Source organism: Pogona vitticeps, chromosome 5 (assembly GCF_051106095.1).
Source record: "Pogona vitticeps strain Pit_001003342236 chromosome 5, PviZW2.1, whole genome shotgun sequence".
In the NCBI taxonomy this organism is placed as follows: domain Eukaryota; kingdom Metazoa; phylum Chordata; class Lepidosauria; order Squamata; family Agamidae; genus Pogona; species Pogona vitticeps.
The window spans coordinates 61734375-62218662 of NC_135787.1; the positions used below are offsets into that span (position 1 = coordinate 61734375).

At 40.4% G+C, this 484288-nt stretch overlaps 7 protein-coding genes and 1 long non-coding RNA gene across 67 annotated transcripts; 4 read left to right on the plus strand and 4 right to left on the minus strand.

The window, feature by feature from the left end:
* Positions 1-3875: 3875 nt before the first annotated feature.
* Positions 3876-8745, plus strand: ANKRD37 (ankyrin repeat domain 37). Of its 2 annotated transcripts, XM_020802506.3 has the most exons (5): positions 3876-4055; positions 4328-4480; positions 5156-5247; positions 5940-6172; positions 8553-8745. In XM_020802506.3, the coding sequence occupies exons 1-5, from the start codon at positions 4029-4031 to the stop codon at positions 8555-8557; spliced, it is 510 nt and encodes a 169-aa protein (XP_020658165.2). In that variant the 5' UTR covers positions 3876-4028; the 3' UTR covers positions 8558-8745. The 2 variants fall into 2 exon arrangements, with proteins under 2 accessions (XP_020658165.2, XP_078250043.1); XM_078393917.1 differs by lacking the exon at positions 8553-8745 and having other exon boundaries at positions 3883-4055; positions 5940-6760.
* Positions 8681-29519, minus strand: UFSP2 (UFM1 specific peptidase 2). 3 transcript variants are annotated; one of them, XM_073001380.2, is made up of 12 exons: positions 29340-29519; positions 26661-26739; positions 21476-21659; positions 21317-21383; positions 19814-19971; positions 17543-17735; positions 15770-15916; positions 14857-15021; positions 14513-14637; positions 12712-12788; positions 9792-9916; positions 8681-9521 (listed from the first exon to the last, which is right to left on the minus strand). In XM_073001380.2, exons 1-12 carry the CDS (start codon positions 29388-29390, stop codon positions 9435-9437), a joined length of 1458 nt encoding a protein of 485 aa, XP_072857481.2. In that variant the 5' UTR covers positions 29391-29519; the 3' UTR covers positions 8681-9434. The 3 variants fall into 3 exon arrangements, with proteins under 3 accessions (XP_072857481.2, XP_072857482.2, XP_072857483.2); XM_073001381.2 differs by having other exon boundaries at positions 19814-19968; positions 29340-29501; XM_073001382.2 differs by having other exon boundaries at positions 19814-19987; positions 29340-29477.
* Positions 29520-29663: 144 nt separating this feature from the next.
* On the plus strand, positions 29664-47504 carry CFAP96 (cilia and flagella associated protein 96). Its single transcript, XM_073001383.2, has 8 exons — positions 29664-29824; positions 33603-33756; positions 35879-36101; positions 38728-38865; positions 38961-39036; positions 39680-39859; positions 40590-40762; positions 47105-47504. The coding sequence occupies exons 2-8, from the start codon at positions 33657-33659 to the stop codon at positions 47151-47153; spliced, it is 939 nt and encodes a 312-aa protein (XP_072857484.2). The 5' UTR covers positions 29664-29824; positions 33603-33656; the 3' UTR covers positions 47154-47504.
* Positions 47505-51637: 4133 nt separating this feature from the next.
* On the minus strand, positions 51638-63167 carry CCDC110 (coiled-coil domain containing 110). 5 transcript variants are annotated; one of them, XM_073001378.2, is made up of 7 exons: positions 63094-63167; positions 62778-62882; positions 60568-60620; positions 58213-58278; positions 57461-57571; positions 53213-55247; positions 51638-52365 (listed from the first exon to the last, which is right to left on the minus strand). In XM_073001378.2, the coding sequence occupies exons 1-7, from the start codon at positions 63140-63142 to the stop codon at positions 52319-52321; spliced, it is 2466 nt and encodes an 821-aa protein (XP_072857479.2). In that variant the 5' UTR covers positions 63143-63167; the 3' UTR covers positions 51638-52318. The 5 variants fall into 5 exon arrangements, with proteins under 5 accessions (XP_072857479.2, XP_020658052.3, XP_078250044.1 ...); XM_020802393.3 differs by having other exon boundaries at positions 62987-63098; XM_078393918.1 differs by lacking the exon at positions 63094-63167 and adding an exon at positions 62969-63079.
* A 4111-nt stretch (positions 63168-67278) lies between these two features.
* PDLIM3 (PDZ and LIM domain 3) lies at positions 67279-102137 on the minus strand. 4 transcript variants are annotated; one of them, XM_020802354.3, is made up of 8 exons: positions 101655-101925; positions 88932-89083; positions 86362-86446; positions 81323-81390; positions 76681-76944; positions 71802-71932; positions 69033-69141; positions 67279-68012 (listed from the first exon to the last, which is right to left on the minus strand). In XM_020802354.3, exons 1-8 carry the CDS (start codon positions 101745-101747, stop codon positions 67823-67825), a joined length of 1092 nt encoding a protein of 363 aa, XP_020658013.1. In that variant the 5' UTR covers positions 101748-101925; the 3' UTR covers positions 67279-67822. The 4 variants fall into 4 exon arrangements, with proteins under 4 accessions (XP_020658013.1, XP_078250047.1, XP_020658021.1 ...); XM_078393921.1 differs by lacking the exon at positions 101655-101925 and adding an exon at positions 96266-97526; XM_020802362.3 differs by lacking the exons at positions 76681-76944; positions 81323-81390 and adding an exon at positions 82034-82221 and having other exon boundaries at positions 101655-102137.
* Positions 91199-91431, plus strand: LOC144589404 (uncharacterized). Its single transcript, XR_013545489.1, has 2 exons — positions 91199-91309; positions 91347-91431. It is a non-coding gene; the product is annotated as an uncharacterized LOC144589404 (long non-coding RNA).
* An 18267-nt stretch (positions 102138-120404) lies between the features above and the next one.
* Positions 120405-358203, minus strand: SORBS2 (sorbin and SH3 domain containing 2). Of its 50 annotated transcripts, XM_073001357.2 has the most exons (27): positions 357972-358116; positions 319278-319414; positions 238817-238866; positions 234097-234189; positions 229194-229220; positions 226927-227051; positions 225124-225732; positions 210288-210776; positions 206886-207030; positions 200157-200332; positions 190937-191003; positions 187315-187359; positions 183772-183949; positions 183078-183192; positions 173718-173801; positions 170665-170721; positions 162901-162950; positions 161730-161917; positions 157530-159107; positions 152842-152930; positions 150108-150154; positions 148012-148126; positions 147776-147904; positions 145748-145951; positions 129602-129651; positions 124404-124510; positions 120405-122847 (listed from the first exon to the last, which is right to left on the minus strand). In XM_073001357.2, the coding sequence occupies exons 3-27, from the start codon at positions 238824-238826 to the stop codon at positions 122786-122788; spliced, it is 4839 nt and encodes a 1612-aa protein (XP_072857458.2). In that variant the 5' UTR covers positions 238827-238866; positions 319278-319414; positions 357972-358116; the 3' UTR covers positions 120405-122785. The 50 variants fall into 50 exon arrangements, with proteins under 50 accessions (XP_072857458.2, XP_078250082.1, XP_078250081.1 ...); XM_078393956.1 differs by lacking the exon at positions 157530-159107 and having other exon boundaries at positions 210741-210776; XM_078393955.1 differs by lacking the exon at positions 157530-159107 and having other exon boundaries at positions 152842-152933; positions 210741-210776.
* Positions 358204-470656: 112453 nt separating this feature from the next.
* On the plus strand, positions 470657-476244 carry LOC144589406 (uncharacterized). Its single transcript, XM_078393959.1, has 2 exons — positions 470657-475252; positions 475435-476244. The coding sequence occupies exons 1-2, from the start codon at positions 471640-471642 to the stop codon at positions 475440-475442; spliced, it is 3621 nt and encodes a 1206-aa protein (XP_078250085.1). The 5' UTR covers positions 470657-471639; the 3' UTR covers positions 475443-476244.
* The last annotated feature ends 8044 nt before the right edge of the window (positions 476245-484288 follow it).

A 484288-nucleotide genomic window follows, 5' to 3' on the forward strand; every position in this document is an offset into this window, starting at 1 on the left:
TGTCATCTTAAACCATTTAACAATAGGAAATTGAAAGCGGAAGGGAATTTTAACAGTAAGCTCCCCTTTGGCTTAATGCCAGCATGTGCTGGAAATGAACCAAAATAGTGTCCTTGCATGCACAAGAAAGAAGGAAATACAGCTAGATAGCATACTCTGAATCCGAAAACTTAAGAGCCTCATCAAGATGTGTGTACTGTAGCTTTATTCTTTGTCTCCACAGATTTAAATAATAGTACAAAAAGCTTAAATAAGTGGGGTCCAAATAGGATTGCCCAAGTATGTTTCTCTTGTGTGCTTTCCTCAAGTCTTCCATGGCATTCCATGGTGTTGGAATATGATGGCAGCCAGTCCCCTCATGTTATCTGCAGTGGCACCCACTCTTTTCAAGTACCCTGGCAAGGGGTGGCTTAGCTAGTTATTTCCTTTCCTGGATCTGGGACAAAGATTATGGTGTTTCATTCAAAGACTGCCTCTCTGTCTCTTTCAACTGTTTTCTGTTTTGCTACAATAAAGAAAATAGCTGTAGTATATTGATTTTATCATTTTGCTTTATTATCCTAAATGCCTTTTTGTTATCAGCCCCTTCGAGGCTGTCACCCCAAAATTAAAGTCCAGTTTTTTTTTCTGGCAGGAGACCAAGACATGTGAACACCAGCAAAGTTGCAACTCAGTTTTATTTGAAAAAGGCTGAAAAAGCTGGTGGGCTCTCTTTTCCACACCTTTATAGTTCTAAGACAAAGAACCATAAAATTTCTACAGTTTCTACATCCTTAGTCCCGTAATAAAAGAATCATGTCACTGTCCCCTTAATACAGTGGTTAAACCGCTGTACTGCAGCCAATACTGTGCTCACGACCTGGGGTTCAATCTCAGGTAGCGGCTCAAGGTTGACTCAGCCTTCTATCCTTCTGAGGTCAGTAAAATGTGTACCCATCTTGCTGGGGAAGCAATGTGTAGCCTGCATAATTAACTTGTAAACCGCCCCGAGAGTGCTTGAAGCACTATGAGGTGGTATATAAGCAGCACGCTTTGCTTTTGCTTTTTACTTCCTGAGTACATGATTGATTGATTATTAGTTTCATACCACATTGAGAAAGTTGTGGCAGTTTGCCCAGCTTCCTGTATCCATCTTGCCATTAGTGCTCTCAAAGCAGAAGGGTGACCAAGGCACTGGATGGCAAAGGTGAAAGGGATATACAGGTATTGCCTTCAGACCACTATTATAAATCTGTATAGAAATGTATCACATTCAGCTGGAGATATTGGTAGGATAGGCAGTCCTTTGCTGTGGGTTAGAACAAAGGAGCAAATCCAGCAGTCTTTTAACTTTATCTGGTTCGCTACTAGTTGGTGGACTGCCACAAATTAATTGGCCTCCCATCCACCAAGAATAGCTCTCCACATCATTGTCCAGATGAGACACAGTAGGTAATTTCCAACCCCCTTGGTGAGCTAGTCTTAAGATTTCTCTTCCCTTTTTGAAACTCAGGCCCTGTTGGGAGCACTTCCTGTTATTACTTTGCAATGCTACTCACCAAAGCTTTCTATACAGAAAAGTGCAGTGTGGGTATGCCTCGAAGTGCCAGTTTCAATTATTATTCTACACGGGATCTGGTAACAGCATAAATCAACCTCCACTCTGGTGTAATGCTGGGCTGGATGTATGAGGGGTTTAGGGCTTCCCTCCATCTACAGTTTCCACCTGGAGCCAAATAGCCTGCCCACTATCAGCGGGTGAGAAGTCAGCCAGCAACAGAATCTAATTGATAGCATTACTAGTCCACTAATTATCAGTGTCCACATGATGATGTCCATGAATCTTCTGTCCTGTGGCTTCACAAAAACCAATAGACCCAGCCTCTAGGATTCTAGCTGGGGCTGAAGTACTGAAAACAAGTTTTGGGTAATCCTCCCATTCAACCACCTGTTGTCTCTGTGTTCCAGAACACTAGCTTTAGTCTGTCAAGTCCTTGCACCACCCACTTCTTTTTACCCCAGGTGGGTTCTCAGAATACTGGGATGGTTCTCTGGGGTCCGCTGGAATGGATTCTTGTTTCATTCTATGTAACTACTTCCATCAACATGAAACTCACATTCTGTATGGGAGATGGAAATGTCCCTCAGATCTTTTCTGCTAGAGAATTCCTAGTCTTTTGCTTCGGAGAGCAGGATAGCAGGATTGAGGCAAATTTTGGTTACCAATCATAGCACTGGGCTGTCCAGCAAAGCCATGTGGTACTGACACAGCCAAGCATGTGACAGCCAGTACCCTGTTTTGTTCCAACATTGTAAGCATAAGGCACATGGATTGTAATAGGGGATCCAAGCATGAATTTCCCCACTTCTTTGCACAACAAGACTGTGACTGCCACTGCCCAGCCTTCTGCCACCTGGTCCAACTGTTTTGACAGATATGCCACCAGCCTTCACCAGCTGCTGATCCTAGTGAGGACTCCAAGGGTCAATCCATCTCTCTCATGCACAAATAACTAAAATGGCCTTCTGGGTTTGGTAAACCAAAGGCAGGGGCTGAAAGAAGCTTTTTCTTCAAAACCTGGAAGGCTTTTTTTAATTTCTCAGGTTGACTCAACCCTTTCTCCTGGTCTCTCTGATCCCTCATAATGAGTCTTTGCCAAAACAGAGTAATTTTGGACTCACAATATGCAGAAGCCCACCATATCCAGGAATGCTCTCTGCTCTCTCTTAGTGTTTGGCAAGCCTCTTTCCTTCCTCTACTCAGCTGCCTTTGTCCTCTCAATATGTTAAATCCCAGGTATGTCACTTTATTTTGAGAAGGCAGTATTTGTGCCTTCTCCCTAGATACTTTAAACCCCTCAAACCCTAAGGAATGCAGGAGGGACACTGTAGCCTGCTTGCAAGATTCCTGAGTGACCTCATTTACTGCCCTAAGGTCTTGTACTAATCAGTATTTCCCTTCCTTCTTGCGTACTCCCATGATGGGTGTATTGAATTCAGACTTGCAGGGGACTATGAGTCCCTACCCCAAGAGGGTTTTTGAAAGGACTTCCTGGAAGCCCTTTCTAGTTTCCAGTTTCAAAGAATAACTGATTTATCTGAACTGGCAATTTTCCTGGTTTCAAGTGGACCACCACTGATTCTGCCCTTTTAGCTCTACCTGAGCACCCAGTTGCCCAAATCCATGGCATAACTTGATTGTTTACATCATCTAGTTCAAGTGATATGATCTTTCCATAAGTCCTTCCTTCTGCTGGTGTCTGCCTAGCACTCCTTCCTCATTGCCAGCCCCTCCCACCTCTTCTGCATGTCTCATATTTTCCCCATCCAATATCTTCCCCTCTAAGTGCAGCTACTAGGACTCTCTTGTCTTTTGACTTTTTATTTTGCTCTTCTTGCTTTAGAGAGAGCCCACCAGCTTTTTCGGCCTTTTTCAAATAAAACTGTGTTGTACCTTCGCTGGTGTTGTCTTGGTCTCCCACCAGAGAAAAACCTGAACTTTAATTTTAGGGTGACATGGCCTTTTTTATTTAGGAAGCAATGTATGCCTCCTAATAATTAATTGCCTAAACATGCACCTGAAGGAATGTATCCCAACAATCCATTTTAAAAGGGAATGTCAGTAGACAAAGATTCAAGGAGGATTGCTTTGTTTTCTTTCGTGGCTGCTGCAAAGGGAGGAGCTGAAGGACAGAGTCTGTGTGTTACGTGTCTAGCTGCACTGTTCTCCATGGCTGCTGTATCGACCATAAGCCCTTCCTGCCCCCTCCCAACTCATAAGCATACCAAGCACAGGATGTTGGAAGGAAGCATCAGCAGGAACCAATCAGCACATCACAAAGTGGATTGAGCTGCATGTGCTCTTGTTTGTGTACGTGCAGCAGCCGGTTTCCAGCAGAGAAGGCGGGACTGCAGCCAGGGTACGGTTTCTTTAGCTGGCACTGCATTCAATGCACTGGCAGAAGGGAGTAAAGAGCTCTACTGAAAGTTAACTAATTCAACCACAGCTTTTGTCACAAGATTTTTGGGGGGGAAAAATAAGGAAGAGAATGTTACTGTTGGACTGCAATACAGAGGTAAGATTTGGGAAATCTGTACATTTAGTTTTGCCTTATAAAAAGATTTATAGTGAACTGATTATAACACTTTCTCACACTGCTGAGTAAACTTACAGCATCTTAAAATCAATGAGAAGGAACAAGAGAAGTAACACTCGTGTAAACTGCTTATTGTTCTGATGAAGTTATTTAATTATTTATTGGGAATAATTTCAGTTTTGTTAGTGAAAGACCTACCAATCCATCTTTAGTTACAGAAACTTTGTTTCAGACACTTCTCTGTCTTGCAGCCTGCTGGCCTGACCCACCTTCTAGAAGAAGGGACAGAAGTCAACATAGCTGCTGATGCTTTTGTCCAATCTCCAGCTCATCTGGCTGCTCATGGAGGAAATGCTTTCTTCCTACTTTGGCAACTGCAGACAGGAGCCAATGTGAACGAACAGGTATGTGTTTTATATTTCTTGGGCAGTCTAGTTCCAACACAGCCCATTTTCTCACGGTTATACTGGGCTGAACAGCTACTGTATGGGACTATGAACAGAGCATTTGGAAAGCAAGAAGCACCTGAGCAGCTTTAAAGCATTCTACTACTCTTGTGCTGTGGTGAATATTGAATATATAGAAAGCTAGCTCTAGTTTCTGATTTGCTGGGTGCTGTTGTATTAAGGGGACAGTGACATGATTCTTTTATTACAGGAGTATATATGTATGCTATAAAAGGTCTAAGAGCAACATGTTCACAACATCCGCAATCTTCTTTGCCTTATTAGCTGAGTGTTCAGAAGCCTTATTTTTAAAGGCTGCAAGTAAAAACTTACAGATTTTTATCGCCTGTATGAAGACTCTTATCCTGGGAGGTACAGTACAAAGAGTTGGTTAGGGTATAAATATTTTTAAATGGTCCTGATCCAAGGTACAGTTGGTTCTGAGGCAGAAATCGGTTATGCCTGCAAGTTGTTACAACCATAGTTGGACAATAGGGAGAAAGCTACTGCATTTCCTGTCTCTTTTATATTAACTGACCACAATCATTATGATAATAGTTCAGATATTTCGGACTAAGAAAATAAAACATCTCTCTCTCTCTCTCTCTCTCTCTCTCTCTCTTTTAAACATAGGATTGGCTTGGGGAAGCTCCAATTCACAAGGCAGCTAAGGTTGGGAGTTTGGAGTGTCTTGTTTTACTTGTCGCCAGTCATGCCAGCATTGAGTAAGTGCACTAGTTTTAATACCAATTACTTGTGCACAATTTATTTATATTAGTGCCCTAATACTATGCAATCCTAAATTATATTCTGCTGTTCATAATGGGTAAATGTGAGCAAATATTTCAGCATGGATCCTATATCTGACACTGAAAAAGCATTACTTGTGTCTTAGCAGAGCTTGGAAAAGTTATTTTTTTCCAATTTCTAATTTTTAAAAAATGAATCCAAGTTCTGCATATTACTACCTATATTGCACACCTTTGAATTGTACTTTAATTTGCAAAAAATACCACTCATACACAACTGGTACACGGGACTTCCAGACAAAGCTAACAGAGGATGGACACTTCCCATAGGTAGCTAATGACAGAAGCAATGGAACACCCCATTCGGAAATCTGAAATGAGATCCACTCACCTTCTTAGATGACAAGCTGCTTGGTTTTAGTCTAAATGAAATTTAGTTATGCTTAAGCCTCACTGAAATCAAAGGGTAGTAGGTATCAAATCTACTGATTTCAATAGATCTAAAGAACGACATGTGGTTGGATCAACACCATATAGTTCAATCTTACACCTGTTTAACAATAAGTAACATAAGTTAATGTAATTGATTTAAAAAGAAATTTTCTTTAGCTGAATGGAAAGTAAAATATCACCAGTCAAACTGATTGTGCTTTAATTTTATATCGTAGCTTGCGCAATAAGAATGGTCAAACAGCAGAAGACTTGGCACTGGCTTTGAGATTTCTGGATTGTGCCCACTTCCTCATGACAGTGAAGCAAATTAAGAACAGGAAAACAGTAGCACAACCTTGTTATTCTCTGAACAGCAATGAGGAGAACTTGTCCAGCAATGCTGCAACAAGACAGAAACGAGCATGGGCAATCAACAGATCCATAAGCAAGAAGAGAATGAGATCAAATGGTATATTTAATCTGCAGTAGTCAATATACTATATTAACATTACAGTGGCTTATTTTACGTACAATATGCAATCTGTCACTTCAGTCTGACAGAAATTCTTTCAAAACTAACAAATGGATTAAGTATAATAATTATTATGGATCGGGGGGTCATGCTTGTGAGCACGGGGGTGCTCCCGGCCCCCAACCGGTCCGTGGTTCCAAAAATGTAGGGGACTGCTGAGGTAGAGAATACTCAGAAGTGCTTTACCATTTTGGGACTGTGCAGCTTGCCCAAGGCCACAGAGGCTGGTTATATTCACAGGAGGCACAGTGGGAAATCAAAGTTCCAACCTATGGCTCCACAGCCTAAAACATTGAGCTATCCAGCCAGCTAGGGATCATGTCTAGAATCTAGCTAATGTAAATACAGTTCTACCCTGCAAGAGTTAGGAAATTATATTGGTTGCAAAGTATCAGGAAACAATAACAGCCAAGTTTTCCTTCTACTTTGCAACTCAGTGATATAGTAGAACTACTGTATACAGTAGTTTCATTTCATTGTTGTTGTTTAGTCGTTAAGTAGTGTCCGACTCTTCGTAACCCCATGGACCACAGCACGCTAGAGCATGCGATTTCATAGCTACTATTAAACTGGGTACTACAATCTTAAACAGGTTTGCTCAGCAATAAGCCCAATCCATTTCAATAGTATTTAATCCTGGTGACTTTAGTAGTCTAATTCATCTACCTTTAGTCACACTGACACATCATCAAGAAACAGCTAGTGGTAGACAGTATTGTAATGAACCAAATGCCTTTCACTCATCAAAGATAAATTTAAGCTTCTGCCTTAATTCACTTCAAATTAAGAGCAGGGCTATTTTCAGGACAGCTAACAAATCTTCCACATATCTGCCTGAGTTCTGATAGCTGTTTGACAAGATTAACTGCTATTGCCACCTTTCTTAAGAACTTTGCAAAAACGAAGCCCAAAGCATAAATTTAGAACTCAGTTATATGCTTGTATATACTGACACGTCATCCAATATCATAGGTGCTTATTTTCATTCACATAATTTTTTAATGTTTACTGTTGTGACATTTTAGTAGTTTCAGATCTACTTAGTACAGTGGTGCCTTGACTTACGAACACCCTGACCTACGAATGTTTTGAGTTTTGAACAGCTCCAGACGATAAATATTGCTTTGAGTTACGAATGGAGCTTTGACTTACGAACGGAAAAAAACTTTCCTGCCCTTTTTTTGACCTAAGTTCATCTTAGATCAAAAGAAGAAAAAAGAAAAAATATTTCTCCCCCTAGTGGTAGAGTACGGATTAACCGGCTTTGCATTAGTTCCTACGGTAACTAATACAGTGGTGCCCCACATAGCGAGGTTAATCCGTTCCGGATTAACCATCGCTATGGGGAAACATTGCTATATGGAACAGAAAAGCCCATCGCTATACGGAACAGAAAAACGAAGTTTAATGCGTTCCAAATGGGCCCAAAACTCACCGTTATGCAATGCCATAGCGCAGGCATTTTCGCGCCCTCGGTAAGCAAGGGCAGGGCGCAAAAACGCTGCGCGTGGCCATTTTGGGTGTTCCGGCGGCCATTTTGGAACCGCAGAACAGCTGATTTTTAAAAAACGCTATGCGAAGATCGGTAAGTGAAACGCTTACCGATTGTCACAAAGCGAGTTTTTGCCTATCTAGGCATCGGTATGCAATCGCATTAGCGATCCCAAAAAACGGATCGCTATGCGAATTCATTGTTAAACGGTGCACTCGTTATGCGAGGCACCACTGTACTTTTACTTATGAACCCTTGATATAAGGACAAAAAACAGCCGGAACAGATTAATTGGTTTTCAATGCATTCCTATGGGAAACTGTGCTTTGACTTACGAACATTTTGACTTATGGCTACCGTTCCAATATGGATTAAGTTCGTAAGTCAAGGCACCACTGTAGTTTCAAACATTTAACTGTTTTAAAATGCAATTTATAAACATCTACTCAGATGTAAGTCCTGTTGCGTTCAATGAGACTTAATGCCAGGTAAATTGGTACAGGATTCCAGCCTTTGGGGTGTTCTTGTTTAAAATTTCTTTTTGGACATTGGTTCAAATGTTTACTGAAACTGAAAAAGTGTCTTAAAAGTATTGTTAACAAATGAAGCAACCAACACCCTGATAACTCAGATAGAGTTCTTTTGTATGGGAGGAGAAAAGAACATCAGCATTGGCAAAGGCAGAAGGGGTGATCAACCACTTCCCAGGAATATATTTTCAAGTCTGAGATATGCTGTATAGAAACTGGATTCTTCTTATGGGCTATAAAACGTTTAATCCAAATGCAGATTATCTGAAAAATAATCTTCTCTGTGTTTAAACAGTATGAAATTCCTGATGTTATGCGAAAGCCTGTCACAACAAGAAGAAACATGAACAATCAAAACTCAAAGGGCCTGCAGCGCAAAACTACATATTTTGAACAATGCCTTCTGAGAAGGAGATCAGTTGCTTCTTGAAGAAGATACTTTTTTATTACAGCTATGTTTACAGAAAAATAAATATGCATAAACAGTACTGTTTTCTATCATCTCTTCTCCAAGTTGCTATGCAAAATTTAGAACTAATATAGTAACTGATATGCTGTTCCTTCCACAGTTGCACATATCATACATATTTACGAGGTGGGAGGACATAAACTTGCTACCAGTTTCTGAACATGTTACTTCATCAGCCACAGGCTATACAAATACCTTTAGATACACTTCAGAACATCATAATGTACAAGCTCTGTTCATCAACATACTGAACATATACATCTGCCTACAGGGATTATGAAACTGCAACTCTGAGGTGTGTGGTGGTGTCATATTGTGCCCTCAAGTAATGTTGTAGCACTAGAAATCCTAGGCTGCACATCTATATACACTTATCTGGGAGTAACTTTCTGGTTCTGAGCAAACATATAGCACTATATTGGTAGAATCAGATTATAAAAGCCTCAACCCCCAATTACAAAACACTTACTACTTGCATTTTTTTTTGAAAAATCACCATATATTTAATTTATGGTCTAAAATACTGGAAGAGTGTTACTACATAGGCTGGGGTGCAGAACAACATATTACTTTACATAAGATAATTCAACATTGCTTAAAAGCATAAATGTACATAAATATATAATACATACATATACACACATATTTTAGCAAGATGTGTGTGTTTCAGTGAGTATAGTAGTTTACCATAGTTGTCTAAACAGGCATTCAAATAGATTTAGGTCGCTGAGGCAGGCACAGATTATAATAAGCATCTTTCTTCCAGAAATCTGGACCTTTCCATCCACACCAACCCTGAAGATTAAAAGGAAAAAGCACCAACTGTAAGGCATGAGGCTGTAATGTAATAGCATTAGTTGGCATTTTTGTAAAACTGATATGAATCCCCAAATAATTCATTCTCTGTATTTATATATACTTACCTTCTAAACATTCAAAAGAATTTACACATATCAACAGGTACAAGAAATGTTGAAATGTATTTTTTTTTAATCCCATAAAATATTTCTCTTCAGGCACAACAATCTGCAAAAATGAAAATTGTGTACGAACATAGATCCTTGCCTTTTCTAGTATAGTATGCAGATCTTCTGCTCCAGTGTAATGTGGATCCAAGATCAGAAATTTTATATGCCCTGTGATTTCATTCCATGCCACTCCTAATATTGTATGAGCCAAGACACCACCACCTGAATTGGGAAAGTGAGAGAAAGAATATTCAAAATAAAATATAGATTTGCTCATTATACATTAAAACAGTTCTCTGACATTAAGGTAGACAATTTTCATTTCCCAACAAAATAAGTAAAGCTTTTCATGGAATACACAGCAGGGAAACCTGAAGAACCAAACTTGTACTATGAATAAAATAAACTATTATATATAAATAATTTCCAATCTTAAAGACTCCAACTACATGGGTTTTTATGCTTACACTCAGAAATAAGCTCAATAAAACTCATGGCTCAGCATGGCTGTTTGGAATTACAACTCATCTGTTTTTTAGCAATAGGATCACCATGCACAGCTGAACAGAAAGCTCAACAATACTATTTGCATAAGACATTTCTGGATGAGTTAATTAGATCAATTTAAAAGAAAATATAGACAGAGAGAGCTTTACCAGCCCCTATTAACTCCATGTCAACATCAGCCACTGAAGAGTTAGGTATGTGCTTAATACATGAGAAAAAGGATAAGTGGACACTTGTTTCCTGTCATTGGGGGATAGTCATTAAAGTACATCAAATGGGCATATATATGTCGAAATGTGAACAAACATAGGAAGTCTGCACTTTCAGGGTTCAATACCACATCAATGGCAGTGCATCACTGAACAGCACAGACTCCATAATGAGTTGCCTGTGTGGTCTTCCTCCCTCTCTCTGTGGAAAGAGACTGCATAAACAGGTCATCTGCATAATCAGATGTAGGCACAAAGCAGCCAACTCGTAAGTTACACCATCTCAATGATAGAAATGGGGAGCCTACTTCTACATGAAAAAGAGTGCTATCCTTGATAACAGATAATTGAGGCTGAAAGAACCTCATCTTATCTTGCTTGGGAATTCAGAAGAACTCCCCCCCCCGCCTCATTTTAGTGCCCTACAATGAGGTAGGTGGGTGGATCAGAGGCTAGAAGTGTCTCTAAGCTACCTGAAAATGGCCTAAACAAGAAGACAACAAACAAAAGGCACAAACAATCATGTGGTCAAATGATCAGTCTTTAACAAAACTTCTGATTTATGTGGCAATGTAAAAAATTTATTGAGAAGCAATTTCCACTATTTTCAGTGAATCTTAGTCCCAGGCAAGTGTGCCTAGGAGGACTATAGCAAAAAAGAAATAACGCAGGTTATAGCTTCTTTCAAAAATATAAATCTACAGGCCTACAGACTCTAATATCATTTGGTGAAAGAAGATCTGCTTCAATTATTCATTCACTCTTAATTTCCAAGCGAAGCCCATTATTTTGAAGAACAAACTAATCTTAGACATATGTTTTCATACTTTCTTGTTTAACCTTTTCCAGTAGTTCTTTCAAGCTGTTACTGCTTCCTTCCAGTAATATGGTGTCTATGTATCTTAGACTATTGATTTTTGTTCCATCAGTTTTCATTCCTCCTTCATCTGAACCTAATCCAGCTTTCCACATCATATGTTCTGCATACAGAATAGGCAAAAACTATACCCTCCCCCTGCACCTTTGCCTATAGGAAACCATTGTTTTACACATTTTGTCTTGACAATATTTGTCCAGAGTACAGATTACACACCAAGACAATCAAAAGTCGTGGTACGGCTATTTCTTTCAGAACTATCAATGGCTTTTCTACACTGAGGTTTGGCAGTGGGAGCACACAACTGTTCCTTTGCCTTGTAAATTTGTAAACCAAGAAACAAGATCTTAAACATGAAGATGAAATTATTTTCTCCAGAAAATCCATTAATTCCTCTGATCCTAGGTGAGGCCTCAGTTGTCAAGACCTTTATGTTTTACAATAGTTACTTGTTTTTGGGCTGCCATTTCAAAAACCTCATCTACAATAGCCACCTCCTTTATTTGGGTTGTAAATTCTACAACGGGGATTGTAGACAATGAAGTGATTTTTGTCAATCCTTTTTCAAATCCTGTTTGAGAGGATCTAACTGACCAATCACACTTTTTGTTTTGGGATCTACAGGCCATATCTGCTCAGAGTGTGGTGATATCAGCAGGCTGGATTTTGAGATAGAAGAGGTCTCTGTGTCTCTCTTTGCAGCTATATGTGCTCTGAGACATATCATGCCCTACTGTAGTATTCTTATTTAAATGTAGCAAAGTTGCATGCTGCTTTTATTCTTTAGCAATGCAGCGAAGGACAGAATTTGGGCTTAGTCAGCTATCGAGCAATGATGACATCATTATTACTACTGGTACTACTATCCTCATTATAGAAGCAAACACAACAGTCTTCTAGCAAATGTGATGATATATACTAAAACATATGTTGATAGTGAAGCACTGTCACTTACAACTGCTCCTCTGCAGACTCTGCCTTCTTAAAGTGGAAATAAAGGATCACATGACTGAAAATTTCCCACAGAAAATGTACATTATTTGTAGAAAATGAGTGGGTAAAGCATGGTGGCACTCCAGGTGTTACTTACTGAATTACAAATCTATCAATTCTAGCTAGCATAGCCAATGGACAGGAAGGAACGCTGGGGACTGTAGCAACATCTGGATGCCCTATTATGCCCTGCCCTGCTGTGGCAGGAAGAGAAAGTACATGGAAAGTATTCTAATTTGGCAAAATGTGGTGTTTCTGTTAAAGAACATTCAAACATATAATTCCTGAAAACCTTTGTGTTCTAAAAGAGCAGTCTCTAGGCAGTGAAGAAACAAACCACAATTGTCCAAGTGTTTTTTTTTTTTTTTTTGAAGTAGATAGAATATTTAGAAAATCTGAATGTATTAATTTCTGGGTATTAAAAAGCTCACCAATCATCACTGGGGTTCCCTCAGTTTTAAAATGATTAGCAAGTTCTCTTCCCTGTGAAGCCAGCTCAGACCCTTGGCTGAAAGCAAAAGTGATATTTTCAGTGAATTATGAAGGGAAATAACAGGAGTTAATGAAATACACAAAATTCAGTCCCTAACATCTCTAAATCATAACCTAAGGATTTTTCCCCATAGCCTTCCAAAAGGAGAAGCTGCCCCAATAAGCAGAAAGCCATTATTCCCCCGGACAAATATTTGACCACTGCTGTAAGCAATACCCAGTTAGACAGTGGATTCGCTTTCAACTCATGTAAACCTATGTATTGCCTGAACACAGAAATTATTAGTTTTGCTTCTAAAACAGAAGCCACAGCTTATATGCCTTACTAAACTTATTGTGCCTGCCATCTGATTAGAAGGCATGCTTCAAAGAACACATTCTGAATTGATACTACTTTGTATATGACTAATAACTTCAGCCAGACTTTGCTCACCTTAGAATGAACATCCCTGACCTGCTTCACATCTCTTGCTTATAGAGATGTCATTGCTGTTTTATATTTTATAGTCCTGATAATAAAACTCTAAAGCAAACTACATGTCACTCCAAACACTAATTAGAAACTAAAACTAAGAAATGAATTACTTATTATGTGAAAGCATTCTGACTACTATTGTTACTGTTGTACCAGTAGTAACATATTGGGTTTGATCTAAAACTACTGTTGAACAAAATGTTGTTCCTTAATGCCACTGCACAACTGGCATACAAAGAAACGTGGAGAATGAATATATTTTAAAAGGACTTTGTTAGTGAACAAAGAACACTATACCCACAAACCTGCAGGCTGCATATAAGTGTTTCTATGATGTGAACGCTGGCTGGATAGCTCAGTGAATTAGGCATCTGGCTGTGGAACCAGGGGTTGGGAGTTTGATTCTCCAGTGTATCTCCTGGGAGAACAGCCAGCCTCTTTGGCATTCCACAGGCTGTACAGTCCCAGGATGTCCCCAGAAGAAGGGAATGGTAAATCACTTCTGAGTACTCTTCATCTAGAATATCCTGGAAAGGATCACCATAGGTCAGAACTGACTTGAAGGTACATGATGATGTGAGAATTGGTCCTTTACGTAGCTTAAAAACATATGGAATCTACATGGGCCACACAAAGCCAAGATGTTTGCAAAGCTTCAATTATTAACCACTAAATGTTTTTACTGTCCTTCCTCAAAGAGACAAAGGAAGATTACATCAGTTAAAATCAACATAAAATCAATGGATTTTTGAGCAGTTGTGACTCCTTTCTGCATATGGCCTAAAAATGCAGATACAGTGGTGCCTCGCATAGCGAGGTTAATCCGTTCCAGATTAACCCTCGCTATGTGAAAACATCGCTGTATGGAACGGGGAAAGCCATTGGAACGCATTAAACTTAGTTTAATGCGTTCCAATAGGTGCCAAAACTCACCGTTCAGCGAAGTTTTCCTATAGCCGACAGCCATTTTCGCGCCCTCGGTAAGCAAGGGGAGGGCGCGAAAACGCTGCGGGCGGCCATTTCGGGGCTTCCGGTGGCCATTTTGGAGCCGCAGAACAGCTGATCGGTGGGCGTCGCAAAGCGAAGAACGGTAAGCGAAACGCTTACCGATCTTCGCTATGCGAGTTTCGCCCATAGGGGCCATCGGTATGCGATTGCATTTGCGATCGCAAAACCCTAATCGCTATGCGATTTCATCGTTATATGGTGCGCTCGTTAAGCGAGGCACCACTGTATTCATCTCCTATGTTACCACGTATTCTTACCTGACAAACAGTATTTTTGAAGTTATTCCTAATAGTTGGTTCAGTACAAGCTGTACTTCGATAGACCCAATCCACTGGCGTGATCCAATAAACTCTGGTGGCTTGTCTCCAACATCAACTAGAGCCTTTGGTGTTGTCGGTACCCCCACCACAAATGAAAAAGAGAAGTAACAGTCATTTGTACTGGCTGATATTTGTATAACAGAGTACACACATGCCCTGAGGCAACCTGTTTTCCTGTTAAAGCACTGTATTGTGTTAGGTGCATGTAAGCTCCTCTAATAATCTCACCCCATCAATAGCAGGGTTTCCCCAAGGAATCTGAACTTGGAAATTATGTGTACCTGTTGGATCTCCTTATGTGTAGGTATTGATCTGTCCGTATACCCCTGATGTTTGAACCATGAGCATATAGTCTGTAGAGATCTATAAGCACAGCCCCAGCCATTATCATCAATATGGTCTTGCATGTAATGATGGTAAGTATATGTGCCATATACCAGATATACCTGTGCCAAAAAGAGAGGCAAATAAAACACAAGGCTAGGTCCATAACGATTCTACAAGAATAGTCACAATCTTTGTAAGCTACATTATTGCTTCTATTACTACTACGTTTCTATTAATATTATAATTTACTATTATTACTATGACTTTTATTCATACTTTTCAATGTATTCTGAATATTGTGCAAAACCCAATAAATCCCTGCCTGCAGACTTACAACTGAAAAGACAAATTTTAAAAAGGAAAAGGGGAAGGGAAGAGAATGGGTAATCAAGAATGTTCAAGAAACAATTCTTCATACAGTGAATTAAATGTGTAACAATCAGGTGGTACAGCCATTGAGAGAGACATTCTGGGACAGGACAATAACTGCAACACCACAGGATGAGTCATACTACTGTATTTTACTTCTCCTTCTGATGCTAGCTAGTGTAAGGCATGCAGCATACTTGTACTAAAATCAGAGTTCTAGACCAGGAAACAAGTATGTGCTGCCATTTATCTCAAAGTGTTAAGTCAGATTCCTCAAGACAGCATCCCAACTCTTTCCTGTACTTGTTTGTACCTGTCTGTGTATTCAACCTATAGGTGGAGACTAAGGCCATGTGCTTCTCATTTGTGCTGGCATTGACTGATAGATGCTGGAAGCAACACAGATATATATGCTACTTTTATACAGGCCTCAAGTTTCCATGGAGTCTCCTCTTTAAATCTGAAATCAAAGCAAGAGCAAATACAAATGAAACTCACTATACCAGACTCTATGCCAGGTGGGTTGAGATGCACATGTGGGTTTCTGAGATATCCATCTCTGAATGATTCATCTGGAAAGTGATAGGCATTAGCTCTTCGAAAATAAGGCCTGTCAAATGGTAAGTTAAACCATCCATGTAATTCCTAAAAATAAGGCAAAAATGAGACAGGCAAAAATCAATAAGGAAACAAGATATCTTTGCTCTACTTTATAATACAAGGTAGTGTTAACATTTAGTCACTGCTAGCTGGCTATTAATGAAGCTCTACTGGGATTCTTGAGGGCATGCTCTCTCACTAGCTTGGCACATGGTCAAAATTCCCAGTGGAGACCCATTAATTGCACTGAAAAATATGCCATTTGTCTCATGCAACAGGATTTGAGCCATATATTTTTTAAAATCAAGTTTCTTTTTATCACAGCATATAATCGGCCCACCCCATGAGTCTAAAATGACAAATTACCGTATATGCCGCCGTATACGGCGACGGGGCTTATTAGACAACCCCCCCAAAATGCGGCGCCGGGAAGAGTCTTGGGGGGGCGGCGGCAGGAGGAGGAGGAGGAGGAGGAAGAGAGAAAGCGGGGCGTGGCGGGCGTGCGAGTGGCTTCCCTCCCTCCATCTGCCTGCCTGCCTGCGTTCCTCCCTGGCGGCAGCAGAAGGAGGAGGAGGAGGAGGAAGAGGGAAAGCGAGGGGGTGGAAGGCGCGCGAGCGCGCACCGCTTCCCTTCCTCCATCTCCCTGCGCGGCCCCACATCACTCTCTCGGCGGCGACGGCTCCCTCCCTCCTGGAGGCTGGAGGAAGAGGAGGAGGAAGAGGAAGAAGAAGAGGGGAAACGTGGTTGGCGGGCGGGCGAGCGAATGTGCGCTGCTTCCCTCCATCCATCCCTTCCTCCCCGGCCAGCGCGGCCCCGCATCACTCTCACGGCAGCGGCGGCTCCTTCCTGCCACCCGGCGTACAAGATGGGCCCCCCAATTGGAGGCATGTTTTGGGGGCCCCAAAACTCGTCTTGTACGCCGGCATATACGGTAAAGTACTCTTTTAGTACTAAGTTCTTTATACAAAGGCCTCTAATCGGCAATTATTTTCCCAAGGCCCTCCCAAAGGATTCTGCAGCTTGAAAAGGATCCCATGGAGCCTTGGGACCTGGAGGGGGTGGGGAGAGAAAACTTTTAATTGATAGTAAAAGGCCACGGCTGATGACACCATCAGCCTTATTCATGCAGAGCTGTGCCAACAGGATTCCGGCCCATAAATATTACACATGTTCTTTGTTTTCTTACATGTTAGTAGAGCATGAAAAAATGCCAAGTCACTGCTCCTGGAAACAGACACAGATCTATCCTACAGTCCTCTGAAGAGGACCTGAAAAACTAAGTGCTTCATACACGCAAAAATGAATCCTTACACAGTCAAAGGCAATTTGTATACTAGAAAAGAATGAGAAGAAACTACACTGCTGGGGTTTTCATTAACTACCCTCTCACTGAATGCTGCTGCCCTGCACACAGTAAAAACTCCTGTTACAGAGAAAAGTAATCATCTTTTAAAATACCATTTGGAACATTCTGTACAATTCAAGGCACTTCTGTATACTGTACAACCTACCTTGTAGGGTTGTAAACTGTAGTCTTACATTTAAAACATATGAATTATCAAATACTTTAAATCCTTATTTATTTTAATAAATAAAATTATTTGTATTAAATAACATTAATGTAAGTGACATTATAGACAACACCATATAGTCTTTCAGTGTAAGACCTACCTGTCTGTAACTCTCAAGCTGATCATCAGAAATGCCTGCAGGATATGAGATAGTTACAAGATGCTTTTTCCCTGGTAACATGAAATGAAATTGTTCAGGTGCAACAACAGAAGTTCCTTTCATGTATTTTAAAATGCACCTTTCCATATCAGTTAGCTGTGTGTGAATTGCATTCACAAGAAAGTTTCGTACACTGCAAGATATGAACAAAATATTAAAAACCGAAAGATTAATGGGAATACAAATTATACAAATACCCCCATCTCTAGTTGTGCCTATAAACACAAAGGCAAGGAGACCATGAAATCCCAAGAAACATTGTTACTTTATCCTCCTCTTCCACCAACAGGCAAGTAGTATGTACAATAAACTCAATGGTACAAAAATATTTGACCCAATCTTTGTTAACAATCTATTTCTTGCACTCCTAATTTTTCTGAGTAAAAGGATTACAACTCACCGAAAATTCAATTGACACATAAAAATACAGTGAAATCCAGCAGAGATATAACAATTTTTTAAACGGCCCTAATAATAAATGTTGTAAGCCGCCCAGACACCTGGGTAGTGTGGGCGGCATATAAGTTAAATAAATAAATAATAAATAAGTAAACTAAAAAATACACAGAGTGTGTTCTGCAGAGTATTATTATGAATAAGGACATGTTCTTCTTCCTAAATCTTTGGTTGGGAGAAGGTGAGTATATAGTCTTGTAAAAATCACAATCTCCATGTACTGGTTAGCTGTGCATGGGAATGAACAAACAGCTCATGTATTTCTGAAGCATCTTAGGATGCCAATATGGAAGAAGTAAACTTCAGGATATCTGTTGAAGTACTTATTATAACACTCCCACATTTGCTCAGCCTATATTTTTGTGTGTGTTTATGTGTTATGTGCAGTCAAGTGATTTGGATTTACAACAACCCTAGCATGGTTTCTAATGTATGTGAAATATACAAGGTGTTTTTGTCTGTGCTACCCTTCAATAATCTTTTATGGCCAAGTATGGATTTGAACTCATGTTTCCTACGTCCCAGCCTATCCACTTACATTACAGTGGGTCACTAGTATATCTGTAGGTAAATATCAACACTACAAAATACTCCACAAGTGCTCACTTAACTCTCGGAGCCTTGGATTCTAAGCTAGCCCACTGGATCGGTTCAAATCCTGAGGTACCCTCAAACAGAATTTTTCCCTCAGAGTTGTTCCCTATCTTTAGTCCCCCCATGATCTGCGTTCAGAAGCCCCGCCACTAAGCTTTTCCACAAAAGCTCTAGCGAGTCATCCACTTCTTCACTACAGACCTTTGACTAAAAGGCACTCTTGACTCAGAAAAAATCGCTTTAAACTTTGGCTTTACTGGAATCTTTTTGTATCCCACCGCTGCCACCACTTGTGATGTTTACCACATGGCCCCTGCTTGTTTCCCTAAACAAAGAGCTCACACTATGTCATCGCACCAGCAGATACCAATTGTGACGTTTTCTCTTTTCGTCACTGCCACCAGTGGATTTCCTTTATCCACAATATATAAAGAACTTTAGTCAGACACTGTCTGGTTACTGCCAATAGAACTTATTTACTGAAGTATATTAAATTTAATCAGAATCACAGATGTTCTTTATTCAATGCATACAATCAAATCATTAAAATGTCATATAGCTTGCCACATAACCAATCGCCACCTGCTCTATTTATCTTGACCAGCTTATCTCTATTAGTACCTGTTCTCACTATCTCCCTATCTCTCTTTCTCCCTGCAAATTCTGTATCTCCTCCCTCATCTCTTCTGCCAAACCTTCTTATATCCGCTGATTCTACCCCTCCACTCCTCTCATAGGCTCATGCAAATGAGATCCTGAATATGAGTGATGGGGTGACATGGGACAATTGTCACATATGTGTTATGTGCAGTCAAGTGATTTGGACTTGCAATAACCATAGTAGGGTTTCTGACGTATGTGAAATATACAAGGTGTTTTTGCCTGTGCTACCCTTCAATAATCTTTTATGGCCAAGTATGGATTTGAACTCATGTTTCCTATGTCCCAGTTTATCCACTTACATTACAGTGGGTCACTAGTATATTTGTAGGTAAATATCAACACTACAAAATACCATAAAACTCCTATGTCCACATTTCAAAGTAGATCAAGGCCAGGTAAATATTGCACCTTGAGATCTCTCACCAGAGAGAACTGTGATGCATGTCATAACAGAATAGAAGATGTAGAAAACAGATAAGTACATCCTATATGACTTACTTCCGCCACATTTCTTCTGGAGACACAGAGACAACAGCATCAACTGGCAAAGTCATGCTAATGTAGTGATGCTCCTTGGTCTCCTTTTCAATGACTGGTGCCCGGGCCTCCAATGCAGTTGTCATTTCCAGCATAAGATCTATGTTTACTATAGGCTGCTGCAAATAATAAAGGCTTAAAGGTACAAGTTGTACAATGTGAATCTTTTTATTTTTAATTACATACGAAACAAAACTAAAAAAAACATACATGCTGTACACTCAATGTGCTCTTCACAACCGGAACCAATAGAGATATTCTATTTTTTTTCTTTTATGGAGCCCCATTCCCCTTCCAAAAATACACTGACTCTTTAGAAGGTACCCAACCTTTCCCCCTTTACTAGTACAAAATCAATAAATTCTCCCAATATATTGTATCTCTAAATATATTCTTATTTAACAATCATTTTCTTACTTTGATAGTACATGTCAATTTATAATTGATAGCGATATTCCATACTTCGTTATACCAATCATTTAACTGAAGATTACACTTAACTTTCCAATTCTTTGCTATTATTAATTTAGCTGCTGTTACTAAATTTGTAATCAATTCTTTCTTCTCAGCTTTTAGGCAAAGATCAAGTCTACTACCATCTGAATCTGCTATGGTTTCCCTATGGAACAAGTAAAAATTGGTGTGAGAAATTTAGATCAGAAAAATAGCACACAGGGAAAGTGTTAACATCCTCCACACTGTAGCTTCAGCCCATGTTAGGTGGTCTTGATGCTGCTTGTTAAACAAAAATTATATCTAATATAACAGCTACTTTGGCTTAAAGACTAATCACAAATTAGGGGACTGACTGACTACTGCATCAGTGCATTAATGTATCTGGACTTCAGGGCATTACTCCAATCTTAGAGTCTAGGGGAAAATGTTAGGATTTAGATATGAACTGCACATTCAATTCTGAGAATTATTTCTTACATGTCAGCTTCTTCATTTGTGCCAAATGGATAAATGTATTATGAAGATGATACAGTGGTACCTCGACTTACAAACATCTCTACTTATGAACATTTCAAGTTACAAACGGCTCCGTTCACAAAATTTTGCTTCGACTTGCAAACAGAGCCTCGACTTACAAATGAAAAAAAAAACTTTCCTGCCCTTTTTTTGACCTAAGTTCATCTTAGGTCAAAAGAAGAAGAAAAAAATCTCCCCCTAGTGGTAGAGTACAGATTAACTAGCTTTGCATTAGTTCCTATGGGAACTAATGCCTCTACTTGTGAACAGCGCCTCAACATAAGAACAAAAAACAGCCGGAACAGATTAAATGGTTTTCAATGCATTCCTATGGGAAATTTTGCCTCAACTTACGATCTTTTCGACGTACGAACGCCGTTCCAATACGGGTTAAGTTCATAAGTCGAGGTACCAGTGTATCATGTATAATTTAAATAGCTCTCCTTTTCTTATCCAGGTCTACAAAACTATGGCAATAAAAGGCATACATACTTGTTCCTGAAACTTTTTATCTTTCTTTTTTGAAAACCTGCGTTTAGCCTCATCTTCCTGGTCAAATCTGGAAAACAGTAATAAATCCAGCTTTAAGAATGATTGTACTACCAAAGTCCTCAACAGCACTCGTTATTTTTTCCATCAAACTGTACTCACTGGATAAACCGTAATATCTCCTTACAAGGAGAGTCATCTGAAAGCTCAGTTGCAACTGAGTTTTTTCCACTATTTGGCCATAAGTACACTGGGCTATGGCAGATTCTAAAAACCAGTACATCTGAAGCCAGTTTGGTTGAAAGGTCACTGAAAACATATTTTAATGCTTCTTTTGTTGAGGAATCTAAAATATAAGGAGAAAAGAAGATTAAAAGGATGGGCAGAGCAAGGAAAAAGTTTAATTACTTTAATTACTCAGAAGGACCTTGGAAAAAAAGTGTACAATTGCTCGCTCCATCCACTGCTAAGAAGGCAGTGGCTTCATCTAAAGTGAAGAACATTTAAGCATTTTAAAACTTCCTAACTTACAGGGGCAGAAAAGCAATGGAGTGAATCTGCAAAGGTTTTAGCAGCAGTAATTAAAATAAGATTAAAGATGGCTTCAAAACTGTAATTCTTCGCATTTACTTGTTTAATTTTTCAGAGTATCAATGTAAATTTGATTATTATGCATTTATCTTCTTGATTTAAGTATGTTGGTTTTATATCACTGTGATGGACAGGTCAGTAACCACTCCTGTCCATCACAATGGAACCCTGATTTAGCAACCAATGGTTGAACAGAAGGGGGGACCAAGGAAATATAAGAGGAGAATGGAGATTAGTTAAAGATCAGAGTTAGGACTTCAGTTAGGGACTTCAGTTGGATAGAAGCAGTTTAGGTAGTTAAGACCAGAAATGTGTTAGAGAAGAGCAATAGAGATATAGAGAATAAGATAGGAAATGAATAAATACCTTGATTAAAATGATTCTTCATAAGCAAATATAAATATTGTCAAAGCACAGTTTATTGAATGTATAAAATAAGACCATCCATGATTCACTTTATACGATTTACTTATAACCACACAAATAAACATTGTTATATTGGATAACTGTGATTTAAGAGTCATATTTGATATAGTGAGGAATAAATCCTCTGGTGGCAGCAAAAAGAGTTGAAAAGTAAATGTCATACCCGAAAGTGAACCTGGGTTGTGTGGAAGAACAAACAGGGGAACTGGGTGCGTGCGACAATCACACTAACTTTTTATGTACTACCTGTAAAGGTATATGGCTAAAGCAAATAAAGAATACTTACATAATGGAATATGTCGCCTGGGAAAAGTGATAAGTTATCTAAACGTGATCTAATATTTTGAGTTGTAATTCTAGACATATTTCCAAAGGAATATGTTGCATTAAACAAAGTGGATCTTGATTTAGAGTAAAGCTTGGGAATATTGAACCACAAATCCCATAATCTCTTGGCCAGCTTGGCCAGTAACTGGGATTCTGGGCTAGTAGAGTGCAAAAAAAGTAGTTTCCAAGCTATACTTCAGACTAAACATGTAAAAGACCGTTCTAGTATATATACTTTTTATCAGCATGGCTAATGACAAACAAAAATATGTTGCACTTATTTGGAAATGTTCCTACTCTACAATAGTTACCTACAATTACAAAAACAGGACCTGATATTTGAATATATGACACAAAAGTAGAGTTTTGATTATTACAGAGTTATCCACTACTGTATATTCTTAAGCCTGCTTGCTTGGGATCTCCTCTGCTTTTGGTAATAATTTCAAGTCAAGTGGCCTTAATAGTTGCAATCTATACTTGTCATATTTTAATGCAACTTGTTTAGCAAAATAACATGTTAGAACATTTGTGCATCTACAGTTCTTTGCTCTTCATGATAAAAGCAAAAGTCATTTCCACCAACCTGCTTTCTAAAACTGGAAATGTCAGAAACTGATTCTGCGATTTTCTACACGCAAACTATATGCTCTGCTATCCACCCTGTGGCATTTTACATTTGGAAAGCAGGGCAAAGTTATCTAGCTCCATACAATTACTAGGTGAATCACCTGCTAAACATAGGCACAGGCTTGTACTATTTTTCTAGTTAATATATTATAGAAGTCCCGTATTTTTCGCTCCATAAGACGCACCTCTCCATAAGACGCACCAAATTTTTAGGAGAAGAAAACAGGAAAAAAAATATGTTTTCTTCTCCTAAAAATTGGTGAGCCTTATGGAGAGGTCTGTCTTATGGAACACAACCTAGGACCCTTTGGAGGCTCACCCAGACCCCCTGAAGGCCAGAGGGGGCAAAATCACCACCCTCTGGGGCTCTTTTGAGGTTTGGAAAGCTTCAGAAGAGCCCCAGAAGGTGGCAATTTCACCCCCTCTAGCCTGGTGGGAGGGCAGGGTGAGCCTCCAAAGGGTCCTAGAGTGTGTTCCAGGACCCTTTAGAGACTCACCCTGCCCCCCCGGGGGTCAGAGGGGGCAAAATCGCCACCTTCTGGGCTCTTTTAAGGCTTGGGAAGCTTCAAAAGAGCCCCAGAAGGTGGCGATTTTGCCCCCCCTGGACCCGTGGGGGGTGGGGGTAGTGTGGCAAGGGTCCGAGGGGGCCTTCCAGACCCTTGCCACGCTACCCCCCCCATGGGGCCAGCATGGGCGAAATAACGACCTTCCAGGACCTTTTGAGAAGCTTTCCAGCCTCTCAAAAGGTCCTGGGAGCTGGCGATTTCGCCAGGGCTGGCCCCGTGGGGGGGTGGGGGCAGCCTGGCAAGGGTCCTGGGAGGCTCCCTTGGACCCTTGCCACGCTACCCCCACCCCCCCACGGGGCCAGGGGGGGTAAAATCACCAGCTTCTGGGAGTGTTTGGAGGCTCCCCAAGCCTCCAAACACTCCCAGAACCTGGCGATTTCACCAGGGCTGGCCTCGTGGGGAGGTGGGGGCAGCCTGGCAAGGGTCCTGGGAGGCTCCCTTGGACCCTTGCCACGCTACTCCCACCCCCCCACGGGGCCAGGGGGGGTAAAATCGCCAGCTTCTGGGAGTGTTTTGAGGCTTGGGAAGCCTCAAAACACTCCCAGAAACTGGCGATTTTGCCGGTGGGAGGAGCGTCGCAAGGGTCTGAGTGAGCTTCCAGGACCCTTGCAACGTTCCCCCCACCTGGAAGCTGGCGATTTCGCCTGCGCTGGCCCTGTGGGGGGGGGAGCATCGCAAGGGTCCTGGAAGGCTCCCTCGGACCCTTGCGACGCTCCCCCCCACGGGGCCAGTGGGGGCGAAGTCACCGCACCATAAGACGCACAGACTTTCTACCCTCCTTTTGGAGGGGAAAAAAGTGCGTCTTATGGTGCAAAAAATATGGTAATTGTTAGGATGCTTCCTTTGGAGCCTTAAATGGCTTTCTCTTCCATGCTGCTATTCCACCTAGCAAGCAGCATTTTATAATCCCTAAATGATGCAACAAAAGCCAGTACAAATATTTACTTATTTTATTTATTTAACACATTTTTACCTCACCTTTCTCCTTGACAAAGACTCAAGGCAGCTTACAACATTGAAAGACAATATTTAAAGTTGAAAATAGTGAGTATACAACAGTGGTTAACATCATTAAAAGACAACATTTAAAGCTCAGAACAATGATTATAAAGAAGCATCTTACATAATTAAAAGGCAATATTAAAGCTAAGAACAATAGTTATACAAATATTAAAAAAACAAATGCCACTCTGAGAAATGCAAAAAAACAAAAATGGAAAACACAAAGTAGTACTAAAAATCCAGTCAAAGCAGTAATGCATAACAATTAGACATGGGGGTATTCATATATTAATACAAATATACTTGCACAGCTGGACTTAATGATGGGCCAGGCCCTGTGGCTGGCCCATCCACTTACGTGTCTGGCAGCAGTGGCAGCCTCACTCATCCTTCCAATCACTCCCAGAGCTCTGCTCTCTTTCTGCTCGCCTGGCCACTCCAAGCAGTGAGAGGGAGGACAAGTCTCCCTGCATGGCTGCTGAGTTACTAGCCAAGTAGGAAGAGAGTGGAGATGCAGGAGCAATTGGAAGGATGTGAGAGGCTGCTGCCGCCGCCACCAGACAAGTGAGTGGATGGGCCAGCTGCAGGGGCCAGCCCCTCATTAAGTCTAGCTGTGCGGGGATATTTGTATTTGTATACAAATACCCCCATCTCTACTAACAATCCATCCAAAAATCACACACAGGCAGCTAGTTATTGAGGGAAGGCTTGCCTGAAGAGAAAGGCCTTTGCAACAGACAGCAAAGATGGGGCCAGTCTGGCCTCCTATGGGAGGGAGTTCCAAAGTCTGGGAGCAGCAACACAGAAGGCTGTCCCCTTCTGTATGGCGGAATCCAGATGATCTTAACATCCCAGCCAACTCATAATGGGAGACACAGTCTTTGAGATAGCTTGGGCCCAGGCCATTTAGGAGTTTATAGGTTAAAACTAGCATTTTCTGTGCCCAGAAATGGATCGGCAGTCAGTGGAACTGCTGTAACAGGGGAGTTATGTGATCCCTGTAATCAGCCCCAGTCAGTAAGCTGGCTGCTGCATTTTAGACCAACTGGAATTTTCTGACACTTTCCATCAGTAAGCTCCACACAGAACACATTACAGTAATCCACCCAGGAAGTAACTAGAGGGTGTGTCACAATGGCCAGATCAGATCTCTCAAGAAATGAACGTAGCTGGCACAGTAGTTTTAACTGTTCAAATGCACTCCTGGCCACTGCCAAGACCTGGGCATCTAGGCTCAGGGATTAATCCAGCAGTACGCCCAAATTGTGAAACTATTTTTTCAATGGGAGTGTAATCCCATTCAGCACCCTATTCCTTGATCTGCCTTTTGACTAATCAGAACACCCTCTGTCTCGTCTGGATTAAGTTTCAGTTTATTCACTCTCATCTAGTCCACTACTGATACCAAACACTGATCTAGAGCTGAAGTAGCTCCCTTGGATTTAGGTGGCAAGGAGAAGTAGAGTTGGGTGTCTCTGCATACTAGTGACACTGAACCCCAGAACTCCGGATAATCTCTCTCAGTTGTTTCATGTACAGAAGAATTCACTGTTGCTCCTATCCAAGTACTGGGATCCAGTTTTAAACATTCCCTTGAATAACACATTTCCAGACTTGCTACAAATAATAATAATGATAATGATAGTCATCATCATCCTGCAAACACATTTTAAATATGATTATGCATATTGTAACCATATTTACTTTGGTTAATTTGAATAATTTTGTCAATTATGTCAGTTGATGTCTTCTATAAATATATCACTGATACTGTAATACAATGTGTAGTATTTAAGGAGACATACCATCAGTTGTAGCCAATTGGAATGCCAGATCCAGGCCTCCTCTTATTCTAAAAATAATGTCCATAGTCTCTACAATTACCTGTTTGAAGAAAAGACAATGCTGAATTACTCCTGCTTTGGTTAAGTCCTTGTTCACTTGTCACAGAAGTGTGGCTTATAGAACTTTCATCATGTACAAGGAACCGCCATTCTTTTTTATGCTCTGTGTATCAAAGTGTATATTGTTAATGCATCAAATGCCCTGTGTATAGAATGACAGCAACACACCCATATTTCCCCAAAGAAATGCAAATGCAAATATGATGTTGACTTCAGGAGGAGGAGATTGGCATTGATGAAAGACAAGTGAACTTCTAGTACTATCTAACCATGTAGATATGTACTTGGAAACAGTGCCATTATTTCAAATATTTCTAAGTAAATATATTATGGAAACCATTAAGTACAATCCTAAATCCATGCCCCTATATAAAAAGAAACAAGGAAGTTCAAATGAATTCAATGGGAATTCTCAGCAAGTATATATAAAATTATGCTGTTAGTTTTGCATTTTATGCTTAGTGGGCTTATTTCCCAAGTAGCTGCTTAGTTCTCAGCTTTTCAGTTTGATCCTACCTAGATTTCAAGACAACCAAGATCAATGATACATTGTGTATAAATGTGCATTGGATTTTATTTTGTTTCTATTAATTTCACAGGCTTACCAGCCTAATTGGCGAAGATATCATTAGCCTTGTTATTACATATCTGGGCACAGACTTGTAGATAAAATTCATTTGTATGATTACCATGAACATATACATGAACTGACTAGTTTGACAAAATAATTCTCTGATTCAGCCTTGCAATGGGGCAACTGAAAATAAAAGACATAACAGGAAGTCATTTGAGAATTTGAGCATCTTAAAGAAAACAAATCTGCCTTTGTATTCAAGTAAAAATATTTGTGCTTGGCAAGATGTTACACACATTCAAACTTTTGCTCCATAAATACAATCTTCCCCAAACTGATGCTCCTCAGCTATTGGGAATTCTGCATGGAAAGTGTAAGTCCAAGTTTTCCAGTCTCCTTATTCTGCAGAAAGTAATATTCTGTCTTTATTCTGTCTTCTAACTTAGGCCTCCTCCACAGAAAGCATTTATGCTATCCCCCCTCCCCACTTTCTGCTGCTTGCTGCCAAATAAGCGTGGCTTTTATGGGGTTAGTATTAAAAAGTTTTAAATCCCCTTTAAGAAATAAAGACCATTTAAAAATAAAATCTTTATAGAAAACTATTTCAGAAATGTTTATTAAATCAACCTCCCTGCTGGATTGTTTTGATTCTTTTTGAGTAGTAGTTTAGCTCTAGTTGAAACCTTCTAACTGGCAGCCTCACTTCAGTGAACCACTACCGCTTATGCTTTCTTGAGAAATCAGCATTTCTTTTTAAAAACTTTGGCAGAAATACTTAATAAATGAGCTTCTTTGTTTGGTTTTTGTTTGTTTGTTTGTTTTGAACTCTACCCTGGTACAAAGTATTCCTGGGGGGGGGGAACCCTTCTTGCAACACATAAATTGAGACAAACTTTGCATTGTGTAAGTGGCAAGAAAAATACCACTTAAATCAATATAGAACCCATTACTTCCACCAGAACAAATGCTTTGCCTAGACAAGCCCTTAGGCGTCACCGAAGCTACCAACATGAATTTGACCAAACTCGGGGAAGCAGTGGAAGACAGGAGGGCCTGGCGTGCTCTGGTCCTAGGGGGTCATGACTTAATGACTAAACAACAAGAAGACAAGTCCTTAGTTACTGTTTAAGTCTTTACAGAGAAGAGCTGCAGCATGAAATAAAGGCTGGCACTAACTCTGATGATCACTTGGCCTTGCCAGTTTCAAATAAGCTTTAATCCAGAACTGCACAATTTAATAACATAAGGGAATTTCTAATGTTTCACATCTTTTATTATTATTAGTTCATTTCCACCTCTGATAATTATAAATTATGCATATATGTCAAGGATATGCTATGTCCCTCATATAGTAGAATGAGGGTCAAGATCTCCAGAGCCAAATCTAGGGAGACAGAAAAAAAACCCTTTCTTTACAGATAACCAGTATTGATCTGAGGGGCACCTATCTGGACTGGGTTTCTGGGCCCATAAAGTAAAGGTAAAGGTTCCCCTTGACAATTTGTCCAGTCATGTTCAACTCTAGGGGGCGGTGCTCATCCCTGTTTCCAAGCCATAGAGCCAGCGTTTGTCCAAAGACAATCTTCTGTGGTCACATGGCCAGTGCGACTTAGACACGGAATGCTGTTACCTTCCCACCAAGGTGGTTCCTATGGATCTAATTGAATGTGCATGCTTTCGAACCGCTAGGTTGGCGGGAGCTGGGACAAGCGACGGGAGCTCCCTCCCTCCCGTGGATTTGATCTTAGGACTGCTGGTCTTCTGACCCTGCAGCACAGGCTTCTGCGGTTTAGCCCACAGCGCCACCACGTCCCTATTCTGGGCCCATATTCTTGTTCAACAAATGGGAAGGTGGTCCATCCCTGATGGGCGATGAGGCAGAGCATCCTTGCGGCGGCCTTCCAGGTGGCCCCCTATCCCTCCCTCTCTTGCTACGAAGAAGAGGCTCTCCAACCCCTTCCTCATTCCAAGGACAGCGGAGGAAAAAAGAGCCCCTCCTCACTTACCACATCCGTCAAAGGCACGCTCAGGGGAGGGGGCGCCCCCGGGAGCTGCATCCTCCTCCTCCTCCTCAACGGGAGCCGGGCCCTAAGAGAGCTCCCCTCACCAGCTGACACGTCCCGGCTTTCCCCAACGCGGGCGAAGAAAAGGGCGGGGAAACAGGCCGTCAGCGGCAAGACTTCAGCCTCACGTCGGCCTCTGATGACGTGGGCGACTGAACTACATTTCCCGTCACTCTCTTCTTTCGTGGCGCAACCGCGTTTCGAGGAGGGCGCGAAACCCTTCCTCTTGCTTGGCGATTGGGCGGAGGGAGGCGGCTGATTCGAAACCATGGCAACCGCGCGTCAACAAAGGGAGTTCGCCAGGCGGGAAGACCTCGGCGCCGATTGTGAACGGGAGGGAAGCGTGTGTGGAAGAGGCTTTGGTGATCTGGTTTAAACCCGAGTAGCACGCCTTGCTGGGGGGAAAAAGAGAAAGAAAAAAAAGGGGGGTGAGTTGTATTTCGGAGACTTCAGGAAAGCTGTAGAGCAGGGCTGGGGAATGTGTGTGGCCCCCACGTGTGCATGAACTACTGGTCCCATCATCTTTCCCATTAGGGCTAGCAAGGGTGATGGGAACTGAGATTCTTGCAGTTCTTGCGATAGTGGGATAGCCAGGCATTCTTAAACGTATCCGTTCCTGGTCAAACATGCATTTCAGGCAACAGGTTTGTTTTTTGCTACGTGCCCTCATATCACGTCTGAATTATGGCGATCCTCAGCAGCCCTACTCAGCTGTTGTAAACTCAAGGCCGTGGCTTCCATCATAGTCAATCCATCTCATATTTGGTCTTCCTCTTTTCCTGCTGCCTTCAACTTTTCCTAGCTTTATTGTGTTTTCTAGCGATTCCTATCTTCTCATGATGCACCCAAAGCATGAAAGCCACAGGTTTTGTCATTTTTGGTTCCAGAGAAAGTTCGGGATTGGACTTGATCTAGAACCGACTTGTCTTTCTAGTGGACCAAGGTATCCACAGAGCTCTTCTCCAGCATCATAGTTTGAAGTAATTTGCTAGTTTTAATACCATACATATCAAAAAGTGTAACAAGTTATGAAGTATAACTTGGGTCGTAATAATAAATGTTTGTGTGTAGCACTGCTTGTATATGGATCCACCCTGTACAAAGTGTGTGCTTGCAACCTACCTTTTGATGTTTGAGAATCAACAAGAACTACTATCCCCCTCCCATCAAAGTGCCTAGTTCTGAGGGATCCCAAGTTATTTTGGCACCTGAGGCAGAAAACCATGCAAGCATTTTTTAGAGTAAAAATGGAAGACAATGAATTAATAATTTAGCCCTCTTTCTTTGAGAATTGCTTTCATGACACCTGAAATCACCAGCTGCTTGAAGTGGCTACTTTGCTTTAACAAATGGCAAACCCTAACCCTGCCAAATCTGGCAATTTTTGTGGTACCCTTAGCCCTGTGGAATTGAGACAGAGTCAAAGAGTTCCAGTTTTCTATGGCCCTGTTGAGGTACACCACTTTTAACTCCAAGTGGACAGAACTGAGAACACAAATCCTTCACACTCTTTTGGTTCTTGAAATATTGAGGATGATGGTGATGATTATCAGATTATAACAATAAGAAGTGTTGTGAATGGCTTTACCTATAGAACAAAAACATCTCATTTATGATGTGCTAGACTTGTTGAAGATTGTTGCACGCACGCACAAACTCACCCACCGACCCCAGTCAAATGCTGGCTATTATTAAGTATTATTTATAGCTCAGATAACTTACTGTAGTAGTTTTTCTATAAAAACCAGGAGGTTTGGCCTGATCATATGTCTAGCTCCTCTCATATGATAACATTGATAGGCTTCATAATACATATGGAATAACAGAATAACCCAGCCCCCTTATTGATCAGATGGTAACAGAGTGATTTGGCTGGCCAAGGGTTTTCCCTATTAAAGATTATTTATTTATTTGATTGATTGATTGATTTCTATACTGCCTATCTGGCAGCCAAGGCACTCTGGGCGGTTTACAACAACTAAACAATAAGATAACATAATCACAAAGAACTCAACAACATCCATAAAATATAAAGGTGCAAAATAAAAATACCATAAAATACAATGAAAAACATACTATATTTTTCTGTGTATAAGACAATACTTTTTTCTAAAATAGTTACTGCAAAAATTGAGTGTCATGTTATACACAGTACACCGAAGTGGCCACTGGAGGTGAAGGTGAAGGAGCAGCCGTGCTCAGCCGCCCCTCGCAGCTGCCCATTGGCTGTGGCCACCCAATCACCTCCTCCAGAGCCACTCACGGGGCTCACCTCGAGCTCATGCCACCGCCTTGTCCCCTGCCTGAAGGGAGCCCACGAGTGGCCGTGGAGGAGGTGATTAGGTGGCCGCAGCTGCAGACAATGGGCAGCCTCGGGGGGCAGCCGAGTGTGGCTGCTCCTTCACTTCTGCCTCCTGCTGCTACCGCTGCCACCTTCCAGTGCCACTCACGGGCTCCCTTCGGGCAGGGGACAAGGCGCCGACATGAGCTTGAGGTGAGCCCCGCGAGTGGCGCTGGAGGAGGCAATCAGGCGACTGCAGCAACAATCAATGGGCAGCCGCTAGGGGCAGCCAAGTGTGGCTGCTCCTTCATCTCCGCCTCTGGCTGCTACAAGGGTCAAAACTGGGTGGCATCTTATACATTGGGGAGTCTTATACATGGGAAGATACAGTAATAAAATGACACGAAAAACATGATGGTAGGTTAGATGTTATTAGAAGCACTATTGCATCAGGATGTTTTTTAATCTGGAAAGGCCTGTCTAAATAAACAGGTTTTAGTGTTTTTTAGAGATGTCCAGTGAAGGGGCTAGGTGGATTTTGGGCGGGAGGTTGTTCCACAATTGCAGATCTACTGCCAAGAAGGCCCGATTTCTGGTGATTGTTCCAAGCCTTTCTCAGGATCAGAACCCTCAGCCGCCCTGCCTGAGATGATCTTGCTGGACGGACAGACATGACAGGAAGTAAGCGCTCAGCTAGATACTGAGGTCCTAAACTGTTTAGGGCCTTATAGGTTAATACCATCACCTTAAAACTGGTATGGAAGCAAACAGGTTACCAGATAAACATGTCTTAGCACATGCTGCCAGAATGATGCTAATCATTTATCATTGATATTGAGAACTAAAACTAAAATGATAACATTCCATCGACAGAGAGACCTTCTGTATCTTTAATAATAATACCACACTGGAACAGATCCAAGTCCGAGGGACCTGGGTTCCCCTAGGATGGCACTGAAAACCCTCTGTAGATGAGGTGCCAAGATTTCCCTGAAATATATATAGAAGGAAACAGTATATGCATCCAGCCTCACGGCCAAATTTGGTTTGTCAATCTAAATAGCTTCCATCACCTCTTTAGTTTTCTTCCTGCTTTCCTCATCTAGTGGTTTCACCTTGGTGGATGCCTGGTGGATCATCAGAATTGGAAGAGAAGAAAGAGTATAAACATTCATAAAAATCCGCAAAAGCTTCCAGAATCTTTTGTGGATCTCAACACCTTTCACCATTCTTATTTATTATAGCAGCAATTCAAGCTTTTCTCTTCCTTGTTTTTAACCTATTTGCCAAAAGCTTTGAGCTCTTCCCTTCAAATTCATAGTACTTTTGTTTATTTATTTTATTTAAAATATCTTTTACCCTACTCAAGGCAACTTAAATCATTAAAAGACAGAATGTATTTGAAAGCTACAACAATGAATATACAATTGCTAAAAAGGATCAAACAAATATATTAAAAAGCACAAGCACATTCAAAGTAGTAAGGTACAAATAAAATAAAAGTCCCCACTCAGACTAGAATAAACAGAGGTTCTAGAAGGTTGCCATTGTTTCCATGCAGATCTCTTTCCCATTATCCTGTGCCACTATCTGTTGCTTATGAATTGGAACTTTTTAATATAAGAGAGTAGGATGATGGATAAAAGGGATCCACATTCATATGTTCCGTCCAGGTTTTTTGGGCTGTTTGGCTGTGTTCTGACGAAACAGCCCGAAAAACCTAAAACATCCATCGGATCCCGTCTGTGAAAGCCTTTGAGAATACACTAAAAATGCTGTTGCAATGGTGATGTTTATTTATTTTAATTAGATTTTAGTTGCTGAATTTAGCTATCTTGCTTAAAACAGTTATGAAATGACAGTGAATGTTTTGGAGTAAACAACAGGAAAGCTGACATATCTGTTCCCTCCTATCTTTGTTCCAGGGATCTTAAGACATTTATACATCTAAAGCAGCAGGTTATTACACAGAAATAAACATGCCTTCAGAAACAGGAAAAACAGATATGGAGAGAATTGGTCTCTTTAGTGAAATGGAGTACATCAGCATTGGGGATAAATATGTCTCACAATTTAACCGTAAGTACATTTTCTTCATTGTCATCACTTAGCAATGCTATGATTGTTCTTTTTTTTCCTGGGGGTGGGGGTGTTTCCAAAAAATTAATTGCTTGTCTTGCACTTAACAAAAGTGGATATTTCAAATAAGGTTGTTTGTAGACTAATTTTTAAGATTGTTTGGCTTTTCCATCACACTAAGAAAGAAGTGGATGGTGTTAATGATCAGAATGACCCATGTGAAGTTGCCAGTTTTGCAAGGAAATGCACTTGCATAAAAGCGTATGTTAACTTAGACAAATGTTGCTTCTGGCATGTCAAACTGTAGAGAGTTAAAATAACGTGTATGTTAGTGGTGGGGATAAACAGTCCAAGCAAGCCAACTGCCTGGGAGCAACCTTTGTTCCTCATATACTGTAATTTAAAGTGTCTTGGCTGACATGCAATATGGACTTATCTGCTTCACAAATAATGCTACTCATGTGTTCATGCCATGATTTTCCTCCTCCCAAACCAGGCCCTTCCCCTTTATACAAAACAGCTAAAAGCCTTTCTTTCAAAAGTGCTTGGATTGGCTCAAAAACAATTTTAGAATTTTTATTTGCATGTAGAATGTTGACTAGAACAGGGCCTTATATTAATTTCTGCTCCAAAATGCATTAGGGCTTATTTTCAGATTTTTTTTCATGTACAACAATCTAGGTAAAGGCTCCCCTTGACATTTAGTCCAGTCGTATCCGACTCTAGGGCGTGTTGCTCATCCCCATCTCCAAGCCATAGAGCCAGCGTTTGTCCGTAGACAGTTTCTGTAGTCACGTGGCCAGTGTGACTAGACACAGAATGCGTTACTTTTCCACTGTGGTGGTACCTATTTATCTACCCGCATTTACATGCTTTCGAACTGCTAGGTTGGCAGGAGCTGGGACAAGCGATGGGAGCTCACTCCGTTGTGTGGATTCGATCTTATGACTGCTGGTCTTCTTACCTTGAAGCACAGAAGCTTCTGCGGTTTAGCCCGCAGCACCATCATGTCCCACAACAATCTATATTTATTCGAATATGGACATCCCATCTTCTGATTGATGCACACTAGTGGAGGGCAGGGTTTCACTTAACTGGGGCTTATTTTTGGGGTAGGGCTTATATTACGAGCATCCTGAAAAATCATACTAGGGCATATTTTCAAGTTAGGTCTTATTTTCGGGGAAACAGGGTATAGAAAGATCTTATACTTTGAAGAATATGTTTCAAAAACCTTTCTTCTGCTTTTGTTGTTTCTGGGTTATATTGTTGCTGAAGAGTGATTTGGGGCCATAGATGCTCAAACCATTGGTACGCTGCTCTCAAGTTGTCTTTCCCTCTTGTATTTCTGCCCCACCGTCTTCCAGGCAGTCTTTATAGAATGGCTGGTTATTTAGAATATAGGTCCAAAAATGCTGAAACTAATTAATGGGAGGGAAATATATTTGTGTACGTATTTCTCCTATCTAGGATAGTAGTAAAACTTCTGTTTCTGTTATATTCCAGTTTATTTCCTGGAAACAAATTCTAGAGGGAGAGTCTAAAGAGGAAAGGGACAAAGCTCACTAAGCTAGTGGTTCCCAACCTTCGGTTACCCTGGTGTTCTTGGACTGCAACTCCCAGAAACCCCAGCCAGCACAAATAGTTGTGAAGCCTTCTGGGAGTTGCAAGAACACCTGATAAAAACAAAATAGAAATAAAAAAATATTTCATCTGATGAAGTGGGCTTGTCCACAAAAGCTCACACTAAAAAATTATAAAAGTTAGTCTTTAAGATGCCACCACATTTTTGTGTTTTAATTTTTCCCCCTATTTTGCGTCTACCTATAATGTTTGCAAAGACTAACATGGCTACCCTTCTACAAGAACATCTGGGTTACCCAAGGTTGTGAACCACTGCTCTGAGACATCTTTTGCAGTTCCATTTAGTCATGTTACTCAACTCTATTGGGAATTGTACCATCTTAATTAAGGAAAAATTTATTAGCTTTGAAGGTCTCTGAACTTTTGTTCTTTTTCTTAAAGACATTTGGCCTGGTTCAAGTGTATGGTATGGAGGTTCATGTCTCAAAAGTTAAAACTAAGTGGTAGCAATATTGACAACAGTGAATTTATTTTGAAGGCCCTTTTAATGAAGCTGCAAGCAAGAACAAGCAGATGCTGCCAGGGGGTAACAAGGAGAAGGCAGCTACCCAGGCAGGTTATTTTGACCCTGCTTTTGGAAGAATTTTCGAAGGTGAAAGTTACTTAAATCCTGTTCAGCTACGGAGACGATATCGAATGGCAGAGGCAAAGAAAAACCTGGGAAGCAAAGCCTTCCTTCCCAGTAATGGAGATAAATTTCCGTAAGTGCTGAAAAAAGTGCATCAGTTTTGATATTTATTTATTTATTGAATTTGTACCCCCGCACCATCTGCCAAGCAGGCCACTTATTATGGATTTTTGTTACTTATGTTTATATTTACAATAAAAAATGAAGGAATAAATTCAGGTGATTTTGCTGTCTAAGCTGTTAAAGATTTGCCCCAACCCCAAATATTATATGATGTCTCTGCTCCCTGATTCCAGCTGTAGCAATAACTCCAGTTGTCCCAACTCACACTTACATACCATAAGTCTTCTCTTCTATGAGAATGAACAACTTTTGCAATGAAGGCTGACCATCATTGATATATAGAGTGGTCATAATTGACTAGATAGGCGGGATATAAATACAGTCAATCAATCAATCAATCAATCAATCAATCAATATTTTTGATCAAAGTATACATGAGAATATTTGGAGTAAGATGCTGGAGGTCCTCCAATCTCATATGTTAATCTTGTGACATATTTAATCTTAAAATGTATCCTTTTGTTGGTGTATATTTAAATGTTATTAAAGTTATTTTTAGTTGGCTGGATAGCTCAGTTGCTTGGGTATCTGGCTGCAGAACCAGAGGTTGGAAGTATGTGCCTCATGTGAGCAGAGCCAGCGTTGTGTCGCCTTGGGCAAACTGCACAGACCCAGGGCAACCCCAGAAGAAGGAAATGGTAAACCACTTCAGTGCATTCTCTGCCTAGAAAGGGTTGCCATAAGTTGGAATTGAGTTGACAGCACATAATAATTATTAAAGTTACTTTTTTTTTTTTTAAAAAAAGAGATTTTTCTCATAGAAAAACATGGGAAGTCTGCAAGTATTGGTTCTAGGTCATAGCTCTTTGAGGAGCTTGTTTTTCCATTTAATGTCCCTGACAGTGAAACAGTTATTTTAAAAGTATGAACCAGAGCACAGTCAGAGAAGTGCAACTTTCTTGCTTCTACATACTTTTCTCTCAACATCATGATCTGCTTTGTTATATGCAACTCCAGAATTAGACATGCAAAGCAAGTAAGTATTTACATTTCAGAAATAATTCAGATGATAGCATGCTTCTCCCTTTAGCATATTGTCACAGTTACGCCTTCTCCACCACTTGAGGGAGCACTCCTTATAGAATTTTTTTTCTTGGCCATGTGCTTTGATCTTTGATAGTCAAATATACCTCTTAAAGGTCTGCAAAACAGGACTTTCCTGAGGTGAGAAACAATGTCCATATTAGAAATGGTGGAATTGTTAAGGAAAAATCATTAAGGTGTCCTGTCATTTTTCTCTAGTTAAAACAAAACTCTACATGGTATATTAGGATACACTATTGGAAAATTGAATATTTATTTTGGTATTTCTCATGGCTGGGTCTTGATTTCATCATGTAACAAGACTTTTACAAGAGAAAACAACTATTAAAGTGTTGGGTGAAATGTATAAATTCACAGATACTGTGAGACACAGGCACAGCTATACTCCTTCTACCATCCCTACAAACACTGCTGAAAATCCCATTTCTAACCTCTCTCATTTTCTGTACTAGCCTGCTTCATTCATGGCTGCATGCTTCCTCTAGGCCAGTGGTTGCGAACCTTTCTGGGCTCGCGTGCCCAAACAAAAACAAAAACCCAGCAGGCGGTGTGCTGCGGTGGCGGTGGAACTGGAAGTGGCGGCGGAAAGGGGAATCCCGACACGGAGGTGCCTCGAGACCCCACTCTGGATCTGCCGCCAGCAGCAGCTGCTCCGGATCCTGACCCGCCACTTGTCCGGGAACCAGCACCATGGCTACAGCTGCCTTCTCAGGTTTGGCTGTGTGTGTGTGGAGAGTAGTGATCCGGCGACTTATGGCTTGTGTGCCGGCAGAAAGGGCTCCGTGTGCCAACTATGGCATGTGTGCCATAGGTTCACCATCGCTGCTAGGCTATGGACCATGGAAATCTCATCTACTGGAGTCCTTAAGGCAGACCTGGGCAAAGTGCGGCTCGAGGGCCACATAAGCCTATGAGCCGCTCCTGTCTGGCCCGCCGGTCATCACTCCAGTCAAGCACTTGTTCAAGCCCAAGACAGACTGGATTTCTCTCACTGAACAAGTTGAACATCAAAACCATTTACAGCTTTTTGTCTAAAGTTGATCGGTTGCTTATCTTTCCCAGGCATGTGTGCCTGGGAAAGCCTGGTAGACTGGGCCTACCAGGGGAGGGCTTCCCCCGGCAGGCCCGGTCTACTCCCCCATTTTTTTGTGGAGGGGGGCGGTTTCTTGGGCCGGTTACAGATTAAATGGTTTTCAGTGCATTCCTATGGGAAATGCATTTTCGACCTACGGACTTTTTGACCTACGGACACCGTTCCAATAAGGATTAATTCCGTAGGTCAAGGGTCCACTGTATAAGAGCAGAATACAGTATTGCTCTGTTTCAAGCAATGGGACTCTGGCTTGCACAGGAGGGCAGTGAATATGCAGTAAAAATAAACAGTATTTTGTCTGTCACATATATTTTTAACACATACAGTTCTGGACATAATTTGTATACTTTTATTCTTACCCATTAAGCAAACAAATAGTTTATGAGTTGCAGATTTAATAGACAAATGCTGACTTTTTTTTTACTTTTTTATCTTACAGTTGTGGTATAGGAACATATTATGGAACAATTGGAGGTCCATGTCCCTATTTTAGTGCACAAACCAAAGACAGGCCACCATATGTTCAGCCTGGGAAGAATCTTTATACCAATCCAGGAAAGAAAGGAACTGGCTATGGGTAAAGGATTTTAGAATTCTAGTCCATGATTCTTTTTTGAAAATTTTACAGACTTTTGAATGTTGGTGTCACCACTATCTTATTTCTCTATCGAGGTATCCAAATCTTACCATAGGTAAACCGTACCCCCATTCAGTTGAATTATATGACATCGGGAGGATAAACTTTAAGGTAATTTTTTTGCTGATTTGCCATTTAATTTCGGGTTCTTATGCCTATTCTGTTCCAGATTATCAGATCTTGTTTTATTATATGCTAACAAGAATGTACATTAATCACCTTTGCTCTTTAAATATACAAAGAGTATAATTCTTTAGTTTTGTACTTGTTGATTCAAAAACTGGACTTGCTTTTTCCATGTAGCATTCTTTCTGTCTTATGAATGTACTCATAATGGTTTTATTAGCCTAAATAGATATCTTACTTTTTAGTATAGTAGGTAACATGTAACAGCCCCCTGGCCTTGCTTTCTTAGAGTAAATGCCTAACAGATTTTAAAGAAAGCAAGCTGTAAAATGTCCTTTAGAACAGCAGCAGTGGGGGGAGGGTGGCTCTGCTAGAGTTCTGTATGAACCTAAATTTCTAATCACAGCATTATTGATATTAATATCAATAATGCTGAGCTTGTCCTCTATATTTATTACAGTGTCCACTATATTGTCCACTATATTTATTATATTTTATATTATCCATTATGTTTATACCTGCCTTTCTACTAATGCTGGTAAAATAGATTAAATTGTAGATCTTCAAGGTATTAAAAATAATATGAGTTAGAAGTACTCAATATATCTTCCATCTCTAATTTATGCAGAAAACATCTGAAGAACACCATCGCCTTATGAAAGGTGGGCCTTTCAAATTGAATCTTTATCCTCGAGAGTATTTTGATATAAATCCTTACCACGATGACAAACCATTGCCACCACCAAAGAAACAACCGGCAGTAAAACCAATTCAGCAACCATTTAAGCCAAGCTCTCCTGCCAAGAAGGTGGAATTATTATCTAAAATTTTGAAAAATGTGGATGTTATTATTTTAAATCACATGAATTTTAATTAATTACAAAAAATTTAATATGTACCGTCTTTGTTGCGGTTTAGAGATAAATTAAATTTTAAAAGTTTTGGGCTGGGAGGGGAAGCCTGACAAAGCAGCAGAAAATAAACCATGGGGTTTGGGAAGGACAAAAAAGAGTGGGAATTCAAAATTGTATATACCAAGGCAAGGGGAATGTCATCTGGATGGCAGAAGAAATCCTGCCAAGGTTTGTGCTTTACAGGATGTTTAAAGAGTACAAATGTTCCACTTGGAAGAACCCTTAGCCCAAATGTGAGGCAGTAACACCAAATCAAGTGATTGTGAAACTCAATCATGAAAAAGGAGCAGCTAGTCCTAGGTAATAGTCGGGGGGATCCACATAAAACCAAGAGGTTTTGGTTTAATTTGTTGTCTGAACATGGTCATCGTGTTGTGTAGTGGATATTGGTGAACTCTGACCAGGAGGATTTGAATCTAACTCACCCTTGGAAGAAGGGTAGGACAAAATGGTGATAAATAAAAGAAAATTTAAAAACTGGTAACTTGTTAAAAAATACTGATTTCAGACAAAATGCTTGGCTCAACTTAGCATGTTAAAGAAAACGGCGTCTTTTATTTATCACCAATATACTATATACATATATATACTGTACAGTATATTGCTTTGTTTTTGCTTTTCCAGCCAGGAGGCATGAAAGCAGGCACATTTGATCCTTATCCATCTCATTCCACGGATCCTTACATCATTAAGCTGCCCAGACCTATCACAACCAATAAACAAGGGCAGGTCTTTCATCCTAATCCTGGGACTAAGAGCAGACCAGTAAGAAGTATTATGACCTCAAACATTGAAAAGTAAGTTCTTGATATCTGCAGCAGTCAATTAGTAAGAAATGTTTTGCAGGGGCTTATATTTATCTGGCATTGTAGGTGTCTCAACCAGGGTACCGGCTGGAGAAGCATATCTCAGTTGGGACAGTTTTGATGTTATTAGTGAGGATGTGGGTGTGACAAACCCAGACCTACTGGGATCTGCCACACGTTAACTAAGCTGCCACCAACCATTCCCTATAAGAAGTCACACAGACCAGGGATGGATTTTCAACAAATAAAAGAATAAGGTTTATTTAAAACAACACACAAGGAAAATAAAATGATCAGGTGAATAGGATATAGTAACGTGGCTTAGTCTCATTCATACATGCACACAGTTTGGTTCACACAGAACACTTAACTTGAAGCACAGACCCTGAACCTATCAGTTCTGGCTAACCAACAGACACCTGAACCTATCAGGTTGGTACTGACTGACACACAGTAGTACCCTGTCTGACACACAGACTCCGAAACACCAGCTTCTTCTTCCCAGCTGCTGCTTCTCCTCCTAGCTCTCCACACACGCTCCACATATATATACAGTACAGCCCCTCCTCCTGATGTCCCGCCTTCCACTCCCCATAGGATGGAACTTTCCCTCCAAACCCATGACAGACAGGTAACATCAGTGCTGTATGTAACACCTCCCCTCTTTATAAGTTGTTTTGTAGGGGGAAAGCTAAGGTGCTTTTCACCAAAAAAACAACCTGGATAAAACACACAACAACAGTTATACATACAATATCATACTTACTTATACTTACACTCTAAGTTAACCATATCAATTAGGCATTTAAACATTTACCATATACATTACATCAAGTTACCTTTATTCATACAAACCAAGTTCAAAAAACAGGTACATTTAACCTTTGGTCACCAACATATATACATAGTCCATGTTTCTTTCGCCGTCTTCATTCTTCAGGTCTTCTTGACAAGGCGTCAGCAACACAGTTCACTGACCCTTTGACCACCTTCACTTCAAAGTCATAGTCTTGCAAGTTTAAAGCCCACCTCATAAGTTTGCTATTGTGGGTTTTCATTGTCTTTAACCATTGCAGTGGTGAATGGTCAGTGCACAGAGTAAAATGTCTTCCCCAGATGTAAGGCTTGGCCTTCTGGATCGCGTAGACTATGGCCAGACACTCCTTCTCCACGGTTGCCAAATGTCTCTCACCTTTCTGGAGTTTCCTACTCAGGTAGGACACTGGATGCTGGTCACCATTCTCATCCTCCTGGCAAAGAACCGCTCCTACCCCGCTGTTAGACGCATCGGTGTAGATGATGAACTCCCGGTCGAAGTCTGGAGCACGCAGCACTGGATAGTTGATTAGCGCCTGCTTCAACCTCTGGAACGCCTCCTCACAGTCGCTGGTCCACGGGATGCGGTCATCAGCCTTCTTCCTCGTCAGATCGGTCAGCGGAGCCGCAATCTCGCTAAACCTCGGGATGAACTTTCTGTAGTAGCCCACCAACCCAAGAAATGATTTGACTTTTTTCTTGGTGTTGGGTCTAGGCCAATCACGAACTGCTTCTATCTTGGCCTCCAGGGGTTTTATCACTCCTCCCCCTACCATGTGACCCAAGTCTTTTATTTCTGGGCTACCCAGCTGACACTTGCTCTCTTTGCAGAGCCTAGGCCAAAGCACTTCCTCCCCTGGGTTAAAGCGCCTCTCCCTGCCTTTCTGGTCATCCCAAGCTTTCTTTCTGACCTTTTGAGCTTGCAGGGTCTCTGCTGCTAGCTCTAGGTTTCTCTTTAGGTCATTCCTTAGAGTGTCTATGTATGTCACAACATCTTGTGGGTCATCCTGGGTGATCTGCTCCCAATTTTGTTTGATCAAATCAAGGGGCCCTTTCACCCTTCTCCCAAATAAAAGTTCAAACGGACTGAACCCGATACTGGCTTGTGGCACTGATCGATAAGCAAACAAAAGGGATTGCAGCTTCTGGTCCCAATTGTTTGGATTCTCTGCCAAGTAAGCCCTAATCATGCGCATTAGAGTTCCATTGAACTTCTCAGTTAACCCATTACTTTCAGGGTGATAGGCAGTGGTTTCCTTGTGCTTAATTTCACAGATTTGCCATAACCGTTTCATGAGCTTCGATGTGAACGATGCGCCCAAATCTGTGATTATTTCTGAGGCAAATCCCATCCTGGACATATACCCCACCAAGGCATCTGCCACTGTGTTAGTTTCAATGTTAGTCAAGGGTATGGCTTCAGGGTACCTCGTGGCATGGTCCACAATGGTGAGAATGAACCTGTTTCCCCTCTTTGTGGCCTTGGGCAAAGGTCCCACAATATCCACCCCTATGCATTTGAACGGAGTGTCAATCACAGGCAAAGGGCACAACTTTGCTTTGGTCCTGTCGCGGTTATTCCCCTGCCTTTGACACACATCACATTGTTTACAGAACTCCCTGATCTGCTTCCCTATGTCAGGCCAGTAAAAATTCTGTGTGATTCTCTGCTGTGTTTTGTTCACCCCTAAGTGCGCAGCAAACATGTCAGAGTGCCCCCTTTGTAAGATCATGGGGCGATACTTTTCAGGTACCACTAGCTGACTTCGGATCCCATCTCCCCCTTTTGAGATATTCCTCAGGGTCTCTCTATACAAAATCCCCTTTTTCTCTAGAAATCTCACTGGGGTTTCAGGTGTTAGCTGGGCGTCAGTCACCTGTTCAAAACACTTTTGGAGAGTGGCGTCTGCCTTTTGCTCTTGTCCAAATCTGCTGTCTGTGGTTAAGGTTTCCACCACAGCTTCTGAACTCCCCTCTGCTTCCGTCTCTGGCTCATCATTACCCCCCTGAACTGTCCCCGTGGTGGCTTGTGAACGTGTAATCACTAGCACCCGTTTCACATGTTCAGCCAGGTCATTTCCCACGAGCACGGCTGCTGGCAGAGTCGATGAAATTGCTAGCCGCCAAACTCCCCTCCAGCCTTGAAAGTTCACAGGTACCTCCGCTACTGGCAGTGAGATCACCTGCCCCTCAATCCCTGCCACCTTCATGCTCTCATTTGGGATTACATACTCCCTAGGAATAATATCTGGATGGCACAGGGTCACCTGAGAACAAGTGTCCCGCAGCCCCCGATACTGATGGCCAAGTATTCCTACGTCCACCCCTGCTGTTTCAAACAACTGAGAATCTGTTCTCACGAGCAAGCATCGCTTGACCTCCACAAGAGGACCATTTTCCTCAGCCTGATCAGCAGATGTACTTGTTCCAGATTGAGTAGCCATGGCAACAGGCTCCCTCAGTGACAATGAGCCTTGCTCTTTCTGGACACAGAACACAGCTTTTGGCTTGGTTCCACTTGAATCCTGAGGCACAATTCCTTTTAGCTGCTTTAATTTCTCACACTCTGAGATTAGATGGCCCTTTCCCTGACAGAAATAACATTTTCTGCTATATTTTGAGTCTTTCTCATCCTGTTTTGGTTTTCCCTCCAAAATCTGAGGTCTTGGTTTCATGTCTGAGGGCTTCCCTTCACCATGGGCCCCTCCCCCTTGCTGGCTTTTCCCTGGTCCCTGAGAGTACTTGCTGTAGGTTTCTTTAGGTTTCCCCATCGCTTTCCCCTCACCCAAGGGCTTTCTTATTTGGGAAATAAAATCTGCGATCTCGGCTGCTTCTGCCACAGATTTCGGTTTCCTTTCCCTCACCTGGAATTTCAGTTCCCCATGCAGGACTGAATAGAACTGTTCCAGAGCTATCAAGTCTTTGAGCTGCTGAAAGGTCTCTGTCCCCTCCTGAGATAGCCATTTCTCTAGCAGCCTCACCAATTGGGCCCCCACTTGGGTAAAAGTCTGCTCTGGTTTCTTGGTGATTGACCTGAATCTTTGCCTCAGCTGTTCCGCATTTATCCCATGTCTTGCAAACACCAGTTTTTTAAACTCTGCAAAATCTTTCATCAGTTCCTGTGGCATCTCTGAATAAACTTCAGCAAGGCTGCCACTGATTAAAGATCGCATGATGGTCATCTTCTCAGTTTCCCTCACTGAGAAGTCCACAAACGCTCTTTCCACTAGGGAAAAGAACACCTCAGGACAATCTCCCTTGTGGTACACAGGGAATTTCTTCAGGTCAGCTTTAGACAATTGGCCTCCCTCAGAATCCCTATTGTTATTATTGTTCTGATTCATCAGTTCCAGTTTTCTTAACTCAAACGCCATTCTTTCTTTTTCCAGAGCAATTTTCTCTCTCTCCCTCTCCATTTCCATTCTCTGTCTCTCTAATCTTTCTTCTTTTTCCATTCTCTCTCTCTCTCTCTCTAATTCAAATTGCCGTTGTTTCTCTCTTTCCCTTTCCTCCATTTCCCTCACCCTCAGTTCATGCTGTTGGGCTATGAGCAATTTTCTGAGTTCTGGTTCTGCTCTCCTGTGCTGTCACCCTGCACTGAGCCAAATTCATCCTCAGAACCTTGGTCAACCTGGGGGTCTTTCACTTCACCCATTTCTGCCATTTGGCTTCGAGTCAAGGGCATAATCCCCCCCCCCCAGAACAGGCTGCTTTCAAAAGTCAAGCCTCAAAATAAAGCGACCACTTTTTTTTTTCTTGCCTCAGAACCAGCTTTCTCTATAGATTGCTGCTGTCCTTCAGCACTAACTTGCAACAGTTGCGAGCTAGAGTCTACCCCCCTCTGCTAGGCCTCTCAGCAGGCAGGCTAAATCACTTCTACTACACAGTTTTGCCTCAGCTTTTTTCCCGCCAAAACCAGGTTGCCTCAGAGCTCCCTAATCTAGCCCCCAATCTGAGGTTACACGTTCTTCTACTAGCTTACCCCCCCGTGAGGTAAGCCTAGAAGATTACCTACGCGCTCTCAGATTGTCCCTGACTAGACCCCCCTTGCTCTGGGCACACTTGCCAAGGCTTTGCTGGACCGCTGGACAACTGGACCAGTCGTATCCCACACGCTGGACACCAATCAATGTGACAAACCCAGACCTACTGGGATCTGCCACACGTTAACTAAGCTGCCACCAACCATTCCCTATAAGAAGTCACACAGACCAGGGATGGATTTTCAACAAATAAAAGAATAAGGTTTATTTAAAACAACACACAGGGAAAATAAAATGATCAGGTGAATAGGATATAGTAACGTGGCTTAGTCTCATTCATACATGCACACAGTTTGGTTCACACAGAACACTTAACTTGAAGCACAGACCCTGAACCTATCAGTTCTGGCTAACCAACAGACACCTGAACCTATCAGGTTGGTACTGACTGACACACAGTAGTACCCTGTCTGACACACAGACTCCCACACCAGCTTCTTCTTCCCAGCTGCTGCTTCTCCTCCTAGCTCTCCACACACGCTCCACATATATATACAGTACAGCCCCTCCTCCTGATGTCCCGCCTTCCACTCCCCATAGGATGGAACTTTCCCTCCAAACCCATGACAGACAGGTAACATCAGTGCTGTATGTAACAGTGGGCAGGTAAAGGTGTGGTGGGGTTATGGCAGAAGAGACCACCTTTGAGAGATTGGGATATGTCTCTGTCCCCACGGGCTCTTTGGGGGAAACATTCCTTCTACAACCATTATTTTTACCCTGAGGCCCTATCAAATCTGGAAGATATTTTTTGGCTGAAAATGGCCAGATGTAGGGCAAATATCCAATTACATCTCCTGGAGGTTTATGTGGCCATTTAAAGATCAGTTTTTTAAATGGGCTATAAAAATGGCCTTGTGGGCCACACTTTGCCTACCTCTGGGGTATGGGGAAAGTACAGATTACCAGCTACCTTCTGGACAGATAAACCCAGGTTTTCCTACAGAACGAAGAAATTGCAGTGAATGGCTAGAAAATTTAAATTCATCAATTAAAAAATTTGTCCAGCCGTTTCACAGGACCTTGATTAATGGCTGAGGAAAAATATGTTCAGACAAGCTGGTAAACAAACTTGGCACTCACATGTAGAGAAAAAGTACCATATGTTGCATAATGCTATATGACAGGGCAGGCAATTTTAGCCTTTCAGAAGATGCTGAACTGCAATTCCTACCAGCCCTTATTGCTGGTTAGAATGAAAAGGGGTTATGGGAACTGTATTCCAACAATATCTGGAAGGTATAGTCAACAACTCATATAGTCAACAACTCAAGAAGGATAGTACATTTTGGACAGAAGAGCTTTTGGCTACTGGATAAGCTTTAGTATCGTGGGCTTAGACCATATTTAATTCAAAATATTTTTATGTAGGGAGAACCTTGACTGAATACAGAAATGCACCTGGACACTGCCAGGTACAACAGAAAACCATACTCATAAATCTTATGCCATTTTCTTTACATATACTTTTCAGATCATTAAACGTAACCAACTACACAAATCCACGTGTGATGTCGTATTAGCTGTACAAAAGAAAGATGAATGAACTCTGCAAACAGAATCAGCTCAAGTAAATAAAATTTTGTCGCTGTGGGAAATGTGTTAAATGGTCTCTGGTCTGCAACTCTTTATCCCCAAAACCTGCTTAGGAGAGTCTTCTAGTCCTCCAGAGAAGGTTTCGAGGGCACACAGAATGCTGTTGGGGAATCACAACCCTCCCAGTACTAATGATGGAAGCAGTAATGTTAGTAGAAACGTCCAGCGGGCCTTGGGCAATATCTAATAAAATTAGGAGTATATTTTGATACAATTTTCATTTACGTTGTATATATTAGTGTTTGTAAAAAATAAATATTTATATTTTGCGTGATTAACATCATTTTCCCTTCCTTTTCCCAGCTAACCCCCTCCCCCCACACACACGTCTTTTCTGAGTCTGATTAACAATTCTTCCAAGTTCAATAATAGAACAGCAACAAAATTGGCATCTAGGACACAGGCATGACAGCAAGGACTGGTGTACTTTTTTGAATTTTGTGGAAGGGGTTTTAAACATGTCAGAGGCAGGAGGCTCCTTTTGCCTCCTCTCCATGGGGTGACAAGTTCTAGGTCTGAAACCAGCTGAGAGCTCCATTTAGAATAGACCCATTGAATCAACAGGATTTATGTAAAAAGATATTATAAAATTACATTTTATTAGAAGTGACTTTGGGTGCAATCAGATGGGGATTTGACCTGCAGATTCTTCCAATTTGGGGATGGACTGGTTCACTTTCTCTAAGATCTAACAATCAATCAAATTTAAATGTTTGTGCTGGAATTTCCAAGCTGACACAGAACAAGTGCTTCTTGATGAAGCTGCATCTCTCTTCCTTAGATTACAGATGTTTACGAACAGATAATGCAACAGGCAATGAGCCTAACACAAAGGGATACATTCCTGAATGAAGTCATTGACTGATATTACAGTGGTACTACGCTATTCATCCCTGATGTCATGCATACACATGCCCTGTACTCTGGATTTCTATCCACTGGCATAAATATCTGCACTTGGAAAGTGTCCATGGAAGCAGCTACTGATGCATATTCTTCCAGGTCATCTAAACCTCCAGTTAGACAAATTACATGAACATCTGATGGATCAACAGTCTCAAGTGATGGAGCTGGCAGCACAATTCTACTGATCCCTTCTCCATATATAGTGGAGAATAACTGGATAGTGCTCCAAGTTAAATACGAAATATGTCTCCAAATTATGTTCTGTGCTGTCCTGATATTAAAAAGGAAATAAATTTCTATAGTTACAGTTTCATAGCAGGTTTATGTGAGACAAAGTGGCACTCTTTTTTTATTGTGACACTGAAAATCAGGAAGATAGTTTATTCCAAGTAGAAGAATTGTGATTTTGAAAAAGAAGCAAAATAGCTTATTTTGTATAAATATTCTTAATATAGTGGGCCTTGACTTACGACCATAATCCATTCCAGAAGATGGAACGTAAGTCAAAATGGTCATAAATGGAATGGGATTAAGTAATGGGAATGTGATTAATCTGTTCCAGCAAAAAAAAAAAATCCTCAAAAAAAATTGCAAGCCCCACACTGGGACTGAAAAAAAACCCAAAAAACAAACAACAAACCACAGAAACATACCCCCCCCCCAGCCCTGCAAAACCTACCCAGAAGTTTTTAAAAAACGAAAACCAGCACCTTACCTTTCCAGGCAGTACCAAGCCTCTTCCGATGGCCTCCATGGGCTGATGCTACCGCTGCTGCTCAATGCCGCCTCCAGCTCCGGAACTGGCACCAGCGGCTGTTCGCCGGGGCGGCCACATCGTTACTCGGGGCTCCTCGCAGCTCTCCGCAGGCTAATGGGAAAATCAAATGTACTGATGGTTCACGGAGTGCGGTGAGGATCACCGAGGACCGATGCAGCCACCCCGGTGAACAGCCGCTCGTGCCAGTTCTGGAGCTGGAGGCGGCATCGGGCACCAGCTGTGGCATCGGCCTGCAAAGGGCAGTGAGGAGCCCAGTGCCGGGAGGTGGAGCCTGGCCAGGATGCTCTGGCCGCTCGCCTCCCAATGGGCTCCAATGAGGCCGGGGGTGGCGGCAGCCCAAAGCCGGGAGGCTGAGCCTGGCCGGGATGCTCCATGAGGCCAGCAGTGACCCTGGCTTTGCTGGAGTCGGGAGGCGAGCAGCCGGAGCATCCCAGCCAGTCTCAGCCACCACCGCGTCCCTTTCCCTAACTGTTGGGGCAAGATTGCTACAAAGAAACATCCTCACCACCAATGATTTGAATTTCCTGTCTTCTCCCCCTGCCTTTTCCTGGTTGCAAGTCAAAGCTCCGGCCGCAAGTCGAAGCAAAATTGTGCAGCCGGAACTGGTCGTAACTCGAAATGGTCGCAAGGAGGAGCGTTTGTAAGTCGAGGCACTACTGTACATATTTTCATTTTACAATTACAGTGGTGCCTCGACTTACGAGCCTCCTTACTTACGACCAATTGGACTTACAAACAGCTCTGGTTGCAAAATTTTGCTTCTACTTGCTACCGGAGCTTCGACTTACAAACAGAAAAAGGCAGGAAATTCAAATTGCTAAGTGTAGGTGGCAAAAGAGGCTGCTTCTTTGTAGCTCTTTCGCCCCAGCAGTTAGTGTGTGTGCAATCCCAGAAGGCTGGCTGCTAAGGTCTGGTGCTTTTTAAAAATTGTTCTTGGTATTTTTGCAGCATGGTTTTCGGCTGGGGGGCCTATGTTTCTGTGCTGTGATGGGTCTTGGGGGGGTTGTTTGCTTTATTTCCCCCCATTTCCAATGGGGGGGTTGGTTGCTTTTTGGAGTGTTTTTCCCCATTTCTGATGGGTTTTGGTGGTTTGTTTGGTTTTTGGTTCCCCCCCATTTCCGATGGGTCTTGGGGGGTTTAGTTGCTTTTGGGTCCCCCCCATTTTTGATGTCTCTTACATGCTTCTGTTGCTTTTTGCTTTGTTCTCTTTGCATTTCTGATCTGCTCCCTTTGATTTCTGTGCATTTCCGACCTTGTCCCTTCGTTCTCTGTGCATGTCCAATCTGCTCCATTTGCTTTCTGTGCTTTTGCAATGGGCCCTGCATGCTTCCCTTGCTTTTTCCTTTGCTTTCTGTGCATTTCCAAACTTGTCCCTTCGTTCTCCGTGCATTTCCAATCAGCTCCATTTGTCTTCTGTGCTTCTGCAATGGGCCCTGCATGCTTCCCTTGCATTCCCCCCCCCACTTCATACACAAGGGATTAATTGTGTTTCCAATGAGTCTTGCAGTGATTTGTTTTGGTGATTTTTTTTTCCTTTGGCTGGAACAGATTAATCGCGTTCCAATACATTTCAATGGGAAATGGTGCTTTGACTTACGACCATTTCAAGTTACAACCATCATTCCAGAATGGATTATGGTCATAAGTCGAGGCACCACTGTAGTGTGACAACTAGACATCAAGCAGAAAAGGAATGATATTTAGAGACCGTGATAGATACCATGGCTGAAATCCTGTTCCTTAGCATAGTAAGTTGCAAGTATGCTCACTGAATTTGGTGAGTTTAGCTCTTCTGTAAGTTCCACTGATTCAATGAGCTCACTCTAGTTATGATTTACTACATTAAGCAAAAGGATTTCAGTCCACGAGTCTCAGAAAAATGTGTGGAAGAATTTTTGTTAAAATTATCTGTATGAACTTCATGTAGCACTAATTCTGCTGAAGGTTCCTGGGATATTAGCATTTGTTTGTATCATTCACTGAAAATAGTCCAGCATATCAAAATGTTCAATTTGTCATTTAGATGGAATATTGGTTGGGAAAGGACTGTAGAAACTATAGTCTACACCTGGTTAAGCTTAGGCGCCACTTAATGCACACACACACATAAGATTATTGGTCAGATTTGTAGCCATCACTAAGAAACTAAGGACAATAAACATGCCAAAGAGGAAAGAGCCCTCAAGCCAGAAGAACCTGACTACCGTATTTGCTAGCGTATAAGACTACTTTTTTGGCCCAAAAAACATTCCTCCAAGTGGGGGGGTCATCTTATACGCCGGGTGCACTTCAGTTGGGCCAGGAAGGAGCCGCCACCGCGTTGAGTGAGTGATGCGGAGCCACACTGGCCAGGGAGGAAGGCAGGTGGGCAGGCAGGCGGAGGGAGGGAAGCAGAGCCGGCCATGCCTGAGTGGTCAGAGCCCGCCGCCCCGCACCGCTGAGGCAGCTGCCCGCTCGCCTGCCCGCCGGCGGAGAGCTGCTTCCCCTCCTCCTCCGCTGCCGCCGCCAGCCCGGCCACTTCCCCTCCTCCTCGCCCTCCTCCCCGCCGGCCATCAACTTCCAGGGCGGGCCCAGGCAGAGCCCTGGGCAGCCGGCGCCGGAGCAGAGCCGTCCACTCTATATTTTGAGTGGAAATGTTGGGGGGGGTTGTCTTATATGCCCAGTCGTCTTGTACACCGGCAAATACGGTAGCTAAAAATAAGGAGCTTCATAGAGCACACATAAGATTGCCTTTAAGACTGTATTAGGTAAAATTTAGTGTGAAATATGCAGTAATAGTTTTATCTTAAGAGAGTAGAACTCTAATACCTCAGAAATATCTGGCAGTTGTGTTTTATCCACTATTTTAAAAAGACAAATATGTATATATACTGGTACAGAAGTAGATACATCCTACCATTAAAATAAAAAAACTGATGTGCTAATAAAGTAACAGTTAAGATCAAGTTACAAGGCTGCAAACCTAAGTGCACATGCAATCATGCACAAGCTTTTACTGTGAAATATATTTTAAAACAGTGAATAAAGTGTATTGTAGCTGTTACCAGAGTTTGTGGCAAAGAAGTGGCTGAGACTAATATGATTTCATGACAAATGGAAATCTCTTCCTCTTTTTGTATGACCAGTGTTCAGAAGTGATACAAACAAGGCATGATGTTAACAATACACAGGACAGGTGTTTCCAAGTATGTCAGTGAATCTGAATACTCAGGGTTTGATTTGTGCTGCTGTTAGGACAACTACAACTATACTACATTGCATCAAGCAAAACGTTATGTGGAAAAAGAATTTCATTATTGTTGCTTACCAATACAACAATATCTCGCATGTTTATTAAAAGGCTCATGGGAAAGTAGTGGTAATTGTATAAAAGATTTTTAAACTGGTTTCGATCAAGATTTTTTTTAATTACAGTTTCTTTGAAGGAATGATTGATGGAGTTTGCCAGGAATTGCCTAGAAAAAAACACAGTTTTCTTTAAAGACCCAAACCAAGGAAGGAATTCATTGAAGGAGGCAATTGTGGTACTTAGAAACCTATACAACTCTATAATTCAGGAACCAATATAATATGATACTGAAGCTAATTCTAGTATTTTGCTGAGGACAATTTAGGTTAAGCCAATTTTTGAAATAAGCAATCAAAGCTAAGAATTATTTTTAAATTTATTATCAAGGTTAGTAATGGTTCATACAATCATTTTCTCTAGTTGTCTTTTAATGAGTATAAACCTGTCAGTGATACATCCCACACATATCTCAGGGGAAAATGTCATTTAGATGTTATTACCAGATTTATTTCCAGTTCTCAATATCAGATATGCCTGGAAATACTTGAAGGCCACAAGCACAATTTATTCAAGCATAAATACAGCTCTACATGTACAATAGTCCTTCTGTCTCTTCTTCTTGCCTTCCTTTCTGATTGGAATGTGTGCTCTGGTCAAGCATATCTGTGAGTCAGGGCAATGCTGAGAAGCAAGACAGCTAAATAAGTATACTGAATATATGCCGGGGAATGCCTCCCATTGAAAATAATGGCTGGCCTGCTTTTGTCTACATGTGCGTGGCCAGGGGGTGGGGACTGGCTCCCTTGAACTACCTTTCAATTCCTTCCCTAAAACTGAGCACTAACATTTTAGGCACTACCACTGGCCTCTTACTGACTTAGATCTAAGCATCACTTTCTTTAATATGATTAGACCTAAACATTCTATCAGTTCAGTTCACTATCTCTCTCTCCCCCCCCCCAAAATATTGACTTAAAATCGTTTTTCTATATAGCAGAAAGCAAAACATTTACCTGATACCCTGTGTATGAAAGAAATGTGCTGGTAACGAGATATTTCTTCACAAATTCCAGTGGGATCTGCAAGCTGACCATTTCCATGCTGCCTTTCTGAATAGAACCTTTGTTTAGACTGTGCATTGATCAAAGCAGTGACTTGGTCTTTGAGGCTGACATTGTCCTTATGGAGCCGGTGTGCTTCAAATTTCAATACCTCTCTTTCATTTTCTGCATTACGCATTCTATTTTCCATCAATAAGAGCTCCTCCCTCAGTTGTCTTATTTTATTTTTGCATTCTAAAGCATCTTGTTTATATTCATGGGCCTGCTGTTTAAGAACCCAATTGTTCTCTGTGCCACCTGTTATAACTCCTGTCAGTCTCTCACACTCTCTTTCCATGTTGGACAGCTTAGTTTTCAAAACTCTGATTTCTACTTTTGCACTGTTACATTCAGTTAGAAGCTTTTCCCTGGAATGAGCTTTATCATGCTGGGCATCTCCGAGTTCCTTCTGCAAGACTTCTTTATCCTTGAGTGCTTCTTGCAATGTCTCACCAAGCTTCCTTTTTTCTTCATCTAACGATTGCATCCTCATAAGAAGAGCCTCCCGATCAGATACTGCTGTCTTCGCCTTTTCTTTCAGTCTTTGTATTTCCTTCTGTTTTTCTTCAAGCGCATTTTCCAAGAAACTGTTTTTGTCTGTAACCTGACATATTTTCTCTTCCAGTGCCTTATTTTCTTCATGAATAATTGACACTTGTTTTTCCATAGATGCTAAGGCCACAATAAGGTCATTTTTTTCTTTAGTGAAAAAAGCTAGATTTTCCTGGGCTTGTTGGTCTTTCTTCTGAAAATCACTTATTTCTTGCATCATGTGTTGATTCTGAGCAGAAAGATGGTCCTGTTTTTCTTCCAGACTTGCCTTTTGCTGTTGAAGTTCCTTGAATTTCTTCATTAATCTTTTGACTTCTTTAAGGCATTCTTTGCAGTCTCCCTCTGACTTAACAAGTCTTCCTTGAAAGTTATTCTTTTCATCTTGTAAATCCTTAATCTGCTTCTGATAGTTTGAGTTTTGCTCTGTCAAGGAATGTATAATGTCTGTTAGAGGTTTCAACTGGTTCTTGAGATCTGTGTTTTCACGTTCAAAGTTCACCACATTTTTCTGAATATGTTCAGACTCTCTCACTGACAATTGTAACAATCTCATTTTTTTAGCATAGTCACCAGATACAACATTTGCATCATAAAATTCCAGATCTTCACAGTTTTGAAATTCTTGGTTTAGGCTAAACACCTCCTTTTGTTTATCTGTTTGTCTGTCTTCTGTGTGTTTTTGAATCAGAAATTGATCTTTTGTCAATTTGGACAAGACCTTGAACTGCATCTTATCAACAAAACTGTCTTCCATGAGAAGTTCTGAATTACTGCATTTCCCAAATGACATTTGTGCTGCATTTTGGTTGTTTTCCAGTTCTGAAATGCTCTTGAATGTAAAATCCTCATTTGACACATCTATTGCTTTTTCTGTTAGATCCTGTTCTGACAGATAACCAGAATCATTGTCTTTGCCACACACAAAATTAGGAGAGCTTGGAAGTTCAGAAGTATATGACAGTTCATGCCTATCAGTTTTCTTCCTTTTGTCTCTCAGGTTTTTGGAAGAAAAGCTCATACTCTCTGTCAAGTGCTCGTCACCCTCATCCTCAGCCTTACTGAGTATTTTAGGTGATTCGTAACTTTGGATCTCCCTCAGGGAAGTCCTTTCTTGTGTTTCCATACCAACAAAAAATGGAGGAGAAAGGTTCTTGGCAGACTTCAATTCATGGTCATTATTTACAGCCAAAATAGTTTTATTTCTATATATTTGGGCATGTTTTTCCAACTTTCCAACTGTTTTATATTTTAGCAAATGCTCATGTGAAATATCTTCACCTGCAGTCATGTTTCTACATATAGCATTGAAATCGGTTTCTGGACAGTGACTGGTACCAGACCTGTTATGAATATGAACTTGCTTCTTAAAATTTGATGCTTCTAGATACTCTCCTGGCTGAAAAAAAAAAGAAAGAAGAGATAATAGTCATATTAAAGGCATTCACTATTTAACAAAAGAGATCAGCAGTACTTCAGCACCACTAATGAATTCCATAGGACACCAGTCTTTTCAAAGTTTATATAGATTTCGCTTCCAAGAAAAAAATATGCACGGGGTGGTGGTGGAATCACTGCCTCCAAATAGTTGTACTATCTCTCCTTGTAATTGTTTAAACATAATTTGAAGGTACATGTTTTTCAATGCCTTTTATCTCCTAATCTCTGCCTTGCACTAATGTTCCAGACAAGGTTTGTTTTAATAGGCTTAACTGCCTTTTCCTAGTAGAGATGGAAAGTAACTGAAATGATTGAGATACTATGTGTATTATTTTATTACCCATATTCAGGACCAAATTACCTAACATTTCTTCAGTCATATGTATTTTTATTGGTTTTCTCTTAAAACCAATGGTGGTTTTAAACATACCATTGTGGTATGTTTTTCTTCACTTTTTAAAAATCCAAAGTAATGTAAACTCTCCCCCCCCCATTTATGTATATTATGGAGCATATAGGAAAGGCAAACACATTAATGAAGTCCAGAACCATTCTTTTTGACACAAAGATGGCGACTGCAGTGGCTGAAACCAGGTTTCCAGTATGCACTCTAACTGGAACTACCTGTTGGATTCTGGTCTGCCTATTTCTGCCCTCTCATTACAGCTACTCTGATGTTCTAGATTTGTGTTTAATTTTTTTCTCTCAACTCTTCTTGGGAAAAATTGTCTTAATTCATTCTGATATATTCCTTTTACCATCTTTAATTAAAATTACACTATTCCTTTGAGAGAGCAGATTATATGGGCTTCTCATGCAGTACTCCATCCAAGTCCCCAGTGAGACTGCCACCTGCTTAGATCTGATAAGTAAACAGCAACACACACATTCACACCATCGTTAGCACCATAACTACTGTAAAATAGTTTTCTGCAACTGCATGTGAACTGATTTGAAAGACACAATAGGAAGCCACAACTGTGGACAAGAAATCAGATCCATTGCTATTTCTATGTTAATAATAATAATAATAATAATAATAATAATAATAATAATAATAATAATAATAATAATAATAATAATTTATTGTCATTGTAAGTATATACACATACAACGAAATTCACAGACACCCGGCACGGTATATCCTTTACTACTGACATGTTATGTGGTAGCTGAGAATCTGATGTCTAGGCATATGAAAAGGCTTCAGGCAGTTTGAGGGCTAAAGCTCATGTTCAGATACACATCTTTCTTTCTCTTACGTTTTATCCTTAACCTTGTGATCTGTTTTGCTATATATGACACCAGAATTAAACACATAAAGGAAGCTATTATTTATATTCTAGACAATACACATTCCTCTTCTTAATATATTACGGCTATTACACTTTTTGTTTTACTACTGTGAACCACATCTTCTAGAAACAGATTTCTCAGAACACAACTTTGGTCCTGAGATAATCCCCAGTACTGCTGTTTTAAAACACTACATTAAGGAATCAGCTGTATGGACAATTATATCTACATTCTCCTCAACTTTGTTGTTTGTAATCTATTATCATCCGAAAAGCCATGAAACAGTTCACTTCTTGGATGATTTGTTTTATAAACACGAAAGTACATTTGCTTATGAGCACTCTGCTTTCTACTTATGAACTTATCTCTGCATCAAAAGTGTGAGGTGAGTTATCCTGGAGTTTTGGAAATACAGTCTTTTGGTTACTTTCAGTTCTGGGATCACAGTATTTAGTCACTGTTTAAATAAGTATTTCAGGTTTCAGATACAGTATACAGTAGTACCTTGACTTACGAACTTAATCCGTATTGGAACAGTGGCCATATGTCAAAGCACCATTTCCCATAGGAATGCACTGAAAACCAATTAATCCGTTCCAGCTGTTTTTTGTCCTTATGTCAAGGCACGGCTCATAAGTAAAAGCATTAGTTTCCACAGGAACTAATGCAAAGCCGATTAATCTGTACTCTACCACTAGGTAGATGAACTTAGGTCAAAAAAAGGGCAAGAAAGGTTTTTTTGTTCATAAGTCAAAGCTCCGTTCGTAACTCAAAGCAATATTTAGTGTCCGGAGCTGTTCGTAACTCAAAACGTTCATAGATCATGGCGTTTGTAAGTCGAGGCACCACTGTACCTGGCTATAAGAAAAAACATACCATAGAAGTGTTGATAGGTGTGCTGCTCAAACATAAATTGTTTGAATTAAATTTTGAAATGTTTATATCACTTATCTTTTTATTAAGTATTCCACTGATTTCAGACTGAACCTAAAGAAACATGCAAGAAGATAGTTAGCATATTCCTTTCATTGTGCTTTTTAAAAATTACACTGGCTGAAATCTTGTCACTTAGTGTACTAAAAGTTGCAATTAGAATAGATCCAATGAATTTAATGAGTCAGTTCCTCAGTAAGTTCCACTGATGGGCCTACTCTAATTATGAATTACTACACTAAACAACAGGATTTCAGCCACTTATTGTAAGCCATTCTGTTTGGGATCTGCCTGTTCTTCAAAGCACAATATTAGACATGTCTATTCAGTAAATCCTAGTGATGTCAGTATTTAGAGAGGCAGCTCACCACAAAGTACTGTTTCATTATTATATGTTCCCATAATAAGCATACTGTGATAAAACAGAGAAATACAATTACAGAGAAAAACAATACATAATTTGCAATGAAAGAAATGAGTGGAGAAAAGCTCCACTGTAAGATCTGGCAAAAACAAAATTACTGAGTTACTCTCAGTTTCAGGACATACCAAATTACCGATGTTTGCGATTTCTCAAGTTGTGTTGATATTTATGAGAATTCTTTTCCAGTAAATGTCTTCTATATGTCTACTTTCAGTTATCTTCTTATTTTAAATGAAGTATAACTACCTGTTGCCTTGAAGATTGCCCTTACCATGATTACATTCTCCAAAGTTTTCTGCCGATGGGCTTGAAATGACTCCAGCTGCTGTTGTAAGATCTACCATTTAAAAAAGAAAAGTTAATACACAATTTAGACTTCTTCAGGATTGGCTGAGACAGTCTGTATTTTTTTCTGCACTGAAACTATGATCTCCAATTACTATTCTTTAGGCCATGAGACAAGGGAACTACAAACTGCTCCAGGAAGGGATTACCAAAGGGACATGTGGCATGTATGCTGTCAGTCTTAACTAGTCAGAATGCATGCTTTTCAAAAGCAAGCCCACTTAATCTAGTGGGATTTACTTTCAGGTAAGTGTGTATGTAGAATTGCAGGATAAAATATGGGGGCACACATCGAAAGGAATTTTCAGAGACTCTCTAACCACAAGGGGAATAAAAAAGTTAGAAGGCATCTTGACATCTACTGAGTTCTTCATTTTAAAAGCCACATCTCTTGAAACCACTTCTGTAATATCACAGAAATCCTATGGAATATTATAAATATTATGGGGAGAAATTTAAATGAAATAACTCTACTTTCCTGAAGGAGTTTTAGGGGGATTAATTAATTGAAAATTTCTAACCAAGAGGCTATGACCAGCAAATGAACCTCTACTGGAAAGCAGGGCAGCACTAAAATCTGTCCCCTCCCATGAGTGGAAATATAAAATAATACCTCAAGAGAGGATAAATAGGCCCATACAGTCAGCATTGTTTTCATTGAGACAAACTTTATGTCATGCAGATGGTTGAACTAATACTGATAAGATCAGCACAGAATTATTATTATGGAGAGCAAATGCTCTGTCTGGAAGAGTCCTAAGGAAATGTCCCCTTGAGTATTTGATTCTGAACTACTTGCACAATATTTTCTGCCTCCTCCCCCTACTCCACAAAAGACGCTCAGATTTTTCAGTCAGGTAGTCTAAATGCTCTGCCAAAACAAGGGTAAATGAAGTTGACCTGTGTTTCATTTTCATCCTGGAGAAGCATGTTGAATTTGGCACATATTAAACCTTGTCCTATACAGTATTTTTTCATTTAGCAGATATGGAATGTCAAGGAAATATGATGGTTCACTATGACTTTAAAGACACACAGATCATTGCCTCCAGCTAAGATTATGTTCTGCTAGTAGTCCCTATGTGCCTCTACCTACTAGTTATCCTCAAAAAGCATTCATGGCACACCATCATAAAAGACTACGGTAGTTAAAAGTACAGGTACATCAGTTCAGAATAATATCCAAAAAGACAAGTAGCACTTCAAGACAACACAATGTTGGTTCATCTCTAATTAACTGGAATTCATGTATTAGTTTAGGCATCCTTCAGTCTTTAGAAACTATGGTAACGTGCTCTGAATAGAGAACTTGGAACAGCGTCTAGTGTGGTCGAGAAGGCCAATTTAAGAGTGACAATACCTTCCACACTGAAGACAAATACAATCTGTCCTCTGTTTGAGCAGCACACCGATCAACTCACGTATAACCATCAAGTATTAACAATTCATTCATTCATCAATAACTGATTCAAACAAGCAAATAAAGTTATTCTTACACAGTTCCTTCTATGGGACACTTTTAACAAGATGTAGCCTCTTTTTACAAAGTTGTGTATCCTGAGTATTTTCTGATAGCCTGTATCACTGTTGTCCCCCGCCCATTGGAGCAAGAGTGGGTAAAATGCAGCCAGCCAAACATTCTGGGACAGTAACTCACAACAGTTGTAGCCAGCGTAGTCTATGGTGAGACATCTTGGGAATTCCGATGGAACAATATTTGGAAAGTGCACTTTGCCCACCCCTCCACCAGAGCAAGTTTAATTCCTTACAATGTGCCTGACTAAATACACAATATTATTTCACTTTATGTTCATGTGATCTAGGGATTACACCAAATCTGTTGTGCTGATTTATATTTTATTGGCTAGAATCCAACTGAAAAAATTATGCTGGCATATCTCCATCAGTTTAAATTTCAGCTGTGATATGCCACAAATTAAGAAGTTAGCATAGATGTTTGCTGTTGCATGCCAGGCCTTGGGACTGATGGGGCATGAGTAAATGCCTACATCAACTGCTTAGCTGGCGGCAATTCACAGTTGAGATTTATGTTGATGGAGGTAATAGGATTCTGATTGTCATAACTTGCCCATTAAAATTAAAGGGATATGATTAGGTTTAAAAATCAAAGCATGAACTAGATGGATAAGGCTATCAACTGACCAGATTAAGCTGCTCTCAATAACATAAGGATAAAATCCAGACTAAGCCTCCCACTCCTCTAACCATTCTAACCATTCTATAACTTTTTGCCCTCGTTGTCCCAAACAGGCAAGCTTACTTTCAGTGCTGATTGTGGCTGGACTTGGCCATCTCTTCCTGAAGCAGCTTTATCTGAAAAATAAATGCATCAGAACCTGCAGATATATTCTTTATGAGGTTTTAAATTGTAGTAACTGGAAAAATATTTTGGAGTTTGTTCCCTAAAGTAAAGAGCATGTTGGTGCAGATCAGGCTTTGTCCTTCCTCACATTATGTGCTAATCAGGTACATGTTTGTCACAGTACAGGCACACCAAATACACATTATTTTTCTGTCACCTGGGCAAAAACCACAGTTATTAGGATTTGTGATGCCAATTGTCTGGAACACTAATATCTGTCACTGCTGCCAGTGATCACTAGCTAAGGCTGGGATAAAAGTGCATCAGTCCCTTTCATTTATGGGAAATGGAGAAAGAAGCACAAGAGACAAATCTGCATCCTTTAAACTATTCATTTAAACACCTATTTTGTGAAGTGTTACAACGAACTATAAACCCTCCACCAGAAAGTACTACATGTTGCAACTGACAGTTGGTCTAAGTCTATACCACTGAAGCACATGCCAACTTCTAAAACGCTGTACTGCAGCTAAAACTGTGCTCACGACCTGGGGTTCAAATCCCAGGTAGCCGGCTCAAGGTTGACTCAGCCTTCCATCCTTCCGAGGTCGGTAAAATGAGTACCCAGCTTGCTGGGGGAGCAATGTGTAGCCTGTATAATTAAAAAATTGTAAACCGCCCGGAGAGTGCTTGTAGCGCTATGGGGCGGTATACAAGTCCAATAAATAAATAAATAAATAAATAAATAAATAAATAAATAAATAAATAAATAAATAAATAAATAAATAAATACTATTAACCATGAGACCAAGGTCCACTAGCAGACCAATCACCCAAGCCAACCAAGAAAGATGTTATAGGAAGGGAAACACCAACCTGGCCCCATCCTTTGGCCAGAGATGGAGTACCTCAGGGAGCTTGCTTTATTTCTCCCACCCATATAGATAGGGATCTGAAATGCACTTGTAAGAATTCTCTTTTTTTAAAAAAAGCAAATGGTAGAGTTTGCTTTTTCCTGTCTTCCCTTCTATTTTGTGTCTTTCAGACTGTAAGCCTGATGGCAGGGGTTGTCTTATGGCAGAACATTGTCAGGTGCTTTGAGAGCTTTTTGAAAGGCAGTAGTAGAAGAAAATGTAGCAAGAGTAGTAGTGTAGTAGCTAAGATTTCCAGCCATGGCTCATAGACTGCAGCTGAGAAAGTTGTAGTGATAATCACTTGGAAAAGGAATAGACAGTACACTTTGAGGTGCAGAAAGAAAATGGCGCCGGGAAGAGACAGAAAATGTCAAAGATCTCTGGGCATATTAAAGACTAGCAAGTTTTATTTGGTACTGATTTTTGTAGATCCACTTGCTATACAGAGTGCAGCAAATGCAGCCCACTTAAGTTGGGAGTGCAGACTCTGTAGACAGACAAACATACACCTAGAGGAGTAAGTTCATGAAAATGTGAAATATAATAGACATTTCATTTCACATCCTGCCTTGCATGTAGATAGACATCTGTCTACTGATGCTACAAGCCATACATTTGAAGAAGGTGCCACCGCCCCTGAAAACTGATGCCAAATAAAATCCCTCATGCTTAAAGAATTAAAACAAACAAACATGGCCACCCCTTTGAAAATTGTTTTAAAATTGTCACAAAAATGTTATTGGCTACTGATCAAAGAAAACTATTAATAAAAATGTCAAAGTACCCTCTCAGAAGTGGAAGAGTTCATCCCTAGGCTTTGTACAATGTGAATAGCACCGAAGTGAGCTAATTTAACAATGAGGTTAGTGTACCAGCCATCTGGTGGAAAATGTGAGTGAAAAGATACAACTAGTCACAGGTCCCAACTGCAGCTGGACTAACTGATTCAACTGGATTTACTTACGTTTTGATTTACTATTCATTAATTGATTCAATGAGCTGACTTTAATTGGGACTAACAGGTGGATTTAAGCCTACAGTCATCATACACTAATTTAAAAATTCACATTTACAAGGAAGAAAGCATGTGAGCATGTCTCATAGGGGAGTACAATGACATCACACAGTGTCTTATGTAGTGGAGGTGACATTGTCACTGCCAATCATAGCATCTCCTGTATTAATTGCCACAAACAATGCCATTTAAAATAAAAAAGCTTGTGGTATCTGTGTTTGGGTGGGACACCGGCCCACCTGCGGCTCTTGTATCCGGGCTTCCTGAGGCAGAGGGCAAGGCTTTATTTTCTTCTCCCAGGCTTTCAAACCCGGAGCTGTCTCTTCGGTTACTCTGTCTGCTTCCTGGAACACAGTTAGGATTAATTAAGCGACTTCTTTCGCTAGCTTTTTTTTTTACCTCCCGCCCAAACAGTATTTTTGAAGCGCACCATGGGCGTCAAACTCACTATAGCCAAAGCCTGCGCTCATTTTGTCCGGTGGCCGCCCGACCGCTCCTCGCCCCATTCAAACGGTGGCTCCCTCTGACACCAAATCGGCGCTCCGCCTCTCCTACCTTCCGTTGCCAGGTGACTAGTTGCCATCGCAACGAAACAGCGGGACATGATCGGAGAAGAAGCTAGGCTAGCGCAAGCGTCCCGATCATGCGCACTGCAGGCAGCACGAGCTGTCTTTCTGGCACGATGGGAGCGAGGAAAGCTGCTGTTGACTTAGAGCAACAGGCAGTCTGTGGCCCCTTAAAGAATAGCCAGTTTTATTTAGCATACGCTTTCGTGGACGGTGGTCCCCTTCGTCAAATGCTCGCATCTGTTTTTGAAGGCTTAGGAAAAACTATTAATTCCCGAGGGAATCCTGAATTTTCTGCCCGTGTTTATCCCATCCTTCCGGATACAGTTAGATTTTGTGAAATATTTTTCTTTCGCCTTTATACTTTTTTTTTTAATCTTTTGACTTCATTACCTCATGTGTTAGCAAAATAACTCAGGGTCCTAGGTGTTTAACTATTGATTAAATTTATTTTAATTGCGTTTCTACATCGTTTACAGTATTTATGTTATTTTTATCCCACTTTGTAGGCAGCGAACAGATTAAGAAACTAGTAGCAAATCATGAATAACTTTCAGGAGACTCTAAAATAGTGAAACAATAATAAAATTGGTGGAAAACTTGAAATTAAAACAAGCAAACAAACTTGGAAAGCTTGGGCTGAGATACAGACAAAACTGAATTTGATTCAAGGCACTGCCCTACAATCATTTTATTTAGTGTAGGACCTCCTTTGAACATGTGCAAAGTATCTTTCTTAATCTGTGTTTAATTTCAGTCAGCCAAATTTCTCTAATTTCTCTAATTTTAGTGAGATCAAAGGGATCTTTTTGGAGAAAAGATCCCTTTGAAGCATTTCTCTCTTTCTATATGAGTGTGTGTTTTAAGACTAACTGCTGGCTTTATTAATTACTAAAACACTTAAGCAAGTCTGAGGTTTTTTAGATTCCTTAGTTTTGTTGGGAAGATATACTGTATTCAGGTTGTTACAAAAAAGTGGAGAAGAGTACAGTAGTTTATTAAGAGGGTTTTAAAAGGTTAAAATAAAGAAATGTCTGAGGTTTTTTTTTGTTTGTTTTTATGGTGTGTGGTTGCTTTTAGTCAGTGCTTACAAAGTTGTTTATCTTATTCCTGAAATTCTGTCAGGTCTTCCAAAATAGTTGTAGTGTTTATTTGAAAGACCATGGTTAGCAAAGGCCTTTTACACCTGTTCAATAGCAGCTGAGAAGTCCAACTATTGGACCTGGTCCAACAATATTACACAACAACAAAGATCTGACTATATTTAGCTATTTACTCTGTACTGTTGGTACCTTGGTTGCCAATAGTGTGATTTGTGTTAACTGTGTCATCAACCTTCCGTCTATATATGGCAAATGACAAAGAGATATCAGTGCTTGAGGCAGAATATCTAAAGGTTCCTGTAGTAGTAAATTATACTCATTCAAATAATGGATCATTTCATGCCCTTATACAGTATCCTGAAAATTGATGGGAAATGGTAACACTAGTCCTGAGCAAGGAGTTAGCTGCTATGCCCCCCGCTCCTTCTTTTATTGCACATACAGCAAAAGAAAGATGACCACACCACTTGACTGTGGTCTGCATGTTAGCAGGTTTTATGATCATTAGGAAGCACAAGAGAACTGATTCAGGCAGGTGGTTTGGATGTTGTGAATAAGAGGCAAATGGTTAGTTATTTTCATTTATTATATTTACAGATGAGGACAAATGCTTGGATTTTCTGCCACAGGTGCTTAAATAACATGTGTGCCCTTTAGTAGTCTGGGAGAATGAGTGCCATTTACTGTAACAGATCAGACACTAAAATGTCTTGGCCTAGCCCTGACAGTTTTGATAATTTGCAGTCCTTCTGTCCCAGTCTTCATGGTTGGCAAATTGGTACAGGTAACCAAGACAACCTTAGACAGTTTAGTCATCTACTTTGCAGGAGACCTGGCAGGTTGACAGCACATAATTTTTATTCTCAGAAGAAACTGATTTCTATCCTCGAAAGGTAATTTATCAGAGTTGATCCATATTGATAGAGATGGCACTTGAAATTGTGCCATTCAGCAGGTTAAACAGATTGAGGCTAGTTGTGGATTCAACACCTCTGGCACACAACCAAATGGGGTTCACATAACTATTGCTATCCATGTCTCTTGTGGGAAAACTGCTACATTGGCTGATCTCCAGAAACATTTATTTTTATTTATTTAGTTATTTATTTGATTTGATTTATACCCCGCCCATCTGATCTAAAAGACCACTCTAGGCGGCTTTATTGTCCCAACTTTTTAAAAAATTTCTCTTGTGAACTGAATCTATGTTATAAGACTGCCATATAAGTATGCAGAGGGAATGAGTTTGAGGGTTCATAATTTTCCTTCAGGAGCAGATTACTGTATATCAAACACCTGAGGGAGAGGGTGCAATTTTAAGGCCAACAAGAAGATTTTTTGCACTAGCCATTGCCCGTCAGTCTTACTGCTGACCTTATCAGACACAGGATGAAATATATTGGGGCTCAGAGAACTTTCTTCTGAAGATGAATGATGTTCAGATAATTTTGCCCTGTGCAAAAGGAACTTGTGGGCTTCAGGTCCCCTCTACCTTTTAAAAAAACCATCACAAGTCATAGTTCATCAAACACCTTGTATCCAGTGGTGGGATTCAGCAGGTTCGCACCAGTTCTACAGAACCGGTAGCTAATGTATTATTGGTTCTGCAGAACTGTTTGTTGGCCTGCTGAATCCCACCACTGATCCTGGCCAGTGGTGGGATTCAGCAGGTTTGCACCAGTTCTACAGAACCGGTAGCTAATGTATTATTGGTTCTGCAGAACCGTTTGTTGGCCTGCTGAATCCCACCACTGCTTGTATCTCTTAATGCATTTTCATTGCATGTGAATTGGATAGCGAATACTCAAGTATTAAATGCTCCCAGAAATTGATTGATCGATGGGTGTCATTAGATGGGTGTCATTAGCTGGTCTTTTGTGTGTAGTGATCACCAGTCCTTGTGGCTGGGTAGAGTTCAGAAAGCTGCATCTCCACCAGAGGTGATGGGTCTTCCAGCAGGATAATGACCTGAAACACACTTCAAAAAACACTCAGAAATACAAACAAAACGCTGGGGAGTTCTGAAATGGCCAGCAATGAGGCCAGATCTGAATCCCATAGAACACCTGTGGAGAGATCTCAAAACAGCAGTTGGGAGAAGGCATCCTTCAAATCTGAAGGCCCTGGAGCAGTTCGCAAAAGAAGAGTGGTCCAAAATTCTAGTAGAGAGGTGTAAGAAACTCATTTATGGTTACAGGACGCGATTGATTTCAGTTATTTTTTCCAAAGGGGGTGCAAACAAATATTAAGGGTGCCAATAATTTTGGCCAGTGCATTTTTGGGTTTCTGTGTAGGATTGTATCAGATTTGACTTTTCTTCTGTTTTTTTTTTGTTTTTTTCCAACGCAGACCAAGGAAATGAACATGTGAGTACCAAAACATTTGCAATTGCAACAATTTTCTGAGAGAAGGGTTGCATTTTCTGACAGTGTGCCAATAGTTTTGGCCATGCCTGTACAGTATATCTTTCATATATCCAAGGCCCTCTGCTCATTCCCAGTATTTTTTAATCCCCATAAGGAAAGGCTTCAGTTCATCTTAGTTTGTATATTTTCATAAGAATTTGGATCCCCCAACCCCTTCCCACCCACAACCACTAGAAACATGGAAATAAATGCATGGTTCTTTGGATCCTGGTGTTTTCATACATGTATTTGTTTATTTTACACACTATTGAAGGTACAGGCAACACACCTACTGCAGTGAACTGGTATATTTCAATTTGCAGACAATTTGCCTACTTTATATATTTTCAGACATATAAAAGTAAAAACATGGAAAGCATGTTGTATGGCATGGAACAGTTTTCCCCAGTCTAGATGTGTTTGGCTAAACTCCCATCTTCCACAGCCAGCATGACTATGCTCACCATTCAGCCTGGATTGCTCCTTCAGCTTCATTCATTTCCTCTAGTTAAGGCTATCTGCTTCCAGGTCCATCTATGGTAGCAAGCAGCAGTGTGCTTTGCTTTGCAGTTGGGAAACAGACATGCAAGAGAGGAGGGGCAGACTGATGTGTCAGCATAGGACCTGGCCTTGTGTGCAGCAAAAATATTACCACAAAAACAGAACTCACACTTTTATTTATTTTATTTGTCTTATTTATAGGCTGCTTTTCTCCTGATAAGGAGACTCAAGGTGGCATTACACTGAATAATGAACACAGTCAGGTCTCTTCACATAATACATATGCTTTTATGCTAAAGCATATATTCTCCTGCACCGGCTGCTTACAGCAGCAGTGGATAGTGTCCATTTCATACAGTGTGTGCTAAATAAAAATTGGATGTGAAAGTCTACACAAAACTATCGTTCTCTTGCTGTAGGATGCTATAATGAAATATACAAGTACTCAGCTGTTGCTTAATATAGTACAGTGTATCATCTCAATTTTATCTATCTTCAGATTATATTGGCAGCCAAAGCAACAGTATATATGCACACGCACACACCCCAATATGGGCTACGAGAAATATAATCCTTCCCTAATTTCTCCATCCTTTCTGTCTCCCACCCTTTAAAAGACCAGTATGCTGGATTCAAGCAGTCAGTTGTATCATTGGTGTAAGCTGATAAGGCCTTATGTATGCATGCAGGTATTTGCATCTCCAAACAGTTAAGCCTTGGGATAAACAGTGACGGCTTCATATCCCTCCGGAGGCCTCATGCGAGCCCGTGCATGAGCTTCACAATATAGCTGCCCCTCCACAAAGAAGTAGCCCTTTTGCTTGAGGTTGATGTTGCAGTCAGAGCACACGAAACATTCCGGATGCCTGTGTTTGTCACGTGCCTTGACTACTGTGCCACTGCATATTAAAGATAATAATAATAAGTCAAAATGTTATAGTTAAAAAAGGATTTTATGAATACTGTATCATAAACTTAAGATTTGGGAGGAGAACCGAAAGTGGCATGTGACCTTGAACAAACCTTCCTTCCTCAGCAGAGTCTGGACTACAGCTCCAGAATCTCTTAAGAGTTCATTGCCATAGGGTAGCAGAGGATTTTAAAGCTGAAATCCTATTGCTTAGTGTAAGTCAAATCATAACTTTTGGCCTATTCCTCCCTGATAAAGTGTCCCTGCCATGATTCTTGGGGTATGCATGTGCAATAATCAAGGCAGTGCTCCTTGCCACCCAGATTGTAGAGGGGTGGTTTGTTTACCAGAGAGGAATGGACCAAAAGTTATTATTTAGCTTATGCTAAGCTACAGGATTTCAGCCTGCCAGTGAACCTGATTCTCTGCTCTGCTACAGCCATTCGGGATAGTGTAAGGTCAGTCAGGCATGCACCCTACTGAGCCTGAGCTTCAGTGGAAGCTAAGAGAGCATATAAAAATCAAGAAGCATTGCCAGCATTACTTTAGCAGCAAAGGCTACGCAGGCATTATTTATAGTGCTTCCCAAAACTATCAGCCTGTAACCTTTTATAGCTAATGAAACACATTTATTAATGAATGCAATCCAAAAAACTGATTTGGGATTCTGACAGTTTAATAAATAAACTTTATTTAAATATTAATACTTGACCTTTAAAAATACCTTCCTTCCCCATTTCCGTTTGTGTCTCACCTTTTAGACACTATATGCATGTAAACAGGTACTCTCCTGTTTTAATCTACCTTATATAAACTGCTTTCATAGCTTTTTTGGCTAAAAAGCAGGATAAAATTCTTTGCATAAGTAAATAAGTATATGCTGTTATTCCTGCATTTTTTTTCCACTGGCTTGATGTGCGCACTTTTAAATATTTATGCTATGAATATAAATGCATGATATCTATATTATAATTTATCCTATCTATATTAAATAAATAAAACAACTTACACAATCCCATTTCCACATTTGTCACACAAGGGCACTTTGGGCACACTTCCCCCGCCAGCTGGCACTTTTGTGACTGGTGCTCTCACACTCCTTGTAACAGGCCGTCCATCTGAAAAAAAGGGGAAAAAAAGATGCCACTTCTGCTTACAGAATAATGCAGAGCTTTGACCTACTAAATGTCTGAAAGTGTCAATATTCCATGTGCTTATTCAGGGCCAAAATACATGGGGGGCTTGTGATTAGGATCTGCCAAAGGTTTTGTTTGTTAGCTTTTAGTAGGCTCATGCAAACTTCTTTTTGGGGGGCTAAAATTTCTAGAATGCCCCAGAGAGCATGGCCAATGGCTGTGCTGATTGGTGGATTCTGGGAGTTATAGTCCTCAAAAGTAAATTCTCTGAACTCTGCTTTGAGTTGGGGAAATTTTGCTGGGGAGAAAATGTTTAAACTTCCCCCTCCCCATTTGCTGTTTCTTCCTCTTTTAACATTGTTAAAAATGAAATGAATTTTTTATTATACAGCCAAAGGCCTGATAAAATACAATCTAAATACAGTACACATTCACAGAATAAATTTAAAAAGTTAAAATGAAAGCTGTATCCCCCGCCTCTATCAATTAAGTTAATAGTTAAGTAACTGTATCTTTTGGATTATTCACCTTGTGACAAGTGCTTGCTGCTGGCATTGGTTAATGTCTTCCATCTGCCTTTATCCTCTCCTTAGATGTTAAAACTTTGTGCCATAATAGAAATCAACTTGATTTGGTTCTAAATGGCTTTTAATATTTTATTGTACTAATTGTAATGGACTATATTATATTGTTTATATTGTTTTATCTGATGTACTGTATGTTGCAATGGCATATGTGTCACGCAATAAACGTATTTTGCTTGCTTGAATAGGGAATAGGTTTCTTCCTCTACCTTCTACATTTGCCTGGGGGGTGGGTGGGTAAAATGATTGTATCATATTGATACCGGTATGCTTTCTCAAATGGAGTAAATAGCAGTTTTGGAAAAAGAAAATTTAGACTAAGATATGGTACTGAAGGAGAAAAGGATTTATAAACCTTCCTCATCTTGAAAGAAGCCAGATCTGGCTGCCAATGAGCAAGTAATGAACATGGTAATAGTTTTCAGAGTTATAGCTGTGTTAGTCTGTGCAAGCATTTCAATAAGCAACACAAAACAAAAGCAAAAAAAGATGTTGTGGCACCTTAAAGACTAACTGCTATATTTTAGTGTAAGCTTTTGTGGAACACTTCTTCAGATATGTGAGTTAGAATACAGAGACTGGATGGCAAACCAGAAACATGAGCAACCTACTCATATCTAGCTTGCTCCTGAATTTACATTTCCAAAGATACAGTGGTGCCCTGCATGATGACAATAATCCGTCCCATTGAAATCGCTGTTTAGAGAAATCGTTGTCATGTGAAAACCCTTTCCCCATTGGAATGCATTGAAACCCAGTTTAATGCGTTCCAATGGGGAAAATACCTCCTCGTCCAGTGAAGATCGTCCATAGGGCAGCCATTTTGCGAGCGACGATCAGCTTTAAAAATGGCTGCCCTGCGAAGCATGGGTCCGGAAAACACAGGGCAGCCATTTTGTGAATCCAAAAAAATGGTCATCTTGCCAACAAACGGTTTGCGAAGCACAGACCTAATTGACGTCCAGCAAAAATCCCCCATTGGAATGATTGTTTTGCAAATTGCTGTAGCAATCTCAAAAAGTCATCATTACGAGGATTCATCATTTAGCAGGGTCGTCGTCTTGTGAGATACCACTGTAATTACAACTATACACTAACAAAGTGTGAATGGTTTCCACACATCCCAAGGCTGTAGTTTTTCCTCTCCTAAAATTAGATTCAGAGATGGCTTTTTACTATGATATATAGGTTCCATGCCTATGCTCTCTTAGGCACTATCCTAAATGTACTTCTAATGAGATGAGCCTAATTAAAAACTATGGATTGTACTTCTGAGTAAACTGGCACATTAACTGCACTGCAAGTTAGGATATGCCATTTAATTAAATAATGGGCAAAATCCTGTTGTGTAAGTTACATCTATGGAAATGTGGTATCACCAGCAGGGAGGAAATTTCTGGTAAGTAAAGATTTCTTACTTCTGTCCAGTGTCTTGACCAATTCATGTGTAATCCACTTCATTGTTTGCAAGTTGTGGGATTCCCAGAATGGAAGAATGAAGTATTTAATTGCTGAAAATCTCCTCCACCAAATTATGTTACCAGCAGGGAGATTTTTGGTGATTAAAGGCTTCCTCCTTCCAACCTGGGATTCCCATTTGCACACAATGAAACTGGGTTCCTGAGAGCTGGACAATCTGTGGGACCAAAATCTTTAATAAATCTGTCAGTGGCTCCATTATTCTTCCACAGGCATAACTTAACAGGATTTTGGTCAATGTGTTATTTTATCATTTCCTCTCTATGACTTCTGTTCTTCTCTCCATAAAAATAACCTCTGTACATTTATTTTGTAATTGGTATTGCTGTGCGCCATCCGTTGGGCATTGCTCTACATAATTATTAGCATATTGTTTAGACTTTCCTCTATTTATAGAAGACATTCATATCTTACTTTTCTCCCTTTATAGAACTCAAGATGACTGAGATGTGATTCCCAGTTGGCTTCCCTTCTAGTTACTGGCCAAGCCAAAAACTTTGTCAATTCAGCAGGTTGTCTTCCCAGATGCATGTATGCACACAATTTACATAAAGGCAGACATAAAAAACTGCAACTAACCAGACTCTTCGGAGACCATGTCTTGAAGCACCTTAAAGGAACCAGACTGGCGTGGCTGGCTAGATCCTTGCTGATTATCATGCAGCATCCTGTAAACATCAGACTGGGGCACTGCAGCTGGTACTGGGTCACTGCAGAATCAACAAAATATATGAAAGATGATTAACCAATATGGAATGGAAGGTAGAAAAAGGAGGACATCAATTTATTAGATTTAGGTGATAACATTATTCTGTTGACCACTATACAGCACTGTTTTTCAACCTTCATAGGTAGGATCCAAAAACATACTTCTGGCTTTTTTGAAAGCTTTGGGCTTACACAGTTAATTTTTTTTTACTTTTCCTCTTTGACTGGCAGACTCTTCTCCCAAAACACCAAATTGATTTCAGGTAAAAAACTCTGTGCTTTTGAGAGAGGGGGCTGTTGTTAAGAAAAAAACAATAACAAAACAGAATTCAAAATCTCATTTGGGTAGGCAAAATTACTCCCTGCCTGAGTCTTTGTTTCCAGACCATATTTTGCATTGTACTAAATTAAAAAACAAGGTGTGTTGTAACAGTATATTCATTTTCATTTCATTATAAAAATGAAAATGCTATTAAACAAAATCATACTATATTGGCTGAAATCCAGTAGTTAAGTAACAACGTGAGTGCACCCATTGAAACTGTAGGGATTTGGTGAATCAAAATCTATGTAAGTTCCAATGATTCAATTGATTCCCTACTCTAGTTGCAGCTTACTACTGGATTTCAGCTAAGTGCATATCAAGGTCTGTGGAAAACTAATCTGGAGTTTAGATGGTGAAATACGGATGTGTGACTTCTGGGAGGAAGGGATAACATTTCCTCCAGGATATTTCCTGTGCTTAGAATGTACAATTGAGAATTGGAAAAGTGCCAGTGAGATAAACCCAAAGGTCATTTCCTTATGTAAAATATTTCTGCCCTGTATTCTCATAGTTTTTTGTTCAAACCATCTTATAAAACAAAACATAAAAGCAGACTGATAGATAAATAAAATTAGCAATCCAGCAGTCAAAAGCAATAGCAGCAGAAGATCATGGCATCATTGGACTAAAGGGAAAACGAAGTGATCTTCATCTGGAATCTAATGCATTTCTGCACATATGTATTTACAAGTAAATCACTGTAAGTTCAAAGATGCTTCTACCAAATAAGTGGCCATAGAATTATATGCACAGAGCTGGGAGTGGGGGAGAAGGACTATAGCACACAGAATCCCCCAGCCAGCAAGGCCACGGGCAATGCTGCTTGGGGATTTCAGAGTCTATAGTCCAGGAAAGTTACTCTTCTAAACTCTAGATAGAAATGTGGGTGTCAAATAGCTCTTTTGGAGTAAAGAGATTGGGCTCCATTTGCCCCAGTTCCATCCCTCCAAATGTCTGAAGAAAGCCAGATCTCTTACAACCTGTCTCCAAAGGTAAGATACGAATTAAGGAAAATCAGCTTTCAAGTATATGAGCAATCTGTCAATGCACATTTCACACCTTTCTAAGAGAAATTAGATCTAATCATTTTAGATTTAGGTTGTAATACTGAACAATCATCAAGAAGGCAGTGAGAGTATGTCACAAGAGGATCAGGGCTAGTATTAGTTACAAGACACAAAATACTCTTAGGCAGTACGATAGCATTCCCAAGTTCATGCCTTGTGAAAATGAGCTGTACCAAGAGACATCACTGTGCACTTTTTACTGGAATAGTTCCCAACAGTATGTATGCCTCTTCTTGTAATATGATAAATGGACATTTGGTTCAGATAGGTAAAATCAGTTCACTTACTCAGTAGTTCAGAGAATCACATCCTCGAGCAAACAACTTTGTCAATCCACAAAAACATCAGAGTTTAAAAATGTCAGTTTCCTAGCAGATTAGTGTGGGAACTCACAAACTGTATTGGTGTACATTTTTTGTCATTAGCATGGGAGGCTGTGAACAGCTTTATTTCCTACTGAAGTTAATGAAGATACCTTGTAATTTAAAGGTGATTGCATATAGGTTCAAATAACTTTAGCCCTAGTGGGAATTAATGAACTATCCCCATTGACTTTCTCTGGCACTAATGACAATTTTAAAATTTTAAATGAATCTGATAAAAATACTCAATAAAATCATTCCAATTTTAAATTATTTAGTGGATGGTAATATTGGACCAAGGATTATCCAGTGGCCCTTATCTTGAAGAATTATTTCCTGTTCTAGAATTTTTGACAACATAAACAGTATTCCTTGTTTTTGAAAACTATTCATTAACAGATCCCAAGTATTTCGTACCTCCTTTAATAATAATGTTAAAATTCTGGTATATGCTTTTATAAGCTTGAAAACCGTATAAAAAGACATCAACATTCAAAGGTGCTTGCCTAGCAGTGATAAATCGGGTCACCAACTTAGATGCACAATCCTAATGAGAAGTAAGTCCTTCTATTTCAGTAGGTCTTACCCTCAGGTTAAGTGTGCACAGGACTGCAGATGTAAATCATAACCATAAAACATGAACAGTTACTGGATAAACTGGGATTTGCTATTGAGTATGCAGAAGATTTTCCTGCATATCTCTTATATTAATTGGTGGCTCAGTTATAATGCTTAGCTCAACTGTAATAGGGTTATAGATTTTAATACCTCAACAGTATGCCTATGATTAGATTAATGCCCTGAAAAATGTCAAGTCTGTGCACCTGTCATCAGAACAAGCCCATCCAAATAAGGCATGTGGCTCAGATTGATGTGGGTTGGAACTGTGATCCCTTTTCCCTGTAGATCTAGAATGACTCACTCCGAGTTGCAGTCCCTGTTTTAATTTTTCCTTGAATGTAATCTGAGTTGAGTTTTCACAGTGACATGTCCCCTCCCTTCATCCTCCAACTCTCCACCAATTTTTGTCTTATCCCTTCCCATTTTCCACACTGTCTCCACCCCTTGGAGGGGATATGCACAAACTCTGCCCTTTTATGGATATCTATCAAATATATAAATATTTATTGATATATCAGGAAGAGGTTTTTGTTTGGGAATATGCCCTCTGCTGCACTGGCTGCTCCTGCAAAATCCCATTTGTCTGTCTACTTCCCTTACCATCTCCTCTGCCGTTCAGAATAATCTGCCATTTCCTTTCCCACCCTGCAACCCTCCCACGACTGTCTTGGCAAAAAGTGGCATGTTGAAATGCTGATAGTGCAGCAATGGCTCAATGTGTTCTGTGACACACTTTAACCAATGGATCAATGTACTGGCCCCAAGAAATAAAAGAGTATGTGTGCCACAATAACGGCAGCCACCTTCCTGGCTTCGATTCTGAAAAGAAACAGGGCAGGTTGGATAGATAAATAAAATTAGCAATCCAAATGGTTCCAGTAAGGAATGCACAGATACAACAGAGGTACAAAATAACTCAGCCATCCCAGGGAATCAAAAATAAACCACAGTTTACACCACTGGGTGGGAAAATGTTTTGATCTTGACTGCCTCGTGTGACCAGGGAAAAAAAAGCAACAATCTAACTGGGGGATAACTAGAGAACATTTCCCTTATGTGACCAGGGCCATAGTTGATGTCTGGTGAGTTGTAGTTGTACAGGCCACCATAGGAACCAGGGTTGTTGAAGACAAAGGAATAAATGGGGCTAATCTGGAAGGAAGCAGGTTGCAAAACAAACAAATCTCATTTCCAAGTGAAACAAAATAAACCTGAAGTGGAAGGCAAGGGGGAAGGATTGATTTGCATTTCTAGTAGTGTTATGTAGAAGATCCATTGAACGGATCTGAATAAATGAGTGAGGGAACCCCTCTTAAACAAGAGGAAGTAGAACTTGTGGATCAGCTCAAAGTCCTGTGGCACTTTTAAGACTAACATATTTACTTCAGTGTGAGCTTTCATGGATTACAAGTCACTTGCTTAGTCACAATAAAACATAACTCACTCACTTTGTCGTGATGAGATTTCTACCTTTTTGGTTTCACATTTCTTATTTGGAGGGAAGGAATGCTTCTCTTTTTGGATTTCAAAGCAAAAAGCAAAGCGTGCTGCTTATATACTGCCCCATAGCGCTTCAAGCACTCTCTGGGTGGTTTACAAGTTAATTATGCAGGCTACACATTGCCCCCCCAGCGAGCTGGGTACTCATTTTACCGACTTTGGAAGGATAGAAGGCTGAGTCAACCTTGAGCTGCTACCTGGGATTGAACCCCAGGTCTTGAGCACAGTTTTGGCTGCAGTACAGCCGTTTAACCACTGCGCTACCCCATGGGAAGGTCAGGAGAGTTTAGGAAAGAATCAACCACAAGATTTTGTTTTGTTTTCATTATGCAGGCTGAAATATACTAACTAAAGCCACCTGTCTGAAAAATGTCTGTGTGCATGGTTTTCAACAGACATTTCCAATGGGTCCTGCATGCTTCCCTTGGTTTTTCCTTTGTTTTCTTTGCATTTCTGACCTGCCCCTTTTGTTCTCTGTGCATTTCTGATCTGCTCCATTGGTTTTCTTTCCATTTCCAATGCGTCTTGCATGCTTGATTGCTTTTCTCCCTCCCTTCGTCCGGAAGGGATTAATCATGTTTCCAATGAGTCTTGCAGTGATTTTTTTTGGTGTGATTTTTTCCTTTGGCCGGAACGGATTAATTACATTTCAATGCATTCCTATGGGAAATCGTGCTTCAACTTACAACCATTTTGAGTTACATCCATCTTCTGGAACAGATTATGGTCGTAAATCGAGGCACCATTGTATTTAAAAATATGCATGGATTAACTATATTTAAAACCCTTAATGACTAATGAAGCAAAGAACCAATAACAGCAGCATCAGTCATGCATTAGGAAATATGCCAAACATACATGGTGGCACTAATTACCTTATCGGGGTTACTTCCCCCAGTGCTGTAGAAACCTGCCCCTGCAGAGTTTCCATAATATTGTCATCTGAGTACAACTGCATTGGTGTATTAAACTGAGCATGTACAATCTTGACACCAGGAAGTTCCATTTCTAAGGGAACGTTGGGGGCCATCTTAGTTGCAGCTTTCAGCTCAGTAGGACAGATAGTGCTAACAGTGCTAACTGAAGAGGGTGTGCTACGTCCACTGCCGCCGTCAAAACCAGAAGGAGTACTGCATACACTGTGCCAGAAACCGGTACACAAAAAATATGTGATGCAAACCAGAGAGAAAATTAAAAGATGACGAACACAAGTAGGAGCATGCTCAAGAGCAATGAAAGCGAATCAACCTAATAAATCAAATGCACAAAAAACAAAAACCCCGATTTTGTGAAATTCAGCTTTCCTGTTCATATTACTTTTTGCTGTGTATAATTTGCCAGCAGCTTAAAGAGTGAGCAATTGTAGTGCCAAGCGTCTAATGTTTTGCATTCCATCAATTCTGCATATTCCATCAAAGTCTTGCATTTTGTTTCCAAATGAAAAAGGAGGGATTCTTGTGCAATTTTGTATCACAGAATGTGCAATTTCAGTGGCCGAAAACAAAAACTATGTTAACCATGAATGTAATATTTACAGATGAACCCCCCCTTTTAAACTGAAAATATATCTGCCTGAATTTTTCACCTGCCCAGTATAAAACTCTGGTAGAGGATGATTTAAATCAGATAAAATGGCATAACTGGAGAATATTTAACACTCTCTCCACTCATTGTAATCTGCTCAAATCTAGAGCCATCAGGGATAGCATTAACAATTTAAAATGGCCGAGGACCCTATTGTAGGTCTCATGTGACACATTTAGCTTGGTCTTAATTTCCTAAAGATAGTTTCCAGGAGAGATTATGCAATTTGTAAATATTTAACATTAAGAGCTCCTCAGAATCCACAGGTTATACTCTAAGGCTCCATTATGTAAAAATTTAAATGAGAGAATGACAAGGATTTCTTTTGGCCTAGATTGTAGAAAGAAAATGTGCCCGTCCTGCAAAGAAACCTATGTGATAGTTATTTTTACCTACTTGCTTATTTCTTGCTTATAATGTGTGAAGCTGCTCTAATGATGTGACTTTATTTAGCAGAAAAATAAATACTATTAAAATAATGAGGTTTAATTCTGGGTAACATACTCTAGATTTGGAATGCAAGTACAGTGGGGTCTCTACTTAAGAACTTAATCCGTATTGGAAGGTGGTTCTCAAGTGGAAAAGTTCTTATGTAGAATCTGCATTTCCCATAGGAATGCATTGAAAACCATTTAATCCGTATCTGCTCTTTTCCGTCCATAGAAACTAATGGGAAGCTGCTATTCCACCTTCTACCATTAGAGGGGGATTTTTTTCCTTTTTTCCCCCTTAGGTCAGGGAACAGTGTTAAAAGCACTTCTGACTAAGCTAATTTTGAAGCAATGGACTGAAAACCAATTAATCCGTTCTGGCTGTTTTTTTATGTAGAGGTGCGTTCGTACACTGAAGCATTAGTTCCCATAGGAACTAATGCAAAGCTGGTTAATACGTACTCTACCACTAGGGGGAGAACTTTTTTTTAACCTAAGATGACCTAAGGTTAAAAAAAGAGCAGGAAAGTTTTTTTTCCTGTCCTTATCTGGATTTTTGTTCTCAAGTAGAAGCAAAATTTAGCAAATGGAGCTGTTCTTAAGTGGAATTGTTCTTAAGTAGGGGCGTTCTTAAGTAGAGACCCCACTGTAATATAATGATTGTGCACTCATCCTTTAATAATAATTACCTAACATCAAGTCAGTTTTGACTTATGGTGACACTTTTCTGAGTTTTCTCCTTAGAGAGTACTCAGAAGTGGTTTACCATTTCCTTTTTCTGGGGGCACCCTGGGACTGTGCAGCCTGCCCACGATTGCATAGTCTGCCCTTTCTGGGGGAATCCAACTCCCAACCTTTGCCTCTGCAGCTGGATCTCTAACTCACTGAACTAATTAGCCAGCTCAGTCTTACTATTTACTAACATGCAATAGGGTTCGCTTTTGTACTGAGAAGTGAGTCCCACTAAAGTTCTCTCTCTCTCTCTCTCTCTCTCTCTCTCTCTCTCTCTCTCTCTGTGTGTGTGTGTGTGTGTGTGTGTGTGTGTGTGTGTGTGTATGTGTGTGAACATGTCTTGAAAGACTGCACAGGGATAGGCTTACTCTATAGTAGTGGTCCCCAACCTTGGGCCTCCAGATGTTCTTGGACTACAACTCCCGGAAGCCTTCGCCAGCACCTCTGCTGGACAGGAGTTCTGGGAGTTGAAGTCCAAGAACATCTGGAGGCCCAAGGTTGGGGACCACTGCTCTATAGAACTGCACTTCCTGCTTTCAGTGGGGTTTATTCTCAGACTGAAATCCTGTTGCTTAGCATTAGGCATGGGCTATTCGTATCCCTAGGGATATAAATATGAATAGTGGCACCACAGGTGCCACAGAGGCCCATTCCCTCCCCCTAGAACTGGGCAGTCCACTCACCGGTCACCATACAGTGCTGGGGGCCTTCATCGCCATCATCACACCAATCCAGGAAGGAACCTGGCTAGTGCTTCCCTGCCTCCCTGAAAAGCAGATCACTCTGGTGAGGAGATGGGACGGGGAGTCTCCCCACTCAGGTGATTTGTTGTTGGCTACACAGGGACGCACCAGCTGGGCCGCTTCCCAGATTGGTGTGACAACGAAGGGCCCCAGATCTGTGCAGTGGCTGGTTCTGGGGGGAGAGGATGGGCCTCCATGGCACCTGTGGTGCCACTATTCGTATCTGTATCCCCAGAACATTAACAATACTAGGTACAGGGAATATGTGAATATTTGAATGTTGGCAGTCACATATAGGCACTGACTGGTACATCTGAATTTTTAGACATTCACAAAACACATTTTGTTTCATATGCAAATGTCAATATTCACTACATCTCTAGGACTTACTAATGACATATGTACTGTATATATAATACGCATACAAACACTGTCCACATCTCAGTGGCAGCTTTTTCTGCTTGACAAAACTTTTTTTCTAAATTTTGCCTTCCAAATGTATTATTTATTTCTTAAATTTCTTAAATGTATCCTTCTATTCCCTCACAGATGTCATGTGGAATGTATGTAGGACTACGGTGTCATAGAGTTTAAGAAAACATTCCTCACCATCAAAGGCAAGACAAAGAATGCCAGAAGAGCTTCACATGCTCCAGAACTAGTACAAAGCCAGCTTTATGGTGTCCAGATCGCCTCAGCCAAATACCCATACAAGGGGACAGCCATACAGCTACATATCAGTTACTCATTAAAAAATCAGGACCCAACTTGCAAAGCCAGATGCAAGATCAGTCAGGAATGATGGTATTAACTCTAAAAGCTGGAGCACTGTATTAAAAAGCCACACAGAGGTGTTGTTAGAAGGAACAGGTTGGGCCCTGCAATTGCCTAAGGACAGAAGTGTGGAGGGCATTCAGTTAGCAAAAATATTTCCATCCTCTTTGGTCGGCAGATTTGTATTTTTCAAGTAAATTCTAAAGCTCTGCTTCTTTGCAGCACTCAACATTTCTTCTTACAAAATTTTTCCAAAGAGAATGATCTAATTACATAGAAAAGAAATAAGATGAGTGCTCCTTTTTTTTCAATGCATACCATTACTGACCTGGCAGATGTATAGATTAGTAAGCTCTTCCCCAGTTTCCAGTTCTATAATATTTTCACTTATGTCTGCTGGTATAACTTCAACAGCTCAAATGTCAGTGGTCAACTGTCTCTATCTCAGAAGTCAGCAGCACTTGTTTTTCTTGTCATATACCAATTGTTTGACTTGGCACATGACAAGAAAAAAACAAGTGTCAACTTCTTAAGCAGTGGCAAACAGCCACTGAAATTGATGCCATTGGAATTACACCAGTGTAAGTATGTAACAGGATTTCCAGTCTTCAAGTCATGCTCTCCTTAAGTTCCTACTGGCTGTCAAGGAGCACATGGCAGAGATTTTAATCAGCACTCAGATCCTGCCTTTCCTGTTTTTTTCCATCAGAATGCCCATGCATCCTCCTTACTCATCATGGATAACACTGGGCTGATAACCAAGCAACATGGCTGGAAAGATGTTTTGCAGCCCAAGGAAGAGAAGATGCCTGAAAACTGAACCATGTGGTGCAGTCATGACATCCACTACACCTCTGGCAGCAGACTTGTTTAAGGAGTGCTGGATAGGCTGGGCAGCACAAACACTGTATCTAATGGTACAGCCAGCCTAGAAATGCTCCATGTGTGGTGATATATCTTTGAAATTAACTGCATTTGGGGAATGCTGCTACTGGGCAAATGGTTAGGACCTTGAACAATATTTGCACCGGATGTATTCTGTTTTTATGGATATTCTCCATGATGCAAAAGCCAGGTCTCTCTCTGTTTTGGGATTAGCATTTTCATTTCAGGTTTATATATGCTGTGAAACACGCACTGTTTTAATTAGAAGGCTTTACAACACATTTAAAACTTCCCTATTACTGTTTTCAGTTGAAGTATGAGTAATTGTTAAGAACACCATGCATCCAATTATAGACAGAATGTATAACCTGCTTGGGCCTGAGACTACGAAAGGTTTGGGCCGAATATTGTGCTTGTGTTCAAAGTAGCCCATATCCTGGAAAGGAAAGGAAAGGATTAAAAAAAAAAACTTTCAGTAAGTTACTGTATATTTGATTCCACAGACTATTAATTAACAAATGTTGCAGTTTATTGAGTTATAAGTTGTATAACAGTAATATATTAATACTTTTGCTGTTATTGTGGGGAAACAAACAATGGAGACAATCAAGCACTTTAAATGGCAAGTCTAATTCCACATACAAGGATTTCATCAGAGCTACTGAGCAGGGTGGAACTTGCTTTTGAGAAAACATGCTGGGACTCACTCAGGCTACACATCATATTCTGGAAAAGCTCTCAATAAGATTTGGAAAATAATCCTATCACTGCTAAACCAGGAGCAAGTCAAATTAATCCCAACACAACTCACTCTTCCGATGGTGCATAAACATAAAATTAGAGCCTTCAATGTGTAGCCTTGACTGGCTCAATGTTACAAACAAAAACACGTTTCAGTGTAGCCAACTTTGTAGAAGCGAAATGTCTTATAATCTTGGTTTTGTCTATCCGAGTATTAACTTAAATGTAAATATTTTGAAAAGGAGGGAACAGCAAGAGCTGGACTCAAAAGTGTGAAACAGTATACAGCTTCTGCTGCTGCAACAACAGTGACAACAATATTATCATATAATACTTACTTTTCAGAGGACTTAGGTACTAGGCCCCGCAGCTGTCCATGAAGAGCATCATGTATATTGCCAGATGAATATAGCCCAATGGGAGAGTTATAGGCAGAACTCACTACCTGCCTTTTGTCGTCCAGGTTTGCTGCTGCAACAAAAGGCTGGGCCCTTCTGTTGTGAGCTGTACCAATAGGCTTGAATTCCTGTGCATAATGGGCAGACAAAATACACAAAGCTGCAATGCACATTGAAGCCAGTAACAAGCAAAACTGTCAATGCTGCCAATTATTAATAAAATGCACCTGGTCAGCAAAATGACAAAGACTTTGATTTAGTAAACAATGAAGCAAGCACCCTATGATTTACCATACAAACATTTACCAGCCTGTGAGGCAGGGGGAAAAAGGCTTAAACTTCCAAACATGACCATCAGCTTTATTCCAGCAAGAGGCATAGAAGAGTGGGTGTAACTAGAAAGTAAAGAGGAGGCATGCCTGAAACTGGCAGCGATCATAACTGTCACTGCTTTGTATTCTCAGGAACACCTGGTAAGCAAGATGTAATAAGCAGCATTGCACTTCATGTTTCCTCATCTCTGCCTCCGCCGCTGCTGCACGGCCCTGGATCCACCGCCGCCGCAACTGCTGCCAGTGGGAGGCCTCCCAGGCTTTCACCGCTGCCGCCCGGCCCGGGCTCCACCGCTGGCGGGAGGCCCTAACCCTAACTCTTACTCTTCTGTAAGTTAAAAAAACCTTCATAAGCAATATCTCTCATACAGCAAGCTCAAAGGATAGCTATAAAATGCTGTATTTGAATCTCTCCGTATTTTACAACCAGGACACACTTATCTCTTGTACACTTTTTTACATTACATTTTGTATATTTTAACCATATAATGTGTTTTATGAACTGGCTGCACATTTTTAACCTGCATTTTGCATATTTTAACCACATAATGTGTTTTATGAATTGGTTGTATATTTTTAAACTGCATTTTGTATATTTTAGCCATAAATATGTTTTATGAGCTGGCCACCTGACTGTAATAAATAAAATTCAGTTCAATACACACCAAGTCACATGACTCAGCATGCAACATATACTGTCTTGCTTTGTGGCTGATTGTGTGCTTATGATCCTGGTAATTTTCCTGCTGCCAAGATGAAGGAAAACTTATACCAATAACAACCTTGACAAATGTAACAAAACCCCTGTTTCCCCCTGTTTTGTTAAATCATCTTCTGTAGATGTCTCTCTCCCCAACTCCCATTTGCTTGTTTGGTTTTGTAATGGGGCAGAATTTAGGAGGCAAGAGCTTCTCTAAATAAAAACTTTCGATTTCAATATAATCTATAAAACAAACAATTCCTGCCAAAAGAAGCCAGCACTTAGGTGCTGTAAATTTTCACAGGCAAATTCAGGTGGAGAGCAGGGAGTTAAGAATGACAACAGCATGGGCAATCATGTTAGTTGAAGTGAAGAAATCCCTGAGCACAGCAGGGTGGAGAAGTTAGAATTCACCTGCTTTCCAGTCTCCTGCAGTTATCAGATCTTCTCTTCCCTGACTCCTGACCTCTCCTACTCTCTCTCTCTGTCTCTCAGTGTGTGTGTGCGCGCGCGTGCATGCGTGTGCACACATCCCTCTTCCTCTGTGGGCAGAAAACCTGCTAAGATCCTGTAAGATCCATGCTCAAGTGGCATCAAGTGGCACCTAACTGGTACAAAGTGGGGAAGAAACAAATGCTTTGTCAGAAAGAGCCTTTTTTGGAAATCACCCAGTGTGCAAAATATAAGTGGCAAAGCAAGCAGCAGCAGCAACAACAATAAAATAAAATAATAAAATGTGCAGTCCAGCTCTTGTGTTTATTATATGCAATGAAATTCTGAAATTTGGCTGATTGCCTGATTGCCTACTTTACTGTACTTGGGATAAATGATTAAGCAACCAAAGTCCAGTTTTAAAGGTATCACAACATGTTATTTATGAAATTTGGATCATAAAAGTAATTATATTTCCCCAATGTTGTGAACAAAAGTTGCATTTTATGAACACGGGAAGAGTCTTTTGGAAGAATCTCCTCAGTAGGCCTTTTTACAGCTAATCAAGACAGTCTTTTCAGTGGTAAAATACATGTTTTGAAAATACCTTCTTTATCACTGTAAAATTTATTCAAAATTTTAAAAAGCAGCACAATCCATTAATCTTCCTATAATGTGAATGTTAGTTTTACAAATCTTAGAACATGCTACCAGTTATTCCAAATTAATTAATCTGGAATAATTTGTATACTCAGAGTATTGTGTAATTGACATGGAACAGTTTTCACACTCAAAATCATTAAGTCAATATGGACATAAATCATGGTTTTGAGTGAGGATGCAATTTATTTTCACACAGTGTTTCTCTGGATAGGATATGTAGCTCTGACCAGTTTAACATTACATTAACATGTTTTAGATGGATGGTTAGAGGTAGCTGGAAAAATAAGTATATTGAGTTCTGTTTAGAACTGTTGTTCTAGATTAGTGTCCAAGGGTCACTGTGTATGTACCCAAATGTCATAGTGTGTAGGAGTCTCAAGCTACCTTGGAGGCTGCTCCAGTATCTCCTTGATTTTCAGGAGCAGTTTTTCTGGGACAAAGGCAGCTACAAGGAGAAGAGTTAGGGCATGAACATTTCCAGTACATAAAGAGCGCATATATAGACTCTGAATTTCACTGACAGGGTTTTAATGTTTCAAATGACACCTAAAAAGGAAAAGCTTGGCTGCCCATATGAATGAAAACAGGAATGCCAAGAAAAATACGTTATTAATTTTGTAATTCAACCTTTATACCACATCTTTTATTAAAATTACAGATCAGGTTATTTTAAAAGTTAGAAACACGTGCACCTAATTTTGAAGAATATATAGCTAGTTTATAGATACGGTTAAAGAGGAATTTTTAGTTACATGCACATTAAAAGAGAGAAAATGAGACAGAGCAAGAAAACATAGGACATTTTGGCCTGCAAATGTAAGTGTGAGGTTGAAAATGAGCTAATTGTAACCAAAGCAAATTGCAATAACTGGGGCAGAAGAAATGTTTTATCAACAGCTACATTATATACAGATAATATTCAATATTATGCCTTCTTAATTCCTTAATGAAATGTACTTCACTTTTAAACTGCTGTAGTGATTTTTGTTTTTTTGTTGAAAGGTCTATGATGACAACAATACTATTTATGTATACTTTTTTAACACAGGAAATTGCACATGCTTGTTTATCCAGCATAACATGTAAGGATACGATATATCTGCTCCTTAAAAAATTTGGCAAGGCGTAAGGCAGAGTTCAATGAAGATACACACATGTACACATCTTGTATAGCACGATAGTCTGTGGCTTCCCAGTACAGTAGGACCCCTGTATCTGCAGGGATCAGTTCCAAAACCCCTCACATATGCTGAAAAATGTGGATTACAGCAAATACTTTTAACAGTGAATGCTACACAATATGGTCCCTGGCTCCCACTAGTGCTCAGTTCTGGTAACTTCATATATTAAAAATACATATTTATAGGATTTTTCTTTTAATATTTTCAGAACATGGATAAGTGACTCAGAGGATACTGATCCCGTGGATAAGGGGGTCCTACTGTATATGTGTAAAATGAATGACCCTTCTTTAGCCTAGTGTCTTAACTGTGTGAACTATTGTAAAATTAGAAATCTCTGGATCCAGTCTCACTTCACTCAAGTAAAAAATAATGAAGGGGTAGAATTCGACTTACTTGGGATAAATGAGAAGAGTTGGTAGAAACTGGGCAAGTCCAATTTTCAAACTCACTGATGATAGAAATTACTCAAAATGGTGCTATGGCAGGGTTAGTCCAAGACTATTTGCTACCTGAGTCAGAGCAGCAAATTACAACTCCCCCACAACTAAATCTCCAGATCAAGCTGAATATTGCTATAGGCAGGTCAGGTTATTTTGGCACCTGAGGCAGAAAATCTCACCATTGCCTCTTTTGACAGTTAAAATAAGAAAAGAATAATTTAAACAACAATTTCAGGTGCTTCTGACAGACAGAATCTGTTCCCTGAGGCAAATGCATGATTCTCCCTAATAATAGAGCCAGTCCTGCTACTGAAGGCTAATGCTATGTGAAAGAACATTTATGAAACTAGTGATTTTTTGCAAATACTGTCAATTTAGCAGGGCTTTTAAGCATCTTTTGATGTTCACTAGTAATTGTATGAACTACTTTTTAAAAGTAAACCACAGGGCGCAGGGTATGTGTATGATCTAGGTCAGGGCACTCATGTGGCTGGGTATGGTGTTGATTCAAAACTACCTGTGGTTCAGCTTCCAGATTTATTTTGAATGGATGTGGCTTGCCATCTTCAGATATTTGTGGAGACCACAGTTTTGTTTCTCCCCTGTAGGTGAAAAATGAAGAATGGATTCAATATTTTATGTTATCCTAAAATCCCAAAATATTTTCTTTCTCTTTTAACACATCTTGAAACAAATAACAAAGACCTTAGAGTTTTAGGCTACAGTCTTGTGCTCATTTACTTGAGAATAATTCCCACTGAACTGAATAGAACTTGCTTCTGAGTAGATATGTATAGGAGTGCACTATTAATTTTCATATTAAAGCTTACATTAAAAGTGGACAATATCAAATCAACAGATAAAATATTTCTGATGACATAATGCCAAAGAAACACATATAAATTGACTTGAAAGAAAATATATGTAGGAAGAATTCTGAAAGATTAGTATGCAAAGCAAAGTCTGTATACTGAACAGAAATTGGAAGGAAACTGTCTACATTGCTATGCTGGGTAAAAATAAAGAAAATTATATAACTTAAGGAAGTACTGTACAGGCACTGACCTTCATGGCGGCAAAGTAGGTGGATTATATTATAATTATGAAGATGACAAACTGGTGGTCAAAGCTTAATGGATGAGTAGAGGTATGAATTATTGCAAAATGAGCTTTTCAATGCTATTAAGAACAAAAATGCCTTGTGTAGCAGCCCTCCAGTTCCTCTGTTTGTTTTCCTTAACTCCCAGACTAGCCTTTCGGTGCTACTTATAATTTTCACCTTTTATAGGCAGCCACCAGAGGATTTTCCTCAATCTACCAAATTTTAATAATGAGTCACAGCTGTCAAGATTAACAAGGTTTATTTATAGGATAACCGTTCAATCATACATGGAAATACAAGCTGGTCTTATTTTATTCATTTAATATATGTTCTTTTGATTTGAGATATGCTTGTGTAGTTAGATTTTCTTTAATCACAATGTTGCTGTATTCAAACAGTTTCTTTTATTATTATCACTTTTCATTCAATTATTAACCACCCAAACTTTCCAAGACTTGTCCTATTCCTATCTCTTTCAATTTCTCTCTCTAGCTCTCTTTTTCTCTTCTCTCTAACACAACCACGGCCCTAACTGCCTTAAACTGTCATTAACTGTCTTTTTGTCTCCTTTTATTCTCTTGGTTCCCATCATGTCATAAGCTCCCACACCAGAGATCTGACTTAACTGACAGGAGTGATCTGAGAGCTGTCCATCATGCCTTGTTTTAACATTTTGCATTTCTCTCTTAGTTTTCATCGATAATAAATACAGTGGTGCCTCACATAGCGATGATAATCTGTGCAGCAAAAATCGCTGCAAAGCGATTTTGTCGCTATGCGATATTAAAAAGCCCATAGGAATGCACTGAAACCCCTTCAATGCGTTCCTATGGGCTTCAGACTCACCTTTAAGCGAAAATCCTCCATATGGCGGCCATTTTCGCTGCCTGGTAAGCGAGGAATCCGTCCCAGAAAACAGTGGGCGGCCATTTTGGAACCGCCGATCAGCTGTTACAAAATCATCGCTTTGCGATGATTGGTAAGCAAAACAGGGTACCGATCATCACAAAGTGATTTTTCCCCATAGGGAACATCGCAAAAAGTTAATCGCTATGCGATTTCATCGTTAAACGGGGCACCCGTTAAGCGAGGCACCACTGTAATGTGTCAAAATTTAAAGAAGCAACTGTTGTTTGTAATTACTTTCTTTGCACTGTGCTTCCTATTAAGCACACACATACACTCTTGATGAACTCCTACAGATGTGACCCAGCACTTAATCTCATCAATCAGATCAAAGGCCTATCCAAGTCCTGGATCTGGATCTCCCAGTGGCCAACCAAATGCCTAGAGAAAGACTGCCATCAGAACATAAGTGTAATAGAGCAACTGATCCATCCATTTTTGTTCCCCAGCAATGGATAAACAGAAGCCTACTGCCTCAGATACAGGAGACGATATGTAGCCATCCTGCGTAGTAGGCATTGATGGTTCTTGCATCCATGAATTTACTGAATCTCCCTTTAAAGATGTCTAACCTGGCAACCATTACAACATTCTCTGACAATTCTCTACAAACCATCAGAAAGATGGCTGCCCTGGGAAATAGTCATATAATTTCCTGTCCTCCCTTCGAGAAGAATTGAATAGTATTCTATTTGAACATGTAAAGAATTATGCTATTGTTCAATGACGCAATGCCAGTCATAAATACAAAGTTTGAGATCATGGCACTATATTAGATGTATTCTATAATGTGCATCTAGTGGTCAGAGGAAAGGCCAAGAGATTTATATTGCAAAGGTGGGGCAGATATGACCCTCCATATCTTGTTGGACTGCAAATGCCACAATCATTCACCAGTGGCTAAGCTGATCCAAGCAGATGGGACCTGCAGCGTAGCAACAGCTGAACAAGTCACAAATTCCCCACTCTCTGTTGTACTGCCATCATGACTAGTATGGAACCTTTGGAAAATAGGCTTTAATTTGATACATGAAACAGTGAATTCATGACTACACTTTAATGATATTGTGGAGTCATACCTTTCAATTTTCAGACACAGCTGGTGCATGGCTGCTTTAATTCTCTCCTGTGCATCATTATGAGTCATATTCTCTGTGCCATAGCCATCAATAGCTATAATGATGTCACCGGGACATAAATTCGCTTGAGAAGCTTTGCTTCCTGGGGTGATCTGGAAGAAATAAAGAATACTTCTTTTAACCCATTGGCAACTATGGCTGTGCTCTGTTAGCCAGTTTCTTTTACTACACTAATTTGATCTTTCAGTTCATCCTGGGAAAGTAAAGCCCACTGATGTCCCTTTAAGCATGTATTTATAACATTTCTGCCTGTCAGGGCTTACAGTGCAATGAATGGTAACACAGACAAAATATTATTTACAAAATGATTAACAGTTTTTGAAACCAATTATTAAAATATGCATCTTTTATTAACAGATTCTGTTTTATTCCTCAAGAACATATTCTAGATCACCTGCACAGACAGTTTAAATCTAAGAACTAGGAAGCAAGCTACTAATCTTTTAATGCTAACTCTGATCCTCATATCTGCCATAATCTTCTGCAATGTTGAAACATATTCACTTCCACTTACAATGGGATGTTTATCCAGGAATGCACAGCTCTGTTGTACAAAATGTTGCTTTCCCAATTCAGTGGCAACAGTCAGTTTGACTTCATAAAGCCATATCTATGTGGAGCAAATGCTTCCATTAAAGAGAAGTTTGTTCTTCCACCCAAACAATGGCATCATTGGTGGAACAGGAGTAGACTGATGTAGAAAAAGGGGAATCTGTTTTCTGTCCCCCCCCCCTTCTTCTTCTTCTTCTTCTTCTTCTTCTTCTTCTTCTTCTTCTTCTTCTTCTTCTTCTTCTTCTTCTTCTTCTTCTTCTTCTTCTTCTTCTTCTTCTTCTACTATCTATTAGCTACATCTGTAATCTCAGATTTCTTGTAATGAACTGAATTATGTATGGGCACAGGCCTGTTCCTTACCACTTTAGTCTCACCACAGTCTTGAGAGACTTGGAAGACTGAAAGAGAGTGACTGGCCTGGAGTCACCCAGTGAGTATTATGATTCAGGGGTACTAGAGTCTAGATCTCCTAAACCTCTATTAGAGCACAAAATGAGATTTGGGGTACTGCAGTTCAAAAAGTAACTTTTCCAACCTATATTTAGGCTTTTAACAAGAGCAAGGGAATATTTTTTCATGTATCAAAAAATAAGATCTCACAGAAAACCAATCATCCTTCTATTCACTACAATGACATACATTGTTAGACTTGGATTAGTTTCTTTCAGGAACTATTCCTGATGCATAGGGGAACACAGTATAAATGCATATTTGCTGGATAATTCCTTTCTGTATAGATAATCTTTAAAAATTTTTTTAGGAATCTTGATTTGGAGCCAGAGATGCATTGAATAATCTACAATACAGTCTAGCAGACAGTGATATTTGTTTCATGAATGATACCTTGATTGATGGTAAATGCAAAGTTTCTTGCATTTATGTACATAGTTTGCTCTAAAGTACTATCCACAGTTCAGATAGTTAGTTTCCCCAAAACTTGTGACATAATAACACCAAAACAGACAAAGATAGTCTCATTTTTAACATATCTTAAATTAATCGTTAAAATTTAACTTTTAACAGCTGTGGAGAATGTTTAGGGGGAATTCCCAGTATGGAATGGCACAATACACTGTACTGTATAGCAGGGGACAAATAATCATAAACATTTCATATGGAATAATCATTCCTGGAACATATCATTTCAGAGCTTGGAGTACAATAGGTGTCTGATGTGATGGGAAAATTCAAGCAAACAAAATGCATCCAGCATATAGAAAGCTAGTGTGTCTACAATAAATAAGCCTAGATTTCTTCATTCAGAGAGATTCACCCTGAGCATGACATGACCACACAGAAGTTTGTCCCAGGTTAATATGAACTTTTTGATACCATACCATATCCTGGCACTGTCCCCTTTCACACAGAAATGTTTAATTGTCCCAGGAAGATGTGTTTCAACTGTCCAAACAAAACCTGACTTCACTCTTACCCTTCTCTGTCACTATCATCATCCTCTTAGGTATCCATTTTGCCAACATTCAAGTCTCTTTTTCTTTATTTAATGTTGAGCTGATCATACTGCACTAACATGGTAAGCGTTTGAATTAGTGCTGTGTCAGTTTAGCACTGCAGGACTTTAGCTACAGTGCTAAACTCAGACATTTTAAATTTAAAAATACAACTTACTAATTGCATTGTAGTATTTCTTACCAGTGCAAGTAGAAATCAGGCAAAAGGAAGAGGATTCACTCTCACATCATACCCCACTCTGTGCATCATCAATATCATCTGGACATGACCAGCATCTACCCCAAAGGACTGGGGTGATCACACAAGCCAAAAGCAAAATAAGAGGAATAGGTGATCACACAAGCCAAAAGCAAAATAAAATGATAAAATAATGTGAAATGTGAAATATAAAATAAAATGTGAAAAATAAAAAAAGGTTACTAGAAAAGCTACACACATACTTCCTGCTGCTTAAACAATATATGTCACATACACAAGCCAAAAAGCTGATCTACTTGAGTTTACAGTGGACCCTCAAGTCACAAACTTATTTACAGAAATTTCGAGGTACGAAAAGATCCGGCTGCAAAATTTTAGTTCGACTTGTGGCCGGGGCTTCTACCTACGAAAGGCGGGGGTAAGGGCGGGAAATTCAAAGCAGTCTCTGCTGCCCTCTTGTCTCCTGTCCCCAGTGCCCTCTGCCTCCTGTGGACAGGAGGCAGAGGGCACCAGGGACAGGAGACAAGAGGGCAGTGGGTGCAGCTTTCTAAGCCCCGAAAGCCGAAAGCCGCTCCGCCCGAAAGCCACTCTGCGCCCGCTGTCAGCTTTCAAGGCTTAGAAAGCTGGACCCACTGGCCTCTTGTCTCCTGTCCCCGGTGCCCTCTGCCTCCCGTCCCCGCGGGGATGGGAAGCAGAGGATAGTGGGGACAGAGGGCAGCGGGTGCAGCTTTGGAAGCCCGGGAATTTTTTTCTTTGGCTGGAACGGATTAAATGGTTTTCAATGTATTCCTATGGGAAATGGACCCTCGACCTACGGAATTTCCGACCTGCGAGCACAGTTCCAATATGGATTAATTCCATAAGTTGAGGGTCCACTGTAGTGCTAATGTCATATAGTCAATGGAATAAATATTGAAAGTAGTGAGGAACATGGCACAAACAATGGGACAAATACCTGTCTAATCACTTCCTAGTCACTATCTGTTATTCGGTTACTAAAGGCATGCAGCCCTTCATTAAGAATAAAAGCTGCCTTATTGATTTATAGCTGTCACCCAGACATATGATCAAAAAGGAAGCTGTACATGTGTCTGTAGGTGAGAATTATGTATTAGCACACCAGACATTGTTACATCATTAATCAGAAAGCAAAAATGTGAGCGATTGTTTATACAAATGGCAGATGTAACAAAGTCTGAATGAGAATCTCCTGACAGCTCAGGGAAAATGCCAGGAGATTTGACCTGTCAGAAGCCTATGTAACAGCCCGTCATCCAAATGCAGACAGAAGTACAAAAGGTACATCTACTAGCAGAGTTTGGAAATAGTAATTTCATAGAAATAATTACTTACAATTAGCCAGTCATAGTTACTTTTTGAAACAAAGGAACTCTCAAGTCTTTCAGAAATTAAAATAAGTTGGATGACTAATATAAGCCGTATTAATTCCAGAGGGTCTGCTGTCAGTAAGACTAAATCATTATTGAAACCTTTTCTTTTCAACCTGCAGATCAGCTGTTTGCTTGTGAAATGTCAAAATATCTATGTGGCAATTATCCATTATCTACCTGACAATCCATCTTCCTACACTTATTGAAATAATTATTAATGGTACATGTTGCTTCTTGACTTGAAGACTGTATGAAGGTACTCTGAGTGATCCACAATTTGGTTTTGTTTTAACTCAATTTTCCCCCCAATGACTTTGAAAGCACTTCAACAGAGTCAAGAATACAGTTTAAATCAACTTCTATACTTAGTGTGTGGTTCAGTCAGCTTCTATACTTAGTGTGTCTGGATTATCAGCTCTAAGGTTTTACAGGCATTTAAAACCTTCCAGAGGATTGTCTTACTGAGCTTGGTTGGCTAGCCACAAACAGCGTTTCTGAATTACACTGGTTCTCTTGCTAAGCAGTGGGATACCCTTTCTGTCTCCACCCTTATAAAGGGCTGAACCTGCTTGAAAAATATGCTGCCTTATCAGCTGCAACACAGACAGAAAGTTCCCGTCATCAAGATGTTGTTAGACTTCAGCTCCCAGAAGTTCAACTCTCAGCATGACCAAGGGCTAAAGAATTTTAGGAATTGCAGTCCAAAACATCTCCAGAGCGAAAGCTTTCCCATCCTCAGTTTGTGTGTGTGGTACATGCTGCCAGGTTGGATCTGACTTAAAGTGATCCTAATCAAGTTTTTAAGGTAAGTGAGGTATTTAAGGAGTGATTTTACCAGGGCCACTTTCTCCCCAGTGAGTATATCAGGCAAAGTCCAAAGAAACAAAACAAAACTAAAACGACAAAAACATGTGGCACCTTAAAAACTAACCATTATATTTTAATGTAAGCTTTTGTGGACATATCTACTTCGTCAGACATTAAGAGCTAGAATTAAATGAAATAAAATGCATATGAAATATCTGTTTCACATTCTAAATGTTCATTGGTTACATGCAGTAATTGGGCTATGTTTGTTTTACATCCTGTTGTAAAACCACTTCGGGAAGACAGGGCCAAGCTGAGATGAGAGGTGGGTGGGAAAAAGAAAGAGAGAAAGCATGGGGGTAGCAAGGATTCAGGTCCAGGTCTCCTGGGGCCTAATCTATAATTCTGCCCACTACCCCATGCAGGATACAGAATTTATTTACAACTTTATCCTAATAGGAAGTTAATTATTTTCCCTACCCTCATTTCAGTATTAATTGTTCAGCTATCAGTCAGCATTGTGTTCAATACTTAGATGTGCAGAAGTCCAGCTGTGGAAACTGCCACAGCAATCTGGTTACGTGCCACTGACAACCAGCACTCTTGTGTGATTGCCGTGGTGCCTTCCTTTGCTGGATATCCTTCTCTAAATAGGAATAAATATTGAACAGTCATCATGCTCCAGGTTTGTGACCACAATACTCCTCCTGGGTGAATCCCTTCACCTGGCAAGGTTATCTGACAGTGTTGGTAGCACTCTTGGGTGTTTGGATGAGTCATATGACAATTCGCATCTTGCACAATGCTGTAGAGCAGTGGTTCTAAACCTTGGATCCCCAGATGTTCCCCAGGAATCCTGGTCAGCATAGCTAGTGGTGAGAACTTCTAAGAGTTCTAGTCCAAGAACATCTGGGGGGGCTCAAAGTTGAGACCCACAGTCAGAGAGTAATATGTGCTTGGGCACTGTGGGAAATTAAAATAGTGTCTCACTATGCTCAGTTACCTGGTGCTGTTTAAAGATCAAGATCTGACAAACAAGGTTAAAGGGCCTGTCCAGAGCAGAAGAGAGTTGTCCCTGCTCTGCAGTCCTGCAAGCAGTCCCAAAGGGGGCTCAGCAAACACGTTCACGGTCACTGGTCAAGGTAAGAATCATTAGGAAGTCCTGCCAGAACCATGAGACTTTGACAGCTGCCTCAAAGCATCAGGTGGCAATGTCAGCCTGTACACAATGAGGTAGTGTACATGGCTCACTTTCTCACTACTGTATCTTCAATTTAATCCTGAGACCTTGGTCAGGCTGAGCAAAGATGGCTGGGTCAAAATTACCCACTAATTCACATGCACATGGTTCATGGGGATTTAAACTTGGTGCTCTCAACTCATTAGCATTGTTTGCCCCATTGAACTAAATGGGGAGGCCTCCTGGGTCAATAGCCCTGTGGTAGACAGAGGTCAATACATGCTGTCTAGAGCAATGTTTTTCCTCATTGCAAGCCGCCTCGAGTCCTCTTCAAAGATAAAGGTGGGGTAAAATATTTTAAATAACTAAATAATAAAATGGTTCCCAAACTTGGGACACCAGATTTTCTGGGACTAAGAACCCAGAAACCTTCACCACTAGGCTGAGCTACTCAGGATTTCTGGGACTTGCAGTCCAAGAACATCTGGGGACCCAAGATTGGGAACCACTGCCTTAGAGGAAAAGTGGTATGATGACAACGACAACGACAACAACAAACTCAAATATGAATCTCCGTTGCTTTTGAACATCATAACTGTACTTAAAAGAAGTTCGCTTAACATCGATAAATCTATACCAGTTCAGGGCAATTGACTTCAATACAACTTGATCAAATAAAACCAGCTCTTCCTGATCAAGCTATAAAGATGTTATTGAGTTGGCATTCAGTCTAATAAATTATTGGGTCTACTTCCTGGAGAGATTTAAAAGTACATACTAAATTGTAATGAAACCCAAGAGAAAAAGAATAAAAGTGTTGTTACAGAGAACAGATGTTAATATCAAACAGATGTGCCTAGTAAGCCAAAAGATACCCATCTTCTCATCTCTGTTTTTATATAAACATGTCTCGCAATGTGGACCAATGTATGCCTTGGATGAGACATTTAATTTGTCTTGTTGCACAGTTATAAGTGCTGCCCTCTCAAACACCGACTCAAATAACCAGACCGTTTCCTTCACAGTAATTTGTTCTCTCTTGTTGATACAACTTTAAACTGTGCTGAGCATACTGTAAACAAATGCAGAGTAGATGGCAACCGTTGCTAAAATACTTTTCGTGAGAGATAATGGAAAGTCTTTCCTCACTTGTAATTCCATAAAAGGCAACAGCCGTTCAAAATCTCACTTATCTTCTATTGTGTTTAAATCCACTCATTATTTTCATTTTCTCCACTATTTCCATGTCAAACATATGCATCAAAACAGTTTAACTGTGCATCTATGATTGCACAAAAGTTAAATTCTTCAGACTGCATATATCTCTTGCAGAAGTAATGGATGTTTTGTATGTAAAAAAGAAACCTAACAGTATGATCCTATGCATGTTTCCTCAGAAAATAAGTATGACACCGGATTATTGTTATTAAAATAACTTTTATTAACATTAAAAAAAAAAGAAAATAAGTCTTATTAAATTCAATGGGATGCCCACTGTGATATAGTGGATAGAGTGATAGGTTAGGACTCATGAGACCTGGGTTTGAATCCCTGCTTGTCCATGGAAACTTACTGGGTTGGGGTAGAACTGGTAAATAATAGTAATACTGTAATTGCATGCTTGACAAATTAGGACAACCATTTGCATGGTTTTCTAGGTAGAGAGTACTCACAGGTAGTTCACCATTCTCTCCTCCTGTGGGCATTCTGGGATTTGAAGCTTGTCCCAAGGCTACGCAGGCTGGATGTTCTCCTGGGAGGCACTGGGTGGAACTGAACTCTCAACCTCTGGTTCTGCACCAGATACCTAACTCACCGAGCTATCCAGCCAGCTAAAATAGGCAAAACTATTCCTTAAATATCTCATTTACCTTGAAAGCCTTATTAGTGTCACAATAAGTTGGTTCCAACTTAATGACACATAACTAGAGATGGGCATGAACCTCAGTTCAGAGGTGTGTGCCAGTTCGTATGCACGGCACTACGTCCCCAGCCAATAACCCACTCATCAGATGGAGTGCGCTCCTCTCCTCTTCCTCCTCTTCAGCTGTTCTATCACTCTCTGGCAGGAGAACAGGCTTGCCTATCCTGCTTCCTTGTCTGAATGGGTGATCAGCCATGGAGGTGGTGAAAGGGAGGTCCATGCCCATCTCTAAACATAACACTTCAGTGGGCTTATGCCCAAGATCACAGCCTCAATTCAGTCCTTTGAGACAAACACAAATTCTAATCTTAATTTTAGAATTGCAGAGCTGGAGTTCTACGGATCATTGAGTCGAGCCCCTTTCAAGGAGACACAGTGGGGAATCAAACTCCCAATGTCTGTCTCTGCAGTCAGGCATCTAAACCACTGGGTTATCTAAGTTCTCCTTTGAAGTATTGCAAGTCTTCATAGATGACAATGTGCCTTAATTTCTTAATTTTCTTATGCTGAATCCATGTGTATAGCACTTTAAAAACAGTAGTAGAGTTAACAGGATCAATAAATTGTACTGTTACAAATTCCAGTTCTTTAAAAGATCAGTAGTACTTCTATAGTACCTAATGAAAGAGAAATTGTTTGTTAAAAAATGATTTTGAGAGTACACTTTATAGGAATGTTTGCCGTTATCTATGAAAGGGTAATCCAAGCACTTAATCCCTTTTTAAACAGTTACCTTTATTTCAGTCAGAGAGCAGTAATTTAGCAGGCACATAATATTTTCAATGGGATTTCAGTTTGGCAAGGATGTAAGTTATATATTTTTATACCCACAGAGGCCTGCCTTCAAGGTTGTGGCCAATTTAAAAGCAAAATTGTAATTAGTGGGGAACAGTAATAGAGAGGTTTCCCTTGCTAAGGCTGCAATCTTGTACTGGGAGGATGTGCCATTGAACTCAGTGCAACTAAATTCTAAGCAAGGATGTCATTTTTGAGTCGGGAATTATGGTGCAATGTTGTAGGTGCACATGGAACTTGTGGTCCTTGAGATGTTAACTACAGCTCCTACCATGCCTCACTGTTGGCCAGGTGCCTGGGATTGATGGTAACTGGAGGGCCAGAGATTCCCTACTTCTGCTGTATTCGGACTGCATTGTAAATGTCAACAGTACAAGATATCAACCCAAACATTTGAAAACAATCACACACACACAATGCAGGAGAAAGAGAAATGCTGCATATAAAATATAGGGTAAGTGTTATCCTTGGCAAACAATCCCATAATAACAAAAATGAAAGTATCAGAAGATGTTCATCACAGCTGTTCTTGTCTTGTCTTTCAATTGTTCAGTTATTATTAGGTAAAATGTATTGCCTGTTAGCATTCTCCTGGCCCACCGTTTGTGAGCTATCTCATTAGGCTAATTTTGAGATGTGCAAACATACTACTGTCAGCTAAAGGGACTACATGACCAAATACCAAATGCTGCTCTATAAAATCTACACTGGCTCCTGGCAAGCATAGCTTAGGCATTGGTAACCTTGAGGGATTCTAAAATACTTACACAATTCAGGAACACATTGCTTCAAATAGCATCTCTCCCATATCAACTTCTCAGGCTATTACAGTCTTCAAGGGAATTTCTTTTGTGACAACCCAGAAACAAGTCTTCTCTGTGGTGGCACCTATCCAGTGTAATAATCTCCAGTATGCAATACATACATCCTCAAATTTCACACGTTTTAAGTGCTTGTTGAAATAATTTTTTAAACTTTGTTTTCTGCCATAGCCATGAGCTGTTGGGTTTATTATGTGTTTTCCAAATGGTCTGATTGTCATGTGTGCTACTTGCAAACTACCTCTGGGATTTGCAAAAAGGAGAGAGAAAGGGATTGACTGTTATGTTTACTGCTTGTAAATTGCTCTGGGATTTTAAAAAACAAGACACCATATATAAATATTTCAAATATGAAAATTATCTGCATCATGCACAGGGGAGCTCTTAGGTAAGCATCCTCTGTATTTGTATCACGTTTGTGACCGAATAGGCAAAATGAATTTTGAATTTAAAAAACCCTGAAAACTCCCATCTTATCTTTAATATAGTAGTGGTTTGTGCCCGCTAATAGTGAACATAGGTAGTTGACTGCATAACAACTTGGACGCGAAAAAGGAAACCTCCATGGAGTGATATATTGGGAGTATCAGATATATGCTAAGTTTGTAAACAGAAACAAAAATATTTTTAAAAAAAATCTAATGATCCAGAAAGAACTTGTTAATTTCCAGTGTTTACAGAAAGTGAAAGCAGTTGAGCTGGGAGCCAGAACAGATACTGCTATAACTCACCCCATAATCCTGGGTGTTCAATGTGAAAATTCCAGGTTCATACTGAACGCTAAAGGAATTCTTGTTTGATGCTATTTTTAATTTTAATGAATGTGTGTATTTGTAACTGTGTGGCCCATATAATGTGCAGATCTAGATTTTTTTTTGTTTTCTATAGCTGTCAAAGAGAAAATGAGGCCTCCAAAGAAATTTCCAAGGGTCCAGGAGCCACACATGCTCACTGCTTGACCTTGGGAGTTGCAAAACTTCACATTCCTCAAAATAATGAAGAAAAAAAATTTTTTAGCTGAAAAAGCCTCTTTCTGTCCTGTGGTGGCATTAAAAAAATTAAAAGAGCAAAACTTTGAGAAGTGTGGGAGGAATGCAACCCTCTGGGGTGTCAAAACAAACATGGAAGTTTGCTTGTAAAGCGTGGAAGGGGTTTGTTTGTTTGTTGAGCACAGAATTAAAAAATTAATAAGGGTTGTTGGGAGGATCCAAAGGGTGCTAGGATTTGGGACTGGGGGGGATGCATCTCACAGGTTGTATGTGACCCACCTATGCTTTATAGGAAGCAGAAACTAAGTGCAATAGTGAATGTGATCATCATCATCATTATTATCCTAGAACTGCAGAGCTGGAAGGGACCCTATGGATCATTGAGTCCAGCCCCTGTCACATCCCAGATACAGAATGTGTCACCTGGGGGGACAGATACAAAAAAAAGAGGAGTACTCAGGATCCTCACACCATGTTGAACCATACAAGAAGAAGGAATCTGAGTCTGGTGGATGTGCCATAACTAGCAAATTTGTCTTCTAGGACAAGGAACACTTCCACTCTCTCTGCACTGAGATGGGGGCACCAGCCACCCTCTCATGAAAATGAGGAAGAGAATGTGGTATTCCTCATAAAAAAGGAAGTTTATGCCTTCAAAGGAAAAAAAAAGAGGGCGGGACACGTCCTTATTTATCTCCCGCTCATACTCACCATTAGATTGACCTCTAGTTTTGGTGCTTCTACCCTAGTTACTATTCTGTGGATGTGTATCCTGAAAGGTCACAGTTTCTTTCTACAGTACTATGCCGGGGGGGGGGAATTATAACATTCTCTAGAATTTAAATACTAAACTCAGATGTACATACTCCAAACAGCAATGAGATGCTTAAGCTTCAAAATTAGCCCTCTGGTGCATAATACAAGGAAAAACAGAAGAAGCAAGAGAAAGATATGGAAAAAGTGGTACGAAAACTCCCTTCCTCCTCAAGCCTGTACTACACTGTGAGTGTCATTTTGCAGGCTGGCTGGAACCCTGAACAGAAAGGAGTAGAGTTACACAGGACAACATGTTGTAAGTCCTGTTTGTCCTAATATAATTCTGATGCAATAAATTAGGGAATGTGTGGGCAAAGTGTGGTCCTGGGACCATATGTTCCCCCCCTCTCTCAGTTGGTTTTGCAACCTTTAGTCCCTTGTTTTTCCACCACCTACCAACTTCCCCCCTACAAACTGCAGTTTCTGGTAGCCTCCAGGACTGGCTACAGTATTTGCTTTTTAAATAGGTCAGGTCACAGTAACTCCCTCCACCCCACAAAACACCCAAATGCCAATTTTCCACTGTTTTGTGTTTTATGGCTTTGTGAGTGGTTTATGACCCTTAAGGCAGAAAATTGGCCACTGGACCTGCCAAAGTCACCCAACTCTTCATGAGGTAAATATAGGAAGGCACTGTGACGCTCTGACATCTTTTCAGTCTGATGGCATGAGCAGATGTCAAGCTAAGGCTGCAAACCTACACCAACTTACCTGGGGGTGAGCCTCGTTGAATTCATCAGGACATAACTTCTGAATCGACTTTCTTGGGGCTGTGCTGTACGATCCCCATGCTAGCTGACATCTTTAGAAGCCAGCTCAAGTAATGCCTCAACTTGTTTCCTGTACTTCTATCTAAAGATGGGGATAATTAGGTTGTTCGTAGTTTATTGTGTTCATCCTTTTCAAAAAGAAACCACTTTATGCTCCAGCTGCTTGAGGGGCCAGCTTTTCAACGGAAACCAAGGGTTCCCTTATGTCCCTTTTAAGGAAAGTAAAGCTACTTCAGAGGAGGTAGAATCCAAAGGAGAGAAGCAGTGGCAGAGGAGGGGAGCGACTTAGCTCTTCCTTGCCTTCTTCCCCCCAATCTCCATTCTAAACTGGTTTTTTGCCTCTGTAAGTCAGAAGTGTCTGTTTACGAGTTGTCATCTGTACATATCTCTGAATTCCTATGGGAGGAAAAGCCCCTGAGGTGGGATTTTCTGTTCCAAGAAAACAACTTTTCTGGGCTGGGATACTACAACTTCAAGAATAGGGGCAACTCTCGCTTTCCTGCCTCAGGCAGTTAAATATTTTGGGCCACTCTTGAGAGTGTACCCCTGCCAGCAGCAGCCATAAAACATCCAACAGTCCTGCACATCTCATCATATAAAGAGCACAAGCAACACAGCATAGACAACACAAATCACACAATACAACTCTATATGCAGCTACATGCAAAATTAAGCCTCCTGACGACTGGGGCTATAACCAAGACCCATGGGTTCTGTCATAGAGGTAGGCTTTCAAGATAACCCAAAATAATGGTGCCATGTCTGTCCACTAGGCTCCCCAAGTCATGTTTCCTTGAGCAAGTGTGGGTGCCCTTCTACAAGAAAGCAGCTTTTCCCCCTATTGGAGGAAGAAGAGGAGGAGGAGGAGGAGATGGCATCAAAACAGCCCTGGTGCTATTCTCGCTGACTTATATTTGTCCGACCAGAAGAGAAAGAAAAAGACATACCCTGGATATGATTAATGGCTGCTTAAAATCTATCCCTCCGGTCAGCCTGAAACCCCAAGGAGCCGGTCCTTGGAGAACCACGTTCTGAGGCATCTTCCCAGCCGGTTTCTGACAGGATGTATATAATCAGGGCCGTCTTGCCCCCTCAGTACCTCCGTCCAGGGGAGCTGAAACACAGCGGAGCGTTGGGGAGAAGAGGGTTTCTTCCGTGGCTCCGAGGGCGAGCAGGAGCAAAACTTCCCCCGCCCTGAAAAGTTCCCACTTTTCTCCCTTTGGCGGCGGGACCACCTTTTTATTTCCGCGCCCGAGTGACGTCACGAATCCCCTGGCTCTCTCTCTCTCTCTCCCCCGCCCCTCCTTTCCTCCTCCCAGAGGGGGGGGGGAGAACCAACTTTGGTAAAGGAAAACCTGGCCGCTGACAAGCTGCCCGGATCGCTCTGTTTCCTTAGGGTCTCCTCAGCAGGCGCTCAGGGAGGCCTCAGGTTACACTATCTCAAGCTGCTCTCTTAAATGGAGCGACGAGTGTGTGTGTGTGTGTGTGGGGGGGGGGGAACCTTCACGGTGTCCTCTCTTGACCATAAATCAATTTCTTAGTTTCTCCCTCTCTCTCATTCAGCCGGTTCTTCCTCCAGATTAATTAGACTACAACTCCCATCCACTCGCGAGCCAGATGAGGATGATGAGAGTTGTAGCTAAGCCCTTCTGTTAGCCACTGGCTTGGGCGAAGCTTCAACAGATCTCTGATTAGCCTCTTGGGTCAGTTCATAGTACCCTAATAAGTAAATAAATAAGTAAATAAATAAATAAGTAAATAAATGAACATTCTTCTTCGTGTTTGCCCTCGCTTTCTTTTTGTGGGCTCTGGATTTGAATTTTAGATGGTTTGTTGCTCAGCGGGTGAAGAGTGTTATTTCACACTGTACTTTGCAGATTTCCAGGCACTATGAATGCATGTAGTAAGATATTTAGTTGACATAAATAATGGCTTTGGAAATGAGGCAGTTAGCAGCATATTGTGTGTATTGTCTGCTATCAGGTCCAGTTCCACTCAAGGTGACCCTAATAGGACTTCATTATAACCCCCACCCCCCTGACCCTAGGTTTCTGTGGCAGAGCAAGGGATTCAAACCCAGATCTCCCGAGTCCTACTCTGCCACTACACTGACTACCTCCCGCTATTCCTGCCCACACCTTTTTAAATTTAGACCTTTAAAATGAAATTACTATCCAAATATTTGTTGGCAGACTTAAAGTGGGGGAGGAACGAGAGGGGGACAAAATGTTGTGGTATCTTAAAGACTAGGAGAATTTTTCAGTGTGAACCTTTGTGAATCAAAATCCACTTTCTCAAACATAGCTCTTCGGAAAATATTAATTTATTTCACATTTATCTAAACATGCCTAACCTGCCTTTTATTATTATTATTATTATTTTGGAGCAAAAGACCAAGTTTCATCTAAGTTACATCCCAATCTTTTTATTAAGAAACTCAGTCTGACACACCTGACCTGAGGGTAATCCTATTTTCATAAAGACTGCTAAATCAATCAAACTGGTAAGGAAGTAGAAGATCATGGTGACACCAATGATCTGTTCACTTACCTGGAAGAAAGTCACAGTGAACTCATTCAGTGGCATATAGTTCTGAGTACTGTATAAGGTTGTGCTGTAAGTGTGCTTCATAGCTGATTAGTGCCTTAAATCCAGACCATACATTCTATGGTTTAGTCACTGGAGGTCTTTTAAATGTTATTTGGTATCACACAGAAGTTCCTGGTTCTTTAATCAACTATGGAAGTTTTGGTACACTTTGTTACCGTAGCACAAATTAAAAAGTATGTGGGGTAATAGTTCACCCAAAGTCAGTCTAAGTACTGTATTGTGAGAAGATATTAATTAAGGAGGAATAATTTAATGCAGAATAGCTAACCCTCTGGGAGCTAACTAACTGTAATAGTAACTGTGATAGACTATAAATTAGTCATAAATTACATGCCTTGCTTGAAGAAGGTATCAAGTTCAGTCCCTGGACAGAGGCAAAAGCAAAATTAGACTTGGTAGCCAGAGAAAATAAAAGTTAGTTCAGCTTCTTCTAACTCAGTCCCTTGCAAATGATTTGTATGACAATTCCCAGAATCCTCAGGCAACAATCATGCTAGCTGGATGATGGGAGCTGTAGCCCAGACATTTTGGAGGGTGTTGGTTGGACCAAATGGTTTGGTCCATTGAAACTCCCTATTATACATAGTAGTCTATGTATATCACAACCTGTGCCCACCTTCCCAGGACAGTGCCCTCCAGATGGGTTGGACAAAATCTTACCATCCCAAGGCCACTAGCTGCAGGATTATAGGAAATGTAATTCAACACATTCTGAGGGTGTCTAGCTGAGGAAGTCTGTATTTTATGTAGACAGGCCAGATCTGAAGTTCTCAAAGGAGTATGGAAACCATTTTGTTATATCATCTGTATAGCTCATTATTGTATGATGGGAATCAGAAATAACAGAGCCATGTATGTCTGTATCGGATTTCTTCCTAACTGAAAATTTCTTAAATGTCACTGAGAGATTTAAGCTTGCATGGTACATAGTAAATCCAAATTTCCTTTGCAACAACTATCCAACAACTGTGTTTGGAAGCCTCTGATGACAGCCTATGTTAATCTGCTTAGAAAGGGTGCTGCTGCTTACAGGGCCTGCATAGCCTCTGGTAGAGGTAATGTAGGATCTCTTGCATTTCCACAGCTTTGGTAGTGCTTTTGTAGGTTTAAACTTAGTTATCAATGAGGCAATGTTCAAATCTTGATGAAGGGGTTCAATCTCTTTTGTTGGCATGATCTTGCAGTGTTTTAACCATTGTTGCTAGGGCATGATTGGCCAAGTTTATTGAGCTCTAACAAACAGCAGCAGCTGCAAGACAAATATGGTGGCATGTTTTCAATCTGCAGAAAGGAGGCAAGCCAGCAGTTTGGCAGCCAAAGTATCTAGTTAGTCATACACAGGCTTTTCAGTTAGTCAATAGATGGTCATTTAGGAGGCTGTAGATAAGGCCACCTGAGATCCTATAGCTTCTACTGATACTGACTGATCTCACAGCTCAGTGTTATTAGCATGGGGGAAGTGCTGACTTGACTTCCATTGCTCTTTGTTTGTCCCTCTCCTTCCTTCATATGATTTGCATGCACAGACCCACACTTGGAAAAGTTGCTTTTTTTGGACTACATGTCCCAGTATTTCCAACTAGCATGGCTACCTTGGCCTCTTATCTCTGGGTTGACAAGCCATATTAGTCTTACAGCTGCTACTGCTTGTCAGCAGCTAATATGTTTGAGCATTTTTTCACAGTAAATATGTTTAAAGAGTTATGTCACCTCTGTGAAATTTCACTGGCCATGCTGGCTGGAGGATTCTGGTACTCATAATTTTAAAAAGTAACTTCTCCAAATTCTGGCATGTGTGTGCATGCAAGAAACAGCTCCGAGGGCACTGACAAGGATGATGAACATGCCTTGAAAACACTATCTTATATTACAGTACTTATGAGTAGCTACTCCAGGTTCCGCTTACATATAAAGTTATTGTTTTGACTTATATACTGCCCCACAGTGCTAGAGCACTCTCTGGGCAGTTCACAATATAATTATTTAAACAACAACTTGCCCCTAGCAAGCTGGGTACTCATGATACCAACCTTGGAAGTCTGAGTCAACCTTGAGCTAGCTACCTGAACCTGATGACATCAAACTCAGGTTGTGAGAAGAGGCTTGACTGCAATACTGCCATTTATGGTAAGTTAGTATATCCCGTGGCAAAGAAATAAGGCAACTTGATTTTTCTTGTTTGTAAATATTCTGGTAAATGGCCTGGGTTCCATAAAATGAAACTGTGTTGTTGATTAGGATCACCAGATAACATTCTTTATTACTCTGTTATGAAAGATTAAGAGTAAATGAAGAGTTTAACTCTACATATAAAGCTCAACATACCTGAATAATCTGTTTCAGAAAACAACAAAACTGGGAAGTGTACATAAAGCTGATTCATAAAGTAGAAAACCATGATAAGGCAAAATTAAGTGTGCAAAGCTGATTAAGTTTTGCTTTTAAAACACAGTACATTCTTTAGCAGTTGAGAAAGATGTTGGTTGACAAATTTGTTGAGAAACATTAGAAAAAGGTTGTAAAATATGTAAAGGAATGCACACTGTGTTTGAACTTGTCTGTGCGATATTACATTTGTAAATATTTTGGCCAAAAGTGAAACACTTTCCAGCAGTTTAACCCTTTGACTGAAAGTAATGCCATATACAAATGCTTCATTTTGGGCTCTTTCAAATGAAATATTTCAGGAACACATTTCCAAGTTGGTTTTTGATCCTGTGTAGATTTTAAGGCATGACCTGCAGTGCTGTGCTAAAGATGGTCACAAGTATTTCCTCAACAGTAAACTAAAAGCACATACTGGACACTTGCCATTTTGGTTAAATGTGCAGTCACTGTTTCCATTGTGAGAATTTGTCATGGAACGTAAACACTCTCCTAGAACTATCTCTGCCAAAGTCAATTTCATGTACCACTGTCCATATGACACAGAACAGTGTCCTTCAAAATTCCAATGATCTTACTTATTTATTGTGAATAATTAGGCTATAAAATAATATGTACTATGTTTCAGCATTAGAATTCTGTTGTTATTGCATAAGCCTTAGATGCAGAGTCTGTCTGTCTGTCTGTCTGTCTGTCTGTCTGTCTGTCTGTCTGTCTGTCTGTTATTATTAATATATTGGTCACTTTTTCATTTTGTGATGGGGAAAGAATATATAAAAGAATATATTCACAAATATGAAAATTAAAATGTGCTAATTGTCCCTTCTGTTGCAATTACAAGACATTGTACTGCTATGCTGGTTTACTTGAGATAAGTCCTATTGTGTTTCGCCCAGATAAGTGTGCATTGGATTGCAGCCAGAAGCTCTTGGAGAGTTCTTTTCCGACTGCTGGTGCACATAAGATGCTGCTACAGCTTTAGTAAAATCCTTTGATTCAATGTAGAGCTATTAGGCTGAGCGAACCAGTTGAATCAGGAGGCAAGTGTTGAGTATTGTGAATGGACAGTGAATATTTAGTACATAGAATCATGTGTGTGTTGTGCGCCATCAAGTTTCATCAGACTAATGCCAACTGTAATATGGTTTTCAAGGTATGTGAGATAATTGAGTAGTTTTACCAGTGCCATCTCCCGCTCAGTGAGTTTCTATAGAAGTGCTGGGAAATAAAACCACAGCCACCTAAATCCCTGTCTGCCTCTCTCTCCATTATTCCACTCTTTTTGTCTTATAAAATCATAGAATTGTAGGACCTTAATGGTCACAGATTCCAACTCTCTGCTAAAGCGGAAGTTATTATTGTTGTATTTTTACTTCCAGTAAAAGGTGCTGGTGGGAGCCATCTTAATCTGCGGATTAAGGAAGGGCCAGTCAGTAGACTAACCTCTGTACCTCCCACAGCAGCCTGCCTAGGAGTAAACTCCCCAGGTCCACCTTACCCATGGTGCTTGGCCCAACGGCTGAAGAAATCAAGGGCAAGTTTGCCCCCAGTCCCTATGGAAACTGACAGCAGCCCCAACCCCAACAGGAGTGGAACAACAAGGACAAGGACAAAGATGGCTGGGAGGAAGCCTCAGAATGGCCCCAACATTGCCATCCACCCAGCATCCTGATATGCAAATGATGGCTGCTGCCATCTGCCTACCTGACCCCCACCCAGAGGCTACAGTGGCATCTAAAGAGGCAACTCCCACACTCTCAGTAGCTGGCTGCAGGGGGGGCAAGTTCCATCTATCCAGCACTAACCAACCATTCTTTCCAGCCTTTGAACTAAAAGTCAGCGCTGCCTGTCTGCTGAGCGCTCTTTTGCTCTTTTTCCTGTGTTAGTGACCGTTGTTTGTTTGCTGTTGATTTGTTCCATTTGTTACTATGTGTGCAGTAAAGAAAGCAGCACACACAGGTTTAAAATTTCAGGTAACTAGAAGTAAAGAAAAGTTTTCTATTCTTTCTCTTACAAATGTCTCAGAGTGAGTTATTGAGACTTTCATGTGACAGTTAATGAGAAAAGTGTGGACTCTGGAGAACTTCTATCTATTCTCCTCTATGGACCTTCTGCTGCACAACAAAAAAAATGGAATTTTACCAGAAATTCAAAACTCTGCAACACCAACTTGGTAGTTTTGAATATGAGGCACACAGATGTACGTAAATGAGTAGCCAGTCTTGGACCTTCTCTGCTAGGGTGTTTGAATACACTGACCTCATGGCAATTCAAAGATACAAGGCAGACAGTGTTATTATCTCTGTCTTGCAGGCAAGAGACGAAAGGTAAGAGAGAATAGATTGCCTAATTATATGAGGGCTAGAGGTAAGATAAAAATCAGGCATTCGTTCTCCAGGTCTCTCAGCAATATGATTTCAACAGCTCTCACATAGTTATTAATGTCAAAAAGAGAAGAGGTTGCTATTCTGACAGGTTCTTGTATCCAGGAGACAAAGTGGATGGTTAACATCTTGGTCACTGTTTAGTTATCCTGGGACGAAATGTACTGCTGACCCTTTCAGTGTACAGACCAAAAAGAAATGTAACACGTTCTGCGCTGCTAGTCAACAACTGTTCTGCAATGGGGTTCTGGCAAGCGAGAGGTATTTTGCTCAAGGGAAGCCTCTTTGTATCAGGACCTAGATTAGATATGACATCGCTCTCTTCAGAATGATCACAGATGACATTCTCAGCATTCCCCACTGTACACAAGATCCGGGAATCCAATCCCCATCCCCACCCCAGAGCTTGTGAGGAAGTATAAAGTATACATAGCACTTACCTTAGCTGTCTGTGTTTTGGCACTGAAAGTTCCATCTCTCTGACCTGAAGCGTCTCCTGGGATCCAACAATTTAACATGACAAACCATATAGACTGAGCAATGAGATTTAGAAATAAACAAATACATCTTTTATATATGAATATAGTCTTTTTGCCCTACTCTACTCTTGAGGGCTCAGAGTAAGAAACATAATGTTTATTAATGAATCACTAATACATCTTTATCTTATGTCTTATCTATTGGTGCAAAGGTGTGACTGCACTGGCAGGTTGAATTGGACTGATTCGTCTTTGCTGCTGTCTGAAAGATTTGGTTTCCCAAACGTTGTTGAAGGTCAGTTCCCATGACTCTGTGAATGGCTATCCTTAATAGGGATGATAGGATCTGTAGTCCAAGCCCATCTGAAGGATCAGACTTAAAGAGTCCTGTCCCTGACTTAAAGAGTTGTGTTGATCTTTACCTGAAGACAAAGATACACCTTTCGTATAACATACCCTTCCCCAACCTGGTGCCCTTTAGATGTTATTGTTACATACAGCACTGATGTTACCTGTCTGTCATGGGTTTGGAGGGAAAGTTCCATCCTATGGGGAGTGGAAGGCGGGACATCAGGAGGAGGGGCTGTACTGTATATATATATGTGAAGCCTGTGTGGTGAAGTTTAGACGCTGGGATGTGAAGAAGAAGCAGCTGGGAAGAAGAAGCTGGTGTGGGAGTCTGTGTGTCAGACAGGGTACTACTGTGTGTCAGAGTACCAACCTGATAGGTTCAGGTGTCTGTTGGTTAGCCAGAACTGATAGGTTCAGGGTCTGTGCTTCAAGTTAAGTGTTCTGTGTGAACCAAACTGTGTGTATGTATGAATGAGACCAAGCCACGTTACTATATCTTATTCACCTGATCATTTTATTTTCCCTGTGTGTTGTTTTAAATAAACCTTACTCTTTTATTTGTTGAAAATCCATCCCTGGTCTGTGTGACTTCTTATAGGGAATGGTTGGTGGCAGCTTAGTTAACGTGTGGCATATCTCAGTAGGTCTGGGTCTGTCACATTGATTGGTGTCCAGCGTGTGGGATACGACTGGTCCAGTTGTCCAGCGGTCCAGCAAAGCCTTGGCAAGTGTGCCCAGAGCAAGGGGGGTCTAGTCAGGGACAATCTGAGGCGCGTAGGTAATCTTCTAGGTGTACCTCACGGGGAGGTGCGCTAGTAGAAGAACGTGCCAACTGGGGAGACTAGATTAGGGTGCTCTGAGGCAGCCTGTTTTTGGCGGGAAAAAAAGCTGAGGCAAAACTGTATAGTAACAGTGATTTAGCCTGCCTGCTGAGAGGCCCAGCAGAGGGGGGTAGACTCTAGCTTGCAACTGTTGCAAGTTAGTGCTGAAAGGACAGCAGCAATCTATAGGGAAAGCTGGTTCTGAGGCAAAAGAAAAAAAAAAGTGGTCGTTTTATTTTGAGGCTTGACTTTTTAAAGCAGCCTGTTCTGAGGGGGGGGATTATGCCCTTGACTCGAAGCCAAATGGCAGAAATGGGTGAAGTGAAAGACCCCCAGGTTGACCAAGGTTCTGAGGATGAATTTGGCTCAGTGCAGGGTGACAGCACAGGAGAGCAGAACCCAGAACTCAGAAAAATACTCCTAGCCCAACAGCATGAACTGAGGGTGAGGGAAATGGAGGAAAGGTTAGAGAGAGAAAGAAGGGAGGAAAGGGAGAAACAGAGACAATTTGAATTGGCATTGGAGAGAGAGAAAATGGCGTTTGAGCTAAGAAAATTGGAACTGATGAATCAGAACAATAATAACAATAGGGATTCTGAGGGAGGCCAATTGTCTAAAGCTGACCTGAAGAAATTCCCTGTGTACCACAAGGGAGATTGTCCTGAGGTGTTCTTTTCCTTAGTGGAAAGGGCGTTTGTGGACTTCTCAGTGAGGGAAACTGAGAAGATGACCATCATGCGATCTTTAATCAGTGGTAGCCTGGCTGAGGTCTATGCCGAGATGCCTGAGGAACTGATGAAAGATTTTGCAGAGTTTAAAAAACTGGTGTTTGCAAGACATGGGATAAATGCGGAACAGCTGAGGCAAAGATTCAGGTCCCTCACAAAGAAACCAGAGCAGACTTTTACCCAAGTGGGGGCTCAATTGGTGAGGCTGCTTGAGAAATGGCTATCTCAGGAGGGGACAGAGACCTTTCAGCAACTTAAAGATTTGATAGCGCTGGAACAGTTCTATTCAGTCCTGCATGGGGAACTGAAATTCCAGGTGAGGGAAAGGAAACCAAAATCTGTGGCAGAAGCCGCCGAGATTGCAGATTTTATTTCCCAAATAAGAAAGCCCTTGGGTGAGGGGAAAGCGATGGGGAAACCTAAAGAAACCTACAGCAAGTACTCTCAGGGACCAGGGAAAAGCCAGCAAGGGGGAGGGGCCCATGGTGAAGGGAAGCCCTCAGACATGAAACCAAGACCTCAGATTTTGGAGGGAAAACCAAAACAAGATGAGAAAGACTCAAAATACACCAGAAAATGTTATTTCTGTCAGGGAAAGGGCCATCTAATCTCAGAGTGTGAGAAATTAAAGCAGCTAAAAGGAATTGTGCCTCAGGATTCGAGTGGGACCAAGCCAAAAGCTGTGTTCTGTGTCCAGAAAGAGCAAGGCTCATTGTCACTGAGGGAGCCTGTTGCCATGGCTACTCAATCTGAAACAGCTACATCTGCTGATCAGGCTGAGGAAAATGGTCCTCTTGTAGAGGTCAGGCGCTGCCTGTTGGTGAGAACAGATTCCCAGTTGTTTGAGACAGCAGGGGTGGACGTAGGAATACTTGGCCATCAGTATCGGGGGCTGCGGGACACTTGTTCCCAGGTGACCCTGTGCCATCCAGATATTATTCCTAGGGAGTATGTAATCCCAAATGAGAGCATGAAGGTGGCAGGGATTGAGGGGCAGGTGATCTCTCTGCCAGTAGCGGAAGTACCTATGAACTTTCAAGGCTGGAGGGGAGTTTGGCGGCTAGCAATTTCATCGACTCTGCCAGCAGCCGTGCTCATGGGAAATGACCTGGCTGAACATGTGAAAAGGGTGGTAGTGATTACACGTTCACAAGCCACCACGGGGACAGTTCAAGGGGGTAATGATGAGCCAGAGACGGAAGCAGAGGGGAGTTCAGAAGCTGTGGTGGAAACCTTAACCACAGACAGCAGATTTGGACAAGAGCAAAAGGCAGACGCCACTCTCCAAAAGTGTTTTGAACAGGTGACTGACGCCCAGCTAACACCTGAAACCCCAGTGAGATTTCTGGAGAAAAAGGGGATTTTATATAGAGAGACCCTGAGGAATATCTCAAAAGGGGGAGATGGGATCAGAAGTCAGCTGGTGGTACCTGAAAAGTATCGCCCCATGATCTTACAAAGGGGGCACTCTGACATGTTTGCTGCACACTTAGGGGTGAACAAAACACAGCAGAGAATCACACAGAATTTTTACTGGCCTGACATAGGGAAGCAGATCAGGGAGTTCTGTAAACAATGTGATGTGTGTCAAAGGCAGGGGAATAGCCGCGACAGGACCAAAGCAAAGTTATGCCCTTTGCCTGTGATTGACACTCCGTTCAAATGCATAGGGGTGGATATTGTGGGACCTTTGCCCAAGGCCACAAAGAGGGGGAACAGGTTCATTCTCACCATTGTGGACCATGCCACGAGGTACCCTGAAGCCATACCCTTGACTAACATTGAAACTAACACAGTGGCAGATGCCTTGGTGGGGTATATGTCCAGGATGGGATTTGCCTCAGAAATAATCACAGATTTGGGCGCATCGTTCACATCAAAGCTCATGAAACGCTTATGGCAAATCTGTGGAATTAAGCACAAGGAAACCACTGCCTATCATCCTGAAAGTAAGGGGTTAACTGAGAAGTTCAATGGGACTCTAATGCGCATGATTAGGGCTTACTTGGCAGAGAATCCAAACAATTGGGACCAGAAGCTGCAATCCCTTTTGTTTGCTTATCGATCAGTGCCACAAGCCAGTACCGGGTTCAGTCCATTTGAACTTTTATTTGGGAGAAGGGTGAAAGGGCCCCTTGATTTGATCAAACAAAATTGGGAGCAGATCACCCAGGATGACCCACAAGACGTTGTGACATACATAGACTCTTTAAGGATTGACCTAAAGAGAAACCTAGAGCTAGCAGCAGAGACCCTGCAAGCTCAAAAGGTCAGAAAGAAAGCCTGGTGTGTCCAGAGAGCCGGGGAGAGGCACTTTGACCCAGGGGAGGAAGTGCTGTGGCCTGGGCCCTGCAGAGAGAGCAAACTGCAGCTGGGTAGCCCAGAGATAAAATACTTGGGTCACATGGTAGGGGGAGGAGTGATAAAACCCCTAGAGGCCAAAATAGAAGCCGTTCGTGATTGGCCCAGACCCAACACCAAGAAAAAAGTCAAATCATTTCTTGGGTTGGTGGGCTACTACAGAAAGTTCATCCCGAGGTTTAGCGAGATTGCGGCTCCGCTGACCGATCTGACGAGGAAGAAGACTGATGACAGCATCCCGTGGACCAGCGACTGTGAGGCGGCGTTCCAGAGGTTGAAGGAGGCGCTCGTCCAGTATCCAGTGCTGCGTGCTCCAGACTTCGACCGGGAGTTCATCATCTACACCGATGCGTCTAACAGCGGGGTAGGAGCAGTTCTGTGCCAGGAGGATGAGAATGGTGACCAGCATCCAGTGTCCTACCTGAGTAGGAAACTTCAAAAAGGTGAGAGACATTTGGCAACCGTGGAGAAGGAGTGTTTGGCCATAGTCTACGCGATCCAGAAGGCCAAGCCTTACATCTGGGGAAGACATTTTATTCTGTGCACTGACCATTCACCACTGCAATGGTTAAAGACAATGAAAACCCACAATAGTAAACTTATGAGGTGGGCTTTAAATCTGCAAGACTATGACTTTGAAGTGAAGGTGGTCAGTGAACTGTGTTGCTGACGCCTTGTCAAGAAGACCTGAAGATTGAAGACGGCGAAAGAAACATGGACTATGTATATATATTGATGACAAAAAGTTAAATGTACCTGGTTTTTTGAATTTGGTTTGTATGAATAAAGGTAAATTGATGTAATGTATATGGTAAATGTTTAAATGCCTAATTGATATGGTTAACTTAGAATGTAAGTATAAGTAAGTATGATATGGTATGTATAACTGTTGTTGTGTGTTTTATCCAGGTTGTTTTTTTGGGAAAAAGCACCTTAGCTTTCCCCCTACAAAACAACTTATAAAGAGGGGAGGTGTTACATACAGCACTGATGTTACCTGTCTGTCATGGGTTTGGAGGGAAAGTTCCATCCTATGGGGAGTGGAAGGCGGGACATCAGGAGGAGGGGCTGTACTGTATATATATATGTGAAGCCTGTGTGGTGAAGTTTAGACGCTGGGATGTGAAGAAGCAGCAGCTGGGAAGAAGAAGCTGGTGTGGGAGTCTGTGTGTCAGACAGGGTACTACTGTGTGTCAGAGTACCAACCTGATAGGTTCAGGTGTCTGTTGGTTAGCCAGAACTGATAGGTTCAGGGTCTGTGCTTCAAGTTAAGTGTTCTGTGTGAACCAAACTGTGTGTATGTATGAATGAGACCAAGCCACGTTACTATATCTTATTCACCTGATCATTTTATTTTCCCTGTGTGTTGTTTTAAATAAACCTTACTCTTTTATTTGTTGAAAATCCATCCCTGGTCTGTGTGACTTCTTATAGGGAATGGTTGGTGGCAGCTTAGTTAACGTGTGGCATATCTCAGTAGGTCTGGGTCTGTCACAGTTATGAGCTGTCATTTCCATCAAGCTCCAGCCAACAATGGAATCACAGAAGTTGTAGTTCAAACTATATTTGGGGAAATACATTACATGTATTACATAATAGTTTATTTATTTATTTATTTATTTATTTATTTATTTATTTATTTATTTATTTGTTTGTTTGTTTGTTTGTTTGTTTGTTTGTTTGATTGATTGATTGATTGATTGATTGATTGATTGATTGATTGATTGATATGCTGCATTTCTCCCAATAAGGGACCCAAAGCGGCTCACAACATTAACATTCACACAATTTAAAAACACACTAAGTTAAATATTAAGAGATAAATTCAACAATTTATGATTTAAAATACTGTTTCATCAAGCAGCTTTTGTCTCCTGCATTCAATCATCTTGTCTTTGCAGCATATTATTGCAATTTAAAAAAAATTGAGATGGGTTTAGTGGTTTGTGCTGGTTTGTTGTTTTTTGGCTGAACAGGTGTTTGGCAGTTCCCAGCCCCACCTCCTCTGGCGGGTGTCAACTCAGAGGCAGTGCTTGGAGGAGGTGGAGCAGGGAAGCCAGGGCACTGTCTCTGAGTGGATGCCCACTGGAGGAGGCAGGGCTGGGAAGTGGCAAACACCAGGTGAAAAACAAACTGGCACAAACCACAGAACCAGCAGTTCATGCCCATCTCTATTTGAAGCTCTTTAATTATGTGAAGAATAACATGGAACTTGTATCTGTTCCCAACTGGACAGCATTTCTCAATTGGATTACTGCACATTTAAAACTGATATTCACAGCAGACTCCCAGATTTGTACATGTTTTGTACACATAAAAACATAAGACAGAACCAGAAGCATGGTCCTGTAGTTAGTTATAGCCTAGGTAACTATAGCTTGCCTGTTTCTTGTCTTCATATCTTGCCAGTTTCCACCCTGCCCAGTGACATAACCAGCAATTTCTTGGAGCCCATCAACACACTCTATTTGTTCCTGTTCAAGAGGAGATTCAGCGGCCCATTGATTTGGATTAGTTTAACATATCTATGTGACATCGCAGCAGATTCAAATCAAACCCTTAGAATCATAGAATCATGAAGTTGGAAGAAGCCTATAAGGCTATCGAGTCCAATCCCCTGCTCAATGCAGGTAATACAAATCAAAGGATCTCTGCCAGGTGGTTGTCTAAATTTCTCTTGAGTGGCTCCTGTGTTGAAGTACTCACCACTTCTCAAGGTAATTGGTTCCGTTGCTGTACTGCTCTAACAGTTAGGAAGTTTTTCCTCATATTCAACTAAAATCTGGCTTCCTGTAACTTGAGCCCATAATTGTGTGTTCTGCACTCTGGGTTGAACTTCCATTTATTTTCCTTCACTTGGGAATGGAGGTTTGCTTGTTTTTTGGCGGCCCAGGTGATTCCAGATTTTATCTCTGTCTGCCTGTTTCTCTTGGAACAGCCCAGTTCCTGTGTGGGTGTGTACAGTGAGAACTCATCTGACATCAGCTGTGGTGCCATAAGTAGGAGTTTTCTCAGCACAGAGCAGGGTTGCCTCTGGATTCCTTTCTAAACTGGGGGAAGGGGCATTCATCTCAGCATTGCAGCCCTCTGCTTCATGTCTGGCAGGATCAATATATACGTACATGATGCTGTTTTATTCTGGGGGGTGGGGAAAGAGAGAGTAAGCTCTTATTCAAACTCTGCTGATTCTTCTTCATGTTAGGAAGAAACCCAACCCCCTTCTTTACAAAATATTTAAACGTTTCCACTACCAGCTCAGGTGACGTCAAGTGACAAGAGAAGGAGACAGGGCAGTGAATGGGGTGGATTTGAGATTGGAGAGGGAAGAAGGGAATGTGTTGTATGGAGACCTAACTCTGAAGAAACTGGATTATACTCAGGGAAAAATAATAATAAGTACAGTATAGACGCCTGGAGTGAATGATTCTCGATGTATGGGGGAAAGAGACCAGAGTCCTGACTCATACCAATCTGCACTGCAAACCTCCCTGGAGAGGCTCTCAGATGAAGGAAGTGAAAATAGCAATGACCAAAAGCTGTATTAGAAACACGTTTACGTAATGGTATTTCAGAGAGTTTTCAACTATAGCTTGGAGCATATTCCTTTTTCTGAACTACAGCCCCCAGAATTCCCTAGCCTGCATGGTGGGGATGTTGTTTTGTATTATTGTGCTGTCATTATGTTTTTAAAGGGTTTTTTTTTTTTTTGGTGCTGTCACCTCTGACTTATGGTGACCCAATGAATGAGAGATTTCCAAGCTGTCCTGTCCTCAACTGCCCTGCTCAGCTCTTGTAAACTCAAGCCTGTAGTTCCTTTAGGGAGTTAATCCATCTTGCATTTGGTTTTCCTCTTTTCCTGCTGCCTTACACATTTCCCAGTATTATTCTCTTTTCCTAAGAATCCTGCCTTCTCATGATATGCCCACAGGACAACCTCAGTTTCAACCTTTCTGCCTCTAGAGATAGTTCAGGCCTGATTTGATCTAGGACCCACTTGTTGGTCTTTCTGATAGTCCAGGGTATCTGCAAAGGTCTCCCCCAGCACCATATTTCAAACAAATCAATTTTTTTTCCTGTCAGTCTTCTTAACTGTCCAACATTCATGCCCATACATGGTGACCAGAAATGCTTTCTCTTTTATGCTATACAAATAAAATAAAAACAAACATGGGCTTTGTTCACGAGTATGATTCCTCAGACAATGGAAGTTGCTGGAATGGCATATTTGGAACACTGATATGACCTCAGTGTCTAATGGGCATGCTATATGTCATGTAGAGCTTGGCATTTAGATAACGGGAACTGGAAGGTTGAATAATGGATAAAAATAGCAGCATGATGTCCAAGATGATATCTTCTGTGCCTCTTCTGAAATAGCTCATTACTCTTTTCTGTCACTTCTTAGAGGCATGCTTCTGTTGGCTTGAAACCCACCCGGTTAAGCTTAAGAATATTCTAACTAGAACAAAGACATCAAAACACCACCAGCCTGTTTATGTGCAGTGCTTTGGACTGTAACAAGACCTCAGTGAAAACAGACAATTCCATACATTGAAATAACCAGATCTAAATGTGGACCAAGTGGAATCTTTTTAAACATCAAATAAAATGTGGGTCATATTCCCAACCTCAGTGGACAATTGTCTGTGTGAGTATATGGGCAATAGAGGCATGGGGGTACACACTGCAGAAATTTTGTGCTGTCTGCCACTGGAATCTTTTGAGATGATGGAAGTTGATAGACTTCAGTTTTTCTTTTTGCTGTTTGTACCACCACACCTGAGCAAATTCAGCAGAGCACTAGCAGCGGCTAGCGGGAGAGTATGCTTACCCACAAATTGTCCACCCCTGACTTATAGGCTCCTGCGGTGAAATGCTGCTTTCCAAGTGCACATGGTTACAGTGGCAAATGTTGCCTTGTGTTTATGTGTGTGAGAGAAAATTCAGGGCACAATGCAAGGGTAAGCATTCTCAACCAAATAGTTTGCAGTGTAATCTTGTGCATGCCTACTCATGGGCAAGGAGCGCAACAGGAATTAGTCCAAGGTCAGTTTGTATAGGATTGTAGCCCCAAGGATATGATTAGCTCTCCTATTGCAATAAAGTTCATTCCAGATCTTAGGAACTTTAATCTTTGGACTACAGCATGGCTGGGTGGGGAAAGATGGAAAAAAAATAGTTCAAAATGCTCACTGCTCCAAGCTGGTTTTTCACATCTGGTTTATGGAGAAGATTGGAGCAAGTTCTTAGCAATCATGAAACAAATGAAATTCTCATTCACTTGGCCAGATTTGATAGGTACAGCTACAATAGGTACAGCATGGAGAGGTCCATGTTGCACATTCCTGCCACATTAAAAGAGAAGGAGCTTGTGAAAACAAAAGTTAGCACTCCTAATTCTGCTCCACAGACATGGCTGATTATGTACAAATGTAGATTTTAATAGCTAAAACAAGGAAAAAAAATCTAAGGCAAGACTAGCGGGTTTTAATTTGCATAAATGTGAGGGGGCCATTACATCAGATTAAAACAGCTGCAGTCCACAAAAGCTATTCCAAATATTTTCAAGGTGCTTCACAGCTGTTGGTTTTTTTCCTGAACAGTCTTAACACAGCTAACCCTTCCACTCCTGGAACGTTTAAGAGCAAAGCACTCACGGGCCTCTGTCTAAATTCTCTAATTATTTTCAATTAAGTCCTTTCCATCCTCTTTATAAGGAAATCAGTGAACTTCCAAGTATTTTTTATTGAAAAATGTAGAAACAAAGCAATTTTCATATGCTATTTGGATTTCTATTTTAAAAACTAATATGTCTATCATTAGCATTTGCTATAAGACAAATCTGAGGTGGCCAGTTTGTAGGGCATGATGGTATTACATGTGTGGAGAAACTGAGAATGTGGGGAAATATGAAATATGGATTTAATTGCTAGACACTAGTGCTTTTGTGAGTGCCTGGGAGCTAACAGGCAGAGATAAGCATGTAAAAGGACAATCCACACCTTCAACATATCTCCTGTTATTGAACACTTCAAAGAAAGGGTTTCCCTGATCACTTCAAAGAAAGGGCTAAGATAGGAACTGATGCTCCCATGTTTATCTTATCAAAGGACATATCAAAGCAAAACACCTTAACTGTAACTCATGACTTGGAAAAATCAGTTTGTTTAATTCCAAGAGAGTTATAGTAATAAACAGATAAATAAATAAATAAGTTATGCATATTTGGCAGTGGGAAAGGCAGCAAGTATTGAAGCTGGCTTTTGTCCTAACAAAACATGAAAGGGGATTTAAGATGTTGTTGGCAACAGGAGGGTAATGGTCCATTTATTTGTATAAAAGAGATTAATAAAAACTAATTAACCTAGCAGGTCTCTGAGAAGCAAAGTGTTTTGCTCCCCTGCTCGTCAGAGAGATGCTTCGGAAGGGCTTAATTATACTCTAAGGAAGAAACTGGGTCCATTTACCACCCCATGAAGCTCTGCTGGGAGGATGCATTTTGTGCACATTCCAGAAATACGCTACCCAAGGTGTGAGTGTTAGATAGGGCAGATCAGCTTTTATTTTCTGGTGAATTATTCTCTTGAATTGCTTTGCATTTGCCCCTGTATTTTGAAAAACCAAATCATGTAATTTTTACTCTCTTGACCTTTTTACCTGTTGTTCTTTCTTTGTTTCTTTTTAATAAACTACAAAAATCCTTTCAAGCAACTTTCCGGGTTTTTGGCTGATACAGTTGCGGTACTGAAACCAGTCCTTGCCTCAATCAGCTACTGGGATTTTTCTGTCATTGTGTGGAATCCTGGCAGTTACATCACAAGGTTGGTGCACTGATTCTTGGGAACTGTTTGTTTGGAACACCACCAAGTCTGGGAGACAGAGGTGGGGGGAGGGATATGGTCTTAGTCATCTTCCATAGCTTTCACCATATCTGACTCCTACCTAAGCTATTCCACCACTGAATGGGACAGAATAGTGTAGCTCAGTGGCTATAGCGACAGACGCTTGACTGGGTACCGTGACAATATGCTACGTAAATCTTCACTAAATTTTGTAGATCAGGCATAAAACTATTTTATTTCCCCAGTTATCTGTGTTTATCCACTATGCTCAGCTTTAGGATCATGTCATGGAATTTTAAGTGTGTATAAATCATAAGGAAATTACATCTGTAAATGAATAACAACAGATTTTTTTCCTCCTAGCTGCACTAGAATATTGCTACTGTCTTATCTCCGAGCATTACTAAATTTTCCTAATTTATTTCACTGCAAGGAAAAGCTATCTTTGAAATGGTAGCCTATTTATTGTAGGAAAAGAACAGGGGGCAGAGGGAATGGGCAAGCATGCTATAAATCTGCACCTTAATCATGTTTACAACTTCAGCTATGTTGAAAGATACTTACTTATTCTAGCTTCATAAGCTACTAGCTTCATAAAAGGAGTTGCGTCTTTGTTTTCTTCATGATGCCCATCTCCAGGATGATGCACCCAGCTACTCAGCATTTTAATTCCAATCTATTAAACTTAAGCTTTGGATGCTCTGCTATACAGTTTATAATTAACAAGACACAATCATATACTCCAAGCAAATTTTATTAGAAGTCTATTCAAGGAAAAAACACAGATACCTCTTGCATGTAAGAATTGAAAGTCAATTACCTGAAAGCCAGGTATGAAAAACTTGTTCTATTAAAATCAGATACAGAGTAGAAACAGTGCTTCTTTTTTAAATATCACAGGCAACAGACATTTAAGTCTCCCATCATAAATGGCATCAAAGTATTGATTTCACAGCAAAGCTGCATGCACATCTAAGTTTATAATGGAAAGCCTTTGAAAGATAAAGCTTTTGCCATGAAATTTGTAGTAATAAAGGTATGCTGGACAAAGGTGATTCTTTATCTGTCTTACTGACATTTCTCCATAATAAAGACGTATATACAAGTTTAAAGATTTGGCTGGTAAAACCATATTATAATTCATAAAACTTTGCATCGAATGCTATTTTACAGAATTGCACTATCCAAATGTGCTCATACAGAGGATGGGGCAAATAAAGAAGACAGGGATGATATTTTATTAGTGGAAAGGGAGTGGGCTGAAGATCAAATAAACAACTTGATTTTTTCCTCTCTCTCTCTCTCTCTGTTAAAACAATGAACAATAAAATCGCTCTGTACAAAAAAGCAAACATATGTACAAAATGCTACAAGATGACAAATTTGCAAGATCTGTCTTTTACCACAAAAGAAATGTAGTTAAAATTGTTATATCTCACTTTGTTTTTGCCTTCCTTAAGGTGCCAGCAAAACCAAATCTGGGCTGCTTTGCATAAAGCTATAGATATGGGAAGTCATGTATTTTCCACCCTATGCTATTTATGCTGTATACAGAAAACAAATACTGTATTCCAATACTTCTCATTAAACCAAGGGATGATAATTCGCTCGCATACAGTGACTTTCATGTTTGTGCCTTTTTGTTGTTGTTTCTTACTTTTAATGCTCCATTGCTAAAAAAACAAAATATATTTCTTAAAATTCACGTGCAAACTTATGTAGCAAAGTAATAACATTATGTGATATTTTCTGTGGATGCCCCTTCTCTCCCTCCTCTTCAGTGACTATGTTACAGTAAAAACATGTACTAGCATTGTTTTTATCTTGCCAAAGCTACATATGAGAAATGCATTTGAATACTGGACTTTCAGATACTTTGTTGTTATCACATTATTTTGTGACAGAGCGGAGGACTCCGTTGGCTTGCTTCATAATAGCCTGTGGTTAACTTACATTTTTCACATTCTGCATTTGTTCAATGCCAAGCTGCAAATATGGACAGGCTTCAGATGTTAAAAATATGCACAAATACGTGAGGACACATGACGTTTCCTGTATGTGCAGGAAATGGGAACTTGATCATGTGCCATAATTGCTCTGGGCGCACTCACCTTTCTGTGCAGTCCCTCTCTGCTTAGGACATTTCCTGCTCACACTTTCTTTATTTGTACATATCATTAATGCATGATTATGACTGCACATTTTCTCTGTGACACACTTTACTGCATTGGAAGCATAATTTATCTGCTTCAGATGTTAATAGGTGCAAATATGGGAAGTTTAAACTCCAATATCTACACCTACCTGTATTTGTAGGTATCATTCATACGTGAAACTGCTCTTATTTGGAAAAGAAAAGGGAGGATATAATGGACTCCTGATTCCCTCACCCCATGACTTACAAAGTCTTAAGAGCTCTAGCTGGGAACCATGCTTAGCACATATTCTAGTACCAATTCCTCTGTTTAATTCCTTCTGCCTGACATTTTACAACCACTCTGCATACATTGCAGGACAAAAGGGCAGGGAAACTATCTATTTTAGTAATTATCTTGTATTGCAATTGGGTGAAAACAGGCAAATGTGTGACACAGCAAAGTGAAAGCAACGTATGCTACTGAACTTAAAAAGAATGTGAAAACTTAAAAAAAGTTAAAAAGTAGTGAACCACAACCTGCTCTATATATGAAGTAACGGTAGATTTTTTTCCTTAAGAACAGTGCTGCAAATTACTTCAAATAACATTGGTAACTTAAAGTGTCACAATGCGCCTTGCACTAAGCTTTTTCCTTATATTCACATTTCAAATTCGTGGGGGAGCAGCCAAGGATTTGATGCACACACAAAAAAGGAGAGATATTCTAAATGTTGAACTAATTCCTCTTGTTTCATAAAAGCTCAGTTATTATCCCATCATAGCTGTTACGATAATACTGCTGGCTGGCAGATGAAGATGGGAATGGCGAAGATGAACTAGGTGATTTCTACCTGGAACTGCAAAGCAGGAAAACAGAAGGCTGGTGGAGCATGTTTTCTAGCAGCTTTATATGCAGATGTGTTGTAGAAATGCAGCATAAATAATTAAGAGGGGGGGAGGAGAGAGAAACAAACAACATTTCACAGCCTCTTGACATAGTTCCCAGGGAAAGTACCAAAGAATTTTGTTCTTCTGGACGTTCCTGAAAGTAGAAGTAATAAGTGAAACATAGCACTAGAGGTTAAAAAAAAAATATCTAAAGATAGACTTTACATTTCAAGATATTTCATTAACACAGCATATGCTATATCATTTGGACAATACAGAGTACATTACATTGCAAAGGGAATTCTGTGTGGAAATCATCCTAAAATAGTATGGATGTAAAATGGGGAGAACTGTGATTTAATCATGGATTGTGGACACTCTCACTAGACTAGCTCACTGTTGAAGAGACAAGGGCACTTTAAACGTTTAAAATCTAGTTTGCCTCTTCAGCAGTGAAATGCCAAAGCAACCTTTGAAGATTTCTCCATTGGTTTAACCTTCTAATGACCAATCATGAAACAAGACTTGTTAGAATACAAGATACAAGAGCAATGTCTTTTGCCACTGAAAGGAGCACAGCTTCTAAAAATGTGTTAAGAGTATCCCTTCGTTTGTTGGAATGGGATACCCATTTATTTAACTCTACGATCTCACTCTTTCTCTCTCAATATAGATGTGTGTGTGTGCGTGTGCATGTGTGTGTGTACACGCAGGCACACAGAGGCACCTCCAACACATCTCTACCAAAGTTTATGAGGATGGCTAGTATAACTAGCAGCACATAACACATCAAAGTACAGAGAACACTTTTCTGAGAATACTGCCTCCTTTTCAAAATAAAAGGGGTTATGGAGATATGGGACATGGTGGCGCTGTGGGCTAAACCGCAGAAGCCTGTGCTGCAGGGTCAGAAGACCAGCAGTCATAAGATTGAATCCACACGACGGAGTGAGCTTCCGTCGCTTGTCCCAGCTCCCACCAACCTAGCGGTTCGAAAGCATGCAAATGCAAGTAGATCAATAGGGACCACCTCAGTGGGAAGGTAACAGCATTCTGTGTCTAAGTTGCACTGGCCATGTGACCATGGAAGATTGTCTTCGGACAAAAATGCTGGCTCTATGGCTTGGAAACGGGGATGAGCACCACCCCCTAGAGTCGAACACGACTGGACAAAAATTGTCAAGGGGAACCTTTACCTTTTTATGGAGATATGTCCTCGTTGTTAAACAAGGCACCCAACAATCAGAAGTAGACAGGGGAATACAAACTGCCTCTGATCATAATACGTCTCTGCCAGACCTCATGTAGCATGTGCACTGCACGTATCAATGCCTTGTGCTTTGGTTGCAGGGCTCCAAGCCATCTTATACTGCTAGATTTGTACCCAGATACAAATGATTAGGGGAGGCTGAACAGGTGAGCTCATAAAAAAACCCCAAGAGGTAGTCCTGTGTGTGAGTTCCACGGGTGTATCAAAACATCACCAGAAATCTTAATGAGAGAGTGATATGTATTGTGTATGATGACAAGATTCTGTCTACAAGGCATAACAAAAAACCTAATTTTTGAGAAGATTAATCAAAGTTAGCATTACTATAGTGATCACACTAAGTCTGGTTTGTTAGCCATAGCACATCAGACCCTTCAGCTACATGATCTCTGAGGTATTAATTTTTGCCTAAGGCACAACTGAATTTAAAATAAACATACCCACAAACCATCCATCATCACACTTTTCCATCACATCAATGACATCTCCCTCTCTCAGCTCCAATTCATCTTCATTCCTAGGAGTATAGTTATACAGAACCTGAAACCTTAAACAGGACAAATGGATGCATTTTAAAAAAGTGAACGCTTTGCATTAAGCTAGAACAAACAGCTTGTTCATTAGTCCCTTGAAGATAAAAATAAACTACTAATAAAAGTTTATGTAAAGACAATGTTAAACATAATTTGAGCCACAATCTTGAGAGCAACTCACAAGCTAGCTAAGCAGAGTACGGCATATGGGTTCACTCAAAACTAAATGGACTAGAATATCTTTACTCCAAAGAATCTGGTTTCTAAATCAGTTGTGGTTACTTAACTAATTCACTAGAATCAGTTAAGAAATGCAAAACTAATTCTTCAATACGTGATAATTTAAAGAGTCTTCCACTTTTAAATGTGCATGGTATGCAGAAGAATGAGAAGGAAAGAATTCACCTCTAAAATAACAGAGAAAATACATCTAAGGACTAGATTCAGTTTTATTTCCAGTTAGAACAGACACATTTAAAATGAAATCTGCCTGTTAGCCAGCATTAAGATAAGTCCCATTGTTTTCAATGGCCCCTACTTCAGTTAGAATTAAAACTGGATTTAGGTCTCAATATTTAACAAACTTCACTCAGAAAGATATGCCACATATAACCAATGTGGTCTATTGGTGAGAGGGTTAGACTAGGAGATGTGAGTTTGAATCCGGGCTCAGCACTGGGTGACCTCTCTCAGCCCGACCTACCTCACAGGGTAGCTGTGGGGATAATGCGGGGAGAAGAGAGCATTGTCTGCTCTCCTGAGCTCACTGGAGGAAAGGAGAGATACAAATGCAACTAGGACAGGCTCACCTCAGCTGCGTACACATTCTCCAGCTGGTTCAGCAGCAACTGGTATGCTGCACTATGAGAAATACTAACACAATGTCCACATATACGTGATAATGCAAATTCATTTGCAAAGATGCCCAAGGAACCACAAGGTAATTAGCTACGTCACCTCACTAGGCATACATTTGGTAACAAAGATAGTTTAGAACTAAATGAGATGAAAAATTGTCCACTTCATAATCATAAAAGGCCTCCAAAATCAAATATGAACTCACAGACCCCAACACATTTAAATATGCTTTGCTATTGCAAACATTATGCATAGGCCGTTTATTGAGGACAAGACAAACCTTCCACATTCAGTGCAGTATAAATTAATTATGTTCTTCAAATTAATTTCGCATCTTGTTAATATTTTGAGAATGCTTATGTTATTATTCTATTACTATTATTGTATTATTTTATGCTTGTTTATATGCACTTATGTTAGATTTCAAATACTATTTTGAAGACTGGTTTAATCAATGTTCTTGTGTACAGCCTGATTGGCTACAAAGTGATTATGTATGTATGTATGTATGTATGTATGTATGTATGTATGTATGTATGTATGTATGTATGTATGTATGTATGTATGTATGTATGTATGTATGTATGTATGTATGTATGTATGTATGTATGTAATTTTGTTTAGCAGTATAAAGTGTTTGATGTTGCCCATTGCTCAAAGGCAGCCCTTTCCACAAAGAAGATGAACTGTGCTCTTCAGTTACAGGCTACACGTCCCATTGTAGTTCAGGTGGAATACAAGAAGGTTTTTAGAGCAATTTTATTTCCTATAAAACTGGTCTAAATGGAGGTAGAAACCTTCAGTTTTAGAATTTAGCTTAAGTGCAATGCTGGCAAGGTTGCCATGGAGGGCACGATGTTTGCTTTCTAGGTAGAAGAATTATACAGTATTTGACATTATAGTGGATGGATAGATAGGATCAAAAATGAAATAATTTTAATCCTTTCCCCTTCAAGAAAGCAGAGTCCAAAGGCAAGAGTGGGTGATGTCTTTATTAAACTTATGAAATCTCAGAAGTCTAGATTTTGAGCCCTGCAGGATTTTTCATTTGACAAAGCACTGCACAGCCATGGTGAGGGGAACTGGAAATCCCTAAAATAACCTTAGCCAAGTGTTGAGGCCAGGCTCTCACTGTTCAAACTGGAGTTCCAAAATGAGTGCATAGGTTGGGATTGCAACCTATGCACTCTACGTGGGGCTGCCTTTGAGGTTGATGCGGAAACTTCAGGTGGTCCAGAATGCGGCAGCCAGGCTTCTCAGTGGGGTGAGGAAATATCAGCATATGTCCCCCACTCTGGCTGCCTTGCACTGGTTGCCCATCCGTTTCCACATTGACTTCAAAGTGTTAATGATTACATATAAAGCCCTAAACGGCTTGGGACCTCAATATTTGGCAGATCGTCTTCTCCCACCTAGATTTACCCAAATCACCTGATATAGCCAGCAGGGCCGGCTGAGGGGCCTGACGCCGAGGGAGGCCCGGAACGAAAAAACAAGAAACTGGGCCTTCTCGGCGGTGGCCCCTCGGCTGTGGTACACTCTCCCGACTGAAATTTGGCTGGCACCCTCACTGGGTGTCTTCAAAAGCCAGTTAAAAACTTGGCTATTCAAGCAGCCTTTCCCTCCAGTCAATTAAGGTTTTTTTTTGCCATCTTGATAATGTATTGTTTTGGAATTAATCGTTATAATTGTAATTGTATTTTTTTATGATTTTATACATGTTTATATTGATGTGTTTTTATCTATGTAAGCCATCCCAAGTGACATTGTCTAGAGGAGCGGGGAAGAAATCTAATAAATAAATAAATAAACAAACAAACCTAGAAACCAGCCTAAAGATCAAAAAGTTTGCTATTAAGTTGCGATGCAACTCTGTATTCAATGTGCCTACTCAGATGTGAGTCATGTTTTGTTCAACAGGACTGACCAGTGAGCTTAGATATGCTCAGTGCTCAGACAGTAGGCTTCCTAGAAATGGCACTGATGCTGTCTTGTGTTCCATCATGGGAGAAATGTGGAATATAACACACAGATCAAAATATTAACTTTAACAGAGAGTTGATGCATTGTGATGGTTAACAGATTTAAACATGGATCAGGAAGTTCCAGTTCACATTGTGGCAGTACCATGAATTTACGAGATGGCTTCAAGCAAGACGTTATTTTCAGCTTTTTTCCCCTTATATGCATTATTAAGGGAATAATAATACTAAATTACCTTAGAGTGGATCATATAATATCAGTCAAATTATGAACATTCAGACATTTATTTCCCATGTTATAGGGAAATGATGTTTTGCTCATTAACTACCTGCCCTTGCTTCTATAAAATTCTAGGCAGTTAGACTACAATCTAAGATTGTATGTATGGGAGTACGCTGGACTAAGTTCAGTGTGATCTATTCCTGAGTAGACATGTTTACTGGTAGTATACAAGAATCTTGCCTAATGCCTCTACATCTTATACAGAGAGCCAAACATAAATTCTTTGCTTTCGGATTTTTAGCATTTATATATTTTGTTGCTCCTAAGGCATCTGGGGGGTGTAGTCTTTGATTCTGAATTATAATCATGATAGTAGCTTTATTCAATTTCACACTGTTATGCTCTTTTTATGTTATGTTTGGTCAGGAAAAGTATTAATTAGGTCATCTGAAAATCGATTTAAATTGTTTCTTGGGGTTTTGAAATCATTCCACACTGCTCAACCCCAGCTTGCATTGTGATCTATGAAACAGCACACTTGTTCGTTAAAGAAAAGTTTCCTCCAGGTCTGCCATCTGCAGAATGAAATCTTTTCTTTCCTCTATGTCTAGCACATCAACCTAGATTACTCGTGCTGGGTATGTATCTATAAATCTAAAAAATTCTTACTGACAACTCATAATAATGACAACCTAAATAATCCTTTCTGAGAAATTTTGAAGTAGACATTCAACAAAAAGGTAGCCCAGAATATTCAGTGTAACAGTTTAATTAGCTTGGCATTTCTTTGTGTGAGCCTGAACTTCAGCTATAACTGTGACTTTTCTTTTTCAGTAGTGGCAAAATATTTGAAATGAGCCACAGAATGTGGATTTCACTTCTCCAAAGAAGTCTTACAACAAGATGTTCTGCTACTGAATAAAACAGCTGATAAATTTGGTGCACTAAATGTCAGCAGAATGGGGTCCTTTCTTCCCCTCCACCTCCCAGTGTAGCATGGTACCAAAAACCTATTCCAGAGGATTTCCCAGCCTCAGAACCCATTTTGAAAGTGGGGTGGAGGGCCGTAGGAGAAATTAAAGCAATGAGATCCAGTGGAAGTACATAATTAGTTCCTGGCCATTGGTACTGAGGAGGCTTGAACAATTGTACAGACTCACAAATGTTAAGATCTAGCATTGCACAACATACTAATCCCTGATTTTGTAAAAATTATTAGCTTCACAAAGATTTCCTCCACAAGCTTCTGGCTAGCAGACCCAGTACAATTTCTGAAGATTGACAGAGGATCACCAAAGTCTCGGGCAGAAATCCTTCTCAGACTTAAAACTCAAGTTCCTTTTATTCAAAGATAAAATTCAGACACCTAATGAATGTGAAACAAGTGTCTCACCATGGAGTTTTGAAGATGTCTTGCTCCCATTTGTTCACAGCCATGTATGCAACCCATGGTTGACTTGTTCCCTCTGGCCAGGATCCAATAAGCTCCTTCCACTGAGAGAACTACATCAGTCACTGTAACCAGGTGGGAGCAATGTCCCTTTCCCTGCAGTCCACTGTGCATCCCTCCCAAAAAATGTTCTGAAGGGCCGAGACACCTTTCAAAGACAATTTTGGGGAAGCATGGAAGGTTCCGGGGAGAATGGAGGAAAAGGAAGTCCTGTTACATTAGCAGTTGGGTGCTAGCTAGCATGATGTTGGCCTTCGCCTCCATTGGGATTACACCTTCTTACCATACATGAGTCCTGGGTGTCGAGAGCTTTTTAAGGGATGGTGATATGGATCATGGCCCATGTATGAATCAATGGTAAGCAAGTCGGGGACAGATAGTAGCCAATCCAGAAGGGACAACCCATCTCCAACCTCTTTTATTACATATTTATCTTTCATACATATTTGTCTATCTTGCACTCCAATGGGCTCTGGAGTGCAAGCATCTTTAGTAGATGGCTTCCAGAATGGCTACTGCTTCCCCTTCTTTACTCCATCATAATTTTAATACTGTTATATAGAGAAGAACATGAGTAGGTTAAAATACTTACGGTTCCCCCCCACTGTGTATATTTTCATGAGTAAACACAGGACGCTGGGGCTGAAATGAAATGAGTTGAAATGAAGTAAGATTCACAAACTGAAGACTTAAGCTTAGCAGCACTAGGATCATACACAGCTTGCTATGTAAAAATCCACTTGTACGCCCAGTCTTGGGGCTGCATAAAAAAAATCCCCAAAAATAAAAATTGAATAGCCAATAGGCTACAATAGGGAATCACTTGTATCTCAGAGGGCTGTGTGTGATGTAGGCCCAGTTGAGCAGCTGGCCACCTTAGATGGTTAAGTTAGCAAAGAGCAAACTATGGCCCTCCAGTTACAGTTATATTAACCCAGCATCCTTCATCGGTTATGGTAGCTAAAGTAGGTAAGATCTACAATCTGACAGCATCTGGAGGACTGTACTTTGCCAAGCTATCGGTTAAAGCATAAAAGAGAAGCGCGGACACTAGAAGTTCATAAAACCCCTTTTGCAGCTTGGAAGACTGTCAATTCTCTTTAATCTAAATCTCACTACAAAAGAGAAAGCAGAAACATTGTAGCTTTTTAGTATCTTATTACATTAAATGAGCAAATCGGTGAGTGTGCAGTTTTAACATGGAAAAGCCATCTCAAATAAGCATAATTTAAATCAGTTGGGACAACATGGACAGAACACATAGCCATTCCTTATGATGGCTCAAGGCAACATTCCCGCAAAAGGACTCTCTGCACAGGTATCTAGGTGGCAATATGCTGGCCTGCTTTTGATATTACCCAGTCTTGAGAGTGGAAGCAGACTGTAGAAGTTTATGTTGTTTTAAGAAGTAATAAGAAAACAAATTCTAGAAGGAATGCAATTCACCCTAATGTACCGTTATAAGTTGGTGGAAGGGACTGTTAACTGGTGTCAATAGCCTGAGAAGCTGAAAATAAATTTTCGTCCTGATGTCCAAGATCAGGATTAATCTAAGTTTTGAAAAAGAGGGTTAGCATTTCTAATAAACTTGTGAAAGCAACTGTCTGGTGAATGAAAGGTAAGTAAAGAAAACCCTGAAAAAAGTTTGGCAACACATAGACGAGAAGCTGATTCCTTGCTTTTCCTTATCTGCAAAGGTTGCAGTTCAACAAAAATGTCCTTGAGGGTGCATTTACACAACTGTTTTGAACTTTCTTTGTGGATAACATTTGCGTGGATCTTAATTTTATGAATGATTCACAACCGATGAGCAGGATTTCAGGTAACAGGAAGTGAACCATATAACATCTGTGGGATGCATCGATCCCTGAGAAAAGATTATTGTTTGAGAAGTCCAGGCACATGAAAAATACAGAATGTACAATTTCTGTGCAACTTATTGGTCATGTGGCCCAGCAGAGGCAAGAGTAGCTCCGTGTATCTCTAGTTATACAAAATGGCTGGATTCTATAGCAGTCTGATGGACCACCTGGTTGCATTCAATCAACAGTAAATGTAGGGACATTCATGATACCATAATATTCTTGTTTATCCAAAGCTATAACAGAGTGGGAAGAGAAAAGGTTGCATGAATGCATCTCTAGCTGTGAATGCTTAGTTGTAGTCCATCTTTCACATCTCTTCGGTCAAGATCATATGGTTTTTGTATGACCTAGACTAGGTCACTTTTTCATTTTTTTGAATGTTTTCATTTTTTTTAGCTGAATAACTGAATAAGATCATCATTATAATCTCAGAACTGCAGAGCTCAAACATTATTGCTTCATTTTGTCTAAATTGAGCCCACATTTACTAATCACCCAAGATTTACCAGGATGCATTCAATGTCTTAAATCTCCCCAAGTAATTCCAATATTTTAGTACATTACATAAATCCAAAGATGTAGTACAAGGAAGATGTTATAAGACTCAGAAATAGCTCTGTATACGATCATCACACAAACCATGAAAGCTGGATATTATAATACATTGGTGGGCAGGAAAATGATGTAGCAGAGTTATTCTCAATCAGCAGCTTTCCCAGAAAATTAAAAAAACTGTTTACATTTCTTCTGCAGGAGCAGCTGAATAGGAAATGCTTCTGAGCATAGTGTAATGTGTGCATCAGGTATTGGATTACATCCCTACTGAGTTATATTTGGAGCAGAACACATTATATCCATGGGAATTACATTTAAATCCATAGCTTTTGGCATGTTACATCATTGTGACTTAATTGTGACTTAAATTCGTTTAATATTACCTGTGCACTTTGGCCAGCATGTATGCATATATGCTGAGTATGTGCATACAAGATGTATGTTTTCAAAGATGTATTTGACATGTTCCTGCACCAGAATTTTAACATACATTTAAAACACATTTCCATATACACATAGCAATGCTAATGAGTGAAACAGACATTAAATTCAAGGGAGTTGGGTAGTGTTTTTTAAATTAGGATTTGTGGCAGCTAATAAGAACATTCTGAAACTACCAGTATGTTGCATGTATGCCACTAGACTGTGTCTAAGCTCCTAAATTAAATTTGTATTTGATGAATAAAATGAATATAGCTCATATAAATAGGCAAAAGACTACTGAAAATTTTAATGTGATAGATAGATGTCAGGAAACTTCAGTGGGTCCAAGGCACAGCAGCCAGATTCCTAACTGGGACTGGACACAAAGATCACACAATCCCCCTGTTACTGCAGCTACACTGGCTCCTGATCCATTCCCAGGCAGAATTCAAAGTGATGGTTCTAACCTACAATGCCCTAAATGGTTTGGGCCCAAACTATCTCATGGACTGCATCTCCCTATATGAACCTGCTGAAGATAGGGTAGAGTGGGTGGCATATAAATTCAATAAATAAATAAATAAGATCATCAGGAGAGGCCTTCCTCTCCATCCCATCACATTCACAGGTGCGTTTATTACAGACACGGGAGAGAGCTTTCTCTGTTGCTGCTCCCAGACTCTAGAACTCTCTGCCACAGGAGGCTAGACTGGCCCCATCTTTACTTTCCTTCCATAAGGAGAAGGAGATCTTTCTCTTCAGGCCAGCTTTCCCTGAGTAAATGGCTGCCTAGTGGAGTTTTTAAAATGGACTGTTGTACCTTACAGCATTGAATGTATTTTGGTGTTGTTTATGATTTCTGGTATTGTATTCATCGATTCTTTTAGTATTGTATACTCATTTTTACTAACATAAATAATGTCTTTTAATTGTAAGCTGACCTGGGTCATTTTAAAGGAGAAAATGGGTTAAAAATAATTTTAATTAATTAATTAAATTATCTGGTAATTATTCCAAACATTTTCCCCAGAAGATATTCAGGCAAACCTTGAACAGAATGATGGTCCTATATTATGTGTCAAAGTTTGGAAAGGTACTTTTAAAAAGCCACAAGTTACAGTTTGAAGGCCACAATATTTCATTAGCTACTGTTACAGTTTTTGAAAGTACCTTCTTACTTTTCTCTGTGTCTCAAAAGTAATTAAAATACTGAAAAACAGTTTGAATGAGGTGCAGTGCAAGGCACAGCAGAAGCTAACAGCTGAAGCATGTTATATTCTTCTTCTATTATTTAGTGAGATATGATAACACAGTAACTAAAAGTAGTTAGAGTTACATTGTAAATGACCTCCTATGAAGTAACAAGCATAATGTAACCTAGTTACAAATTCATGATTGAAAAAGCAATTCATTTCAAGTAATCTGTTATTTGTAACTAGTCATTTCCCATTGCTGTTTATTATTTAAAGCACTGGTCCCCAACCTTTTTACCTCCACGGACCTATTTAGCGTGTGTGCGGGGGGGCATCTGTGTGTGGGGGGGAAGGCCCGTGCGTGCATCCTTGTGTTGGTGGGAGGGACTGTGCACACATGGGAGAGGCCATGTGTGTCCATGCATGGGAGGGGCTGTGTGTATCTGTGTATGGGAAGGAAGGGTCATGCGTGCGTCCGTGTGTTAGTGGGAGGGGCTGTGTGGGAGGGAAGGGCCATGTGTGTATGGGAGGGGCCATGTGTGCATCTGTGGGAGGAGGTGTGGGGGGAGGGGTGTGCATATGTTTGAGTGTGGGGGCAGGAGATTTGTCTCCGCAGCCCGGTCCTGGCAAGGACAACAGGCTGGGACTGGTCCGTGGATGAGGGTTTGGGGACCCCTGATTTAAAGTACTTTTTATTGCCAGGCACCATATAACAATAAACATTCCTTTTAAGTTTTCATCATTCACTGCCATCAGGCAAATGAAAGTTGTGATTACATGCTGCTCAGAATGTGATTTACATATGTGCAAGTTACACTGCATAAATCACCATGGGGAGCTGCTGCAAAATAACAAGGCACTGGTTGCTTTAAGAGGCACACATTTGATGCGCAAAAGAGGTGTCCCCAATAATATGAGCAGATCTCATTAGTTTGTGAGAATTCAACCCGGTGACATATGCCATTTAACTTAACACACACATAAATCACCAACAGGATTCTAGATGTTAGAAAATATATAGAACCCACATTATGCATGGGCTGAGCAGTTGTAACTTTTTTAAAATCAGTACCTACGGTTTAATTTTTTCACTGAAAACTCCTAAAAACTGTGCTACCGCCAGAAAACAGGTACATGGCTGATTTCCCATATTTTGCAATAGAGGCAGACTTCAACAAGTCGTCAAGGACAGTCCTCTCTGGAGAACATTGCAGTATGAGATGACATAGGCATCAACGAAGGTGCCTAACTATAAATCTAAGAGGAAAGGCAGAAGCTTGTTTGCTAGATCGAGAGACCCTAGCTATGAATCTCTTCAGTTTCATCACTGAGTGTACAATTGTTCACTCCTGTCACTGCAATTGCTCCACAAATACTATTTCCCCTGAACATGATTAGCTGAATGCCCTCCACCCCCTCTACTCCTTCTCTTTGTAGCTTAGATTAATGGCTCTTGTAAGTTATACAGAGACATAGAGGAGCAAATATGTATAACATTTGGTTTTTACATAATTTGCACAAAATCACACTTTTCCATGTACAACAAACACAGCACGTAGACAAGTATTTCAATCAGAAGAGATTACTCCTTAAATAAGAGTACAGTTCTACGCAGATAGAGAAGGGAAAAAGTTGATGCAAATGACAGCTCTGAAAGAAGCAGCATAATGAGGAAGCATGGAGTCAAATGTATGCAGCATATGTTGCCATATGTATCCTGTTTCCCCAAAAATAAGACAGGGTCTTATATTAATTTTTGCTCCAAAAATGCATTAGGACTTAATTTCAGGGGATGCTTTATTTTTTTTTTCATGTACAATCTATGTTTATTCAAATACAGTCATGTCATCTTCTTCTGGTTGCTGCACAATGGTGGAGGGAGGGCTTTCACTTAACTAGGGCTTATTTTTGGGGTAGGGCTTATATTATAGGCATCCTGAAAAATCATATTAAGGCTTATTTTCAGGTTAGATCTTATTTTCAGGGGAACAGGGTATATATATTGCAGGCAAGAAATTATCATGCACTTGAAAATAAGAAAGACCAGCATGGACATTATGAAACCCACAGAACGTTGCAATGATTTTTTTTCTTATTTAGCCATCACAAATGGCTGCATAAATAAGATACTTTGAAACAAGAGGAGTCACTGGGGGCGGAATTACACACAGACTCAGGTGACTGGAGAATTTGCTTCTTTTGAAGCCTGTTTCATAGACACTTGTTTTGGGGTTTCAAATCCTCCAACAGAGCTGTGCACGTCAAAACAAGTGACTGCAGCTTGCACATTGTTAATACTAAAAAACCCGTTCCATTTCAAACAGCAACACAACAGGAAGTAACATCTTCTCAAATGTGAGAATTCAAGATCTAGCAAGTAGTCATAAAATTCCTTATGCTAGGGAAACCTGGCAATGCACACAGGGCCATACAGTACCATACCCTATGTGAACAGCTGTGCCCTCTGACAGGTGAGCCACAAGATCTCCTTGTCATAACAGGGCTACGAGGAGGTTTGCCGAAGACAAATATTTCTCTTTTTAAATCAGCCTAGAAAAACCATAACAATGGGTCAATGTATCAAAAAGCCCAGACAAACACTATTTTGTTGTTGTTTCATTCTCACTTGCAAGCAGCACAAAACAGTCCTTCATCTCCAAAAAGCCCACGGGCAAAGACATGCAGGTCTGTTAATCCACTGTGTGCCTGGAAAGCTCTTGTTATCAGCTACATGTTTTGGCCGATCCTAAATAATTAATCTTACATTTCTGACATGAATGAATAATTTTCGAATCATTTAGACACAAAATTACGATAATTATAAATGTTCAAAATGCAGCTATACAATTTATAACAGAGGAACATCAAAAGCTAAACACACAGCGAAAACTTCACCAATGGGGGGGAAAGAGATTAGTATCTGACTTTATAATATGTAAGAAATGAAAAGGAAACTATGCCTAGTATCTGATCTGTTCTCCTAAAAGTCTAAATATACGAAAACATAGGAAGGTGATGCCACCTTAAATTAGATTCCAAAACTTGATTGAGAAGATGTGTGTAAAACAAAACAAAACAAAACAAAACACAATACAATAGAGACTGTAAGACTGCTTTCATATAACGTAATAAAAATGCTGAAAAGATAGCATAGATGGCAGTGAAAGCACTTTCAGTAAGTTACTTGATTCAAATAACAAATTAATGGGTTTTTTTAACATCACTGTCTCACTACATGGATACTGCATGTGGTAATGACAGGGAAGGTAACATACTGGTGGGATTCCCAGCAGTGTAAATTAATTTTTATTTTTTTCTGACAGTAAGGGAAAAAAAGGAACTATCTAATTCCGGCATAGACACAAAGTTCCAGATTGGTAATATTTGGATTATTAAAAAATTAGAAACAAGATGAAGTTTCAAATTCTACCCAAATTGTTTTCAGGCAAACATTGGTGGGAGGGGGAAGCCAATAGTAAATAAATAAGTAAATAATGTAAAATGTGCAAGATGTGATGCTCTGCTGTAAAAAACAAAACAAAAACAAAACAGGAAATAAATAAAACTACAAAAGTCATCACATGTTGCACAACAGTTCTGGATTATTTACATCATCTCCTTCCCCCAAGGTTTATATCATCTTTGCTCGATAAAGAGTTTTGGTAGAATTCAAAATATCATGTTGCTTGTAACTTTTCAGTGATTCAATAAAGGTATTAACCAATCTAGACTTCTGTTTCTGTGCCAGACATTTGGGTGCTTATGTAATGGTGTTCTGGCAATTTTTGAAGGGCATACAACTGAGGTTTGACTAAGAAAACTAATACTAGGGCAATGTAATAAAACAGAAAGGAGTAATAGAATGTCAGTTCTTCATTAGACAGATAGGATGCCCTGTCTGCAAACAATAGTACAATACTGGCTTGCGTCTGTGTTAGTTCAGTAGGGTTCTTATGCATACCTTAGATTTGAGAAATATAGGACTGACATCTATTATATATTTTGTCTATTAGAACTTTTTAGAGTTGTTCTTCTTTAATGATGCCAGGATGACATACAAATGTACTAAAATAATAAAATGCGATCAAAATGGTAAAACTCCAAAACACACTATCAAAATAAAAACAGCACATCCTACTCAATGAATCAGCTCAAATTAGCCAATTTAAAATCCTGAGCAAGCAAAAGTGTTTTGAGTTGGCACCAGGACAGTTGCACTGTAGGTGCCACTCAAGGCTCCATAAAAATGAAAAATAGGTCACAACTGGAGCATTTCAACTGAGAAAACTCTATCCTTTTAAAAATAATGGTTCTGAAGTTCTTGGAGAATAACCTTGGCTGTTGATTTTAAGTCGCAGGCAGGTCAACAAATGGAGAGATGGCCCTGAAGACATTTCTTCAAAAGCCTATGCCATGAATATCAACTGCAATTTAACAGGCTTGGGATGAGGGCTTTGCTGATAACATTTATGGGGAGACTCACTAATATTAAAGAGTAATAAAAATTTAGATAAGGAAAAGGATAAGGACTATAATATATACTGAGATGATACTGTGTGCCAAAATTGCTCTCTGAAATATTGTTTAGAAAGGTTGTGATATTTTAATTCGGACCACTGATTTCAAGGAGTCTTAGTTCCGACTAACTTTTGCTCCACTGAAGTAAGACTGGGGCATTAAGTAATCAAAGCACATTCAAAATACCGTGTCTTAAAATATGTGGATCTGATTGCATGCTTAAATTAATACATTAGTCACTAGCTAATCTGCTTTTTAATCAGGTCAAGATGCAGGCTTCCCATTTCTCAAACATCTGAAAAGGCATGCATGACTCCGCAACTCAGTAGATGCCATTACCTTTAACTTGGGTGAGTTTTTCTCCTGTCTGTATGACAGTTTGGAAAGGAGAGGGGGTGAGTGGGTAACAGCCAGCTTGGAAGTTGTAGAAAGACATTCAGAGAAAGCTGTTTTGCCTGAATGAAATGACGGACTAGAACCAAGATGGGAAGGAGAAGTGGAAGGCGCTTGTGTCCCATAGGGAAGTGAAGCTGCCTTGAACATTGAAAGAGAGACAACAATAATTGCGTGGGGAAACAATTCCAAAGGGAGAGACAAAGCACCGAGAGGAACACTGCACCACCATCAGTGAAAGGAAAAGAAACCTCCCCAACCCGACCCACCAACCGGTGTGGTTAGTAGGCTTAGTACATTTAGGACAAAGCCACAAATTAATAAGAGCAGAGGACCTGTTCTTTGTGAGCTGGGCAGGGATGTAGAAAAAGTCTTCTGTCCTTGTCTGAGCATACGCATGTCTGCAAAGAGCTTTCTGTCACTGGCTCGCAGCCCTTATCTACAAGATCAATGACTTACCGGAAAGGTGGCTAATGCCTGCTACTTTTGGCAGCAAGGCACATTTGCTAGCTAAGGAGTGAAGACATGTTTTGTCATATACATTGATCACTTTCAAATTGAATACAAGCCAGTGGGCCATTGCACTGTTTTTTTTTCCTGCTAGCTGACGTCTTCAATGATACGTATGTTTGTGTGCAAGAACACCTGGGAAGGTATAACCTCAAGATATGGCTGGCTATAATATATGCCCAGTAGAGTATTGTTTAGCTTGGTGGGTCAGACATTGTGTAGGCCTAAAGAAAGGATTCTTGTCTCCCAAGAATCCTATATTGATTGATCAGAATCCTATTGTTTACATACACTGACAAGTAAAATGACATAAATCACACAGGTTAATTACTGCTAGTTAAGGAGCCACCACATGTGTTTCTTGTTGTACACCAGTTGTGCGGCTTGGCACATAATAAGGAACACAAGCAACAACTACTTAACTAGTAGCCATTTGTTGCTATTATTTATGCTGCTGCACATATGCCAGGATGTATAAGCAACAGGATTCTGGCCTCTATTTTAAAATAAAATTTATTTATTAATTTAATGTACACAGACAAGCACACTGTGGCATAGTGGGACACATAATGTGTACAAAACATGATAACATACCACTATGCAGCATTGCCCCCTGCTCCAAAACATTCCTGAGAACACACTTAGAATGTAGTGTCACATTTTCGTGAAAATAACATGATTTGGACTTCACTGTTATGGAACATGTGTGCTCCCTAGTGGGGATCTTACACATAAACTTAGAAAAAAAAGACAAAGCAAAAGACTGTGGATGAATTATGTTTCTTGCACCTTGGAAACTTCTTCCCATCATTTTCTTCCAAATGAAATTATGGGAAAAAGTATGAGTACACCTTAACTGACGTTTGGTAGGCCACCAGGGACTAGATAAAATGGCTGCAGAACAAGACAAAACCTCTTTCTGCCAGCTGACCACTGCAGCTTTTTCACTAAAAAGGGGGGGGGACTCTGCATTCTGTGTTAATCATACAGCTTTCCAGGCTTGTTTTTATTTACTCTAAACTAGGTGTGTGGGTCCTCAGCCTTCAGTACCACTATGTACAGTCAGGGTGTGTTTAGTTCTCCCATCCTCAGTCACTTTCTGCTTGAAATTCATTTTCTGCCTCCCCTGGCAGTCAAAAAGCAGCAGGGTGTGTTGCTCTACCCGCACCCTGGTTTGCATTGCCAGAGTGATCAGAGTAGGGGAGGGAAAGGATGAAGTGGCAGTTTAAACTCATGACAGGCATGGCAATATTTGTAATTATTTAGTTATTTCTTTAAAATAGCACTTCAGTTCTACATCATTACCATGTGAAGGGAGAGGGATAGTGGTCAAATTCCTCCTCCTACCCCATGAAATGTCAGAAAATACCACCTACCCCAGAAGAAAACTATTGAGCCCAAATCATAGCTTCCTCCCAGGCCAAATAACAACTTCTGGGGTGAGGTGGGGTAGGAGGACTTTTATTAGGAAGACTGTACATGTGGGTGAAAGGAAGGGTTTAAACCACCTTCCGCTGGGTTTCGCTCTCAGTCCAGAATTGTGATAGGCTGCTTTATCAACCTATTGTGTATAAGTGTGTGTTTGTGAGGGTGGGTGGGCACCCCTTCCACACCCCTATTTGTTTGAACAACAACTCTCAACAGTTCCCAGCCAGCATGGCCAGTGGTTCTGGGAGCTGTATTCCAAATGAAATGAAATGAAATAAAAATAACATCTCCAAACCTTGGAAGAAAACTAAGAGTTTGCCATTCCTGGCGAAAGAATGGGAACTAGCTGTAGGAGGAAGAAAGGAAATCCAGTCGGGGTAATAATACAGCACATTTCTTCCGATCTTCAGAAGAAAGTTATGAGAATAACAGAGGCTTTGTATGTTAGTGGGCTTATAGAATTCTTGAAATCTATAGTAGAAAGGCACATGCAGAAACACACAAAATAGAAAGGTTAGACTTGAATTAATGAGTAAATGCAGGAATTCCATCAAAGGAAGTTTAAATACCTCTTTTTTAGTATCTGGTGAACTGTCCCCTTCCAAATATACCATAGGCTCTTTCTGAATTGTGAACAAAGACTCTGAAGAGTCATGGCCTGTCTCTTCCTCTATATGAAGCCTTGCTAGTTGTTCTGTTACATCAGGGGCACGTCTGTAGAAACCTGAATCTTTACACTTTGACTGGCCCCCTTGGATTATCGACAGCAGCTCTTCACAGATTTCTTCTTCCTGTTCATCAATCTCTGTCAGTATTTTGGGTACTGGGCCTTTTGGAGCACCTGCTCTTCCTTGTGCTTCTGGAGTCATGTCTGAGATGTTTTTCCTTTCGTTGATAGTGGAGGTTCCTCTCATATCTTTGAAATTGTTACATTCAGGCTTACACGCTCTGCTATGAAACCGAGTTGCTGGAGGAGGTGATTTACAGGTAGATGAAGGAAATGACTGAGGTGAAGATGGAGGTTCAGGGAACGAGTGGGGAGCCTTTGGTGAGGTAATTGGAACGAAATGGCCATGCTTTACTGGTGGAGCAAGATTATCTGAGAGACCTGGTACACTTTGTGAATCTGTTAGAGCTACAGAACTGAGTTCCTCTAAATCAGAAAGAAAGCTTTTAGGAAAAGGTGGAGGAGAAGGGGAAGGTGTGCTTGGAGATGAAAAGCCAAGAGTCAGTGACAACCATTCATCGGTGACAGCCTGAAGATGCTCTTTATTAGATTCTGGACAAGAAGAGGATTGGTACCTGAGAGGAATGGATGTTGTTTTGGGATCCAACTTGAGAAATAAGGGAAAGCATAGGAATTAAAACATGATGAAGAAAAAGCATCGGGGTCATATTATGAGTGCTACCAATAATTTTTTTTAAATATCCTGTGTCATCTCCTGGCAATAGGATATTATTTCATTGAGCATAAATGTCTGAAATCATTAGCACATGAAATCAGAAGAGCAGAAAGCATATCTGAAAAGTGAAACTGTATCAGGTTCTTGCCCAGGGCTTAAATGTCAAACATCAAGACAGATCTGAATCACCAAGTTCATGAAATGAATTTGATCCATGAGTGTCATGTGCTTTGCTGTCCTTTAGTACAGCTTTCTATGACTAACAGCCCAGATGTGATTACCTTAACCTCCCAAGCCATAGCTGTTATTATATTGAGATCATAGTAGTATTGTCTAAAAAAAAGAAAATACTACTTGGATTGGGATACTGTTAAATACAAAATAAAGTTAATCTGGGCAATCTCTAGCTATACACAAGTATTCGAGCTTTTTAACACCTGACCTAGAAACCATGCAACATCCTAAATGTAATCTTAAACTACATGTATGTCCCCTGCAATGACTCAGCACATCTTTTAATTTAAGAATAAATAGGAGTTGACATATAATTACATTTCCTTTAAAACTACACAGCATTCATATGCAATTTAGTGCACATTGTAGACAAGAATTGTAAACATATAACTTTATATTTGTAATATCATAGCTAGATGAACCACATTGTAAAATGAATTATTGATTGCAGGTTCCTTTTGTAAAAATGGCAGAGGTGGAATTCATACGTATATCGCATCGGTGGATATCCATTGCTTCAATAAATACTGAAAATGTAGTTTTTGTTGTTATTAATTTTCAACATTAAGCATTTGGGGAAAAAAGAACACCTTTGAGATTGTTCATAGAAGAATTGACCAACTCTAGGAATGTAGGAACCTGCTGCCTTACACTGAGTGAGGCCACTTCCCTATCTGGGCTCAGTACTGTTTACACTGACCGGCTGCAGCTCTCCAGGATTGGCTTTTCCAATATCTGCCTCCCAGATTAAATATCTCTTCCCCCCCCAGCACCTTAAAAAGTACATGTCCTTCACTACCAATTTGGCTGTGGACATTTCTGATATAGCAGGTGTCTCCAGCCCTATCCAGTCACTACAGTATCCAGCACTGTTAACGTGGTTATCAGAAAGTGCCCAGCCTCATCACCTCTACCATCACTTTCTCCTCATAAGTAAGGCTGCAATGACATGATCAAAACTGTGAGAATTGCAGCAGCTGTAAAATGGATTAAATTCACACCTTCTTTTACTGATCACATGATGTAAAGGTCAATTCAAATCAATCTGGCCCTTTCTGCTCTCAATACAGAGTTTTACTTCCTCTGTTCCTGGTCACGTCTCCTTTTTCAAAGCCAATTGATTCGAACAGACTTTCCCCTATGAGATCAGTTATTTTGTTCTCCACATGGCTGGTACTTGTGGTGTAACTTTGGGGTACTATTATGGGCCTGATGCTCTGGAGAGCAGAAACATCCACCTCTGGGATCTTTCTCCCTTGTCAACCCAAAGGTTTTTTTTTTAAATAAGTTACCAAGTTTAATGCTAGATCATCTTATCTCTGCATTGATATTTTGTTTAGCACTAGATTACCTCTGCATGGACAAAAAGAAAAAGGATACAAATCAATATGAAACAGAAACAACTCTGAGAAACTATCATAGACTATTTTGTTTCCATAGTATGTGCGTATATGTTTGTATGTTATGGAGAATTTTGGAAATTATCCATTTCCTCTAGTGCCATGCAACATTTTAAACAGCCCATCAGCTTTACCATGAATGATGAAAGGAAAGCCAGGTATTAGCAGTGGGTGGGATCAAAGGAAAGGGGGCTGTGGTGTGGATGAAACCTCATCAGTTTGAGGGGCCAATGTGGACACTACTGAAACAATCCAAATGGGATTACCTAATCTGAACAGAAGCATAAAATAGGCTGTGAAACAAGCTGCAGCATAGCTCTGATTCAGCATGCCACTGTAATCACAGCCTAACACTAAGACTGAACAGGGGAAATTCCTGCTTGTGTGTAAGCTCTACAGATTGCACAGAGAACATAATGACAGAGGTGGCAAGGGCAAACACTCCCATCTAATGCTGTTAACAACAACCAGCCTCTACAACAACTCTGCAAGGCTGCTGTTGCACGCTTTTCCCTCAGTCCTTTTTCCCTGCTGGCTCTTCAGCTGGTATGGAAGGCCCATGCACACATTTGGTGTCATGGGGTGAGACTGGCCCACTGCTTTGCATGGCTCTACTCATTGAAGACTCCTGCTAAGAGCACTGGCAGCCTCAGGGTGCATGGGATGGGGAGGATGAGGAGGATGCCAACGAGGTCTACATTTCGGAGGTGTGCATGACATGTGGTATTATGACATCCTCCAAGGCAAGTAAGGCATTGCCCACAAGGCTGTGCCTATTTTGAGGGTCCTTTTGAAAATGGTTTGACAAAGAAAGAAAGGAAGATAAATGGGACCTGAATTGCCTCTAATATATAGCTAGAGGGCACATAGAATTGTTTCTTGAAAGAGTTTGCCAGTGATGTTTTAATGCTTAAATGTGAAATAACAACAGAAAAGGGGAGAAGAAGAAGAGAAATTCTTTTTGCAAACCTCGAAGCTACTCCTGTTAAAACCTTTTTAGTTTACATCACTTTATAGGCTTTCTATAGATCCGAAATGATTATGAACTATGACACTTAAAGTGATAATAGTACTAACATATAACACATAACACACATATACAGGCAGAAAGTTTTCAGTATTTTAAGGGAAGCAACACTCTGTCCTCTCTTTTAGACTCAAATGTTTTACATGGAAAGTGTTTACTGATTACTAAATTCAATGGTGCACAAGCATTTTCAACCCAATGACATCCGCATTACGTCAATAAAAAACCAAGGAAACTAATAACATGTTCTAAAGATAATATCACATCCAAATAGTTTATTGTTGCATATCCTTTGCTTAATATCTGACATTATGTGTAGTGTTTTGCTTAGAAAGAAGTAGAACTTTGAAACGGTAGAAAAATAAGGAAAGGAAGTACACATTTTCACTATGAAAGCATGAAGATGTGAAATCAACAAGTGCTACATTTATGATGGTTCATCCCTAAGAAGGAATGGAAAGAGTGCAGAATGAAATCAACCAACAGACCACCAACTGATGTTGGATGGACAGCTGTTGCCACCTGTTCTGGTTGCCCACAACTGGAATATTTCTGAACAAAAGTGAAGTACATACAGCATTGGCATCACCTACGAATACGAATGACCAGATAAGGAAAGAGCTGAGGCAGTGTATGTATGATGTTCGTGCAGGGATAGTTGACATTGCTTCATCTAGAGTCCTGTTGTTTTTATTGAAAACGGCCCTATGGTGAGGGGTGTAGTGCTGGAAAGTAGCATTGTTAGAGCACAGATTTCTCCAATTAGTCAGAGCAGAAACAGTGGTTACAGATAACCCATTATTAGAGCTGAAGTAGTCTTTTGAATCTGCAAAATGTAACCTCAGGCTTAAGTACTGATGACCAGTAATTACACTCACCCACAAAGCAAGCCAATTTGCAAGCTCCAGGAAATGAGAGACAATTCTGCTGTGACTTTCACACACAAAAACTTAAGAATATTCCTCTTCTAGTGGCGGGGCGAGGTATCTGTAATATATTTTCCTGCCTTAATGCCCGCTAACTATAAAAGCAAGCACTGAAGATCTAGTAAATTGGGGTTATCTCACATTTTCCTGCTTCTTCCAGTCTTTAGATAAGGGTCACACCAGCCTATTCTGTTATTCTTTAAATATTATTCTTACTGCTACCCTTATTATGTTTGTGTAAGTGCTTGCAAGAAATAATTTAAAATGTTTCAGGCTGCTTTTCTATATATGGTCATGAGGGGAGTTATGCTGAGATGAACAGAACCTATTGCTCAGTAAATATGAGTTGGGTTCAGGTTGCCAGTCCTGTTCAAGGTTGTCAAGTGAAGCACGTCTATGGTATTACATTTAACTGTGCTTTCAAAATATTGGTTTGAATTATATTACTTCCATGATTTCATTTGAATCAGTGCTCATTGGGAGAACTGCTTACATATATAACAGGAGATATTCAGCTTCCGTAAGAAGGCTGTATAATCTATAAAGTGAAATCATGTTGTTTACCTAGAACTAAACAGTTCAGTAAGAAGGTGAAGTGGAAGCAGCTTACACAACAGTGGCAAATGATGTAAGGTTTCCATTTGCTTTTTATACAGCTACTATCAAAACAGTATTTTGACAACCAAATTGAAAAAAAAGGCAAGGAAACCATTAAAAAAAGCATGAAGGCAACATGAGACGGAACAGAAAGAATGTCATATATTTGTTACTTGTGATGTATGCTTGGAAATATGTAGTAATTTTATTAACATCTGCACTGGAATACATGGTTGACATGGAGAACAGAACAAAGCCATCCTTACCTTAGTTGAACCTAAATGGTGTATTCTGTCACTAGAGTAGCTCTGGGGTATTGGCGGAGCAGGACAGTCATCGACGCCTTTGGCTGTGTTCTTTTTGATGACTTCTACATAAGACACGGGGAAGATTCCTTGTCTGTTGGTTCCTGGTAGTTTGCCTTCATACCAGTTTTGATCAACCCGTCTAAGGAGAATTATTCTGTCTCCCTGTAAGGCAAAACTCGTTGAAAGTTGAGAAATGACAGCTTTATAGAGAACATCTAACCTTATAGCACAAGTTACAGCTGTGAGAAATAAGGTCCCGGGCTCAAAGCTCACCCCAATCTGGTGGACTCTGGATCAAACCAGACAAGGAGGCACCTTGCAGTTAGAAAAAGTATGACTGACTTTAAAGAGAAAGGTGGGGCATATGGTGGAGGGGAACTGATACAAACTGGGACCAAGGGATATGCGAGGAGATTATGTTCACTTTTTGCTACTGCTGTTGCTATGATCCAGGCCAGTGGCCTGGTTTTTATGATGTTTGCACTAGGGGAAAAAAGTTTAATTTACTCCCAAGCACCTCACATAAGGATCACTTAACATCCCTTGTTAGTACTGCACTGAGACAGAAGAGAGAAAAGGACAGTGAGAAAGAAGAGGATGGCACGAAAGAAGAGAAAGAGAGAAAAATATGGTAGGAGGAAGAAAGAGAGGAAGAAGTAGGGGGAAAGTGGATGATAGGGAGAGAGCAACAGAGGGAAAAATGGGTGGTCCTGTTCAGAAATGGGAAAAGCTCCTTGGTTGGACTACAACTCCCAGAATGCTCTAGCCAACATGGCCACTCTCAGAATACTCCAGAGTACAAGTCACAGCCTACCCTAGCAAAAGTACTCTGTAAGTGGTGGTCCATACAGTTCCTTTCACCATCTCTGGCCCTGCCCACCAACAGCATGGAGACTCAGAGAGACTGCTCCCTGCCCCCGTTTTCTATACCATTACCGCACACCCCCAGTGACCCCTGTGTATTTGTCATCTCACACAAATTCACCTTTGGGCACAACTTGTGCTTTTTCCACTTTTTGCTGCCATCAGAGGATATTATCCTCACTATATCAATTAAGAATCTCACACCCTTGCTGCCAAATAAAACCAGGTTTATTTAAGGATAAATAAGTGAATCACAGAAGGAAAATCATGGATGTTATATTAATATTCATTCATTAAACGTGGATTTGATTACATGTATGATTGCTTGTGTTCATTTGCTTTAATCAAGATCTCAGTAAAGTGGTGCCTCACTTAGCGACAGCTCCGTTTAGCGAAGAAATCGCTTAGCGACACATTTTTTGCGATCACAAAAGCGATTGCTTTGCGATGTTCTCTATGGAGTATTTTCGCTTTGCGATGATAGCAGGGAAGCGATCATCGCAAAGCCCCCATTTTCGCACAGCTGATCGGCGGTTTCAAAATGGCCACTGGGAAAAAAACATGGCCACCCACTGTGTTTACGGACGGATTCCTTGCACTGAAAATGGAGGCGCTGTGGAGGATCTTCGCTCAACAGTGAGTTTTAAGCCCATAGGAATGCATTGAAGGGGTTTCAATGCGTTTCTATGGGCTTTTTAATATCGCATAGTGACATTTTCGTTCTGCAGCGATTTTTGCGGAACAAATTAACGTCGCTAAGCGAGGCACCACTGTATATTTTCTGCCTATCAATGTACTTCCAATTCCTTTTACCTCTTTAATACTCTCTAACTAACCAACTATCCAATCTCTTGTCTTAACACTTCACAGTCTTCTTTCTGTCTAGACACTTCACCATCTTTTCCCTAACTCTCTATCTCTGTCACACTCTAACTGCCTCTCTGGCACTCCCAGTTCCCTTGACTCTGCCCCTCCTGTCCTGTCATAGGCTCCTGCACTGGAGCTCTAAAATGACTGACAGGAGTGACGTGTGGACTGTCCGCCACAACCATCACTAAAAAAATGTGGCACTCAACAGAAAAAGGCTTCCCAGCCTTGGTTTATTGGACAAAAACAAATTACCTTCCTTAGTGACAATTCCACATTTGTATCTGCATTGAAATTATATTTGGCAACAGCTTCTCCAATCTCTGCAATGTGTGCTGGGGGTGGTGGCCTGGCCGGCTGTGCTTTTTCTGGGGGAGTAAGTTTCTGGGGGAGAAAAAAAGAACATTTTTTTGCTCTGGCCAGTTTATGGAACAATTTTCTAAAACTAATACAGAAGAAAGGAATAAACAACAATACACAAACAGACAAACCTCAACATAAGAAATAGGGAAAATTCCAACTCGTCCGTAATGTTCGCCCTCATACCAGTTTTGATCCACCTTCCTGAGAATATAGACAGTATCTCCTTTCTTAAAAGACAGCTCCCTGTAACAGATATTTTTAAAGAATGATATGTTTTCTAAGGAAATCTGTAGTTCAAACACCTTTTTTAAACATGGTTATATAATATAACATATAACATATAATGTTAGTGAACATTATATAATCTCAGTCAAGGAGATTTGTGAATACACAGCAGTTTAGCCCTATGCTTCCTAAAGGCTTAGTGCAAAAACAATAGTTTGTTATCCTTTTCTCTAACCAGGATTGCCTGGTTTAACTATAGTTAAGATCTTAATTACCATTAAACTATGGTTCATAGAGGACCAAGGTGTCTGTCTATAAAGAACAACAATCAAAACAACAGTTTGCTACATTCATGTTATGTTTTCAATCCTGTTCTTTCGGTTGCCATCACTTCCAAGGATTCTTTTAAGATGCTTTTTAGAGTGTGTATTTGATTGAGTGGGGACTTAGATGCTTTTATGTGTGTGTAAACCACTCATGGTAGTGGCACACTGCTAGATGGGCAGTATAAAACTCCAATAAATAACATAAAACAAAATAAAAACAAACAAGAAAGTTTAACAATTGCTTGAACCACAGTTTACATTGTGCAGATATAAGACTTAACCATTGTTACCTCAAACCATATTTTGCAAAGACATCTTAAACCATGGTTAGTGTCACATTCTGGCTTGCACTTGCACAAACAGTTCTATATTCCAATTGGCACAATCCACAGAATAGTTAATCTACAATATTCCAAACCAGAGGTGAGCAGAGTGCAGTCCTTGTGTGCAGCTGCCTCATTCTCATCCCCCACCTCCAGGAGCCTTCTGTTGCTGCCACAGTAACCTCTCAGTGAGATCAGAGAAAAGCAGGAGAGATGGCAGAAGAAACAAAAAAGCCAGCAGAAAAACATCCATGCACCCCATCCCCCAGAGTTAGGTGGCTAGAAAATAATTCTTATGCTGTTTGTTTGTTGGATCAAAACACATCTATGGCCCAACCACACAGTTAGCATAGGAAGGATGGTATGCTTTCTAATTGGATTGTGCTTTCCTGCTCGTTTCTCCTGTTTGCTCTTCTCAGATCTCAATGCTATGGCAGCCCCAAGATGAGAGAGATGAACTAGAGCTAGTAATAGGAAGAGGAACAGAGAATGAGTATGTGCCTGTGATGAAGAAAGAGAGTGACTGGAAAAGAAAATGGATGGATGGTTTGTGTGTCTGTGTAGAAGAAAACAAATGGAGAAGATAGTGTGTTGTCCAATGAATGTTGTGCACAATTTATGTCAATTTCCAAAAATTGATTAATGCTGTATGTGCTACCTGGGGACAAAATAAGATTGGGGGGGGGTTAGGCTGTGACTGGAAATTCACATGACATGGAGGCTTCTGGAGGTGTGATTCTGCCTTTTTCATGGATCATTTTCAGCAATGAGGAGTTCTGGGGATCACACAGCAGGCCTTGGTGGGTGTATATAGACCATGGACTGCATAATCCTTACTCCTAGTCCTAAACATGTAAATGTAAGCTAAAAATCTGCTTGCATTTGAATCCCTGATGAACAGCACTCATTCATATACACCAATGGTGCAGAGGAGCTGAAAGCCACTTTTAGCATTATGGGTGAAAACAGCACCACTTAACAGAAAAGTTGTTTCACATATTGTAAGCAAGGGAAAAAAAGAAGCTTCTGCTTTAAAAAGCAAATGCATTTGTTAGGTATCTTATTATTTATTATGCTCTAGATGCTACTGAGTGCTGCATGAGAATGAGTTTATGAATTATTTTGTACTTAAATACTGCAGAGACTAATCCCTAGTTAAATTATTGAACATTTGAGTCTTTCAGAATTCTTAAATAGTATATGATTAACCCACCATATTTTAACTACATCAAACATGGAAAATTATTTGTATTGATTAAAATTGTGCCACATACAGCTTTTTTGTTTTATGAAAACTACTCTAGAGTTCGTAATGAAAGTTTAGGAAAAACAACAGTACATGATACATACTTAGCAGTTTGAGCCTTAAAATCATATATTGCTCTAGCTGGCACTCTCTGAAAATGGAGAGAAAGAAAGTTAATCCACACGATATATATTAACAGTCAATCCATTTGATTTTAATAGTTTCAGATATGTGCTTTTTCTAACAATAAAAAATAAAAAGTGGTTCCAAAGTCACTTATTATGCTTTCAATATTCTGATTACAATTTCTAGCCCCCTACAGCATTGTGGCTTCATCCCTGTTCAGCTGTCTGATACCTCTGGCTACTAGACATGTGAAGAGACTATCTAGAACACTAGTTCTTAACCTTTGTTACTCAGATGTTTTTGGACTGCAACTCCCAGCAGCCTTCACCATCAGCTCTGCTGGCTGGGGTTTCTGGGAGTTGCAGTTCAAAAACACCTGAGTAACAAAGGTTAAGAACCACTGAACATGGGTACTAGCCCTCTGAAAATAAGAAAAGTTCTGATGGACCAGAACAAAGCAGTGGAAGTTGGTGACTGTGATATCAGTGGGGCAGTGACTCTTCTCTGGGTTTCAATCCAAATTTCACAGACCTATCCAGGGTGCTGAACCATGTCCCCAAAACAGGGTTCAGTGCTTTGGATAGTTCTTTTAAAGTGGATGCAAAAGCCTTGAGTGGGGATGCTGCCCCACTGACATCAGAGCCAACAGCCTCCCATGGACCATGGACCAAAGGTCCTATATGTCAACCTTTCATTCCCATAGTGACCACCAAGGTGCCTATGGGAAGCATAGTGAAACCAACAATCCACCCTAATACCCTCAAAACTCACTCATGTTGCCTTGTAACTGGTACCAAGAGAGTTTCTGACTTTCACAGTGGGAGAGGAGAGAGATATAGCCATTATGATGTGTAGGCACTGACATTCTTCATGAATTTGTCCCATTGAAAGTCATACAAATTGGTGACCCTTTTATTTAGGGATAGGAAATTGCAATCAGCTGTGTGAAGTGCTGTGGACAAGAAGCACCTCTTTTCACTTGTCCTGAATTTCTCACCTTTTAGTCTCCTGGTATCTTTTCCACATTCTTCACACCATGTATCAATTGTACACAAAGCTTGGAAGTAACGATTTGCAAGGAATGAATGGCTGGAACAACTAATGAAGCTATAGTGAGGTTACAATTCTAAAGTAGCAAGATAGGTAAGAATGACATAACAAGACTTTTGGGGGAGAATGGAATGAGTAATATTTTTGAGCCATTTTACGATGGAGCCATGGAAGTTGAAAATGGTATCAAACTGGCATAAACATGGCATGTACATTCTCTCAGCAGAGATATTCCCCCCATGCCAAGCTGTGAGACAAGGGGTGAGGGAGTAGAAGTTCTCACCAGAATGTTGTCCTCCCTCAAGGAGGAGGAAGAGGTACAGACTGACCTGCCTACACCACCCGTCAAGACCATGCAATGGGGAGTTGACACCTGAGAGTTAGAGCGGGAACTGTCAAAGATGACGGTGGCCACTCAGACCGGGGAAGAACTGGCGAGAAGAGGAGAAAGAGGGAGATCCGTCACAGAGGTGGGAATGGGGGATATAAAAGGAGAGGTGGATGTGATACCATGGGGTTGGGAGTTGATCTGGGTGGAAGACCCATGGACTGGAAAGTGGGAAAAGGTATGGGTCCCTAGGGAAGAGGCAGATTACCAGAGGAGACGGGGTCTGCCTCCACGCCCTTCATATTGGGGAGAATTGGAAGCCTGGGAGTGGTGTCAGAAACTCTGGGAAGAAAAGGAAGCTGTGGAGAGGGAAGAGAGAGAGAGGCGACTATGGCATCTAGAAGAAGCCCGGAGGAGGAGGGTTCTTGATGGACCGTGGGCTCCCACAAAGGAGAGGAGGACCCCTTTCCACCCGAGTGGAGAGATGAAGAGACCACCCTGCTATTAGAGACAGAGAATGAACCTGGCGTCTTAGAGAACAGTAATCCCTTTATGAAGGGACCTTGGACTAATTTGAATTAGAATCCGTTCGAAAGAGACGTTTGGATGCCCTTGTGGGACCCATTGGTCACGAGAGATAACACTGAAGCAGAGATTGATCACACGGATCTGTTGTCCCATTTTACAATAAAACTGAGTTCTGATTTTCAAAAGTGGATGCCTCCAGTGTCTCTGTTAAAACCTGAGGAGGCAAAGTTTGAACCCTCACACAAGCTGCCTCTGCTTTCAGAGTGGAATTCTTATCAGTGCCAATAGCTGCTTCCTTCGTACAGCAAATGATAGTATATGCTTGGAACAGGGGCAGCAAAAATCACACAGACCCCAAACATAATGCCCCAAATCCTATAGAGGTTCACAGAGAGATTGTGCAAGTTGCTACAGCTAATTGTGGCTAATTAACAAGGCATCAGGGTGCATGACAGGCATGTTATCAGGCATGTGACCTGACATCTTGTCAGTTAGCCACAATCAGCCACAACATCTTATGTAATATCTCCACGAACATTAATAAGATTTTGGCTATCGTGTTTGACCCTCAGATATGGAAGTATGAATGCCACTAGGCCTCAGAGAATTACTTTCTTCTCTTTATTTTTCCACCCCTATAATTTCTCCCCTGTTCTAGTTCAATTGTGTTTACAATTTTTACTTTGATTTGTTTTTTGTAGCATCAGGGCATTAAAATGCATTGTAAGTCCCTCTGTATATTACTTCAGAGAAGCTCTTTTGAGTTCAAACTCTACTGAATTAATTATACATGTTCTTTTAACTACCTCTCTCTCTGGAATTCCTCTTCTTTCTTTTGGAGCACTTCGACCCACATCAGTGAAAGCAGAAGAATAGTTCCCAGGAGACTCCTGGTCTACTGAAAATAAAACACCATCTTGTGACAAAACCATGAAAAAGTAATCCTGCTGGGTATTCTTTCAAGGTAAGCTACAACATATGCAAAATGCAAGTCTAAGGCAAAACAAGAAACACATAAAAAGAAATTAACAAAAACAGACAAATGGAAAACATGTGAAAGTTGTTTCCCCTAATATTTTAACTGTTCTTAAACTGAACTTGTAGATTTCAACAACAAAACAAGACCAGGATGTGTTCCCTTGTTCTAATATATACACCACTGACTTGAGCAGCTACAGGATCAGATGCATAAGATACAGAAGATGCAACGGGAAAGAAAAGCATAGCAATGAATCATAAGACATGAAACACATGCAGGGGAATGTGCAGAAAGCATGCCACAATGATAGGAGGAGGAACTAGGCATTTTTTTCAGGCTATTAAAATATATATATGCATTTTAAAATAAACTTGAGATTAGACTAGACATTTCCTCAATGATGATCTATTTTGGTTTTGTTTTTCTTTAAGAAATAGAAGCTGCAGGTAAGGTGGGATCTGGAAGAGACCTGCAGTGTCTTGGCTTCTTCTGGTGCTATCTTCCTCTTAAAAATATCTTTCCTGTCTGCTCTTTGCCCCTGAAAGTGCCATTACCTGCAATGGAATCATTGGCAACAAAGAGCAGCTGGGGAGATAGGCAGTGCTTCCCCTGTTCAAAAACAAAAACTTGCCATCAAGTCAATTCTGGTTTATGGTGTTCCTTTCCATGGTTTTCTAGATACAGAATACTCACAACTGGTTTACTATTCCCTTTTTCTAGGGGTGTTCTGGACTATCCAGCTTGCCCAAAGCTGCAAGGCTGGCTCTTTTCCCAAGAGGCAAAATGGGGAACTGAACTCCCAACTTCAGCTCCACCAAATTCACTGGACTAACGTATACAGACAGACACATTGTACTGTAGTGGTATAGGCTATGCACCCTAATTATTCTAGCATACCAATATGTTGCTTTGTCCTGCCACTGAAAAACTTCTGTACCTCCTCTTGGTTGAGGAGGGCAATATTCAGCAGAAAAATGACACGGGATGAAGGCAACAGACACTAGAGATTCTACTAACCTATGGCCATTATTTCTAAAAGACAAAACCTAGGGATTAGATATCTGTATGGCAAATATATCACCCAAGCCTGGTCTAAGAAACTCTTAGTGTTGCACACTTGCAGACCTTTTAAAGCTCTTGCGCTGTCATAATTCTTTCTTCTGAAAGCCCCTTTCGTTGGAATAACTTACAAAATATGCTTGGATACAATCTTAAGCACGCCTACTAGGGAGCAACTCTTACTGAACTCTGTAGGATTTTCTTTTGGGTAAATATAATGTACTTAAGGTTGTTTGTATGACATTTAGGAATACAAAAACACCCTGTTTTAACTAACTTTGAGAAAATACTGTTCCTAAATCTCTTCCGAAAAATAAAGACCACACTAAGTAGTATATAAAAGCAACCCTCTCCTCTAGCTATTCTAATTTTTTGCTACTTGTATATAACCACTGATTGGAAATCAGCAAAGATAATTGAAATTATCAGCCTGCTGGTGTTGCTAAATACTGTACAGTGGACCCTCAACTTACAGACAGCTCGACTTACAGACTTTTTGAGTTACAGACTTCTCTGGCTGCAAAATTTAGGTTCGACTTGCAGCCAGAGAATCGACCTACAGACCTGAAAAAAACCAAAATGGAACAAAGATGGAACAAAAATGGCCGGTTATGGATTAATTGATTTTCAATGCATTGTAGGTCAATGGAGCCTCGACCTACAGACTTTTTGACCTGCAGCCACTGTTCCAATATGGATTAATTCCGTAAGTAGGGGCTCCACTGTATTTTCCCACCTATGGAGCTAATTCAACTCACAACCTCTATCAAGCCAGTTAAGGAAACCTGACCACTTAGTTGTCACTCCTGTATGGGAAATTGCATATATCCTACATATTTCAATGGCTTGAAATCCTATTGTTCAGTGCACTAACTCACAACTAGAGAAGGCCCACTGAATCAGTTCCATTGATTCAATGGTCCTACTCTAGTTGTGACTTACTACTCTATTCAACAGGATTTCATCCACTACTTGCTGCATGTCATTAAGGCAGGCATGTCTATCCTGTCATATGTACATGCAGCAGGAAGGACACGGCACCTGACCCATTTTGCACATAACAGTAAACCACCTTTTGTTGAAGCAGTAGCAAACAAGCTCTCACACTCTCTCCTTCTTCCCCCTTACAGCTTGGCCATGTTTCTCCATCATTGTGTCTGAAGTAGGTGACCTCTGTACAAACTATGGCTTAATGATGAGGTACTGGGACACAGCTTGGCTGCGCAATTAGGTGTGTGACCAGACGTATGACTGAGATATGCCACAACACATTGTCAGTGACCTACAATTAACAATAGCAAGTTACACAAACCTTATTCAAAGACCAATAGGATTTTGGACATAGTTTGTTAAAGAGCCACAATTATAACCATAATCTGAATCTGGCATTCGCTCCAACAATCCATAATTTAAATTAATCACAACCCTCCCAAATTGACCATAATAGGAAACTACAGTTAGGTTAAAAGCAGAGGTGGAGGCTTCCAAACTCCTCCTTCCGCCAAACAGGAGGAGAGGTGAGTACTGCATGTGAGTAGAAGCTATACTGCTACTCAAGCAAATTACACAAAATTATGGTTTAGTGTTATGCACAAACAAAGCCACTGTACTGTTTCATGTTTCAGAGCATGAGCCTATGTTATCAGTGTAGATTGACTTCTAAATAATAAGTTAAGCTAAGTTATATATAAAAAAAACATGGAATTGCTACAGCAACTGTAACAATACTCACCTTGTCTTTGTTCTGTGGGGTTTGTGCCTCTCAAAAATGAATGGAGGCATATTAGAGTGAATACAGAGATCTAGTTCTGTTTAAGTGAACAAAGTGAAGACATTTTTTCCCTTTTACAACAGAATGGTATCTCGAAGCTAGCAAGAACTGATATTTAAAACAAAGGTTTGTTGTATCATTCAGTACTATAATTTCACAATACAACTCTTTATAGTCAACTATCAGGGAAATCTTTATTCTGTTCATAGACAGTTTCTCTTTTTCAGAAACTCTGGATATGTAATTTAGATCAATTCTTTTTTTGGGGGTGGGGGATCTTATGAACTGTTCTGTGCCTAAACCAGTGACTGGATGAGGGCTAGCAAACTGAAACCATCCAGACAAGATAGAGGTGCTCCTGGTTAGTCAGAAGGCAAATTAGGAGGTAGGGATCCAGCCGCTACTGGAAATTTAGGTTTTACAACTTAGGCGTGCTCCTGGACTCAACCCTGAGCTTGGATGCACAAGTCTCAGCAGTGGCCAGGAATGCTTTTGTACAGTTAAAGCTGGTGTGCCAGCAGTGCCCCTTCCATGAGATGTCTGATCTGGCAACAGCGACACATGCCTTAGTGACATTTTGTCTGGACAACTACAACATGCTCTACATTAGGCTGCCTTTGAAGAGTGTACAGAAAGTTCAGCTGCTGCACCCAGACTGCTGACTGGTGCTGGTGATAAGGAGCACGTAACTCCCATATTACAATAGTTTCACTGGCTGTCGGTCTGTTTCTGGGCTCATTTCAAAGTGCTGGGTATTACCTATAAAGCCCTATACAGCTTGGGTCCAAGCTGTTTGAAGGATTGTATCACCTCATATGAGTCTTCTTGGCTTTTAAGAGCTTTTGGGGAGGCCCTTCTCTCAGTTCCATCAGCTTCCTAGGCTCCTCTGGTGAGGACATGAGAGAGGGTTTTCTCAGTGGCTGCTCCCAGGCTTTGGAATGCACTGCCCCTCTCTCTTGTCCTTTCACTGTCAGGCAAAGACTTTCTTTTTTCAGCCATGCTATAAAGCAATAAGTGGGGGGGGGGGGTCTAGGAAATGCTCCATTTAGGAAAGTTAGATATTTTAATTGTTTTTTTTAAAATCTCGTACAATGTTTAATTTTTTTTAGTATATAGTTTTAGATACTTTCTAAACTTATTATTATCATACAGTTTTAATTGTTGTGAGTCACCTTGGGTCCCCTATAGGGAGAAGGTGGCATATAGATAATATAGATATATAAATAAAATAAACTTAATTTTCAAGACTTTCACATTTTAGAGGTCTGTGTAACGATTTGTTTTGGCATCGTAATGTAGTGTTTTTATGATTTAGAACTGTTTATTTACATTGTTTACTGTATTATTTTTAAGGTTGTTAGCCGCCTAGAGTGGTCCTCGCTTGACCAGATAGGCGGGATATAAAATAAATAAATAAATAAATAAAATAAATAAATTGATAGCAAAATACGTTTTCCTTTAATTGGTTGGTCCATTAATTGGACTGTTTGTGCATAAACAAATTTCACACAACCCTACCTTTGTTATCACTGATCCTTTCACTCTTACAATATTTTGCACAAGACACACTTGATTTCTAGCCTGTATAAAAGTACACAGTATAAATGCAATGACAGCAGGCTGGAAATGAAAGGGAAAAGGATGAATGACTGGGTCACAAGGATAAAGAAAAGGAGGTAATCCACCTTGGAAACACAGTGCACTATCATTGTCTTGACTGCTGTGGTTGGTTGTATCCTCGTCTTGGTAAGAGGCACTAAGAGGTAATCTTCCACATTCATTCTGGTATAAGGGGCAATGAATAGCACCATCTTGAGGCAGTGGATGTAAAGGCTGGTGCACAGGACTCTTTCTAAGAGCTTTAAGGGAAGAATTCCTTTCAGGAATGTCTGGAAGCAATTCAGAAATAAGTCTGTGCAATATGCTGTTGTCAGGTAAGCTTCCCCTTCTTTTTTCTGCTTTGATTTGGTCACAGATATCCTTAAGAGCGGAGTCCAGAGCATCAAAAACAGATGATTTGCATTTAGTCTTTCCTGACTGCTTTTTTGGGGCAGTGTTCTTTTTCCTGCGAAAAGGCACTGGGCTGACTAGGAAGGCTATCTTCGAGAGGCCAGAGTCAGAGTCTTGCCTTCTAGGTTCTTCTAGAGTAGGTTCCTGTTTAGCCCTTTCATGCTTGAGCATCGTAGTGAAGCGGGTATATGACGCTGGGCACCTCCCTTTGCAGGAGCTGATGAGATGCTTGTGATGGTGGTGGTGGTGATGGTGGTGATGATGGTGGTGGCCTGACCCATAAAAGCTTTCTGAAGATGTAAAGGAAAAGTGGTCAAAATCACTTTCACTACAAAAAGATGACCCTTCTATCTGTATGAAGTCACTGAGATCTGAGACCACCCCATCCTGGTCACTGTCTGAATATTCCAGATGAGATCTTTGTGGCTCCTCACTCGTCACTTCAATGTGAATTGGCACCAGAGTTTTAGGTGTGAAATTCCTTTGTCCCTGAGCAGTGTGTCTGTCTTGATTTTCTTCTTCCAGTAAGGACTCAATAGAAAACCGCCTGTTTGCACAGAAACCATTTTTAGGGGGTTCGAGGAGGCTTGCTGCGGATAATGCTTCTTCCCCTAAGTTTGGCATGGATTTTGATTTCTGAATTAGCTTTTCAAATTCGGATATGCGGTTGGGAACCATGTCTCTTGGCACCTCCTCGGTGGAGGATTCTTTCCAGCTCTGTAACAGGTCTGCAGGCTGCTCTTTCTCATATTGCAATACTCTAGATTTTACAGAACAAATCACTTCGGAATTGAGCAAGTCCTTGCGATTGATGCGGTGCATCCTCCTATACATTTTCAGGAACCCCGGAGCATCGTGTGCAGATCTATGTCGTGCCCTTGACCGACTGGAACCCTGGCTTTCGGAGGCCCAAGTAGGGGAAGAACCATCTTTGGAATCTTCTTCACAAAGTAGAGTTACCATGCTTTCAGATTTATTCTGGGCACTGGGAAAGCTACAATGATCATCTGCTAGCAAGTCATCGCAGCTGCGAGATTTCCGCTTGGGAGAGGAGGTCTCTTCGGTGCTACTCCAGACTTCTGCATTTTGACGGGCCATCTGCCAGCCATTCTTGTACATGACAGCCCTTCTTGAGTCACCTGGGACAGACAAACGTTGTCCGTAGGTCCTACAGTAATCTAATTCATTGGAGGCGCTGTGGTTGGGCATTGAGTAGTTGGAAAGGGATGAACAGACTTTGCTAATATCCCCACCTTTATAATCCACAGAGCAGCGTGGTGAAAAAGAGACATTGCCAGAAATTAACAGATTCAAAAGCAGATAGGAGGAAGAATACAATCAGCATATGGCAGAAAGAACAGAGGAGACAGTGGTTAGTCATCCTATTGTAGTTTTAAGCACTAATACTAGATACCATAGCATAAAAGATGAAAAACAGATCAAAATATTAGATTTAGGGTGCAATTCCTATAGAAGCTAACTTACCTGCAAGTAAGCCTCATTGAACACAATGGGACTTACAGTACTTTTGATCATTTTAATTTCACACCAAAGAATAAATATTACAATAGACATGCACAGAATTACATTGTTAATCATTCACCATCTAACAAACCGTATCCTTCTATCAGTCACTAAATTTTTAATACTATACACAGATCAACGTGATCTAACCTTTTCTTAACAAATATCTATGGGTCTATACAATGATCACTTGTCAACTCATAAGGAAAAATAGGTTGTATCAAGAGACAAAACAATCCACAGAAATACACCAAATTAGGACTGAGGCCTAGAAACTAACTTCTTATCTTTCCCATTCCTATGTAACATTATGAACTCAGCTGAAGACAAAGGCTGCTGTTTAGTACAGTGAAAAAAGCGGAAACTCCTTATAAGAAGCACTAGGGGCTTCAGGTAGAGGGAATAGACAAATGATAATCTAGAAGGATTTTCTCCATCTCACATCCACTGCCTCAAGTTGCCACCTTGATGGTCTTGACAAAGACTTCAGCTACTGAAGATACATTCAAAAGTGTCCTTAATGAGAAGTCTTGAATTCAGACAAAGAGCTTTTCCAAATGCATTAAAATGTTTAGGAGCATGCAAGCATCAAGGGGCACTACAATGGTGCCTCGCAAGACAAATGGCTCACTGGGCAAAAAACCCGCAAGATGAATGGTTTCTGTGATCGTGTTGGTGACTAGCAAGACGGCTTCTTCTATGGCCGTGCTTCGCAAGATGATTTTTTCCCACAAGACCGATGCCTCGCAAGACAAAATAATTCATTCGTCTTGCGAGGTTTCCCATAGGAATGCATTGCATTCCTATGGGAAACGAATTACTTTTGTCTTGCAAGGCACCACTGTACTTAATTTTGTTACAATACATCTCGATTTCTCCCCACATATTAAGATTCCTTAACATTAATATAAAAGTACAATCTTATCAAGAATGCATGTGGGTAAGCAAAATGGAATTTAATATTCAGGTAATTTTGAATGCAAACAATTGTACAGATTCTGCAAATCTCTGAAAATGCTCCCTTTGAGATTCAATAGGAGGTGACATCACTTTGGATCTGTTACTACTGTAGCAAGAGAGAGCCATTTCCTTCTGAGTGAGTGATTGGATGGGAAGTACCAAAAGCAATGCTCCCACTGCCATGATTGTAGGTTTTGAAAGCTCAATGGACAGGATGGGGAAAAAGCCACAGCAAAATGGTCTCTCTGCTGATGTGAGAGCATCTCAGAGCACCAACTAGGAAATATCAGCATTGCTAGCATGGGCATGCCAGCCTTTTTCCAGTTCACCCCAATTTCCTTTTTTTAACTACAGCAGAATACAGTACCAAAATCTGAAGAAAAAAAAAAACCTTTTTTGGACAACAAATCCCAGAATCCCCTTTGCATTGCTTTATCTGTTGATGCAACCTTTCTCCTATCAATTTCTGAACAGCCATGATTTTCATGATATTCAGAGCTATGATGGATTAGCAACCAATTTTCCATCTTCATTTCATAATTAATATAACCCAAAAATCACTTTTTGGACCACAGCTCTCAGAATTCCCCAGCCAGATTGGCAACACTGGTGTAGAGAATCAACTTTTCCAAGTTTTTACACTATCAGTAATTCTAGTACATAAAAAACAACATTTTCTTATTCATTTATGTGAGGGAGATAATGGTTTGCTAAACAGTGGGAATAATGCACAGTACACCTTTTATATTTATGTCACAATAGGAACATTTCTTTTTGAGATTCGTGTCTTGAGTCAAACACGTATGCATAACAGAAAGCATTTTAAAATGTACCATTTTTCTCCCTGTCAAACAAAATGTAATTATGTAAAATGTTAGGAATATCTTATTTTCTCTGAAATAATAATAATTAGTCATTTTCTGTGAAGTCAATTATGACTTACGGCAACCCTTTTCAGGATTTTGCAAGTGGAGAATACTCAGAAGTAGTTTCCCATTCCCTTCTTCTGAGGAGCCCTAGGACTGTGCAGCTTTCCCAACGCTATCCAGGATGGCTCTACTTACAGGGGGCATAGTGGGGAATCCAACTCCTAACCTCTGGCTCCCCAGCCAAATACCTAAACCACTTGAGTTATCCAGCCAGTGCTTTTAAATAGCTGATTGCCATTAAAACTGTAAGAGGAACATTTAATTCCTTCTTTTAAAAGAGTCATCTCAGAAGTTAAAAACACAAACAAACACATACAAAGGTTTTTAAGTTCTTGCCTGTAAATGGGAATCTTGATTTACAGCATAGCATTCAGAATCCATCAGTTAATATTTTGTGATTATTACACAGAAAGGAGTATGTAATTAAACTGTTACCTGTTTATACCTGTGCTCATTTCTTACCTTTTGTTCTTGAAGGAGAAGATGGGGAAGAGCTTGTAACAGGTTCCCTAAGTGTAGAATATGTGCCCCGTGTATCTGTACGACCCAAGCTGGTTCGATTGACATGTTGATCGCCCTGTGCCTTCTGATGAGTCACTGCAGGCTCTGACTTCCTTCGTTTTCTATAATCGCTCGCAGTACTTGCAGAACTAAGGAAAGAAGCAATATGAATTCCACTGCCAATGACTTCAACAGACAAGCCCATTAGCCCCGGGTAGTTTAATGACACACCAACAACTAAAAACAAAATTGAACAAGAATAATGGATCATTAAGAAGGGGAGAGTAAACAGTTTGAATATTCTGTTTTGGGCTACATTTCCCAGAATCCACTTACCCAGTGTGGCCACTTTGTTTTATATTTTCCCATGCCACTGTAAATTTCACACCATTATAACTTCTCACTTGGAATAAACTGGGGTGGGTGCAAGTTAATTGAAGATTTTATTTCATTTGCAGTGTTATGAATAATAAACTAATTTGATGGCTTTGCCTGCTGTGAATTATAGATAATTTATTTAGTATTTAAACAAACCTAAATTTATGTATCTGGATATTAATTATCAGAAAATAAAATATTCAGATTGTGCTTTATAGGCCTGGGCATCAATTTTATTATACACCCCGTAGTGCACCAGTAAAGCCAGTTTACTAACCAGAAATGTAAATTAGGATTTTTGAACATCTTCCCTGATTTTCATTTTGTTTTATTCAATTTTAAACAATATAAATAGCAGGATTAGGTACAACATGTTTATTTCTGATTAATCTGAATGTATAAGAAATTCATTTTATAGTAATACATACAGCCTTTTATTTAAAGTACCTGTGATTTTAAAAGTAAACCTTATAATGGAGTCCACTGAATTAAGCTGTGCTTTAAAGGACAAATGCCGATTATTAGATATGCATTGAGATGGTACTACCAGTTAGAAGAAAGTTTAAAATTTGCAGAAATTAGGGAAAACACAACACCATGTTGTAGCCTAAAAGTACAGCCTTTAGAAATGTCTTCCTGTAGGATGAAGGTAACAGAGATATTTACTATTGAACGAGTGTTACAGATGACCAAGTATCCTTCTGTTAGAAGGATTTTCTCCTCTGTTTGCATTGATTCAACAAGTTTTCCTTACCTAGAAGGTCGGTCCAGACCTCTGTCTGTTGGACTATAATACAAGGATGTCTGCAGAGACAAACAAACAACTCCATTACACTCTGGATTTCACTGATATTATTCACTACAAATCATATAAATAATGTAAAGGAATTCACAGTCAGGCTAGCATATTCATTTTTTAAACCCCAAGGATCTTGAAGTTCCAAGATCCTTTTCAGACTCCCTATTTCAAGCTGCCAATTTGTTTAAAGGCAGGAAATTATGCCTTGCTAGCCTGTTTCCAAAATAACACATCCTAAGAATTTTACTGTTTAAACTGTAGATGATAAAAAAATTAAAATAATTTTTTAAGAACTCAAAGAATATGGGTCACAATATAATTCCTCAATTACTTACCAAGTTATTAATATCAAATGCAGCTGGAAAATCTTTGTAAACATAACTTAGACACCTATACATAGCCAGTTGTTGACCTTTCAGGCTTCATAGGAACTACAGAGTAGGTTTCACCAACGTGAAAACTTTTCTTTGCTTAAGAAGTGATGGCGGAATGATAGTTGGGAATGCAAATACTTCAGACTTGTCAATATAGGTCCACTTCTCAGTGACAACTGTTTTTAAATGAGCCACTTAACAAGTGTCAAAGCTTGAGCCAGAATTAGACTCATGTAGTTCTACAGTTTAAGGGAGCCAGAAAAAGAACAAAGTTGTCCTAGGGACAGCTTTTCATGGACACAAGCTGTGCCATTCATATTTTAAACTTAACTTACATTTGGGATATGGAATTTCATATGGTATCTAGAACTGAGAATTTTTTTTTACACTCTGTACTTCTGTTCTTTGTAGAAACGCAAAGGTCTGCTAAAATCATACATGATAATATAACTTTAAATTAAAAGGTATCACAGTAAGTAATTCAGTAACAGATTTCATTTGTGCACAAATGAAACTTTATTTTTAATAACTGGCAGCAAAGCTTGGTAGACTGCATTCATTTATACTTTTTAAAACATGGCTATATTAGAAGTTTGGATTTTGACAAAAACTCTATGAACATGCCTCTAGATGTCATCCTTGAACTAGGACTAGAGATGGGGGTATTCGTATTTGTATACGAATATCCCTGTGTACGTGGAAATAACAAGGGTCCGGCCCCATGGGGCTGGACTGTCCACTCACGATTTCACTGCTCCTGTCAGCTCTGTGGAGGCTTCCTATCACGCTGTTCTCTGCAATGGATTAGCCACTCTCCGACCTAGCAGAGAGGCTTGTCATCCCGCCTCCTGCCAGGACTGGGTAATCGATTGTGGACAACAGCACAATAGGAAGGTCTGACAATCTAGCATCAGCGGCAAAATAGAGTGGACACTCTGACCCCATGGGGCTGGACCGTCATTACTACCACCTGTGTGGGGATATTAGTCTCTGTATACAAATATGAATACCCCTATCTCTAACTAGCACACTTTGTGAAAGTAATTTTACACAACATTCATGGATTCCACATTCTAACAAGACTGGACAGCTATATTTCTGTCTTCCCATCACCTTCTCACTGTCCAGCAGGGTCCAGAGAGAGAGAGAAAGTAGAGGTAAACCTTGATACTTTGGCATCTAACTGTAGATATCAAAGTTCAAACTTCAGATTGTCCAGATGCAAAGCCTGGTGTGCACTGCTGTGTTATAACACTTCCTCAGCAACAGAACACAGAAGCAATTTGTTATTTGTAGATAAAATCTCTCCAAAATATTTCTTGGCAACACTTTTCAAGTGCTGTATACATTTCCACCTGCATTCTTTGACAAGCAAGCTATGCAGGGAGTCTGTATTAACCAACCCACACATTCATTTACTGTACAAATATTACAAGCCAGAGAGTGTGTGTGTTAACACTAAGAATAACAGCCACAAAATTGGTTTGACACCTTGAACAACTATCAGTATTAATTGAACTTTTTCTTAAAGCATAGTGTTAAGAAATAATGAATTTAAGCAGATGAAGATTTATATGGACTAGACTGTGTTTTAAGTAGGATAATTCTAGTGGGGCCTGCAGAGAGAGAAAACACTTTAGAATAAGAAAAACTAAAAACTGTTTTGCACCCAAATTATTTAGAATACAGTTAGCTATTCGTGAGGATTTGGCATTGTGTGAGTTAAGTCTTATTTTTTAAAAATGTTTTATTTAAAAGAAAATGGATTTAGAGCAGCTGAAATGGTCCTTGGTATCTTTTTCTCTGGTTTTTCCTCTTAATTAAAAAATATTCTAAAAAGGGGGAGTCTCGTGGCACAGTGATTAAACTCAGGGCTGAATTAAGACTTTTATACATCCTAAATGTTATGGTGCTATGGATGAATATAACATGTGGTGGGGACCACAGCTTAAAAAAACCCATATAATGCATATATTATATGTATGAAGTGGTGGCGCTGTGGGCTAAACCGCAGAAGCCTGTGCTGCAGGGTCAGAAGACCAAGCAGTCGTAAGATCGAATCCACGTGACGGAGTGAGCGCCCGTTGCTTGTCCCAGCTTCCGCCAACCTAGCGATTCGAAAGCATGCAAATGCGAGTAGATAAATAGGTACCATCTCGGTGGGAAGGTAAACAGCGTTCCGTGTCTAAATCACACTGGCCATGTGACCACGGAAGATTGTCTTCGGACATAACGCTGGCTCTATGGCTTGAAGAGCGGGATGAGCGCCACCCCCTAGAGTCGGACACGACTGGACAAAAATTGTCAAGGGGAACCTTTACCTTTATGTATGAAAATATGGTAATTGTATAGCATGTGGAAAAAAAGAACCACATATTGTATGTAAAATCATATGGACAATCAAATTATCAGCTTCTAGCCAAATCTTGCACTTTTATGCTTTGATTAATGTAGACAGATTTTATCAGAATCTCTAAACTGAAAGGCTCAAATAAGAGCTTAAAACTAGACATGGGGATGAATTAAAAAAAATGGATTGTGATATTTGTTGAAAATTGCTGATTCGTTAAGTTCATTCCCCTTATATTTGTCAGTTGCAGAGACCCCGACAAATACGAAGGGATGAATATTTCCCCATTTTTATTTGTCGCCCATTCTTATGGCTTTCCCATTCTGCCTATGGGTCTGCTGATCAGCTGATCGGCGGGCGAATAGGCAGCCAGCCAGCCCTACAGCCACCCACCCCTACAGCCTATTCCCCATCCCCTTCCTACCTTAGCTGCTGCTGCTATCCACCACTGTCTGCTGCCGCTGCTGCCATCTACTGCCACTGCTGTGGTGGCCTCCGCAGCCAAAGCCTGCCATTATGGACACTGGCTGCCCTTTGCAAAGATGGTGGCTGCAGCTTCTTTTAGGGCAGGGAAGTTGTAGCCACCATCTTTGCAAAGGGCAGCTGGATTCCCTTAGCCTGCTTTAAGGGAATTCAGGCTGCCCTTTGCAGAGATGGCAGCTGCAGCTTCTCTTAGGCAGGGAAGCTGCAGCCACCATCTTTGCAAAGGGCAGGCTAGATTCCCTTAAGGCAGGCCATAGTGGTGGAGGCCACTGCAGCAAGTGGTGCTGGATGGTGACTGCGGAGGCTGGGGCAGAGGAGAAGGTTGTGGGGCTGGACGGGTCAGCTTTTTTGTAGACCCTCGCCACGAACCGATAAATATATTTGTGCTTCATTGGTTCATGGGGAGGATATTCGTGCTTCGTCAATTTTGATGGATCATGAAGCATGATGACTCACCAAAATGGCGATTCATCCCCATCTCTACTTAAAAACCCCTTTGGGACATTTTTAGCAGTGGCTGTTATTTCTTTGGCTTGCACATATGGTACAGAGGCCATAGGTCTAAAAGACCAGCAGTTTTTAAAATACCTATCCCCAGCCAACCTCCCAAACACAGAAGTAAAAAACAAAAAACAAACACACACCAAGTAATAATGGGGATTGATCATTTCACTCAAAACATGGATTTTCTTGCTAGGTGAGTCTTTTTAGTTTATGCTTAATTGCTTTGGGTAGAGAGGTGGTTTTCTCGGGGCTCTTAAGGGAGGGAGGAGGGAGGGGAGAACTGAGGTTAAGGAGGGTGCACCATTTGCACCATGTTCCATGGTAAATATGGCATTGGGGGGAAAAAACCCTGTGGTGCCTCCATCCCTTGTTGATGCCCCTAAGCACATGTTTATTTTGCTTAATAATTAATTCAGGGCTGGTTAAACTGCAGTACTGCAGTCAATACTCTGCTCATGACCTGAGTTTGATCCTGCTGGGCTTAGATAGCCAGCTCAAGGTTGACTTAACCTTCCAAAGTCAGTAAATTGAGTACCCAGCTTGCTTGTGGAGGGGTGTGTGCAATATGTAGCCTGCATAATTAAATTGCAAACTGCTCAGAAAGTGCTTTAAGTGCTGCGGGCAGTATATAAGCAGCATGCTTTGATTTTGCTTTTACAGTAGCTAGATTTCAAACCCATTTGCCAGAAGTAATTAGGAATAATACAAGTGGACTATGAGAAATATTTGTGCTCTATGGGGCAGCAACAATTTTTTTTCTGTTGCTCCCTAACTACAGGCCCTAGGAAGGTCCCATTACAATCCAACAGCAGAAGATCAAGAGATAACAATTGGGGGCATCAGTCTAAATCTATTTGTTTCATCACAAACACATGCAAATTAGAGCAGATGAAAGATATACAAGGATGGGATGTCTTAGGTATGCCACCTTGTTTTACAAAAACATGTCCAGATGATTTTATTTTATTTATGTAACATCATTGTAATATCATTTTGTTATAGCCTAATTGTACTTTTGAGAAAATACCAGACATTTTGTTCTTCAAACTGATCACTACATTTTAAATCGGGATGAGAAGAAATGAAAACTGTACCAACCAAAAGAATTAGGTTAATCTTAAATATACCAGGCATTAGTAAATATTTTTTGCCTTAGAACTGCAAGAGCTTCCACATTTGCCTTCTATTCTGAAGTGGGAAAATGTTGGTGACAATGCTGTTTTAATAACTGCAGATAATGACTCAGCGTTCTTTCAAATAACTTCTTTTCCGTTATGTGGATTTATATCCTTTTGGTGGGGCTCTCCATATCTTTTGCATGCATAGAAATGGGCCTGATATAAACCAGTCCAGCTCAGAATTAGCAACAAAAGACAGCATCACCATTTTAACTGTATGCTTTTTATTTAAAAACACCACCACCACCTATTCTTTCAAGCTAGGTGCAAAGACATTTCTTGTTGATTTTACTGTCTCAGGGAAATATTGTCTTCCTAAGGATTTCTGCTCATCTGGCATACAATTTGGCTCATTATACACTGCTAAAAAAACCCAGCTGCTAATCAGTTTGATATGGCTGTCATTTGAAAATGAAAAATTAATTACCAAATTAAATTTCCAAAAGCGAAAAGAAATACTTTAGTGTGGGTCCATGGCAGTTTGGCTTGATAATGTAACATTCAATATTTGAATGTAACTGAGAACAGTTGTCCTGTGACATTAATACTGCAATGTCCATTTATCTCAGTAAACCTGACCATGAGATAATGATTATATTTATCAATTCTGCAGTGTGTTCAGAACCTTCACAATATTTCACAAACAGTATTTCAGTAACGCTTTACATCTCTTCTCTGAGGTACGCCACTACTTACATGTAAATATGACAAATGAGAGTTCAGGAGTAGACCAAGAAATTGTAATTTGCCCAAGACCACCTCATCCTACCCCCCCCCCCCCCGAGTCAAGGCCAGTGATTTAGCCGGAACGAGGCAGTCTCCTCTGGAGGCAAAATGCTTGGGAGAACAGAAGGAGTGTTTCTACTGCAAATGTCATCACTGCTGCCATCTTTCTTCTGTCACTTGCCCCCTCTTCTTTGCAGCCAGACATGACAATAATGCCTCAAGGAATAATGCCTCAAGGTCTTGAGGCTAAGCCATGGCAGGGTGGAATGACCAAAAACCAGAGTCTGTTACAAGTGATTATTTTTAAGGCCACCTTTCACTGCAAAGCCTTTGCCCTGAGGACATGACAGCCAGTGGTGCTATGGAGGCAGGGAGGTAGTAGTGGCCAATAGAAGGAAGGCACCTCTTCCCTTGCCTCTCCATGAGTATTGTGCATTGTGCCCAGGGAACATGGGCAATGCTTCTCTTCCTCTCTTGGGCTCGTGACAGCACTGCCTCTAGTGATTCAGTGACTGAGGCAAAGCTGGAACTGGGGACTTGTTTCCAGTTCAGTCTTCTAGTTGCAGAGCACCAAACACATTATCTATTTTTTAATGTTCACAATATATTGAAATATGTTCAAAGAACAGCCAGTGCAACCATAAGGTATTTGCTTATTTCCATAGTGCATCAAAGCAACACCCCAACAAAGCATGCTCCCAACTAAATATGCTTCTATTTTGTCATTTCACCCCCTTTAGAAGCCAAAACAATAAGTTTCCACCTCTCTCCAGAGCAATTGTGCAACTCAGCATTCCTTGTTCAATGGTACATCCTGCTCATAATTTAGGGCACAGCAAATCATGATTGAGACAATTTTAAAATATTGATATAGCAAGCTATCCAGAAGACGAGTTCTACACATAGAAATCTATTCAGAAGTGGTTTGTGAGTTGACTTTTACAAGTGCATGTGAAGCATATTAGCTAAATCACATTTTGGCTTTAGATTGACAATATCTCCTCTTCTTAACATATTGTGCTCAAGTACATCCTGAAATCGGTAGTCATAAAAGGTACCAGGCTGGATGAAGCAATACAACAGACAGATGTTGGGCTGTCCAGTGTTGACATATCATAAACTATTGAAACAGCTATTACATAATCCAGACAGTCCTTAATCCAAAAGACTCCCAAATTTATTACAGATAACATGGAAGCATTATTGATTAGGTATCTGAGAATCTTAGATCTAGACTTCACCTCTTTCCTGATAGAGCTGGTCTCCTCCTGAAGAACCATCTGGGAATTCCCTTCCACTCTAATCTGAACCTGGATTGGCTGTGTGACAAAAGAGCCAAGGATGTTTTTTACCAACATCACCACTCTTTTTTTGGTAAAGGATGCACTTTCATGGAAACCTCAACACCTGATCTCAGTCATTCATATTCTTGTTGCATCCATTTCCTGTTAACTCCTCAGAACTTGTATTAAGGACTTTGAATATTCTCCATATATTGAGATCAGAGACAGGCAACCTCCCCAAGCCCCCACCTCCTGCCATATAAGTTAAATAAATAAATAAATAAATAATAATAGGGATATGTTAATAATAATAATAATAATAATAATAATAATAATAATAATAATAATAATAATAATAAAAAACATATCTGTTATACAATACCAGTCAATGTTTTTATAATTTTGACTGGAGTTTTTGAATAATAATAATAGACTTGGGGAAATGCAATTATGCTCCTATGCACTACGTGCAATTTATAGGTTGCCTGTTGCCTAATCTTTAATGCAATGTCTACTTTTAACAAAGATGAATTTATTAAAAAAACACTATTGCTTGGGCAACATGGTTATAAGGCTAGGATTGCTACTGATGGTTTGATGGATAGCACATTCTTACTTCTAGTATAAATAGTTGGGCTTCTGCATACATCAATGTGCTAGAAACAAAGAAACAAATTAGAATTGTACGTAAAGTTATTTTTTTAAATGCAAAGTTGTTTAGGTGAACATTACAGAGCAACCAAATCAAAGAGAACCCACAATTGCAACTCTTCAGTTGTTTCCAAATTTAATAATCTATAGAAGAAACATGCTTGATTTACCTCATTGGAAAGACCTGGAGGATGGTCTTGAACATAATCCAAAAGCTTTTTAGGAGGCTGCATCATATAAGCAGAATTGCAAGATGGAATGGAGGAGAATCAATGACAGCAAGGAATGAAACATATGGAGAAGGTGACATAGTTAGAAACTGAGTGTCGACAGATTACAAGAGTGGCACAAACATCACAAAATGGGAAGAACAGATGTGGGTAGAGAATGTGTGATAGTAACTATCCAACCACCTTAATGACTCTTCATTTGTAGCAGTTAGTAAACTGTTAGTTCAAGTAAAAGGGACACCCTTAAACCTGGTAAAAGAGCAGAATGTCAGGGATTTTTTTAAAAAATATAATTGTTGACTCCTGTTTAGGTTTCTTCTGCATTTAGAGTTAGATGTCTGGATGTCAGTGGGGTACTGATGATTAACCTTCTGGTACACTCTGTTCCCTCAATTCATTTGTTAGGTTTGAGTAAAAGTTGGTAGTGGAATGTGAGCACCATTGATGGAAGTCATCTGTGCTCTTGTTCTATGGGGATCAGAGTTGGCAAAAGCACAGCTCTCCAAATGTTGATGGGCCACTGGCTATACTGTTTAGGGCTCATGGGAGCTGAAGTTTAACACAATCTGGATAGCCACATTTCCCCAACCCTGCTGGATATGAACTCTCTTGGGAACTAGATTAAAGCCTCCTAAAGCTGGTTTATGTCACGTGAATAGGAAGGTATCAAGGACAAATAATGATAACTTCCTATTCACGTGAATAAGAAGATATAAAGCACAAATAATGGATCCCCTTAACTTTGAACAGAACAAATTATTAAACATCTGGGAAATTAAATGCCCGAGATGAGATCTAGGGTTCAAAGGAACCACAAATGGCAGGCACAGATCTAGTTCCACATTCTCTTCTGTAACATCTAGATCAGTGGTTCTCAAACTTGGATCCCCAGATATTCTTGGACTACAACTCCCAGAAATCCTGGCCAGCACAGCTGGTAGTGAAGACAACTGGGAGTTTTAGTCCAAGAACATCTGGAGATCCAAGGTTGGGCATTTTTGATCTAGATCTAGATCTAATTTTACCATGTTCTAGCTCTGTTGGTAGCTAATTATGCAGACCAGAGACAGGAAAGTTCAGAACGCTGTAACGTTATGACAGAGGGATGCTCTGCAATATGGTTCTGCGGAGGAGACAGTATGTGATGTAGGCGCTGCTTTTATGGGCAGGCTAAACCTTTAGCAAAAAGTTTAGTTTTTCTACAGATTCCACTGAGATGTAATAAAGACATGTAAAAGTCCTTGTGACAAAAACATATGATGAACAGATCAGGCTCTCATGGAACAACTTAACCACCCAGTGAACTGAGAATTAAGTGAATCTACGCCATTATACTATGATAGAAAGACTGATTCTGGCAACATGTCATGGCATCCCAACATTAAACTGCTAACAGTTACTGCTCAGTGATATTCTTTATTTTAAACAAGAGAAATAACTATTTTAGTTCTCACATGTGATTTGGTATTGGCTACCTTTATTCTAATGTGACTATTCTTTCTCTGGACAAGAAAGTTGAGCAGTGCTTAGCATAATGAGGGGAAAATGAGAGAATGGCAGATAAGATGCATTCTGTCTGGACTGCATTTGGGGACAGTTGAAGCAAGAATGGTGAAGCCTCTTCATTGTATGCTTTCTGAGTATGCCAATGGACTGGATCCAAGGCTACACCTGTGGTAGCACTAAGACAATGCCATTTCCCCACTGCAGCCCTCTTTGGCATGGAAAACCTACTCCAGAGCATTTCCCAGCCCTATGGGGCAGGTTTACAGGGTGAAAGGAGCAGCTGTGAAGAGGGAGGGTGACTTCACCCCTCTACTTCTGCCAGCAGACATCCCCATTGGATTTGGGCCAATATCTGGCTCTTTAAATATGTGTATTCCAGACATCACTTCAAATGCAACAAGCAGGAGATCTGGTCCAGTTATCTTAGAATTGAGTGAGGAGCAATTAAGAGCAGTTTGGCACATGTACACAAAGGCAACCACTAGGATAGAAAACAGCTTTAATTCGCTGGCAATTGGACCTTGAGCAAGCTAAGACCCACCACACTGATGGCCATCTGACACTTGTAGATATATTTGCTCAAGGTCCCCATCACAGCAGCAACGCAGTAACAGAAGCAGAAGGCACGCATGTGTCCTGGTGGCAGTTACTCTTGCAATATCTGGAGCAGTTCTTCAGTGCTCTTCATTTTTTTCTTGGGAGATAACAACATCAGACTACTGGTGTCTGACACCATAAGAGTGATGTGAGATAAGAGAGTCCTTTCTCAAAGGTCATTATCTGTTAGGGTGGTGGATGGAACTGCTTCCTCCTCCTCTTTGCACCCACCCCCCTCATCTGAAACATTCCCAAAGCATGCTCTAGAGTGCTAGAAAATCCCCTAGAGCTGGTTTCCATGCAGTAAAGAGGGCTGACAGAGAAGGGAGAAAGTTCCATCATGCTATTTTGATATCAATAGCATAAAGCTGGATTTAGCCCTTTCATTTTAAGCAGCTTTGCCATTCTGCAGTAGAGAGCCAAGATCTTACATAACTATGTGCTGGAATTATATTAATGGTAAAGCAATGATAATGAAAACTATAACACAGATTGTAATGTATTGTTTTTCATTTGTAACTTAGATCACTTTCTGATAATTAGCCTGAACCATCAGCACATTCAAATTAATGACTACATCAATATCTCAGGAGGTTATAGGATTCATTTAGCAAAAATAGAGGAGACTTAGCTGGTAGTTTAATTTGGCTAACTGTTCATAGGAAATTTGCTTTTAATACTGGTTGGATTTTGCTCTTCCAGAAAAGTAAAATTTATATATGGCAACTGTGATATACAGAGCATCCATTAACACTGATGATAGTGTGCATCAATTATTCCTCTTTTAATTGACTAAAACATATTTGGAATCTTGGCATTTGGATCTAGAAGTGTGTGATTTGCATTTTATACTCCTAAATTCTATAAATTAATATTCTAGCCTCACTTACCGGGCGTCCAAACTCCAGCTCTGAAAAGAATTTATACCAGGGTTCATTTTCTAAATCTATGTCATCTGGGTTTATGCGATCAGTCTGGAAGAATTGTGAAGGAAAAAGGGAAGGAAAAGGCACACACTGATCAAAGTGGTGGAAATGACATGTCACACTGATGACACACAAACATTAACACAAATAATAGAAGAGAAAGAGGGTGAAACAAAAACAAAGGGATGGAGGAGGGGAATTTCTTGGTGAAATGTGATTTGAGAGTTGCCACACACTGGCTGTTTGAACACCTTCTTTTCCAGTGTACACACATGACAGAAAATAGGATGGCCCTTGAAATATATTGAACTCCTTGCCACAGGATGTGGTGATGACATCTGGCCTAGATGCATTTAAAGGGGATTGGACAGATTCCTGGAGGAAAAGTCCATCACAGGTTACAAGCCATGATGGGGATGTATAATTTCCAGGCTTAGAAGGAAGGTACCTCAAAATGCCAGATGCAGGGGAGGAGTACTGGGAAACAAGTATCTAGTTGTCTTGTGTGTTCCCAGAGGCATCTGGTGGGGCCACTGTGAGATACAGGAAGCTGGACTAGAAGGGCCCTTGTCCTGATCCAGCAGGACTCTTTTTATGTTATGTTCTTAAGGTTGTAAAGAACTGCTATGGCTCTTCTCAAAATGAACATTGCTGTACAACAAACAGAAACACTCTTTGCTTGTTTTCAAGTGTGCCCTTCTGTGTGAGAGGAGAAAGATTTGTAAGTTTTGTTCAATCAATGATTTGCTCTCTTAATTTAAAAAAAAATTAGAAAAAGGTTGTGCAGACGAACCAATGCTAGTTAAACGCACATGATTTGGCACAATTTCAGGATCACCCAAAATGCATGTTAATTTTGCATTTCGAAGCCAAGCACATGGAAGCAATACATAGCATGGGAACAATTCACTCACCTCCAGAATCTCAGCCAATGCAAAATAAAGTATACAAATAATAGCGGTAGATCAGATAGCACTTCTGATCTCTTCAGGGAGAACGGAATAACCTAGCCACCTCCTCCTGCTACCTCCTCCCTCCAACAGACAGCCGATTCTGAGTGTTCTTCCACACAGTCAAGGAGACACAGATTGGGTTCTAACCATCCCGTATATATCTATGACTGGGGAGAACTAGGCATTTTTGTTTGCAGTCAAATCCACTTCACAGAGTTGTTGATTTTCACTAAGGATCACTTGTTTGTCCTTAATGCAATGATGAGGAACACATAGCAATTCAGATGTTGTTGAATTACAGTTCCCTCCAGTCTTCATGTACAAACCATTGGGGATTTATACTCTACAACATTTGCAGAGTCAGAAGTTCCCCCTCCCCCGCTTCACTTTGTGTCCCTAAAAGTTGTGACTTGTACTTTCCCTTTTTAAAAGAGGATCACGAAACCATAGTAAATACCAAAATAAGTGTGTATGGGTTCCCCACGGGCATAGGGCACATTGCTGTGATTTACTGATCTTGCAGCAGAGGGCAGCAAGAAACAGGAGTTCTGCTTTTTACAGTTGTACAGCTGCATCATATAGCTATTCAACTCTTGAGAATCCATGACACCTTTCAAGATAATACATTCATATTCAAGGTACTGGACATCTGAAAAAAATGTAAGCAAACACAATCCCCAATAGAAGCAGCATCAGCCTCTGTATTAATCACACCCCATATTCCAAGAAAAATTGATTTGCTAGTTGCCAAAGCTATGCTGGCTGTCTTTTGAGCATGGCACTATAATTTCATCTGCTCTTTTAGTGGTTGCTGCTGTTATGATGGCTGTAACCTTTATGAATTCCATTTTAACATTTGCTGGTCTAAGCTACCCTGGGACCCATTCTTGGGCAAAAAGATGAGATTAAATTGTCTTAATTTTTAGAGACCAATTTGGAAATTGTCATGTTAGAATTCCCTTCTTTTATTTTTTCAGGTCTAGGAGAAAAATGCCCATGTTCTGCTAAGTTCAAGATGAGTTCCATCAGCTCAACCCAAAACACATGTTAAAGGATTTTCGTTAAGAGTGCTTATCGCAAGAATCTTCCTCTTTATTACTCTGTTTCACACATGGATACTTTCTACATCACAGAACTGTAACTGACTTTCACTCCTACTGTCTGGAGCTGCAGCAGAAATGAGTCTGATCCACTTACATATGACAGACCCTTCAGATATTTAAAGATAGCTTTCAAATCACTTCTTAGTCTTCTCTTTTGAAGGATAAACATACACAGCATCCTCAACTGTTCTTAACAAGATGTTTTACATCCTTAACTCCCCTCCTCTGGAGATGTTTTACCTTGTTTATATACTTCTTAAAAGTAGCGCTCAGAACAAGCCACAGTATTGCAGGTGAGGTCTGACCAAAGCATTATTACTTCTCTTGATTTTCACACTATACTTCTATTGTGGCAGCCTAGTATTCCATTTACCTTTTTGCTGCCATGTTACACATGTTCACTCTGTGCTACAGAGTCCTCTGCATCCTCTTCATATGTACTACTGCCAGGCCAGCTGGATCTCATCAATATGCTTGCTGAAATTAAGATGCACTATATTTACAGCATTTGCCTCATCAACTGGGTTTATGACTCAATATAAAAAAGGTAAGCTCAGTCTGGCATGAGTTCTCATTAAGAAACATAAACTGGGTCTTTAAAAACATTCTTTTCTGAATGATCACAGAATGACTGATTAATTATTTGTTCTAATAATTGACATCAACACCCTGATGTCAACCTGACTGGTCACTAGTTGCCACTGTCTTCTTTTTCAACTTTTTGAAGATGAGGGTGCCTTTTGACCAGCTTCAGGGACATCATCTATTCTTCCTTTCTCCAAGAATTCTCAAAGATTGTAAAGAGAACCTCTGAGATAATCTCCACACATTCCTTTAGTACCCTTGGATGGAGTTCATCTGGTTCTGCAGATCTGAATTCACTTAAAAAGTATCTAGATGTTCATATACCAACCTCTTCACTTATTTTGGGCAGCAGCCCCTTTACTGTCTCCCTTTTTCTACTTTTACTATGTAGCTCTTTTCCCTTTTTTGGAGAAAACAAGAAAAAAGGTGCTCTTTCTGTCACTCATCAGTACTGCTTCATCCTCTCCATGCAGCAGACATATCACTTCCCTTATTCTTTCGCCAGCTCCAATCACAATTGAAAACCTCTTTTTGTCATGCTTATCTATCCTGCAAGCCTGAGTTCATCCTGAGTTCTAATCTTCCTGACCTACAAAATATTGGCTAGAGTTCATAATCTTCCTTTGTGACCACAATCCTCCCTCAACTTCCCACACATGCACCTTTTAGATCATCTAAAATAAATAATAAAGCATATTAGGTAGTCATTATGGGTTCGTTACATGTCTTCTGTTTTTCTTTCTTACTGCACTTATTTATTTGGTGAGAACTGGAATTAGATTTAGACAAAATGAAAACTGATGGAAACAAAATTGATCATTTCAGGTATCAGATAACACTATATTATTGAGAGAAAATAGCAATGATTGGAAATGACCACCAAGAAAGGTTAAAGAAAGAAGTGGAAAAGCAAGATCATTGCAAAACTTAAAGAAATAAAAAATACTGACTACAAAAGTATTATGTAATTTTAATGTTGACAATAAAGAATCAGAAATTATATCTGGACCTTGGTTCAGTCATCAATCAGAATGGAGATTGCAGCCAAGCAATTAGAAGAAGACTGAGCATTGAAGGGGCATCTATGAAGGAACTAGAAAAAATCCTTAAGTGTAAGGATGTGTCATCAAAAACCAAAATCAAGATCATCTATATCAGTGGTTCCCAACCTTGGGTCCTCAGATGTTCTTAGACTACAACTCTCAGAAATCACTGCCAGCACAGCTAACTGTGAAACAGTGAAGGCTTCTGGAAGTTTAAATACAAGAGCATCTGGAGACTCAAGATTGGGAACCGCTATGATATTCCCAGTTGCTATGCACTGAAGAATGCAAGCTGGAAAGGAAATTGGCAGGAAAAAAATTGAGATAAATTTTAAATCGGGTGTGGGAGGAGAGTTTTACACTTACCAAAAGTTAGTGGATTCTAGATTAAATCAAGTCACTAGAAGTTAAAATGACTGAATGTAGGTTATTTCCCAGCATTTCCAATGCTAGCAAATGTTGAAGGTAGAAAAGAAGACATTATGAGAAAGACTGGCTTGGCAAAAGAAGCTATGCCCTTTAGTTGCAAGACCTGTGCAGGGCTGTCAATGGTAGAACCATCTGGAGGTTGTTAATTCATAAGGCTGCCGTAAACTGGAACCAACATAATGGCACACAACAGAAAATGAAAGTCAGCACTGGTCTGTTTCTGAGGGAATTAAATTGGTATTATCCCCTGAGGAAAGGTTATCATATTTTAAATACACTATATTCTGTGTAATGTTTGTGTTCTGGCCCATTTAATTTTTGTGTCTGGTATTTTCTTTCTTTTACTAGCTTTTAAGAGCAAAGCTATCCATCATATTACAAAACATGACTATAAAACCCATGAGCTCCTAGGTCTGCTTATTTGCTATGCTGTTTATTAGTTTAGGATTTATCTACTTGGTACCAGTGAGAAGTATATATCTCCTTTGTATCAACAGAAAGATATAGTTAGTCCAATAAATCCACTTCCTGCTACTCAGATCTGCTAGTGGGAATGTGAGATTCCAGTTATTCCTGCATGAGCAGATATGATTCCAACAAGGTTAATATTCAACACCTGGCAGAATTTGTACGCATCAAATATACAGAAGCCACACATTGTACAAAGCAGATTGATACCTGACATAGCAAAATTGACAGACTAATGAAAACTGGTCTCTTGTACACAGCTTTTGGATCTAATGTTGAACGAGAGTTGGATATAACGCTATTAATCTCATAATGACTTGTGAAAATGAGCCTAATCTTTCTGCTTGCTCTTCCTTCATTAACTATTACTGGAGGTGTGCACTGTCTAACTTTTCTATGGCAGTTGAGGAATATGCTTGACCCCTCCACATCATGTTTCTTTTCTCCTTTCAGACTTCCATACGAGTTGGAGATACCAGAGTTGAAATCTCAGTCATGATACTCAACAGATGACTATACAGAGAAAACTTATTTAAGTCTTTTTTATTTCACTCAGCATATATTTAGTTTTATTTTTAAACATGTTCCTTTTCTCTCCCCTTTAATGTTACGTTACTTATTTCATTGTGAGTAGGGAGGCTGAGCAATTGTTTCACTAATTTTGTACAGTAACTACTTCTTATAAGGATGACACTATGATCTTCATCATAACCACTGCCACCACTATCAACATTGCTGCTGCTATCACTGCCCCCAAGCAGAAGCAGAACTGCTATCTTTCTTATGAGATTCCTGTACCTTAGTCATGTGACCACCATAACTCCAGTACACAAAGCCTTTTCTAGGATTGTGTCTCTATACTAAGATGAGTTGCACCTGCTAATTTTATTCTCACCATGAACTTGTAAAGCAATGTGTAGCCTTCTATTAGGAAAAGCCGAAATGCAAGTTAAGTCTCACATCCAACATGTGAAACCTATTTTGGGTGGACTCATGACAATATTGCACATTGCATCTGAAATGGAAACTCATGCATTTCCTTTCTCAATTTCTGTATAAATATGCAAAGTAACCCTGTCCAGCACAATATAGTACCATGTAATCATTTTATCTTTATTGCATAAGGTCAGATTTCAATCTGTATTACTAACAGGAAATAATCTCCAACTTCATGAATGCAACATAAAAAGACAGAAGTCCAATTACCCTGTTTCCCTGAAAATAAGATCTAACCTGAAAATATGCCCTAGTATGATTTTTCAAGATGCCCGTAATATAAGCCCTACCCCAAAAATAAGCCCCAGTTAAGTGAAACCCCGCCCTCCACCACTGTGCAGCAACCAGAAATGATATGTAGATTGTTGTACATGAAAAAAAATCCCCTAAAAATAAGCCCTAATGCGTTTTTGGAGCAAAAATTAATATAAGAACCTGACTTATTTTAGGGGGAAAACAGTATATTGCACACTGTAAACTGCATTTCCTTTGTCCACCAATTCTAGAGTTGCAACAGAAAAGGAAAGCCTTTTAACTTTATGCAAATAAAATGTTTTAAAATTAACCTCAGTTTCACAGGGGAGATTTCTATACTGGTGTTACATTAACAGTTCAGTTCTATACTAGCTGATTTAGAAGATGTTCTAAAGAAATGATTCATGGAACACCAGAACTGTGGAACAGGAAACACCATGAAAGTTATGCCATTCAGTTTCCAAATCTCATCAGTAGACTTCTGGGGTAACATCCTTTAATCAAACGCTTAAAGGGTCCACAATTAAACATAACCGTCACTGAGAATAAGCAGGAGGTGCAATGCAGACAAAATCAGATGCAGCAAGGAATACAGATTAACTGGTTGCTTCAATCCCATGCTTTTAACAACAAAGCATGCAAGTGAGGAATAGGGGTATGTCCTCTTTTCAGAGGTGACAGTCCTCTCTTCATAGGCATTTTCCATTTGAAAGACTGCCCAGCCCAAGTCTGACTTAAAGTATAAAAAAACCACAAGGAGCAAGATCAGGGACATTAAAGCTGCTCATCCACTGTTGATAACACCCTGAAAGCAGAGGGATGAGGCACACAGGTCACCAAGGGTATGGACGTCTTCTCCTCTTTAACACGAAATGAATGCTATCTCATGATCTGGTGTCACTATGCAGTCTATGTTTCTTCACATTTCTATCCTGGTTAAACAGTATTGGCTTGCCTTCACCAAGGGGCAAAACACTGCTTTCCACAATGGTCCTGGATGATGGTGTATGCTGAATTGCATTTTATCAAGGCAGAGTGAACTTTATATGGAATGGTAATCCTTAGAGCCACTCCTGTTTTTCCTTGTAACAAATATCATCACCTCAGCTTTCTTTGGATTCCACTGAGTGTCTGTCCATAAACATACTCTGAAATTATTCTGAGGTTGCATCTTTTTCCTTGACTCTCACAAGGATCCAAGGATATGCTAGGCAGGACATGATGATGACTGCATTCAATTTATTGCATTTCAATAATAATAATAATAATAATAATAATAATAATAATAATAATAATAATAATAATAATAATAATAATAATAATAATAATAATAATAATAATAATAATAGTACAATATGTGAAGCAGAATTGGCTGACATGGATTTGAATTATTCCTGATTGTTGATTAACAAACATCCCACACAGCTCCCTCCCTGTTGTCTTTCTCTTAGCAGACAAAATCATCTGTACTCAGACAGATCATTAACATTTAACCATGACTGCCTCTGAGGGATTTTTTTACCTGGTTGGGTACTGCTATTTTTTTATTGTCTTAATTATGTTGCTTAAATACGTCTGGAATCTTTTTACTTATGCTTATGGGCATTCAGTCAAATGGTGTAAGCCTCCGTAGCAAATTGCTGCTAGTTAAGAGGTCAAAGGTTGCATTTCTGGTCCCACATCAGTCGCATTGCTTGGCACAGGAAAAGAAATACAAGCTTCAGTTTCTTAATGAGTGTTAATGTGCTGCTGACATTTACACTATTGGACTTACGTTGGCATAAGTGAATAATAGGATTTTGGCTACTGTCATATCAGCATTTTTATTACCAATATCTGTCTTCAGTGCTACGTCTTCTGGTAGAAAGACAGAATATAAATTTAATAAAGATGAAGCAAATATAATTTCATCATTTATTTACACGCTGGTAGAATTGTGACAGATTGTATCATCATCATCATAGACCTGCAGACCTGGACGGGAGTCCATGGATCCCTGAGTCCATCCCCTGTCAAGGAGACACAGGGGGAAACTGAACTCCCAACCTCTGGCTCCACAGCCAGAGACCTAAACCACTGAGCTATCCAGCAGTTACTGTCAAACTGATTAATAATGTAAATTGCTAATTTAGCTTTTACCTTGATACTGGAAAACTACAATATAACTGATTGCATGGAAAAAACCAGAAATATAAGCAAATATACCATGTAGTATATTTAGGAAGCATGTAAAATGCAAGTAGATAAATAGGTACCACCTCGGTGGGAAGGTAACAGCGTTCCGTGTCTAGTCGCGCTGGTCATGTGACCACAGAAACTGTCTACAGACAAAACGCTGGCTCTACAGCTTGGAGACAGGGATGAGCACCGCGCCCTAGAGCCAGACACAACTGGACTAAATGTCAAGGGGAACCTTTACCTTATATTTAGGCGGACATACTTTGGAAGGCATGTTCACAGCGTAGTACAGCATTAAGTAAATCTGTCATCCAAATGAAAACTGCAATTCTCCCCCCCCCCCAAAAAAATCCTGAGATTTTTTCATGTGTTTGCCACATCTAAAATGTGGATGTCCCTGAATGAAATATATTTTACAATAGAAGTGTGGATATTTAAGGACAATTGCGCTTCAGATTTAGATAACAAAAACTACATCAGGCCTGCTAAAGCCATTTAGGTCAATCTCTGGATACGACAGCAAAGTATTGCTTTTCCTTCACTAAATATAAAAACAGTAATCACAATGCTACTGTTCTATTTAGTACATTTAAAAAAGAAAACAAAAAACAATTTTTCCAAACGCATCGTATGCAAGAAATTTCCACAAGCAGAAACAGCTGAGGATGTCGATTTGGATTACTGGAAATGTTATTGTTTAATTACTGAAGCATCAGAGTGCAGCCTTATTAAACATGCTTTTAAATAATTCTAACTCAGCTTTAAAGAAAACCCAGTGAAGAATTTTAGTCACTAGTTAGCATGTATTGAACCATTGTTTGTGAAGATACCAACAGGTGTAAATAATGAAATATATTTGTGGATTTAGTTTTCTTGAGTGCCTAAGAAACAAGAATTTCATATTCATGTGTAACAAGTCTCAGGATAGTTTTAGGTGTCCTGATAAAATTACTACAAAGGTGAGAAACTGTTTACATTCACATATTGTGACTGGATGCTTAGCCATGTAATAAGTAAAAATATATGCTCTTCAAACTCAGCCATTAAAAACAATGCTCAGAATTAAATGTGCCGCAACAACCAAGCAAAAACAGTAATTTGCCCACCATATAATGCTAAATGTTCGCTCAAATTTTTTCCCCCACCACAGTGATACATTTTTAATTTTTATACATGATAAAATCTAGAAGAGGAATACAATTCTTGGAATTCCTTTTTGAATTATCTAACTGAAGCTGATAAAATAATCTCAGTTTTTAATAGGAAAATATTTTGCAGTAAACTATTTTATCAAACCTAGTCATCTTCACTTACTGGTCTTTCATGTTCCAGGATAGAGGATTTCCCAGGCTCATATTCAAAAATACTTCTTGGTTCTGAACGGAATTTGCGTGTGTCTACCTTTCTGTCTGGAGGTTCCCACTCATTTCTTAAAATAAAAATAAAATTTAGAAGTCAGCAGATTAAATTTAAAGAAATGGTCTTTCCTATCAAATTCTACACATATATGAGAAAAATGTTCAATGGATATTGACTTGCTTTCTACTTGCAGTTTTAAAATATGTGGTTCAAATTCTACTGACTTTTACAAACTGTAAAAATACAGTATGTGTGTGCGTATTTGTAATCATTTGTATATTATTTATGGAGAAGAATGGTGCTTTTTGCAACCTAAGAACACTAATTGTATGTTTGAATTCACATCAGAAAGATAAAATAATGGCCAAAATCCTTTTGCATAGCTACGCATGCATAATATGAAGATATACAAGCAGTAGAAAAAATCATGAGAGGGTGGAAATAATACCCACTAAGAATTTCTGCAGGCATGTCAAACAACAGTTGTGAACATGAACAGTGAAAGGCTGTCTGTCTAGGTGTAAGACTTGGGACACTTCTGTAAGTGTAACTTTATTTACATTATGTCAAATTGAACCAATGACTTTATATATTACTTCTGAATCAGTTTTGTTTTGAATTAGTATTACAATGAGATTATAGGGCTCACTTTTCTGGTACTGATCTTTGCCGTGGTCGAATCGGTGGTACAGGTGGTGGTGGAGGTACAGGAGATGAGACCTTAAAGGTCTCCGTGCCATTGTCAGAAGTACTTTTTGTCAATGGTCTGTATGTCTGAGTCTTGGCAGCTGGATGTGCTTGAGCAGAATAGGATGGGCTGAAGTTACCTAAAAAGACAGAAAAAGTACAAACAGGAGAATCAAAAATTTAACTATTTGCATCAACCGATGGCAAATAGAGGAAGAGAGAAAACAGTTTCGGATTTAGGGAGGATGATGGGACTCCTCAAGGCCCAGTGCCTCCAGAACCCAAAACATACAACCATAAATGCCTGTCTAAACACACAAGGTTTGGCTTTTTATAATTTGAAGGCATTTGGTCCATTTCTGGGCACTATGAAAGGTGCTGGGATTAAATAAACCTCCCAAACCTGTTCAGGTTTCCTGCCTAGGTTTAGGCCAAAACAGGCATTTAAAAATGAGTACAGGGTAAACTACTTTGGATTAAAGAAACAGGGCTTTGTCACACTAGCAGTACAGTATATGCATACAGAGTAGGCTCCATTTCACTTGATAGATCACAAATTGTAATTACTACATTTATTAAATTTATTAGACACCCTAGAGCAGTGGTTCCCAACGTTTTTGACTTGGGACCTCCTTTTAGAATAGCCAAGTAACCTCGGACACCATCACCACGGCACATTTGTATAAAAAGGTATTTTTAATGGGGTCAAACCATCCCTTCTCAGAAAGTAGAGGCTTCTTTTCCCCCTAAAGGGCCTGTTTTTCATACATACATGCTTACTTTAATATCCTCTCCTGAGGTTAATAAATTGAAACTCAATCCAGACAAGATGGAAGTGCTGTTAGTGGGTGCTTCGCCGGACAAGTTGGAGGGCCATTTCCCTGCTCTGAATGGGGTTACACTCCCCCTAAAGGACAGGGTCCACAGCCTGGGGATGCTCCTGGACCCCAGTCTAACTCTGGAAGCCCAGGTGGACTCGGTGGCCAGGGGCGCCTTCCTTCAGCTGCAGAAATTGTAACAGCTACGGCCCTACCTGGATGAGCAGAGTTGTGGTGGGGCCGCTAGAGAACACGTCAAGCCAATTCTGTTTAAGTTACAATGGTTACCAGTTGCTGCCCGGGCCCAAAACAAAGTGCTTGTTTTGACATATAAAGCCCTAAACGGCTTGGGCCCAGGATACCTGAAGGACCGCCTCCTTCCATATGAGCCTACCCGGCAGTTAAGGTCTAGCCAGGGGCCCTTTTGAACGAGCCGTCCCTCAAGGAGATAAGAGGGAGGGCTTGTAGACAAAGGGCCTTTTCGGCAGCTGCCCCCAGACTACGGAATGCCCTCCCGACTGAAATTCATCTGGCGCTGACACTGATGACATTTTGGCACCAGGTCAAAACCTTCCTTTTCCAGAAGGCTTTTAATTGAAATAACATCAACTGTGGGTCCTGATGGCAATTTTAATTGCATTTTAATCATTTTATCTTTTATTGTATTTTAGTTGAATTTTAATTGTTGTAAGCCGCCCTTTGGGTAGAGTGGGCGACAAATAAATAAATAAATAAATAAATAAATAAATAAATAAATAAATAAATAAATAAATAAATAAATAAATGTCAAGGAACAAATTTTTTAATAAGTGCTACAGCACACATAAGGCGACCTACAACCTCCCATGAAAACACTTCATGAGTCCCTTGGGGGGGTCATGACTTCCAGCTGGGAAACACTGCTTTAGAGTCAATGGCTGAAATCTGGTAGTAAGTTGCATCTAGAGTCAGCCCATTGAATCAGTTAGGATTTGGTGAGTTAATGCCTGTGTAAATTTTATTAATTAAATTCTACTCTAGTGAGCTCCCATCGCTTTATCCCAGCTCCTCGCCAACCTAGCAGTTCGAAAGCATGCAAATGTGAGTAGATAAATAGGTACCACCTCGGTGGGAAGGTAAAACGCCGTTCCCTAGTCACGCCGGCCAAGTGACAGTGGAAACTGTCTTCGTACAAGCGCTGGCTCTACGGCTTGAAAACGGGATGAGCACTTCCCTCTAGAGTCAGACACGACTGGACTAAGAATATCAAGGGGAACCTTTACCTTTTTACTCTAGTTCTAACTTCCTACTAAATTTCAGCCAGTATCGTATAACAATTAAAATATTGACAGCAGTTAAGAACACTATAAACAAAATGACAAAAATAAAGGTCTGTAGAGGCAAAGGGGTGCAAAAATGTCCTTGGGGCCACATGGGGTCTCCAAGACACAGTTTTGCTCACTCTGGCCTAGAGACTGGAATATTTAACTTTGAATGACTACCTCCAGATTTTGGAAACTGTAGTCCACCTTCCCCCCACTCCCACAAAACCTGGTGTGACAGGCCAAAATGAAATAGTCTCCCCATGGTGCCTAAATTTAGTGCTTGTTTTGTTACTGAAATCTGAAAAAAAATCCACATATGTATACATACACATTTACATATTTAGACATGCCAGGGTTAATACAGTTAATGAACAATGCCTTTCTGATTAGTAGTACAACATTTATCAGCATTAGTGCTGGATATTCACCCAAATAGTTCACAATAAATATAGTTTTGTGCACTGGTTCAATGTGAACTTAAAGCTATAGATACTTTTAAAAAATACCTTTGTCCTATGATATATTGTATTATGCATCATTTTGCCAATCTGTATAATAGCTACCTTATTTTAAAAATTGCTTGACAAGCATATTTGGTATAGTTCTATTATTTGTTGGCATACTGCACATTTGTATAACAATTTGCAATCTTCTAGTGCTACTTCCAATTTCCACTAAGTTACATTTTGTTTTATTGCAAAAACAATGTGACTACAGGTTTAATGGATAAGTATTTTTGTGTTTTTGAATTCATGTTCTGCCTAATAGGCCAGGCCCAGGGAAAATCAAACACAACTTGTATTAATTTTCTCCCATTAAAATCTATGGATTTTAAAAAAGATGGCTTGTTCTGGATTGTGCCTGAACAGTACAGGTGCAGTGGCTGAAATCAAACTGTTAGTCCAGTTAGAGTAGATCAAGCAGACCAATGGGATTCATATAAGCATTAATTTAACAAAGCCCATTCATTGGGTGATTTTCTACTCTAATTAGATTTAGCTCAATGTATATAATGCAGTATTTTAGTTAGCTACTATGTTTATTATCTTCAGTATATGTTGTGCATACTTCACTGTAAACAGTGATCTTATAATTTGCATTTGAATTAAAGCACTGCAAATCTCCAGATCTCCCCAAGCAGGTAAAAAAGTGCAAGCCAAGGCACTGAAAAGGGCAATACAGTACAACCAAAATATTTTGGATTATTTGAGTAAAAAACAAATCAGATTGAATCATTTTGAAGTCAGGCAAGTAACAAAACCGAAACCAACAAAACAACACAAGTTACACAAGCACATTAAAAGCAGGCCAGCAGGGTTAGCTACCGTGATCACTTGATGACACTAACAAATGACTTGTGTGAAGGCAAGGAATAAGTCCTACCCGTATTATATGCATATGCAGTATTATACATGTCTGTGTCATCATCTATAAAAAGAAAGATAAACATTATAGTAGTGGAATAGCTGTCTATCACAGTGAGGCAGCTTTGCCTTTGCAAATTCAAACAAACAAACAAAAAGGTTGGCAGCTAATGCTCTTTCACAAGGTAAACATTTTATTTCTTGATTCTATGCCATATATTACTAGTTTAATATTGAAAAATCCTATTCCGGATAACATGTGTCTCTTGTATCACTGGGGATGTAAAGTGTATCTACTATTTTCTTTTATCCTTAGGCAGTTTCCATTAGCAGCCAATTCACACTTACAGCAGTATGGGAATCACTGTTCTGTGCAGTTCACCATATTGCTGCAAGAGAACAGCAAAGAACCTGAATGGGGCCAATGGCGTGGATTTTCCTCATGCAAACATCATTCTGCAGGCCAGTGTGAATGAGCCATTAGAGATAAGAAAAGAGATGCACCAGCTGTTGAATCTAGAGTTAACACTGGCATGATCCAGACACTTTTAAATTCTGCTGATATGAATACAAGATACAAATACAGTATGTGATCATTTTCTCCGCTGAAATCAACAAGATTTACATTTCATTTCCACCAAGGAATTCACCACCCATCCTTTCTGGCATTACTGACAACTCTACCTAACATCTCTACCTGGCAATATTCCATTTTGCAGAGATGCAGAGACGTTTATGAGCTCTGCTACTTGAAATCCCACAACTAAAAATTAAACAAGGCAAAACATGTGTTGTCACTGTGAAACACTGCCTTCATTTGTATGTCTGATTTTCCCTTAAAAAAATGATTAAGCTACCAGAGGAACTATGAAAACAGTCCTCATAATTCAATGAAAAGAAAATGAAATGCATATTCCTTCTTCATAGTGTCATGCCACCGAAACATGGCTATAGCACTGTAGACCTGCTCTCTCCAACAAGTATGCTGGAACAAAATCACTTTCATTGGCCACATGTTCAATAACCAAAATCCTGCAGTGCAAATTTTGCCTGCCTAAGGGCAATGATATCACTGGTAGGGAAAGACTGCTGGTAAATTAAACAGTTCCTCCTTTAATTTGGGGGCTTGCAAAACTCACCTGCAATCACTCTCATTGTATGCAAGTTGGGTGAATTCCAGGATTGAAGGGGGAACTCTTTAGTTACCAACAACTTCTCCTTGCTGGATGATGCTTGGCAGCAGCAGATTGCTTGTAATTAAAAAGTTCCTGCTTTGACCACAAGGCTTGCTTGATTTGCCTGCAATGATACCGTCAGCAGGTATAGAACTCTTTAATTATAGTAATATCTCCCTGCTAGTGATATCACCCTTATGTGAGTGTAGTTTATGCTACAAGGTTTGGGCCATTTTCTGTTGCATCCAGTGTTAATTTAAAAGGGATCCGTGGTATGATCAAGATTGTAGTCAGGTGGAACTACTCTATATGAATGGACCCTTTCACTCAAAATGTCAAAGACAGGGAACATAACCAATGAGTACAACTATCTTTGCTGCATTTTGTTTGTGGACAGCTCTTTTAGGCTGCCGTTTCTATTCTCAAGTTTTCTTTAATCTGCCAAAGGGAGAAACACATACATATCCACAGCTGTGAAGAAGCTAATTCCCTTTGCAACTGTGTCTGGCTAAAAGGAAAGGGGATGTGCACTACAGCCCCATCCCTGACTATTCTGGGCTGCTAGCAACACCCCAGACCTTCGCCCAACAAAGCTCCAGAACTTCAATGCAGGTACAGAGGTTCTGGACCAGGAATCTAACCTTATCAGGGTTTCTGATTCTGGATGCAAAGCCTTGCACAGACCTTGCTATGCCTGCACTAGACTAGCGTTCTTACTAGACTGTCTATCATTCATTTCCTGTTTTGAAAAACAGGTGCTTCCTCAAACAGTGAAAGACATGCTTGTCGTAGCATGAGATTTTCCTCACTTAAACGGCTTCCATTTAGAGTGTGTTTTTTGTTATTAGTCACTGGAAGGTAAGCACAGACATAATTTGCAAGTGTGACTTCTGAGGTACATATTTCTGAGGGAATCCAATTCTGGGAAGGAGAATAGGATATTGGAAATATTTTCTTCCCATAACATCTAGATTGGTCCAACATATTAATAGGAGGAAGCAAGAAGGAACTTCTTATTAAAAATGGGGGTGGGGACTGTGTTTCTCCAGATTTTGGCAAACTTCAAGAGCTCTGGTTTAGATGGCTAACAATAAGGGATGGAAAGAAATGAAGTTCAGATTGATCTGGAAGGCCACATATTCCCTACTCCTGCTGCAAAGCATTCAGAGTATTAATATTTAAAAAATGCCTTGTGAAACTAGCACACTTGCTAGTTATAAAGTTACAGAAAATTAAAGCATTTTCAATATAATGTATGATGTTCCCTCATTCAATGTGGAGCAGTCAGGCATGTGGAGAAAATGCCCAGTCCACTGTGTCTACCAATGCATCTCCTCCCTCTCATGTGGGAAACAGGATACACAGAAATGTGCTGCTATGCGCCAGTGATGAATGTGTCAGTGTGAGGTAATGGCTAGCTTATAAGAATTAAAGGCCTATGCTTCATATAAAGACTGCTTTGTAACAACGCAGACCACTGTTCAGTCTACAGCAATATGGTCCACGCTAACTGTTAGTGGCTCTCCAGGGCTTTTGATAGGATATATCAACAAGAGACCTTAAATACTGTATGTGTGAGCTCTACAACTGAGCCACAATGGGCTCTTCAGCGTTAAGTTGATGGACTAAATAAGTCATAAAAAAACTTAATTGACTTAATGGTGCTACACTGTTTAATTCAGCAGTAAATTAAAAATACACATTGTTTTTAATAAAAAATAAACTGCAAGTGGTAGGCACTATCTTAAGCATTCTTCTTGTATCTCATCATCATAACTTTTAAAGTATCTCTGAAATGGTTGCGTGTGCATTATCTAAAAACAAGGAAGACATAATTCTTCCCAATTCGAAGTATTTTCATTAGTGTAAACTGTATTAATCAACTGACAAATTAGCGGCTTGACTTATTTAAATTAGCTCTGATCCAAATTCCTGGTCAGCCATGATGGTTTTTGGATGATCATGGAGCAAACACTATTTCTCTGCTCTGTAATCTTGGATAAAAGTTACATTCTGAGTTTCTAGAATGACCAATGATTCTTTTGAGAAAGAAACAAAGAAAATCACTCGTGGAGATGCAGAAACATATAGTTCTCCTATATCAGCCAGAATTATTAATTTCACTATGTAGCTGGAGCTCTCAAATAGATATGTTGCCTTAGTAGACAGCAGCAATGAAAATCATCTTATGTTAATTCCTACGGAGGATGTGAGATCACGCTACTTGCTTTCTTTAATAGATTCACTATAATCTCTTTTATTTCTATTTACCTCTTGAAAATCCTGTTAAGGACACTCACTAGCTTTCCCTAGAGAATAATAAATCAACTGTATTCAATGGTTTGAAGAAGTGCCTACTGGATCTGGGTTTTTTATTACTTAACAACCATCAATTTTTATATAATAATCAGACAGCAAGCCACAAAGATGTATACAACTATAGCAAGAAGACGAAGTAACACATACCAGGCTTGTGAACCATGTGGATTTGCTTGAACATCGTCTTATACCAATCCTTCGGCCTGTCAACTGTCTAAAAATAATAAAGTTTTAAACCATTAGAAAGGGGGAAAGAAACCCTACAAAAATTAAATTGGTTATAAAATTGCTTTTTAGATTAATTTGTAATTGAGGTAAGCCTGCAGTTTATTCAGTGTACTGTAGTTATAACTGGTGGAGTATCCTGTCACGTGCAGCATCCTTTACATTCATTAGGGATGCTTCAGTATGATGCATCCCTCAGTACTTCATAGGGTGAGAGAAGACAACCTTCAAACCTCCTTCAAGCAAACAGTCTTGTAGAAACTAATTATCCACCAAGAAAGACAGAAAAGGATTGTGTGAGCTTATGGGGCAGCACTGCTCTAATATGTGAGTGCCTTGCTTGAAACTTGAGAATAATACAGCCCATTATGAGTAGCCCCCTACCATTTACCTAGTCCTTAACCTTCCACTCAGTCCTCTTCTCTTCAAGGTAAAAATGTACATTGGGAGACAAGCAAGGGGCAAGACAGGTGCCAGGAAGAGGCCAATTGACTGATTTCTCACCAAAAAAATTACTTCCCATCAGAGATTTTAGGAACTGTAGTCACATTCCAAGTGCTCAGAAGGAAGCTGAATGGTGCCGCTGCTCAATTGAGCAGTGGCTGTTCCATCTACTTCTTTCATAGATGGAAGAGCCCTGTATTATTTCAATTTTTTTCCAGTATGAGGCCCTCTGCCTTGGAGAAGAAACAGTGGGGATATCCCAGTTGGAATTTTTTTAGGGTTTTCTCGAAAAGCTGAGAAATCTGTTAAAAGTTTCTGAGTGTCCGTGGAGTGTTTGAAAATACAGAGTACTTTAAGGATGATGTGGATGATCAGGAATCGTTACACAGAACCTTGTTTCTAAGGAATTACGCATTTTTTAAAAAAGTTGGAAATAGCTCAATTTGGTAAAAACTATTTGGCACAATAGCTTCCATCAAGTGTTCCTCCACATCTTTACTCAACACATTATGGTGGGGATGCCACAGAATTCAGTTCAATAGACCAGGAATTACATTAGGAGTTAATGTGATCCACCAAGAAGTCCCTTTGAAATCCACTGAAATACAGTATACTCATTTGCTAGACATAGATCTTTATTTAAAAGATTAAACTCTACTGCTAAACAATCAGATAGCAAGTAACAATGAAAAAGTAAGAACAGCAAGTGTTGCTTAATTGTCTAAAGAAATATATACCATCAAGAAATGATTAATAAGGAAGTACATAGTTAGTGGAAATATTTATAACTCCCTGTAAAGTGTCTCCTGCTTGCCCCACATTCTGCTTAGCCTTAGTAACAATCCGGAATCATGTGATGCTTTGTGAAAGTGGGCTGTGAATTTTCACCAGACAAAACCCCATTTTAAAAAAAACCAGGAATGTTTGCTACAATATTCCAATACTGCACTGCTAAAGTTAAACTAATCCTGATGGACCAGATTTATTCACACACAAATGACAGGACTTTTTGTTGTCCAAATAATCAGAAGGTTAACTGTGAAGCAATTGTATTGGATTGTGTTGTTAGAAGTCAAATAAACAGGCACACACCCCAGGACGCACACACAAATTTGGTGGCTTGATTCTTTTCTTGATAAGAACCTTTGCAGCTATAGTGAAATCCTGTGACTGAGACATCTTTTATTTCTCTTGTGAGGACAAGCCACACACTCACCACTTTTCATTGTAAAGAAAGCATCATTACTCAGCTATAACGACATACATTATGGAATACTTTTAAAATTCTGATTAATAGATCCGAGTGTTCTTATAGAATGCCAGCCAGTCAGCTAAGCTGTATATACATATATACTCTAAGCTGATTTTATTCAGTACAAAACAAGGCAGGGGAAAATCAGTTCCAGCTCTTGAGCTTAGCAACTAACAAAAAGGGTAGAGCTTAAAACTGATGGTGAAACTTGACACAGATTTGAACTCTAAAGTGAAGAGAAAAAATACATAATGACACTCATCCAGTTCTCCTTTATTTCTTTGTAAGGAAAACACATCAGCATGCTGTGTATTCACAAACTTCAGAGCTATAATTTTTAGCTGCTGATGGCATACAGTACCTCCTCTCACTTGTTCTGAACAGAGTGATCACACACCACTATTTTCAGGTATACCTGCATGGAAACACTCATGTACAACTGGAATGATCACATGTGGTGACTTAACACAGTTCTTTTAATACTTCCCAACATGGATCTGCTTTTAGGAAAAATAAAGGTTGAACCAATTCCTTTAGTTAATGTTGCTAGTTGGTAATAAAACAAAATAAATCCCTGCAAGTTGTGTAAGGTAGTATTTTTTCCTTTTGTAATTTTACACAATTTTCTAGAAGCGGAGCCATCTTTTAAAAATGCAAACAGTAATACTGAATGGAGTGCAAGAGAATAAAGAAGTGCTGGAACCTGGAGTTTCCAGCAAAAGCCCTGGCACTTTTTAATGAAAAATCACATGAAAAGGAGCTATTTCAGTAGATCACATCACACATATCAAGGGAGCAACTACTAGGCATGGTAACACCTAATATAGCAAAACTATAGATGTCATTGATTAGAACACTTGCTGTTAGCCACAAAGTCTGAAGCTTTGACAGAATTCCATAGCTTCTTCATTGAGTTGTTGTGAGTTGCTCACAAAAGTAAGTATTGAAAGGTCATAAGGAGGGGCAAAGTACTGTATTTGCCGGCGTATAAGACGACTGGGCGTATAAGACGACCCCCCCAACATTTCCACTCAAAATATAGAGTTTGTATATTTCTGAAGGGAAATGGTGGGAGTTTAGAAAGATAAGCAAGAGGAGGAGGGCAAGTGGTGGGGCAGGCGGCAGCGGAGGAGGGTGAGGAGGAGGGCAAGCGGCTGGGCGGGCGGCGGCGGAGGGCAAGCGGCTCTCAGCAGCCAGTGGCCGAGCGGGCAGCTGGCTCAGCGGCACGGGGCAGCGGGCTCTGGCCACTCAGGCATGGCCTGCTCTGCTGCCCTCCCTCCGTCTGGACCGACTGCCTGCCTGCCTTCCTCCCCGGCTGGTGCGGCCCCGCGTCACTCACAGTGGCAGCGGCTCCTTCTGAAGTGCACCTGGCATATAAGATGAACCCCGCACTTGGAGGAATGTTTTTCAGGGCAAAAAGTCATCTTATATGCCGGCAAATACGGTAAGCAGAACTGCTCATCTCAACCATAGAAATACCTTCTACCAAGGCCTAGAAGCATGGTCTCTATGGTAAGAAGACCATAATGGCAATCCTTTATCAAAAAACATATTGGCAACTTAATATCTTCCTTCCATATAAGGAGTAAGGATTACTCGCTGCTTTTCTTTGTTACTTTCTGGGGGTTAAAATGCTGTGGTGGGACATTTTGAGGGGATTTTTTTTTCAACTGTTAAACCATTTAACCATTTAGATCCAAATTTTTAAAAATAACTAAAAAGTAATCAGCAACATTATTAGTTATTGTAGCATTGATGAGTTGCTGGGTTTTATGATGAGTTCCACAATAAATTATTTTAAAAAGCAACTTTTCAAGCTTTTCTTTTTGAAAGCTTGAATGCTTCAAGCTCAATGCAAACAGAATAATAATTATAATGGAGTATATGAATGGACATATATCATGCTCCAGCAATATGTCCATAACATTCCCAGTGGCTGGTCATCTATGTGTACAGTTCAACTCTGACAATATGGATGAGGAAAAATAGGACCTATAGAGAAACAAAGCAAAAATGAACACATGATCTAAAATCTGTTATACAGATGTGCAGTTTTATGCAAGGTGGATAAAAATAAATGATTTTTAAAAAATCAAATTGATTTACATAAAATTGATTTTTTATTTAAATCATCAAACACTCCAATTTTAAAAAATTTAAATCAATTTAATTTATATCAGATCCACATTGGTTTTAAGGATGCATACACTGCAAATAGGCCATTGAAATGACCACACTGGGGAACAGGCAAGTGTGCACAACCCACATAGCCTTTTATTTTCAATGTATGAGAGTGCTCTGCTATTTCCAGCAACAAAAGGCATCACAATAATAATAGTAGTAGTAGCAGCAGCAGCAGCAAAATACAGCATGATGCAAGGAAAAACAAAACTTTACTTGGAGTGCATTTTAAATCAGTATTGCCCGTTTCTAAAAATATAGAAATGACAGCATACACATCCTTGTACAAAATATGGGATGATTCAAATAAAATAAATGCAAGAGCTGCATTTATGCAATCTGCATTTTGGAATCTGTGTGTCATCAAAGATGGCTCCACGAAAAATGAACATGTAACCCTGATTTACAAACTTATACACAGACATTTGTAAAGCTAATTATGTGTAGCGTCATCAATAGCTTCAGTAAGCCCTCAACTGCCTGCAGTATAGTGCCAACGAGTGACACCTGACACACGGCATAAAAATGGCAACACTGTAAGCACACTGCAGGAAGGAAGTCTATGGCATTCTATAAGCAACCCTTTGTAGTGAACAGGTTACTCAAGTTTGGCAAGTTAGTTTCCATTCCTCCTACAGGCTTAATTGTTGAAAACTCTTGGAAAGTGACCAGATGGGTAGGCATTACCTCCAGCAAAATATGTGTCATTTAAAATACTTGGATGAAAGATATCATTGTTCATTAATTCACTCAATATACGGTAGGCATGACTGTATACAGCTGATGCCTTCCCATCGCTGATGCTGACCTTTATTTTTTTGAAGGAGCCAAAACGTTTCACTTCACACTTTCCTACAGAAGAGAGCAAACTAACTGTAGTCAGGCTCCTACCCAAACAAAAGAAAGAAGTCTAGAGCTAGGTTGAATATCTGACCAACCACTGTTGTTTCAGTTAAAGCAAGCACACAGCACCACCGCCACCAGCTCATTCCACATTCTCCTTTTTCTTAATGATGGCTTCTCATGCAGTGTTTCGCATCCAAGTGGGGAAAAAAACAAACATGCAGGCCTCTGGACAGTGGCGTGTGGTGGCTCTTGTGATTGGTGGTGTGGAAGGCACCACAGAGGTCTAGAGATGATAGGGCCAACAGCCTGAGATGGGGAACAAGTGAGGCAGGACCTGGTCTTTCCACCTGTGGCAAACAGGTAGGCAAGAATGGGCTGTATCAGGATAGCCTAAGGTGAGGCAATGCCCTAACTGCCCAAAAAGGCCAGCTGCTGTTTCTTCTGAATTGCACATCAATGAGTTATCTTGTCTCTTCAAAATACACAAAAGTGAAGTGAGTCCAGGTGGTGCCAGCTTTAGGTTATGAGGAGCCCTGGGCTAAGATGCCCCAAATGCTCACATTAAATAGCAGTTCACATTAAATATACTAATCTAAGGTGCCACAATGTTTTCAACTCTTGTTTTTTGTTTTTTATTTTGACTTCTGAGCAAGATGGGCAAGATCTGTTCTCAATCATCCCAGAGTACAGGACATGCAACAATGGGCTCAAGTTAAAAGAAGCCAGATTTTGGTTGAATATCAGGAAAAACTTCCTAACAGTTCGACAGTGGCACCAGTTACCTTGGGAGTTGGTGAGTGCTCCAGGACTGGAGGCATTCAAGAAAAACTTGGATAATCGCCTGCCAGATATGCTTTGATTGTATTCCTGCATTGAGCAGGGGGTTGGACTTGATGGCCTTGTAGGCCCCTTCCAACTTCACTTTTCTATGGTTCTGTGCACCTCCTCCTTGAGGCAGTCAACATTGGCTGCTTTCTTGCCATGTTGCTCTTGGACAAATCCACACTATCAACCAGAAGTGGCAGGCAAGTAGAGCAGAAAGGGCTGCTCCTTCTCCTCACCCTAACTCCATCTTCCTTGTGTGATAGCAGGGAGCAAGTGAGCAGGAAACGGCAGCATGGAAGAAGAAAAGCAAGGCCAGGAAGTTACACAACCATTAAAATAACAGTAAAAAATATTGGTGATGCTACTGGACTAAGTTCCAAAAGAACAAAGACAGGGAAAGCTCTACTGTGGTGGGAGGAAGTGATAATGGAGCAAGAAGCATAATCTGTTTTGTTCTAGGCAGCCACACAGTATCATTTCAAAGAGCGGTTTTAGAGAGAATAATTTGGGGATAAAAGCCAATGTTTATCTAGTGGAATTTCTATAACTTTCTCTTCTTTCCCCCTCACAGCCAGCCTTCCACGCAGTCCAAAACCTAGCTCTAGAGGGTTTCCCAGAACTCCAGAGTTGGGTTGGTGTGTGTGTGTAAATGTGTGGCTTCTACTATTTTCCCCATCAAAGTATGCCACTGCATCCAGCCTATGGGACTACCAAAAAGGGATACCAAGGAATCTTGGCATCCCTCTTCAATGAAGTTTGCAGGACATTTTGTTTTCCTCTTGTTCATCCAGGAGGAGGAAGGAGCTGGTGACGTATGCAGTTCTTCAAAGACTGCAAGGTAACTATTTCAATATAATATAATATAATATAATATAATATAATATAATATAATATAATATAATATAATATAATATAATATAATATAATATAGTTTTTAAGGTGGACTTTTCCTGATTTATTTCAAGTGGCAAACTGGTTTGATCTTGAGATCGCAAAGCTTTCACCGTCTACAAGGACTCTTTTCCCCACTTCTTTAGAATATCTAGAAGGAGATGCTGTGAGGGATTATGATACAATCTGGAGTACAGTGTAATCAATATGACAAGGATCCTGTATGTTAATTTTATTCTGATTCTGGGAGCTTGTGGTAGTATTATGTACAAGTACCTGGATTCATTTATAGGTGGGAAGAGGGTGAAGTGCAAATGAATCCAGTTTAAAAGAAGTGATACAGATTCCAGCATCTAGAAAAGGCTACTTATAGAGACAGCGGTGCACACTGGCATTCTATGATTCATTCTGACATACTCTTGGAATGTTAACAAGCATACCAACTTCCTAGAGAAAGTGCATGCACTTGAAAGTAAGAATGTTTATTAAAGAGGACTACAGATGCCTGAATTAGGGTATATGTATGTTGAATGGCATGGCCATATTGGTCACAATATACGTAGATTTAATAGAGATTTTCCCCCTACTTTTTGTGCTTCTTAAAATTACAAACTGGAGTCAAAGGCTAAGGTTGTCATTCAAAATAGGAAAAATTAAATTAGCCACAGCAAATTTGTTCCACTGATTTCAATGCACATTAGTCAAAGATTAACAGTGCACTCTTTGTGTAAGTAAGTCCAAATGAATTCACAGAGATTTACTGCAAGGTAAGAACACAGGCCTGTCAACAAATTTAAAGTATATTTGGGGCTACAATCCTGTGAATGCTTACTTATTTATAACTGCCTCTGTCACCTTTCTAAAACAGTACTTACAGCAATGATTATTTATATATATAAAAGCAGAATGCCTTAGTCATTCCATGAAGATTCACTGATAGGTAAACTTAATTTAAATGAGATAACTATTATGTCATCTCCAATATCTGTTCTGATCCAAATTAATTCTGCCTACTTCTGAAAATGAATCTGCATGTGCTGCAGTTCCAAAGTCGTTTTGTTAACAAGGTGTGGAGCACAAAATGATACTATTTTTCGTATTCTGTGACTCTGTGCAAGCAAACATGGGGGTTTTATACCTGGTAAGAGATAAACAGAAGCGGCAGTCCTGCACACAATTACATGAGAGTAAGCAAAATTTAACTGAGTAGGACTTAAAAATGAAAAAGCATTCAGAGGATGGCACCTTAGCTTATAGGAAATATTTCTGCTTGAGTAGTAGTATATATTAGAAATTATCTTTAGACTGAAAGGACTTCCAGAAGAAGAGAAATTTCATAACAAATCTTACAGCTCAAACAATCTAATTTGGAAATTTACATATATAGCTGGTCATGTGTCAAGCCGATTAAGTACGCTAGGAAGAATTTTAATTTATACTCTTATATAACTAATATATCCATCTTATGTGATTAATCTCTAACTCTTTTTAAAAAGCACACACTGTAATTTCCTTATTGAAATTCAGGGATCTGTGTCTTTTAGACAGGCTAGAACTCTTTGGAATTCTCACAATAACAGTTAACAACTTTTTTTTAAAAAGGAACTTTGCATTACTGATTTTAGAGCAAAGAAACAATAGAGAGAAGCAGTACGAGATTTGAGCTCCCCTGCTCTCATTTTAAGTTTTTCTTAAAAATGCCATTCGTCTTACCAGTTAGAATGAAATCGCCCCTACTGCTTTTCTCCACCAAGTCCATTTCCCTCGTTAGTTTCTCTCTCTACTGAAGCCTCTCTTGGCAACTACGTAAGCCAGCCTGCATGTTGGTGTTGGCAGGCAAAAGTATATCCCACAGCTGCTCTATCCTTCTAACTCTCAAAGAAGACTTCACCTGCAAAGGCTCTGCTCCTTTCATCCTGGCTCCCCGGCGTTTCATTCAGCCAGCGCAGGGGTTTCTCCTCTTCAGCTAAGGCGGCCAGCAAACAGTCCCTTCCTTACATCAGCTGCAGCTGCTCTTGATGTCGCTTGGACCAGCCAGAAGGGGCTGCCGAGGCAGTAGTGTGGAAGGAATGCTTCAGCATAGCTAAAAACAAAACACTTCACTATGGCATCCTGGAAGCACTGAAGCACTAACTAGTGGCAAGCTGTCAAAAATTGCCCTGAAAAGAGTTTTTCTCCTCAGTGCTTCTTTCCATGTCAGCAAAGGAGAAGCTGAGGTTTTTTTTTTAAGTGCTTCCCTATAGTAAGAGATAAATAAATAATTGCTTGGGTATGTGTGTCGCTCTCTCTCTGTGTTTGTATGTGTGCATGTAATTCCATTCATTCAATTTCTGCTAATCCACCAAAACAAAAAGGAACATTACAAAATGGTCCTAACTTTTAGCAAACTCTAAAAAGGGAAGGTAGATTGAAGATGGAAAGCTGAAGTGAAAGAAGGAAAAAAACAACCTGCAGTTCTTCTGACAACTTTAGGAAGGGAAAAAAAAGACAAGGCTCTCTAATTATACACCATCAACCTTCTTTTCAACACCAGTCACAGTATTATATTCATAAGTCCCCTGATTACGCACATTCTAGTCTACATTATATAAGCCTAGAAGAATGTGGACAAGAAGCCATGACCAACAATCAATTCATTGTACAAAGTGTGCACGCACCCTAGCTCTCTCTCTCTTTCATACACACAAACTCAGCATTTCCTACCGTTCTAATTGCAGTTGGGATTCCTGATTCGTCTACTGGGCCAATCCCTGCATAATGTGGTGCTTTAATGACCGTGACTTTCTTCTCTTCCTCCGAAGTTCTACAGATTGGTATTGTGCTGGTGCTGCTGCTGCCGCCAACAGAATGAGCATGCTGTGAGTATGTCTCTGTGGATTCTACAAAGATAAGGTTAACACAACACTGTATAACAGCTTAATTACCATGCTCAGCCTACGTATTGGGCAATGTACTTTCAAAGTCCCATAGCGACCTATGGGGCAAAGTGACACATGCTTATGAAATACTAGACATTGGACATATAGCTGGCTTGGAGGGGAACTGTGTGCTCAGTTGGACCCAAGCTTAACGGTAGAGCACATGCTTTGCACGCAGACGGTCCCAGGCATCTCCAGTTAAAGAGATCACGTAGCAGGTGATGAGAAGGTCTCAGATTGACACCCTGGAGAGCAGTTTCCAGCCACAGTAGACAATATGAACTAACATGTACAGATAGCTTGGGCTAGTACTAGCAGCGTCCCATATTCCTACTTGCTATTGTGGTAGTGGTGGGATATGCATTTAGTGTGCTAATTTTTGCATGGAGCTTTGAATACACAGATATTTTCTTGGGCTTTATATAAAGTGGCAGGGAGGTGAAGAGAATTTTAAAAAGGAGAATGCAGAGGGAAGATGCACAAAATTAAAACTGAGGCAAATCCTGCTGGCAGGCTGGCCTCGTCAAAAGACAATAATACTAATGCATGGCACAAAAAGAGAAAATATGTTAGTAGGGAGGAGGCAAAGAAAGGGTACCAAGATGATATTTGATAATCTGAGAAGACAGGTGGATTAAAATTTCTATATAAACAGAAGAGGGCAGGAGAATTACAGAAAGAGGGCATTTGAATGGTGGAGGGAAACTAGGGGAAAAAGACGGACAATTTTTGGTAATAAGATTATAGCAACACCTTGTAGTTAACACAAATTTGAGATAGGCTCCAAAAGCACAGCTGCTGCAGTTCTCAGTTGCTTTTACAAAATGCTGCCCTGTATTGAATTAGATCATTAATCCATCTAACCTAATGTTGCTGACATTGACTGGAAGCAGCTCTCCAGAGTTTCAGGCAGGGATCCTTCCCATGAACTGAACTGGGGAGCTTCTGTGTACAAAACAAGTGCTTTAAACACTGAACTACTTCACTTCAGAGCACTGGCAACCCATTTCATGGCGTGCTGGGAGATCCAAACAAATGGTCACATACTTTACTGTTATCATATGGCAGTTGCATGGATATCATGAAATGTGAATATAGCACAACACACAAAGAAAGTAGTTTAAACAAAACTTAAGCTTAATATCAGTTGCTTGGATCCGGATCTAGCCATGTTTGCAGATGAAACACTGAAATCAATGAGCAAGTTAGACTTGGTTAACTTTTCTTGTTGATTTCAGTAAAGGTAAAGGTTCCCCTTGACATTTAGTCCAGTCGTGTACGACTCTAGGGCGTGGTGCTCATCCCCGTTTCCAAGCCATACAGCCAGTGTTTTGTCCAAAAACAGTTTCTGTGGTCACGTGACCAGCGCGACTAGACACAGAATGCTGTTACATTCCAACCATGGTGGTACCTATTTATCTACTCACATTTGCATGTTTTCGAACTGCTGGGTTGGCAGGAGCTGGGACAAGCGACGGGAGCTCACTCCGTCGCGTGGATTCGATCTTATGACTGCTGGTCTTCTAACCTTGCAGCACAGAGGCTTCTGTGTTTAACCCACAGTGTAATACGACTCAAGCTCAAACTAGACATTAAGGAGAATGCTTACTTTCTCCAAGTAAGCAATTTCCCCTCCTACAATGCAATTTCCTCAGAAACATATGTCTTCACAATCAGACTTGCAAATTAAGGCCATGCTTTCCTCCACCTCATCAATCACAAAACAAAGCACATAAAATGCAAGTGGCATTAAGTGAAGAAAATCACAAATGTTTTATCTCTCGAAGGTTACTTTTAAAATGTGCTAAATATATAGTCTAGTTTGATCGCAAGTCTGGTTCTGATCATGAGACTCTATAATCTGGCTCCAGCTATGTATAGCTAGTCACACATAACACAGAGACCCATATCATGAACATCTCCATTATATGAAGCTTTTTTTCTTGGCCATCAGACCATTGATTCACTTCACCTAGCTCCACTGTGCTTGGTAGTGGTTTTTCTAGAATCTCAGATAACAAAATATTTCCACCTGACTCTTAAAATGATATTAAAAAGGACTTTTCTGATGAATTATGACACCTTCATAGAGAAAGTCCCATGTGAAGCACCAAAGATCTTGCCCATTAAATTATATATAAAAATTTGACAAACCAGACTTCACCTGCAGATCTGAAGATAAAGTTCTTCTCAAGCTAACCTACAATCAGGCCATTAAGGGAAAGGTAAGTAATAACAATGTTAGTGGAGCTGAGCAAGATGTGGCTTAAAAGTAAAAGGTTCCCCTTGACAATTTGTCCAGTCGTGTCCGACTCTAGGGGGCGGTGCTCATCTCTTTTTCCAACCCATAGAGCTAGCGTTTGTCTGAAGACAATCTTCCGTGGTCACGTGGCCAGCGTGACTTAGACAACGGAACGGCATTACCTTCCCACCATGGTGGTACAGTACCTATTTATCTACTCGCATTTTGCATTTTGCATGCTTTCGAACCGCTAGGTTGGCGGGAGCTGGGACAAGCGATGGGGGCTCACTCCGACACATGGATTCGATCTTATGACTGCAGGTCTTCTGACCTTGCAGCACAGAGGCTTCTGCAGTTTAACCCGCAGAGCCACCACATCCCTTACTAGATGTGTCTTAATATACTCCTAATTCCCATGAGAAGTTGACCAGCTTTTTTTAAACTAACCTAAGGTTAACTAGGACCAGAGAGTCTCAGGTTCAAATTCTCACCTAGCCGAGAAGCTCAGGGAGTGATCTGGACCAGATACTATTTTTCAGGGTTTTAAATATAAAAGGAACAGGAGGGAAATTTGGATTGGTTAGCCAACCTGAGAGCAATGAAGAGAATATGACGTTTTGGAAAATAAATATAAGGTCAGAACTATATGTTAATCTATTTGACAAATTACAGCTGATAGTTGCCAGGCCCCACTGAAATCAGTGTGAAAGGGAATAGTAAATCAGTTCCGAGCATTCTATATCTAGAAAACCCTGGAAAATGTTGCTGAAGGTTGGATAGCACATACTAATAATAATTATTGAACTTGGTATTGTTAAATTCCACTCATTTTTATGGGGCCCTGGTGTGTTTAATGATCACCAAGAATATCCAAAAGACCAGGAGCGAGCCCCTGAGGTCCTACAGATGTTTTTCACTTATAATTCCCCTTTTTGAGAATAGTGACCCCATAACCTCTGTAAGGCAACTAATGGGCTATCCTTATAGTAGATCTTCATTACAGATTTGCTTGGTTATCACTGGGCAGTGTTAGAGTTTTAAGTGTTCTTTTTAGTGAAAGTAGTCTGCTTTATATACATTTCATAAACCAGATTAGTATCTCAGACAAAGCTAGGGCTTTCTAAATTTAAAAGCACATAATGTTCTTTTGAAGCTAAATATTTGTTGGTCTAGACTTTAATTTTTAGGAAAAATATCAAAATGACTGACAGGATTGCTAATATCTGGTACTGATTCCTTCTCTGTTTGTTTAAATTTGCAAGTCTATAAATAATGGAATATGAAACATAGATGGTCAGGTGGGTTAGTGACTATGAAATAGCTGAATATCTGGGCCTCTTTCCAAATATGCAGAATACTAAATTTAGGGAGGGAAGTAGGCTGTGATCCTACAATCCATGAAAGGCAAAAACAATCTGTCTGCATCTGTGAGATGTCCAGGGCCAACTCAGACATAATGTCAATTGTGTGGATGCAATTAAAAGTGCAGGATTATTTGTTTGTTTGTTTATGAATGACTCTAATTGAAAACAGCAGTTGCAAGGGGACTGCAGAGTGGAGTGGGATTTTAATCGTCCTTGCTACAAAAAGGCTATCAAAAATCACAAGGATACAGTGGTGCCTTGCTTAACGGGTGCCCCATTTAACAATGAAATTACATAGCGATGAACTTTTTGCGATCGCTTTTGCGATCGCGTTGCGATGTTTTAAATGGGAAAAAATCGCTTTGTGATGATCGGTACCCTGTTTCGCTTACCGATCATCGCAAAGCGATGATTTTCTAACAGCTGATCGGTGGTTCCAAAATGGCCACCGGGTAAAAAAATGGCCGCCCACTGTTTTCTGGGACGGATTCCTCGCTTACTGGGCAGCGAAAATGGCCGCCGTATGGAGGATTTTCGCTTTAAGGTGAGTTTTAAGCCCATAGGAATGCGTTGAAGGGTTTTCAATGCATTCCTATGGGCTTTTTAATATCGCATAGCGACGAAATTGCTTTGCAGCAATTTTTGCTGCACGGATTATCGTCGCTATGCGAGGCACCACTGTATATGTAAAATATGAAGGGAAATTTATTGATTGATTGATTGATTGATTGATTGATTGATTGATTGATTGATTGATTGATTGATTTGATTTGATTTGATTTGATTTGATTTGATTTGTATCCCGCCCATCTGGTCTATACAACCACCCTAGGTGGCTTCCAATATAACATAAAGAACAATAAAATAACACAAGAATATTACATAAGTCTTCCAATAACGAATTACAATACAAAAATAGAGTAAAAAATAAATAAAGAATTAAAGAAAAATCAAGTATTGACTAGAGGGAAGGCCTGAATATACATGCATGTTTTTAATTGGCTTTTAGTTTTTGTTGTACACCACCCAGAGCAGAGACGGGCAGCATATAAATTGAATGACTGACTGAACACATGGTTGTCAACAAGAAGGTTACACAAGCCCGATAACACCTTGTAGTTCATCTTCACCAACCTCTGATACACTAAAGCAGTGGTCCCCAACCTTGGGCCTCCAGATGTTCTTGGACTCCAACTCCCAGAAGCCTTCACCATCACCTCTGCTGGCCAGGATTTCTGGGAGTTGAAGACCAAGAACATCCGGAGGCCCAAGGTTGGGGACCACTTCACTAAAGCATACTATCTCTGGCACTATCTCTCCCATGCTATTTACTTGAGAGAGCAACCTCTGTTTGTACACCAAAGTCCCTCACTTCTTTGCTGGCTTGGATGTTCATCCTAATATGTACCTTCTCTTATGTTAGTAATCCGCAATGGCAGTGACAAGCTATTTTTTTTTGAGATTTTAGAAGCATGTTCTCCAAATGCTTCTTTTAAAAATCACTTCAGTTAAGAAGCATTTTTAACACAGTTAGTAAATCTCTAACATGGTTTTGGCCCAAGACTGTTACTGTATTCAAATGCTGTTGCGAGCCATTTCCCTTCATATTCAGGTTCTAAATTATTACGCATAATATGAGCTATCAGCAGACTCACAAAACTCTAAAGAGAAAAAAAATCTAAAGGGGGTCATTCTCCCCTATTTTAAAGAGTCCAGTGAAATTACTGCTGGCACTGAATATTAACTGATGGAGAGAGAAAATGAAAAAAAAAATGCAGTGGAAGGGTAGTATTGGGAAATATTACTTTTTGGAGGCCACAACTCAAAGGACACCCTAACTAGTACAGCTCTAAAACGTCACATTTCCCATTTATAGGAAAGAGGAATTAAATAACAGGCAAAGGATCAAACACATAGACATAAAATGGCATACAGAACTCTATCATTGTATGAGAGAGTCCGTTCCATATGCCCCTAGGGACAGAGGTGGAAAATCAATGGCAAAATCCAAGATTTTAATGAAACTGGGATGTGTTCCATTAACTCATACCCCACTTTAAAAATGGGGGGTGGGGTAGACTTTGGAATGAAGGTTCCTCAGTGAACATCCAGAAACAGTTCACTGAGGATAGTGTGCTCAGAGGACACCGCATACCAATAACTGCTAAAGGAAAAACTGGGGGAAAAACAGAAAGTAAAGAAATGGATACACTTAAACCCTGCAGAGAAATCCTCAAAATTGAATTTTGTTGCAGGATCACACACATTTTATTTAACAATCTTGGTCTTATACTTCTATCTAGTATTATCCATAGTATTAGCCATAATTATTCAGGTGCTTCCTACGGATAAACAGAGAAAAACAGGCAGGCCAATTCTTTAGCTATCCTTAGTACCTCCACCCAAATTAAGATTACTATTATTGAAAACTGCTTAATCACAGCATACTTCACCAATGCTCAGATTTTTCACATAGAGCTTGCATAGTAAATGACTACTTTATTAAGGATTCATATCTTACTCTGGTTAACTTCCTGTGTGCACTATTAGTGACCATACTTGACATTGGGCAGCAACATTCTAGGATCTCTGAATGAAAAACATGGAGAGTATTAAAGAAACTGCCAAGCCTCCTGTCAAAACATTCCAAAATGCTGCTGCTTCCAGTCATTTGAGGGTTAAGAAAACAGTTGATGGGCTGTTGACAATAGAATTTCCTTCCTACTATTGTCACTGCTATGACAAGCACAGGTGAGGAGAAGATAATGTTAACATACATAAAGAAGTCCTCACCATTTGAAACACAATCCACTCGAAAGTGAAGAAACCCCCAAATTCAGTATACCCCAATATTAATTAATATACAATACCTAGGTATGATAATAATTAAGATATGTAGGAAACTCACCAATTGTCCTGCTCCGCTGCAGGTGAACTGTGCTTGAATTGAGCGATATTGGGGGGGAGTAGGCGGAAGAAGGTGAGAAAGGCCTTTGGAAGTGGCTCATTGGGCTTGTTGCTGAACTAGAGTTCCCATTCACTGTTATTTGTGTCTGAGAGGAAAAGAAACAAAAACATACATAAATCATATCCCATTAAAGTATATGCATAGGTGTCTGAAGTACACCATCCAAACATACTGGAGAAAGAAAAAACTGTGGTCTTCATTATATTAGCCAGTTGTTAAGATTCTTGGCTGTAACACATAACCTCTCATTTCCAACTCCCTCATAAATATATAGCATGCTGGAATCACCGGAATGTACCCTCAATATTAATGCAGTATATAATGAAGATGGCAGTAAAACATCCTCTCTCTCAACTTTTGGAAGATAATATCCTTCATATTCACACGAAGACAAAGAAGACACCAACAGAAGAAGCCAAAATCCCTGTCTATTGTTGTGACAAATGTCTGGGGCCAAACCATACCTGATCAATTTTAACATGCAGTGGCCAAAATCCTGTTACAGCAAAGCATACTTATAAAGGCAATTGCACAAGCAGGCTTCTTGCTTGCTTACTGTCCTTCACACTTTCACATGCAAGACTGGATCTGTGGTGTTTTCTCGACAGGATGAAGTGGGAGAGCTCAATGGATGGCCAGTTGCACAGCGGCCCATTTATGCTGCATGATCCCTAAAGGGTTTTGGCCAGTAGTAACACTGACAGCTATAAATTTCCATAGTAACATGGTTAGCACTGTGTACACAGCTATCTGTAGCAACTCTTCTGTTTTATGCATGCTTTGGTTAAAGAAGATCACACAGCTGCCTTTTTAAAATAAAATCTGTTACTACCATTTGTAACATCAAAATAAATGATGAGCAACATGGCAGGCCTCACCATTAGGCAGAGTGAGGTAGCTGACTCAAGCTGCAGATTCCAGAAGCATATGGGCCACTTGACCTATTTTGTACCCCTCTAAACTAGCCTGCTTGCCTTCAGCTTCAGTGGATGTTATCCCACAACTAGCACAGAGGTAAGAGTCAACTGCCAATTAAACCATCTTCAGTGTATGGAACTGAGCCATTTTGTACTTCCTCTCAGATGCCAAAATGCCTTCACCCAGGCCTGATGAGTATCGAAAGGCTCTTTTAAAATACAATCTTATGCCCATTTATTTAGAAATAACAATGTAGGAAAGGAGAAGCCACTTCAGGAAGGGATAGTGACAGCTGCATTCTTAGAAATAAGTGAGGAGAGATGAAGGAATGTTATACTGTAAGATTCACCAACTCACTTTTCTTCATTATTTGTAAGTGCATTGCTGAACTTGGGCCTATAAGTTTCACTGAGTAAAGTGGCGCACATAAAGCCACCCAAAACTTTTCAATCCCAAAGTCATTTAGTTGGACTGAATAAAACCAAGTTCAAATGTTTTGTTAAGCATTCTTAGGATTATATTCAGTATTTTTCAAGTGTACCCTACAATCTCCTGAAATTAAATATCAACTTATTTTATGATCTTAGCTTAAAAGTGTTCTGCTTTGGGATGAGGCCTTTAAAATTTAAAATGTAATGGTTTTGTTAAATTTGGAGCATTTTCGAACTTGTTTTAACCATGCAGCTGGTACCTATAAAGTACAGTGCATTCTTCATTAGAGATTAAAATGACACGATTCCCATAATCAAGTCGCAGGCTGTTGCAGCTTACACACATACTTATCATATACACTAATTCCTGAACTTTTGGCCTATAATAAGGACATGCACATTTATCCTTAGTCACTTCCTTTGAATTTTGCAAAAGAAAAATAGATCCCTGAAAAAAGAAACAATGAATGTAATAGGAGGTGAATATAAAGATTTGTCATGCTTTTATTCCTGTGACGCAAAGTGGGGGAAAGGCTAGATTAGAAGCAACTTCATGCAGTCAGCGATCACTGGGAAATAAAGTTGTGTTAAATGCTAAATTCCTTGAATATACTAACCTCAATTCTTGAGACATGCTCTGCATCACAGTGGACCTTCAAAAGTGCTTAAGTAGTTTACAACCTCTCTTAATGTTCTGCCTGAGCAAAGCTTGGAAAAGTTACTTATTATGACAACTCCCAGTGACCATGGACATATAAGATATATGCATGGCCAGTGGCCACAAATAAAATATTCTGGGAGCCGAGTGCAAAACATTAACTTGCTTGAAGCTCTGTGCTTTAGTGTTATGCTTGGATGTGTGTGTGTGTGTGTGTGTGTGTGTGTGTGTCTGTCTGTCTGTCTGTTTGTCTGTCTGTCTGTCTGTCTGTCTGTCTACACGTAGCATCTTCTGTAAGTCTACTTATATCCTGTTTATCACTTCTCTGTAATACAGTGAGCTCGAATAAGGACTGCAAGACTCATTTGGAGCTTATATTTGAGCAAGGGATTTCCAAAGTCCCGTAGCCCAATGTGATACTGAGACTGGCTCTGGAACACCAGAGGTTGTGAAGAATGAAGACAGTATCTCTGACTATGTATAGGGTGCCTTTCCTACATTACTATAGCAGCTCTGAATGTAACAGCATAGCCATATAAACATATATGTGTATCTTTGTGCTTCCTCTTCCACCATGTCACCACTTCAACTAAGCTACACTTTTAAACTCAGAAATAGATATATATTTGATAGAGAAGCAACTTATGAATTTCTTGGGCACAGAAACCCCAAGTGTTACATTTGGTGGTGTGAGGATGTTGTGGAGAAAAGGAAATGTGAATTTCTTGTGCTTCTTGTTTACTACATCCAGACAAACTCACTGATGGATTTTGAGAAGAAAGAGTTCCAGGCAGTAGGTTAAACAAAAATCGGCAATGTGAAAATGCATATTTATCTAGCATTGAAAGATTTATACCTCACCCTTAATTATTTATACTGTTTAGGTATTTAGCAACACAAATAAAAGAATATTTATTTAAAATAACCATCAAACTGAACAAATCTTAAATAGAAAACAAAATAGCTGCCAGTGAGCATGGAATACAAGACAAAGCTCTCTCTCTCTCTCTCTCTCTCTCTCTGTGGTTATTTGGTACCCAAAAGCTCTATGCATTGGCACCAGCTGGGCATCATGTCAAGAATATTCCAAATGCTACTTTTATGAGGGGTTCAGGAGCACCCCAAATGCTTTACCCATCCAGGATATTGCAGTTATCTACAAGCAGATTTCCCCCCTGCTACATGTAAGAAGTTTTAAGATTTCTTATTAAGAAATATTACCAACTGCCCCAACATGCTTATTAATTAAATGAGATAACAGAAAAGGATTAGTTCTTTTTCCATTTTGGCAGCTTAGTTGAACAAAATGGAGGAGGAAAGAGGAAAAATAATTACATGAGTGCCGGTAGCAGTGGAGGTTAAGGTGGTGCCATCTGACACAGCAGACATCTGGCTCAAGGTTGGGGAAGGTGTTTCAGAACGGTCAGTAGTATCATAGTTACAGCTCTGTAGCTCATCTAGAATGGCAGTGGAGGACTCGCTCACCGGGCGAGAGGAGTACTCACTCATGGCTGAATCTGTCACAACAGAGGCTGTTTCAGTCCTGTGGTGGATAGCACTGTCAGGAACTAAGAAAGGGTATGTATATGAGAACCGTGAATGGGCCAGGGTCCTATAAAAGCGTGAAGGCCAAAAACTGTCACGTGTTGGCAAAATAAATGGTGTTACGTGGGCGCCACTGTCAGGTGAAACATAGGGTCTGTTAATCGACACCATGGAAGGAGGAGGTGAAGGAGGCAGTGGTGAAGCTTCGGCTGACGTTTGTCTGTGTGCCTGTGAAGCATTTACCTCCATCACACTGGCAGTTACTTTCTGGGTTCCAAGCTGAGTTTTGAGAAACAAACAAACAAACAAACAAAAATAAGAAAACATATTACTAATCTTAATTTTTTTAAAAAAATAATATTTTTTCCTTACCCTTTTGTTGTGTGCAAGAGCAAATGAGGAAAAGACACACCACTGTTTTTTTTAAAGCAGCCTTAGAAAGCACACTCAAGTAGATTAGAAAATAAACAAAACTCTTATTACAAAAGAAAACATAAGTGAAATTGTCAAGTATGAGTGGAAGCAATGCCAGAAACTACAGTGTATTGGATTTTGTCTGTTTCCAAGGCTTCCAATTGTTGGAGGTTTTGTTCTAATCAAGTTGCATTAAGCTACATTTATTTATAAGAAATATTAGAAAGCGTTTTTTTTTTCCAATCACATAAATGCAACTGCATTTAATTTAATTCTCAAAGGAATGGAAGTAAGTAGAACGTGCCAATAAGAATATCTTAAGGAGTAGACAAATTCTGCATCATAGCTTTACAGCCATGGTAGAAGAACTCGTTACACCACCACCTCCACATATTTGTGTGAAGAAGACGCCTATGCAGTTAGAGAGAGGTAGGGCTTTATCGCTGGCCTTTACTGTTGCCTTAAGCATAGTTCGACATCCATATAAAAACATCTGCAAAGGAGGGATCTATGTACATTGAATCCTAGGCACGCAGGCTTTTCCTCACCAAAAGCTCATATTCAGGGTATAGATGTCTGGCCAAGAATGCGTGCAATACTACAGGTCCTAACACTCCAAAGATCTCATGAAACTCTTTCAAGAGACAGGTGTGTTTGTAGTAAATGGAAGGAGACAGCATGGAAAAGCTTAATAAAGTCAACAGCAAATGTCTTCACAAGCTGAAAAGAACGCATTTCTTGTGTAGGCATCTTTCTTGTTGACAAAGCATAAATCGTCTCCTTAGATCAAGGTTTCTAGGACCAAAGGCCTCAGACATAATTTTAGTGCTACGATCCTAAAGTACCTACATAAGACAAAGACCCATTGAACTCAATAGGATTTGTAAGGATTAGCTTGTATAATTTTTTTTAAATAAACATAGCCATTAGTAACAGCTCAAATAAGCCATCCTTGTCAAAAGTAATTTGTTGTTGTTGTTCAAGGAGATGGGAGAAAAAAACAAGAGAGGCATGTTTTGCTGCCTCCCTTTCACTCTAAGGTCACTCTGCTAATTAAATGGAGAATGTTTCTCCACTACACAGCTATAGCAGTTTGATTCCACTTGAACTGCCATGGTTCCATCCTATGGGATTCTAGGATTCGTAGTTTGGTGCGGAGCTTAAAAATCTACACCAGGGAACTGCAATAAACTCCCATGGATTAGCATAATAGAAAATTCTAAGCACCTCACCAAACTGCAGATCCCAGGATTCCAAAGGATTGTGTCATGGCAATTAAAAGGGAATCAAATTGGCATAGCTATGTAGTGTAGATGCTATGGATGCCCATGGTATTTGAAAAACATGATATTTGGAGACTAAAGATAATACTGAAAGCTAAGCTTGTAATGTTTATGTGGAACACTAAATGCTCCTAATCTTCTTCCAAGATGTAAACATCTTACTGCTAATAATGATAATATTTCTGATTATGGTAATGGTGATGGCATTGAGATGATGTGGATGAACAAAGATTTAGAATAAACTAAGTAGCATCAGACAAGGCACTGGGGAAAAATAATAAACAAACTGGCCCTTTTGTAGCAGTCTCATTTCTGATGTTATTGTAATGAAAATAATACACTTCTCACTGGAGTGGCCTAAGCAATAATTCCTGTTCTCTGAAAGCAACAAACAAGCGTTTAGTTATTATTTCTGCACTATGAGCCATACATTTGCAAGAATGCTGTCTTTATTTTGGCATTAGTGGTTTCATTTCCATAACTAAACTGATGTGGGAAATATAAGCTGCTGATTACATCATTTTACAGAATATGAAGCACCCTGTACATTGTCAATTCATATTGGAATCTGTCCATTTATAATCATTAATCCTGTCTTAGCATCCTGTTATTTAAGAGACCATAGCTGGTTCGTAGACTTAGAGTTAGCAAAATTAAAAATAAAACTTCAGTCTCCTAGAAATGTTTTGAATCCTGAAGATTTTACAGAGCTAATGAAAGGCTCTTTTAATCTATCATCTGAAAATATCTTTCTAAGCTCTTAAAACACATTTAACAAACAAATCAAACACCATTGATTTAATGGGTCTGATCTGAAAATTTCCACATTAGACAAGTAGTTTTTAATGGAGAATGCAATAATTTTGATGCACTGTTATGCATATGAGTCAAACAGGTTTCAACAAATAACTACATCAAATCTGTGATCTGTGCCTCTATGAAACAAGCTTATTTCTTTCAGTATATAAAATTCTACCTCATTGTCAACACTTTGTAGATACAAATATATTTCTAAATTTTCTGCAGTCAATAAAACCACCAAGAAACACCCTGTCCCAGAATCCTACTGCAGTATGCTTAACATGCTCTGGCTAATTGTGGTTGGCTGACAAGATGCCAGGGTAGATCTCAGCTGTGCAATCAGGCATGTGACCAAGACAAGATACAGCAACAATTAGCCACAATAAGCCACAACAAATTATTGAAAGCTTACATAAACAGCAATAGGATTTTGTCTCCTATTTTAAGAGGAAGAAATCTGGCCCTTAGTTAAGAGATTTAAAAAGAGGATTTTAAAATTTAGTTATGACAGGCTGAAGGCAAAGTAATGTTTTATAAGATTATTTGAAGCTATTGGGAAATACAGTGGGGTCTCGATTTACGAACTTAATCCGTATTGGAAGGTGGTTCGTAGGTCGAAAAGTTCGTAGGTCGAATATGCATTTCCCATAGGAATGCATTGAAAACTATTTAATCCGTATCTGCTCTTTTCCGTCCATAGAAACTAATGGGAAGCTGCTATTCCACCTTCTGCCACTAGAGGGGGACATTTTTTCTTTTTTCCCTTAGGTTCAGGAAACAAGGGAGAAGGCAGGGAACGGTTTGCAAAGCACTTTAGAAATCTTTTTTTTCAACAAAGCCAATATTAAATCATGTTTTAAAGCATGTTGTGCTGATTTTTTCAGCACAAAGACACACAGGCAGGCTTTTTAGGTGCTGAGCAAGCCTCCCCAAGCCTCTTCAGAGCCAGCCGATCAGCTGATAGGCGGGGAGAGGAGGGTGCAGGAGCGGGGGGGGGGGGGAGCACAAAATGGCTTCCAGGCTCCCTTCTGGTGTGGGCTTTTAGCTGTTTCCTGCTCTTTTTCCTGCTGTTTGGGGGCTACCAAAGCCTGGTAAGTGACTTTCTTTTATTTATTTTTAAGTTTCTGACCTTTTTCCCCCCTCCAGAAGCCTCTAAAGGGAGGGAGGGGGCACTTTTCCCCCTGTTCTTAACTCTAGGGAAGTTCGTATATCGAGTCCTTATTTCCCCTATAGGGCGGGTTCATAAGCTGAATTGTTCGCAAGTAAGGTCGTCCGTAAGTCGAGACCCCACTGTAAAAAGGGAGAGGCTGTTTTACCCTAGGAGGAGAAATCACCATACAGAATGGTCATTTGGTAAAAAATACAAGACAAACATTATTATGGGGTCTTCATTGCAATTTTAAATGTATGTAGCATATCTGTCACTGGTGGTGTGGTATGACTGAAGAAAGCCAGGTACAGAACACAAAAACAGTTATGAGATATTTCAGTTAAGTTCTTAAGGCACTAATAAAACTGTTTCTGGATATTTTTGTGGATAATAACTAGATCAGAATGTAGTGGCCAAGTTAGATTTATTAAAATCTATGGTATCAAAACTGCATATGATCCAAAGCTATTTGTCGCTTATGGAAAGTTCAGTGTCCATGCTTAGAGATATATGCAGAGTTGCCTTGTTCAGGTATTCAGCCTAGACAGGTCAGCTAAAAATGAAAATGTCCAACCCCTTCGTCTCAGCACCCACCCTTCTTGTCTCTCTTCAGTTCCAGCTTCACCATGCTGAGTCTGAAAGGACCTTTGTTCTTATGTTATGTGGAGGTGAGCTGACACATGGAATCTAGAGCCTTGTGACACAGTGGTTAAACTGTTGTACTGTAGCCAAAACTGTGCTCACAACCTGGGGTTCAATCCCAGGTAGCCGGCTCAATGTTGACTCTGCTTTCTATCCTTCCGATGATGGTAAAATGAGTACACAGCTCGCGGGGGTGGTTAGGCAATGTGTAGCCTGCATAATTAACTTGTAAACCACCCAGAGAGTGCTTGAAGCGCTATGGGGTGGTACATAAGCAGCACACTTTGCTTTTTGACAAACCTCATATCCTTCACAAGTTCATCTTCACTTATGTTTCATGGCTGAACAGGGCTGTAGTTTTATGCTAAATACACAACCCATGTGCAGATAGACTTTCAAATATGAACCACTAAATGACTGAGGGCATGCACATGAATGACACAGAATTCTATGTTTAACTCACCCAGCTGAACTAGAAGCTTGTTAAAATGTAAACTGTGTGTCAAGACTGTCTCCTTACACTGTGTGCTCATAAAACCATGCTGCGGATCAAGGTGAACTCTTCGGACAGTCTTTCAATACTAAAGTAAAATGAGTACCCAGCTCGCTGGGGGGGGGGCAATGTGTAATTAACTTGTAAACCGCCAAAGAGTGCTTGAAGCGCTATGGGGCGGTATATAAGCAGCATGCTTTGCTTTTGCTTTGCTAAAGGGTGTCTTAATAGAAGATTAAGTTTTCCTTTGAACAAGTGTTATTATCATGGATAAATTTGCCACTTCATAAATATGTATATTTTTAAAATACAGTGGTGCCGTTCCGGATTAACCCTCGCTGTGTGAAAACATCGCTGAGCGGGGCAGAAAAGCCCACTGGAATGCATTAAACAGTGTTTAATGCGTTCCAATCGGCTGCTGTACCCACCGTTCAGCGATGTTTCTCCGATGGCCGGCAGCCATTTTCGCGCCCTCCCCTCGCTTAACGAGGGCGCGAAAACGCTGCGCGTGGCCATTTTGCGGCTTCCGGCGGCCATTTCGTAGCCGCTGAACAGCTGATCGGCGGGTCACAAAGCGAAGGTCGGTAAGCGAACCGCTTACCGACCTTCACTCTGCGATTTTTTCCCTATTGAGGCATCGGTATGCAACTGCATTTGCGATCGCAAAACCGGCCTTGTAGAGCGAATTCATCGCTCTACGGTGCACTCGTTGTGCGAGGCACCACTGTATGAATGTTACCGGTAACAAGGTGACATTATTTCTTTTGCCCAATCTTTTATTGTTCAACATTCAATTAAAGTCATGATTTTGCAGCCCAATCCTATACCTGACCATCCAGAAATAAACTTCCTTCCTGATGGATGATGTCTAAGAACTGCAGCCTTATGTTGATGTTTTCTTAATACAGCAGTACAGCTGCAAATGGAGGAACACTTGAAAATCTTCTGAATTAAAAAAAATGAAATCAGCCCTGAATAACAGTGCCTAGAATATCTCAGTGGTATCAGAGAAAATATAAAGCTAGTGGTGTCTATTTGTTATCTAACGAGGTGTTTTATACTATGTAGTATCTTGTTCAGAAGAAGCTGAAATTCAGCCGTTCCACGGTTTTTTCTATTATAGAAAAACACTTTCTTTTGCCATTTGTTTGTGGACTGCTTGGAAGTATAAGACGTAAATCTTCTGTTATAATTTTGTAATCTAATAATTAAATATTAGGTTGCTGTTCTCTGAAGATGCCGGCCACAGAGACTGGCAAAACGTTAGGGAGAACAACCTTCAGAACATGGCCAAAGAGCCCGAAAAACCCAGAACAACCATTAGATCCCGGTCGTGAAAGCCTTCGCGAATAAATTAAATAAACAATTTGCTGAGTGTACCAGACAGTGAATAAATCTAGTAACTACCTTCTATACATGTTCATGGTACACTGACTCATTGCACAGCTCCTCCCGTGCAAGGAGAATGATATCATAGTCAGTGGTAGACTGCCACCAACCAACTGGGGTGAGCATGTGTGCACAAAATGAGACAAAATTGAATGCATCCTGAAATTGAAAAATGATGTGTTTAGTCAGGAATCTGCAGCTGATAATGATATCAGTTACTTCTTATGTGCAGAAAACCAACCAACAGGATTTCAGCCATTATTGAACATTAACACAATCATCTTCTCAATCTTGACCATCACATTTTATAATATGAGGCATATTCATGGATAATTATCATGATTTAAGAACACAAAATCAATGTCACTTTTTGAGCTTATGCCTGCATTTTTGAACTGTTGCTTTGGGATAGTGTATGCTATATTTTTTATTTCAGATCTTTCAGTGGAGTTATATACCAAACTGACTAGAGCTGTATGGGCAATTTCATGAATATAGCCATTTATTACAGAAGTTGTTAAGAACTGTATCGAATTTTTAAGTTGATAAGGGAGCACATGAGAGATAAAGACACCACATTGCTGGCCTTGCTTCAAAAGAACAAGACACAATTAAGAATCTATGATGAAAAAGTGAACTGATTCTTGTTAATTAACACAAGACAAGACAGCACACAAAGTTCAGGTTTAAACACACATCAACACACTCAAACAAATGGGTAAAAATACCTTAATAAAAGCCATGTTTGTTATTTTTTAGTACAACTGTATAAGGCAGATGTGAAAGCTTTTTCCGCCTTTCAATGTTCAAATTATGGAATTAGTCTGGATTTTGAACATCTGCAATCATTTGGCTTTTTAATGGTGTTTGCAAAGAGCAACACCTACAATTGAATAAAAGTATAGTTCATTTTGTAGCTTAAACAAAAATTTTGCATGTTCTGCAATTTCCTACATTCAATTACCTGCTTGTGTACAAGAAGATATGGGGAGAACTATCATGCAGTAACTGGTGACATGGTATGGCCCCCTAAACTTTGTAATTTTGTGTTTCATGCTTCCGTTTATTCTAATGCAACCTGAAATAACTCTTTATTCCCTGCATGCCACTTCTTCTTCTGCATATCACTGTGAGGGTTCGCTGCTCGGGGCTTCCCGCCCGTCCCAAGAAGGAGTCGAGACCGCTTTCTCTGCTGTTAACTTTTCTTTATTAAACGGAACAAACGGAACGTCGTTTTTAACTGATGTCTTTGGTTTAGTCTCTTGCCCTGAAACAGGGTCGGGCAAGGGTATCCATGAAGTATCAAAAACACTTTTAACAGGTTCAGAATCCCAAGGCCCAACAGGGACCTCACCCAACAGTTTGTCCTTTCCCTCAGAGTCCAACGGGTTTAATAACGGAAGGGTTTCTTCATCTCCCATCCAACCCCACGAAAGGTCTCCTTCCCTTGGTGAGGCACTCCAGGGACCAGGTAACAGCCCATTTTCTTCAGCTCCTCGATATGCCATGCCTGTCTGGCTGCCCTTTCCCTTTCCCTTGCCTCTTTCGCCTCGGCCAGCTTCTTACGCCAGAGCTTAGCCTCCGTCTCCCCCCAGTGAGAGGGCTTCTGCATCAGGCCCTTCTTACGCCTCCTTTCAGCCTCCTCACGAGGCACCCGCACCTGCTCCCAACGCTTGGTCCACGGATCCTCTATCCAGACCATCTCCCAACCACCGGGGATATCATCCCGCCTTACTGTTATATCCCCTAGCCCTCCTTCCTCCCTCTTTAACTCCACCTCCTTTCTTCCCTCCAAATCTTCCTTATAAGGTCCGGGTGTCATTAACCCCTGGAGAGCTTCCTCCAAATCGCTGGTATCAACCGCACATGACACCTTCCCCTCTGGTGGTGCTTCTCCTGGCTCCTGTGCGCCGGCACCTTGGTCTTCCTTACTACCAGGGGAGGTAGGCGGGCTAGTCTGGGTCATTTTGGAGGTCTTTAAGAGAGTCGGCTCCACTAGAAAGACCCGAAGCTTCTGGTCTTTCCCTTCACAATCACCTCCTTTATTTCAGTCACAAAAAGTGAATTTAAGCACATATATATGAAGAACTCAGATGTGGTTTCCCTGTCCTTCCTTCTGGTGGTGCTTTGGACATGCCCAAGGGCACATAACCTCATCAGCCAACACATACTAGGTGATCTCAATTTGCCACTCTCCTGGGAAGCACAGTGAGGATTCTATTTCATGCCCCTACCTCCCTAGGCAGTCACTACAACCCACTAAGCTATACCAGCTCAAATGCTACATGAAACAACATGTAGGGCTCATGAAACAACATAGTGCTCAATTAACCGTACGACTGGTTGGGATGTGCATCTACAGATAGAGAGCACAGGCTGCTGGAGAACACGAAAGCAGTCACCAAGCCTTGCTGTATCATTAGGTACAGTGAGGCAGTCACCCCAGGCAGTAGATCCTAGGAAGCCAAAGCAGGGGCTAAAAAGAAGATGCAGCTATGTGCCATGCTGTTTGTTCTACACCCCTTTAGCTGGCTGTTGTCTTCAGATGTAGCAGAGGATGGCCAATGCCAAAGAAAGAATCACATGTCAGTCTAGTCACCACTTCTGTACAAAACGGGAGTGCCATCTTGCTCTTGCCTCAGGCATCCAAATTCCTTGTCCTGCAGGTTATTATTATTTATTTTTATTATTATTTATTTTATTTATATCCCGCCTATCTGGTCGGGTCAGGACCACTCTGTCCTGCTCACAATAACTCTACATGTAGCTTCCTTCAGCCCAAAACGTCCACATTCTGAGAAGGCTCTCCACACTAGTACATACGCTGATGTCAGGAACTGGCAGCCCTGGCATGAGGTTCTCCAAGCAATCAAAGGGATCCAAGTTGTAAGGGACATATCATGACCTACACATAAATAAACTATCCCATCTACATGCGTTTCTGAGGATCTCTATGCAGGGGACAATAATACGTATAAATACCAGCCTTTCCTTGAAGTGCTTGCATTTTAACACCATGACAAACCACTTTAATGTACATTCTAACCACCAGAATACTGGTGGCTCTGATAAACTCATCTACAATTAAATAACTGAGAAGACAATCCCACCACCACCACCGCCACCACCACACAGTGATTAGAGAAATATAGTTTCTCAAATGTTAAATCTCAAATGCAGGCATCTTGGACCACAAGAATGGCAAACAATTAGGACTCTGAAGTGAACAACTTTGCCTCAACTACACCCATTGGCCAAAGTACAGTACACTGTATCCTCACGTTTGTGCACATGGCTCTTCCTCAAAATGCTAAGTGCTTCTCAAGGTACTGTAGATAGGTGCTCACATACAATGAAACTCAAAATACCATATGCATATCTTACAGCAATCTTCACTCTGCCCACACCCCACTTCAATGAATACACATTTTACAAGCAATTGCACAAACTCCTTTTCTCTTAAAAACTCATGCTCTCTCACCGTTGTCTGTATATTCATCTAGAACCATAAAAAATATTTGCTTTCAGGATTCAGTTTATGAGCCCTCAAATTGAACTCAGACTTTTAAGTTTAAAATATATTTTTTCTTTTTAGTATAATACGTGACATCTGTTTGCCCTTTTCCTATTAGAAATGTTAGCCGAAGGGACAACTAATTTATTAATTTTTAAACATTTTGGTTGACATCTTGAACTTTTCTTAGATCTAGCTAGCTAAGAGGATTCAGTCTTGTTATTACAAATCCACCAGAAACAATTTCAATGAATGCAGATCAATGTATTATACAGTACAGACATAATGAAGTCAAGCAATTATTGCTATTACTGTTAGATTCTAAAGTATCTCATAGGACACCAAGTTACATTCCTTAGGCACAAAAAGACCAAACTCCCATCAAACATTACTGTATGTCTACTGTTAACTCTCACTTTGATCGAGTCCAAAGTGGTATTGAATGTACCAGCCACATTAGAAGATGTTCCATGCATAGGAAACCCAAAGTTTAACCACAGCTAAGCTCTTCACTGGATGGATGATCTTGGGACATTCATTCAATTTCACCGATACAGCACTGAATTTGCCAGGAATTTCTTTGTACACCATGAATGAATGAAAATATAAAACAAATAGCCTTCAGTCCAGTTCTAGACATGCTATACAGACATTTAAGTCCCATCAACTTCAGAGGGTCTTATTCATTGGAACATGTGGACAGGATTGGCTAATTCAATGGTGCCATTATGTATACTTTATCTGTAATGTAAGGTGGCTTCATTCTATGATGATGTACTGAGTCTGTCACTGCAGAATAATTGTACAGTTATATATGTTTTTCCTCAGCACCTGGCTAAAATGTTGAAAAACATCCTACCTGACCTTCTTGCTATAAAGTATGCTTCACATTACCCAGAAGTAGAAAATTGGGTGTGAGATATCCATCCATTTTGTATGAGTTGAATCTGTGATGTAGTCCGTGAGTTACAAATTGCAGGCCAGAAACATCTGAAGGACAACAGTTGCCTACCACTATGGGTGATGGGGCTTGTTGAAACCCATTTCATACAATATAATACAGGTTGCGAAGTGTGCATACTCACACATGTACACACACACACATGTGCGCCAGCATGAGCTGCAGGTGCTTCTAGCAAAACCTTAGCTGCCCTTTTACCCCAGGACGTTTCTAGAAGAATTTTTTCTTCCACAACCTGGCAACACATGGAAACTATTAAGAGCACCTCTTTACTGGAATGTGGACCTCTAAGGGAACGAAATACATATACACTCATTTGCTTTTTCAGACAATTCTGTTAACCACATAACATGCCATTTAGACTCATTCCAACTTTTCTGAGCAGTGGCAGAAATATGAAAAAGGCAAATTCAGCCTGCAATTGAAATTAATCACTTTTGCTCATTTAGAAGTCTCTGTCCAAATTAGTGCAGCTGCTCTGGCCACATCCATATTCCTAAATATTCTGGTCAGGATTCAAATTGTCCTATAGGATTGCTTACTTTTATTTTCTCTGAAGAACAGATTCCATGCTGTGTTATAGCTTGATTTTAATTATGAGGAGCAGCTGCTAAACAATTCCTGAAATCAACATGCTGGGATACATACAGCATTCCGCCCATTTGCATGGGTCTGTTTGGGTTCCAGCCTCCTGTACTTTTGTTTTGCCGCCTACTGATGAAACAAGATGGCTGTGAGCTGCCCCTGCTCTATCACAAGGAAGATGCTAGACTTCCCTTGTCGTTCCATCAGAGGCACAAAACGATAGTGTGGATGGTACACATTTGCTTTTAATAAAGACAAAGGAGTGCACAAGTATTGAGCTCTCCAAGAATTCACAAAGGAAAGCAAATGGATTAGTGAATTGTAACACATAGATTTTGAACTGCAGGGAATTAAGTGTTAATTGCATCTTCCTTGAATGTATTCACTCTTCAGCCAAGGATATTGTAGTGTGAGTTTGAACAGGCTCTAGTCAGGCCCCTTTGTGCATTAAACAGAGATTTGCAAGGTTCCTTTTTTGAACAACAGCACTCAGAATGTTCTAGCTCCTGTGACTAAGAGTCATGCTATCTGGGGATTCTGTGAGGTGTATAGTCAAAAGAAGTATTTTTTTCCAAGATCTTTAGAAAATACTAGCCTGACAAGATAATCCTGAATGAAAGTACGATCATTCAAGAATATTAGCTTGCTACCTCAAGGGACGTGGTGGCGCTGTGGGCTAAACCGCAGAAGCCTTTGTGTGCTGCAGGGTCAGAAGACCAGCAGTCGTAAGATCGAATCCACGCGACGGAGTGAGCACCCGTCACTTGTCCCAGCTCCCACCAACCTAGCGGTTCGAAAGCATGCAAATGCGAGTAGATAAATAGGGACCACTTCAGTGGGAAGGTAACAGCGTTCCGTGTCTAAGTCGCACTGGCCATGTGACCACGGAAGATTGTCTTTGGACAAACGCTGGCTCTATGGCTTGGAAACGGGGATGAGCACCGCCTCCTAGAGTCAAACATGACTGGACAAAAATGTCAAGGGGAACCTTTACCTTTACCTTACTTGATACCTCGATACTTGACAGAACGCCTGCTTCCACCTAGATCTACTCGGATCACCCGCACGAGCCAGGAGGTGAGGCTGAGGAGCCTAACAACGAGGGAGGCCCGGAAAGAAAGGACATGAAACCGGGCCTTCTCAGCGGTGGCTCCTCGCCTCTGGAACAATCTCCCTCCTGAGATCCGCGTGGCCCCCACTGTGGACACTTTTAAAAGTCAATTAAAAACATGGCTATACATTCAGGCCTTCCCTCCAGTTAATATCTGACTTCTCTGTTTATTCTCTCCTTATGTATTTTCTATTCTATTGTTGTATTCTGTTTATTACAATATGATTTATGCAATTGTTTGTGTTTTTTTGTATTATTTCACTGTTTTTACTATATTGGAAGCCACCTAGAGTGGTCTTTTAGACCAGATGGGCGGGGTATAAATCAAATAAATAAATAAAATAAAAAATTGTTTGATGCCTTGTATAAAATATTTTGCAAAGCACAAACAGCAGCACGCTATAAGAAGAAAGCCTTTTGTGAAGATCTCAACTCAAAAGGGTAAATATATTATGTAAGGAAGGAATATTTAAAATATCTTCATTGTTCTCTTCATGCCCTGATGACACAAAAGAAGTTCTTGCTAGATTGAGATGATATGGAGAGTGCATCTATAAGCCAATAAATTTACCTCACAGCATGGTTATAAAGATTAATAATATAAAAACTCAATATACCATGCTGCAAAAGAAGCTTTAGGAACACGTGAAATAATTCTTGCTATTGCTTTTATTGCTCTAGGTCAATCTTTTGGAAGGAGGTCGTATCATTTTTGTCCAAAATTCAGAGAATCGAAAGGCAAAAGCCATGACTTTTTAAAAAAAGCATAATTAATTTTGGGTATGCAAGGGAGATGGTGGTTGTGAAAGTTAAACTAGTATGTCTAGAAAAGTAGCTCCCTCTTTCATGACAAGGTGATTTTGAAACTGAAGTCTGATTCTGAAATTAATAGTTATATTATATATTATTCTTTCCTGCAACAAAATGGAGTTTCTTCTTAACATAAATATCTTCATCCATATAGGAGATATAACACTACAATATATATGTAGTCATGATGAAACTACAATTTAAGGAAATTTAACAGGAAAAACCTGTTAAAAAGCATTTCTTTGGTCAAGACTGAAAACATTTTTTTTTGCTTTGGTTTTTACTCTAGTGTATCAGAAGTGGAGAACTAGAATAAGAGTTTGGGAAAGAGAAAAGAAATATTGCACACTTACTTCACTATTCGGGGAATATACATTCTGATGTAAAGGGCATTGTCTCATAACAGCATGCAGGTTATGTAGATTCACAACTGCACAGTTATGGAACAGTTTTTTAAAAGTACAAATCCCGGAATTTGCCAACCAGCATGGCTATGAATTCTGGGATTTGAAGTCCACATGATACCTTTTCCAAGTTCTGCCACTGAATGCATATACAGAAGACTAGACAAAAGATTAGAAGACCAGACATGCTTCTCTGGAGTCTGGAACCCTACCTCAATGAGGCACAATCCCTCCACAGAGCTCCATTTGGAAAATGTACTTAGTATAGCTGTAAATCCTCATTTGTCTCATCCTCATGCATTGTTCTCCTCACTTTTGAGAGGATACAATCCTTTCTGGCACTCTTAATTCTTGCATTAGCAAGATCAACACTTGTGCAAACTGCAGAACTGTGCAAAATGGCAATGGCTGCTACTCTGTAGCATAGACTTCTGAAGATCTGAGGCAAGTAATGGGTTGTTTGTATGTTGTGAATGATCAATGAGTTGTTCTGGTTGTTCTAGGAGTGCTTTGCCTGTGTGTGTTTGATTTTAAAAGGGAAAGGACACTAGTTTTATGCTGAAAGAGTGTGCTTAGATCCTAGAGAACATGTCAAAAAAGAGAGAGAGAAAATAGTGCTGCATGTCTCATTCCCATGCTAGAGATGAGAAATAATCATTGGGGTTTTTTTTTTGAAAATTCCTCCTCAGGGTGTCTCCTCATGTTGAGATAGTCTGAATCAACAAGAATGGGGAATTTAGTGATTATTCATCACAACCTTCACATTCCACGGAATACCTTCCTCACAGTATACAATTTTCCAGGATCTATCATGGAAACCAATCGACTGCTTTCTTGAAAACTATGTAAATCACACACTCTTCTCTGCTCTTCATGCATAAAGGTGGGCCAGAGCCTAATTTCAAAACTAATTTAAAAAAAGTAGCATGTCCCTATTTTAATATGAAGACAGGTAGTTTTACCCAAGAATTGTAGATACTAATCAAAGCCAGGTGAGTATACTAAAGAGAAAAAGGTTAGGTGACACAGGAAAGATCTAAAATAAAAATGAGAGAAAAACATAATATACCACATTGCATTCTGTGGACTGTGCAGAAGGAGCTGTAGGCATTGGATGCATATTGTTTGGAGGCGTCTTGGAAGTGTCTGGAGAAAGCCTAGGTGGATGTTGTTGGCTTTCAGGCGCTGCTTTCGTATCAGGGATGGGAGCTATCTGAACGGAGAGTGATGCTTTCTGTATCTCAGGGACAGGGTTACAGGCAGGTGAGGCTGACCTCTGTGAAGTTGCCGATGCTTCAGCAGGCACAGGCTGTTGCTGTGTATGAGAAGGAACTCTACTAGATGCATTGCGTGCCTGAGTTAATTTCAGGGCACAGACTCTACGCTTTTGAGACTGTTTGTGGCCTTGACGAACAGTAGTTCGAATGCCAGCTATTGTTTTTGTGCTAGACACCAGGGTCAGTGGTTTAGTAATTCTGTGTGTGTAAGACACACCAGCATTAGATTTTTTAGAATGCACTGTCCTCCGATGAAGTTCCTTATTAGTATAGTAGTCAGCATCAGGAGGAGATTTCTTAGTCTGTTTGGTTGTTATGAACCCAACGTTATTTACACTCTTCTTTTGATTAGTTATTCCAGATCTACCCAAACTTTCCTTCCTAGGAGGTAGTGGGGGTGCCTTAGTTGCCAAAAGCATCCACACAGCAAAATAATATTAGAGGAGAGAGAGAGAGAGAGAAAGCAAAACATTAGCAGGAAAATAAACTTGAGTTATGGTGTGTTGCTTATAAAAGAGATACTAACACACATCCAGCCAAGTGAGTCAACATTCCAGAGGATGGTATTTTGTTCTGATGTCTGAAAAACCACCATGCATATATTGTCACTGCAATGCTACACATTTTTACTCAGAAGAAAATTCTCCCCAGTAAAGGGTGCAGAACTTTTTCAGTCTTGCTGCTTTTGGGGGAGGGAGCACACGTATCACAATTCTACCAACCAGGATTGGAATCGGGGAGCATGAATCTTATCCCACCCCAGCAATCCTTTGGGGTCATTGGCTTGGTAGGGAGATAGGGTAGCCTATCACCACCCATTCCGACCAGCACTGCCAACAAGGACACAGAACTGTGTGCAGGGGATTTGGAGGTAGAAATCAAGTGTACCCCTTATGACTGCACCTTAAGAAGCCTTTACGTATAGTCAGTACTGATAGTACTAATATGAGGCATTTCCACCCTTAGGATCTATCTTCTTGGTTATCAGAACCATGTCATACAAATCATAAACAACTGCTTTTAGCATGCACAGGATGGGTTACTGTGGGACATTCTCATTGGAATTAATCAGCACCATTTTAATACTTCTAACAATTTACAATTATAGCATGGGGAAAGTATTTGAAATCAACTGAAGAATGGATAAATTTTTCCAGATTAGTCAAGTGCTGTGCTTTTTGTTACAAGGTTAAATCATGTCACACTTCTGCTAATGCAGGTACTTCTAACAAAGCATAATGCAAAAAATGACCTGAAAATATTTTAAAAATTAACATTAAATTTAGATATAATGAAAACATTATGGTAAAATACCTGAAAATTAAGGACATATCACCCCAGTTTAAACCTAGTGAACATTTGCTAGTGTGTGTGCTCTACTTTTGGAAAGTCCATGACCAAACTATCAGCTGTGCATTCAGACCAGACTAATATAACAGAGACAGTATCACAAATTGATACAAGGTATATTAAGAATGCATCTAGGAAACAATAATCTGAAAGAAACTGCCCATGCCTAGTTTGTAAATTCATAGTACTGAACTTCAGAACTTCATATGAACCCAAAACATGACTCTGCATATCTGCCATTTTACCTGAGTTGGCGATTTCTTTTCCTGTAGATTTGGCCGGACACTTCGAAAGCCTTTTGCTGCAAGAGTGGAGCTGCTAGTGTCTCCATTCAGTGTCTCTCTACTCCCACTGTTAAATGATCTCCAAGCTTTTATATGAAAAAAAATTCCAAGCACATTTATTTCTGATTAAAAGGTTGTTCTCTTTGTGTAATAATTGAATGAGGTGGTGGAAGTTTGTTTAAATGCTGTGATTTGAATCTATGTAAAACAGCTCCTGGCACCAATGTGAAAAATTTAAGGGGTGAAATGTGTACAAGTCAGCAATGGAAGAGCACACTCATACAGTTCCATTATAAAAGAGGAAGAGATGAGACAGGGAGGCCCATTCCACTGGTCTGGTTGAGACAACCTGACACCTGAATTGTTCTATTTCCCAGAATCACTGTCTTCCTCCAAATTACATTTTAATATAATTTCATGAAGAAGTGGCCGCTGAACCTCCTTTGTCTCCTGTATCCCTTCTGTATTGTGTCAATTAGATTGTAAGCTTGTGAGCCAGACGATTTTTAAAAAATCATTTGTACAGATGACTAGAAAAAGTTACGTTTAATAATACTGTATTAAGAAGAAATGAATTAGGAAGCAACGGTTTCATAAGGGTATTGCTTTTAATGAATAAGTGAGTTTGTAAATATACCTCTGTCTGATGTCTTCAGCAGCTGCAATCCTGTGCCTCTCTAAATCACAATAAGTCCAACCAAACTCAGTGGAATTTGTGTCTGAATAGACAAGTATAGGATTGCATTGTAAACATAGTACAGTGGCTACAGGATTGGCCAGGCAGGTGGGAAGTCAAGTTACAATAATCCTGAATCATGAAATTTCATTACTTGCCAGAGAGGAAGACATTCCCACTCAGCTAAGGCTCTCATTTGCCTGGATAAAATGAGATAAATCTTACACAGGTGTTTAGCTCTTGAGATGAAAGACATATATACTAACATATATTGTATATATGTATTATATTAGTACAGCATATACCTGTTCAGTTTGGGATATGCTCACATATTTAGTAAGGTTCAAATCCTTCACTCTTTGCTCGTGTATTTAACTACCCTGTTCGGGTTGGTTCTTAGGATATCTGTCTATATGGAACTAATTTAGAGGTGCTCTAGGATCATGTCCTCATGTTTTGTGCAGGTGGCAGGGACTCCTGTCAAAACATTCATCCAATAGCCTGTCTTCCTCCTGAATTATGCTAAAATATCTATGGATTCCTCGTGGCCACAAGTAGCAGTCAATGAAATGGAGTGAGCAAGACAAAAAAAAAATCACTTCATGATCTTTCACATGTTGTGTATTCCTGAACCCTAACTGAGTTGTTCAATTTCTGTGTGGAGCTCATATATAGTGAGGGTACTGCAATAGCCTTACCTCCCTCCAATAATCATGAAAAATAAAACAGTTTGAAAATGACAATACTGCCTTAACTGCATTGCTTCTTTGTGTGAGCCAGGTTCTTGTTCACATGGAGAGGTCAGGCAGGCATAAAAGCTTCTCCCTCTTCAGATTATTTCACCTTGAGACTGAGGTGATACTGAGAGCGGATGAGACAAGCATGCTCCCCTCATCATGTGCAGGCTTCACATACAAACAAAACAATTGAATTGATTTCTATTTCTGCCCTTGGGCCATGGATTCAAGCTGGCATGAAGTACATGTGTCATATTGACACAAAGATGTGACAGTTTTCATTTTTAAAATTTAAATCTTTGCTCTCTTTGTTGAGTGTGTTCTCCTTTAACTCAGAAAAAAAGCTGAAAAAGCAGGGTCCTTTCTCACATGAAGAGCCTATATGGAGGCAGGAACCTACCACATTCATCTGTGAGCAGTTCACTGGTTAGGTCCAGTGACTAATCTTATTTCCAGTGTTTTATTGCCACATACTAGCTCAGAAAAATCTCAAGAACTTTGTGCTTTAAATTACTAAGAAACGATGGGATATAATGTAGGGGAAAATAGATATAATGTAGGGCATATTTCTTTTTGGTGAGTTATCTATATTTAAGCAACTTACCAAAAAAGGAGCAAAAATTGTTGTCCACAATACAAAGCTATTTAATAAAACGCCCTAAGATCATACAGAGGATCTCTAGTTCAAAGTTTAGACTGCTCTCTAAATTAGTAAGGTTTATGTAGGAAAACAATAGCAGGTAAAAGCATGCTTTGTTTATTTCACTCACAAGCAATGCTATTGCATAACCACCATGAAATAAAATTGCATTTACCTGAATCTGGTGACTGAGCATCAAGTCCTAGAAAAAGAAAATGTCAAAGTTAATGTATAAGAAGTTTTGGCAAGGAAGTTATCTTATTCTGTGATTACATGTGTGAATTTTAGGGCAGCTAAATTACCAAAATGTATTGATTCATATATATACTTTGAAGTTAATGGTACTATTGCACCAAAGTAAGCAGCTTTTTTCTCCTAAGGACTATGATTTTAAACATACATATTTAGGAGCAAATCTTCCTGAATTCTGTGGAATTAACATCTGTCGGCATGTCTTCCTATATATATAATGGTATTGGCCTGCACCAATGAGAGCTGTTGGGAGACGGAGCCAGAGAAACTAGGAGGGAGGGAAGAGTCAGAGAAAAAAGAGTCAGGGAGCTAAGTCAGAGAGACAGAGAAGAGAAAAAGAGTTTAGGCGTTTGAGGCAGAGAGAGTGATTAGTCAGAGTGTGACCTGTATTAATTAGGATAGAAGAGGTTAAAGTAAAATAGTGAAGCTTTGTGTAACTTTAAGAATGTGCTTAAGAATTATTCCTAAAAAAACTTGTAATCAATAAACCTGTTTCTGTTTAAAAGTTCAGTACTGAATGGACCTCAGTCTTTCATAGGAAATATAGGTTGAGAGATCAACTGGTGGCAGCGTGTTAAAGGGCGTGTTGGGATACTCCTGTGAGCTCTGTGTTTGGTGAAACAAGCAGGGGCCACGGGGTAAATGTCACAACATCTAAGCAAACATTAACAGGATCAAGTTAGATCACTCATCTACTTTTCGTTCCTTGGCCAAACTTTTCTCTCATATTGATTATAACTCTTCACCAGTATGCATTTGAAAATGGCACCTAATACTTTTACCCCAGTGTCACACTAATTTGATTTGGGAAGAATCCTAAACCATATCTTAGCAATAAAGAAAAAAGTTTGGGGTTCATGCTCTCTCCTCTGACCTGGCTGTGAACGGACTGGAAGCCACCATTTCTGAATTATGATTTGGTGTTATGTCCAACATGGATAAATTGTGGTTAGTTTAAACTATGCTTTATTAGCAAGAGGAAGATGCACAGTATCTTGAGACACAAAAAAGCTTGTTTCTATAGTGCTTAAGAATGGGTTAAGTTAAAACCAGGCCAGCTAACTATGAGTATAATGGCAGCTGGGTAAAAATAGATGCAATGAAGGATGAACTGTCAGCAAAACTCTAGAATGAGATCTTATACTGCCATTTTACCGAACTATCACTGTCTTGCAATTAAAAGACAGAATCTGTGAAGCTCAGGTTCTTGTTGAAAGCAGGCCGAATGTCCCTATGGAGAGATATCGTTGGCTACTTATCCTACTTTTCTATTGGTTCTATTTGCTTTTTCCTGACAATCCAGCATTGCCTGCGCTGAAGAGCATGCAGCTAAAAATTTCACCTCTCAGACAACTTTTGAAATTAGAGATGGGCATGAACTGCTGGTTTGGTCTTTCATGCCTGTTCATTTTTTGGCCAATCAAGTGTTCGGTGCTTCTCAACTCCTTAGGTGGGCACCCACTCAGAGTCAGCGCCCAGAAAGGTGGGGCAGGGAAGCAGGGGTGCTGCCTCTATCACTGTGTGTGTGTGTTCTGTGCCATCAACTCGGAACTGACCTATAGCAACCCTAGTAGAGCTTTCAAGGTAATTGAGATATTTAAGGAAAGGTTTTACCAGTTCCACTCTCCCAGTCACTTTTCATGGTTGACTGGGGATTTGAACCCTGTTCTCCACAGTCCTGGTCCATCACTTTATCCACTACACCACACTGGGAATCCACACCACATTACTAGTCTTTAGTTAATTATACAAATAAGAGATAGGGAAGATAGTAAGAAAGAGTTAACTTTTTAAAGATCAGTGAGCTCAATGGCTGTCTTGGTGATAACACACTAACTAAAACCTTAAAAAAACCCAACAAAATACACACACCTATATTTCCTGTCTTTGATGCAAAGATACTTGAGAAAATATTGAAAAATATTTTGAGACAATTTTGAAGGAACCAGTCTACCAATAGATGCTAATCTCTTTCAAGCTGGTAATTGTTCTATGCTGAGGGGGGGGGGGGAAGTTTCATGATGGAACTAAGCATTTTTCCTTTGTAAACTTCTTGATGCCTCCTTATAAAATAGCCACAAAATATACACCAATTTCTCATTTCTTTTCTGCTATCTATGTACAGCACAGGAGGTAAATCAAGGGCAGTCAAGGGCAAATCAATGCTTGTGGCTCATTCAAAATAGTTTCTGTAGACAAAAGCTAACAGTTATTTTTGATCTACAGTATTTGATTTTAGTTATTAATTACAGCATTTTCTTCTTTTTCAATGCATTACACTCTATGGTGGTTTTTACAAAACTTATTACCACTGAATATGAGTATGTAAAGAGCTTTTTATTGTCATAATTGTACAGAGGAACAATGGATATGGTTTCAAAACCCTCAGCTCTCTGTGCCATTTCAAAATGCACATTCTTTTAAAAAAGTTTTAGTGTTATTAACAAAATAACCTTAAGCCATTGCTTCTATCATTTTGGCATTGTAAATGTTTAAAACAGCAAGCTGCATTTTCTAGCTCGACAATTTCTACAGCAAAATTTAGCCAAGGGTGAAATTTAATGGCAAGGCCCCTGCTAATTTTCTGATCTCCACTTTATCTTTTAATAGCCAAAGGGAAGACTTTTCAATTTAGCAATCTAAAGGGCACTCAGAATACGACACACACTACATTGCTTCCAATTTGGGAACAAAGTGTGAAAGCGATCTCTAATAAAAATTTGGTCAAACATTCATATATCTTACTGATATGCATTATGAGACATTTAGACTGCTGTTTTATAGTGAACATGATAATGACTCTTCTTTTCTTTCCCCCCTTTTTTTTTTGGCCAAGGGTTTTAAATAGGGTTTTCCCCCAGGTGAGCAAACACAGATAGAATATATATATATATAAAAGTAAAGCTTCCATGTATTTCATAACACAGTCATCTCTCTAATCCCTTAAAGGACATACATTTATAAATTTGGTGTTACATGAACTTAAGTCTATTGACATGTTGTTTTTATGTTCCTGCATTAGCAGTGATGCATAGTGGGTGTCCCTCCTACCACTGGTCCCCTTCATTTGCACTGGAAAGCTGGAGCCTCAACAGTGATGCCTGACTGTGGATCTCACTTGGGCTGACTTCCCTCCCTCATTCAGAGAAATTGACACATTACAAACCTCTAAATAATCAAACACCATTTTGAATATTCTGGGGTACATGTTTATTTCTCAACCATATGATGGCTACCATAGATAATTTAGGAATCAAAGGTAAACTATCTATTATACAGTGGGGTCTTGACTTAAGAACGGCTCGAGTTAAGAACATTTTGACTTAAGAACCGCTCTCATAGGAAAATATTGACTTGACTTACATACTTAGATTTGAGTTAAGAACTGAAAAAACCCACGTGGGAGGCAGGGAAAGTGCAAAATGTGAACTTTCAGTTAACTGTTGGCCAGTGAAAAGGGTGCCTGTCTGCTTCCTCACTCCTCCCAGTGTTTAGAGAGTGGATTGGGAGACAGTCTTCAGACTGCCTGGTACTGGACTGCCTGGACTGTATTTTCCCTGCCTTCCCTGAACCTTTTTTGACCTAAGAAAAAAAGAAACAAAATATCCCCCTCTAGTGGTCGAAGGCGGAATAGCAGCTTCCCATTAGTTTCTATGGACGGAAAAGAGCAGATACGGATCAAATGGTTTTCAATGCATTCCTATGGGAAATGCAGATTTGACTTGAGAACTTTTTGACTTGAGAACCGCCTTCCAATACGGATTAAGTTCTCAAGTCAAGACCCCACTGTACCAAGGCTTGGATATATGCAGATTTGCAACCCAACTAACATTCCAGTGCAGTGAGCAACCACCATTTCCTGTGCTGGGGAAGTAACATATTTTGATGGTTCAAGGAAGCCTCTACTTGTGTCTACAATCAAGAATGTACAAAGTGCACCCCACTGGATGTTGTTGGGCTATAATTCCCAGTATTCCTCACCAGTGGCTATGCTAGCTGGGGCTAACGAGAATTATAGTCCAACAATAAATGGAGGTTTATACCTTGTCTACTCCTCGGTATTTGTGGGTTGAGACAGGTTTCTGGAGAGGGAGCAGGAAGGGGTGTGTCATTAATTGAAAGAGGTACAAATTGGAAGGATCCAAAGACCTGTCTGGATCCTTCTAATGGGAGAAAAAATATTGATCCATGTGAACAGAAGAATCACTCAAATTAGAGATATAAATCACACTAAAGATAATAACTGTTTAAGCACAAACTATGTACCCTCATTTGGACACGACTTAAGTATGAACATCAAAGCACAAACAATAGATTGTGGTGAGTTTAATCAGCAAGATCTTCCACAAGTGTTTGTTTTACCAAGTTTCCTCCTATATTTATTTTCTAAATTAAGAATTATCAGTAGTGTGCCTGTGAGTAACACCCTTGGGCTGGAAGTTCTTCTCACTTAATTTAGACTTGTGGAGAACACATGTCATTGCTTCTCTTCAGGAAAAAGCGTATACTCTCAAAGGCCATTAGATTACATGAATGCAGAAACGGAAAGTGCATTCAGCAGTTGAGCCTCACCTAAGCTTTCAGCTGCTTCAAGTTGAGTTCTGAGTTACACAACATACAGTGGAGTAAAGTCCTACAAGGACCCACCCTAAAATTATATCATTAGAACCAAAACATGTACGCATGAATAAAATTCTCATAGTAGGAGTTGTGAAGGGTTTCATCCACCTTGGTAACAGACTATGATATTCAGCTCTAACACAAAATGATACAAATATATAACACAATGGCATTCAAGTGTGGTGTTCCACGATTAATAGTTATACCTGCAGTCAATAGGTTTGGAGAACTCTGAACTCTCTTCACAGTTGTTAATTTGACAGACATGGCAGCACGTTTGCGAGCACACCCACCACTATCTGAAAGCACAAAATGAGACAGGCACAGGCCCACAACATAGAGAGCAAGCACATGCAACATAGCAAGTGGAGTTAAGTAAGATAGGTAAATGTAGATGTAAAAGTCATGCAGTTAAGACACTGCTGCTGATCCTTAGGGATTTGTACATACATACCGAAGGGTTGAGGAAGCTGTAGTTAATTAATACTGCCATCCCAAAGAATACACGAGCCAAGAGACTTATCGTGTGCTTTCTAGTATTGGAAAGATCATGTCTGTATACCTAACTCACCACAAAAAGAAACTAAAATGGAGGATTAAAAGTGACACATTACCTTAATATAAATGGTACTGTGAGGAACACACAGTACAGACCTTGTTATATAGTAAACTCAGGTTTTATCACATGGCTGGGCGTGTTCATTCATGGAGCACCATTATACAAATTAGTAAAACAGAACAGGACCAACCTCCTCTCTGTGACCCCTCTCCAACAGGAGACAGAAATGGTTAAGAAACACCCCACTCTTCATCCAGTCATTTCCCAAACAATTTAGGAAGATTAAGACACAGCATGTATAACTAATCTGTATACAGTATTTTATAGTAAAGGAGGGAAACATCCCAAACTCTAGAATTCAAAGCTGGTGAAATTCTTTTCTTCACCGAATTCAATATGAATTCGTAACAAGGGATTATCAATGACTTATGGATGTAACTGGTAAAATTATGAGAAATTTAGCTATTCTAATTGGAATTAATGTGGGAATTTTGTACCTGGCGAATCTGTATCTGGAAGATCTGGATTTTCAATATGCTCCCATTTAAAACTATTCTCTTACTATTCTAATATACAGTTATTAAAAATATGCAAAGACATATCTGTCAGTTTATCTGCTCTTATGTGGATTTTGGAGATGTTGTTAGGAAGAATTCTCAGTGGAGAAATGCTTCCAATAAGCTGCAATCCAAATTTTTATTATTTAATGTATATAGAGAAAAAGGTAGGACATGAGTTAGAAAGAATTGTATCAAAGAAACAGGATCAGATTTATAGAACACTGGCATTCTGGACAAACTGGAAGTAAACCACCCTCCATTTTAGCATACCAAATTATCAAGAGTGGACTGGGATACTTTATTCCAGTTTGTTTCCAGTGCCTGTCCTACATCTTCCTCTTCAGAACTGTGCCCCTCTGGCCAGGGGAGAACAGAAAGTTATTGGGTATGCTTCCTGCAATACAGGGGATGTCATGAGCTGTATGGCTGTTTACACCTGCTTTTCTGACAAACCAACAGGGAGTAGAACTCTCTCCTCTTAAGCTGACCATGCAAAGGTGAAACCAGCTCAAGGGCTAATCATTCTTGGGTCAGGCAACCTCAGAAGCACTCTGGAGCTATTATTGTCTCATCAATCAAGTTTGTTAAATGTGCACATTATTTGACCCACTCTTTGTGAAAGAACAAAGTCAGCCTTGAGATAAACAATTTTTTGAAATTGCCAGCTCAGGAAATCAATGTTTTTGCATACATCAAGATAAGCTGACAGTGAACATCTGTCAAGAGACCAAATATAGAATTCACTCAGGAAACATGAGAAAAATAATATTAGTGCCCTGTACATTTGGCTTCCATGCTTCCCATATACTTTGTGGCACAACTTCTCATTCCTTAACTGCATAAAATAGTTACATTGCTCAGATCTAATTCTATATAAGGATGGAGAAGCTGTCTGCATGGGCCAAATCTACTGAAGTGAAGGAAAGTCCAGATTCATTTATAAGTCTTTGCCAGGGTATATTGACGGTTTTGCAATAGGAAGGGCAGAGACGGACCTGAAGAAGAACGAGGCCGTTTTTTCAGGCAGTAAATTCTGAACAGTATGGATGGGGCAGTAGCAATAAGGACCTGCACATTCTTCTCCCTAGGAGATTGTCTTCTGCTCCCTAAGCTAGCCTGCTCTCTTCAAGTATGGTGGAACATGCTGTCCTTTCACCAGTGCAAAAGTCCAGCTGTTGTTCTACAGCTGGAAAGGGAGCAAAATGTCTTGGCCAGGCCTTCTTCAACCAATCTTCAAAGGTCTACAACCCATGTGTACTGCTTAACCATTTAGTCCATGAAAGAGCAGGGTTCTCATCAAAGGCAAGTGGCATTTTGAGCAGTTAAGCCTCAACAGTGCATATTAATGTAAGTTTGAAAAATGCTCCTCCAAACTGACTGCTGACTGGTTTCACAGAACCTGCAGCTTTTCTTTGCTCCATTCCTTTGCTTTAAACCCAAAATGGATAATTTGGAAGATGTTTGCATCCTGATGACTTAACATTCAGAAAGTTAAGCCTCATGGATTTTTGTAGCTTCTGAGGTTTTTCCATGCTTTTACTCTGGCTTGTATTTATGACTTTCACTCATTATAAAGCAGTGGTTTATTTAATCATTTCTAAATTAGATGCATTTATCAAGCATATTATCCTTGTACATTACTGCCTGAAATATTTATGGGAGGACACTAAGGATCCATTTCAGCAAATTAACTTCGACCCATTTGTTATCCATCTGTGAAAGAGACAGTTAAGTAAGTTTACCTATTCCTAAGACACCCATGTATTATACTCACTTTATACATCCTTTGAAATTTTGCTTCTTTAGAAGGCAGCAAGATATAGGTGAAGCTTGATCTAAACCACACTAAATTATTTAGATTTAAGCTCAAGTGTTTAGATTTAAACCATTTTTTCTTGTTGAAGTTAGAGAAAGTGGTTTTTTTTCCAATCTAGTGTGAGGGAGGTCATTTTATATACGAGGCAGAGAGCTTTGCAAAATTTTGTTGGAAACAACAGCCAAGACACACACTCCAAGAGATAGTGTTGACAAGGGAGCAAGCATTGCTGCTGATTCCTTTACCACCCAAGTGGGTCTGCAGAGTTCTTGTGATGGCAGGAAATTTTCTCAGTGCTATGGGACTTCCAAAAAAGAGGAAATTGTGGGCAAAGTCTCATGAAGCCAGTCAGCCTCATAGTACATACTTTGTGCTGGCTCTTGAAAGGCCCGCTAATCTCGCCAGACTTATTAGCCCATCAAGGAATCTATCAGTCCTTTGCTACGTCCTTTCTCCCCTTTCCTAGGATTCCCCAGATTTTTGCAGACCATTTTGGGGGGGGGGGGGAGGCTGGGAAGGATTTCTTTCTTTTTTTTTCATATAGTGGCATGTTTTCCCTTCTTTCCCTGGTGGAATATTTTCATCAGTTATGACTGTCTGTGACTCTTCATTCATCACAATGTTACATCTTTGTTTCATGTATTTCCGGTTTCAAGACTGAGCAATATTCCTTTGTCACTATTGGCAGATGGGAAAGTGGGGAAGAAAACCCAAAATTAGTGAAGAGGATCAGGATCAGATGCTGGTGGGGGATGGGTGAGTGTCATCTAGAGGCTTCCCTGTAGCTGTGGCTTTCCTCTAGGGAAGGGGTATCCCAGCTTGTTCCTGTACAGATTAGTGGCAATGAGAGGATTGAATGGGACTCAAGTGGATGCATATCTCCCCTCAGTGGCTATCTGGGAGCATTGTGTTTGATTTGGTATAAGGGTTCTCCTTTTCCATTCCAGAGTATAATTTTCTATTGTGTAATTACTTCATGCAAGAAACTATGACCATCTCTTTAACTCACACCTTGCATCTGGACCATTCTTTTTGATATATTTAACACCTCTGCAGGCTTTTACTTTACTGAGCGAGACAGGCAAATCAGCAGATGTGTTCAACTGTGAAACGAAACCCTTGATACATATGTTCATTCATCATTCATCCTGGCAACAGATAATGTGCGAAAAGGTAATTAAGAACTCCCAGAAGGAGATAGGAAAAAAGACCTAGAAAAAAGAAGGCCGGAGTGGAGGAATTCAGATCCGAGACATGAATTAGCAAGATTGGGTTCTGGTGAGATACTTCTTGAAGACCGAAAAAGCCATTCCTACGTTTGCAACAGTACTCCTGCGCTGTAGTTCCAATTGTTCATTTCAGTATTTCTATTATAATATTTGATAATTTATTGTTCCTTGATACTGCCCTGCTTATTTGCATTCACTATACATTTAACGTCCTTTGAGGAAAGAAGAAAGAAAAGCAAGATGCAACCATTCTATAATGAATACCTATGATCAACTAAAAAGACATTTGTCATCACTGCTGGCCACCGCATCGGAGGATGCCTGTTAAAAATATTAATTTACAAAAGCAATAGAAGTCATATTTCAAACAGAATTTATGAGCATCTATTAAAATATCCTAAATAAAAATATGCATTTTAAAAATGCAAGCTTGGATAGAATCATTTTACAATTAAATATAAAGTATACCATCAAGTATATTGATTTATGCCATTGTGTTGGACAATATATATGTGCGTTGTGCCCCAATATATTTTACTGAATGGCTGAAAATATATTGAAATGGAACACACATATACACATACATATGTACGCATGTATAAATGCATGTATTTATACATACTGAAACACACATAGAGTGTCTGTGCACACAAATTGAAATATCTTATCCATGATAATTTAAGAGGGTTCTATTTTGCCTTTCCACTGTCTTCTCAAATAGCAAAATTCTTTCACATTCTGTTCCCGCTAAAAACAGCTTACCTGTATTCATTTTGACTTTGTAGAGTTTGTTCCTGAAGTCTTCAGTTTTCCTGCAGAAAACAAAATGGAATATTTTAGTCATGTCCCTTGGTATTGGATGGAAATATCTTGGATGTTGAGGGATAGAGAAAAGAAAGAAACTGGTGAATCTCAATCACATCAGTGTTCACTTTATCTAATCCAGGTTTGAATTACATGCATTGTTGTTGTTGTTGTTGTTGTTGTTGTTGTTGTTGTTGTTGTTGTTGCTGCTGCTGCTGCTGCTGCTGCTGCTGCTGCTGCTGCTGCTGCTGTTGTTGTTGTTGTTCTGTGCCATCAAGTTAGAACCAACTTATAGCGACCCTAATAAGGCTTTCATGGTAAGTGAGATATTTAAGGAGTGACCGGTTCTACTCCCCTAGTGAGTTTACAGGACTGAGTGGGGATTTGAACCCTCTTCTCAATATTTTTAGTCCGTTACCCACCCACAGTGGGTATCCTTGTGTTACTGCTTCCTCTGTGGTAAACTGATTAGAGTGTCTATGTGTCCTAACAAAGTCCATGGGGGTCCTAAACTGACTGTCACATGTTTATGCACTGTTTACCAACATTTGATCTCAACAGAAAAGATAACACATTTGCACTGCTATACTAGACACACTTAGGGGAAAGCAAAACCTACTGAATGTAATGGGTCTAAGTTCTAAGAAAATATGCACAGGGCTTCACACTGCACATGTCCAAATCCCAGACTCTGCAGCTTATGATCATTTTGAAGAGAGAAAAGGAGAAGGGCAGAATTGTACTCTGGAGTGTTTTTTTAAAATACAATGAAGCATTAATTGGTTTTTTTTAAATAAAGCAAACATTTACTAATGTTGCATTCTAAATTTGGTTCCTTTAAAGAATTTTCTCCACTACTAGCGTTGTAAGAATTACTGCTCCTGCCCCAATTGATTCTAGGCAGTAGAAATAACTAGATACAAAGAACGCTGAATCAGGCCCCAAACGGAGCCTGCCAGACACTTAATGTGCAATGAAAGCAAATTATAAATACTTTAATGCAGGAAGTTGGAAGGGTTTCAGTCTCTGTGGTGTTCCATTTGTGGAGTCAATGCTCCATGGCATTCAGAATGCAAACAAATATACAAACAAACAGGAAGCAAGACATAAAATAGAAACTAAAAAGTAGACAGCTATCTCAAAGCTGGTCAACTGCTTTTAACTGCTGTGACTGATTTGATGTTGTTGTGACTATGTTTGTACATAAACTGATGAAGTAACCAAAACACTATGAGAGACAGAAGTAGATGCTATGGCTGATATTACAGACGGTGAAAGTATGCTCCACTCATTCAAACTGGAATTGGGGTTTAAAAGAAATGCAGTGTTGCCTATTTGTTATACAAATACCTAGGGTTAAATTATTAAATGAACAGTGAGAACTAATACAAATGCAGGAACAGGTGATATCTTTATTAGACCACTACAAATATTCAATCAATCAACGATCAGCCAGTTTCGATGACAATTCATTTTCTTCTGGCTATGCATCAAGTTCTTGCAGCTAGTTCCAAAAATCATATGCTTTTATTAAAGCCCCAATCTCTCATGGCCATTGTAGGGCCAGATTTAGCTTCTAGATGGAAAGAGATGTAATCTGCAAGAGGTCTGTGGGGAAGATAGTGTGGCTTCAGTTTATAATTTATCACCCATCTCTCTTTAAACAAAAGGCCGCCAAGCACTCTGTGTCCCCCTCATCTCCCCCTTTGCTGTTTTGTAGAATTTTTTTTAGTGGTCTAATAGAGGCATCACCTATTCCTTCATTTGTACTGTTTTGGAGACCACAAAGCCTTTTCCTGAATTTTTTTAAAAGTAAGAACCAAGTATCTTATTTCAGAAGTTGGTGAATCTGCAAAACCTAACATCTACAGAAATTAACAGAGGTTCTGCTGGCCAATTTTTTTAGAAGGGGGCAAGCCACAAACTAGACAGAGCTCTTTGAACCTCCTCAGCACAAATAACGGGGGACCTTCTCACACAGTCCTACTATGATACTCTTGTCCATCACTTCTCCCTCACCAACTGTGTGAGCACCAAGCTTAGAGCCCTGCACGCAATAGCAAATGACGTAGGGAAGTGGGCAGTTCCATGGAAAGCACTGGTGAGAGGAACAGCAGGAGCAGTTGTCTCTTTCTCTAGCAGGAGACTTTAAGTCTCATGTCCAATACACACAGTGCAAACTAATGGCAGCCCTATGAGCAAGGCTAATCCTAGGATAAATGAACTGGTTAATGAGCACTACTAATTCAAAGCAGCCTTTGAGTTCCTCTGATTTTTATTTTGAGCAAGCAACACCAAATCTGAAAAAGGAACATGCTTGAAAGGTATGGGGGTACAGTATTTGTTTTCACAGGTAGCATCCAGATAACCTCTGGAATGTTGGAAAACATACTGAGGCTTTTTAAAGGTTTCACTACAAACTGTATGCTCAACAAATACTGACAAACTAAGTTTATTTGATGCCCCTTCCAGCTTGGCACACAAGATAAACGCACAGCTTGCCTGTCCTAAATGCAAATGCCATAGCACTGCCTATAAATTCCACTCAGATGAAGATTCTCCCAGCCATTTGGTCTTCTGCCTTGTTATTTACTCCAAGGGGAAATGGCACAGAATTAAAAGCAAAATTATATTGTTCAATTAAAAAAAATCCTAACAACAGCCAAGAAAAATACTGAGCCCAACTCAAGAAAAAAGGGGAAAAAATTAACTAACAATAACAGACCTCTTTTATAGAAAACTTTTAATGCAGAACAAGGTGAATAACCAAGAAAATGACATTCATAGCCATTCAGGGAATGGCTAATAAAATGTCTTCACATTCTATTTAGAATAAAATGAGTTTCAAATTAGCCTGTCAAAATGCTCTGCAGTAGATTCCAGGATTAACGTGAGCCCAGTCTGTTTTGTTCTGTTTCAATAAGCTGTCTTTGACTGTAACACTAGTTTCCTTAACAGCCACAAATTATTCCTGAAAGCCTCAGATTCCAAGAGTGTTTCCTTGCTGCTAGAGGAAACTGCATTTTAAAATGTTCTCATCGTTGGGAACCGAACAAATGGTAGCACCATGAAAAAATACTGCAAATTGCAACACCACACACTGTGATTTAGGGACAAGTAGAGAACTCTTTGTACATAAAGATGTTAACCGTTGTTTCACCGATAACTTTGTTTACATAAACTGTGTTTAGCTCTGCACAAGGCTGCATACAATTTGGCTAATTCATGTTACTGTATAACATTAATATATAATGGAAGAAAGCAGAACCTATGGAACATTCTGAAAGTTGTACTTAATCCCCCCCCCCCAGCTCTTCTAAGCTATGAGTACACTAAACTTCACTACAAAGATGATACTAGAGAATTGTAATTGGATTGCCATTGATTATATCTGACTGGGAGGATCTATAATTAATTGAGCTGTGATAACAGAGTTCTCTTGCCACATTGTTCAGGCAATTCTCAGATTCTTCTGCCATGCCCAGGATATGAAGGGGTTAGATACAGAGAAAGTGCAATCTATGCTTAGTGGTTTATTGCAAGCTAATAGGGCTTTCAAGGTGAGTGAGGTATCTAAGGAGTGGTTTTACCAGTTCCAACCTTCCTTGTGAATTTCATGGGCTGAGGGAGGGGGATTTGACCCCCGGCCTCCTAAATTCTCATTTGTCACTCTATCCACTACACCACACTGGGTAACAATTAGTCTTGGAATCAATTAATTGATCTGTGGGAATAAACTACAATATCAAACATAGAAAATTCAGGAAAAGCACAATATTATAAATGGTTGTTATTTATGGATGTTATTATGTCTCATTCCAACGTGCTATAAAATGTGTTGAAGTGTGCCTTCACTCACCAAGCAACAAGCATTGAAAGGATGCTGTTACTTTATTTTCACCTATATGGCATTTGAGTAACTATGTGCTGAAAGGTACATTTTGATTCTTGACCTTTCGTACTGAAATCAAGTCTTCTCTGTTACTTACTCTGTGCTCCCCCCCGCAGTTCAAGATGTTCCTCACATAATTCAATACATTTTTCTGAAAACTAAACCATGTGCATGTATCAGACCAAAATGTCAAGGAAGTAGCAGAACTAACAGAGTAACATATACATTTTATGGGTTATTTTTGTAGCTGCAAGGACAGCTCTTCACAGTGAAGCAAATGTTAAACAGAAAGCTTCCTGAGCAAATAAAGATTTAGACAGGCATTCAGATGGTGCATGCAATTTTATGGCTTCAAAATTAAATACTAACATTATTTTTTAGTAATTGGCACTACCTAGCTTTCTAAGTACAAAAAACAAAACAGAACAAAACAAAAAGCGTTATTTTGTTTTCTAAGTGAGAAACTTTATTTTAGCTAGTTTTAAAAAGGTAAATGTAAAGGTTCCCCTTGACAATTTTGTCCAGTCATGGATTCTGAGAGCACTTGTGGTGGCAAAAAGATTTATATTAAAAGCCTGGAAATATGATCAACCTCCACCCTTCACACAATTGTTGCAGGAAGATCTGCAACAATTAGCCTCTTTTGAATGAATATCAGACAGAAAGCAACTCTGTGAGGGTATCTGTGTAGATATAAGGAAGCCTTTCACTGACTCATTTTAAATGCATAAGATAGTTTATTGTGAATACAGTGGTGCCTCGACTTACGACCGTCCCTACTTACGACCATTTTGAGTTATGACCAGCTCCAGCTGCAAAATTTTGCTTCGACTTGCGACCGGAGCTTCCACTTACGACCAAAACTAGGCAAGGAAAAGAGGCGGGAAATTCAAATGTACTAACTGTTGGTGGCGAAGAGGCTGCTTTTTTGTAGCTCTTTTGCCCCAACGGTTAGGGAAAGGGATGGAGCGGCAGAGGGAGACAGAGGCAGGGACGTCCCTCAGTGCTCCTCACCGCTCCCTGCAGGCCGATGCCACTACCGCTGCTGCTGCCCGATGCTGCCTCCAGCTCTGGCACCGGCATCTGCTTGCCAGGGACTCAGCAGTGGTGGCGGCATCGACCTGCAGAAGGTGGCGAGGAGTGCTGAGGACTGACACAGCTGCCCTGGCGAACAGCCGGCGGTGCTGGTGGTGGAGCTGGAGGCGGCGTCAGGCACCAGCAGCAGTGGCATCATCCCACGGAGGCCATCAGAGGAGGCTTGGGACTGCCTGGTAAGGTAATGTGCCAGTTTTTGGTTCTGTTCTAGGTGGGTTTTGCAGGGTGGTTTTGGGCTGGGGGGTTATGTTTCTGTGGTGTGTTTGTTTTTTGGTGATTTTTTTTGCAGTCCCAGCATGGGGCTTTCTATGTTTATTTTTGGGTTGTTTTTTGGGGGGCCGGAATGGATTAATCGCATTCCCATGCATTCCTATGGGAATGCATGCTTCGACTTACGACCATTTAGAGTTACGTCCATCTTCTAGAACGGATTATGGTCGTGAGTCGAGGCACCACTGTAATACCATACTATATTATATTGTATTGCCTTTTTGTCTGTCTGTTTGTTTTGTTTTGCTCTCTTGGTTCTGTTTTGCTCATTTTAAACTCTTTTTTTCTTTTTAGTGTAATTTAAGTTTATATTGTTACGTTAAACATGGAAAAAACAAACAAATAAAAATAATGAGTTGAATGAGTCAGAAGTAAAAGTTGATCGTTTAAAGCAAGAATCTGTGTCTGGAGTGTTGTGGGGCGTAAATAGGACTCCCCAGAGATGAACGCTCACATTCTTCATATTTTTTCTTAAAAAAAAAAAAGAAATATGAGAGTTTCAAGTAACACCATCAATGCTACAAAAAACAGCAATATTAGGAACAGTATACACACTGCTCTGATATTTAATAGATACTTAGGTTTTTAGTTAAAACTTATGTCTGTTATACAATACCAGTCAATGTTTTTATAAGTTTGATTTTGTCTGGTATTTTTTTATTTTATAATACAAAAACCCACCAAAAACACACATATGTAACAACAAAAATACAGAATTTTTTTTACAAATAATAGTCCTTATTATAAACTAAATTCTAATGTGTACCCCATACCCATCGGACTCCATTTAATAATATTTTATTACGGACTACCTCTCCAAAATTGTATTGAGTATTCTTTAGAGGCTTTCCCCCTTCCTTTCACTAACACAAATTCCACAAATCTATCCCAAATATCATAAAAATTGTTAGAACTTATTTCCCCTCTTTTTATTTTAAGTTCAATAGTCAATTTATCATTTAATGCAATATCCCACACTTCACAATACCAGTCTTCTATTTTAAGATCATTTTTGTATTTTCCAAAATCTAGCTATTAATATTCTAGCACTTGTCATAAAATTGGTGATAAATTCTTTCGAGTAATAATCCAAATCTGTGTTATTAAAAACTGACAATAAGGCAATTTTAGCACTAAAATCAATATCTTTACCAAATATATCACACATTTCCTTACAAATCAATTCCCAAAATTTCTTAACCACTTTACATTCCCACCACATATGAAAATACGTACCAATTTCCTCATTGCATTTCCAACATGCTTTGGGGTATTCTGGATTTATTATATTTAATTTTACAGTGGTCAAATATCACCTTAAGCAGATTTTTAAAATTTTTTCCTTTATTCTTGTTGACATTAATCTTAAGACTCTCATCCTCCACATTTTTACTCAGTCCTCTATTTTAATTTCTAGTGTCTGGTATTTTTTAATAATAATAACAACAAGTAGAAGCAGTAACTTGTGTACACAACATGTGTTCATGTATATATGTATTGCTTTCAAAATGGAGCTAAACGTTATGCACACTATCAAAAATAACAAGCTGCTCCATGCATTATTATTAGACACACACAACATGTCAGGGCAATTTGTTCCCCTGAATTTGAGTGTGCACTGCCCTAAAACATTTGCAAGTGTTGCTTAATGAACAATCTTCACATCAGTCTGATGGCAATTCTGACAGTACTTGCAATTTTCTCCTATGGAACAGCCTCCTCCACAAATAAAAACTCACTGACCTTGCTTCTGCTGTTTACCCAGCTTGTACACACTATGATGTCTCCTGGTTTTATGCCTAATATAGCCCTAAAGCCTCCCCACTATTTAAAGCAAAATAGCAGCTATTCTGCTTCCCTATAAATAGTCAAAGTAAACAAGACAGATAAACCTTAACTTGGCAAGGCTGAAAAACTCAATTAGGAACATTCAAAATAATGCATTGCCTTTAACTATTGGCAGTTGTTAAACATAAAAGTCTTAGGAGTTTTGATTTCCTTTAAGTCTGAATGTTAAACATTAGGGATGACCCTTTTGTGTTTTATCGAAAGACAACAATCAGGATAGAATTTCATTTTAGGTTTCCATGTTCTTCTATTGATTCACAAAAGAGAGCCTCTAAAACATGAAGTATTCATATTAATGGAAGAGGGATATATGAAGTTTTTATAATCTTCTGTGTTTTGTGTAACCTTTCTTTCACATTTCACTTGTGAAATTACCCATGAAATTTTTCATCCAATAGTGTTGCGGGGGCTGCTGTCAACAACCAATCAGAACATCCAGAAGAGAGTGGGAATTTTGAATTAAAAAAAAAATACTGAAATCGTCAGAACTCAGTGAGGAGTTTTCTTTCTTTGCCTTAGTCATTCCTTGTGGGTGTGTCAATTCTTGGTGCCTGCTCTCCTGGACTGTGGTGCCTGCCAACCTACCTGTTTGCCTCTCTGCTTCCATCCTAGATCCTTTTATTTTTTGCCTTTTCCCCTTCCTTTTTGGGGGAGTTTCCCCCTGTTTTTTACATTATTTTTTACTACTGCCTGCCTGGCCTGCCTGCTGCCGCCTATTGGCTCAAAGAAGAAAAGACAAGAGAAGAGATCAAGTGACAGGGGAGAAAACTCTCCATATTCTAGTAATTATGGTATGGGGGGCTTCATTGGATTATCTGCCTTTATTTGCTTAATAGCTTTTCTTGGTTTTTGAAAACAGTCTTTTTAAATTTGCTATTTTTTCATCTGTGTGTGCGTATCCACATGTGTACTTTTCCTGTTTGGCTGATTTTTTAAAATTGCTATTTGATTACCTTAACTTACTTTGTATTTAATTATGTTAAAAATGTACATTTCGGTGGGTTTGGGAAAACTGTTTTATGTTGTTGTTGGTTACAGAGGAGTTTCGGCCTACGGACTTAATCCATATTGGAACGGTGTCCGTAGGTCGAAAAGTCTGCAGGTTGAAAATGCATTCCCCATAGGAATGCATTGAAAACCCATTAATCCATTCCGGCCCAAGAAAAAAATACCCCCCCCAAAAAAACTAAAACACTGCAAGCCCCTGGGGCTGCAAAAAACCCAAAACAAACACAACCCCAACCCCACCAGCCCAATCCCACCCTGCAAAAGACCAAAAAAAGTTTAAAAAAGCAAAAAACAGCATCTTGCCTGCACTGCCACCAGAAGGCCTCCCGGACTGCCGGGCCAGGGCTCTGGCCGTCGCTGCTGGGCCTGGCCTCTGTCACCGGGCCAGGGCTACGGCTGCCGGTCCTGGCCTCCACCGCCGCCTTTCTCCCCTGCCGCCAGGCTTCACCGCTGCCGAAACCACCATTGGGCGCAGTGCTTTGGGAGAAGCCGTGTGGTGGGGGAGAAAGGCTGGATCGGCTCCTGCCTTTCTTCCCCGCCACCCGGCTTCTCCCAAAGGGCCGCCCCGATGGTGGTTTCAGCAGCAGAGAAGCCACGCGGTGGGGGAGAAAGACCGGATGAGCCCGCACCTTTCTCTCCTGCCACCCAGCTTCTCCCGAAGGGCTGCCCCTGATGGCAATTTTGGCAGTGGAGAAGCTGGGCAGTGGGGGAGAAAGGCGAGAATCACCCCAGGGTAGACCCTTGCTTCCTTCCCTCCCTTCCTGAAATTCAAGGGCACTCTTTTTGTGTCCTCAGAGCCTCCCTTTTCCAAACTGTTGGGGTGAAAGAGCTAAAGAAGCAGCCTCTTTGCCACCAACAGTTTGAATTTCCCACCCTTTTTCCCTGCCTTTTTCAGTCCGTATGTCAAAGCTCTGGCCACAAGTCGATCCAAAATTTTGCGGCTGGAGCTGTTCGTACATCAAAAAGTCTGTAAGTGGGCCATTCGTAGGTCGAGACTCCACTGTACTTGATGAGTGGGTATCTGTGTGCCAGGTCAGTGCCTAGCCAGCTATCCTGCTGCTTCCTTACCTTTTAAAAAACTTTTTTGACGACGTTCAGAAGGTTTATATTGTGCTGGCTGGGTGCCACTGAAGTCATATTGTTGTTTTCTCTTATAATTGTTGGGTGCTTTACTGCTTTTTGAATTGGTTGATGGATGAGTGAGGGTTTTTTTCTGCTCTGTGCATAGGACTGGTGGTGGTGTTATATCTTGGCTAGAGGAGCATCTTTGCTGGCTGGGGGTGGGCACTGCCAGAGGCTTTTTCTATAAAGTAGCACCTGCGTAAGTCTGAATATAACAGTCTTTCTTCATGCACTGCTGCCTGCCTTTGAGGTAGATGGAGTCTCTCTTGCCTTGCCTCTGCTTTTTTGGAATAGTTTCCAACAGTTATTTATAGTTTTTGAGATGCCAGAAAACAAGAATGGAAAACCTGAAACAAGAGAACTCAAAAGAGGCGTTCCTTTTTATGTTAAACAAAAGAACCAGTACACAAAAACATGAAAAACTAAAGACGTACATGCAAAATAACTTATAATGAATTCTTTGTTTGTTTATTCATTCATTCATAATATATTCCACCACCTTTCATCTTAAAAAGGACCAAGGCGGCATGAACATTTATAAATGTGAGTTTTCATAAATATGAAAATGTATGCTTTGCACATCCCTATAAACCATGTATCACAATACTTTCCCTACCACTGTACAGACCTTAGGTTGCTGGGACAGAATCCCATTCCTTGAGAGTTTAGAGCTAAACTCTGAAATCTGGGGGCATATCTTTGTGATTTTGTAAGGAAAAGATAATCCAGTAACAATTGCAAAAGGGTGTCTGTGAAAGTGAGAGACAGACAATGCAGAGAGATTCAAGGTGTGACTAGACAGCCAAATTGGATTGGGCTGGATCAGGCTAAACAGGGTCACTTGAAGTCACACAGGAGTGCAGTATGTCATTTGGGCAATCCTTGCATCCACTTGCAAGGAACAGGCGATTCAAGGCAGGAAACCACACTGTATTTCAAGCAACCCTATTTAGTCCATTCTTCCCTTTAAAGGGAAAGAAAAGATGAAGAAAAAAGGAAAAAATGACATAAAAAGAAAGATCCTTCTCTTTGTTCCCCCGTGTCTCTCCTGCCATGGGGTAGAGTCAGGAAGCTCTCAGTTTTCTACCCTGTTTTCCCGAAAATAAGACCTAACCTGAAAATAAACCCTAGTAAGATTTCTCAGGATATAAGCCCTACCCCCAAAATAAGCCCCAGTTAAGTGAAACCCTTCCCTCCACCATTGTGCAACAACCAGAAGAAGATGACTAAAGAACAAAAGATGGCTGTAAATAAAAAAAAAATCCCCTGAAAATAAGCCCCAATGCATTTTTGGAGCAAAAATTAATATAAGACCATGTCTTATTTTGGGGGAAACAGGGTAATGATTATTTTCAAGGGGCATAGCACTGAACTGGACTGCCAATCAACTTTCTCAGTGCTGGATCCAAAGGGCTTTTTAAAAAAACTTCACATCAACTTCTGTTTCCCATATGGGGGGCACAGAGGGGGGGCACAGAGGGAAGCTTTCACTTTACTGATAAGTGGCTTGAACGTGCTGTGTAGGTTCAAACAGCTGTTGCTTACCACTATTCCCAGCAAAGTAGGTAAGCAATCCACTCTAGTCTGACCCTGGTGATCACACACGTTGGAACTGAACCAAAACAGAGTGATCCTACCACACCAAAAACATAGTAGCCTCTGGCAGGGACTCAAAAAGGTGCATGTAGACAAAGATAAGGAGCAGGCTGGTCTGCCCGTATGTCATGTAGTCACTGGGAAAAGGAGCAAATTAGTCTATCACCAAAGCGGACCTAATAAAAGGGTAAAAGGTCTATCTGATCACACCTTCAGTTATGAATTTAAAGAGCATTGTGTGAATTCCAATAGCAGCACCTCTAGAGCACACAGAGGTGCATCTGAATGATAGAGAAATGTTACTGTATTGAGCAAGTTTTGCCTTCCATATATTATCCTTTGCTTATATTATTCCTTGCTGCTCTTTGCTAGGTGCTCGCTGAAGAATTTCTAGTATGGGGTGGAACCTGACATTTAAGATAAGATACAGCTTGTTTTGCAAGTAAAAATTGCTATTAGGTTAGAAGTCCAAATCACGTAGTAAGGGGGGATTGGGGGTGTTACTTTATTCAGTTTGTGAGCTCATCGGCTACTTGGCCAATGGAGACAGGTAAGAGGGCATGGGACGTGGTGGCGCTGTGGGCTAAACCGCAGAAGCCTGTGCTGCAGGGTCAGAAGACCAGCAGTCGTAAGATCGAATCCATGTGACGGAGTGAGCTCCCGTCGCTTGTCCCAGCTCCCGCCAACCTAGTGGTTCGAAAGCATGCAAATGAAGTAGATCAATAGGGACCACCTCGGTGGGAAGGTAACATCGTTCCGTGTCTAAGTCGTGCGACCATGTCTAAGTTGTGGCCATGTGACCACGGAAGATTGTCTTCGGACAAAACGCTGGCTCTATGGCTTGGAAACGGGGATGAGCACCGCCCCCTAGAGTCGAACACAACCGGACAAAAATTGTCAAGGGGAACCTTTACCTTTACCTAAGAGGGGATGGGGGGGTTGTAGGTATAAAATCTTCTGCACAACACTTTTCTGGCAGAGTGAGAGACTGATTTTCTAATTACTTTCTCTTTCTCTCCACTGTTGCAACTGCGTCACAATAAAGAACTCATTTTCACTTTCACCCCAGCTTTGTAGATTTATTACTACTATAGGTGGATATTTCCATAACATGAACATTGTGCCAAAATCGAGGAGTGGTCAGTTAGCAGCAACTCATTCCCTGGCTTTTCAAGTGCAAAACCATTAGACCTGGAGAATGGGTTTAAAACCTGGATCTCAGGGCCAAAGTCAAAGGCTGGCACTCCAGCACCCCACTTAGATCCACCTTTTAGCCATGCCTACTCTGATCAATTTATCTTAATTAATTGATGGTCATAGAAATACTGAAAATATCTTCATTCGTCATCAGGAATATGTTGTGTCACCAGAGTAAGCTGGTGACCAAAAAGCAATCGATCAGAATCAAATTCGAAAATGACCCAAATTCGCTAAGATTTGTAATTTTACTGAGTTTAAATAGTTTTTGTCTTGTTTTTCTGCCCAAAGGGCCCCCGAATGATGCAGAATAAGAACTACAAGGGAAGACATTTTAAACTCAGATTAAAAGCCAAAATTTAAAAAGTAACAATTTTTTTTCAAGAAACAGACCAACAACTCTAAATAGCAGCTATAAAACTGGTTTCACAGACCAAAACCATATGAGGCAATGCGCCCTTCAGCAGCACATAAAACATATTGGAGAATACCGGATCTGCTGAGATAAGCATCATAGAGAGGACCAAAATACAATCCAAATAATGGAGCAGTCCCAACCCCTGCCAAAAACTGACTGAGAAGGCTTAGTGTGGGGTCAGCATGTTGCTCTCTGAGCTGAGAAGAGTTCAGCAGCAGGATGGTGCTACTGTTGTGGTATGCTAGTGGACTGCACCATGGGGGCAGATGAATCCATTGGTGCCAACTGTACTATTCAGAGGGCTGAAATGGTACTCCAGGGAGCGGGGAGTGGAGACTGCCATGGAACCACTGGACCAAAAGTCCTCTAGCTGGATCTAAAGTCCTGTTGCTGAATCCAAAGCCATCACTGACACACCAGTGGGCTAGAGTCCAGGTTTGACTGGGCAGTGAGCTGGTGAAGGTATTTTCTCTGCTGCAGGCCTCTGGGGAGAAGTGGGAACAAGATGTAGGAGCTAAATTTAAAACAGGAAAAGAACAGCCCTTCTTGTCCTGGCCACTGTAAGCCAGTAGGGCCCTGGGCAGGACAGTGGCTTCAGAGGAGATAGTTTCCTTCCCCTCAGATACAAAAGACTGCTCAGTAGATTTGTCGCTAAAACATAGCTGTAGGAAGGCAGGGATATCACACTTCAGAAGGGGGTCATCAGAAGAATGGAAAATTCTATGGAATAGCAAGGGAAACAGAATGGATATCGGAGGCTGAAGCCAGTTGATTATACTTAATAGTACTATGCCTTTAAAGAACTGCTTGTACTATAACATTTATGAATGCCTTTTTATTCCAGAGGTGAGAAGTTATTAGCAAAATTTGTATGTTAACTGCCAATTAATCTCTATCTCAATCACATGCAAATACTTAGGAACAGTATTTTAAATTGTGCCAATTTTTTACCTTGCTCTAACTCTGGAAGGCTCAGCATGGAGTATTACACAATTGAAATATATATTCAACAATATCAGCATATAAAATACTGTACTGTTATGAAGGCTTTTCCTTCCTTAATTACTCATCTCTTCATCTTATCTTTAAAAAAAAAAACCAAATAGGATAAGCTTTGTTAAGCTGCAAGCGGGAAGCAAACAAATAGGAGCTCTGCCCACTTAGGAGAAGCTGTTAAAAAAAAGAGAGAGAGAGAGAAGTGTCTTCGGAGAGAGGCTTTGCAGAGTGTGTGTGTGCTAATGCTGCATGTGCGCGTCTCCTTTATTTTACTTGCACTAGTTTGAGCACTGCTTGATATAGACTAGATCGTCCCCTTTGGAAAATGGGGAAAACATTTACCTACCTCCAATTTTCAGGGGAATCACTGGTTGTCTGAGAGTTTTCAAAGATTATAGACAGAGGCTCTAAGTTCCTTTAGTAGCCTTGGAAGCCACTCATCTGACCGTGCAGCCTGAACTAATTTAAAATGGCTAAGTGTTCCTGTATTGCCTCTTCATTTACCTTAGCCAGCAACATCCCTATTGTCTCCTTAATTCTACTTGCACTAGTTTGAGCACTGCTTTACTTTTTTGGAGAAAAGCAAAGCAAGTATTCAGCAGCTCTGCCTTCTCTCTGTCACACAAATATTTTTCCATCCTCTCCATACAGCTGACATTACAGTACTTTCTTCTTGTTGCTTTGGTTCCAAACATAGCTTTAAAAAACAAATATATCTTTTTGGCAGTTTTTACCCCCATGTGTCTAAGCCCATTCTGATCTTTTGCCCTCTTGTTCTTCTCTTAGAAATAAAGGTTACTAATTTATACTGTTCCTTAGTGATTTATCTCTCCTTTCACTTCCTATACATACCTCTGAATTCAACTGAAGGCTCTAACTGTTAAGTCTAACAGCATCACTTCTACTCCTTCACATGTCTCCCATTTTTTTGTAGCAATTGTTTGTGACTCTGTCTTCAGAATCTCACCTTGAGGAAATTCCCATACTCTGCATTCCTCAGTGTGCTGCACCTATTCTTCTAGCAGTGAAGCCAGCTTGCATGTACTGTTTATATAGATTTCTGTATCATTAGGCAGGAAGACAAAGATGACACATGTATTGCAGATCACTGCAAAAGCTCCTCTTACATCCATCTACAGTGGTGTCTCGACCTATGAACATCCCTACTTACGACCATTGTTATTACCATCTCCACCCACAAAATTTTGCTTCTACTTGCAACCGGAGCTTCCACTTACAAACAGAAAAAGGCAGGGGAAAAAGGAGGGAAATTCAAATTTCTAACTGTAGGTGGCAATGAGGCTGGTTCTTTGTAGCTCTTTTGCCCCAACAGTTAGAGAGTGTGCATTGGAGGAGGCTTGGGACTGCCTCCTTCTGCTTCTGAGTGTGTGTGTGTGTGTGTTTGCAGGAGGTTTCGGGCTGCCTGGTAAGGTAAGGTGCTGTTTTCTTCTTTTTAACAACTGTTCTGGGTGTTTTTGCAGCATGGTTTTGAGCTGGGGAGTTATGTTTCTGTGCTGTGATGGTCTTGGGTTTGTTTGTTGGGTTTCCCCCTCCATTTTTGATGGGTCTTGGGGTTTTTTGTTGCTTTTTGGATTTTTCCCCATTTGTGATGGGTCTTGGGGGTTTTGTTCGTTTTTTGGCTCCCCCCATTTCCAATAGGTCTTGGGGGTTTGGTTGCTTTTGGGTTTTTCCTCCATTTCCGATGGGTCCTGCATGCTTCCCTTGCTTTTTCCTTTGTTTTCTTTGCATTTCCAACCTGCTCCCTTTGTTCTCTGTGCATTTCCAATCCGCACCATTTGTTTTCTGTGCATTTCCAATGGGTCTTGCACTCCTGATTGCTTTTCTCCCCCCAACCCCTTCGGCCGGAAGGGATTAAGCGTGTTTTCAATGAGTCTTGCAGTGATTTTTTTTGTGATTTTTCTTCTTCTGCTGGAATGGATTAATTGCATTCCAATGCATTCCTATGGGAAATGGTGCTTCAATTTATGACCATTTTGAGTTACGTCCATCTTCTGGAATGGATTATGGTCGTAAGTCAAGGCACCAGGTGAAACAACACAATTGATCTCTCCTCAAATCCTGCTAAGCATCCACACAAAATACCCAGTTTACTCAACTTGTTCACAAGTTTACAGGGATTCTGAGACCTGGCAGCTGGTAGCTCTTCCGCCAACAAAGTCAACAACCCACTTTCTCTTAGCATTCACTTCATGTCAGCTTTAGCCCCTTCCCCAGCACCGTGTGCTGGAGGCAGACATGCCTCCAAATACCCCACACACTACACCAGAACACAGACAGAGTTCTAACTCTTGTCCTCTGAAGATGGTGACCACAGAGACTGGAGAAACATTAGGAAGAAGAAACTCCAGAACATGGCCAAACAGCCTGAAAAACCTAGAACAAACCAACCTCCAAATAGCTTGGTCAAACAATCATCCAGCTGGCAAATGCAGCCTCATTCTGCCATATCTTTCACCAAACCCACACAAAATACCAATTTACTCACCCTGTTCATCCTGCTGCTCACAAACTCCTAGGGACTCCAGGTGCAGCTATCAATTTACCAGCTGGCAGTTTCTTCTCCAACCAATGTCACATTCTCTGTCAGTCTCCCCTAATCTGGCACTCTCCAGATGTTTTGGACTATAATTCCCTTCAGCACCAAACAAGGCCAATGGTAGAGGAATCTTACCAGACCCAATCAAAAACATCTGGAGAAAGCCAGGTTGGGGAAGGCTGCTCTAGATTCTTCACCTTCTAATTCAAGGCTGCCATCAAAAGCAGAAACCTGAGCCAGACACTACATGTGCTGGGTCCTGGTCTGTGTTTGGATATGACCACTCAAAGACATGATCACTCAGCCCAGAAGCCTTCCCACAACCTGGCATTTCTTTGACTTTAAGGACAGTTCAGCTGAACAACATAAGACTCTCAACTATTTCAAATCCCTTGGTGCATTCTAGACAAAAAGAAATAATGATACATTTCTAAAGGTATAATTCTTTTCAATGCTCCCAGTTATTGCCTTTCTGTATTAAAACATTGGCTAAATATCATAATCCGCATACTGAGGGAAGAAAAATGAAGAGGTAATGTAAAATTTCCTTTTAATTATTGTTATGTTCACCCTGTGCCCCTGTTTCTTTTTCTCAACGCAAAGGGCTCACGCCGGAGACGTTCCCTCTTTCTTTCACTGCCACCAGTGGGTTTCTTTATCCACGCTGTAAAGGACTTTAGTCTGACACTGGCTGCCAACAACAGAACTGGTTTATTAAAGGGTATTAGGGTAATTACGGTAATTCAGGATCACAGATGTTCTTTATTCATTTCATAGAATCAAATCATTGAAATATCATATATTCTGCCACACATTCAATCACCTCCTGTTTTATTCATTCACTTTAACCAGCTTATCTTTGTTAGTTACAGTTCTCACTCTATGACTATCTCTCTCTTTCTGCAAACCTCTTTCTCTTCTCACTCCCTCTCCCTCTCTAACTGACTTAACTTATTCTCTGCCTCCGCCCCTCCTGTCTTCGCATAGGCTTATGCAAATGAGCTCCAGCTATGAGTGACTGGCGTGACATGGGCATACGTCACAATTATGTTACCCTTTTCTGAGGCAAATATACAATGTATATATTATTTATTTATTTATTTATTTATTTATTTATTTTATTTATATCACGCCTATCTAATCAATTAAGACTAGGCGGCTTACAGCAGCATAAACAACAACAATATGATTAAAAACAATTTACATAAGGAGGACTTTCAGCAAGATGGGACAAACACTGGGAGAAGAAGGAAAAGGGAGGTCAGGAACTGACAAAGGGGAAGGCCTGCCGAAACATCAATGTTTTTAGTTGTTTTTTGAAAATGCCCAGCGAGGGAGCCGCGCGAATGTTAGGAGGGAGGTTATTCCAGAGGCGAGGAGCCACCACCGAGAAGGCCCGATTTCTTGTCTTTTCCTTCCGGGCCTCCCTTGGTGTTAGGCTCCTCAACCTCACCTCCTGACTTGCACGAGTGACACGGGTAGATCTTGGTGGGAGTAGGCGTTCCGCCAGGTATCGAGGCCCTAAACCGTTTAGGGCTTTATATGTAAGCATCAACACTTCGAAGTCGATGCGGAAGTGGATGGGCAGCCAATGCAATGCAGCCAGAGTGGGTGAAATGTGTTGGTATTTTTTCACACCACTAAGAAGTCTGGCCGCCGCATTCTGCACCACCTGTAGTTTCCGCAGCAGCCTCAAAGGTAGCCCCACGTAGAGCGCGTTACAGTGGTCTAATCTTAAGATTACGAGCGCATGCACCAAGGTAGTGAGCGCCCCCACCTCAAGATAGGGCCGCAGCTGGGCTATCCGCCCAAGATGGTAAAAGGAGGTTTGGACCACCGACGCCACCTGGGATTCCATGGTGAGCACCGGGTCCAGATGGATCCCCAGGCTGCGGACCCCGTCCTTGGCGGGGTCACCCCCCAAAAGAGAGAGAGTTTCCCAAACCCCCGACTGTGGGGGTGCCCACCCTCAGTACCTCCGTCTTGTCCGGGTTCAGCCTCAGCCCGTTCTCCTGCATCCATTGCAGTACGGTCCCCAGGCAGCACTGAAGGGACAGAACGGCATCTCCTGCGGTAGGTGGAAAAGAGATGTACAGCTGAGTATCATCAGCGTACTGATGACACCGGGCTCCACATCCCCGGATGACCCCACCCAGCGGCCTCATATAGATGTTAAACAGCATGATGTTTACTTTTTGTATTTCTGACTTTGCTGTTTAATCTAGTACATACAGATTTTACACAACATACCGATTTGTAAATTACAACCCTACCAAAACACTACTTCCAATTCTACCTTTAAATGTTTTGTGTTTTTCTTCAGCTTACCATATTCTTCCGTGTACAAGACGCCCCCATGTATAAGATGCCCTCCCACTTTTCTAACACAAAATTAAGAAATCTAAGCGGGGCTTAGCAAGTGGAGGGGGAAAGCAGAGATTTAAATGCTTTGATGATTCCTGCATCCCCCCTCCTTACTTCTGTGTACTGTATAAGACGACCCTCAATTTTTAATCTAAAGATTGAGTTTGTATTGTTCAAGCATCTGTATGCAGAATCTGATTCCAATTAAAGACTTTTGCTATTAGATAAACCAGAAAAACTTCTTAATCTGTTCTCCTTTCATAGTATCCATTATAGCCATATCCTGAAGTTGGCTGTCAGAATAGATGGAGCATATAAATGGATTTTTAGCGCTTAGATTTTAATTAGCAGCATTGGGGGATGTTGAAAAATCTGCCTCAAACCATTTAAATTACGGTTGCAGCATTTGAATTCACTAGCTGTGCCAGTCCAAATTATCAATTTATGGTATATCATTTTTTGATATGTAGTGATCTTGAAAATATGTGTCACTTAGCTTAATTTGGCTGAACTGATTCATCAAAAGTATAGAAAATGACCATCAAGCCATGGATCCAGCAAGTATCTGCCAGAGGCCGATCATTCCCTCAGCTGCATGTATTATCACTCATTCGAAATCTCCATGTCAGACATTATGGTGACTAATAACTGGAAGTAACTGTAGCAGTGCTTTGGTTTCTCGGTGGTGTGGCAAGCAGGGCACAAAATTTCACAAAGTCCCTTCAAATCATCAGCAAGATTCAGACCCGATAAATGACAAGAACATCCATTCTTTCCAAATACGATTAGAATTCTAAACACACACACACAATTAGGGCAAAGGGTTACATGTTTTCCAAAGCCTCTCTAATTTTGAACAGCACATCTCCGAAATAATTGCTAGGGAGCTGTTGCGCTAGCTGGCATCTGTTGCAAGAAATTGGGTATATCAGTTCTGTCTATGGTTTTCATGTTAGCTATTCATCAACATCAGGTGGATGCAATATAAATAGAAATAGGATGGCAAGGGTAATATGAAGGAACAGTACAAAATGTTTTTATTCGCTGATTATCCCAAAGTATGTTTCACATGGAGGGCATATTTTCAGTTAATGATTTTGCAAAGTAGTTTTTTTTTTTTAAATGTGATCATGCTCTTTCCACAAGTAGCTTTTGTAGTACTATTCAGCAGCACATATGGTTTCCCCAAAGCAGATGTTCACAGTGTCTGTGTAGTGAGTTATAATTTCATTTAAAGGTGTTCATTGACAGTGTTACATGCTGCAATAGATTGCCATAAAACCATATGTTTCTTGTGTGATAAATTCTACTTCAGTCAGATATTGCCCCAAGGTATGCACAGCCGACACAGTGAAGCCAAAAGGGCAGCTGTGAAGACTAAATACAAAGGTGCTTTGAAATGAATGTTTAGTACTAAGATATTTCTATCTTACGTAAATGTGTATGAGAATGTTTGTACAAGCAATGTAATAGCCACATCTGATCTGATATTTTATATTTTTGTAATACAAAACTGAGGCCAATTCAAAGGAACCAGAATTTTAGAAGAGAAAAAAAAATGCAGCCCATCTATTAGAAACAGATCAATGAATCATCCTCAGTGTGCTTCTCACTGAAACAGGGACAACAGTGCTCATGCGCTTGCTGAAAACGTGTGATCAAGTTAAACTATTCCTCACACTAAGTATAGAGATAAGGTGGTCTTCCAGATTATGTGGACTGCAACTCTCTTTGGTCCTTGCCTGGCAAAGCCATGAGTAAAGAATCATGGGAGTTGCAGTCCAACAAACCTGGGAAGACTCATTTCCCCAAATTAGCCTTATACACTGCCCTTAAACTTATTTGTTTAGAAATAAAGCCTGGCTTGTGTGGTTACCATCTGAAATTCAAGCTTTTTGAACTGAAGTTCAAGGAAACCTCCCAAAAGAATCACTTGGATCCATATGGTGACAATCAGTTCAACTTCCTGTTTAGTTCATGAAATTCGAAGCAGTTATTTCATTTCATAGTTCTAACTGAGATCACAACTAACCTGAAACACGGAAGTAAATTCTAGACATGAGAAAACAATTTAAATTGTGCCATCCAATGTAAGTCTCAGTAGTAAGTCCCAGTAGGTTTCATCCCTGGTAAGTTGCAGCTTGCTCTACTGCAGCTTACTTAAAGTTTGCTCCATTGTAAACCCATTACTAGGACAGCTACATGTATCCTCTTAGGATGGGTTAATGGAATACGGAATGGTAAAGGCCATGCCATTCAAAAGTGTGCTCTCAACCTAAGTGCAAGAGAGCCTTGAGGAATTGGTATCCTCTTTTGTCTCAACCATGTATTGTCTCTAGATGGGTTTAAGCTCCACTAGGAGCAGACAGCCACCTTGGAAGAGATGCTGAGCATGCACAGCTCCTAATGGAATCAAGGCCACAGAGAATCGGTGGGGGATGCTGAATGCTTAGCACATCTGAAACTGAGGCCAATTATTTAGATGTCAATCTTGTGCAGCATTTTTTTAAAAGCCAGAATGTCTTCCCAGTGTCCTTCAGGAAGATCATGCAAAGACAGAAATAGAACTACAGATTGGAGAGTCCTGTATCACTGCCTTAGCTGCAAAACCGTTTTCCCCCTGTCATGACCCAGGAGTTCAGCAGTGTCTTAGAAAGACACTCAGAAACTGAGAAGCCAGTAGCTTTGGTGGAGACATGCAGCCAAAGTCCCAGTCCTAAGCCAACATGGCCCAACACCCCTACACCTCAGGCTTCCATTCCTAATGCGACATTAGTTGTCTGTGGATCTGGCTCCACAGTCAGCCCTCCTCCAGGAGTTCCATGCTTCCCCAAACCAGTAGAGATATGCAGGAGGGAGGGATTTCCTATTGCATTCATTTTGAGGTCTTTTGGGTGCTGGCCCTTTTTGTAATCCCCAAAATACCAGAATCCTTTGAGTTTCTTCATTTGTTTCCCATTCATGTTTCTGGCACTGGAGCAAATTAAGCCCTACAAAACCCTTGAAACTATAACCAAAAAAAGAAGGGACAAGGCAACAGAGAATCATCTTCAGTATGCTGTTGCTGAAAGTGCTCCTCTGACCTCTCTTTTAGACTGAATTTGTTCCTTGCTGGCCTGATTCTGTTGCTGCTACTGTTCCTCCGTTGCAGATGATGATGATAATTCAAAAACTCCAAGCACAGTCAAAATTAACAAATCATTGACTGGTATTATATAACAGATACAAGTTTTAACCAAAAACCTAAGTATCTGTTAAATATCAACACAATGTGCATTGTGTTCCTAATATTGCTATTTTTGTAGCTCGGATGGTGTGATTTCTGAGATCTGCAACTGCTTATAGTATTATGTGAAGTTTCTTGATATTGTTTCCAAAGCCCTGATGACTACAAGGTCCACTGAAGTGTGTTTCGATTGCCACGTCTCTGTACTTTGTTAGTTTTTCCAATTCTTTATTTTCAGCTCTGACATCCCCTGGAATTGCAATGTCAATGATCTGGACATTTCTTCATTCTTTTACTACTATGTCTGGTGTGTTATGTTCAAGGTGTCTGTCCGTTTGGATCTGGAAATCCCACAAGATCTTGACTTCTTCATTTTCTGACACCTTCCCCACCTGATGTTCCCATGGGTTTTTGGAGGCCAGCAAGTTATATTTTTTTGCATAATGATCAGTGGGCAGGAGGAGGGGTGGTAGGTGGTATTGGGATCTCGGCTGGTTGGATGTCAAACATGATGCTTAGGCTTAAGGTCATTGTGCGTAGTTGTGGTTTGTTGGTGAGGTTTGGCTCGGTAAGGTTGCTGTTTGTAGTAAGGCACATAAGATGTTTGTCTTTGAAGTTCTTGTTGAAATTTTTGATAGGAGATGTAAGGGCTGCGTCACTGATTGTGCTGATGGCGTTGCTGGTATGTAGGGTAGACTCCCAAATGCCTGGCAACTGTCCTCCAAGAATGTCATCAGTGTCGGCATTGAAGAGACCAACTCCATCGAATGCGAGATCTTTAATGCGAGCACGTGTGTCCTCGGCTAGACCCGGGGTTCTAGGTCAAGAGAAACGTCGAACTGCTACAGAGGTAGCCATCAACTGTGTGTCTAGCGGATAGTATATGTTGTTTCGCCATTGAAAGACCCTCTTGTTGAAAAGTTTGTGCTAAGACCCTTTTGTCCAGAGAAAATGTTGGTAGATGCCCTTAGCTCCCTGATAGTTAGCAACTCTCATGGTGAAGGCGGCAGAAGAATATAGCCATCTGCCTATGGAGTCAACGTGCCTGCCATCTTTATTAGGTGGTATTAGTATTTGTCTGTGTTGAGAGTGAGATTGTGAAGCTTTGATGAATATGGAATTGGCAGCTGGTTGTTTCCGTAAAAAGACTGTGTCAGGGTCATGTACTCGATAAAGATTGTCTATGTGTTTTGACACAGAACGAGATGATGCTGTGTTTGGTCCAAGAATGTCTAGCTGTGCTCAGGAGAGAAGGGAGCATGGAGATATGGACTGGTGTGATTGTATCTTTAGAGATGGGATCATAAAGATGATCTGCTGCCCCAGTAGTGGGTCTATGGATTTGCAGGTCAAGGGATTTGGCCATACGAATCATTAGTTGAGCATAGGTTTGAAAATTCTCTGCTGGTGACAGGGGGTCTGTGTCTGCCAGGTCAGAAACTGGCAATGTTAAAAGTCCTGATGGTGTTTGAGGCCCGGAACCATGATCAGATGGGTCGACATCAGGCCTCGAGTCAACTGACTGTCAATCAACGTTGAGCGGCTGGTCCTCAAAATATTGGTGTCGACGCTGAGTTGTTATGTCAAAGGGGCGTTGGTGGACAGTGGTCGATATCGAGGGTCATTGAACAGTATGGACGTCAAAGGTGCATCCATGGACAGGGCTGATATCGAGGGTTGTCGATCGGTATCGATGTCAAAGGTGCATTGATGGACAGGGGTCGATAGCGAGGGTCTTCGATTGATATGGACATCAAAGGTGCGTCCATGGACAGGGGTTGATAGCGAGGGTCTTTGACTGCTGCCGACATGGAAGGTGCATCCATGGACAGCGTTCGATATAGAGGATCGTCAATATTGAAAGGGTCGGTATCGAGGTGTGTTAAAATGGATGTTGCTGTCGGTGTCGAGACAGCTGCTGAGGTGGTAAAGGCATCGATGGACCACACTGTATTATGGTGGAATAGACAGATGCTGGTGATACTCAGCAGGATGAGCGCTCGCGGTCCTCATACTGGAGAGGAAAACAGTAACTTGCTGGTGCTGCAATGTGCCCAGAGCCGAGGAGTATTGATTGGCTTGGTTGGGTCTCTTAGGTGCCAGCAGATACGAAGTGCCAGGTAGTCCTGAGTGATATAGTAATAAGATTGATTCGACAGCAAAGGCTCCCTAGCGGAGACATCCTGCAGGGGCAGTGCCGCCGGACCAGGAAGAGCGACTGGCCAATAGTGTTTGGCAGGCTTCTCCGTTAGGCACCAATCGAAGCAAACGGATCTCGATAATGGTGCAGAGCACAATCTCTTTCTGCACAAGAAGGCAAGCGGACGCTCATATAAGTTTGGTGCTTTCGTTGATGTGCCGGAGGCCGAGGTGGTAGGCCTACAGGGGCAGAGTAAGGCACAGTTTCTGGTTGCATTTAGTGCCAGTCTGGGAGACTGCTCCCAGAGCAGAAGCTTGAGTCTAGAGAGCGACTGCGGAGAACTCCACATTTAAAGTTTTTGCTGTGAGGGTAATGGATATCTGGCGAGGCAATTTGTGAAGACTCAGAGAGCCTGAGGATTGTCGTGGGCTATCAGGGAAAGCCGTGAGTCAATGAACATGCTGTTCCCATTCGGGAGACTGCGATGGTGAGATCAATGAGGTGGAAGTGCCTCCTCATCTGAAAGAGAACTGACGCAGATGAGGTTCCCAGATTCCGGTGGTTGTGGAGTTGGGGAAATGGTTGTGGAAGGCTTCGATTTTGAAGACTTAGCCTTCTTCGGAGGTGACGGTTCTGGTGCTGAGGAAGCGTCCATGGACAGTTTTCTCTTAGAGGCTGTTTTCAATGTTGAGGGACGTCAAATGTTTGGCTTTGTGCACTTGCGTGACTGTTAATATCGAGGGCAGAGTAGGATGTTGATGACTGGAATGAGATGGAGTAGCTGACAGACACTGTTTTGTCGCTTCGGAAACAGCTTCATCCATGATTTTAAAGACTGCTCCCAGAGCCGAAGTTTGAGTCTAGAGAGGCAGCTGCAGAGAACTCCATATTTAAAGTTTTTGCTGTGAGAATAAGAGGAAATTTGATGTCCTCACTGAGGCAAAAAAAAGCATTTAGAGTGGCCATAAGAAACTGGGATCTCATTATCGCAGGTTACACAGCTTTTAAATGGGCCTGAAAAGGCTATGAACGAAGAACCGGTTTAGAAAATAAAACAATGGAAAGGTGGGGGGAGGGGGATGCTTCAACCTTAAGGCCAGAGAGTATCTTTTGAAAATAATAAGGATAATAATAATAAATAAAGTTCAATAACTTTCCTTTTTTTGTTTTCTGATTTCTTACAGAAACTGTGATCGAGCCTCTCAGCATGGCGGTTGAAATAAACTGAAGGGAGAGGCTCAGCGCCAAGGTACATATACCGGGGTGGGTGGGTGTTTCCATGCTAATGTATTTTCCTTTGGTACCACAAAAGCTCTAGAATATTCCAACAAGGCTCTGCGCATGCGCGGATTACCCATAGTGTGATTGAGAGGCCACGAAGAAGAATTACTGGATTCATTGCCCTTGAGCATCCCTACCAAGCACACGTGCTTTAAAAACTATGAGATAAGCCACACCCTATATTTGTTAGTTAGCACAATAGTTGGACTACTACAATTTCCAACAACATGCACAATGGTGAGGAAATACCTGTAGCAATCAGCCTATGGTGTTCATTAACAAATAACATTGACCAATGCTAAATAATAATAACATTTATTTATCTATCTATCTATCTATCTATCTATCTATCTATCTATCTATCTATCTATCTATCTATCTATCTATCTATCTATCTATCTATCTATCTATCTATCTATCTATCTATCTATCTATCTATTTATTTATTTATTTATTTATTTGATTTATATCCCGCTCATCTGGTAAATCTATACCACTCTGAGCACTAATAAGTGCATGTTGTCAAGTCGATGTTGACTTACAACATCTTTTTTAGAATTGTTGAAATAGTGAATGCACTGAAGTGGTTTACCATTCCTTTCTTCTGGGACACCCTGAGACTGATTCAAAAAAAGGTTAAAAATGGTACAGATACCTTCACCTGCTTTATCTTTACAGGAGTTCACACATTTGAGTAATACAGAAAGAGGATACTCAGCCTCTGAGGAATTTATAAACCATAAATTAAACCTAAAATGAATCCATAATATGGTACAAACATGATAAGCTGTATAGGAAAGGGAAAGGTTATATTCTCGAACATTAGTGATGCCACAGGCTTGAAACAATAGATGCCATATTCTTGAAATGAAATTCCTAATTATTCCAGTGGATCTATTCAAAGACTGGATCTGACCTGCTAAGTTTTAAATGCTGGGAAAATAGAATATCCTTGCAAGATGAACCTAACAATCAGGAAAACATTCTGCACAGTGTCCAACATTACACCATGTTAAATGTTCTACATAAAGTCCACAAAAAACGGATGCAATCTTATTTGTTTTAAAAGCACTTAAGAACAACCTTAGAGTTGCCTTATTATATTTGCTTGCCTATCACAAGGGGGGAAGGAAGTAATATTTTTGCATATTTTATATGTATGTATGTATGTGTGCACATACACATTATTCTTACTTTGTGAAAAACATGATTTTTTGTATTCTAAAGGTCTAGAAACGTGAAAGTTAAAAACTATGTTTTTAAAAGCAGTTACATTCATTAATTCAGAAGAACACCAGTGATATTCTAACAACATCATCTGGGAAGATAATGTGCTGGAGAATTATGTAGATTGTTATGGGAAATGGTAGGAATGCAAAGCTGAGAATAATGGCTAATAGACAAAGCATGCTGACAAATGCAATAATTGAATCGCCCTGCATTTACTCTTTTCTGTTTCTAATATACGTGGTAACTCAAATACATTTATGTCAGTTTGACATTGGCAGCCCATCTTAATGTCAAGAAAATCAGTCTACCAATTTATAATTACCTCAAAACTGGACCACCATAAGCATCTAATCAAAGAGGTGGCATTCCCGCCTCCACTGCTTTTTAACATGAAGGCAATTGGGAATCATGTTCAGTGTGGCCATTAAAATGACAATGTTTACTGAAAGGTACATATCCTCTGTCTTTGTTCAAGCCTCATTTTCAACCCTCCTAAACAACTTTTGCTACCTATGAAGCCCTTCCCACTTTCAGGTTTGCCTTCTTAACATATGTTAATTTCATGTTCCTTAAATGCCTCTTTAACACTTTTTTTAATTAACTTGCATAATTGTTTTAAATACTGGGAGAACTCTAGCAAAGAAAATGTACATCCTGTGATTACTTTTGCATACTTCTTTTGCACAGCTTTAATTGCTACCGGTCCAGGCTTTTTCTCCTTTCATTAAGGTCATGCTGGGACTTTAAGAGGAAAATGAAGATCAACCTATTATGTTTTACAGTTCTTACATCAATGTATGGGATTGTGTGAAAGCATTAAAGATTTGATTTCACAACAGCACTCCAAAATTATCCTTTCTGAAGTTATAAATTCTGAAGGTAAGTATATTTCACATGCCAGGTTTCATTTAATCTGGTGTCTGTATGTGATTATAATCAAGTCCTATGAGCACTCAAAGGTGTTTACGTCTTGAAAATTTGCACTGAGCCTCAGTGTGTTTTGCTTCTTGCTGGAGAACCACACACATGCTGTTACATTTGTCAAAAGTAATTAAGAATATAATTAGTGTATTTTAATACTGTTTTTATCTATTCGTTTTAAATACTGTTTGCTTAATTCTTATTTAATGCTGTAATAATACATTGTTCTCAGCTTTTAATACTGTTTATTTTTAATACTGTAAGCTACCTTTGGTCCTTCTTAGGAGAAAACAGGGTATAAAATGTTTCAAATGAATGAATGAATGAATAAATAAATAAATAAATAAACTTAAAACAATTAAATTGATTTTCACATTACCACAGAATACAATTCAAACTATTTCTAAAATCTCTGTTAAAACAGTAATTACAACAGAACAATAGAAAAATATATTGCTATCTATTTAGAAGTTCCTGTAGGACAATCTGAATAGGAAGGTGCTTGTGTGAAAGCAAAGAGAAATCAGGAGGAGGCCAGTCTAGTTTCCCTCATCAGGTTGTACCATAGTCAGGGAGTGACCACCACCAAAACAGCAGGAATGCATCTACCCTTTGGAAGGTGGTACTTTGAAAATATCTTGTTGATACTAAAATAATTAGTTTTGAAAATCATTGTTCTATCCTTGTCTTTAATATGAAACCATCTATTTAATTGGGAACATGTTAAATTGGTGTGTGACTCCCAAACTCTGCCTTCGAATAGATAAACTGAAAACCAGCAGCAGAATGCTGGCTGTGGAGCTTAGTAAGACAAACAGAACCCTGACAGACCACGGTGATTCTGTCTCCCTGCCCTGAAGCTTTCGGCTGCAGCAGCAAAGGGAACCCAAGCTGGAAAAGCTGAGAAAAGATTACACCCCCTTGCCCTGACCCTAAGCTTTGTCCAACTGGGTCTCTCTAATAAAGGCCAGAATGATAGGTGTCATTCAGGAATAGGGCCTGGATGGCACTTGTTTTTCCATTCATCCCTCTGGCATTGAGCAGCAACATTTTCAATCTGAAAGTCTGTTACCATGGCTAGGAGGCTATTTGATGTGGGAGGCAATGGAGGGACAATAACTTGTTGTATTTTCCTCTCCTGTAGGAACACAGCTGTTGTCTTCATCCAGATTTCCTCCTGGCCTATTATATAATTCTAATGGCATATCTCTGTTACCTTTCACCACCATCCCTCTCACATCTTGCTTTGTCAACTAGAGGAAGTTCTCACTTGCTATGGAAAAAGATGTATCTACCATAGAAGGCACAATTCCCTGCTATGTGGTGAATTTTATTGTACCCCTCTGTTTTCCAATTATACATGTACCCTGCTCCAAAACCAGTTCCAATATTGTTTCTCTTTGTTTCTTTTTGTCATGTTTTAAGCACCATATTGACTGACTTAAAATGAAATAATTGCAGTGTGGTGTAGTGGCGTAATAAGGTTGCATGTCTGCTCAAAGGCATGAATTCAACCCATATAGGGCTAATCCCTCCAAGTTATACACATTTAGTTGCAGGTCAGTTGAAGACATATTACTGCCTGACGCAAATGACAAATTGGCACCTCCCACATTCAGAGGCTGACTAGAACAGCATTTTAATCTTATTTTCAATAGTAGAATTGTTGTTCAGTGCAATAGCTTCTAACAGGCTAGCTTGAGGGGTGTTGGTCAGACAAGTTGTGGGGCACATCTCTGTCCTCCAATACCTTCTTGCTGCTCCCCAACCTTCAACCCCTGCTCTCTGAAACAGGCATAATTCCAAGGTAGTCATGTCTAGATACACATTTTAAAAAGCCATTTCTATCTACATTGAGTGACCTGTCAATCCATTAATCAGGAACTGTGCTGACTGTGATCTTTGACACAATTGGAATTAAGTTTTCTTGTTTTTTTTTTCTTTTTTGGCAATGTATTGTTAAGTACTTTGCTAAATTATCTGCTCATGCTTCTTACTAGTTAATCTGCTTGTTAAGTACATGGAATTTAAAAATAAATTGATTCTCTGCGAAGTGTGACAATACAGTCTCTAGACAGAATTCCATAAAGTTGTTGAAACTGTGAATTAATGCACTGGGAAACTGTTGTGAGAAAAATAATAATAGAAAGAAAGAACTGAGGTAAGAAAAACCTTTGTTTTTCAACACACCACAGAGAACAGTGACAACAAAGCCTATATATCAAGATAAAATCATGATCCATGATGAGCACTAATCTAGAGTAACTGAATTCCAAAGGAGGTCTTTATGAGTGGTGAGCACACTGGCAATCCGAAGGCCCACAGAGATGTTCATTTCTTCCATGCTGATTGCTCCTAATCCACATGGACCAGCTAGATAAGCATGGAAGATATGAAGGATAGCATCAAGCCAACCACTGGAGTGCTAACCCCACCCCCCTTTAAGAAAACATCACTGGAATTGTACTCCCAGCTCCACATCCTCTGTTTCCACTATGTGGCTAAAGAAGCTGCTATCTGGAAGTGCTCTGAGAAAAAGGGGAAAAAATCTTCTTGGTTGCGATAAGGAAAGCAAAGGACCTGTCCATCAGAATAGCAGTCCCATAAGCACAAAACAAACAACCAAGATTGTCAAAGACATTTACGTCATTATATTTACATAAACATCATGTCATTTAAAAAGAGAAGGGAACTACCCAAAGACGTGCCCAAGAAATGTGATTTCTAATAATGAATCAATTTTTGGCAAAGCATACAGAACAAAATCCAATTACTAATCCCAAACATAGTACAGTGGTACCTCGACTTACAAACGTCTCCACTTGCGAACAATTCAAGTTATGAACAGCTCCGTTCGCAAAAAGCTCCTTCGACTCGCAAACGGAGCCTCGACTTATGAACCAAAAAAAGCGAAAAAAACCTTTCTTGCCCTTTTTTTGACCTAAGTTCATCTTAGGTCAAAAGAAGAAAAAAATAAACAAATTTGCCCCCTAGTGGTAGATACAGATTAACCGGCTTTGCATTAGTTCCTATGGGAACTAATGCTTCAACTTAAGAACAGCGCCTTGATTTAAGAACGAAAAACAGCCAGTATGGATTAAATGGTTTTCAATGCATTCCTATGGAAAAGTTTGCCTCGACTTACGAACTTTTCAACGTACGAACACCGTTCCAATACGGATTAAGTTTGTAAATCGAGGTACCACTGTAGATACAATGAATCAATTGCTGAATCTGTAAATCTGATTGATTCAAGGGGTCCATTCCAGTAGGACCTATGGACTAGATTCAAGCTGTAAACTATACGGTTACATCAGAAAAGGGAAAAAAGACAGACAGAGGAAACAAATGTATTTTCATAAAATGTTCTTCATCTCCAGGCAGGAATAATTTCTAGTAGCAGAGCAACAACATTCAGCTTCTGGGGGTGGAAGGAGGATGAAAGAGTTATGGTATTTTAATATTTGTCTTGCTTTACTCACCAGTGTTACATTTGCAAATGCATATGCAGAGCACTAACACAAGCATTCAGCAGAAAACGTAGCTTCTAACCTTAGATCAGGTCCATTGAAAAAAAAGAAGCCCATCCAAGTTTTGGCTACCTCAGAATGCTCTCCTTTTCTTTGCTTGATTGTCTCTACATGCAAGCTGTATTACTCACGTAGAGCCTTGAAAAGCACAAGCTCAACCCACAGGTAAATTGCATGTTCAAAACAACAACCATTCATTAAAAAACAGCAGTTTATTAAATATCCCTTTGGTTAGTCCCTTGCACTTGACAGGTGCTACGTAAGGCAGAACCATATTGAGACCCATTCACAGTAATCAAGGCTGTCAAACTGACAATGCTGTATTTTCTCTTTTCATGCTGTGAAGTGACATGGTACCAGTTGAGGCTGACAGACCTATTTGATTCACTGCAACAAAGGCTCCACGGAAGCAAAAGATATAAATGAGAAGGAAGTACCTATGTATGCTGTTACTGAATATTCTATCCAGGTAAGGGTTTTCAGTAAATTCAATAAGGGCTGCAACAGGTTTATAGGGGTTCTTTTCTGTTCTACAACTCCAACCAAATTTTGCCAGCATAACACTGGAACAGCTGTTCAACGTGCTTCAGTTAAGAAAACATTTTTAATTGTAGATCAGGCCGATTAGGACTGTACTTTGTTTTGAGTGATAATACTAATGGGGCAATGTAGAAGTGGAATGAATGAATGAATGAATACTTACTGCTGTGAGCATAGTTTCAATCAAAGATGTGGGATATCAATGGTACTTTATTACTACCACTTGACTTTGACTTATTACTACTACTATGACTTCGGAATCAGAGGTCAGCTGTGTTTACTGTGATGTGATGGCAAAGGGATTATTATACTGCATGAATGGTACACCCAGTGCCCCCAAATTGCCAATGATGATTGCACAAATGCAATCTATACTGCAATAATAAAACCTATGGCTGCTTTTTGTAGGATATATATTGGGCAAAATCCTGTTGAGTCCCTTTGCTTTTGTGAAACCTAATTCAGGCGCTGGGAGCATTTAATTTAAAGTAATTAAAAGCTTCCTCTCTCTTTCCTTTTAGTTTCCAAGGGCCCCAAGGCCTCCCCTTTGCCCTGGGAAAGCCCTTTCTGAACCTTGGGACATGGATGCTGGTGATTTAATTATAAAAAATTGCTACCAGATCACCACCACTGGGATCAGGACCATCAAAGGTGATCCGGCACCAATTTTTTTATTATGAAAGTCTCCCCTCTGTCCACTGCCTTTCTTTGCAATTCTTCAAGTATCTGGAGGTCACTATGATATTTCTTGAAGTGATCAAATGTCTCTTTCTATGTGCACTAAGCCCTCTTCAGCATACACTTCTTCCTCATCACACAGCAAGATAGCTATAACAGGAAGAAAGATTGGTTCTTTAGAAGTAGTAATTCAAAAACCTTAAGTGACTATGTAAATATAAATGGCTACTATCTGTTAATAAATCACATGGAGGAATCCATGCTTGGGTAAATCACAATTTGTAATGGCCTGTCAGCAATAATATGAAAGGGGGGGGGGGAGCTTATGCTATTACATTACAGGGTGGCAGACAGGAGGCGACAGAACAGCTGTGATTGTGTAGAAGTTATATCTTGGTACCCAGAGAAGGCTGAGACAGGACATTTGTTTTACGGTCTGAAGGCTCTTGGAATATGAGACCTTTACTTGCTTGTTCCTGTTAAGTACTGGGGTACTGAGGACCTGCTATTCATTGGCTCAGAAACAAATTTTCAGTCTTGTCAGCCCAATATATGTACCATTTTGATTTGTGCAGGCACGGACAGTTAGTGAAAGATTGACATCCAGTTCGTTTCCAGAATGCAGATTTAATGATTTATGGAGGTGAGCAGAACAATTTATTTACAGGGCTTTTGTGTGACATTCCTAAGCGTATCAACAATCAGCAATTTCAAAAGACTAGTTATTTCTTTTAGAACCTAAATAATTAGTTTCTGGACTATTAGTAGCTACAGTATATCTGTTTGGCAATCAAATTCCAGAATGGCTGCTTAGTATTAGAGTGTTGAAGCATACCAGGAAAAAAGAGGTCTAGTATCAACATTTGAAATTATCAATTGCATAAAGCATTTCAATCTGGCATATGCTTCATTGGAAGTAAACACCACTGAAATAAATGGAACTTAATTATCAGCCAAAATGCATAGGATTAGACTGTATGCCTCCTGTGATGATCCTTCCCCTGTCATGCCATAGCAAACAATAAAAACAAGCCAGTGATTATACAGAACATTTTAATTGTTTATCTTTTATATGTTCTAGTAGAGAAAAATATATACATTCTGTGCATATATGTTTAAAATAGTCTTACAAAAAAGACAAATGCATAAAGATGTAATGAATGTTAAATCAATCAAATAAAACATAATTTTTGTCCTCCACTTTAGGACAAAGTGGGGCTTTGTTATATTCTAAGTAGCCAATAAGGACCTGAGCAAAGAGACTGATTATTACATTTTGATTATTCCATAATCAACTTTCTGTACGTGGGATTTTAGAAACTTCTATAGTGCTACTTGTACCAGAAGCTCTGTGCACTCAGTTTTTCAGTATTCAAAATATAAATATTAACCTTATACAAAGTCTGATAAATAAGATTTTAGAGCCATGATTTACAGTCCTGAGAGCTTATGGATTTCACAAAAAAAGTCACTGTACTAGTGAAGCAATCAACACTAATCTTTCTTTATTTGAACCAGGGAAAGTAAATCAGAAATCTTTAAACAGCTTCATTTTTAAAAACCAAATAAAGGTGTAGAGGGAAAACATACTAAGACTAAGAAAGCATTGCAACTTTAGCTACTTAATCTCAACAAACATAGATAAGCCATTGTATTGTCATTAAGTCTGTTCACAGTAATCATGCAATACTTACCAGAAGAATCTAGATGCACAGGTATTATGGAAAAGCCATCATGCTCCCATAAATGATCAATGCCCAACTCTCACAAATTATAAAAGATGAGACTACATTGATTTATTCTCCATTTCAGAGTAAAAGTAATGAAAAGGCTAGGGAATCCTTTGCATTCACTTTGGTGAATGCAGCAGCAGAAGTGCAAACTGAACTATATTGATCCACAGCAGTCAGTTGCCTCTTAGCTCAGTATGTTTAGTAACTATTTGGTTTCACACTGTTTTGTTTGGATGACTCATATACACAGGATTCATCTCACTTTAACTTTTTTTTTTAAACCACTGCTGTTTTAAGAAGTCTGCCCGCTGGGATTTTTTATTTCCCAAGCAGCAATTATACTTTTGTGTTTGTGTTCCAAGCATGTCTACGGGAAACTGCATTTGGGTGTAGCAGGACACTTCCCATTGTTTTTAGCCTTCAGTGAATGGAGAATTTGTGACCAGTTAAGTGCTGTTATCCTTTGACTTATTCTCAGAATCATGCTAATTTGAATATGATGAATGAAGGGTATTGTTACAGATCAGGATGAAGACGATTTACAACATCCTCTAAATCAGCCATTCTCAACTTTTTTTTTCTTTTTTTGGCCACAGCCATAAGCACAGTATGAAAGAAATATAGGCCAAATCAGGATTATGCAAGTCATGTAACAAACTGTACAGTATAAGGTGGTGTGTGAAGAATTATTACCAGGCTGTGGCTCCCTTCAGATGTGCCAGGGCTCCCCCATAGGGTCATACTGCCCCACTGAGAATGGCTGCTCTAAATGAATGGGGGGGGCAGTTGATAGAGAAGGGGGCAAATTCATAACGTCTAGATATACTTCCTGACATGAAGAAGTGCTGAAACACTTTGGAGTGTTCGAAGATGCTATTTGGGTTTGACTTAAGGTATATTGTTGTTCTGGGAGTCTAGACTAAATGACTCTTGATGTGTCTTGAAATTTCACTGCACCAAGTCAGCATAACATCTGCGTATTTTCTGCAGAGAAACCAAGACTGCCTGTCTCTTCACATCTGCTCAAGTCTTGAAACCTATTATGTTATGTCTTTATTACATATTTATTCTACCTTTCCACTAAAGGATAGCGCTCAAGGCAGATTAAAAATATCATAGTTCAGGTTAAAAACAGCAGATGGAAAAACGGTACAACTGAAAAACATTACAATACAAATCAGCTTTGACTGGAGTGTACCTGTTCACTACGGGGTTACATAAAAAGGTAATAAATAAATAAAGTAACTAAATAAAAAGCCTAAAAGAAATAGTGAAAGCCATCACACTAAACAGTATACAGTATCATAAGCTAGTTTAAAAGGGTTTGTATTCATATATTACCTAGAAGCAGCAAGTGTGGGAAGTGATAAAGGGAGTACATTCCACAGTACCCCCATTAGAGTTATGAAAAGACCCTTCCTACCTTCCATGGGTCCTGGTATACTCAAGAGGGCTCATCCTGATGATCTCACTCTCTAGAAAAATTCATAATGAGAAAGGAACCCCTTGAGATAGCGAGTCCCCAAGTGGTTTAGGGCTTTAACCGTTAAACAACACATTGAATTGGACTTATGAACCAACCAGCAACCTCATCTTTATTGGCCTCATTCTTGGCTCTGGTTGGCTCCTTCTGCCCTATCCTTATCAATCCTGACACAGCTCATACTTGTGTTGACTTCTAAACAATCCAGAGCGCTTGAACATGTTCCAGAATGTTCTCCATTACTTACGTTTTTCTATACTGTAGTGTTGAAACATTGTGAGAAACCTTTCTTCCTTTTTGTTTCAGTTAGGTACCATTTATTGCTTGGGGGGGGGGAGGATGAGGAGCAACTAAAACCTCATGCAAATATTTTTATAGTCACAATCATATTTTCCATATTTTTCTTAGCAGAAACAAACATTCCTGAAATGTAGCATTTCCATGAAGGTCCCCAAGTTATTTTAGATATTATTCTGGCTAACAGCACAGCATGCCTCTCTTAGTTATTAGCACAATTATCTAAATAGTCCACATTGTGTATGTTGTATCTTTCAGAAAAGAAGGTGGCACTCTGCCATAGTATGTAGACTAGGTTTTTCATTCGTCAGGACAAACACCATCGTATTTCTGTGTTTTGCATAGAGATGAAAAGTGCATTTTCCTTGTTTAATGAATAAATAATAAATATCACTCGTAGAACAGGAAGACAGCCAGACAAGTGGTTGGGGCTCAGTATAGGGAAACAGCTAACTACACTAGATTTTAAGTGTCCAAAGAGTCCCTCGGACTTCATTATATCTATACATTTAAATAAGTTGCTTTAAAAAGACCCTGGCAGATCAAGGTAAGCTTTCAGCTCAAACTGAATGGGCTGATTATTCTAGGGCAAAGTTCTGGCCTTTTTCCAAATTCCTAACAGGATTTTATTAAACTTCCTTGGCTAGCCTTCACATTAGTCATGTGCAGAAAGTAGATTCTGTAGCTCCTAGCAGTCCATTCACTCCTGTGTTTGGGCAAAAACCTATTTTGATTCAAAACCTGGCAAAATGAGTTGGTTCCTCTGCAAAGGAATACACTCCATCAGAACATGAACTACAAAGATGTTATCACTTATCCTGCATGATTTATCATCTAGAGAGAACATTTGCTTAGTTCAACTGATAACAGATGCCATAAGGTACTAAAGGTACTTCTAGTACCAATTGATATGGCTTCTTTGACTATCGCTCCCCCCTTTATGTATTTAATTCCCTTATCTTGTTACACACACACAGTCCATGTTCTAGAAAGCTAAACCACTTACTTCATTCTTCCAGGTGAGAATGATGGATTTCACAAGTTTTCTCACTACTGTATTAGAATGCAACAATACTTTGTGAATTTTTTTTGAAGTTCAAGACTCCTTTGTGACAACAACACCCATTTTGCACAAAACCCATGTATCTTGCAAAAAATGAACCACACACTTGTTGGCAAAATACTTTTTTTGTCAAAACTACCGCTGATCAAGGAAGTGCAGATCTTTTTCACATGTCATGATGCTGGACCATTTTTCAATAGTAGACTGTTCTTGATCAAATATGATCAGAAGATCTGTATTTTTCAGAATCTTTAGTTCCATCTCTGTATGCCCTTTTGAGATTCTCAGGTTTGCCCCCATATTCTTACTTCCTTGTGCCTGCTTGGCCCTCTCCACTTTTTAGTCCAATTATTATTTTGTCCTCCTTCTTTCAGTCATCCATGTTCCTGACTCTTTTCTGGCTTGGTTTGCCTCTTACAGCATTGACAGAGGTATTTTCACCTCTATCTGCTCTGAGGTCACAAACTGGCTAATGAGTCTATGGGCAGGCATCTATCTGATACAAAGACTTGGATCAAACTTATCCATGGCTGAGTGGTGATTCAAACCCAGGCTTCCTGAGTATCCTAGTTCATCATTCTATTCACTATATCACAGTAGGTATCTCACAGTGGGTACTCTGGAGATATGGTCCCAAAAAAGTACATTTCCAAATCCCAGGCCATAATTGTACCAAGAGTTTCTGGAAGCTGATGTTCCAAAAAAAGAAAACAAATTTTCCCGGCTCTGTGATACAGTTAGACTTCTATGAACTTTCCCAAGACTTGTAAAGAATTACTCAGAATATCTGACCAAGAAAAGCAAGAACAGAATAATCAGCAATATATTTCCCATTTGAAACTCATGGTCACTTGAGAGCTTGTGTGGGCATCCTTCAGTCTCGAGAGACTATGATAACATGCTCCAAATAGAGGTCTTGGAACAGCGTCTAGTGTGGCTGAGAAGGCCAATTCGAGAGTGACAGTCCCTTCCACACTGAGGACAAATAAAATCTGTTCCCCGTCTAGCTCCCTGATTTTGCTGGTTTTGGGACTGCCTCTTTGCCTCAGCCTGCTGAACAAGTGTCTCTTCAAAATGGGAGAGGCCATGCTGTGCCACCTGTCTCCAGGCTGAACGCTCAGTCTGGAGGCATGGTTGAGAGCTATAAAAGCAGCAAACCAGAATGATACCCCACCTTTATGAAGCACAAAACTTTGGAATTTTAATGGTAATTTTATTAACCTTGTGAAACTCTGGTTGTAATCTGCTAGTTCAGAAAAATCACAAGATTGCCAGCTTTATGTCATAAAAATGGATGACAACAAATGTCTACCATTATTCTGAACCACAGGAGAATATAAGAGGACCAAATGGAATTGGTGACTGTTTTGCCAAATTCCTAATCAATGTGGAATTGATCAATTGGCTTATTTATATTTGTACTACAGCATTTTATATACATAATCACTGTTGCTATTTTTGCTTTGCTGTCAACCAGTGGTATTATAGAATTTACTGTGTCTTAAGTAGGATGGATCAGACTGTGAATTGACATTAGAAGCTACAACCACCTCTACATTCACCAAAGATCCAATCTTTGACTCTGAGACAGGCAGCAGCAGAAAAATCTGGAGGTCACTAAGGTAGCTTATTTCTTCACTGGAGATGAGACATGAACTAGCATTATCATATGTCTGGGCTCCCTGGGAAGTGATATATGATAATCTGAAGGGAAACGGACACACAAGGAGTCAGAAACCATGTGCAAACATTATGGAAATAGTGCATTATGGGACTAGTTGCCCCAATTCCAGCTCCAGTAAGGAAACACCAGCTTCTGAAGCACTTTTATTGCATTAACGTCCTTTCAAAGTCAAGCCCTTGAGACAGGAGACAGGGAAGAGGTAGACAGCTGGAGCAGATAAGTCTTCAATACCTGTGAGCATTTTATGAGCATTCTAACCAAAACGTTCACAAAAATTCAACTTGTTTGGGGGCAAACACTGAGATGTTCATAGTTAGGCACTGCCCAAAAGACATAATTCTTTTTCTTTTACCCCACCCGGCTATGCGGTCAAGCAGGTTTTTATAAGTTTTAAATTACTCTAAACCTGTTTGCCCAGACATTCTAGTGAGGCAGACAGGGAAAAGGTGACTATAAGCAATGAACGAAGACACTGCTTTACCCTGAGCTTCCTACGCTCCGAAACTGTCAGTGCTACATTTGGGATTTTAAGTACTTTGAGATCTCAAGCAACAGAATCAGTTGGCTTCCAGGAGAATACTCTGAAATCAATGGTTTGGGACTGCAGCCTAAGGCTTCAAATTCCTATACACATTCTCCAACATAAGTATTACTTATACACATTGATGCAAGTGAGACACATACACACATGCTTGGGTCCTTAAAGGGCCATCATTCACAACAAGAAGCTTCACTATTCAGTGAACCTGATAATATCTAAGCAGCTGTGAAGCCCAGAATCCAGGCTGTTCATTTGATTCATTGCCATTTATATCACCAGCCACATCTGTGTCTATTTACACACTATCAAGCATACTGATGCTCTCAGGGGTTTCTAAGGGAATTGTTGTGTAAGGGAATGGCGAACTTACTGCAGATGTATGGATGTTACTGCTGCATGGCATGATATGTACTTAACCTGTTGATGAAGATGGTCAAAACATAATCAAGCAGTTGTATGGACAGATTTTAATACTGGATAACAGTTCTATAGGATATTTGTTTTTGAGAAGCCATAACTATTGGGCAGTGATGTGCCAACTTTTTTACTGGTCCCCACTCTCATACCTTTAAAAGGAGTTCAATCTGCAAACATTTCACAGGTGATTGTGAAATGTTTATACCCCAAGATCAGTGGTTCCCACCATGGGTCTCCAGATGTTCTTGGACAAACTCCCAGGAGCCTTCACCAGTAGTTGTGCTGGCCAGAATTTCTGGGAGTTTTTAATCCAGGAACATCTGGAGATGCAGGGTTGGGAACCAATGCCCTAGATTAAGCTACTGGTAACAGCATGGGAGCCCAAGAGTGTATTTTCTAGCCAAATTGCTATAATTAACTCCACCTTTTAAATGGCCTCATTTAAAGGATTATCCTACCTATGTGTTATTTAAAGGGATGTGCCTTGTTCTAAGGTCTTGGCTGCTGTTTCTGACAGGTAATCACTCAGCCTAACTTTACCTGATCAAACTCACTGACTGCATTCAAAATTTTGCAAACAATCTGGTCCTCTACTCATCAACATTTTTTTAAATATGCCAAAAGTAATGGAACGTAAATAAAGCACAGAAGAAAGAGATATTCTACTTGTCACCTCTATTCTCTGTGCATTGCTTTGCTGCCTAATTCAAATTACAAAATCAAAATGATTTCATTACCTGTTTTTTTTTCATTTCTCTTACTCTTTTTCTCAAGTGTTTGCTACTTGACTTATTCTTCCTTCTTTTCTTTCAAACTCTACAGCAGGATGTTTTGCTGCTGTAGCAAACTAGAGGCATGGAATTGTTTGTAGTGCTAGGCGTAACAACCCTTCTTCTGAGGCCATGGATAACGAAAGAAAGCAGAATCCTCTATGTTTTTGAGTACACATTTAAGATCCTACATTATAAGCCAAATTCTGACTGTCTAAGCCTCTCTCTGGTTTGAAGTTTTTTACCGTCCAGATCATTTGATCTTCAGCTTTAACCAGCATAGCTGATGGTCAGGGATCCTCCAAAATCAGATGGTGCCTTTTCTTCCTTCTGTTACTTTAATGTTTTTTTGATAGAACAAGTTAAATAACCTACTGTAGAATGCAAAGTAAACTGCAAAAAACAAGACAACAGAATAACAAGACCCCCCCAAAATGAGTATACAGTATCTTGCTATATGTGCTCAATTCAAAGTGTATTAAGCTTGAGAAAACTCTTGTACGCTCCATCCCCAACCCCCAGTTATAGCTATTAGTTGAAGTACAATGGCATGCGTGCAGCTAGAAAATGAACATTTTGACCCTAATAAGATTATACTTTGGACTGTTTAACACCTGCAATGTACTGGAAGCTTGCTTCACATTCTCACTGGAGAACAACTGTTCCTTTTATTAAAATATCCCTAAAATTAAAAATAAAATAAAGAAAAACACTCTCAAACTCTTTGAAGGCTGAGTTGATGAAAATAAACCAACTGAACAGTGAATACTCATAGATTTGGCCATTCAGAAAACACTGAGAAATAAAAGAGAAGATTGTACAGTACATACACTATATAGTATCTATTCAGCCCTTTGATTTGAGATTCTTCTAGAGCTGTTCTATAATTATGCTTTGAAGTAGCTCATGGCTGACATTACTCTTTAGGGTACCTGCAGAACTCTCTCTCTCTCTCTCTCTGTGTGTGTGTGTGTGTGTGTGTGTGTGTGTGTGTGAGAGAGAGAGAGAGAGAGAGAGAGAGAGAGAGAGAGAGAGAGAGTGTGTGAGAGAGAGAGAGAGAGAAATGAGCATACACGGAAATATTTAGATGTTGTTCCTATAATAAACTATAGTAATTGGATACCTTTTTGAGATATACTGAAATAGTATCATATAATGTGCTAATGAGAAAACAAATAATTGTAAATTGTAAAATATTTGGAAGGCTTTCCCAGTGTCCTTTGGACTGCATCCAAAGCTTCCCATGACTAATTATACCTCTCTCCTGCATTGGAAACAAAGCATAAACAAACAGAAAAGAAGCAAGTCCTCATTCTTTAACTTCTTTTCCTATATCTTTGAACATTTGAAAAAAAGTAAAAATGGCATCCACTTTCCAAATTAATGCCACAAACGTGACAAGACTGGTAGCTGAAACTTACTTTGACACTGGCAAGCATCTCCCACAGCTCCTTAGAGGACAGTAGACTTGCTGGGGGGTCAGGAGAAGAACTATGCAGTTCATAAAATTGTCCTGTTTCTAACCTTTGGTAACCCAGGTATTTTTGGATTGCAACTCCCAGAAGACTTCATTACTAGCTGTGATGGCCAAGGTTTCCCAGAGCTGCTGTCCAAGATCATCTGAGGTACCCAAGGTTGCGAACTGCTCTAATATCTTACTACCTTTCCTGCCTTCCTGGCATATGCTGCCTGAGGCAGCTGCTTCACTTTGTCTGATGCTAGAGCTGGCCCTGTGCCCATCTGAAATATATGAGGGAAAGTAGCTCAGAGCTGCTGGAAAGAGGTTAAAAAAAGAGGAAAGGTGGATGAAAATGAGCCCAGAGTGCAGTTCAGGTTAGAATATTCTTTCTCCCCTTCCTGAATGTTAAAACAGAACATACACACACATGCTTCAACATTGGTCATAACCAGAGATGGGGGTATTCATATTTGTATATGAATAATTCCGCACAGGTGGACATACCGAGGGTCCAGCCCCCTGGAGCCGGACTGTCCACTCACCTTCCGCTGTTGCTGCAGGCTCCGCGCTCCCTTCCTATCACTCTGGAGCTCATGGTCTGCGAGCCACTCTTCAACCTGGGAGCAAGGCTCATCCTCCCGCCTCCTGCCAGGAGTGGCTCGCGGACCCTCGTTATATCCATCTCTAGTCATAACAGCAAATATTTGTACAAACTAGCTACACGGTGGGCTTTTGGTGAAATTTCTCTGAAAAAAGCAGCTGCAGATACTGGTTTGCTTTTCATTAACAGACTAGCACATGTTGATGTTTTACATGTGCTGATGTACACACAACGCTGCTTTTTTATTCCAGTTTTCTTTCATTTTTTCTGGCTGGCTGATGGGTCCTGATTCCCTTCTCCCTTTGGGGCAGCTTGACTGAATGACTGCTGCTGACAGGAGACAACTAAGGATGTAGGAGTAGCTGTGAGTCCTATGTCCTTCTAGTGCAGCTTTACAAAAGGGCTGTTGCGAGGCGACAGGTTCTCCCCACCTACACACCAGACTAAATCTAATTGCATATAAGGATACAACACAAATTATGGGCAGGAATGGACATTGCAAATAAATTTACATCAATATGTGCCACCAACCGAGAACTGTGTGCTGCTGTAAGCTATCTAGTGTACACTCAAATGCACATTCCCTTACTTCCTTGGCCAGTCTGCTCACCTTGTCTTGCCCAGTGAAAAGTAAATTGTGTAGAACTACTTATAACAAAAATTAATCATAACTGTTCTTACAAGAACAACAAAGAGCTGTATCAGATGTTGAAAGTAGTTCTCATGGCATGTTCATGGATGAAACTGATGTTACTGGTAACAATTACTAGAGACAGAAGTTATATTAGTGTTTCAGAGATGTCACCTAATTTCAGCTTCTAATCATAAGCTGGCTGGATAGATCAGTGACCTGGAGCATGCATTAGGCAACTGATTCCCCACTGTGCACTACAGGAGAAGAGCCAGCCTATATGATCTTGAGCAAGCTACACAATCCCAGGATATTCCCAGAAGAAGGGCCTTGTAAACCAATTCTGAGTAAAGTACTTTATGGCTAGAAAACCCTGGAAAGGGTCACCATAATTGTCTTGACAGCATGTTATCATTTCAGAGACGTAATTCTGACAAGTTTCATCCATGAGCAAGTGTGCTAGCAAATGAAGCCCACTTTCAATTCTGGATGATCAACCACGAAACAAGACAGGCTGCTTTGGAAACTATGAGATGTGTGAAAAGCTCATGGGGCAGCTATCAGATGTCTTTTCAGCATGTAAGGAATTCCCTCTTCTAATGATATACCTCTGTAAGGTATAATTTGATCTCAGCATGACATAGGTTTACATATGTATTTTCAACAACATGCAGGGGATTTGTTGAGAAAATAGATATTGCCAAACCTATTAATATGCAGTGGTGCCTCGCATTATGATGTTAATTTGTTCCAGCGAAATCGCTGTAGAACGAAAACATCGTAAAGCGAAATTAAAAAGCCCATAGAAACGCATTAAAACCCGATTAATGCGTTCCTATGGGCTTGAAACTCACCGTCCAGTGAAGATCCTCCATATCGTGGCCATTTTCGCTGCCCGTGCAGCAAGGAATCCGTCCCAGAAAAGAGCAGGGAGCCATTTTTTTACCTGGTGGCCATTCTGAAACCGCCGATCAGCTGTAGGAAAATTGTCGTTTTGCGAGAATTGGTTCCTGAAGCAGGGAACCAATCATCGCAAAGCAAAATTCTCCCATAGGAAACATCGTTTTGCGATCGCTTTTGCAATTGCAAAAACTTCATCGTAATGTGATTTCGTCGTAAAACGGAGCACTCGTCTTGCGAGGCACCACTGTATAGTACCAAGTGTTCCTATTAAGCTTTCCCTATGTTTGCAACAGTTTCAAAATTCTGTGCTGACAGCCTATTCTCCTATAATTTCACCCCTGAATACTGAGTACTATGAAATACTATGTTTCCCCGTGAAACTACATTGCTTCCAGAGCCCTCTCATTACAAACCATAATTTAAACCTACATCTCACTATTATTCTGACTCCAGTCATACTCAGTCCTGTAATCTCTGGGATATTTTTGACTGTACACTGCCAGACAGAAAAATTTGATCCAAATTTTGCCATCTGTTGTCTAATAACATGACAAGAATTCTTTCATTCACAAACCAATATTCATTCATTTATTCAATACTATTTATGCCTCACCTCTTGTTCCATGAGCAAGACTGAACTGATATTATGTATGTTGATCTAATATTTATATGACCTTGAAGGGGTTAGCTTTGATGTGCTTTTAAAAATACCTGCCTCGTCGAAAGCATTTCATAATAGTCTTAATAATGTTGTTATAGGCCAGTCATGGCAAACCTTTCTGAGCTCGAGTGCCCAAACTGTGACACAAAATCAACTTATTTATTTCAAAGTGCCAATACTGCAATTAAAACCCGAATGCTGAGGTTTTAGTTTAGAAAAAACAACTGCCCCTGCACTGCAATACTTTTTTCCCCCCTATGAGTGGTATTAACAAAGAAATACTTACCAGTCCTCCAATCCACCACTGGGCTAGACTGGTAATGGTTACCATTGAACCCCTCTGCTGGATCACTGCATGAGCAGAGAGGAGTACTGAAATCTGGGATTGGAGGATGGGTAAGTATTTCTCTATGGCGACTTATGGCTCATGAGCCCACAGAGAGGGCTCTGTATGCCAGCTGTGGCATGCGTGCCATAGGTTCGCCGTCACTGTTACAGGAGATCAAGTTGCCTCCAACTTATGGTGACCCTAAGGGAGTTAATGTGAGCTGTTCAAGAAGGGGTTAACCACTGCCACCCTCCTGTGAGTTACTGTGGCTAAGAAGACATTTGAAAACTTGGTCTCCTAATCCAACACTCAATATACTACACCACACTAGCTCTTCAAGAAGTGTTTAACTTTGATTCGTTTAAAAAAATGCCTAACCCAAAGTCACCACCAATGCTGAAGAGGCTGAAATTCTATGAAAACTTACAACATCTTCTAGAACTGACACCAAAGAAAGATGTTTTTCTCATTATAGGGGACTGGAATGCTAAAGTAGGGAGTCAAGAGATAAAAAGAACAACAGGTAAGTTTGGCCTTGGAGTTCAAAATGAAGCAGGGCAAAGGCTAATAGAGTTTTGTCAAGAAAACAAGCTGGTCATCACAAACACCCTTTTCCAACAACACAAGAGGAGACTCTACACGTGAACATTACCAGATGGGCAATACTGAAATCAGACTGGTGATATTCTCTGCAGCCAAAGATGGAGAAGCTCCTGGAACTGATTGTGGCTCTGATCATCAGCTTCTTATAGCGAAATTCAAGCTTAAACTGAAGAGAGTAGGAAAAACTAAGGGGCTACTCAGGTATTATCTAAAACAAATCCCTCATGAATACACAGTGGACATGAAGAACAGATTTAAGGAACTCAACTTGGTGGACAGAGTGCCTGAAGAACTATGGATGGAGGATCATAACATTGTACATCCCAAACAAAAGGAAATTCAAGAAATCAAAGTGGCTGTCCAATGAGGCCTTACAAATAGCAGAGAAGAGAAGGGAAAGAAAATGCAAGGGAGACAGGGGAAGTTACAGAAAATTGAATGTACACTTCCAAAGAATAATAAGGAGAGACAAGAGGGCCTTCTTAAATGAACAGTGCAAATAAAGAGAGGAAGATAATAGAAAGGGAAAAACCAGATATCTGTTCAAGAAAATTGGAAATATTAAAGGAACATTTTGTGCAAAGATGGACATGATAAAGGACAAAAAATGGTAGGGACCTCACAGTAGCAGAAGACATCAAGAAGAGGTGGGAAGAATACACAGAGGAATTATACCAGAAAGATTTGGATATCCGGGACAACTCAGATAGTGTCGTTGCTGACCTTGAGCCAGATATCCTGGAGAGTGAAGTCAAGGCCTTAGAAAGAATGGCTAACAACAAGGCCAGTGGAGGTGATGGCATTCCAGTTGAACTATTTAAAATCTTAAAAGATGACACTGTTAAGGTGCTACACCCAATATGCCAGCAAGTTTGGAAAACTCAACAGTGGCAAGAGGATTGGAAAAGATCAGTCTGCCTCCCAATCCCAAAGAAGGGCAGTGCCAAAGAATGCACCAACTACCATACAATTGCACTCATTTCACACGCTAGCAAGGTTATGCTCAAAATCCTACAAAGTAGGCTTGAGCAGTATGTGGACCGAGAACTTCCAGAAGTACAAACTGGATTTCAAAGGGGCAGAGGAACCAGAGACCAAATTGCTAACCTCTGCTGGATTATGGAAAAAGCCAGAGAGTTCCAGAAAAACATCTACTTCTGCGTCACTGACTATGCAAAAGCCTTTGACTGTATGGACCACAGCAAACTATGGTAGGTCCTAAAGCAAAGCAAAGCAAAGCAAAGCATGCTGCTTATATACTGCCCCATAGTGCTTAAAACACTTTCTGGGTGGTTTACAAGTTAATTATGCAGGCTACACATTGCGCCCCCAGGAAGCTGGGTACTCATTTTACCGACCTCGGAAGGATAGAAGGCTGAGTCAACCTTGAGCCGGCTACCTGGGATTGAACCCCAGGTTGTGACCACAGTTTTGGCTGGAATACAGCAGTTTAACCACTGCGCAACGAGGATCCTTAAAGAAATGGGAGTGCCTGACCACTTCATATCTCCTGAGAAATTTATACGTGGGACAGGAAGCAACAGTTAGAACTGGATATGGAACAAATGACTGGTTCAAAATTGGGAAAGAAGTACGACAAGGCTGTATATTGTCCCCCCGCTTATTTAACTTGTATGCAGAATACATCATGCAAAAGGCCAGACTGGAGGAATCCCAAACCAGAATTAAGATTGCCAGAAGAAATATCCATAACCTCAGATATTCAGATGATACCACTCTGATGGCAGAAAGTGAGGAGGAATTAAATTACCTCTTAATGAGGGTGAAAGAGGAGAACACAAAAAATGGTATGAAGCTCAACATCAAAAAAAGAAGGGGAAGATACAGATTTTACTTTCTTGGGCTCCATGATCACTGCAGATGGTGACAGCAGCCACGAAATTAAAAGATGCCTGCTTCTTGGGAGGAAAGCGATGACAAACCTAGACAGCATCTTAAAAAGCAGAGACCTCACCTTGCTGACAAAGGTCCGCATAGTCAAAGCTATGGTTTTTCCAGTAACAATGTATGGAAGTGAGAGCTGGACCATAAAGAAAGTTGACCGCTGAAGAATTGATACTTTTGAATTGTGGTGTTGGAGGAGACTCTTGAGAGTCCCCTGGACTGCAAAGAGAACAAACGTATCCATTCTTAGGGAAATCAACCCTGAGTGCTCACCAGAAGGACAGATCCTGAAGCTGAGGCTCCAATACTTTGGCCATTTTATGAGAAGAGAAGACTCCCTGGAAACGACCCTGATGTTGGGAAAGTGTAAAGGCAAGAAGGGGATGACAGAGGATGAGATGGTTAGACAGTGTCATCAAAGCTACCAACATGAATTTGACTCAACTCCGGGAGGCAGTGGCAGACAGGAGGGCCTGGCGTGCTCTGGTCCATGGGGTCACGAAGAGTCGGAGATGACTAAATGACTAAACAACGACAACAAAAAATAGTATCAACTGTGGGTCCTGCTGGCAATTTTTAGAGTATCTAGTTTAATTGTATTTTAATTGTTTTATCTTTTTACTGTATTTTAATTGTTGTAAGCCACCCAGAGAGCTTTGGGAAGAGTGGGTGGCATATAAGCTAAACAAACAAACAAACAAATAAATAAAACCCAAACTCCATGGAAACCATTCCAGAAAAGGCTTTATGGTGCCTTATTTTAAATTCTGCAAGACCTACAATTGCAGTCCAATGCCATGCATCTACACAGCTGGTCAGGTTCCATTCTTAAACCACTCTAACATCCTTTTGCACAAGCATTGTTCCTGCATATAAACAAGAGCTCAGATTCACTAAACTCTAGAAAGATCTCTATGCAGTTTTGACTACCTTCAGCCTGAAGAGACAGCCATGTTAGGGCTTTGTTTTTAAAATTCCATACCTACCTTGTTTACTTGTTTACTACTCAACTACATCACTTCCACATTCAAGAACAGTTGAGTTAAAGGCTGGTAAAAACAAGAGGAAATGCAGCCAGCTGGCAAGATAGACTGTAATGAAACTGTTGAAGTTTATATGCACATTCATTTCCCTGCTTAATTATACTCTTCTTCTCACCATAGCCGAGTCTGCACTGCAGCTGGATTTCATATGAAAACCCGGAGCCAGGCATCTATGCATTTGTGTCTCTTCCAGACCTTGAAAATTTTAGGTTTTGGACTACTGAATTAATCACAGATAGCATGGTCAATTATCAAACTGACTGAGGGTTTCTGGGGGCTACAGTCAGAAAAAAAGTGGCTTTTCTATGCTTTGTACATGTGAGAAAAAACAGCAGCTTTGCATGATATGCCCAATTAAAAGCAGCCTGATTGTCTACAGAGCAACTAATGCTACAAATATACATTTACTTACATGGGGATGTAAGTGGCAGCAAATTCAGTGGGGCTTATTTCCTGGTATATTAATGGCACACAAGATTGCACTGTCAAGGAAGCAAATTTTTAGGAAAGAATTGCATCCTCTTCTGTATTTTATCCATAAAAATAATGTTAATGCCTTGTCATTGCGCTCTGAAGATGCACATTATTAATAAATAACAGGCTAGCCGGAAAATCATTTTACCCAAACAATTACATTTGCCTTCTCATTTAGGACTTTTGAGCCTATGAGTACCATGGGATTTTATTTGTTCCATTTTCTTCAGACTTTCCTACATTTTACAAAACTTTAAACCCTTAATCATGGTAGCACAAAAAGGCAGTTTCTCAAGCTGTGGTAAAAACTTTGGTAAAAAAACTTTCTACAAAAGTTCAGCAAACCGCTAAGTAGTTTCCAATTTTGTCTGCTCAGTTCTAAACCATCTCTTGCTCCATTCCAACTTCAGGCTGCTAATCAAATTCATATCTTCAGAAGAAAATGGAGGACCATTGAAATAGGCCTGTGGGATTTTTCAACAGGCTCACTGCACGATCTGGATAACACACTTGAATAGGCCTGCCCCTTTCTGGCACACAAGTTGTTCAAAGGCCCTTCACAGATTTATTTATTTATTTATTTATTTATTTATTTATTTATTTATTTATTTATTTAATTTATACCCCGCCTATCTGGCCCACCGGACCACTCTAGGCGGCTTCCAAATATAAAATCAAATAATAAAACATAGACAAATACATAATAATCAAACAAGAACAGCAGTAAAGATAAAAAGGAAAAGTAATTAAAAAATTAAGAGTTGGCTGGAGGGAAGGCCTGAATAAACAGCCATGTTTTTAATTGGGTTTTAAAGGTGCCCAGCGTGGGGGCCGCGCGAATCGTCGGAGGGAGATTGTTCCAGAGGCGAGGAGCCACCGCCGAGAAGGCCCGGTTTCGTGTCTTCTCCTTCCAGGCCTCTCTCGGCGTCAGGCTCCTCAGCCTCACCTCCTGACTCGCGCAGGTGATCCGGGTAGACCTTGGTGGGAGGAGGCGTTCCGCCAAATATCGAGGTCCTAAACCGTTTAGGGCCTTATAAGTAAGCATTAAAACTTTGAAGTTGACACGGAAACAGATGGGCAGCCAATGCAATGCGGCCAGCGTTGGAGAGATGTGTTGATATTTTCTCACTCCTGTAAGGAGCCTGTCCGCCGCATTCTGCACCACCTGAAGTTTCCGTGTCAGCCTCAAAGGCAGCCCCACGTAGAGCGCGTTACAGTGATCTAATCTTGAGGTGATGTCTTGTCTCTTCCACTGAATAAATGTACAGAAAGGAAGAGTGGGCTAAGATTTAAATTTTCATTCCATAAATATTAGAATTTTAAATCATCAGTTTGGGAAACACTCTGGAGCCATAATTAATGAGACTGTATTATATATTTACTTCAAGTGGAATCTTCAAGCAATATACGATTTCCAAAATGCTGTATATATAAGCAGAATACACATTGGCTTTATCTGAATTACTGAGAGAGAGTGTGCAACTGTGGTACAGCTAGACAGGAAAGGTCTCTTGGGGTGAGTTTGCCTCAGAAGGCGTGCTTAGAAGTGTCCTACCTATGGCATTTAACTCAATCCTTCTGGTCATACACAAACACGTACTTTCCCCAGGTAGTTTTGGAACCAGAAACCACACTGCACCTCAAATTGCTGCAGTTCTAAAAAGTACAAACATCAGGTCCTTTCAGACTATTGCTATCCCCACCACCACCTATTTTTTCTTAACTTTTAAGGAAATGACACAGTGGTGGATTGAAATAATACTAAACAACTGCAACATTTATTTGGTATAGCACTGAATTAGACAAAGTAATAATAAAAAAACCAAATAGTGGAGCAGGGACAACAGAAAAGGACCCCTCAATGTCACTCTAGGACAGGCAGGACTCATCTAATTCCCACAAAACTACCAGGATTTCTTTTTATACAATGGTGCATTTAATACATTTACTTAAACAGGGCCATGAGTTTCTTAATGCCATATTTATCTATTCATATATGATTCACATCACCAGAAAAACATCACAATAAGCATTACTGTAAGAACTTTGCAAATCTCACAACATTTTGTGTTGTTAACAAGGACTTTAATATGTACCCACTTTCTTATTTCAGAACCACGTAATTCATGGCAAGTTGCTATTATATTCACAGTAAAAGAGAGAGAAAAATATCTGACCATGTACTTTGACCGCGTGGATGACAGACACAAAAACCACAGCATACATGCCACATGATAGCAGTGCCATTTAAGAGCAACTTCAATATACTAGCTGACTTTTTTTCTGGTTTGGACATAACCCTTTGGACAAATTTATATTTCATTTAACAAGACTTGACCCCAAACAAATGTGCAAACTGCTTTTAGAACTGGAAAAGACACTTCAATCCCAGGGATTTGCAACTGGTTAGATTCTAAGATATTTTTATCCTTTCCTCTGTGCTGCCAAGTATTACTATTTTCTTTTCCTAATTCCACCCAAAAATGCCCACTCTAGAAATTTTTCCCATGTATAGACTTGGCATGGTATACTCTTACTCCCCCCCCACTTCAAGAATAAAACAAATTATTTGGCTTACCAATATGTCAGACACTCAATATGAGCTAAATGTGTCTTTATATAGTCAAAGCATTCTCTCAGGATGTCCCTTCAGGGAATAACCTTATGTAGTGAAATACATATTTACAGCACAATCCTATCCTTACTCAGAGATCAGCCCCATTGTAATCAGGGTACTAACTCCCATATAACTCAAATGACATGTAACTCCCATGTAACTCAAATGTAACTCAAATGACACTTTCACTGTCTGAACTACATGTTTGTCTCACTTAAGACAGTGAAAGTGGACCTGTCCATGAAAGCTCACGTTAAAATATAGCAATTCATCTTTAAGGTTCCACAATGTTCTTGTCTTCTTTATTTTTATTTTGTTTTTGCCTGATATGTAGTTCAAAATATGCCAGACAAGCTGTTGGGATGATTGGAGGTCTTTCTTATATGTTTAAAATTATATGTTTAAGAAATATTGACTTCTTCAGCATTTCCCCAGCAGGAACAGAATTCCTTCTATGTTCTTTCCTGAAACAATCAGACTTGAAGCCTAAGTTTACCTTCCAATGATTATGCCCAAAACAAAAACAAGTTAAATCTGCAGCATGACCAAAGGAAGGCAACATTGTTGAACAATAAACAGGAAATAAGTGCTACAATCTCACAAGGGAACTCTACTCTTAACAACAAACTAATTGGTCTAATGTATTATCTAATCTGGCCCTCAGAATCAATGTGAAAAATGTTGGTTTGCCTCCAGGTAATCTTTGAAATCCCGGACAACCCAGATAGGGTGGTTGCTGACCTTGAGCCACACATCCTGGAGAGCGAAGTCAAGTGGGACTTAGAAAGCTTGGCTAACAACAAGGCCAGTGGAGGTGATGGCATTCCAGTTGAACTATTTAAAATTTTAAAATATGACACTGTTAAGGTGCTACACTCAATATGCTAGCAAGTATGGAAAACTCAGCAGTGGCCAGAGGATTGGAAAAGATCAGTCTACATCTCAGTCCCAAAAAAGGGCAGTGCCAAAGAATGCTCCAACTACCGTACAATTGCACTCATTCTACATGAGCAAGGTTATGCTAAAAATCCTTCAAGGTAGGCTCAAGCAGTATGTGGACCGAGAACTCCCAGAACCACAAGCTGGATTTCAAAGGGGCAGAGGAACTAGAGACCAAATTACTAACATGCGCTGGATTATGGAGAAAGCCAGAAAGTTCCAGAAAAACATCTACTTTTGCTTCATTGACTACGCAAAAGCCTTTGACTGTGTGGACCACAGCAAACTATGGCAAGTCCTTAAAGAAACGGGAGTGCCTGACCACCTTATCTACCTCCTGAGAAATCTGTATGTGTGACACAAAGCAACTGTTAGAACTGGATATGGAACAACTGATTGGTTCGAAATTGGGAAAGAAGTACGACAGGGCTGTATATTGTCCCCCCTGCTTATTTAACTTACGGTATGTGCAGAATACATAATGTGAAAGGCTGGACTGGATGAAACCCAAGCTGAAATTAAGATTGCTGGAAGAAATACCAATAACCTCAGATATGAAGATGATACCACTCTGATGGCAGAAAGTGAGGAGGAATTAAAGAACTCTTAATGTGGTTGAAAGAGGAGAGCACAAAAAATGGACTGAAACTCAACATCAACTAAGATCATGCCCACTGGCTCCATCACCTCCTGGCAAATAGAAGGGGGGAAAATGGAGACAGTGACAGATTTTACTTTCTTGGGCTCCATGATCACTGCAGATGGTGACAGCAGCCACGAAATTAAAAGACACCTGCTTCTTGGGAGGAGAGCAATGACAAGCCTAGACAACATCTTAAAAAGCAGAGACCTCACCTTGCTGACAAAGGTCCGCATAGTCAAAGCTATGGTTTTTCCAGTAGCGATGTATGGAAGTGAGAGCTGGACCATAAAGAAGGCTGACCGCCGAAGAATTGATGCCTTTGAATTGTGGTGCCAGAGGAGACTCTTGAGAGTCCCTTGGACTGCAAGGAGAACAAACATATCAATTCTGAAGGAAATCAACTCTGAGTGCTCACTGGAAGGACAAATCTTGAAGCTGAGGCTCCAATATTTTGGCCATCTCATGAGAAGATTCCCTGGAAAAGACCCTGATGTTGGGAAAGTGTGAAGGCAAGAGGAGAAGCGGATGACAGAGAATGAGATGGATGGACAGTGTCATCGAAGCTACCAACATGAATTTGACCCAACTCCGGGAGGCGGTGGAAGACAGGAGGGCCTGGCGTGCTCTGGTCCATGGGGTCACAAAGAGTCAGACACGACTTAACAACAATCTTTGAAAGGACCCTGTAATTCTTATTGTAAACTAGAAATCTTTTCCTCCTCTCTCTCCCTCAGTCCATTTCGAAATATAATATAATGAAAGTTAAATGAACTTTTGAAAAAGGCTTACATGTAAAATAACTTATTTTCATGTTATATTTGTATATTCCTAAATATTCAACCTTTGGAATACAGAAACATTTTAATCCTTGGGGAGAAGATGGAACAAAAATGTTTGAATACTTCCATATAAACTTTTGAGCTCAGCACTTTAAAAAGGACAAGAATGTAAGTCCTGAATGTGGCAATCACAGTTCTCAGGAGATTGCTGGCCTTTAACTTTAAGTAAAGCTCAAATTCAAAACTCACACTGTTTGGAAGTCCAGCCAAGTCAGTGCTGTTATATTGCTAAAAACAGATAGAAATGTTGGTCTGAAATGACTTTTCGTATGCCCTGTAGACTGGTATGCATTCTATTTTCCTGTATATAAATACTGTAATACTTTAAATCTCAAATATTCAATATGCTTGTAGGCTCATAAGAATAAAACAATAACCAACATGTGAATGTTGTCTGAAAGCTATTAAAGATTGTTGCGAAGGTGATGCCCAAAGGTTGGAACTTTCTCCACTCTGTGTGTATTTTGTAATAGCAAATATTACCTTTAGTGGAATGTGTCTGAAAACAGAACACCAAAGGGACATTGTCGTGTTGTTAGTTTCATTTAATCAACCAGCTTTTCATACTTGTAGTTTAGGCACTTTTCCCCCTTCACACAATCCTTCCTCTGGGACTAGAATGAACTAGGGGTGATTTCAGTCATTCCCATCATTTTAAAAGGACTTTTCGGCAGCAACCATGATTACAAAGATAGGCTAGTCTTATATCTGGATAAAACTAGACAATACACTTTGCACATTTATAGAAATATTGTTTCCTCAAGTGTTGAAAGGCATCGGTTTGTCACATCACGTGATGTTCTTTAGCTTCTCTACATTTAGCTTTCTTTGTTTCATGTCTGGGTGCCAGAAAGTAATAAACATACTTTGCAAGTCTCATTGCTAAGGGAAAGATCTCCAAGAAATTCTATCACTGAAAAGGAACCATCACTGGTAATACACATTACCCTTCACATCTAATTTCATTCTCTACATGCCTTTACAGTTTATTCACATGAATCCTTCATTAAGAAACAGACACTACAGGAAAATATTAACCTTAACTGATTGCCATATGGAACTTAGAAAACAAAGACTGTGGCCAATAAAGGGGGAGCTACAATATCTCTTCTTACAACTTCCTGGAGCATCCTCAAGCAAAGGGGAGCAGTTTGGGCACTTACTGGGCTTTAAACAGGTATTCAGGAGGATGTGGCTTTGTCAGATCCAATCTTTATGGTCTCTAAGATAATCCCTGACTAAACAACCTTTACCTCCATACCACTGGAGTTGTTACAACCTCACATGCTGCCTATGGTGTGAGTGACTGAAAGGGACTTTTCTGGGCTAGGGTGACTGCCCATCTATGCAGCACTAAACAACTGTTCCTTCCCATCTCTGAATTCAAAGAGAGTCCTGCCTATCTGCTGAGTGGCTTCTTTCCCTCTCTTTAGTCTGCTGAAAATCAGTTTTGTTTGTTTGCTGTTGATCTGTTTACAATTGTAACTGTAGTGTTTTCCATCTGTTGACTAGATAGGCCTTTAGCCTGATAGAGTACTGTATGTTCTTCTTAAATCTTTAGGATGCTCTACAAGCTTTAAATGCTTCTATTGATATGGGTACAGTATATTCTCAATAAAGCTGTTTTCCAGGCATTTTTTGGTCCCTTGTTTTTTGACTCTGACAGAACTCCTTATCAGGACTGGCTCCTCCAGCAGGCTTTTTGGTACTAAAGCAGTGGGCAGCGAGGTGGGATAGGAAAGGAGCCCATTTACCAGGGCAAGGCCTGATCAAGCTGCCTTTAGTGCAGTCTGAGGAGAAGCAAGGGAGTTGTAGCTTTTCACAGGCCACAACCTGGCTTGGTTGTGAAAGATAAGTCTCTTTCCCCCAAAAGCACTCTCTCTGTAGTGCAATCTTGAACTGATTGGTCCTCATGCAGTAAGCGGGAAACTTTGACAAGCATTCTCCTCCACTCAAACCACTATAATGTGGGTGTGGGGTGTTTGCCTCCAGGGAAAACCTATACATCTTTGCAAGTATTTTTTGTGCATTTCTGTAAAATACAAAGTATTGGGAAATGCATCAACTGGATAATGTTGCCTTGTTGCATGAACATGTAAGAGAAGTAGCCCCAGATGGATTGCGTGTTTGTGATCAGTCAGTCTGGACTTTTGTTCTACATTTGGTTAAGGACTCTTGTTGTACGGTGGCCTTCCCCAATGTGCAGAACTACAACTCACATCATCCTATAACCAGGATAATGGTTTCTCAGTCTCTCCCACTGCATAGTTCGTCAAATCATCAAATTTAATGCTAAGAAAAATTTGCAGTTTATCTAATAAGATAAGTTGCCAGAATTTCTGTAGGGGAGCTGACAAGTGCCTAACATAATTTGCCTCCCAAATAAAATGTTAACATTTCAAAGTAGCTATAAATCAAAAAGGGGTTTTTAAAAAAAGGTGTGTGGAAGGAGAACTAGCAGCTTCCTGGATATATATATTGTTGGTAGAGGTAGTGACAGCGGCTGCTGGTGGTGTTAATTACTCTTTTTTCTGGCTTTCAAATAGGAGCAGATGCCATGCAATGTGTCAGTTAATGGAAGTACCTCAAGAGTAAATGCTTGCTGTATGTAGACTACAGTGAAGAGAGGAAAGAGTAATATCAATTTTTAAAATAAAAGTGATGAATCAGCATGAAGGCTGTGATAATAGAAAGTGATTCAGCAGAACCACTTATGAAATACAGATGATGAAAAACAGAAAAAATTAAAATACAAGCCAAAGCAGGGATCACAATGAAGATTCATGACTACCTCTCCAAATTTCCTGTAAAAATGGTCCCAAAATTAAAGGCCACTGTGGAAGAGGAGATGGCTTTGGTTTAGTGCTAAAGGTGGAGTGAATGGTTTCCCCCTCCATGAGGCCCATGGAGTTGCTGCAGGTCTCACAGAGGAAGAAGGAGGTATTTGAAGTTGGGAAATGGTAAAGGGGGAAAAAAGATCAATCTCCTCCTCTCTCACAAGCACTGTTCCAGCCAAGGTTCTGCTAAGAGAAATAAAACCACTAGAAATAAAAAAAAATGGGAGCATAAGAAATTGCCTTCCAGGTATTATCTAAGCCTGACTTTAAGTTCTGAAATCAAATAAGAACAGGTGTTCAGGGTGGAATTATGCTTTTTTTATGCATATGTATTTAATTCTCTGGTGTTGTGCAGCCAAGGAAGTGATTAATTAAGTGATTAATAAAGGTTGTGGACCAAATAGGGTCACTTGAGATTCAAGGATCACACCAAATGGTCCAACCCAGCCCACTTCTTTCATATTATGGTAGACAAGCCTTCACTATCCAACAGCAGTAGGCTGGTTGCAGGAGTATTTATTACACAGGCATCCTGGCTGATCAGTGCACTCTCCTTCCTTTACATGCCTGACAACATGATTTTTCCATCCAGATCCTTATTATATTAAATTGTTATGAATCTTTATAGATTGTGGTAAAGAACAAGAGGAGACAAACGGGTTATTGAATCACCTTCTCTCAGTGCTTAGTTGCTTTGGCTTTCCCTCAACTGGTACCTAGAGGCATCAAATCTATCAAGCTACTAAAAAAACGACATATTATAGGAAATGTGTATTTTTTGCTATCATAACATTTTATCTCCAGCCATTTTATTTCCAAATATAGTTGTCTCCAAAGCACAGCTATATCTGAAAATGAAGCTGGTGTTCACCTTCTGATGACTAATCGCAAAAGAAGAGAGCAAGCTTATTGCCAACTGTGGGATGAAGCAAGTTCATACTAGGACAGTGAAATGTCTTTTGAATCTTTGTAAGTTGCCCTGGGAGCTAGTCTTGCCTAACAAATGGAGGTAAAAGGCTTGTAACAATAACTCATAATGGTAGTAGTTCTGATCTTCTCATATACTTCTTCCCCTTTGCCACCCAGATTTGCCATCATGTCAATCTTTACAAAATAGCTTTTTCTCTCTGTACCTTTGGTAAAAACTTCCATTACTTGGCCATCTTTTGTTTGATGATTGCAATATTCTCTTCTCTGGGAAATATCCAGAATATTTTAAGATACATTTGCACATTTTCCTTAGGAAACATTTTGATCAGTGATATTTTCCACAAGGCTGGAAGCAGCTCCTAGGTTATCTTTGCAAATGTGAAATAAATTAGCGAAATTTAAGTTATCAAGCAATTTCTGCCATAAACTGACCTAAGCCATATCTGCCAGACTAAGGTGTGGGGAAGAACTTAGTTCTCAGTTGACTTCCATGCTTCTCCAATGTTCCATCACAGTATAAAAATGCAACTATTTAGAAATCTATATTTAAGGAGACAATACACTTAGAAATATATGTGGAAGTACATACTGAAGTATGGATTTTCATGGAGATATCTGCCTTTACAGAACAAGTCTTTAAATACTGTAAACTGTAATAGGTTCCTCTTCCAGAAAGAAAATGTGCACTGAGGTGAATTAAAATAACATGAAATGGATCACTTTCTTTCATGCTGTGCTTGTATTTTCCATATTTTACAAAAACAAAATATATAAAATCAATTGTCAATTAAAAATACATTCCCATATTAGTGTAAAAGCAGGATGGAGCAATCTTTTGGATGAATGATAACAGATGAAATTGACATGGACCAAAAATGAAAAAGAAGATAGAAGCTAAGGGGGCAATGAGAGATTAAACCTGCTGTCTTGTCATTCCAGTCATTAAGAATCAAGGATATGCTCCCCTACTAAAGTCTGCCCATCCTAAAGTCTGTTTCAGAAGATCTTATCAATTCATAAAGAGGCTGATTGGAGGATGGGAGATTCTGGGCCTTGTACTTGAAAGAAAGAAAGAAAGAAAGAAAGAAAGAAAGAAAGAAAGAAAGAAAGAAAGAAAGAAAGAAAGAAAGAAAGAAAGAAAGAAAGAAAGAAAGAAAGAAAGAAAGAAAGAAAGAAAGAAAGAAAGAAAGAGAAAGAAGTAATATTTTCAAAGTTTGCAGTTTGTATTTGGGATTGGCTACTTATCCTTAGAATATTTCCGAGCCACTGCTCGATACTGTCTTTGCTTGTCATTATTTGTTCATTGACTACAACACTACAGTAGCTTTTAGTTTAATATGCTGTTAGTTAGATATTCATAGGCAGCTGCTGCACATTATTCATAAAGTACCTTTCATCTTGTTCTACTTCATCACATCAATAATAAGTGATTTAAGTTACTTCTCATTACCTCCTTAATGGTAATTAAACAGTGCAGTGTTGAGCAGCACTGAGAATAAGACCCAAGCCATTAACATTTCCCCAGCTCATATCCAACAGGAAGATTTTTACATCATTGCATGCTTTAAGAGGGATCTCAATCCTTTGACTGCCAGCTATTATATAGCCCAAACTACATCTGTTCAAAAGGATCCCCAAGCTTGCAGAAGTACAAAAATACTCAGGGGGGGGGGATGTAAGTGGCTGTGACCATGGAATAGTGACCCACTGATGGAAAAAAGGGGACCAGTTTGTGGAACAGAATGAAGTATGGAGAGGCAGGCATGAATGAGCAGGAACATGGTTCTTGGCTTTTTGCTTTGCTGTTGCCTTACAGATCTCACAGTTTCCCCCAGCTGCATGGATTATCAGCAGAAAACATTTAAGAAAGGTTCATTAGCAAATCACTGACCTACTTCCACCTCGTATCATTTACATTCAAGCATCTCGAATGGATGCCACCGGCTAGGCTGCTTAATTTTACCATCATTAGGTTGCTGAGATAATTTCTTTTGAGATTTGGGAATTTGATCATGTCCTGGAAGTCAACTCCCTTTAGGCTCTATTTTAGATGCAAAGTTTGGGCATGACATGGGTCCCCAATTCTCAAACTTCCCTCTCTCTTTCTTTTCCCATCCATCCTGTTAATCCCAGTCAATATTACTCAGTAATATCGACTGTAAAAGCCTAGTAGCAGGGAGCATCACAAAGCCAACCTGGATCAATATTCTTTTATTATATCTGGAAAAGCATCAAGCAGACTTTGTTTCTCTCTCTCTCTTTGTCCTGTTCAGTATTTTGTCTGGGTTGCTGATTATATATTTAACATTCAATTCTAGCTGCCAGCTGCTTTTTGTGAATATACACAAGTGAAGGAGAACATTGCGCAGCTCAGCTAGAAGAATCAACACCAGAGTCTCAGTGCTAGTTTGCATTTTCAAAGAAACCACGAAAGAAGAAATATGAAACATGCATGACAATCCTTCAGCTGTTTTCACCCAACCTTTGGGATACCCCACAATTCTGCTGAGAATTCCACGAGTCCCAAAGGCTTCTGGTCCTCAATAATATCCCACTCATGCACCTCCTTTTGCAACTAGAACATTTTGACTTATGAACTGCTCTGTTCACAAAATTTTGCTTCGACTTGCAAACATAACAAGGCAGGGGGAAAGGGCAGGAAATTTGAAGTTACTGTACTAACTGTTGGTGGCGAAGAGGCTGCTTCTTTGTAGCTCTTTCACCCCAACAGTTAGGGAAAGGGATGCGGTGGGGGTAGCCCAGAGCCAGGAGGCTTAAGCCTCCTGGGTGCTCTGGCCGTAGCCCAGCACCAGGAGGCTTGAGCTGGCCGGGTTTCTTCAGCTGCTCATCCCCGGCCATGGCGGAGGCAGCAATTGCCCGGTGCCAGAAGGCTTGAGCTGGCCGGGTTTATTTGGCTACTCGCCTCCTGGCTCGCCTCCTGCTCGCTCTTCGCCGCCCTCCGCTATTTGAATTTCCCGCCATCGGCCCACGGAGGGTGGCGCAGAGCAAGTGGAAGGCGTGCTGGGAGGTGAGCGGCCGAAGAAACCTGGCCAGGCTCAAGCCTCCCAGCAGTGGCGGTCACAGCAGCAGTGGAAGCCTGGAAGGCTGAGGAGGCTTCAGACGGGTAAGGTGATACTTTTTCCTTTTAAAAAAAGTTGTTCTGGGTGGGGTTTGGAGGGTAGGTTTGGACTGGGGGGGGGTTATGTTTCTTTCCTTTGTTGTTTTGTTTTTGGATTTTTTTTTTGCAGTCCCAGAGTTGCTCTGTTTATTTTTATTATTATTATTTTGCTCTTTTTATTTTTATTTTTGTTATTTTTTTAAAATGCTGGAACGGATTAATCCCGTTCCCATGCATTTCAATGGGAAATGGTGCTTTGACTTACGAACATTTCGACTTACGAACACTATTCCAATACGGATTAAGTTTGTAAATCGAGGCACCACTGTACTTTGAATGACACCTTGGGGATCTGCTGAATTAAGAGCAAAGCAAGATCCTGATCAACTCTGCTGTGTCACCAAACTTTTTAAAAAATTTGTACAGTATCATGTTCTTTACGGATCTCCTCTATTCTAATATCGCATGTCTGTCATAAATAATAATGTACTGTATTGAAAGACAAAACATTTAATTGGCACAAAAGTCTAGCAAGGCAAAACTGCTACCGAGCAATGCTTTGCCCTGTCCAGTTCCTCTTTATTCATTTGAACTTAAACTGAGCTTATTCAGAAGCCTTTCCAGGTTTGCTCTGTGCCACAAAGGCAAACAAGGTTACTCTCCTTTGATTAAGAGATATGAGAGTGCTGGTGATACTGCATTGAGGATTATAGAAGTTGTAGTACAAAACAGAAGAAGAGAAGAGAAGACACCCTGGAAAAGACCCTGGTGTTGGGAAAATGTGAAGGCAAAAGGAGAAGGGGATGACAGAGGACGAGATGGTTGGACAGTGTCATCGAAGCTACCAACACGAATTTGACCTGGGATGCAGTGGAAGATAGGAGGGCCTGGCATGCTCTGGTCCATGGGGTCACGAACAGTCGGACCTGACTTAATGACTAAACAACAACAAAAGTCCAAAAAGTTTCCCAGGCTTTAGATATGGATTGTCATTGGGATTGTTCTCTTGTCTGTTCTTCTGCATCTTGTCAGCAATGCTCTCAAACATTATTTCAGCATGTTATGTGATTTCCCCCAATCTTTTTGAGGGCCATTTGGGCAATAATCGGACAAATAGCATCAGATTTTCAGGCTCAAATCAGGATTGTGTGTTTTTCATTTTACATAATTAAGGTAGGCAGGGTTTTTCCTATGAGAACCACCTTGGGTTTTTTTTAAGGAGAAAGGCAGGATAAAAATATTTAAAATAAATAAATCAACAAGATTCACCATGGTGAGTACCGTAATTTTATCATGGCCATAGGAAAGTAAGGAGATGTTACATTTGTTCACTTGAGATGGTGATAATTGGCACTTCCGCCCTTTCCACTGAAGAGGGAACATATAATCCCACAGGCCTATCCCATCTTCAACCCTTCCTTCCATTGAGGGTCTTGAAAAGGGCATTAAATAAGATCATTAGCCCATAATGCAACCAGCAATTTTGAAATGGCTAATATGTAAACACTGTCAAGGAATGATATTGAGAGAGATCAGATGAATTATTTGTAGTTGAGTTCTTTATCCAGCTTATCCAGATGGAGCCTTTGTTCAAGAAGAAAATGTGAGGCTTTGCACTGAGGCTACTGGCATTTTCCTGTCATCCACATGACGTAAGATTTTTCTCACTTCCTTCAGTGTTTCTAGGCTAACCTTCTGTGACTTTTTGCCATTCCTGAGATTTACGTTTCTATTTATTTGAGGGAAGCAGAGAGGAGATGAGTTTAATACTTACCTATTATCAGGGGCAGAGCAGGGAAGAAAATACCTTATTCCAAAATTTTGGGTGACATACTCCCCCCGCCCAAGACCTCCTTATGCAGATCAACCCATGTCCAGCCCTGTGTGGCACAGAATTATTTTTTTTACTGCTAGTCAGTTTGATGAAAATAAACATTTCAAAGGAAAGCAGAAACAGTAGATTCTCACCTTCTATAGGGCTATGGAACTTTCTTTTTTAGGTAAAAAATTTTAAGCCATGCTCCATATGAAACTTACACCCATCAATTAAATTAATAATCATATTAGAGGAAACATGCCCCCATGACCGTATGGATTTATGCTGCAAGCACGTTTTTATTCAGATATTTAGAAATGGTGGGAAAATACTATGCTGAGTACAGAAACTTTTAGTTAGATAAAATACATTCCACAAGGAAAGAAAAATCTCTGTAGAGGTTTATTCAACCATGCATGCTTCATTTGTTATTTCTACAGCACATTACCCCCAAACAATTTCTTGGTCTCCATGAGTACACAGGGTTCAGCTACCAGTGCTTACTAAATATTTGATCCTAATTAGTCCTAATGATCATGTTTGTTTCTCTCAATATACGGCTTTGCAGAGGCAACTTGTGAATTAATCCTGAGGAGCACCCGGTACTTATGTGAGATGTAACTGTTATAACAGATCAGGAAAACTGACTATATTGCAATAAAAGTCAATGCTGAAGTAAGGAAAAAGTCCAACGCGTTCACAGTTGATTTAAAAAATGAAAAGAGAAAAAAAACCTCAAAATTTTAGAGGATTAGTTAAGAGGGGAAGTCATGAGGTTCAAGTCTCCTCAGGACACTTGGAAGTTATTTAAAACCACTCTTCATAGAAATTCAGAGAAACTATATACCAGAGATCAGGAAATAAAACCTAAGAGGAGCCTGCATAATAAAATGACCTGAGCTGAGGAAGGAATAAAAGGCAAAAAAGGCTCCCTTTAAAAAGTGTGTGTATATAAAATCAAGCAGTTTAAAATACATCAAAGCAGGAAGGTGATTGATCTGCTGGGCAACTCACAGTAAGAGTACGAAAGATTTAAGAAGAATAAGGAGGGCTACGTAATAACTAGGATGGATAACTCGGGCTTTGCCCCGGGGGAGATGAAATTTAGCGAGTGCCAAACTCTAAGAGTTTAAACTACTAGTGAATGTTAGGAGAATAAATGGCAGCACTTCCCACCCCTGTTCACTCTCCTTTTTTTTTTTTTTTTTTTTTTTGCTTTTGAAGGCATAAACTTTCTCTTTTTGGGGTGTGTATGTGAATACGCCTCCTTTTTCTTGGTGTTGGCTTGCACCCATGCCCTAGGGAGGAGAGGGCTGGAGATGCTGCCTCTTCTCCCTGGTGCCAAAATTGGTAGTGGTGGCTCTGTACTCAGTGATGGTAGAACTGAATTGGAATGGTCACCTCTTTTTTCTGAAAGGCTTCTCATCTTTAACCTCATATTGCAGAAAGGTACCATTTGACACTGTCCAACAGAGATGGTTGGACAGTGTCATCGAAGCAACCAAGATGAATTTGACACAACTACGGGAGAAAGTGGAAGATAGGTGGGCCTGGCGTGCTCTGGTCCATAGGGCAGAAAGAGTCGGACACGACTAAACGACGACCACACTGTCCTCTTCATTCTGGGAGCAGCCGCAGCTGTTAAATTTGGCCACTGTCGGTGAAATAAATTTGTTTTCAGAGCATTTTAAAACTATTTAACTAAAGGTTCAATGGGAGAAGGGTAGAGAACATGTGAACTTTCTCGCCACCAGTATGGGCAAGTAGGAAAGTAGTCAAGTTTATAGGTGCTACCCAATTCATCCGGTTGGCTATAAATCAGTACTGTGATAAGCTATGTAACCACCGCTCTAAATTAGGTGAATGCACATCAAAATAAGCAAAATTAAATGTTTTGCAAACAGAAAAGACCCAAATCTAGCCTTTTGGGTTTAATGAAAAATGATCTGGTAGCAGCTGATATTGCAGATCTCTGCCTGAGATCTTGGACAGTTACTGTAAGTCAGGATGACAAGTACAGAAAATCCTTTTGGGTTTAAACATTTAATTCATGTTCTTCCAGTGGTTGCTGAAAGCGAGCTTCTGAACATGAATGGTTTCAGGTTTATGACAGAGAAGTACATGAAACAGTTGTGTTTCTTTCAAGTTTCCTCTTCCCTGTAGCTTTTATTTCATGCTTTGTCACCACATAGTGTCATAATGATGGTTGTCAGCAGCCAATCACATCGGGGGGGGGGGGCACACGAAGAATTTGAGGTTGTATAAAAGGGCTTGCATTGGTTGGAATCCAGTGAAGAGAGCTTTTTAGAGATAGGCACCAACACCAGTTCTCTTTCCCCATCTCCTCTGGCTCATTTAGCCACTCACCACTCACCAGCCTTTCTGCACCTTCTGAACTGATCTTCCAGTCCCGGCAACAGCTCAGACTTCTCTGTCCTGACCCTTTGGCTGATCTCCCACTCAGACTAACCAGTGGGGCAGAGAAGTCTGTGCTCTTGCGCATGACTGAGTGATTAGCCCAGGAGATGGAAAAAAAACAAAAACAAGCAAGCTGTACCCCGTTAGAGAGGCTGCTTGGGTGAGGAGGCGGGGGAGGGGCGCAGGAGCACCTGTGCTGCAGCATTTACAAAGTGGGACAAACTGTTTCCTGCCCATCTTTAGTGCTCTTTGCTTCTCTTACTCCTTGTGTGAGACACTACTGTGTGCTGCTGAGATCTTGGTGCCCTTGACTTTGCATTGTGCTGCCTGCCTCTTTATCTCCCTCTTGGATCCTTTCTGATTTTGCTTTTTTTTCCCCTTGATTTTTTGGGAGGGGATTTATTTCTCTACTTTGGGGGATTATTTTTGCTGCTACCAGCCAGCTTGCCTATGCGAGTGTGAACCTTTCTTCCCCCTGACTTATTCAGGGATTTTTCTCTCTTTGGTTTTCACCCCTTTTAGCTTTTGTTTTTGGTTCTGCCCTTTCCTTGAATTGTTTTTAATGCTACCTGGCCTGTCTGCTGCTGTCCCACTGGACTCAGAGAAGAGATGAGAAGAAATGCCTCCATATTCTAGTAGTTTTGCTTGGGAGAACTTGGACTGCATTTTTATTTCCTAACTCACTTTTCTTTTTATTTCCTAACTCACTTTTCTGTGTGCTTTTTAATATTTTTATGCGTGTGCGTGTATGTGTATGTTGCTTTCCCTGTTTGACTGATTTTTTTTTAAAATGTTCTTTGGTTACTTTAGTATGTATTCTGCTAAAGGTGTTTTCTGAGAAATCGTTTGTTTGCTTCTGTGGGGGTGATGATGATGACTGTTTTTTTTTTGTTTTAATTCATATCCTTGTTATTTAATTTAAGTTTGTTTAATTTAGAGTACTTTGTTTTACTAAGTTTATGTTTTATTTTGTTGTGAGCTGCACAGAGTGACCACTGGTCAGATGGGCAGTATAAATATGCAATCAATCAATCAATAAATTTATTTAATTTATATACTGCCCCATTAGTGTAGAAGCACTGTTCTGGGACGTTTAACAACAAATTAAAACATATACTAAACAAACAATAAACAGATTAGAACACATAACAGCGTAAAAACCTGTGGAACCATAAACAGTTTCCCGGTGAAAGCAGTACAGGAGGTAAGCAAAAATAAATATAAATAAAATTATGACAATGTCTAAATAAGTCTGATGATGATTTTTCTTTCTCATGTAGTGTTGCCTGCTGTTGGAGCAGATTGATTCTCTTCTGCCTTGCCTCTGCTTTTTGGGAGTAATTTTAAAAGGTTCTTTAAGAACTTTGGAGTGCCAGAAAAAAATTAATGGTAAAAGTCAAATGGGAAACCCAAACATAGTTTTCCCCTTAATGTAAAACAAAGGGACTAATACAGAACAAATACATTTGAAAAAGGTGCATCTCCTAAAAGAACCCCAAAAGTAAGAAATACAGACATTTTTGCCATACACTTCCTGAGTAACAAGACTGGGATAAATAAACAGTGAAAGTGATAAGGGAGCTTCCCCTATTAATAAGGAATACACATTGGACTAAAAATAATCATGACTTCATAGACTGATGGGATCCAAAAAGAACTTGAAAAAGGTTACTTTTTTCAACTTTCAACAAGAGCAACTATGCTGGCTGAGGGATTCTGAGAAGTATTCTCCAAAATGTAACTTTTCCCAGCACTAGATATAATTCAACTGTGATGAATTACAGATAATCTCTTGGAACTGTTGCGGGTGGGCAGAAATAACAAATTACACACTAAGCAGGATCTTTAGAAAATGGGTTGAAATTAAAATGGACAGCAGCATAATACCTTAATATTAATCTATGATGAACTCCCATATCATGCCTCTTAGCACTTGTCTGAATAAAAGAAATCAGAGAAACAATGTTTTTGAAGAAAGAGCATTTTAAAAACACTACCAAAAGAAATAGCAAATAAACTAAAAAGCAAAGGGTGGCTACGACCTTGGGAAGATAGATAAATCAATTTCTTTCACGTTAAAAAAAAGAAGAGAGATCACTATGTAAGACAAAGAAACCCATTGGGCAAAGAATGTGTGAGCAATTTGCTACCAGCTCGGCTTAGTCAGCATTCTAAAAAATGATGAATATAACAGCATGAAGCAGCAGATTGCACCAGAGAAGATGCTAATAAAATACTTTTAGCATTATCCATGGGTGAATTTAGCTGAATAAAATTGGAAACATGGCTTTATGGAAGCATTTTATTTTTTCAAGCAGCATTATATTTAGTAAATATCATAGGGGTGTGAAGATAAGCTCATTCATCTTGGCAATTTTCAGACCCCTACTATGTAAATTACACCAATCAGTTTTAAATAACTCCATTTGATCTGGAAAATTTGTGGGTGCTTTCCATTTTATATAGCACAGTTATAAGATGCTGGCTGGATAGCTCAGTGAGTTAGGTGACAGGCTGCATTGCCAGAGGTTGGGTGTCTGCTTCTCCACTGTGCCTCCTGTGTAAAGTACACCTAGCCTGTGTGGCCTTGGGCAAGCTACACAGTCCCAGGACACACCCAGAAGAAGGTAATAGTAAACCACTTCTGAGTACTGTACCTAGAAAACCCTAAACAGGGTTACCATAGATCAGAATTGATTTGATGGCACATCATCATCATCTTAAGATGCAGTGTGGTGCAGTGGATAGAGTGACAGACTAAGATTCAGGAGGCTTGGGCTCAAATCCTTGCTCACTGTGAGGAACCACTTCTTAAATTTCTTACTTAATTTGAAAGCTCTATTATGGTTACTATCAGTCAGTTAGGACATAATGGCAGTAACATACACGTATGCAGTTATATAGTGGTGTCTCGCAAGACGAACGCCTTGCGGGATGAAAAACCTGCAAGACAATTGGTTTTTGCGATCACTATGGTGCCTCACAAGATGGCTTCTTCTATGGCCATGCTTCGCAAAACTTTTTTTTCACAAGAGCGATGCCTCGCAAGACGAAAAAAATTCATTTGCCTTGCGAGGCACCACTTCTTGCAGAGCAAATTAAATTCGTCTTGCGAGGCACCACTGTAATATAAATCACTGCTATATTACATTACATTAGAAGCTCAGAGTTGCCCAACTCAGTAACACAATGCATAGCTTTCCGTGAAAAGCTTCTAGGTCTAATCACCAGGATCACTAAAATACTGTATTTCAGTCTCCAAAATGCCCCTAAGAGGTGAAAGTAAGTATGTGATTCTCATCCACAGTTTCCATAGCCCCAAGTTGCCAAAGTCCAATAGCTTGAAAAAGTTACTTTTTTAGACTGTATCTCTCAACACCCTCCACCAGGCCAACATTGCTACTGTCTTCTGAGAACTGTTCTTTGGGGGGAGGGGGGAGTAACTTTTGCAAGCTCTGCAAAAGCCACAGGGAGTCCATGATAATGGCAGAACAATGTGCTTCTTCAAGCCACCCTGAGGGCCACAGCTGGGATTTTGCCAGACCATAAACTGTTGATGCTAGATATTATTCACATCATTATCATGAGAGGCAAAGTGTGGTTTAGCTGCCACCAGATTTTGCGAGCATCTGTTTGCTCACGGGCAAATTCAGGGCAAGGCCTGAACGCTCAGGAGGATCATGTGCTTTTATTTCAGAACTGACAACAGCATTAAGCGCTGAAAGTGTAGCTCAGATCTTTCAGTTTCACTCCCTCTTGTCAGTTTCAGCCACCCCACTGTGAGACTTTTCAACACCATGAAGGCCTATCCACCAAACAGCAGGTGCACTAGTAAATGAAGAGAAGCTGCCGTAGTCTCTAAAATTTGAAAGCACTGAGTTGTACTCTTGTTACATACATTATTTTTATCTAAAGTCTATCAGAAACTTTTGGCTGTCACAGGTAGGGATATATTCCACCCACACCCACACGAGTGCTTAAGTACTATGGTATTGCTAAAAACCTACATTTAAATGGGTGGAACTGGGCAATGTAGGAGTTTATTTTGTCTGTTATGAGCCCAGTTCTGCCATTCCGAATATCAACTACATGAATGGATTATTTGTAGAAATCAGGGGGTACACAACAGAAGGGGGTTCAAAGCACACAGGGCTGTTTAAACAGGTGTACTACTTTCATTCTCCTCCCTAAAAGGTGGGGCTTTCCCACTTTGATATTAACATCACAGGGTCCATTATTATTTATGTGGTCTAAATTTTGCTTTAGGCAAAACTGCAACTGCTTGGTGGCTACTTAGACAGCTGCTCTGTTAACCGCATGAATCTTCTGAATGAATGGTCATGATTCATGGAAAGTGCATCTAGAATAAGACCACAGTGTCTTGTTTCCCTTTATAAAATCAAGTTACCTGTATGGCGTATGTCTGAATTTGGGATAACCTATAGGTTTGTTTAGATTTCCCAGTGTGGTGCAGTGGATAGAGTGATGGACTAGGACTCTGCAGAACAGGGCTCGAATCCCCTGTCAGCCATGGAAACTGGTTGGGGGGGAATGGAACTGGTAAGGCCTCTCCTTAAATATCTCACTACTTTGAAAGCCTTATTAGGGTCATTGTAAGTTGGTTCTGACTTGATGGCAAACATACATGGGTTTGTTTATGTGAGTGAACCGGTATAGAAGTCGCATCAACATGGCTCCTTACCCAACTTGTGACACTTGGAAGCTCAGAACGCACGTAAGTTGCCACAGTTGTATAGGCCCGCCCTACCAAGTTGGCACCTGCCCACATAGGACAGTAATTGGATTGGAAGAATTTACACAGTCAACCATAACTTGTTATGTTTTTGTGCCCATTCAATGTTGAAAGGGGGAAGAAAAAAAAACTATTGGGTTTCTGAGACGTGGCTCCTATCTTGCCATGATAATGAGACAAAGGGAGCCTGCAGGGTAGATACTTTTTTGAATCTCTACAACTCACTTATGGATAATTTCATGCATCACAGTTGGTCTGCAAAGTGATTTTGTTCGTTTTAAATGGCTAGCTTTTCCCATTTCTCAACAGTGCTGCTGATGAAATGATATAAAACATTATTGTTTTAATATAAATTATTACATTAAAGTATTATAAACTAGACTTTTACACAGACTTCCATTTGTTTGAAATAATTTTGCAAAGAAAAATAATATACATTTGATACAATGCAAGTTCAATGGGTGTTCTGGGAAAAAGTTAATAGATCCGGCAGAACAAATATGTTTTTAATGCTTCACTGCATCATTTAAACTGTGAATGATAATTTACGGATTTAATGAGATGCTAATATGCACAGCCTCCCTCCCAACACAGGTGTGTGTGTGTGTATGTATGCGTGTGCACTTAATCTAAGTGAGAGAATTATCAACCATGCTTTCAGGGATGGTTTTAAAAGTGTTAGATACAACTTCACACACTGTGTGAAGGTTTTACATTGACTGTGATATAATATATGTTTGGAGAAATATACTAATAAAAGAAGAGGAGGCTTAGTTAAACAATTGTGGCTACATGTAAAGAAGCAAAAATAACTGCAATGGCTCAACTGACCGAAGGATATTTTAAACTCATCTTTCTTCTTATGTTTTGCTCTTACACTTCTGCAAATACATCTATTTTCATCTTTGCTAACTACAAGTATATAGCTGAGCTCTCATGGCATGGCTGTGTTCATTGTTGAAGTGTGAACTGTGAAGAGGAAGAGATAAAATGAGAGGATGCATTGTACATGTAGTTTAGATTCATTGCAACTCACAATTTGCTCAGCACAGTGTGTATCAGAAGTCTGTATTTCCAATAACCAGAGAATGCAAAGAAAAGTTATTCTCCGATCCTAATACACTAGAATCAAGGATAAAAGAAGAAAAGAACCGGGCCTGACCCATTCTTCAGAGCTTGGGGGGGGGGGAACTACTTTTTTTGAAATTCCCAGCACCTTCTGGTGAGCATGTCCAGCAGCTATTGTGGCTGGAGATTTCTAGGAGTTGTAACCCAAAAAAGTAATTGTTCCAAACTCTGGATTTCTGCTTCAGAGAGAATTAAACTCAACAAGAGAACTCATTTCTTCTGAGCCTGAAAACAAGGCAGACAATGCAACTGAGGTGTGCAGAGCCAAAGGAGCTTCCCAGATTTCCACATCCCTGAGAGACTACTCAAAATGCAAGAGGTTTCCTTGACCCTTCTGGGTTGGCCTCTATCTGCCAGGCAAGGAGCTTAGCCCTCTGAGGGCTCACCTAGATGGGGGTAATTTAGAGAAACCCAGGTCTCATTTAAAAAGCTTCCTTCCATTCACATGGAAGATGTTTTTATGGATATTTTCTCCCTGTCCATTTCCCTACCCTTTGTCACAGCTGTCATTCTGTGGGCCATTATTTATGTGGTCAATGCCCCCCTTTTTTTCTTAATAAGTGGCTTAGTGTTACAGCAATTCATCAAACTAGCATGAATACTCCCTTATATCTGACATTGTGCTGTGTCACTTAGGAGTTTATTTTTAAAAATTGTTGCAAGAGGAAAGATAGAGGGAAGGATTTCTCCGCCATCCCTTCTATGATCACAACCCACTGCATAGATCACAGGGTTGCCAACAAAAAGAATGCCACACACAGCTCTATTTGGGGGCAAATTAAACAACCACACAGACTGCAGAATGGGATAATCAGAAGCATACCCTATCATACCAAATAAACTGCAGCTCTATTGCTGTGCCAAAAAGGAGTACAACAATTCACAAAACAGGTGGAATCTTTTCTTACTTAAAAGATATGTAGTCACTAGAAAATAAACAAACCATATCAAAAACAAACTAAATACTGTAGAGAGCAATATGCTCATCTGATTGCCTACTCACTCTCTTAATTGGAGTATTTCAGGCTGACCAGTTGGGATCCTGCAGTTCCTCTGTCATTGGCTAGACTAGGTAGAGCAGATGGGATTTGTAGTCCAACAATTGGAAGACCACCTATTTCCCATACCTGCATTACATTTATTATACCTGTCCTTCCTTGAACATAGCAGCACATGGATAGTCTTATGGTCGTCATAGTTTTGACACAGGGAGGAAGAATTTGCAAACCATAAACACAGATCAGAAGATATTTTGTCACCCTACAAGGTAGCATAGCTAGCAGCAGAAACATAAGATTAACACCATGCTTCTTTCATACTTCTTCAAATTTTAAGGAACACTTTCTTGACTACATTTTCTAAGAAGAAGTGGCGACTGTTTACATTACTTTACCCCTCCTGTTCTCAAAGTGGATAAGCTGCATTAAGGTATTAAAGGTAAAATGAGGGCTTCAGTGGTCATTCTTCCCTCCCCTCCCCTGTCAGCACAGAAGGGAGATGTAATCTTTTTAAAAGCATGACATCTCCACAGGTTCAACAATACAACACATGATCTCACTAACCACATTCTTTAACAATGAAAAGTTTGCCAAAAATGTGTGTAAAATTTGTTTGGGCTACATGATAAACTAAACAGTAGAACGCATACACAGCCTGATCCTAAATATGGATATATATCAATATGTCCTGTGGAACTACTCTCATAATTACACTGAATGTTATGCGCTAAGTCTATATTACATAAACCAACATAAGTACAAAAACAGTTAAAAGTAAGATCAGACAAAAGCAACTTTAAGTGAAGGAATATGACTAAGAAGGGGGTACTAAACAAACAAACAAACAAGTTTCGTGGACAAACCTGCAACATAAGCCCAACTCCAACCCTTCACAGCTATTTTGCACCTAAGCATTATCCATGTATGTTTTATTACTCTGATGAGCTAATTTTTGTAATTAAATACATTAAGGTCAGCTTGCAATCAATAACACTGAAGTACTAATATCAGTTTTCTCTCTTAAATATGCATGTGGGCAGAGGGTGCACGTTGTCACATGTATTTACAAAAAGCTGCCACTAGGAGTTCACAGTATGTACAGTATTTGAAGGCAATGCAAAGCTTTTCTTTCCATCCTACAGGTTTCTCTAAATTTTACAACTGGTGGTAAATCCTACAAGCTAGTATCCTGTTGCATAAATATGGAGCAAAACAGAAATACCATTAGCATCACACCCATTCCAGCAGGCTCCCACTGCATGGCCAACAGCATGGCTGCTCTCACAAACAGGAAAGAAGAGGCACACAACAGACAGCCTGCTGGAACAGGTTGGATGCTTACACAATTTCCCTTTTGCTCCATGTTCAGGCTACTGGATAGTAACCAGAACTTTTTCTTTTTCTGTGAGCTCCATAGATGTCTTCCCTTAAGCACTAGTTTATGCTTAAGGAAAGAATAGTTAATCCAACTCCTGATTTAGCCTAGTACTTAATTTGTAAAATAAGAGGCTCAAATGATCAAGGTTGAATAACAGACAGCAAGTCATTAGAAACAGGCTAAGTGCTGATGGCATCTGATTGTCACACAATGAGTTTTTTCTCACCTCCTGTAGCTTTCAAATTAGCTTGCTTTGTTTTGTGATTGGAAGTGTAAATGTGGATTTCATTTGCGAGTCTTGACAGCTGGAACACTAACATGCCTTCTAATGACCTCCTACCTGCATCTGCATCAGGGTCTGTAAAAGTGGATTTCACACTCCCTTCCTCCTCACAGCAGTTCTGCCCACCCTGCAAGGCTACACCAAGGGACAGGATCTTGCTCTGCAGAGCAGGCTGTGGTGTGAGACATTGAGAGGGAATGGAAGGATCTCAAAAATCAGCAATCTGTCACAGCATTGCTGGGAGAGGACAGGAGGGGCTGCTGTCCGAAAGTCAACCTCCATAAGCCCTACTTTTCTAGAGACGGTTGTTGTGGGTTTTTCGGGCTCTTTGGCCATGTTCTGAAAGTTGTTCTTCCTGACATTTCGCCAGTCTCTGTGGCCGGCATCTTCAGAGGACTGGAATAGGAACTTTGTCCATGCTCTGTTGGTGTTTGTTGGATAGTTGAATATTTGTCTCTCCTGAAAAAAGACGAAAGCTGTTTCCCATGACTATAAGTACTCAACTATCCAACAAACACCAACAGAGCATGGATAGAGTTCCTACTCCAGTCCTCTGAAGATGCCAGCCACAGAGAATGGTGAAACGTCAGGAAGAACAACCTTTAGAACACGGCCAAAGAGCCCAAAAAAACCCCACAACAACCATTAGATCCCGGCCGTGAAAGCCTTTGCCAATACATTTTCCAGAGACCTTGAAGAAGTTGCCCTGTCTTATTTGGATGGTTTTCCTCCTAATCACAGAGGAATGTAGAAGAAGCTGCTGCTGATTACTCTGAAAGGAAGGAAAATACCATCTATGTGTGTTGAAAGGCTTTTAAAAGAATTTATCTTGCACATGCTCTACACTAGGCCCTACCTAAGTAAGCACTGGATAAGTCTTGTGAACCACTAGTTTCGTTATAAATTCACCTGCTCATACATTCCTCTAAAATAGCCTACTGTCCAAGCAGTTCTGTCTTACTGGAAAAATCCCACATCCAAATCCAAGGCCCAGGCTACCCTCCACTGTGTACACAGAGCTCTGGCACTTATAGGAAAATCCAAAGGAGCAATAAAATTCACCTCAGAGACATGGGTAGATCTGTATTTGGCAAGCAATGATATATAGCACAGGGCTGAATGGTCCTTTAATGTAGACCTTTTGGCAGCAAATGCAGTATTTTCACATGGGGGCGAGTGGGTAGACTAAACTTCAAACAGATTTCAGGATGAATTTGAAGGGGTTTTCAAGAACCAATGACATTTAAACAGTGCAGTGCACAACTAACAAGGGATACACGTTCAGAAACACTCCCAAGGTATCTGGTTTGACGTGCGGCAGCACTTCCTCTGTCAAAGGTCTAACAATACACAGAAGATATGAAAGTCAGTTTCAATATTTATACAAACACTGGTGGCAAATCATATTTGCTTATAGGGCACTTCTGTGCATATTTGCTCAGAAGCAACAGTTCACCAGCATTGAAAAGGCCTTACTCCTCAGTTACGTGTGCACATACCAACTATCCTAAGCACTTCTTTTGCTTCCGGCTCTACGAATCACAGGGCTCAGCCTTGGAAGACTAACAGTGTTCCCTAGAAATAGACCAGTTAAATTAAAAAAAATGGGGGGGGGGAGAGAAATGAGGATTTGTTTTTACATTATTTTGTTTTCACGAAACCAGCATTTGAGCACAAACAAAGAAGGGACTGTCAAAGAAGGAGCCTGCACAGAAAGTGACTGTTTGTTCACTCTGAATGGTGAGGTATATTTACTAAAAAGAAAAACCATTCCATTCCTCTCCAGAGATTTCCCTTTCATTCAAAAGAATGACAGTGCAACGTTCATCCCCATTGATTCAAATTAGGTCAGCACTTCAGATACAGAACCCTCCCCCCCATTTGCAGAAGCAACATGTATTCACCATAAAAATTAATTTTCAACTTAAATGCAGCATCATTTGGCTTCAATTTGAGAGCCATTTTATTTCCATGTAATTTTGCTTTTGTACGCTAACTGAAAGCATTTAAGTATTAAGAAAATTGCCATGGATAAAGCATTGTTGGGCAATTCCTGTATCTCAAATATCATTTTCATACAAGAATTTTGCAGTACAAATGGTGAGCAAAGTGTATGTCGCTTCTTCCTTCCCCAAAACTGGACGAAAAGAACAAAAAAAGAGGAGAAAAATACGCAAATGTGATATAAAGGGTCACTTTTACTTGTACAGCTGACTCATCACATTTCAAGCTTCCTTAGTTCTTTTGCAAGGGGCTCTTTTTAAAATGAAACTTCCTTTTATTTCTTTGCTAAATTTACATTGCTATGGCCTTCCCAAGATAGGAGTTGGTGAAAAAAATCAGACTAAAAGATCAAAGTTTTATCTTTTCATTCAGACATGTGTCCCCCCAGAATACAAAACCAAATGAAACTAAGGCCTGGTTACATTAGTCATATAACTGCAATATGCTCTGGTGTTAATTAATTCAATTTATATTCACATGACATTCACATGATTATAAATTGTTGTTCGCATTTCCTTGGCTGGCTTCGCTACTTGGAAGCTGTGGTGCAAACCCTGGAGCCTGCCAAGAATAGTGCTATGGTCCAGGATGCAGCAGCCTGACTTCACTGCCCATCAGCTGGCACATGCTCAGCTGCAGGGACCCAGTTTTACTGCTGCTGCTCCTCTCAGCTGCTTCCAGGGGCCACACCACAGCTTTCCAGAGGTGAAGCCAGCCTCTGGGTCCTAAGTCGGAGCAAAACTGGTGATGGGCGCTGCTCAGGTGATGGGCAGTGAAGCCAGGAATCAATTTACCCTAACAAGGGAGTGCACATTGGTCAGACTGAGTCATGTGACCGCAATTTAACACCCATCATCATCATCATCATCATCATCATCATCATCATCATCATCATCATCATCATCATCATCATCATCATCGGCATCCTTCAGTCTCAAGAGACTATGGTAACATGCTCTATATCGAGAAGTGTCCTCTCCAGAGCATGAAGCCTGGGTAAAGTAATATGGAGGATAGACTGTTACCCAAGCAGCTAATCCCCCCTCTCCACGTTGCTGAAATGGTCCAATGGAAAGGCAAGAGCCAATACAACTGGTTCCAGCAACGTCGCAGGAGTTGGCAGAACGACACGAACTGCCTCTGGGACTCTGGGTCCAGAATTTAACACCCAAGTTGTCACTTTGAGGTGGAACAGAGAGGCAAAAGTAACCTAAGCTCTTGGAGCAGGGAATTCCACAGATAGGGCACAGTTATAGAGAAATACCTTTCATGTATTGCCATGAACCATTGCTCTTAAATTCAGTTGTTACACTCATTTGCCCTCTATTGCACCTTGAACAACAGTCTGATCAGGACCAGCTAGATCCCGTCTCTTCTATGTCCCTCCCATCTAGGCATTTGCCTGTTTGATGTTCCTCACACCAGCATTAATCAAACTCCAGCACTTAGTGGTAGTGTTTCTTCCTGCTTTAAACAGGTTTTAATCATTCTGAGCATTCTCCTTCTGAACCTTCTACAGTGGACCCTCGACTTACAGACGGCTCGACTTTCAGACTTTTCGAGTTACAGACTTCTCTGGCCGCAAAATTTAAGTTCGATTTGCAGCCAGAGAATTGACCTACAGACCAGAAAAAAACCAAAATGGAACAAAAATGGAACAAAAACGACCGGTTACGGGATTAATCGGTTTACAATGCATTGTAGGTCAATGGAGACTTTACCTACAGACTTTTCGACCTGCAGCCACCGTTTCAATACGGATTAATTCCGTAAGTAGAGAGTCCACTGTATACCAGACATCTTGGCCAGCACAGCTAGTGGGGAAGGCTTCTGGGAGTTTTAGTTCCAGAACATCTGGTGTCCCAAGTTTGGGAACCACTTTTCTCTATCAAAGGTGGAAAACGTTTTATGCTCCAGATGTTTTGAACTTCAACTCCCAGAATCCCCAGCCTGTACCAAAATGATAAAGGGCTGTGGGAGTTGTAATCCAATACATCTAGAATATGATCCTCTCAGTTACTGGACTTGTTAGCTTCTTTTGAAATTTTGAAAAGCAGTTGGAGACAGAAACAAGGAAAGTCACCTTTGCCGCTTTCGCATACATGGCCTTGATCAACTCTAAATAGTCAATTGGCACCACGTAATTTTCATAAAAATTGGGCACTGATGAGAAGTGCCCACTCAGCAATCACTGCCATTATTTCAGAAAGGAATGTTATACTGAGCATGCCTGTACAGAATCTCTCTTAAGGCTAGCCAACCATTAGTTTTATTTTATTTTTTTGGCTGAATGGACAGAAAGCAACATGAAGAAATCAGACTCAGACTGAGAGTATGATCTTTAGCAAACTGGTTGTGTGGTGGTGTTCTGTGTACACTGCCAGAAGCAAAGCTTTTTGCTATGGGAAAGCAGAACCCATCCTAAGACTGAAATCTAGGGAAAGGATAGATCCAACAACAGCTGTCTTCCCATCTGTTGGGCAAAGAAAGTTCCTTCATCTTCAATGGATGAAGAAGGGTGATGTGGTGACAGCTCCTATTTCAAGGTGATAAAATGAAACCCTTCTCACCTTCCCATTGGCTTTTCCTATAAGAGGACTAGGGAATAGGTTTTACATAAAGAGAACACATTGTGTGGATTTCAAAGAAAGAGACCGAGCTTCTTCTCCTGCTCTCCTTTTCTTTCTCAGCAAACAAAGAGTCAGACGTGAACAGATCATGAAAAAGGTCACGTCTGATTGCATCATCTGCCGGGGGATCACTCTAGCCTGCCTCCCAAAAGTAATAGCTCTCCTGTTGGACCAGAGAGATCCAATTTGGGCATTGATCGAGGGCAGGTTGGAGCACAATTGCCCATACGTTGTGTGATCACTGAGAAATAGCTCTCGCTGAGCAGTGGTACAAGAGGTCCAAAATGTGAGCTGTATTGTCTGTGTGATCACACGCAAAGTGTGAGCAAGAGGAACTGTGACAGAGTTTGAGCAGTTGTGTGTGAAAGAGGGAGAAACAGAGAGAGAGAGAGTGGACTAAGTGTATGGGAGTACTGAATTTCCAGCCAGTGTGAGTACAGGATGAGTAGATTGCTGCCTGATTTGCATGGCATTCTGCCTGGAGTGAATCCTCACCACTACCTTTGCACATTCATTAAACTAATTAAACTTGAGCCAGTTTAATTCTTTCTACAAAGGAACATGAAAAGGAGTGGAAAGTAAAATAGTACTTTTATGTGGCAATATGGATTATAAACATCATCCTATGCCTTTATTCCACAGCATACAACTTTGCAGACTTGTCTTCTTAATGTCCTCTTCTCAAATAGGTTGCAATGGACTCTAAATTCTTTTTTATTTTTATTTTGAGAAAACTAGTTTGAAAAATAGGAAATAACCAACCATTTCCCCCCCCCCCTTCATTAATATAAATATTTTTCTGGGAACTGACTACAAGCCTTCTAGCAAATGGAAAGTTATTTTCTACAGGGAAGGTTTATGTCAGCCCCTTGTCGTCTCATGCTTGGCTTTAACCTTTCACCAGCGATAATCCTACTGTTTGTCTGATTAAACTGGACAGTGCTGAAGTAGGTCATAGTTAGAGTAGGCCCATTTCAATCAATGGAAGTTACAGAGAAGTTGACTCATCAAATCCTTATTTATTTAATGACCTTACTCTAGTGCAATTTACTATGCTAAACAATAAGATTTTGGTCACAACATCTTACAGTGCAAGGAGAACTTTTGACAGAAAAAGTGAGCTGGGTTATTTTAAAAGGGACACATCACACTAAAAGTCCTTTGGGAGAGTAAGCAGACCTATATATCTGTATCACCCATGTCTACATTTATATCTGCTAATCAAAGAGAAGAAGCAGAGCAAAAGAAAGGAAAGAGTTAACAAAGAGCCAAGGAAAGGAAAGAGTTAACAAAGACAAGAGACAGTAGGAGTCAATAGTCAAGGGGCAGTTCATATACTCAGAAAAAATCAAGCATATTAGATTTCCCTAAAATGTACCACTTCAGGTTGCCTCTGGCAGATAGTGGATGCCAATGCAAAAGTTGAAACTCTAGACCTCTATTGCATCAGGATATCTCAAACTAAAAGAAACCCCACTAATCAATTCAACATACAGTGGTGCCTCGCTTAACGAGCACTTCGTTTAACGACAAATTTGCTTAGCGATGGCTTTTTCAGAGCGATCTTGCGCTCTGTTTAACGATGTTCCCTATGGGTGATTTCTGCATAGCGATGTTTGGGATCATGCTTCGCATAGCGATGACAGTTTGGGTCCCCCTGTTTCGCTTAATGATGGTTTTGACAGCCTCATGTTGGCTGTTTTTATATGTTTAAAAATGTTTAGAATGCTTGAAATCATAAGTGCATTTAATAAACCCTTTGTTAAACTAATTTGACTTTGTTCTGACTCTTTTAAAATTTGTTGTAATTTTTTTCCCCCATTGAGATGTATTGAATAGGTTTCAATGCATTTCAATTGGGGGACCGTGTTTCGCTTAGCGATGTTTCCTATGGCGATTTTCGCTTAAGGACGGCAATCCATTCCCATTGGAATGGATTATCCGGTTTTCAATGCATTTCTATGGGAAACCATGTTTCGCTTAGCGATGTTTTCCCATAGCGATGAATTTTTTGGAACCAATTAAAATCGTTAAGCGAGGCACCACTGTACAAAATCATATTTCTGACATTGTTTCATCTCTCATTTCTGTACTGCAACAACTGTTAATGTTTTTTTTTTTAAAAAAACACAGCAATTATAGTAGATTGTAGGATTCTGAATTTCAAGCACTTTAGGTTGAACCAACAATTTACTACGAAAACCACTGACTATTCCATCAGATCTATTTTCGAATGGAGTAATCAGACAGATGAGGGAAACTAACAGAGAAAAGTCCTATCGTAATAAAAGCCGACTTTATGTAGGGCTAGCATTTTGCTAAGTTTCCCAAATCTTTACCATGAACATAGCATCACATATCACAAAACTCACAAGTTGAGATGGTATACTTCTGCATACCTTAGGCCCATTAACCGCAGTATGTATCTGTGTGTGTGTGTGTGTGTGTGTGTGTTGCTAAGAAATGCCAACCTTCTTGCGGCAGGTTCTTACAGTATGTTAATTAGCGACCAAGGAATGCCAGCTATGAATACAGCATAAAATTCTAAATCCCTAACACACACATAGGGGAGGGAGAAATTACCAGTCAGACGAGTCGTCTTGTTTTCAGATGTCGGAGATATTAATATTTTTGTTCTTCTACATCCAGATCTTGTTAACTCAGTCCTTCCTTAACGTTTAGCTCCTCTAAAGGTCTAAGTTTAACTGAAGAACAAGGACCTGCAACAGAGAGAAAGAGAGAAGGCGATAAGCGCACACAAGAATTTCAGCTGCTGGCGGCTGCTACTGTCCTAGGAGCATTTGAGCTATTTTCAGCACCCAGCGAGTTTCTCTGCAACAAGAGAAACCAGTAAAGTACACAGGCAGGAAACTCACAGCAACTATATTCGCTGCTCAAATTCCACCACACACTTGCAAGACTGCCTAGCTGAACAAGAAACAGACCTGGGTTGTTTTCACTTTTTCTTGGACCCACTGGCCAGCCTGGCAAATACAGTGCAGTCGATTGACTGTATCTCCCTGTATCTCTTTAAACAGCATAAGCCAAGTTCCTCTAAACCAGGAGCCATCTCTCCCCTCTCCTTTATTTTGCATCCATATTTTACATCTCTCTGGCATCGATGCCTAAGTAACTTCCCAAAAGGGAAACCAGAAGTTTATTTTTCAGCTAGCAACTAAATTTTTGGAATCAGCACCCCTGCTATTTCTGAATGATAGTGAGTTGAGGTCATTGACATTGTTGTGCTCATCTGAAAGAGGGAACCAGGTCCACCCACATCAGAACTATTTTGTTACTTTCTTGTTTTATGTTATTTGTTGTAAACCGACCAGAGTGGCCTTGGCTGCCAGATGGGCGGTATATAAATCAAATAAATCAAACAAATCAATCAATAAATAGAATAAGTAAACTACCCACTTGCTCATTCTAGTGAGTAAGGGATAACCAAAGACTCTCTTTCAGTTGGAATAGCATAGTGCACATTTTTATGTCTTATTCATGTTAAATTTTTAATAGAGCCACAGAGTGAGCTTAAGTGTCTTGGAGGGTTCAAAGACTTTACACTGGGATTTGATGTTGTACTGATACGGTTTTAAACTCTTATTTAGTGAGCAAAACCAAGACCTGTGGCTACTGGGCTATATAGAAATGTGCGGCTAAATCAATTTTAGTTCCAACCAGAGCAAATCCACTGAAATGAACGGGATTTGTTAGTCAGCACTAATGTTAAGTCCCATGGACTCTATTGGCACTAAAACTGGGAGAAAGCTGCTACTGAAATTCTAGATGGAACTAAAACTGGATTTAGTTCTAAATGAAATGAAATAAAATAAAATAAATAAGTTTCTTGCGACAATCCTGCAACATAAGCCATTATTATCATCCCATTTTGAAGATTAGAGAAGAAAGATTTAGGATGAGAGAGAGGCTGAGTACATGGCAGAAACAAGGTTCAAATCAGAGGCTTCTGGATTCCTGGGAGTATCACTGGGCCTCCACACTGTGAAATTTGGTGCAATCTGGCCGTGCTTACTGTAAAAGGTCCTTCCTTATCTCCAGTGCAAAATATTTTAACTCTTGGTCCCAATCTGCAAAGGCAGAACAAAGAGCTATTTTACATCCCAATGAATCATCTCAGAAAAGATTGCATGTCATAGTCCCGTGCCAGAAAGCTACAGGTCAGCTGTAAAAGCTGAAGGATGGATCGTTTTTGGTAGAAAATCAGATGAGGTATTTTTTCCCATGCCAAACAGTGCTATCAGATAGCCATAAACCATAACTATATGACAGTATAGATACAGAATCAGAATAATTGACTAGGAAGGGGCCTATAAAGACATCAAGTCCAACTCCTTGCTCAATGCAGGAATGCAAATCAAAGCAGATCTGACAGATGGTTGTCCAATTTTCTCTTGAATGCCTCCAGCGTTGGAACATTTATCACCTCTTGAGGTAACTCATTTTTGTACTGCTCTAATAGTTACTGTACAATGTTTTTCCTGATATTGAGCCTAAATTTGGCTTCTTGTAGCTTGAGCCCACTGTTACATGATCAAGATCCTGCCCCTCCTCTGTATGACTACTTTTCAACTATTTCAAAAGTGCTAGCATCCCTCCCCTCAGTCTCCTTTTCTCGAGGCTAAACATGCCCAATTCTTTCAGCCTTTCCTCATAGGGCTTGGTTTCCAGCCTCCTGATCATTCTTGTTGCCCTCCTCTGAACTTGCTCCAGTTTGTTGGCATCCTTCTTAAAGTGTTGTGTCCAGAACTGTATTCATCTAAAATACTCTAGATAAGGCCTAAGCAGTGCTGAATAGAGGGGGAATAATACCTCACAGGATTTTGAGACTATACTTTTGTTAATGCAGCCTAAAATAGCATTTGCCTTTTTTTTGCAACCACATTGCACTATTGACTCATATTCAGCTTTTGATCTACAACAATTCCAAGATCCTTCTCACTTTTAGTATTGCTGAGCCAAGTATTCCCCATCTGGTAACTTTGCCTGTGGTGTGGGTTTTTCCCCCTAAGTGTAGAACTTTGCATTTATCCCTGTTAAATTTAATTCTGTTATTTTCAGCCCAGTGCTCAAGCTTATCAAGATCTTCTTGAATTTTGTTCCTGTCTTCCAAGGTATTAGCTATTCCACCCAACTTTGTGTCATCCACAAATTTGATAAGTATTCCCTGCACTCCCTCATCCAAGTCATTATTAAAAATGTTGATGAGCATTGACGCAGGACTGAGCCTTGGGGTACCCCACTTGTTACCTATTTGTAGTTTGAGAAGGAACCATTGATAAGCAATCTCTGCGAATGATTCTTTAACCAGTTGTGTATCCACCTGACAGTTGTTCTGTCTAATCTACATCTAGGTAGCTTGCTAATCAGAATATCATGGGCACTTTGTCAGTGGCTTTGCTGAAGTCAAGATACATTATGTATAAAGAATTCCCACCATCTACCAGCTCAACTGCCACCATGGTCATTAGGAACAGAAAAGCAGTCACTAATCTATTAGCCTTCCTTAGACTCTTCCTTAGACTCTCTGTCATGCCAAAGAACCTTCCAAAATATTGTCTTCTCTTTTCCTAGCTGTGACAGGCAGAAAGAAAATCCTGCATCAGCAAGAAACCACCCATATCTCAAGAGTTTGTTCTCTCATGCCCTTCACGGGACTTTTACTTCCATTAGGCTAGAAAATGAGTGGTTTAAAGTACACTTTTTGTATCCAGTCTCTGAATCCTGTGCAGTCTTCCAGTTGAACAGCCAGATGAATCAGGTGGTTTATATCTTCCATTATGGAACAAATACATTATATATCTTTGGTCTTCAGTGCAGAAGAACATCATTCACGGAAATGAAAATGAAAGGGTGAATAGAGTTCTACTAATGCCAGGGACATAATGTCCAACAAAAGAGAAACACCATGGCCAAGTTTTTTTAAAATAAAGAGTACTGAACAGATGTTACAGGACAAACATTTAACTGAGTAGCTGAAGATTTTCAGAATTCAGTATTCAGAGAGTAAACAGGATTATTTATATTTTGTTGCTTCTATATCTGGTTTTCATAATGCGTTTAACCTAACTATCATTTTTTTAAAAAAAGATATTTGAATAATTTACTCTTTCTGGCTTTTGGTATTGTGTCTTAATGATGTAAGCTGCCTTGGGTCCTTTTTAAGGAGAAAGACAGGATAAAATTTTTTTAAATAAACAAAATATTTCATTTGATAAACTTTGTCTATTTGGGTAAATATTTTGTTGTTTAGTCGTTAAGTCATGTCTGACTCTTTGTGAACCCATGGATCAGAGCACGCCAGGCCCTCCTGTCTTCCACTGCCTCCCGGAGTTGGGTCAAATTCATGTTGGTTGCTTCAGTGACACTGTCTAACTATCTCATTCTCTGTCGTCCCCTTCTCCTCTTGCCTTCACATTTTCCCAACATCAGGGTCTTTTCCATGGAGTCTTCTCTTCTCATAAGATGGCCAAAGTATTGGAGCCTCAGCTTCAGGATCTGTCCTTCTAGTGAGCACTCAGGGTTGATTTGCTTCAAAATGGATAGGTTTGATCTCCTTGCAGTCCAGGAGACTCTCAAGAGTCTCTTCCAGCAACAGAATTCAAGAGCATCAATTCTTCGGCGGTCAGCCTTCCTTATGGTCCAGCTCTCACTTCCACACATTGCTACTGGAAAAACCATAGCTTTGACTATGTGGACCTTTGTCGGCAAGGTGAGGTCTCTGCTTTTTAAGATGTTGTCTAGGTTTGTCATCGCTTTCCTCCCAAGAAACAGGCATATTTTAATTTTGGGGTTGATGTCACCATCTGCAGTGATCATGGAGCCCAAGAAAGTAAAATCTGTCACTGCCTCCATTTCTTCCCCTTCTATTTGTCAGGAGGTGATGGGGCCAGTGGCCATCGTGTTTGGTTTTGTTTTTTTTTGATGTTGAGCTTCAGACCATTTTTGCACTCTCCTCTTTCACCCTCATTACGAGATTCTTTAATTCCTCCTCACCTTCTGCCATCAGAGTGGTATCATCTGCATATTGGAGGTTGTTGGTATTTTTTCCAGCAATCTTAATTCCGGCATGGGATTCATCCAGTCCAGCCTTCTGCATGATGTAATCTGCATCTAAGTTAAATAAGCCGGGGGACAATATACAGCCTTGTCATACTCCTTTCCCTATTTTGAACCAATCAGTTGTTCCATATCCAGTTCTAACTGTTGCTTCCTGTCCACATATAGATTTCTCAGGAGATAGATAAGGTGGTCAGGCACTCCCATTTCTTTAAGGACTTGCCATAGTTTGTTGTGATCCACACATTCAAAGGCTTTTGGGTGATCAATGAAGCAGAAGTAGATGTTTTTCTGGAACTCTCCGGCTTTCTAAATAATCCAGCACATGTTAATTCCTCTGCCCCTTCGAAATCCAGCTTGTACTTCTGGGAGTTCTTGGTCCACATACTGCTCAAGCATACCTTGTAGGATTTTGCGCATAACCTTATTAGCATGTGAAATGAGTGCAATTGTATGGTAGTTGGAGCATTCTTTGCCACTCCCCTTCTTTCGGATTGGGATGTAGACTGATCTTTTCCAATCCTTTGGCCTCTGTTGAGTTTTCCAAACTTGCTGGCATATTGAGTGTAGCACCTTAACAGCATCATCTTTTAAGATTTTAAATAGTTCCACTGGAATGCCATCACCTCCACTGGCCTTGTTGTTACCCATTGTAGTGGACTGCAAAAAGGTGACATCATTCCTGCCTGTCAATCAGAGGATAGGGCAGGAGGGGCAGAGCTAAAAGGACAGGTAAGACAGCTGGAAGAGACAGTTAGGGAGACAGTTGGAATGAGATAGGGATAGAGTTAGAATCAGGGAGAGATAGAGAGAGTTAGGGACCACGAGATGTTGAGAAAGTGTTAGGGTTTAGGAATAGATAAAAAGGGGTTCAGACAAGAAACTGAAAAATTAAAACACACATGTAACAGGCAGAAATGAACTTATAAGTAAAACATGGGAGATATTGATTTAAAGTACACAAGAGTTCTGAATACCAGTGATTGAACACATTATTTATTATACATGAATACCTGAACCAGTTATATATTGATTTCCTTTTTATTTGTTGATTAATAAAAGAATGTTTAATTGAAAACCTGATTCCTAAGTTATATGAGTAACTCCTGTGTGTGTGAGACCTGAATTGGTATTAAGAGAATACCTGGCGGCAGCGAAAAGGGCGTATTTACCTTTGTAGAGCCCAAAGATATAAAGGGCACAAAGGGGGATCGCCACACCCATGCTTTCGAAGGCCCACTTGACTTCACTCTCCAGGATGTCTGGCTCAGGGTCAGCAACCACACTATCTGAGTTGTCTGGGACATCCAGATCTTTCTGGTATAATTCCTCTGTGTATTCTTGCCAGGTCTTCTTTATGTCTTCTGCTTCTGTGAGGTCCCTATCATTTTTGTCCTTTATCATGTCCATCTTTGCACAAAAGGTTCCTTTAATATCTCCAGTTTTCTTGAACAGATCTCTGGTTTTTCCCTTTCAATTATTTTCCTCTACTGTATTTCTTTGCACTGTTCATTTAAGAAAGCCCTCTTGTCTCTCCTTGCTATTCTTTGGAAGTCTGCATTCAATTTTATGTAACTTTCCCTATCTCCCTTGAATTTTGTTTCCCTTCCCTTCTCTTCTTTGTAAGGCCTCGTTGGACAGCCACTTTGCTTTTTTGCATTTCCTTTTCTTTGGGATATACCTGACTAGCCCAGTGGTTTTTTTCCTAATTTCTCCAGTTTAAGCTTGAGTTTTGCTATAAGAAGCTGATGATCAGAGCCACAATCAGCTCCACGGCTTGTTTTTGCTGACTGTATAGAGCTTCCCCATCTTTGGCTGCAGAGAATATAATCAATCTGATTTCGGTATTGCCCATCTGGTGATGTCCATGTGTAGAGTTGCCTCTTGTGTTGTTGAAAAAGATTGTTTGTGATGACCAGCTTGTTCACTTGATAAAACTCTATTAGCCTTTGCCCTGCTTCATTTTGAACTCCAAGGCCAAACTTACCTGTTGTTCCTTTCATCTCTTGACTCCCTACTTTAGCATTCCAGTCCCCTAGAATGACAAGAACATCTTTCTTTGGTGTTAGTTCTAGAAGGTGTTGTAAGTCTTCATAGAATCAGGGAAATATTTTTATTGTTGCAGCTATGTGTGCAAGTGTAACTGCATCCCTCAAATACAAAAATCTTCACTGAGGTGCTTTTTAGACCTCATCTCTCTCTCTCTATGTGCGCGCTTGTGTGTGCATGCACATGCATATGTGCACGCACATGTGCATGAATTCAGTTTATAACCCAATGGAGGCAGGGTTGATAAAATTAATGATATTTTAAAATCAAATTAATGTAATCCACCATTTAAATAAAAATGAAACTTTAATTTAAATCATCAAAACAATTTTTTAAAATTTAAATCAAATATGCCCTGTATAGGGGTACAAGCAGAATCATGGTATTAAAACAGGTAATATCTGGCCTTAGCTGTTAGATCCTGTTGGGAGGTTTGCGGTATTCTTCCCCTCACTGCATCTCAGGACACCATGAGAGGGCTACTGTGACATCTAGATCAAAGTCAAATTATTTTCTTCTTACCTCTTTTTGTAGTAGTTTGCCTAATGAAGAACCCTGGCAAAGTTGAATGTTTTCACACCTTTTGGGGCTCCTTTCATTCACTAATATTTATTCATTTACCAATACTGGATCTCCCAGAACTGATTTGGGATTTTTTTTTTCATATTGCCAACATAGTTACTTAGGAAATAATCAAGCAGGTGTGGAAGGCTTTTCCATTGCTATAACCTGCCATACTGCACAAACAGTATTCAGACTCTGAGAGGACCCAGCAACAATTTTCACAGCTTAACTGGTAAGTCCCTCCTTCTCCTTTAGCTCTGTGGAAGAGAAGGAACCACCAAAGGCTTGAGAGTGTGGCATCCAATCGACCAAAATGGATTCTACTTAAGATGAAACGAAACAGTGGCCAAATTTCCTTGGTGCTCATCATGGCCAAAGTCATATTCCTATTTCTGGAATATGTTCTGTGAAGAGGATCAGGCACTAGGCAATGCAAATAATGTTATACAAGTCCTAGGACAGCTGTTGTTAGGTGAACCAAGAATAATTGGTTGATGGACAGCTAGTCTGAGATGATATGAGGTGTTTTACCACCTGGGCAAACTGTATGATGCTGTTCATTTACAAAAGTCAATCTAGTTGGCATTGCATCACTGTTATTTGAACACTGGCAAGATCCTACGCCACACCATAGGGCAATGGGCTAGCTTAGAGGGCATACAGTAGGCTGCAGGGCACATTCAGCTCTTCCTTCGCCAATGCTCCTTACCTTCAGCAAGCATGAAATTTACAGAATGAGCCACATAGTTTTCTATCCTAGCTTGCCATTTCCTGTTCCTTTCCTTTGTGAACTCCATTTTTTTGCATGTGAGAGCATCACTCTCTTAAAGTAGGGCATACATTTTCTAGAAGATTTCTCAGACTGAACGACACTGCCCAAGTATCCTAGTGGAGTAAATCATTACAAACAGCGGCAGCCAGCCTCTGTGCAATTCGTTATGGCCCTCAAGTCACTTTCAATTTTTTTGCAATCCTAACAAGGTTTTCAGGGTATGAAAGATATTCCAGGAGGGGTTTATCATTGCCATGCCATAGTGAATTTCAATATCCTGACGTCTCATGAGTCCTAGTCTGACATCCTGTCCACTACAACACACTGGCTCAGAGTACTATGAGGAATGTCAATGTCTTCTTCAAGCAAAGGTTATCAGGAGTGAGAAAACACCACAGAGCAGGCTAGTAGTTGGGTCTTTTATGAACTACAGAGCAGTTATGACCTTTGATTCCCATTGAGGCTTCAAGTTCCAGTTCTGGTTGTTTTTCAAGAGACCAGTCCTTCCAAACCCTGCATTGTCCAACCTTCACCTCTGCTTTATAGTGTTTTTCCCCCAAAACCGAGCATGACCAGACACAGCTACTTCAGAGCCAGCAAGTGACAAGAAAAATGAAAAGTCTTGCTCTGCAGAGCTATATTTCTTTCCTTTCTTTGAAACAGTGTTCTCAGTAGAAAGCTTCATCTACCTTAAGACGCACTCATTTACCAGCAACATGAAATGCTGCCCTGCAATTTAATTGTTTTGCTGTAAATCTTATCTTACCTGTCACTTTTATAGCACTTAGTTAGCTTGTTAAGTAGTGCTGTTTTGGTGTGTGTTAATCTTTTTTGGCAACGGCTCCTCTTCCACTTACTTTCAAGAAATGTATGCTTTTATAGGCTGTAAATATTATTACAAATAATGTAGCTTCTCTCTCTGTCTCACTCAGCTATATACATCTAACCTTAGCAGTCTGTTAGCTAAAACCAGTTTGAAAGGCAACTCAGAACTCTAATTTATATCTTCTCTACTGCCAGAGTTAATGTAATTTTAGGTTATGTTGCCTTTTTTTGATGTTGTGTTAACAATGCATTTTTGCAATGACTTTTTCTACCAAGGTGTACTATCCTTACTACAAAGGGTGCTCAGAAAAGTACTATCATACATGCATTCATCTATCAATATTTGTTATCAATAACAAAAAAGAATTTCCAAGCTCATAAGCACAGTATCTTTCAAAATAATGTGCAAACAACTATTGGAATCCCTTTCCCTTCATACACTGCCTGAAAGCAATCAAACTCATGTATCTGACAAGAGATTGGAACTGTTACTTTTTCCACCAGAGTTTCCAGACTCCTAAGCCAGAATGGCTTAATGTTTTAAAGGCATGGTTCTGAGTGGGCAATGGGCATCTTGATTCTGCAGGAGGAAGAGGTGTACATGGCTGGAGTGTATGCCAATGAGTAACATTACACTTTTCAACCAGTACATTTTCTGAACCCTATATTTTTTCAGTATCCCAGGTCAAAGCTGGCTGGATAGCTCAGTGATTTAGGTAGAACCAGAGGTTGGGAGTTTGATTCCCCACTGTGCATCCTAGAAGAGCCAGCCTGTGTAGCCTTGGGCAAGCTGCTCAGTCCCAGGGTGCCCTCAGAAGAAGGGAGTGTAAACCACTTCTCACTACTCCCTGTCTAGAAAATCTAAAAAGAGTCACCATAAGTCAGAAATGAATTAATGATATATGATGATGATTAATTATTTATTATTTGTTTATTATTGGTCAAAGCTAACACTCCAACAATCCAATGCAGAAGCTACGGCTCTGTACACTGGATCACATTCCCATCACCCTCACCCCTCACTGCAGGTTGAGAATGATAGGAGTTGTAATCCCAAGCACTGGGAGAGCGCCAGGTTAAGGCTGATATTTCAAGTGCATCATTAGGGTTACTGGTAGGCTGTGGGACTAAGACATACATGGGTTTCTCTACCCATCGTTTCTGTACCACTACATATTGAGCAAAGAGTATGTTCTTTTAATCTAATAATTGATAGAAATATGGTTTTCCTAGAAACAAGATTCAAAGCCATCCTCTGCACAGGGAGCCCTGCCTAAAAGCTATGTCTCAGAGCTCTGGGATATAAATGTGGCCTTTTAATATCAAGCACAGAATTTCTCAATGATATGTAGTCATGTTCACCTACTGCAGAGATCGCAATTATTACAGAAATTCTTATCAATAACCTCAGTGTTACTGAGTTCAGATACTAGGTAGTGCTGCCTCTCTGGGCATTCCCTGTTGTTATTCAGATCTTATTTACAACAAAAGATGAAGTTCATGTCATGAAAGGGCCCCTGGCATGGCTGCGTTAAGCAATGTTTTTGTATTTGTAGTTTTTAAAACAAAATTGGACATTTCCACAAAAAACTGTCTTGACTGTAAGTCACTGAGACATGAACCTGGTATAGAAGATTTAATCGGAGTGGGGTGGAATTTTGCAGGTGGTGAAAAAGGTCCAGTGCAATGTGGCATTTAGTTTCTAGTAGAACATAGCTGCAATTTAGGAGCAATGCAGGAAATGGATCCTAGTAAGTTATGAGTATCTATTGATGTTAGAGACCCAAAAGGTACGAAGGAAAGTAGAAAAGACAAGGGTTGTGTACGGGCCACTTAGAACTACAAAATGTCCCTTTTATGCAGTATCCAGTAGAAAGGAATCATCCCAGTTGTCAACATTCAGAAGAATAGCCACGTAAGTCTTGTTACTGTGAAAGTCAAAATCAAAAGGAACCAATGCTGGGCTATGGTCCCATTCATCCCAACAGTCCTCATGGTTCAGGCAGCTGTCCCTTTTAAATCACTCTCATTTTTGCACTTGAAGGAAAAGATTAAACATGCTTATGTACCAACTTGAAAAGCTTTATGGCCAAACCATGCTTTACAATATGTATCCTTCTAAAAAAAAGGCAAACAGCATCTCTGGGGAGAACACAGCAACTGAGGAAGAAAAATTATATTATCAGTAAATTGGCACAGGAATGTTATGTGGACTGACAACATGTTTTGAATTTTGGATCCCATACTTGCTTTTCCCTTAAAATGATCAGATTAGATTAAACTCTGAAAAGCATGAGTAATACGATGTGTGCTTCAACTTTTAGAGCAGCGGTTTCCAAACGTGGGTCCCCAGATGTTCTTGGCCAATGACTCTCAGAAATTCCGGCCAATAAAGCTAGTGGTGAAGGTATATGGGGAGTTTTAGTCCAAGAACATCTGGGGACCCAAGGTTAGGAACATTGCTAAATAATGCAGTAAAAATATTAAAAATTATTAATATACCTGTTTCCAACAAATATTACGGCAAAATCTCACTGATTTAAATATGATCCAGTCCAAGGAATACTGTGCCCAGAGCAGGTAGATAAATGTATTCTACATTGAAGCAATATGTAGTAATGGTAGTAGGGAGGCCTGAGCAGAACAATCCCTAATGGGATCTTCTAAATACACAAGGATTTTCCTATTTTCATCTGTGAGAGTCTGGTGGATATGCAAATCTGAGTGAAACATTGCTTGAGTGAAGAGATGCATGCATATTGTAGAAAATGTTCTACCATGGGCAGGTATAATATACAGTGGTGCCTCGACTTACGAATTTAATTGGTTCCGGAACTCTGATTGTAACTCAAAATTGTCATAAGTTGAAGCACCATTTCTATAGGTGTGCACTGTTCCAGACGAAGAAAAAGAAATCACCAAGGGGAAAAAAAACACTGCCAGACCCATCAGAAACGTGATTAATCCCTTCCGGCCAAAGTGGGAAAAAAGAAAGAAAAGCAAACAAACCGTGCAAGACCCATCAGAAATGCAAAAAAAGCAAAGCAGAAATCAAACAAACCATGCAAGACCCATCAGAAATGGAAAAAAAGCAAAGCAAAAAGCAAACAAACCCCACAAGACCCATTGTCTCCTCCCCCCCCCGTGTCTTCTCTCTCTATGCTTCCCCCCCTTGCTGAGGGGGTCTGTTTGCTGGAATAATGGTTGCTGGATTCTGTGGCTCCTAGGGTTTGTGTACTGTGGTGTGCTGAACCTCTCTTTTGTTTTAAAAGGTGTTGGTGGGTGGGTTTAAAAGGTGCTTGTTTGGTTTACAGTGTGTTGGTGTGAAATATGTGGGTTTAAAATGTGTTTTCAACTCCAAACTCTCCCCCCCCTTTGTCTTCTCTCTGTGTGTCTTCTTTCTTTTTGTGCTTAAAAGCACAAACCTTTGTCTGAGGGGTCTGTGTGCCCCAGTGATGACCTTCTTTCTTTCTTTCTTTCCTCTTTTCCCCATTGTTCCCTCCCTCCCTCCTTTCCTGCCCTTTTTAAAAACCTACTGTATATGCTGGCATACAAGATGACTTTTTGGGCCCAAAAAACATGCCTCCAAGTGGGGGGGTCGTCTTGTACGTGGGGTGCACTTCATTTGAGCCAGGAAGGAGCTGCTGCCGCTGCTGTTGAGTAAGTGACACGGGGCCATGCTGGCCGGGGAGGAAGGCAGGCAGGCAGTTGGTCTGGATGGAGGGAGGGAAGCACAGCCTGCCATGCCTGAGCTGCCAGAGCCCGCTGCCGGGCTGCCTGCTGCCCTGCGCCGCTGAGCCAGCGCCCTCACTCACCTGCCACCCCCCGCATCCCCTCCTCCTCCTCCTCCTCCTGCCTCCGCCTCCCCAGGCTCTTCCTGTTGAGGGGGTCGTCTTATACGGCTGGTCGCCTTGTACGCCGGCACATATGGTAAGTCATCTTAGGGTTTTTAAAAAAATCCTCTCCCTAGTGGTAGAGGACAGATTAACCAGTTTTCAACTTACAACCGGCGCCTCTAGATACAAACAAAAAACAGTCAGAACAGATTATTCGGGTTTCAGTGCATTTCAATGGGAAATCCTGATTTGATTTAAGAACATTTCGACTTGCAAACATCTTCTGGGATGGATTAAGTTAGTAAGTGGAGACATCACTGTAGCTCTCTTATGTCTCATAGAAGTTTGGGGCCAATGTCAAATTCAAATATACAGTCTATGTATAAAATATTCTGCATAAGAATTTTGTTCCTTTAGTTAATCCAAGAAGCATTTTTATAGAAAAATAATGTGCATCTTTATCCTTAGTTTATATTCCAGTAATAAGAACTGCCTAGAACTGCCAAGTATGACTTCTTTGGGTCACACTTTTCAGACACCTTCAGGGATTTTCAGATTCAAATTTCACTTCACTTTGAATTCGTCAGACAGCCTCAGGCATGCCATTGTTCTCTCAACCTGAGTCATACCATCTGCAAAACAGAGATAACTAAACTGGCAGGCGCTTCTCCTGGAGAGAATTCTGAAATAGTTCAGACCACATCTATACATTGCCTCCTCCCCTCTCACCTTTCCCTTGCAAGCCAGGCCTAATTGTGGGGCTCCTAGTTCATCCTCCTAAGATGCTCAAAACGGGAAACTCAGTGCTTTATAACAATCAAGACTGCAAGCCAGGATCAAATCATTATGACTGGGATGGGAAAATATCCTTTCAACTGAACCAATACATATTGGACTACCTGGGCAGTATACATCCCAGCCTGACTCAGACTGACTCAGAAATACACTGGGCTTAGTGCCACAAATAATCTGTAAGGAAAAGATCCCAGCTTTAGGATGAGGATGTCTAAAGTCTCTGTGTGGCCTTTCTTCTTGTTGTGCCCCAGGCAAAAAGGAAACCTAAATAGTCAATATGAGTGGGAGGTGGGAAGGAGGCTCATTCAGGGAATAACTCCTACCCTGGAGGCTAAGTTCAAAATTTCAACCAAATGGCATCAGGGGTGAGGCATCTAAAAACACTCGGCCCCAAACCAGCTCTCAATTCAGTTTAAGTAGCATGCCCTGGCAGATTTCTGCCATAAACATCCTGAGACTTTCATTCATAATTTTTCTACCCAATGTCTGACGAAGTGAATTTTATTTATGAAAGCTTACATTGAATGGTTCATTTTTAGTCATCTAAATAAAGGTATCACCTCTTCTGGATTGTCCTTACTCTGCATTTCTTCTTTTATTATGACTGGAACACTGTCATTGCTCCGAGTCCCACTGTAAATGTAAAGATATGAGAGGGTGAAGGACTGCAGTGGCTGAATGGGGAAGCAAGGAATTCTTCTCAGTCTTGGATTCATATCCATATCAGAAAGGGGAGGGTGGGGAACCTGACTTTTTCTGAAGGCCTGAGCCTTGTGAACTTGGGGGGGGGAGGTATCTCAAAAACCTCCAAGAAAATGATCAACTTCTCATTGAGCAGCAATTATTTAACATTTAAAGAAATATCCAGGAAAATTCAACATGCACATTCTCAGAACAGAAGCCCATTGTTTAAAAACCAACCTGAAAGCACTGCCAAAGCAATGTTCCTTACATAGTACAAGGTCACTTCACATTTGTTTTTATTAAGTCAGTCTTCTTATTTTTATGTGAGAGATACCTAGAATTTGATGAGATCTGCTCTGTAAAATGGCCAAACAGAGCAGTTTGCCTCATCAAAAACATGGCCATCTACCATCACTGGCCTACATTTACTTCTGGAAAGATAGATAATTATGACTATCACAAACTTAGGTAGAATATTGGGCAGATTCAACTTCATATTAAAACCATGTTCTTGTGATTGCTAAAGCAGTGGTTCCCAACCTTGGGTGACCAGATGCTCTTGGACTAACACACCACTAGCTGGGCCAGCCAGGATTTCTGGGAGTTGTAGTCCAAGAACATCTGGGGACCCAAGTTTGGGAACCACTGTGTATGACCAGATAATTGAATGGAGGGCGTTATTATACAGAAGAAAAGTAAAGTAGCTGCAGTATGCAGACTGGAGTAGCAGTAGTAAGTAGGTGACCATTGCTGCACCTCAAAAGATTACCATCCTAAGGGGCAATGCAGCAGCTTTCTCATGGTGAATCATTCATTTTTTCATATAAGTTAGCAGCAGATTGGACTGGGTGCAGGGACGGTGAACCTGTGGATCTCAAAATGTTTTGGACTGCAACTCCCAGAATCCCCATTCTGTACTGTCAATGACAAAGAACACTGTAGGAGTTGTAGTCCAAAATCCCTGGAGTGCCAAAGGTTCACCAACCCTGAACTCGACTTAGGCAAGAAGTTGGACTAATTGACTCCTAAGGTGACTTTCCCTTTTACAATTCTTTACTGCTATGATTTTATCATTATTAAGGTGAAAATATTTCATTTCAATATATCATCGTTACATTTGGAGATATCATATTACCTCATTCCCAGTGGTGGGGGACAGAAATAAGGTGCTGCCGCCTATAGTGAGCAAATAGATATCTCTTCAAAGGCTAAATGCCATTTCAGATAAGTTCAGTTTTCCAGCACTGGAATGGGCAAAGACAAAGACAAAAGGCTGGTATCAAAAACAGCAGCATATTTTACACCTTTCTGAAACATTAGGCGATGCATTTCATCAGACCTAACTATTTTCATCTCTACAACATTAGGTGGCTCTAATAACTTGCAGGTTTCCACACAGTGCAGCGGGGAATGGTTCCTCCATGGAGTATCTCAGATCCATCAGCTAAATGTTGACAGAAACAAAATACTGGCCTAGATGGATTCTGGCTTCATCAACCCCTGAAAAAAAACTGTGTCTTATGAACTGAATTGACTATTAAATAAATTGATCTGCCATGGCTTACTTTTCACAAGCCAATGATTGTCATTAGTAATGCTGATCTGATTTCTACAAATAGCCCAGTGAAGAAAGTTCAGGTCACTTTTGAATTCTGAAGAATGGAGGCCAGCTAATCATATCACCCTTTGAAATGAGTGGGAAAGCATTTGGAGGAGTCAAATTTGCATACAGGAGAGCGAAAGAATGAAAGAGAAGCTCCATCATAGCAGTCTTGAAAGAATGAATACAAAAATGGATAGCTTGAAATTATGGTCAAGACAGAACAACACTGTTTTAGGCAGAAGTACTATGAACTGGCAGTCTATTCGAAAATGAACCAATGACCTGGAAAATAAGCTTAAGTAAAATCAGATTGGCAGAGATCAGTCTATAGGAATTCCTTAGACTATGGAGGCAGAAGAAGCTATCAGATCTCTTCTAATAAGTGGATTATGGAACAGGAATGAATTAACATTATGTATCAATCTACTACAGGATGACAGTTATCACAGCAGGAAAGTGGTATAAATTGTTTGTTTGATAGTACAAAGGCTATTGTCAAGATCCAGATACTGGATTATGTTTCATCATTATGCATGCACAACCTGAAACCTTATAGCAGGTACAAATCCTATGAGGAAGCAAAAGGAACATACAGAACAGATCGCAATGGGAGAGGAACACAGGATAACACCAATGAAGCAGTGCAATTATGTTAATGTGCTTCATCATACAAAATGTTCAGAGTAATATACTGATCAGGAAGTGCATGAGTTAATACTGACAAGATATGTAGCAGAGTTAAGTCTCATGGGCAAATTCTTTCCTAGGGCTATGGAAAATTCTCAAAAACCTGTTATCTCAAAGAGGTGTTAGTCAGGATGAAGACAAACCTGATATAAAAAGAGGGCTCTGTCACCAGCTACCTTACAAAGCTGTCTTTGCAATTAATGAGATAAATGTGCATACAATACTAGAAAATTGCTCATGCGTCAGTCTTGACTAAGGATGTAAATCTTCACTTTTTTCATTCTTGTAGGTGGAAGAAAATAATTTCTGAAGTTTTCTCTCTGGTGGGTAAGATGATGGTAATACTGTGCCTTCCCACTCTTCATTTCAGAATGGAGTTTTTTTGTAAGAAATTCACATACAGTGATGCCTCGCATTACGACATTAATTCGTTCCAGCGAAATCGGTGTAGAACGAAAACGTCGTAATACGAAAAGAAAAAACCAACTGAAACGCATTAAAACCCATTTGATGTGTTCCAAAGGGCTGTAAACTCACAGTCCAGCGAAGATCCTCCATAGGGCAGCCATTTTCGCTGCCTGTGCAGCGAGGAATCCATCCCAGAAAACAGCAGGGGGCCATTCTGTTTACCCGACGGCCATTTTGAAACCGCCGATCAGCTGTTGGAAAATTGTCGTTTTGCGAAGAATCGGTTCCCGAAGCAGGGAACCGATCATCGCAAAGCGAAATTCCCCCATAGGAAACATCGTTTTGCGATCGCAAAAAGTTCATCGTAATGCGGTTTCATCGTTAAACAGGGCAATCGTAAAGCGAGGCACCGCTGTAAGTGGTTTTTTTGCACAAAAATTTGAAATTTATGAAAAAAATTCAACTTGCTAACTATAGGTTAAGTGTAGGGGTTCCAGAATATGCAGGGCTTGTTCTTAAAAGACTGAGTTCTGGAACACCCCAGTTGTTTGGATTTTTTAGCCAAGCATCCTCTTCTACCCAGTGAACTTAACTTGGGAAAAGACTGAAAGGGACTTTACCTAAGAGGCTACTGCTAGGAATGCAGCATGTAAGAGGATAATTTACTTGGGTGGCATGATCTATGCCTCTGTATCACCAAGCCATCAACTAATAAGCCTGACTCCTGTTTCCACCAGTAGTCTGGAGACTTTGAAATTGGTTACTCGGGACAGTTTGAACCCTGGCCTCACCATTCATGGAGCCAGGGGTTCTCACAGTATGACATAATAAAATGCTCATCTTTAAAGTCTCACAAGACTCTTCATCCTTTCTGTTGCAACTGCTTAACCCACCCACTTCTCCCATGTAAATAACTCTAAGCATTCCTTTGTCACAGAGTTTACCAAGGGCTATTTTGCATGCCATGCCCATGCAAATTGTCCATAAAAACCACAGAGAATGTAGGACTTCAGGAAAAATATTTGCAAACTTTAAAGGCTTTTGATACAAGACTCTCATGTGCAACAACATTTACAGGCTTTTCTCTCATCCAAAGAAATAATTATATGTGCAAATGTTTAATTTTGCTTAAAAAAATTAAAAAGTATTATAACCTCTTGGTGCTTTTAAAAGAATGTCCCCTCCCCCGCTCATACTTCAGGATATCTAAAAAAACCAAAACAAACCCCAAACCCAATCCTTGCACTTATCGGTCTGAAATAGACATAGTGATATTAATTATGAATTGAGTAAGAATTCCAAAGAATGGGAACTTGATTACCAATATAATCAAGTTTACCAAGATGATGGAAAATCTGTATTTTGAGCATGTTCTTTTCAGACTTTGGGATTAGCCAGTAGTCCTTAACCCAGACAAACTGATTTGGAAATCTTAACTGGCAGGGGAAGGGGAATAAACCATTGTCTGATTCCACTTTTGGTGCCAGGTGATGGTTTCTATCTATTGGTACTCAATTATACTATGTACGGGGAAGACTTCCCCATATGCTTCAGTGACCACCAGCTGCATTTAAGAGCTAACATTAATGAAAATGCTGATGTGCCATGATGGCCACTGCAGTTACTGTATTATTCCTCTGGACTGAAGAGAAAGTAATTCAGAAGCTAAAGTCATGTTTTTATTAATGAATAAACATATAAAATGTTTAGTTAATTTACCACTTGCTCCTTCAGTGATTGTAGGAAAGAGACAGAGAGACTAGATGGACTTAGTTTGCCACAAGATCCCCTTTAAAAACCATTAATTTTAACACAGGCTGTGTTAGTTTGAAACATTTGTGGGATCCATACAGTGTTTTTTTAGCTGCAGAAAAAGATGTGCTGACATTCAGGATTCAACAGAAGGTGAGGGACTTATGCATGCTCTGCTAATGAATTGCAAGACAATATTCAACTTGAGAGACTCCAGGGAGCTAACCCAGCATGACGGATGGGGACTACTGCTTACATGATCACTGTTCACAAAAGTTTCATGGCAAAAGGGCTCTGCAAAGTAGAGTGGAGTTGCAGCAGCTTCAGTATTATTTGAAGCAATATGGGCAGGATCTATGGTGAAGCACCTCTGCGTATCACAATGGATCCTTCTAGAAGTCAAAGCACATCTAGCCGAAACAGAAGCTAAAACTGGACTTCATCATGGGACTTTCAAGGTAACCAAGCATCATGAGAAGGAGGCACTCTGCTATGCTCCCCACATTGCTAAAGGTAAGATTAACTAGCATCTCCCCAGCCAGATAGGTACAGGACACTGAACTCTAGAAACTGCTGGGACAAGACCCTATGCACTTGGGATTTTCTCTTGGAAGCATCTCTCCCTGGGCCTAATGGTTTCCAGAGCTCCTGTTGTCCAAAGCAAGAGCTCAGATGCCTTTGATGCTAGACTACATTTCCTTCAGGCTTAATAAGCCTCAGCAGTTTCAGCCATCTTTCCTGCACTCTTTCCAACATTGTGCCCTTTCAGAGCATCTATTATGACTGGGCTGAAGAAGACTCTAGAATAGATTGCCCCTCCCCCTATCAATTTGCTGTCAGGACTAGTACCTATTTCAGATGTTAAACTGCTCTTATATTGACTGTGCCCTAGCTAAGAACTATGGATGGATTTTGACTAGCTATGCATAAACTCACTATGGGAGTCCTGAGAGCCTTCAAGAAGCTGCTTATGGTCTTAAGCCTGAATAGTGCTGTGTGGTTATATTTATCAGTATGGCCATGTTTGTCTCATTGAATGGAATAGAACGTTCTCCCTATTTACTAGAATTGTCTTGTGGAGAATTCACAAGAAGCCACACACATACCCTGCAAATGGTTACCTGAATCTACACAGGGAAAGACAGTGTTTTGAGTGTACTGTGCTTTTGTTTAGTTGGGATTCTTTACCTTGAGTTCAGATTATAATTAACCGAAGGCCCTTTCTGTTTAGGCAGCATAGCCTGTGTAGATCTCTTGCATTTCAAAAGTGTTAGTCTTCCATACAAGTTCCGAAATAGCAGTCCTTGAATTATACAATAGGATTTTCAGCTCATGTTTATTTATTTATTGCTGAATTGTGAGATCCTTCAGTGACAAAAGCAGCCAACTCAATAACAGGCAGGACATGGAAACCTGCACTTTTGTTCTGAGATTACAATCTAGTGAGAAGCTGAAAGAATCATTTCCAAATTTTCAAGTGACCTCTATGGAAACACCCCCAAACACAACATATAAACATGGATACGTTGATGAAATGGGCTGGTATATAATAATCAGATCTATTTCTCTTCGAATAGCATCTTACCCCTCTAAAAGAGGAGGTGTTCACCCCTGCAAGCAGACTGAAATGCCTGCAACGTCTGTTCCTACCTATGAAAGAGAATTCTGCCAGCTTTAACATCATTGATATAATTTTGCACATCCCCAAACTGTAACTAGAAAGCCACCCAGACACATGAATTTACTCATTTGTGCAAATTATGGAGCATGGAGGGGGGAGGGGGAGTATACACAGAACTATGCTTACATGTTAACAATGTGAACAGCAAGGCATGGAAACATTAAATAAAATGAATAATTAACAGGCACACCAGAAAAATATGTATGACTTTTTAATGCAGAAAGGAAAATTGCACAATTGCACAACCTAACACAGTAGAAGAGACACGAAGAAAACGCAAATGGCATTTGGAGAAGCTCAGCAAAATCAGGACTGAGATATTTTCAAATGCCTGCCTGTTATTCAAATCTCTTGTAACACATACTCTCACAGCTCTTTTAGAAGTGAAGCATCCACCAAATCATGTCCTTGAAAATAATAATTCTGGGCCTCATCTCAGCAGTTGCATTAAACATAATACAGGCAAGAATAAAGATCATATTAAGTGGATGATTTGAATGGTTATAAATATTTCAGTAAACAAATTCAGTTAAGAGGCGTAGACCTTGAAAGGTAATTTGTCCTACAGAAGCATTGGTTCTATTGTTCAACTAAATACACCGTAAGTAACCTACAAAGGGCACAAGAGATAGGAAACTGTTTACAATGATTACCCAGACTTCTGGAATCACTGGAGGCTTTTAGCATTGCCAATCAATAGCTTTTTAAAATGCAACAATGAGGTTAACACTCTGTAAAAACCTTACCATGCTACCTTTGCAAGACTGATCAAGAGTGACAATGTGGAAGATATTTATACCTTCAATCCCAGGTACAGCCATTCACATGGATAAATAGGAAGAAGCTGGCATTACATTTCTTCCATAGTTTTGACCTTTGCCTGCTTTTGTTACATCTGATTTCACATAGTGCTTCTTGAAAATACACTGTCTGAAACCATTGTTGGAACCATTGAAATATACTGCATAATGGTAGGAAGGCAGTCATAAGTTTTCAAAAAGTAAAACATTTTCCAGCTGTTAAGCACAGGAAACATGGCTTCCCATGTCTCTTAGTGGCTATTCACACAACATGTTTCTCTATGTGAATACTTTCCTAATCAGAACTGATGGCATGCAGAAAATAATATTTTAGCCACGGGTCCAAACGGTGAGCAATATGAGTTAATTAAAGACCTTTGACTTCACCAAGCTAAAACAACTAGCCAAATGAATATACAGTAGCTTCAGGCAATGAAATCATGCAAGTACGTACAGATATCGGAACAATTGTTGCACCCATTCCAACCAAGGCTATCCACTATTGCTAGCTTCAGCCTCCAGGTCAATTTGACAAATAGTTCCTGATCATGGAGAGAACTGTTAAAAACAATTAGCTGGTTAAAACAAAGCAAACGAGGAAAGTGCAGCCCATTCTTTTCCTAACGTATGCTCTAATATTCAATCATTTTTTACATCTGGATATCTGACTTTCTACCAAACTGTTAACATGCTTTTTCCACCAATGGGTTTAAATCAGGAGTTAACATTGAGCTTCATCTTCCTGATCACCTGCGTCATGATAATGCAATCGTAGTAGACACCAGAGAATTTGCTAGGCTGTCCTCCTAGGCTTCACCACATCTCATATTGGCACACAGTGCTGGAACAGGTGCAGACTTCAACAAACATTCCTCTTCGGGTTAGCAGCCTTGAGATCACTGCTCTGCATGTCTTCAGTCTGGGAACTGTGTGCAAACAGGACCATAAATCATCAAGCTGAATTTCCTATGAATCAGATGTTGCCTTGTTGCTAATAAGCATCTACAAGGACCCAACACAAGAATTAAAAAACCTTTCTTGTGCTTCTTTAAAGACAGGATCAAAAATCTCCATTGCAGGTCAAGTTACATGATACTGGATCTGTAAACTGACTCCTAAAGAAAAAGAGATCTTCAAAAGAACTCTATGTGCAAGGTTATATGAAAGTATCACTGAGCTCAGATCTTAGGAAAACTGCTTGTTTGGGGTCCAATTGTCAACCACTCCTCTTCTTTTGGCTTTTGCTCCCATGCCCTGTGCATTCACACAATATTATTCTATTTAACTTCTCTAGTAGTGACAGGCATTAAAGGTGTGGAACTACACAGCTTGATTTAAGAAATACATACACACTGATCAGTGGAGCAATGGAAGGCACCACCTTCCACCTTGCTGAATGATTCAAGGCTTTTCACTTCCTTTAAGTGCTCAAAGTCTCCTTGTTAAACAGGGAGTCAGTGCTGGCAGTCTGCAGCAGCCCAGCATGCAATGAGAACCAGACAAATGACCGAGACTTGGGACAGAAGTTATATTAGTCTGGATGGGAGTTTATTGGCTTCTCGGACCATGTGATCTTGCTCAGTCCCTCTTGCAGTGATCCACAGCAGCATACTTTGGAGCAACAGATCAGGGCCTTTGGTTATAATTTGGCCAGTGATGTTGGAAATATAGCCTGTGGGCTCCTGGGTCAAAAGTGAGAGTTTTTGAGAGACTTATAAAATGAAAATGCATATTGTCACAGCTTTGAACATTAGGCTGTCAGGTCTAAAGTTGCTGCCTAAAGTTTCAGAGTACTGCTGTGCTTCTCTGGACCTCCAGCCAGGGAGACAAACTTCAAGGCAAGAAGCATGAAGAAGAACATAGATTTTTGTGAGTGACGTAGGTTTAAAGCCCAGGAACTAATTGTTATGCGTTCCACAAAGACTCACTGGCTCAGCATGAAAGTGTCTGTGCGTATGTTGGTCCAAATGGCATCGTGCACCCAACCAGCTGTCTCTCCAGTCTCCTCCACTTTCTCCTGAAACTGCTGCACTGTCATTGGATCCACCATGCCATAATTCAAGCACCTTGGGGTTGAGCACTATACTTGCAACTCCTAAGAATTCTTGTTACACAAACTCTGGGAGAGACTCCCTCCAATGTTTGCCTGCTTCATCTCTATGACATCAGAAAGGACAGACCTGAAAGCCCCAAGAGTGGGATGTTGCTGATCTGCCTACTCTCTAGAAATCAGCTCTAGTGAGGGGGAAAGCAGAGAAAAAGGACTGAAACTACATAATGTAGCTGCATTTCTCGCTCTGTATTACATGTAAACATGCAGGGCCCCAGTCTGGACAAGGACCATCATCTACAATACAGGGGATGGTTAAACTTTCTTTCTCCCAGCTGTCTTCCTACATTTATCTTACAAAGAAATCTAAAAAGGAAGGGGGGAGCAGAGGTGGTGGTGGTGTTTGTTTAGTCCTCATTTGGAGACTTGGAAAATTATCAGTCAGAAGGAAAGATTTAAAGCCCTGATACCTGCAAGCTGTAGCCACAACACAGACTGCCTCCCCCTCCCCAATTTATTCTCAATAAGTGAGAAGGAAATAGGCTCAAGGTGCACGGTCTGAAACTCAACATAAAAAAAAACCTAAGATCATGGCCACTGGTCCCATCACCTCCTGCAAATAGAAGGGGAAGATATGCAGGCAGTGACAGAGTTTACTTTCTTGGGCTCCATGATCACTGCAGATGGGGACAGCAGCCATGAAATTAAAAGACGCCTGTTTCTTGGGAGGAAAGCGATGGCAAACCTTGACAGCATGTTAAAAAGCAGAGACATCACCTTGCCAAAAAAAGTCCGAGTAGTCAAAGCTATGGTTTTTCCTGTAGTGATGTATGGAAGTGAGAGGTGGACCATAAAGAAAGCTGACCGCTGAAGTATTGATGCCTTTGAATTATGGTGCTGGAGGAGACTCCTGAGAGTCCCCTGGACTGCAAGGAGAACAAACCTATCCATTCTAAAGGAACTCAACCCTGAGTGCTCACTGGAAGGACAGATCCTGAAGCTGAGGCTCCAGTACTTTGGCCATTTCATGAGAAGAGAAGACTCCTTGGAAAAGACCTTGATGTTAGGAAAGTGTGAAGGCAAGAGGAGAAGGGGGCAACAGAGGATGAGATGGTTGGACAGTGTCATCGAAGCAACCAAGATGAACTTGACACAACTACAGGAGGCAGTGGAAGATAAGAGGGCCTGGCGTGCTCTGGTCCATGGGGTCACGAAGAGTCGGACACGACTAAATGACAACAACGCACTCTATCCATTTCACTATGGTGTGCTTCCGTTTTCAGTATGTGAAAGATGTGACAATACTGGAGTAATTTATCCATCTCAAAGGGTGCACCTTTCCATCCTCTGTTTATACTGGGCCTTATCAGCATTCATACTGAGAGAGACCATACAAAAATTAAAGAATATCAATGTTTATTTCTCACCACCTCTTCCCTCATGCATCCCCATAGCAGATTATGTTCTTGAGACAGGTGGCAATCTAATGGCCAAAATCCTACTAAAGATAATAATTGTGTGCTTTCAAGTCACTTGCGATTTATGGCAACCCTTTTCAGGGTTTTCCAGGTACGTAGTACTCAGAAGTGATTTACTGTTCCCTTCTTCGGGTGCCCTGGGACTGTGCAGCTTGCCCAAGGCCACACAGGCTGCCTGCACTCACAGGAGACAACAGTACGGAATTGAACTCCTGACCTCTACCTAACTCACCGAGCTATCCAGGCAGCTAAAATCCTATTAGTTACTTATAAGAACAAAATACACATGGCACAATTTTTGACAACCATCTGCCACAAGTGAAGAAGCCAATGATGACAGTATGTGTTGCATGCTAAACATAGTGACTTGGGATGCAGCAAATAATTTCTATGCTGATTTCTGAGTTGGCAGCAATTCACCACCAAAAGTTACCCTGTTTGCCTAAAATGAATGATTTTGGCTTCTGTGTCAGAAATAGCCTCTAGCCACGCTATATTCTTTTAGAATTGGGAAAGTATGTTCTTTTTTTTAAAACCCAGCTACAATAGATTTCCTGCAGATTTTCCTTCCTACGAAAGAAGAGGACTTCATCACCTATTCTGACCTTCAGCAGTAGCAATAAATTGTTTCTTCAGCAGAACTATAGGTCCCATAAATTAACTGATCTCTCAAGACAGATTGGTTTTACAAGCCTGCAGGGCTCCATCCCTTTTTCTCCCTTAGCAAGAGCACTGCTAGTATTGATTATGTTTATCCATATCATCTTCTCCATTTATTCATTCTACTCAAGCATGTTTCCTCTTAAGAATCCGTTATCAGGGCTTCGGAAAAACATGCAGGATACAGCACGAAATGCATTTTAAGCAGCTGTAACTTAAAACTTCATAGCAGATTAAATTCATAGGTTTTATTGATGCAACACGGTAAATGTGGAAGATCCTTCCCATCTTTTTACAACTTAACAATTAAAGTGCCATTTAAGAACAACACTTTGTTTCAAATTGCAAAATAGAGCAATCCTATAACAAAGTTAAACTAGGCCAAAACTGTGTTCAAAACATAGTATCAAGGCTTCAAGGCAGTACATATTTTTAAGAAATGTGAAGCCAAGCAGTATTCTCTAGGCTAGGAATATAAATCTTGGCTTGTCTCATCTTCATAGACGAAGACTAAGACCTGCATTTTTTCTTCCTGACCCTGCAATAGCATGAGGTATTTGCCAGCATTTGTGACTCAATGGTTTTATGTATTTTGAGTAACTTGCATAAATTGTGCAAAATCATAACAGCAGCTGTTTTATTTTGAAAATCTGAAGCATCAGATGGGTTCTTTGAATCTTATTAAATAACCACTACTCTTTCTGTGCTCTTTCTCTTTCTTTCTGCATTTGTGCTTTGCTTCTGAAAGGGCAAGTGCACTAGTTTTGCATAGACTGCTCCTGGGGCATTCTGTGGAAATTGCAAAAACTCTGATGGAGTAAAAATACACTAATTGACCAGAATCTCGTTATTTATCCAGGTGTCCTGTCATATTATGATATCCTAAACCAACACGGACAAGGAATTTAGCAAGTATTTTTCCATCTCTGCTCTGGATTTCGATTTGTGAAAGACAGCTGGTTCACCATCATATCAAAAGCAGAAGATCTGACTTGAGACAGCCAAATTTATTTCAATTCTGTTTGAACATGAGTTCTAATATCTTTCAGAAATCAGAAATTTTACTTTTTTGAACTATAAATCCTACAACATTCAGCATGGCCAGCGGCCATGGTATTCTAGGACTTAATTGTACGAAAATTGATGCTTCTTTACTCCAAATAATTTTCAAAGATGTGCTACTCAATCCCCAAACCAGTTGTTTTGAAAATACACATATACCATATTTTTCCGCGTATAACACTATAATTTGTCTAAAATCTTTAGAATAAAAATTGAGGGTTGTCTTATACACGGAAGTAAGCTGAGGAGAGAACAAAAACAAGTGGAAGGGAAAGCAGGCATCAAACTGATCCTGCAGGGCTTTGATCCCTTCCCCTCTACACTTGCTAAGTCCCACTTAGATTTCTTACTTTTGGGGGCATGGGGGCATCTTATACACAGAAAAATACAGTATATACACAGAGTAATGGGCTGACCATATGAGAAGACAAAATTCTCTTTGTGTTGGATTTTATTTATTTATGGTATCAGTGAATATTGGTCAGGTCACAATGGAAGAAGAATAGACAATGGAAGAAGAATAGACAACATGTCATAGTCCTGAAAAACTGGATACAAAGACAACCTAGATATTAAGAATGCTACATCAAGATGCAGTTTTCGTTCTAAAACAGTTGCCTATTCTTTAAACTGTTATTTAGAAGGAAGACTTGTCATGCAACCTGTATCTTCTTATATAATTTTAAGAGTACTCTGTCTAGACTTCAGGACCAGGTTTTTGGTTTTTATTTCTATAATGTGGCATTTTATTTCAGAAAATTTATGTACTCCAGCATAATCTTATACTGATCTGTTTAGAAAAAGTCCTGGTCACACAAGGAAAATGTTCTCTAGAGATCATTGCTTTTCCCCCCAGTCACATGACGCAGCCAAGATTGAAACATCTTCCCAGTCAGCAGTGTAACTGCAGTTTATTTTCCACTCCCTGAGAGTTGCTTTATTTTGCACCTCTGTTGAATCAGTGCATTACTTACTGGAATTGCCTGTGTGCACAACCTGTCCCGCTTCTTTTCAGAATTGAAGCCAGGAAAGTGCCCACCATTATTGTGACACACTTTATTTTCAGGGCCAGTATATCAATACATTGGTAAAAGTATTTCACAGAACAAATTGAGCCATTGCTGCATTGCATTTCAATACAGTGGGGTCTCTACTTAAGAACTTAATCCGTATTGGAAGGTGGTTCTCAAGTTGAAAAGTTCTTATGTTGAATCTGCATTTCCCATAGGAATGCATTGAAAACCATTTAATCCGTATCTGCTCTTTTCCGTCCATAGAAACTACAGTGGAACCTCTACTTAAGAACTTAATCCGTTTTGGAATGGTGTTCTTAAGTTGAAACGTTCTTAAGTTGAAGCAAAATTTCCCATAGGAATGGACTGAAAACCAATTAATCCCTTCTGGCTGTTTTTTGTTATGTAGAGGTGCGTTCGTATATTGAAGCATTAGTTCCCATAGGAACTAATGCAAAGCTGGTTAATACGTACTCTACCACTAGGGGGAGAATTTTTTTAACCTAAGATGACCTAAGGTTAAAAAAAGAGCAGGAAAGGTTTTTTTCCTGTTCTTATCTTGGATTTCTGTACTCAAGTAGAAGCAAAATTTAGCAAATGGAGCTGTTCTTAAGTTGGATTGTTCTTAAGTAGGGACGTTCTTAAGTAGAGACCCCACTGTACACTGCTCTTCACCAGTCATTGTGAGGACACAGTCACAAGGTAGATGCAGGGTGGAAATGGAAATGGCAGATGAAGCTGAAAGACAGAGGAGATAGTGGGGGAAGTAGACAGACCAATATGATTCTGCAGGAGCAGACAGCACAACAGAAGACATATTTCTAAACAGAACCCCCTTCCTGATGTATCGATAAATATATATTTTAAAAATACATACAAATCAAGGGGCTGAACTGCCCCTTGAAGCAAGAGAGAAAATAAACTGGTACCATGGTGTAGCCGGCCATAATGATTCAAATAGGAAGAAAAAAACCATTACTGCTGGAAGTTCTTAGGATGTTCGCCCCAGTGTATTGAGAATAAGTACAACACAGGCAAGGAAAGTATCGGAAGAACTAGACAACATTTCCTTCATGTGACCAGGGCCTAAGTGAATTTAGGATTACAATTTATACAAAGATCAAAACAGCACACTTGGCATTTATCAATATTTGGTGGTGGTGGGTTAACAATAATAAAAAGGGGAAGAGGAATTTTCCATTAAGTGTATGTGAGTGCCATCAGCCTTGGCGGCTTCTGCAGTGGCTCTTTCTTCCACCATCAACTGTACAGATAACATTGAAGAGATTTCAACAGCAGGATTTACTGTAAAGAAGACAGGAGAAATAAATACAGAACCAGGAGTTTACTTCAATATAATTCCCTTCCCTTTAGTATTATTCAGAGTCCAAAGGTCCTCCAGTTATCATCATCGGTTCAGTCTCTGTCACTTCTCCTTTCAACAGGTGGTGTCCATCGCCTTGTCGCAGGGATGGTTTCTATGCCTACACCAAAGGGAGCGATTGCAATTCCAATTTGACTGGTGGACTATCCCTCAGGTGATCACAGAATCATAGAGAAGTGAAGTTGGGAGGGGCCGACAAGGCCATCAAGTCCAAAACCCTGCTCAAGGCAGGTGAAGGCTTCTGGGAATTGCAGTACAAAACACATGGGCTACCCAAGGTTGGGAACCACTGCTCTAGGGAAACTTCACACTGCCTCTCCTCTTCAACCTCCTTTATTACAACCATGGACAGTTCTCTTGCCTACTCCACTTGCTCTCCAGGACCCTCTTTATATCTCCTAGTTCCCAGGAGCCAGCTGCCCCCTCTTCCTCCTCTAGGGGTGTTCCCCTTCATCTAAGTTTTCTGCTGGCATCACCTCCCTGGGGACTTCTCTAAGGGTTCCATACTTCTGGGCCTTGGGTTCTCTGTCCTTGGGTTTCTCATGAGCCCATTCTGCCAAGAGCATATCACCCCAGTCCATTGAGGGGCTGGTGGTCACGGATTCCCCTGGCTCAGGGGAAAAGGGACTTGGTCTGCTCACTGGGACCCTGGTGCTGGTATCTTCCTCCTCACTGTGTATTACATGCTACAGTCTACCTTTGGTGATCTTCATGTTCTACACTAGCACTAAGTGCAAAGTTGCGCAACAGGATCGTACCCAATATCTATTCAATTTTTCATCATATAAGTGCTACTAAATTCATACTTTCAAATGTTGTTTCCCCAATGTCTGCAATGTATTTTTGCTTACAGTACTGTAAATATGGACAGATTTAGTGACAATTCACATAAGCCTTATAATGTTTCTTATTAGAAAGGTTTGGTTTCTACCTGACAAGAAAGCTAAAATGTGTGCATAGTGTCAAGGGTTCTGCCAAGTGCCCCACTTCATACCAATATCACATTTATTCCTATAATCAGTCATGAGAGACAAAGTCCCTGAGATTGAGCTCATAGATAAGAACAACCAGAAAACAATGCATGCCAATCAAAGACAGCACAAACCCAAACCTAACTCTCTGTTTGAGTTTTACTTCTGATGGAAAGGCAACAAAAACACCAAGCTAAAAATTTAGTGCAATTCAAAAATGACTGCTTTTGATGCCAATTGAAGGTTCCCTTTGGTGGCACAATCAAGTAGCCCTGGCTCTCTATCTTGTTACCCATTTCTTCATGCAGCTGATGTTTATAGACAACAGCTAAATCCCAATGTTTGTCCAAACTATAATAGAATCAGGTTGAATCAATGAGAAATTGGCAAGTCAACACTTATGTAGCTTTCACTGAATCAGCAGATCTACACTATTTGAGACCAACATTAGATTTAGGCAAAAGTATGTATTCATGTGGAAGGAAGCCCAGGATGAACTTGCAGAATTGATGTGTGTAGTGTTGTGTAGTGTGTAGTGTGGTATGTGCTCTGGGTTTAGCAGCAAACTGCTAGATAGCTAGCTCAATGGTTTAGACATCTGGTTGGGAGCTTGATAACCCACTGTGCCTCCCTAACAGGGGCTGGACTTGGAGATCCATAGGGTCCCTTTCAGCTCTGCAACTCTATTATTAATTTATTATTTATTATTATTATTATTAATTATTATTATTATTATCATCATCATCATCATCATCATCATCATCATCATCATCATCATCATCATCATCATCATCGGCGGCAGCGGCGGCGGCGGCGGCGGTAGTAGCAGTAGTAGTATGAGAATCCTTTTTGAATGCAAACATTAATATGTTTTAACTATATTTACCACCACCCCTCTTTTTTGTCAGAATGCAGCACATCAGTCCTAATGAGCAAGAAAGAAAAAAACAGGTGGATCCTAGAAACACTACAAAGAACATGACAACAACCACCCTCACACAAAATAGATGAACTGCAAAGATTCCCTCCTGGTGATCTTATGCAGAGAGAAATAGCACAGAGCACAAAGAAATCTCCCAAACAACTGTTTACTCCAAAATACTCTGGTAGAGGAGGATAACCGTTTCAAGTCCCAAACAACTTAAACAGAACACATAATACAGTGGTGCCTCGACTTACGAATGTCCTGACATACAATCATTTCGAGTTATGACCAGCTCCAGCCACACAATTTTGCTTCAACTTGCGGCCAGAGCTTCCAGTTACAAACAGAAAAAGGCTGGGGGAAAAGGCGGGGAATTCAAATTGCTAACTGTTGGTGGCGAAGAGGCTCCTTCTTTGTACTGTAATTCTTTCGCCCCAATGGTTAGAGTGAGTGTGACTGGAGGAGGCTTCGTACTGCCTGGTAAGGTAAGGTGCCGCTTTCTGCTTTTTAAAAACTGTTCTGGGTGGGTTTTGCAGCGTGGTTTTGGGCTGGGTGGTAGGATTATGTTTCTGTGATGTGATGGGTATTGGGGGGGTTGGTTTGTCTTTTTCCCCATTTCCAATGGTCTTGAGGTGTTATTTGCTTTTTGGGTTTTTTCCCCCATTTCCGATGGGCCTTGCGACGGTTTGTTTGCTTTTTGCTTTGCTTTTTTTCTTTTTTCTTTCTTTCTTTTTTTTGGCATTTCCGATAGGTCCTGCACGGTTTGTTTGCTTCCTGCTTTGCTTTTTTTGCATTTCCAATAGGTCTTGCACAATTTGCTTTTTCTTTTTCTTTTTCTTTCTTTCTTTTTCTTTTTACATTTCCAAAGGGTCTTGCACAGTTTGTTTTCTTTTCTCTCCCCCCCACTTTGGCCGGAATGGATTACTCGCGTTTCCGATGGGTCTTGTAGTGGGTTTTTTTTCTCCTCTTTTTTTTAATGGTTTTGTTCTTCGGCCAGAACAGATTGATTGCATTTCAATGCATTCCTATGGGAAATGGTGCTTCGACTTACAACCATTTTGAGTTACGCCCGGAGTCCTGGAACCAATTAAGTTTGTAAGTCAAGGCACCACTGTATATATATTTCTGTAGCAGCTAGAGATGGGCATAATCATGGCACACGGTCTCCAGAGACCAAAGATAAAAAAGCACTCCAAGCAGTGGTTACTGGTAACATTTCTGCCCCATGGCATGTGGTTCTAAAAATAAATGCTATTATCAGGAACACAGAAAAGGGGTATAAAATTATCATGGCTTTTGATCACATAAAACCATCCTACTATGTTTCCCTGAAAATAAGACAGGATCTTACATTAATTTGTGCTCCAAAAACACATTAGGGCTTATTTTCAGGGGATGTTTTACATTTTTTTCATATATAGCAATTACATTTATTCAGATACAGTCAAGTCATCTTTTTCTGGTTGCTGCAAATGGTGTTGGGTGGGGGTTTCACTTCACTAGGGCTTATTTTGGGGGTAGGGCTTATATTACGAGCATCCTGAAAAATCACACTAGGGCTTATTTTCAAGTTAGGTCTTATTTTGGGCAAAACAGTTTACAGTTGTTACACATCATGGGAATTAAAAATCTCTTTCCCCACACACCCGTTAGCTATCTTTTATATGCCACAGGGCTTTCTTTGGAGGGTTGTCTGGACACTGTCGCTACAGCCTCAGAAAAGAGTCTGTAAATCACTGTCAATTAAAACTGCATGTATTGACAAGCAAATATAGATTATGAGATCCATATTCGTAGCAATAAAGGAGAACAGCTTCAGTGGATTCTGCTTTTTTTTTTTCTAACTTGCAGACTTATAAAAGCTGTACATGATCCACATTCTGTTCAGTGCCAGTTGCCTCTCCATCTGCTTGAAGGGCCAGGCAAGCAGAAATGTTGGGTGAAGGAATCTGGATGGCTTTTTGAAGCAGCTTACTAGGGTATACTTGCCTGTGCTTGGCAATATGGCCTTCTTTATTGTCTCAATAGAGAAAGTCTTCTATGGTCTTCAGATGAGACCAGGGATGTGCTCGGGCTTTTGTAGGCGGGTGTGCATCAAAATGGGGTGACATACATTTTGTTCATTACCACAGCAGGTATGGGGATGAATTTTATATATATATAATTTGAAGGACCTCTATTTATCCCAATGTGTAGCCTTTGCAAAAGACTAATTTGCACCCAAATGGAGGTGTGAGTGGAATTCTCTGAGGTGATAACCCTGTCGCGTATTAGGTGGATTGTGACATTAAAAGGGAGGATGGAGAAACCCCCTACTCTATTTTCATCTTTTTTTAAAAAAACATTTCCCTAACTGATACACTACATTTCTAATACCATAGGATGATGCATTGCTATTTTGATATGGCAAAAAAACCAAACAAATCAGAACAAAAAAAAATTGAAGTCTCTGCACCCTGCACATGAGGGTTGAAATAAAAGGTGGAGATGTGGGCTATATTGACTCCATGGGCTCTGTGCCCACAAGGCCGTGCATTTCCAGTTGAGAAGAAAGGTAGGTAAAAAAGGGGTATTCCTTACCTTTCGTCTCCCCAACCTTCACCTCAAGTATTCTCCCCTCACACCACTGTTATCCTCAGCTTTTGCTGCCTCCTTATTCATCACAAGTAAACCTGGTAAGCTTACTCATGAGTCAGCCAGGTTAACTTACATGTGAGTCAATTAGGTAAACCTTGCTTGCAAGTAAACTGAGTAAAGCTTACTCATGAATAAATCAGCAACCCAAAGACCTGTGTGGACCCTTCTCATGGGAGAATAAACATCTCCAGCATGAATGGAAGGATCGCTCAGGTGAGAAGTAAAATACATCACAGTGAACATAAGAACCTCTTAAGCACAAACCAGACTGATCCAAATTCCCCCAACTAGACTAGTCCTTTGTTTTTTTTAACAAGTACATAAGAGAGGGTGTTTCCCTGTGTGACTTCCAAATTACGGAATTCGCTCATTTCTAAGTTGTGATCTGCTTCTACTCTGAACTGATTTTAAGAAGGGAGTCAACACACATTTCAGGCTGGTATATGAGGTTTACTTTCCCTCATAGTCCTGTGTTAACTGGATCCTTCATTGATAGTAACTTAAATGCATTTTACTTGAGTGTAATGGTTTTATGGTAGGGCAGGTATATATGCTTTTATTAATTTTTGGCTAAATGTATTTTTATCTTCTTTTTATTTTAAAATGTCTGTAAGCCCCCTTCAGTGCTGCCTTTAAGTGGAAAGATAAGGCATAAATGTAATAAACAAACATAGAACAGAATACAGTACTAGTGTGAGAGTTAAAAACCACTCCCTGACTCCCCAACCCAATTCCACAGTGCTGTTGCTTTAGCCAAATTTCTTCCAGCCTGGGCCCAATACTAGAATCAAGCTGTGCTGAGGGAAAAAAAACTGTTGTACACACAGATATACTGTGACCAAGAAGAGGCTGTTGCTTCCTCACCTGTGTCCAACCTTTTGTACAACCTTGGATTTCCACACACACACCAATTCCCTGCCATACATATGATGTGCATAGGAAGCATAAATAAAATACAAGTGACAGCTCTATTACTTACACCTGGCAAACCAGAGGAAATGGAATATATACCTGTAGACTGTAACCTAACTGGATCTCTGATCATTCTTCATTTTAATCATCATCATCAACATCATCAACAACAACTTTATATATGATGGTGGGTCACCCCTATCAACACCTCTGCCGCTCCTACAAATATTGTACAAAATAAATCTGCCATTATTACTCTCTGAAAACTTTCAGAGAAACAATGACTTCACTAAGGCCATCCTATATCAACAGACATCCACATTCTGACCTTGAACACATTCAATTCATAGTGCATTTATTAGAAGAGCCAATATTTTGTAACAGCTCAAATGCCAAATTCATACAGAGGTGAGGGACTTGGGCTGAAGGTATGGGAAAACCAGATTAAGTTTTCTCTTCAGTTACAAAACTTATTTAGGAAATTGGAAAAATCACCAAGGCAAAGCAAGGTGATTTGAGAATGAAAGTGGAAAGGCAAATCTATAATTCATAAGTGAAATTAATAGGTTTCAGCTGAATCCATCTTACACATTGAATAGGAAGCCAAGGCTGCAGACCTGTATATACATATCCGGCCATGTGCAATTTTCACTTCATCTTTTCAAAAAAGGTCTTGCTATCTACATGTGCAGTATATCACATGTGTGGAAGAGAACATCCTCTGTGTACAGGTTCAAAATGGATTTCCTGCCCTTTCCAGATGAAAGCATTTTGTAGCACTAGGACACGGAAAAGATCCTCACTTGAGATTTCAGAGAGCAACTGATAATCAAAGGAGAGCAGGACTGGGGGACTGTCTAGCTCTCGGTTTCCTCCTGCTGCATCCTAAAGTCTCCTTAAAGAAAATGGCATCAGTGGCATGCTTTGAAGATGGATAGCAACACCTAACTACTCCCCAGGTACATTTTATGTAGAGTTGGCTTAACATGCCTGACAGAGAAAAATGAATGGTTGAAACACATAATCTCAAGAGCATGGAAGCAGAGTTCATCTGCGAATAAAACATGAGAATGGAAAATACAAACTAAGATATTAATTGTTTTTGGATTTATACATCAACACACTGAAAAAGTTAAGTGGCTTTCCCTGTAAGATCACTTGGATCAGGATGCTGGATGTGTCTCTTTCTCATTATTCTCTGGCTACACTTGCAGAATTACTTGTTTTGGAGCCAGTCAGAATACTGATGATGAGTAAGACGTTTACAGCTGCTGTCTCAGACACCTGATGTGCCAAGAGACTAGGATCCTTTCCCCCACTAAGGCAGACTGGAAAATGACAGGGCAGGGATGTTGACACTTGGGGGAGCACTAAAACACTCCATCCTCCCACACATTCTAAGGCAGTGCATAATTTTTTGCTCACCTAGACAGTGAGCCATTAGTTCTTGTAATCCATGCCACCTTCCCTGCCATCTCTGGCAAGCACAGAGGATTTGGCGAAGGGTTTATTCTTGCACAGAACTGGGATTTGACCACAAAGAGTACCATTTCAGTAGGAAAGAGGCCTGTACATATACAGCAGGCCACCTTCCACAGGCCACAGGCTGCCCCCAAGCTTCTTTTCATCACTGACAAATTCCTTCCCATTTTTTTTCCTGGCACCCTACAATTCCTCCCCCAAAACAAAATGGAAGAACTGCACCTCCAGGAGGTGTAATTCTGAAACAAGGCATGCTCCCTCACACCTTATACATGCAAAAAATGAATGTTTTCGCATCTTTAGGAAAAAAAACCACAACCCAGAAGTGCTCCCCCTCCCCCATAAATTGGAAAGGCCGATACAATCTGGGAAAATGTGTGGTAGCATCAAAAAAAATGGAAAAAGTGCCCCTGCATCCATGACGCTTACCAGCCTTGCCATATAGACATGCTCCACCACTAGGTACAAAGACGTGACTAGTTTGGGCAGGGCTTCATTCTGCAAATCCAGATGCTGAAGTGAGGGAATGATCTCAAGTCTTTTGTGTATGCTTGAAGATTTAGGTAGAAGGAAACATCTCTTGCATTCCCTCACGCAGAGCTCGGAATGGGCAAATGGTGACCAGGAAATAATTCTTATTAACATGTCCATTGAAGGAGTAAACATATTTGAAGATGGCACAGTCCGTCGGGACTATGTTGCTGCTATGTGCCATCAAGATGCCACTGACCCATAGCAACTCTGTGCATAACTGATTGCTGCTTTTGGAAACCCAGACACTGTAGCTTCCTTTACAAGGTCAATTCATCTCCTATTTGGCTTTCCTGCTGCCTCCAGGACTATACACCTGGATTTTTCTAAATACAGTATGTTGATAAGCTCCTAAAATTCTAATACATTACTTCTACTTAAGATCAATACATTTGGAACACAAAACAAGGAAAGAAGAAATTGAAGGTAAATGCTAACCCTTGGGCCCTCCTAATGTGGTTGGATGCCAAGTCCCATTAACCCCTTCCAGAACTGCCAATGGTGAGGAACGATGAGACCAGGAGACCAATAATACCTAGAGGGCCACCAGTTCACCACCTGCCCTCTAATCAGTGCTGCTCCATTCAAACTGTTCTTGATAGCACCTGGATACAACCTTACCAAAGATTGTTCCATGCATCATAAAATTCTAGTAACAAAGATGCTTCAGTGTGGAAATTAAAAATAGAACTCACTTCCCAGTGTATGAACACAGAGAAAAAAGGATCAGAGATTATGAACTACCTAACAGATTTCACATTAGTCCCCATTTGAAAATGTTTTCTTTGTAAGAATTGTGTAATGTGTGAATAGGCACTTGATGTCAACAGTGGATATGGCACAGAAGAGCACGTACAAATATATGTTAAGCTGACAAAAATCTACATTATATTGTAGACACTGTTATATCAGAGAACCAGGAGGGGAAAGCGCAGGTCCCAGCAACAAAGACACCTTGAAACATAATGGACAAAAGACAACAAACACAAAAGAGGTCAGTTCAAGTGCTTGGGGGGGGGGAACCCCTAAAACTGCAACTCAAACCACAAAAGATGGCTTGGAAAGGACTTGGTAGACTAGATAGCTTCATGAAGAATATGAGTTTTGCACAGAATACTGTAAATACTGTATAAAATCAATCAAATCCATATAGCTAAGACATCTGAAAATGTCTCTTGGACTTTGACACTCTTAGTGCTTGCTTCCCCAGCACATAATGCCACCTTTGTTACTAATTTACTAACTGCCTTCAGCACACCAGTTTGTAATGTTTAATCTAGCCGTGATTCTATTATTTAGGCACAAATATTATTCAACAGCTCTTTGAAAACTGTATGGGATTTGAGGCATAAAAACAGCGAATGCATTCCATATTGTCAACATTGTTCTAAGCAGCTACACACTGGAACATTACGAGTGCTCTGGAGTAGGTTTCTATTCTTTACTATAATTTACTGAAACAACACCACCACAATGTGATTTGTCATCCAATGACAGGCTGTGGTTTTATTGACCAGGTTTATGAATTCTTTCAAGGAAAACATGTGTAGAAGAACTTGAAAGCCTATAAGATCGGCACCCAGATACATTCTGGAATCTTTATGCGGAGTTTCTCCATCAGCAGTCGAACTCTCAGTGGTTCTTAATTTCCTTTGTCCCCAATAATCTTAGCAAGTGCTATGCCGATTGAGGTTGCTTATTTGAAAGAAGCTTCTTGTCCCTCTCTCCGCTGAGCTATGCTTGGGGTCCATGTGGAGCCCTGGCTTCCTTTCTTTCAAGTCATTCCCAAAGTGAGACACACAATGGGTGTGTTGTGCCCTTGTGTAGGGTGGATGGGGGAGCTCTCGGAAAAGGAGGTGTGAGCTGCCTCTCCTACCTACTGGCCTCTTAACAGAGCAAGCATCAGGAACTAATCAAACACAGCAATGGGGCGTGCAGCCCATAAAAACTCGTGCAAATGCGCTTTCCCTCCTGACCTACATACAATGTAAAGTAACACAATACAATACATTACAATGCAAGAGCAGAAGAGCAGTAGTGCAGGAGGGCGGTGGTGTTCTTTTAATCTAGTTATAACAATAGTAGCGCCAAGCAAAGAATCAACGGGGGGGGGGGGAATCGGAGGCTTGGGTTTCCTAGTCGAAAACTCTCCCCAAGACCTGGAATAAACTGTTCATCCCTAGATCTTGGAATCCCTAAAACCAATAAGAATAACTATATGCAAAAAAGAAAAGTGAACGAGACAGACTCCTAGGTCTCTAAAGCGAATGCTAGCTGCTGAGCAATGTCCAGAACGGACGCCCCAGGTAATGACAGAGATGCTTTCCAACAAAGAAAACGATTCAGAAAGAAAGAAAAAAAACAAAATCACATGCAACGGAATGAAAGATCGATGCCGCGAGCTGGAAAATGAGACGAAACAACTTTGCGTAAGGGCACAAATAAATAAATAAATAAATACCATCCCGATCGGGAGCCGAACGAAGCCGAGCCGTGCGAACAAAAGCTCACCTCTCTCTTCCCGGGCAGTTCAGACGCGCGTGAACGACAGCCGCCTCTCCCCCCCCCCCGGACTAAATCCACAGCCAGATGCTCCCAAGCCGGCAATCTGTTAATAGGAAATGTGTACACACACAAACCTCAGTGAGGGTGCTCCGTTTCCCCGTCTCTCCTTCCTTCCCTCCCCACCCCCGATCTTGCAAAAGACAAGAGCCCGTCTCGAGCTCCACACACCTGCGTGCCCGCCCGCCCTCCGCAGCCGGCGGCGTGTGTCGGCTCCCTCTCACCCACCGACGGCGGCCGTGGGCAAGCTCCAGGCGAGCAGAGGGCAACACCCTTCGCTTGGGTCACCGGTGCGCACTCGGAGAACAACGGGCGAAAGACCGAGATAACAGCGCAGAAAGGGCTTTACTCGCGCGCGCGCGCGCGCTCTCCCGGTTCCCGCCCCCCCCCCGCCTTTCCAAGAGGCGCACATGCAGGCACGCGCGCACAAATACCCGCGCGCGCACTCCCCCCCTCCGCCGCCCCCCCCGGACACACAAAGCCGGGAAGCCCGGCTGCCCGAGACCGGAGCTATTGCCGCGTCCCTCCCGCTGCATTCCACCTTTTCCCAGTGAGTGGGAGCCAGAGCCGGCCGGCTTGTCAAAATGGCAGCTTGGAAGTCTTCCCTGCTCAATTAATTAGTGCTTCATACGCTGCTTTCTTTATTTTCCTTGCAAGGAATCTGCCGCCCCCCCCCCCGCAGGCAACATATTCATTTCGTTTTGTTTACTTCTCGCGGCAAAGCCTAGCATAATATGCTACTCTCTTCAAACCTCCCCCCCCCCCGGCAAAATGGCTGGTGCTTTCAGCAGTGCTGCAGACCGCTCACTGGCTTCCACTAGCTTTTTGTAACCATGGCAACAACCAACAGACTGAGCCACCAAGCATGGTTGATCATGTGCAGCCCTCCTCCCCACACGGGTGGTTAATTGCTGTCTGTCCTCTGGTTATGATGAGAAGGGTGCTGAAAAATTGTGAAGGTGACAAGGAAGGGGGGGTGTAATTGTGAGAAGCCTTATAGAAGTAGCCAATGTTTGATGAGTGGAACTAGTTTCCTTCTTCCTTGTTTTGTTGATCTGATGTGTGTGGAAACTGGAAGCCTGGGAGAGGTTTACAACGCAGTTTCAACCACTGGTTAACTATGGGGGACAGGCTGTTTTTGCAGGGGTGGAAAACTAGCAACCCTCCAGATGGTGCTGGACTACAGCTCCCATCATCCCTGACATTAAATATATTGGCGCATTCATTCATTCATTCATTCATTTATACCCAACTATCTAGTGGGGTATTTCCAGCTATAAACTAATAAGAGTCTAGGGACTCCAGCTTCTCCACCCCTTGCCTGTGAGGAATGCCAGAGGTTACTGAAAGACCCCATTGAACCCAAATGAAGATTTTTTTTGAAAGTGACTTTGCTTGAGCCAGTATAAGAATGTTCAATAGTTGAGGGGGCTAGGCAGTGAAATTAGCATTATCCACTTTCTATCCTAAAGTGGTAAATGAGAAATTTTTAACATTGCCTGTGTACAATATATAGTACTGTATTCATGTAACAGGGTGTGTACCCACTGTATAATGTGATGTACAATTGGCACTGCTATTTAGGACCACCACCTTTCCTCTAGCAGAGCCTTTAATGGGTTATGACACAAGCTTAAAAAGTACTTGTTTGGATTACAACTCCCAGAATCTCTGAGCTGGCATGCCATGCCGACAGGTGTAGGTGGGATTCTGAATGTTTCAGTCACATTCAGGTCATCACGGGTGAACTGAACAATTCACACTTTTTTCTAGAGCCAGGATCTAGTGATGGAGATGGTTCCACCTTTAGAAGTTCTACATACCACATGTTTCTTACACTTAAAAGCCTAGAGGTTCTACCTGCCAAAAGAAAGTGGGTCAGTTTTCGGCAGTTCTGCACAAGTGAGACATCTTTAGGATTTTTTTAAAAAATTATCCGATTGTAGGTGTATTGCAAATTTCTACCCAAGGATCATAGCCAGTTACACAGAATCTCATTGTGAACTCTCTACAGTATGGTTTACTTTTCACACTACATGCTTCCAATGGATGTTCCTACAGATCTATACAGAACTACTTCGTTAGGTCCCTGCTTTTACACAAACATGCAAACAGTCTCATTTCCTTTAATAAATTATTTCCTTTATGGTTTATGTGAATTTGGTTACGAGCATCCTTTAAATTGGAAAGTCTCACTGTTTTTCTGTGGTTTTTTTCCTCAATACGTAGAACTACAATTAACTGCCCGAACTCGGACCTTCATCCTCTATGGTATTGCAGGGGATGGAATGTGGGAGCTTCTGGGAGAGAAACGAGCATCAAATCAGCTGGGATCCCACTATTCTTGGTGGACCTTGCTCCCAGACAGCTATGGGTAGGATCCCAACCTTAACAAATTCCAAAGGGGAATTAGCAGTGCTAATGTGTTGCAGCAAAAACAATGGGATTCTTCTGGCATGTCAAAGGCTAAAATGTTTTAAAGACTGTAGCTTACATCTTCACATGCAGGGTGGGATGTCAGTAGGTTACGCTCAAGTGTCTATTGAGGCTACACTCTATGCATCTGCAGAGGTGGAGTGCAGTCCATGAAAGGTTTTGTCAAATAAAGCTTCAGAGTTGTTATATTTTATCAGAAATTAATGCCCCTGCACATTATCGCCAGAGGTCTGGGGCCACAAATACCAATTCCTGAACCTTAGAGGCTTGTCCCTGCTATCCCTACCTTTTCCCCCCTATCAAAACAGATTGTTGCTTTTTTTAAATGGAAAAAGACCTACTTGTATCCTGTAGTGGCCACACAACAATTTTTAAAATTATGTTTTTAGGCATGCAGGGCAAGGAAATGTTGGTGGCCCTTCACAACATGACAGAATTGCTCTTACACTTGCTAAAGGGAACAAAGGGATTATCCTGGGAGGGGAAATACTGGAAGGCACAGGTATTGAGGTAATATTCCATGTACCTAAAGAAGGAGGCACAATTTCTTGCCAATAGTGCCTGCGCTATAGCCCTTCCCACATTGTTCAGGAGCCCTTCTTCTCTCTGGAGATGGTTCTCAGGGATTACAGGGTAGAAGAGAGAACTGCAAGCCTTCCTTGTATAAAGCACCTTAAGGCTGCAGTACTTACCCATAGAACAGAGTGGGAGTTGCTATGGAATAAATACAAACAGATGTTAAACATACTAATTAAGACACAAGTTGTATCATTGCTATTTGTTATTGTTAACCCTTATTCCAATATCTTGATTTTATAAAATAGGTTAATTATTTAATCTTGTTATTTGCAAATAACCAAAATATTTATTTGTGCGGGGGCAAGGGGACACTGGGCCAATTTCAAATGTCTTGATATCCATTCAAAGAGCATCGCCAGCTACTATGACTCAACTTATAACCTGAGCCATGGCCCATGGGCACTGACCAACCAATATGGTCTCTTTTTGGAGTAGCAATTTGCTGATTGTGCAGCTGATTCAAAAACTGCTGGCAGATGTGTATGTAGCAATTTCCACAATTTATTACTGGCATGTAATTACTTTGCCTCACTGACAAATACAGTTCACTGCAGTTAGTTTAGAAACTTCCTTGCTCTAAAGTATATAGAAAATATATAAATGCTGCTGCCAATACATATACTTCTCTCTTTTTTTTTCAGTCCAACAACTTGAAATAGAGTTATGCACAAAATTATGGAGCCACTATACCTCCACAAGGTGGGTGTAGCTTAGAAACACCCAGGAGACTTGGCTTCAAATTTCTTCTCTTCCATGATGTTGGGCTAGTTATTCTGTCTCAGCCTAACTTACCTCACAGGGTTGGCATCAAGATAAAAGTGGGGAGGACCACATATACTAGTTTGAGCAACTTAGAGAAACATCAAGATAGAAATAAAATAAATAAGTATGTTTAGGGAAATTATGTCTTTTAAAAATTAAACTGACCTTTGTAGGTTAATTTGCAGGCTTTCCCTCAAAGATCTTAAAACCTAAGCAAGCTAATATAAGAAGATACAGTGCTTGAGATAATCTTTAGGGAAGATTAGAGTCAGGTGAAAGGGTTCATTCAGAGTATAGCATCTAATACTGAACTTCTTTTATGGTGATTCTACATGCAGTCCTACTATTTGTCTGAATTCCAAAGGAGCAAGATGGGAGCAACATTATACTGGCCCCCTACACTTTTTTGAGTTAAAGCCTCTTTGCAGCAGACATGAGAGGCTGGTAGAGAAGGGTTAATGTCTTTAAAAATTACTGTTCTCTCAGATTTTCAGACCTGTTCCCTAACAAAAAGGCTCTGTTCCTTAGCACCAGACAAGCACATAAAATGTGAAATGACAATGTGAAACTATCCACAAGCATGCCTGAGACAGAGATTTGAGATGTGCCATAGATGTAGGTGTCTGTTTGCTTGTTATAGAGATGAGGACAGTTCCCTACAAACTTGTCTTTTTAAAATGTGAGTAGAATTTGTAGGAAAGAGGGTAAGTGCAGCCAAGGATATTGTGCCATGGGGAAATTCATACTCGTGGGTTCTCATATAAGACCAGTGGCAGTGCAGATCTTGTAATCGTGAAATCCAGTTGACAAAGGTATTGTCCTGTGTCACATTCACTCACACAAAGGCATAGGCTAAACCTCTTGAGGCAGAGCCTGAATTAAAATGTCATGCTCCATTGGCATAATGAGCCTTTCCATTAAGGTGCTGCCTGATCCTAATGGGATAAGTTGCACTAGTTTGAGATGACTAGATATTGCTGTATATGACACTGACTGACTGACCCAAAGAAGCGAAAATAAAGCACTCTGGGTGGAAGGTTGCTCTGTACTAACTATGGTTAAGATAAACAATCTGATGCAGCAAGATCAGTCACATTGGTTCATTTGGCCCCATGACTACTGTTGAATCTGTGGTGCTGACAGCAGCCTGGAAGCACAGCAGAGAGCAGATAAGCCATCAATGCATTGTAGTAGTGCTGAAAGGAAGAACTTGAGGTCTTGCTGCTATGGGTTCTTATTTGAGACCCCTAGCACCTTACAGTTGCAGTATCTTGGCCTCTTTTTACTCAACGAAACCTAAATGTGGGTTGATGATAACGGGTTGGAGGGAGTACATGGCTACATAGCCATGGACTAGAAGCTCAAATCCTCACTGTGCCATATGGAAGAGGGGCCAGCCCGAATTGGCAATATGTGAGGCTGATGAGATTATGTGACCGGACATCTATGTGGGTTTGAGCAAGCTCCATAGTCCCAGAGCACCACTAGAAGGAAGGACTGCTAAACCACTATTTGGTATTTGATACAAGAAAACTGCAGGAAGGTTACAGTAAGTTAGAATCAATGTGATGACACATCACCATCATCATAACTAGCTACTATTCTTTTGCCCATACATAGTGGAAAGCCCTAACACCCTAGAGAAAAGGGGAAGGCAATGGAATATTTATGGTAAGTGCTTCTGTTGTGCCTGAACCAGTGGCAGCTTGTTAACTGGGACAGCAGGGTTCTACACCACCTCATATTCAGGCTACTTTTTACCAGCCTATTCCTCTCTGCCTCTCTCTCTCTCTCTCTCTCTCTCTCTCTCTCTCTCTCTCTCTCTCTCTTTCTCTGTATGCATTTTTGACTGCACACCTGCTTTTGTGTATGTGTCATATCAATACCTAGGTTTGTCCCAGCTAGACACACATATGTTATGCTCTCTACCCCATCAGCCACAAACAACACAAGTTGCCACTGAGTTGAATCCTCATTTTTGATACTGTAAAACACTTAATATAGGGAAAACAGGAGCACTGCCTCAGAACAATGACTGGCATTAAGGGGGTCAAATCAACCCCAGCAATATTTTAATATACATCACTTTAGGGATACTTTTCTATTGAAAGATGTGGTGAAAAGCAATACAAATTCTATACAACACTAGGTGGTCTTATTTTTCTCTTCTTTTACACCTTTCTATCAGCATACATATGCGTACATATGCATTTATACAAATTGTGATAGCAGTGGTGGTTGTTATGTGCCTTCAAATCAAAACCAACTTATAGTGACCCTAACAGGGTTTTCAAGGTAAGTGAGATATTTAAGGAGCGGTTTACCAGCTCCTCACTCCCAATGAATTTCCATGGCTGATCAGAGATTTAATCTAGGCCTCCTGAGTCCCAGTCCATTACTCTATCCACTGTACCACACTGTATCAATATAGCAGTGGACTGGGATTTATTTGAAGATTTTTATATTCTGAAACTCGAACCTAGGTATCCAGAAACACCAGTTTATAGACTTTTAGCATTTGGACAGTTTATAGATGTTTATAGTTTATTGTGACATCAGAATGCAATACTATCACTTGTATTGTGCTTTGTGTGAAGATCATTGTAATAGCAGTTATTTTTTCTTATTGTTATTGTTCTTATTATTGCAGAGGACTACCACCCTTCTGCTTTGTAGAGGAACACAAACAAAAAAATAACCCTGCCCTTGCCTTGAGGAGCATACTGTCTAAATGTCAGCAACAGCTTGGAATCCAGCAAAAATGCAGCCAGGCTCCTGATGACAGCTGTTAGGAGATGGCATGCCTTTTGGCTGGCATCTAGCTGTGCCCACCCCTGGGAAATAGGGACACAGTCAGAACAATCCATTGTTTGGTCATTCCACATGGGACTCTGAAGACAATTGAACTCTGAACAAGTCCTTGAGGACAATTTAGATATTTCAGTATGTCAAAAATATAGCAGCATTTAAGGTCAAGTATATGAACTATATTATGCAATTGTTAAGAGACTTTTCTTGATTGTGTTGGTACTAGTAAAGAGTACTAGTAAGCAGCTTTTAAAGCACTCGATGGTTTACGCCCCAGAACAATAGTTCCTATTTTGGGTCCTCAGGTGTTGTCAGAGTATGATTTCCAACATCCTCAATTAGCACGATAAACAGCATCTTAGGTAAAATCTACAAACACTGGCAGCCAATGGTTTTGATACGTTATAGGTGACGTGTTCTGACTGGTACCTATGAGTACCCTGGAAGCTACATTATATACCAGCTAAAGTTCTAAAACGTCTTAATAGGTTGTCCCCCACAGAACAACACATTGCAGTAGTCCAATTTAGTTGCCACTAGCATATGTGTATTTCAGGCAAGGTCGATCTTCAGAGAAGATAATAGTAAACAAATGGCTAAAGCTGGTAAAGACACTAGGAACTGGCAAATCTGTCAGTTTCTGTTTCTTCCACATTTCAATTTTTGTACAATTCTGATTTTAAAAAGACTACGCAAAACAAAACAAATCTGAAACCAGATGGTCAACCAGGCCTAAAAATCATTCCTAACCACTATTGCACCTTAGCACTGAGGTGTGGAAAACTCCTGAACTGTGAATATTGTCCTTTAAGGGGAGTGTAATCTCATCCAAGACCCATAGTTGTTGGTGTCTCCACTACAGTACTTGTGTCTTGTCTTAGCTGCCTAATCTTGATTCGTTCATGTTCATCCAGCCCCAAATTGTCTCAAGGGCTTGGAAGTGTTTGACCCAGTTCCGATACATTTCATGAGGGCTGGTGCAGAAGATGTCTTCATGAGATCGTACTCAGCTGAAGTCAGTGTAATGTTTTATTAAACATGTGCCTTTCTGTCTCACCATGCTCAATATCTTGGTTGTTGCCCAATAGCAGCCTGACAACTAAGAACAAATTCATCAATAGGATGATACACGAAGTAATTAAAACATCTTAATTCAACAACAATGACAAAAAAAGATGAACTAGCATCCTAGGAAATCCACACCTGTTTTCCTATAAGAACAAACCCATATTTCAAACCCTCTTCAGGAAAAACACTCCTTGTATCTAAATGTTTACAGGTTTGTAGAATGCAAGGTCTACTTCACTGCAGAAGAATTAGTATGCTTGATCAGTAATTATCTGTAATGATCTTGCAGGAGGAGCATGTGCATATGGATATGTGCATTGCATTCTTTTCTCATGTGGCCTGCTTCATATATTAAGGTGATGTGCAGCAGTCTAAGGATTACTTCCATGTGGCACTGTACAACATACATCATGGGGCTCATGTCTAAAGCTGGCTCTCACAGCTTGCTTTCTTCCTGTGTATCTTCTGATATTACTAATGTAAAGTAGAGAAATGAGGGGAATCAACACAGAGCAAAACATCCATCTTTGTTTCTTCTTCTCACCTTTGAATATATACGAGTCACTGAAGAGGATAATGTATTAGCTTAATATTGAGTATGTTTCACATAAGCTTTGGAGGCATTGTACCATCTATAGGTAGCAGAAAATCATACTTCACTGGAACAGATACAAGCAGAAAGAGCCCACAGAAAGCTCCATGCTCCCCTCATTCCCTCACTTCTCATGAGATCAGGAGGAAGACTAAATAAGATACAGTATCAGTTTCCTTTAAGCATGCTCCTAGTTTCTTGTTATGTATGGCCCAGGAATTGTAGTTTAAAATGAATTCATAGGGGGCTTTTTGTTTGTTTGTTTTTTTCAGTCAGCAAAATTACCTTTTAAAAAAGACATCATGTTAGTATGTTGCAGCAAAAACAAAATAAAATCCTGTGGAAGTTTTGAGACAAAATATAAAGTATATATTTTGTTTAAAGTATAAACTTTTGTGGACTACATGCCATTTCTTCAGAAGGATTAAGTCTTAAAGTTATCATAGGATCTTTTATTGGCATTTCCCCCAAAATAAGTAGTTGTATGTGTGTGTGTGTGTGTGTGTGGGGTTGGCTGGTTTATTTCTAATACTGTATTTTGAATTATGATTTCAGTGACTGAAATCCTGTTGCTTAGTATAGTAAGGCACACTGGAGTAGACTCATTGAATCAATGAGGATTTGGTGAATTATCCTCTATCAGTTTCATTGATTCAAACGGTCCTATTTTAGCTGTGGCTTACTAAGCAACAGGATATCAGCCATAATTTGAGTGAATCCAAAGCTCCATGTGGGCTCTTCTCTGTTCATACACGAAACATTGAACCATGATATAGTGTTACATGTGAATGCTCTCATTTGCTTAACACCTGGGTCGCCTGACAAAGTGGGTTATTTTCATCAGTCTTTTTGTTACCAACCTGGGGGTCATTTAGGGGCCACAAAATTATCTGTCGGCTGAGAAAATTAAGTATCGGCAGATAGCAGTTCTGTCTGGGTGAGCACAAGTTTTATCCAGACCTCACAGGTAGCATTTTGGAGAAAAATATTAACCAACCCTTCAAACCAAAGTTCAAGAACACTGGAAAAAATGGTATCTGCTTGGAAGTATCACACTATTAATCATTACCTCACAAAAAATGAATGTGGGAAGTTTTCTAGGACAGAGAAAGAAATATTTCAGAGGTATATGCACAAATAATTCATTACAGATGCTTCTGTTTAAACAAAAGTAGTGGTTTATAATTGCAACAACTTTCATGTCTAGCTTTGTCATATTAAGATTGTTCATAGTCACGACAACTGAAAATGCCAAACCTGTTTAAGTGTTATGGAATTCTAATGTATCTTTGTTTTTGAGAACTGGCAGGAGTTGGCTTCTGTCGTTCTTGTTAAAGTATAAATACCAATCAGACATCATGCCAGAGTAATGTCTGGTTGACAACATAGCTATAATAGCCAACGTGATAAGGAGCAGCTCACCTTATCTACAGCATTCTTTTCATGAAGAGGTCATTGTTCCTTTGATTCCTTGAAGTGCCACTATTCCTGATCATTCCAAAAATGTCTTAATCAAAACACATTAATAGCAACATTGTCCTCACACATTTTCCTCAACTGATTGTTCTGTGGCACTTTGTGTTCTTTAAAGTAACATTCCAAAACACAGGTATATATTCCTGACCCCCATTCCCTGGCCCGACTCTTGGCTGTAGAATAGTAGTGCCACCTTTCTTTTTCCTCCATTTCTCTACTTTTCTGGTTTTAACTTCATGTAATTGCTTCTTCAATATAGCCCCTTGCCTTGTTCACATACTGTATTTATAATTATATTTGCACTATAATAAATATGATGTAACACATCTTATATAATTGTATTACATTTGTACAATATGTCATTGTTTAGTGTGTTTGTAACATCTGTGAATAATCATATACATTGAACATACTTTCCATGCCAGAATTTGGAAAACAAGAACAAGTCAACAGGAAGCAACACCTAGCATTACTGCAAATACAGGCAGATCTGTTTTATGAATACAAATGGAAATGAAGGATATTGTTTATGTGTTTGTTTGCTCTAGAAGGAAAACTAGAGAAAAGCCAGTTTATAATATGCAGAAAAGAAACTGGTAATGTTATTTCCAATGTGTCTAAGTCCCCAAGGTCTGTCTGTGCTGCATCTGCATGCATAGTAGTAATGAGGATGGGGATATAATGCAGGATTTTGAGGTTCATTCATCAGTGCCAGCCTCATCATTAGACCGGGAGAAATAGCAGATGCTCAGGTGAGGGGGCAGTAGCAAAAGCTGGGCCTTGGCACTCAATCTGCCCCCCATCCCACTTTTTAGGAGAAGACAACTGGGTATGCCATGCATTACTCAAGAGTTTTCTGTGCACCCCAAACAAGACTAGTGTTTTCAGGTGTGACAGAGAATCATTTTGCATCCCCAGGGCTCAAACAGATCTGTGGTATTTTCTTGCTTAATCCAGAGCAATTCCTTGAGCTGTTTCTCTACTTTAGTGATATTCTATCAAAATCTTCAGAAGCTTAGCTGTCCTTAAACATGAAAAGAATTGACCCATCTCAGAACAAAATATACCAGTCCTCTTTAAAGGAGAGATGGGGCACTGCCAATAATCTTGCCAGACTGCATTTTCCACCAGTTAGCCAGGGCAGATGACATTTGCAGTCCAAGCATCACCTACAAGGACACAAACTTCCCACTCATATTCTGAGCCGTCCAACATGAATTCTAAAAAAACAGATTTGGCATAGTAGGGAATAGGTGAAATTGTATTTATTTATTCTCCTTGCTTGACAGGAATGAATGACAGAAGCCTGGATGCGCCAGTACAGTGAGAGGAAATACCCTGTTGCTGATGCATTTGGATCCCACCAAAGGGAATACCTCCATGTGGTTTCAAAACAGTGATTAACTGAGAAGCATGAAGTCTGAAGCCCACCTGGAACATCCAAAGAATGCGCTCATCAGCTGTAGTCAGATGAACCACTAAGAGCTGCAATTAAGAATTAAGAAAGTACAAGAAAGGGGTGATCATATACCCCCCCACATGGGTAGACGTTCAAGTTGATTCACATATCCAGATGACACTCTTTTTTTGGCCATAGATTGTTTTGCAGGGGCAGAGAGATGCATTTTCTCCAGAAGGATGCTTACATGAGCTCCAAACAGCTCTGAAATACACAAAGTTTTGTCTCACATTAACTGAAACAAGAGCTTGGAAGTAATAGGTTAACTTTAACATATTACCGTAACTAGTTCCTTTTAGGAGTTTCTAAAACAGAATTTCTTTTTCACTTGAGACAAAAAGGTCACTGGCCATTTTGGCTCAGAGGTTTCTAGGAGCTGCAGTCCAAGAGATAATTTCCCCCAGCTCTGGACCTCAGTCAAAGTTTTTGTCACACAACTGTGTAGTAGTCAGTAGTGGTAAATGCAGAAAATGATATCCTTGCCACTAAGTAGTTTGGAAAACTCTCTCCAGGGCAACTAGTTATCCTCTTCTTGTCAGCATGTTACATTACTTGCAAACTTAAAAGACGGTTGGAGGCATGTTCCCTTTTTATTTACTTTATATAATGTATGTGCATAGTGAAAAAAAATCTGTAATGAAGACAAATATCTTTTAAAAGTGTGGATTAACAGCACGTACACGATCTGGTATTTTTAAATACTGGTTGTTGTGCATTTTTCGGGCTTCTTGGCAGTGTTCTGAAAGTGGTTCTTCCTAACGTTTCGCCAGTCTCTGTGGCCGGCATCTTCAGAGGACAGCAAACTGCATCCTCTGAAGATGCCGGCCACAGAGACTGGCGAAACGTTAGGAAGAACCACTTTCAGAACACGGCCAAGAAACCCGAAAAACCCACAACAACCATTAGATCCCGGCCGTGAAAGCCTTCGCGAATACATTTTTAAATACTATTCTGCCAAACGTACAATTTAAATAACAATACTGTTTGACAGCATTTCATCAGTACTGCCAAATTCTATTCTGCAATACATGGAAGGAAATATATTGCAGAATATATTCATTTGTAGATGAGTTAAGTATCTGGCTGCAGAGCCAGAGGTTGGGAATTCAACCCTGCACTGTGCATCCCAGAAGAGTCAGCCTCTGTGACTTTGGGCAAGCGGCACAGTCCCAGGATGCTCACAGACAAAGGGAATGCTAAAGCACTTCTGAGTAACCTCTACCTAGAAGCCCCTGAAAAAGGATTGCCATAGGTCAGAATTGACTTGAAGGTACACAATGATTATATCCACATAGCAGAGTGCAGGATGCCCACCCTTCCAGATGTTTCGGGATGGTGACTCCCATCTGCCCTGGCCAGTGTGGCTAATGGTGCAGGAAGACAAGAGTTGCAGCTGGGCAACATATGGAGGGCCACCTGGGGCATATCCCTTCTTTAGCAGCTCCATTTCTTGAAAATAGCTTTGTGGAAAAGCCAGAAAGAGTCTGATGGGAAACAAATAGGCATCTATTTATTAAACTGTGGAGCAGCTTGATGCTTAATCTATTTTACCAGGAATCAGTTTGGTAGAAAGGTAGCAGCAGTGTGTGCTGCCTGCCGTCTTATCTGCAGCTAAATTTGCAAAAGGTTCTCAGTTTGACGCCTAGCTGTCCAAAGATAATCTGCTGCTGGAATATCTGCCGAGACACTCCCTCTTCTATGTCACAATATTCTGTAGGCAAATCCAGCCATATTATCTTGAAACCAAGCTAGCAGATTCCATCAGCAACTTTTTCCATCCCTGGCATTAACAGCATAATGATAGTCGATTAAATAACCAACAATCTGTTGTCCTTTCAAAAACCTGCTGCCTAAGGTAGCTGCCTCCCTCCACTTAATGGTCCTGCTAGCTGTGGGTGCCAGACAAGAACTGAATTATTACACTGAAACTGGTCTAGTTTTGCCTTGAACAACAATGGGGCAGGTAGTTCTCAGGACATGGCTAATATCTCTAACAGCCTCCAAGTCAGACCAGTTTCTACATTTCCACCACCAATGGACTTCAGTTGATTGCTGTTCCTTATTATATCCCTGCCTTTTCTTTCCCTGGTTGGAATCATCACTTCACTGCTCAGTCCTAGAGTCCCCCTGACCAAAGAACAATTAGAGTTTGGAAGAGTTACTTTTTGTACTCTGATTTCAAGAATTCGTAAACCACATGAAGTCCAGAAGTGTCATGTGTTCAAGCCTTTGAGAATACTCTGAGTACAACGTTAAGGGTACTGAGCTGATTGTTGCCAATAGCAAACATCCAAACTAGAAGAAACATAGGTTAGCACAAGTCACGGTATTCCAAAATCAGAGAAAACAGTCCTAGTCACAAATTACCCTCATTGTTTAAAACATAAAATAGTATGATGTTTGTATTCATATGCTATTTATTTATAATGGCAAATCTCTCAGGCATCACAAATGAATGAATCATGTTCTTCTTTGGGAGAAAATGCAATATGAGAAATATATATGTGCAATAAGCCCCCCATCCCAAAAATTCTCATCCATCATGAAAGTGTGGATAGTATTTTGACAAATCCCTTGCAAAGGCGGAGCACATGGCATAAGCATGAACCGTTGACCAAATTCTAGGAAAAATATTTAGCTATTAAACGTCCTCCTCCAAAATACTCCTACATCCCTGCTGCTCTGTGCCATCTCATAACTCTTCTGTCAACAAGTCTAAAAACATCTAAGCCAAGCAGCACAAGGACTGTGATTTTGCATATGCCACTAACCATATTGCACTCCTGATGCATAAAAGATGAAAGCATTTAGCATACGTGGCATGATGGGTGCAAAGTCGTGCAATGTTCCAAGGTAAGGTTGGCCACATGGCCTAAGCCAGTTCTAGAAGACAGATTTAAAACATGGCAAGTGATCATACGAACATCAGTGCTCAGTATAATTAGCTGGGCATTTCAAAACATTAAGCATTTAATTTCCCAGATGCATAATACACAAGATCAACAGAGTCATTTCACTATAGGGGCAGAAAAACATACAAACCCCTCTCCCTGGCAGAGCAATCGTGCAAATGATTAATTACTTTGCTGCCCTTTTTTGAATTAGTTAGTCCTGATAGTTAATGAAATCCCCCCTTTTCAGACACAGCATATGTAAGTGCAGTGTGTGGTCTGAGCAAGGAGGGTACCTCAGAATTTTAGAATGTGGTGATCCCCTACTTAAAGAACAATCTACATATGGAAACATGATGTGCTTGTTTCCCATATCTAAGCTTGATGAGGGCAACTGGCTTGTCCTTGTTGGCAAAAGACTGCTGTGACACTCTTGAGTTAATTTAGTGGGGATCTGCTAGATTTTTAAGAAGTTCTGCTCTTCTTCAGCTGCCACCTTTGCAAACAGAGGCAAACAGAGGCAAGTGCAGATATCTAGAATACACAGAAATGAAAATGGCTGTTTAGAATTCTGCACTTTCTTAATAGCCAGATTCATGACCAACAACATGTTGGCTTCAATTCCCTCTTTTTCTATTGAAACAGATTTGCCCACAAGAAGCAACTGAGTGGTGCATTCTTCTGAATCTTTTCTCAATGACAGGGGTGGGTTTTTTGTGTTAATTTCTGTAATAAATGTAAACGTATATGGAAGAAATTGGAATATTTATGTTACTAAAATGGAATAAAAGATGAACAACATGAGTCACAGTTCAGAGAACTCATTTTCAAAATGTTTGATGATAACTGCATCCCCTGTGCCCCAATTTGGCTATGCCTGATATCTGTCAATCTCTGATGCTTATTACCATTGGTGTATTGCCTTAGAAAGAGTATGTGACTTCAATATATTCTAGAACACTGTCCTCTCAATGGGATGGGCCAGCACAATAGATAATATGCATGCTGCATGCTACTCCTAAGAGAACTATATTGGCTTGCAGAAATGGCTCAGGAGAATTTTGTGCCAGAGGCAGATAGTTCAAGGGCATCTCTAAGGGTAACTGCTGATCTGCCAGCCGAGGCAAAGTGGTTTACTCTGGCCAATGGAAAAGCCTGCTGTACTAATGTGTGCCCTTTCTACCAAAAGTTCTGTACACATAAGGGGAGCATTTACTTTCTTTTTAAACTGGAGAAATACCAGCAAGTTCCAAAAAGTAAGAGAACAGGGGAAACCATAACATTAATGCTAACTGAATAATAAGCAACTACTGATTATGTACTGAATGTATTACATGGTGGCTCTAGCCACTAGTTACGCTCAATGATAGCTTTTCATGTTATTTACTCATCAGAAAAAAACGGTGGAGGGTATGTTCTTGTTCTTAGCACTACTGCGACAATGGTGACTATTTTTTTTAAAAGAAATGAAGAGTCTTCTTGCTCCTTTAAGGCCAACAAGTTTAATTTGGTATAACATTTCATGGACTGCTGCCCATCTCTTCAGATGGATGGAGCGTAGCCTCAGTGGACAGACATTTGTGCAGCGATGTGAAGGACACAAGATGAAACCTGATGGAAAATGGAAGAGGTTTGAAGCATTGATGCTCAATCACTGGCTCTTAGAGACCACTGACAATCCTTGGGGATTACATACAGAAATTTAAATGGTGGTTGTTGTGAGTATTTCATAAGTTAATGGGGGTGGCAGGTAATATACTACCGGCAAGCAGAGAAGTATATGTCAGGTAGGAAAAAAATCTTGGTTCATGTGCAAATAACGGAAGACTATGATCCACAGTCAGATGGGTTTATTATATGTGCACCCATTCTGGAAAAGGGTAGGATTGAATGAAATAAAGAAGTAGGGCAGTCCCTTTGGAATCTGGCTTTGAAGGGTTTCAACCCTAATATCAGAGGCAGTGTCCAGGGAGACTGAAGTGATAGTTACTATTCCTCACTGCTGTTTTATCTTTCAGTCCTGCCAGTTCTTAAAAGCTTGAGGCCTGTACATGTGACTTTTAAACTAAACAATGTGGAGTGGCAATTATGGGGTGAAAATTGTGGCTTTCTAACCCCTCTCATTGGCCAAGCCTAGCTTTTAGCAGAGGACAGTTGAACTTGTTTCCTGAAGTAATAAACCAAGATCCAAGAGGGGCAAATATATGGATAACACTATGAGTTTCTATCTTTTACAGACAGTAAATGGTAGTTCCCCTTCATCTCCGAAGAGGTATATTTCCCTAAGAAATCAATATACATTTGGTTTGGAGAAGCTGGTCTTATTTGTGCAGTAAGCCTAAGATGCTATGTTACTGTTGGCTGCTGCCTTTGTTTATAGGATGGTTTTTCAGTATTTTTTCTCACACCCTGAGTTATTTAGTAAAGATGGAACTTTTCTTCTAGCACTAATATCTATCTGTAAATTCCTATATTTCAAAAAGCAGAGTTTTCCAAAATGGAGTGGGTGTGGGGACTTGTTTGCTTTAAAGCAAAATGGTACAATTGAATTTTCCCACAATAAGAAAATCTAGAACATCAATCTACCCCTCTCATTTTCACTCAAAGCATTAAATATATTGACACACCCTTTTAAAACTTTTGTTTCTACTTTAAATAAATACTACAGTATAAACCTACTACTTCCCTCTACCCTCAACATCACTAGTTGAGATATTAAATAAACACTTGGATTATGGCAGTACTTAAAAACAGAAGATTTTCGGTCCATTCTATACCCGCAGTCATATGATCTTTACTAGTTCAGTCCAATCGACTGATATTCAGGGAATGATCGTCTCATTGTGTTCACTGAGCTCAGTCCTAGGAGATGAAGGTTGTCTTTTTCTCTCTTTAGGGATTCAAAGTACTCACCTCTGTTTTCTTGTGGTAGAACTTAAGGTACAAGAAAGGTTTATCAGTGGGCCCATCTTTATGGCACCTGTGGGGGGTTCATCTGTGATCTGAACTTCCTTGTTTGGGGGTAATACAACGTCAACCATAACATGGCCCTTTAGACTGAAGGGTTTTTAATCTGGTAATCTCTTTACCACCAGTAGGTATGAGTGTATTTGATACGCTTTCTCATTTTTCTTCATGCCTTAAGGGCTGCTGCAGTAGGCATCCTTGCCATGCTATGAAGATAATTGAGAACAGGCCTTAAATATGCATACATGCAACTGGTGAGTAGAAGATGTGACTAATACAATGGCCCAAATTCAATGTGACCATGGTGGTAGGAGGATTCTTGCCTAGGCCAAGTCCTTGGAAGCCAAACCCTGGGGAGGAAAAAAGCTTCTGATATTTTCCAGCCCTCTGCAGCACGTTTTTGGGGTGCTTAAGGGGCTTCATTGGGGAAATGGGAATATGCCCCCTGCTTACACTGGCTCCTGCTTTTGTATGAGCAGAGATCCAGTATTAGATGTGGTAAACAATGAATGATCTTCTAATCCCATTTGCTCTGTCCTTCTGTTCCCATTCCCTATCTGGTTTCCCAACCTGCATTCTTCTATTCATCATAAATATTATTCTGTCACATAAGAGTGTAAACATTTTAGCCTTAATATAGCTGCTGCTGCTGTTGTTGTTATTGTTGAATATTGTTTCAAATTCTTTTCACGCTATACAATCTTGTTTTAGATCCAGAGTCATGGCTTGGGGGACAACTCAAGCTTTTTAAACATTGTCATCCAAACTGAAGAAACATGGTTTGCTTTAGCTGGAGAGAATGGATAGATAGTAATAAAAAAAGATATGAAAAGAAATGCAGAGTAATGTTGAAGAGTTTACAAAGCAATTATGTACTGCAAGGAAAACCAATGAAATTTACACAAGGCACTCTAGGGCACTTTAAAACAATAAGTGAACTGTAAATCAACTCCACTCTCAAGATAGCTTGAACTAATCTTTTTTTTTACTGCAAAATGTATCATAGTGAGATGAGCAGGAGTCCACACTTAAGGTTTACTTTCATTCTACATGTGTGACATCAGCCTAACAATAAACAGAATGTTTTGTTAGCCTAAAATAAAGCCACCAGGAGTTATATCTGCATACTACAAGTGCCTCAGCATAAAAGTCCTTCTTACTACTGAAGTCTATATGAAAGCTTCACTATCATGCATGTTTCCTTGGAATCCTAGATTTATTTATTTATATTAATGCTCGTATCCAGCAAGGCTTGTTCTCTGAAACAAGAAACAAGAGATACAAACATTTTATGTTAGCTGGGGTACAAAATGGCTGATTTTGAGATGGAAAATGAAACATTTGCCTCAGTGTTAGGCAAAGTGCAGATTGTGGGTTGTACACAGTATCCTGGGGGGAGGGCTGTAGCCTCCAGAGGATCTGCAGAATCCTTTTAAAAAAAAACTGTAACAAAAATATTCTATTTGGTTAGAGAACAAAATTATTCTAGAAGCAGTGTGGTTTTCTGTTTCACATCTACATATAAGAATTGTGGGTTTTAGCCATTTTCAGGCCTGATGTGGCCATAGGGAGGAGATGAATTTAGTTCCCAAGCCCTCAGACTTTGCCCACTCCTGTCTATCTTCTTTAGAACCCCCAAAACCTGCTCAAAAATAGTGATGTGTTCTTACCACCTGCCTCAAATATTCCTTGGGAACTCCATTACTACAGTATTTGCTATAGAGTCCTGTTCACCAATACGTCATCAATGAAAGAAATCATTTTAGCTCTTCATCCCACTGCTTGTACCATTTCAAACACCTTGGAATGTGATGCTAAGGCTCAAGGCACATTTGTAAAATGCATAGGTGTGCTTTAGCAGTGCACACTACATGTACACCTTAGGCTCATGAAGTGGTATGCCGCTTCCTCACTTTCAAAGTTTTTTTGACCCCTTGGTTATTAGGTCCCGGGAGCAAACACAACTACATTTCGAGCAAAAGCAACTACATTTCTAAGAGTTCTGACGCAAGAGACAATGGTTTGAGTTAAACATTGGCAATAATCTTGCAGGTATTTTTAAAATGTTTTTCAATACTGTTTTTTTTTCTTTTTTTAGCGCAGACATAAGTGTGCTTCCTTCCTTCATTAAATTTAATTTCAGTAATAATGGGAAACACATGTATGAGGCTGAGGCAGTCAAGACACCAGGAGCTTTATGAGAGGGGAATAATCTGTTTTGGCCTGCTGTGTTGGTGAAAAAAGGAAGTATGGTGATATCCCTTCAAGGGACTGTAATGGGTGAGGAGAAAATAACATGGAATATGAATATGGGAAGGCAGAGGAGGAGGAAGCAGCCAGAAGCAAGCAGGGGCTGAGGGCAGTTAGGAGGGAGACATACCAGAGTCTTAGTTTTAATATATTAGCTCTAACTGCCGTTGTTTAGTCATTTAGTTGTGTCCGACTCTTCGTGACCCCATGGACCAGAGCACGCCAGGCCCTCCTGTCTTCCACTGCCTCCCAGAGTTGTTTAGATAGATTAGATCTCTGACAAGAGACTCTGGGATCCTTATTTATTTATTTATTTGATTTGTATCCTGCCCATCTGGTCTATAAGACCACTCTGATGAAACAGAAGATGCAACACATTTTAAGCCTCTCCTGAAAGGTGTTTGTATGGGGAAGCCCATACGAGAGAAACATTGTGTTTATTATAAATAAGAACACTCTAAGTTGAAATCCTCTGTCTTAGTATAGTAAGTAGAGTAGGCCCATTGAATTAGTAGGGATTTGATGAGTTGTCTCCTCCACAATTTCCATTTTCAAATGGGCAGATTCTAGTTGCAATTTACTTTAGCCTAGTGAGTGGCAACTAGAGTTAGGCTCATTTGAATCAATGGGACCTATGGAGGAGTTAGCTCATCTAATCCCTACTGATTTAATGGGCCTACTCTTGGACAATTTACTACACTAAGTAGCTGGATTTCAGCCAATGTCTTGGGATGTTTTAGGGGAATTAAACCAAGTATTCAAAAGTGGTCTGGAAGGAACTGGAACAGAAGTAAGAAGAGAAACAAGAAGCATATTTTATTTTTTGAAATACCTGTTATTAAACAACTACCTCTGATGGAATGGATTCTGTATAAATATTTGTCTGTACTAGTTCACTGACTGAAATTTAATATGCTTAAAGCTCATCTGTGATTTTTTTTTCTCTCTCCTTCCTCTAGTGCTACATATTAACAGGATTCTGGATTCTAGCAGGTGACATGAGAATACTTTTCATGTGGGAAGCACATTTTTAAATGCCAAAGCAGACATTGAAGAGTAACTTTTGTTACTGAGTCACTTATAAGTACTTGTATCACAAAGCTTGATTTCCTCACAGGAATCTGAGGAATGGTTTATAGGCAACAACAACTTGGTTTCCAGCATACATTTTTTTTCTTGATGATAATCTGTAAGAACTGCTTCAGTGGCTCAGAGAATCCTTGTCATGGATACTCAATGCATACTGACTAGATGGTTATAATCAGCTGTTCCCCATGCTGGCTCAGGATGATGGGAACTGTAGTCCAGCACACAAAATAAAAGCAAAGTGTGTGGCTTATATACCGCCCCATAGCACTTCAAGCACTCTCTGGGTGGTTTACAAGTGAATTAGGCAGGCTACACATCCCCCCCCCCCCACGAACTGTGTACTCATTTTACCGACCTCAGAAGGACAGAAGGCTGAGTCAACCTTGAGCCAGGTACCTGGGATTGAACCCCGGGTCGTGAGCACAGTTTTGGCTGCAGTACAGCAGTTTAACCACTGCGCCACGAGGCAACAAACAAAGAGCTAGACATAAATTCTCAGGACGGCATCTCTTGAACCCTATGGCTTCACTGGTGAAGGATTCTTCCTTGTTTGTGTTTCAGTACAAATTAGGATTAGAAGCACAGCCCAATCCTACACATATCTGTCTACACATGTGTATGCCACACTGATCTCAATGGGACCTATTCTCAGGTATGGAAGGATAGAATATGACTGCATTCCTAAAGCTGATAACTGCTTAATTTCTAATTTTTGCAATGTGTAGACAAAAATATTTTAAGCTACAAGAAAAACTATTTTAAACCAATGTACTTGGAAATATACGTAGATTCTCAGAGTGAAAATTCAAATTAACACTATTTTGAATTGGATTGCATCATCTTGGGAGGACTTAGCAGGTGGATGATCCTCCTGTTAATTGCATTTATCAGTTCTTGTGTTTTATTTGACAGGGAACTCTTTCTAATTGGTGGTACACCATTAACCTCGTATACTATTTCTCTCTCTCAGCACTGGATAAAGGGTACTAATCAATGATCTAATTTTACTTTTCCCTTTGAGTTTTCCTGTTAACTTTCACCCCTGAGCAATGTTGGGTCATATACTTTTATCACAGTTTTGCTCTAATCAAACACTGCTATTATTATGAATACAATACAGAGATCTGGAGAATTTGGAATTATATGTTATAGTGGGCAGATCCTTTGATTTCAAAATCCACTGCTTGTTTCTAACTGTTGGGAGGCATCTTGTGGAAAGCTTTCAGGCAGTTTGTTTTGTTCTGGCAACTCCTGCAACATTGCTGGAACCAGTTGTATTGGCTCTTGTCTTTCCATTGGACTATTTCAGCGATGTGGAGAGGGGGGATTTGCTGCTTGGGTAACAGCCTATCCTCCATATTATTTTACCCAAGCTTTGTGCTCTGGAGAGGACACTTCAGCTCAAAACAACATGGGAAGTAGCAGTTACCAGTTATAATAAATCTTTGCTCGATTGGCGTAGAGCATGATGCAAGGAGAGGTCATTGCACCTCAATAGGTAGCTTCTGCTTGCCTTAAGCTGGGCAGTCCCCAGCCAGTAAGGTGCTACCTTGCCATGGTCTGTTAACCTCACGGGGTGCATGAGGTTTAGGGTGAAAGCCGACAAACAGATTGATAACCCTGCACCATGCAACAATCATAAGAAAACTTCTGCCCTAAAGTTGGGCACCTGGAATATTCCAACAATGATCCCTGGTTTTTCTGACGACCTGCAGGAAATAAGACGACGTGCACAAGACAGCTGTCATCAACATGGAACTGAGTAGACTGCAGATGGACATTGTTGCCCTGCAAGAGACGAGATTGCCAGACATGGGATCTGTCAAAGAAAAAAACTTATTCTTCTGGCAGGGAAAACCATTGAATGAGACCAGGGAACATGGTGTTGGCTTTGCGGTAAGAAATATTCTGCTGAGATCCATTGTTCCACTTACTGTATGGAGTGAAAGAATCTTGTCTCTGCAGCTCCATTCATCAGCGGGACCAGTCACCCTCATTAGTGCATATGCACCAACACTGTCATCCACAACAGAAGTCAAATATTAATTCTACGACAATCTGGCAGCTACTATAAAAAAAATTCCCGAGAGAGAGCCACTGTTCATTCTCGGAGACTTTAACGCTAGTGCTGATCACAATTCTTGGCCCACTTGTCTAGGCCATTTTGACACTGGAAAGATGAACAAAAATGGCTAATGCATGCTGGAGTTTTGCTGTTATTATGGTCTTTGTGTCAGCAACACGTTCTTTAATACGAAGCTTCAACACAGAGTTTCCTGGAGACATCCAAGATCCAAGCATTGGCATTAGCTTGATTTGATCTTCACTAGATGTTCTAGCCTTCCTAGTATTATGATCACACACAGTTACCAGAGTGCTGATTGCGATACTGAACAAAGGAGACAGGGGCTACTGCAATAACTACCGTGGCATCTTTCTTCTCAGCGTTGTAGAGAAGCTGCTTCCCTGTGTTGTGCTGAAGAGGCTCCAGGTGCTTGCAGACAGAGTCTATCCAGAATCACAGTGTGGATTTCAAGCTAATAGATCCACCAATGACATTGTATTCTCCCTCCGACAGTTGCAGGAGAAATGTAGGGAACGACAGCAGCCATTCTTTGTGGCCTTCATAGATCTCACAAAGGCCTTTGATTTGGTTAGCAGGGATGGCCTTTTTAAAATCCTTCCCAAGACTGGATGTCCACCTTGACTCCTTAACATAATCAGGTCCTTTCATGAGGAAATGAAGGGCACTGTAGTTTGTGATGGCTCAACATCAGATCCCTTTGACTTCCAAAGCGGAGTGAAACAGGACTGCATCCTAGCACTGACCCTGTTTGGGATCTTTTTTGCTGTCATGCTGAAGCACGCCTTTGGAACTGCAACAGAAGGTGTCTATCTCCAGACTAGATCAGATGGAAAACTCTTTAATCTGTCTAGATTAAGAGCGAAGAGCAAAGTCCATCTGAAATGCATGCGGGACTTCCTCTTCGCCGATGATGCAGCCATTGTTTCCCATTCTGCTGAAGACCTCCAACAACTCATGAGTCATTTTAGCAAGACCTGTCAAGACTTTGGACTAACAATCAGCCTGAAGAAAACACAAGTCATGGGCCAGGGCGTGGACTCACATCCCTCTATTACCATCTCCATGCAAGAATTGGAGATTGTTCATGACTTTGTGTACTTTGGCTCAATGGTCTGTGACACTCTCTCCCTTGATGTCGAGCTGGATAAACGCATTGACAAAGCAGCTACCATGTTCTCAAGACTCACAAAGAGAGTATGGCTTAATAAGAAGATGACGGCATACACCAAAATCCAGGTCTATAGAGCCTGTGTCCTGAGCACACTCCTGTACTGCAGTGAGTCCTGGACCCTTTGTGCACGGCAGGAAAGGAAGCTGAACATATTCCATGTGCATTGTCTCCAATGCATTTTTGGTATCACCTGGTAGGACAAAGTTCCAAATACAGTAGTCCTAGAATGAGCTGGAATTTTTAGCATGTATACATTACTGAAACAGCGATGTCTACGTTGGCTTGGGCATGTTGTGAGAATGGCTGAGGGTCAGACTCCAAAAGATTTGTATGGAGAATTTGTGCAGGGAACTCACCCCAGAGAGGGACCACAACTGTGATACAAGGATATCTACAAGCGGGATCTGAAGGCCTTAGGAATGGACCTCAACAGATGGGAAACCTTGACATCTGAATGTTCAGCCTGGAGGGCTGGCAGTGCATCACGACCTCTCCCAGTCTGAAGAGACCCTTGTCCAGCAGGCTGAGGCAAAGAGGCAGTTATGAAAGCAGCAAAATCAGGGAGCTGGACAGGGGACAGATTGGATTTGCCTTCAGTGTGGAAGGGATTGTCACTCTTGAATTGGCCTTCTCAGCCACACTAGACATTGTTCCAAGGCCTCTGTTCAGAGCATGTTACCATAGTCTGTTGAGACGGAAAGATGCCTAATCTAATCTAAGTGGGACCAAGATGGTGCATTCCACCACAAATGAGGGTAGGAGGCTTGCTTAGTCAATGTAAAGCATCTGAGACTCATATCTTTGACTTGCAACACCCTCCACTATCCTGTCTCAGCATTCTACTGAGGCAGAAATCTCTCACTTGTGAGGGTTGACCCTGTTTCTAGCACAGAAATACAGTGGACCCTTGACTTACAGAATTAATCCATATTGGAACGGTGGCTGCAGGTCAAAAAGTCTGTAGGTCAAGTCTCCATTGACCTACAGTGCATTGAAAACCAATTAATCCTGCAACAGGCCGTTTTTGTTCCATTTTGTTTTTTTTTCTGGTCTGTAAGTCAATTCTCAGGCTGCAAGTCAAACCTAAATTTTGCGGCCAGAGAAGTCTGTAACTCAAAAAGTCTGTAAGTCAAGCCGTCTGTAAGTCAAGGGTCCACTGTACCCAATGCCATGTCCTGGTCAAGGATTTCTCAACCTGGTGGCCTCCAAATGTGTTGGGCTACAACTCATGACATTTCCTTACAATGAGTGGCAGCCGTGCTATCCTAAGGTCTTCAGAGGAAGGTACTATGAAAGATTTAGGAGCACGGGCAAAGAGCTGGCAATCCGATTGAAAAGAAGAAAACAAAGTTGAGAAAAGCAATACAGAATCTCATAGCACCAGAAAGCATTGAGGACGTCTTTGCACAGCAGGAAGTAAGGCTTATCCCCCCCCCCCCGGGTCAGTTGTCAATGATATATTTCTGAAAACAGTCTTTTCATCTTTCCTTCTGGGGTAAACATTTCAAACATTTCAAATATTTATATATTTATCATTTCAGACACAGAACAATGTTGACCTGCAATCATGCAGCATAATGACTAGGAAATAACAGAATGCTCATTTCTATGAGGGTTTTAAATATTATTTTATTATTATTTCACCAAGACTTGGATTTCCTTCCAGGAGGAATATAATAAAGGTGACATTATTTAGGAAGGCCTCTGTAGTATAATGAGAGCGTCAAAGTTATATGTTGTTAAATCTGAATGTCTTTAACATTGGTAGGATTATTTTCTGAGGATGTTCTTTCCAGGGAAGGAAAGGATGGATTTTCAGTTCCTTCATCTTGCTTGTACTCCTGTTATGAGTCTTATAGTGGATGCTGTAATGGGAACAAGACATGAACTCTAACCCAAGAAGCATAATAGAGAGCCATGCAAAGAAATTGCATTGTTCAGTTGCATTGTGTTTAATAGTTAGCCTCAAGGCACAGAACAATGTAAGTGTTCAATAGCTTTTCCTAATGGGAAGCAAAGCAAAATAGAGTAAAGGTAGACATTTCTTAACACAGTTTCTGTATGTCTGCATCTGTTACAATTTACCTAGTGTTCCTTCAATACCAACATTAAAAAAAATCCAACGCAAGGGTATGCATGTCCACTCAAACGTACATTTCACTTTGCTCAATAGGGTTTATTCTCTACTAACGATGTTTGGATTGTAGCCTCTGGATATCAGCCAAAGCTCAAAACCACCGAATATCAGACAAGCAGTTTCTAGGCATGAGCAGGGTGGCCCCGGGGAATGGAAGACAGGGCTCCTGCGCCTGTAACAATAAAACTCTTTAAGCTCTCATGACAAATGATATCTGCTAAATTTTACTATTCTACATGAATACTGGAGGTGCAGGAGTCATTTCCCGCAGCCGTCCTATGCAGGAACATAATATAAAATGAGGCCAAGAGCACCAGACCAAAGATCTGTCCAGATGCTTATGAGAAAGTTGTGAGCGGTAGATGAATTAAACTCCATTCATCATCAATTGGTCTGGGGTTAGGGAGAGAGACTGCCTGTGATACTGGAGTAATAGGTAGTCATCATGACTAGTAGCCATTGATAGCTCTATGTTTCATGAGCTGTGAGGGATTTCTTGAACCTCAGGTTCAAACTTCATATGATACTAAATCTGCCTTTGTACTTCAAGTACGCTTCTTTGGGGGAAAAATCTATAACTGAGAGAGCTACAGGTACTGGGATGGCAGCAAGTACCATCGGGGAATTTTCTTCCAGGGTAAATGGTGGTTTCGGAGAAGGATATTCTTCAGAACTGCAGCAGGGGAAGAAAAATGTATATTCCCCCACTCCCTGCTCCCGTGATCTCAATATCTACCAACCTCCCAGTGATACTGTTTCTATTATGTGCATTTTTTGTTGTAGCATTTATATCACACTCTCCTCCTGATGAGCTCAAGGCTCTTTGCTCTGCACATTACACTCAGAACACCTTGTGAGTGAATTATTACCTGACCTGTTATTGACTTCTGGTGTGAGGAATAGAAATGTATTTGGCTAATGCAGTGATGATTTCCCTTGCTTTCTATCTTAGTCACCAGCTTAATACCTGCAGCATGCTCCAGTTTTCCTAAGAAGTTCCAGGACAATTACATGATGAGACAAACTACCATAGTTAGAGGTCCATCATAATTACATTGTTGTAAAGAAAAGAAGATAAGCTACCTTAAACCTGAATGCTTCTACTGAAACATGACGTTATTTAATAAGAAGTCTCTGTGCAACTTCTATTCTATTCCATTTATTTCATTCCACAAGATAAGCTGAGTGACAACCTCTAGTGTGATAGTTAATTTTAACCTCTCTATCAATACACAGCTGCCTTTTTAAGTTACAAAAAGTATCCCATTGTTATCATCAAGCAGAGCTGCTTGATATCATTGGTACTGGTGCAGCTATAAAAAGTAGAAGCATATTTGGGCACTGATGCATACTTTAAAACCTAGGAATGATGTTTACCACCATCCAAGCAGGCAGATTAGAAAGCACAGCCCGTCCAATGTTAAGAACCTAGTTGAAGCAATACAACACGGCTGATAGGAATGCCTAAGTAAGGCAGTGCATCTACTAAAACGGGGGGCGGGGGGGGAATAGATGGAAGGAATGAAGTAACTGTTGCAGAGTTTTAATTTTTTAGTGACATTCCTTTTCCTATGCACTAGATCCACAGAGGAGAATAGCTACAAGTTCCCCAGATAGTCCACACCTTTTTCATTAACTGGCACTTACAGTCCCAGTAATTCACACTGAGATAGGAGAAAGAACAAAAATGTTTAACTACTTACAGTTGTGAACAGATCAACAGCAAACAAAACAAACACTGCTTCCAACAGACTAAAGAGAGAGGAAAGAGGGGGGAGTAGAGAGGCAGAACTCTTTTTGAATTCAGAGGCAGGAAGAAATGATTCGTTAGTGCTGGATAGACTGTCACCCTAGTCCAAAAGGAGCCCTCACAACCACACAAACCACAGACACCATGTGAGGTTGTAAAAGCTCCAACAGTAACTTTATCAGAGAAAGACAGTCAAAAAACAAACTCTCCTGTCTCAACAGGCTTCAGCAGAATGCTGCTGTTTCTGTAACTTCTCCTGAGTATCATGGTGGCTCTTCTGGATGCTTTTTGTCCTAGTCTCTCACCTTCTTATGACTAGCTCAAGAGTCAACAGGCACAGAAAGGGAAGGAGGGACAAGGATTTAGAAGGTAGAGGCATGGGTAGGCTATGTCCAAAATACTATACACAAGCTTTCCAAAAAGGATAAGCTTGAACATCTCTCAGTCTAGGCACTGCACAGAGCATTCTTCTGCAACTCCAGGCCACCAGAGTTTCACATAAGCTCAGACTCCACGCCTAACCCTTTAGATCCCCATAATGTGTTGGGATGATGCTATGCTGAGGGCAACTGCAGGAAATTTTAAATACTAGCTCAGCCGACCCTGATTGCAATCCTGCTGCTAGCAGACTCTGCCAGATGAACCAGTTGGGAGAGCACTTGGATCAGATACTTTTTTGGACTGCAGTTCCCAGAATCCCTCAGCCAACAGGGCCTGGGGAAATGGACAGGCAGTAGTCCAAAAAAAGATAAGTCAAAGCACTTTCTCAGTCTCAGCTGTACAGAATAATGAAAGAATCTAGCAAATCATGACTATGGTGGAAGTACGGATATAATACAGAATTTAAAAAAATGAATAGAAGGATAGTTTTAATCGTTGTCCTTTAAGAGTGAGTCAAATCTAGCTTTATAAGCCATGCTAAAATGTCTGTCACTACAAAAGACAAGCATTACTATTGCCAGTATGCCTTGAATTCCCAGTGCTATTAAATCCAGGATCATACATTAACAAAATACCTCTCCAGTAACATGAACCAGAACTTTGCCAACTGTTAATGTATTACCAATGATTTACAAAACCGAGGCTAAAAAATTTAAGGTACTGTCAGATACACTGAAAAATTATCTTGCATTGGACAGTGAAATCCTCTTTGGAGAAGACAACTATAACATTATGTCTGATGAAGTGGACTTGTCCATGAAAGCCCACATTAAAAAATAATATAAAGGTAAGTCTTTAAAGTGCCACCACATTTTTGTCTTTTTTAACTTTTTATTTCTATTTTGCTTTTATATATACTGTAAAATTATAGAATCATTTTGTTCATGTTACATCTAAGTGCCCCAATGAATCCCAGAAATGAAAATAGACTTGTATGTTGCACCAATAAAGATGGCATATGACGAAATATTCTATATCAATGGTTCAGGGAGGCTTGTTCTAAAAACTTTTTTCTCCCAAGCCACACTCATTAGAGCCTACAATCACATAAGTAGAAACTCTACAGTCATAACAAGGAGCTAAAAGCAATAAAAGGTGTAGTTTAACAAGGAGATGGAGTTCCTTTCTATATGGAATGCTCTCAAGTCCCATTCAATTCAAGGGGGCTTACTTTCAACAGGGTTGAGCTGCCTGTATGCAAAAGAAAATCCACAAGTACACAAACCGCACTTCTCTTACAGGAGATGTTTCAAATCAGAGTGTAACAGTCAACACACAGTTGGCAGGATCATGAGATAACAACTGTTGCTAATCTGTACGTGGGGAAATGATTTAGTACTTGCTCAAGTGCGAAAACTACCTGTGCATTCAAAATTAGAATGTCAGGAACAAGCTAGGCTGCAAATCTCTCCTCCACAAACTCAGAAGATGAAATAGCAAACACCACCATTTGTGCCTTCTATGGTCTCCAGCTACAGCAACTCAAACTGTTATTTGGCATGTTCTCACAGCACATGTGTGAATTATGTCTTCTGAAGATACACATCTGTAAGGGATCTTTGAACCATGGCACTAGTGAGCCATAACACAGAATGGGTTCACTAAACCATGTTCGCAGAGAGCTATTTAACATAGGAATTTTACTGGGTACAAAGAATTAAAATGTACACAACAGCTGCACAGAGTAATAGGCGAGACTGCAGTAGAGTTGCATTAATAGCAAATAAGTGACTAAAGCAGCGATGGCAAACCTATGACATGCATGCCACAGCTGGCACGAAGAGCCCTCTCTGCGGGCATGCGAGCCATCAGTCACCAGATCACTACTCTCCCCGTGTAGCCCTACCTGAGGAGGCGGCTGCAGCCGTGGTGCTGGCACTTTGACAACTGGCGGGCCAGGATCCGGAGCAGCTGGTGCTGGCAGCGGATCCGGAGGGGGGGGGTCTCACACCTATGTGCTCGGGATTCCCCCTTCCACCACCACCTCCGGTTCCGCTGCCGCCACTGCATGTCGCCGACTGGGTTGTTTGGGCACTCAGGCCCAAAAAGGTTCGCTGCCACTGGACTAAAGCAAGGCAAATACAGTATTAAATATTATAGGGAAATATTAAAAGACACAAGCTTATAAGACTGGGTCCAACCTCCTGTTACAAGGCCTTGGTAAGTTACAGAGGTCTGGATTTGAATTCCAGGAAGGAACTGCAGCACCTGGTTCTCAGCGAGCATGGATGCAAAGGGTGCAACAAGAAGGAGAAGAGGCATGAAAAAGAGGCTCTTCCCTAGTACATGCAGAAACTTAAGTCAACAAAGGAGGAGGTACATGTGGGAACTGCTAATGCCTACAGTGATTTACATCACTGACCTTATCTGAAATGGGGAGCTATATGTTTTTCCCATGAAGTAAACAGGTGCAAAACTAGTAGGCTGGGTCCAGAATTTGTCATGCTATGGGTAGACTCATTGAAATCAATGGGACAATGGGCTTCAAATCATAGGTTGAAATCCTATTGCTTAGTGTATCAAATCAACACATGCTTAGCATGATAAATTGCAAGTTGTGTAGTGCCATTCAGTCAGTGGGGATCTGGGTAGTCAACTCCATAAGTTGCATTTAAATGGGTCCACTTTACTGTGAAGCCCACTGTTCCATTGATTTCAGTGGGTCTACTCCTAGCATGATAAACTTTGGACACAACAGACTGGCTTTGCACCTGTTTACCCCGTGGGAGAAAATATACAGCTCCCTGTTCCAGACCATCAGTGAAATAATAGCATGCTTCCAGGTGTAGGCATTTATCACGAGAACAGCTTAGTGGTTTAGGTCTCTGGCTGTGGAAGTAGAGCTTCGGAGTTTGATTATCCATTGTGCCTCCTTGACAGGGGTTGGACTCAATGATCCATAGGGTCCTTCCAGCTCAGCAGTTCTAAGATGACATTGATGATGATCTCCAAGGAGAGTTCAAAAATGTAGGGAACTGTCTTGAGCCATATTAACAAACCACTTCTAGCAGTTTTCAGATCCATTAGAAGTAGGTGGTGTATTTTTTAAAAACTAATGCACACTCAAGACCAAGTCACCCTTGAATACTTCTTTGCATTACATTATACTTCAGCGAAGCTCAGAATATGGAAGACTAGATGAAGAGGGTGACATATATGACATCATAATGCTAGTTCCTAAAAAAAAAAATCCTGTCGTGTTGATCATGTGAATCCTGGCTCCACTTAACTGCTTGTCTAGACTCAGAAATATAGGGCAAAAAAACTGTGTCTCATTATTGTTGTCCTCTCATTTCTTCTGTTGAATGTCACAGCCCTCAAGAGAGTTCTGCTGAGAGACTTAATAGCACCAGAATGTAATAACGGGCATCTAAATTCTGGTTATAGATGTGGAAGCTGTATCTGTGAGAAAATAAAAAGCAGTTCTCCACAAATGTCAGGGAACAGACATGATATCGGAGAGTTATAGACATAACAGGCCATTTTGCAGGCAGTACTTGAGGTGGCTTTTGTGTTGTTTGTGTCTGTAGCATTGTCACTTTGACTACCATTGGCTGGCCAGACCTGCCAGTGCTTGAGCAAGTGAGCATGGTTTCATTTCAATCCCTGGCATCTTCTGCTAAATAAGTCTTCTCCCAGGCATGAAGAACTTGAAGAACCATAACAAATTACAGTAGATGGCATAGTGGTTAAACTGCAGTTCTGCACTCAAGACTCTTCTCACGACCTGAGTTCTTGTAACCAACTCATCCTTCCCTCCTTCCAAGGCTGGTAAACTGAGTACCCAGTTTGCTTGGGGGGGGGGGGAACGACCAATGTGTATCATGTATATTTAAACTGTAAACTGTCCATAGAGTGCTTTAAGTGCTACGGGGCAGTATATAAGCAGCACACTTTTCTAGGTGGATTCAGAGATTTATAAGGCTATTTCCTAAACTGCAAGACCTCAATAACAGTACCTGCAAGTGGGCCACTCTAAACACAAGTTATGCTGAACATAGTTTGTGAATATATCTATGGGAGTCACGACTAAATACCTTTTGTGCTTCACATAATGAAGCATATATGTCACAGCAAGTAGAAGCAGGAAACGTCATACTAGTGCAACTGTCCCCCATGCCAGCTTCTGATGAGGGACAGATGAACTGACATAGCCCTCTTCCAAATCTAGCTCGCTGCTTATGGAATGTTTGACTACTGTAGCTTATCTATTCCATTTTTATTCCATCCCCTCCCTGCTTGTGCTTCTGTGGTATGTTTACAAGCAACCAACAGCTGCTAGGATGCCAGCAACTGCTCACAAGGGATTACAATTAATAGTAAATCTACATCTTAGACGGCTCTCAGAGACCTCCTCCCTTCTCCGGCATGCTTCAGAGTGGCAGCTAAGCCTTACTAGTGACTCAGCTTCTCAGGAGAGCTGGGCTCATTGCCGTGATTGAGCCTGTAGCCTGTTATGGCCAAATAACTTTCTTTTACTGAATGATTAAAAAATAGACAACACACTCCTGATGATTTTTAATAAAAGCACAATAGTGATAAAAAATTAAAAAATTAAAAATTGATGTGGTATATATACAGTGGGGTCTTGACTTGAGAACTTAATCCGTATTGGAAGGCGGTTCTCAAGTCAAAAAGTCTGTAGGTCAAGTCTCCATTGACCTACAGTGCATTGAAAACCGATTAATCCCGTAACAGGCCGTTTTTGTTCCATTTTGGTTTTTTTCTGGTCTGTAAGTCAATTCTCAGTCTGCAAGTCAAACCTAAATTTTGTGGCCAGAGAAGTCTGTAACTCAAAAAGTCTGTAAGTCAAGCCGTCTGTAAGTCAAGGGTCCACTGTAGGGTGGGAGAAGATTGGGACATACTCTTTTCTGAACAGAAGATGCTACATAGTTTCCCAAAAAGCAAAGCAAAGCAGAGTAATGAGTCTGGAAAAGCTAGCCTTTTGGATGGCAACTCCCACATGGTCATCCCATGCTCCAGAGCCTGGAATAGTTACTTTCTGGGACTATAGCTCTCAGAGTACCTCATCCTTCTAGGGAATTTGGGGGGCTGTAGTACAAAAACAGTAACTTTCCAAAGTTCTGGGGTCTGGCATTACATTGGACCCAGAACAGCCTACACTGTATAAATGTTGTAATAAGCCCAGACTTGCGGTGCCAACGATTTAGAGTCCAGAATGAGCTAATCTCAGGTTTCAGATCCCTTGTGGACTCCATCATCAGTTCTCAGTAAGAGCAGACCTCAAGATTGCTTTCAGCTGTAGGAAATGAAACTGTCACCACTCCCACGGCCCTCTTCTCTGTTTTGTCTCACTGATCTGGACAAGGTCTTCAGTTGGGCCAACACTGCTTAACTTTCCACAGATGACAAGCTTAGATTCCCTCCTTCTCCAAGCCTATAGTGCCCTTTGCTGCACTCTAGTTTGTCTCTAAGGATGTGGCTACACCACTGTAGTTTGATTCATTACCTGTATTATGTTTGAAATTGCATTCAGGGCTCACATGGGGGCTGCAGATTGATTTGGAAATTCATCATTCATACTGGATATGATGTGAGTCACATTCGAGTCCACATCATCCTCTTCTTCTTTGGATCCCAACTTTGGTGATCCTTTTATGGGTCCACTGTGAAACTGCTCTCTCATTTAAAGCTTCAGATCCTACATTTCTCAAAAAACAACAACAACAACAACAAAAACCCAAAACAAAACAAAAAGAACTACAGAAAAATAACCTGGATATATACTTAACAGTGTAAGAGTACAGAATACCAAAAGTTTGAATAGTAATTTTGCAAAATACATCATCATTCACATGTCAGATTCCATAATATAGATTTCTACCTTCCCCTTCCCATCCATTAATCCTTTCCCTTACTTTCAAGTAACACACACAGGAATTACCTTATCTCTGGTCACAGTTTATTATGCCAATAGTTTAAAACCAGAAGTGAACAGGAATGAGGTAATTCCTGCATGTGTTACTTGAAAGTAAGGGAAAAGAGTAACAGATGGAAAGAGGGAGGTGATTTTAATGGCACTTTCAGACCTGTCAGTTAATCAATTAACAACACTAAGTGTTTGCTTCACAACAAAAGGGCTTCCCACACGATCTGACAGGATTCAGGACTAGCACCAAATCCACCACATTAAAATCACTCTGTTTTGCTTCTGAAGGCCCCCCCACCTGAAAATTGTCCCCAACTCCCTATGTCACAGAAACACCACCTACAAACCCCCTCCCCATCCTTACAAGAACATATCAAAACGAAGCGCATGGGGGAAAGTTGCACAAGCTTGAAAAAGTAGAAACCCTGCAGCAGCAAAGAGTTGGGAAAAAAGCCACTTTGGGAGCAAATTTGAATCAGCTTTCATGTCATGTGGGCAGCTAAAAAATACTTCAACCAGTTTTATAAGCAGGGAGTGGTCCTGAAATCTTACAGAATGGGATGCTACAGATCTGGGAATCCCCACTCCCTCCCAAGGTGCTTCCTTTATTAGTAATATAACCAAAATTATTATTGCTTGGCAGCTTTCATTTTAACAACTTCATCTTGACCTCATGTCACAGTTTGGGTTGGGGCAGGGACAGGGGCTTCTGGAAATAAAAAGAAAAAGCATTCAGACATTCCTTATTCTTCACTTGCAGATTCCAGATCATTCTTTAAAGCAGAGAGAGGGAAGGTGTTGCTGATGTTGCCTTGATTTATATATTGCCCCAAAGTGCTAAAGCACTCTCTGGGTGGTTTTACAATGTAAAAGAGGATGGAAGGCTGAGTCTACCTTGTGTTGGCTCTCTGAAGCTCTAGGGACCAAACTGAGGTCGGGAGCAGAAGCTTGATTGCAGTTTAATCACTGCACCATGGGGCTCTATGTGGCCTTCCAGATGTTGCTGGACTGTACTTATCAACAGCCTTAGCCAGCATAGCCAATGATATGGTATGATGGATGCTCCAATCACATTCCAAATTATCTGTCCTAAAGTTACTCTTTTTTGGCTATAGATCAGTGTTTCCCAACCTTGGGTCCTCAGATATTCTTGGACTACAACTCCAAGAAATTCTGGCCAATAAAGCTAGTGGCGGAGGCTTCTGGGAGTTTTAGTCCAAGAACATCTTGGGACCCAAGGTTGGGAACCATTGCTATAGAGGGAAAGCTGTAGATGGAGACATTTGAAGACTGGAAATGTCTGGTTGGGAAAGAGTTAAATTCTTCTGTGCTGAAGTGGCTTTGTATATGTTATTGCTACTCTTGTTGTTGAAGATACTGTTACTCATGTCCTGTATTGAAAATACCTTGCAAAAAACCTTGAGACATGCTTATATTTATGCCATGTCAAAAATTTAGTGCTGGCTTTTAAATGTTTTTACGGCAAAATGAGCTTGCATGAAAGTTTCATAAACTCTTCCCTATAAGATTGAGTAGAGCTTTATTGTTCTGAAAGATGTCGTGGTTATATTCATGTCAGCAGCATTTTCCACAACTTGATATCTTAATTAAATAGATCTAGAGCACAGTGTGTTAAACTAATATATATTTTAGTGCACTGTTATCAGATCAAGGAGCTATTTTCAATTGAGAGTGCATAGGTAAAGTCTTGTTTTAGGGAAATGGACAGCTATTGAGCAGTGCTAAGCAAAGACATTTTTGTCTGATAGCTTAGGTGTACGTGCAAAATGAAACATTTGCTAATCCAATTTTTTCCAGTAACAACGTGTAGTAGGCCAATTTGTCTTGCCGTCTGCATGCTTCTGTTCTCTTAACATGTTTTTTTAAACTACAGCTGTATGGATTTGCTAAGGATTTAAGCATTTCCATTTGCTAAATGGCTTGAAGACAATTGTTAGATTGCAGGAAAGAAAGAAAACAAACTGAGCCCCATGATAATAAGGGAAAATAAGCCATTATTTCACGTTTCAAGAGCACTCAAGGGAAAAGGTCTCTTTTGCTGTAGTGCCAGGCTTTCCACTCTAAATGGGAATGCCTAAACAGAACTTGTGTTGTGGCTTGAGGAGAAAGGTTTCCTTGCAGGACTGAAGAAGGGGAAGATTTTGACTTGCCTGTCAGTGAAGATGAAAAATGCATAAATTGCTCCTGAGACACTCTCCTTGCTCTGCATCTGTGAATAGCTTGGTTAACTGATCTTTACCAGTTTCTATGCTTTGGTGGCAGTAATCATCTCCAGACAGGACCTGCTGAGACGTGGTTTCCAATCTGGCCTCATTCAGAGAAAGTTCTGACCCAATTAACTGCAAGCAGCCCTCACTTGGAGGTGTTGAGAGAGTTGTGGAGCTTGCTTGAATTCCACTAAATGCACAGCAGGAAGCGCCAGCCGATTGGGCAGAATTAGCTAGAAGTTCCCTTTTGTACCCGCCCCTCACCAAACACTAGCACTTAAAATAACACTCAGGAGGCCTTTTTGTATAAAAGAAGGATTCTATATTCTACTCATGTAGATAAGCATTCAGAAGGTTTCAGGTCGATACAGAAAGAGAAAAGTAGCAAAACAATGTTCTTCTCCTTGGCCCACGTGGCTGGAGGGATCTCCAGGCTCAGTGGGCCAGCATGGAGTTCTTACATCTTTCCAGGTGAACAGTGTGTGCAAGAATGGTGACCAACAATGGTGGTGCAATCACCTCATGGTGAGAAGGGCCAGAAACAGGGGTGGAGCCTCCCTACCCGGGAACAACAAACTCCCACTAATTGGTCAGCATGCAAACAAACAAGCAAACAAGTTAGTGTTGCAGGCCCTTCCCCTTTGAAATTTACATCTAGATTGTTTGACCATCCAACAGGAGGACACAATGCCACTCTTCAGTGCCTAATTCTGACCAGTGTTGGCATCCCAACAATGACTGTGCTCTGTTGTTTTAAATTTGTTTCAGTATTGATTTTCTTATTGATTTAAATGTAATACTTGTTTAATTCTCTTGTAATATTTATATACCTACTGTTTTTAGCTTCTACATATTGTCTTTTTAATGATGTGAGCCACCTTGGTTTCTTTTTAGAAAAAAAGCGTGATAAAAACATTTTACATAAATACATACATAAATAAAAACTATAGAAAGCTTTGGAGCACGTACACCAACCAAGATGGAATGCATGTGCTACCCCTTCTCTTCAACTGTGTATATGTGTGTGTGGTATCTTTCCCCATTTTTAACCAACAGCAGAAAACAGATCTGGAAATTAGGGCTGCTGTCCAAGAGACTGATCATTTTTTCCAAATAAAGACTCTTTTACTAATATCAATAAGTTTTCAAGGCAGTCAGTACTGTGATTTCACAGCTTCTGTCTCACCAAATGACTAAAAGAAGATTCGTTGTGCAGCATCCTAGGCTTATGAATGGTTTTTTCACAAAGAGTCATCCCAGACCACCAGTAGACATTCAACTGGGACAGGGCAACATGGCAGTTTTTGTGAACCTCCCTCCAGTCCCCTTGGTACCCTCACCTCTACCCAACATTTAAATTTTTTTGGCCTACGAAAAAAAAATTCACCCAGAAATTCCTCTTGTGTGCTCTAGAGGCATGGGGACAATTTTTCCATGTTTTGTGGTACCCCAGCAATCCTGGGGGCAAACATTCCCTAATTTTTTTAACATTTCTTTCAAAGGTTTGACCATGAGAGGGCACAAAACAGTGTGTATTTAAACCTCTGATTTTTCCCATTGAAACAGTTTTCCAGTTAACGGAAAATCATTGCTGTAACCTTTACAACAATAATTAATTAAATATGCAGATTAGCTTTGTTGGTCAGGGACACCTTTTATACTTTTATACTCTTTGATTGTGTGGCCCTCAAGCTTTTGGTAAATCTTAAAAATAGCCCTTGGCCCCAGAAAGACTCCTCTCTGGAGGATGTAGAAGTTGTACCTATTTCTGCAAGAGCTGTTTATTTTTAATTCAACCATAATGAGCATTAACAACACTCTGATTCTACAATGGTACAGTTCTGTGATATAAGCATTATTTTAGGTTGTATTTCAATATATTGCATGTTTCCTTTATATAACAGGGTATGGCTTTTGTCATGTTGTTCTCGTGCTCTTGGTTATCAGCTTTGTTTTGGGTTTGTGCCTTTTAGAAGTATTTGGAATGGGCATGTTAAATTCTTGTCCCATTAACCTCAGTAATAAAATGATGGTCTTATCAGCATGTAGTAACTTAAATAGCTAAACATCTCAAACTTTGAGTATATTACACTTAATTAGACATCCTTGGGAATAATTATGAATGAGCCCATCTATAATTGAGGAGACAACCTGTGTGATTGATGTACACAGAATTAATTTACCACCTCTGAATTTCTTGGCACATAAGTGTAATTACTTTGTGTCTAATTGCTTGTGTGCTTATTTGATTTTACAAGTAGATGCTCCTCTGTACAGCTTTCTGACTGTAGAATTTTGATTAAAAGCTTACAATACCTGTACTGTATCATTCTCCATACATTAATTTGAATGTTTTCTAAGGGTGTGACTACAGTGTTAAGTTCAAGTTCTTAGAAATCAATTTAATATCATGTGGTTTTTGTGTCATTGTATGCATCCTCATGGAACAACTTTTAGTGTGGTTGTAAGCTGTGTGGAATATTGGCACTTCATCACTTTGTATCTCCGTTTTCCTCTGTAGCCAAAACAATTCTCCACCTAAACCGCATCTTGTGCCTTTCTTGAGGCAAAGCTTGCCTACCTTGAGACAGCTGATGCTGGACTCAGCAGCTTTTATTCAGCGAAACCAGCACCAGCAGTCTACAACACGGCCTACAATTACTGTAACAGATATTTTCCACTGCCCTTTTAGAATTGCCATGTTGAATTTTTTTTAATATTTAGAATTTTAAAATAAAAGTTTTGAAGTCTCACAGTGCTAGATTGATAGAGTGTTAAATGGGGGCGGGGGAAAGAGTTCAGACTGCAGGGTATCCTGCAATTTAAAAACTTGTACTTTTCATCCAAAACTTATAAAACTTCATAGACTCCCACAGACACTAATTACTCTGGCAAAGGTGATCACACATACCAAACAAGCCCCCCCCCCCAAAATGGAGACCAGAATCAATTTAAAAACCCCACTCCCCAGGCCCATAAAAAGGTGCATTTAGCTGTATGTTGTGCTGTTGGAGATTTTAAATTCAATTTCAAGGGCGCTATACCCAACACAAAATCAGGAGCATTATAACGTGTAGTCAAGCTCTAACTTGGGAAGACACTAATACAGAGTTTTCAAAGGGCTGGTTAACAAAAATATTTTGTACCTGCTATGTGATTACATGGGACTATTGCCATACTCACTGGTGGAAGATTTCAACCCTAATATTTGGTATTGCTGGTTCTAGCTCAAATTGCAAATACAAATATATTTAACATATACCTTTATAATCAGCTCAAACTAAGTGTGCAAGCATACTGGTCCTCCCTCCTGTCCCTCATGCATAACTCTGCTAAATTGAGCAACAGGGAATGTATTTACACTACACAGACACAGTAGTTTGATGCTACTTTAGTTGTTATGGCTACTACTATGAACGTCTAGGATTTGTAGATTGGTGAGGTACTTGGAATGGTGTGTTATAATTCAGGTGGTGGAGCAGAGCTCTGTAGCAGAGAATTCCAAATCTCGCCAAACTGTAGATTCTGAAGAATGGGGCCACTGTAGTCAAAGCAATATGAAACTGCTATAACTAAGTTGTGTAGATACACCCATGGCCTGAAGGGAGACTCTAGTCACATTCTAGCATTCTAGCATTCTAGCTAGCATTCTCAGGTCAGAGTTCTATCAGAGTTCAAGCAAATGCAACTCCAAGCCATCTTCAGGCCTTCCAGCTTTCATGCACTGAGAACTGAGCAGATTGGTCCAGCATTGGTAGTGACACTGGGGGTAGAGCCAATGTGCACCCTCTCATGCCCCTTACACCTGCTTGCATACAAGATGGAGCTATGGTAAAACTTACATGGTTGTCTGTCCCTGACCTATACTGTTTCCCCCCTAACGTTTACTATACTATACCCAGTGTGGTGCAGTGGTCAGAGTGATGGACTAAGACTCAACAGGCCTTGGTTTGAATCCCTGCTCAGCCATGGAAACCTTCTGGGGATATGGAACTGGTCAAACCATTCCTTGAATATCTCACTTACCTTGCAAGCCCCATTAGGGTCACTATAATTTGGTTCTGACTTGATGGTACATGACATTAACATTATCATACTGGACACATGCACATATACATACATTCCATTCAAGGGCCCAACCTTTTCCATAATTATTATCATAGGGCACTCCTCCTTCCCTCTGTTTTTCCTCTAGCTCTTTTATCAGAGAGGACTGTAATATTAGACAGGAGAAATTTCGTTTCTTATGTTAAAAATGAGCTCCAAATCATTATTTGTCTGGCAGCTGTTCATTTTAACGAAGGACAAAGGTAATTGAAATCAGTGCTACCAGTTTTTCAAATGAAAGTTAATAAGCTCTTCTCCTTAAAATATAAAATAAAGCAATTAGAAAAGCAGGTTTCTTTAAGAAAGGTAGTTACTCTTGGAAATCAGAACCATTTCGCAGCTATTGCATGTTTTATTACTTGGTATAGTGATTGAATGGCTGAAAGAACTTACATTTTAAAATCCTACCATTCTGACAGCGTTGCTGGAAACATGAAACTAACTCTGCTGTTTCAAAAACCGCTGAAAATAGAAACAGGGAAAAGTCAGACACACTTTCAAATCTCCTTTGCCTCACTATCCACCCCTCTAAAACTTATATTCATGGCATCAAATATTTACAAAATGGAAACTTAAACAGCTACAAAGAGAGACTTGTTTTGAATGTGGATACAGGAAAGGGGGGACAGAATAACAGCTCGCTGATTTATAGCTTTCTGCACATTCTGCTTCTAAGCATATCATAGCCTACTTTACACAAGCAAACCACTGGGCAGCTAGTCTCAAAGGCTTCTTCTGGGGAGATTATGTGATGAAACACTTTGAGGAGTGGAAATTTCAAAAAAGAAACATAAACCTTTAACAGAAGGCCTCAGTTCTGTGCTTTCTCATAAAAGTGTTTTTAAGCAGACGGCTTCTGAAAAGGCCTTGTCCTTTCACATTTATCCTAGGTTTTCTATAAAGGTTTCCCCACCTGCCCTCTGATAGTAGAACAGTCTCTGTGTTTTATTCTGTGGTGGTACAGTGAGAGTGTAGTACAGTGAGAGTGTATCTACCCTAAGAGCCTAAGCTGGTTTAGCATCCACTATAGCTCTATTAAGGTATTCAAAAAGGGTTAATGTGAAAGCATGTGGAAGAAAAGTTCTAGCTTGCCCTCTGCCCATTGCTATCTTCCCAAGGAGATTGTCTGAAGAGGAAAGCTTCTGCAATACATATAGTTTCCTCACACAATTGAGGGTCCCAAAAACAAAACAAAATAGTGTTCCCCATCATGTAGAGAGGTGCCGCACACCTCTTCATACTGAACTTCTTCACATGGAGACAGTGGCAGGCAGGAGAGTGAGGCTAGCACTCTCTCCATACGTATACTTACAAATTCATCCTTTTTTGACCATTTGAATGGGGTTTCTCTGTCCATCCTGGCATTTTAGTTTAAGCTAAGGGTTTAAGCACAGTGACCACATCAAACCACAAGCTTGAGGATTCTTGAGGTGGAAGGCATTGCAGTTGCCCTGTCCTCTTCCTTATCTCTTCTAATAGTAAGCTCAGGTGTTTGAGTGATTGTTGGTTAGGAATGCTAACGTATGGTGAGTTCCCACATGAATAAGAAATAGAGAGCGCTTCCTTCTCCATTATCTGAAGACTTAATTTCCTGGTTGCCATAGACAAGTTTCTTCTGACTTGGCATCCTTAGATGTTAGATCCTAGATGCATAAACCTTCAGTCTTTCTACTGGCTGAAATGGGGAGAGGTGGGTGTGATGTTCTATGGTTGATAAACTGGGCACAAGTCAGTTCCTTAGCTCAGTCCTCCATGCTGGCATTGAGCTTTGAAATCTTCCATGTTCTCTGAGCTGTGTCTCTTTCAGTATAGGCTTTACTGCATGTACCGTTGCAACGTGGGGTGAGGCAGTTCTTTCTACAAGCAGCAGATACACAGTGCTATGCTTGAAATCCTGGGGAGCCTCTGAACATCAGTGGAGACAACATCCAGAAAGACAGACCAGTGGTATGACTCTGTATGAGAGATGTTCCTGAACCAGAACGATCAGTATCTTTTGTCAGAACCTTTTGTCCTGCGTCACCAACTCTCTGGCCTCTCAATCAAACAAGCAGACCACGCTTGAGAATCAAGGGCACCTTTCAGGCTGAGACACCAGTAGAGTGGCCACTTCCACATTAGCTAAAAAAGAGGACTTGAATCACTTTTTTAAAAGGGACAAAAGAAAATACCAATTTGCATTAAACAACATATAATAATTTTATAAATTAGAGATGATTGGTATAATTTAAACACAATTCCAATAAATCTTAAGCTAATAGAGAAGTCTGTAACTGTGTAGCCCATAACTTTTTGGAGGAGTTCCATCTCTATGCTCCCACTCTGGTCTGCAGGAAACACTGCAATTTACATCTGTTCGGGAAAGAAAATACTTTGGCTAGAGCATCTACTCCTGTGCTGAGAGACACTGAAGTGGATGCTGTCATTTAGTATATGTTTTTAAAAGATATAATGAGTCATTTCAAGCATGTGGAGAAGAAAGGATGTAACAAATGCGAATATGGGGACTACACGCACATTCCCATCCAACCGGTTAAGGAAATTAGAATGCACGTTGCCTGTATGTCAACCCATGGCCAGTCAGACACGACATCTTCCTGTGCCATGAATACAGCGGGATTGGGGCCACCAAGCTTAAAGAACTGGTTATGAATGGTTGAATTCAGCATCTCACATGGCCACTGAGCCTTCCCTTAATTGCTTTTCTGTCAGATACAATATTGCTCATAGACATGCTGTAGGCACAAGGCTATTGAAATTCATCCAAATCGTGATGTAGCCTTGTGCTTAATGGATAAAGTTCAGGGCGACTTTTGTTCAGAAATCTATACAGTGTCTCCATACGGCAAGTGAGGAAAACAAAAGCTGCCACTATGGCTCAGAGTGTGTTCATCTTCACTCTTTGTTACAGTTTATGCATTGCTAGTTTCCTGTAAACATTTAGCATTCTGAGAGAGGCTATTCTGATTCTCAAGAAATAATGTGTGCATTTTCCTGTACTTTGTGGACAGGCATGTCCAGGCAGTTGGCACGTACCCTGCTGGACCTCAGAATAATAACATCTGCTACGCAGACTGGTTTAAAGTGAATCATCCTGACATGATGTTTTTCACAAAGCTTCTTTGGTTTTTCTGAAAAGACAGCATCTTTTCTAACCTAGCTGACAAATGCATGTCTTCCAAACTGGCTTTGCCAAGGTAAAAGAAATGCAGAATCTCAGAGACTTTTTTAGGCCTTAACCCACTGATTCTTTCTATTAAGTGTCTGCAGTCCTCCTGCAACCTTCCCTGATGGTGGAATTCTTCCATGTCTCAGTCTTTGGGCAGGCTGGGCTAAAAACAACCTGCAGGAGTGAGAGGAGGTATCTTGCAGAAAGCTGATGTAAGAATTGGGCCTTCTAGCTTGCCTTGTTGATTTCCCCCTACAAATACCACACTTGAGACATTAAGTAGAGTGAGGTGGTGGTCGTGGCTGGCAAATTCTATGGTGGCTGTAGTTTCCCTCTTGAACGCCCCAGCTGTTCCCCTTTGCCGGAATACAGATCTATATATGACACACAGCCTGGGCCCCATAAACTAATCTGCTGCCTTTGGTATGATAGAGCACTGGTTCTTAACCTTTGTTACTCAGATGTTTTTGGACTGCAACTCCCAGAAGCCTTCACCATCAGCTCTGCTGGCTGAGGTTTCTGGGAGTTGCAGTTCAAAAACACCTGAGTAACAAAGGTTAAGAACCACTGTGATAGAGGACATTATCTCATCAAGACCATTACAATATGTTCCGGATTCAATGATCCCAGGTCTGCAGTTCTAAGATTATTATCTACCAGTCCTGACAGTTTAGCTATGTAGGATGGAGAAGGAGCATCATTGTGTCCTCAGGAAGCAAAATGGCTTTGCCTGGTCCAGGACCGCCACCCCCACCCCCAATCCCATTAGTCTTTAGAAGGCAAACACCAAGTTTTGCTTCTTTTGTTTGACATAGAACATTTGATTCTGTCTCAAAACATGACTATCCACTATAACAGCACATTTTCCACAACAGCTTCTCCTTATTTTTTTAAAAAAGATACACCACAACCCTATTCATGTTTCTGTTGTCAGCATAGGCCCCCAAACAAAGGATTTACAATATGCTGTGAAGGTCAACAGATCTAGAGCATTTTGAATTAAATAGAAAGGATACTTTTAAGATGACAGTTCCCCCACAGGCCATTTTCAATCACCAGCTCCCTCTTCATGGCAAGGTCAGAGGATGGTGAATCAATAAGCAACTGCCACTGATGAGCAGCTCCATCCTCTGGTTTTCTATTCAGCACAGGAAAGTGGGCTAAAACATCTCTCCCCCCCCCTTCTCTTTGTTTATGAGAGAGAGACAGGATGCATGGACGTGAGTGCTGCATTTCCTCCTGTAGCTTCTGTTACTGAAACAGAGGCCAGAAAATGCACTACTCTGCTTTCCTTGTTTATCATAAGCCCTAATGCCTTAATGCTAAGAAAGAGTGGTAGGCATTTCCATGTGAAGGAAGAAGAGATGTGCAGCTATAACTAAGCACTGCTGATTTTAAACAGTAAAGCACAAAATATGTACTAGTGGTAGTATAAATAAAACAGCTTGGCAGGTACTGAATTATGGTCTGCCAGGGCCTTTCTTGAGGAGTAGTTTATGAAGTCCCATATTAATCAAAGAGTTTTATTGTGATGTTTACACCACACTTTTACTGGAAATGGATTTGGCATTCTTTCAGGATAAATTGCAGTTGTACTGAGGGTTCATCTACACAGGGGAAAACGTGGCTCTGAAAGTGTTGGAACTGGGTTTCAATATGAACTTGCTGTCCATGTGAGGCATAGTACTGATCCAATAGGATCAGTGCCTTTTTCCTTTTTTTCCCCCTATTTGTTTGTTTGTTTGTTTCCAGATGAAAGGCTGGCTAATTTTATGTGAGGCAACCAGTCAGGGATCCACGGCTACTTCAGAGATGATAATGAAGATGATGACAGGAAAAAGAACACTTAGGAGAGCCTGACGTCAGGGGATGACCTTTTACCTTGACTATAGGCTTCTGTGGAGCCAGGGAGGGTGAGGGAGAGAATTTGGAGGCTGTGATTCAAGTTCAAATGAGGCAGGGTGGGGTAACAATCTTGCACTTGCTCCTAGAGATATAAAGGCAATGGTTTGACATGTTAATTCAAATAAAAAAAATTAAATTCAATCACATATACTCACACCTCTGTTGAACTTGAAAACAAACACTCTTTTGGCTTGTTCCCTTCCTAAGGCTTGGAAACTTTAGGTAGCTAGAATTCCAAGAATCTCCTAGCCACCACGTCTACTGATCATGTTAGCTAAGGGATTCTGGCTGCTGCTATTTTTTTTAAAAAAACAACTTTTCCATGTTCTGCCACTCCCTTCCTGCCAACACAGGATATTTATGAAGTTACTTCCTCCATCAAAACTGACCTTCACTGGAGCTGTTTTATCTGCCAACATTTTTATGTCTACATTTCTGCTCATTCAGAGAAGATTTAAGATCTCAGCCAAGGGGAATACAAGTCTGTAGATACAAGGCGGCAGTGCTGAGATCATGATATAGTTGTAAGATACATCAACCCATAATTTAAAACCCGTTCTTCTCTTGATCAAAAGGAACACTTGTCCATATCTTATGCTGCTAATGCAAATCAAACTATAAATTACTGATAATAGTGGGTAATCATATGCTGTAAATTTTGTATACTCCCCCACTCCCCAGGTTAGTTTTATGTTAAAGACAATAACTAATCTCACAAATGGTTATTTTTGTTGGACTGTGAGGGTCCAGCAATATAATGCCATATTTAGTATTTGTTCTACTGATAGTTGGGTATAATTAGAAGAGTTGCCAGGTTACCTTTGTCCTAGAAGCTGACAGCAGCTGTTCCAAGAGTGAGCAGTATCCTGCTGTGTGATTACTAAAAAGCCAGGTGATATTTATGGCTGCCAACCAGGATGAACATGTAGTACTACATTCAAGAGTGGCAGCTTCTCCTATTCCTTTATACAGCTAAGTAAGTTAGAACCTGAGAGTATCTTCTTTCTCCACTTCGCCTCCCCTCCAAAGGATCATGAAACACCCTGAAACACTGATCAGGAGTACAACACTGCACAGAATGCTCGGGTGTAGAGGTGAGTGCAATATAGTACTCCTGCCCACTTTGTCATAAGTTCCATTGCCCTTCTGCGGGGATGTTGACAAATCTTTGGGTCCAAGTCCAAGTCTGAATCTTTGGTACCAAGTTCAAGTGTTCAGTACCAAGTCTCGAATCTGAAACCCCATGTCCAAGTCCCTATTAAAAATGAGACCTTTCCCCTGAAAAAAAGAAGGGGTGGGTAGGCTCTGGGTCACAAGTCAAGTTTGATAGGGGAGCTCTGTCTCTTCAGACTCCTCACCTTCAACCTGCAGGATAACAACAAACAGGGCACTGAGAGGGTGGCATTAGTGTTAATATTAGGAGTGACAATGATAAATATAGTCCACAAGAGATTTAAATCATTATTCAGGAACAAACACTTTGATAGAGTGAAGGAAGTGCTCATAACAGAACCTAATGCAAACGGAAAAATTACTGCTAACAATATCTGGGCAAACCCAATCTTAACATTTTCTTTTGGATCTTGATTATTTAAATAGGAAAGCTCAAGTCCTCCTGTCAAAATACCCATGCCATTATTCATTCTACAGAGTACTTTTATTTGCCAGAGAGCATGGATGGATGCCTATCATGAATCTAAAGAAATAATTCATCATTTCAAAAACTGCCCCTAAACTGGTATCACTAGATTATCAATTCAGGCATAGTCGGTTGGTAAAATGAGTACCCAGCTTGCTGGGGGGGGGGGGGGCAATGTGTAGCCTGTATAATTAAATTGTAAACCGCCCGGAGAGTGCTTGTAGCACTATGGGGCGGTATATAAATCCAATAAATAAATAAATAAATAGTGGAGTTGCAAATATCATTTTTCAGCTGTTGGCTAATTCTTATGGATTACTCACATCTTTTCCATCATGTAATTAATTCCAGCCATCTCTAGTTTAAAAAAACAAAATAATGGCATTAGATGGGGACAAGCAAATTGTCATGGATAAAACAGTTGATTTTAATAAGATGGATATTATATTTCTGGATTAGCAACAAAGAAAACCATACCTACAGGAGCTGGATTTCCATCAATAAACAATCTCAAAAGTACAGACAGTACAAAAATTGCAATGAATGTTGCCAAAGAATATGGAAACAAGATGAGGTTGTCCTTCTCCCCATACTAAATCCAGCAACGGGAGTAATTCCAACATCTTTGCTTACCAATTTAAAGCAGTTTCTAATAGCTGCTAATTTGCTTCCTGAAATTCAAAAATCAGTGATTTTGGAAATACGCCGTTTCACCTGCAGATTTTAAGGATTTTACTCCTAAAGTTTAGGCTTGACCTTTTGGTCTGTCCATATGCACCAACAATAAAAAAGAGCAAGAGAAATAAAAAGTGCAATGTAATGCCAATGGTGATGATGATAATCAGGACTGAAACCAAAACTGCATAATGCATGTTTCTCAAATATGTTATGGATTCTGGGAACCACACAAAAGATCCAGCAGAACATCTGGTCTTAATTACTGAGGGCCAAATACTAGTGACACAGGATACTCTAAATTTGATCTCCTTACATCTGATTAAAGTAGTCCCAAGAGGGACCCAAATTAAGAAAAGACAAATTAGTGTGGCGACTGGCCAGTCCACATCATGGGGAGCTCACTGCAGAAAGCAGCATCTAGTCTTTTTGCAGTTTGATTTTAAGTATGCACTTAAGCTAATTTTATTTCTGGGTTACAGTATTTATTTATTTTTAGTTGTGACTAGAGATGGGGGTATTCGTATTCGCATACAAATATCCCTGCACAGGTGGCGATGAGGGTCCAGTCCCATTGGGCCAGACGGTCCACTCACCAATCTGCCACTGCCACAGATGTCATGATTCTTCCAATGGCTTTGCAGATCTCGATTGGCTAGCCACTCCTGGCAGGAGGCGGGAGGACAAGCCTCGCTGCAAGGTTGAAGATTGGATCACAGATCATGATCTCCAGAGCCATTGGAAGAATTGCAGCATCCACGGCAGTGACGGATTGGTGAGTGGACCGTCCGGCCACGTGGGGCTGGACCCTCATTATTGCCACCTGTGCAGGGATATTTTTATTCATATACGTATACCCCCATCTCTAGTTGTGACCTCTGAACTGTTTTGTTCTGATTGGTTCTGTTGTAATGTGTTGTGCCAGTTTACTGAGTTTTAATTTATAAAGTTGTCATGTTCTTGTTGGTTTAAAAATGAATGTTATGAACCACTTGAAGTATATCTGTACTATGCATCTCCCCTGCCTCCCTCCAGGCCTCTTCTCCATGTTAAAATTTCATTTTGAATTGGTTAATACACTTACTTGAGGGGAAAACAGAAAAAGAAAAGAAAATACAGACTTGGAACAAGTCTCTCTCACTCTCCACAATTTGGAAACAATTTCCTTCTTGATCCTCAGCTCCCAGAATCCTCTAGCTCATAGATTTTTAACCTGTGGGCTGTGGATCCTTGGGAGACTGTGATGTCCTCACAGGGGGTCCGTGAAGGCTTGAAGAAATGTTATGATTTTTTGCAGTTAAAATAGAATGAATGAATGAATGAATGAATGAATGAATGAATGAATGAATTCAAGAAAGAAAAGGAAACATAGAACAACATCTGAATTTCCCTTCCTTGTTTGTGTAAAACTTGGCTTTTCTAACCTACTGCCCCTATTAAAAATAAAGGTAAAATTGGTTATGAAAACAACTGTTTGATAGCAAATAACTGTGTGATATTTCTGCAGACAGTGAGAACATGAAAGTGAATGATGCAAAGTGACAGAGAGACAGCACGTGACATTTCTTGCTACTTTGCAGACAGTCAGAAGCCGTGGGAGAGTCAGAGTCAGCAAGTGTCAGTGTTAGTGAGTGTTTGGATGGACTTCGTAATTGTCTTTCTTCTTTGATTTCTGCTAATAAAACTGTTTGGTTGTTGTTGGGTAAAGTGACTTTTTGATATTGTTGCAGTAAATTTTGTAACATTACATTTTGGCTGAGTCTCAGACTGGTTCGCTGGCTGAATTCAAAACATAAAAGAACTGATGCTTTTGCTGAGGGTGAATCCTGTTCAAAGCAAAATGAAGCTTCTTCCAGTCATCTTAAAAAGTGTTGCCATTATAGCAAGGAATATCTGTCAATGAGATCCTTTATGAGAAATTTTAAATATCTGATGTACTTTAGGGTTTTAAATCTTGAGTTAATTCTTGGTGGTCCTTGGCAGCATAAGATATTTAAAAATGGTAAAGAAAAGGTTAAGAACCACTGCTCTAGCCAGCATAGCCATTGGTCTGTTGACTGGAAAATTCTTAGAACCTTAGAATTCTAAACCTGGAAGAGACTCTATGGACCATCAAGTCCAGCCCCTGTCAAGACAGCATGGTAAGGAATCGAACTCGCAATCTCTGGTTCCACAGACAGATCTCTAAAGCACTAAACTATCCAGCAGTCATGGAAGCTGTAACTGAAAAATTAATTTTGCAAGCTATTCTCTCTCTTTCCCCCTCCTCCAGCTCTTATGGAACTACACTTCTCCCTTCAACAGTGCTGGAGTTAGGGCATCAGACCCCCATGTAGTTCAAAATCTGTGTATAACTCTTATGCCCCCCAAAATGCAACTACAAAACATAAACAGTTGATTCACTCTCACTCACTCACACACACACACACACACACACACTCTCACACACACATTTTCCCCAATCTGCACCAGTCTCCTGCCATGCCCCAACACCCTCCTGAGTAGTGAATGTTGAAGAATCACATTACCATATGCTACTGTCTGATGAAATTAAACTTTAAAAAAGGTATTGGAAAAGGCAATCACAACTTTCCTATATGATGCATCATTTGGGTCTTAGTTTAAAGAACGGCCACATGGAAGCCACCTGAAATGGTTACCTGGTGGCCTTGCCTGGGCAGCCATTTTATGAGTTGGTTTAAATGAGAAAGTTCTCAGGAGCTAGCATTTAAGAGATTAGCCAAGCATGTTTTGAATCAGCTAGGAAAACATTGCATACTGGCTGGTTAAACATGCTGACACCTGTATCCACAAACCACTCTACTCAGTAGTAGGCAATTTATTTCAAAATACAAGGTGGCCTTTTGCCTTCAACCATTATTTGAACAACAGAAGCTTATCCTTTATGACTAATGAACTTCAGTTCACAGTGATCCAGAGAAAATATGGGGGGTTTGATTGCCAAACCACAGGATGATTTAGAAAAATCTAGCTGAGCTTGAATTAGTCATATTCAAATGAGGCCCAAAGTTACTGCTGTGTAGTTAACCAGAATGTGAAAGTCCATTTCCCTTTTGAAACACTCCCTCAAACCAGCATAGAATTGTAACAGCGTTTACATAGTTTTGTCTACGACTGTCTCAAAACAATTTCTGTGTTTTTCCTTTATATGCGTTTCCTCCTCCAGTTTATTTTCACACTTCCCCTTTTCTTTCTCTTGTTGTCGCCTATTGATTAAAAAATGCACAGCTTACTCAACTGCATCCATTTCTCTCAGTGATCTATGCCAATTCCATAGGTATCCTGAGACAGGAGTACAAAGCAGTAGCCAGATTTGGCTTTTACACATAAATATCTGTTGATATGGAACCAGATGTATGTCCAAAAGCTGATGAATGGGGGAAGGCTGATGAATGGGGTGCACCGTCTTATGTGATGAAGGATGATTCCCTAAAGTTGGGCAGAGGCACTGTCTTGAAGTAGAACCCCACCCAGAGAAGCAACTACATATTTCCAATTTCAGGGGATCACCTCCCTTACAGTACAAGAAGAACCGTAACTCTGAGTATCCCCCATTTGATGTGCTCAGACTCAGAAGGCTCCCCCAACACTCTGTGGAATAGAAGGAAGATAGGGTGGAGAAATTTCCCTGGGAAAGAGAGGCTGAAAAGTCTGCACACCAACTGAATACAGGGAGATGCAATCAACAATACCCTTAAGAGAAGGCAGGGGCTCTGTTTACATAGGAAGAAATGGTTTTTCCCCCCAGGGATGCTTAATGGAAAGGGACCCAGACTGGCCCAAAAAAACCCTTTCCATTTAGCAGGTCTGCATATACATTGGTATGCATATAGAGCCTCACCTGAATCTGGGATGTGCCACCCCCCTGAGAGCCACAGAGTTTAGAAAAGGTATTTTTCAACTGCAAGTCCCAGAATCCCCTACCCAAGGTGGCCGGGGGATTCTGGAAGCTGTAATCCAAAAAAGAAGAAACTTTTTCAGTTTCAGGCTGGCGCATAGTGTATTTGCATGAACCAATAGGGAGCTGTTGGGAGGCAGAGCCAGCTGTATAGAAGGGGGGCTGAAGCAGAGAGTGGAGGAGATAGGGAGGCGATAGAGAAAGATAGATAGAGGAGAGAGGTTTGAAGAAAAAGTTTGGGTTTTGAGGCAGAGAGAGTGTGTTTAGGGAGTGAACAGAGTGTTATCTGCATTAATTAAGTATAGAAGAGGTCAAAGGAAAATACTGAGCGCTTTGTGTAACTTTAAGAATGTGCTTAAGAATGATTCCTGAAACAATTTCTAACCAATAAACCTGTTCTTATTTCAAAGTTAAGTACTGAATGGACCCCAGTCTTTCACAGGAAACATAGTTGGTAAAGAGATCAACGGGTGGCAGCGTTTTAAAGGATGTGGTGGGATACGTAATGTGAGCTCGTTGTTTGGTGAAAGAAGCAGGGGCCACGTAGTAAATGTCACAAACTCTTTTCCTTAAAATGCAAACCCTAAATTTAGTTCCTTCTTAGATATAATCCAAGCTGTCCACTGCTCAGAGGGTGCTCCACTTAAGAAAAGGGAAGGCAAGCTATTAGGCTTGGCATCCTTTTAGATTTTGATAGGATGCTGATGGGGAGGAAAGAATTGGATGAGGGAAAAGAATTAATCGAAAGGTTGCAGTGCCTCTTGTTAATTGTGTAAAAAGAAGAGACACGAAAGCAGGTGACATATTTTGTTTTTAAACAACAACCCTATGCACTTAGTCCTTGAGACATGTTGATGCATGATTTTCTGGGCTTTCTAGATTATAAACCTGTGACCTTTCTCTCTCTCTTTCCCTCTGATAGCCTTTTCCATAGAATAGTACAGAATGTATTTTTAAACTGCAAGTGGTCATTTCCTCCCCCCACCCCAGCTGAAATCGCTTCTTTTCTGGTTACTCTTGTGTTGCTGGAAAATATCTGTATGAGCATGATTTGAATTGCTTGAGCACACCCTTTGTTTTGAAAGGCTCCCTGCCACTTGACACAAAGAGTTTCAGCATCTTGAGGTGTGAACGAGTTTTTTCTCTAAATACGTATGTGCCATTACTGTTAATGAAAAATGTTTTCAAGAAATAAATATGCCTCTGGCCATGTGCTAAACATCCCCTCATCCATAGGTATTTTTCATTTGGCAATAAATTAGGCAAGGAAGTTTGTAGCTAAAAATAAATAGTTTGCACCCTCCATACATTGAGGTTCTTCTGACACTTGTTGGGCTGTTATAACAAAGCTCTATGATTGTACCTGTATAAGAAGGTTCTGGAGACTCTGTAGAATAAAATTCTCTCTGGTCTACCCCTCTTTTTGTAGCCATGTTTATGACCCCTTAAAGGGTTACATGGCACGAGAAGTGGAATTTACTCAAAGAGCCAAGCATAATAACATAACTGGTACGTGAAAGTGGGCCTTGAAGGAAGACTGGCAACCTTTACTTCCCCAGGTAAGAAATGGGGAATGGACTGAGCAGAGACCCAGAGCTGGAAGAAAAGGCTCCACACTGCCTGCCACAACTGTGCCAATTTGTGTGGAGCCCCATTTCACCTTTGAATGGAATGGTTTCTATGTGGGCTTGTCTCTAGTATGTACATCTTTATGAGCCAGACTTTACTCTTTTTCTTCTGCAGCTTAAATTGTCAATATTTAATACAACACATTTTCCTCTTGAGAAGTATTTGATTGTTTAGTATTTTATTTAACACGGTATTGTTTGATATGTTATCAGATATTTATCTGTTGACATAACATTTACTGTCTTTGTAATTGTATTGGTGTGAGTTGCCATTGTTGTTGTTGGATATTGCTGGTAAGTGGGATACAAATATACAGAGTGAAAGATGTATTGGGTATCTTCAACTACAGGAGAATCTTCTTCTATTATCCTTTCTTCTCTGGTCATGATGTTTATAATTAAACTCCTAGGATCCTATACATTTCTTGAGAAGAATTTTGGGGGTAGTATGCCTGGGATCAGGGCAAGCCCAAGCCATTTTACTACCCAAAGCAGATACAAGATGGTGTAACTTCTTCCATAATTCTATCTACAGAAATCAATGGGACCAGCCATTTAATCTTTCTTCAAGACTGTCACCAAGAAAGTGGATTCTTCCCTGCACATGAGGGTAGCAGGATACTTTAGTCAGGAAAGAGCAGGCTGTGTAGCAATACCTGGTTGCTGCTTCCCACCTCCTGTTGTCTCATGGTGCTGATTCACTCTGCCTGATGATAGGACCGGCCCCTCTGGTAAGAAATCTGGTGTAGTACTGAAGTGTATATTCCAGTTTGATATATTTCCCAACTCGATGTGACTTGCCTTTAAATTGAAGATAATCTTCAGGCTAAGTCTCAAGTTTCCTCCCTCCCCTTTTCCAGCCCTCATATATCCACCGCTGTCCCCTAGGTCTGCTGTGTTTGATCTCTGCTTTTTACTCATCTCCCTTGCCTCTCTCTTCTTCCTACCCATTATCTTCTTTGGTTTACCTACTGCTGCAGCAGCAACTGTCTCTCTAGTTTCTCTGGCAACACAGCAGGTGGGTGGCAACTTAACACATCTCTGATCCCTGCCCCATTTCCTCAGAAGCTCTTGATAAGGAACTTTCCCCAAAGTCCATATACAAGACACCAATTATTTTTTTAAAAGGAGATTTTTCAAGTTCTGGATAGCCTTACAAGGCATTTGGTCCAGGTGTGCTTGGCAAGAATTCAAAGTTTGGCTGTGTAGTAAACTTTTGCCGCATTGTCCCTTGTCCATCTATCTATAAAAATGATGTCCATCTCTCTATAAAGGTGAGTGGTCTGGAAGCATGCAACCTTTGGTTTTCTTCAGCATAATTTAATATAGATTTGGATGAGAAATCATTGAAAAAGTCAATGTGCATTTAATAAAGAAGAGCAAAAATAAAATCAAGTAAAACAGTGCATGCCCGAACAAATTTGAAGGGTCCTAAAATTAATTTTTTAATCTGTGTGTATTACAGTTTTACCATCTCAAGAGAAGATGTTTTGTATTTGAATCTATGACAAACACTGTCTCTTCTGATACCCAGATCTTATGGTAAAGACAACAGCACATGCAATTTTGTTTGCAGGCAACCAGAAAGCTAAGAGCAGTATAATCAGCTGAAATGTTTAAAAATAACTCAATACTTAGGATTTTTCCTGACTGATATTGAGTCAGCAGCTTTATACAAGAAGACTGGTGTGTTGATTTGTTCTTCAAAGTATTCATACTAAGCCTTTCCTGTAGAGATATAATGATTTAATAACAAAATAGGACTGCAACAAGCAGTAGGGCATAAATCGAGTTGTCAAAAAGGAAATCCATTGTAATATAATTTTTTTCTTAACATATTCTAACTGTAAGTGATACTTTTGCACCATGTTGAAATAGCTATACAGGGTGCTGCATAGGATCTTGCTGTCCCTCTTAATTTTTATATTTGTACATGTCTTCAAGGTTACTCTGTCAAGGTATCACACTGTCTATTAATATAGCAACAAATCAACCTCTAAATCAAATTTGTTCCTCATTTTCATGTTGCAGTTTTCAGCTAGGGCATCCTCTTATCAATTTATCAAAGTTACTGTATATGTCTAAAATCAAATTTTAGACATGGGCTACCATATTGCACAAAGTGCTTCATGATATAAAGCAACTGCTACAGGGATTCAGAATATTCACATTGACTTCAGGCTGCTCTGGTATGTACTGTGTATGTGAGGGAAGCTGAATCCCCCCTCCATAGCACTTATGGTGGGCAATTCTTTCTCTCATAACATTCCTCTCCTGACATGGTACATCATGTTTCTGCCACTATGTTTGTTGGTGCCACATGCACATTGCTTTCTAGAGGTGGCCCTTTCCTGCTCTTCTGTGGGTCTGCTTTTTTTTTTTTTTTTTTTTAAAAACTTTTCTGGGGTACATGTGACTATTGCTTCTCCTTGTCCTACGAATGGCATAGGAAAACACTGCAGTGGTCAGACTGCTGCTCCACAGTAAGTACAGCATTTGAAAAGTTACGCTGTTTTGTTTGCTAAATTTGATCAGCAATGAGACGAAACCATCACAACCTTGCTTTTTTGTTTAAGGAGCCAAAGTGATGAAAGGGTGATCTTCTGTGTCCCCTGGTCTGGCCCAGGCTGTACGACAGAGTGAGAACACAACTCCATTCTTTGCAAAAATGGTCTATACAATAGACAACAGGGCAAATGTTTGCCTCACAGATAAACTTTGCATTTCTGGGACCTGTCATACCAATCACCCTCAGCCTAACAGCCTCGTAGGGCTGCCCAGAAATGGAAAATTCTCGTTTTTTTTCATTACATTAATTGGAATGTTGTTTTAAAAAGGGTGGGGAGTAGGACTGTTGACTACTTGTATGTTCTGTGCCATCAAGTTGAAACTGACTTAAAGCAACGTTAATAGGGTTTTCGAGGTAAGTGAAATATTTAAGGAATGGTTTTCCCATTCCCCAAGTGAGTTTCCATGGCCAAACAGGGATTCAAACTCTGTTTTCCAGAGTTCTAGACTTTCACTCTACCCACTACGCCACACTGGGAATCTATTGACTACCTAGGAAGCCATAATAAGTAGGAACCATGTAGTATTTATTTATTTATTTATTTATTTATTTATTTATTTATTTATTTATTTATTTATTTATTTATTTATTTATTTATTTATTTATTTATTTATTATCCCACCGATCTACAACAAAGTCTACTCTAGGCGGCTAACAACACTCAAGAATAATAAAATAAAATAAAACAACATTAATACAGTTGGTAAGATGGCAAATAAATTAGGTATTGACAGAAGGGAAGGCGTGCCTAAAGAGCCAGGTCTTGAGTTGGCTCTTAAAAATACGCAGCGAGGGAGCCAGACAAATTTCAGGGGGCAGATTGTTCCAGAGGCGAGGGGCCACTACCGAGAAGGCCCACTTTCTTGTTCTTTCTCTTTGGGCCTCCCTCGGCGTTAGGCCTCTCAGCCACCTATCTTGACTCAGCAAGTGGTTTGGGTAGATCTAAGGAGGAGGAGGTGTTCCAACAGATAATTGAGGTCCTAAACCATTTAGGGCTTTATATGTCATCATTAGTACTTTGAAATCAATGCAGAAACGAATGGGCAGCCATTGCAGGGCAGACAGAGTAGGGGAGATATATTGATGTTTTCTCACCCCAGTAAGAAGCCTGGCCACCACATTTGACACCATTTGAAGCTTCTACATCAGTCTCAAAGGTAGCCCCACGTAGAGCACATTACAGTAGTCTGATCTCAAGACTACAAGCGCATGGACCAGAGAGGTGAGGGCCCCCACATCAAGATAAGAATGCAGCTGGGCAATCCATCGAAGAAGATGGAAATAGGCAGTATGGACCACTGATGCTACCTGGGTCTCTATGGCAAACGCTGGGTCAAGACAGATCCCCAGACTGTGAACCAAATTCTTTGTGGTGAGAGTCACCCCCCCAAAAAAGAGAGGGAGTTTCCCAAACCAATGACATTGGGGCCATCCACCCTCAGGACCTCTGTCTTGTCCGGGTTCAGCTTCAAACCATTCACCTGCATCCATTTCAATACAGCCTCCAGGCAGCACTGAAGGGATGAAACGGCATCCGCTGTTGTTGGAGAAAAGGAGATGGAGAGCTGTGTGTCATCAGCATACTGATGACATGATGCCCCACACTACCTGATGACCTGAACCAGCGGCCTTATGTAGATATTAAACAGCATTGGGGAGATAATCGAGCCCTGTGGAACCCCACAATTGAGATTCCACAGAGCTGATACACACTCCCCAAGCTGTACTCCCTGGGGATGGTAGTACAAGAAGGATTGGAGCCAGGCTAGCACCAGACCACCTACTCCCAGATTGGAGAGCCTCTCCAGGATACCGTGGTTGACAGTATCGAAGGTGGCTGAGATATCAAGAAGGACCAACAGAGACATTTTGCCCCTGTTGGCCTCACTGAGCAGGTCATCAACAGGGTGACCAATGCCGTTTCCGTACCATGGCACAGTCAGCCACCACCCTCTCTACCACTTTGCTGAAGAAAGAAAATTGGCAACAGGCCTATAATTGCCAATGTCATCCATCACCAAACTTGGTTTCTTCCTAATGGGCCTAATGAATGTCTCCTTGAGGGCAAGGGGAACCTTGCCCTCCCAGAGAGACTGATTAATTATTGCAGTGGCCCATTCGGTTGTTATAGGCCTAGCCGCTTTGATTAGCCACGCCAGGCAAGGGTCAAGGGAGAAGGAGGAGGCACAACAGTGGTCAAGCACTTTGTCTATCATATCTGGCATCACAGGCTGAAAGAGATTGAGTCTCATTGGGCAAGGCGGAGCACTGGATGTCTCTGCTCGATCTACTACAGTCAAAAAAGGAGAGCGCTCCCGGTGGATGGCCTCCAATTTAGATTTTTTTAAATGCTGCAAATCGGTCAGGTGAAATACTAGTAGGAGACCTATTACTTATACCAATTCCGGATAGATCACAGACTATACGGAAAAGTTCCACCTGCTGATTTGAAGCTTTTCTTATCCGGACAGCGAAGTAAGCTCAACTGGCAGCCCTCACCCTGATAAGGTAAAAGTTGGTCAGGATTCTGACAGCTTTTCGATTATAATCTGTCGGGTTTCATCTCCACTTGCACTCTAGCCTTCTCCTACTTTGCTTCATAGCTCACAGCTGCTGGTTAAACCAGGATGCTGAACAAGCTCTGCAACAGAGAGGACATTTAGGCGCGATCGTGTCAACAGCCCTGGGAGTGGCAGGAAGCCAGCCATCAACCAGAGCCTCGACAGGAGTGCCAGTCAGATAAGCCAGAATCCCTTTCATGGAGTCCTGGAATCCTATAGGATCCATTAACTTTTGGGGGCAGACCATTAAAATAGGTCCTTGCTCCCTGCGGGGAGGGAGAGCCACTGAGAGATTTCGTTTAATTAGGCAGTGATCCGACCATGACAAGGGGACCGACACAAGGTCAGTCATCATCAGACCATACTCTCTTCACTCAGGGGAAAACATCAGTCTAACATGTGACCGCCCACATGGGTGGGGCCATTGACATGTTGGGACATGTCCAAGGAAACTACGATTTCCAAGAACTCAAGAGCTGGATCGGAAACTTCTGCCTCCACATGGATGCTGAAATCACCCAAGACCAAAAGCCTTGGAGATTCCAACAGTGCCGCGGAGACAAAGTTTGCCAGCTCCAGTAAGGAAATGGCTGGGTCGCGGGGAGCGTGGTAACCCAGCAAGATCCCAATACCACCCCTGGCTCCAACCAACATGTGGAGGGCCTCTAGACCTGGCGTCACCAGAGCAGAGCGCCTAACAACCTGAAGGGTGTTTTTATAAACAATAGCTACCCTCCACCTGCCCCGCCAGTCTACCCTGATGCTGGACTGCAAAACTTGGAGGGCAGGCAAGGGTCAGGGGAACACCCCCTTCCCCACCCATCTAGGTCTCAGTTATGCATGCCAGGTCTGCATTCTCCTCCAGGATAATGTTTTGGATAATCTGGGATTTGTTGGATTCAGACCTGGTGCTCAGCAACACCAGATGTAGAGTGGAGGGTTGGCTGGTCTGACTACTTCAAGTCTGACGGTTGGTCATTGTGCCAGAACAAGGAGCAGCCTTCAGACATCTGTTCACCGTTCTTCTGCAACGAGTAGGAACTGTGGCAACACCGTATCTCCCTCTACCCATAATCACTCTGATGTTTAGAGGACCCCTGCTGGGGGAGGGGGAAGGCCTCCACTCCATGTCAAGCAAAAAGAAGAAGAAGAAGAAGAAGAAGAAGAAGAAGAAAAGTCCAGAAAGATTACAAATTAATAAAACAAAAATACAATCATGATCAAATTAACAAAATAATTAAACCATAACATAAAAATAGACATGTAACTTTAAATTAAACAATTTAAACAATAAAAAATTAAAATATAGAAGAAAAATAGAATAAAAGACATTCCACACACAGACTACCCCACCCACCCCCCGGTCATACCCAGTAACAGGTCTCAGTCCTCCTAGCAGGCTTGCTGCCAAAGATCATTCAGTCACCGTTAAGCAACAGCATTGGTAATATGGCCAGCCCTTTGTAGGGCTCGGCCATCACCACCAACACCCCAGGAGGCTACAAGGCAGCAAGCCTTGTCCAGTCAGGGAAGGTGATGAAGTCACAAAGGCAGTTGGTGACCAAAGGCACCAGACACCAAAAGTCTGAACCTCCAAAGAAAAGGGAGGCAAAAGGGGGGGGGACATCTCAGCAGATTCAATGCGCTGAATGAAGTGCCAAACCTCAGCCATCCAGACACCAACCGACCGGCCACATTTCTCAGGGCCCAGCACAACGCCAACGTCCTCACAAGGCCAAGCTGAGGGTCCTCACCAAAGCCACCCTGTCAGTTGACAAAGCAGCATCCCCACAGTGGAACGCTTCCTCCACAGCAGACACCCATCCTCAGCTCCCCTGAGCTCAGGAATGCTGATCTAGCAGGGTCCTCAAAGCAGCTCCACCTTATAAGCCTCTTCTTCCCCCTGAGCCAGGTGACTGATGTTGGGGAGGGGGTGGGGCAACCAGGAGTAGCAAGGGCCCAGTTCTGCAGGCAGAGGGAGACTGAGCCAGGCTCCCTTGGAAGAGCTGAAAGCTGGCAGCAGCCCAGCCACAGTCCCACAGTCTCTCACACAGTGCCTGTGGATGGCAGATGTTATTTGGCTCCCCCGAGCGCAGGAATGCTGGTCTGGTTTAGCTCAGTGGGTCACAAATGGCACAGACCGGCCATAGGTATGCTTACTTCTGTTTCAAGAGTTTACAGTTGCCTAGTGATCTACCTACAGCATCCCTGTAGGTAATCCGCATGGGCAGCATAAGAAGAGCTGTTCTAAGGTAGACCGCTGGCTCATCTAGTTCCTGCATTCTGTTTGCATGTAACCAGAGTGATATCACCCTGATCCCAGAGGTCATACGTATGTCCACTGGAACTAATAGGAGTAATTAGTGGCCTTATCCTCCAGTTTTACATGAGAGGACAAGGCCACCATTTGGGAATACGTAAATGCATTCTTTGGATGGTCTAGTAAAAAGATCCTTTCCATATGCTACATTGTTATTGGTGGATATTCTTGAAATTATTTTCACCCTCATTAAAAACAAATGTTTCATAGAAAAATGCAGGAGTCAAAGAAAAAACTGGTCACTCTTACCACCCAAAACACAATCTCTCTTGGTGTTTGTAGTCAGCATATTTTAAAATTTACAAAGTGGGTCAGATAAAAATCTGAAATCAAGCCAGTTCCCACCATTCGCAAGGAGAATCAAGCCCTGTTCAAGTAGTGGAAATTAATGGAAGCAAGGGAATATCAGCTTACGGTAGCACAGAAGCGCTACTATCTCTGAACCCTCAGTAACTTCTCCAGGACAATGACTTTGCCATACCTCACACACCTCTTTGGGAAGTAATTGGAGTCACACGGTGCACCACTACTGTGAAAGAAGTGTACTATATTCAGTCAATGAGCTTGGTAACTGATCCAACTTTATTCAGTGGGTACTGTTTTTGTTTTTTGCTTTTGAAAAAAAGCTTCCATTTGGACACAGCCATTGCTAGCTTTGTAAATTACCCCTGGCATTTCATGGTGAGAAAGCAAAGGAAAGGAAATACAATGTGGCATGTGTCCCGAAAGGATACGCTAAAGAAAACAGTTACACAATAGTTACAATTAGAGCAGTTCTACAAGCCCAGATGGTTCTGAAGATCACCGAAACCCCCTTGCCTTGACAGTGTCTCCCGTTCAAGGGTCACTCTGGGCATCGCACATAGTGTTGCATTGATTCATGAATTCCCACACCTTCTCAGCCTTATTTACGTAACACATAACTCATTTGAAAAGTATACTCTGTATTCTGGGGAAATTTACTATGAAAAGTTGGCTTCGGGAAGAAGCCAAAAATATTCTTTAGTAGATGTTTACCTTTTCTGTGGTTTTTTGCTGCTATCCCACTGTGAATATAGAGATGACACAATGCAACATAGAGGCTCAGATTTAGTGACGTTAGGACCTCTTACTGGGGAGAAACAGAGCTGAGTAGTGTAAAGTTTCCCAGACTTTATTTATTTGTTTTATTTATTAGAGGCCAAAATCTTGTTGCATAAGTTACACATCCATAAAGGTGATATTATTGGCAGGAGGAGATTTTCTATAATTAAAGAGTTCCTCTTTCTATCCCAGGGTCCACAGCGCTCATTCAATAAGATTTGATGACAAAGAAGTTTGACAAGCCACAGGGCAGAAGTAGAAACTATTCAGTTATTGGGGGGGAAAACTCCTCTTGCTGATGATGTCATTCTCCCTTCACGCAACAGGAGTTTTTCCAGAGTGTTTCTAGCCTACTGTATATAAATTTTTCAGGGTGGGATATTAAGAAAATTGCTTTTGAAGGGTCCCAAACAGTCCAAATAATGTAAAATAAAAAACACATTTGAAAGTAATTTCAAAGAGTTGAACAATTCAAATGAAACAGGAACCAGCAGACCAAATGACTGGAGACCAAGCCATGACAATACTAGGTGATAAATACTCAGATGAATTGCCAGTTTTCAGATTGGTGCTGAAAGAAAGACAATGCCAATACCAGTCAGGTGTCCAGGGGGAGGACACATTAAATGTATGTGGTTTTGTTTGTGTGTGCTTGCATCTGTGTTTTATAACACTAGCAGAGTTATTTGGAAGCAGACATACACTGCAGTTACCCCACAAGGCTGATTAATGGAAATATAATGTAACTGGAGTAAAAGGTTGCATGTAGGGAGGGAGGCCCCGTGTCTTTGGTAATATCATAAGAAAGCTTTAGTTTTTACTACTCACGGACAGCTTACATATGTGGAAGTGGAGGTAGTGCAACTTCAGTTTAAGGAGTTCACTTTTTTTCTGCTAGCAAGATATATTTGCAGAAGAAGCAACCTCCTGAGCCCCATACTTGAGGCTCCTTGCTGTATTCAAAATCAGTGAGATGTCAGGGGAGATGGGGAAGAGAAACAGAGAGGTGCAGGAAGGAGTTTTACATGCCACGGGGTGCTTGAACTAGGATAGAGAGTCCCAGATAGCTATCAAATTCCAACCTATCCTCCCCAAAGCTATTGCATGTGAGGTTAAAATATGTCCCTCAAGGTATTTATTACACAACTGGTGAAAAGCAAACATTTTATTGTTGAATGAGAGAGGGAGGAGAAGGAGTATGGCCAGAAAGGTAGCTGTCCACCAGGAACTCTGCAGCTACTGCTATTATATGATGCAGGTAATTATCTGCCTTGGGTTCATTTCCTGTGCCACTGCCCTCCAACAACTTCTTGCTTGTTAACATGCTCTCTAGATTTTCTGGTGGAAGTTTGCCCCCTCTTTTTTTTTCATAATAGGGTGATAAATCCAGATGGTCTATTTTATATTAAGCCTAATTTCTATTTCACACTCCTATCTTGAATGGAATTTGTTGTTTACCTTCACAATGGTTTCCTAGATCAGGGATTAGATTCCATAAAACTAGTTCTGTTCAACTATTTAGGTATGTTAAATATTGGACAAACGTAACATTCAAGAAGTAGACCTAGGAGCATTGTATTTTGGGCAGACCTGGTTGTGCTGTCTATTAAAATTCCCCATTCTTTCACTACCTGAAAAAAAACCCTAGGTCTGTATTGCTGTGTCTTCTCATCACTTTTTATTTGGACAATAATAAACAGTGAGGCAACTGGCCTTTATTTTATAGGAAGTTTCTAATCATTATTTTTTAACCTTTCATTGCTGGCACACAACAACAATTAAGCAACATTGAAGGCAAAAGAGTCATATTATTTTCCAGTCAATAGGTACCCCTTGGCAGTTTTAAAACATCACAGAAATATTGCTACAGTCAGCTCCATCAAAACACTTCACACAGGAAAACTATAATTACGGGTGTAATGGTCTTCAGTTAGTGGTTTTTTGGGGTGTGTGTGTAAAAAAAAGACTGATATTTTAAAAAAAGAAATGAAAAAGAAAACAGACAGAGTGCACCAAAATCAGGTGATGTACACGTGATTTAGTACCAACAACAACAGCAAAACAAACAAACACACACAACCCCCCCCCAAGAAACCTAAATAACATTGGCTTGATAGTAGTGTTTTTTTTCCATTCTCCCTTCATATGCTACATTGATTGAGATATGAAAAACTGTTACATGAGAATAAATGTATTTGTTGCATACCTTACTTTATTAATCTTAAAAAGAGAAAACGTATGATAACTGACAGAACAATTCTTCTGGTCTTAGATGGGGATATTTAAAGGAGAAGAAACTAGGTTATATCTAAAAGGTGGGAGGAGTGCATTTCCCTTCCCTTCCTTGGAATCAATGGGAGGATATTACATATACCAGCACTAAGGGGTGCGTGTATTTTCTCCAAGCTGGGTATATGCCTGTGGGCTAAACGGCCTTTGGATCCAGAGCCTCCCACAATCAGACAATAGCAAACTACTTCCTCAATCAGCCAGTAGCAATCCACCCCCACTCATCATGAACCTAGAACAATCCACCTAAATCTGCCAGAGATCTGAGGCTTAAGAGGCAAACAGTGACCATTTGGGGCCCTGAGAGATGGAATGTGAGCCCTCAGAGAAAAGATAGGAATTATCTTACGGGTTTTTCATAAAATATAATGGAGGAAACAAAAATAAAGCTCCCTTCTTCCCTCACAGAGATAACAAAAATACAATGGTAATAAAAACTATCGTTACCTTCTGTTTAAATTGGTTCATTCTGGCTTCAAGCCGGACACTTTCCTGGTTGGGCAGGGAGTCCTCTTGACCTCTGTGAGGACTCCATCTTAGTGGACAAGTACAGGATTACAGGACTAACACAGAAGAGTAAGGCATTTTTTCCATAGGTAACTAGTAGAACTAACCAATAGTTAAGGACATGGTGGCGCTGCGGATTAAACTACAGAAGCCTCTGTGCTGCAAGGTCAGATGTCCAGCAGTTGTAAGATCAAATCCACGTGATGGAGTGAGCTCCTGTCACTTGTCCCAACTCCTGCCAACCTAGCAGCTTGATTGCGAATCTAAATAGGTATATTCATGCATCCTTTATTTAAAAATCTCTAAATTGTGAAGTTGCCCTCTGAGGGCATTTAAATAATGCAAAAACTGAAAATCTATCACTTAATGGGCAGCTATTTATCTGTACTAATATGAGTAGCTGTTAATTTCCCGAAGAAGTATTTTATAGCTCCATTCATTGATATACCCTGGCAGCACTGTGAAAGGGCCAAAGTCTAACTTGAATTTCACACTTTCACATATTAGCTTGCTGTCTTCTCAGCCTGCCTTGATCTGATCTTGACCTGAAGCTGTAGGGAATCAGGGAAAGGAAGGCGTTGCAGCACCATGGAAAGCTCCAAGGGAGTCACTTGCTCTGTCTAGGGGGCAACCTGTAGGTTGATTTAATTCTATTGTTCACCACACTAATTTCTAAATTTATAGTGAGGGAAGGTTCAAATTTCAGTAGAACCACAACATGATGTGTGTGCGTTTGTGCGTGGGTGTTGTTTCCTAGCAAAAAATTCCCCCATGGCAAGAAGTGCAATGACAATAAAAAAATTATAATCTCCTCTCTCAGTGTGATGTATCAAATAAGAATGTGGACATCTCTATTTACTATGACTTTTAAAGGGTGTGGTTGCTCACCACACAATTCTTGTCTAGTTTAGCCTATGGATTAGAATGAGGTATTTTATCCTTTCAGAGTCCCTATAGTTCTCTGAAGCTTTGTCCTTCCTCAAGGAGTGAAGGCAGTAGCACTATTCTTATCTCCAGGGTTATCGCTTGTGATTTTGGGTTAACATGGGATGTGGGTACCTGATGTGGAGGTCATTTATTCTATGAACCCTTTGAGAATATGGAAGTCTTGATTCACAGTTTCCTGGCCGAAGGGCTTCTGATCTGATGAGCTAGGGCTCAGGTTCAGTCACGATCTGGGCCTTAGGAGGATGTATTCAAGTACTTTTGTGTTTGATGCAGCTAGTCTAGTTACTCTTCTAGGGTGGAACTAGATGTTGCTGCTCCTACTCACAGTGTACCTCTTGATACTTTCAGCAATTTGCACGATGCCATCAGTGTGGCAGATATATGCCCCTTGCCTATGCAGAGCTTAGACTAATTTTTGGACTACAGTTCCCATAATCTGCAATCAAAGCATGCAAAAGTGGCCATGCTGCCTGGGAATTCTAGAAGCTGTAACCAAATATATACAGTATATAATTTTTCTGAAATCTGCTTCTAAGCCTACCATCCAAAAATAGTTAGTTCCCAAGCTACATGTTCCCACAAATTTAATCTTAGTTGGGATCAAATACCAAGAAGTTAACTCTTTTAAAACAATGTCCTTTATATTTGCACACAATGTGATGCCAGGAACTTTTAAAATAAGTCAAAAACTGCTCAGGGGATTGGAGTGGGGATATATTTCTCACTTAGAAAACCCAGTGCAACACATCTATGCATAGCCCATAGTTACAAATGTAGAGAGACAGTTTTCATATCTTGATTGTATACAGCAGATTCTCTCTCTCTCTCTTGTTATCCTTTGTTGTTGTTGTTGTTGTTGTTCTGTATTTCTGTAACATTTTTGCTGGCCTTTCTTCTTGCAACCTTTCTGGCCCTTCTGCAAAACAGCTGCTTCCATTAATCATTTCCTCTGTCTTTCTACAGAATAGGGTTGTGCCAGGTTGAACCTTGATCTAAACTTGATGGGAAGATTCTATAGTTTAGTATCCTAGTAGTCAATCATCAGTAGTGCAATCTGACACATTTTTTTACAATGTGATTGATGGGGCTTGTTGCCGAGCTAGTTTGTGTGGATTGCAGCCTTAAATGCAGCAAGCAGGAGGTCTTCCTTTTCACAGCCTCTTACTATTTACTCCAGCTCAGACAATCCAGAAGAGTCATATTACTTTCCTGTTGCAAAAATGGATGGTTCCCAATCTTATCATTGGCACTTGCCTAAAACTCCACAGACATAGCGCACATAGGCTAGAGTACAGTAGCTCATTAGGAGGGCCCAGATCCTGGAGATGTAGTAGATGAGTGGGTGACTGTGTAAGGTCAATGGACAGTAAATACCCTATTCCCCTGCACACATGTGTGCATGTACACACACACACACACACACACACACACACACACACACACACACAGTTGCATGGGCCACACTCACCACTCCTGACAAACCTGGACTTAATCAGAAGTGAAAAGAATACTATTTGGGATCCGAAAATATGTTGGGGGAGGAACAGGATTTAACAGGAGAATGATGTCCAATACATGCTTCTAGGTGTGTTCTCTGTTTCTTGTCCATCTTCTTCCAAATATGATCTCTTTCTTCTGTTTCCTTTGTTTTCTTTCCTATTCCGTCTGATCTGTTGTCTTCTCTTTTTGGGTAAGATCACACATAAAGGCAGAGGCATATTTCTCCTCTTAAAACATTATCCGCCAGGCTTCTTTCACAGCTACATACTGGAGACATCAGACATGCAAATAATGCCATGCAATCTCCCAGAACAAAAACAAGTCAATTTACCAAATGTGGATTTAGGCAAGCTTCTGTTAGAGTAAACAGTGTTCTCCTCAGGGTGCATTGCTTCCAGAGACAGAATTAGTGTCTTGTCTACAGAGGCCCCAGGCTCATATTCCCCTCTCACCTGCTATGCTCCTCGTTATTTTTGGATGATAGGCAGAGACTGCCTATCAAGACACTTATCTCTCTGCCTACTAACCTGTCATCAAACCCACCCTTTATTTACCCACTCAATTTAGAATTAATTTTTTTCCCAATCTGTTGCCACTTAATTCACACTTTGTATAATACTTTTCTCTGGCCATGTTGTCTTTTTTAATCTGGCCAGTCTAACATAAATTGTAAATGTTCTGAAAAGGACCATATTACTCTGATATCCCAGTTCATACACTGTATACTAATGTTGCTAAATATAAGATGGGAATAATTTTGAACACAAGTTTGGCTAGTTCTGAAGTGTAACCTTGGCAGCAACATAGAAATTAATAAATTGCTACACAAATAGCTTTATTTGCCAAAAGACTGAATTTACATCACGCTGTATTTAAAGAATACATACAGAAAAGGTAATAAAATTTGAGTATTGCTTACTATATCATGAATTGGCTAAATGTGAGTGTGCTAGTAAGCAGAGGTGGGGAAAAAAATCTCTTAACTCTCCTTCAGGGAGAGAGAAACTATGAGATAGGAAACACATAGCAGCAAACAAACACTTGAGGAAGAGGGAAGAAAACTTAAACTGGACACTTTTATCTGCAGGAAAAAACAGATATAGAGTCCCAGCCTCCAGTTTGTCTCCAATCCAGAGCAGAAGCCACAGTACTTTCCTGTTCTTTTTTTTTAAAGCAATGGCTCTTCTGCTCCTGAAGGCATGGTTTGTAGTGATCATCATCTTTGGGATGAGCAGCAGCTAGTGGGCAATTTTTGGCAGGAAACTTGCATGGCAACCTAATCCACAAAGGCAGCATCTTCCCAAGCAGGGCCCTATCACACCCATTCTCTATGATGTTCATGCCAAACTTCCCTGCTTTGTCACTTGACTGTTTAGGTAATGGTCTCTTTAAGTCATCACAGGAATAGATGTGTTTTCTTTTAAATGTTTCATTTTGTTTCTCCCTTTCTGTTTCACTGCCACGAGCCTTTTTAGCAACTCTCTCTCTCTCTCTCTCTCTCTCTCTCTCTCTGAGCGCATCTATGCGTGTTTGTCCTTTCCTCAGGCCTTTATAATACCATTGACATAGCCAGCTTTCAGGTATTGAAATCAGCGCGACTCAGTGTAAATAGAACAAATAAAGTTTTGTTAAAATAGCAGTGTTTTTAAAATGCTGTTTATTCCTAAGATTTAAATTCATTCACCATAATCCTTGACTCTTAATACTACCTCTCCCACACAATCTGTCTGCATGTCTCCCATTCCATGTACCAATGCTGAATGAACTCCAGCTTGACCTCACTTCAGTGCTGCCTTCCTCTATCCATTCTTATAAGTTAGTTCCATCACCTTAAAACTGGTATGGAAGTGAACAGGTAGCCAGTGTAAGGTGACCAGGGTGGAAGAGATATGTTGGTATTTTCTAACCCCAGTCAGAAGTCTGGCCACTGTATTCTGAACCCATTGCAGTCTCCGTAGCAGTCCCAAGGGCAGCCCCATGTAGAAGGTATTATAGTAGTCTAATCTAGAGATCATCAGCGCATGGACCAGCGTGGTAAGGGACCTGGTGTCAAGGTAGAGACGTAGCTGGGTAATCCAGTTTAGGTGGAAATAAGCGGATCGGACCACAGATGCCATCTGAGATGTCATTGATAGTGATAGGTCCAAAAGTATGTCCAAGATACAAACCTCATCCTTCATGGAAAGAGTCCCCCCCCCAAAAAAAATAGAGACTACAGACAGTAGGGGCCCTCACCTGTAGGACTTCTATCTCTTCTGGGTTCAGCCTCAGTCTGTTGTTCCTCATCTATCCCAGCACCACATCCAGGCAGCGCTCAAGGGACGGGACAGCATCCACTGCAGAAGGATGGAAGGAGAGAGAGAGCTGAATGTCATCCGCATATTGGTGACACAAAGCTCCAAATCTCCTGATGACCTCCTCCAGCGGCCTCATATAGATATTAAATAGCATTGGGGAAATGATTGACCCCTGCACGACTCCACAATTGAGAGTACATGGAACGGACAACATCTCCCCAAGCTGAACTCTCTGAGTATGGTCCTCCAGGAAGGATTGGAGCCAGGCCAAAGACTGACCACCAATCCCCAACTCTGAGAGCCTTCTCAGGAGGATACCTTGGTCGACGGCCACTGATAGGTCGAGGAGGACCAGCAAGGGCATTTTGCCCCTGTCAGCCTCCCTCAAGAGGTCATCTTGCAGGGCGACCAATGCTGTCTTCATGCCATGATGCAACCTGAGCCTGGACTGGAAGGGATCAAGGGCATCAGTCTCCTCCAGGACAGCCTGAAGCTGATCGGCCACCACTCGCTCCACCACTCTCTCTATCAGACATTCTTCCAAAAATGTCCTGCCTGATTCAACACAACTGCATATTATGGAGAAATTGCACTGGGTCTCCCCATATCCCATTGCTTCTTTGACTGCACAGCTGCTGACTTGCCTCCCTATAAAGATAATGACCTTGTTCTCAATAAGATAGCCTCACATTGGTTGCTGGTGAACCAGTACCGGAAAGCAGAACCAGTCACAAGGGATGGAGAATTCTCTTATGGGAGCCTCTTTGCCTTTTCCTGTGGAAGCAAGTGTATGGCAATTGTTTCCAGGAGGAATGCCAGTTTAGTGATGTGAGGTGTTTGGTTACATTGCTCATAAATGTAAACTGGTATTTATCTACTAGTTCTTGAAAACCTAATTTAAAAAGAACATTATTGATCTGGCATTTTGCAGTGTAGACATGTTTGTGACTTCTATTTTTGTGGCAGCCAGGATCAATTTTAATTTCTAATCTCAAATCCAAAATATTAAGGATTCCTGTGTCAGCTATGTGCCGTGAACTGCAGTTTTCTACTGCAAGAAATCTCTCTCTTTTTAAACGTTAGCCAGAATCCAATAGCCAAATATGTAAGGGAGATTGTGTAAGGGGGTTTTGCAGCTTCCTCACCTCCTGTGATGCACCCAGGAACATGAGCAAGTGTGGAACTGGGTGCAAGACCTGAGTGTGTCTGAGAAGGCAACAGACAGACAAGATAGTCATGCACACAAATTTTGGGTTTGGTTAGCCCAAACCCTTTAGGATTTTGGTCATTATGTGGGATCCAGCTTCTTGATGCAAAGGAAAGTATGTACTATTATACACAATGAATTCCAACTACATTTACCAGGAAGATACTCCAAAAGTTGTATTGTTCCTATTTCCTTCAATACTTAAGTATGCACGGACTATGGCAGATCACTACGCTGAATCTCAGGATCAAACAAAACACATGGGATTTTTTTATTTTTTGTTGGAAGTGCTCTCCCAAATAATGAAAACATCTGTATCTATTAATATATGATCTGTAGGCTGATTAGCAAGAATTTCAAATGCCCCTCCACCCTCAGAACAGGAAGAAATCTCAATACCATTTCTTCCACCACTTGGAACAAATTAGGCCACAACATTTGTGCTGATTATAGCCGCAGGCTGAGCATGGAAGATGAATCCATACCATTAGCCAGCTTGATGCTGGCCGATCACCGCTCTGAGCTGACTGCTGATGGGAAACCTAAGATGACAGATTGAAGAGGAAAATTCATAGGCATAAGGCATTATGTGATAGCTAGCCTTGCTCCCTGGGTTAAGCAAGTGTCACCAAGCTAGGTATGCACCTGCTGACTTCACCCCCCAAGATACCTTAAGGGGAATTCCACTAGGGGAAGCCTAAGAATTTGCCAGCTCTCTTCCTTTTTCCATTGGACCTGTCCTCATGCCGACCTACTTCTGAAGTTGTGACAAAAGTTAATACTTTAAAGGCATATTACGCATAGCCAGAGACAAAATCTTAACAATAGTGATACAAACAGCACAATAACGAAGGAAGTGTGGGCAGGCAAAGGCAAACCCAAAGCAGCTGCATTTATCTTTCTCTTGTTCATAGGTTAAAGCCTATGGGGTCACAAAGAGTCAGACACAACTTAAGGACTAAACAACAAAATGTCTTCCTGTTTATCATTGTATTCTCCTTTTGATCCATTAGATGATAGCAGAAGGCCATTTCTTTCAACTGACCGTTCTTTCATAGAAGTACAGCATGCCAGCATTATAGCGGAGAAGAGAGTAACACAGACAGAGACAATATCCTTCTTTCCCCCTTTTGATCTTGACTCCTTGGGTCTTTGTATGGATCCATACATGTGAGTGATTAATGAAATGTTTAGTGCAGATTAAATATGTTGTTAAATGGTTACGACTTTCACTTTTCCACTACTGTATGGAAGAACAATATGCTATTTTTTTCTTCTGCAAGTGTTAGGAAAGGTCACCACAATGTCTTGATGCTGCAGACTTTAAAAATGAGTAAGGCCCATTATGCAATAATCCATCTGTTTGCTAATGAATGGCTGATGACAGCAGCTCGAGAAAACCTGAAGATGCATGGTCCTCATAAATATGATTCATAAGCCTTTATCAACTACATATCTATGTCTCTGAGCCACCAGAACTCAAGTCAACTGACAAAAGTAAATGCTCATCCTTGTCCTTTACACAGAGTGTGGAAACACTGTGAATATGGAAACGTTAGTTTTTGTGACTGTATCACTGAGAATCACCCAGGCAGCATGACCATTAATCCAAAGATAGAGTTTTGCTGCTGCAGGTCCTTTGGAGGAGTAGAGCCTGCTTCCAAGGAAAAAAACTCTCTTCTCAGTTCAAGACTCCAGGGCTCTCCCTTGGAAAAAGTTATTATTTGGAATAAGCCAGCATGACCACTGGTAGCCCAAAATCCTTCCCAGAATCAGACAGACTTGTAATCCAAAGGAAGATAACATTCCCATTGAGTCATTTTCTATTGGTAAGTGCTTCACAAAGAGAAAGGATGATATTCTATGGAGGGAACAATTCAAAACGGATGGCACTATAAGGCAAACCACAAGTCTCCTTTTCTCATCAAATGCCATATGCAACTCCTCCCATATTTTGTGCTCCTCTGGGCATTTCTCTTCTCCAATGCCAGGATATATTTCCTCCATTCCCCCATATTTTAAGTGTACGACTGGTCAGAAAGAACAAAAAGCAGTGCCCCTTCCCCATATGATATAAAATGTCTTTAGCACTGAAACAAATATAGCTGGAAAACATACCAAATCCTTTAAAATTAATATTATTAATATTATACAAACCTATATAATATTATACAAAATATTATTAATTTTATATTAAAATTGATACGATATCATCCTTGAGATAGAGACAAGATAACAACTGCTGCAAGAAGCAACTGTTACAGAGGTATTAGAATCCATACAGAATGTTACCATGGTTACTACTTTGCCCTAACAAAGGAAAATCAGGCTTCTGATAGAGAGGTTTATTGATGGTTGGGCTACACAGAGAGTGTCCAGGAAAAACTGGCAGGACTAAGAAGGTGTGATAAACATTTAGTATGTCCAAAGCAGACAGTAAATAAATTTCAGCAGTCTCCTGGGGAAATACCAGAATCATTATCTGAAAATGTAGCATAATTGGGGGAAGGGGAGAAATTACAGGCAGATGGTACCACACAGGTCATCATTATTCCTCTCTAACAATAACAGAAGTTACATCTACTTAATCATCTAAAGATATGCAGTATAAAAATCCAAACTGTTACTATGTCCTAGGAAACACCTGGTTTTCCTTAACAGCTCTCCTCCACATCTCTTGCTATGATACTTAATCTTTTTTTGTTGTTCTGAGAGTTACAGTCTTTGACACACCTTGGGAAGCGTGCCATAGTTTTTTCCAGCTTATGATCTAAGGCCCAGTGTGTGCATGCACAGCAGAATCCAGTAACAAGCTTTTTGAGGACTGTATCACTTCTTGCTGCAGGTTCAGGGTTTGCTTGTTTGAATTGTTTGCCATCCATAAAACAACTTGTTCATATACAAAGACTAGATCAAGGAGGAATCCAGCCTGAAAGGTGCTCCTTAGCAAGACACATTTTTACATATGGAAATTGTTGTTTTCCTCATAGGGTGGGACACTGAAATATATGTTAGAAATATAGAATAGAAAGAGAAACCTATAGAATAGAAACCTAAGTGTAGCTCTATCACCTATATGGACATAGAGTGGAATTTTACAGGGAAGGCTGAATGTGCAAATCACTTTGGAGGGTCAAGGCCTTGGTGAGGATAGAATCTGAATCTTTGATTTACATCATGATGCTTCTCAGTCTTAAACAATTTTTACACTCTACCTACACACATCTAAAAATACGTTATGCATAGATTAGATTTGGAAGCAATCCTATAAAGCCCACGCTTAAAATAATTATCTCCAAATCTTTGCCTTCTAATTAAATAGAATTTTTTCCCCTCCACCTCCTCTTCTAATTGCAATCATATCAACACTTAACCTAGAAGGTATATCTGGGCCTTTAATTTTCATATGGCAGGGAAATATTTGACATACACATGAAATTAATTGTCAAAGATATTTCTTAAGGCTAGGAGTTGCAATGTCACTCTCAATAGCAATACAGCAATATCTGTGTGTGACGCGCCCCTCCCATGTCCCTGAACATAACTGAGATAAATGGTGATCATAGCCATCATAGACTCTTCCCCTCTCACTCTTCAAGAACTCTGTGCAGGCAGGCTTATAATAATAATAATAATAATAATAATAATAATAATAATAATAATAATAATAATAATAATAATAATAATAATAATAATAATAATAATAAAGAACTCTATGCAGGTAGTGTAAAGACTTCATCTGCAAAATTTGTGCTTGGCATGCAGTTGTAAAGGAACAGGAGCCCTAACAGAAGGATACAGTATCTCTCATATTAAAGGTGCACTAGCAAACTTCACTGTGTAAAACAGATTCAAATAGAAAGTAAGTCCCATTGAACCCAGTGAGATGGGGAGAAGCATTTGAAGTGAAGAGAATTAGATTTACAAATCAGTTGAAAGTAGCTACATTTCTAAATGTAATAAGTTCCACATTGGATAGTTATAGAACTGATTTACCAATATCAGATTGTGCCCAGAGAGAAAGTTGCAAGAATGGCATCTTTTCAAACACATGATATTTAAGTACATATATCTATAGATAGTTATTTTTCTGTACTCAGCTAGGGTTGGAACAGTCACCATGGTTACAGATTTACCCTGTTGCTTTGGGGGCATATGTGAGAATTTATATAAGCAAATAAGTATACAACTATTCACATTTCTAGTGAAAGACCTATTATTTTGTTATTGTTTTGTTGTTGTTTCCATGTTCATTCAATAAAAAAATTTTTTTAAAGGAAAAATATTCTGACTGGGACGTCTTCCGCTTTTTTTCTCATTCTTTTGATGGAGGGTGGGTTCTTTATTCAGAAATGAAAATGGGAGAAGAGAGAATCAGCAGTAAACTAGAACAACCTGTAATTACTTCTGAAGTAGACTACTCTCTCAGTGCAGCAGTCAAGAACGTCAAGCAGTGGTTCTTAATGTGGGCGATAACGCATCAATATGTCCTGATGACAATTTTAAAGAAAACAAAAAATGTGTTTGCATAAATTGAAGAATTATTTCCCTGTCTTTTGACTGAGAAGTTATGTGGGGGGGGGGAGGCAATGATAACTTCCTCAATGGCTCAAGGGAGCGATTCTTTCAAAAAGGTCAAGAACCACTGGTCTAAAGGATACCCCCTTTCTCACTACCATTCACAAAGTGAAACCATGCAAGGGGCAATCCCAGAAGCTGACTCCTTTTTTCATCATATCAGTGTGACGGTTCAGCTTCAGGCTCCTTTCTCCATTCAAATAAATCAGGAGATTTTTGTAATTTAGAAACAGGTGTGATGTTTACTGGTGTGTTCAACAAATAACAAATAATTATTCCAGTGTTTTTCTCCTTCTGACAACAGGTCAGCCAGGGGCTTCCATTCTTCCTCCAGGAATGGGTTCCCTTCACCCGGGTTCCACAGAGACCCGACCAATCTATAGATAAATCTGGGTTTGCTGCCTGTCCATCTTCACCTTCCAGCAGGTGCACAGTGTTGTCGTCCCGGCCATCCACCCACATGGAACATCCAACGTGTGAATGTGTCTTCCAGGGTCCTCCCTGTACCCCTTCATCCTCATTTCGCTCACCCTCCATTCCAGCCTCTCCTTCCTTTCTCTCTTTACTCTCTCTTTTTCTTCTCTTAGCTTTCTCCTCCACTCTCTGGCTTCTGCTTCTCCCCAATAAGAGGGTCTCGGAGGGATTTCTCTCCTTTTTCTATAGTCTGCCTCCTCCTTTGGGACCCTCAGCATTTCCTATGCTCCGGTCCAGGGATCCTCCATCCAGACCCACTCCCAATCTGGTGTAGACCATCTTGACTGCTGCCATTGGAGTTGTCATCATTCAGGATGTCCTTTGTTATGTAAAGTTTGACATCCTTTTTTCCTGTTGTCAATGCAGGCATGGTATTGTACGGCAATATCAGTCCATTTCCTGGCATTTTGAATCATGGATACAGAAACACAATATTCCACATTCATGAACTGCATTTGTGTGTGTGTGTGTGTTTGTGTGTGTTTGTGTGTGTTTGTGTGTGTGTGTGTGTCCATTTCCTGGCATTTTGAATCATGGATACAGAAACACAATATTCCACATTCATAAACTCTCTCTCTCTCTCTCTCTCTCTCTCTCTCTGTGTTTTGAAGAACTGAATATTGGAAAATGTGATTTAGACCAGACATGATGATTATAGGACACAACTGTTACAGCATTTGTGTGCTGTATTGTGACTGCTAAATAAAAGCTACTGAGTCTGGCATCAGCTGTCTCAAGGCCAGCAAACTCTGCCTCAAGAAAGGCACAGGGTATGATTGAGGGGGAGAATTGTTCCCAGTACAGAGGAAAACTGGGAAAACCAGAATCTGGAGCATCTAAATGCCAATATAACACACAGATTACAACTACACTAAAAGTTATTACAACCACACACTGACACAAAAGCCACGTCGCATTAAATTGATTTCTAAGTGCTCTAACAAGTTTTGTTTTAATTCAACAGTGTAGTTGCACCCTCAGTGCAAATATAAAGCCCTGTGTGCACTTATTTAGGAATTAGTCCATTTGAACTTATTGGGATTCACTACTGAAAAAGCAAGCATACAGTAAGCCTTTGAGAATACAGGCATACAGTACTTCATAAATTTTGGCCCAGTCCTCTGCATCTTTGCCTATAAGAAAGTCCCATTGAATTTAGTGAGATTTACAGTGAAATCTACAGTGATGTCCAAATATATATATTTGGATATCAGCCTCACTGTGTTCGGTGGGACGTGTTCACAGGAAAGCAAAATATTCCATTCCAGCCTTAGAGGAGAGAGATCATTTTCTTGGAGGTGAATGCCTGTACAGAGCTCCTGTGACTGGGAATCCTGATCAGTGATAAGGCTGGGCTCCCAATAGCCTTTGTGTGTGGTACTTTGTCTCTGCAGAGCTTCACAAGGAGCTTTCATAGCACTGACTTCCAGGTGAGGGGAAGTGAGGATGACATGTACACAGTCTTTTCCACCACCCGTTCAGACATCTCCCTATTGACAGGCAAAGCTACACTGTTTTTCTTAACCTTCATCTGCACAGATGCAAATACTGACAGAGCTTTGAAACCATGTGCCTTCCAAGATATTAAGAAAAAGCTGCTTATACCCTCTAGTGGTCAAAAATGTTTTTTAAATTATGACTTTTCGGGCCTGCAAGTGGACTCCAAAGCTTGACATAATTGTGTCCCGTGGCCCCTCAAGGTCACAAAATTTTATTGAGCCAATTTTAAAAACAAAATAATTTGGAAATTAAGGCCTAGAGGTATGCGGGGCTGCATTAGGGCCCCAGGGGCATGCCCCTTTTTCATATAGCCTTATATACAAAGCAAAGGTTCCATATTTTATTCTTGTCATCAGTCATGGGAAAAGTTACTTTTTTGGACTGCATAAACAAGCCAAGATGATCAATAGGATCTATAGTCCAAAAGCAAAATACCATCTCTGTTCATAGCTGGTGATAGAAATAAGGCATGTAGCCGTGTCTGCCTTTCCACACCTTGAGCTGGAGCTAGGAATAGAGATGGAAACTGCCTTCTTGTTCCAGGTGCCTGTCCTTGTTTCACATTGCTTATGACAAGGTCCTGTTCAAAGAGGGCTGGCAGCTGTCATGCAAATATGCCCTTCATGTGGTTTCAACTGAACAGCTGTAATTATTCATTGAAAGCTCAGTGGTGCTTTAATATGAGAGACCACATACTACCAAGAACTCATTACACTAATAGCCAAGTTGCATCTGCATTAATTAGGCCCAGAACTCTAGAGTGGCCAACAAAAGCCCACCAGTGTGATATACAAAATTCTAACTTGCTGCATTTTTAATTGTTCCTGAGAGACAATAGAAAAAAGCCTGTGACCGAAGGAGTAAACACTTGCCCCCAAATTCACAAAGCCTTCTTCATTGTGCATAGAGGTGGTTAGGAAGCAGGGAAATTTTCAGCTCTTTGCCACAGTTTTGATCCTCAGTTTTGATCCTTCTTCGGCACTGCCTTTCTTTGAGATTGGGATGTAGACTGTTCTTTTCCAATCCTTTGGCCACTGCTGAGTTTTCCAAACTTGCTGGAATATTGTATGTAGCACTTTAACAGCGTCATCTTTTAAGATTTTAAATAGTTTGAGTGGAATGCCATCACCTCCACTAGCCTTGCTGTTAGCCATGCTTTCTAAGGCCCACTTGACTTCACTCTCCAGCATGTCTGGCTCAAGGTCAGCAACTACACTATCTGGGTTGTCCGGGACATTCAGATCTTTCTGGTATAATTCCTCTGTGTATTCTTACAACCTCTTCTTGATATCTTCTGCTTCTGTGAGGTCCCTGCCATTTTTGTCCTTTATCATGTCCATCTTTGCACAAAATGTTCCTTTAATATCTCCAATTTTCTTGAACAGATCTCTGGTTTTTCCCTTTCTTTTATTTTCCTCTATATCTTTGCACTATTCATTTAAGAAGGCCCTCTTGTCTCTCCTTGTTATTCTTTGGAAGTCTGCATTCAATTTTCTGTACCTTTCCTTATCTCCCTTGCATTTTGTTTCCCTTCTTTTCTCCTCCACTCTTCCTCAGCAGGATGTTGGACACCTTCCAACCTGAGGGGCTCATCTTCCAGCGTCGTATCTTTTAGCCTTTTGTTTCTGTCTATGGAGTTTTCTTGGCAAAGATACTGGACTGGCTAGCCAGTTCCTGCTCTAGGTGGATCGCGTTTATTCAGAAGTCTCCATCTGTCCATCTTGGGTGTCCCTGCATGGCATAGCCCATAGCTTCTCTGAATTACTCAAGCCCCTTCACCACGACAATGCAGCAATCCGTGAAGGGGAGAGCAAGCATACCATTAGATAAAAGCAGGTGTTTGAGCAAAAGATGCCACTAATTTTAAATGAATTGCAGCTGCTGAGAAATATTGCCCATCACTCAATACGAGATGGGCACTGAATGAATTAAAGTGCCATCCATTTTATTCATAGAGGCATTCCTGTCACCTTCTCAGCTATCTGATCCACCTGGCAGCCTTTGCCAATAGTTCAGCTGAGCATGTGACACATGTATGTTCTATTCATGCAGGATCAGGGAACATAATCAGTGCAGGTTGCATATTTGTCTGGAAGCACCAGATCTTCAGAGCTTCTTCAGCAAGATTGGTCGGCTGCCATAGGCTCTTTCTGCTTCTCCAGCCCTAACCTTCCATGTTGGATATGCTTCCAAAGAGATATCTGTTGCTTATGTTAGAGGGAATTAGTGGTGAAGGAAACAGCAGGTTAGAAGAAGATGGTTTTGAAAAATCTGTTTCCATTCTTCCCCCTGCTCTTCAAGGCAACTCCAGAGGACAAGACTAATATTTAATTTTCCAAGGCTGTGGGAGCACTGAATGAGGGCAAACGGTCCATACTCATGACTTCACAATAGAAAGCTCTGTACTTGGCACACAAGAAAATAAGTCAACTGAACAGGATTAGCCACAGCACTGAAGTGATCCGTTTCAAGGAGCGTGGCGAAATGCCAACACATGACGTCACTCCTGTCTGGCGACCATGAAAGCTCCAAAAGGAGGAGCCAATGATAAGGCAGGAGGGGCAGGGTCAAAAGGGAGAGTGGAGTGAAAAATGACAGTTAAGAGTTAGAGAGAGAAGGAAGATGATAGTTAGGAGTTAGGGAGAAGGAGAAGATAGTGATTTGGAGAGGGAGAGTTATGAGAGTGAATTGAGAAGGTTAATACATAGATTGAACAGTTGGAATGATAAACAGAATAGAGAAAGAGTTATAAGTAATAGAGAATAGATAATTAGCAAAAGTATATTGTTGTTCTGAATAAAAGTACCATCAACCAGTGCATAAACAAATCCTATTTAATGAATGATACTGAGCATCTGTGATTTACCCGTTGTGATTTACATGACAATAAAAACATCTGTAATTTAAACCTCTGATTCTCAAACTCAAAAGTTCAATAAAGCTGTTATACTTGGCAGCACACGTGTCTGAAATACATAATTGATATTAGGTGAATAATACCTGGTGGCAGCGTCTAAAGTGGAAACACATCCAGAGGGTGAACCTATGTTTAAGGGAGATTAAACAGGGGCACTGAGTGGACACAACAAAGTGTTGTCAGGGAGAAGAGAAAATGTTGTGAGCCTTTGTGAGGGCAAAATAAACAGGGGCCACAAGGGCAAACACCACACCTGTGTTAGAGGGAATTAGTGGTGAAGGAAACAGCAGGTTAGAAGAAGATGGTTTTGAAAAATCCATTTCCACTTTTCCCCCTGCTCTTTAAGGCAGACTCCAGAGGACAAGACTAATATTTAATTTTCCAAGGCTGTGGGAGCACTGAACGAGGGCAAACGATCCATACTCATGGCTTCACAACAGAAAGCTTTGTACTTGGCACACAAGAAAATAAGTCAACTGAACAGGATTAGCCACAGCACTGAAGTGATCCGTTTTAAGGAGAGTTAGGATAATCGCTCTTAAATGAAAAACAGAGAGCAGACTATATTAAGAGTACTATTTTAAAAACGCTTGAGGAAACTGTTAAATAAGGGGAGCTAATCCATTTCAGGCAGGTGTCATATAGAGCACTGTCTCAGCAAAAATAGTTCTGGTCTATTATCAGTTTGTGATTCTACAAGGACTCATTAAAGAAAATGCTATGCTTTGAGTTTTATACATTTCTGTGTAACATGACAAAAATAAAAATACTAAGTAACAAAAGTATCCACAATGGAGCTGTACATTCATATAGGAATCTTCAGTGTCTTCACTTGCTTTCCATTGATTGATCAATTGTATTTAAATGCATTTTCATGTCTTGCTTATTTGCATAAATAAACAAATTGCAGCATGTGCTTTCTGCATGAAATACAGTATGAATGAAGAATTTATGTACCTTTTAACCTCTTTTGTTAAAAAGTGTCAAAATCTTCTTACATAAAAATAAATACATGTGTACCTTTAAAATGTATTCATTCACTACAGCTGCAGATCCACCTTGATCAATCAAGGGGCAGTCCAACATCCATGCATGCCTTTTCAGGAAGCTCTATTCTGTTGGATTAGCTTTAATCACAGTTAACGTCCTGTAGGATTTGTGTCTCTCTGTGCAATCCTATGTTAGTCCTACCTAGAATAATTTGAGAAGAATATGACTTATTGCTGAAGTCCCAGTGATTTCAATAATTACACTTAAAAATGTCTAATTTCAGATTTAGCTCTTTGCCTTCAACACTGAATTCTGATGAAGCAGTGAAACAGTTTCCTGGAGCAAAGAAATAAAAAACCCTCCCCCTCACTGTACAAAATGAAATGGCATAATAGATATGAAGATGGCTCACTTTCTGAACCTGTACATCGGTATCTTTGAAAGTGGTAAGAGAAGTAATATAGGCAGATGTATATCTTTTTAATTTCCCCTGCTTTCATCTTAGAGAAGCTTCAAGAAAAAAAACCCATATGTTAGCACACAGGTGTTTCCCCCTTCCTAGCTGACCTTGACATATGTTTACTTAAAAATTATCTTAAGCTACTGTAGGTTTTTAATTATTAGACATCTGTTTCTTTATCCTAGCCAAAGTGCTTTGAAAGCACCTTCCCATCCTTTAGGAAGAAGCATTCTGAACAGCTTAGATTTGCCTGAGCAATAGGCATTAACTCTCACTAGTAAGCAAATTATAACAGTGGCTAAAGATATTTGGTTAGGCTTGCATTTTAATTGTAATGTCAGAAACATATGCCACGAGGGCTCCTTACTAAATTGCCAGTGTGCTTTCATGGTGTTTCTGTTCTTCTGTGGTTTCTGCTAGATTTTTATAGGTCTTTTTGCTTTCTGCTGCCCAGGCTAGGAAAAAATGAGATACCCACACCTGGATTATGAAAAGAAATGATTGATCCACTTCCAAGCAATCCACTGAAAAAATCATGATCACAACAAATGTCTTCATTTCATTCAAATGTATGCAAAGCGTGGGGGTAACAGCTGAAGGAATTCTATATTGCAGGCCTTTTAAGTGGTGATACCAAGGCAAATATAAACAACAAGGCCAGGTATGATGGCCTATAAATGTTGGCATAAAGCTATTAATTTTATTGTTATTCTCGAACTGCAGAAAACAGAACACTTATCTATCATTATGCACTATCCATAAAGGGATTGTTGCCATCACATTTGTCTTTTTGAGTTTGTTTACTTGGTTTGTTTTATCAGTTTGGGGATTATTTTTATTTATTATGTTTGAGGCATAGTGGGAGGGGGTTAGTGTTTATATAATAATGTAATGACCACCCACAGTAATGCTTCCACTAAGCTGGGCAGGATGTAAGTGGGATGGATGGATGGATGGATGGATGGATGGATGGATGGATGGATGGATGGATGGATGGATGGATGGATGGATGGATGGATGGATGGATGGATGGATGGATGGATGGATGGATAGATAGATAGATAGATAGATAGATAGATAGATAGATAGATAGATAGATAGATAGATAGATAGATAGATAGATAGATAGATAGATAGATAGATAGATAGATAGATAGATAGATAGATAGATAGATAGATAGATAGATAGATAGATAGATAGGGCATATGTCAATTCTTAATAAACTGAACTGGTGTTAGGGAGGCACAGAATATATAGGTCTGTCTAAACCAGATCACATCATACTATATAAAATTGCTAAATCAACAGTATCCTTGAGATTCAGTGCCCAAACATGAAGCCAAGGACCTGTGATGTCACAGGGCAGGCAAAGATCTGGAGGGGCAGTAGTGCTGCTTTTGGGTCAGCTGATTACAGAAACAGGCATAAGGAAAATCTAGGTAAATTGGATGAGAATCTGGCTACCATTTGATTAAAGATTAAAGACATAATAGAGCAACCTTGAGCTAGGGGGGGAAACCCATTTCATGTTGGCAGGGGTGGTTGTGGCAAAACGTGCTCAGCTGCTGAAATGGTTCCTACCAGTCTCATGTCATCTTGCAACAGCACACAAGACACATGCAGCCTTTCTTCAGCCCCTGTGATGCTGCTGGGACTTGTGAAAAAGTTACTTCCAGGCAGCCAATGGGGAGTTACTTCCAGTTTTATGTTACTACTGACAGGGCATATGCAGGAAGGCTCAAAGGTCACAACACTCCACAAGGCATCAGCTCCTGCCTTGTTCCAAATAGCACCTGCATCCAGAAGATTTTTGTTCTAGTCCCCTCCTCTCACTCGTCACTTTTTTTGTTTGCTGGCAAAGCAAAATACAAATAAAAACACTTTGAAGCTAAGTCAGTGAGTCCTGGTATGAGGTGGGAATAGGTGGAGATGGGTGCTCACACTCTGAAGACATCTCACACAAAACCACTAAATATTGTTCTTCATCTAGCAGCTCTTAGACCCTTCCACCTATAATGCCCACTGGCTAGTAGTTTCAGTCCAAGAAGTAAATGTTGTAGTTTAAAATTGTAATTTAAAAAAAAATAGCTTTGCTGGGAGTTGTTGCTGAAAGTGACTAGGAATTGTTCTCTGAAAGGATGTACTCCTAAGCTTTTCTGGGTTTGTCTATCTATAATTGCCATCCTTTCATGCTGTCTGTTCATGAAGGTTCAAAATATGCACCTGCCAGAAGACTTCAAGAGGCCTTCAAGATTTTTCTCATAACATTAAAGTGAATTATATGAAGCTTAGCCCACTCCCACTGTAGCGCCTCTTTGGGTTCCCTGGCCTCATATCCCTTAATGTCTAAAATATCTTGTGCATTTCAAAACCCTGGAGAGCTGCTGCTGAAGGAGAGAGAGAGAGAGAGAGAGAGAATGAGAGACAGAAAAAGACAGCCCAGTCTGTATGTGTACTGGGGAGTGGGATTCAAGAATTATGGGTAATTTGTCCACAGCTTCAGAGCAACTAATGATCTAAATCTATGAATATTGAGTCTGAGCTAGTAAGGACTCCTTGGAAGACAGAGTGGCATAGTGCCTAGAGTGTTGGTCATGACCCTGGAAAATTTACAAATCTAGTCCCCACTGAACCATAAAAGTCACTACATAGTCTTAGCAAGCCACTCTCTTTCTGTCTAACCATATCTTACAAAGGTATGTTTGTTGTGCGGATAAAAGGGAAAGAAGTAGAGCCATGCTTGCTGTCTTGAATGTCTTAGAAGAATGGTGGGCTATATATGTAACTAATAAATAAATGTAGCTAAATAAATAAATTCCATGGGACTCAATGCAATGATTAGATCTGAGATGGGCTGCTGGAATTGTGGGTAGAAATTCAAGTTCTAATGTTCATCTCTAGTTTAGGTGCCTTTACCAAAGCACAACACAACAACAACAACAAAAAACACATTCACAAACGCCTCTCAAGAGCATCTGGCTATTATAAACCATGATGGCTAAGTGTATTTATTAATTACAAAATATTTCTGCCCCTGCAGCAGCAATTTGGGCTCAGACTCTGACTTAGTAAAGAGAGAAGGCTAGCTCATTAATTAAACAGAAGCAGAGATGAAGCAGACCAACCTAGATCACAGCAATATCACCAGCCTTTTACTCATCCAAGGATCAAACTGTTATCTGTTTATTATACTTTTTTGCATGTATGTCTCCTGTCAAGCATTGAAAGAAACCTGTTTTGTCACAGCAATGGATCTTGCATTTGGCATACTTTGTTTCGCAATTGGTCATGGGATGATAAATGGGGGCTTAATTTGCAAGTCTCATTAATGAGACATGCATCTCTGAAGAAATTCCAAATGTGGGAGGAAAAATAGATTAATTGTAGGGCATATTCATTACTCTGAATATCTAATTTGAAACTGACTGAAGCCCCTTGATCCTTGAGGCCTCTGAAGTCAACATCCTTAGAGCCTGAACTCCTCCTTGCAATACTTACTCTCTCCACATTAGAGACAAACTGCACATTGGCCTAACAATGATCAAGCTTTACCAAGGAATTACTTTATACTGTATAGTTATTTGAACGTTAAAGATCAATTTAGGAATTGCTTTCCTCCCTGGGGGGAAAATCCACTTTGACATAAATCTATGTATGTGGATTGGTAATAGGCTTGTGCAATTAATATCCTAATTTAGAATTCTGGATTTCATGAGCTGCAATGAAGGATACCAATGCATTTTTCCCCATCAGTGGAGCAGGAAGGGAGAAGGAAACAGTCAGACGGGAAAGAAATTTTTAATCTTGCTTGCTGTGAAACAGTTAAAAAATTCCTCCCCCCCACACCAGTCTTCCACAGTAGACTGCAGCCTTTGCAGCTGCATTTCACAAAGAGATAAATTATTGGGAAGTAATTACAGGCAACTGATCATTCTCTGCAGTTGGACCCTGCTAACATGAGAGAGCTAGGAAGCAACTTAGAGATTTTCTCCCACTGTCTCTTTAGCAGCTGGCAAGCACTTGTTATGCCCCACGGCAGTTGCAAAGGTAGGGTGAGCAATCTGACCCCAAGAGGAGCAAGCCAGGAAAAGCAGTGACTGGGTTGCATCTTCTCCTGCAGCTGCTGAGCAGTTAACGAGACAAGCAGGATTTCTGGGTTTCCGTGACCTGTCAACCCTAGTGGCGGCAGATGTATTTAAACAAGGACATATGGAAATGAGCAATGACTAGTGATTTAATCTGCTGTGCGCATCAAATGTTCCTTGCTGCTTCGCACATAAAAAGCCAGATCAGAATAAACTAGGCTTCAGACCCTGTAGCAATGCCCAAGGAAACAAAGTGTTTGCTTGCATTCTAGTCTAAGGTCTTCTTGGCTCATCCATCACCGGCTGTCGGGGGACAAAACAAAACAAAACAAAAACCCAGGTTTAAGCAGGCATCTGCTTGGTACTTGTCTAGCTCAATATATGTTTTAATTTTTAAATTCTCATTTGCATGCAATCCATTTAAACTAGCAGCACTATTTCGATACAGCTTCGACATACTTCCGTTTTCTATGAAAAACTAGTGCTCTCTGGTGACTATACTAAAGAAAAGCTTCCAGAAGAGTTTCTGTTTATTTCTGCCAAAGTTAACAGTTGCAGCAGTTTCCTCAAAAAGCAGAGGGACTGAGGGGCATGGGCCTTTTGGAGCACACAAAACAACACTGGCTGTTATCCTGCTCCAGGAGTGTGCTGTCATGGAGATGCTGTCAGATTCTAACTCACAAACAAATGTCTGGAAATGGTCATTTTTAAAAAGAGATGAATCCATAAGATACCATGTGTGGGTTCAGACATGTCACCCTTTTAAAAATGAACCATCGGAGACAGTTTTTGCTTGAACAAAGCAGTCTTTATTAATGGGTTAGGTGACTTATCTAGTACTATTTTGAAGGATTTGTATATTAATGTATAAATATTTTGTTATATTTTATATGTTGTGTTTGTATGTTGGAAGCCGCCTAGAGTGGTCGTTCGACTAGATAGGCGGGGTATAAGTACAATCAATCAATCAATCAATCAATCAATCAATTTGAATCCAACCACAAAGCCTAGAGGCAGAACAACATTGTCTCTAGATAACGTCCAGGTTTGGGTATCTATATGTGGTTCTTCTGTCCAGAGGCCATGCACAGGGTGTCTCCACAAGGGTGTCTGGCCCATCTCCCACCTGTATCTCTCCCTCTCGTCCTCCCAGTTCTCCCTGACTCTCCTGGTGTCAATCAGCTCTTCGGACCACTCTCACTTGGGGGACTCAATGTGGTCTCCCGTTGCTGGACAGGTTCCTGGATGGCTCTTTCACATTCCTACCCGTATCTTTTCTTCTTTCTCTCTCTCCCCTAAAGGACAGCTTCCTGGGTGGTGGTGGTTGGTGTCACTGTTGGTGTTCTGCTTCCTCCCTTGGCACCTTAAGTTGTACTTACTTCCCCTGGTCTTCTTGGTTATCTATTTACCACCCCTCGGGTAACTTGGATCCCCTTAGCTGTTCTTCTTCTCCTTAACAAACCTCCTCCTTCTTCCGTTTCTCTGTTGCTACATCTAGTCCTCCCTCACCTTTTATAGGTGTCTCCCTTTTCTCACTCTCCTCTCCTCTCCTCCTTTTATCCTTTCTCTGCTTTCGAGCTCCTTCAACTGTTGTTCATTTCCCAGGCTTTTTGGCATTCTAGGGCTATCAGGGCACTTTGGAAAATCCTTTCCTGCCATATCCCCACCTATATCTATCGGTGAGCTGGATGTCTTAAACAAGGGGAATGGGGGAGTGGGGACAGCACGCCAACAGGAGGATTTTTCTCCCTTTTCCTTTTCTCGCAGATACATATTGCTGTCTTCTGTGACCTGGATAATTGATGGGAGTTTTCTTTTACATTTCATTTCTAAAATGAGAGGAGTGCTGCTGCCAGGATTCCATGATTCCCATAAAACCTGCAGTTAACTTTGGCTCTGTTGAGTAATGATCTATTTACTTGCTTCTACAGCTGAAAAATTCTCAACTAGGTATTCTTTGTGTCTCTTCTCAATTCCTTGAAACACCTAAAGGGTGTAAGCAACCAATATACACTATCTGCTTCCTTATTCTTCCAGTGGACACATTCGCAGTGGGAGGAAGAGGTTAGCTGAGGAAAAAAATTAAAAAAAAAATACTAGGGCTACGTGCTCTCTAAATATTCTGGAAAGCAGTGAAAAAGATGGTTGGGACTGTTGAGTGAGGATCTGAAAACCCTAAGTTATGTCACTGGATAAGGACAGCAGTCATAGCCTGTCGACAGGTGAGTTTCCCCTAGGCAACTGATAGGTGATGCAAACAGAATATTGGACTAGTATTATGCACATTTTTGCATACCTCAGCAGTATTGTATTGTATTTATATCCCGCCTTTCTCCCCCGGAAGACCCAAGATGGCTTTCTGAGGCAAAATGTTTCTTATTCTCTTTCTAAAAGCAGAAGATTAGATAAGATATAATTTTTTAGGGAATTGCAAACCAAATGAATTTCTTTATCCTCCCTAGCCCAGAATTTGCTTCCCCTTTTCCTTGTTTCTTTCTTAGGCATTACTATTCTTAAAAATTTCTATTGGAGCACACAATATGTGGTTGCTTATCTTTTGCCATGAAATTTTTGTTCTCATGCTACTCATTCTAAGGCCGAAGAAGGAGCTGTGTTGTATGACTCCCATGCTTCTGTGGCAAACTAAGAACTGAGTCTCATGGAGACTAAAATATACAAATAATTTGACATACAAACCCAGGTTAACTGGATAGTTTGTCTCTTTTCTTTCCTCTCACTCTTTTTAAATTTTTTTTTAAAAATCAGTTGAATACATTTGGAAGACAAGCAAATATCTAGATACTACTTCTTTGCAGAAGAACTATTTTATGAGGTTAATGACAATTTAAGCCCCTGGTTGGCCAGAAATATATAAAGCTTCTGGCCTTCTCTTGGTTTTGTGCATTCCCCTTGACTGAATAAAATAATATTATCTGTATTAAATTCTTATTAAGGAAGAGCTTATTCTAGTTCTATGTAATGGTTTCAGATCCATCTTTGATGGCTATACTTTTTGTGGAGCGGAGATGTGGCCAATTATATTTGAATTGCTTTAATTCTCAGGTGAAAAGTAGGCAAAGATGAGGAGGAATGTGGAAAAACTCCAAATGAAGCTTTATGATGGTTTTTTTTAAGCACTGGTAAGTGATTCCAAACCTTGATTTTACTGAAAATAAAGCAATGGTGCTGTCTAAAATGTTAACTAGAAGTGACTGACAAAGACTGGTAGCTATGCTAAATCCCATTCTGTCAATTTAGAAGATCTATAGGGAGCTGTCTTCAGGAGCAGAATCTGGAGGGAGATGACTGATTGTATTTCAGGAGACCCTCGTATTTTGTAATTTTGATTGTTATAGTCCTAATGTGTGTAATTTGTAATTTGATATATCTGCTGTTTGCAATTTTAACAGTATGTTTTATGTAGATTGTTAGCTACTCTGGCTTTTATAAGGAAATGTGAGTTATCAGGCAGACACATCATAATCCCCACCATCTTTGTTCTGGATTTGCCCCAACCCAAAGGGAGGGGGCTACCGGAAAAATCTGAGCTTCATGCTTCATCCTCTTTGGAGCCTGTTTTCAGGTAGGATCTAGGGCTACAGGACTGAGGCAAAGAGAGTTCTATCAACTTTCCATTCACCATACCCCCTTCTCCTATAATAATACATAATTATTATTGTGTACCTCCAAGTCAGTTCTGGCTTATGGCAACCCATTTCAGGGTTTTCTAGGAAGAAAATACTCAAAAGTGGTTTGCCATTCATCCCCTTCTTTTGGGGGCTTCCTGGGATTGTGCAGCTTGTCCAAGGCCACACATGCAGACTCTCCTGGGATGCACATTGGGGAACTGAACTCCCCAGTGACTGGCTCTGCAGCCAGATACCTATCTCTCTGAGCTATCCAGACTGTTATATCTCCAGTTACATAGCTGACTCCAAAACAAGCAAGGTGAATGTGTTGTTCAGCTAACTCCTTTTCCTGTGTTTCTGCACATTGTTCTCAACTACTGTTCTTGTCTTTCAGGGTCAGAGCACACATTAAGACGAAAACGTATTTCATCTTCTTACAGTGTTGTTCATTTGAGCATGCATATATTTCAGTGCTATATGTCTGAGACATCAGATATGCAAACAAAGCTGCATTCCCCTACCACCACCTGAACAAGAAAGAAAGAAAAGGAAAAAAGGAAAAGGAAAGGAAAAGGAAAAAAAAGCTGATTTTCCAAAGGTGGATTGAGGCAAGCTTCTGTTAGAATAAACAGAATTTTCTTTTTCTTTGGGGTGTAACCTCTTCAGTGTATGGAATCAGTATCTCATCCAGGGATATGTACAGCAAAAAAGCAAAAAAAGCAAAACAAAAACCCAAATTTCTTTCACCTTTGGTTCTGTTTTTGAGAGGGGGGTTACTCTTTTGTTCTCTTCAGTGTTTTCCATTTGTGTTTCCCCATTCATGTCTTCTGTCATTCCAAGAGCCTTAAATAAACCCTTAAAATCTACTCCAAACAGGATGAGACAAGGCAAAAGAGAATCAATCTACTCCAATATCAAGCAAAAGTAAATGAGAAAGAAAATTTATCATGCAGGCACTAGTTTATATTATATCACATTTAAAACAACAGTAAGAGTTCAGTGGTATTCACCCAGCACTACAGACCCTCTGAGCCTTGGGAGCACAATAGTCGAAAAGGAAGGATGCAGGCAGGCACTGACTGCACTGACTGCCTGGCCCACAGAAACACTCATTCACCAAAGCAACCACACCAAAACAACATCAAGACAGAAATACCTCAGTCTGTGCCCAACCACAAAAATTCAATCAAACAGGAAAAGCACTCTACACACAAGGGAAAAAGAAGCAACACCCATACCCATACCCACCCAAACTCATCCACATCCAAAGATCTCCCTTGCAAAAAACAAAATAAAACAAAACAAAAACCAACAACAAGCAAATAAAGGCAAAGAACACAATCAGAGCCACCCCGAAACCAAGAGCATTAGAATATATGGATGTTTGTTCCTCTCTACCACTTAATGCCTTCTTATCCTTGAGTCTAATAAGCAGCAGCAGGCAATCCAACAGCAAAATTAACCATAGAAAGGAAAAGACCCCCTCCTGCCAAAAGTGGGGAAAAATCCCCAAAGAAACCAGGTCCCAAACGTGAAGGACAGATGAAATCTCAGGATGCTACAAAGTATGACTTTCTAGTTCTTTTGGCCAAAGAAGTGGGGGAGGAGGAAGAATCCCAAAAATAATCCCAGTGAGGTACACTGAGGTATGCTGCCTACCAGAAGCAGAAATAATTCAAAGAAATGGGGAATATATCCCCCCCCCAAAAAAAAATCAAGGGGAAAAAGCAACAACCAGCAAAACAAAAGAAGAACAAATCCAAGATGAAGGGTACCAGAAGCTCAGCACAGAGTAATTCTACAAAGATAAGGGAAGCAAACAACACTAATCGAGTTCCAGGCCATTTTTCAGATTCAGAATTCCTGCTCCCCAATTGAATGTTCTGAATAGCTCGCTACTGGCTGCCCTCATGACACTATTGGATTAAAAACTTCTCAGGTGATTTAACTACAAAAGGTGAAAAAGCACCAAATGGTTGCACAAAAGGGGGAACATGAAAGAAACACAAAAAGTTTGTGTTCACTTTTTTGTAAACATGAATCATTCATGTTTAACAGATTCTCTTTTGTTAATTGCAGAAAGAACACAAGAGCCTCTTTTGTGTTTTGGGTCTTGTAGCATTCTCTATTTATTAGGTCTATGGTTCATGTCATATTATGTAATGGTTTATGTTTGTTATGTAATAATGGTTCATGCATATTAATGTTGCTCAGAGGCGGAGCCGAAAGAGAGGCTATAAGAGGCGGAGCCTGAGTCTGTCAGGGGGTCAGTAGACAAATGTAAGAGTCAGGCAGTAGAGAAAAGTCAGAGAAAGTAATAGAGTGGATAGTTTGGGAAATTCTGAGGTGTGATTAGCTACTGAAGATATTTATGAATCAATCTCTGTGATCAATAAACCAAAGTTTTATTTAAAAGAACTTGAAGAGTGGACCTGATCTTTCTGAGGTAATGGTGATTTAGGGATCACCTGGTGGCAGCAGTGTTAAATAGGAGAGTTTTTGCTTTCGTGTGCTCTGAGGCTTGAAGGTCAAGCAAAAGGGGCATGAGGGTGGACACCACGGGTCTTTTATATAAATATGAGAGGCCCATACCAATGAGGCCTTCAGAATCTTTATATTAAACAGGGAAGCCATTTTACTCATTTTGGCTGATGTCTGAATAGAAACTGGTCCCTCAGAATCCAATATTCTTGTGCAAACCTCAGTAGAGCCCATGTCCACTTCCCTCTGCTCGATTTTGCAACCAGCATGGCTGCGTAGAGCACACTCACTTTATGAGTATAGGAAGTGTTATCTCCATGTCAATCTCAGCAGATTGACCACCTGATTTTGGTGCTAACATTCAGCTTTGAAATGGAAAGAGCATGTTTCATCATACATATTCTGGAATGGGGCAGAATCTGGAATTTCCCGCAAAGGAACCCTGTCATACAGCTTAATTTTTAAAAAACTGTATTATCATTTTTTAAAAATATTATCATTAATCATTTTGATAAATGTGTGCCTTTTCAATGTAACATGGTATGTTACCCAGCAACCATGTATTCAGTGTCTCAGCTAATTGCCTACTTATGAGCAAATGTAACTGACTGGTCACCAGCCAGTAATAGATCTCTTCCCTTCTGCTTTTTATTCCATGAAGTAACTGATGCTTATTATTAAGCAGGTGGATCCTGTATTCTTTCCTTGTTCTCTTTTACTACATGAGCAATGAGTCATGAAACGGTTGTTTAAATATTCTTTGAATTTTAAATTCTTCAACAAAAAATATTATTTGTGGGCCTTGCCCTCCGATGCCCTTTCTGATAACTTTTAGGCAGATAAACTTTAGGTAGATAATGTATTAAAATTACATTATGTACCTAATATTTTGCAAACAATACATCTTTTTTTTAACATCATCTGCACTGGTGTATACATTTGTGTATAAATTGCACATGCATTTCAGGAAAAATAATGAATGTCATCTGCTGAAAGTCTGCCTCTTTTCCTGTTCTACACCATAATCATGGTGCATACACATGTTCTGTTTATTGCAGTGGACATGGAGCCTCATTTCTCGTTCGAGGTGCTGTGCAGATGCAGAATAACATAAGGAACCATTTTGGAGGTGGTAGTAACTCCGTTAGTCTGTTGCAGCAGAAACAATGAAGAGCCTTGTGGTATTAACATTAACATTAAAAACATTGTGGTGAGGATGAGGTACTACAGTGGGGTCTCTACTTAAGAACGTCTCTACTTAAGAACAATCCAACTTAAGAACAGCTCCATTTGCTAAATTTTGCTTCTACTTGAGAACAGAAATCCAAGATAAGAACAGGAAAAAAAATTTTCCTGCTCTTTTTTTAACCTTAGGTCATCTTAGGTTAAAAAAATTCTCCCCCTAGTGGTAGAGTACATATTAACCAGCTTTGCATTAGTTCCTATGGGAACTAATGCTTCAATGTACGAACACACCTCTACATAACAAAAAACAGCCAGAACAGATTAATTGGTTTTCAGTCCATTCCTATGGGAAATTTTGCTTCAACTTAAGAACGTTTCAACTTAAGAACACCATTCCAAAATGGATTAAGTTCTTAAGTAGAGGTTCCACTGTAGTTTCTATGGACGGAAAAGAGCAGATACAGATTAAATGGTTTTCAATGCATTCCTATGGGAAATGCAGATTCAACATAAGAACTTTTCAACTTGAGAACCACCTTCCAATACGGATTAAGTTCTTAAGTAGAGACCCCACTGTACAAGGTATCAAGGTTCTTTCGATACAATTTATTCTGTGATTTTCTTTTTTTAAATATATATATATATATATTATTTCTATAACTATAACAAAAACAAATCATATACATAAAACATATAAACTCAAACACAATAACAGTGTTCCCCACCACCATATGTGGGACCCCTTGCCATATTCTTCTTTTTCTTCCTTCTTCTTCTTCTATTGTCCTCTTCTCCAGAACTGCATAGATTCTTGATTTGGAGCTTTCCCTTTCCCCCTTATTAACACATATTCCAAAAATTTGCCCCATATTACATAAAAATTGTTCTTTTTCAACTCTCCTTTCTTCATCTTTAAATTACAAGTTAATTTATCATTTAATGCTATATTCCATATTTCTTTATACCATTCTTCAATTTGTAATTCAGTCTTTAATGCTCCAATAGATGACAGTCTGCGGGTGGTGTTATTTTGACAAAAATGTTAGACAAATTTCGTTTAGTGAAATACTGCTACAAATTATTTTTCCAGATTCTAAATGGTGCAGATTATGAAGCAATTGATATGCTGGGGATGTAAAGGGGATACCTTCTTATCCTTAAACTGTCTCTGCAGTAGCAGGGACTAGGGCATCACCCTCTCAAATTCTCTGCTCCCTTTGAGCTTAGTTGTTGTACTCTCACTAAGTGAGAATGAAACAGATTTCTCTAGAAACAAGGTCTTGCTCCAAACTATATTTATTTCACTGTAGTATATTTGAGGGTGATTCAGTCTTGAATGAGTAACTAAGAGCCATTAGGGTTACAAAAGATCTTAAAGACATTTCTTAGACGGGTCGATCAAGGTGCTTGCATTTTTGGACTTGTGAGGACAGCTGGCTTGGGCATAATCATAATGAGCTCCTGAAATTTTCAAATTGAGCACTACACCCTTAATTGCATCTCAGATCAGTATTACTAGGATTGCAAAGCTTACCATCTTTCCTGTACAGAGCTTGTATATTACTTATTGCAGGGCATATCTGGTAGCCTGCAATGTCCTGCCCACCCTTACCAACTCCCGCAAGCCTTATCTATCTGTGCACTGTCTGTTTATTTCTAATTGATCTCTACTTTAATGTGAACGTTATCTGAAACTTTGACTTGGAGGTATGTGGAGAATCAGTGTAACAATTCACTTATATCTCATATGAACTTTAATTTCTAGTGAATGTAGTGTGTGTAAACTGGAGAAGTAACTTTTTTGGGCTGTGTCTCCCACAATCGCATGGCCAATCTGTGCTTCAAAGAAATAGACTATTTCATCTTTGTTTCAGAATGACAGACTTCCTTTGTTTACAAACACAAAACTTCACAATGATAAAAGGGGATAGCAGATCAGTCTGTTCTCCTGTACATTATGTAGGTTGACCATAATCACTGAGGAGCTCTATGGCTGAATCAGATTCTTGCAGGTTTAGAGCTGCATGCTCACTGAGGAAGAATTTTCTGTTAAGCAACTGAACAACTTCACCAAACTCATCACCATTTATCATCAACAGCTGGTACCAAGTTTTATGGTCATATTCCAGCTTACTCATTCAGCTAATGACTCCAGCTGGCTCAGCTATGGAGGAAAACAAGCATGAATGCTGGGCTGAAAGCTGTGTCTCCATTTTTCTCCTCCCCTCACATACTAGCTTGATGTCTGAGTGGAGCTCTGACCCCAGGTCTCCTGCATTCTAGCCCTGTACTACAACTACCACATCACAATAGCTAGCCAAGAGCTTTAACCATAAACTGTTCCTGGTTAAAGAGTCTGGTTAATAAACCAGCATTTAAACCAGAATTCCTGTTTTGAACCTAGGGAGAAATCCAGCATGGCGTGGACACTGCAGCATCAGCTTGATGGAACATCCTGCCTTTCACCCCAGTCCTACGGCCCTTAGAGCTGCTCAGAAACTGATTCTGAGGTGGGGGGTGGTTTCCCAGGTTTCTGGAGCAGGTTTTGGGATGATAATTGTGATGTTTACCCCGTGGCCCCTGCTAGTTTCACCAAACACAGGCCTCACATGAGTATCCCAACACACCCTTTAAGACGCTGCCACCAGTTGATTTCTTTATCAACCTATTTTTCCTATGAAAGCCTGAGGTCCATTCAGTACTGAACTTTTAAACAGAAACAGGTTTATTGATTACAAGTTGTTTTAGGATTAGTTCTTAAACACATTCTTAAAGTTACACAAAGCTTCAGTAATTTACTTTAACCTCTTCTATCTCAATTAATACAGGTCACACTCTGACTAATCACTCCTTAAACACTCTCTCTGCCTCATACCCCAAAAACTCATTTCTCTCTTCTCTGTCTCTGACTGAACTCTCTAGACTCTGACTCACTTCTCCTTTCTAGTTTCTCTGCCTCTGCCTCCCGGCAGCTCTCATTGGTATATGCAATACACTGCTGAACATTCATGCCAGGGGTGATGGCTACAACAATGAGGACTACTTTGCACCTTCTCCTGGATTTCACCTTTTCACCAGAGAAAGCCTGGTGTTAAAACATGGGGAGCTTTGATTCAAACAAATTAGGTGGGACATAGTCAAATTATCACACAAATTTGAGGGAAGGTGCACAGCCTCCTTCCTGGCTTGCTAAACTGAATCAGCAGTAGTAAAATCAAGAGAGGTAAATAAGGGATTATTACTGTCACCAGTGGTATAGTGGGATGTTTGAAATATGTCATGAGTTCAGTTGAAGAAGATATGGAATCTGAGGGGTTAATTACAGCTGAGGAAAATGCTGGGCAATCAGAATTACAGACAGCTGAATCACCATCAGATTCTCCTCCCCCAGTAGCCAGAATGAGGGATAAGCTTCAGCAAAGACTCATGACACAAAGGTCTGAAGCTCGCATGAATGCTTCCCATAGGAACATCAGGTTGACCAGCCCTGAGTTTTAGCAGGATGAAGTATTTAGATGACTGCTGCTGCTATAAAATCTGCACCCAGAGGCTTGTGGAAGCAAAAAGTTCATTCTCTGGTTTGCATTCATGTTCCTGCTATCTTGAACCTTGCTTACTTGACCCTTGGCTCTTAGACCTGACCTTGACTATGGTTTGTGTTTTGGCTTTGGCAATTTGGCATCTGCTTTGTATCCCCCTGGACTTCTGACTTTGGACTGACTTATTCGACTTTCACCTGCTGTATTCCCTGGAAACCTGACAAAATGCAAGTGCTCATTAAGTACTTTCAAGGTAGGCAGCTGGACTGATTCGCACCCTTTCCCTCTAACTGTGAGGACTGCTGCTTGTTCAGAGAAAACAGAGAAGCATGACTGAGGTGACAGATGATGTAGCCACTTGAAGGGTTTGTCAGATGCCTTGGAGTTTCAGCACCATCAGCCATCACTCCACTGCTTTCTGTTGAAAATATTTAGGCATAGTAGAGTAGTAGGATCAAGGCTTAAAAAGTGGGGTCAGGACTGTTTTATTCTGTTTTATTCTCATCTGCTCATGGTCAGTAATGTAGATTTACTTGACTGTGGACTCACAGCAAGCAGTTCATTTAAGAATTGTTTATGTTATTGATACAGTTGGCATTTTGATAGATGTAAGTTTTATGTGATACAGTTTTAACAAGGCTGCAAATGATCTTGAAGGGTAGATTGAGGGGTATGTGTTTTAAATCCAAGTAATTTTTTTGGGGGGGGGGGAGTCAGAATGGACTGTAAGCGGCCTACTTTAAGCTGCAGTTCTGCATACATTTCCCTGAAAGTTATGGTGAACACACAAGAGACATTGCTGAGCTGATTCCTGCTGCCCAGGTGCCCTGCTGTGATCTCTGTGGCAAGCCAAAAGTGGCGTCTGGAGATTGTCCGATGTGTGCCAGATACAGATGAGTAGACTGGGCTGCCCAAGAGGCATTCTGGTTATTGTTTACCCCAGAAATTATGTAAGATATTTTTATTTGGATCTCTATTTAGAGACTCAGAAGGCAGATATGTTTATTTTTGTCTGCTTGTCACACATACACACACAGTTATAAGAGTGATTTACAAACAGAAAGGTTTAAGCAAGAAGTTTTGGCTTCTGCCTTCTTCCATTGCTCTGACATCACTTGTTTCTCCCATCTAGGAAACAGCATACTTTTACTACAGCAACTGAAAAAGGAGGCTTGCAAATTAGCATTATAAATTTATAAATCTTTTTTACCTTTACCTTAACCCTTAGCTTTGAGAAAAGAAGACAGAGGGGTGATATGATAGCATGCAAATACATGAAAGACTGTCATACAGAGGAGGGGCAAGATCTGTTCTGGATCATCCCAGAGTGCAGGACACGCAACAGTGGTCTCAAGTTACAGGAAGCCAGATTTCGGAATATCAGGAAAAAACTCCTAACTGTTACAGCAGTATGGCAATGGAACCAATTAACTTGAGTCGTAGTGAGTGCTTTAACACTGGAGGCATTCAAGAGAAACTTAGGCAACCACCTCGCAGATATCCTTTGATTTGTATTCCTGCATCAAGCAGGGGGTTGGACTTGATGGCCTTATAAGCCCCTTCCAATTTCACTGTTCTATTATTCTATCTAGGACAACCTTCAAACTGATGCAGAAAAAAACTCCCCCCCCCCCCTATTTGTTTCTCTGTGGTGCATCTGCATACTGATTGCAGGGCTTACTGAAACAGCTGAGTAGATATCCTGGTTATTTTTGCTGATTACTGAAATAATCAGCAAAAATGCTGATCTTTGCCTGGCAATATATATATGTATTTTTGCTTCCCACGTCTCTTCCTACGTTTGTTGTTGCATGAAAGACTTGAGTGCATGGCTACTAATTAGACAGAGGCGGTGCAAATTGGACTGCATCTCCCCAGGTGTGCAGGAGACAATGAGTTGTATCGGCCTAGCTCCTTCCCTACTTCCCTAATGCAAAGCCCAAGGCAGCCTGTCTCCTTGATGTTCCAATCCATGTGAGTCTTAGAGAGACAGGGCTCCTTATAAGGCCAATTGCACAGAGGGAGATTGTCTGTCACTGTCTTGAAGGTGGGATTTGATGTGCAAGACTCTGTGGAACCACGACACAGAGTTTATCTGAGTGAAATGAGATCTCATCCTTGGAGAGCTGTCTCTGTCAGAGCCTCTAGCTCATTAATGATGTGTTAATCACTATGCAGTGGTAGATGTTCAGGAATGAATCATCACTGATCATTTCCACAATCCAGGATAATAACATGCAGAAAGTTTCTCAGATACTTTAAAGACTACAAAATTCATTTATACTCTGCTTTTTAGTCATTAAGGGGCCACAGGATTCTTCAGCTGTCTTAATTAATTAATTGCATGTCATTCAGTCAATTTCAATAATTTTATTCACTCGTTAAATGCGTGGTGCCCACAAGTGTTGAGAGAAATGCATACACCCACCCTTTCTGTCATCATTTTCTACATGTGAAAATGACAGTCTGAAAGAGTGGGGTGGGGGGCTGCTCTGTCTAGGTAGTCAAAGCAGCCCCCCCTTTCAGACTGTTAATGTTCACATCTTGAAAGAGATGATGGGGTGGCTGAAGCTAAGATGGCTCCCTTCAATATGTGTTGGTTTCACAGGCTTAGATAAATGAAGAGCAAGACTTTTGTGTTAGCTAGAACAGATGAATAGGGCTATCCCACTGAAATACTGCCCAGATGAGGATAACCTAATTGCTTGAATCAATGTAATCTGAGAGTTTTCCTGAACTATAATTCATCGTGTCAGTGATAAGGAAATAGATAGTGGAAAAAGGCAAGAAACAAGAGTTCTATGCCATTTGTAATTTCTAAGCATTACTTTGGATGTAGTAATTCATTTATAATGTACAACAAGCACATATGGAGCAATGTGTACTAATCTTGCTCTGTAGGCATTCATTTCAGTGAAGCTTATGGAGAAAAACTGCCCTGGTCGATAGTGCCTTTTTTTTTATCTCGTTAAGGATTTTTTGTTTTGTTTTGCTTTTTTTGGAAATGTGTTGCATAACACAACTGCTGTGGTAAACCTGGCTAAAAAGAAAGTGTGTCCTGAAATAGACCTGTATCATTTTCAGATTGACCTTCTCATGCCACAGTTAAGAGCGCTTTTGCTAAGCTCTCTCTGATCAAATCTCACTGGGCAACAGTTTTGTCGGTCTAATCTTTCTATGGTTGTTTTATTATACAACATATTCTGCACACATACATGCAAACAAGCTGGCAGTCTTGGGAAACCCACACTTGTAATAAAATCCCTGTCTTCAGGAAGGCTGCTTAGAATTGTAAACCTAATTAGCAAATTGTTCCAAAACAACCAAGTTGTTTTTTTTTTAATGAACATTACTGTGTCCTGGTAGATAAATGGCAATCCTTTCCAGTTACTTGTATCTTGAAAATATAATGCCAGGGCCAATCCTACCATTAGGCAAAATGTTCTGGTTACTTCAGGCAATAGATGGTGGGATAGCAGTCAGTGTGATGGCCCAGCAATTCTTCCAAGACCTCTCCCAGGCATGTTTCTCTCCAGAGGTGGCAGCAGCAGTGTCTGCTTGTTGCTGTGCTGCTCTGTATGTGTTACCAAGGCATCTCCCCTCACTCCTTCACATATGGAACCACGGGGGAAAGCCCAGACCAAGTGGGCAAACATCCAGGTGGCCAGCCCCATTCACACACATCTGTGTGCATATGCCTTATTCTGCTCATGTGATGTGCCATTGCTCAGCATTTGTTTGGGTAGCTCAGTTCCCAGTATTACAGATGTTCTTGAACTGCAACTCTCAGAAATCCTGGCCAGCACAGTTAGTGGTGAAGATTTCTGGGAGTTTTAGTCCAAGAACATCTGAGGACCCAAGGTTGAGAACTACTGGACTAGGCAGTTGGCAGATACTGTACCAGGCAGAATGTTGAGGGAGAGAGTGTTGGTAGGTCCCCCTAAAATCTGAGGAAAAGCCATCCCTGTTTGGATGATGAGTGGATCCCAAGTAGATCTGTGTTGTGTACTCCTTGAGCTAGGGTGTTCTCAGCAGATATGGTGGAGGATGCTGTCCTATTGGTGATGCTGAAAGGGGATTTTAGGCAGATGGATGGCTTCTGTATATGAAGGGAGGGGTTGTTGTTGTTTTGACTTGTATACCCCTCTATAGTGCTAGACAACTATGCACACAACACTTTGTCCCCGAGGGAGCTGGGTACTCATTTTATCCACCTTGGAAAGATGGAAGGCTGAGTCAACCTTGAGCCAGCTTCCTGAATCTGTTGTGATAGAAACTCAGGTCAAGAGCAGAGGCATGACCGCAGAAATATAGTTTAACAACTGACCCGTGGGGCTCTTGCAAATGGTATCTGAGCAAATGGTATTTCAAAGAGTACACCACCACCTTTGCATCTTAAAATCTAGTTCATCCTTTTTGGAAGACACCTGTGCTGGACATCATTGTCTGGGGGTGGGGGGTGGGAAATCCAAACCTTTATTATTATTTTTTTTACTTACTTACATACATACTTACATTGATCTGTAGCTTTCCAACATGAAAAAAACAAACCATGAACTCAAGGTGGCTAACAAAGATCATTGAAAAAATTTACATATAAATTAAAAATTAAACAATAAAACACTGAAATAATCAAGGCAATTAAAATAGTCACAGTAATCTGTAAAAGTTAAAAACCTATTCAGCATTTAGCAGATGACTAATCTACAGGCCCTATGGGGTTCAGGTTGTAACACAAAATCTCTCCATCTCAGTTCCATGGCACTTCCTAGTTCCCACCTGAATTTCCCCTCTGTTCTTATTTTATTTCAGGCTGCAAGACTTTATAATTTTTTTAATAGAAAAAAATCTATTTTTCAGCTTACTGATGCATTTTTCCCAATGAAAGCATTCTGTTTATGTATTGTCCTATGTGCATGCTTCCTCCCCCTTTTTGAGTTCTGTCACACACACCATCTTTCAAAAGCACCCCATTAGCCTTGCAAATGCAAGAATTCGAAAGGCAAGGTGTGTTTCTCCTTACAATGACTCCTGAGAAGTGTGAAAAGGCTGCTGTTGTCAGAACTATCAAATCCAACAAAACCTTTGCATCCCTAAAACATTATTTACCAGTCATGCAATTAGTACAATGAGAAGGAGATGGAGAATAAAGGCCAAAGGGAGGGGTGGGGCCTCTTTTCAGAATATTTCACAGGGCATCCAAAGATATTTGACAGATTTAATTCCATTAATTTCTAAACATCCTTTCCCCGTTGAATAATTATTACCCTCCCCTCATATTTTATATACATACTGTATGTCACCATGCTATAAATTAATAAAACATTCCTTCAGCAACCCAAGAACTTATGTTTTCCCATTCCAAAATTAACTGCATCTTCTCTGGGAACTCTCCTGAATGTGTTTTCTTTGCTTTTCATGGAAAGGCCTGTCAGAACGTTAGCATACATTTCCATTTGCAGCCTTGAGGCTTGGAACACCCGTCTTCTCTTTCCAAACGTTATTTGTACCATCAGTTCTCTCTGTTGCTCTTTCCCATATGTGATGATTTTTGATCACGAAATACTATCACACAGGACACAAGGGCCTGCCACAGAAGCACAGCATGAATTTATCAACCTTCACTCTGCACCCTCTGTGCACAAACATACCTTATTTGTGTCATTTGAATAAAAAAGTTTGCACCCCTACATAGATTGAGTGGCTTGTTACATGTAGTGATCACCCACAGGAAATAGTAGTCCATGGTAGAGTAGTAAGTTATTAATTGAAGGACAGGTCAAAAAAGAGGCAAGGTCATCATGGAGTCCTATAAAAACATTTATCTTGATTAGTAGGAAAGGGAAGAGTTTCATTTCATTTGTTGTTGATAAGAACTTCCCAAAGAATGGAAATGTCTTCATAACTCTGATGGAAGTTGACCTGCATTTCATTGACCTTCCAGTGAGCAGAAGATCTCATCCATGTAATAATGTAGGACTGTACCACTTACAAAGTTTTGGACCAAGAAGATAGGTGGTTTGAGAGAGGGGTCCTTCCTTCCTAAGCATATGGTTTTCCTGTAATAGAATGTCAACTTGGCTTATATGTGTGCCAGGTTTCCTTTCCCCAGCTACTTAAATTCAAGTACAGTATATACATCATATACTCTTAAATATGTGGTTGTACACCCTACAGGGAAAAGGGGGAACCAATCAAAATACCTGCCTCCTAGTTGGGAGCACATGTTGAAATCTAAATGCTGTCAGAGATATGCAGTACAAAATGAGATGCAACCATGTAAATACTAGTTGGTCTGCTATTTGGAGACTGATAACAGACGTGGTGGCGCTGTGGGTTAAACCGCTGAAGCCTCTGTGCTGTAAGGTCAGAAGACCTGCAGTCGTAAGATTGAATCCACGTGACGGAGTGAGCTCCTGTCGCTTGTCCCAGCTCCCGCCAACCTAGTGGTTCGAAAGCATGCAAAATGCAAAAAATGCGAGTAGATAAATAGGTACCACCTCGGTGGGAAAGTAAACGGCATTCTGTGTCGAGTCACGCTGGCCATGTGACCACGGAGGATTGTCTGTGGACAAATGCTAGCTCTATGGGTTTGAAACGGAGATGAGCACCGCCGCCTAGAGTCGGACACGACTGGACAAATTGTCAAGGGGAACCTTTACCTTTTTACCTTTAACATTCAATATGGTATTAAATTGGCTTCATTTTCTCTCTGGGTATGCACCTGAAAACCAGAACCATTAGATAAACACAGATTTTTATGGCTTGGTTTAGTTACCGGTACACCTGCCTTTACAAACCCTACTCCAAAAATTAGACATGTTTAAAAGTAACTGATCTTTTGCTTTCTTCAGGGCAGTTAGTCCTGACTCAAAGAAGCATCAGCTCTAGGATTTAGGATTAACTCCAGGCCTCTTCTGAAGGCCAAACTTCTGTGCATTTGTGGAAAATAACTCCTGGGAAAACTTTTCTGGTATGCGTTATTGAAGCCTAGTGGTTGCTATGCCAAGGAGGGGGCTGTGCAAATCACTTTTAAAAAAAAGGAAGAAAAAGAGAGAGAGTGCTTGGCATAGTTGCCCAATTCCTTTCTTTCTGCATGAATCTAAGCTCAATAGCTTAATTATGCAACTGTAGTTTTGTGTTCCAGCCTGTAACAAAAGGGAGGAATTTTGATTGCATTGCTCAAGAACAGCTTACAAGCCCTCCACTGTGAACCTTGTGCCTTCATTGACTATAAACCAAGGGTGGGATGAAAACATACCCTACTGAGCTGATTTCAGTACGGTTATGAATAAAGACAATTATATGAGATTCCTCACTCCCCACATGTTAAAAATGCTGTTTCATCTATTGACTCTGATCTGTCTTTCTTTATTTTCTTTCTTTTGTTTTAACTTGATATGTCTCATAGGGATCAGGGAGGAATTTGCTGAGTCCAGATTTCAAAGAAGACAGATCAGATCTGGATCTCTTGAATTAATACACGGATTGAAACCAGTATTGGATTTATATACCAGCGAAGTAAGAGACAGTTTATGGCCTCAGATTATGAGGAACCTCCAAATACAAAAATTAACAGTACTAAATTTCAAATGATATATAAGTGTTAAACAACTTAAAGAAAAGAGTGTCTAAAACAAGCATTGGCTTGCTGCAAGGTGGTATATTTTGCCCAGCATCCTGTTTGCAAAATACTCTGCACGTAACAGCAATTGTGTGAGCAGTTTTCGCATTTTGTTAGCCATCTGTCATGTGCATCACTGTGTGTGCATCCAGTTGTACAACCCAACAATGCCTGAGCACATAGCACACAACTGTAAGATTGCACACACTGCTTGTGTGATTTCTGGTTTCTGCTATAAGGTATCAAAAGCAAGCTTCTGGCCTTTTAGTTATTTCTTCAGAAGCACATGAAGACATAAGGGGCCAAATGCAATATTAAAATGATCCTTATACGTGGCACCAACTCAATGAGTTCGTTATGTCTAAATCCCAATGCCAATGACAACTGGAATAGACACCTTGTATCAATGAGACTTAGTTTGATAATTGCCAGTGGATGTTGATTCTGATGGCGCTGGAATGGTAAATCTGCTCTGAATTTTTCTCCAAACTTCATTGATCTATCAAAGCCCTCTGTTCCTCAGATCTCCTTCCATGTATCAGCTTTTGTGATGGCCAAAGAAAAGCAGCATTTCTATTCCCCACTAGCCAGCATGGAAAAGTTGGGAACAGCAGTAGTGCAGGACGTGATCTTGTTTGTGACCCTACCATGGGAAGGAGAACTTTTACCCTTTGCATAGATTTGGACCACTATGAACTGGCAGAGCTATAATGGTGATTGAAGCAGCCAAGGATTTGACCCAGATACTGAAATGGAAATGGCCCCAAAAAAACCAATGGGAACCCCTAAGTATAGGGAAACATGTCCTCCCTTGGTGAAAATAATGTTTGGGACCTCTAGATCAACACTGGGTCCATATTCGGGGCAAACTTTAAAAGGTCATTTATGTCTCATTTCAGTCTCCTGATCCAGACTGGGCTCCTAGCATACGGAACTTGTACTAGGAAAAAAAAAATCTCTAACAAAGTGAAAGAGAGGCTAACTGAAGCTGAGTGCCTATGGGGAGAGTTCATCGTGAGGCAGAATGAGGCAGATACAGCAGCTGGCAGAAGGTATGAGGTGGCAACAAGGTGTTGGAAAAGAAGAGTTGTGGGTAACAGGGTTGGCCCTGTGCCCTCTCAGCTAGCCTACTGCTTCCATGGGTGGTAGAAAATACTGAACTGTTTCCTGTGTTGGGGTAAGATTTGTATGGCAGTCAAATAAGCTTTTATGCATGGAATGGGGAAAGATGTCATTATGTTTTTAACCTCTGGCAGCAAAAATGTCATGGGTCAGCCCTGAGTGTGTGTGTCAGTTGGAACGGATGGATGAAGTGGCACATGTGCATGAAAGTGTGCAGGGTGGTCACACTCACTTTTGGTTCTACTGAGCTCTGGCACCAAACATGTTGTCCCATAGCAGAGGAAAAACACCAGCTCTGTAGAGGTTCAATAATTTCTCTAGCCAACAGCAATGATGGTGGTGGTTGTTACGTGCTGTCAAATGGTTTTGGATTTCTGGTGAGTCTGTGAATTAATAACCTTCACAAAGGTTAAGGTTAATGAAGGGGGCATCAAAAGAGCATATAGCTCAATATTTGGTTTGCTATTGGTGCAGATTGGTTCACCCTATTTTGCAACAGCCACATTTATTTAAGTAAGAGCGATCCATCCTGCCTCTTTTGTGAGCTGTTCCACTCCTTTCTGGAACAGCGCTAAGGATGGAATTTATTTGGTTTGATTGGGAGAATTTCTGATTATCCCATTCTGCAGTCTGTGTGGTTGCTTTATTTCCTCGCAAATAGAGCTTTGGGTGGCATTCTCTTACGTGACAACCCTGTGATGTATGCAGTTGGTTGTGATAGTAGAAAGGGCAGCAGAGAAATCCTCTCCTTTATTTTCCTCTTCTTATCATTTAAAAAAATATTATCCTAATAGAGTGCTATTTCAGCTATAAGGAAGTATCCACACTAGGTTAATGTATTGCTGTAGCACTGTGCCACTTACTAAATAAAAGAAACAAAAAAGGAAGTCAAGAAAAAAGCACGAGGAATGACAGACAAAACAAAAAGTGAGGAAAGGAGTGGGGCATGTGCATGAATAATTGAAAGAGGGAGGAATTGGAGCAATCTGAAGTGCTGTCTGAATCCTTCTCATGGAAGATGATACATTTCCTGTGTTAATGGAAAGATGGTTCAAATGTGAGATAAAATAGATTGCATGGAAGATAAGAGCCTTTTAAACATGACCCACATCATTCCAGATTGCCTTGTCTAATCATGCTGTATATAACCATACTGTTCAAGTCTTGCAAACCAAAGGCTATGGTATCCTTTATTCACTTAATCCAACTCATGTTCAGTCTTCCTCTTTTCCTACTGCATTATATTTTTCTGGCATAGTTGTTTTTCCAGTGAGCCTTGCCCTTTCATGATGTATGCAAAGAATGATGGTCTCAGTTTAGGCATTTTAGCTTCATGGGAGAGTTCAGGCATGATTTGATCAAGCACCCACCTATTTTATCTTTCTCACAGTCTGTGGTATTCATAAAGAATTGTGCCAACACCACATTTTGTATTAATTGATTTCTCCCTATCTTCTGCATTGTCCAGCTTTCACATTTGTACACAGTAACCACAAGTGCCATAATATGGATTGTCATTCCAAATACGTAAATATTTTGATTAATGAGACTGAATATACCTCTCCATTCTCAGGTATAGAAAATCTTAAAATGTTGATTTCTTGATCATCAGCATTATATATTTCTTTAATCTTGATTAGTAATTGTTCAAAATGATTGTTATCTCCTGCCATTACTATGGTATCATCTGCATAAATTATTGATGTTCCTTCCATCAATTTTTTTCATTACACTTTCCTTTGAATCTAATCTAGCTTGCCATATGATATGTTCTGCATATATATGGAACAGATAGTGACATAGCCAATATATATTTTCAATATGAGTTCTAATATCTCATCTTTTTCTGAATCCAGCTTGAACATCTGTTATCTCTTGCTCAGGATATGGTAAAAGCTTTTACTTTTTGTAAAATCATGAACATTAGGTTGCATGGAAAGTTAGTGCAATGCTCCTATAGATATTGCACTCTTTAGTGACTAGTTTCTTTAGAGATGAGTACATACTATTTCCAGTCCTCAAGTCATGGTTTTGTTTTCTATATTTGCCAGGACATTCCTATTGGGATTTTGACAGTTTCAGTCTCTGTTGACTGAAATAGCACTACAGGTACCACCCCTACCTACTCTTAGTGATTTATTTCTTAAAATTTCTTCAAGCGTAGCTTTCACTTCTATTTTAAAAAAAAAATACTTATTTTTCATTTTAAAAATTCTTCAAATGGAATCATAATTCTTTTATCACTTCTGTATAATTCTTCATAGATTTGTTTCTATTTTCTCTTTATTTTAACTTGAACATACAATATTCCTCTGTTGAGCTTTCAGCATCACTATCCTGCTTTAAACTTCCCTTTTATTTCTTGAATCTTACAAAAGAGCTTTTACTCTCCGCTTTTGTTTGTTCTCTTCTATTTCTTAAACATGCAATTGCCAATAAATAACTCACTCACTTACTACTCATTGAAAAATGGCAACTCTGTTTTGTTCCTTGTCTCAGGAAGAATTTGCACATTTGTGATATTGATTTTTTGCATATTTCTGCAGATGTGCAAAAGTACAGAACTAGGATAATGGCTCCTTTGTTTTGTGGGCTTTTTAGAATTGGATAGGGAAGTGTTGTCCCTGTTCTTGCCCTTTGGCACCTGCTCTCTCTTTCTCTCTCCTTCCCTTCCTCTTTCTCTTTTTGCTTAACTTCACAAAGAGAAAGGTTGCAAGATTAATTTTGCACAAATTCTGTGAAGTGTGACAAACACCTGCTTCTTGTTTCATTATTGTGCTGGATGTGAGAACTCTGGTGGGGCTGGTTAATTCTTAACAGGCTATCTTAGCATGTTGAGACAATGTGCCTCTATTGTTACAAAGACTTAGAGAAAATGCTGTTGCATTTCTAATCTAGGTAGCATTTTTTCTTCTTAAATCTACTTATTTTACTCATGCCTAACTATGTTGGTGTCAGTTCACTACTCTTCCTTCTCCTCTTCCACCATTCTTATTCTCTCATTTCACATATGGAATCTACAAGGTCAGTGTTGCTGCAACAGCAAGTAGGACTGGATTGTGTGTCATTGTGGTATCACAAAACATGATATAATACCACAATTTCAACAGTACAGATTGTTTATGGAGTGGTTTACTCTGTTTCCCCATGTACCAGTTATCACACTTTGTACATTTTGTAAAGATTATTTTCAAAGTGTTCTTCATATCTGCTGATGCATTCAAAACGGCTTTCACAGGATCCAGTGTTGAGACAGATTAGGTCAGTTTGTCTTGGGATGCTGTAGATGTATTTTTCTCCTGGACATATTCCAAAATATTATTAAAGACAGCTGATTTATCACCTATATATCCTGACATATTGCTAGGAATCACCACCACTTTTACCCCAGTCCTAAATCTAGGAAGGACTCAGTGTCATCTAGTCCATCCTCTGTCCAAAGGCAGGTTCACCCAATGGTGTAGTGCCCCCAACAGAATAATCTACACAATTGCAATTAAGTCTGTCAGAAACAGTGAGCTGTACATCAAATGACTTCATGAAACTCAAACAGGAGAGCCCAGTCAAACACTGTAGGAAAAAGACACGATGATCACTACCATCACAACCATCATGATGTAATTATATGCAAGCTCAGAGTTTGGGAAATTAATGTGTGAGGGTTCGCTTCCTGGCTCCCAAGTAGTCCCCAATAAATCACCAGGCTTGTGAGGTTTGGAAATCGGGGTAACATTTATTGCATTATTTAACAAAAGTCCAGTGTCCGCAAATGTGTTCCAGGCTTTCTCCCCATCAAACAACAGGTCTGACGGGGGTTTCCACTCTTCAACTTGAAACGGATTTCCATCTGGAACATACCAGGGTCCCGGCCAGTCCGATGTTGTACCCGGGTTTGATATCTGTCCATTCTCCCCCTCCAACAAGGGGATCGTGTCTTCATCTCTGGGATCCATCCAGGCCAACTCTGCGGCAGCGTCGAACGCCTGCCAGGGTTCTCCCGTCGCTCCGTCTGTTGCATCCCCCCCAGATCGTCCATTATAGTCTTTACCTTCTCTCCCTCTCCACCTTCTCCTTCCTTAATTTCCTCCTCCAGTCCTTTGTTGCTCTTTCTCCCCAGTATGATGGTTTGGGAGTGTTCTCCCTTCTCCTGTGAACATCCGCCTCCTCCTTTGGGACTCTCAGCTTCTCTACCTTTCCAGTCCAGGGGTCTTCTACCCACACCCACTCCCAGCCTGGTGGGAGTCCTCCTTTGCCCCATTTTATCTCTGCTAACCCTGTTTCCACAACTACTCGCATTTTTCCTCCTTTCCCACCAAAATGGTCCTGGTCTTTCAGACCGTTAAGTTTCTCAGTTCCTCCTCTACTCTCCCTGGGCCTGATTCAGGTGGTCTTGTCTTCCAGTGTGGGGGAATTGGCGTGGTTTAGCTCTCCTTATCAGCAGTAGGTGGGAGGGATGGCACTCCCGTGAGAGGAGGCTTGCTCTCACCTTTGGTCTCACATAATGTTAAATATAATTAGTTACACTTACAAGAACAGGCCCCTCAGAGGTATTTGATTATTGTTGCAACCACAGTTGTACGAAAGGATGAACTGCCCATTTCTCCAAAGTAAGTAACTAGTTATGTTTTGTTCTTCTTGTTGTTGTTACTTTTAAACCTCCTGAATGCTATAAGTCATTGGCTGTAGTACAAAACACATACGTAAAGAGAGATGACATTCCTTATAACAATAAAAATTAATTGGCAATTCTAGGTTAATGACACATGAACTTTGTGCAGTTTTACTTAGAAATAGGTTCCACTTATTTCAGTGTGACTTATTTACTACTAAATGCATTAAGGATTCCAGCCTGAGTGTTCCTAACCAATCCACATAGATAGGGATGGGGTAGAGGGGGACCCTTTCCGATTTCATCAAGAATTCTCATTTGAAAAGGTCACTATACTACTATTCTCGGTAAGTTCAGAAAACTCTTTAGACTTGATTATTTGTCATTACTTTATCAGTTACTTTACAAGGTGGTTGAGAAAATGCTTGCCATGTTTTTATAACCCTGAATTTATCATTTTTGAGTGATCAGAATGATAATATAGCTGTGCTGGGTGTCTTCCTAGAATTATGCAAATGAAGCAGATTCCATCGGCCTTCATTATCTGGTGAATATTCTGTTCTGTGATGATGTTTAGGCACGTACATACATAAGGCTGCCCACAGAAAATGAAGTGGAAGACAGCAGGTCTGATTAAAATAAGCATCTTTCATGCATTTCATCTTTCCCTCCACCACACAAAGCCTTGACAACTTGGATGAAGAAGAATGGAAATGTCAGGAAAACTGTCCATCTGAACAACTAACAATTGCTCAGCTAGCACTAACTAAGCAGTTTCCTTTTACTGTTGGTCACACTGACCTTGGCCATGCCATGGAGGTTATTGGTTCACACAGGGGAAATTTCACTGGAATGTTTTCGCCAGCAAATAAAAAGATGGCTAGGTCAGCAACATTCGTACGGTAACATCGTTCCCTTTTGGTCAGAAGAGCTGTTTTAGAAGACAGCTCCTGCCCACTGTATTGGGACGTGGTGGCGCTGCGGGCTAAACTGCAGAAGACCAAGCAGTCATAAGATCGAATCCACACGACGGAGTGAGCGCCCGTCGCTTGTCCCAGCTTCCGCCAACCTAGCGGTTTGAAAGCATGCAAATGCAAGTAGATCAATAGGGACCACCTCGGTGGGAAGGTAACAGTGTTCCGTGTCTAAGTCACACTGGCCATGTGACCACGGAAGATGGTCTTCGGACAAAACGCTGGCTCTATGGCTTGGAAACGGGGATGAGCACCGCCCCCTAGAGTCGAACACGACTAGACAAAAATTGTCAAGGGGAACCTTTACCTTTACCTCCTGCCCACTGTGGTTGAGGAGGCTGAAGGAACAACCCTGGTAGGTGGAGCCAGAGCTAGCAACAGAGTTGGGCAAGTATTCAGACCTACACACAGCAGGATGGGAACACAGGCAAGACCCTGATCCTCCCCCTCTGGTAAGGAGGTAGGCAGGAGTGCAGTGGCTGGGGGTAACTTGAGCCTGAAGTGGGGCAGTGCAACATTTGCCTTACTAAATTAACTGCCACTGTTAAGGGCTGTCTACATGAAAATAATCCCAACAAACTCAACTGGGTTTACCTCTTAGTAAAAACACATAGGCTCCAGTTAAAGGATGGACAGCCATGCAGAGTAAGTCCCAACGAATACTATTCCAAACATTTATTATGGCTACTTTTTTAAATGGCTGCTTAATAAACAACAACACCTTAACAGCTATTATTTTACTGTCACTCCAAACCAAACAGTGCCCTTAAAATAATAATAAAGAAGCAGAGGTGTAGAACTTTTTGTCTTCTAGATATTTTGGACAACCATCCCTATAATTCCATACTGCTAGCTATGCTGGCTAGGACTTCTGGGAAGAGAACCTCCAAAATCTGAAGAGCCAAACTTTCCCCACTAAATTGTTTACAACAAAGTGAGAATTGCTCTTGGCTTCTACATCTGATCTACAGGACTGTTTTATTGCTATTTCTGAGGGAATCAGTAAGCTGATTAGAAGCATAGGTGTTCTCTGGTCAGAATCAGAGGCAAACATGTGGAACAAACCCCATTTAACCCGGCTTAACTTCCGAGTAAGCTTTGTATGATTTGGATTATGCCGTAAGACTGTACTCCTGCACGTCACTATTTGGGAGGAGGCCCAGTAAACAAGCCTACTGGACTGAGGCCAAAAGAGTAACTTTTCCCATCTCAGTTAAGGACTGAGCTTCTTACAGCACTGTCCGCCATGAGCAGAGCTGAGGTTAATGCTTTCCAGTTTTAATATTCCTGACACTGATCTTGATCTGATTTCTTGGACAGCAATTTTACATCCTGGCTGGATTGCAGTAACACACTCTATGTGGGGCTGCCTTTGGAAAGTATTTGGAAACTTCAGGGGATCCAAAATGCTGCAGCTAGATTGTTAACTGGGGCTGGTTACAACTGCTGTAACCTTTCTGTTACAGCAGTTCCACTAGCTGCTGGTCCATTTCAGGGCAAAATTCAAGGCACCGGTTTTAACCTATAAATCCCTAAATGGCTTGGATCAAAGCTATCTCAAAGACTGCATTTCCCTCTAGGGGAAGCTTTTCTCTCAGTCCCACTACCTTCACAGGTGCCTTCTCTGTTGCTGCTTCCAGACTCTAGAACTCCCTCCCAGTGGAGGCTGGCTTGGCCCTATCTTTGTTATTCTTCCACAAGCAGATGAAGACCTTCCTTAGGCATTCCCTTAGTGACTGGCTTTCTGGAAGGTCTCTTTCCCTCAAATGGATTGTTGTGCCTTGTTGCTTTTAAATGTATTTCTAGTATTGATTTTACATATCCTTTATATATATTTGTTTAATGATTTTTAAATATTTGTATACTTACTGTTTCCAGCTTTTAAATACTATTTTTTAATGATGTAAGCTGCTTTGGGTCCTTTTTAAGGAGAAAGGCAGGCTGAAAACATTATATATACAGTATTATAATATATTGGGAAGGATATATACGGAGGAGGAGAACAGTACCATAAGCAAAAGCAGCATGTGTTGCCTGAGTTTAGAAGGAGATTTCAAGGCTAGAAGCTCCGATGTAAATTTGCTCTGACAGCTATTCTTTCTGACAGCACACAAAAAGCACAATATTTCATCTTACTGCTGGATTTCATGGGTAAGAAGGATCTGCTTCTGCTGGCAGCTCTTGGATGGACTACAGTGTTACATAACAGCACTGATGTTACCTGTCTGTCATGGGTTTGGAGGGAAAGTTCCATCCTATGGGGAGTGGAAGGCGGGACATCAGGAGGAGGGGCTGTACTGTATAAATATGTGATGCCTGTGTGGTGAAGAGGAGATGCTGAGACAGACTGTGAGACACTGGGTTGGGACGAAGCAGCAGCTGGGGAAGAAGAAGCTGTTGTGGGAGTCTGGGTGTCTGACAGGGTACTACTGTGTGTCAGAGTACCAGCCTGAAAGGTTCAGGGGTCTGTTGGTTAGCCAGAACTGATGGGTTCAGGGTCTGTGCTTTAAGTTAACGGTTCTAGGTGAACCAAACTGTATGCTTGTGTGTGTGAGAATAAGCCACGTTACTTTATTTTATTCACCTGATTGTTTTATTTACCCTGTTTGTATTTAAAATAAACCTTATTCTTTTGTTGTTTAAAAATCCATCCCTGGTCTGTGTGACTTATTATAGGGAATGGTTGGTGGCAGCTTAGTAACTGTGTGATAGATCCCAGTAGGTCTGGGTTTGTCACATTGATTGGTGTCCAGCGTGTGGGATACGACTGGTCCAGTTGTCCAGTGGTCCAGCAAAGCCTTGGCAAGTGTGCCCAGAGCAAGGGGGGTCTAGTCAGGGACAGTCTGAGGCGCGTAGGTAATCTTCTAGGTGTACCTCACGGGGAGGTGCACTAGTAGAAGAACGTGCCAACTGGGGAGACTTAGATTAAGGTGCTCTGAGGCAGCCTGATTTTGGCGGGAAAACGCTGAGGCAAAACTGCGTAGCAACAGTGAGCTAGCTTGCCAGCTGAGAGGCCCAGCAGAGGGGGGTAGGCTCTGACTCGATACTGTTGCAACTTTAGTGCTGAAGAACAGCAGCAATCTCTAGGGAGAGCTGGTTCTGAGGTAAAAGGAAAAAAGTGGTCGTTTTATTTTGAGGCTTGACTTTTTAAAGCAGCCTGTTCTGAGGGGGGGTATGCCCTTGACTCGAAGCCAAGTAGCAGACATGAGTGAGGTGAAAGACCCCCAGATTGACCAAGGTTCTGAGGATGAATTTGGCTCAGTGCAAGGTGACAGCACAGGAGAGCAGGACCCAGAACTCAGAAAAATACTCCTAGCCCAACAGCATGAACTGAGGGTGAGGGAAATGGAGGAAAGATTAGAGAGAGAAAGAAGAGAGGAAAGGGAGAAACAAAGGCAATTTGAATTAGAGAGAGAGAGAGAGAGAATGGAGAGGGAAGAAAGAATGGAGAGAGAGAAAATTGCTCTGGAAAAAGAAAGGATGGCGTATGAGTTAAGAAAACTGGAAATGATGAACCAGAACAATAATAATAATAGGGATTCTGAGGGAGGCCAACTGTCTAAGGCTGACCTGAAGAAATTCCCTGTGTACCACAAGGGAGATTGTCCTGAGGTGTTCTTTTCCTTAGTGGAAAGAGCGTTTGTGGACTTCTCAGTGAGGGAAACTGAGAAGATGACCATCATGCGTTCTTTAATCAGTGGTAGCCTGGCTGAGGTTTATGCCGAGATGCCTGAGGAACGGATGAAAGATTTTGCAGAGTTTAAAAAACTGGTGTTCGCAAGACATGGGATAAATGCAGAGCAGCTGAGACAAAGGTTCAGGTCCCTCACCAAGAAGCCAGAACAGACTTTTACCCAAGTGGGGGCCCAATTGGTGAGGCTGCTTGAGAAATGGCTGTCGCAGGAGGGAACAGAGACCTATGAACAGCTTAAAGACTTGATAGCCCTGGAACAGTTCTATTCAGTCCTGCATGGGGAATTGAAATTCCAGGTGAGGGAAAGGAAACCGAAATCTGTGGCAGCAGCCGCAGAGATCGCGGATTTTATCTCCCAAATAAGAAAGCCCTTGGGTGAGGGGAAATCTGTAGGTAAACCCAAAGAAACCTACAGCAAGTACTCTCAGGGACCAGGGAAAAGCCAGCAAGGGGGAGGGGCCCATGGTGAAGGGAAGCCCTCAGGCATGAAACCAAGCCCTCAGAATTTGGAGGGAAAACCCAAACAAGAGGAGAGAGAATCAAAATACACCAGAAAATGCTATTTCTGTCAGGGAAAGGGTCATCTGATCTCAGAGTGTGAGAAATTGAAGCAGCTAAAAGGAATGGTGCCTCAGAATGCTAGTGGGACCAAGCCAAAAGCTGTGTTCTGTGTCCAGAAGGAGCAAAGCTCATTGTCACAGAGGGAGCCTGTTGCCATGACTACTCAGTCTGGAACAGCTACCTCTGCTGATCAGGCTGAGGAAAATGGTCCTCTTATGGAGGTGAAGCGCTGCTTGCTGATAAAAACAGATTCTCAGTTGTTTGAGACAGCAGGGGTGGACGTAGGAATACTTGACCGTCAGTATAGGGGACTGCGGGACACTTGTTCCCAGGTAACCCTGTGCCATCCAGATATCATCCCTAGGGAGTTTATAATCCCAAATGAGAGCATGAAGGTGGCAGGGATTGAGGGGCAGATAATCTCTCTGCCAGTAGCAGAGGTACCTGTCAACTTTCAAGGCTGGAGGGGAGATTGGCGGATAGCGATTTCATCGACTCTGCCAGCAGCCGTGCTCGTGGGAAATGACCTGGCTGAACATGTGAAACGGGTGCTAGTGATTACACGCTCACAAGCCACCACAGGGACAGTTCAGGGGGGTAATGATGAGCCAGAGACGGAAGCAGGTGGGGGGAGTTCAGAAGCTGTGGTGGAAACCTTAACCACAGACAGCAGATTTGGACAGGAGCAAAAGGCAGACGCCACTCTCCAAAAGTGTTTTGAACAGGTGACTGACGCCCAGCTAACACCTGAAACCCCAGTGAGATTTCTGGAGAAAAAGGGGATTTTATATAGAGAAACCCTGGGGAATATCTCAAAAGGGGGAGATGGGTTCAGAAGTCAGCTGGTGGTACCTGAAAAGTATCGTCCCATGATCTTACAAAGGGGTCACTCTGACATGTTTGCTGCACACTTAGGGGTGAAAGGGCCCCTTGATTTGATCAAACAAATTTGGGAGCAGGTCACCCAGGATGACCCACAAGACGTTGTGACATACATAGACACCTTGATGAATGACCTAAGGAGAAATCTAGAGCTGGCAGCAGAAAACCTGCAAGCTCAGAAGGTCAGACAGAAAACATGGTATGACCACAAAGCTAGAGAGAGGCACTTTGACCCAGGGGAGGAAGTGCTTTGGCTTAGGCCCTGCAGAGAGAATAAACTGCAGCTCAAATGGGCAGGACCATATAGGGTCATTTCCAAGATGTCAGACCTGAACTACCTAATAGAGCAGGAGGAGAACCAAGCAAGGAGGGTGGTTCATGTGAATGCCCTAAAACCCTACTACAGAGGGGAACAGAGGGTTTTATTCGCGATAAAAGCAGCTGAGAGTGAGGAAGCTGAATTACCCTTCTGGGAGGGTAGAGGGGAAGTAAAATACAACCCAGAGGAGGTAAAGATCAGTCCTGCACTCACCCAAGACCAGCAGCAAGAACTAAAAATGCTGCTTAGTAAATATCAACAGGTGTTTTCCAACAAGCCGGGGATAGTGAAGGGAGTGATGCATCGGATCCACACAGGGGATGCACCCCCGCAGGCAGTATCCCCATACCGAGTAACGGGACCCTATAGGGACAAGGTGCGGAAGGAGCTGGACGAAATGCTGAGGGAGAACATAATCGTCCCCTCTTCTAGTCCTTGGTCCTCTCCGATAGTCCTTGTGGACAAGCCTGATGGGAGCATTAGGTTTTGTGTCGATTACAGGAAATTAAACCGTGTAACCACTCCTGATGCCTACCCAATGCCCAGGCTAGACAACCTGATTGAAACCATAGGGGGTTGTCGGTTCATCTCATCATTGGACCTGGTAAAGGGATATTGGCAATTAAGAATTGATCCCAGGGAGCAAGAAAAGACTGCCTTTTGCAGCCCTTTTGGTCTCTATGAGTTTCGAGTCCTGAGCTTTGGTCTCAGAAATGCACCAGCCACATTCCAAAGGCTGATGGACCAGACCTTGGCAGGGCTCAGTGACTTTACAGTGGCCTACATTGACGACATAGGGATCTTCAGTAATACCTGGGAAGATCACCTGATACACCTGGAGTTAGTGCTGCAGAGGTTAAGTGCAGCAGGGCTAACAGTAAAGGCCAGCAAGTGTCAGCTGGGTAGCCCAGAAATCAAATACTTGGGTCACATGGTAGGGGGAGGAATGATAAAACCCCTGGAGGCCAAAATAGAAGCTGTTCGTGATTGGCCTAGACCCAACACCAAGAAAAAGGTCAAATCATTTCTTGGGTTGGTGGGCTACTACAGAAAGTTCATCCCGAGGTTTAGCGAGATTGCGGCTCCGCTGACCGATCTGACGAGGAAGACGGCTGATGACCGCATCCCGTGGACCAGCGACTGTGAGGCGGCGTTCCAGAGGTTGAAGGAGGCGTTAATCAACTATCCAGTGCTGCGTGCTCCAGACTTCGACCGGGAGTTCATCATCTACACCGATGCGTCTAACAGCGGGGTAGGAGCAGTTCTGTGCCAGGAGGATGAGAATGGTGACCAGCATCCAGTGTCCTACCTGAGTAGGAAACTTCAAAAAGGTGAGAAACATTTGGCAACCGTGGAGAAGGAGTGTTTGGCCATAGTCTACGCGATCCAGAAGGCCAAGCCTTACATCTGGGGAAGACATTTTGTTCTGTGTACTGACCATTCACCATTGCAATGGTTAAAGACGATGAAAACCCACAATAGCAAACTTATGAGGTGGGCTTTGAACTTACAGGACTATGACTTTGAAGTGAAGGTGGTCAGAGGGTCAGTGAACTGTGTTGCTGACGCCTTATCAAGAAGACCTGAAGACTGAAGACGGCGAAAGAACATGGACTATATGTATATAATGAAAACAAAAAGTTAAAATGTACCTGGTTTTGAATTTGGTTGGTATTAATAAAGGTAAATTGATGTACTGTATATGGTAAAATGTTTAAATGCATATTTGCTATGGTTAACTTGGAGTGTAAGTATATGTAAGTATTATATGGTATGTATAAATGTTGTTGTGTATTTTATGCAGGTTGTTTTTTTGGTGAAAAGCACTTTTAGCTTTCCCCCTACAAAACAACTTTTAAAGAGGGGAGGTGTTACATAACAGCACTGATGTTACCTGTCTGTCATGGGTTTGGAGGGAAAGTTCCATCCTATGGGGAGTGGAAGGCGGGACATCAGGAGGAGGGGCTGTACTGTATAAATATGTGATGCCTGTGTGGTGAAGAGGAGATGCTGAGACAGACTGTGAGACACTGGGTTGGGACGAAGCAGCAGCTGGGGAAGAAGAAGCTGTTGTGGGAGTCTGGGTGTCTGACAGGGTACTACTGTGTGTCAGAGTACCAGCCTGAAAGGTTCAGGGGTCTGTTGGTTAGCCAGAACTGATGGGTTCAGGGTCTGTGCTTTAAGTTAACGGTTCTAGGTGAACCAAACTGTATGCTTGTGTGTGTGAGAATAAGCCACGTTACTTTATTTTATTCACCTGATTGTTTTATTTACCCTGTTTGTATTTAAAATAAACCTTATTCTTTTGTTGTTTAAAAATCCATCCCTGGTCTGTGTGACTTATTATAGGGAATGGTTGGTGGCAGCTTAGTAACTGTGTGATAGATCCCAGTAGGTCTGGGTTTGTCACATACAGTTTAATGCTTGAAATGAAAACTTCATGCAAGAATTGGGTCTTGTGTGAGTGCCAATCCTGACAATGAATCTACTTATTATTGCAGTGTTTCTTCGAACGTACACACAGTACTAAGACATTGCCCCTTTTGTCAGAGTTAGACAACCTGCACCCTTACTCATGCTCCTATTCGAAATTTATGTGAGCTTATGTAACTAATTGTGGTTTCAATACTGCACTTTTGGTAATTAATGTTACACATAACATTTGCTGCATCTGCGATGCTCTTTGTGCAGTTTATGAAGCAGAGGTTCATTCTGTAAATGTTTGCTAGGAGAAATTGGGCAAGACCAAATTGAAGGTGTTGGTACTCTAAGGTCCCTAACATAGATGCTCCTTGAGTCTGATACCTGGTGTCTTTCTTTTAGGTATGTTTGCCTCCAGGGTTAAATGCCCAGCCACTGTTTTCCCTCTTACTGCATTATTGAACCATCTCCTTCACAGTTATAGGCAACAAATGGGAATTGTTAATAATAGCTAGAATGAACCAACTGGAATAACAACAGTGGCTTCTTTTGAGCTTGAAGTACTGCATCAACGTTAATTACACATGAACTTGATGTTATACCTTAATATTAGGTTCAGGGCTATGTGCTGACAGTTCTTGCTGACGTGTGTGAGACACATCAGTCACAGAAAAAAATGTGTGTTTTTGTTGAAGCTCATGGAGGGCAGTAGTGAAGGAATTAGAAAAGATAATCCAGTGTAAGGATATGTCACTGGAGTCAAAGACCAAGATCATAAGCTTGCTTGTATTCCCAATCACCAAGTACTGGTGTGAAAGAAAGCTGACAGGAAAAAAATTATTTGTTTGAAATGTGGTGTTGGAGGAGAGCTTTGCAGATATCCCGGGCTGCCAGAAAGACCAACAACTGGGTCCTGGAGCAAATCAAGTTTGAATTATCTGTGGAAGCAAAAATGCTGTCTCATGATGTGCTCAAAATTTGACAGCGTCAGTCTGACGCTGTCAAACTTTGAGCACATCATGAGACAGCATGATTCCCTGGAAAAGACAATAATGCTAGGGAACACTGAAGGCAGCAGGAAAAGAGGAAAACAAAATATGAGATAGCTTGACTCTTTGAAGGAACCATAGGCTTGAGTTTACAAGAGCTAAGCAGGGCTGTTGAGGACAGGACATGTTGGCGATTTCTTATTCATAGAATCAGCATAAGTTGGAGGCGACTTGATGGCACATAACAACAATGACAGAGTTTCCAACTACCATTTGACTCTGTATTGCTGGAAATGGCTGTGAGTCTACAGTCCATACAAGATATGGGGGAGGGCAGAGAGAAAAAGAGTCAGAAATTGAGAATGAGAAAGAAATTATACAAAATACCCCACCCCTTTTCTAGGAAGCTGTTATGCTTGTGTCTGCTTGCCTCAATTATCCTGTATTGTTTCTGAGAAGGGTACCATGCTAGGGGAGAGGTAGATATATTGGCCCCTGCAGACTCCTAGAAAAGGCAATGAGAGTGGTACATTAATTCTTGAAATATTTACATCCTGATTATGTGTATTTTTACTTAGAAGAAAACAATCATGAATTAAATGATGTTTACTCTCAACCTCAATGTACACAGGACTGAAGCTAGATAGTACAGTATTGGCAGGAAACAGTGGATCCCCCATCTTTCTAAATGGAACATAATTTGTTCTTGAACTTTCCTGTAATGAAGCATGCATTTGTCAGCAAATGTTCATTCAGTCTGGATAGAAATGTATTTGGCCTGAGAAAATGTATTCTGTTAAATATATATATATATACTGACCTAGATTGGTTCAGCACCCTCCCTTCCCTGAAATCTAACAGAGTTTCTATAGTTACTGTACTGTACTTTTAAAGCTATATTATAACTTGCAGGAATTCTGGGCAGAGCTCAGCTTGCCATCTAGTGGTTAAACATGATGGAATGTTCTAAGTGTCCTCAAGTCATTTCTGACTTTTAGTGATGCTAATAGGGCTCAAGGTATCTAAGGAGTGGGTTCACCTGCAGTGAGTTTCCATGGTTGAGTGAAACCTTGAACCCAGATCGCCTTAGTCCTAATCCATCACTCTATTACACCATGTTAGATATACATATTATAAAATAATAGACTGCAATCTCTTCATAGACATAGGGAGCCACAGAAGAGAAAGAATGAAAATAAATTTAACAGAGTGCTTGTCTGAGTATAGCATGTGTGGCTTTCAGAATAAATATAAATGCCTCCCCCCCCCCCATCAAGGTGTCGTATTCCTCCTGTTCTTCACATGTAGGTAATGTTCATGTGACTGTTTCTGTGTATGCTGGATTGACTTGTACAGCTGGATCAGAGAATCTGCACTATCCCATTATAGCAAAGACAGAGATGGAAAATAAAGGCTCTGTGCTACATGGCATCGCCTCAGGATTTGGGTGAATGCTGGATTTCCCTGCATTGTACATATTCCTCATATCTGTAATGTTCTTTGGAATGGGCAGAGAAGACATATTCAGGAAAGCCTGTCTTTTTACGGGAGGTTGGCACATAAGGCTTAACTAGGCAGGAGATCATTTTTCTGTTTACATCAACACCTCTTTGCTGTTAATAAACAAGCACTGAGACACTGGTTATTCGAATGATTACTCTGTCCACCATAAATGGCTAATTTCTAATGTTAAGCCTAAGCAAAAACCCATTAAGCCTATGCAAAAGTACTAGTTATTTTCTTGGTATTTATATTAGCTGTAGTTGAACATCATGGTGATTCTGGCTTATTGGGAATGAAGCAACATTCTGGTGGTCTCTGCTCATCACCTCTACAGGAAACAGGAACAGCCAAACAAACCACAGACCTTCCATCTATGGTTTGCTTATTGTGACATCTGCATCTGATATCTGGCTTGTCTTTCCCTGGCAAGCCACAGAAATAACACTTTGGGTTACCGTGGTGTTATTGCTGGCTTGTTGGGAAGAAACAAACCAGAGGCAGGATCAGACATCACACTAAGCAAATTAAACACAGGTGTTTTGTGGTAGTGCATGTAGTTTATAAGGCACTGCTTATAAGGTTTCTGCAGAAATGTGGATTTTTGTGCTGTGCAAACCCAACCAGTGTGTTGCTTTTTAATGTTGGAGATAATGTTTCGTACCCATATAGATTTTCCTTATTCTCCTGTGGATAAGAAAGATGGGCTTTTGTATTCTGTGAACAAGCCAGCGGCACATTTGAAGGCCTTCTCCTAGGAGATCATGGAGGCTGCGTTTCTATTCCTTGTGTACATGCTCCCTGGGTGTCTGGAAATTTAGAAAACATAGACTGGTTCTCAGTTTGATTCTGTGCAATGTGTGTTGTTTGGTTCTGCTACACATTTTCAAAAGCCAGGTTGTAATGTTGGGCTGTGGTCAAAGAGGTAAACCACCTGGTGTTAAGTGAAAGTGACTGTCTAGAATGATCTGAACTGCCTCGTTTTCAGGAAACAAAATGGACGGCAATCTTTGGAAAGAGAAATTCTCCAACACCATCTGCAGCAAGAGGCTAAGTATCAGCAACGGCATCATTTGGGTTGTTCTTTGTAGCAGTGGGAAGTTTGTTACCAATATGGCTGCCATTTTGCATCTCCCACAATGCCTCAGACCTCCGTCACTTCAGGATAGAGGATGGAATGACGGTTACCACAAAAATGGTGGGGAAGAGTCAGAGAACCTTATGTAAGATATTCCAAGGACCACCACCCCCATGAAAAAAAATCTAGGAAATATACTCTTAAAAATGCCTTTTGAGCTCTAAAACCTACATGAAGGAGACTTTGTCTTGGAACAGCAGTTGCTGGCTCTTCACTTGCATCCATGTATTTATCATGCAAATTCCCAGTATGGTCTATAAGCCACCAGATGGAGGTGTTGCAAAGAACTTTCACTGTTCATTCATAAGCTCCCGCATTTTCCAATGTTCCATTTGTCCTTAATTCAACCACTGCCGCCATCCCCCTTTGGTAGCTGAGCCTACTATGCATTTTGCTCTATTTCCTTGTCTTTTGTACAATATTTTTTCCTTCCAATGCCTCAAATTTCCTTTTCAGTCATGCAGCCTGATGCAAATTGGGGCGGGGTTATTTCTTGGTTTTATGAACACATGTTTGCTGACCTGATGTTTTATTTAAAGGTGTGGGTTAGTTAGAAGTGTGTCTTTAAAGGTGTGTGTTGAATGACATTTCACTAGAAAGGAAGTAATATTTCATACTGAAGAAAGAATTTTCTTCTTTAGAGAATGACTTTGTCACTACACTCATGGGACTCCCTTAGATCTACTCATTGGTATCACAAGACTGTAATGCCATGCAGAAGGAAGTTGTTTAAAGCAAAAAAATTCAGTCAGAGAGTGCCCAGATGAGAGCTTACTAGTAACAGGGATAGGGTGTTTTTTTTAGCATTTAGACAGAAGTCATTGATTTCTTGGATGTACATATATTGCCCAATATTCCATGATACTAGTGGTGCATTTGTACACTGTTTCTTTTCAAACTTCCGCTTGCTAATAGCATAATCTTTACATGATCCCTGTCAAGTAAATGCCAGAAAATTCAATGAGATTTATGCCTTACTGAGTGGCTCTAGGATTTCAGCCTCACGGTGGGGGAAGGAGTATAATTTAGCAGACCTGGAAAAAATAATAAGGTAGAAACAATATACTGAAGAACTGTACAGAACAGATGCAAGGATGACAGATTGCTTTAAATAAGAGTCCAGTAATAAAGAAATGGCAGTTTGAGAAAGTAAGGTACAAGTCGCTCTCAAAGCACTTGGAAGAAAAAAATCACAAGGAGTATATGGGATAGCAGCAGAACAATTTCAAGCTACCTAGATTGATTATGTCAAAATCCTAACTTGATTATGCCAAACAAATATGGAAAATAAAACAAAACAATGACCCAAAGAATGGAAATATTCAGTTTACACTCCAGTCCCAAAGAAAGGAGATGCCAAGGAGTGCAGTAGCTATTTCATGCAAGAAAATTATGATAAAGGGGTCTTAACAAAGACATTTACTGTATATGGAACAAGAAATGTCCACTGTTTAAGCTAGACAATTAAAAGCAAGAGGTGAGGGGGAAAAGAAAGAATGTGCAATGTGGAAGTGATAAGTAAGTGTGCATAACTTGGCATCAGAGCAGATACAGTAGTTTGAGTTTGTTGGGTCAGGTTGAACAGAGGCATTATAACATATAAAGCATTTCCTGACCATGTGGTACTCTAAATGGCCTGTAGAGAAAGTTGCACTGTTTTTGTTGTACTTGTTTTTCAGTAAAAAAAATTATGCATTCCCGCACATACATATTTGTTTACTTTGGAACTTTCCACTCTGAGCTATAAAGAGTAATTTATTTGGAGGGACCCAAGTTTTATAGTTTTATTATTGAGATTTAATCTGTGTTCTATTATCTTCAGCCAGCTAACATGAGCTAGGCTGAAAGGTTATCCTTCCCCAGCAGAGAGACTAGAAATCATATTGCAAATATAAATGGGCTACAGAAATATACCAAATAATTTCAGAAGAAATTCAGTCTGACATCAAAATATAGCCTTTGACTGTGTGGATCATTGAAAAGTCATGGACAATTGCAGCCAGGAGAGGAGCATTCCACAATTTGTTAATAGCATGTGGATGGAGAAAGAGTGTTTATGTGATTGTAAGAACATATAAATGCATCAACAATGCCTCTGTTTGTATTTGTGAATTGCTGAAGGATATGCACTGATGGTTGCAGTTGGTTTTGATGCTGTTTTGAATAAAGTAGTGTTTTTTTCTTCTCATAGTATGACAGCCCCTTGAATTTTTCTCATTATGTTTATTTCTTTTGGAAAACTGGACCAGCTCAATCAGGAGATAAGCAGCAAATATATTTTGAACAGAGATGAAGGTCTGCCCACTGCCAAGATCTACATATTCTTTATAATTGAAATTGTTCTATGATTAATTTATTTGAATTAAGTCTCTTCCTGCAGCCCCTTTTTACAAAGCTTCCTCAAAATGGTCACTACTCATTATACAAGTACTAAACACTCTTTTAAAAAGAATTTGTTCTGTTCTGCCTTTTAGTGAATGATATTTTCAAAGAAAATAAGAAATACATAAGAAAGCGAACACATCATCATCATCATCATCATCATCATCATCATCATCATCATCATCATCATTATTATTATTATTATTATTATTATTAAAATTAAAATTAAAATTAAAAATAAAATTAAAATTAAAATTAAAAGTATCATTAATGTTACTGAATCAATTATACTGAACTTAAACTATTAATAGAAATGTGGAACCAGAGCTTTCGTTTCTTTTCCCTACAAGATTAGAGTAGGAAACAGAAGTCATACTTTTTGTGTGAGGAAGTGTCTCTCTACAATAAACTATTTTGAAATGATACTGTTCAAAGTTTTTTCAGTGTACACAGAATGATATTTAGAGGTCATGTGTTATTGACTTCTTTAAAAGTTAAATGTTTTCAATAACTCCTGCATTTTTTTGCATAGAAGAAATGTAGATGAATAAAGCTTGTAGAATTATAAAAGGTACTGTTGCCTGTACTTTTTTTCTCTGATTACCTCACAAGGAGTGAAAACAGTGAGTAATTGCCATCCTCTGAATTGAGCTGGAACAGGTTGGAAAGCTATGTTTCTGGTGACCAGGGCAGAAGCAAGTTAATGATACACATATGAAATTCTATATGATTGTCATGATTATGTGGTTCACACTGGTATTAAACACTTTCATAGATAAATGTTAGCTGTAACAGAACACCACAGAGTCAAACTATCAAGAGGTGTTATGATATTCTGAAGGTTTTGTTTGAGTGTCATACTTTTGACTCTTAACACCATGGTCAATGGTATCTCAAGCTGCTAAGAGGTCCAGAAGAACCAACAGGGACACACTCCCTCTGTCCAGTTCCTGACAAATGTCATCCATTAAGGTAACCAAAGCAGTCTCCATCCCATAAACAAAGCTGGGTGTTATCTGCATACTGGTGACACCAAACACCAGAACTCCTGGCAGCCTCTCCCAGCAGTTTTATGTATACATTAGATAGCATGGGGGACAAGACAGAACCTTGAGGGACACCACATGCCAGGCATCAAACATCATCCATCAAGACAATCAAAGTAATTTCCATCTCATAACCTAGCCTGAAAACAGACTGAAATGGATCTAGATAATCCATTCAATTCAGGAATCTCTGTCATTGAGAAGCCACCATGTGCTCTAATACCTTGCTGAAAAAATGGATTATTGGAGACTAGCCAATGTTTATTTTATACAGTGTGGTTCAAGGAGAGCTTTTCCAAGAGAGGTTTTGCAATTGCCTCTTTTGAACACATTGACGGTCAGACTTACTGCAAGGAGGCACTTAACATTCCTCTGATCCACTCAGTCAGTTCCCCTCTGACTGCTTTTATGAGCCAGAAAGGGCAAAGACCCAGAACACATGTGGTGGCCTTCACCTCTCGATTCTTGGACTACACAGATTGAACCTATCTATGAAAACAGGACAATCAGGGGCCAAAGTTGACATCAACAAGATCTGAGTAAACTATAGCAATAAAGTCAGACTGAATCTGAATTATTTAAAAGAAAAAACTCTACTTGGTCATGCAAGCTCACTGGGGCAGAGGGGTGGTATTGGTAAAATCTCTTTAAATAGTTCATACACATTGAAAGCCATGTTAGGGTCACTATAAATTAGATGTGACTTAATGGCAAATAACATCCATGATGTACAAAATAAAGCCCAGCTCTCCCACAACTTGAGTTTGTGAAATTGGGCCAAACAAGAATATGTAGTGGTGCTTGACTTCCTGTCTATTTGTTTTTTTAAAATCATCAAAATAGTTAAGGAGAATCAGATTACAGCATGGTGGGGGGAATCTGGATTACTCA

Excerpts from the sequence above, each read along its gene's own strand:
- ANKRD37 (XM_078393917.1), top strand. The coding sequence starts at position 4,029 with ATGTTACTGTTGGACTGCAATACAGAG. Across the intron at positions 4,056-4,327 it reads TGTTGGACTGCAATACAGAG|CCTGCTGGCCTGACCCACCT; the intron begins GTAAGATTTGGG and ends TCTGTCTTGCAG. Across the intron at positions 5,248-5,939 it reads GCCAGTCATGCCAGCATTGA|CTTGCGCAATAAGAATGGTC; the intron begins GTAAGTGCACTA and ends TTTATATCGTAG.
- UFSP2 (XM_073001380.2), bottom strand. The coding sequence starts at position 29,390 with ATGCAGCTCCCGGGGGCGCCCCCTCCCCTGAGCGTGCCTTTGACGGAT. Across the intron at positions 21,384-21,475 it reads GAGATATTACGGTTTATCCA|ATTTGACCAGGAAGATGAGG; the intron begins GTGAGTACAGTT and ends ACTGTTTTCCAG. Across the intron at positions 15,022-15,769 it reads CTGGCATAGAGTCTGGTATA|GTATATCTGGTATATGGCAC; the intron begins GTGAGTTTCATT and ends TTTTTGGCACAG.
- CFAP96 (XM_073001383.2), top strand. The coding sequence starts at position 33,657 with ATGCCTTCAGAAACAGGAAAAACAGATATGGAGAGAATTGGTCTCTTT. Across the intron at positions 38,866-38,960 it reads AAGAAAGGAACTGGCTATGG|GTATCCAAATCTTACCATAG; the intron begins GTAAAGGATTTT and ends TTCTCTATCGAG. Across the intron at positions 39,860-40,589 it reads CAAGCTCTCCTGCCAAGAAG|CCAGGAGGCATGAAAGCAGG; the intron begins GTGGAATTATTA and ends TTGCTTTTCCAG.
- CCDC110 (XM_078393918.1), bottom strand. The coding sequence starts at position 63,044 with ATGGGGCGAGGAGCGGTCGGGCGGCCACCGGACAAAATGAGCGCAGGC. Across the intron at positions 58,279-60,567 it reads AGCCACAATCAGCACTGAAA|ATCTTACAACAGCAGCTGGA; the intron begins GTAAGCTTGCCT and ends TTTAAATGGTAG. Across the intron at positions 57,572-58,212 it reads CTTTGGAGAATGTAATCATG|GTTCAGTCTGAAATCAGTGG; the intron begins GTAAGGGCAATC and ends ATGTTTCTTTAG.
- PDLIM3 (XM_020802354.3), bottom strand. The coding sequence starts at position 101,747 with ATGCCTCAGAACGTGGTTCTCCAAGGACCGGCTCCTTGGGGTTTCAGG. Across the intron at positions 86,447-88,931 it reads CTGTGTCTGAAAATTGAAAG|GGGAGAAACAAAACTGTGGT; the intron begins GTATGACTCCAC and ends TTTCACCTACAG. Across the intron at positions 71,933-76,680 it reads GGGGAAGTAACCCCGATAAG|TGACCCAGTACCAGCTGCAG; the intron begins GTAATTAGTGCC and ends TTGATTCTGCAG.
- SORBS2 (XM_078393922.1), bottom strand. Across the intron at positions 159,108-161,729 it reads TTCTCCTTCAAGAACAAAAG|GTGGGGATATTAGCAAAGTC; the intron begins GTAAGAAATGAG and ends TGGATTATAAAG. Across the intron at positions 145,952-147,775 it reads TGGAATTGTCACTAAGGAAG|GGAGACAGAATAATTCTCCT; the intron begins GTAATTTGTTTT and ends TTTGCCTTACAG.
- LOC144589406 (XM_078393959.1), top strand. The coding sequence starts at position 471,640 with ATGCCCTTGACTCGAAGCCAAGTAGCAGACATGAGTGAGGTGAAAGAC.